We start from the raw sequence: 576,716 nt of genomic DNA, 5'->3' as shown, positions 1-576,716 counted from the left end.
CCCCATTTGTAATTGGGTAGCCGGACATTGTAAATATGAGCTCATGTATATAAGACATTTTATGAAATATGAAAAGGGACAATCCCATTTGTCTCAATTGAGTTTTTCCTTCTCTCTGTCCCTCTCTCTCTCTTGAGCTTATGGTGGCTTGCTTGATTTCTTGGGATTGTTGGTACATGTAAATAGGAATGGTGTTGCTCTCCCTTCTCTCCTTCACTTCCTTCTCATTTCTCTCCACCTTGTCTTCCCCCCTTCACTTTCCCCCTCCCCCTCCCCCTCCCCCTCCCCCTCCCCCTCCACCCCCATCACCCACACCCCCCTCACCAATTTCCCTATCCCTCAACTTAGGAATGCACATAGCATTCTGAGATATCCCCTCCGCCTCAACCTCCGCTAGACCCCCACATTTTCTCGATGCGAGCCTCACCACCTGACCTTCATCATCGCGATACCCCCTCCACTCCCGCTAGCTCTGCCACCCACCAACCCGCAACTCGAAGAAGGGGAGATCCCGACACCACCACTGTCTGAGAGTGAGGAAGTCAACCCTCCACCAAACCCCTTTGAATTGGTGTGATCCTTTGGATTGCATGGAGTTTGAGTAGGCCATCGCCATCTTGCTCGATCAAGCGCTCCAACATCACCCCATCACCTACATCACCGACCACCTTGACCTCAATATCCTTCGCCCGTACCTCGATACCAAGCACATCACACCTGGTGGCATGATCACCCACCCAGAACCCACGGGGGATACCACCGGACACCATGCCGCTGCTCGTCCCCCATAACGTTCGATCTCATGGGCAAGCAACTGGCCTAGTGATGGGCCTTCCTCAGCAAACCCTTCATCTGGGACATCTATTGTAACATGCCCCGCATGATGAGCTCGGATTATCTTCCCATTTTAAGATGGTGGGCCTAGCAGACATTCCACGACAAGCAACAAAAGAACCCAAAGAAGTTGCAATTCAACTTTCCATGGTTTGCACCCCCACACCACAACATCCATGTATTGAAGAATCCATGGTTAGGTGTTTCCACGACTTCATCCGCCGCTATGACTAGGTCCCCAACCCAACAGTGATTGCCATGATCCGATTCTTTAATGTCATCCATCACCTTGCTAGAGTCCTTCCCAACATTTGACCATTACTTTGAGGGACCCCAAGGCCTCGCCTTTGACATCAACAAAGGGCCTACATTCAAGTAGTTGTTTGGCTACTACAAACGAGTCATGTGGATGCTTGCTTGGTGGCTCCAAACCTTTGAAGACATGATGGAGACGACCTTCTGGATGAGCTACCACATCTTCCATCGTGCCCTTCCCGCTCCTAGCTCTCACGATGGGAATTCGTCGCACTTACTATATTTACTACTACAAATAACTTCTTTGACCAGTTTTGAGGATGGACTTGCAATCGAGAGGGGGGTATGTTAACCGCTTTGGTTAACATGACCTTTTGTGTCGTGCAGAGGCTATTCTGTGAGGAAGATTGATTTGGCTTAATCTTAAGATCTTATGTGTATACGGGATGTGGATGGGGATTTCTGTGTCTATTCTTTTAAGATGGTCATCCCCCAGATCTTTGAGATATTCAGCTACCCAGTTTCCCTAGTGGGGGGTAGTGGCTGTTGTGTAGAGTGGGCGCTGCTGCTTGTGTTGGCCTCTGTGGGGGTGATTGGCTTGGGAGCTCTCTAGAATATACCTGAGCTTCTTTAGCGCGCTGGATACTGACAGACATGGCTCAAGATAGGCAGTGGGAGACTTGTCTTCCATTTGTGCTTGGTAATCCTTGACCAATTCTTGGGCTACCAAGAGTCTTTCTTTCTCCTCTATGGGGTTAGAGAATTCGACGTGCTTTTTTGGGAAGCAGGATAACGTCAATTGGTTCCCGGGCTCAGGCGGCTGAGCGTAGCAAATCTTCCCCTCTTGACAAAGAGGTTGATGCATGTGTTGTCGTTCCATCTTCGGAACCACTTTTGATAACTATCCGGCTATCTCCTTGTTCATGGTTTTCTTTCTTGAGCATCTAGTTGCTTGTGCTTGTTTAGGTACGTTCTTTAAGGATAAGACCTTTGCTTATTCCCTAGTCTCATGAGGTTGATGCCTCTATTGTAGCATGAGCTATGACCCTCTATCTGTTTTTTTGGTTACGGCATTGAGAGGGACTGTGTGGATGAAGCTGTCTCTGACACTCAGCAGGTTAATGTTGGTGCTGGGATTAGCTTCACAAGCCTTCCTTGTTGTTCTAGGTCTCAGTGGACAATCTTTATACATATGGTCAAATCCACACCCAACACATAAGGGAGTTAATGCAGAAGCACCTACTACAGAGGTACTTGCCATCCCTTTCTTGATAGGACACTCAACCACTCGGTGAGGTCTTTAGCATTGCATGGGTGGTTGTTTTTCTATTATATTCATGTCTCAGCCCCGTGGCATTAGGGTAGCTAAGTACACTGGGTATATTTGGTCACCCTCCATCCCATAGTGGATGAGGGTGGACTAGTTGGCTTAAGGGGTTCATAGTTAGGACCTTCTAGAATTCACCCCTCATCCCCTTCATAAATTTATGTCAGGGTTAGTTGACGAGCTGGTGTGATTTGTGGCAATGGGAATTGAGGTAGGAGAACCGGGGGTGGTAAGGGGGCATTTCACGTACCCTAAGAATTCCTCTTTGGGCCACTTTGTGACCTAGTTGAGGTGCATTGTGGAGAGCACGTGCTAGAAAAGCCAGTGTGGTTGCCTTGGGTTTGCATGCAAGGTTTGAGGTAGAGCGTGGGCTTGAGCAGCCCTTTGCTGATAACAGTTTGTGACTTTGTGATTGCCCCATCTTTGTCAATATGTGAAATAGAGGGTGGAATGGGGTTGCAAATGTGGACACTCTGTGCTGGTATGGTTAGCTTGATAGATCGGGCACCATACAAAATCCCTCTTTGGATAGAGATGGGGTTGGCCAACCCGATCCCGACCTTGGCCGGTTCTCCAATGTTAGGTCATCTGTTGCACTAATGCAGTGGCCAACTGCTCAACTTGCTGTCCAGATGTGGGCTCCTTGCTCTTTCTGTCAGATTTTGTACTGGTGGTCTTGAATGAGGCTTCTAATGTACCCTCATGGAGTTCTTAGGAATGTGTTCCCTTGAAGTTATCCTCAAACTCCATAGCACTCGTATAGCATTGTTTGAAGGAGTTATGGACCAAGGCATACAATGATTTGTGTAAGGGTACGTCATCCAAACCTTCCAGAAATCTCCCTATTAGTCTCTCATGAGAGAACTTGTCTTTGGCACTACCAACGGGAGTGGAGATATCTGACTCTGTTGATATAGTCTTGGATGGTTTCACCATCCCTTTGTCTACGTTGTGCAGTCCGAGCGTGGCACAAGTGGAATGACCGTACACTCTCTAGAGTTAGAGCAAAAGAGAATGACACGGGCGTGGCAAAACTAACATGGACATGGAAAATGAGATGAATACTTTGGAGCGGGCACACCCTTCAGGAAGGAACGGGTGTGGCACAAATGAAACGGCCATGGCACTATCAAATTTTATAGATTTTTTTAGATAAATTAAGGCTGTAGGTTTGACTGGCACCTACTATATTCCCTAACAGTGCAGTTGTACCCACTTGGTTAAATGTAATTAAATGTAATTTATGTCCACTTAATGCAAATATTCTATTTTTAATGCTAACTGCCACATTCAAGGCTAGAAATTTCCCAAGATTTGGCCAGAGAGAATGGTATGGACGTGGCACATTTTCCACGGCCGTGGCCTGTGAAAGGAACGTTTGTTCACTTCATAGAGAAGCTTGCAGAATGGGATTTTTTCCATGTTTCCTCCTCAGATTCTTACAATTTTAGGTATCTTCCCAATGTTTTTTTAAGATTTTTGATTTGATATAGAGCTAGAGCTAGAGCTAGTCTCAAGTTATCTATTGACTCCTACAATGCTTAAATAAACCTAACTAATAAAGATTAATTTGCTAATTAAGCTATGGTGCAAACTTAATGAAAGAAGACCTTAAGGCTCCAATGATCCGATTGGCCTCCATAGCTCCATGGAATCACCATCAAACAAACAAAACCAAGCTTAACACAAGCAAACAGTGGATTTACACTCCAATCGGGCTAAATAAGGACTGGAGGACCCTAAGCTAAATGCATTCCCTGATAGCGGTGCCACTGATTTTAATCCTAACATACTACCTTTGCACAAAAGAGAGAGGGAGAGAAGAAGAGAAACAACATGCAAGGTTCGAGTTCCGAGATATGCACTTAGCCAACCCTAATGAGGGTTAACTCCTCGATGTGAAGGCGCTAGGGGCTCACTCCACCTCTACTTGTGTCACCCAAGTAGAGATTCAAGAGCTAGGTAGAGAGCAAGAAGGAGGGAGCTATGGAAAGAAACCTTCACTCCATGTCACATGCATGCAAGAGGGACCTTGGTAGAGAGCAAAGAGAGTGGAGAGGAGAGGAGAAGCTAGAGCATCACCATCCCTACAAGCATACACCACAACAATCAAGCATACAAGCAAGCAACAAGCAAGCATGCATCCACAAGCTCATAAGAGTGAGAGAGAAAGAGGAAAAATACAAATGAGACTAATAGGATTGTCCCTTTTCATATTTCATAAAATTTCTTATATATAAGAGCTCTTAGTTGACAATGGCCGGCTACCCATTTACAATTGGGGGCCCAAAACTAGCCTTCCTAGCTCTATGTACCACTCTTTCCTATGACCAGCATTACACAAGCTATAAGCTCGGTCATTCCATGTCTCTTTTATCATTAAGTGCTTTGCGTGATTACAAAAGATAAGTTACAATGAGCATAGCCACGCTTGAAAAGTAATGATAACCAGAGTGGTTAATAGACACATGCGGTGTGAGCCTGGATAAGTCTAGAGACATGAGTCTTGATGACGTAGGTATACCTGATATTGTATTAACTAATTATTATTACCTTGAGGAGATACCTAGTCATGTCCTTTGAGGATTTTCCTGTTATACAATTTGTACTAGGTATCAACTCCAAGGATTTTCGCACAAGTAGAATTGACTCCAAGAAAAATATACAAGATTGTCGGGTTATGGCAAGTTTTGAGAAAATTGATGGGAGAAGATTCATTATTATGGCTTGATTGAGAACATCATCAAGGTTAGATATAGAACATTTGATATCTTTGTATTGGATATCAAAAATGGTTGAGAGAATGTGGTGTGTCAAGGTCGTTAAGCAACTATGAGAAGGCATCCAAGTGGGATCATGGCAATAGATTGAACAAAGTTTTGGCAAATGGAGAAGGAAACCTTCGATCAAGTCAAAAAAATAGAAAAACAAGGCCAAAATGTCAACTCTTGGGTCAAAAACGTGAGTCAAAAACCTCGCATGAAAAGATGTGAATCTAGATAGGGATGTCAAGAGCCTTGCATGTCGGACATGATTCTAGACAGGTCACATGTGAGTCTAGAGAAGAAGTGAGTTTGGACATGTGAGGTGTGAGCTTGGATAAGCCTATAGACATGAGTTTGGACATAGGTATACTTGATATTGTATTGACTATTTATTATTACCTTGAGAACATACCTAGTCATGTTCTTTGAGGATTTTCTCATTATACAATATGTACCAGGTATCAACTCCAGGGGTTTTCGCACAAGTAGAATTGACTCCAAGAAAAATATACAAGATTGTGTGATTATGGCAAGTTTTGAGGAATTGGATAGGAGAAAGCTTGATTATTATGGCATGATTGAGGATATCATCAAGGTTAGATAAGCTATGCGAAGGCATCCAAGTGGGATCATAGCAATAGATTCAAGAAAATTTTGGCAACGGGAGAAGGAAACCTTAGATCAAGTCCAAAAAATAGAATAACGAGGCCAAAGTGTTAGCTCTTGGATTGGAAATGTGAGTCAACAATCTCGCATGAAAGGATGTGAGTCTAGACAAGTGAGTCCACAGATGTCATGAGCCTTGCATGTGAGACATGATTCTAGACACGTGAGACGTGAATCTAGACAAGAAGTGAGTTTGGACACGTGAGGTGTGAGCAATAGATTCAAGAAAGTTTATGCAATGGGAGAATGAAACCTTAGATCAAGTCCAAAAAATAGAAGAACGAGGCCAAAATGTTAGCTCTTGGATTGGAAACATGAGTTAACAGTCTCGCATGAAAAGACGTGAGTGTAGACAAGTGAGCCTACGGATGTCATGAGCCTTGCATGTGAGAAATGATTCTAGACACGTGAGATGTGAGTCTAGACAAGAAGTGAGTTTGGACACGTGAGGTGTGAGCCTGGATAAGCCTATAGACATGAGTCTAGATGTAGGTATACCTGATATTGTATTGACTAATTATTATTACCTTGAGGACATACCTAGTCATGTCCTTTGAGCATTTTCCCATTATACAATCTGTTCCAGGTATTAATTGTAACGGAAAACTCCAAGGATATTTGCATAAGTAGAACTGATTTCAAGAAAAATATGTTTTGAGCAAGTTTTCAGCCAAGTGGATGTGAGAAAGCTTGATTATTATGCTCTGATTGGGAATATCATCAAGGTTAGATATAGGACATTTGATATCTTTGTATTGGATGTCAAATGGTTTAGGATGTGGTGTATCAAGGTCCTTAAGAAGCTATGAGAAGGCATCCAAGTGGGATTATTGCAATAGATTCAACAAAGTTTTGGGCAATGGGAGAAGGAAACCTTCTATCAAGTCCAAAAAATAGCAAAACGAGGCTAAAATGGTAGCTCTCGGGTTGGAAACATGAGTCAACAGTCTCGCCTGAAAGGATGTCTAAACAAGTGAGCCTATAGATGTCATGAGCCTGAAAGGATGTCAACAGTCTCGCCTGAAAGGATGTCTAAACAAGTGAGCCTATAGATGTCATGAGCCTTGCATGTGGGACATGATTCTAGACATGTGAGATGTGAGTCTAGACAAGAAGTGAGTTTGGACACATGAGGTGTGAGCTTGGATAAGCCTATAGACATGAGTCTAGACGTAGATATAACTGATATTGTATTGACTAATCATTATTATCTTAGGACATATCTAGTCATATCCTTTGAGGATTTTCCCATTATACAATATGTACCAGGTGTAAACTCCTAGGAAAAGCGCCAAGGATTCTTACACAAGTAGAATTGACTCTAAGAAAAATATAAAGATTTTGGGGTTATGGCAAGTTTTGAGCAAGTGGATGGGAAAAAGCTTGATTATTTTGGCCTGATTAATAATATCATCAAGGTTAGATATAGGACATTTGATATCTTCATATTGGATGTCAAATGGTCGAGGATTTGGCAAACAGAAGAAGGAAACCTTCGGTCGTCAAGTCCAAAAAAGAGAAAAAACAAGGCTAAAATGTCAACCTCATGTCAGCTCTTGGGTTGGAAATGTGAGTCACCAAACTCGCATGAAAAGACTTGAGTCTAGACAAGTGAGCGGTTATATGTCATGAGCTGTGAGACCCCCGCCCCCTCTGCGGTGCCCCTTCTAAGGGCATTGGCGTTGAAAGCAACGTAGCCTCTCGCGTAGGGCAAGGATCCACACTCGGGGCCTCGCCCACACGGATGTCCGAACAAGAGACTAGTCCGGCGGTCGAACCCGAAAAAACTTCCCTCACCTGGAAGAGGCACGGGCGATTCCTCCAAGGAAAATCTTTGAACGGGAGAATTAATCTAACGGGTCAAAGTCTTAACTATTTAAACTGATCCGACCGAACCTGAAGTCACATGGTCAGATCAAAGAAGAGACTTGCACTTGGTCCATAGAATCACCACTTTTTTCCTCCTTTAAAAATGAGGCACAGCCGCCCACTGATTCCCTCCCACAGAACAAGGGTCTTCTCATCTGAGGACGTTTCATGCAAAAATTAAGGTAGGCATACCACGTACACACCTAACATGAAATTGCCAGTATAACAGAATCGACTCTCTTTAAAACAATCCTTCAATAAAAATCACAATATTACTGATCATCATCCTCCAAAATTCTGAATCCATTATATTACAAAATATGTCATCTGGACTCTACGGAGAGTTGAAGACCAGCTGGCAAACCAACGAGATCCAATATCAAAATTTGATTCACAAAAGTCATTCTTTTAGTCCATCATCCGAATCTTCCTCGACGCACGCATGGGTGTCATGCATCACCTGGTCAGAACCCTCTAGGATCCTACTTAGGTGTCCTAGCACTTCACTCAAGGATCGCTTTCTCGGTCCTCACCCATCGTATCAAAAGCGCACCATTTTAACCATGCCGAGCTAGTCAAGACCTCGGTAGGCTTTGCCACGAGTGACGTCCCTCCACGACTCCCCCCGCCACTAGCTGTTGCAACGAACCTCCTCTTAGTAAAATACATGCCAAATGCTTCCTCCCCAGCATTCTGGCATAAAACAATCCTTTAAATGAGAACAGAGGTTCTATGTAAGTAAAATTCCCAGTTTGAGATTGGTTCCCCAAAACCCTTTTTCCTTAATCCCCAATTTCATAATGAGAATCCTTGATCTCTTATCAGGGTACTCTACCCATCATTTGACTGACTGTCCAACTAAATTCTTGGTGATTTCGGTTAAGAGAAAACTAGGTTAATTCAACGATAGTCTATTCCTTGTATTAAGAACTGGAATTAGTCACATGAAGTTTTTGCTTGATTCAAATCGAGAGATGGACAAGTATGTTTACTTTCCGTCCCTCTCGTAGTCTAACTAAAATCATTCGATTTAGTTCTAACAAGGATTTTGTTCAGATAAACATGTACTGAACTTCTAATCGTAAGGAAATTCTAACTTTGTGAATTTCATTCCTTCTTTTCCATAGTAGATTAAGAAATGGTTTTATTGGAGAATATTGGATTTTAATGAAAATACTCTTCTTCCATTTAATCTATTTTGGGTAAATACCAATTTAGTGATTTAACCACATAAAATATCTAAAAATATTCTTTCTACTGCTTAATTTATCAACCCTAATTCTCTAGGTAGAATTTTGGTGAAATTTCTTCTTTTGTCACCCAAAATTAATTCAATTCTTTCTCTATACCATAAAAATTCTTCTTTTAAAAAAATATCAATATCCATTTTTTTTAATGAGCTTAAAATTCCTCTTTTCCTCATTTAATGATTGGATTCTAATTATCATGGGAATTCCTCTTTTATCCATAAAATAAATTTATCTAAAATTTCTCTTTAAATTAAATAAAAATATGTATTATTCCAGCTATACCAAGAATTCCACTTTTACCATTTAAATGATTGAATTCCAATTATGATGGGAATTTCTCTTTTATCATTTAAGTTCTCTCATGCATAGAAATAAATTTAACTAAAATTTCTCTTAAAATTAAATAAAAATATCCATTAATTTAAATATAACAAGAATTCCATTTTTACCATTTAAATGATTGAATTCCAAATATGATGGGAATTCCTCTTTCAACATTTAAATTTATTCATGCATAAAAAAACTTATTCTAAATATCTCTTTAATTTTAAATAAAAATATTTATTATTTTAATATACCAAAATTTCTCTTTCTTCATTGAATTACATGGATCTCCATTATCATGGGAATTCCTCTTTTTGCATAAAAATGAAATTACAAAAAAATTCTCTTTTTTTCTAATTAATCATTTATACATAAATATTAAAAATTAATTTTCCATGGATGTGATGAAAATTATTCTTTTAGTATAGGATGACTAATCCTAGAATATGGTAGGAAGTCCTCTTTTCACATTATGCATAAAAATGATTTATGTATTAATTTCGTAAAAAATTTACCATAGCTCCGTTGCTTTTACTGATAATTTTTAATATTTTCTAAAAGAATAAGACTTAGTAATACGATTATGATACAATAACTATCATTTGGACCTAAATCTAGTTTATGGAATTAATCATAATTTTACCATAATTTTATTAGTATAAAAGCATTAAAAAAATCTATTTTTAACCTCTAGCTTAACTAGCATAGAGTTTGATCTTTGAATTGAGAATTTATCAATGAGAAGCATCATTTGAATAAGAATTGATCATAGGAATGACCATTCTTTTGGGGAGAGAGAGATATACATAAAAAGCATCCTAATTAAATGTAAACTTTTTGTGATTAATCAGAAAAAGCATCATTTGAATAAGAATTGATCATAGGAATGACCATTCTTTTGGGGAGAGAGATATACATAAAAAGCATCCTAATTAAGCATAAATGTAAACTTTTTGTGATTGATCATTAGAATTCTTTAGAAAGCCATTGAAAAACCATTCATTTGAAACTTCTCAAGCTTGAGAGGGGTTGAGAAGTGAAAACATTGAGAATATTAGAGAAAAAACCATGAAATTTCATCTTACCTCTTGATTTGCTTGCTTCTTTATCTTGGAAGAAGCCCCCAACCCAGACTTCATTTCTAGAACCAATGTTAGCGTTTCAAATAATTTGAACTCTTCCAAGTGCTGATCTCCTCAAAACTGAACTTGAAAAAACTTCCCTCGCCCGGAAGGCATGGGCGATTCCTCCAAGGAAAATCTTCAAACGGGAGAATTAATCTAACGGGTCAAAGTCTTAACTATTCAAACTGATCCGACCGAACCTGAAGTCACATGGTCAGATCAAAGAAGAAACTTGCACTTGGTCCATAGAATCATCGCTTTTTTTCTCCTTTAATGAGATAGAGCCGCTGATTCCCTCCCACAGAACAAGGGTCTTCTCAGGACTTAATCTATCTAACGTAACTAATTGTAACTTAATGGTATCGCAAAGAATCCCCCAATCCAGCCTAACCCCAACCGGCCCATTCCTTTATAAGGATTTGGTTATGTTTTGCCCGGGTAGTCACGAGGAAAAGAGAATTGCCATTATAATAGAATCAGCTATCTTTAAAACAATCCTTCAATGAAAATCATAATATTACTGATCATCATCCTCCAAAATTCTGAATCCATTGTATTACAAAATATGTCATCTGGACTCTCCGTTGAGACCAATTGGCCAACCAACGAGATCCAATATCAAAATTTGATTCACAAAAATCATTCTTTTAGTCCATCTGAATCTTCCTCGATGCACGCATGGGTGTCCTAGCAACCGCGAGCCTATGCATCACTTGGTTAGAACCCTCTAGGATCCTACTTAGGTGTCCTAGCACTTCACTTAGGGACCGCTTCGTCGGTCCCTCACCCATCGTACCGGAAGCGTACCATTTTAACCATACCGAGGTTGGTCAAGACCTTGCCAGGCTTTGCCTGAGCGATGTCCCTCGACGACTTCCCGCTAGTTGTTGCAACGAACCTCCTCTTAGTAAAACACATGCCAACTGCTTCCTCTAGCATTCTAGCGTAAAACAGTTCTTAAAATCAAAATAGAGGTTCTATGCAAGCAAAATTCCCAGTTTGAGATTGGTTTCCCAAAACCCTTTTTCCTTAATCCCCAATTTCATAATTAGAATCCTTGATCTCTCATCAGGGTACTCTACCCATCATTTGATTGACTGTCCAACTAGATTCTTGGTGATTTCGGTCAAGGAAAAACTAGGTTAATTCAACGGTAGTCTATTCCTTGTATTAAGAACTGGAATTAGTCACGAAGTTTTTGCTAGATTCAGATCAAGAGATGGACAAGTAGGTTTACTGTTTGTCCCTCTCGTAGTCTAACTAAAATCATTCGGTTTAGTTCTAATAAGGATTTTGTTCAGATAAACATGTACTGAACTTCTAATCGTAAGGAAATTCCAACTTTGTGAATTTCATTCCTTCTTTTCCATAGTAGATTAAGAAATGGTTTTATTAGAGAATATTGGATTTTAATGAAAATACTCTTCTTTCATTTAATCTTTTTTTGGGTAAATACCAATTTAGTGATTTAACCACATAAAATATTTAAAGCGATTCTTTCTACCACTTAATTTATCAACCCTAATTCTCTAGGTGGAATCTTGGTGAAAATTCTTCTTTTGTCACACAAAATTAATTCAATTCTTTCTCTACTTAAATACCATAAAAATTCTTCTTTTAACTAAATACCAATATCCATTTTTTTGAATAAGCTTAAAATTCCTCTTTTCCTCATTTAATGATTGGGCTCTAATTATCATGGGAATTCCTCTTTTATCATAAAATGAATTTATCTAAAATTTCTCTTTAAATTAAATAAAAATATGCATTATTCCAACTATACCAAGAATTCCACTTTTACCATTTAAATGATTGCATTCCAATTATGATGGGAATTTTACTCTATGCTTATTTTAATGTAATACTAGCATGGAGTTTGATCACATGCTCTATTCTAAATTTTCAAAGATCAAACTCTATGCTTATTTTAATGTAATACTGGCATGGTCTAGTTCACAGATGAGAATACAAAAGAATGAGGGTCTATTTATAAATGAGGGAGGCCACTAACTGAGTCCAACTAAGTTCTAGAATTTTCCAGCTTCAGTTTGGTTGAATTTGGACAAGATTTGGACTAGTTTAGCTCTCATTTTAATCTAGTTTGATTTAGGAGAGAGGAGAGATAAAAATATCTTAGTATTTTTGAATTAAAAACTCATCCACATGTGTGAAATAGGCGCCTCCTTAAAGTCTCCCCCCTCCTTACCAAGGTGTCAAAAATGTATCATTATTCCAAAATATCTCATTTTTTTAGTAATATCTCATAGTTTTTAACTAATAAACCTTGTACTCAGTCAACTCTTCATCTTATGTGAGCATTTAGTCATTTTTGGGTATTTTCTTTTATTCATTGGATTTATCTCATCTCAACACTTGGATTAATCTTATTGGCCCATAGGAACCTTAATTGGACCATAATTCAAAAATTTTAGAAAATCTCGACCCTTAGGCTAAGGTTAAATGGTCAAGGATGTGGTGTGTCAAGGCCTTAAGCAACTATGAGAAGGCATCCAAGTGGGATCATAGCAAAAGATTCAATAGAGTTTTGGCAATAGGAGAGAAGGAAACCTTTGATCAAGTCTAAAAATAGAAAAACAAGGCCAAAATGTTAGCTCTTGGGTTGGAAACGTGAGTTCACAGTCTCGCATGAAAAGATGTGAGTCTAGACAAATGAGCCTATGGATGTCATGAGACTTTCATGTGACACATGATTGTAGACACATGAGATGTGAGTCTAGACAAGAAGCGAGTTTGGAGACGTGATAGGTGTGAGCCTGGATAAGCCTATAGACATGAGTCTAGATGTAGGTATACCTGATATTATATGATATAGATTGTGGGGTTATGGAAATGTTTGAGCAAGTGGATGGGAGAAAGCTTGATTATTATGGCTTGATTGTGAATATCATCAAGGTTAGGTATAGGACATTTGATATCTTTGTATTGGATGTCAAATTGTCGAGGATGTGGTGTGTCAAGGACTTAAGCAACTATGAGAAGGCATCCAAGTGGGTTCATGGCAATAGATTCAACAAACTTTTGGCAACGGGACAAGGAAACCTTTGATCAAATCTAAAAAATAGAAAAACTAGTTCAAAATGTCAGCTCTCGAGTTGGAAAAGTTAGTCAATAGTCTCGGATTGAAAAGACGTGAGTCTAGATAAGTGACCCTATAGATGTCATGAGCCTTGCATGTGAGACATGATTCTAGACACATGAGATGTGAGTCTAGACAAGAAGTGAGTTTGGACACGTGAGGTGTGACCTTGGATAAGCCTAAAGACATGAGTCTAGACGTAGGTATACCTGATATTGTATTGACTAATTATTATTACCTTGAGGACATACCTAGTCATGTCCTTTGAGGATTTTCCGGTTATATAATCTATACCAAGTATAACCTCCAAGGAGAAGCTCATGGATTTTTGCACAAGTAGAATTGACTCCAAGAAAAATATACAAGATTATGGGGTTATGGCAAGTTTTGAGCAAGTGGATGGGAGAAACCTTGATTATTATAGCCTGATTGAGAATATCATCAAGGTTAGATATAGGACATTTGTATTGGATGTCAAATGGTCAAGGATGTGGTGTGTCAAGGTCCTTAAGCAACTATGAGAAGGCATCCAAGTGGGATCATGGCAATAAATTCAACAAGGTTTTGGGAACGAGAGAAGGAACCTTCGACCAAGTCCAAAAATAAAAAAACGAGGCCAAAATCTCATCTCTCGAGTTAGAAACATAATTCAATAGTCTCGCATCATGAAAAGACGTGAGTCTAGACAAGTGTGAGGCTACAAAAGTCATGAGCCGTGCATGTGAAACATGGTTATAGACACGTGAGATGTGAGTCTAGACAAGAAGTGAGTTTGGACACATGTGGTGTGTGCCGCCTCGATAAGCCTATAGACATGAGTCTAGACATAGGTATACTTGATATTCTATTGACTAATTATTATTACATTCAGGATATACGTAGTCATGTCCTTTGAGGATTTTCCCGTTATACAATCTGTACCAGGTATCAACTCCAAGGAAAAACTCCAAGGATTTTTGCACAAGTAGAATTGACTCCAAGAAACATATACAAGACTGTGGGGTTATGGGCAAGTTGTTAACCACTCTAGTTAACATGACCTTTCACACGGCTACTATACCTCCTTTGTAATTCATCTTTTGTAACTGCGCTAAGAGCCAATTGTAAATGAGACATGGGATGACGGAGCTTATAGCTTGTGTAATGCAAGTCATAAGGAATTGATGTACATAGAGCTAGTTAAACTAGGAAGACTAGTTTTGGTCCCCTATTTGTAGTTGGGCAGCTGGAAATTGTAAATATGAGCTCATGTATATAAGACATTTTATGAAATATGAAAAGGAAAAATCCCATTTGTCTCAATTGAGTTTTGCCTTCTCTCCCTGTCTCTCTCTCTTGAGCTTATGGTGGCTTCTTGCATGCTTGTGATGCTTTCTTGTTGGTGATTGTTGGTGTATATGAATAGGAATGGTGTTGCTCTCCCTTCTCTCCTTCACTCCCTTCTCATTGCTCTCCACCTTTTCTTGTTTGCATACAATTGGCGTGAGGTAGAGGTTGATCTCTCCATAGCTCTTTCCCCCTTACTCTTACCTAGCTTGCTTGGATCTCTCTTTGGGTGACATAAAGAGAGTGTAGAGTGAGTGAGCCCCTAGCGGCCTCATATAGAGGAGTTAACCCTAATAGGGTTGGCCAAGTGCAAAGCACCGGATTTGACCCTTGCATGCACTCTCTTCTTCTTCTCTCTTGTGCTTATGAGGTAGCATGTTAATCCAATAACATCTTTGGCAGTGCCGTTGTCGAGGAGTGGCATATGGCTTAGGGTACTCTACTTGATTCATTAGCTAGAGCTTGGTTTTGCCCAGTTGGAATCGAAATCCACGGGTAGGTTGATTAACATTGTTTGTTTTGTGTTTTATCGGAGATCACCCGGAGTTTGGATTGTCTGAGTACTGAAGCAGTAAAGTCTTCATCGAGAGCGGGGAGAAGCAAGTAAGTGCCCCTATTTGCCCTCAAAATTCAAGAAATTTTTAATTTTTGTGTTTTTCTTCATGTTTGCATTTTTATTTAACCACTCAACTAATCTCAATCCATTAGCTTAAACCATGCATTATAGGTATCAATAAGTAGCTAGGGACTAGCTACTTATAACCACTCAACTAATCTCAATCCATTAGCTTAAACCATGCATTATAGGTATCAATAAGTAGCTAGGGACTAGCTCTAGCTCTAGCTCCTTGTAAAAACAAAAACATCAAAAAACCATGCTGTTGATTCGAGAGGTTCTTGAGCAAAATTTCTTTTTGCTAGGCTTCTTTGAGAAGTGAACATCCATGCCAAGTTGAGGGAACGCCCTTTCCTTTTGCTGCCTGGCAACCCAAATCTGGTAGATTTGCTGCCTAAATTTGGTAGGAGCATTAAAATTAGTTTAATTACATTTAATTGGGCCTCATGTGCATTGAAATGCATTTAAACTAGGAGAATTTTGTACTGTCAGAGTGGCTATCAGACCATAAGCTAGTCACATTTAAAAATTTCTTGCCTGATAGTGCCACAAACGTACATTCCAAGTCGCAAGTCCGTTCCAAGTATTGCCACGCCCTTTCATTCCTCATCCTAGAGTGAACGCCCATTCAAGTTCCTCTTTGCAACTTGCCATGTCCGTTCCACGCAGCCCCCCATAGACTCGCATGTCCATTCCTTCTCCTCTCTGAGAGCATACGCCCATGCCAATCTTGAAGCAAATGCCCATGACATCAGCTTGCCATGCCTGTTCCAATCGGCTTCATTTCGAACATCCGTTCCTTCTCACTTGAATGCCCGTTCTAGTTTGCAATCTCATTCTGAACGTCCATTCCCTTTCTAACCAGAAGCATACGCCTATTCCATCTTGATTTCTTCAAAGCGCACGCCATGCTAGTTGAGAAGAAAATGTCCGTTCCTTCTCTCAGTGAGGAGCGTATGCTTGTGAGCAAGTACGCTTGTTTTCTCACAAGCGTACGGCTGTTCCTTAAAAAAAACTCTCTCTTTTTTTCAGAGGGTTGGTTTTGCACAATCCTTCTATATTCCCATGCACCTATGCTTGGGTAGGTTGGAGAAATAACCCTCTCTTGAACGAAGTGAGCTCTTTAGATGCCCCTTCTCACAAATCAGATCAGACCCATTGGTAAATACTGCGTGGAGTCAAACGGTGTTTGTCTTTGATAGTACTAGCGAGAGTGAGGACCTCCCCACCAGTAGTACACAAGGACTCTAGGCAAGAGAGCCCAAACCATAGTGTATGGACGAACCATTTGTCCAGGAACCTGCTCCTATCTGTCCAACTCATTCTCAGCAAAACCTTGCATCAAGGGAAAAACACAATGTGTAGAACCACAACTGAGAGTGAGAGATATGGCTCACCCTCAAGAAAGTGGACCCACTCCTTCTCTAGACCCTAGAGTGGAAGTCGGCTAGAGCAAGAGCCATCAAACCCAGACCTAGCTACCAGACTAGAGAGCCATACATGTCTCGGGGTGGCAGAATCATTTAGAGCCCCAAAAACCTTGCCAAATCAAGAACTAGGTCCATCTTTCCAAAGACCTTAGACACCATACCAAAGAGAATGGGTCTACCTAGGCCCATCGCCACAATAGGGCCCGCCGCGCCAGTCTATTAACAGTACCCACCTCAAGGGGCACACCCAATGTACCAACAAACGATACCACGTGGGCCACAATCTGGTCCTCCTAGAGGGCAAAGACCCCTGCTGGTTTACTATTTGCCCGATTTTGCTCCTCCACAACCTATTCCCCAACTTGCATCACTTGCTCCCACCATGACAGGGTTGACACCTGAAATGTTAAGGATTTCCATGGAAATAGGGAGGGGGTAGCCACTGGCATTACTCCCCCTCTGCACCAGTTCAACCTAGGTGGGAACGAACCAAACCAGCAAACATCTCAAAGATGATCATCAAGTTCGATGGAACAGGTGACCCCATTACTCACCTGGAGATGTTTAATTAGATCTAGAAAGCATTTGGCCATATAGATGATTAGACTAAGATAAGTGCCTTTGGCCTTACCTTGGATAGTAAAGTTGGCCAATGGTTTAGATCTATGAAAGCGGAAGATAAATCTTCCTTCGAGGCTCTAAAAGAAGCTTTCAAAGTGGGGTATTCTCATCTCAAGGTACCTGATGGTGCCCTGTTGAACAGCTCAACAATGTCAAACAAAGTGAGGGCAAAACCATCAGGGATTACATAAATAGAGTCAGATATCTCCACTCACATTTTAGTACTGCAGATAAGTTTTCTGATGAGAGACTAATTGGGAGATTTCTGGAGGGACTTGAAGATATTCCCCTCCTACACAACTCCTTGTTTGCCTTGGAACACACCTCTTTTGGAGGAGTGCTCTAAAGTTTGAAGATAGGTTGTCAGGAACACGTTCCCGACAACCCCACGAAGGTGCATCAAAAGCCTCCATCAAGACCACCAGCACAAAGCCTAATGAAAAGGGTAAGGAGTCGACAAAGTGTGGAGAAATTGGCCCCCGCTGCCCTAATGCAACAAATGACCCAGCAATGGAGAGAATCAACCAAGGCCGGAATCGAGGGGGCCATCCACATCTTTATCCTAGAAGGGAACTTGTATGGTGCCCAACCTGTCAAGAAAACCATACTGGCACTAAATGTCCTCATCTAGGACCTCACTCAAGTCTCTATTGTACCTACTGTGTGAAGTGGGGCAACCACGAGATCTCTAATTGCTACCATCACAAGGCTGCTTTAGCTTGAGCTATGCCTTAGTAGGTACTGCCCGCGCCAACCCTAGGCAACCGCTGGCTTTGCAAGCTCCTACACATCACAACGCTCCTCAACCTGGTCCAGAAGTGGCCCAAAGAGGAATCCTTAGGGTACAGAAATGGCCTTACCACCCCCAATTCTCCCACCACAGCCCTTGTTACCCAGAGTCACACTAGTTTGTCAGATGACCCCAAGAGCCCATGAGTCCGCCTTCACAAATTCTCAGTCACTATGTCATGGAGGGTGATCAAATGTATCCTGTGTACTTAGCAGTGTACTTAGCAGCCCCGATATCATGGGCTAGGGATATGAATCAAACAACGAGAAGACCGCCCATACAATGTTGTGACTATGGTTTACCTCACCGAGTGGCTGAGTGTCCCAATAGGAATAGATCAGCGAGTGCCCCTACAGGTGCTCCTGCCATGACTCCATTGTGCATTGGATGTGGTATTGATCATATGTAAAAAGACTTCCCGCTAAGACCAAGAACAACTAGAAAATCTCATGAAGCTAATCCCAGCACCACCAGCCTTAACCTGCTGAGTGTTAGAAATGGTTTCATTCAAGCAGTCCCTCTCAACGCAGTAGACTACAGAACAGGCAAAGGGCTGCCTCCTATTGCCTACCTTGAACCATGCCCATCTATCTCAAACCAGAGACCTGCGCATGATGCTCAGGTTTATCCTTACGATCTTCCAGACCAACAACTCTCGCAGGAGTTAACGGAAGAAGAATCTACCCCCCCCCCAATAGAAAGATAGGGTGGCGGAATATCTTAGAGACTTGGGAGATGAACATCATAGGGGAACCAATGCAGAAATCCCTATTCCCATCCCATAAACCAATGCAGAAATCCATGTTCCCATCCCATAAACCTTAAAAAGCTTGAGAGATAAAGTAGACCCGACCTTCCTCAAAGGATAGCCTCCATACCAAGAGACATTGCATGTCTCTCTTCTTTCCTCTCTTCTTAGGTCCAAATTCCTATATCGGCACCTTGCTCCAAGGTAGACCAAGCATATGGAATGACCTAAAAGACTGGGATGGAGGGACGTCTTAGAGCAGGCATGCACAAAACCATGGAGCCTGACATCTCTGATGAATCTAAGGAAGAAGAATTCCACATACCTCTTAAGGTAAAAGGGACTCCTATTATTCGAGTGAACAAGCTTGGACAATACTTTCAAGGCGATGAACTTAATGTGGCCTTGCTGATAACTTTCGATGGCCACCAAGTTATTGTTATCTTGGATGGAGGAGCCGAAGTGAGCATTGTGACCAAACAATGTTGTGGGAAAAATGGGGAGCACCTGCCTTGGATAACACCCGATTGTTAGTTAAACTCGCTGATGGAGCCACCGCTAGACCCATTGGTCAACTAAGGGATCTTAAAATTAAGATTTTTGGAACCACCTACCGCCGCACATTTGTGGTGATGAATGAATTTTAAATGTCAACTAGTTTCATATGACTGCATCCTTGGCAGACCCTTTATGCAAGAATCCAAGATGATCCATGATTGGGATACTAACCACATCTACATTTGGAGAAAAGATCTTACCTTCAAGATCAATCTACCTATGTGGAAAGTACACCCCATGAGTGGTAGACCATTTGCAGAGGACTCAGTCATAACTACAAGAACTATTGAAGTTCCTCTATGCCACACATGCCATAAAACACTTGAAGATGAAAGGGAGAGTGAGGATTGCGTACCACTTTGAGAGCCGGAAGACTATGAGAACTGGATGCATATCCTCACTACTCTGGATAGCTTGCCTAGAAAAACTAGTACAAGATTTGCCACAGCAGATGGGCAAGAGCTTACATCATTATATATGCTTAGTTTAGCATATCTTCCCAATATAGCCACGCAAGAGCTTGAACAGGTTGTTCGAGCCAAGCCATCAAGGAGTATACGCTCCCATAAACTCATGGCCCAAAGGATTCCTTGGCCAGAGCAGTATATCTTCCTAGACAATTCTAAAACCCATTAGTTGAAATATATGGGTGTCATGGAAGCAAATGAGCATTTCAATGAAATGTGGCAAAAAGAGTTTGCAAATAGTTCTTTTTTGGTCCACACTACTGTCCCACAGCCAGTTGAACCAGTCCCTAAAAAGCTTTGCCGCTTTGCATGCAAGACATGCAACAAAAAGTTAGCACTCATCACGCAGAAAAAGAAGCCAAAAGGCTAATTGATGAGGAAATTACTAAAGATAAAGAAACACGATAGGTGGCCAAGCACTTTAAGACCTTTCAAATGGCTGACAACTTTGTTCAATAGCTCAAAGGTCTAATAGTGGACAACCTAGGATCACATATGACGGTCCAGCCAAGGTTAAGGAAGTGAACTTGGCAGGCCTGGGTGAAGACCCAAGGCCCGTATTCATTGCAGAAGACCTTTTAAAGGAAGAAGAAGCTGAGCTCATTGCTCTCTTGACCGAATTCCAGGACTGCTTCGCTTGGAAGTACACAGATATGAAGGGTGTACTATTAGAAATGTAAGCCTAAACTTGTCTCTCTAAGCCTAAGTCTAAAGCCTAAGGTATGTGTAAAGCATGGTATGTATCACCTATACATGAATTTTATGATCCATAGAAGGTAAAAAGTATCCCTAAAGAGGTGGATACGTGGAGAAATCATAGGAGGTAGGGCATTTGTCAAAAACATCATTGCTTATGTCATTTGTAACCTCCCCAACTCCTATATAAGCCATTGTACTCATATCACAAATAATGCAAGAAGATTGTTAGCGTCTCTCTCTCTCTCTCTCTCTCTCTCTCTCTCTCATCATGAATGGTAGCAATGTCTTTCCACCATAATCTAACAGTGGTATTAGAGCATCTAGGTTGTTAGGTTCTTCATTAGTGTATGATAATTTAGTTTATTAAGCCATCATTATTATCTTTAATAAATCCTATTAGTTTAATTAGGTATTGTAGATGATTTTCTACGCTGTGGAGTTGTCCCAAATCTACAAAAGGAGAAGGAGAAGGATCAAAAGCTGTGGCATCATCATCATCAACAAGGAAGCTCTTCATAGCTTCAATCTCTACTACGCAGAATAGCTTCAATCTCTACTACGCAGAATAGGCGGTGGTGGGTTCAATTTTTGGACAGTGCACTACAGGTTACTTTAGTAGAACCACTTTTGCTTCATTACTGCTCTGCAACACAGGTTATATGTAGTTTGACGGCTTCTAGTGATGTCAGCCTGAGATTAGCGGCACGGTTTATCTCAATAGCCTCTATTTGGGGCGGTGAGGTCCTAAGCTTGATCTTTGTGCGACACCTTGCAAGTTTATCTTTGGTAAAAGTCTTGTTAGCTTCACATTGTGAGCGGCCCTTTCTCCAAAATCTCTTGTCCCTTCCACCTTAATAAGAGGAAGTTCCCACAATCACAAACTAGTCGGCTAAGGGCATGTTCCCACCACTGATCTATCCACTTTGTTTCTCCAAGCTAAGCAACTGTTCCCACTATAGATTTGAGCTCATTAAACACTTGTTCCCACAACCTTTTTCTTTGCATCTAGTTTTAAGAGGCTGTTTCCACCAAGCACCCGAAAAAAAAATATCAAGAAAGTTGTTTGTCATTGGCAATGTCATGTGCAAGAACTACCACCTCTTCAAAAGTTGTGAAAGAAAAATCTATGTTGTGCCATAAATGTTGTGAGGGTATAGACACTGCCCTAGAACAAAAATGTCTAGAGGTAAGACCTACCCACTGTAGTGCATAAATGTTGTTTTCCATTGTCTACTCTATGTTGGCCCAAGCTTCGTATTGTGGGAACACTAGCTGTATGGAGGAGTTTGTCAAAAATCAGTCCTACCATTGTTGTGTACACCCACTTGTCTCTCCACACTCTTGTAGTTGTAGAGAAGATTACACATACCCAATGTTAAAAGGGGGGGCTCTTTCTCATTGTACTACCAAGGGAGGATTGTTGTTAGGCTAAGTCAAGCATATTGGGTAGTGTCGTTGGCAATAAAAAATTATTGTCCACAAGTTTGGCTTAAACTTGTCTCTCTAAGAAGCCTAAGTCTAAAGCCCAAGGTATGTGTAAAGCATGGTATGTATCACCCATACATGAGGTGTATAATCCATAGAAGGTTAAAAAGTATCCCTAAAGAGGTGGATACATGGAGAAATCATAGGAGGTAGATCATTTGTCAAAAACATCATTGCTTATGTCATTTTTGTAACCTCCCCAACTCCTATATAAGCCATTGTACTCATTTGACAAATAAGCAAGAAGATTGTTAGCGTGTCTCTCTCTCTCTCATCATGCTCTCTCATCATGAATGGTAGCAATGTCTTTCCACCATAATCTAGCATGTACCCCACGAGTAGTCCAGCACACCATTCCCATGGTTGATGGAGCTAGGCCAGTCAAATAACGAGCTTACCCAATGAACCCCAAATATTCCAAGATGGTCCGCAAATAGATTGAAAGACTTATCGTCGATGCCGGATTCATCTATGAAATTGAACATACGGAGTGGGTATCATCGATAGTGATAGTGCCCAAGAAAAACAGAAAAGTTAGGGTGTGCGTTCACCTCAAAAAGGTCAATGCTGCCACCATAAGGGATCACTATCCTTTACCATTCACTGAACATGTGCTGGAAAGAGTAGTGGGGAAAGGAAGCCTATAACTTCCTAGATGGATTCTCAGGATAAAACCAGGTGTTGATTAATACCAACAAGGACCAACACAAAACTTCTTCCGCTATTATTGAATGGGGTACATATGCATATAGAGTCATGCCCTTTGGGTTGACCAATGCCCCCAGAACCTTCCAATGCTTAATGTGTACATCTTATAAGGAATATCTCTGAAAATTCCTAGAAGTCTTCATGGATGACCTGTGTCAATTCTTCCCGGAAGGAGCACCTCGCATGTTTATGCAAGGTGCTAGAGCGATGCAGACTATACCGTATCTTGTTGAATCCTCTTAAATGCCAATTTCGGGTTTGACATGTAGTGATCCTGGGACACATTGTCTCCAAACAAGGAATATCGACTGACGACGGCAGCAAGGTGTGGCACATTCTCGAGCTGCCCCCACCTACCAACTTCAAGGGTGTCCAGCACTTCATGGGACACGTTGGCTATTATCCGGCGATTCATTTTTATGTACACTGATATTGCTAGACCCCTTTAAGAACTCCTTATAGTTTTTGAGTGGATAGAAGAATGCCAAAGGGCCTATGCCACACTCAAAAAAGCCTTGGCAAGCACTCCAATCCTTAGATCCCCCAACTGGGATCTCATCTTTCATGTCCATATTGACGCCTCAGCATTTGCCATAGGATGCGTGCTAGCCCAACAAGGCAAACACAAGATGGACTTCCCCATCAGTTTTGCCAGCCGCCAAGCTGAGAGAAATTACACCACAAATGAGAGAGAGAAGGATTAGCGATGGTTTACACGGTTAAGAAGTTCTGCCATTATCTTTTGTGGCAGCCAAGTTTGTCTTCTTTGTAGACCATCAAGCCCTCTTGTACCTGGTCAATAAGCCCTGTATGATAGGCAGAATCACCAGGTGGCTGCTTATCTTACTCGAGTTCAATTTCACCGTTTACTGTGAGGAAAGGCTCTCAACATGTTCTTGCAACCACATGTCAAGGATCCCCAATGGCAAACAGCCAGTGGGAGTAGACAATGATTTACCATACACCACCCTCTTCAAACTTTGCTTGATTCCTAAATGGGGCAAAGAAGTGTCTCACTTCTTAGCCAATGGCTTACTAGTTGTTCCTCTCCTCAACAAGGACCGTGCTCATCATTTAACAAAAAAGGTGGTCCCTTACTAGCTTATGCTCGCAGGTCAACTTTACAAGCAGGGCCAAGACAGATATCCGGTTAGAGAAGACAAGTATGTCTTCCTCCTTGAATAGGCTCACTCTGCCTATGCTGGCGGGAACTTTGCAGCAGACATCATTGCTCATAAGGTTCTCGCAACTAGGTTATGGTGGCCCACCTTAATGGCTGACGTTGCTGAGTATGTCAAACGATGTGATGAATGCCAGCGTGTAGCAATCCATCGTTTCAAGGATCACATGCCCATAAACCCCATTGTGTCCTTACACCATTTGAAAAATGGGGCATAAACTTCGTAGGACCCATCAATCCGACAGCCAAATATATAATTGCTGCACGGGGACTGGTGCACCAAGTGGGTAGAAGCTTGTGCAACCTGCAAAGCTGATGCTCGATCGACAGCTAAATTTCTCTATGAGTTTGTAATAATCACATGCTTTGGTTGTCCTCTTGAGTAGGTCACCAACAATGGAACACATTTCATCAATGAGGTAATCAAATTCCTCTCCTTGTCACCCACCCACAGGAAGTTCTCCCCTTAATATCCTCAAGCGAATGGACAAGCCAAAAACACAAACAAAACCTTGTGTGCCATTCTCACCAAATAGTGGAGGCCAGCTGCAACAACGATTAGGAACAGAGGTTGCCAGCTGCACTTTGGGCCTATAGAACTTTGTACAAAGCAGCAACCAATGCTACCCCTTTTGGTTTAACTTACGGTATTGAGCGATCATGCCCATGGAGTTCTTAGTCCCAAGTCTACGTGTCACAGTGCACGAAAAACTCATCAAAAATGCCTTAAGATGTCACCTATTTGAACTTGAAAGGCTTGATGAAACCCGCCTCTTTGCAGCCTACAACATGATTATAGAGAAGCTCAGGCGTAAACAATGTTTTGATCAGCTCAAGGACAAACATATGAATGAGGGTGACATGGTCCTCTTATTGAGCACTAGAATGCACAAGGAAAAGCTCAAGCTCAGGGGCTTAGGACCTTTCCTAGTCTCTCAGATCACACCATAAGGTGTTGTGCACATTGAAACACTTGAGATGGCTGTTTACTTCAATGGTAGCAAACTTAAACGCTACTATGGACCTCTCATCGAGGCCACCTTGAAAGCCATCCAGGATAAAAAACAACAAAAACAAGACCATGAGGATATCAAAAAAACTGCACAAGAAGAGGCCAAAGTGAGGCAAGCTAAGCTGAAGCAAAAGCATATCATGGTCAACATGGCCCAAGTAGTTGACTTAGAAGAAGAAGGCTGGGAGGTGAAGCCAGCTCGATTATGGTTAGGAATGACCACACCAGCAACTTTGTCCAAAATACAGCTCTTGTTGATACAAGGGCTGGTTACAATTTATTGTCTTATGATACATGGTATTCCCTTCGGGAACCCACATTGAAAGAAACACCTGCCGTTTCACCATGGTTGCCTCACAACATATTGATTGCATTGGCACAGTCACACTTTTGTTCTACATTGGAAATAATCCCTTGGAAGGAAAGTTTTATGTGATGCCTGCAGGAACTATGTGTGAAGAGATCCTCCTTGATAGGGGATGGATGGGCCATAACAGATGCAACATCGACTGGGATGCACGGATGACCACCCTACAATTTACTTCTGGTCATGTTACCGTTCTAATGACATATGAAGTATCAGTTCTCGTTACTTGCCCATGCCAAGAACTCCCATTTCCACCACCCACAAGTATCCCAACACCTCACCCTTATCACTCCGTTCCCCCAAAAAAGAGGCTGCTCAACATGCCATCCACATCAACACCTCTCGCACCCACACCACCACCATGCACAATGACATCACGCTCTCACATGGCCAAATCACAAGCAGCTGCCCTACCACATCACACTAACCAAATTAACACTGCTAACCATACTAACAAATTTCCACAGGGTTTGATATCTCACCACCCCATTGGGTGACCAAGCAACTTCTTGCAGGACAAGGCTACTATGAGGGAGCATCTCCATTGTGGATCCCTAAAAGGTCCCACCATCCCCCTTGTTAACCTCAAGCCTATAAGGTATAGGATCAACGCAAACCTCCGTGCTCTCCTAGGCATTCTGACCCTCGACCACCCATGCACTCAACCCTTTGATGGATCCCAAAATCTCCCCTCCACGCCCAACATTGAAGGCAATCATACCCTATGTATTCCCAAACCTCTCCAACCTAGTCTCCTACCTCGTGTCACACCACAGTCACCTACCCTTCAATGGGTACCCAAGGCAACATCTGTAGTCAAGATTACTCAAGACAAAGGGAAGCAAAAAGTCCTATGTGACATAGTCACCCCTAAGCTACTGCTGATGTACTTCCTTATAGATATACCTTCAACGTCTGCAATTCCTCCACCTATCATTCATTCAGAGGCTCGATAGGACTGCAAAACTCCCTTCAACTCTCTCTGCCCCAGCAGCTGCTCCCTTGCCACCCACATCGGAATCTCTTCAGGAAGTGCCACCCCCTACTTCGCCATTACCTTGTTGGCATAAACTCCTTTCTTTGGCGAGTTGGGCATGCAGTCAGTACAAAACCCGCAATGGGGTGCTGGCAGCATAGCCTCTGTGTACAAAACTTGTTACAGGGTGCACAAAAAAAAAACCTTGCGTGACCATTCTTTTCTTAGAATTCTAAGTGCCACGGCCGTTCCTTCCTTAACTCCACAAAGCCCGCAGTCGTTCCAAGTTTTGCACGGCTGTTCCCTTCTCAAAGTCTGACTTGCCATGGACGTTCCTAGTTTGGAACTGCCATTCCCTCTCCCGCACATTGCCATGGTCGTGCCGACTCCCTATTCAAAAGCCTGGCCATTCCAACCAGTCTGGCGAGCCCACGGCCGTTCACTAAGCTTGCCATGACCATTTGCTCAGCTTGCCACGACAATTCCATCCTCTTGCCACGCCTGTTTGCTTGCCATGCCCATACGCTTACAGTCGCATGCCTATTCCCTAAACTTGCCATGGTCGTGTCTTCTTCACAGGGTTATAAATATGGGTCCCCTCCTTCCATTTCCTGACTTTTCACTCTCAGCCTAGCCAAACTCTTGTCAAATTTTCTCCCAAGCCTACTCTCATAGCCAGCATATTCAGGATGTTTGAAGTTTCCGACTCATCCTTGGAGGTGCTCCACCATACTGCCCTGAGGAGGAAGAGGCCTACCAACAACGGTTGCTTCAAGGAGTATGCAAAGCACCCCACCTAGCTCTTTTTACAAAGCACCGCAATTTAATAAAGGCCACCATCCATTGCCTGCATCATGAGCAGCTTGGAGAAGCTGACCGTGCAGTCGCCATCCACTCCATTGGCTCCTTCGTCCAGCTCGGTTGACCACAAGGTGGATGCACTCATGGTGGAGACCGCCCATCGAGCTCCCCATTTTGGCATTCCCCCCTCAAACCCCTTATCAGCTCCTTGATCTACAATTATGAGCCATCCGCCTTAACCTTATCCAACACGATATCTATATAGAAGATTCCCTCTCCTACCAATAGTATACATATGATCTATCCAATCTCCCCATAGATAGCCTAACTCTCATCCCCCATTTTTTCTTCCAGGGGCCGCTCATCTTCCAACACCCTCATTATCTCTTTGAACTCCCCTTCCACCCTCTTCAAGCCACCCTCACAGCCTAGAGCTTACTAATTTGATATGGCTTCCCTACCACAGCCCAATCGGATCTCATTGATTTATCTTTACGAGATGGCATTTGCCCCTACCCCTATCTCCTTCTCCTCTCGAGCCAGGTGCTACAGTACCTCCACACAGCTAGCTTGCATGTCGTCTCCACGATGCCTACCTCTCCCTCCTCAATGATGGCACTCGGGCTTACTCATTTTCTACCACTGCTGCTTCATTAGATCGAAGTCAATGGAGGCCACTAGCATATGCCAGTTTGATGACACCCACATCACATTTCCATGGGAGTACAACAAAGCCGAGGGTGACACCGTAATCCATTTCTTCTATGCTCATGATCCTCAGGTTGCCATTGCAACTGGCCCTGGCCCAGACGAGAACAATGATGGCACTGATGGGCAGGGCAGCTTGCCTCCTCCACCCCAAGCTCTTCTTCACCACCACCCCCTCCTCCACCATCAGGCGCCTCATTTGCATCTCCTCACACACAACCCCCACCCCCACCACCCCCCTCAAGCAGCTCCAATTTTCCCCTTTTTTGTGCCCCACCTTCTTCTCCCCCACTTCACTTTCCCGCTCCACCCCCATCACCCACACTCTAATCACCTCGCCAATTTCACTATCCCTCAACTTAGGAATGCACCCAACATTCCGAGATATCCCCTCCACATCCACCTCCACTAGACCACCATCTTTTCTCGACGCGAGCCTCACCACTGGACCTTCATCATCGACACCCCCTCCACCGCCGTCCGCTGGCTTTGCCACCCACCAACCTACAACTCAAAGAAGGGGAGATCCCACCACCACCATCATCTGAGCGTGAGGAAGTTGACCCTCTCCCAAACCCTTTGAATTGGCACGATCCTCTGCACTGCACAGAGTTTGAGCATGCCATCGCCATCCTGCTTGATCGACAGCTTCAACATCACCCCATCACCCGTATCACCAACCGCCTTGACCTCAATATCCTTCGCCCATACCTCAATGCCAAGCACATCACCTGGTGGTGTGATCACCCAGCCAAAAACCGCGGTGGATACCACCAGACACCAGCTGCTCGTCCCCCATAATATTCGATCTCATGGGTGAGCAGCCGGCCTGGCGAGACGACCCTTCCATAGCAAACCCTTCACCTTAAACATCTACTATAACATGCCCCGCATGATGAGCCCAGTTTATCTTCCCATTCAAAGACAATGGTCCTCGTAGGCAGACGTTCCACAACGAACAAAAGAAGAACCCAAAGTTGTAGTTTAGCTTCCCATGGTTCGCGCCCCCGTCACCACAACATCCATGTACTGAAAAATCCATGGTCATGCGCTTCCACGACTTTGCCCGTCTCGCTACAACCAGGTCCTCGACCTACCGGTGATTGCCACGATTTGATTCTTCAACCTCATCATCACCTTGCTGGAGTCCTTCCCAACATAGGACCATTACTTTGAGGGAGCCTAAGGCCTCACCTTTGACATCAACAAAGGGCCCACACTCAAGCAGTTGTTTGTTGGCCACTACAAACAAGTCATATGGATGCCTACTTGGTGGCTCCAAACCTTTAAAGACATGTGGAGATGACCTTCTAGACAAGCTATCGTGTCTTCCATCCTGTCGCTCCCACTCCAACCTCGTGATGGGACTTCGGCCGCACTTACTCTATCTACTACAGATAACTTCTTCGACTAGTTTTGAGGACGGACCTGTAATCGGGAGGGGGATATGTTAACCACTCTGGTTAACATGACCTTTTACGCGGCTACTATACCTCATTTGTAATTCATCTTTTGTAACTGTGTTAAGCGCCAATTGTAAATGAGACATGGGATGCCCGAGCTTATAGCTTGTGTAATGCCAGTCATAAGGAATTGATGTACATAGAGCTAGTTAAACTAGGAAGACTAGTTTTGGGCCCCCATTTGTAATTGGGCAGCCGGACATTGTAAATATAAGCTCATGTATATAAGACATTTTATGAAATATGAAAAGGGACAATCCCATTTGTCTCAATTGAGTTTTGCCTTCTCTCCCTCTCTCTCCCTCTCTCTCTCTCTCTCTCTCTCTCTCTCTTGAGTTTATGGTGGCTTGCTTGCTTGCATGCCTATGATTGTTGGAGTATGTGAATAGGAATGGTGTTACTCTCCCTTCTCTTCTTCACTCCCTTCTCACTGCTATCCACCTTGTCTTGTTTGCATACAATTCGCATGAGGTAGAGGTTGATCTCTCCATAGCTCCTTCCCCCTTGCTCTTACCTAGCTTGCTTGGATCTCTCTTTGGGTGACATAAAGAGAGTGTAGAGTGAGCCCTTAGTGACCTCACATCGGGGAGTTAACCCTAATAGGGTTGGCCAAGTGCAAATCACTGGATTCGACCCTTGCATGCACTCTCTACTTCTCTCTTGTGCTTGTGAGGTAGCATGTTAATCCATTAACACAAGTTTTGAGCAAGTGGATGGGAGAAAGCTTGATTATTATGGGCTGATTGAGAATATAAGGTTAGATATATGACATTTGATATCTTCATATTGGATGTCAAATGGTCAAGGATGTGGTGTGTTAAGGTCTTTAAGTAACTATAAGAAGGCACCCAAGTGGGATCATAGCAATAGATTGAAGAAATTTTTAGCAACGGGAGAAGGAAACCTTCGATCAAGTCTAAAAAATAGAAAAACCAAGCCAAAATGTCAGCTCTCGGGTTGGAAATGTGAGTTAACAATCTCGCACAAAAAGCTGTGAGTCTAGAGAAGTGAGCCTAAAAATGTTATGAGCATTGCATGTGAGACATGATCCTAGACACGTGAGATGTGAGTCTAGACAAGAAGTGAGTTTTGACATATGAGGTGTAAGCTTGGATAAGCCTATAGAGATGAGTCTAGACGTAGGTATACGTGATATTTTATTTACTAATTATTATTACCTTGAGGACATACCTAGTCATGTCCTTTGAGGATTCTCCCGTTATATAATCTGTGTACCAGGTATCAACTCCAAGGATTTTCACACATCTGACAGAATTGACTCCGATAAAAATAAAAAAAATTGGGGTTATGGCAAGTGGATGGGAGGAATCTTGATTATTATGGCTTGATAGAGAATATTATCAAGATTAGATATAGGAAATTTGATATCTTCGTATTAGATATCAAATGGTCGAGGATGTGGTGTGTCAAGGACCTTAAGCAACTATGGGAAGGCATCCAAGTGGTATCATGGCAATAGATTCATTAAAGTTTCGGCAATGGGAAAAGGAAACCTTCAATCAAGTCCAAAAATAGAAAAACAAGGCCAAAATGTTTGCTCTCGAGCTGGAAACGTGAGTCAATAGTATCGCACAACAAGACGTGAGTCTAGACAAATGAGCCTACATATGTTATGAGCCTTGCATGTGGGACATGATTCTAGACACGTGAGATGTGTCTAGACAAGAAGTGCGTTTGGCCACATGAGGTGTGAGCCTGGATAAAATCCTATAGACATGAGTCTAGACGTAGGTATACCTGATATTGTATTGATTAATTATTAGGACCTTGAGGATATATCTTATATCTATTGATTAATTATTATTACCTTGAGGACATACCTAGTTATGTCCTTTGAGGATTCTCCAGTTATACAATATGTACCAGGTAGTATCAACTCCAAGGATTTTTGCACAAGTAGAATTACCTCCAAGAAAAATATACAAGATTGTGGGGTTATGGCAAGTCTTGAGCATGTGGATGAGAGAAAGCTTGATTATTATGGGCTGATTGAGAATATCATCAAGGTTAGATGTAGGACATTTGATATCTTTGCAATGGATGTCAAATGGTTGAGGATGTGATGTGTCAAGGTCCTTAAGCAACAACTATGAGAAGGCATCCAAGTGGGATCATGGCAATAGATTAAACAAAGTTTTGGCAACGGGAGAAGGAAACCTTCCATTAAGTCCAAAAAAAAGAAAAACCAATCCAAATTCCAGCTCTTTGGTTGAAAATGTGAGTCAAAAGTCACACGAAAAGACGCGAGTCTAGACAAGTGACAGATGTTATGAGCCTTGCATGTGAGACATGATCCTAGACATGTGAGATGTGAGTTTAGACAAGAAGTGAGTTTTGACACGTGAGGTGTGAGCCTGGATAAACCTATAGACATGAGTCTAGACGTAGATGTACGTGATATTGTATTGACTAATTATTATTACCTTGAGGATATACCTAGTCATGTCCTTTGAGGATTCTTCCATTATACAATCTGACTAGGTATAAACTCCAAGGAAAATCTCCAAGTATTTTTGCACGAGTAGAATTGATTCTAAGATAAATATATAAGATTATGGGGTTATGGCAAGTTTTGAGAAAGTGGATGGGAGAAATCTTGATTATTATGGCCTGATTGAAAATATCATCAAGGTTAGATATAGGACATTTGATATCTTCATATTGGATATCAAATGGTCGAGGATGTGGTGTGTTAAGGACCTTAACCAACTATGAGAAGGCATCCAACCGGGATCATGGCAATAGATTCAACAAAGTTTGGGCAATGTGAGAAGGAAACCTTTGATCAAGTCCAAAAATAGAAAAACGAGGCCAAAATGTTAACTCTCGAGTTGGAAATGTGAGTCAACAGCCTCGCACGACAAGACATGAGTCTAGACAAGTGAGCCTACAGATGTCATGAGCCTTGCATGTGAGACATGATTCTAGACACGTGACATGTGAGTCTATACAAGAAGTGAGTTTGGACACATGAGGGGTGAGCCTGGATAAAAGCCTATAGACATGAGTCTAAGCATAGGTATACGTGATATTATATTGACTAATTATTATTACCTTGAGGACATACCTGATATTGTATTGACTAATTATTATTACCTTGAGGATATACCTAGTCATGTCTTTTGTGGATTTTCCACTTATACAATCTGTACCCGGTATCAACTCTAAGGAAAAAATCCAAGGATTTTCGCAAAAGTAGAATTGACTCTAAGAAAAATATACAAGATTGTGGGGTTATGGAAGGTTTTGAGAAAGTGGATGGGAGAAAGCTTGATTATTATGGCCTGATTGAGAATATCATCAAGGTTAGATATAGGAAATTTGATATCGTTGCAATGGATGTCAAATGGTGGAGGATGTGGTTTGTGAAGGTCCTTAACCAACTATGAGAAGGCATCCAAGTGGGATGATGGCAATAGATTCAACAAAGTTTTGGCACAACGGAAGAAGGAAACGTTCCATAAAGTCCAAAAAATAGAAAAACTAGGCAAAAATGTCCGCTCTCGGGATGAAAACCTGAGTCAAGAGTCGTGCACGAAAAGACTTGAGTCTAGGCAAGTGAGCCTAAGTATATCATGACCCTTGCATGTGAGACATGATTCTAGACATGTGAGATGTGAGTCTAGCCAAGAAGTGAGTTTGGACACGTGAGGTTTGAGCCTGGATAAGCCTATAGACATAAGTCTAGGTGTAGGTATACTTGATATTGTACTAACTAATTATTATTACCTTGAGGCCATACCTAGACATGTCTTTTGAGGATTTTTCCGTTATACAGTCTGTACCACGCAGCAACTCCAACGAGATGTCAAATGGTCCAGGGTGTGGTGTGTCAAGGTCCTTAATCAACTATGAGAAGGCATCAAAGTGGTATCATGGCAATAGATTCAACAAGGTTTTGGCAATGGGAGAAGGAAACCTTCGATCAAGTCCAAAAATAGAAAAACAAGGCCAAAATATGAACTCTCGGGTTGGAAACGTGAGTCAACAATCTTTCACGATATTGTATTGACTAATTATTAATACCTTGAGGACATACCTAGTCATGTCCTTTAAGGATTTTCCCGTTATACAATCTGTACCAGTATCAACTCCAAGGAAAAATTCTTGTTCTTTGTCATTTATTGGGAGATTAAAGTATAATTATTACCAATAAGCACACACCAACCTTGTCATAGGTCAAGTTTCTAAAGTTACATGCTGCCCCAGATAGGGTTATTTCATAAAAAGAAAGTACTTGAGCCTAGTTCATACAAAAAAGGCATAGGCTATAGATGTGAGCATGAATATGTGAGACTAGATATAGAATCTAGAGGAGTGAGGCTGAATATATGAACCTACATACAGAGTCTAGAGGAGTGAGCCTTGTAAATGTGAGTCTAAAGATGTATTCACCTGGATACATGTCCTTACATATGTAAACCTATAGATATGAGTCTAGCAAAAAGACAGAGTCTGAAATCAGTTTTGGACCTCCTTCACGAGCACTAAAGACTTTTGATGCAAACCTGTTCTAGACTAATTGTTGAATAATGATATAATTGATTGTAGCGCATTAAAACATACCTCCTCAAATCCACTAAGCCTTTGATCCTGATAAATACAACACTTTAGAGCGTCAGCATAGTGCTCCTCCTTGTTACAAGAAGGTAGGCTACTTTGGATCCACCTCAAGTGAGGAGCCTTGGGGAAGAAATAAGCCAAAAAATGTAGACGTGAGTGGAGGAAGAATAAAACATCTAGAAACAAGGACCGTCAGCTTGCTCTGTTAAACAATGCCATAAACTTCATGAAAAAAGGACATTAAACCACCCTAACTTTGGGCAAAGCTTCAATGAAGGAGTGGGAGCACGACTAAGTATCTCAAGATTCGTTCCCTCTGGAAGCATTCAAACCAAGTTTGATGCCACAATGTTTAAACATTTAGTGTCGATTCGAAGCTAGGCTTTGTTTAAACAATCCAACAACTGTATTTATACAACAATCGAGACATGTCTACTGGTGTGCCTTAATATACACCCAACAACAAGTGCACATAGTGCAAGTACGAGTCCTACTCTTCATAGAAGCTCATTATAGAAGCACCTTCACCACCACAAGAACCAAGTTCCATTTCTTCTTCGTTTGAAATTAGAACGAGGACATGGGAAATAGTAAAGAGCTAATGTCTAGAACTACCTTAAACCAAAGGGATCCATAAGGGAATTCACATAACATGTCCTCAGCCACACCACAAAGCAAGCCTACAGCCTCAAATCTAGGCGAGCAAGATAAGTGCAATTGGAAACTACACAACGCCCAACAACCCCATAGGGCCAGATATCCTCTACCCTAAAATAAAGAGTTCCGCATAACCATCTCCTTACATTCCCTCGCGATGTGAATAAAAAAAAGACATGATTAAGAGATGGCATCTCAAATGGGAAAGGGGGTTACAAGCATAGCATCTATAGGCTAAGAATTGGAAGCCAATTCACATCTCAAGAATGATGACCGAATTTGATGTAACTAGAGATCACATTCAATATCTAGAGAAGTTTGATAAAATTTGTGAGGCTATGGAAATGATTCATGATCCCACCAAGATCTATTTATTAGAATTTTGCCTTGACCCATGGTTTAGGTCTTTAAATCCACTTAAAAAGGCCAGCTATGAGGTCTTGAGATGCACTTTCATTGTGGGATTCTTACCCAATGGAACCAGATGGATCCCCCTTGTGCAATTCTTTAATCTGAAAGCAGGAGGAGGGAGAAAAATGTAGGATTATATTGCTTTAGAACCAAGTATCTCCATGTGAGATGTAGTACCCTAAAAGACTAGATAATTTATCACTCATTGATTGATTTATGATTAGTCTCAAGAGCAAGAGGCTTTATGACTATTTTTATATGTCTATACACTATATATTCTCGATGAGTGTTGTTATTCTTGATGAGTGTTGTTGCCGGCTTTATGACCATTTTTATATGTCTATACACGATATATTCTCGATGAGTGTTGTTGCCGGCGGCGAGGCAATAGACCTAGTAGATAATCTACAAGATCATGTTGTAATTTAAGTTGTCTACCTGAAGGTCAAGAGATAGGGGGTGCATCATCCAAAGCCTCAATAGCTAAGGGTGCCTAATTAGCACCAGCTAGAGTCCTAGTTAAGGACATGAGCATGGATGAGTTAGCAAAAAATCTACTAAATCATTAAGGTTAGTAGTGGCAGGGCCAACCCTAAGGGAAACCTCAAGGCTAACCCAAGCCAACACCTCACGTAGGACATCCACACCTAATCCCTAAAGAGATATGGTTTGGTGCGTAATTTACCACCGTAATCATATAAGTATGGAATGTTCATTATCAGTCATCTTGTGCTCTGTTTTCAATGTTTCTTGGCAAGTTTGAGGTTTTTACATTTTCAACTTTTTTTAACGGCTCCGAGGTATAACACTATCCTCTTGCTTTAACTCAGAAGCATTGGCCACTCCTCTTAACTTGACAGGTTTTTGCATTTTGAGATTTGTGACAAGACTAGAAGAGAATGTGTTTAACCCATTATACAACATTGGAAGTTTTTAAGAAACAACAATGCAATTACACATGCCAAACATTTTTTTCTCCCTTTCATACGTACATGTAACTACATGCATAAGTGTGTCTTAAAGGCCTTGGTTGAACACCCACCCACACCATGCCACTTACTTTTAACCAACCCACACCATGCCACATGTTTGAGGTATGCGGTTACTAATTTCATGGATTGTCATCTTATTTCCTGGTTCTTCATGCTTTGAAAAACCTTCTCATAGTATACTACAGTCAACAAAACAAATTGAACCATACATATTTTTTTAAATTGAAGTAAAAAATTCCTATGGAGAAAAACAACTGGTTCGTAATGTTTGAGAGAGAGAGAGAGAGAGAGAGAGAGAGAGAGAGAGAGAGAGATGAGCTATGCATCCATCATGGTATATCCCTTTTCATAAGTGTGGCTCTGTGTATAAAAAGAAGGGATGATCTGGGAGTGTACAAAACTACAATTGACATTGCAATGTAGGCAAATCATCTACTTGGGTGAAGTGCGGACCAAGTTTTTTTAGGTGAGTGGGAATCTATCGACTAAGTTGGCCTCTTATTAGTGAAACTTAAGCCAAAATTTGACTTTTTCTCTTCTTTCATAAATACCCTTGTCCCAAAAGAGCCCAAAGATCAAACTAGTGTATGATTCTACCAAGGTTCTGTAGCTTCACTGAGTAAAACTTAAAGGTCTATGTATGAAAAAGTCCAAGATTCCGTAGCTTTTGAAGTAATCTGTTATATATTCGTACTTTTACAAGAATAAATTTTCCGACCTTAGCGAGAGTTGTTAATGGTAGGTAGTGCACGGTGGCGAGGTTTAGGGTGATTTTGCGAGACCGAATGCGAGACGCAAGCATTTGACAGGGGGATTCCCTTTCTCCTCGCCTACCATATAGGCAAGCCTCTCGGGGCTTCTTTCACAATCTGTCTCTCTCTTGCATACATTCTCGAGAGTAAGCATTAGATATCGATTGACCTCTGCAGCAGTATACTCTACTCCATGGGGTCGCAACAACCAATTACTGCAAGAAGCAGCTTCGTGATTAAGGTGGTCCTTCTTTTGATGCAGTTCATTATCCTACTTGATCCTACATCACGTCTGCATCGTGCCGCAGCAGCAGCAGCTTCTCCTCCTCCTCCTGACTGCTCTGCGAGCCTAGTCACCTTCATGCCCTGCCTGGACTACCTGGAAAACTACGCCACGGGGGTCTCACGGGACTGCTGCAATGGCATCCACCAAATCCTCAGCAGTAGCAGCAGCAACGCCTCTTGCCTGTGCGCTGCCACGCAGTCCGCCCAATCCCAGTCCAGCTTGAACCAGAAACGTCTTGCAGAACTTCCAGCTGCTTGCAGTGCAGCAGTGCAACTGACCAGCGTTTGCAGCAGCACAGCACCTACCCCCGCCACTGCGACAGGTTATATATTGTCTTTTCGTTTTGCATTGCTTCCATTCAATATCAATTCTATACGAAGGTAGTCATATTAATCATAGTGCTGATGACTAGACGGTGCAGCCCCCCTGCCCGCACCTCCAACGCCTCCGGCGGCGGGCAACTCACCAGGAGCTGGAGCACATGATGAGCTTCCACCTTCACCTAATTCTTCACAATCACACCTAACTATTGCTGCACCAGCAGCAGCAGGTGATGCATCCCCTCCCCCCCTCTTACGTCTCATCCCGTAGAAGACAATATTACTTGAACTCGTGTTGTTGTAAGTAGGCTGCTGCTGTAGTGATACGGATTGTCATGTCATGTCATTGATGATGCAGCAGCGGCAGCAGCTGGACCAGACATCATCGGTGGTCCCACCATTAGTGCGTCCCCTCCCTATTCAACCGGAGGGCCCCCCACCGCCGCGGCCATGAAGGTCTCCACATCATCGATGATTATCGTGCTGGCAACCGCGGTGGCGGTGGCCGCAGCCGCCACCATTTGGTGATGACAGTGCACACCTGATCAATCATCACCAACAGATATAGCATGTGATCACACATACCCCCCTCACGGGTTATACATTAAAATAGTGTTCCAATGTTTTTACTAAGGTCAATGCATATCATTGTGGTAGCTTGGACTTATGCTACTTCAGAGGTCGTTCATCTAAATATATCATCATGCAAGTATGAGAGAGAGAGAGAGAGAGAGAGAGAGAGACTCAACCGTGACACACATGGAGAGTCATACGTTAAATATAAAAGCAAGTATTAATATAATATGTTAATGTAATATAACCAATGTCATGAAGGATGTTTGTGTTAAAATTATTACATATAGCCAATGAAGATACAACCAAGTGGTAAAGTGCTGAAGTCCCATGCAAGAGGTGCTAGGTTCAAAACCTCCTAGCTGTTGACGGGCCGCACAAAAGCATACATGCACATGAGCACAAAAAGTTCTCCCAAAAAAATTATCACATACAATGAACTTCTCGGAAGAAAAAAATATAAATTTAACATTAGTTTTGTAATTGGGCCATAAATGGCTTTAGCTAGAAAAATGTCTCAAGCCATAGTTTTTAACACAATGGAGAGCAAAATAAACCAAGACGTTTATGAAATCTCACCTCAATATGCTTGGGTAGTATTCATCTACATCACATGGTAGGAATTCCAAAACAAATCATGCACCTTGCAACTTCGTGATTTTAATAAAAGTCTTCAATATGATTAATCTTGTTGCAATAGCATTAAATGTGGTGTTAGAAGTCTTTAATGTGATTATTACTGTTGCAATAGCCTTTCGTCATCCATTAGTGTAATTTTCAAGGCTCAATTTCACAAAAACTAGTTATAATTTTACCTAGCCTTGATTTTAAAGATTTAAAGCTTTGAAATTTTAGTTATGAAACCCATTAACACTATTACATTTTTTCAATAAAAACTCATAGAGCTTGAAAGTTATCCTTTTTCTCACTGGTTCGAAAAATAGTTTATTTCTTACACTAAGCTTTCTTTTGTAAAAAACGTATCTTTGAATGATGGAGGGAATATACCAACATCTATATATATACACACACACACACACACACACACACACACACACACACACACACACACACACACACACACACACAAAAGTCTTTTGTACCATATTTGTTGCATGCTTAAAATAATATTTGAGGTGTTTATAAAGTAAAAACTCAAAAAATTAGACCTTTTTTGCAAAAAGCGCATATATTATGCCCATGGAAAAATCATTTTTTTGGTATTGAATATTTGATCCACCTATTATCTTGTGTTGAGAATATTTTGCTAAAATGAACTTTTTAGGACCTTATAGCTAAATAGAAATGAAGTTTGCGCATATATTATGACCATGGAAAAATCGTTTTTTTTTGGGTATTGAATATTTTGATCCATCTATTATCTTGTGTTGAGAATATTTTGCTAAAATGAAATTTTTAGGACCTTATAACTAAATAGAAATGAAGTTTTTCTCTAAACTTTTGTTTACAAGACTAGTTTGATATAACTTGTAAATAAAATATAGTTTAAGTTACTTCAATAAGATATTACTCTTGTGTGGTAGTATGATATTGATACGTCATATATATTATTGTTATTGCATTCTACATGGTACCATATAGTATTATTAGTATAATATATAATAAAAGAGTAAAGGTGTGTGTACAACGTAGATCAAATTGTTAGTTTGTTTTTTCACTTTTTGCAAGAAAAACTTTAGTTATTTACTTGCTTTTTCAAGAATTATATATATATAATATATATATATGTGTGTGTGTCTTTTTTTATTTATCTATTTATTTTATCTTGACTTGATATATTACTAATATTGCGTTATACAAAATAGATAAATTTTCCTTGTCTTACTATATAAAAATAGAAGAGTAGATCTGTGAAAATGAATTCCATCAATACCGTAGATTTCAAAAGAAATACTTAAAAGCAATAATTATTTACTTGCTTTTTCAAAACAAAAAATCTTGAGCGAGCGGATTTGTAGAATATTGGATGGGTAGCTGAGAAGACGAAAGAGGCGCAGCTATCAATGGCAAGAAGGTTACTGAGTTGGAGGGAGAGGCAACGCAACATGGAAGGACAGAATCTTAGTGGGCTATAAGTGGACAAAGAAGGTTGGGTGTTTCATACAAGACAGATTAAGGAAAGACCAAAAAAATAAAAAAAAAGGTGCATGAAGTAGGTTTACTCGGAAAAAGTGTTTTTTTTTTCGACCCTTAAAATTAAAGGTAATGCTTAGACTTAACCGGGATTCAGACTTGAAAATCACTAAAAATTGGGATTTACACTTAAAAATCACTAGAAATCATAGAAATGCCAGGATTTACAACTAAAACGTACAAATTTCAACCCTTAAAATTAAAAGCATAGTCGTTTGTCACTAGTCTATTCTTCCTACGATGGCCAATGGTCACATGTATGTGATTGCTCTAGTGTCTCTTGTAAAGGATAATGATTTGCTAAACATCCTCCATCTTCATGACCATGTCTTCTAATTAAGGACTTCTTACAATGTGGCTCTCCGATAGTATCAACATTGGAGTACGAGAAACCAATTTTTACTCCAACATATGAGCTGCTTGTGTGTGTGATACTCCCTCAAGTGGCCCATGGATATGACCCATGCCTATGCCAGGGATGTTACATACTTCCCCCTTTTAAGAACTTACCTCCTAAGGAGTGAAGTCAATTGGACAAATCCCTCTAGATTCATCCATAACTCATTCAAGATCCCAAGTCAATAGTTAACCCTTTCAAATGTTATCTTTTACAAAACTGAGAAGTGTATGTAATAAGATCTTAATCATAACAATAGCAGTCCAAAGTTCGCTATGTAACCAACCTTTGTATTTCTTTACCCCAAATTTTGCAAAGTATACGATCAAACTTTGATCCATCTTGAACAAGTTTCTCATTACACCATCACTGACTCCTCCATGGGTCATTTAGGTTCTCCAACTTAATAATAGCTTACATGAACCATCATTTACTCCTCCATGAGTCATTCAGGTTCTCTAACCTAATAATAGCTTACATGAATATCCCTGTTTTTGGCAAAAACCTTTCAGTCTACACCAAGCTAACCTTAACATAAATTCATGAGGTCTCTATCAAGAAGTCCTAGAGTCCAATTACCCAAGGTAATGTCAAGACTTTAGAGTGTCAATCTCAAGTTTGTGTTTGTATGCTCTCAAGGTAATATCTATACACACAATTCTCTTCTTGGTGTTTTTTCACACAATATGAATGAGTAAACCAATGTCATCCTCTTATTCTATTACCATCAACCAGCACCCCAGGGGGTCAAGGTAAAGACCTTAGATCTTGCCATTGGTCCAAACCCTAACTAGTTATCGAAGAAACTAAGTGTAAGGACACCTAGCACCAACATCCAAGTCACATGTTAAGGCACTACCCTTAGTGGAACTTCTACCTTTTAGTGATCCTTGGCTTTTAGAACCCTATGGTTCCAACTCTTTCACATATGCCTATTCACCAATGTTACGTGGTGCTGATGAATTTCATTAGGGTAGGTACCATTCCCAAATCTATTTCAAAAATAAGGATCCATGTGTGACATTTTTGGACAAACCAAGACCTAACTAATGGGCTTAAACACTTTCTAAGGAGGGCACCTCTACGTGAAAAGTGAATCCACATCACATATCCACTTATAGCCGATTAAAGACAACCTCTTACCTAACTCTTGATCTTGGCAATCACCATTACCTTGATTGACTTATGGTTAACTAATGAGGATTATAAGATCACTCAACTATCCCAATAAAGTTTCTAAGGTTAGAAATGTTATGTCTAGTTTGAAGCTTTTACTCTCTTGAACTAGGGCATTTTCGAAAGGATTGTTATACAACCCCTATTAACCAATTATAAAATAGGTTCTTGTGCATTATAGGAATCTGTGCACCAACCCATCAGTTACACAAACCTACTTGAAAATATGGTAAATACCTCAAAGTGATGCTTTATAATCTCTCTAGTAAGATCATGTGCGCCCAAGGGAGAACTATAAAGGTTGGTATTATATTATGATCGTATCCACCATCAATTTCCCTTTCAACAATTTGAAGAGTCTAACCACAGTTGCTATTTCTAGGATGTGTGCTTAGACAACGTTTTAAGCTTTTACATAGATATTCAAGGAATTAAATCCTAGCTCAACAATTACATAGATAGCCAAGGAATTAAATCTTAGCTAAACAATCTCATCCAAATTTCAAGCTTGCTCAAGATTCTTGATGCCAATAAGGTGAATTTGCCAAGTGCGAAATAGTTCCACCAAACTATTAAAACTATTGAAACTTATTGGAAGACTCATTGATTGAACAAAACTCATTTATCAAAACTTTAATACTTTCGTTTTAAAAATTGGCTCTACTGTTAATAACAATCAATTAAGAAACTACTATCTAATTTTATCCTCCCATTTTTTATCAAATGCACGGTCTTCGAATGTTATCAAATCTAAAACCAATTAAAGGTGAAACCTTCTCACTTGGATTCTAATGGCGTACAAAAGCACTCAGAAAATCAGCCTATGTGGGGAGTTTGGCAACATAAACTACCATCAAGATGTCATCATCTCCTTGGAGTGCAAATATGTAGCCAATTAACAATGGGCCACATCTCAAGCAATAGTGAAACATTAGAAGCTTCTCATTCTTTTGAGTCACTTAAACCAAAATTAATGTTCAATCTCACCATTGAGATGGCCAATTTTATGTGGACTATAACAAACGTGAAGATTTACATCTTGTAAACACTCACATGTGGTAGTCAAACTCGATATTAAATTGCTTTAAGATGTGTGTAAACATGATGGTATCCCAATCATCGTTGCATATCACTACAACAAAAGCAAGAATAGCAGTGCTTATTTGCGGCGTTTTATGTTATGTCGCTATAAGCGATGCTATAAACGTCACTACGAGCACTGCTAGGCATTGTTTATATATCAGCACCACTATAAACAACACTATAAGTGCTGTTGGGCATTGTTTATAGTGGCGCTGAACTTTTCAAACTCGCGGCACCACCAATGCAACTCTTTTCTCCCCCAAAATATTCCCTCCACTCCTTTCTTCAAAGAACTGCACCTAGCTTCTCCATCAATCTACCTCTATCCCATGCATTTGTACTTCCTTCCTCTTCCTCTTTCTCTTTCTACTTATTCATCACTACATGGCTATGGTATGACCTATGAAGATATTCTTCTCTTATACTTAATCCTAATGATTAATAGAGTACATAATGAGATTAGGGTTAAAGTTTAGATTACTAACCTTCTTTTAGCTTCAGAATCTTCTTCTTCTTATCTTTGTGAGCATGCTTAATGTGTGTTAGATATCCGTAACGCCGCTTTACGGGCGTTACCACAGGAGGGGACGGCCTCTGGCTCACCACCCAGCCATAGAGGAAGAATGAGGATTGCCCCTCATCCCCCAGGCTATATTGTGTGTGGCCTGCCGTCCACACTAGCCTGGCCGCCCATGACTCCGCATGGGCGTCCTCTCCCACTGAACCCCGGACATGGCCATCCGGTCTGCCGTCGGTCACACAGGCGTTACAGCCTATGTGACATTACACCCCCCCCCTTTTGAAGAGTTTTTGTCCTCGAAAACGCATAAATCCTTATGCATAGAGCTTTATGCATGCTTTAAGCTCTATGTAGTAGAAAGCTTTATGCATAAGCTCTACGTAACTTGAACAGAATTGAATTTTATTATAGGAATCCATCGATATAGCCCATGGGTTAGCCAACCATCCAACCACTATATTGATGGGATCCATTATAAAATTTTGGTTATGTTTTGTCCTGGGTACTAGGGAAAAGAGTTCCCAAGCCCCCTAGCCGGCACTCATGCAAAAATTAAATAAACACACCACTTACATTATATGAAACTGCCTTTTTCTTATTCAACTATTTCCAAAACAAAATTGCAATAAAACCACAGTGTTTCCATCATAATCCTCAGTATTCCAGTTCCAGGGTCCAAATTTCAACTTTTCCACTTTCCAAACATAAAATCCAAATTCTAGTCATTCCTTCCTCGGCGTACCTATGGCATCATCGGCAACCAGAACGCCCACCACCTAGTCAGTCCCTCTAGGCTCACCTAGTACTTCACTCAGGGGCCTTTTCAATAGTTCCTAGCTTGTAGTACCCCAGGAATATAATCAAGATTTTTCCATAAAATCCATATGGACTCTCCGTTGAAGATCTGCTAGATCAACCAACAAGATCCATTTATAAAAAAGGTGTCATGGACTCATCCATTGACCAGCAAGGCCAACAAACCAGATCCATGCCCATGTTCAGAAAATAACTCCAACTCAATGTTCCATTTTCTTCTCCTCGAAGCACGCATGGATATCTTGGGTGACCCAAAGCCCGAGCACCGTATCATCAGCACCCTCTAGGCTCCTTTGTAGGTGACCTAGCGCTTCACTCACAGGCCGCTTCCTTGACTCTAATCCACCATACCGCAATCTCACCATTTAAGCCGAACCAAGGCTGGTCAAAACCTCGGCTGACCTTGCCACGCGAGACATCCTTCTTTGACTCTTTCGTTTGGCTGTTGCAACCTTTTCCACTTAGGTCCACGACCTCATTCCATAAGATAGTCAAAATGCTTCCCTAGCATTCTTGACGTAAAACAATCTTTAAAAAACAGGTTTCTCATGCAAATACAGTTTCCAAGCAAAAAATAGGTTTCACATGCAAATACAGTTTCCAAGCAAAATTCCTATCTTTCCATATCATTCCTCATCATTTCTCTTCGGATGCTCTCTTAACGATCTGCCAGGGTGAGTCATCCCATATTCCACATCATTCCTCATTATTTCTCTTTGGATGCTCTCTCAACGATCCGCCAGGTTGAGTCATCTCATATTCCACATCATTTCACATCATTCCTCATTAATTCACATCATCCCATGTCATTCCTCATTATTCACATCATCCCACATCAATCCACATCAATCCACATGACCCTTGCATTTTATGTTTCTCTTCTTCTCTCCCTCTCTCTTGTGTGCAAGGTAGTATGTTAGGACTAACATCATTGGCGCTGCCACTGGGGGGAATGCATTTAGCTTAGGGTCCTCCACTTATTTCATTTCCAGCCCGAGAGCTGACATTTTGGCCTGGTTTTTTTATTTTTCGGACTTGTCGAAGGTTTCCTTCTCCCGTTGCCAAAACTTTATTCGATCTATTGCCAGGATCCCACTTGGATGCCTTCTCATAGTTGCTTAAGGACCTTCACACACCACATCCTCAAAAATTTGACATCCAATATGAATTTATCAAATGTCCTATATCTAACCTTGATGATATTCTCAATCAGGACATAATAATCAAGATTTCTCCCATCCACTTGCTCAAAATTTGCCATAACTCCACAATCTTATATATTTTTCTTGGAGTCAATTCTTCCTATGCAAAAGTCCTTGGAGTTGATACCTAGTACTACAGATTGTATAATGGGAAAATCCTCAAAGGACATGACTAGGTATGCCCTCAAGGTAATGATAGTTAGTGAATACAATATCAGGTATACATACATCTAGACTCATGTCTATAGGCTTATCCAGGCTCACACCTCACATGTATGTTAACCACTCTGGTTAACATTACTTTTCAAGGGTGGCTACTCTCATTGTAACTTACCTTTTGTATCCGCACAAAGTGCTTAATGATGAAAGAGACATGGGATGACCAAGCTTACGGCTTCTGTATTGTCGGTCATAGGAAAGAGTTGTACATAGAGCTAGGAAGACTAGTTTTGGGCCCCCAATTGTAAATGGGCGGCCGGCCATTGTAAACTAAGAGCTCTTGTATATAAGACATTTTATGAAATATGAAAAGGGACAATCCCATTAGTCTCATTTGTGTTTTGCTTCTCTCTCTCTCGCTCATAAGCTTGTGGATGCATGCTTGCTAGTTTCTTGCTTACATACTTGATTGTTGTGTTGTATGCTTATAGGGATAATGATGCTTCTAGCTTCTCCTCTCCTCTCCCCTCTCTCTCCTTCTCCTCTCCTCTCCTCTCCCCTCTCTTTTCTCTCTTCTAAGGTCCCTCTTGGATGCATATGGCACGGAGTGAAGGTTGAGCTTTCCATAGCTCCCTCCTTCTTGCTCTCTACCTAGCTCTTAAATCTCTACTCAGGTGACACAAGTAGAGGTGGAGTGAGCCCCTAATGGCTTCACATCGAGGAGTTAACTCTTATTAGGGTTGGCTACGTGCACATCTCTGCGACCCTTGCATTTTATGTTTCTCTTCTTCTCCTCCTCTCTCTTGTGTGCAAGGTAGTATGTTAGGATTAACATCATTGGCGCTGCTACTGGGGGGAATGCATTTAGCTTAGGGTCCTCCACTTATTTCATTTCCAACCCGAGAGCTAACATTTTGGCCTGGTTTTTTTATTTTTCGGGCTTGTCGAAGGTTTCCTTCTCCCGTTGCCAAAACTTTGTTCGATCTATTGCCAGGATCCCACTTGGATGCCTTCTCATAGTTGCTTAAGGACCTTCACACACCACATCCTCAACCATTTGACATCCAATATGAATTTATCAAATGTCCTATATCTAATCTTGATGATATTCTCAATCAAGACATAATAATCAAGATTTCTCCCATCCACTTGCTCAAAACTTGCCATAACTCCACAATCTTATATATTTTTCTTGGAGTCAATTCTTCCTGTGCAAAAATCCTTGGAGTTGATACCTAGTACTACAGATTGTATAATGGGGAAATCCTCAAAGGACATGACTAGGTATGTCCTCAAGGTAATGATAGTTGGTGAATACAATATTAGGTATACATACATCTAGACTCATGTCTATAGGCTTATCCAGGCTCACACCTCACATGTATGTTAACCACTCTGGTTAACATTACTTTTCAAGGGTGGCTACTCTCATTGTAACTTATCTTTTATATAGCCGCACAAAGTGCTTAATGATAAAAGAGACACGGGATGACCGAGCTTACGGCTTCTGTATTGTTGGTCATAGGAAAGAGTTGTACATAGAGCTAGGAAGACTAGTTTTGGGCCCCCAATTGTAAATGGGCTGCCGGCCATTGTAAACTAAGAGCTCTTGTATATAAGACATTTTATGAAATATGAAAAGGGACAATCCCATTAGTCTCATTTGTGTTTTTCTTCTCACTCTCTCACTCGTATAAGCTTGTGGATGCATGCTTGCTGGTTTCTTACTTACATACTTGATTGTTGTGTTGTATGCTTATAGGGATAATGATGCTTCTAGCTTCTCCTCTCCTCTCCCCTCTCTTTGCTCTCTTCGAAGGTCCCTCTTGGATGCATGTGGCATGGAGTGAAGGTTGAGCTTTCCATAGCTCCCTCCTTCTTGCTCTCTACCTAGCTCTTAAATCTCTACTCAGGTGACACAAGTAGAGGTGGAGTGAGCCCCTAATGGCTTCACATCGAGGAGTTAACTCTTATTAGGGTTGGCTGCGTGCACATCTCCGCGACCCTTGCATTTTATGTTTCTCTTCTTCTCTCCCTCTCTCTTGTGTGCAAGGTAGTATGTTAGGATTAACATCGTTTTGATGCTGCCGGGGAATGCATTTAGCTTAGGGTCCTCCACTTATTTCATTTACTAGAGTCCTTATTTGGCCCGGTTGGAGTGCAAATCCACCGATTGTTTGCTTGTGTTTGAGCTTGTTTGATGGTGATTCCATGGAGCTATGGAGGTCAAATGGAGAATTGAGATCTTCACCAAGTGCAAGAGAAGCAAGTAAGTGTTTAATATTTACCCTTGACATTCATGCAAATCTTTGATTTTCTATTCTTCTTTCATTAAGTTCGTACCATAGCTTGATTAGCAAATTAATCTTAATTAATTAGGTTTCTTTAAGCATTGTAAGCATCAATAGATAGCTTAAGAGTAGCTCTAGCTCTCTAGCAAATCAAAAATTAAAAAAAACATTAGGAAGATACTTGAAATTGCAAGAATCTGAGGAGAAAACAAGGCAAAAATCCCATTCTGCAAGCATTTATGAGAAGTGAACGGACGTTCCTTTCACAAGCCGCGGCCGTGGCAAATGTTCGATGCCCGTACCATTCTAACTGGCCAAATCTTAAGAAATCTCCAGCCTTGAATGTGGCAGTTAGTATTAAAAATAGAATATTTACATTAAAATGACATAACTTACATTTAATTACATTTAACCAAGTGGGTACAACTGCACTATCAAGGAATATAGTAGGTGGAAATCAGACTTGCGGCCTTAAATTATCTGAAAAAATCTCTGAAATTTGATAGTGCCACGGCCGTTCCATTTGTGCCACAGTCTTTCCTTCTCGAAGGGTGCACCCATTCCAAAGTATTCATCTCATTTGCCACATCGGGCATTTGCCCTAGCAACAAAGAGCGTACGGCCATTCCACTTGTGCCACGCCCGGACCAGTTGTCATGTCTAAAACGCCCGAACTTGCCACACCCATACCATTCACCTACAACTCCCATACCTTCTCCATCCAAAAGTCCAGGATCATTCCTTCTTGAAGCCACGCCCATGTCCTTCAGGAAGCATATGCCCATGCCATCTGCTCCATGAGAAGCACACGCCCATTCCCTTCTGAAGCGTATCATCCCAAAGCATACGGCCGTATCATTCCAAAAAAAAAAGTAGATTGTTCATAAGGGGGTTTTGCACAGTAGCTCCACATTTCCATACACCAACATTTGGGTAATTTGGTGTGAAACAACCCTCTTTTTTAGACATAAACTCTCCCAAAGCTCCCTCGTTCATAAGGTCAAACCCATCAATACCACGTGGAGCCAAACGGTGGTCGTCTTTGACAACACCAGTGAAAGAGCAAAGACCATCCTAGCATGAGATGAGAAACTCCTGACCACGAGACAACCACCACCAGTCTGGAAAGCCATGCCTCTCTCAGGATTGGCTCCTAATTCATATAGTGTCAAAAGACCCATACAAAGCCTAAGGCCAAGTCCATCTTCCCAAAGACCAGAAACATCATACCAAAGAGAAAGAGCCTACCCGGCCCAGACTCATCAACCCAGTCCACCCGTATATCAACAATTCCCCCCCACCACAGGGAGCATACCTCGGGTACCACATGGGGGACCATAAGGGGCACAACCTAACCCACCCATAAGACAAGGTCCTCCAATGATTTATTATCCGCTTGGACTCGCTCCTTTTCCAATTATTCCCCAACCAAGACCCGCTCCATCCATGGCATGGCTAACACCATAAATGTTAAAGATTAGCCATGGAAATAGGAAGGGAGGTGGCTGGGCATCACGCCCCCAACTCCAATGCAACCTACCCTAGGACCAAGAATAGAGAGGAACAAACCCGCAAACATCTCAAAGCTGATCACTAAATTTGATGGGACTGGAGACCCCATCCCACATTTGGAGGAGATGTTCAACCAAATCTGTGAATACTTTGGCCACATGGAAGATCAAGTTAAGGTGAGTACCTTTAGCCTCACCCTAGATGGTAAAGTAGGCCAATGGTTTAGGTCCTTAAAAGCTGAGGACACCAAGGTACCAGATGGAGTCTCATGGAGCAACTGCACAACGTCATTCAAAACTATATCAAAAGAGTTACATATCTCAACTCATGCTGGAGATATCTAACTCTGCCAAAGACAAGTGTCGAGAAGAATTTCCCTGAACAAGCACGAGCAACTAGATGCTCAAGAAAGAAAACCACCAAGATCGATAAGTGAGACAGCTAGGTAGTTCAAAAGTGGTTCAAAAGATGGCACAACAACACATGCATCAAACTCTTTGTCAAAAGAGGAAGATTTGCTACACTCAGCCACACAAGCTTGGGAAGTGATTGATGCTAACCAGCTCCCATAAAAGCTTGCCAAATACCCTAACCCCATAGAGGAGAAAGAAAGACTCTTGGCAGTCCAAGAATTGGTCAGGGATTGTCAAGCACAAATAGAAGGTGAGCCTCCTACTGCCTACCTTGAGCCATGTCTGTTGGTCTCCAACATGAGACCCAGTGAAGAACCTTAAGTATATTCTACAGATCTCCCAGATCAGTCACCCCCCCACAAAGGCCAACACAAGCAGCAACGCCCACTATAATAGCTACGCCCCACCAGGAAACTGGGTAGCCAAATATCTCAAAGATCTGGGGGGGATGACCATCTTAAAAGAATGAACACAAAAATGCCCATCCACATCTCGTATACACATAAGAGCATAAGATTAGGCCAAAGCGATCTTCCTCACGGAATAGCCTCTGCTCTCCTAGAGACAGTTGTTGGTCTCTCTCTTCTCCTCTCTTCTTAGATCCAAATTCCTATTGGCACCTTGCTTCAAGGTAGCCCCAGCTTATGGATAGATCTAAAGGATTGGATGGAGGGATGCCTTGGGGAAAGCATGCAAGAATCCATAGAGCTAGATAGCTCTAATAATGAAGACAAACTTGTTGTACCCCCCACGAAATCATTGGCACCACCACAATTTGAGTAAATAAACTTGGAAAATACTTTGAAGGCGGCGAACTGAATGCGGCATTGCCGATAACCCTTGATGGCCTCTAAGTCACAACAGCAATTCTGGACAAGGGGGAGTACGAGTTAGCATTTTTACAAAGCAATGCTGGGAAAAATAGGGAGCACCTGCCGCTATGGATGACACCACATTGCTAGTCAAACTCACTGACAAAGCCACAACTAGACCCATTGGTCTACTAAAGGATTTGAAAATAAGATCCTTGGAACTACCTCTACTACCACACCTTTGTAGTGATAAACTTTGGATGTTAGCCTATTTCATATGACTACATCCTTGGCAACCATTCATGAGGGAATCCAAAATGATCCACGATTGGGATACCAACCACATCTACATTTGAAGGAAAGATCATACAGTAAAGATCAACCTAAGCACGTGGAAGGTACATCCAATGTGTGGGAGACCCTTTGCACAAGACTCAACAACAACTAGATCCATTGCAATCCATCTGTGTCAAAAACATGCCTCCAGACACTAGATGATGAAAAGGATAGTGAGTATTGTGCACCTCTTTCGGAGCCAGAAGACTCTGAGAATTAAATGTATATCCTTGCCACCGTAGATATACTTCCTGAATGCATGGGAACAAGTTTTGCTCTATGACAACGGGCAAGAGATCACTTCTTTATACATGCTTAGCACTACATACCTACCTAATCTAGACACTCAGGAACTTGAACAGGCCATTAAAGCAAAACCATCAAGGGAAATACGCTCCCATAGGACTCGCAAGCCCGATGGATTCCCTGGCCCAGAATGATATGTCTTCCCTGACGATTCAGACACCCTCTGGCTAAAGTATGTTGGGGAAGTTGAAGCACATGACCACTTCAACCAAATATGGCAAAAGGAGTTCGCCCATAGCCCCCTTCTGGTCCACACGACCACTCCAAAGCCAATGGAACCCGTTGATCCCAAACTGGAAGCCTGCAGCTTCCTTGATGGATTCTTTGGCTACAACCAGGTGTTGATTAACCCTAAGGATCAACACAAAATAGCCCTCGCCACCGCGAATGGTTCACTGACGCATACTGTGTCATACCCTTCAGTGAGGCTGACCAATGCCTCGGCACCTTCTAGGGTCTAATGTGCACGGCCTATCTTTGAAAATTCCTTGAGGTCTTTATGGATGACCTTTATGTCAACTTCTCATGTAAGGCACACCTTGACTATTTACGTAAGGTGTTAGAAAGATGCAGGCTGTATCGCATATCATTGAACCCACTCAAATGTCAATTTTGGATTAGGCATGGAGTAATCCTAGGACACATTGTCTTCAGACATTGAATCTCCATGGATGATAGCAAAGTGTAGCTCATCCTTGAGCTACCCCCACACACCAACTTTAAGGGAGTCCAGTGTTCATGGGACATGTTGGTTACTATCGGTGATTCATTTTTATGTATGCTAATATAGCTCGACCTCTTTATGGACTCTTGATCATTTTCGAGTGGACGAAAGAATGCCAACATGCTTGTACGACCCTCAAGAAAGCCTTGGCTAGTGCTCCTATTCTCAGGTCCCACAACTGAGACATTATCTTTCATGTCCACATTGATGCCTCCCTTTTTGCTGTTGGATGTGTGCTGGCCCAAACCGGGTGAACACGAGATGGATTTCCCCATCAGCTTTGCCAGCTACCAACTCAACATGGGTGAGAGAAATTATACCATGACCAAAAGAGAAGGGTTGGTCACCATGGTCTACACCATTAAGAAGTTTTGCCATTATCTTCTGGCAACCAAATTTGTCTTCTTTGTTGTGGACCATCAAGCTCTTCTATACATGGTAAACAAGCCCTATACAACAAGAAGGATCACCAGGTGGCTGCTTCTCTTACTTGAGTTTGAATTCACTGTTATAGTGAGGAAAGGCTCGGCAAATGGAGTTGCTGAGCGGAAAAACAGGCACATTGCTGAGATTGCATGAGCATTGATGGAAGAGAAGAATATGCCGCATTGCTATTGGGCTGAGGCTGTTTCTAACAGCAGTATACATCATGAACATGACTCCAACTGCAGCCATACATGATATAACTCCAGAGGAGAGGTTTACTGGCAGGAAACCAGATTTGTCTCATCTGAAAGTCTTTGGATGCATTGCATATGCGCATGTGCCAGATGAGCTGAGAACTAAGCTGGATCCAAAAGCTGAAAAATGTGTGTTTATTGGATATTCCCTTGAGCAAAAGGGATACAGGTGTTATAACCCTGCTACACGTGAGTTGAGGGTAAGCAGGGATGTTGTCTTTGATGAGATGAGCAGCTGGTATGCTGCTGAAAAAGAAGCTATTGGGACTGATGTGAGTGGAAGTGTGGTTGCACAGAATGCAGGTCAGCAATCACAGTCTTTGAGTGGACCAGGAGAGTCCTCATCTAGTGGGTCTATTGATAGACCATGGAGTGGCAGGCTGCGTCATAATACCAGTCCTGCAAATGTGATTAGTACATCACGTAAAGGAAAAGAAAAAGTGGTTGAGCCCCTTGGTATGCATGACATTTCTGCAGGGCATTCTCATGTTGATGGAGAGTCTAGTGGCTTAGATATGAGCCTTGATGAGGAGCTTGGGATCCTAGCTATGAGAACACCTGGTGTAAAGAAGGCTATGGAAGCCATGAATGAAAAGTTGCAAAGATCAGGGAGAGTGAAGAATCCTGTGCAGAGATTTACATATGATGGTTATGTGGCACATTACTATGCATATATGGCAAAGGTTGTGTAAGTTGCAGAGCCCACATGCATTGATGAGGCTGTTGGAAATGTATGTTGGGAGAAAGCTATGGATGAGGAGATGGATGCACTATATGGAAATGAAACTTGGGATTTAGTGCAATTGCCTGAAGGCAAGAAAGCCATTGGATGCAAGTGGGTGTACAAAGTTAAACATAACAGTGATGGAAGGATAAACACGTACAAGGCTAGATTGGTAGCCAAAGGATATGCACAGACATATGGGATTGATTGTGAGGAAACTTTCAGCCTAGTTGCCAAGATGGCAACGGTGAGAGTTGTGATAGCAGTGGCTGCATCAAAGCAATGGTCTTTACATCAGATGGATGTAAAGAATGCATTCTTGCATGGGGATTTGCAAGAAGAGGTGTATATGTTGCAGCCACCTGGTTATGAGGATGTGGGTCACCCCGAGCATGTTTGCAGGTTGAAGAAAGCCTTGTATGGCTTAAAGCAAGCACCAAGAGCATGGTCTGACAAGATTTCTGAATATCTTGTCACTATTGGCTTTCATGTAGCCAATGCAGATTTCTCGCTGTATGTGAGACATGGTGATAGAGGAGTTGTGCTTGTTGTCATCTATGTAGATGACTTGATCATTACGGGGGACCATGATGCAGAGATCTTTGATCTAAAGATCTTGCTTAGACAGAAGTTCGAGATGAAGGATCTGGGGGAGCTCAGATATTTCTTGGGCATTGAGGTGATTAGGTCACCACATGGTATTGGATTACTGCAGAGACAGTATGGCTTGGACATGTTGTCCAAGTATGGTATGACAGGCTGTAAGCCTATTTCTGTGCCATTGGATCAGAATATGGCAAGTTGAGTGCAGATTCAGGAGAGATCTTGGAGGATCCTACTATGTACAGGCGCATAGTAGGAAGTTTGATCTACATGACGATCACCAGACCAGATTTGAGCTATGTTGTTGGGTTGGTGAGTCAGTTTATGCAGGTTCCACGGAAACCGCATTTGGATGCAGTGAGACGCATACTGAGGTATGTGAAGTCTACTTTGCATTGTGGACTATTCTATGAGACTGGGACAGAGATATGTGTACATGGGTACACAGATGCTGATTGGGCTGGTAGTATCTCAGATAGAAGATCTACCAGTGGATTCATGTTTTCTTTGGGGAGTGCTGCTGTGACTTGGAGCAGCAAGAAGCAGCCTACGGTTGCTCTATCGAGTACAAAGGCCGAGTACAGAGGAGCTGCTATGGCAGCATGTGAGGTAGCTTGGTTGAGAAAGCTACTTGCAGATTTGGGTCTATCAGTGGATAGACAAGTTGTCATTTTTTATGACAACATTGGCAGTATACAGTTGGCCAGGAACCCAGTATTTCATGCTCGTACGAAGCATATAGAGGTCCACTACCACTTTGTCAGAGAGAAGGTCTTGGCAGGAGACCTTGACCTTGTTTATGTCAGCACACCGAGGATCAAGTAGCTGACATCTTTACCAAAGCATTGGGTACAGAGAAGCTCCGCAGATTCAGGGCTTCGCTTGGTGTACATGAGATGGAGTTGAGCTCGAGGGGGAGTGTTGAGATATCGAGCTCGTCCAGTGAGGCGGTGGACACTGATGACCCTGGGGGATAGGCCCCACACTTACACCACTGGCATGGTTGGTGAGATCTTGGGTGATATGCGGCCAATGGGATGACAGGCTGTGTGACAGCCATTCTAGAGACTAGCATAGTTATAGCGCCAGCTCATTTAGTTGGGTTCACACTATAGAGAACCCGTGTATGTATTTGGTTGAGTACCTTTCATATTGTGTGTACTCTTATTCTTGTATATGGTGTGTTGAGTGTTGAGTGAAGAAGAAGAAGATTTTCAGCCTCTCACCTTGTGTGTTCTCTATTAGGGTTTTGTGAGTGTGTGTGTGTGCTTGCAAGAGCTCAAGCTCTCTTCCCCCCTGCATCTTTTCATAACCTTGATGATATTCTCAATCAAGCCATAATAATGAATCTTCTCCCATCAATTTTCTCAAAACTTGCCATAACCCCACAATCTTGTATATTTTTCTTGGAGTCAATTCTACTTGTGCAAAAATCCTTGGAGTTGATACACCTAGTACAAATTGTATAAGAGGAAAATCCTCAAAGGACATGACTAGGTATATCCTCAAGGTAATAATAATTAGTCAATACAATATCAGGTATACCTACGTCAAGACTCATGTCTATAGACTTATCCAAGCTCACACCGCACGTGTCTATTAACCACTCTGGTTATCATTACTTTTCAAGCGTGGCTATGCTCATTGTTGTAACTTATCTTTTGTAATCATGCAAAGCACTTAATGATAAAAGAGACATAGGATGATTGAGCTTACAACTTGTGTAATGTTGGTCCTAGGAAAGAGTGGTACATAGAGCTAGGAAGGCTAGTTTTGGGCCCCCAATTGTAAATGGGCAGCCGGCCATTGTAAACTAAGAGCTCTTGTATATAAGACATATTATGAAATATGAAAAGGGACAATCCTATTAGTCTCATTTGTATTTTTCCTCTCTCTCTCTCACTCTTATGAGCTTGTGGATGCATGCTTGATTGTTGTGGTGTATGCTTGTAGGGATGGTGATGCTCTAGCTTCTCCTCTCCTCTCTACTCTCTTTGCTCTCTACCAAGGTCCCTCTTGCATGCATGTGGCATGGAGTGAAGGTTGAGCTTTCCATAGCTCCCTCCTTCTGGCTCTCTACCTAGCTCTTGAATCTCTACTTGGGTGACACAAGTAGAGGTGGAGTGAGCCCCTAGCACCTTCACATCGAGGAGTTAACCCTCATTAGGGTTGGCTAAGTGCTTATCTCGGAACTCGACCCTTGCATGTTGTTTATCTTCTTCTCTCCCTCTCTCTTTTGTGCAAGGTAGTATGTTAGGATTAACATCAGTGGCACCGCTATCAGGGAATGCATTTAGCTTAGGGTCCTCTAGTCCTTATTTAGCCCAATTGGAGTCCAAATCCACCATTTGCTTGTGTTAAGCTTGGTTTTGTTTGTTTGATGGTGATTCCATGGAGCTATGGAGGTTAATCGGAGCATTGGAGCCTTGAGGTCTTCACCGAGTGTAGGAGAAGCAAGTAAGTGTTCAATCTTTGCCCTTGACATTCATGCAAATCTCTGATTTTTTGTTCTTCTTTCATTAAGTTTGCACCATAGCTTAATTAACAAATTAATCTTAATTAGTTAGGTTTATTTAAGCATTGTAGGAATCAATAGATAACTTGAGACTAGCTCTAGCTCTAGCTCTAGCTCTATATCAAATCAAAAATCTAAAAAAACATTGGGAAGATACCTAAAATTGCAAGAATCTGAGGAGGAAACATGGAAAAAATCCCATTGTGCAAGCTTCTCTAATAAGAAGTGAACGAACGTTCCTTTCACAGTCCACGGCCGTGGAAAATGTGCCACGTCCATACCATTCTCTCTGGCCAAATCTTGGGAAATTTCTAGCCTTGAATGTGGCAGTTAGTATTAAAAATAGAATATTTGCATTAAGTGGACATAAATTACATTTAATTATATTAATTACATTTAACCAAGTGGGTGAAAAGATGCAAGGGGAAAGAGAGCTTGAGCTCTTGCAAGCACACACACACACACACTCACAAAACCCTAATAGAGAACACACAAGGTGAGAGGCTGAAAATCTTCTTCTTCTTCACTCAACACTCAACACACCATATACAAAAGATAAGAGTACACATAATATGAAAGGTACTCAACAAATACATACAAAGGGTTCTCTATAGTGTGAACCCAACTAAATGAGCTGGCGCTATAACTATGCCAGTCTCTAGAATGGCTGTCACACAGCCTGTCATCCCACTGGCTGCATATCACCCAAGATCTCACCAACCATGCCAGTGGTGTAAGTGTGGGGCCTATCCCCCAGGCGGGTCATCAGTGTCCACTGCCTCACTAGACGAGCTCGATATCTCAACACTCCCCCTCGAGCTCAACTCCATCTCATGTACACTAAGTGAAGATCTGAATCTACGGAGCTTCTCTGTACCCAATGCTTTGGTGAAGATGTCAGCTACCTGATCCTGTGTGCTGACATAAACAAGGTCAAGGTCTCCTGCCAAGACCTCTCTCACAAAATGGTAGTGGACCTATATATGCTTCGTGCGAGCATGAAAAACTGGGTTCCTGGCCAACTGTATACTGCTAATGTTGTCACAAAAAATGACAACTTGTCTATCCAACCACTGATAGACCCAAATCTGCAAGTAGCTTTCTCAACCAAGCTACCTCACATGCTGCCATAGCAGCTCCTCTGTACTCGGCCTCTGTACTAGATAGAGCAACCGTAGGCTGCTTCTTGCTGCTCCAAGTCACAGCAGCACTCCCCAAAGAAAACATGAAGCCACTAGTAGATCTTCTATCTGAGATACTACCAGCCCAATCAACATCTGTGTACCCATGTACACATATCTCTGTCCCAGTCTCATAGAATAGTCCACAATGCAAAGTAGACCTCACATACCTCAATATGCGTCTCAATGTATCCAAATGCGGTTTCCGTGGAACCTGCATAAACTGACTCACCAACCCAACAGCATAGCTCAAATCTGGTTTGGTGATCGTCATGTAGATCAAGCTTCCTACTATGCATCTATACGTAGTAGGATCGTCCAAGATCTCTCCTGAATCTGCACTCAACTTGCCATTCTGATCCAATGGCATGGAAATAGGCTTATAGCCTGTCATACCATACTTGGACACATGTCCAAGCCATACTGTCTCTGCAGTAATCCAATACCATGTGGTGACCTAATCACCTCAATGCCCAAGAAATATCTGAGCTCCCCCAGATCCTTCATCTTGAACTTCTATCTAAGCAAGAACTTTACATCAAAGATCTCTGCATCATGGTCCCCCGTAATGATCAAGTCATCTACATAGATGACAACAAGCACAACCCCTCTATCACCATGTCTCACATACAGCGAGAAATCTGCATTGGCTACATGAAAGCCAATAGTGACAAGATATTCAGAAATCTTGTTAGACCATGCTCTTAGTGCTTGTTTCAAGCCATACAAGGCTTTCTTCAACCTGTAAACATGCTCGGGGTGACTCACATCCTCATAACTAGGTGGCTGCAACATATACACCTCCCCATGCAAGAATGCATTCTTTACATCCATCTGATGTAAAGACCATTGCTTTGACGCAGCCATTGCTATCACACAACTCACTGTTGCCATCTTGGCAACTGGGCTGAAAGTTTCCTCATAATCAATGCCATATCCTTTGGCTACTGATCTAGCCTTGTACCTGTTTATGCTTCCATCACTGTTATGTTTTACTTTGTACACCCACTTGCATCCAATGGCTTTCTTGCCTTAAGGCAATTGCACTAAATCCCAAGTTTCATTTCCATATAGTGCATTCATCTCTTCATCCATGGCTTTCTCCCAACACACATTTCCAATAGCCTCATCAATGCATGTGGGCTCTACAACCTGCACAACCTTTGCCATATATGCATAGTGATGTGCCACATAACCATCATAGGTAAACCTCTGCACAGGGTTTTTCACTCTCCCAGATCTTCGCAGCTTTTCATTCATGGATTCCATAGCCTTCTTTACACCAGGTGTTCTCATAGTAGCTGGGATCCCAAGCTTCTCATCAAGGCTCATATCTGAGCCACTAGACTCTCCATTAACATGAGAATGCCCTGCAGAAATGTCAGGCATACCAAGGGGCTCAACCACTTTCTCTTTTCCTTTACGTGATGTACTATTCACATTTGCAGGACTGGTATTATGACGCAGCCTGCCACTCCATGGTCTATCAATAGACCCACTAGATGAGGACTCTCCTGGTCCACTCAAAGACTGTGGTTGCTGACCTGCATTCTGTGCAACCACACTTCCACTCACATCAGCCCCAACAGCTTCTTTTTCATCAGCAGCATACCAGCTGCTCATCTCATCAAAGACAACATCCCTGCTTACCCTCAACTCACGTGTAGCAGGGTTATAACACCTGTATCCCTTTTGCTCAAGGGAATATCCAATAAACACACATTTTTCAGCTTTTGGATCCAGCTTAGTTCTCAGCTCATCTGGCACATGCACATATGCAATGCATCCAAAAACTTTCAGATGAGACAAATCAGGTTTTCTGCCAGTAAACCTCTCCTCTGGAGTTACATCATGTATGGCTACAGTTGGAGTCCTATTCATGATGTATACTGCTGTAGAAACAGCCTCAGCCCAATAGCTATGCGGCATATTCTTCTCTTCCATCAATGCTCGTGCAATCTCAGCAATGTGCCTGTTTTTTTGCTCAGCAGCAACTCCATTTTGTGGCGGAGTGTATCTGCATGTAAACTTTCTCCGAATACCATTCTTCTTCAAAAATTCAGAGAACTCATTGGAGAAGTACTCTCCCCCTCCATCTGACCTTAGGCACATTACATATTTTCCTGTTTGCTTTTCAACCAAAACTCTGAAATTCTGAAAGTGAGTGAACACCTCACTCTTCTCCTTCATGAAATATACCCACACTTTCCTTGTGTGGTCATCAATGAATGTCACATAATACCTGCAGCCTCCCATCAATGAATGTCACATAATACCTGCAGCCTCCCATAGACATGGTCTTCGTAGGACCCCATACATCTGAATGCACAACATCTAGTGCATTTCTGCTCACATATCTGTTACGTGGAAATACATGCTTTGTTTGCTTTCCAAATTGGCATGCTTCCCATATTCTCTGCATACCTTCCACTTTAAATTTTGGTAGCCCTGTCACAATTCCTTTAGTCTGCATAGATTTCATTCTCTGCACATTCACATGTCCAATTCTTTTATGCCAAATGTCTGTGTCTGTAACAATTCCTGAACCATTTACAAACATCGCAGCACTCATTTCAGGCATGTCTACATTCAATGTAAACATTCTACCCACTTTGTTGCCTTTTGCAACCAACCTGCACTTGTCTTTAAAGTCTTCAACATAACAACCATCAGGGTTAAACCGAACCTGCAAGCCCTGCTCAATCATCTGGCCAACTGAAACCAGATTTTTTGTTATGTTCGGAACGTGAAGTACATCTACAAGGTACTTCACTTTGCCATCCTGCATAGACAATGGCACATCTCCAACATGGGCAATTGGATGAGCAGTGTCATCCCCTGTTTCCACAAAACCTGGTCGTTCAAGGTTTTTCATCTCCTTGAACCACTCCCCATGACTTGCCATGTGGTTCGAAGCACCTGAATCCACATACCATACATCATCTTTTTGTGTTGCTTCAACATTTTCAGACATGGCATTCACGACATGTTGCATAACAAACAACCTTTCATTATCCTCATTGTTTCTGCTTGAGGATGCATGGTTATTCTGCTGCACTTTCCCATTTTGCATGTCAGCCTGCTTCTTATAACATTCTGCCTGCACATGTCCAGGCTTACCACAAAAAAAGCATTCATGTGCATCATTATATTGCCTTTGCCGATTTCCACGTCCTCTTTGACTCCCCCTGCCTCTGAATTTGCCTCTTCCACCTGTGTGTTGTTGATGTTGTTGTTGTGTATTCTGGGACTGTTGTTGCTGCTGCTGCTGGCCATAATTCTGATTACCTATTTGGCCACCTCCTTGACCGCGTCCACGGCCTCCTCTACCTCATCCTCTACCTGAACTTGTGTAGAAGGCCTGTTACTTTGAACTATTTTTGTTTTGTGAAGACTGTTGGTCTTCACCCAAGCTCTTCTCTTCTATAATCAGCATAGACACCAAATCTGTAAAGTTGGGAATGTTTTTCCGAGTCTGAATAGATGTCTTGAACGCCTTGTACTGTGGCGCGAGACCACGTAGATAGACTTCCACCTTATCATCATCATCTACTGACACACCAATAGATGCAAGGGATTCCACAATACCCTTTATCTTCAATGCATAGTCATTCACAGACATGCTCTTTTTCTCCACAATATGAAGTTCATTCTTCAACTCTGTATCTTACGTGCCTTGGTATTTGTTTCATAGAGTTTTACCAAGGTGTCCCACGCCTCCTTGGGGGACTTGGCATCCTGAATGTGCCCAATCATGGTGTCCTGTATACTAATGGAGAGCCAATACATAACTTTCCTGGCTCCTTGGTGTCCTGAATGTGCCCAATCATGGTGTCCTGTATACTAATGGAGAGCCAATACATAACTTTCCTGGCTCCTTGGTTCCAGTCTTTAAACTCTTTCACATATGCATACATACACCCAATGGCAACTGTTGACCTCTTTGCAGCACCCACAGTGTCTGCACAGCCAATTTGTCTTCCTGCAGTTCTTAAAACAGAGTTCTGTAGAGAATCGATGACTTACCCGCAGTGCTCGAAATCACCTGCTTTCTGAAAAACGGAGGTCCAGACGCACCCAAAATGCGTTTTTGGCCCAGAAAAGGTCGTCCGATAGGACAATATAGTTGCCCTGTAGCTTTACTCCCGCGAAGAAAGCTCCTCAATTAGAGATCGTTTGCCGGTGCCTCCCATAGAGCTCCCGACAAGGGTGTAGTCACCAACACAAATAGGGAAGAGTAGTTGTAGCTCTTACCCTCGTACCCCTTTCTGTGGTTCTCTTGCTTGCAGCTCAGCCCTTAGCACGAACCAAGCTCTTATACCATGAAAAGATGCAAGGGGGAAGAGAGCTTGAGCTCTTGCAAGCACACACACACACTTACAAAACCTTAATAGAGAACACACGAGGTGAAAGGCTGAAAATCTTCTTCTTCTTCACTCAACACTCAACACACCATATACAAAAGATAAGAGTACACATAATATGAAAGGTACTCAACAAATACATACAAAGGGTTCTCTATAATGTGAACCCAACTAAATGAGCTGGCGCTATAACTATGCCAGTCTCTAGAATGGCTGTCACACAGCTTGTCATCCCACTGGCCGCATATCACCCAAGATCTCACACCAACCATGCCAGTGGTGTAAGTGTGGGGCCTATCCCCCACGTGGGTCATCAGTGTCACCGCCTCACTAGAGACGAGCTCGATATCTCAACAGTGGGTACAACTGCATTGTCAGGGAATATAGTAGGTGCCAGTCAAACCTACAGCCTTAAATTATCTAAAAAAATCTATAAAATTTGATAGTGCCATGGCTGTTTTATTTGTGCCACACCTGTTCCTTCCCAAAGGGTGTGCCCGCTCCAAAGTATTCATCTCATTTGCCATGTCCATGTCAGTTTTGCCACGCCCGTGTCATTCTCTTTTGCCCTAGCTCTAGAGAGTGTACGGTCATTCCACTTGTGCCACGCTCGGACTGCACAACGTAGACAAAGGGATGATGAAACCATCCAAGACTATATCAACAGAGTCAGATATCTCTACTCCCGCTCGTAGTGCCAAAGACAAGTTCTCTCATGAGAGACTGATAGGGAGATTTCTTGAAGGTTTTGGATGACGTACCCTTACACAAATCATTGTATGCCTTGGTCCATAACTCCTTCAAACAATGCTATACGAGTGCTATGGAGTTTGAGGATAACACATTCCTAAGAACTCCATGAGGGTACATTAGAAGCCTCATTCAAGACCACCAGTACAAAATCTGACAGAAAGAGCAAGGAGCCCACATCTGGATAGCAAGTTGAGCAGTTGGCCACTGCATTAGTGCAATAGATGACCTAAGGTTGGGATCAGGTTGGCCAACCCCATCTCTATCCAAAGAGGGATTTTGTATGGTGCCCGATCTATCAAGCTAACCATACCAGCACAGAGTGTCCACATTTGCAACCCCATCCCACCCTCTATTTCACATATTGCCAAAGATGGGGCAATAACGAAGTCACGAACTGCTATCAGCAAAGGGCCGCTCAAGCCCACGCTCTACCTCAGGCCTTGCATGCAAACCCAAGGCAACCACACTAGCTTTTCTAGCACGTGCTCTCCACAATGCACCTCAACTAGGCCACAAAGTGGCCCAAAGAGGAATTCTTAGGGTACGTGAAATGCCCCCTTACCACCCTCGGTTCTCCCACCTCAATTCCCATTGCCACAAATCACACCAGCTCATCAACAACTGACCCTGACAGAAATTTATGAAGGGGATGAGGGGTGAATTCCAGAAGGTCCTAACTATGAACCCCTTAAGCCAACTAGCCCACCCTCATCTACTATGGGATGGAGGGGGACCAAATATACCCAGTGTACTTAGCTACCCTAATGCCACGGGGCTGAGACATGAATATAATAGAAAAACAACCACCCATGCAATGCTAAAGACCTCACCGAGTGGTTGAGTGTCCTATCAAGAAAGGGATGGCGAGAGTACCTCTGTAGGTGCTCCTGCATTAACTCCCTTATTCGTTGGGTGTGGATTTGACCATATGTATAAAGATTGTCTGCTGAGACCTAGAACAACAAGGAAGGCTTGTAAGCTAATCCTAGCACCAACATTAACCTGCTGAGTGTCAGAGAAGACAGCTTCATCCACACAGTCCCTCTCAATGCCGTAACGAAAAAAATAGATAGAGGGTCGTAGCTCATGCTACAATAGAGGCATCAACCTCGTGAGACTAGGGATAAGCAAAGGTCTTATCCTTAAAGAACGTACCTAAACAAGCACGAGCAACTAGACGCTCAAGAAAGAAAACCATGAACAAGGAGATAGCCGGATAGTTATCAAAAGTGGTTCTGAAGATGGAACGACAACACATGTATCAACCTCTTTGTTAGGACGGGAAGATTTGCTATGCTCAACCGCCTGAGCCGGGAACCAATTGACGTTAACCTGCTTCCCAAAAAAGCACGCCGAATACTCTAACCCCATAGAGGAGAAAGAAAGATTCTTGGCAGCCCAAGAATTGGTCAAGGATTGCCAAGCACAAATGGAAGACAAGTCTCCCACTGCCTATCTTGAGCCATGTCTATCTCAGTATCCAACACGCTAAAGAAGCTCAGGTATATTCTAGAGAGCTCCCAAGCCAGTCACCCCTAGAGAGGCCAACACAAGTAGCAGCGCCCACTCTACAACAACTACCCCCCACTAGGGAAATTGGGTAGCTGAATATCTCAAAGATCTGGGGGATGACCATCTTAAAAGAACAGACACAGAAATCCCCATCCACATCCCGTATACACATAAGAGCCTAAGATTAAGCCAAATCAATCTTCCTCACACGGAATAGCCTCTGCACGCAAAAGGTCATGTTAACCAGAGTGGTTAATATACCCCCTCCCGATTGCAAGTCTGTCCTCAAAACTGGTCAAAGAAGTTATTTGTAGTAAATAGAGTAAGTGCAGACGAATTCCCATCGCGAGAGGTAGGAGCGGGAGGGGCACGATGGAAGATGTGGTAGCTCATCCAGAAGGTCATCTCCATCATGTCTTCAAAGGTTTGGAGCCACCAAGCAAGCATCCACATGACTTGTTCGTAGTAGCCAAACAACTACCTGAGTGTGGGCCCTTTGTTGATGTCAAAGGCGAGGCCTTGGGGTCCCTCAAAGTAATGGTCAAATGTTGGGAAGGACTCCAGCAAGGTGATGGATGACATTGAAGAATCGGATCGTGGCAATCATTGTTGGGTTGGGGACCTAGTCATAGTGGTGGATGAAGTCGTGGAAACACCTAACCATGGATTCTTCAATACATGGATGTTGTGGTGATGGGGGCGCAAACCATGGAAAGTTGAATTGCAACTTCTTCGGGTTCTTTTGTTGCTTGTCGTGGAACGTCTGCTAGGCCCACCATCTTCAAATGGGAAGATAATCCAAGCTCATCATGTGGGGCATGTTACAATAGATGTCCCATATGAAGGGTTTTCTGAGGAAGGCCCATCACCAGGCCGGTTGCTTGCCCATGAGATCGAACGTTATGGGGGACGAGCAGCGGCATGGTGTCCGGTGGTATCCCCCGTGGGTTCTGGGTGGGTGATCATGCCACCAGGTGTGATGTACTTGGTATCGAGGTACGGGCGAAGGATATTGAGGTCAAGGTGGTCGGTGATGTAGGTGATGGGGGTGATGTTGGAGCGCTCGATCGAGCAAGATGGCGATGGCCTACTCAAACTCCATGCAATCCAGAGGATTACACCAAATCAAAGGGGTTTGGTGGAGGGTTGACTTCCTCACTCTCAGACAGTGGTGGTGGCGGGATCTCCCCTTCTTCGAGTTGTGGGTTGGTGGGTGGTAGAGCTAGCGGGAGTGGAGGGGGGGGTGTCCCGATGATGAAGGTGGGGTGGTGAGGCTCGCATCGAGAAAATGTGGGGGTCTGGCAGAGGTTGAGGCGGAGGGGATATCTCGGAATGCTATGTGCATTCCTAAGTTGAGGGATAGGGAAATTGGCGAGGGGGGTGTGGGTGATGGGGGTGGAGGGGGAAAATGAAGGGGGGAAGAAGGTGGGGCACCAAAAAGGGGAAGAGTGGAGGTGCTTGAGGGGGGTGGTGGGGTTGAGGGTTGTGTGTGAGGAGTGCAGACGAGGCGCCTAACGGTGGAGGAGAGAGTGGTGGTGGTGAAGAAGAGCTTGGGGGTGGAGGAGGCAAGCCGACCTGCCCATCCATGCCATCATTATTGTCATCTGGGTCAGGGCCAGTTTCAGCGACAGCAGCCTGAGGATCATGAGCATAGGAGAAATGAACTATAGCGGCAGCCCTCGACTTCGTTGTACTCCCATGAAAAGGTGATGTGGGTGTCATCGAGCCGGCCTAATGAATCAAGTAGAGGACCCTAAGCCAAATGCCACTCCCCACCCACCACAGTGCCAAAGATGTTAATGGATTAATATGCTACCTCACAAGCAAAATAGAGAAGAAAAAGATTGTGCATGCAAGGGTCAAATTTGGGGATTTGCACTTGGCCAACCCTATATGGTTTAACTCCCTGATCTTAGGCAACTAAGGGCTCACTCTAAACTCTCTTTGTGTCACCCAAAGAGAGATCCAAGCAAGCTAGGTAAGAGCAAGGGGGAAGGATCTATGGAGAGATCAACCTCTACCTCATGGAAATCATATGCAAACAAGACAAGGTGGAGAGAAATGAGAAGGAAGTGAAGGAGAGAAGGGAGAGCAACACCATTCCTATTTACATGTACCAACAATCCCAAGAAAGCAAGCAAGCAACATAAGCTCAAGAGAGAGAGAGGGACAGAGAGAAGGAAAAACTCAATTGAGACAAATGGGATTTTCCCTTTTCATATTTCATAAAATGTCTTATATACATGAGCTCATATTTACAATGTCCGGCTACCCAATTACAAATGGGGGCCCAAAACTAGTCTTCCTAGTTTAACTAGCTCTATGTACATCAATTCCTTATACGATAGGCATTACACAAGCCGTAAGCTTGGTCGTCCCATGTCTCATTTACAATTGGCACTTAGCACAGTTACAAAAGATGAATTACAAAGGTATAGTAGCTGCGCGAAAGGTCATGTTAACCAGAGTGATTAACAAATCGCCATAGCCCCACAATCTTGTATATTTTTCTTGGAGTCAATTCTACTTGTGAAAAAATCCTTGGAGTTTTTCTTTGGAGTTAATACCTGGTACAGACTAATAAATTGGAAAATCCTCAAAGCACATGACTAGGTATATCCTCAAGGTAATAATAATTACTCAACACAATATCAAGTATACCTATGTCTAAACTCATGTCTATAGGCTTATCCAGGCTCACACCGCACGTGTCCAAACTCACTTCTTGTCTAGACTCACATCTCACGTGTCTAGAATCATGTCTCACATGCAAGGCTCATGACATCTCTAGCCTCGCTTGTCTAGACTCACATCTTTTTATGCGAGACTATTAACTCACATTTATAACCCGAGAGCTAACATTTTGGCCTCGTTTTTTAATTTTTGGACTTGATCGAAGGTTTCCTTCTCTCGTGTTGCCAAAACCTTGTTGAATCTATTGCCATGATCCCACTTCGATGCCTTCTCATAGTTGCTTAAGGACCTTGACACACCACATCCTCAACCATTTGACATCCAATACAAAGATATCAAATGTCCTATATCTAACCTTGATTCTCAACAATCAGGCCATAATAATCAAGCTTTCTCCAATCCACTTGATCAAAGCTTGCCATAACCCCACAATCTTGTATATTTTTCTTGGAGTCAATTCTACTTGTGCGCAAATCCATGGAGTTTCTCCTTGACGGTGGTTATAAGTTTGGTACAGATTGTATAACGGGAAAATCCTCAAAGGACATGACTAGGTATGTCCTCAACGTAATAATAATTAGTCAATACAATATCACGTATACCTACGTCTAGACTCATGTCTTTAGGCTTATCCAAGGTCACACCTCATGTGTTCAAACTCATTTCTTGTGTAGACTCACATCTCACATGTCTAGAATCATGTCTCACATGCAAGGTTCATGACATCTATAGGCTCACTTATGTAGACTCATGTATTTTCATGCAAGACTATTGAATAACTTTTCCAACTGGAGAGCTAAAATTTTGACCTGGTTTTTCTATTTTTTAGATTTGATCAAAGGTTCCCTTATCCCATTGCCAAAACGTTGTTGAATCTATTGCCATGATCCCACTTGGATGCCTTCTCATAGGTGCTTAAGGTCCTTGACACACCACATCCTCGACCATTTTACATCCAATACAAAGATATCAAATGTCCTATATTTAACCTTGATGATATTCTCAATCAGGCCATAATAATCAACCTTTCTCCCATCCACTTGCTCAAACCTTGCCATAGCCCCACAATCTTGTAATTTTTCTTGGAGTCAATTCTACTTGTGCAAAAAGCCTTGGAGTTAATACCTGGTAAAGATTGTATAACAGAAAAATCCTCAAAGGACATGACTAAGTATGTCCTCAAGGTAATAATTATTAGTCAATACAACATCAGGTATACCTACGTCTAGACTCATGTCTATAGGCTTATCCAGGGTCACACCTCATGTGTCCAAACTCGCTTCTTGTCTGGATTCACATATCACGTGTCTAGAATCATGTCTCACATGCAAGGCTCATGACATCTGTAGGCTCACTCATCTAGACTCACGTCTTTTCATGTGAGATTGTGTACTCACGTTTCCAATCCGAGAGATCACATTTTGGCCTCATTTTTCTATTTTTTGGACTTGATCAAAGGTTTCCTTCTCCCGTTTTTGCCAAAACTTTGTTGAATATATTGCCATGATCCATGTGGATGCATTCTCATAGTTGCTTAAGGACCGTGACACACCACATCCTCGACCAATTGACATCCAATACAAAGATATCAAATGTCCTATATCTAGCCTTGATGATATTCTCAGTCAGGCCATAATTATCAAGCTTTCTCCCATCCAATTGATCAAAACTTACCATAACCCCAGAATATTTTTCTTGTATTCAATTCTATTTGTGTAAAAACCTTGGAGTTGGTACCTGGTAGTACAGATTGTATAATGGGAAAATCCTCAAAGGACATGACTAGGTATGTCCTAAAGGTAATAATAATTAGTTAATACAATATCAAGTATACCTACGTCTAAACTCATGTCTATAGGCTTATCCAGGCTCACACCTCTCATGTCTCAAAACTCACTTCTTGTCTACACTCACATCTCATGTGTCTACAATCATGTCTCACATGCAAGTCTCATGACTCTGTAGGGTCATTTGTCTAGACTCACATCTTTTCATGATGCGAGATTGTTGACTCACATTTCCAACCCAAGAGCTGACAATTTGGCCTCATTTTTCTATTTTTTGGACTTGATCGAAGGTTTCCTTCTCCTGTTGCCAAAACTTTATTGAATCTTTTGCTATGATCCCAGTTGGATGCCTTCTCATAGTTGCTTAAGGCCTTGACAAACCACATCCTCAGCCATTATTACAAAGATGTCAAATGTCCTATATCAAACCTTGATGATATTCTCAATCAGGCTATAATAATCAAGCTTTCTCCCATTCACCTGCTCAAAACATGCCATAACCCAACAATCTTGAATATTTTTCTTTGAGTGAATTCTACTTGTATGAAAATCCTTAGAGTTTTTCCTTGGAGTTGGTACCTGCTACTGATTGTATAACAGGAAAATCCTCAAAGGACATGACTAGTAGGTATTTCCTCAAGGTTATAATAATTAGTCAATATAATATCAGGTATACCTATGTCTAGACTCATGTCTATAGACTTACTTAGGCTCACACCTCACGTGTCTAAACTCACTTCTTGCCTAGACTCACATCTCACCTGTCTAGAATCATGTCTCAAATGCAAGGCTCATGATATCTGCAGGCTCACTTGTCTAGACTCACGTCTTTTCATCGTGCAAGACTGTTGACTCACGTTTCCAATCCGAGAACTCACATTTTGGCCTCGTTCTTCTATTTTTTAGACTTGATCTAAGGTTTCCTTCTACCATTGTGCTAAAATTTTCTTAAATCTATTGCTATGATCCCACTTGGATGCCTTCTCATAGCTTCATAAGGACCTTGACACACCAAATCCTTAACCATTTGACATCCAATACAAAGATATCAAATGTCCTATATCTAACCTTGACGATATTCTCAATCAGGCCATAATAATCAAGCTTTCTCCTATCCACTTCCTCAAAACTTTCCATAACCCCACAATCTTGTATATTTTTCTTGGAGTCAATTCTACTTGTGCGAAAATGAGTTGATACCTAGTACAGATTGTATAACGGGAAAATCCTCAAAGGACATGACTAGGCAAGTCCTCAAGGAAATAATAATTAGTCAATACAATATTAGGTATACCTACGTCTAGACTCATGTCTATAGGCTTATCCAGGCTCACACCTCACCTGTCCAAACTCACTTCTTTTCTAGACTCACATCTCATGTGTCTAGAATCATGTCCGACATGCAAGGCTTGTGACATCTATAAGCTCACCTGTCTAGACTCACGTCTTTTCGTGTGAAACTATTGACTCACCTTTTCGACCCGAGAGTTGACTTTTTGGCCTAGTTTTTCTATTTTTTTGACTTGATCAAAAGGTTTCCATCTCCTGTTAACAAAACTTTGTTGAATCTATTGCCATGATCCCACTTGGATGCCTTCTCATGGTAGCTTAAGGACCTTGACACACCACATCCGTGACCATTTGACATCCAATACAAAGATATCAAATGTCCTATATCTAACCTTGATGATATTCTCAATCAAGCCAAATTCTCCCATCCACTTGCTCCATAACCCCACAATCTTGTATATTTCTCTTATAGTCAATTCTACGTGTAAAACATTCTTTGGAGGTGATACATGGTCAGATTGTATAATTGTAAAATCCTTAAAGGACATGACTAGGTATGTCCTCAAGGTAATAATAATTAATCAATATAATATCAAGTATACCTATGTCTAGACTCATGTCTATAGGCTTATTGAGACTCACACCTCACGTGTCCAAACTCACTTCTTGTCTAGACTCACATCTTACGTGTCTAGAATCATGTCTCACATGCAAGGCTCATGTATAGGCTCACTTGTCTAAACTCACGTCCTTTCATGGGAGACTATTGACTCACATTTCCAACCGGAGAGCTGACATATTGGCCTTGTTTTCCTATTTTTTGGACTTGATCGAATCTTTGTTCAATCTATTGCCATGATCCCACTTGCATGCCTTCTCATAGTTGCTTAAGGACCTTGAGACACCACATCCTTGACCATTTGACTATCAAATGTCCTAGATCTAACCTTGATGATATTCTCGATCAGGCCATAATAATCAAATGTCCTAGATCTAACCTTGATGATATTCTCAATTAGACCATAATAATCAAGATTTCTCCCATCCACTTGGTTAAAACCTGCCATAACCCCACAACCTTGTATATTTTTCTTGGAGTCAATTCTACTTGTGTAAAAATCCTTGGAGTTGATACCCGATACAGATTATATAACAGGAAAATCTTCAATGGACATGACAAGGTATGTCTTCAAGCTAATAATAATTAGTCAATACAATAATAGGTATACCTATGTCTAGACTCATGTCTATAGGCTAATCCAGGCTCACACCTCACGTGTCCAAACTCACTTCTTGTCTAGACTCTTATTTCACGTGTCTAGAATCACGTCTCACATGCAAGGCTTATGACATTTGGAGGCTTACTTGTCTAGACTCACGTCTCACATGCAAGGCTTATGACATTTGTAGGCTTACTTGTCTAGACTCACGTCTCACATGCAAGGCTTATGACATTTGTAGGCTTACTTGTCTAGACTCACGTCTTTCATGCGAGACTGTTGACTCATGTTTCAAGCTGAGAGCTCACATTTTTATCCTTGTTAGTCAATACAATATCAACTATACCTATGTCTAGACTCATGTCTATATATGCTTATTGAGGCTCACACCTCGCGTGTCCAAACTCACACCTCGCGTGTCCAAACTCACTTCTTGTCTACACTCACATCCACGTGTCTAGAATAATGTCTCACGTGCAAGGCTCATGACATCTATAGGCTCACTTGTCTAAACTCATGTCTTTTCGTGCGAGGCTGGTGACTCATATTTTCGACCCCCCGAGAGCTAACAAATCATCCTCATTTTTCTATTTTTTGGACTTCATGGAAGGTTTCCTTCTCCCATTGCCAAAACTTTGTTCAATTTATTGTCATGATCCCACTTGCATGCCTTCTCATAGCTGCTTAAGGACCTTGAGACACCACATCCTTGACCATTTGACATCCAATACCAAGATATCAAATGTCCTAGTTCTAATCTTGATGATACTCTCAATAAGGCCATAATAATCAAGATTTCTCCCATCCACTTGCTTAAAACTTGCCATAACCCCACGATCTTATATATTTTTCTTTGAGTCAATTCTACTTGTGTGAAAATCCTTGGAGTTGGTACCTAGTATAGATTGTATAACAGGAAAATTCTTAATGCACAAGACAAGGTATGTCCTCAAGGTAATAATAATTAGCCAATACAATAATAGGTATACCTACATCTAGACTCATGTCTATACACTTATCCAGGCTCACACGACTTGTCCAAACTCACTTCTTGTCTAGAATCACATCTCACATGTCTAGAATCATGTCTCACATCCAACGCTTATGACATCTGTAGCCTCACTTGTCTCAAATCACTTCTTTTCGTGTGAGACTAATGACTCACATTTCCAACACGAGCTCACATTTATCGTTTTTTCTATTTTTTGAACTTGATCGAAGGTTTCCTTCTCCTATTGCCAAAACTTTGTTCAATCTATTGCCATGATCCCACTTGGATGCCTTCTCATAGTAGCTTAAGGACCTTGACACACCACATCCTCGACCATTTGACATCCAATACGAAGATAACGAATGTCCTATATCTGACCTTGATGATTTTCTCAATCAAGCCATTATAATCAAGCTTGCTACCATCCACTTGCTCAAAACTTGCCATAACCCCACAATCTTGTATATTTTTATTGGAGTCAATTTTACTTATGCGAAAATCCTTGGAGGTAATCCCTAGTACAAATTGTATAACGAGAAAATCTTGAAAGGACATGACTAGGTATGTCCTCAAGGTAATAATAATTAGTCAATATAATATCAAGGACATGACTAGGTATGTCCTCAAGGTAATAATAATTAGTCAATATAATATCAAGTATACCTACATCTCATGTCTATAGGCTTATCCAGGCTCACATGTCACGTGTCCAAACTCACTTCTTGTCTAAAATCACATCTCACGTGTCTAGAATCATGTCTCACACGCAAGGCTCATGACATCTATACTCACTTGTCTAGACTCACGTCTTTTTGTGCGAGACTATTGACTCGCGTTTCCAACATGAGAGCTGACATTTTGGCCTCGTTTTTCTATTTTTTGGACTTGATCGAAGGTTTCCTTCTCCCTACCATGATCCCACATGGATGCATTCTCATAGTTGCTTAAGGATCTTGACACACCACATCCTCAACCATTTGACATCCAGTATGAATATATCAAATGTCCTATATCTAACCTTGATGATATTCTCAAATTATCATGCCATAAATATCAAGCTTTCTCCCATCCACTTGATCAAAACTTGCCTTAACCCCACAATCTTGTATAGTTTTTTTGGAGTTAGTTCTACTTGCGCGAAAATCCTTGCAGTTGATACTACCTGGTCTAGATTGTATAATGGAAAAATCATCAAACGACATGACTAGGTATGTCCTCAAGGTAATAATAATTAGTCAATAAAATATCAGGTATACCTACATCTAGACTCATGTCTATAGGCTTATCCAGGCTAACACCTCACTTGTCCAAACTCACTTCTTGTCTAGACTCACGTCTTGTCGTCCGAGACTCTTGACTCGCGTTTCCAACCTGAGAGCTGAAATTTTGGCCTCGTTTTTCTATTGTTTGGAGTTGATGAAAGGTTTCCTTCTCCCATTTCCAAAACGTTGTTGAATCTATTGACATAATCCCACTTGGATGCATTCTTGTAGTTGCTTAAGGACCTTGACACACCACATCCTTGACAATTTGACATCAAATATGAAGATATCAAATATCCTTTATCTAACCTTGATGATATTCTCAATCAGGCCATAATAATCAAACTTTCTCCCATCCACTTTCTCAAAACTAGCCATAACCCCACAATCTTGTATATTTTTCATGGAGTCAATCCTTGGAGTTCATACCTGATACAAATTGCATAATGGGAAAATCCTCAAAGGACATGACTAGGTATGTCCTCAAGGTAATAATAACTAGTCAATACAATATCAGGTATACCTACATCTAGACTCATGTCTATAGGCTTATCTAGGCTCACACCTCACGTGTCCAAACTCACTTCTTATCTAGACTCACATCTCATGTGTTTATAATCATGTCTCACATGCAAGGCTCATGACATGTGTAGGCTCCCTTATTTAGACTCACATCTTTTTGTGTGAGATTGTTGACTCACGTTTCCAATCCGAGAGCTAACATTTTGGCCTCGTTTTTTTATTTTTTGGAATTGATCAAAGGCTTCATTCACCTATTACCAAAACTTTATTGAATCTATTGCTATGATCCCACGTCGATGCCTTCTCATAGTTGCTTAAGGACCTTTACACACACCACACCCTTGACCATTTGACATCCAATACAAAGATCAAATTTCGTATATCTAACCTTGATGATATTCTCAATCAGGCCATAATAATCAAGATTTCTCTCATCCACTTCCATAAAACTTGCCATAGCCCCACAATCTTGTATATTTTTCTTGGAGTCAGTTCTACTTGAGAAAAAAACCTTGGAGTGTTTCCTTGGATTTGATACTACCTGGTACAGACTTTATAATGGGAAAATCCTCAAAGGACATGACTAGGTATGTCCTCAAGGTAATAATATTTAGTCAATACAATATCAGGTATACCTATGTCTAGACTCATGTTTATAAGCTTATCCGAGCTCACACCTCCCATGTCAAAACTCACTTCTTGGCTAGACTCACATATCACATGTCTAGAATCATGTCTCACATGCGAACCTCATGACATCTATAGGCTCACTTGTCTAGACTCCCTTCTTTTTGTGCAAGGTTGTTGCCTTACATTTCCAACACGTGAGTTGACATTTTGTCCTCCTATTTCTATTTTTTGGACTTGATTGAAGGTTTCCTTCTCCTGGTGCCAAAACTTTGTTGAATCTATTGCCATGATCCCACTTGCATGCCTTCTCATAGTTGCTTAAGGACCTTGACACACCACATCCTCGATCATTTGACATCCAATATGAAGATATCAAATGTCCTATATCTAACCTTGATGATATTCTCAATCAAGCCATAATAATCAAGCTTTCTCCCATCCACTTGCTTAAAACTTACCATAAGCCCACAATCTTGTATATTTTTCAAGGAGTCAATTCTACTTTATGCAAAAATCCTTCACGTTTATACCTGGTAGTACAGATTGCATAACCGGAAAATTCTCAAAGGACATGACTAGTATGTCCTCAAGGTGAGAATAATTAGTCAATACAATATCAGGTATACCTACGTCTAGAATCATGTCTTTAGGCTTATCCAAGCTCACACCTCACGTGTCAAACTCACTTCTTGAGACTAGACTCACATCTCACGTGTATAAAATCATGTCCCACATGCAAGGCTCGTGACATCTGGAGGCTCATTTCTCTAGACTCATGTCTTTTCATGCGAGACTATTGACTCACATTTCTAATCCGAGAGCTGACATTTTGTCCTCGTTTTTCTATTTCTTAGACTTGATCGAAGGCTTCCTTCTCCCATTACCAAAACATTGTTAAATCTATTGCCATGATCCCACTTGCATGCCTTCTCAAAGTTTCTTAAGGACCTTGGCACACCACATCCTTGAGACCATTTGACATCCAATACGAAAATATCAAATGTCCTATATCTAACCTTGATGATATTCTCAATCAGGCCATAATAATCCAGTTTTCTCCCATCCACTTGATCAATACTTACTTTAACCCCATAATCTTGTATATTTTTCTTGGAGTCAATTCTACTTGTGCCAAAATACTTGGAGTTTTTCCTTGGAGTTGATACCTCATGCAGATTGTATAATGAGAAAATCCTCAAAGTACATGACTAGGTATGTCCTCAAGGTAATAATAGTTAGCCAATACGATATCAAGTTTACCTATGTCTAGACTCATGTCTGAAGGCTAATCCAGCTGGGCTCACACCTCACTTGCCCAAACTTAATTCTTGACTAGACTCACAAACCACGTGTCTAGAATCATGTCTCACATGCAAGGCTCATGACATCTCTAGGCTCACTTGTCTAGATTCATGTCTTTTTGTGTGAGAGTTTTGACTCCTGTTTCCAACCCAAGAGCTGACATTTTGGCCTCGTTTTCTATTTTTAAGACTTGATCAAAGGTTTCCTTCTCCCATTGCCAAAACTTTGTTGAATCTATTGCCATGATGCCACTTGCATGCCTTCTCATAGTTGCTTAAGGATCTTGACACACCACATCCTCGACCACTTTACATCCAATACAAAGATATTAAATGTCCTATATCTAACCTTGATGATATTCTCAAAATCAGGCCATAATAAACAAGATTTCTCCCGACTTGCTCAAAACTTGCCATAACCCCACAATCTTGTATATTTCTCCTGGAGTCAATTCTACTTGTGCGAAAATCCTTAGAGGTTTTCCATGGAGTTGATGCCTAGTACAAATTGTATGGAAAATCCTCAAAGGACATGACTAGTAGGTATGTCCTCAAGGTATTAATAATTAATTAGTCTATACAATATCAAGTATACCTACCTCTAGACTCATGTTTGTAGGCTTATCCAGGCTCACGTGTCCAAACTCACTTCTTGTTTAGACTCACATCTCACGTGTCTATAATCATGTCTCACATGCAAGGCTCATGACATGTGAGGGTCACTTGTTTAGACACATCTTCTTGTGCGAGACTGTTGACTCACAAATTTTCAATCTCTCACCTTGTGTGTTCTCTTCTAGGGATCGTGTGAGAGTGTGTGTGCTTGCAAGAGCTCAAGCTCTCTTCTCCCCTATATCTTTTCATGGTATCAAAGCCTAGTTCATGCTAAGGGCTGAGCGAAAAGTAAGAGAAGCACAAGAAGCAATACGAGGGTAAGAGCTTCATCTACTCTTCCCCCTTTGTGTTGGCTACTACACCCTTACCTACCTCTAGACTCATGTTTGTAGGCTTATCCAGGCTCACACCTCACGTGTCCAAACTCACTTCTTGTTTAGACTCACATCTCACGTGTCTATAATCATGTCTCACATGCAAGGCTCATGACATGTGAGGGTCACTTGTTTAGACACATCTTCTTGTGCGAGACTATTGACTCACAAATTTTCAATCTCTCACCTTGTGTGTTCTCTTCTAGGGGTCGTGTGAGAGTGTGTGTGCTTGCAAGAGCTCAAGCTCTCTTCTCCCCTATATCTTTTCATGGTATCAAAGCCTAGTTCATGCTAAGGGCTGAGCGAAAAGTAAGAGAAGCACAAGAAGCAGTACGAGGGTAAGAGCTTCATCTACTCTTCCCCCTTTGTGTTGGCTACTACACCCTTGTCGGGAGCTCTTCGGGAGGCACCAGCAAATGAACTCCAATTGAGGAGCTTTCTTTACAGGAGCAAAGCTATAATGCCCGCAATCAACCCCCTTCCTATTTCCATGGCTAATCTTAACATTTCTGGTGTTAGCCTTGCCATGTTTGGAGCACGTGTTGGTTGGGGAATGATTGGAAAAGGAGTGAGGTCAGGCGGATAATAAACCATTGGAGGCCCTTGTCTTATGGGTGGGTTAAGTTGTGCCCCTTGTGGTCCCATGTGGTACCCACCTCCCTGGTGGGTACTGTTGATATACGGGTGGACTGGACTAATGAGACTGGGCCCTTTCTCTTTGATATGATGCTTTGGGAAGATGGACTTGGCCCTAAGTTTTGTATGGGTCTTTGGGCCATGTATGAATCAGCCACTCTTTGAGAGATGCATGGCTCTCCTGATTGGTGGTTGGGAGAGTTTACGTTGTTAAAAAGAGGGCTTTTTTGCACCAATTTACCCAAACATAGGTGAATGGAAATGTGAAACTATTGTGTAGAACCCTCTTGTGTTTGGGAATGGTACGGCCATATGCTTCAGAAGGGAACGGGCATAGGCTTCTCTGGGAGTAGATGGCATGGGCATACGCTTCCTAAAGGACATAGATGTGGCTTCAAGAAGGAATGAGCGTGTGCTTTTGGATGGAGAAGGTGCGGGGTGACAGGTGAATGGTACGGGTGTGGTAAGTTTGTCACGGGCATACACTTTAGACACGACAACTGATGGTGTGGCATAAGTGGAACTATCGTATGCTCTTTGGAGCTGGGGAAAAAGAGAATGACACAGGCATAGCAAAATTGACACATGAACGTGGCAAACGAGATGAATACTTTGGAATGGATGTACCCTTTGGGAAGGAACCACTGTGGCACAAATGGAACGTCCATGGCACTATCAGATTTCAGAGATTTTTTCACATAATTTAAGGCTATAGGGCTAATTGCCACCACCTATATTCCCTGACAGTGTAGTTGTACCCACTTGGTTAAGTTAAATGCAATTTATGCCCACTTAATGCAAATATTGTATTTTTAATGCTAAACTGTCACATTCAAGGCTGGATATTTCCCAAGATTTGGCCAGAGAGAATGGTATGGGCATGGCACATTTTTCACAGCCGTGGTGGCGTGTGAAAGGAACTTTCATTCACTTCTCAGAAAAGCCTATAGAATGGGATTTTTGCCTTGTTTCCTCCTCAGATTCTTGCAATTTCATGTATCTTCCCAATGTTTTTTTGGGATTTTTGATTTGATAGAGAGATAGACCTAGTCTCAAGCTATCTATTAATACCTACAATGCTTAAATAAACCTAACTAATTAAGATTAATTTGCTAATTAAGATATGGTGGAAACGTAATGAAATAAGAACAAAAAATCAGAGATTTGCATGAATGTCAAGGGTAAAGATTAAACACTTACTTGCTTCTCCCACACTCGATGAAGACATCAATGCTCCAATGCTCTAGTTGACCTCCATAGCTCCATGAAATCACCATCAAACAAAAAAAAACAAGCTCAAACACAAGCAAACAACTTGTGGATTCGCACTCCAACAACCGGACCAAATAAAGACTCTAGTAAATGAAATAAGTGGAGAACCCTAAGCTAAATGCATTCCCCGGTGCGGCGCCAATGATGTTAATCCTAACATACTACCTTGCACAGAAGAGAGAGGGAGAGAAGAAGAGAAACAGCATGCAAGGGTTGAGTTCGGAGATGTGCACTTAGCCAACCCTAATGAGGATTCACTCCTCGATGTGAAGTCGCTAGTAAGGGCTCACTCCACCTCTACTTGTGTAACCCAAGTAGAGATTCAAGAGCTAGGTAGAGAGCAAGAAGAAGGGAGCTATGGAAAGCTCAACCTTCATGAAAAGATGCAGGGGAGAATAGAGCTTGAGCTCTTGCAAAGCACACACACACACTCACACAACCCCTAGAAGAGAACACACAAGGTTAGAGACTCAAAATTCTTCTTCTTCTCAACAAAAAGGTCTACAAAGAAGATAAAGTGATTAACACACATAATAGAGTATATACAAGTGGTCCATAATGTGAACACACTAAGAGGAGTGGGTAGGGGTGGACTAGTCGGTGTAGTCTAGCTGTAGAATGTATGGTGAAGATATGTCCATGCTAGCTACCAAACCCACCAGTGATATAAATGTTGAACGGTCATGCAGGCACCTCGTGAGTGTTAGATCATGTTGAGCTTGACATCTCAATACTCCCCCTTAAGCTCAACTCTAGCTCATGAACTTCAAGCATGTCTCGAAATCTGCGGAGCTTCTCAGCTCCCAAGGCCTTCGTGAAGATGTCAATGACCTAATCCTGTGTGCTGACGCAGGCCAACAAGTGATGTTGCCTGCCAAGACTCTCTCCCTGATGAAGTGGTAATGTACCTCAATGTGTTTCATCCGCGCATGAAAAACTGGGTTCCTGGCCAACTGTATATTGCTAAGATTGTCACAATATATGACAACCTTTCTCTCCACATGCAATGCCAAATCAGCAAAAGTAGCTTGCGTAACCAAGCTACCTCACACTTTGCCACCCCCCCACAGCTCCTCTGTACTCTGCAAGAGTACAACTGTGGGCTGATTCTTGCTACTCCATGTCACAATAGCACTCCCTAATGAAAACATAAATCCACTGGTACATCTCCTATCTGAGATGCTACCTGCCCAATCTGTATCTGTGTACCCATATAGCTCCAACAATGGTACACCTGTTGCATAATAAAACAATGCATAATCAATAGTGTCCCTCAAATATCGAATTGTGTTATGATCCATGTTAATTAAATATCTTTTGACATTCAAGAAGATGCAAAATGGATGCCGAGAAATTTTTCCGAGCTTATCTTGAGATCCTTCGTTCTTTTCAAACCCAGCAAACCTGTAATTGAGGACAATTGCAAACTCAAGCAAGAGGGATACTATGAGAATATATTTTAAGTCCTCTTTAAGAATATTATTTTTCCCTCTTGAGTAATTTGGGGACGCTTAGGTTACTCTTGCGTCATGCCGGCTAGGTTAATATCGTGGGTGACACCACTATAAATATTAATACGTGCAGTATATGACTTATGCTTGGGGCCGTCTATGATTATTTCAGTTAGGTTTGTATTGGCAGGGTGATCCCTGGAAGTACTTACACCTGGTAGTCATGAGTTGGTTATGGTTTGTGCTTGTTTAATATTTATGGGATTAATTTAATTATTAATTGGGCTTATATTTTCAAGTGAAGAAGATTACGAGGATTGATAAATAATGTCGAGGAGAATGTTTCTTATGTGCATCATATTAATTTTTACAAGCGTAGCTTGTAACCTTAGCAAATGATTTTTTCATTTTGAACTTTAGGAAAGATACATTTATAATGTGGAATTTATTAAACCCTATGGCTTTACCCTAGTCCCAATATTATACACTCTATTTTTGTAAAAGAAGAGTGCTGTGCTCTGTAAAAGCACATTTTGTATATTTTGGGGGCTATGGCCTAATTTTGGTGGAAAGAAAGCTAATAAAGAAATACTCTTGTGTGGGGAAAGGCCACGCACAAGGGGGGGGAAGATTGCACCCAGCATGGTGTTGATGGTGATGTTTTTCTTTCTCTTGTCTTATGTTTTGTTATATCCTTTAATTTTCTATTTAATTCAAGTAGTTGTTTTAATATTTGATATATTTAATGAGTTTTTGATTATTCCCTTCAAGAAGATTAAAGGGTCCCGTTTCAGTGGTATCAGAGCTTTGGTGTAATTTAATTTTCTTGAAGGCGGTCAAAAGAGGTGAAAGAGACAAAAACAGAGGTGATTTTGGTAATTTTCTTGAATTTAAATTAAAGAAGAACACGTTTAGGGATTTTAGTTTATGTATGGATGAAATAAAGTTTGTTTTTAACCATTGGGTAATCAATCTCCATCAATCTACTGCCCAAAGGATAAAACTAGGTGGAAAAACCATTAGTGTGTTTCCCAAAACCATAAAACCACCTTTCTCTTCACTAATCCTCTTCTTAATCTGTCCATACGGATTGAAAGAGCAAGCAGAGGAGCATGGAGAGCCATCATCAGAATTGCTAAACCTTTCCTTTGCTCAGTTTCTATAATAGAGGGATGAGAATTGTTCAAGTTGTTTTTTTTTTAAAATTTACTTTTAATTTTTATTTACTTTTTCCTCCTCTGCGCTGTGCGCAAGCTTAGAGTAATATATATATATATATATATATATACAATTTCCAATTGATTTCTTTGCCTCTCTCTCCCTCCTTCGTACCCGGGCGGCAGCGCTTTTCTTCTCTAACTTCATCCGGTCGGCGGCACATAGGGCTGCGAATTCAGGTTGGAGGGGGGAATTTTCAGACTCCAATTTAGTTAATTGTGCTTAGTGATGCTTAAAAGCTTTGATTATTACAAAGCTTATATTAGCGAAAAGCTTTATAAGCTTACAATATTTATTTTTATTTTTATATTAGATGCCGTGATTTTTTTTCGTGGGCTATTTCTCTCCAGCGTTTGGCGTTGGGCATTGGCTAGGTTACAAGTTTTACAGTAAAGCTTTCATAAGCTTTTTAAGCTTAATAAATCTAATATTAAAAGCTTTATGAGATAAAGCTTAGTATAAAGCTTTGATATAAGCTTAGTTAAAAAAAAGGGGACCATATCTACAAATATATCACCTCTTCTCTAAATTTGGGTTAGTTGAGCTGATAGTTTCAGGCTGAGAAATGCTTGAAAAAGCTTTTATTATAAAGCTTTGTTAAGTTTTTTTTTTTCAAATAACCTTAAAGCTTTACAAATGAGATCAATAAAATGTTTTACAAAAGAAAATATATTTTTTTGACTATTCCCATCATATTTTATGGAAAAGGATCCCATGTACATATAGTTAGTTTGGATTTCTTCTACAGATTTTTCAAACTTACCTCAAGAGAAATTTTGAGAGCTGACAAATTCTTGTGAATAACGTTGTTTTCTAAATCTTCATGAAGTACGAATAATATAAACAGCTTGTTAGTGAAGATATCATTAAAATGTTGCTTTAACCTATGGCTAGTTTTCTAATTTTAAAGAGTACATGGATTACTTCTTGAAAAATTATGCATTTGTGTATTGAGCTAACTTGGCAGGACTCACATCTAGCTCGACATTCCATATGAGATAAGAAACCCTATCTTTTCTCTTGTTTTAATTTTTCTTATTCCTTTTAATTATCAAGAAATGGGTGAATATCCGCATCATCGTACTATTCAGGAACAGCTTGACACCAAAGAGGCTAACGCACTCAACACATTAACCAAGGTGGAGGTATGTGTATAAAAATTATTTATTGTATACAATTTCTTGTTTGCTTTTGTATCTGTTTTCTGAATATTCTTTCCTTCTAGACCTAGTTAGAAAACTTTAGCTCCTGAAAAGAATTTTAGATACCGTGACCTAACTAGAAAGATCGAGACAAGATTAGTAAAAGTTATCTTCAAGATCTAGTTGCTCAAATTCAAGTAAAAATGATTGCTAAACATTTCATAGAAGATTAAGACCAATTTGAAGATTCAAGAACCAAGCAAGTTTCTCCAGTCTTTGATTCAAGTTATCAATTGCTTCACCATCAAATTTAGTGATGATGAGAAAAGTAAAGAAATAGCTCTCAAGTGACTAGAAACTAAGCTTAAGTTGTATACCAATCACAATTACGAAGTTTATACCAATTCAAGTAAAGTTTTGTTTAAATTTTCAAGTGTTCTAGTTTAAGATTTATCCAAGTACAAGATTCTTTCTAGACCAAGAATTACTCTAAGTCAAAGATATATTCAACCACAAGATTTAAACCCCTTAAGAACAAGATTTATTCAAGAATTGCAATTATGATTAATTAAAGAATAATCTCTCAATTTTCGTTCATTCAAGTATTTTTAATCTAAGCCAAGATTCATTACTAGTATATCAAGTTCTTGCTATCAACTAGGGTGCAAGATGTCTATCTTTCAAGTTCTGATTTCAAGTTTAAGATTAAGCTTAAGATCAACATCCCCTTTAGATTTCATTGTTTACAAGTAAGATTCACAAATTCAAGAATTATAAACCTATTCAAAGATTATAATTTTTGATTTAGTTAGACAATTACAAGATTAAGATTAAGATCAAAAACAAATCTCGAGAATTTAGTTAGACAATTACAAGATTAAGATTAAGATAAAAAACAAATCCCGAGAATTTAGTTAGACAATTACAAGATTAAGATTAAGATAAAAAACAAATCCCGAGAATTTAGTTAGACAATTACAAGATTAAGATCAAGAACAAATTCCCACAAATTCATCAAGTTATCAACAGTAATGTAAGTGATTATTTTTCAATCTTAAGTTGATAAGAATTTCCATTTTGACCTAGTCCATTTTTGGAATACGACTTGTAGTCTAATTTTGAGGATAGAGAAAAGTTATGTTAGAATGAAAGTTTCAGAGGGAATTAGCCACTCCGTCTCAAACTTCTATTCTTAAGGTAGTGTCGTGTGGAATTAATCTATGGTATGGGACATTAGATTGGTTTCACATGGCTACATCAGTTGTATCTATGTTTCTATCTCTCACCAGCGAGTGTTTGTATGTGGAAGGTACCTCTGTGGTATGGGACACTTAGATCCTTTTCACATGCATTCACTTGTTTGGTTTTAATTTCAAAAATTGTTTGATATGATGATCTTGTCCTCCACTTGTGCCATGAAGCCATCCACTCATTGATTGCGCAACTGAGGACAGTTGATTCCCAATAGGGGGACTGTTATGATCCATGTTAATTAAATATCTTTTGACATTCAAAAACCATCCTCAAGAAGATGCAAAATGGATGTCGAGAAATTTTTCCGAGCTTATCCTGAGATCCTTCATTCTTTTCAAACCCAGCAAACCTGCAATTGAGGACAATTGCAAACTCAAGCAAGAGGGATGTTATGAGAATATATTTTAAGTCCTCTTTAAGAATATTATTTTTCCCTCTTGAGTAATTTGGGGACACTTAGGTTATTTCACCCTTGGGTGCTGGGTTTAGGTTTAGCAAGTTAGTGCATAAAGCTTATGTCTAAGCTTCATGCATAATATTATGCATAAATCTTATGCATGCTTTAAGCTTATTGCATAGAGATTAATGCATGCTTAAAGCTTATTCATAAAGCTTATGCATGCATAATATTATGCATAAAGCTTTTGCATGCTTTAAGCTTATTGCATAGAGATTAATGCATGCTTAAAGCTTATTCATAAATCTTATGCATACTTTAAGCTTATTCATAAAGCCTTATGCATAGAGTTCTATGCATACTTAAGCTCTATGCATAAAGCTTAGAGCTTAATGCATGCTTTAAACCTTATATATAGACCTTATTGTATGCTTTAAGCTTATGCATAAAGCTTTATGCAGGCCTAAGCTTATTCATAAAGCTTTATGCATGCTTAAGCTTATTTATAAAGCTTTTGCATAGAGCTTAATGCATTTAGCTTAAAACAGTATAGAGCTTACGCTTTATTTATACATAGAGCTTTATGCATGCTTGATGCATTAAGCCTAAAGCATGCATTTAGCGCTCTTATGTTATTTAAGATTTAAGCATCATTGCCTTATGTTATTTAAGCTTTATGTTTTTTACATTTATCGCTCTTATGTTATTTAGGTGAAAAAAGTATACGTCCTATCTATATATAATGACTTGAGAACCCAAAGCATCATTCCATCTCTTGAGGTAAACTCCAATGCTCATATTCTTTTCATTTATGTTTATTGCACCCTTGGGTGCTGGGTTTTAATTTTTATATGCATTAAGCTAATGCCCAAGCTTAGTGCATAAAGCTTATGCCTAAGCTTCATGTAAAAGCTTTATGCATGCTTAAGCTTATGGATAAAGCTTTATGCTAATACATGCCTAATCTTATGCATAAAGCTTTAAGCTCATGCATTGAAGCTTAATGCGTTTAAACTTTATGCATAGAGCTTAACATGCAAGCTTTAAGCTTATGCATTAAAGCTCAATGCATAAGTTTATGCATAAAGCTCTATGCATCCATAGAGTATACACATAATAGATATCTTTTTTAAGGCCTCCTTGTTCTATACACATAATAACTATGTTTTTATGATGTAGACATGTGAGGGGAGGATCTAGACTCGAGAAGTCTAATGGCCTGTCGTTCAGTGTTGCTTTACACTATGATGCTATACCCTCTATAAGTTACTTATTTGAAAAAGTTTTAAAAGCTCATATTCTTTAGCTTTTAGAATTTTATCTTATTTGTGTTTTTATATTACTTAATATTATGTGACATAGGAAGATGAAGAAAAGGCAATAGGCAAGGAGGACGAGGATGACGATAATGATGATGAGGATGAGTACAGACCGGCCTACTTTATCATTATGTGTTTTGCCTTTGTCTTTATGTATTCCTTGTTATGTAACTTGAGAATCGATGTAGCTTGCCTATCATGACATTTTTGCTTTAATATAAGATGATCTAAAAATATTAATAATATAATATAAATATAAAAAAACATAGTGAATAATAAATAATAAATACATATAGTAAAGAGTATTGATTGTAATTAGTAAATATAAAGTAATATAGTGACAATACATATTGTACGCTTTTAATGCACGAGTCGGAGCTGGGGACTTGCCGAACACCGTATGCGAGCCATGAATGGCTACAAGCATACAACCAGAACCTAGCAAGCTCAAACAGAAAGCAAAGGTGTGTTACTCACCGCTTAAACCGCCGCCATGAAGGATTCCCGCATCGCAGTGAAGAAGGAGCCACCGTCGCCGCTCTATCGCCTCGCCGCCGTACCGCCACACAGTGCTCGATCGCTCTCTCTCTCTCTCTCTCTCTCTCTCTCACACACACACACACACATACGCAGGAGAAGGGGAACGAGAAGATAAGGGAAGAGCACACTTTGTATTCAACACATTGAGAATGAGAGTTTTAGGGTTACATTTGACTCTTATAGGTGACTTAACCGTTCACACATAGGTGCCCATACATGGCCGGCCGATCCTAACCCTTATCCTGCTGATATTCAAGGTGCGCCTCTCATCAGCGATCACCCAATCCCTTTATCCTTTACATATGGTGCCGACAAGCCCGGCCCATGACTCAGAATACTTAAATTAATTACATAACGTAAATCATAGTACGTCTCAATGTCCGTCATAGGTTAACATGGCCCCTTTCCTGATGTAGATTCCATCCTCGAAATCTATGGTATGGTAAGCTCGATAGGGTTTGTTGTGGTAGACTGTCTGCAAAACAGGGAAGTAGAGTGAAAGTATGCTGGAATTCAACAGATATAAAGTGTAATAAATTCAAGCATGTTAGACCACAATGGATGTTGCCATGAGAACTTAGTTTAAGGCATCACATGAATGAGCTAGCGTAGCAAATTAACAGGAGTTTAAAAATATTGAAAGTAAATCAAGAGTTAGCAAGGTGTTGAAGGTTAATCAAGGTCTATAATTGGCCTAAGTCAAGGAAAATTACCAAGCTTAATAAATAAACAGATGACCACAGTGTGTTTGCTCTAAGAACAAGTTGATACCATGAGTCTAGGGACATAAGAAACATCAGAGTTACAGGAGCCTTTTGCCTTTACTTCTTTATGCACGTGACAATTTTTATAGGACAACTATGCATGGAGCCCGCGAGACCCAACGTGTTCTACCAACAATGTACAAACAAGTGGACATATTGCGTGAAGTGAATGACACACTTGTCTCGTTCGAATACCGGCCACTGTCACAACCATCATTCTCAAGATTGTGGAACACAGAGTTCAAGATAGTTAGTTTATCAAAAACCAGCACCTTCTCAAAATGCGACATTTGTACGGCAATCAAGGTCAAGTTGGAATCAACAAAAAATCAAGAGGAGCGTGCCAGATACATGGCACAAAGAAGGGCACACATGTTGAAACAAATGAGTAACTGTAGAAATCTATACTATGCTTGGAGGAGCTCTTTTGAAATGAACCCAAACAGGTATTTGTGTATTATACATGATAAGATGGACCAGAGCAAGACTGCCATACCACAAATTAAACCAGTTCCTAAATCTCTCAATGGGGTTGAGAGGCTTCCAGTATCCTTAATAGGAATGCTCACTCATGGACATGGACAAACAGCTTATGGTCACTTTGCCTTGGGGTTATGGCCATACCACAAATTAAACCAGTTCCTAAATCTCTCAATGGGGTTGAGAGGCTTCCAGTATCCTTAATAGGAATGCTCACTCATGGACATGGACAAACAGCTTATGGTCACTTTGCCTTGGGGTTATGGCCAAGTGATCCCAACTTCACAATTTCATCTCTCTCAAAATGTTTAAGAAACTTAGAAAGAGGAGAGCAACACATGTATGGTGACTTGAGCTCACAAAACTCAGATACTGAACCACGAACAGATCTTTTTGATTGTGTTTTGTCTACTATGGCCCTGTATCAGCATATGAAAGTACTGAAGGAGAGAAATGCATATTGCAAGCAGAGCATTGAGGATGCAGATGCAGAGACAGAAACAAATGTGGATATAGAGGGAAATTGTTCTTCACATATGCAGTCAGTCTTTCATACTAACACACATGTGCAAGATAGGGGCAATGGAAATGCCTCAAGTTTAATGCCATCAAATTCAAGGACATTTTTTAAGAGATTGCCAAGGACTTTGTTGTTGCAACTTGACAATTGTGGTTCTGAAAATAAGACCCTTTTTGTATTTGCCTATCTATCCCTATTGGTTGCACGAGGAGTGTTTGACATGGTGCAGCTTGGTTTTCTTATGGTTGGTCATACTCATGAAGATATTGATGCATTGTTCAGTCGCTTCTCTGAGAAGTTAAGGAAACAAACCATTTCAACATTTGATGAAGATCTTTAATGAGTGTGTTAGCATGCATCCATCACCCTTTCTCCTACAAAAGGTGGTAGACTTCAAAGGCTTTGTCAAGGGATGCTTACATGATGGAGCCGATAGCTTGATTGGACATTCAAAGCCATTGCAATTCAGGTTTTATATGAGTGATGGAATACCTTTGATGCAATACAAAGTACACCCCAAAAATGTTGATTGGTTACCAGAAAGCGGTATAGAGTTATGGAAGAGAAATGACCAGGGAGTGGAAAGAGCACTTGCAAGAGAAAGGAGACCAAAGGGATTATGCTAAGTGGATCAATCCGGTCCTTGCCTATTGGGAGAATCTTATGCTAAACATGCAAACCCCTAGTGCAAGGAAAGACATTGGATTTTATGACTTTTGGCCAAGGAGTGTATGCGAAAAAGTTGAGCCTCTTAACCTTCAAGTGGAGGATAATGTAGATGAAGGGTTTGATGTAAATGAGGACCATTATTGTGGCCCAATGCGCAACAAACCTGCTGAAGAGCTCAACCCGACTCTTGATGTGTCTAAAGGAGATTTTGCGCTTGTACAACCTTGTGATGCAAATTACCCAATATGGTTGGGAGTGACAACAAGTGATGTTGATCAAAACAACAACTCGATAAACTACCTCTACAAGTTCAGATACAATATTGGGCACCAATTTCAAAGAAGAAGAATGCAAGTGATGTGGAGGTTTATAAGGATTGTTGGAACAAGTATTGGTGGCGAGAGAACAGAAATGATCCTCAGCGTTGGGAAGATACTAGCTGCATCATTTGGGCATGGAAGCCCAAGGGTGGACGACAACCAGAGAAAATCAAGATTCCAAAGGCTATAATACTGAAGGCCAAACAGAATCAATTGAATCAACATGTCAGTGCAGTTGAGCAAGAATGATTTGTTAGCATATGGGCAACTAGCTTCATAATCTTTTAGCAATGTTGTATGAAGCTATCAAACTCATAGTTCGATCATTATTCAGATTGTAAGTGTAAGATTCCTCCCCCAACCCCCCTTTTGATGTCTAGTATCTGCCCCTGTAATCAATCCCTCTTCGTAAAAAAAGACCTTGTTTCTAACTGTTTTAACCTAGAGAGAGAAAATATTCTAGAGAGAGAATATTCAAATTTTTAATATTTTTGGATAGAAAATTATCTCATCTTATTAAAATAAGTTCCCCTGAAACAGAAATTCAAAAAGAACTTTCCAATGTGCAATTAGAATTTATTGGAAATGGGTATAAAGGACCTTAGCCTAAGGGTCTAGATTTTCAGAAATTTTTGGATTATGGTCCAATTAAGGTTCCTATGGGCCAATAGCATCAATCCATGTGTAGGGAGGAGATAAATCCAATTTGTAAAAGAAGATACCCAAAAATGAGTAAATGCTCACATAAGATGAAGAGTTGAAAATGTACAAGGTTTATTAGTAAAAAACTATGAGCAATATTAAAAATATGAGATATTTTGGATATCCAAAAATGAGTAAATGCTCACATAAGATGAAGAGTTGAAAATGTACAAGGTTTATTAGTAAAAAACTATGAGCAATATTAAAATGATTCCATTATGACACATATGTAAGGAAGGGGAGTTCTTTAAAGAAGGTGCATATTTCACATAAGATGAAGAGTTGAAAATGTACAAGGTTTATTAGTTAAAAAAAACTATGAGCAATATTAAAATGATTCCATTATGACACATATGTAAGGAAGGGGAGTTCTTTAAAGGAGGTGCATATTTCACATAAGATGAAGAGTTGAAAATGTACAAGGTTTATTAGTAAAAAAACTATGAACAATATTAAAATGATTCCATTATGACACATATGTAAGGAAGGGGAGTTCTTTAAAGGAGGTGCATATTTCACATGCTTGAATGAGTTTTAAACTCATAAAAATTGAGATATTTCATCTCTCCTCTCTCCTAATTCAAGTCTAGTTCCAAAAAGTTAGCTTAACTGACCTAAAAATGGTCAAAAATTGACCAAACTGATTTGGAAAATTCTAGAATCAGTTTGTTTGGTTAGGAGCTCAATTTTTCCTATAAATAGAAGCCTCCCCCTTGTTGAAAAAGATATAGTGTTTATGCATCGTTACTCTACTCCACCTAAGCCAGAAACTGTGAAGTCATTTAATAATTCACTAGTTTTTGGAGCTTCCCTCTTTCTTCAATCCCCATTAGTGGCTCCATCAACATACTTAACCAATTGATTGGTTGGGGGCCTCTACCGTGAACAAAGAATCAAGCAATTTGTAAGGTAATTAGTGAATATTGATCTTTTCTATAATTTCTCAATGTTTCTCTCTTCTCAACCCCTCTCAAGCTTGAGGAGCTTAATTGGTATGATTTTTTAAATGCTATTGAAGTTAATTGGTGAATAGTAGTGAAGAGTTACATAATTTAATAAATGCTATTGAAGTTAATTTCTATTTATGTTTAAATTCTAATGGTTTTTATGTAATTTCTCTCTCTCACTCAAGAAATGGTCATACTCATGACCCATTCTCAATCCAAATGAAGCTTTTCATAAAGCTTTTCCTTAATCCAAGATTAAGCTATACTTGAGGCCAAATTAATGGCTTTTTTCTATGCTTTTAGTTTATGCATATTGATGATTCAATCCATTATGGATTGATGATCCAATTAGAGACCATTCTAATTATTTCCTTAATGATAAGCTTTATCCCTTGGAAAAATTGAGATTTATCAGTCATAGCAGCGGAGCTATGGCAAAATTTTATAAAAATTACGCATAAAATAATTTCATTCAAAGCATAAAAAGAGGACTTCCTACCATATTCTAGGAATTATCATCCTACATTAATTGAAAGAATTTCATTATAATCATGGAGAAATTAAATTTTTATATTATGCATAAAGAATAAGTTTTTATATCAAAAGTGTTACTTTTATCATTTTTATTTACATGCATAGAAGTATGCATAATGGATAAATTTTTATATCAAAAGTGTTACTTTTATCATTTTTATTTTACATGCATAGAAGTATGCATAATGGATAAATTTTTATATCAAAAGTGTTACTTGTATCATTTTATTTTCATGCATAGAAGTATGCATAATGGATAAATTTTATATCAAAAGTGTTACTTTTATCATTTTTATTTTCATGCATAGAAGTATGCATAATGGATAAATTTTTATATCAAAAGTGTTCCTTTTATCATTTTTATTTTCATGCATAGAAGTATGCATAATGGATAAATTTTTATATCAAAAGTGTTACTTTTAGCATATTGAATTTCATGCATAGGGATATGAAAAAAAAATGATTATTTTATTGTAAAAATGTTTTTTTAAATGATTATTTTATTGTAAAAGTGTTACTTTTATCACATTTGAAATTCTTGCATAGAGGTATGCATAAAAGATGATTATTATATTGTAAAAATGTTACTTTTATCATAATTGGATTTCATGCATAGAGTTATGCTAAAAGATATTTTTATACTAAAAGTGTGATTTTCATCATAAATAGATTTTATGCATAAATTAGATGCATAAGAGAAATTCTTTTATTCTAAAAGTGTAATTCTTACTAAATTGAATTTATGCATAAGAAGATGCATAAAAGATTGATTTTTAATTCAAAAGTGTCATTCTCATCTAAATTGAATTTATGCATAAGAAGATGCATAAAAGATTGATTTTTAATTCAAAAGTGTCATTCTCATCTAAATTGAATTTATGCATAAGAAGATGCATAAAAGATTGATTTTTAATTCAAAAGTGTCATTCTCATCTAAATTGAATTTATGCATAAGAAGATGCATAAAAGATTGATTTTTAATTCAAAAGTGTCATTCTCATCTATAATGATATTATGCATAGGAAGATGCATAACAGATTGAATTTTTATTCAAAGTGTCATTCTCATTTAAAATGAATTTATGCATAGGAAGATGCATAAAAGATTGATTTTTATTTCGAAAGAGTTAGTATCCTTAAATGGAATTTATGCATAATTAGATGCGTAAAGAAATTTTATATCAAATATAAGAATTCCCTTATATTCTATAAATAGATATGGGAAGGGATAGGATGCGATAAGAGATGTATGTATGTGGATGTGTGGATGTGGAGATGGGAGTGTGGATGTATGAATGTGAAAATGGATGTATGCATGAAGATGAGTGTGGATGTATGAATGTGAAAATGGATGTATGCATGAAGATGTATATGCATAGATGTGAATGTGGATGTAGATGTGGCTGTATAGATGTGAATGTGGAATGTGGATGTGGATGTATGTATGTATGTGGATGTAGATGTATAGATGTGAATGGGAATGTGGAGGTGGATGTATGTGAATGTGGATATAGATGTGGATGTATGTATGTGGATGTAGATGTGGATGTATAGATGTGAATGGGAATGTAGATATAGATGTATGTATGTATGTGGATGTAGATGTGGATGTATAAATGTGAATGGGAATGTGGATGTGGATGTATGTGAATGTGGATGTAGATGTGGATGTATGTATGTATGTGGATGTGGATGTATGAATGAGGACGTGATAGTGGATGTATGGATGTGGATGTATGGATGTGGATGTGGATGTATGGATGTGTATGTATGAATGTGGATATGGGATGTGGATGTATAAATGAGGATGTGAAAATGGAGGTAAGCATGTAGATGTGGATGTATGGATGTGAATGTGGATGTGGATGTGGATGTGGATGTGGATATATGGATGTGAATATATGATATGTGATGTGAAGGAATCTGAAGTGAAGAGATGGAAAATGATGTGATTGGATGAGTACACATATAAATGGAATGTGGAATAAGTAATGTGGATTATATGAGGGATAATGTGGAAAAATGAGAGTTAATATAGAAAATTGTATTTGTAAACTGTTTGTAAACGCTGTTTGTAAATGGCTGTTTTATGTCAAGAATGCTGGGAAAGCATTTTGACCATCTTGTGATTAAGGTCGTGGAGACCTAACTGATAAAGTTGCAACTACTAACGGAGAGTCAATGGAGGACGTCTCACGTAGCAAGGTCGGCCGAGGTCTTGACCAGCCTCGGTTGGATTAAAATGGTGAGCTTCCGGTATGGTGGATGAGGGACCAAGGAAGCGGCCTATGAGTGAAGCGCTAGGTCACCTGCGAAGGATCCTAGAGGGTGCTGACCATACGATGCTCGGGCTCTGGGTCGCCTAGGATACCCACGCGTGCATCGAGGAAGATATTGGAACAAGGAGTAAGAGTTGTTTTGTGAAATCGGGCATGGATCTGGTTGATTGACTTTGCTGGTCTTCAAGGGATGAGTCCATGTCTCTTTATATGGATCTGTTGGTTGATCTTGCTGATCTTCAACGAGAGTCCATCTTGATTTTTATAAGTAATTATATTGCCGAGTATTATGGGCTAGGAACTATTGAAAAGGCCCCTGTGTGGACAGGTGGTGAGCGTTCTAGTTGCCAATGATGCCATAGATACTCTGGTGAAGGAATGATGCGAAATTATGAATCAACCAGATAAATTGGAAGATTGTGATCAGTGGTACTATGGTTTCATTAAAGGATTGTTTTAAAGTTAGCTGAAGCTAAGAAAAAGGCAATTTCATATTGGGTGTGTAAGTGGTGTGGCTAGTTTTATGTTTGCATGAACTTCCGGCTAGGGAGCCTTGGAACTCTTTTCCTTGGTACCTAGGACAAAACCTAACCAAATTCCAAATTGGATCCCATCACTACAGTGGGTTGGGCGGTTGGCTAACCCACGGGATCCGATGGGGTTAGGCTAGACTGATGGATCCATAAATCGAGATTTAAATTCTATTATTACGATAGATGAAGTAAATCCCGGATAGTAAATTGTTCTATGGATAGGAATCAAGGGCTGTGCCTCTTGATGGGGGAAAAAGCGTTGATCCCAATGATCCAAGTGCAAGTTTCTTCCTTGATCTGACCAAGTACTGTTAGAGGTGCAGTCGGATCGGTTTGATCAGTAATGATCTTGACTACGTTAGAGTAAAGAGTTATCCTGGTGGAATCGCCCATGCTTTCCGGGTAAGGGAAGTTTTTTCGGGTTCGGTTTTTGAAAAACTGACGGATTAGTCTCTTGTCCGGATATCCGTGGACGAGGCCCCGAGTGTGGGTCCCTACCCCGTGCATGAAGTGCTATTTCCGCTGCTAGTACCCCGAATCTGTTGCACGGTGGGAACAGGGATCTCACAGTTGGTATCAGAGCGAATTAAAGATCAACTGAGAAGCCAAATATGTCAAAAATTTATCAAGGAGCACAAAAAGGTTGTAATTGTGTGATATAATTCATACAATTTGATATTCAAACTGAAATTCATAATTTGGTAATTGGGTCTTCAGATGGAAGTACAGTAATTATATAGAATCCCTGACTTGCTTGAGGCCTAGACATGATGGTATTTGCCTTATAATTCCAAGGACCGTGACTACCCGTATATACCGAGAGTATACTGTAGCTCTTTACTGATAGTATATACGAGTAAATCTAAGACTTGAAATTATAAGCGTTATTGCTATCCAGAGGATGATTTCGAATGTGGTTGACATGATTTTTAATTCTGTTTGAGAATTGATGAATTGAATTGGATTCTGATTGAAAAATGATGATCCCTGAAATTTGGTTGAAATGTAATAAGCTGAGCGAAACCTCAATGAGGATAAATGGGACGAGTCCCTATGATGATATTCATAACTGGAATGATGATAATAATTTCAGTAAATCACTATGAAATTAGTGGATTGTGCTGTCAGATTGCTACTATTAATACTTGACCGTTAGATCAAGTTAAGGGATGACAAATTGAGAACTTACTTGACTGAAATTCCCGTGGAGGAATGTTCAGAAGGAAATTTTTCGGTCTAATGGACCATTATCATGTTAAAGATATGAATGATATGATCTGAATGAATTGTTGATGAGTTCTAAGAGATATTTATCCCAGTATTCTGTTTGGTTGACCAGAATATAAGGAACCCCAGAATAAAATTAGATCTTAAGAAAAAGAGTTATCCTCTACCTTGCGAGATGAGGACATCTCGCACTTTTTTAAGTGGGGTAGAATGTAAGATTCCTCCCCAACCTTCGAGGTATACAGGAGTAAGAATCTCCCTTTTTGATCTCTAAAATAAAAGAAAGATTCTGTTTAAAAAAGAAAGACCCTTTCCCTAGAATACTTCTCAGGAGTTCCACCTGTTTTAAGGATTCAGAACAATGAGTTCAGAAGTAAAAATCGGTGTTTTGGGTACCAAGGTTTTGATCTTCATTCGAGTACGGCCCAAAAGAAGTTCTTTATCTATTGGGGAGTTTAAGAAGTTATCCCCCAGATATTGTGAGCCTTATCTGAATTCAAAGAAAGTAAGTGACTTAGCTTACGAGCTTCTTTTATCTCCTCATCTCAAAGTTCTTAATGTATTTCATAGAAATATGTGCCAAATCCAAATCATGGAAAGACGGTAAAACTTCAGTGGCAAGATACCGTTGGCTTCTAAGTTACGCTAGCTCCTTCCTTTATAGAAGTCGTAACTTTTACTTGTCGCTCACAGTAATCTTACTTCCATCAATCTCCTTCTTTCTTAATCTCCTTCATGGCTTGGCAACAAGAATTAGTTTTATCCATGATGATTTCTCACCTTCAAGACGCAAGCGAGTCTGTGAAGAAGGATTTTATAGAACAGTACGAGCGCTCACTTTTTCCTCACTTGGGAACGTCTGTAGCTCAGACCAAATGGCGGACCTATCAAGACATAACTAGGGTAACACCCTGGGGTCAGCAGCACTTTCATAACAATGTCCGCTTGGCCATGGTTATCGAAGCCTTGGGTTTGGGTCCCCGATACTACTGCGTCATGAGATCAAGACATCTTGGGTTTTCTGAGCGGGTCTTCTTACTGGCGTGTTTTCTTCCTCATGAGAAGATATGCCTTTACCCCGTTTTTGGCTTACCTCTCAGAGGTCCTTTTGTTAGATCACCTCATACCACTGAGATAGGTGCAGCAATAACCAACAGAATTATTCCCATAGATGAGTTACCTTATACATGCGCAGCTTGTGTGCTGCTTTTGTGATCATATGACGGACGGGCTTATGGAAGTGTAAAGAGTTCTTCTATCTTTATTGTATAAGTTCCGAGAATGAATAAAGTTTAAATCTTGTTCTTATCTTGAATCTTGCTCTCTTTGAGACTTTTCTTGGTGGTTAATCCTGATTTAAATTTTTCTCTAAGTCTCATAATTCGTGCATCTTGCAAAATTATCCTAGTTTGCGAGATGAGGACATCTCGCGTTTTTTAAGTGGGGTAGAATGTAAGATTCCTCCCCCAACCCCCCTTTTGATGTCTAGTATCTGTCCCTGTAATCACTCCCTCTTCAGAAATATAAAGACCTTGTTTCTAACTGTTTTAACCTAGAGAGAGAAAATATTCTAGAGAGAGAATATTCAGATTTTTAATATTTTTGGATAGAAAATTATCTCATCTTATTAAAATAAGTTCCCCTGAAACAAAAATTCAAAAAGAACTTTCCAATGTGCAATTAGAATTTATTGGAAATGGGCATCAAGGACCTTAGCCTAAGGTCTAGATTTTCAGAAATTTTTGGATTATGGTCCAATTAAGGTTCCTATGGGCCAAAAGCATCAATCCATGTGTAGGGAGGAGATAAATCCAATTTGTAAAAGAAGATACCCAAAAATGAGTAAATGCTCACATAAGATGAAGAGTTGAAAATGTACAAGGTTTATTAGTAAAAAACTATGAGCAATATTAAAAATATGAGATATTTTGGGTATCCAAAAATGCGTAAATGCTCACATAAGATGAAGAGTTGAAAATGTACAAGGTTTATTAGTAAAAAAACTATGAGCAATATTAAAATGATTCCATTATGACACATATGTAAGGAAGGGGAGTTCTTTAAAGGAGGTGCATATTTCACATAAGATGAAGAGTTGAAAATGTACAAGGTTTATTAGTTAAAAAAAACTATGAGCAATATTAAAATGATTCCATTATGACACATATGTAAGGAAGGGGAGTTCTTTAAAGGAGGTGCATATTTCACATAAGATGAAGAGTTGAAAATGTACAAGGTTTATTAGTAAAAAAAACTATGAGCAATATTAAAATGATTCCATTATGACACATATGTAAGGAAGGGGAGTTCTTTAAAGGAGGTGCATATTTCACATGCTTGAATGAGTTTTAAACTCATAAAAATTGAGATATTTCATCTCTCCTCTCTCCTAATTCAAGTCTAGTTCCAAAAAGTTAGCTTAACTGACCTAAAAATGGTCAAAAATTGACCAAACTGATTTGGAAAATTCTAGAATCAGTTTGTTTGGTTAGGAGCTCAATTTTTCCTATAAATAGAAGCCTCCCCCTTGTTGAAAAATATATAGTGTTTATGCATCGTTACTCTACTCCACCTAAGCCAGAAATTGTGAAGTCATTTAATAATTCACTAGTTTTTGGAGCTTCCCTCTTTCTTCAATCCCCATTAGTGGCTCCATCAACATACTTAACCAATTGATTGGTTGGGGGCCTCTACCGTGAACAAAGAATCAAGCAATTTGTAAGGTAATTAGTGAATATTGATCTTTTCTATAATTTCTCAATGTTTCTCTCTTCTCAACCCCTCTCAAGCTTGAGATTTTTAAATGCTATTGAAGTTAATTGGTGAATAGTAGTGAAGAGTTACATAATTTAATAAAGTTAATTGGTGAATAGTAGTGAAGTTAATTGGTGAATAGTAGTGAAGAGTTACATAAATGCTATTGAAGTTAATTGGTGAATAGTAGTGAAGAGTTACATAATTTAATAAATGCTATTGAAGTTAATTTCTATTTATGTTTAAATTCTAATGGTTTTTATGTAATTTCTCTCTCTCACTCAAGAAATGGTCATACTCATGACCCATTCTCAATCCAAATGAAGCTTTTCATAAAGCTTTTCCTTAATCCAAGATTAAGCTATACTTGAGGCCAAATTAATGGCTTTTTTCTATGCTTTTAGTTTATGCATATTGATGATTCAATCCATTATGGATTGATGATCCAATTAGAGACCATTCTAATTATTTCCTTAATGATAAGCTTTATCCCTTGGAAAAATTGAGATTTATCAGTCATAGCAGCGGAGCTATGGCAAAATTTTATAAAAATTACGCATAAAATAATTTCATTCAAAGCATAAAAAGAGGACTTCCTACCATATTCTAGGAATTATCATCCTACATTAATTGAAAGAATTTCATTATAATCATGGAGAAATTAAATTTTTATATTATGCATAAAGAATAAGTTTTTATATCAAAAGTGTTACTTTTATCATTTTTATTTACATGCATAGAAGTATGCATAATGGATAAATTTTTATATCAAAAGTGTTACTTTTATCATTTTTATTTTACATGCATAGAAGTATGCATAATGGATAAATTTTTATATCAAAAGTGTTACTTGTATCATTTTATTTTCATGCATAGAAGTATGCATAATGGATAAATTTTATATCAAAAGTGTTACTTTTATCATTTTTATTTTCATGCATAGAAGTATGCATAATGGATAAATTTTTATATCAAAAGTGTTCCTTTTATCATTTTTATTTTCATGCATAGAAGTATGCATAATGGATAAATTTTTATATCAAAAGTGTTACTTTTAGCATATTGAATTTCATGCATAGGGATATGAAAAAAAATGATTATTTTATTGTAAAAATGTTTTTTTTAAATGATTATTTTATTGTAAAAGTGTTACTTTTATCACATTTGAAATTCTTGCATAGAGGTATGCATAAAAGATGATTATTATATTGTAAAAATGTTACTTTTATCATAATTGGATTTCATGCATAGAGTTATGCTAAAAGATATTTTTATACTAAAAGTGTGATTTTCATCATAAATAGATTTTATGCATAAATTAGATGCATAAGAGAAATTCTTTTATTCTAAAAGTGTAATTCTTACTAAATTGAATTTATGCATAAGAAGATGCATAAAAGATTGATTTTTAATTCAAAAGTGTCATTCTCATCTAAATTGAATTTATGCATAAGAAGATGCATAAAAGATTGATTTTTAATTCAAAAGTGTCATTCTCATCTATAATGATATTATGCATAGGAAGATGCATAAAAGATTGAATTTTAATTCAAAGTGTCATTCTCATTTAAAATGAATTTATGCATAGGAAGATGCATAAAAGATTGATTTTTATTTCGAAAGAGTTAGTATCCTTAAATGGAATTTATGCATAATTAGATGCGTAAAGAAATTTTATATCAAATATAAGAATTCCCTTATATTCTATAAATAGATATGGGAAGGGATAGGATGCGATAAGAGATGTATGTATGTGGATGTGGAGATGGGAGTGTGGATGTATGAATGTGAAAATGGATGTATGCATGAAGATGAGTGTGGATGTATGAATGTGAAAATGGATGTATGCCTGAAGATGTATATGCATAGATGTGAATGTGGATGTAGATGTGGCTGTATAGATGTGAATGTGGAATGTGGATGTGGATGTATGTATGTATGTGGATGTAGATGTATAGATGTGAATGGGAATGTGGAGGTGGATGTATGTGAATGTGGATATAGATGTGGATGTATGTATGTGGATGTAGATGTGGATGTATAGATGTGAATGGGAATGTAGATATAGATGTATGTATGTATGTGGATATAGATGTGGATGTATAGATGTGAATGGGAATGTGGATGTGGATGTATGTGAATGTGGATGTAGATGTGGATGTATGTATGTATGTGGATGTGGATGTATGAATGAGGACGTGATAGTGGATGTATGTATGTGGATGTATGGATGTGGATGTGGATGTATGGATGTGGATATGGATGTGTATGTATGAATGTGGATATGGGATGTGGATGTATAAATGAGGATGTGAAAATGGAGGTAAGCATGTAGATGTGGATGTATGGATGTGAATGTGGATGTGGATGTGGATGTGGATGTGGATGTGGATGTATGGATGTGAATATATGATATGTGATGTGAAGGAATCTGAAGTGAAGAGATGGAAAATGATGTGATTGGATGAGTACACATATAAATGGAATGTGGAATAAGTAATGTGGATTATATGAGGGATAATGTGGAAAAATGAGAGTTAATATAGAAAATTGTATTTGTAAACTGTTTGTAAACGCTGTTTGTAAATGGCTGTTTTATGTCAAGAATGCTGGGAAAGCATTTTGACCGTCTTGTGATTAAGGTCGTGGAGACCTAACTGATAAAGTTGCAACTACTGACGGAGAGTCAATGGAGGACGTCTCACGTAGCAAGGTCGGCCGAGGTCTTGACCAGCCTCGGTTCGATTAAAATGGTGAGCTTCCGGTATGGTGGATGAGGGACCAAGGAAGCGGCCTATGAGTGAAGCGCTAGGTCACCTGCGAAGGATCCTAGAGGGTGTTGACCATACGATGCTCGGGCTCTGGGTCGCCTAGGATACCCACGCGTGCATCGAGGAAGATATTGGAACAAGGAGTAAGAGTTGTTTTGTGAAACTGGGCATGGATCTGGTTGATTGACTTTGCTGGTCTTCAAGGGATGAGTCCATGTCTCTTTATATGGATCTGTTGGTTGATCTTGCTGATCTTCAACGAGAGTCCATCTTGATTTTTATAAGTAATTATATTGCCGAGTATTATGGGCTAGGAACTATTGAAAAGGCCCCTGTGTGGACAGGTGGTGAGCGTTCTAGTTGCCAATGATGCCATAGATACTCTGATGAAGGAATGATGCGAAATTATGAATCAACCAGATAAATTGGAAGATTGTGATCAGTGGTACTATGGTTTCATTAAAGGATTGTTTTAAAGTTAGCTGAAGCTAAGAAAAAGGCAATTTCATATTGGGTGTGTAAGTGGTGTGGCTAGTTTTATGTTTGCATGAACTTCTGGCTAGGGAGCCTTGGAACTCTTTTCCTTGGTACCCGGGACAAAACCTAACCAAATTCCAAATTGGATCCCATCACTACAGTGGTTGGGCGGTTGGCTAACCCACGGGATCCGATGGGGTTAGGTTGGACTGATGGATCCGTAAATCGAGATTTAAATTCTATTATTATGATAGATGTAGTAAATCCCGGATAGTAAATTGTTCTATGGATAGGAATCAAGGGCTGTGCCTCTTGATGGGGAAAAAAGCGTTGATCCCAATGATCCAAGTGCAAGTTTCTTCCTTGATCTGACCAAGTACTGTTAGAGGTGCAGTCGGATCGGTTTGATCAGTAATGATCTTGACTACGTTAGAGTAAAGAGTTATCCTGGTGGAATCGCCCATGCTTTTCGGGTAAGGGAAGTTTTTTCGGGTTCGGTTTTTGAAAAACTGACGGATTAGTCTCTTGTCCGGATATCCGTGGACGAGGCCCCGAGTGTGGGTCCCTGCCCCGTGCATGAAGTGCTATTTCCGCTGCTAGTACCCCGAATCTGTTGCACGGTGGGAACAGGGATCTCACAGTTGGTATCAGAGCGAATTAAAGATCAACTGAGAAGCCAAATATGTCAAAAATTTATCAAGGAGCACAAAAAGGTTGTAATTGTGTGATATAATTCATACAATTTGATATTCAAACTGAAATTCATAATTTGGTAATTGGGTCTTCAGATGGAAGTACAGTAATTATATAGAATCCCTGACTTGCTTGAGGCCTAGACATGATGGTATTTGCCTTATAATTCCAAGGACCGTGACTACCCGTATATACCGAGAGTATACTGTATCTCTTTACTGATAGTATATACGAGTAAATCTAAGACTTGAAATTATAAGCGTTATTGCTATCCAAAGGATGATTTCGAATGTGGTTGATATGATTTTTAATTCTGTTTGAGAATTGATGAATTGAATTGGATTCTGATTGAAAAATGATGATCCCTGAAATTTGGTTGAAATGTAATAAGCTGAGCGAAACCTCAATGAGGATGAATGGGACGAGTCCCTATGATGATATTCATAACTGGAATGATGATAATAATTTCAGTAAATCACTATGAAATTAGTGGATTGTGCTGTCAGATTGCTACTATTAATACTTGACCGTTAGATCAAGTTAAGGGATGACAAATTGAGAACTTACTTGACTGAAATTCCCGTGGAGGAATGTTCAGAAGGAAATTTTTCGGTCTAATGGACCATTATCATGTTAAAGATATGAATGATATGATCTGAATGAATTGTTGATGAGTTCTAAGAGATATTTATCCCAGTATTCTGTTTGGTTGACCAGAATATAAGGAACCCCAGAATAAAATTAGATCTTAAGAAAAAGAGTTATCCTCTACCTTGCGAGATGAGGACATCTCGCACTTTTTTAAGTGGGGTAGAATGTAAGATTCCTCCCCAACCTTCGAGGTATACAGGAGTAAGAATCTCCCTTTTTGATCTCTAAAATAAAAGAAAGATTCTGTTTAAAAAAGAAAGACCCTTTCCCTAGAATACTTCTCAGGAGTTCCACCTGTTTTAAGGATTCAGAACAATGAGTTCAGAAGTAAAAATCGGTGTTTTGGGTACCAAGGTTTTGATCTTCATTCGAGTACGGCCCAAAAGAAGTTCTTTATCTATTGGGAAGTTTAAGAAGTTATCCCCCAGATATTGTGAGCCTTATCTGAATTCAAAGAAAGTAAGTGACTTAGCTTACGAGCTTCTTTTATCTCCTCATCTCAAAGTTCTTAATGTATTTCATAGAAATATGTGCCAAATCCAAATCATGGAAAGACGGTAAAACTTCAGTGGCAAGATACCGTTGGCTTCTAAGTTACGCTAGCTCCTTCCTTTATAGAAGTCGTAACTTTTACTTGTCGCTCACAGTAATCTTACTTCCATCAATCTCCTTCTTTCTTAATCTCCTTCATGGCTTGGCAACAAGAATTAGTTTTATCCATGATGATTTCTCACCTTCAAGACGCAAGCGAGTCTGTGAAGAAGGATTTTATAGAACAGTACGAGCGCTCACTTTTCCCTCACTTGGGAACGTCTGTAGCTCAGACCAAATGGCGGACCTATCAAGACATAACTAGGGTAACACCCTAGGGTCAGCAGCACTTTCATAACAATGTCCGCTTGGCCATGGTTATCGAAGCCTTGGGTTTGGGTCCCCGATACTACTGCGTCATGAGATCAAGACATCTTGGGTTTTCTGAGCGGGTCTTCTTACTGGCGTGTTTTCTTCCTCATGAGAAGATATGCCTTTACCCCGTTTTTGGCTTACCTCTCAGAGGTCCTTTTGTTAGATCACCTCATACCACTGAGATAGGTGCAGCAATAACCAACAGAATTATTCCCATAGATGAGTTACCTTATACATGCGCAGCTTGTGTGCTGCTTTTGTGATCATATGACGGACGGGCTTATGGAAGTGTAAAGAGTTCTTCTATCTTTATTGTATAAGTTCCGAGAATGAATAAAGTTTAAATCTTGTTCTTATCTTGAATCTTGCTCTCTTTGAGACTTTTCTTGGTGGTTAATCCTGATTTAAATTTTTCTCTAAGTCTCATAATTCGTGCATCTTGCAAAATTATCCTAGTTTGCGAGATGAGGACATCTCGCGTTTTTTAAGTGGGGTAGAATGTAAGATTCCTCCCCCAACCCCCCTTTTGATGTCTAGTATCTGTCCCTGTAATCACTCCCTCTTCAGAAATATAAAGACCTTGTTTCTAACTGTTTTAACCTAGAGAGAGAAAATATTCTAGAGAGAGAATATTCAGATTTTTAATATTTTTGGATAGAAAATTATCTCATCTTATTAAAATAAGTTCCCCTGAAACAAAAATTCAAAAAGAACTTTCCAATGTGCAATTAGAATTTATTGGAAATGGGCATCAAGGACCTTAGCCTAAGGTCTAGATTTTCAGAAATTTTTGGATTATGGTCCAATTAAGGTTCCTATGGGCCAAAAGCATCAATCCATGTGTAGGGAGGAGATAAATCCAATTTGTAAAAGAAGATACCCAAAAATGAGTAAATGCTCACATAAGATGAAGAGTTGAAAATGTACAAGGTTTATTAGTAAAAAACTATGAGCAATATTAAAAATATGAGATATTTTGGGTATCCAAAAATGAGTAAATGCTCACATAAGATGAAGAGTTGAAAATGTACAAGGTTTATTAGTAAAAAACTATGAGCAATATTAAAATGATTCCATTATGACACATATGTAAGGAAGGGGAGTTCTTTAAAGGAGGTGCATATTTCACATAAGATGAAGAGTTGAAAATGTACAAGGTTTATTAGTTAAAAAAAACTATGAGCAATATTAAAATGATTCCATTATGACACATATATAAGGAAGGGGAGTTCTTTAAAGGAGGTGCATATTTCACATAAGATGAAGAGTTGAAAATGTACAAGGTTTATTAGTAAAAAAAACTATGAGCAATATTAAAATGATTCCATTATGACACATATGTAAGGAAGGGGAGTTCTTTAAAGGAGGTGCATATTTCACATGCTTGAATGAGTTTTAAACTCATAAAAATTGAGATATTTCATCTCTCCTCTCTCCTAATTCAAGTCTAGTTCCAAAAAGTTAGCTTAACTGACCTAAAAATGGTCAAAAATTGACCAAACTGATTTGGAAAATTCTAGAATCAGTTTGTTTGGTTAGGAGCTCAATTTTTCCTATAAATAGAAGCCTCCCCCTTGTTGAAAAATATATAGTGTTTATGCATCGTTACTCTACTCCACCTAAGCCAGAAATTGTGAAGTCATTTAATAATTCACTAGTTTTTGGAGCTTCCCTCTTTCTTCAATCCCCATTAGTGGCTCCATCAACATACTTAACCAATTGATTGGTTGGGGGCCTCTACTGTGAACAAAGAATCAAGCAATTTGTAAGGTAATTAGTGAATATTGATCTTTTCTATAATTTCTCAATGTTTCTCTCTTCTCAACCCCTCTCAAGCTTGAGATTTTTAAATGCTATTGAAGTTAATTGGTGAATAGTAGTGAAGAGTTACATAATTTAATAAAGTTAATTGGTGAATAGTAGTGAAGTTAATTGGTGAATAGTAGTGAAGAGTTACATAAATGCTATTGAAGTTAATTGGTGAATAGTAGTGAAGAGTTACATAATTTAATAAATGCTATTGAAGTTAATTTCTATTTATGTTTAAATTCTAATGGTTTTTATGTAATTTCTCTCTCTCACTCAAGAAATGGTCATACTCATGACCCATTCTCAATCCAAATGAAGCTTTTCATAAAGCTTTTCCTTAATCCAAGATTAAGCTATACTTGAGGCCAAATTAATGGCTTTTTTCTGTGCTTTTAGTTTATGCATATTGATGATTCAATCCATTATGGATTGATGATCCAATTAGAGACCATTCTAATTATTTCCTTAATGATAAGCTTTATCCCTTGGAAAAATTGAGATTTATCAGTCATAGCAGCGGAGCTATGGCAAAATTTTATAAAAATTATGCATAAAATAATTTCATTCAAAGCATAAAAAGAGGACTTCCTACCATATTCTAGGAATTATCATCCTACATTAATTGAAAGAATTTCATTATAATCATGGAGAAATTAAATTTTTATATTATGCATAAAGAATAAGTTTTTATATCAAAAGTGTTACTTTTATCATTTTTATTTACATGCATAGAAGTATGCATAATGGATAAATTTTTATATCAAAAGTGTTACTTTTATCATTTTTATTTTACATGCATAGAAGTATGCATAATGGATAAATTTTTATATCAAAAGTGTTACTTGTATCATTTTATTTTCATGCATAGAAGTATGCATAATGGATAAATTTTATATCAAAAGTGTTACTTTTATCATTTTTATTTTCATGCATAGAAGTATGCATAATGGATAAATTTTTATATCAAAAGTGTTCCTTTTATCATTTTTATTTTCATGCATAGAAGTATGCATAATGGATAAATTTTTATATCAAAAGTGTTACTTTTAGTATATTGAATTTCATGCATAGGGATATGAAAAAAAATGATTATTTTATTGTAAAAATGTTTTTTTTAATGATTATTTTATTTTAAAAGTGTTACTTTTATCACATTTGAAATTCTTAAATAGAGGTATGCATAAAAGATGATTATTATATTGTAAAAATGTTACTTTTATCATAATTGGATTTCATGCATAGAGTTATGCTAAAAGATATTTTTATACTAAAAGTGTGATTTTCATCATAAATAGATTTTATGCATAAATTAGATGCATAAGAGAAATTCTTTTATTCTAAAAGTGTAATTCTTACTAAATTGAATTTATGCATAAGAAGATGCATAAAAGATTGATTTTTAATTCAAAAGTGTCATTCTCATCTAAATTGAATTTATGCATAAGAAGATGCATAAAAGATTGATTTTTAATTCAAAAGTGTCATTCTCATCTAAATTGAATTTATGCATAAGAAGATGCATAAAAGATTGATTTTTAATTCAAAAGTGTCATTCTCATCTATAATGATATTATACATAGGAAGATGCATAAAAGGTTGAATTTTAATTCAAAGTGTCATTCTCATTTAAAATGAATTTATGCATAGGAAGATGCATAAAAGATTGATTTTTATTTCGAAAGAGTTAGTATCCTTAAATGGAATTTATGCATAATTAGATGCGTAAAGAAATTTTATATCAAATATAAGAATTCCCTTATATTCTATAAATAGATATGGGAAGGGATAGGATGCGATAAGAGATGTATGTATGTGGATGTGTGGATGTGGAGATGGGAGTGTGGATGTATGAATGTGAAAATGGATGTATGCATGAAGATGAGTGTGGATGTATGAATGTGAAAATGGATGTATGCATGAAGATGTATATGCATAGATGTGAATGTGGATGTAGATGTGGCTGTATAGATGTGAATGTGGAATGTGGATGTGGATGTATGTATGTATGTGGATGTAGATATATAGATGTGAATGGGAATGTGGAGGTGGATGTATGTGAATGTGGATATAGATGTGGATGTATGTATGTGGATGTAGATGTGGATGTATAGATGTGAATGGGAATGTAGATATAGATGTATGTATGTATGTGGATATAGATGTGGATGTATAGATGTGAATGGGAATGTGGATGTGGATGTATGTGAATGTGGATGTAGATGTGGATGTATGTATGTATGTGGATGTGGATGTATGAATGAGGACGTGATAGTGGATGTATGTATGTGGATGTATGGATGTGGATGTGGATGTATGGATGTGGATATGGATGTGTATGTATGAATGTGGATATGGGATGTGGATGTATAAATGAGGATGTGAAAATGGAGGTAAGCATGTAGATGTGGATGTATGGATGTGAATGTGGATGTGGATGTGGATGTATGGATGTGGATGTGGATGTATGGATGTGAATATATGATATGTGATGTGAAGGAATCTGAAGTGAAGAGATGGAAAATGATGTGATTGGATGAGTACACATATAAATGTAATGTGGAATAAGTAATGTGGATTATATGAGGGATAATGTGGAAAAATGAGAGTTAATATAGAAAATTGTATTTGTAAACTGTTTGTAAACGCTGTTTGTAAATGGCTGTTTTATGTCAAGAATGCTGGGAAAGCATTTTGACCGTCTTGTGATTAAGGTCGTGGAGACCTAACTGATAAAGTTGCAACTACTGACGGAGAGTCAATGGAGGATGTCTCACGTAGCAAGGTCGGCCGAGGTCTTGACCAGCCTCGGTTCGATTAAAATGGTGAGCTTCCGGTATGGTGGATGAGGGACCAAGGAAGCGGCCTATGAGTGAAACGCTAGGTCACGTGCGAAGGATCCTAGAGGGTGCTGACCATACGATGCTCGGGCTCTGGGTCGCCTAGGATACCCACGCGTGCGTCGAGAAAGATATAGGAACAAGGAGTAAGAGTTGTTTTGTGAAACCGGGCATGGATCTGGTTGATTGACTTTGCTGGTCTTCAAGGGATGAGTCCATGTCTCTTTATATGGATCTGTTGGTTGATCTTGCTGATCTTCAACGAGAGTCCATCTTGATTTTTATAAGTAATTATATTGCCGAGTATTATGGACTAGGAACTATTGAAAAGGCCCCTGTGTGGACAGGTGGTGAGCGTTCTAGTTGCCAATGATGCCATAGATACTCTGATGAAGGAATGATGCGAAATTATGAATCAACCAGATAAATTGGAAGATTGTGATCAGTGGTACTATGGTTTCATTAAAGGATTGTTTTAAAGTTAGCTGAAGCTAAGAAAAAGGCAATTTCATATTGGGTGTGTAAGTGGTGTGGCTAGTTTTATGTTTGCATGAACTTCCGGCTAGGGAGCCTTGGAACTCTTTTCCTTGGTACCCGGGACAAAACCTAACCAAATTCCAAATTGGATCCCATCACTACAGTGGTTGGGCGGTTGGCTAACCCACGGGATCCGATGGGGTTAGGCTGGACTGATGGATCCGTAAATCGAGATTTAAATTCTATTATTACGATAGATGAAGTAAATCCCGGATAGTAAATTGTTTTATGGATAGGAATCAAGGGCTGTGCCTCTTGATGGGGAAAAAAGCGTTGATCCCAATGATCCAAGTGCAAGTTTCTTCCTTGATCTGACCAAGTACTGTTAGAGGTGCAGTCGGATCGGTTTGATCAGTAATGATCTTGACTACGTTAGAGTAAAGAGTTATCCTGGTGGAATCGCCCATGCTTTCCGGGTAAGGGAAGTTTTTTCGGGTTCGGTTTTTGAAAAACTGACGGATTAGTCTCTTGTCCGGATATCCGTGGACGAGGCCCCGAGTGTGGGTCCCTGCCCCGTGCATGAAGTGCTATTTCCGCTGCTAGTACCTCGAATCTGTTGCACGGTGGGAACAGGGATCTCACAGTTGGTATCAGAGCGAATTAAAGATCAACTGAGAAGCCAAATATGTCAAAAATTTATCAAGGAGCACAAAAAGGTTGTAATTGTGTGATATAATTCATACAATTTGATATTCAAACTGAAATTCATAATTTGGTAATTGGGTCTTCAGATGGAAGTACAGTAATTATATAGAATCCCTGACTTGCTTGAGGCCTAGACATGATGGTATTTGCCTTATAATTCCAAGGACCGTGACTACCCGTATATACCGAGAGGATACTGTAGCTCTTTACTGATAGTATATACGAGTAAATCTAAGACTTGAAATTATAAGCGTTATTGCTATCCAGAGGATGATTTCGAATGTGGTTGATATGATTTTTAATTCTGTTTGAGAATTGATAAATTGAATTGGATTCTGATTGAAAAATGATGATCCCTGAAATTTGGTTGAAATGTAATAAGCTGAGCGAAACCTCAATGAGGATAAATGGGACGAGTCCCTGTGATGATATTCATAACTGGAATGATGATAATAATTTCAGTAAATCACTATGAAATTAGTGGATTGTGCTGTCAGATTGCTACTATTAATACTTGACCGTTAGATCAAGTTAAGGGATGACAAATTGAGAACTTACTTGACTGAAATTCCCGTGGAGGAATGTTCAGAAGGAAATTTTTCGGTCTAATGGACCATTATCATGTTAAAGATATGAATGATATGATCTGAATGAATTGTTGATGAGTTCTAAGAGATATTTATCCCAGTATTCTGTTGGGTTGACCAGAATATAAGGAACCCCAGAATAAAATTAGATCTTAAGAAAAAGAGTTATCCTCTACCTTGCGAGATGAGGACATCTCGCACTTTTTTAAGTGGGGTAGAATGTAAGATTCCTCCCCAACCTTCGAGGTATACAGGAGTAAGAATCTCCCTTTTTGATCTCTAAAATAAAAGAAAGATTCTGTTTAAAAAAGAAAGACCCTTTCCCTAGAATACTTCTCAGGAGTTCCACCTGTTTTAAGGATTCAGAACAATGAGTTCAGAAGTAAAAATCGGTGTTTTGGATACCAAGGTTTTGATCTTCATTCGAGTAGTACGGCCCAAAAGAAGTTCTTTATCTATTGGGGAGTTTAAGAAGTTATCCCCCAGATATTGTGAGCCTTATCTGAATTCAAAGAAAGTAAGTGACTTAGCTTACGAGCTTCTTTTATCTCCTCATCTCAAAGTTCTTAATGTATTTCATAGAAATATGTGCCAAATCCAAATCATGGAAAGACGGTAAAACTTCAGTGGCAAGATACCGTTGGCTTCTAAGTTACGCTAGCTCCTTCCTTTATAGAAGTCGTAACTTTTACTTGTCGCTCACAGTAATCTTACTTCCATCAATCTCCTTCTTTCTTAATCTCCTTCATGGCTTGGCAACAAGAATTAGTTTTATCCATGATGATTTCTCACCTTCAAGACGCAAGCGAGTCTGTGAAGAAGGATTTTATAGAACAGTACGAGCGCTCACTTTTCCCTCACTTGGGAACGTCTATAGCTCAGACCAAATGGCGGACCTATCAAGACATAACTAGGGTAACACCCTGGGGTCAGCAGCACTTTCATAACAATGTCCGCTTGGCCATGGTTATCGAAGCCTTGGGTTTGGGTCCCCGATACTACTGCGTCATGAGATCAAGACATCTTGGGTTTTCTGAGCGGGTCTTCTTACTGGCGTGTTTTCTTCCTCATGAGAAGATATGCCTTTACCCCGTTTTTGGCTTACCTCTCAGAGGTCCTTTTGTTAGATCACCTCATACCACTGAGATAGGTGCAGCAATAACCAACAGAATTATTCCCATAGATGAGTTACCTTATACATGCGCAGCTTGTGTGCTGCTTTTGTGATCATATGTGACGGACGGGCTTATGGAAGTGTAAAGAGTTCTTCTATCTTTATTGTATAAGTTCCGAGAATGAATAAAGTTTAAATCTTGTTCTTATCTTGAATCTTGCTCTCTTTGAGACTTTTCTTGGTGGTTAACCCCGATTTAAATTTTTCTCTAACATAATTTGTGCATCTTGCGAAATTATCCTAGTTTGCGAGATGAAAACATCTCGCGTTTTTTAAGTGGGGTAGAATGTAAGATTCCTCCCCCAACCCCCCTTTTGATGTCTAGTATCTGTCCCTGTAATCACTCCCTCTTCAGAAATATAAAGACCTTGTTTCTAACTGTTTTAACCTAGAGAGAGAAAATATTCTAGAGAGAGAATATTCAGATTTTTAATATTTTTGGATAGAAAATTATCTCATCTTATTAAAATAAGTTCCCCTGAAACAAAAATTCAAAAAGAACTTTCCAATGTGCAATTAGAATTTATTGGAAATGGGCATCAAGGACCTTAGCCTAAGGTCTAGATTTTCAGAAATTTTTGGATTATGGTCCAATTAAGGTTCCTATGGGCCAATAGCATCAATCCATGTGTAGGGAGGAGATAAATCCAATTTGTAAAAGAAGATACCCAAAAATGAGTAAATGCTCACATAAGATGAAGAGTTGAAAATGTACAAGGTTTATTAGTAAAAAACTATGAGCAATATTAAAAATATGAGATATTTTGGGTATCCAAAAATGAGTAAATGCTCACATAAGATGAAGAGTTGAAAATGTACAAGGTTTATTAGTAAAAAACTATGAGCAATATTAAAATGATTCCATTATGACACATATGTAAGGAAGGGGAGTTCTTTAAAGGAGGTGCATATTTCACATAAGATGAAGAGTTGAAAATGTACAAGGTTTATTAGTTAAAAAAACTATGAGCAATATTAAAATGATTCCATTATGACACATATGTAAGGAAGGGGAGTTCTTTAAAGGAGGTGCATATTTCACATAAGATGAAGAGTTGAAAATGTACAAGGTTTATTAGTAAAAAAAACTATGAGCAATATTAAAATGATTCCATTATGACACATATGTAAGGAAGGGGAGTTCTTTAAAGGAGGTGCATATTTCACATGCTTGAATGAGTTTTAAACTCATAAAAATTGAGATATTTCATCTCTCCTCTCTCCTAATTCAAGTCTAGTTCCAAAAAGTTAGCTTAACTGACCTAAAAATGGTCAAAAATTGACCAAACTGATTTGGAAAATTCTAGAATCAGTTTGTTTGGTTAGGAGCTCAATTTTTCCTATAAATAGAAGCCTCCCCCTTGTTGAAAAATATATAGTGTTTATGCATCGTTACTCTACTCCACCTAAGCCAGAAATTGTGAAGTCATTTAATAATTCACTAGTTTTTGGAGCTTCCCTCTTTCTTCAATCCCCATTAGTGGCTCCATCAACATACTTAACCAATTGATTGGTTGGGGGCCTCTACCGTGAACAAAGAATCAAGCAATTTGTAAGGTAATTAGTGAATATTGATCTTTTCTATAATTTCTCAATGTTTCTCTCTTCTCAACCCCTCTCAAGCTTGAGATTTTTAAATGCTATTGAAGTTAATTGGTGAATAGTAGTGAAGAGTTACATAATTTAATAAAGTTAATTGGTGAATAGTAGTGAAGTTAATTGGTGAATAGTAGTGAAGAGTTACATAAATGCTATTGAAGTTAATTGGTGAATAGTAGTGAAGAGTTACATAATTTAATAAATGCTATTGAAGTTAATTTCTATTTATGTTTAAATTCTAATGGTTTTTATGTAATTTCTCTCTCTCACTCAAGAAATGGTCATACTCATGACCCATTCTCAATCCAAATGAAGCTTTTCATAAAGCTTTTCCTTAATCCAAGATTAAGCTATACTTGAGGCCAAATTAATGGCTTTTTTCTATGCTTTTAGTTTATGCATATTGATGATTCAATCCATTATGGATTGATGATCCAATTAGAGACCATTCTAATTATTTCCTTAATGATAAGCTTTATCCCTTGGAAAAATTGAGATTTATCAGTCATAGCAGCGGAGCTATGGCAAAATTTTATAAAAATTACGCATAAAATAATTTCATTCAAAGCATAAAAAGAGGACTTCCTACCATATTCTAGGAATTATCATCCTACATTAATTGAAAGAATTTCATTATAATCATGGAGAAATTAAATTTTTATATTATGCATAAAGAATAAGTTTTTATATCAAAAGTGTTACTTTTATCATTTTTATTTACATGCATAGAAGTATGCATAATGGATAAATTTTTATATCAAAAGTGTTACTTTTATCATTTTTATTTTACATGCATAGAAGTATGCATAATGGATAAATTTTTATATCAAAAGTGTTACTTGTATCATTTTATTTTCATGCATAGAAGTATGCATAATGGATAAATTTTATATCAAAAGTGTTACTTTTATCATTTTTATTTTCATGCATAGAAGTATGCATAATGGATAAATTTTTATATCAAAAGTGTTCCTTTTATCATTTTTATTTTCATGCATAGAAGTATGCATAATGGATAAATTTTTATATCAAAAGTGTTACTTTTAGCATATTGAATTTCATGCATAGGGATATGAAAAAAAATGATTATTTTATTGTAAAAATGTTTTTTTTAAATGATTATTTTATTGTAAAAGTGTTACTTTTATCACATTTGAAATTCTTGCATAGAGGTATGCATAAAAGATGATTATTATATTGTAAAAATGTTACTTTTATCATAATTGGATTTCATGCATAGAGTTATGCTAAAAGATATTTTTATACTAGAAGTGTGATTTTCATCATAAATAGATTTTATGCATAAATTAGATGCATAAGAGAAATTCTTTTATTCTAAAAGTGTAATTCTTACTAAATTGAATTTATGCATAAGAAGATGCATAAAAGATTGATTTTTAATTCAAAAGTGTCATTCTTATCTAAATTGAATTTATGCATAAGAAGATGCATAAAAGATTGATTTTTAATTCAAAAGTGTCATTCTCATCTAAATTGAATTTATGCATAAGAAGATGCATAAAAGATTGATTTTTAATTCAAAAGTGTCATTCTCATCTATAATGATATTATGCATAGGAAGATGCATAAAAGATTGAATTTTAATTCAAAGTGTCATTCTCATTTAAAATGAATTTATGCATAGGAAGATGCATAAAAGATTGATTTTTATTTCGAAAGAGTTAGTATCCTTAAATGGAATTTATGCATAATTAGATGCGTAAAGAAATTTTATATCAAATATAAGAATTCCCTTATATTCTATAAATAGATATGGGAAGGGATAGGATGCGATAAGAGATGTATGTATGTGGATGTGTGGATGTGGAGATGGGAGTGTGGATGTATGAATGTGAAAATGGATGTATGCATGAAGATGAGTGTGGATGTATGAATGTGAAAATGGATGTATGCATGAAGATGTATATGCATAGATGTGAATGTGGATGTAGATGTGGCTGTATAGATGTGAATGTGGAATGTGGATGTGGATGTATGTATGTATGTGGATGTAGATATATAGATGTGAATGGGAATGTGGAGGTGGATGTATGTGAATGTGGATGTAGATGTGGATGTATAGATGTGAATGGGAATGTAGATATAGATGTATGTATGTATGTGGATATAGATGTGGATGTATAGATGTGAATGGGAATGTGGATGTGGATGTATGTGAATGTGGATGTAGATGTGGATGTATGTATGTATGTGGATGTGGATGTATGAATGAGGACGTGATAGTGGATGTATGTATGTGGATGTATGGATGTGGATGTGGATGTGGATGTATGGATGTGGATATGGATGTGTATGTATGAATGTGGATATGGGATGTGGATGTATAAATGAGGATGTGAAAATGGAGGTAAGCATGTAGATGTGGATGTATGGATGTGAATGTGGATGTGGATGTGGATGTGGATGTGGATGTGGATGTGGATGTATGGATGTGAATATATGATATGTGATGTGAAGGAATCTGAAGTGAAGAGATGGAAAATGATGTGATTGGATGAGTACACATATAAATGGAATGTGGAATAAGTAATGTGGATTATATGAGGGATAATGTGGAAAAATGAGAGTTAATATAGAAAATTGTATTTGTAAACTGTTTGTAAACGCTATTTGTAAATGGCTGTTTTATGTCAAGAATGCTGGGAAAGCATTTTGACCGTCTTGTGATTAAGGTCGTGGAGACCTAACTGATAAAGTTGCAATTACTGACGGAGAGTCAATGGAGGACGTCTCACGTAGCAAGGTCGGCCGAGGTCTTGACCAGCCTCGGTTCGATTAAAATGGTGAGCTTCCGGTATGGTGGATGAGGGACCAAGGAAGCGGCCTATGAGTGAAGTGCTAGGTCACCTGCGAAGGATCCTAGAGGGTGCTGACCATACGATGCTCGGGCTCTAGGTCGCCTAGGATACCCACGCGTGCGTCGAGGAAGATATTGGAACAAGGAGTAAGAGTTGTTTTGTGAAACCGGGCATGGATCTGGTTGATTGACTTTGCTGGTCTTCAAGGGATGAGTCCATGTCTCTTTATATGGATCTGTTGGTTGATCTTGCTGATCTTCAACGAGAGTCCATCTTGATTTTTATAAGTAATTATATTGCTGAGTATTATGGACTAGGAACTATTGAAAAGGCCCCTGTATGGACAGGTGGTGAGCGTTCTAGTTGCCAATGATGCCATAGATACTCTGATGAAGGAATGATGCGAAATTATGAATCAACCAGATAAATTGGAAGATTGTGATCAGTGGTACTATGGTTTCATTAAAGGATTGTTTTAAAGTTAGCTGAAGCTAAGAAAAAGGCAATTTCATATTGGGTGTGTAAGTGGTGTGGCTAGTTTTATGTTTGCATGAACTTCCGGCTAGGGGGCCTTGGAACTCTTTTCCTTGGTACCCGAGACAAAACCTAACCAAATTCCAAATTGGATCCCATCACTACAGTGGTTGGGCGGTTGGCTAACCCACGGGATCCGATGGGGTTAGGCTGGACTGATGGATCCGTAAATCGAGATTTAAATTCTATTATTACGATAGATGAAGTAAATCCCGGATAGTAAATTGTTCTATGGATAGGAATCAAGGGCTGTGCCTCTTGATGGGGAAAAAAGCGTTGATCCCAATGATCCAAGTGCAAGTTTCTTCCTTGATCTGACCAAGTACTGTTAGAGGTGCAGTCGGATCGGTTTGATCAGTAATGATCTTGACTACGTTAGAGTAAAGAGTTATCCTGGTGGAATCGCCCATGCTTTCCGGGTAAGGGAAGTTTTTTCGGGTTCGGTTTTTGAAAAACTGACGGATTAGTCTCTTGTTCGGATATCCGTGGACGAGGCCCCGAGTGTGGGTCCCTGCCCCGTGCATGAAGTGCTATTTCCGCTGCTAGTACCCCGAATCTGTTGCACGGTGGGAACAGGGATCTCACAGTTGGTATCAGAGCGAATTAAAGATCAACTGAGAAGCCAAATATGTCAAAAATTTATCAAGGAGCACAAAAAGGTTGTAATTGTGTGATATAATTCATACAATTTGATATTCAAACTGAAATTCATAATTTGGTAATTGGGTCTTCAGATGGAAGTACAGTAATTATATAGAATCCCTGACTTGCTTGAGGCCTAGACATGATGGTATTTACCTTATAATTCCAAGGACCGTGACTACCCGTATATACCGAGAGTATACTGTAGCTCTTTACTGATAGTATATACGAGTAAATCTAAGACTTGAAATTATAAGCGTTATTGCTATCCAGAGGATGATTTCGAATGTGGTTGATATGATTTTTAATTCTGTTTGAGAATTGATGAATTGAATTGGATTCTGATTGAAAAATGATGATCCCTGAAATTTGGTTGAAATGTAATAAGCTGAGCGAAACCTCAATGAGGATGAATGGGACGAGTCCCTGTGATGATATTCATAACTGGAATGATGATAATAATTTCACTAAATCACTATGAAATTAGTGGATTGTGCTGTCAGATTGCTACTATTAATACTTGACTGTTAGATCAAGTTAAGGGATGACAAATTGAGAACTTACTTGACTGAAATTCCCGTGGAGGAATGTTCAGAAGGAAATTTTTCGGTCTAATGGACCATTATCATGTTAAAGATATGAATGATATGATCTGAATGAATTGTTGATGAGTTCTAAGAGATATTTATCCCAGTATTCTGTTGGGTTGACCAGAATATAAGGAACCCCAGAATAAAATTAGATCTTAAGAAAAAGAGTTATCCTCTACCTTGCGAGATGAGGACATCTCTCACTTTTTTAAGTGGGGTAGAATGTAAGATTCCTCCCCAACCTTCGAGGTATACAGGAGTAAGAATCTCCCTTTTTGATCTCTAAAATAAAAGAAAGATTTTGTTTAAAAAAGAAAGACCCTTTCTCTAGAATACTTCTCAGGAGTTCCACCTGTTTTAAGGATTCAGAACAATGAGTTCAGAAGTAAAAATCGGTGTTTTGGATACCAAGGTTTTGATCTTCATTCGAGTACGGCCCAAAAGAAGTTCTTTATCTATTGGGGAGTTTAAGAAGTTATCCCCCAGATATTGTGAGCCTTATCTGAATTCAAAGAAAGTAAGTGACTTAGCTTACGAGCTTCTTTTATCTCCTCATCTCAAAGTTCTTAATGTATTTCATAGAAATATGTGCCAAATCCAAATCATGGAAAGACGGTAAAACTTCAGTGGCAAGATACCGTTGGCTTCTAAGTTACGCTAGCTCCTTCCTTTATATAAGTTGTAACTTTTACTTGTCGCTCACAGTAATCTTACTTCCATCAATCTCCTTCTTTCTTAATCTCCTTCATGGCTTGGCAACAAGAATTAGTTTTATCCATGATGATTTCTCACCTTCAAGACGCAAGCGAGTCTGTGAAGAAGGATTTTATAGAACAGTACGAGCGCTCACTTTTCCCTCACTTGGGAACGTCTGTAGCTCAGACCAAATGGCGGACCTATTAAGACATAACTAGGGTAACACCCTGGGGTCAACAGCACTTTCATAACAATGTCCGCTTGGCCATGGTTATCGAAGCCTTGGGTTTGGGTCCCCGATACTACTGCGTCATGAGATCAAGACATCTTGGGTTTTCTGAGCGGGTCTTCTTACTGGCGTGTTTTCTTCCTCATGAGAAGATATGCCTTTACCCTGTTTTTGGCTTACCTCTCAGAGGTCCTTTTGTTAGATCACCTCATACCACTGAGATAGGTGCAGCAATAACCAACAGAATTATTCCCATAGATGAGTTACCTTATACATGCGCAGCTTGTGTGCTGCTTTTGTGATCATATGATGAACGGGCTTATGGAAGTGTAAAGAGTTCTTCTATCTTTACTGTATAAGTTCCGAGAATGAATAAAGTTTAAATCTTGTTCTTATCTTGAATCTTGCTCTCTTTGAGACTTTTCTTGGTGGTTAATCCTGATTTAAATTTTTCTGTAAGTCTCATAATTCGTGCATCTTGCGAAATTATCCTAGTTTGCGAGATGAGGACATCTCGCGTTTTTTAAGTGGGGTAGAATGTAAGATTCCTCCCCCAACCCCCCTTTTGATGTCTAGTATCTGTCCCTGTAATCACTCCCTCTTCAGAAATATAAAGACCTTGTTTCTAACTGTTTTAACCTAGAGAGAGAAAATATTCTAGAGAGAGAATATTCAGATTTTTAATATTTTTGGATAGAAAATTATCTCATCTTATTAAAATAAGTTCCCCTGAAACAAAAATTCAAAAAGAACTTTCCAATGTGCAATTAGAATTTATTGGAAATGGGCATAAAGGACCTTAGCCTAAGGTCTAGATTTTCAGAAATTTTTGGATTATGGTTCAATTAAGGTTCCTATGGGCCAATAGCATCAATCCATGTGTAGGAAGGAGATAAATCCAATTTGTAAAAGAAGATACCCAAAAATGAGTAAATGCTCACATAAGATGAAGAGTTGAAAATGTACAAGGTTTATTAGTAAAAAACTATGAGCAATATTAAAAATATGAGATATTTTGGGTATCCAAAAATGAGTAAATGCTCACATAAGATGAAGAGTTGAAAATTTACAAGGTTTATTAGTAAAAAACTATGAGCAATATTAAAATGATTCCATTATGACACATATGTAAGGAAGGGGAGTTCTTTAAAGGAGGTGCATATTTCATATAAGATGAAGAGTTGAAAATGTACAAGGTTTATTAGTTAAAAAAAACTATGAGCAATATTAAAATGATTCCATTATGACACATATGTAAGGAAGGGGAGTTCTTTAAAGGAGGTGCATATTTCACATAAGATGAAGAGTTGAAAATGTACAAGGTTTATTAGTAAAAAAAACTTTGAGCAATATTAAAATGATTCCATTATGACACATATGTAAGGAAGGGGAGTTCTTTAAAGGAGGTGCATATTTCATATGCTTGAATGAGTTTTAAACTCATAAAAATTGAGATATTTCATCTCTCCTCTCTCCTAATTCAAGTCTAGTTCCACAAAGTTAGCTTAACTGACCTAAAAATGGTCAAAAATTGACCAAACTGATTTGGAAAATTCTAGAATCGGTTTGTTTGGTTAGGAGCTCAATTTTTCCTATAAATAGAAGCCTCCCCCTTGTTGAAAAATATATAGTGTTTATGCATCGTTACTCTACTCCACCTAAGCCAGAAACTGTGAATTCATTTAATAATTCACTAGTTTTTGGAGCTTCCCTCTTTCTTCAATCCCCATTAGTGGCTCCATCATTATACTTAACCAATTGATTGGTTGGGGGCCTCTACCGTGAACAAAGAGTCAAGCAATTTGTAAGGTAATTAGTGAATATTGATCTTTTCTATAATTTCTCAATGTTTCTCTCTTCTCAACCCCTCTCAAGCTTGAGATTTTTAAATGCTATTGAAGTTAATTGGTGAATAGTAGTGAAGAGTTACATAATTTAATAAATGCTATTGAAGTTAATTTCTATTTATGTTTAAATTCTAATGGTTTTTATGTAATTTCTCTCTCACACTCAAGAAATGGTCATACTCATGACCCATTCTCAATCCAAATGAAGCTTTTCATAAAGCTTTTCCTTAATCCAAGATTAAGCTATACTTGAGGCCAAATTAATGGCTTTTTTCTATGCTTTTAGTTTATGCATATTGATGATTCAATCCATTATGGATTGATGATCCAATTAGAGACCATTCTAATTATTTTCTTAATGATAAGCTTTACCCCTTAGAAAAATTGAGATTTATCAGTCATAGCAGCGGAGCTATGGAAAATTTTTTATAAAAATTACGCATAAAATAATTTCATTCAAAGCATAAAAAGAGGACTTCCTACCATATTCTAGGAATTATCATCCTACATTAATTGAAAGAATTTCATTATAATCATGGAGAAATTAAATTTTTATATTATGCATAAAGAATAAGTTTTTATATCAAAAGTGTTACTTTTATCATTTTTATTTACATGCATAGAAGTATGCATAATGGATAAATTTTTATATCAAAAGTGTTACTTTTATCATTTTTATTTACATGCATAGAAGTATGCATAATGGATAAATTTTTATATCAAAAGTGTTACTTGTATCATTTTTATTTTCATGCATAGAAGTATGCATAATGGATAAATTTTTATATCAAAAGTGTTACTTTAATCATTTTTATTTTCATGCATAGAAGTGTGCATAATGGATAAATTTTTATATCAAAAGTGTTACTTTTATCATTTTTATTTTCATGCATAGAAGTATGCATAATGGATAAATTTTTATATCAAAAGTGTTACTTTTAGCATATTGAATTTCATGCATAGGGATATGAAAAAAATGATTATTTTATTGTAAAAATGTTTTTTTAATGATTATTTTATTGTAAAAGTGTTACTTTTATCACATTTGAAATTCTTGCATAGAGGTATGCATAAAAGATGATTATTATATTGTAAAAATGTTACTTTTATCATAATTGGATTTCATGCATAGAGTTATGCATAAAAGATATTTTTATACTAAAAGTGTGATTTTCATCATAAATAGATTTTATGCATAAATTAGATGCATAAGAGAAATTCTTTTATTCTAAAAGTGTAATTCTTACTAAATTGAATTTATGCATAAGAACATGCATAAAAGATTGATTTTTAATTCAAAAGTGTCATTCTCATCTAAATTGAATTTATGCATAAGAAGATGCATAAAAGATTGTTTTTTAATTCAAAAGTGTCATTCTCATCTAAATTGAATTTATGCATAAGAAGATGCATAAAAGATTGATTTTAATTCAAAAGTGTCATTCTCATCTATAATGATATTATGCATAGGAAGATGCATAAAAGATTGAATTTTAATTCAAAGTGTCATTCTCATTTAAAATGAATTTATGCATAGGAAGATGCATAAAAGATTGATTTTTATTTCGAAAGAGTTAGTATCCTTAAATGGAATTTATGCATAATTAGATGCGTAAAGAAATTTTATATCAAATATAAGAATTCCCTTATATTCTATAAATAGATATGGGAAGGGATAGGATGCGATAAGAGATGTATGTATGTGGATGTGTGGATGTGGAGATGGGAGTGTGGATGTATGAATGTGAAAATGGATGTATGCATGAAGATGAGTGTGGATGTATGAATGTGAAAATGGATGTATGCATGAAGATGTATATGCATAGATGTGAATGTGGATGTAGATGTGGCTATATAGATGTGAATGTGGAATGTGGATGTGGATGTATGTATGTATGTGGATGTAGATGTATAGATGTGAATGGAAATGTGGAGGTGGATGTATGTGAATGTGGATATAGATGTGGATGTATGTATGTGGATGTAGATGTGGATGTATAGATGTGAATGGGAATGTAGATATAGATGTATGTATGTATGTGGATATAGATGTGGATGTATAGATGTGAATGGGAATGTGGATGTGGATGTATGTGAATGTGGATGTAGATGTGGATGTATGTATGTATGTGGATGTGGATGTATGAATGAGGACGTGATAGTGGATGTATGTATGTGGATGTATGGATGTGGATGTGGATGTATGGATGTGGATATGGATGTGTATGTATGATTGTGGATATGGGATGTGGATGTATAAATGAGGATGTGAAAATGGAGGTAAGCATGTAGATGTGGATGTATGGATGTGAATGTGGATGTGGATGTGGATGTGGATGTGGATGTGGATGTATGGATGTGAATATATGATATGTGATGTGAAGGAATCTGAAGTGAAGAGATGGAAAATGATGTGATTGGATGAGTACACATATAAATGGAATGTGGAATAAGTAATGTGGATTATATGAGGGATAATGTGGAAAAATGAGAGTTAATATAGAAAATTGTATTTGTAAACTGTTTGTAAACGCTGTTTGTAAATGGCTGTTTTATGTCAAGAATACTGGGAAAGCATTTTGACCGTCTTGTTATTAAGGTCGTGGAGACCTAACTGATAAAGTTGCAACTACTGACGGAGAGTCAATGGAGGACGTCTCACGTAGCAAGGTCGGCCGAGGTCTTGACCAGCCTCGGTTCGATTAAAATGGTGAGCTTCCGGTATGGTGGATGAGGGACCAAGGAAGCGGCCTATGAGTGAAGCGCTAGGTCACCTGCGAAGGATCCTAGAGGGTGCTGACCATACGATGCTCGGGCTCTGGGTCGCCTAGGATACCCACGCGTGCGTCGAGGAAGATATTGGAACAAGGAGTAAGAGTTGTTTTGTGAAACCGGGCATGGATCTGGTTGATTGACTTTGCTGGTCTTCAAGGGATGAGTCCATGTCTCTTTATATGGATCTGTTGGTTGATCTTGCTGATCTTCAACGAGAGTCCATCTTGATTTTTATAAGTAATTATATTGCCGAGTATTATGGGCTAGGAACTTTTGAAAAGGCCCCTGTGTGGACAGGTGGTGAGCGTTCTAGTTGCCAATGATGCCATAGATACTCTGATGAAGGAATGATGCGAAATTATGAATCAACCAGATAAATTGGAAGATTGTGATCAGTGGTACTATGGTTTCATTAAAGGATTGTTTTAAAGTTAGCTGAAGCTAAGAAAAAGGCAATTTCATATTGGGTGTGTAAGTGGTGTGGCTAGTTTTATGTTTGCATGGACTTCCGGCTAGGGAGCCTTGGAACTCTTTTCCTTGGTACCTGGGACAAAACCTAACCAAATTCCAAATTGGATCCCATCACTACAGTGGTTGGGCGGTTGGCTAACCCATGGGATCCAATGGGGTTAGGCTGGACTGATGGATCCGTAAATCGAGATTTAAATTCTATTATTACGATAGATGAAGTAAATCCTGGATAGTAAATTGTTCTATGGATAGGAATCAACGGCTGTGCCTCTTGATGGGGAAAAAAGCGTTGATCCCAATGATCCAAGTGCAAGTTTCTTCCTTGATCTGACCAAGTACTGTTAGAGGTGCAGTCGGATCGGTTTGATCAGTAATGATCTTGACTACGTTATAGTAAAGAGTTATCCTGGTGGAATAGCCCATGCTTTCCGGGTAAGGGAAGTTTTTTCGGGTTCGGTTTTTGAAAAACCGACGGATTAGTCTCTTGTCCGGATATCCGTGGTGGACGAGGCCCCGAGTGTGGGTCCCTGCCGCGTGCATGAAGTGCTTTTTCCGCTGCTAGTACCCCGAATCTGTTGCACGATGGGAACAGGGATCTCACAGTTGGTATCAGAGCGAATTAAAGATCAACTGAGAAGCCAAATATGTCAAAAATTTATCAAGGAGTACAAAAAGGTTGTAATTGTGTGATATAATTCATACAATTTGATATTCAAACTGAAATTCATAATTTGGTAATTGGGTCTTCAGATGGAAGTACAGTAATTATATAGAATCCCTGACTTGCTTGAGGCCTAGACATGATGGTATTTACCTTATAATTCCAAGGACCGTGACTACCCGTATATACCGAGAGTATACTGTAGCTCTTTACTGATAGTATATACGAGTAAATCTAAGACTTGAAATTATAAGCGTTATTGCTATCCAGAGGATGATTTCGAATGTGGTTGATATGATTTTTAATTCTGTTTGAGAATTGATGAATTGAATTGGATTCTGATTGAAAAATGATGATCCCTGAAATTTGGTTGAAATGTAATAAGCTGAGCGAAACCTCAATGAGGATGAATGGGACGAGTCCCTGTGATGATATTCATAACTGGAATGATGATAATAATTTCACTAAATCACTATAAAATTAGTGGATTGTGCTGTCAGATTGCTACTATTAATACTTGACCGTTAGATCAAGTTAAGGGATGACAAATTGAGAACTTACTTGACTGAAATTCCCGTGGAGGAATGTTCAGAAGGAAATTTTTCGGTCTAATGGACCATTATCATGTTAAAGATATGAATGATATGATCTGAATGAATTGTTGATGAGTTCTAAGAGATATTTATCCCAGTATTCTGTTGGGTTGACCAGAATATAAGGAACCCCAGAATAAAATTAGATCTTAAGAAAAAGAGTTATCCTCTACCTTGCGAGATGAGGACATCTCGCACTTTTTTAAGTGGGGTAGAATGTAAGATTCCTCCCCAACCTTCGAGGTATACAGGAGTAAGAATCTTCCTTTTTGATCTCTAAAATAAAAGAAAGATTCTGGTTAAAAAAGAAAGACCCTTTCCCTAGAATACTTCTCAGGAGTTCCACCTGTTTTAAGGATTCAGAACAATGAGTTCAGAAGTAAAAATCGGTGTTTTGAATACCAAGGTTTTGATCTTCATTCGAGTATGGCCCAAAAGAAGTTCTTTATCTATTGGGGAGTTTAAGAAGTTATCCCCCAGATATTGTGAGCCTTATCTGAATTCAAAGAAAGTAAGTGACTTAGCTTACGAGCTTCTTTTATCTCCTCATCTCAAAGTTCTTAATGTATTTCATAGAAATATGTGCCAAATCCAAATCATGGAAAGACGGTAAAACTTCAGTGGCAAGATACCGTTGGCTTCTAAGTTACGCTAGCTCCTTCCTTTATATAAGTCGTAACTTTTACTTGTCGCTCACAGTAATCTTACTTCCATCAATCTCCTTCTTTCTTAATCTCCTTCATGGCTTGGCAACAAGAATTAGTTTTATCCATGATGATTTCTCACCTTCAAGACGCAAGCGAGTCTGTGAAGAAGGATTTTATAGAACAGTACGAGCGCTCACTTTTCCCTCACTTGGGAACGTCTGTAGCTCAGACCAAATGGCGGACCTATCAAGACATAACTAGGGTAACACCCTGGGGTCAGCAGCACTTTCATAACAATGTCCGCTTGGCCATTGTTTTTTTTCTCCTCAATCAACGACGACCAATTCCTTAACTGTTTTAACCTAGAGAGAGAAAATATTCTAGAGAGAGAATATTCAGATTTTTAATATTTTTGGATAGAAAATTATCTCCTTGATATGGCCTTGTATATTATCATGTACATGCTGTTTTTTTCTTTTCCTTTACTTAAGGGCACTTTGCCTTTAAGTGGGAGGTTGTTGGGGTAAAGGCGTTATGCCCACCCTTATAGTGTGTACAAGCCCATAAGTTATAGTACATAGTACACTTAGTACTTTTAATGTACTAAGTGCACTATGTGTACTAGTGCAATATACATGTGTGATAGGGGAGTCACACACTCATGCCTGTGCACTATGTGTACTAGTGCAATATACATGTGTGATAGGGAAGTCACACACTCATGCCTCATGAGTTGACTTATCCCCACAACTCTCTCTCTCTCTCTCCCCCTTGCTTCTCTGTGTATGTCTCCCACATAACCTAACCCTAATTCCTTCTCCCACACAGCCGACGGTGCGACATTTATGATTTCAAGCACCCCGAGGTGATGCACACACTAGAGGTGGAGGACATGGGAGTTTACAGGGTGTCAAAGGACATGGGGTCGGATAACACCAGATATGGTCATCACCTACTTGAGTTGGGAGCCCGACACCATCTCGTTATTTATAACGGGATGAGACAGTGGCAGGATTCAGGAGCACTGACATGCTTTCCACGGTCAGGGGGAGGTAGCACAGTGGACTACATCATAGGGTCCATGGAGACCACACAGGCAATGACATCTTTCACCATCCCCCCCTGTCCTATCGGTGCGGATCACATTAAAATAATGTCCCCTGAGACAGAAATTCAAAAAGAACTTTCCAATGTGCAATTAGAATTTATTCGAAATGGGTATAAAGGACCTTAGCCTAAGGGTCTAGATTTTCAGAAATTTTTGGATTATGGTCCAATTAAGGTTCCTATGGGCCAATAGCATCAATCCATGTGTAGGGAGGAGATAAATCCAATTTGTAAAAGAAGATATCCAAAAATGAGTAAATGCTCACATAAGATGAAGAGTTGAAAATGTACAAGGTTTATTAGTAAAAAACTATGAGCAATATTAAAAATATGAGATATTTTGGGTATCCAAAAATGAGTAAATGCTCACATAAGATGAAGAGTTGAAAATGTACAAGGTTTATTAGTAAAAAACTATGAGCAATATTAAAATGATTCCATTATGACACATATGCAAGGAAGGGGAGTTCTTTAAAGGAGGTGCATATTTCACATAAGATGAAGAGATGAAAATGTACAAGGTTTATTAGTTTAAAAAAACTATGAGCAATATTAAAATGATTCCATTATGACACATATGTAAGGAAGGGGAGTTCTTTAAAGGAGGTGCATATTTCACATGCTTGAATGAGTTTTAACTCATAAAAATTGAGATATTTCATCTCTCCTCTCTCCTAATTCAAGTCTAGTTCCAAAAATTTAGCTTAACTGACCTAAAAATGGTCAAAAATTGACCAAACTGATTTGGAAAATTCTAGAATCAGTTTGTTTGATTAGGAGCTCAATTTTTCCTATAAATAGAAGCCTCCCCCTTGTTGAAAAATATATAGTGTTTATGCATCGTTACTCTACTCCACCTAATCCAGAAACTGTGAATTCATTTAATAATTCACTAGTTTTTGGAGCTTCCCTCTTTCTTCAATCCCCATTAGTGGCTCCATCAACATACTTAACCAATTGATTGGTTGGGGGCCTCTACCATGAACAAAGAATCAAGCAATTTGTAAGGTAATTAGTGAATATTGATCTTTTCTATAATTTCTCAATGTTTCTCTCTTCTCAACCCCTCTCAAGCTTGAGAAGCTTAATTGGTATGATTTTTTAAATGCTATTGAAGTTAATTGGTGAATAGTAGTGAAGAGTTACATAATTTAATAAATGCTATTGAAGTTAATTTCTATTTATGTTTAAATTCTAATGGTTTTATGTAATTTCTCTCTCTCACTCAAGAAATGGTCATACTCATGACCCATTCTCAATCCAAATAAGGCTTCTCATAAAGCTTTTTCTTAATCCAAGATTAAGCTATACTTGAGGCCAAATTAATGGCTTTTTTCTATGCTTTTAGTTTATGCATATTGATGATTCAATCCATTATGGATTGATGATCCAATTAGAGACCATTCTAATTATTTCCTTAATGATAAGCTTTATCCCTTGGAAAAATTGAGATTTATCAGTCATAGCAGCGGAGCTATGGCAAAATTTGTATAAAAAACTACGCATAAAATAATTTCATTCAAAGCATAAAAAGAGGACTTCCTACCATATTCTAGGAATTATCATCCTACATTAATTGAAAGAATTTCATTATAATCATGGAGAAATTAAATTTTTATATTATGCATAAAGAATAAGTTTTTATATCAAAAGTGTTACTTTTATCATTTTTATTTACATGCATAGAAGTATGCATAATGGATAAATTTTTATATCAAAAGTGTTACTTTTATCATTTTTATTTACATGCATAGAAGTTTGCATAATGGATAAATTTTTATATCAAAAGTGTTACTTGTATCATTTTTATTTTCATGCATAGAAGTATGCATAATGGATAAATTTTTATATCAAAAGTGTTACTTTTATCATTTTTATTTTCATGCATAGAAGTATGCATAATGGATAAATTTTTATATCAAAAGTGTTACTTTTATCATTTTTATTTTCATGCATAGAAGTATGCATAATGGATAAATTTTTATATCAAAAGTGTTACTTTTAGCATATTGAATTTCATGCATAGGGATATGAAAAAAAATGATTATTTTATTGTAAAAATGTTTTTTTTAAATGATTATTTTATTGTAAAAATGTTACTTTTATCACATTTGAAATTCTTGCATACATAGAGGTATGCATAAAAGATGATTATTATATTGTAAAAATGTTACTTTTATCATAATTGGATTTCATGCATAGAGTTATGCATAAAAGATATTTTTATACTAAAAGTGTGATTTTCATCATAAATAGATTTTATGCATAAATTAGATGCATAAGAGAATTCTCTTATTCTAAAAGTGTAATTCCTACTAAATTGAATTCATGCATAAGAAGATGCATAAAAGATTGATTTTTAATTCAAAAGTGTCATTCTCATCTAAATTGAATTTATGCATAAGAAGATGCATAAAAGATTGATTTTAATTCAAAAGTGTCATTCTCATCTATAATGATATTATGCATAGGAAGATGCATAAAAGATTGAATTTTAATTCAAAGTGTCATTCTCATTTAAAATGAATTTATGCATAGGAAGATGCATAAAAGATTGATTTTTATTTCGAAAGAGTTAGTATCCTTAAATGGAATTTATGCATAATTAGATGCGTAAAGAAATTTTATATCAAATATAAGAATTCCCTTATATTCTATAAATAGATATGTGAAGGGATAGGATGCGATAAGAGATGTATGTATGTGGATGTGTGGATGTGGAGATGGGAGTGTGGATGTATGAATGTGAAAATGGATGTATGCATGAAGATGAGTGTGGATGTATGAATGTGAAAATGGATGTATGCATGAAGATGTATATGCATAGATGTGAATGTGGATGTAGATGTGGCTGTATAGATGTGAATGTGGAATGTGGATGTGGATGTATGTATGTATGTGGATGTAGATGTGGATGTATAGATGTGAATGGGAATGTGGAGGTGGATGTATGTGAATGTGGATATAGATGTGGATGTATGTATGTGGATGTAGATGTGGATGTATAGATGTGAATGGGAATGTAGATATAGATGTATGTATGTATGTGGATGTAGATGTGGATTTATAGATGTGAATGGGAATGTGGATGTGGATGTATGTGAATGTGGATGTAGATGTGGATGTATGTATGTATGTGGATGTGGATGTATGTGAATGTGGATGTAGATGTGGATGTATGTATGTATGTGGATGTGGATGTATGAATGAGGACGTGATAGTGGATGTATGTATGTGGATGTATGGATGTGGATGTGGATGTATGGATGTGGATATGGATGTGTATGTATGAATGTGGATATGGGATGTGGATGTATAAATGAGGATGTGAAAATGGAGGTAAGCATGTAGATGTGGATGTATGGATGTGAATGTGGATGTGGATGTGGATGTGGATGTGGATGTGGATGTATGGATGTGAATATATGATATGTGATGTGAAGGAATCTGAAGTGAAGAGATGGAAAATGATGTGATTGGATGAGTACACATATAAATGGAATGTGGAATAAGTAATGTGGATTATATGAGGGATAATGTGGAAAAATGAGAGTTAATATAGAAAATTGTATTTGTAAACTGTTTTCTTCCTTACTTGACTGAAATTCCCATGGAGGAATGTTCAGAAGGAAATTTTTCGGTCTAATGGACCATTATCATTTTAAAGATATGAATGATATGATCTGAATGAATTGTTGATGAGTTCTAAGAGATATTTATCCCAGTATTCTGTTGGGTTGACCAGAATATAAGGAACCCCAGAATAAAATTAGATCTTAAGAAAAAGAGTTATCCTCTACCTTGCGAGATGAGGACATCTCTCACTTTTTTAAGTGGGGTAGAATGTAAGATTCCTCCCCAACCTTCGAGGTATACAGGAGTAAGAATCTCCCTTTTTGATCTCTAAAATAAAAGAAAGATTCTGTTTACAAAAGAAAGACCCTTTCCCTAGAATACTTCTCAGGAGTTCCACCTGTTTTAAGGATTCAGAACAATGAGTTCAGAAGTAAAAATCGGTGTTTTGGATACCAAGGTTTTGATCTTCATTCGAGTACGGCCCAAAAGAAGTTCTTTATCTATTGGGGAGTTTAAGAAGTTATCCCCCAGATATTGTGAGCCTTATCTAAATTCAAAGAAAGTGACTTAGCTTACGAGCTTCTTTTATCTCCTCATCTCAAAGTTCTTAATGTATTTCATAGAAATATGTGCCAAATCCAAATCATGGAAAGACGGTAAAACTTCAGTGGCAAGATACCGTTGGCTTCTAAGTTACGCTAGCTCCTTCCTTTATATAAGTCGTAACTTTTACTTGTCGCTCACAGTAATCTTACTTCCATCAATCTCCTTCTTTCTTAATCTCCTTCATGGCTTGGCAACAAGAATTAGTTTTATCCATGATGATTTCTCACCTTCAAGACGCAAGCGAGTCTGTGAAGAAGGATTTTATAGAACAGTACGAGCGCTCACTTTTCCCTCACTTGGGAACGTCTGTAGCTCAGACCAAATGGCGGACCTATCAAGACATAACTAGGGTAACACCCTGGGGTCAGCAGCACTTTCGTAACAATGTCCGCTTGGCCATGGTTATCGAAGCCTTGGGTTTGGGTCCCCGATACTACTGCATCATGAGATCAAGACATCTTGGGTTTTCTGAGCGGGTCTTCTTACAGGCGTGTTTTCTTCCTCATAAGAAGATATGCCTTTACCCCATTTTGGGATTACCTCTCAGAGGTCCTTTTGTTAGATCACCTCATACCACTGAGATAGGTGCAGCAATAACCAACAGAAATATTCCCATAGATGAGTTACCTTATACATGCGCAGCTTGTGAGTGCTGCTTTTGTGATCATATGATGGACGGGCTTATGGAAGTGTAAAGAGTTCTTCTATCTTTACTGTATAAGTTCCGAGAATGAATAAATTTTAAATCTTGTTCTTGTCTTGAATCTTGCTCTCTTTGAGACTTTTCTTGGTGGTTAATCCTGATTTAAATTTTTCTCTAAGTCTCATAATTCGTGCATCTTGCGAAATTATCCCAGTTTGCGAGATGAGGACATCTCGCGTTTTTTAAGTGGGGTAGAATGTAAGATTCCTCCCCCAACTCCCCTTTTGATGTCTAGTATCTGCCCCTGTAATCAATCCCTCTTTAGAAATATAAAGACCTTGTTTCTAACTGTTTTAACCTAGAGAGAGAATATTCAGATTTTTAATATTTTTGGATAGAAAATTATCTCATCTTATTAAAATAAGTTCCCCTGAAACAAAAATTTAAAAAGAACTTTCCAATGTGCAATTAGAATTTATTGGAAATGGGTATAAAGGACCTTAGCCTAAGGGTCTAGATTATCAGAAATTTTTGGATTATGGTCCAATTAAGGTTCCTATGGGCCAATAGCATCAATCCATGTGTAGGGAGGAGATAAATCCAATTTGTAAAAGAAGATACCCAAAAATGAGTAAATGCTCACATAAGATGAAGAGTTAAAAATGTACAAGGTTTATTAGTAAAAAACTATGAGCAATATTAAAAATATGAGATATTTTGGGTATCCAAAAATGAGTAAATGCTCACATAAGATGAAGAGTTGAAAATGTACAAGGTTTATTAGTAAAAAACTATGAGCAATATTAAAATGATTCCATTATGACACATATGTAAGGAAGGGGAGTTCTTTAAAGGAGGTGCATATTTCACATAAGATGAAGAGTTGAAAATGTACAAGGTTTATTAGTTAAAAAAAACTATGAGCAATATTAAAATGATTCCATTATGACACATATGTAAGGAAGGGGAGTTCTTTAAAGGAGGTGCATATTTCACATAAGATGAAGAGTTGAAAATGTACAAGGTTTATTAGTAAAAAAAACTATGAGCAATATTAAAATGATTCCATTATGACACATATGTAAGGAAGGGGAGTTCTTTAAAGGAGGTGCATATTTCACATGCTTGAATGAGTTTTAAACTCATAAAAATTGAGATATTTCATCTCTCCTCTCTCCTAATTCAAGTCTAGTTTCAAAAAGTTAGCTTAACTGACCTAAAAATGGTCAAAAATTGACCAAACTGATTTGGAAAATTCTAGAATCAGTTTGTTTGGTTAGGAGCTCAATTTTTCCTATAAATAGAAGCCTCCCCTTGTTGAAAAATATATAGTGTTTATGCATCGTTACTCTACTCCACCTAAGCCAGAAACTGTGAATTCATTTAATAATTCACTAGTTTTTGGAGCTTCCCTCTTTCTTCAATCCCCATTAGTGGCTCCATCAACATACTTAACCAATTGATTGGTTGGGGGCCTCTACCGTGAACAAAGAATCAAGCAATTTGTAAGGTAATTAGTGAATATTGATCTTTTCTATAATTTCTCAATGTTTCTCTCTTCTCAACCCCTCTCAAGCTTGAGATTTTTAAATGCTATTGAAGTTAATTGGTGAATAGTAGTGAAGAGTTACATAATTTAATAAATGCTATTGAAGTTAATTTCTATTTATGTTTAAATTCTAATGGTTTTTATGTAATTTCTCTCTCTCACTCAAGAAATGGTCATACTCATGACCCATTCTCAATCCAAATGAAGCTTCTCATAAAGCTTTTTCTTAATCCAAGATTACGCTATACTTGAGGCCAAATTAATGGCTTTTTTCTATGCTTTTAGTTTATGCATATTGATGATTCAATCCATTATGGATTGATGATCCAATTAGAGACCATTCTAATTATTTCCTTAATGATAAGCTTTATCCCTTGGAAAAATTGAGATTTATCAGTCATAGCAACAGAGCTATGGTAAAATTTTTATAAAAATTACGCATAAAATAATTTCATTCAAAGCATAAAAAGAGGACTTCCTACCATATTCTAGGAATTATCATCCTACATTAATTGAAATAATTTCATTATAATCATGGAGAAATTAAATTTTTATATTATGCATAAAGAATAAGTTTTTATATCAAAAGTGTTACTTTTATCATTTTTATTTACATGCATAGAAGTATGCATAATGGATAAATTTTTATATCAAAAGAGTTACTTTTATCATTTTTATTTACATGCATAGAAGTATGCATAATGGATAAATTTTTATATCAAAAGTGTTACTTGTATCATTTTTATTTTCATGCATAGAAGTATGCATAATGGATAAATTTTTATATCAAAAGTGTTACTTTTATCATTTTTATTTTCATGCATAGAAGTATGCATAATGGATAAATATTTATATCAAAAGTGTTACTTTTAGCATATTGAATTTCATGCATCGGGATATGAAAAAAAATGATTATTTTATTGTAAAAATATTTTTTTAAATGATTATTTTATTGTAAAAGTGTTACTTTTATCACATTTGAAATTCTTGCATAGAGGTATGCATAAAAGATTATTATATTGTAAAAATGTTACTTTTATCATAATTGGATTTCATGCATAGAGTTATGCATAAAAGATATTTTTATACTAAAAGTGTGATTTTCTTCATAAATAGTTTTTATGCATAAATTAGATGCATAAGAGAAATTCTTTTATTCTAAAAGTGTAATTCCTACTAAATTGAATTCATGCATAAGAAGATGCATAAAAGATTGATTTTTAATTCAAAAGTGTCATTCTCATCTAAATTGAATTTATGCATAAGAAGATGCATAAAAGATTGATTTTTAATTCAAAAGTGTCATTCTCATCTAAATTGAATTTATGCATAAGAAGATGCATAAAAGATTGATTTTAATTCAAAAGTGTCATTCTCATCTAAAATGAATTTATGCATAGGAAGATGCATAAAAGATTGAATTTTAATTCAAAGTGTCATTCTCATTTAAAATGAATTTATGCATAGGAAGATGCATAAAAGATTGATTTTTATTTCGAAAGAGTTAGTATCCTTAAATGGAATTTATGCATAATTAGATGCGTAAAGAAATTTTATATCAAATATAAGAATTCCCTTATATTCTATAAATAGATATGGGAAGGGATAGGATGCGATAAGAGATGTATGTATGTGGATGTGTGGATGTGGAGATGGGAGTGTGGATGTATGAATGTGAAAATGGATGTATGCATGAAGATGAGTGTGGATGTATGAATGTGAAAATGGATGTATGCATGAAGATGTATATGCATAGATGTGAATGTGGATGTAGATGTGGCTGTATAGATGTGAATGTGGAATGTGGATGTGGATGTATATATGTATGTGGATGTAGATGTGGATGTATAGATGTGAATGGGAATGTGGAGGTGGATGTATGTGAATGTGGATATAGATGTGGATGTATGTATGTGGATGTAGATGTGGATGTATAGATGTGAATGGGAATGTAGATATAGATGTATGTATGTATGTGGATGTAGATGTGGATGTATAGATGTGAATGGAAACGTGGATGTGGATGTATGTGAATGTGGATATAGATGTGGATGTATGTATGTATGTGGATGTGGATGTATGAATGAGGACGTGATAGTGGATGTATGTATGTGGATGTATGGATGTGGATGTGGATGTATGGATGTGGATATGGATGTGTATGTATGAATGTGGATATGGGATGTGGATGTATAAATGAGGATGTGAAAATGGAGGTAAGCATGTAGATGTGAATGTATGGATGTGAATGTGGATGTGGATGTGGATGTATGGATGTGAATATATGATATGTGATGTGAAGGAATCTGAAGTGAAGAGATGGAAAATGATGTGATTGGATGAGTACACATATAAATGGAATGTGGAATAAGTAATGTGGATTATATGAGGGATAATGTGGAAAAATGAGAGTTAATATAGAAAATTGTATTTGTAAACTGTTTGTAAACGCTGTTTGTAAATGGCTGTTTTATGTCAAGAATGCTGGGAAAGCATTTTGGGGTGGTTGCAAGATCAGGGTGCCCAGTTTTGTCCACTCGGGCACCCTGTAAACAGTAAAAAAATAGGCATTTGTTTACCTTTAGTGGCTAATCTCTCCTAGTAAATGAAGGAATTTCGTTTCAAGTTCTTTTGTTAGAACATCATATTCAAAGTTGGAAATATAGTTGCATAATTTGATTAAGCATTAGATAGTCAAAAGTCCTCATTTTCTTAGGTACAAAGTCAATGTATACACCCTGTCCCAAATTTGAACTGATTTCATAAAATGCTAATATCTTTTACATATAAACTCATATGAGATTCCCACTTTGTACCTTAGATCTTCACATAATATGGAGCTTAACTTGATTTATTGAGAAAATTTTAAGATATTTGTCTATTTTCTTTCAATATTTCAAGGTCTTTAAAGTGTTATAATATACGTCACTTTTTGTACCCACAATAGCTACCACTTAAAATCCTCAATCTTGTAGATCAAAAGAGTGGGTAGATACTGAGACATTAGTAGAATGTGGTGGTTAGTAAAAATTGCAAATCCAATGGTTGGATTTTTAATGATCTCTTTTTCAAAATTCTTCCAGACTATCAGAAGGCCTACAAATATTAATAATCTAATTAGTAAAATTACATTTTTGATGTGAATCATCTAAAACCTATAGGGACTAGTGTACTTGTAATGGTGAATCTATGGAAAAATAAATTGGATCACTCTAAGTATGGAAAGATCATTTGTTTATCATTTCATCATATTTTTGATTAATTTTGATTAATTAGACTAATTTATATTAATTTAAGTTATATTGGGTTTATTTAAGAGCAAGCGTATTTTCTATTACTTGCTTGATCTCATTTTAAGTACCTTGCCCCCGAGAATTTTCTCTCCAAGCATTGTCCCAGTCCAGCATAAACTGGATAAAACTGGACACCCTGATCTTGCAACAACCCTTTGACCGTCTTGTGATTAAGGTCGTGGAGACCTAACTGATAAAGTTGCAACTGCTGACGGAGAGTCAATGGAGGACGTCTCACGTAGCAAGGTCGGCCGAGGTCTTGACCAGTCTCGGTTCGATTAAAATGGTGAGCTTCCAGTACGGTGGATGAGGGACCAAGGAAGCAGCCTATGAGTGAAGCGCTAGGTCACCTGCGAAGGATCCTAGAGGGTGCTGACCATACGGTGCTCGGGATCTGGGTCTCCTAGGATACCCACGCGTGCATCGAGGAAGATATTGGAACAAGGAGTAAGAGTTGTTTTGTGAAACCGGGCATGGATCTGGTTGATTGACCTTGCTGGTCTTCAATGGATGAGTCCATGACTCTTTATATGGATCTGTTGGTTGATCTTGCTGATCTTCAACGAGAGTCCATCTTTTATAAGTAATTATATTGCCGAGTATTATGGGCTAGGAACTATTGAAAAGGCCCCTGTGTGGACAGGTGGTGAGCGTTCTAGTTGCCAATGATGCCATAGATACTCTGATGAAGGAATGATGCGAAATTATGAATCAACCAGATAAATTGGAAGATTGTGATCAGTGGTACTATGGTTTCATTAAAGGATTGTTTTAAAGTTAGCTGAAGCTAAGAAAAAGGCAATTTCATATTGGGTGTGTAAGTGGTGTGGCTAGTTTTATGTTTGCATGAACTTCCGGCTAGGGGGCCTTGGAACTCTTTTCCTTGGTACCCGGGACAAAACCTAACCAAATTCCAAATTGGATCCCATCACTACAGTGGTTGGGCGGTTGGCTAACCCATGGGATCGGATGGGGTTAGGCTGGACTGATGGATCCGTAAATCGAGATTTAAATTCTATTATTACGATAGATGAAGTAAATCCCGGATAGTAAATTGTTCTATGGATAGGAATCAACGGTTGTGCCTCTTGATGGGGAAAAAAGCGTTGATCCCAATGATCCAAGTGCAAGTTTCTTCCTTGATCTGACCAAGTACTGTTAGAGGTACAGTCGGATCGATTTGATCAGTAATGATCTTGACTATGTTAGAGTAAAGAGTTATCCTGGTGGAATCGCCCATGCTTTCTGGGTAAGGGAAGTTTTTTCGGGTTTGGTTTTTGAAAAACCGACGGATTAGTCTCTTGTCCGGATATCCGTGGACGAGGCCCCGAGTGTGGGTCCCTGCCCCGCGCATGAAGTGCTATTTCCGCTGCTAGTACCCCGAATCTGTTGCACGGTGGGAACAGGGATCTCATAGTAAGGCTTTCTTAAGCTTTTAGATTTATGGTTCACCCATTGTTCAAGAATTTTGATTCAATACAGATGGTGATCTTTTTAATTCTATCACCTAGACTTTCTTACAACTTAAAGTTACATTGAATATCCTTTCTTTGTTAAAGTTTCTATGTTTGATGGTCAACTGGAGGCTATGTGATATAAACAAGCTTAATTCCTGGTGTGCATGTGTGTGTGTGTGTGCAGGCAAATTTACATCCCACCACCAACATCACATACACTTGTTACAAATGTACAATAGTATATAAATCATATCGCATTATTCAAATGCTTGTTGAGAACATCCAATAATAAATCTTGCATATCGTACAGTAAACATTGTATTGGATCTAACAAAGAATGCTTGTTGAGAACATCCAATAATAAATCTTGGATATCGCACAGTAAACATTGTATTGGATCTAACAAAGAATTGTCCCAAAATTGTGCATATTTCCCAAAATTCCTAAATTTGAGTTTTGTCCTAATACTCCTAATATGGTTGCCTTTAATGAACCATAACCACACATAGCTACCTCTAATGCACTTGATATGGTGGTATCTTGAGTCATAGCAAGGATGGACCATTTGTGGCTTGACCTCTTACAAGCTCATGAAAGCCTGGGGTAGAAAGACGCACAAAAAATGGTAAGAAATTCTGGCCCTGCTAATTTTTCTTGCAAAATGTGGTAAGACTTCCAAGACAAAGGATATTGTCCTAGGAGAGCTTCTCCTTCCTTCGATTCTATAAATTTGATAGATGCTTGTTATTGAAGATAAAGTTGAAGGTGAAGGTGAAGGTGTTTTTGTGTCTACTCAAGAAAATAAACCTAGGAATGGTAAGGGTGTGGAAGAGGAAAAAGCCCCTTTGAAAGTGGAAAATGAGGAAAAAGGGTGAAATAAGGAAGTTAAAAGACGGAGACGGCATTTAGGACATGCTAACTTGGCCTCTCTAAAGGTCAAGGTCCTTATTACGAGCTTATTACTATCTATGGGAAACTTCTTGCATTGGCTTCTCCCTTGTATAGTGAGTTGAGGAGTGGCATCAATGTAAGAAGGAGATAGAGGGATGCATCACCTCCACTAGTCAAAGTGGAAGTAGACATCTATTGTCCCTAAGCTGACGTGGCCCATGTAATGGGTTGCATGTAAAGAATGTTCTTGCTGATGGTAGTTCCACAACAGTAAATGTCATTCTTGAAGGCTTAATGGAAAACATTCGGACTTAAGAACAATCATAAGAACAGAGGGATACACCATCTTAAGTAGTCAAAGTAGAAGTAGACATTTATTCTACTTAGGTTGATATGGTAGTCAAAGTAGAAGTAGACATTTATTCTACTTAGGTTGATATGGTATAAAATGGTTGGCATGTAAATAATGTCCTTGTTGATGGTAGTTCTTTAGTTCATGTAATTCTTGAAGGTTTAATGGAAACATTGGGACCTAAAAACAATCATAAGAACAGAGGGATACACCATCTTAAGTAGTCAAAGTAGAAGTAGACATTTATTCTACTTAGGTTGATATGGTATGTAATGGTTGGCATGTAAATAATGTTCTTGTTGATGGTAGTTCTTTAGTTCATGTAATTTTTGAAGGTTTAATGGAAACATTGGGACTTAAGAACAATCATCTCATAAGTCTAATCTTACCTTAGAGATGGCAAATAAAGAAAGTGTAAAACCTAAAGGCGTTATAACTAATGTGGTGGTTTCTATCATGGGAGTAAAACCTCCTTGGATTTCCGAATCATGAAGAGGACTCAAAATTACTATCCTATATACTTGGAAGGCCTTGGCTGAAGAGGGTCTATGCAAGGCAATGCTAGAGTGAAGAGTGCATGACCATTTGTAAGATTCCCCATAAAATGAAGATCTTTATTTCTCGTAATAGTGTTGATTTACAAAGTGAGAAAAGTGAGGAAGATGATGAGTATGTAAACTCTTAAGCATATATAAGTGAAAGTGACTTGACCACAAAAAAGGATAAAGACACTGAGGTAGACTTGCATGCACTTGAGGTAACTCCAAAGGTGGGGCCTCCAAATTATAGGCATTGTCTAATGAAAATATTAAGAATGATTTTGGCCTATTTAGTTAGAGAATGTGATCTCACTAACTATGAAAGGAAAAGGTTTCTTTCTCTTTTTCATTTTTATGCTCATTTCTTTGCAAAACATCATCAAGTCACAATGGTGGAGTAGTGAGTGGGTTTGGTGGATGGGGCATAACCAGTAAGGCAATGACCCTACCACATGACCCCTAACTTCTCATTAGTTGTAAAGGAAGAAACTAATAATCTTCTTTAGTGGTAAAGGAAGATATTGATAAGCTTCTTGAAGTTGGGTTTATTTTTCTTTCATAAGGGTTTAATTTAATTTCTCCTATTGTAATCTTTGTTTAGAAGAATGGAAAGCTAACGATATGTGTGGATTTCAAAAAGTTGATTTTTTTAGACCATTCTTTTTAGTAGTAATTGATGTTAGCGGACATGGTATTGGTGTTGTACTTACGTAAGATAATCATCCGATTGCTTTTGAAAGTCCAAAATTGAAACCATTTAAGCTTAAGCATAGTACTTTGATAGAGAATTGATTGATGTTATTCATGCATTTATATTTTGGAAACATTATCTTAAGTACTTTGATAGAGAATTGATTGATGTTATTCATGCATTTATCTTAAGGGACCTGAGAGTGTATCATTAAAACCGATTAAAACCGATCAAAGTATTAAACATTTACTTTTACAGCCTTTAATATCAAATAGACATATTAAGTACGCATCTTTTATTCAAAGTTTTTAGCCAATATTAAATATAAACCTAGACATGATAATTTTGTTACTGATGCTTTGAGTAGGAGACCTACCATTAATAAATAATATATTTGCTATTGAAGGTATTTCTTTTAATACTATTAATAATATATCTACTATTATAGACATTTCTTTTGATAACATGAAGGAAACATGTAAAAATAATTTTGATTTTTATGATACATATAACAAGATGAAAGATAATTATTGGCTATCTTATTTTGATTATTCTTATGATGATGGTTTTCTTTTCTTTCAAAAGAGATTATACATCACTAATCCATTTAGGCAAGCTATTGTTGAAGAATAGTCATCTACTTTGCAAATAGTTACCAAATATTTCTTTTGGCCTACGATGCATAAAGATGTTGCTGAGTTTTTTTTCTGAATATGTTGTGTGTCAAAAGATTAAGATTCATAAAGAAAAGAGATTTGGTTTGCTTATGCCTTTGCCTATTTCTAATGAACCATGGGAACAAATAAGTATGGACTTTATCACTAGTTTTCCTTTGACTTCTAAAGAATGATATGATTGGGACTTTGGTAGATAGATCTAGTAAAAATGCTTACTTTATTGCTTGCAAAAAGACATTGACTGCTTATCAAGCTGCACATGTTTTCATTAAACAAGTTTTTTCGCATCATGGTTCACCAAGGATTATTGTTTATGGTAGACATAGAAAGTTTTGTAGTGATTTTTGTACTACTTTTTATCCTAAATCTAATGGATGAAACCAAAGCAACAAATAGCACAATACTTGATTTGCTTAGATCATATGTCTCATCTCAGCCTAAGCAATGGGATAAGTGTTTACATATTTTGCAATTCGCATATAATAACTATTCACATATTGCTACTAAGAAAGTACCATTTGAAATAGTCTATGGTAAGGCTTTGGCTACTCCAATTACTAGAATTTCACATTCTATAGAGGATGCATTGTGAGATCCCTGTTCCCACCGAGCAACGGATTCAAGATAATAGCAGCGGAAGTAGCACTTCTCGCGCGGGACAGGGGTCTCACATTCGGGGCCTCACCCACGGATATCCGGATAAGAGACTAATCCGTCGGTTGTTCTAAAACCAAACTCGGAAAAACTTCCTTTACCGGAAAGCATGGGCGATTCCACCAAGAAAAACTTTTTACTCTAACGTAGTCAAGAACATTTCTGATCAAGCTGATCCAATTGCATCTTCAAGATACTTAATCAGATCAAGAAAGAAACTTGCACTTGGATCATTGAGATCAACGCTTTTTTCTCCATTCAAGAGGCACAGCCATTGATTCCTATCCATAGAACAATTACTGTCCGGGATTTACTTTATCTATCGTAATAACAAAAGTTGAGACTCGATTTACGGATCCATCAGTCCAGCCTAACCCCATCCGATCCCATGGGTTAGCCAACCGCCCAACCACTGTAGTGATGGGATCCAATTTGGAATTTGGTTAGGTTTTGTCCCGGGTACCAAGGAAAAGAGTTCCAAGGCCCCCTAGCCGGAAGTTCATGCAAATATAAAACTAGCCACACCACTTACACACCCAATATGAAATTGCCTTTTTCTTAGCATTAGCTAACTTTAAAACAATCCTTTAATGAAACCATAGTAAACTGATCACAATCTTCCAATTTATCCAGTTGATTCATAATTCCCATCATTCCTTCATCAGAGTATCTATGGCATCATTGGCAACTAGAATGCTCACCACCTGTCCACTTAGGGGCCTTTTCAATAGTTCCTAGCCCATAATACTCGACAATATAATCACTTAACAAGATGGACTCTTGTTGAAGATCATCAAGATCAACCAACAGATCCATATAAAGACCCATGGACTCATCCATTGAAGACCAGCAAGGTCAATCAACCAGGTCCATTCCCGGTTTCAGAAAACAACTCTTACTCCTTGTTCCAATATCTTCCTCGACACACGCGTGGGTATCCTAGGCGACCCAGAGCCCGAGCAGCGTATGGTCAGCACCCTCTAGGATCCTTCTCGCAGGTGACCTAGCGCTTCACTCATAGGCCGCTTCCTTGGTCCCTCATCCACCGTACCGGAAGCTCACCATTTTTAATCGAACCGAGGCAGGTCAAGACCTCGACCTTGCTACGCGAGACGTCCTCCATTGACTCTCCGTCAGCAGTTGCAACTTTAACAGTTAGGTCTCCACGACCTTAATCACAAGACGGTCAAAATGCTTCCCCAGCATTCTTGACATAAAACAGCCATTTACAAACAGCATTTACAATAGTTTACAAATACAGTTTCTATATTAACTCTATTTTTTTCACATTATCCCTCATTAATCCACATTACTTATTCCACATTCCATTTATATATGTACTCATCCAATCACATCATTTTCCATCTCTTCACTTCAGATTCCTTCACATCACATATCATATATTCACATCCATATCCACATCCATACATCCACATCCACATCCACATTCCACATTCACATCTATACATCCACATCTACATCCACATTCACATACATCCACATCCACATTCCCATTCACATCCATACATCCACATCTACATCCACATACATATATACATCCACATCCACATTCCACATTCACATCTATACATCCACATCTACATCCACATTCACATACATCCACATCCACATTCCCATTCACATCTATACATCCACATCTACATCCACATTCACATACATCCACATCCACATTCCCATTCACATCTATACATCCACATCTACATCCACATTCACATACATCCACATCCACATTCCCATTCACATCTATACATCCACATTCACATCTATGCATATACATCCTCATGCATACATCCACATTCACATTCCCATCTATACATCCACATCTACATCCACATTCACATCTATGCATATACATCTTCATGCATACATCTACATCCACATTCACATCTATGCATATACATCCTCATGCATACATCCACATTCACATTCCCATCTATACATCCACATCTACATCCACATTCACATCTATGCATATACATCTTCATGCATACATCTACATCCACATTCACATCTATGCATATACATCTTCATGCATACATCCATTTTCACATTCATACATCCACACTCCCATCTCCACATCCACATACATACATCCATTTCCACATTCATTTCCACATTCATTTCCACACATCCACATACATACATACATCCATTTCCACATTCCCATTCATATAACCCCATATGCCTTCACATCTAATCTTTTACATCACATCCATTCTCGCCCTATCACAACCCATATACATCTTATCCTATCACATACACTTCTTACCTCATCCCATACACATCTAAATCCATCTTATCACCTCCTAACTTATTTCATAAGCATCTTACCACCTCTTATCACATCTTATACACCTCTTATCACATCCTATCACATCTCATTTCTATTTATAGAATACAAGAGAATTCTTATATTTGATATAAGATTTCTTTACACATTTATTTATGCATAAATTCCATTTAAGGAGATTAATACTTTCGAAGTAAAAATCAATCTTTTATGCATCTTCCTATGCATAAATTCATTTTAAATGAAAATGACACTTTTGAATTAAAATTCAATCTTTTATGCATCTTCCTATGCATGAATTAAATTTAGATGAGAATGACACTTTTGAATCAATCTTTTATGCATCTTCCTATGCATAAATTCAATTTGGATGAGAATGACACTTTTGAATCAATCTTTTATGCATCTTCCTATGCATAAATTCAATTTAGTAGGAATTACACTTTTAGAATAAAAGAATTTCTCTTATGCATCTAAGTTATGCATAAAATCCCTTTATGATGAAAATCACACTTTTAGTATAAAAAGAATATCTTTTATGCATACTTCTATGCATGAAATCCAAATATGATAAAAGTAACACTTTTATAATAAAATAATCAACTCTTATGCATACTTCTATGCATGAAATTCAATTGTGATATAAGTAACACTTTTATAATAAAATAATCAACTTTTATGCATATCTCTATGCATGAAATCCAAATATGATAAAAGTAACACTTTTATAATAAAATAATCAACTTTTATGCATACCTCTATGCATGAAATCCAATATGATAAAAGTAACACTTTTATAATAAAATAATCAACTTTTATGCATACCTCTATGCATGAAATCCAATATGATAAAAGTAACACTTTTGATATAAAAAAATTATCCTTTATGCATACTTCTATGCATGAAAATTAAAAATGATAAAAGTAACACTTTTAATATAAAAAATTTATCTTTTATGCATACTTCTTTGCATGAAAATTAAAAATGATAAAAGTAACACTTTTAATATAAAAATATTATCCTTTATGCATACTTCTATGCATGAAAATTAAAATTTGATAAAAGTAACACTTTTAATATAAAAAATTTATCTTTTATGCATACTTCTATGCATAATATAAAAAAAATTATCTTTTATGCATACTTCTATGCATGAAAATCAATTATGCATAATATAAAAATCAATTTCTCTATGATTACAATGAATATCTTTCAATTAATCTAGGATGATAATTCCTAGAATATGGTAGGAAGTCCTCTTTTCATGCTTTGAATGAAATTATTTTATGCATAATTTTTATAAAAATTTTGCCATAGCTCCGCTGCTATGACTAATAAATCTCAAATTTTCTAAGGGATAAAGCTTATCATTAAGGAAATAAATAGAATGATCCCTAATTGGATCATTAATCCCTAATGTATTGAATCATCAATATTCATGAAATACATAAACTAAAAGCATAGAAAAAAGCCATTAATTTGGCCTCAAGCATAGCTTAATCTTGGATTAAGGAAAAGCTTTATGAAAAGCTTGATTTGGATTGAGAATGGGTCACGAGTATGACCATGTCTTGAGTGAGAGAGAGAAATTACATAAAAACCATTAGAATTTAAACATAAATGAAAATTAACTTCAATAGCATTTATTAAATTATGTAACTCTTCACTACTATTCACCAATTAACTTCAATAGCATTTAAAAAACCATACCAATTAAGCTTCTCAAGCTTGAGAGGGGTTGAGAAGAGAGAAACATTGAGAAATTATAGAAAAGATCAATATTCACTAATTACCTTACAAATTGCTTGATTCTTTATTCACGGTAGAGGCCCCCAACCAATCAATTGGTTAAGTATGTTGATGGAGCCACCAATGGGGATTGAAGAAAGAGGGAAGCTCCAAAAACTAGTGAATTATTAATGAATTCATAGTTCTTGGCTTAGGTGGAGTAGAGTAACGATGCATAAACACTATATATTTTTCAACAAGGGGGAGGCTTCTATTTATAGGAAAAATTGAGCTCCTAACCAAACAAACTGATTCTAGAATTTTCTAAATCAGTTTGGTCAATATTTGACCAATTTTAGGTTAGTTAAGCTAACTTTTTGGAACTAGACTTGAATGAGGAGAGAGGAGAGATGAAATATCTCAATTTTTATGAGTTTAAAACTCATTCAAGCATGTGAAATATGCACCTCCTTTAAATAACTCCCCTTCCTTACATATGTGTCATAATGGAATCATTATACCCAAAATATCTCATATTTTTAATATTCCTCATAGTTTTTTACTAATAAACCTTGTACATTTTCAACTCTTCATCTTATGTGAAATATGCACCTCATTTAAAGAACTCCCCTTCCTTACATATGTGTCATAATGGAATCATTTTAATATTGCTCATAGTTTTTTACTAATAAACCTTGTACATTTTCAACTCTTCATCTTATGTGAGCATTTCCTCATATTTTGGGTATCTTCTTTTACAAATTGGATTTATCTCCTCCCTACACATGGATTGATGCTATTGGCTCATAGGAACCTTAATTGGACCATAATCCAAAAATTTCTGAAAATCTAGACCCTTAGGCTGAGGTCCTTTATACCCATTTCCAATTAATTCCAATTGCACATTGGAAAGTTCTTTTTTGAATTTCTGTTTCAGGGGAACTTATTTTAATAAGATGAGATAATTTTCTATCTAAAAATATTAAAAATTTGAATATTCTCTCTCTAGAATATTTTCTCTCTCTAGGTTAAAACAGTTAGAAATAAGGTCTTTATATTTCTGAAGAGGGATTGATTACAGGGGAAGATACTAGACATCAGAAAGGGGCTGGGGGAGGAATCTTACATTCTACCCCACTTAAAAAACGCGAGATGTCCTCATCTCGCAGGTGGAGTATGATCTCTTTCATCTTCTTCTTCTTCAATAACTTTCAACGTTACGCCTTGGAAGTGGACGGCCGATTTTTTTCCCTGGTATTCTGCTGGAGTATGGATGACTTGAGAACTATCGGTTAAGCCCTTGGTTTTCAATTACAGTATAGATCTGCCCTTTTTTCCTCTTCTACTTCTTCTAAAATTGTGACTGCTCTGGCTGCTGCAGTCTGAGGTGGAATTCTTTCTCTTTGGTTGCCCCTGTTCTGGAAAGGAGTTCTGAGGTTACTCTGGATAGAGGCAGATGGTTGAGTTGGAGTTCTTCTGGGGCGAGATGGATCCTGATTAGACTGGTATGAAGGGATTGGTCTCTGAATTCGGGGTCCTAGACTTCCCTGTCCCCTTGACATGGCAGGAGTTGGGCAGTCTTTTAACTGATGACCAAAACCTTGGCATCCAAAACACGGGTTCTCACTTTTGAGTTCATCGTTCTGAATCCTTAAAATAGGTGGTCCTCCTCAGAAAGTATTCTGGGGGAAGGGTCTTCCTTCACTTTGGAATCTTCCTGCATCTTGATTCTGAATCGGCCCTTGCTGCCTCTTTGGGGGTGGAAAGTTTGAAGTACTTTCCTGGGTTTGGAATCTTTTAAAGTTAGAGGGTGCAGGCTTTGGCGGGACCTTTACTACAAAGGCTTTGGCAAAATCCTTTGCCATTTTTACTGCTTCAGCCATGGACACTGGTTTGGCATTTTTGACTAGTGTGTCCAAGGGTTCGTTCATTGCCCGAATGAACCTGTCCATGAGCTGTTCTTCATCTAGAGGTGGTGAGTATTTGAGTAGAAGAGCAAAGGCCTGGTGATATTCTTCAATGGTTTTGTTCTCCTACTTTAGCTATAAAAATTCGTTCATTTTGGTTTCCAAAAATCCAGGGGGACAAAATCTCTTTCTCAAATAGGTTTTTAGGTCGTTCCAGGATTGAGTATTTCTGTTCAGACGGTTGGTGTCACAGTGGTTCCTCCATGCTACCCTGGCTGTTTCCACTATTTTCAATCGGCCAAGAGCCATTTTGCTCAGCTCATTATAACCTGTGATGTCAAAATACTCTTCCATGGCTTCCACCCATTTCTCCACAGTCTCACCCAGGTTCTCCCCTTCTCCTTTGAAGGGTCCTGGCTGAGTCCTATGAAGAGCCTTGCGAACATCAGGGTCAAGTTCGTCATCTTCAGAGACAGGGTCTGGCTGCTGACGGCTACGGTTTCCTCGTCTCATGATTCCATCAAAAATTTATATATTAGAGAGAGAATAGTTATAAGATCAGAAAGGAGGTTCTTATTTTTGAATACCTCAAAAACCGGGAAGAAATCTTAACTGTGAGATCCCTGTTCCAACCGAGCAATGGATTCAGGATACTAGCAGCGGAAGTAGCACTTCTCGCGCGGGACAGGGGTCCCACATTCGGGGCCTCACCCACGGATATCCGGATAAGAGACTAATCCGTCGGTTGTTCTAAAACCAAACTCGGAAAAACTTCCTTTACCGGAAAGCATGGGCGATTCCACCAAGAAAAACTTTTTACTCTAACGTAGTCAAGAACATTTCTGATCAAGCTGATCCAATTGCATCTTCAAGATACTTAATCAGATCAAGAAAGAAACTTGCACTTGGATCATTGAGATCGACGCTTTTTTCCCCATTCAAGAGGCACAGCCGTTGATTCCTATCCATAGAACAATTACTATCCGGGATTTACTTTATCTATCGTAATAACAAAAGTTGAGACTCGATTTACGGATCCATCAGTCCAGCCTAACCCCATCCGATCCCATGGGTTAGCCAACCGCCCAACCACTGTAGTGATGGGATCCAATTTGGAATTTGGTTAGGTTTTGTCCCGCGTACCAAGGAAAAGAGTTCCAAGGCCCCCTAGCCGGAAGTTCATGCAAATATAAAACTAGCCACACCACTTACACACCCAATATGAAATTGCCTTTTTCTTAGCATTAGCTAACTTTAAAACAATCCTTTAATGAAACCATAGTACCACTGATCACAATCTTCCAATTTATCCGGTTGATTTATAATTCCCATCATTCCTTCATCAGAGTATCTATGGCATCATTGGCAACTAGAACGCTCACCACCTGTCCACTTAGGGGCCTTTTCAATAGTTCCTAGCCCATAATACTCGGCAATATAATTACTTATAAAAATCAAGATGGACTCTCGTTGAAGATCAGCAAGATCAACCAACAGATCCATATAAAGAGCCATGGACTCATCCATTGAAGACCAGCAAGGTCAATCAACCAGATCCATGCCCGGTTTCAGAAAACAACTCTTACTCCTTGTTCCAATATCTTCCTCGACGCACGCGTGGGTATCCTAGGCGACCCAGAGCCCGAGCATCGTATGGTCAGCACCCTCTAGGATCCTTCGCAGGTGACCTAGCGCTTCACTCATAGGCCGCTTCCTTGGTCCCTCATCCACCGTACCGGAAGCTCACCATTTTTAATCGAACCGAGGCTGGTCAAGACCTCGGCCGACCTTGCTACGCGAGACGTCCTCCATTGACTCTCCGTCAGCAGTTGCAACTTTAACAGTTAGGTCTCCACGACCTTAATCACAAGACGATCAAAATGCTTCCCCAGCATTCTTGACATAAAACAGCCATTTACAAACAGCATTTACAACAGTTTACAAATACAGTTTCTATATTAACTCTATTTTTTCCACATTATCCCTCATTAATCCACATTACTTATTCCACATTCCATTTATATATGTACTCATCCAATCACATCATTTTCCATCTCTTCACTTCAGATTCCTTCACATCACATATCATATATTCACATCCATATCCACATCCATACATCCACATCCACATCCACATTCAACATTCACATCTATACATCCACATCTACATCCACATTCACATACATCCACATCCACATTCCCATTCACATCCATACATCCACATCTACATCCACATACATACATACATCCACATCCACATTCCACATTCACATCTATACATCCACATCTATATCCACATTCACATACATCCACATCCACATTCCCATTCACATCTATACATCCACATCTACATCCACATTCACATACATCCACATCCACATTCCCATTCACATCTATACATCCACATCTACATCCACATTCATATCTATGCATATACATCCTTATGCATACATCCACATTCACATTCCCATCTATACATCCACATCTACATCCACATTCACATCTATGCATATACATCTTCATGCATACATCTACATCCACATTCACATCTATGCATATACATCCTCATGCATACATCCACATGCACATTCCCATCTATACATCCACATCTACATCCACATTCACATCTATGCATATGCATCTTCATGCATACATCTACATCCACATTCACATCTATGCATATACATCTTCATGTATGCATCCATTTTCACATTCATGCATCCACACTCCCATCTCCACATCCACATACATACATCCATTTCCACATTCATTTCCACACATCCACATACATACATACATCCATTTCCACATTCCCATTCATATAACCCCATATGCCTTCACATCTAATCTTTTACATCACATCCATTCTCGCCCTATCACAACCCATATACATCTTATCCTATCACATACACTTCTTACCTCATCCCATACACATCTTAATTCATCTTATCACCTCCTAACTTATTTCATAAGCATCTTATCACCTCTTATCACATCTTATACACCTCTTATCACATCCTATCACATCTCATTTCTATTTATAGAATACAAGAGAATTCTTATATTTGATATAAGATTTCTTTACACATTTATTTATGCATAAATTTCATTTAAGGAGATTAATACTTTCGAAGTAAAAATCAATCTTTTATGCATCTTCCTATGCATAAATTCATTTTAAATGAAAATGACACTTTTGAATTAAAATTCAATCTTTTATGCATCTTCCTATGCATGAATTAAATTTAGATGAGAATGACACTTTTGAATCAATCTTTTATGCATCTTCCTATGCATAAATTCAATTTGGATGAGAATGACACTTTTGAATCAATCTTTTATGCATCTTCCTATGCATAAATTCAATTTAGTAGGAATTACACTTTTAGAATAAAAGAATTTCTCTTATGCATCTAAGTTATGCATAAAATCCCTTTATGATGAAAATCACACTTTTAGTATAAAAAGAATATCTTTTATGCATACTTCTATGCATGAAATCCAAATATGATAAAAGTAACACTTTTATAATAAAATAATAAACTCTTATGCATACTTCTATGCATGAAATTCAATTGTGATATAAGTAACACTTTTATAATAAAATAATCAACTTTTATGCATATCTCTATGCATGAAATCCAAATATGATAAAAGTAACACTTTTATAATAAAATAATCAACTTTTATGCATACTTCTATGCATGAAATCCAATATGATAAAAGTAACACTTTTATAATAAAATAATCAACTTTTATGCATACCTCTATGCATGAAATCCAATATGATAAAAGTAACACTTTTGATATAAAAAAATTATCCTTTATGCATACTTCTATGCATGAAAATTAAAAATGATAAAAGTAACACTTTTAATATAAAAAATTTATCTTTTATGCATACTTCTTTGCATGAAAATTAAAAATGATAAAAGTAACACTTTTAATATAAAAATATTATCCTTTATGCATAAAGACCTTATTTCTAACTGTTTTAACCTAGAGAGAGAAAATATTCTAGAGAGAGAATATTCAAATTTTTAATATTTTTGGATAGAAAATTATCTCATCTTATTAAAATAAGTTCCCCTGAAACAAAAATTCAAAAAAGAACTTTCCAACGTGCAATTGGAATTAATTGGAAATGGGTATAAAGGACCTTAGCCTAAGGGTCTAGATTTTCAGAAATTTTTGGATTATGGTCCAATTAAGGTTCCTATGGGCCAATAGCATCAATCCATGTGTAGGGAGGAGATAAATCCAATTTGTAAAAGAAGATACCCAAAATATGAGGAAATGCTCACATAAGATGAAGAGTTGAAAATGTACAAGGTTTATTAGTAAACAACTATGAGCAATATTAAAATGATTCCATTATGACACATATGTAAGGAAGGGGAGTTCTTTAAAGGAGGTGCATATTTCACATAAGATGAAGAGTTGAAAATGTACAAGGTTTATTAGCAAAAAACTATGAGCAATATTAAAAATATGAGATATTTTGGATATAATGATTCCATTATGACACATATGTAAGGAAGGGGAGTTCTTTAAAGGAGGTGCATATTTCACATGCTTGAATGAGTTTTAAACTCATAAAAATTGAGATATTTCATCTCTCCTCTCTCCTCATTCAAGTCTAGTTCCAAAAAGTTAGCTTAGCTGACCTAAAAATGGTCAAATATGACCAAACTGATCTAGAAAATTCTAGAATCAGTTTTTTTGGTTAGGAGCTCAATTTTTCCTATAAATAGAAGCCTCCCCCTTGTTGAAAAATATATAGTGTTTATGCATCGTTACTCTACTCCACCTTAGCCAAGAACTATGAATTCATTAATAATTCACTAGTTTTTGGAGCTTCCCTCTTTCTTCAATCCCCATTGGTGGCTCCATCAACATACTTAACCAATTGATTGGTTGGGGGCCTCTACCGTGAATAAAGAATCAAGCAATTTGTAAGGTAATTAGTGAATATTGATCTTTTCTATAATTTCTCAATGTTTCTCTCTTCTCAACCCCTCTCAAGCTTGAGAAGCTTAATTGGTATGGTTTTTTAAATGCTATTGAAGTTAATTGGTGAATAGTAGTGAAGAGTTACATAATTTAATAAATGCTATTGAAGTTAATTTCCATTTATGTTTAAATTCTAATGGTTTTTATGTAATTTCTCTCTCTCACTCAAGACATGGTCATACTCGTGACCCATTCTCAATCCAAATCAAGCTTTTCATAAAGCTTTTTCTTAATCCAAGATTAAGCTATGCTTGAGGCCAAATTAATGGCTTTTTTCTATGCTTTTAGTTTATGTATTTCATGAATATTGATGATTCAATACATTAGGGATTAATGATCCAATTAGGGATCATTCTATTTATTTCCTTAATGATAAGCTTTATCCCTTAGAAAATTTGAGATTTATTAGTCATAGCAGCGGAGCTATGGCAAAATTTTTATAAAAATTATGCATAAAATAATTTCATTCAAAGCATGAAAAGAGGACTTCCTACCATATTCTAGGAATTATCATCCTAGATTAATTGAAAGATATTCATTGTAATCATAGAGAAATTGATTTTTATATTATGCATAATTGATTTTCATGCATAGAAGTATGCATAAAAGATAATTTTTTTTATATTAAAAGTGTTACTTTTATCAAATTTTAATTTTCATGCATAGATAGAGGGATTGAGTACAGGGGAAGATACTAGACATCAAAAAGGGGCTGGGGGAGGAATCTTACATTCTACTCCACTTAAAAAACGCGAGATGTCCTCATCTCGCAGGTGGAGTATGATCTCTTTCATCATCTTCTTCTTCAATCACTTTCAACGTTACGCCTTGGAAGTGGACGGCCGATTTTTTTCCCTGGTATTCTGCTGGAGTATGGATGACTTGAGAACTATCGGTTAAGCCCTTGGTTTTCAATTACAGTATAGATCTGCCCTTTTTTCGTCTTCTACTTCTTCTAAAATTGTGACTGCTCTGGCTGCTCTGTAGTCTGAGGTGGAATTCTTTCTCTTTGGTTGCCCCTGTTCTGGAAAGGAGTTCTGAGGTTACTCTGGATAGAGGCAGATGGTTGAGTTGGAGTTCTTCTGGGGTTACCCTGGCTTGGGCGAGACGGATCTTGATTAGACTGGTATGAAGGGATTGGTCTCTGAATTCGGGATCCTAGACTTCCCTGTCCCCTTGACATGGCAGGAGTTGGGCAGTCTTTTAACTGATGACCAAAACCTTGGCATCCAAAACACCGGTTCTCACTTCTGAGTTCATCGTACTGAATCCTTAAAATAGGTGGTCCTCTCTGAGAAAGTATTCTGGGGGAAGGGTCTTCCTTCACTTTGGAATCTTCCTGCATCTTGATTCTGAATCAGCCCTTGCTGCCTCTTTGGGGGTGGAAAGTTTGAAGTACTTTCCTGGGTTTGGAATCTTTTAAAGTTAGAGGGTGCAGGCTTTGGCGGGACCTTTACTACAAAGGCTTTGGCAAAATCCTTTGCCATTTTTACTGCTTCAGCCATGGACACTGGTTTGGCATTTTTGACCAGTGTGTCCAAGGGTTCGTTCATTGCCCGAATGAACCTGGCCATGAGCTGTTCTTCATCTAGAGGTGGTGAGTATTTGAGTAGAAGAGAAAAGGCCTGGTGATATTCTTCAATGGTTTTGTTCTCCTGCTTTAGCTCTAAAAATTCGTTCATTTTGGTTTCCAAAAATCCAAGGGGACAAAATCTCTTTCTCAAATAGGTTTTTAGGTCGTTCCAGGATTGAGTATTTCTGTTCAGACGGTTGGTGTCACAGTGGTTCCTCCATGCTACCCTGGCTGTTTCCACTATTTTCAACCGGCCAAGAGCCATTTTGCTCAGCTCATTATAACCTGTGATGACGTCAAAATACTCTTCCATGGCTTCCACCCATTTCTCCACAGTCTCACCCAGGTTCTCCCCTTCTCCTTTGAAGGGTCCTGGCTGAGTCCTATGAAGAGCTTTGCGAACATCAGGGTCAAGTTCGTCATCTTCAGAGACAGGGTCTGGCTGCTGACGGCTACAGTTTCCTCGTCTCATGATTCTGTCAAAATTTTATATATTAGAGAGAGAATAGTTATAAGATCAGAAAGGAGGTTCTTATTTTTGAATACCTCAAAAACCGGGAAGAAATCTTACATTCTACCCCACTTAAAAAGTGCGAGATGTCCTCATCTCGCAAAGTAGAGGACAACTCTTTTTCTTAAGATCCAATTTATTCTGGGGTTCCTTATATTCTGGTCAACCCAACAGAATATGGGGATAACTATCCCTTATATAGAACTCATCATTAAATAACAATTCATTCAATCATATCATTCATATCTTTAACACGATAATGGTCCATTAGACCGAAAATTTTCCTTCTGAACATTCCTCCACAGGAATTTTAGTTAAGCAAGTTCTCAATTTGTCATCCCTTAACTTAATCTACCATCTCAAGTGTTAATAGTAGCAATTTGATAGCACAATCCACCAATCTCATAGTGATTTGCTGAAATCATTATCATCATTCCAGTTATGAATATCATCACAGGGACTCGTCCCATTCATCCTCATTGTGGTTTCGCTCAGCTTATTACATTTCAACTAAATTTCAGAATTCATCATTTTCCAATCAGAATCCAAATCAATTTCATCAGTTCTCAAACAGAATTAAAAATCATATCAACCACATTCGAATTCATCATCTGGATAGCATTAACGCTTATAATTTCAAGTCTTAGATTTACTCGTATTTACTGCCGATAAAGGGCTGCAATTATACCCTCGGTATATACGGGTCGTCATAATACTTGGAACTATAAGGTAAATACCATCATGTCTAGGCCTCAAGCAAGTCAGGGTTCCATATAATTGCGGTACTTCCATTTGAAGACCCAATTACTAATTTATGAATTTTCAGATTGAATATCAATTTGTATGAATTATATCACACAATTACAACCTTTTTGATTCTCGATAAATTTTTGATATATTTGGCTTCTCGGTTGATCCTTATTAACCAAAAAGGCTCTGATACCAACTGTGAGATCCCTGTTCCCACCGAGCAACGGATTCAGGATACTAGCAGCGGAAGTAGCACTTCTCGCGCGGGACAGGGGTCCTACATTCGGGGCCTCACCCACGGATATCCGGATAAGAGACTAATCCGTCGGTTGTTCTAAAACCAAACTCAGAAAAACTTCCTTTACCGGAAAGCACGGGCGATTCCACCAAGAAAAACTTTTTACTCTAACGTAGTCAAGAACATTTCTGATCAAGCTGATCCAATTGCATCTTCAAGATACTTAATCAGATCAAGAAAGAAACTTGCACTTGGATCATTGAGATCAACGCTTTTTTCCCCATTCAAGAGGCACAGCTGTTGATTCCTATCCATAGAACAATTACTGTCCGCGATTTACTTTATCTATCGTAATAACAAAAGTTGAGACTCGATTTACGGATCCATCAGTCCAGTCTAACCCCATCCGATCCCATGGGTTAGCCAACCGCCACCAACCACTGTAGTGATGGGATCCAATTTGGAATTTGGTTAGGTTTTGTCCCGGGTACCAAGGAAAAGAGTTCCAAGGCCCCCTAGTAGCCGGAAGTTCATGCAAATATAAAACTAGCCACACCACTTACACACCCAATATGAAATTGCCTTTTTCTTAGCATTAGCTAACTTTAAAACAATCCTTTAATGAAACCATAGTACCACTGATCACAATCTTCCAATTTATCCGGTTGATTCATAATTCCCATCATTCTTTCATCAGAGTATCTATGGCATCATTGGCAACTAGAACGCTCACCACCTGTCCACTCAGGGGCCTTTTCAATAGTTCCTAGCCCATAATACTCGACAATATAATCACTTAACAAGATGGACTCTTGTTGAAGATCAGCAAGATCAACCAACAGATCCATATAAAGAGCCATGGACTCATCCATTGAAGACCAGCAAGGTCAATCAACCAGATCCATGCCCGGTTTCAGAAAACAACTCTTACTCCTTGTTCCAATATCTTCCTCGATGCACGCGTGGGTATCCTAGGCGACCCAGAGCCCGAGCACCGTATGGTCAGCACCCTCTAGGATCCTTCGCAGGTGACCTAGCGCTTCACTCATAGGCCGCTTCCTTGGTCCCTCATCCACCATACCGGAAGCTCACAATTTTTAATCGAACCGAGGCTGGTCAAGACCTCGGCCAACCTTGCTACGCGAGACGTCCTCCATTGACTCTCCGTCAGCAATTGCAACTTTAACAGTTAGGTCTCCACGACCTTAATCACAAGACGGTCAAAATGCTTCCCCAGCATTCTTGACATAAAACAGCCATTTACAAACAGCATTTACAACAGTTTACAAATACAGTTTCTATATTAACTCTATTTTTTCCACATTATCCCTCATTAATCCACATTACTTATTCCACATTCCATTTATATACGTACTCATCCAATCACATCATTTTCCATCTCTTCACTTCAGATTCCTTCACATCACATATCATATATTCACATCCATACATCCACATCCACATTCACATTCCACATTCACATCTATACATTCACATCTACATCCACATTCACATACATCCACATCCACATTCCCATTCACATCCATACATCCACATCTACATCCACATACATACATACATCCACATCCACATTCCACATTCACATCTATACATCCACATCTACATCCACATTCACATACATCCACATCCACATTTCCATTCACATCTATACATCCACATCTACATCCACATTCACATACATCCACATCCACATTCCCATTCACATCTATACATCCACATCTACATCCACATTCACATCTATGCATATACATCCTCATGCATACATCCACATTCACATTCCCATCTATACATCCACATTCACATCTATGCATATACATCTTCATGCATACATCTACATCCATATTCACATCTATGCATATACATCCTCATGCATACATCCACATTCACATTCCCATCTATACATCCACATCTACATCCACATTCACATCTATGCATATACATCTTCATGCATACATCTACATCCACATTCACATCTATGCATATACATCTTCATGCATACATCCATTTTCACATTCATACATCCACACTCCCATCTCCACATCCACATACATACATCCATTTCCACATTCATTTCCACACATCCACATACATACATACATCCATTTCCACATTCCCATTCATATAACCCCATATGCCTTCACATCTAATCTTTTACATCACATCCATTCTCGCCCTATCACAACCCATATACATCTTATCCTATCACATACACTTCTTACCTCATCCCATACACATCTTAATTCATCTTATCACCTCCTAACTTATTTCATAAGCATCTTATCACCTCTTATCACATCTTATACACCTCTTATCACATCCTATCACATCTCATTTCTATTTATAGAATACAAGAGAATTCTTATATTTGATATAAGATTTCTTTACACATTTATTTATGCATAAATTCCATTTAAGGAGATTAATACTTTCGAAGTAAAAATCAATCTTTTATGCATCTTCCTATGCATAAATTCATTTTAAATGAAAATGACACTTTTGAATTAAAATTCAATCTTTTATGCATCTTCCTATGCATGAATTCAATTTAGATGAGAATGACACTTTTGAATCAATCTTTTATGCATCTTCCTATGCATAAATTCAATTTGGATGAGAATGACACTTTTGAATCAATCTTTTATGCATCTTCCTATGCATAAATTCAATTTAGTAGGAATTACACTTTTAGAATAAAAGAATTTCTCTTATGCATCTAAGTTATGCATAAAATCCCTTTATGATGAAAATCTTACTTTTAGTATAAAAAGAATATCTTTTATGCATACTTCTATGCATGAAATCCAAATATGATAAAAGTAACACTTTTATAATAAAATAATCAACTCTTATGCATACTTCTATGCATGAAATTCAATTGTGATATAAGTAACACTTTTATAATAAAATAATCAACTTTTATGCATATCTCTATGCATGAAATCCAAATATGATAAAAGTAACACTTTTATAATAAAATAATCAACTTTTATGCATACCTCTATGCATGAAATCCAATATGATAAAAGTAACACTTTTATAATAAAATAATCAACTTTTATGCATACCTCTATGCATGAAATCGAATATGATAAAAGTAATACTTTTGATATAAAAAAATTATCCTTTATGCATACTTCTATGCATGAAAATTAAAAATGATAAAAGTAACACTTTTAATATAAAAAAATTATCTTTTATGCATACTTCTATGCATGAAAATTAAAAATGATAAAAGTAACACTTTTAATATAAAAAAATTATCTTTTATGCATACTTCTATGCATGAAAATTAAAAATGATAAAAGTAACACTTTTAATATAAAAATATTATCCTTTATGCATACTTCTATGCATGAAAATTAAAATTTGATAAAAGTAAAACTTTTAATATGAAAAAAATTATCTTTTATGCATACTTCTATGCATGAAAATCAATTATGCATAATATAAAAATCAATTTCTCTATGATTACAATGAATATCTTTCAATTAATCTAGGATGATAATTCCTAGAATATGGTAGGAAGTCCTCTTTTCATGCTTTGAATGAAATTATTTTATGCATAATTTTTATAAAAATTTTGCCATAGCTCCGCTGCTATGACTGATAAATCTCAAATTTTCTAAGGGGTAAAGCTTATCATTAAGGAAATAAATAGAATGATCCCTAATTGGATCATTAATCCCTAATGTATTGAATCATCAATATTCATAAAATACATAAACTAAAAGCATAGAAAAAAGCCATTAATTTGGCCTCAAGCATAGCTTAATCTTGGATTAAGGAAAAGCTTTATGAAAAGCTTGATTTGGATTGAGAATGGGTCATGAGTATGACCATGTCTTGAGTGAGAGAGAGAAATTACATAAAAACCATTAGAATTTAAACATAAATGGAAATTAACTTCAATAGCATTTATTAAATTATGTAACTCTTCACTACTATTCACCAATTAACTTCAATAGCATTTAAAAAACCATACCAATTAAGCTTCTCAAGCTTGAGAGGGGTTGAGAAGAGAGAAACATTGAGAAATTATAGAAAAGATCAATATTCACTAATTACCTTACAAATTGCTTGATTCTTTATTCACGGTAGAGGCCCCCAACCAATCAATTGGTTAAGTATGTTGATGGAGCCACCAATGGGGATTGAAGAAAGAGGGAAGCTCCAAAAACTAGTGAATTATTAATGAATTCATAGTTCTTGGCTTAGGTGGAGTAGAGTAACGATGCATAAACACTATATATTTTTCAACAAGGGGGAGGCTTCTATTTATAGGAAAAATTGAGCTCCTAACCAAAAAAACTGATTCTAGAATTTTCTAAATCATTTTGGTCAATATTTGACCATTTTTAAGTCAGTTAAGCTAACTTTTTGGAACTAGACTTGAATGAGGAGAGAGGAGAGATGAAATATCTCAATTTTTATGAGTTTAAAACTCATTCAAGCATGTGAAATATGCACCTCCTTTAAAGAACTCCCCTTCCTTACATATGTGTCATAATGGAATCATTATATCCAAAATATCTCATATTTTTAATATTGCTCATAGTTTTTTGCTAATAAACCTTGTACATTTTCAACTCTTCATCTTATGTGAAATATGCACCTCCTTTAAAGAACTCCCCTTCCTTACATATGTGTCATAATGGAATCATTTTAATATTGCTCATAGTTTTTTACTAATAAACCTTGTACATTTTCAACTCTTCATCTTATGTGAGCATTTACTCATATTTTGGGTATCTTCTTTTACAAATTGGATTTATCTCCTCCCTACACATGGATTGATGCTATTGGCCCATAGGAACCTTAATTGTACCATAATCCAAAAATTTCTGAAAATCTAGATCCTTAGGCTAAGGTCCTTTATACCCATTTCCAATTAATTCCAATTGCACATTGGAAAGTTCTTTTTTGAATTTTTGTTTCAGGGGAACTTATTTTAATAAGATGAGATAATTTTCTATCCAAAAATATTAAAAATTTGAATATTCTCTCTCTAGAATATTTTCTCTCTCTAGGTTAAAACAGTTAGAAATAAGGTCTTTATATTTCTGAAGAGGGATTGAGTACAGGGGAAGATACTAGACATCAAAAAGGGGCTGGGGGGAGGAATCTTACATGCATATTCTTTTATTAAATACTTTGACCAAATTCATGAGTTAGCAAAATTGAATATTCAAAAAGCTCAAGAGAGATACATGAAGTATGCAAATCACAAATGCAAAAATGTCATCTTCAGTGACTAGCTCTAATACTACTTAAGTAGATGAGGGGACCATGGGCTCCATAATGGTGACCATACCTAGCACATAATATTAAATAAACTTCCTTGGAATCCTTCATGTGAAATAAGATAATTGGAGCCATTAAATCATCACCAAGCCATTGAAGTGGCCACCAAGCTATCAAGTTCACATATAAGCTTCCCATGGGAATTGTCATATCTTCCTAGAGTGAACATTACTAGCATACCAAAGATTGGGTCCCACATGGATAACACCACACATAAATATTATATTATAATCAATAAGTCTCACTAAAGAAAAAATTTTGGTATTATAAGTCTATGGCATACCATCTATGGTATTGAGGGTCATCTCTCCCAAGAATGCCCCCTTAAAACATTATTACATGTCTCTGTGGTACCATCTACTGCACTCAAGGTCATCTCCCCTAAGATTGCCCATTAAAACATTATTGCTCTTTCTACAAAAAAGGGGGCCACAAGAGCTAGTAATTTCATTTGCAATAATGTCGACTCAAGGCTTGCACCAAGCCTATTTGATATGTAGTTATCCATGTTGTTAAACCATATATTGGCTAACACATTCTTACGACAGCTATGTCTGCAAGGAATGCTTCTATCTTAAGGGGATTTAGCTAATGTAACAATAACTGTAGCAACCACCCTTGATCTTCAACAACCCTCTTGCTAAGGAGTTTTTTGACACACCTTCTAGTACTGTTTCTCCATCGACTACTACAATGGAGCCCATGTATGAACCCACATTTTATGTTGTAGCTCCCTAACCCTATGTGGTCACCTTGCCATCCACACTCTCTTATGAAACTTCTCCCATACCTCCATCCTCTCCGCCGACATCCCAAGTATCCTTTTCACTGGTGTCTCCCATAAAGTACTTTTATCCTCTGTCGGGGCCACCTATCCCTCTCCCCCGTATGCACCTTTGCTGCTGGTGTATGTAGTGACTTAGCCATCACCCCAATCCACCATAGTCCCTATGGCCTATGTAGCCCCACTCCATCCCAACCTCCTCCTATGGTGGCTAGATCTCCTTGAGTTGTCAATCGACGTTGCATCACACGGCTAATTATTTTGTTTTTTTTGGGCAACAGTGGTCATTTTCAACAGTAATGAACTCTTCCAAAAGGCTCTTCCCCATGATTACATTGTCCAAAGGGTTAAGACCATTTTATAAGGGATTAATCGTCTCAAGCCTCTCTTACCAACTCCCACCCTGATGGTCACCATTATGGAGGCCATGGTCCCCTCATCTACTTAAGTAGTACTAGAGCTAGTCATTGTCACATGTTCTCAGGGCGTGCACTCCCAAACCATCTTCTTTAAATGAAACCATGAACGTACTTCCGAACCATCTTCCTTCCGAACCATCTTCCTTAAATGCACCCATGAACATTGGGGTGGTGGAACATGTGTAACTTGAGGCCCTCCACAAGCTCATGACTATCCCACCCATGGAGCCATCTCCTACTCCTACTCCTACTCCTCCACCAACCCCCATACCTCCCTACTCCAACACCCCAAAGTGGCACTTCCTTGACTACATCTGTATGGGCCACCTTCCTATCCATTCTTGTGATAAAAATACCCCTCTCCCAACCCTATGCATTGAACTCATAAGAAATGAAATCTCTTCAACTCATGTTTAGTGGTCATCCCTCTTCTCTAGCGATTCCAATTCAAAGGGACATTCCATCGAATAGTAGTAGTGGTGGACATGTATGACACTTGTAGTGGTGGGTGTGACACCACACCACTATCTTCCAATGAAGCCAAACTGTGCTTCACTTCCCCCATGATGGCTAATCATTTTAGAGTCTTCCAATCTTAATATTTGTCAAAGGCACCAAGATCCGCGGTGTCATTGTCCATGGTGGCTCTAACATCAACATAGTGCCTGAGGCCACGACCATCATGCTTTGAATCTCTCCCTCACAGATCCACCTCCCTTTATTATTTATATTTCTAACCAAAGAGACATGATGCCCCTTGGCCTTGTGCAACATTTTCTTGAATCTATGTAGGTCTCATAACTTTCATGGTTTTCATGGTATTAAATCTACCACTGACTAAAGCGGCCTATCATATTTTGATTGGTTGCTCGTGTGGCTAAGAGCTACCAAAGTAGTTAATGTTTGGGGCAAGGTAGACCTGATGATGCCCTTGCCAAATCATACGTTTCTACTCCATCTTAAAAGGCTTCCAAACAATGAGGGGTTACCACGCACTCCTTTCCCCCCTGTCCAATGTAGTCTATTGGCATTGGCTAGACGGTGTGTCCAAGATGAGTTTATTGCTCTTATGGTTGATTGAAATGCTCTTTAAAGTTTGGTTGCACCACCATCCAAACTTTAAAGAGGAATCTTAAAAGTCTAGCTGCACCACCATCCAAACTTTAAAGAGGAATCTTCAAAGTTTCACTACACCAGCAGCCTCAATGGAGGAACTTATTGAGATGGTAAGTTAAAGGGAGACAAATTTCCATGCCATCAAAGTTTTTTGGCTACACAACCCTCAACTGAGGAACCTATTGAGACGATTCGTTTAGGGGAGCCAAAGTTCTATGTCACCTTACACCTGACTTGCTTCACCCCTTGTGGCTCCCTAAATATAGTGACTATGTGTGATTTTCTCCACCCCTTGTGGCCCCTCCCTAATAGTCATCATCAGGAGTAATGTGTGACCCACGTACAAACACAAAAAAGACCCTCTACAACTGCCCTAGGAGCATATTGGTGATTTCCCTCTTGACTCTATTCCTATTAATGATCCCTTACCTCTCCATTAGGAAATTCACAAGTGGTGCTTCTCTCTCTGTCCACCTATGACAATGAAGTCCACAAACTAATATGAGATCTATTGAGGAGCCTCACACCATCCATGTACCTTTTTGGGTTTGGGATAACCCTATCACCTTGGACAACATGAATGGTATCTACTTTCTCAACCCAACATCATGAATCTACCTTCGCTTGGTCTTATCAAGATTTATTTGGCATCAATCCTTCCATTAGCACCTATTTCATTCCTCTCAAGAGGTCAACTGATTAGGAAAGGTGTTTACATACTACTCTAAGGTGGTATAAAGAAGAAGCTTGATAAGATGATGGAGGTAGGCATCATTGTTCCTATCAAACACTAAGAATGGCTTTTTCCCATTATCATCATTCCAAAGAAGAGGTAGGCATCATTGTTCCTATCAAACACTAAGAATGGCTTTTTCCCATTATCATCATTCCAAAGAAGAAAAGCAATAAGATCCGCATTTGTGGACTTTCAACCCCTTAGCCAAAGTACCATTAGGGACGGATTTCCTTTTTCATTTATTAAGCATGTATTGGAGGAGGTCATTGTCCATTGGCTACTTGGTTTTTAGTAGTCACTTTGTGCTGATGTCATGTGTGAGCACTCCCTCTCTAGCACATACTCCATCTATCTCAAACGAGTGGAGGCCAAGGGTGCGATTCTTTTCTTGTGATGTTCTATTTACCCCCAGTGAACATTGGCCAATCTATCTACCTTGGCCCCTTCTTTTTCTCTTGGTGATCTCTTCTCATTGGATCCTAGTTCTCCTTCTTCTTTGAGGCTCCCTCTCTCCTATGTAGATACCTCTCCTATGTAGGTACCTCTCCTATGTAGGTACCTCTATATAAATATTCACCAACTTAGTAAATGGAGTAATGGTGTGCAATGTGTAGATGGGTCGACAAGTCCTCCATTTCACCGAGTTCCTTGGCTAGCTATTCCTTTGGCACCAACTTCCTTGACTAATACCAAGTTTTCAACCGTCTCACTAACTTGCCCATTGAGTTCTTGGTTGCTTTACTTCCTTGACTGTCAAGTCCCAAGGCTACCATTGACTTCCTTAACCACCAAGTCCTAGGCTCTAGCCCAACATCAATGTCCTTGACCACCAAGTCCCTAGTCTTTGACTTCTCTAGGCATCTTCCTTGATCTTTAACCTCTTGATTGCTAACTTCTTCAGCTAATTTCCTCAACCCTGCTAATTCCCTCAGCCCCGTTTTCCCTTGTTGACTTATCTAGTTGTCAACGTCTCCAATCATCGACTCCCCCAAGTCTCTTGACCACCAACATGTCAGTGCATCATGGCCATCTTCTTGTCTAATAGGCTGTCTTCTTCTTCCAATAAATCTCTCATGGTTAGGAGGCCATCCTTGGGCTACACTCATGTATGGGACTTCTCCTCATTATATTTTCTTCTCAAGATGGTTGCCGTTCTAGGTAGATTCTATTAGGATTGTAATCCCCTCTCTTTATGAGAATCCCTTCCCTATCTTCCCCACTCAATGTAATCATTCTCCATCTCTCTCTTCTTAAGGTGACTCCGAAGATAAAAGGGAGTTACATGACGTTAATTAACATTACTCAAATCTAGGTCACCTATTACATGCTGCATTTATGATAATACAATGGTGCCTTTGGTTATACATCGGCATGCAAGTGTTTTGGATGATCTCCATAGCCTATGGTTGTGTATGTAAGTTTGTGTTTGTAGTGAGCATCTAGGGTGTGTAAGTGTATCAACCAACTTTGAGTAAGTTTATCGACCAACTTTGTGTGAGTGCTTAAGGTAGGAAGGTAGGAGTGAGCAAGGGGGGGTGGCACTTCCCAAATCTAGAGGATCAACAATGGTGTTATGCAATGGAAGTTGATGGAGCCTGCATGTAGCAGGGCACAAGAGAGCATTTTTTACATGCAAACCACCTCTTTTCCTTTGTGGGTGGAGGTCAAGGGTACAAAATCTTCACCATCTACAACATTTGGGTTTTTTGATTCATTGGTATTTTACACATGAGTATTAAATGTTAGAGAAGTTACTCCTTGAATCTTCCTCAAATATAATTATTTTGGCTACCAGGTAGATCATATCATGTTCATTGCATTTTCTTTCTTCTTCGATTGTAAGAGGACCAACATCTTTAAGTAATATGTGGGACCTTTATGTCTTTTCAAACTATTGTTGCTCTTCTCTTCTTTATTCCATTGCCTTTCTTGGGAAAATCTAGTTTGCTAAGAGCTAGTAATTTCATTTGCAATAATGTCGACTCAAGGCTTGCACCAAGCCTATTTGATATGTAGCTATCCATGTTGTTAAACCATATATTGGCTAACACATTCTTATGATAGCTATGTCTGCACACCTATACTGCAATAAACAAAGAGAGATCCACTGCAGAATGGCTTAGTTATGTAGGAGCCATTGATGCTCATCGGAAGTTAGCGGATAATTGGGGACAATACCTCCAAAGTGTCATGTGGTATATTCCGCAACCTCATGACGTCGCCCAATTAGAAATCGAAGAGAAACCGAAACTAAGTCGTACTGCGAGAAGGCGGCAAAACCAAGAGTTAGCTCAGCAACAAAAGGAGGCAGAATTAAAAGAAAAAAGCCTGGCACAACAAGAACCAGTAGACTTACACCCCGCACCCGAGCATTTCAAATCATTTACCATAGGGGAACGTAAAGTAGTCTACACAAAAGCCCAACGAACACCTACCAATGGGAGTAGTGGTGTCTATGATGGCCCGGCGGTAGTTAAGGAGATAAAACTAGCAGATCCAGGTGAGGAGTCTAACCCAGTTTTTATTGCTCAAAACCTCACCCAGTTTTTATTGCTCAAAACCTCACCCAGATAGAGGAAGCTACACTCAAGGAGCTTCTTAAGGAATTCAAAGACATATTTGCTTGGACATATCATGATATGAAGGGTGTTCCACCCTCGGTGGTGCAACACACGATTCCAATGATTAGCACTGCTAAACCAGTCCAGCAACGTCCCTACCCAATGAATCCTAAGTATGCAAAGATTGTACAAGAAATTGAAAAGCTTGTAAAATGTGGATTCATATACCCTATTGAGCACTCAGAATGGGTTTCTCTGATAGTCATCGTACCAAGAAGAATGGGAAACTCAGCGTGTGCATTGATCTCAAGAAGGTTAATGCAGCCACCAGAAGGGATCATTACCCCTTGCCATATTCTGAACATGTACTTGAAAGAGTGGCGGCAAGGAGGCATATAGCTTTTTAGATGGGTACTCGGGTTACAATCAGATCACAATTGCAGTAGAGGACCAAGCTAAAACAGCATTTATCACGGAGTTTGGAGTGTTTGCCTTTCGCGTCATGGCTTTTGGCTTGACCAATGCACCTGTAACATTTTAACGATTGATAAACATAGCCTTTAAGGAATATCTAAGGGACTTTTGTGAAGCTTTCTTAGATGATCTTTGTGTTCATTCCTCTTGGGACGAGCACTACTTGATGTGTTTACGAAAAATATTTGAAAGGTGTAGATTATATTGTAGATTATATCGCATCTCATTGAATCCTTTCAAATGCCAATTCTGGGTTAAACACGGAGTTATCTTAGGGCATATAGTGTCCAAAAATGGGATTTCCACTGACAAGAGTAAAATCAAGGTCATTCACACCCACCAACTATAAGGGAGTTCAACACTTTATGAGCCATGTTGGTTATTATCAAAGGTTTATTCTATTCTTCGCAGAGATAGCTCGACCATTGTATAAGCTTCTCATTGAGTTTATTTGGACCGAAGATTGTGACCGTGCATATGAGCTATTAAAGATGGCCTTGGCGAGTGCTCCAATCTTGTGAATGCCTAACTGGGATTTAATCTTCCATGTGTATATTGATGCATCAAACTTTGCTATTGGGTGTGTGTTAACTCAACCTGGAGAACACAAACTAGACTACCCCATTAGCTTTGCCAGTCGTCGCCAGTTGAATGATGCTGAGATGAACTACACCACTACGAAGCGAGAAGGGTTGGCAATGATATATGCAGTAAGGAAATTTCATTATTACCTTCTTGCCACCAAGTTTGTTTTCTATGTGGATCATCAAGCATTGTTGTATCTGGTAAACAAACCATACTCCACAGGAAGAATCACACGATGGTTATTGATTCTTCTTGAGTTTGATTTCACTGTTGTTGTGAGACCTGGCAAAAAACATGTCATGGTGGCTGATCATTTGTCTCACATACCTAATGGTGAGGCTCCTACGGGAGTTGATGATGACTTACCTGACACTTCCCTGTTCATGGTGGAGACAATGCCTGAATGGAGTGAGAAGATTGTTAACTTTTTGGTTAATGGCTTTCCACCCAAGGAGCTTCGTAAAGATCTAGCTCGAAAGCTGATCAAAGAATGTGAACCCTATTGCCTGATAGCCGGGACTCTTTATAAAAGAGGAAAGGATGACGTTCTTAGGCGTTGTGCCCAAGAGGATGAGTATTTATATGTTTTGCAAGAGGCACATATGGGCGTAGCTGGTGGTCACTTCTTAGGAGACTTAACTGCACGAAAGATCTTACAATCAGGGTATTGGTGGCCCACTATGTTCCAAGATGCATCACTTTTTGTGAAAGGTTGCGATGAATGCCAATGATACAAGAAACCCCAGTGAAAAGATCAGATGTCCCTACATCCAATCAAAGTAAACCAGCCATTTGAAAAGTGGGATTTAGACTTTGTAGGTCCAATTAGCCCAGCGGCCCGCAACACACAATCTCGCTATATTATTGTGGCCACTGACTATATGACCAAATGGGCTAAAGCGAAAGCGACACGTAAGGTAGATGCAAGGACAACAGCCAAGTTTCTCTTTGAAAATATAATCACACGCTTCGGTTGTCCTTTTGAACTTGTGAGCGACAATGGTACGCATTTTATAAATGACGTGATTAAGGAGCTCACCACAAATTTCATGATCTCCCATCATAAATCTACTCCTTACTATCCGCAAGCGAATAGCCAAGCCGAGAGTACCAACAAGACCTTAATCTCTATTTTGACAAAGACAGTTGAAGCTCATCGCACGGATTGGGATCTAAAGCTTACGACAGCTTTATGGGCCTATCATACTGCGTACAAAGTGGCTATTAATTGCACACCATTCAAAATAGTATATGGCCAAGAAGCAATCATGCCGTGGGAATTTGTCATTCCTAGTCTTCGTGTTTCTACTCAAGAGGGTTGGGATGGTAATCCCTTAGTAGAGCGTCTATATATCCTTGAGCGGAGGAAGACAATTGGCTATGTACAATGCCCTTGGAAAAAATGGTTTGATCGCCACTTGAAAGACAAGGACATCAAGGTTGGGGATAAAGTCCTGATGTATGGAGTGCGTAACGAAAAGAAGAAGCTCAAATATGCTGGTAAGGGACCGTATAGAGTATGTGAAATTACCCCGCAAGGTACCATCCGAGTGGAGACTCTCGATGGAGTTGAAACTATTGGATTCCTCAATGGGAGTAAATTCAAAAGATACTATGACCCCCTGAGCCAAGAGGAGTTACATGCAATCCATCAAAAGAAGGCAGCTAAAGAACAAGCTGAGCTTAAGAAGATACAAGCAAGAATTGAAGCCAAAGAATGTCAACAGCGTGCTAGGCGCCAACGAGAAGCCAACTTGGGGATTACGCAAGTATTTTTCAAGGAGGCAGAGGAGGATTCACTGGAATCTGACCCACCTCTAAGATACCCAATTGAGTTACAAAGTCCTTCTGGGGAGGTGCTGTATAATGCATTATTGGATACAAGAGCTCAACACAATTTGCTATCATATGGCGTGTGGTGTCAACTTGGAAAACCACCTTTATCCAAGAGTGCTATCCAAGTTAAAGATATTAACAAGAAGAAAACCCTATCTCATGAATTCTGAACACTCCGGTTGCCTATGACAAGGGGACCGTAATTCAAAGCTTTTTGGTTATGCCTGCTGGTACCATGGAGGGAACCGTAAACTTAGGGCGCAAATGGATGTTAGCCACCAAGTGCAATATTGATTGGGCAACCAGGCGAGTTACAATGCAAGAACCTGCTCTCGGTCTGCTGACCGCTCAAAATCCTGCACCTAAGTCATCAACTCAAATGCTAGATAATGAAAAATCACAAAGTCTAGTGGCAAAACCATCTTTGATTGTTTGCCACCCCTCTAACGCTTCAACGCCAAGAGTGGAAACATGCAGTGTGGTCTCTAAGGCTCCGCTTACTATGCCAAAGAGTATATACAAATGGGTCGCAAAAGCTTCGTTAATAGCTACTTCCCCTGCTCAATCTCGTTCAGACAAGAAGCCTCGTAGAAGGAAAGCAGCTACCCGCCCGAGAAAGGGCAATGTAACATCACGATGGATCCCTAAAAAATAGTAGCCCAAGGGTACTACGAGGGGAATGACCAGATTTGGGTCCCTAAACATAAGCTGAATCCCTCTACATCACCTATAAAACCTTGCAAACCAAATGTTGCCACCCCAATGACAATTCAAGACCGTGGTAAGGGAAAGGTAACAGAGTGCTTCGCACCACTTCTTCCAGAGTTAGTTTGGATTCCCAAACGATATCGATCAGCTCAGGAAGGGGGGAGCCACATGAAGCTTCTAGCTCCTCATGCCAGGCACACGACGTTGATATAGAAGTTTCTTCATGCTCTACACCTACTCTTGTCAACACCCAACAAGAGACCAATGAGTCTATGTCTCCCTTTGTAAAAGTATCGTCGGAAACTATTTTCTCCATTCGTCAATGGGAGCGTACACTACCATCTCTGCAATTTGATGTGGCCACAAGGGTCATAAAAAGCTATCTGCCCACATCACCACCTATGACCCACTAGACAAATTGGTTCCAAGAGGCTGCAACATCATTGCAAAAAATATGATCTACCCAAGGAAAGGGGGAGCATGTACTCACGCTTGACATTCTAATGCTTCCTCCCTAACCTTCTCCCCTGACCATGTAATTGCCAAATTCAAGGGGATGTATATATATAGCTTCATACATAAAAAAGAAAAGAAAAACAAAAACGAAAAATAGTAAAAAGAGCAAGAGCATATTAAGAGGAGAAATATCCGTATACAAACAGGAACTAGATTGACCTATCATAAACCTACTGATGCTATATCTGTGTTTGCAGATATGGCAAATGCAAGAGCATCACACACTTCATCCACCTTTGGTGAGAGGTATCATCTGTACCTTTCTCAGATATTTCACATGTGCTATCCTGTGATTAAAACCGAATTGGATCATATAGATGTACTAGCCAGAGAGGAAAATGTTGAGGAATTAGAATGGCTAATTCATCTATTGACTGACCCCTACTCCGAGAGGACATATCCCCGATAGCCCAAAACTTTCATTTTCCACAAGATGACTATCCTCGCATGGTTACATTCTTGATGAGTTTATGTGGATGGAAAAACAAAAAAGATATATCTGACGAGACGATGAATGGACGAATAAAACTCATGGCATACTGAGGCTGACTTTATTTATTTGGATGATGCGGATAGAGGCTTAGCCTTAGGGCTACCTATGTGGCATTTGATCGGCATTATTATCTATGAAGCCCTGTATGATTGATTTTGCCATCTCAACATTGGTCATGCCCTTCCGTATTATCCCACTGTTGCCATGACTGACATTACATGCACCATTCAAGAACTTCTTTCTGAGTCTATAGAACGTTGACTTACCGATGCCATGCATTACATACCATGCTTTACTACAAACCTTCTTCCCATCAAATGTGAACTCAAAGCACTCGTCATCTTGACCTTGTCTATAGGCCATGCCCATGCAATCTTGACCTTGTCTATAGTGTACAAATGTGTATCGTGTACTATAGCTCTGTCCCCAAAAGTGTACCCTAGCTTGCATGATTTTGGATCTATCTCCAATTTGACAACATCGATTCTCGCAACAATCAATGGTTGCGACGTTGTGAATGTTTGCAACATCACATTTTTTGCCAGCTCCATGGGTTTTATCGTAATTTTTCATTACCCTTACCCTATGGACATAGCTCCTTTTCTTATTTGTCTCTTCAATGATATCATAGTCAGTGATCATGGCATCATGGTGTTTGTCATCAGAACTATCGCCATCATTGCCCTCTACATCATCATCCTCTTTTTCATCACTTGAATTGTTTAGGCTGTCAATATTTTTTTGCATGAAGTGATCTTGAATACCCTCATCAATAGAAGAAGATTCTGTGTCCTTCACTAATGGTTCACCATTCTCAAATGTGAGTTGCCTGATCGGCCAACTAACCAAATTCAAACCTGAAACACAAGTTGAACTTGGATGCAAATATCCTTCTATAATGACACCCAAGCTACTCTCCCCTAGTTCTCTACAATTTATAGCCTCGTATGGGTGGACCAGTAATACTACTCCATTGCCAAGTTTTGTAGATCTGTTGTCATCCCAGAGGATGACACTTTTCTCTTTCCAGCTCTCCCTATCTATAAAGTGATCTTCTTGATCAACAAGAAGTTTCACAAAATTATCTTCTTTGGTATTAGTAATGTCTCTGTCCATAACAAGGTTGACCAATGGCCATTTGATGATGCTTCCAACTGCTTGAGACATTGTTCTTGCATCCATTGTGGCAAATGGAATGAGAAATGTGTCATCAAAGCTTTGTTGAACATGTATTGCTGCACATGTCTCACCAATGAATTGAAAACCACATGTTTGAGATGCATCAATGGAATGAATAACCCCACGTGCCTTCCTTACAGAACCATCAATGAGAAACACTGAAGCACCTTGTTTTAGACCCTCCAATCCCTGAGAAAATCAAAATCTCAATAAGAAAGACTGAAGCGATGTTTTTGTGGTAGTACACAAAACTATAAATGTAATTCAATCTCAACATGAGTTCAGGCTCCAACCAAAGTTTGAATCTCACCTATCAATGCTAATTTGCTAGGAGGCTAGGCTCCATCTAAAGCTTGAGCCTTTGCCTGCATATACTAGCTTGTTAGTAGGAGGCTCCATGAGGCTCACCATCATATGTTAGTTTGCTAGGAGGCTCCAGTTAAAGTTATCATCCTCAATTGCATCATATATTAGTTTGCATATGTTAGCTAGAATGGTAGGCTCCTCCAACAAAAGTTAAAGCCTCACCTGCGGATGCTAGTTCGCTTCTAGGAAGCTGCAAGTAAAGTTTGAACCTGACCCACAGATGCTAGTTTGCTTGGAGGCTCCAACCAAAGTTTGAGCCTCACCTTCATATGCTAGTTTGCTATTAAGAGGTCCCAATTGAAGTGATAATCCTCACCTCATGTATATGCTAGTTTCCCAAGAGGTAGGCTTCATCACGCTCTGCATCTGGCCACACCGTTTCATTGGGATATTGAGTCAAGATATGGTGTCAATTAGCCATCAATGTTTCATAGCTACAAAAGGCAAAGGTGAGTGGTTACAACAGCAGCAAAGGCAAAGAGAAAGCAATAGAGAGAAACGATATGCTAGTAAAGAGAATGTGACATGGAAATGAGCAAATGGACATTGGATTTGAGACTCTTCTCCTTCATGAGACTCAAACTCAAGTTTGAGCCATTGTGCATTATATAGATTTTAGTTAAACGCATAGTTCATAAGTATATTTGGGTGTATGGGGAAAGAGAGAAGAAAACAAGAAATCTCAAGCTCAAGGCTTGAGTTTGAGCCTTGTCTATTACATAAGTAAGTAGGAATAGAGAGGGAAGCTAGGATAATCCAATAGAACAAGTGGGGTGTGGGTGAAGATGGGTATATAACCAAAAGTGAAAGTAACTATAATCAAAAGACCTGGGACCTGGGCCTGGGCTTGGGCTTGGGCTTGGGATTAGGGAATGAGCCATTGTGCATTATATAGATTTTAGTTGAATTTTTTATCGCATAGTTTATAAGTATATTTGGGTGTATGAGAAAAATAGGAAAGAAAACAAGAAATCTCAAGCTCAAGGTCAAGCTCAAGGCTCAAACTTGAGTTTGAGCCTTGTCTATTACACAAGTAAGTAGGAATAGAGAGGGAAGCTAGGATAATCCAATAGAACAAGTGGGGTGTGGGTGAAGATGGGTATATAACCAAAAGTGAAAGTAACTATAATCAAAAGACCTGGGACCTGGGCTTGGGCTTGGGGAATGAGCCATTGTGCATTATATAGATTTTAGTTGAATTTTTAATCGCATAGTTTATAAGTATATTTGGGTGTATGGAAAAAATAGGGAAGAAAACAAGAAATCTCAAGCTCAAGGCTCGATTGAGCCTTGTCTATTACACAAGTAAGTAGGAATAGAGAGGGAAACTAGCCTAATCCCATAGAACAAGTGGGGTGTGGATGAAGATGAGTATATAACCAAAAGTGAAAGTAACTATTATCAAAAGACCTGGGACCTGGGGCCTGAGCCTGGGCTTGGGCTTGGGCTTGGGCTTGGGGAATGAAACCGAAACCCAGCTTTCTACCGGGTCATCCCGGCACTCCTCCGTCGACGTCCTCCTCTCCCGGGGAATGGAACCGAATCCTCCTCTCGCGGCGTCGGCGCAGCCCCCTCCTCTCTCGGGGAATGGAACCGAATCCTCCTCTCCCGGCGTCGTCGGCGCAGCCAACCCCCTCCCTCCTCTCCCGGCGCAGCAGAACCCCCCCCTTGCGCAGCCAGCTGAACCCCCCCTTCCTCCTCTCGGCGCAGCAGAACCCCCCTCTCCCGGCGCAACCGCAGCAAGACCCCCCTCTCCCGGTGCAACTGCAGCAGGACCCCCCCTTCCTCCTCTTCTCGGCGCAGCCAGCCCTCTCCCGGCAGGACCCCCCCTTCCTCCTCCGTCGGCGCGCACCAGCCAACCAGCCCCCTAACGGCCGCCCCCCCCCCAAATTTAAATTCAAAAATTCCCCCCAACGATCGCCCCCCCTAAATTCAAATTTCAAAAATCAAAATCAAATTCAAAAATTCCGCCCAAAAAATCGAAATCCCCCCCCCCCCAACGGAATTCCGCCCGCACCCCGAAATTCCCCGCCGACCCCTAAAATTTTTTTCGCCTTCTCTCTCGAAAAAAAAAATCGCCTTCGCATTCCCTCGCAAAAAGAAGAATCGACCGACCTCGCATTTTGCCCAGACAAAAACCTGCGCACCCGCCTTCGCCTTCCCTCGCAAAAAGAAGAAACGACGGACCTCGCATTTCGCCCAAACAAAAACCTGCGCACCCTGGAGAAAATCTCTCGCAACAATAATCTCCGCTCCCTGTGTCTCTGCAGCCCTGCGTTTCAAGCGCACCCTCTGTAGCCCTGCGTTTCAAGCGCACCATGGAGCAGATCTCTCCCAGCAATAATCTCCACAACCTGTGTCTCTGCAGCCCTGCGTTTCTAGCAGTTTCTTTTCCTCGGATACCTCAAGCATCCGTCAAGATCAAGACTGTGCAACATTGGAGACTTCAGCAAGTAAGTCCTTCTTTAATTGATTGTCTACACTAATATAAACGCTTACTTGATTGCACACTAAGTGTGCCATTTGTCAATCGTTGCTCGTCGTAGATTGTTTGCACCTCTTGCTGCTCTCTTTTGTATCTTCACATATGTCGAGAACCTGTAAAACTGATCCAAGATAGACTCCACAACTTGGATATAGACTCCACCTTAAGTTCGAGCCTCCCCTACATAGAACTTATGTGTTAATGCTCGACCTAGATTGAGTCTTTGTTCTCCATGCTAGTGGACCAGCCTTAAGGCTCGAACTTGAGTTTGAGCCTTTGCTCTCCATGCTAGTGTACCCCGCCAGCCTTAAGGCTCGAACTTGAGTTGGAGCCTTGGCTCTCGATGCTAGTGTACACCGGCCTTAAGGCTCGAACTTGAGTTGGAGCCTTTGTTCTCCAATCTAGTGTACACCGGCGGCCTTAAGGCTCGAACTTGAGTTGGAGCCTTGGCTCTCGATGCTAGTGTACACCGGCCTTAAGGCTCGAACTTGAGTTGGAGCCTTGGCTCTCGATGCTAGTGTACACCGGCCTTAAGGCTCGAACTTGAGTTGGAGCCTTGGCTCTCGATGCTGTACACAGGCCTTAAGGCTCGAACTTGAGTTGGAGCCTTTGTTCTCCAATCTAGTGTACACCGGTCTTAAGGCTCGAACTTGAGTTGGAGCCTTAGCTCTCCCCAGCCTTAAGGCTCGAACTTGAGTTGGAGCCTTGGCTCTCGATGCTAGTGTACACCGGCCTTAAGGCTCGAACTTAAGTTGGAGCCTTTGTTCTCCAATCTAGTGTACACCGGCCTTAAGGCTCGAACTTGAGTTGGAGCCTTGGCTCTCGATGCTAGTGTACACTGGCCTTAAGGCTCGAACTTGAGTTGGAGCCTTTGTTCTCCAATCTAGTGTACACCGGTCTTAAGGCTCGAACTTGAGTTGGAGCCTTGGCTCTCGCCAGCCTTAAGGCTCGAACTTGAGTTGGAGCCTTGGCTCTCGATGCTAGTGTACACCGGCCTTAAGATTCGAACTTGAGTTGGCTCTCGCCAGCCTTAAGGCTCAAACTTGAGTTGGAGCCTTGGCTCTCGATGCTAGTGTACACCGGCCTTAAGGCTCGAACTTGAGTTGGAGCCTTGGCTCTCGATGCTAGTGTACACCGGGCCTTAAGGCTCGAACTTGAGTTGGAGCCTTTGTTCTCCAATCTATAGTGTACACCGATCTTAAGGCTCGAACTTGAGTTGGAGCCTTAGCTCTCGCCAGCCTTAAGGCTCGAACTTGAGTTGGAGCCTTGGCTCTCGATGCTAGTGTACACCGGCCTTAAGGCTCGAACTTGAGTTGGAGCCTTTGTTCTCCAATCGGCCTTAAGGCTCGAACTTGAGTTGGAGCCTTGGCTCTCGATGCTAGTGTACACTGGCCTTAAGGCTCGAACACTAGCCTTAAGGCTCGAACTGCAGATTGAGCCTTTGTTCTCCATGCTAGTGTACTCTAGCTTTAAGGCTTGAACTTGAGTTTGAGCCTTTGCTCTCCATGCTAGTGCACCCTGGCCCCTTAAGGCTCGAACTTCAGATTGAGCCTTTGCTCTCCATGCTAGTGCATCATCCCGGTCCCTTAAGGCTCGAACTCCAGTTTGAGCCTTTGCTCTCCATGCTAGTGCATCCCGGTCCCTTAAGGCTCGAACTTCAGATTGAGCCTTTGATCTCCATGCTAGTGCACCACGGCTCCTTAAGGCTCGAACTCCAGTTTAAGCCTTTGCTCTCCATGCTAGTGCATCCCGGTCCCTTAAGGCTCGAACTTCAGATTGAGCCTTTGCTCTCCATGCTAGTGCACCTCGGCCCCTTAAGGAGCCTTTGCTCTCCATGCTAGTGCATCTCGGCCTTAAGGCTTGAACTTCAGATTGAGCCTTTGTTCTCCATGCTAGTGTACACCGGCCTTAAGGCTCGAACTTGAGTTGGAGCCTTTGTTCTCCATGCTAGTGTACATCGGCCTTAAGGCTCGAACTTGAGTTGGAGCCTTGGCTCTCGATGCTAGTGTACACCGGCCTAGGCTCGAACTTCAGATTGAGCCTTTGTTCTCCATGCCAGTGTACACCGATCTTAAGGCTCGAACTTGAGTTGGAGCCTTGGCTCTCGATGCTAGTGTACACTTTGGCCTTAAGACTTGAACTTCAGATTGAGCCTTTGCTCTCCATGCTAGTGTACTCTGGCCTCAAGGGTTGAACTTGAGTTTGAGCCTTTACTCTCCATGCTAGTGCATCCCGGTCCTTTAAGGCTCGAACTTCAGATTGAGCCTTTGCTCTCCATGCTAGTGCACCTCGGCCCCTTAAGGCTCAAACTTGAGTTGGAGCCTTTGTTCTCCATGCCAGTGTACACCGAGATCTTAAGGCTCGAACTTGAGTTGGAGCCTTGGCTCTCGATGCTAGTGTACACTTTGGCCTTAAGACTTGAACTTCAGATTGAGCCTTTGCTCTCCATGCTAGTGTACTCTGGCCTCTAGGGTTGAACTTGAGTTTGAGCCTTTACTCTCCATGCTAGTGCATCCAGGTCCTTTAAGGCTCAAACTTCAGATTGAGCCTTTGCTCTCCATGCTAGTGCACCCTGGCCCCTTAAGGCTCGAACTTGAGTTTGAGCCTTTGTTCTCCATGCTAGTGTACACCGGTCTTAAGGCTCCAACTTGAGTTGGAGCCTTGGCTCTCGATGCTAGTGTACACGGGCCGCCTTAAGGCTCGAACTTGAGTTGGAGCCTTGGCTCTCGATGCTAGTGTACACTGGCCTTAAGGCTCGAACTTCAGATTGAGCCTTTGTTCTCCATGCTAGTGTACTCTGGCTTTAAGGCTCGAACTTGAGTTTGAGCCTTTGCTCTCCATGCTAGTGCACCCCGGCCCCTTAAGGCTCAAACTTCAGATTGAGCCTTTGCTCTCCATGCTAGTGTATCCCGGTCCCTTAAGGCTCAAACTCTAGTTTGAGCCTTTGCTCTCCATGCTAGTGCATCCCGGTCCCTTAAGGCTTGAACTTCAGATTGAGCCTTTGATCTCCATGCTAGTGCACCCCGGCTCCTTAAGGCTCAAACTCCAGTTTGAGCCTTTGCTCTCCATGCTAGTGCATCTCGGTCCCTTAAGGCTCGAACTTCAGATTGAGCCTTTGCTCTCCATGCTAATGCACCCCGGCCCCTTAAGGCTTGAACTTAAGTTTGAGCCTTTGCTCTCCATGCTAGTGCACCTCGGCCTTAAGGCTCGAACTTGAGTTGGAGCCTTTGTTCTCCATGCTAGTGTACACCGGCCTTAAGGCTCGAACTAGAGTTGGAGACTTGGCTCTCGATGCTAGTGTACACTGGCCTTAAGGCTCGAACTTCAGATTGAGCCTTTGTTCTCCATGCTAGTGTACTCTGGTCTCTTAAGACTCCAACTTAAGTTCAAGCCTCCCATACATGGAACTTCGCCTTAAGGCTCAAACTTGAGTTTGAGCCTTGTCTCTCTATGCTAGCGTACCCCTAGCATATGAGTGCACAACTTGGATCTAGGCTCCAGCTTAAGTCGAGCTTCTGTATAGATTAAGTAAATGCAAGTGAGGCTCTTGCTATTCAAGAAAACTTTTTGTAGCATGCATTAAGTTTCTTAAGTTTGATAGGTTTTGATTTGATATGTAGCATTTAAATCCATTTTTTCGAAGGTTTTGAAACTTTTTTTTTTGCTTCATAGGAATGGAAGCTAACAGAGCTCCCGCTACCTCGCAACCACATGGTGCACCAATCTTTACTCTGGATGCTCTCAAAACAACAACTCAAGCTAAAAGTGTCACTCCTAGAATTAAGGTGGATAAAACCTTTGAATTGAGTAACAAAGAAGGAGTAAAATGGTTTGTGGATAGTGCAAACTTCAAAGGAGTGCTCCATTTGTTTTTTGTCTCAAGGTGATACATCATATGGAGATATGGGGATTGTGATAGGCGCTAAGGATGATGTGGATGCAAGAGCAAACCCATGCTTCACATGCACTGTATTGCCAGAAGGAGAAACTACAAAAGCAAATAAGTTTTGCTTATCATTGGAAACTTTTCACCCACAGCAGACACATGACTGGCAGTAAACTAGGAAAGGACAATTCTATTATAAAGTTAGGATTGAAGATCATTGACTTTTCCAATCAAGAAGACTCAGGGGTGGATAATGTGGAGGACCTGGTGAAAGCAGTGAGGCATGCAAAGAAGGCTTTGGATTCACGAAAAGAGTCCATACCTGAAAAGGAGACAACAACCACTCAAGTTAGGAAAATTGTGGAGAAAAAAGGCAGGGCCATAGTGAAGAGTGCACTTGAAGCATCTACAAATGCTGGTGCAACTTCTTCAAAACATAAAAGGGAGGGTGACAAAATAAAAGTCCTTGATGTAAGCACAATAGCAGCTGAAGACATGGCAGGCTCTCAGGTGCAAGAAGAGGAGCAAGCACTTGCAAAGAAGAGAAAGGCAAAGCACTCTACAAAGGTTCAAGAAATCTCTTTAAAGAGGCAAAGGACAAAACCAGCAAGTGGTTCAAAGGAGATAGATGCGTCCGATGACGAGCTAATGCAGGTTGAGACTCTAAACAAGGACAGCAAAGCAATTATCTCATTAGAAATAAAGAAGTGATATTGTCCCTTTGGTCTAAATGAGGTCTTTAGCATTGATGTGATGAAATGTTATCCTGATCCTTCAAACTATGTGTATAGAAGGTTAAATAAGGATTGGGTTCGTATTTTGACCCAAGACTTTATTGAGGACCCAAAGCAAGAGGACATACTTGCAATTTTGATGCCCTGTAATCGTGCTACAAAACAACCCCTTGATAAACTCGCAAAAGAAGATATTCACAAAGTTGAATATTGGATTATCTCTGGTTAACACTCCATTAGTGCTGCAAAAAGCTTGCAAGCTCTAAATATGGCTAAAGTGACCCCTCCACTGCATCAGCAATTCAGGTTCAGGAGATCTAAGATAATTGTAAATTGCCCGCCCAAGATTTCTCGTGACATTTCCAAGGATACGAACTTATCTGTTGCTAAGTCAATGCAAAAGGAGCCATTCCTCGATCAACTTCTACAAGCTCGAGCACAATGGCATGCAAACAGTCGTCCTAGTAAACCTTTGCCTGGTGTCAATCAACCCAAGATGGACGAGTCTTGGAAGGTACTCTTTTGATTCTTTGCTATATCTTGGTAAATCATAGACCTACATTACTTCTTCTTTACTTCTTCATAGATCTATAGTTTTAAGTATAGCAGTAGCATAAGAAAGATGCATGTAAGGCTTCTTCTCAAACTACATAAACTTAATAGTTTGGTTTAAAATTGAACTTCAAGCCTCACCTCTCTATGATGGTGTAGCACTTGCATATCTAATTATAGCTCGAACGAACTTAAGTTGGAGCCTCACTTGCAAGTGCTAGATTTGCATACGGAGGTGATGCTCAAACCTAAGATCGAGCATCACCATTATATACTAGTTTAGCACTGCAAGTGAGGCTCAAACTCAAGTTTGAGCATAAGCTCCAAATGATTGAAAACCCATAGATGCATAATTGCTCCTAATATTTTGTGATATCTATAGTGAGGGGGCTAACTTCTTACTTTGCAACTTTGCAGGCCTTTGTGGAGACCACGGAGCACACACTACATAAGAACTTTGTCAAAAATGATTTACACTTGCTTCTATGTGATGATGATGTATGGCAGAACTGGGTTAAGATCATGAGGCTTTATGCAAAAGGCTTGCTACCAAATACAAAGGGCGAAACTCAAACTAAAGGTCTTGATCAAAATCCCAGACTTCCAACTTTGAAGAGTGGGCAAATTCAGGAGGCACCAGGAACAGTCCAACTAGGCCCAACGTTGTTTAGGTGCATTTTAGGCCTTCAGAAGAGTGAAGTTTTGGACATTCAAACATCACTTCTTGACAAGAGAATATTGCTTAAAAAGAGAAAGCAAACCCATCAAAGAATGGATATGGAGGAGATGGCTTGGAAGCTAAAAACAGATCGAGTTCTCAAAGATGCAATAACCGCCTTCTATTTTGATCTGACAAGGGAAAAGATGACTTGGGAACAGGTGTGTGAGACATATAAGCTAGGGGAGTATGAGTATAATCAATTGAGGAGCTACAGCCAGTCCTTTGTTAGGGATGCTCTCAATCGTTCAAAAAAAATCCTTCACTTCCAAAAAGTGTAGTAACTTTATTGAATCACCTATATAGAGCATCTATGGGTATTGTATCTCAACAAGAGTCTATTCCTTGGAAAATTAGGGGGGTGGGTTTTGATATGACAAAGATTATAGCCTTCTATAGTGAAGAGCATGTACCATTTTAGCTGGAAATCATGGACCTACATGGTACAAAGGAGCAGCTCTCGTCAGAATTTTTCTCCAAGTTGGCACTTGCTTTGAACACACTAAACTCACAATATGAATATATTCTTGTGTGTTTTGTTGATTTCATCACCATTGGAATGCTTATCAAAGGGATTTCTAGCCAGTCAACAAAGGTGCACTATGAATTTGGTGTGATCCACACACAAAAAGATGATGCCTGGACATCTGGAACAGTTGAGATTGCAACTGTTATTCTTTTCATCAGAAAGGTTGACAAGTTTGAGGCCATTGATAAGGTTCTCACAAAAAATGTATTCATCTCAGGATCTAGTGGCCAAAATAGAGAATTCATCGACAAAGGCTTTATTGATGGTCTCATCACAGGGTTTTGTCCTGAACAGAGCTATGCTGTAGAGATATATTGTGGTGGAGTTGTGCTAGAGGAGAGCTTGCTAAAGAAGAGACGATGTATTGCTTTATGCAAAGATGATTTAGAAGCAATGGCATTAGAATCAAAGTGCTCTGCTCTTTATAGATGGTCACCCGTCCTTGCAAGAGTGGTGTGGTGCAAGTGGCGGCACAAAAAAGCAAACACTAGATGATGCAGAAAAAGAGAACCTTCAAAATCTTCACATTGATGACCCACCAAGTACAGAGGACGAAGAGGAAGGTGAGGATATTGACAACAAAAATGACACAGATGATGATAAAGAAGTTGGGGATGCTATAGACTTTGAAGATGCAGGGCAAAAGAATGAAGAGGACCAAGGGAATGATGCTCTATTCAATGAGGATGCCGAAGACAATTTTGAAGATATTGGAAGGCATGAAAATGATGATGAAGGTGGGAATGGTGATGATATATTGGATTCTGCAAAAACCATGGAAGCTACAAATGTTGGGGTTGCTATGGCCGTTGAGAAGATTGGGGATACAGATGTCAACAAGGCTTTCCATGCTCATAGCCCATCAAGCTCTCAACCAAAGAAAGGTAGAAAAGTGTATTGATAGTGCTTATTATGAATGTACAACGAATGGTGATCATTGAAAGGAGCTTATCAACAACTAATATTAGCATAGGTTTTGTTCAAAGTGTGGATTTGTTGAAATAATTATTTGTCTTCTGATTAATACATTGGCTTTTTTGGATTCGCTTTTAACATTTTTCTATTAAAGTGAATATTTCTATTCTATTTATCCTTTATTTCATGCCAACGTCTAGTACAAATGATGATGCACACTTACTATTAAGAAATTACTCCATATCCTAGTGTAGTAGTGAGGCTCAAAATTAAGTTTGAGCCTAATACAAATGATGACGCACACTTACTATTAAGAAATTACACTTACTCCATATCCTAGTGTAGCGGTGAGGCTCAAACTTAAGTTTCAACCGTACCTCCACTTATGTCCAACCTTGGGGATGTCTTCCAACACAAGGCACAATCTCAAGTTGAGCGATCTTTACGTTGCCCTTGTAAGTGAGGCTCAAACTCAAGTTTGACTCTTATGTTATGGTTCCTAATTCATTATGGTACATTAGTCGAAGTTTAGTAATCTAAGTTTGGATACAAAGTATATGTGTAGATATAAAAATGACTAGTATTGTATTAGCCTTGGTGTATTATTTAAATCCTAAAAGTAATAGCATTTTATTTTAATCTTACAGATATATACAAAGAAGGGAAAGACGAAGATAACATTGCTCAACTAGAACATCATCATGAAAGCCCTACTAGAGAGATCAACTCTCATGATTTAAATGCTAGAAATAATGAAGACAACATGGTGGAGGTAGATCACATCGATGATTCAGCTTTGCAAACATCTTCAAGGCCTTCAAGTGATAGGACTAAAGAGACTAAGGACATTCCTAATTTGCAAGTTAATGTTGAGGTTAGTGAGAATAAAGATAAAGTTAATGAAGAGCTTCAAGAGACTTCTGCAACCAAGGAGAGACAAGAAGAGATTGTTGAACAAATGGATGAGGCTACATATGCTACAAATAAAGGGAAAATAGTTGAAATCAAGGACTCTGTGGTGGCAAAGGGTGTTGAAGAAATTGATGAGGCTACATATGCTACGAATAAAGAGAGAATAGTTGTAATTCGAAAAGTGTATAGGCCAGATAAGCCTACTGTTGAGGCTATGTTTAAACCTTTACTCAAGGTTTGGAATCAGTTCCAAGATATTTGCAATAAGAAGAATACATTGCTTATTGATGATAGCCCTTTCAAGGGATGTGTTAATCCAAAAGACAACTATCTCTTCCCTGAAAGTTTTCAAGGGGAGGGCACGACTACGTACTGTGCAATGACCTTCTACCCTACCTTTTAAATCTAAATAATACAAATGACATTAGATCTATTATTTTGCTTAATCGGCTAGGTCAATCTCCTATCACACATGGCCATAATTTATTTATCGATTTTCAAGATGTACTGGAAGAATGGCTCCAATTCACCTCCCTATTTTTGCGAGAAGAAGTGGAAAACTTATCTTCTGCATCTTCACACTTACCATTATATGGTGATAAGCTAAAGTATGTCCAATCAAGAGGGAAAAAAAGAGAAGTAGAATCTATAAGCAAGGATCTAGCAATGTTGGCATATCCAAAGCTGGAGTACCATTACTATCCAAAGACCAGCTAAGCTTGTTAAAAGTGTGTTACAAAAGAAGGATTTTGAGTGATCAACATGCTATTGCTTATGCTACTCGCTTGGGATATGATCGTGGTCATCTCATAAGTGGAGTTGCAGCAAAAGCATACATATCAAGGCTACAAAAGGCTTACTTGAGCTTATGGGTAGGATAATGTCTGGTTTCATTAAACATTGAGTGACAGTATAATCAGATTCCAACCTAACCCAAACTAGTAGTTACTGCAGGTCGAAGGAAACCATTTCTGAGGTCTAAATGTGCAGTTTGAAGTATGGGATCTGCACAAATATCAAGACTCGTTGGGTGCAAAATGTTTGGAGCCATTTTGTACCTAAAAGCCCATAAGATAGACTTAGGCTTTGGCCAAAACAATGTGCTTAGATGGGTTTAATTTTTGGATTTTACGAGCCAAATCTTTACACTATTGTATCAAGAAATCAAATGCCTTCAAACTTACTATCATTTGATTATCTCTTTTGTCAATATTTACAATTCGATTGCAATAAAGATGTGTTTGTTTTTTATTGAATATATTGCCTTGTTAAGGTGTAAGGCCATAATAATTTAATTTGGATAGATTCAATTAACTCAATAGTGAAAATCTTTTATACATCATATTCAATAAATTTGATGAAATTTAGCATTGCCAATATACTCGCTCTTTTATTTTTTTGGTTGAACTAATGAGGTATTGGAGCATTTGTCTATGAAGGTTTAAGACCATCCAGATCATGGATGAATTTATGTTGTTGGCACATAATATATTTATTCAAAATTTTGAATGTACATTAACCAAACATTTTGTTTTCAACAGGATATGTTGAAGCATATAGCTTTGATTTCAAGTGTACAGAAAACTTACTATTGAGGTGGCACCAATCATTGGTGACTTATGTACCTAGAGGCAAAAGAGTTCCACCACCCCCAGATACAATAAGGAAACAAAGAAGAGTATTGATACTTGAACTCAATGGTGTTTTACTTAAGACCATTGAGATGTAACATGGTGATGTATGTCCAGACTGGGCCAAACATATGCATCTTGTGGAAGAGAATACAAGTGTTTGGCATTTAATTTGCAAAGATGCATTCACTTTCCTTGATTTTTGTACGCAATGGTTTGAGGTATGGATCTAGAGTACTAATAGACTACAAAGGACTTGATGCATTCTTGAGTTGTGCTTTCCTCGGCACCATCAAAAGTTTAAGGTCGTATAGCAGGGCATGCAGCATGTCAAAAGATGGATCTTCTTATTGGATATCGATTTGTATACCACAAAAACTTAGATGTAGCATGGAGAATTTTTCATGACCTGGATGGAAATAACACACTAATTTTTGGTGATACCCTCTACAATGTAATGTGGAATATGCTCGGAACCTACTTGATTTTTCCAAAGATGTGGAATCAAAATATAGAGGAGCTTCAAAGTTTTTTGGAGACAACAATCAGCGCATGGTTACTTGGTTGGATTTATGCAAAGAACAAACGGGAGTATACTTGCAACACTCTAGTAAATGAAGCAGCTTATGATAGAGAAACTTTGTATGTATTGGAGCAATACATGAGAAAACGCTATGTTTGAGATACAATTTGTACTCAATTATTATCTTGACGAAGGGTTTTTGTCTTCGGATAAATTGTAAACTTGAATGTAACAATCTCATTGAATGTAACAAGTGTTCTTTGGCATTATCATCCCATGTTTTTACTTCAATGTCCCTCAAATTTGAGCATATATATCATGATTTATAATCTTGATATAGTGTTTAAGATGGGTTTTTATCTGTGGATCAATCGTAAACTTAGCATATTGTTGCTGTCATTGAGATTTACTTTTTGTTTTGTTGTTTCTAACACCACACCCTTTAGAGATCTCTCATTTCTAAGGTTCCTTTTTATAATGATATTTAGAATTCTTTTGGCAAATTAAATAAACCCCATGTTTTTACTTCAATGTCTCAAAGTGGAGATAGTATTTAACATTATCTTCTTCATATGAAAGGTGTTGTATAATCTCAATTAAGTTTAGTGTCACATATGTATCTATACAACTACAAACAAATACGCCAAATAGTTGTGTCAAGATATAATCTATTGGCACAAAGAGTGCACCAACAAATAGATGTTAGCTCAAACTACACAAAAATACCGAGTTTCCAACCAATCCTATAAGAAATGGGACTCGAATAATTCCCAAAATTCCTAAATTTGTCTTGCAAGGTGTGATCTTTGGTGTGGAAAAAAGTAGAAATACTTAGCTAAGTCTTTGGTTGATCCACGTCCTCCTCTTCAAGGCTGCACTCTTGACATATAACTATCTTTAAGGATTTCTCTAAGTTTTTGGCAACTTCTTACTTCACCATTTGCCTTGTTTTTTACCTTACCTAGAGATAAAATTCTACAAAATCCACCCATCAATCCCAACCATGACTTATTTGGCTTCCTTGATTCTGGCTCTAGATGTTAATAGGGTTAAATGGAGTCTATCAAATTAGTAGCTCTTTTCACCATTCACAAAATCAAAACTTTGCGAGACTTCAATGAAAATCTGGTCATACTTTTACTCAAGAAGTAATTCATCCAATATAGTAGCGCAAAACTTTTCCCAATCCTTAAGCAATTCGTTATGCTTTCCCTATGCCCATTTGAGATCTCGCCTTTCCCCCAAAAAGAAAGGAAAATTTTAAATCCACTCAGACTTTCTATCACCATTACTAATATATGATCTCTTAAAATTATACTTCTAGAACTTCCTCTGTGTTACCATAAAACATAGGAATTTTACCCATTTTGGCTTAGAGGAGGGGTGGGAAGAGAAAGAGTCAAGGGAATAACAAGTAAAGGTAGCCAAAATCCATTAATACTCATACCCTATTGTCTTCTCTAAGACACAAGGACATAGTGCATCCCTCACTTGTAAGTCATCCTAACACATAGGACATATGATGTGTCAAATACAAAACTCACACCCACATGACAGTATTATTACCCCTTTTAAACAAATGGTCCCTAAACATGTTATACAAAGAAGATAATAAATGCATAGAGGGCAATAATACATTTCTCTTTCTTCACTCTCTCAAAAGAGGACTCGCATGATCACAAGAATATTTTAATGTAGACACCCCACATCCTCTTATACTCAAGAAGGGGAAGAATAAAGGGTCGAGTTGATTTTAGAATTTCTCTCCATCTCTTGGAACCAAAAAGAGAAACTATGCATTTTTTGAAAGAAAATCTTTTGGCTCACTAAAAGATTTATATGCAATGTAAAAGATGGTCGAAATGATTGGTTGGGTTGTATAGGACGTTTTGGATGAAACTTGAAGACATGAATGGGTTTTTACCTCTCTTTACATGTGATATATCTCTCTTAGGATTTGATACTCATTATCTCTTATGGTTGCAAGTTAAAGTCTTTAATTTGCTTTAACACTAATAAATATATCTCTGTATAAAAGAAATACTAAGCAATCCAATTGCAATCCTTTTCAAACTAGAGTGACCACCTCTACATAGTCTGAATCACACATATGAACCCAAACAAAAGATTCCAATAACTCATTAGAAATATCTTGAAGTGTTCTAAAACTTGGTTTTTGAAACTCTAAAAAATTACTTCATCGGCAAAAGTTATGGTCAAAACTATGAAGTTGTTTATTTAAAAACAAATGTTGTCTCTAAGAGTGATCAAGAGGGCTTCTTTAGAATATCTCTCACCATGCTCACACAAATCACAATTGTAGAAGCATTTAAGCTAGGACTACATAAACCCAAATGTCACCATCACCCATCACTTGTCCTTCTTGGTGGCTACTTTTGCCATGTGTTTCTTTGCTTTATTTCATCAAGGAATCCTTGACTTGGTAGATTAGATCTAACCCCACATTGAGCTGACACAAATACCACCAACATAGGACTTTGAGAAGGATTCTCCTCTATTATGTATCCTTCCACACTCCTCCACAAGCATTCACAAGCCTCTGTAGGACTTCTAGAAGGATTCTCCCCTATTATGCATCCTTCCACACTCCTCCACATGCATCTTATTCAAATAGAGTTACCAATCCACGTAGACATATGGCCCACACCTAGTTTATGAATCATCACTAATTAAATAAGCCCATGTATGAACCCGCATTTTATGTTGCAACTCCCCAACCCTATGCGGTCACCTTGCCATCCACACTCTCTTATGAAACTCCTCCCATAGCTCCATCCTCTCCGCCGACATCCCAACAAGTATCCTTTTCACTGGTGTCTCCTATAAAGTACTTTTATCCTCCATCGGCCACCTATCCCTCTCCCCCGTATGCACCTTTGCTGCTGGTGTATGTAGTGACTTAGCCATCACCCCAATCCACCATAGTCCCTATGGCCTATATGTAGCCCTACTCCATCCCAACCTCCTCCTATGGTTGTAGATCTCCTTGAGTTGTCAATCGACGTTGCATCACTCGGCTAATTATTTTGTTTTTTTTTGGGCAACAGTGGTCATTTTCAGGCCCATGATTACATTCTCCAAAGGGTTAAGACCATTTTACAAGGGATTAATCATCTGAAGCCTCTCTTACCAACTCCTACCCTGATGGTCTAACCATTATGGAGGCCATGGTCCCCCCATCTACTTAAGTAGTACTAGAGCTAGTCATTGTCACATGTTCTCAGGGTGTGCACTCCCAAACCATGTTCTTTAAATGAAACCATGAACGTACTTCTCCGAACCATCTTCCTTAAATGCACCCATGAACATTGGGGTGGTGGAACATGTGTAACTTGAGGCCCTCCACAAGCTCATGACTACCCCACCCATGGAGCCATCTCCTACTCCTACTCCTCCACCAACGCCCATACCTCCCTACTCCCACACCCCAAAGTGGCACTTCCTTGACTACATCTGTATGGGCCACCTTCCTATCCATTCTTGTGATAAAAATACCCCTCTCCCAACCCTATGCATTGAACTCATAAGAATTCCAATGAAGCCAAACTGTGCTTCACTTCCCCCATGATGGCTAATCATTTTAGAGTCTTCCAATCTTAATATTTGTCAAAGGCACCAAGATCCCCGGTGTCATTGTCGATGGTGGCTCTAACATCAACATATTGCCTGAGGCCACGACCATCATGCTTTGAATCTCTCCCTCATAGATCCACCTCCCTTTATTCTTTATATTTCTAACCAAATAGACATGATGTCCCTTGGCCTTGTGCAACATTTTCTTGAATCTATGTAGGTCTCACAATTTTCATGGTTTTCATGGTATTAAATCTACCACTGACTAAAGCGGCCTATCATATTTTGATTGGTTGCTCGTGGGGCTAAGAGCTACCAAAGAAGTTAATGTTTGGGGCAAGGTAGACCTGATGATGCCCTTGCCAAGTCATACGTTTCTACTCCGTCTTAAAAGGCTTCCAAACAATGAGGGGTTACCACGCACTCCTTTCCCCCCTATCCAATGTAGTCTATTGGCATTGGCTAGACGGTGTGTCCAAGATGAGTTTATTGCTCTGATGGTTGATTGAAATGCTCTTTAAAGTTTGGTTGCACCACCATCCAAACTTTAAAGAGGAATCTTAAAAGTCTAGCTGCACCACCATCCAAACTTTAAAGAGGAATCTTCAAAGTTTGGCTGCACCAGCAACCTCAATGGAGGAAGTTATTGAGATGGTAGGTTAAAGGGAGACAAATTTCCATGCTGTCAAGTTTTTTGGCTACACAACCCTCAACTGAGGAACCTATTAAGAAGAGGAAAGGTGTTTACATACTACTTTAAGGTGGTATAAAGAAGAAGCTTGATAAGATGATGGAGGTAGGCATCATTGTTCCTATCAAACACTAAGAATGGCGTTTTCCCATTATCATCATTCCAAAGAAGAAAAGCAATAAGATCCACATTTGGGTGGACTTTCAACCCCTTACCCAAAGTACCATTAGGGACGGATTTCCTTTTTCATTTATTAAGCATGTATTGGACGAGGTCATTGTCCATTGGCTACTTGGTTTTTAGTAGTCACTTTGTGATGATGTCATGTGTGAGCACTCCCTCTCTAGCACATACTCCATCTATCTCAAACGAGTGGAGGCCAAGGGTGTGATTCTTTTCTTGTGCTGTTCTATTTACCCCTGGTGAACATTGGCCAATCTTTCTACCTTGGCCCCTTCTTTTTCTCTTGGTGATCTCTTCTCATTGGATCCTAGTTCTCCTTCTTCTTTGAGGCTCCCTCTCTCCTATGTAGATACCTCTCCTATGTAGGTACCTCTATATAAATATTCACCAACTTAGTAAATGGAGTAATGGTGTGCAATGTGTAGATGGGTCGACAAGTCCTCCATTTCATCGAGTTCCTTGGCTAGCTATTCCTTTGGCACCAACTTCCTTGACTAATACCAAGTTTTCAACCGTCGCTGACTTGCCCATTGAGTTCTTGTTTGCTTAACTTCCTTGACTATCAAGTCCCAAGGCTACCATCGACTTCCTTAACCACCAAGTCCTAGGCTCCAGCCCAACATCAATGTCCTTGTCCACCAAGTCCCTAGTCTTTCACTTCTCTAGGCATCTTCCTCGATCTTTAACCTCTTGATTGCAAACTTTTTCAGCCAACTTCCTCAACCCTGCTGCTAATTCCCTCAGCCCCGTTTTCCCTTGTTGACTTATCTAGTTGTCAACATCTCTGATCATCGACTCCCCCAAGTCTCTTGACCACCAACATGTTAGTGCACCATGGCCATCTTCTTGTCTAGTAGGCTATCTTCTTCTTCCAGTAAATCTCTCATGTGGTTAGGAGGCCATCCTTGGGCTGCATTCATGTATGGGACTTCTCCTCATTATATTTTCTTCTCAAGATGGTTGCGGTTCTAGGTAGATTCTATTAGTATTGTAATCCCCTCTCTTAATGAGAATCCTTTCCCTATCTTCCCCACTCAATGTAATCATTCTCCATCTCTCTCTTCTTAAGGTGACTCCCGAAGATAAAAGGGAGTTACTTGACATTAATTAACATTACTCAAATCTAGGTCACCTATTACATGCTGCATTTATGATAATACAGTGGTGCCTTTGGTTTTACAATAGCATGCAAGTGTTTTGGATGATTTGAAGGACAGACAAGAGGATCTTGGTCAGTTGGCCAAACCATAGAGAAAAACCTTCTAACTATGTTTTGGGCACCCCCGAGTCACTTACTCCCAGGCGGCCTAGTTCGAAAAGGCTTGGAACTATAAAAGCCAATTTCTCTTTTTTGTAACAGATTCTCCTATTCGTGTAATAGAAGTGGAGTGTTCTCTCTCTCTCTCTCTCTCTCTCTCTCTCTCTCTCTCTCTTCCAACTCTAATCTAGCATGTCTGGTGTGCTTAGGGTTAGGATTTGGGAGTGATTAGCCGCTAATCACTTGTTCTCTCATGCTTCCCTCTTTCTTCTTTTCTCCCTCTTGCTTGAGTGATTAGGCTACCAATGCGATCGTCTCCCACGGAGATCCCACATGATCTTCGTGAGAGAGGTTGCACCACCCATTAGATTAGAGCAACCACCTCGGTGTGACAAAGATGTTAAGGAAACCTTAACCTAATGGGTTGTGGAAAGTTGCCTATCTGCCAAGGTCAAGCTAGGCTCAAGAGCTCCACTGTAGCCACTCGTCGCGGGCCATCCTCTCACATATGATATCACACTGAGGGGCGGTTACTCTAATCCAATGGGTGGTACAACCTCTCTCACGAAGATTGTGTGGGATCTCTGCAAGAGACAATTGTGTTGGTAGCTTAATCACTCAAGCAAGAGGGAGAGAAAAAGAAAGAGGGAAGCATGAGAGAACAAGTGTTTAGAACTAATCACTCCTAAACACTAACCCTAAGCCCACCACACATGCTAGATTAGAGTTGCAAGAGAGAGGGAGAGAGAGATCACTCCACTTCTATTGCACAAATGGGAGAATCTATCACAAACAAGAGAAATTGGCTTTTATAGTTCCAAACCTTTTCCCACTTGGTCTCTAGTACCAAGAGGTAAGACCTACCCAATCATAATGGCTAGTACATATAAAGTAGATAAGTTTGAAGGGTATAGCTTTAATACAAACCCTCAGCAAAAAGGACATGGTACTATCATCTTGCAAGAGATCACGGGTTTTCAAGGTTTTTGTCCTCCAATATGCATCTGTATGGTGATGGGGGTCTTTAGTTTCTAGCCTCTCTTGCATCTCCACTTCATGTAATGGTTTAGACACTAAAGAGGTAAGACCTACCCAATCATAATGGCTAGTACGTATAAAGTAGATAAGTTTGAAGGGTATAGTTTTCATACATGGTAGACAATAGCCTATATTGCAAAGCAAATCTCTTAATTGCCATCGGAGCATAGTAGCCCATGGTACAGGAGCTTGCACACACCATAGTAGTCTTGGAACAAGAACCCCTGCAACTCCCTCCTCTTTGATTCACTCACTTTTTCATCTCTCTTCCTCTCTCTAGGCCAACTTTTTGAAGTACCCCAGCTTCACCAGGATGTGGTTATTGTGGCAAATATGGAGGTGGTGGACTGGACAGAGGCGCAACACGTTAGGTAGTGGACTCATGTAACATACCCATCTTCACATAAAGAAATGTCCATGTAATAGATAAATTCATGAGTTTTTATGCTATAAAAATGAATGATTTTATTATTTGAGTCATTTCTATGTAGAATCTTCAAATTTTGAGCCCAAATTTAGAATTTGCGCGGTGCGATTTTACCCTAATATAGGATTTTATAGCATCCAAAACGGACACCGGATCAAGCTTATATGCAAATTTCAGTCATTTTAGTTAAAAAGCGATGACCTTTAAACCTTAATAAATGCATGACCGGGCGTCCGATTGACGAACAGTCTAAACCCCAACGACCAAGAGAACCTCCCGGATAAAAAAAAAAATCGCCCCCCGGGGCGATTCGACATGCAAATCGAGACGGGTGCCCCAAATTTAGATACCCCACCCCAAAATTTGGACCGTACACACTTACTAGGGTGCTCGTATGATGGCCGCCCAAGAACGCGGAGGAGAACTTGCTAGGACCGCCTGCATTATAAGTGAAGAACCGACCTTGGAAATGGCTGAAGAAGAGCGTGCCACCATCCATGCGGCAGTAGAACACCAAGGTCCGAATAAACAATTTGGTGTAATCCAAACCCCAGCCACTCATCACGGTACGCCATTTCAACTTTTGATTGATTATGGCAGTACCCATTCATTTCTTTCTCCTAGGTGCTTGCAAAAATTAAACTTGAGTCAAAAAACAGGAAGAATGACTGTAGAGTTAGCCAGTGGGAAAGAAGTAGTATCTCGCCACTCTATAGGGAACCTTGATTTTGAGCTGGGTAATGAGCAAACTCATGGCCACTTTAGAGTCTTGCCATTAGGAATTTATGATGGAATCCTTGGGATGGATTGGTTAATTGCAAACAAAGCTAGCATTCATTGTAACCAGGGGAGTATCACTTTTGAAAATGAGCACGGCCAAGTAATATCTGTTCAGGGGATAATAGGAAAACCTAAATCTAGGGTAGTCAAGGCAAAACATCTTCTCAAGGGAACACGTAAGGGTCAGCAAGTTTTCTTAGTCAAGCTTAACAAAGCCATTGAACCTAGTATGGAGACAGAACCCTCTTGGCTCCAAGAATTCTCTGACATATTCCCTGACGAGCTTACAGGGCCATTAGGAACTCAATGGAGTCTTCTTGGGCCCTTTTATTTGGCAGTTTAAGGGAGTCAAACCTTTTCTCTTAAGAAGAAACGTTTTCTAATTTGAAGCTTCAAAACGGCTACTTTATTCGAATTTGAATTTTGGGAGGAAAATGGAATTTAAAATCTAGCGGATAAAACCATATCATGTAACATATCTATGGAAAGCTCTTGATGCGTAGATCACGGATCTATAATCTCCGCTCAAATCGGAGCTTGTATGTAGAAGTTATGGAGGTCCGAAAATTGTAAAATTGCCCCCTCCCCTTTTTGGGGGAAAAAGTGCACCCTTTGACCACTCTTACACCTCTCTTACAAACCATTGGTTTTTGCTTACATGGTGGGCTCCTATTTGTCAAAAAGTTAAACGTTTCCATAATCTCATGGCAAATTAAAGGGCCCAAAAAGACTCCATTGAGTTCCTAATGCTACCGCCTCCTCGAGAAGTCAATCATGAAATCGAGGTGATCCCGGGAGCTCAACCTGTCTCAAAAATGCTCTATAAAATGTCCCTTCCTGAAGCCATCAAACTTAAAGAGCAACTTTCCCAACTCATTGAGCAAGGATTCGTACGCCCCAGTAGCTCTCCTTGGGGGGCACCTGTTCTTTTCCAAAAAAAGAAGGACGGAACTCTCCACCTCTGCATAGATTATCGAGGACTAAATCAAGTCACTGTCAAGAATAAGTACCCTATCCCTCGCATCGATGAACTTCTTGACAGGCTTCATGGGGCCAAAGTCTTCTCAAAAATGGATTTGAGGTCTAGTTACTATCAGATTAAAGTCAAGGAACCAGATATACCCAAGACAGCCTTCAATACCCGTTATGGCCATTATGAGTTTACTGTAATGTCATTCGGGTTAATCAATGCTCCTGCAACCTTCAACCGCCTAATGCAAGATATATTCTGTCCTTACTTGGATGAATATGTCCTTGTTTTCTTTGATGACATCTTAATCTATTCCAAATCAATGGAAGAGCATGAGGAGCATGTGCGTAGAGTTCTGCAATTGTTGCGCAAACACAAACTCTATGCCAAGAAGAGCAAATGTACCTTCTTTACATCAAATTGAGTATCTTGGATTCATCGTCTCCAAAGATGGCATTTCAGTAGACCCCGCCAAGGTCAAGGATATTCTGGAGTGGCCACCCCCTAAATCAGTTCGTGAAGTTCGTGGGTTTTTGGGAATCACGGGATGGTATAGGATTTTTATCAAAGATTATGCCTTGGTAGCTGCACCTTTGATGGATCTCCTTAAGAAGGATTTCAAAATAGTGTGGCTGTTGCCAATCCATCAAAATAGTTTTGATCAGCTCAAGGTCATTATTACTTCTGTCCCAGTCCTGAAACTTCCTGATTTTGCCAAGGAATTTGAAGTGGTTTACTGATGCTAGTAGTCTATAACTTGGTGGTGTGTTAGGCCAAGAAGGAAGACGACCAGTCGCTTACTTCGCGCAAGCTGAAGCAATATGAAGCAAATTATGCCACCCATGATTTGGAGCTCTTAGCAGTTGTTCATTGCCTCAAATTATGGAGACATTATCTCTTGGGGGACGAATTCCAGCTTGTGTAACTGACCACAAAAGTCTAAAGTGGATCTTCACCCAGCCTAACCTCAACATACGGCAAAGGAGATGGATTGAAATTCTACAAGAATATGACTTCGATATCAAATTTTGCCCTGGGAAAGATAATGTGGTAGCAGATGCACTTAGCCGCAAATCTTTCTTGAGTGCAATTTCAATGCCAACAAATAATCCCATACTGGTCAAGGTGGAAGAAGTCTCATCTCATGACCCAGATTATCAGAGGATGATGAAGTTAGTAGAAGAAGGAGGAAATTCAGAGAAAGAGGAGAATCTAATCAAGGGATACTCCACTCATGAAGGAAGCCTCTACTTCAATCACACGCTATGTATCCCTAAGGATCTTGCTTTAAAGAAACTAATCCTCCATGAAGCTCATGATAGCCCTGCTGCTGTAGGACACCCAGGCTATGCAAAAACATTAAATGCCGTAAGAAGGAGATTTCATTGGGCAGGTTTAAAAAATGATGTGCTTCGGTACTTGAAGCAATGTCTCTCATGCCAAAGGATCAAAGCTGAAAGGGTCAAGATGCCTGGAAAACTTCAACCCTTGGATATTTCCCAAATGAAGTGGGAGTGCATTAGTATGGATTTTGTCACAAGCCTCCCCACTGTTCAAGGAGGATATGACTCCATTCTGGTAGTAGTGGACTTACTTACCAAAGTAGCTCACCTTATACCAGTAAAGAAGACCTTCAAAGCTTTTGATGTTGCTCGAATATTCATCAAGGAAGTCCTCAAACTTCATGGTCTCCCAAGAAGGATAGTAAGTGATCGGGATTCTGACTTCACTTCAAAGTTCTGGCAGTCCTTATTTCAAGCCCTAGGAACTCAACTTTGCTTTAGCACAGCTTATCATCCAGAGACCGATGGCTAGACTGAGAGAGTCAATCAAGTAATTGAAGACATTCTCAGAGCATACTGTGGACGGGAACCAAGAAGGTGGATTCAATACCTTCCTTTGGTAGAATTTGCCTACAATGCATCATCAAAGCATAGGAATGTCACTGTTCAAAGCACTCTATGGGCAAGAATGCTTGTCTCCTCTAAATTTCTCTGATCCGACCATAAGAGTTGAGGCATCTAGGAAAATGCTCGAAGAGATGGAGGAACAAACCAAGGCAATCCAAAAGGATATTAAAGCTGCCCAAGATCGACAAAAGCATTATGCTGACACCAAGAGGTCTGAAAGGATCTTCACGGAAGGAGATACAGTTCTTCTACGAGTGCGACCCAAATAAAGTTCTCTATCACTTGGGAAATATAAGAAACTCATCCGCCCTAGGTATTGTAGTCCCTATACAGTTATCAAGTGTCTAGGTAAAAGTGCCTATAAACTCCAACTCCCATCCCATATCAAATTCCACAATGTTAAAACCCTATGTACCCAGTCTCGATCATATTCTTGATGATGAACAAGTTGTAATCCCTACTCAAGGAGTCCTTGAATTAGAGCCCAATAGCATCATAGATTCTAGGGAAAGGCAACTCCGAAATAGAACTCTTGTAGAACATCTAGTACAGTGGAAAGATTACCCTGAAGAAGATGCGACTTGGGAAGATGAAGCTACACTCTTAAGGGATTATCCCCAATTCATGACGAGATGAGGACATCTCGATTTCTTTAAGGGGGGAAGGCTGTAACATACCCATATTCCACTAATAAAGAAATGTCCATGTAATAGATAAATTTATGAGTTTTTATGGTATAAAAATCAATGATTTTATTATTTGAGTCATTTCTACTTAGAATATTCAAATTTTGAGCCGAAATTTGGAATCTGCGTGCGTGATTTTACCCTAATATAGGATTTTACAGCATCCAAAATGGACACCGGATCAAGCTTATACATAAATTTCAATCATTTTAGTTAAAAAGCGACGACCTTTAAACCTTAATAAATGCACGACCAGGCATCCGATTGATGAAGGGTTTGAACCCCAACGACCAGGAGAACCTCCCGGACAAAAAAAAATCCCCCCTCGAGGCGGTCCGACACACAAATCGAGGCGGGCATCCCAAATTTGTGTGTCGGACCGCCCCCGATCCGGCACACAAATCGAGGCGGGCGTCCCAAATTTGGATACCCTACCCCAAAATTTGGACCGTACACACTTACTAGGGTGCCCGTACGATGGCCACCCAAGAACCAAAGGACGGTCGCCCACTGTGTGGTCCACACGTACCCCTACGTGGACACCCATGCTGCCCCAAGCCAGATAAGGTACATGCGTACCACTAACCGACACCGTACCTTTCCCCTAGACCCATGTAGGCCACTGATCCATAGCTTTTGATGGTACACCGTCCTTTCATCCTTGCTTTGTGCAGCGCCCATACCCATACCCACAACTATATAAACCCTCGGGGTGCTCCACAAGTAACACGCATTTCTGCGCAGCGTATGCCCCGTTGTACCGCCGTCCGTCCCTGCGTAGTGTACTTGCTGCAGTACAGTCGTCCCTCTCACACCCCCTCATTTGCCTCTTGTCAGATAAGCTAATTTTCCTCCATCCCCCTCTTGCTAGGAGGCAGTGTCCTTAACACTTCTCCCCCCCATGTGAATAGACCCTCACTGTCCTCCTCCACGTTTTTGGTCTTAAGGACATCTCACAATTCCCCCCCATTTGCGTAGAATTTAATAAGGGATTTTTGCCTTTAGAAAGGGTTCATACGCTATAGTCTTTTGCTCATACGGTGAGCAAACGATCTCAAAATTGAGATCCGATTGAAGCGTTTTGACCACGACAACGAGCCCTACAAGTCGATGTCCAAGATGGCCCCATCTCGAAAACGTTAGAATATTGCCCTGAGAGGAGCACACAACAACAAAATTAGGGAAGGTGCTCCCGATGTGGCTCCAACCCTCCCTCTTCAAGCTCCTCAAGGAAATGGTGGCCAGGTTAGCTTGGTTATATGTTAAAGAAAAGTTATATATATATATATTACTAATAAATGTGTATCTTTTTCTTTTTGAAATAATGACAATGAAGTTACAAATTGTGTGATGCTGTATTCAATAAATTGCATTGAAATTGTTATCTTTAAAGAGTGCAAGTTTTCCTAGCTTCAACACTCTCTGTTCAGTGCTTGTGTAGCCAGGCGGCATCGTTAGCAAAGCCCAGGAATGGCCTAAGGTATCCCTCGTACCATTGGGAGAATAAGGTTCACCGATTGAGGCGAGAGGTTATGATGCTACCTAGTTCTGAGGGCCCAGGCTAGTGCGGTAAATTAGCCCACCCTAGTGCGCAAACATCCCTGTGAGGAGTGGGAGGATCGAGCAATGGAGCCTGAGAGGGTGACAGGCTGGCTTGAGTCCTCGCCACGATGAGGTGTATGGTTCCGTAGGGTTTTTCCCAAGCGTGTAGAGGCTGGAAGGCCGAATTCTAGATCATCGGTAGAATAAAGGAAAAGAATAAGAGAGCCAGTTTGGCTTGTAATTCATGTATCAACTTTTATATATATATCTTGTCTTTGGCATGATTGTATGTGTAAAAAGGCTGTTCTAAGTGAAAAGGGCCGTAATTAAGGAACATGTTTATTTATGTCAAACAGTGTGGTAGGATTAATTAGAAAACAAATTGACGCGTGAGTAGGGTGAAAAGTGGGAGGATGGAATGCCTCGATAGCACCATCCTATGGACGGGTGGACCCAATTAGTCGGGTAGCTTTCCAACAGATTAAGTGAAAGCCCTACGCTAGATAATTAGGTTCTTGGGTAACTCTATTCTAGAAGACTAGGTCAGTGGGTTGTGCCTTGCATGGATGAGGAAAAAAGTGTTGCCTCTAGAAATCAAGTCTAGTAGTTGCCCAATTTATGATAAATTACCCTATGGGTGATTTGACTTTTAGAAGATCACGCTTCCCCTGTGGGATAGGACTAGGTCTTACCTATGAATCGTATCCTTGAATCTCTACATGGTCAAAGTGTCGATAAATAGGAAATTTTCTCCAAGTTAAGACTTAGTGGACTATCTTAAATGTTTCTCCTATTTTAGAAGGGGGAACCTTACAACTCGATAGTAGGTGCAACGTGTTAAAATAGCCTTCTTCATGTACTCAAAACGCTATTTGGGGCTTTATTGCCTTCTTCAGGCTCAACATAATTAACAAGTGTGGGCAGCCAGTGCGTGTTTCTCTCATTTGTTAGCATAGTCGTACACAAGAAGTAGCGTTTGCAAGAACAAGCTTAATCAAGGCTCAGTGACCAAATGGAGTGACCGTAAGCTGAGATTTGGGATAAATCATTATGTTGATTAACAACATGCAGCAATTAGCAAGAAATCATACACAATGCCTAAGTGATTTAGCCTTTAACCAAAGGATGGAAATAGTCTTCCATAGGCCAAAGTATAGTAGCTCTAGGTTCCAATGTACATTCCAGGAGTCATATGATCCTCAAGAGTGAAGCATCGTCACTATGTACCTGTATGTAGCCTCTTCTTGCCCTGACAATGGCCTATATTACAAAGGACATCTCTTAATTACCATCGGAGCACAATAGTTCATGGTACAAGATCTTGCACACACCATAGCACTCTTGGAACCCCAAGGAGAACGAGACTTAGAACCCCTGCGACTCCCTCCTCTTTGATTCACTCGCTTTCCGTCTCTCTTCCTCTCTCTAGGCCACCTGTTTGAAGTACACCAGCTTCACCAAGACGTTGCTATGGTGGCAAATACGGAGGTGGTGGACTGGATAGTAGGCACAACACGTTAGGACGTTAGGTGGTAGACTAGCTAGTAGGTGCAACATATTTAAACAGCCTTCTTCATGTCCTCAAAATGCTATTTGGGGCTTTATTGCCTTCTTCAGGTTCAACATAATTAATAAGCGTGGGCGGCCAGTGCGTGTTTCTCTCATCGTTAGCAAAGTCGTACACAAGAAGCAGCGTTTACAAGAATAAGCTTAATCAAGGCTCAGTGAAATGGAGTGACATAAGCTGAGATTTGGGACAAATCATTATGTTGATCAACATGCAATTAGCAAGAAATCATACATAATACCTAAGTGATTTAGCCTTTCACCAAAGGATGGAAATAGTCTTTCATAAGCCAAGTTATGGTAGCTCTAGGCTCTAATGTACATTCCGAGAGTCATATGATTACGGAGAGTCAATGGAGGACGTCTCGCGTAGCAAGGTCGACCGAGGTCTTGACCAGCCTCGGTTCAATTTAAATGGTGAGCTTCCGGTACGGTGGATGAGGGACCAAGGAAGCGGCCTATGAGTGAAGAGCTAGGTCACCTGCGAAGGATCCTAGAGGGTGCTGACCATACGGTGCTCGGGCTCTGGGTCGCCGAAGATACCCACACGTGCGTCGTGGAAGATATTGGAACAAGGAGTAAGAGTTGTTTTGTAAAACCGGGCATGGATCTGGTTGATTGACCTTGCTGGTCTTCAATGGATGAGCCCATGGCCCTTTATATGGATCTGTTGGTTGATCTTGCTGATCTTCAAGGAGAGTCCATCTTGATTTTTATAAGTGATTATATTGCCGAGTATTATGGGCTAGGAACTATTGAAAAGGCCCTTGAGTGGACATGTGGTGAGCGTTCTAGTTGCCAATGATGCCATAGATACTCTGATGAAGGAATGATGGAAAATGAAGAATCAACCGGATAATTGGAAGATTGTGATCAATGGTACTATGGTTTCATTAAAGGATTGTTTTAAAGTTAGCTGATGCTAAGAAAAAGGCAATTTCATATTGGGTGTGTAAGTGGTGTGGCTAGTTTTATGTTTGCATGAACTTCCGGCTAGGGGGCCTTGGAACTCTTTTCCTTGGTATCCGGGACAAAACCTAACCAAATTCCGAATTGGATCCCATCACTACAGTGGTTGGGCGGTTGGCTAACCCATGGGATCGGATGGGGACTGATGGATCCGTAAATCGAGACTCAATTTCTGTTACTACGATAGATAAAATAAATCCCGGATAGTAATTGTTCTATGGATAGGAATCAACGACTGTGCCTCTTGATGGGGAAAAAAGCATTGATCCCAATGATCCAAGTGCAAGTTTCTTCCTTGATCTGACCGCCGCCGAGTATCTTTATAGGTGCAGTCGGATCAGTTTGATCACTAATGGTCTTGACTACGTTAGAGTAAAAAGTTATCCTGGAGGAATTGCCCGTGCTTTCCGGATAAGGGAAGGTTTTCGGGTTCGGTTTTGGAAAAAATCGACGGATTAGTCTTTTGTCCGGATATCCGTGGACGAGGCCCCGAGTGTGGGACCCTGCCTCGCGCATGAAGTGCTACTTCCGCTGCTAGTACCCCGAATCCGTTGCACGGTGGGAACAGGGATCTCACAGTTGGTATCAGAGCCATTTGGCTAATAAAGATCAACTGAGAAGACAAATATGTCAAAAATTTATCAAGAAACACAAAAAGGTTGTAATTGTGTGATATAAGTCATACAATTTGATATTCAAACTGAAATTCGTAATTTGGTAATTGGGTCTTCAGATGGAAGTACCGCAGTTATATAGAATCCCTGACTTGCTTGAGGCCTAGACATGATGGTATTTATCTTATAATTCCAAGGGCCGTGACTACCCGTATATACCGAGAGTATAACTGCAGCTCTTTACTGACAATATAGACGAGTAAATCTAAGACTTGAAGTTATAAGCGTTAATGCTATCTAGATGATGATTTTGAATGTGGTTGATATGATTTTTAATTTTGTTTGAGAATTGATGAATTGATTTGGATTCTGATTGAAAAATGATGATTTCTGAAATTTAGTTGAAATATAATAACCTGAGCAAAACCACAATGAGGATGAATGGGATGAGTCCCTGTGATGATAAATGATGATAATGATTTCAGCAAATCACTATGAGATTAGTGGATTGTGCTGTCAAATTGCTACTGTTAATACTTGGCACGGATGATCAAATTAAGGGATGTCAAATTGAGAACTTACTTAACTGAAATTCTCGTGGAAGAATGTTCAGAAGGAAATTTTTCGGTCTAATGGACCATTATCGTGTTAAAGATATGAATGATATGATCTGAATGAATTGTTATTTAATGATGAGTTCTATATAAGGGATATTTATCCCCGTATTCTGTTGGGTTGACCTGAATATAAGGAACCCCAGAATAAATTGGATCTTAAGAAAATGAATTGTCCTCTACTTGCGAGATGAGGACATCTCGCACTTTTTAATTGGGGTAGAATGTAAGATTCCTCTCCCCAACCCTCGAGGTATACAAGAGTAAGAATCTCCCTTTTCTGATCTTATAATTATTCCCTCTCTAAAATAAAAGAAAAATTCTGTTTAAAAAAAAGGAAGACCCTTTCCTTAGAATACTTCTCAGGAGTCAGGAGTCAGGATTCAGAACAATGAGTTCAGAAGTAAAAATCGGTGTTTTGGATACCAAGGTTTTGGTCTTCATTCGAGTACGGCCCAAAGGAAGTTCTTTATCTCTTGGGAGTATAAGAAGTTATCCCCCAGATATTGTAAGCCTTATCTGAATTCAAAGAAAGTAAGTGACTTAGCTTACGAGCTTCTTTTACCTCCTCATCTCAAAGTTCATAATGTATTTCATGTAAGCCTTCTATAGAAATATGTGCCAAACCCAAATCATGGAAAGACGGTAAAACTTCAGTGGCAAGATACCGGTTACGCTAGCTCCTTCCTTTATATAAGTCGTAACTTTTACTTGTTGCTCGCAGTAATCTTACTTCCATCGATCTGCTTTCTTCTTAATCTCTCTTATGGCTTGGCAGCAAGACGTAGTTTTATCCATGATGATTTCTCACCTTCAAGATGCAAGCGAGTCTGTGAAGAAAGATTTTATAGAACAGTATGAGTGCTCACTTTTTCCTCACTTGGGAACGTCTGTAGCTCAGACCAAATGGCAGACCTATCAAGACATAACTAGGGTAACACCTTGGGATCAGCAGCACTTTCGTAACAATGTCCGCTTGGCCATGGTTATTGAAGCCTTGGGTTTGGGTCCCCGATACTACTGCGTCATGAGATCAAGACATCTTGGGTTTTCTGAGCGGGTCTTCTTACTGGCATGTTTTCTTCCTCATCAGAAGATATGCCTTTACCCCATTTTTGGCTTGCCTCTCAGAGGTCCTTTTGTTAGATCACCTCATACCACTGAGATAGGTGCGGCAATAACCAACAGAATTATTCCCATAGATGAGTTACCTTATACGTGCGCAGCTTGTGAGTGCTGCTTTTGTGATCATATGATGGACGGGCTTATGGAAGTGTAAAGAGTTCTTCTATCTTTACTGTATATGTTCCAAGAATGAATAAAGTTTAAATCTTGTTCTTATCTTGAATCTTGCTCTCCTTGAGACTTTTCTTGGTGGTTAATCTTAATTAAAAATTTTCTCTCAGTCTCATATTTGTGCATCTTGCGAAATTACCCCAGTTTGCGAGATGAGGGCATCTCGCGTTTTTCAAGTGGGAGAGAATGTAAGATTCCTCCCCAGTCTCTCAAAATGTCCAGCATCTTCCCCTATAATCAATCCCTCTTCAGAAATATAAAAGACCTTGTTTCTAACTGTTTTAACCTAGAGAGAGAAAATATTCTAGAGAGAGAATATTCAAATTTTTAATATTTTTGGATAGAAAATTAGCTCATCTTATTAAAATAAGTTTTCCTGAAACAGAAATTCAAAAAGAACTTTCTAATGTGCAATTGGAATTTATTGGAAATGGGTATAAAGGATCTTAGCCTAAGGGTCTAGATTTTCAGAAATTTTTGGATTATGGTCCAATTAAGGTTCCTATGGGCCAATAGCATCAATCCATGTGTAGGGAGGAGATAAATCTAATTTGTAAAAGAAGATACCCAAAAATGAGTAAATGCTCACATAAGATGAAGAGTTGACTATGTACAAGGTTTATTACTATGAGTAATATCAAAAATAGGAGATATTTTGGGTATAATGATTCCATTTTGACACATATATAAGGAAGGGGAGTCCATTAAAGGAGGTGCATATTTCACATGCTTGAATGAGTTTTAAACTAAAAAATAATGTGATATTTTTATCTCTCCTCTCTCTTGAACCAAACCAAATCAAAATGGAACCAAACCGAATCAAAAAGTAACCAAACTAGGTCCAAATCTAGTCCAAATTCAACCAAACTGAATTTGGAAAATTCTAGAATTCAGTTAGCTTTGGTTAGAGCTTCCCTCTCCTATAAATAGAACATGAGTCCTTTGAAAAAAATAGAAGAATTTTACTATACTAGACTTATGCTGAAATAATGCTAATTTCTACTATTCTCTAAAACTCTCTCCAAATTGAAGAAATTGGAGCTTCCCTCTTTCTTCAATCCCCATTGGTGGCTCCATCAACATACTTAACCAATTGATTGGTTGGGGACCTCTACCGTGAATAAAGAATCAAGCAATTTGTAAGGTAAATGGTGAATTTTGATCTTTTCTATAATTTCTCAATGTTTCTCTCTTCTCAACCCCTCTCAAGCTTGAGAAGCTTAATTGGAATGGTTTCTGAATGCTATTGAAGTTAATTGATGAATGGTAGTGAAGAGTTACATAATTTGATGAATGCTATTGAAGTTAATTGATTAATGATAGTTAAGAATTACATAAATTTTCATTTATGCTTAATTCAAATGGTTTTTATGTAATTTCTCTCGCTCTCACTCAAGAAATGGTCATACTCATGACCCATTCTCAATCCAAATGAAGCTTTTCATAAAGCTTTTCCTTAATCCAAGATTAATCTATGCTTGAGGCCAAATTAATGGCTTTTTTCTATGCTTTTAGTTTATGTATTTCATGAATATTGATGATTCAATCCATTATGGACGAATGATCCAATTAGGGATCATTCTAATTATTTCCTTAATGATAAGCTTTATCCCTTAGAAAAATTGAGATTTATCAGTCATAGTAGCGGAGCTATGGCAAAATTTTTATAAAAGTTATGCATAAAATAATTTCATTCAAAGCATGAAAAGAGGACTTCCTACCATATTCTAGGAATTATCATCTTAGATTAATTGAAAGATATTCATTGTAATCATAGAGAAATTGATTTTTATATTATGCATAATTGATTTTCATGCATAGAGGTATGCATAAAAGATTATTATTTTAACATAAAAGTGTTACTTTTATCATAATTGGATTTCATGCATAGAGGTATGCATAAAAGATTATTATTTTAATGTAAAAGTGTTACTTTTATCATGTTTGAATTTCATGCATAGAGATATGCATAAAAGATGATTATTTTATTATAAAAGTGTTACTTTTATCATATTTGAATTTCATGCATAGAGGTATGTATAAAAGATGATTATTTTATTATAAAAGTGTTACTTTTATCATATTTGAATTTCATGCATAGAGGTATGTATAAAAGATGATTATTTTATTATAAAAGTATGACTTTTATCATAATTGAATTTCATGCATAGAGGTATGCATAAAAGTTGATTATTTTATTATAAAAGTGTGACTTTTATCATAATTGAATTTCATGCATAGAGGTATGCATAAAAGATTATTATTTTAATGTAAAAGTGTTACTTTTATCATAATTAAATTTCATGCACAAAGGTATGCATAAAAGATTATTATTTTAATGTAAAAGTGTTACTTTTATCATATTTGAATTTCATGCATAGAGGTATGCATAAAAGATGATTATTTTAATATAAAAGTGTTACTTTTATCATATTTGAATTTCATGCATGGAGGTATGCATAAAAGATGATTATTTTATTATAAAAGTGTGACTTTTATCAGATTTGAATTTCATGCATAGAGGTATGCATAAAAGTTGATTATTTTATTATAAAAGTGTGACTTTTATCATAATTGAATTTCATGCATAGAGGTATGGATAAAAGTTGATTATTTTATTATAAAAGTGTTACTTTTATCATATTGGATTTCATGCATAGAGGTATGCATAAAAGATATGAACTTTTTATACTAAAAGTGTGATTTTTCATCATAAATGGATTTTATGCATAACTTAGATGCATAAGAGAAATTCTTTTATTCTATAAGTGTATATCCTACCAAATTGAATTTATGCATAAGAAGATGCATGAAAGATTGATTTTTAATTCAAAAGTGTCATTCTCATCTAAATTGAATTTATGCATAGGAAAATGCATAAAAGATTGAAATTTAATTCAAAAGTGTCATTTTAATTTAAAATGAATTTATGCATAGGAAGATGCATAAAAGATTGATTTTTACTTCGAAAGTATTAACCTCCTTAAATAGAATTTATGCATAAATAAATGTGTAAAGAAATCTTAGATCAAATATTAGAATTCTCTTGTATTCTATAAATAGATATGAGATGTGATAGGATATGATAAGAGGTGTATAAGATGTGATAAGAGGTGATAAGATGCTTATGAAATAAGTTAGGAGGTGATAAGATGAATTAAGATGTGATAAGATGTGTATGGGATGAGGTAAGAAGTGTATGTGATAGGATAAGATGTATATGGGTTGTGATAGGGCGAGAATGGATGTGATGTAAAAGATTAGATGTGAAGGCATATGGGGTTATATGAATGGGAATGTGGAAATGGATGTATGTATGTGGATGTGTGGATGTGGAGATGGGAGTGTGGATGTAGGAATGTGAAAATGGGTGTATGCATGAAGATGTATATGCATAGATGTGAATGTGGATGTAGATGTGGATGTATAGATGTGAATGTGGAATGTGAATGTGGATGTATGTATGTATGTATGTGGATGTAGATATGGATGTATATATGTGAATGGGAATGTGGATGTGGATGTATGTGAATGTGGATGTAGATGTGAATGTGGAATGTGGATGTGGATGTATGTAAGTATGTGAGATCCCGATCTCCACCGCGCAACGGATTCGGGGTACTAGCAGCAGAAGTAGCACATCATGCGTGGGTAAAGGGCTCACCCACGGATATCCGGACAAGAGACTAATCCGTCGGTTTGTCCAAAACCGAAACCGGAAAAACTTCCTTTACCCGGAAAGCATGGGCGATTCCACCAGGATAACTCTTTACTCTAATGTAGTCAAGATCATTACGGATCAACTGATCTGACTGCACCTTTAACGGTACTTGGTCAAATCAAAGAAGAAACTTGCACTTGGATCATTGGGATCAACGCTTTTTTCCCCATAAAGAGGCACAGCCGTTGATTCCTATCCATAGAACAATTTCTATCCGGAATTTGCTTCATCTACCGTAATAATAGAAATTAAATCTCGATTTACGGATCCATCAGTCCAGCCTAACCCCATGTGATCCCATGGGTTAGCCAACCGCCCAACCAATGTAGTAATGGGATCCAATTTGGAATTTGGTTAGGTTTTGTCTCGGGTACCAAGGAAAAGAGTTCTAAGGCCCCCTAGCCGGAAGTTCATGCAAACATAAAACTAGCCACACCACTTACACACCCAATATGAAATTGCCTTTTTCTTAGCATCAGCTAACTTCAAAACAATCCTTTAATGAAACCATAGTACCACTGATCACAATCTTCCAATTTATCCAGTTGATTCATAATTTCCCATCATTCCTTCATCAGAGTATCTATGGCATCATTGGCAACTAGAACGCTCACCACCTGTCCACACAGGGGCCTTTTCAATAGTTCCTAGCCCATAATACTCGGCAATATAATCACTTATAAAAATCAAGATGGACTCTCGTTGAAGATCAGCAAGATCAACCAACAAATCCATATAAAGAGCCCTGGACTCATCCATTGAAGACCAGCAAGGTCAATCAACCAGATCCATGCCCGGTTTCACAAAACAACTCTTACTCCTTGTTCCACTATCTTCCTCGATGCACGCGTGGGTATCCTGGGCGACCCAGAGCCCGAGCACCGTATGGTCAGCACCCTCTAGGATCCTTCGCAGGTGACCTAGCGCTTCACTCATAGGCCGCTTCCTTGGTCCCTCATCCACCGTACCGGAAGCTCACCATTTTAATCGAACCGAGGCTGGTCAAGACCTCGGCCGACCTCGCTACGCGAGACCTCCTCCATTGACTCTCCGTCAGCAGTTGCAACTTTATCAGTTAGGTCTCCACGACCTTAATCACCAGACAGTCAAAATGCTTTCCCAGCATTCTTGACATAAAACAACCATTTACAAACAGCATTTACAAACAGTTTACAAATACAATTTCTATATTAACTCCACATTATCCCTCATATAATCCACATCACTTATTCCACATTCCATTTATATGTGTACTCATCCAATCACATCATTTTCCATCTCTTCACTTCAGATTCCTTCACATCACATATCATACATTCACATCCATATCCACATCCATAAATCCACATCCACATCCACATCCACATCCACATCCACATTCACATCCATACATCCACATCTACATGCTTACCTCCATTTTCACATCCTCATTTATACATCCACATTCCATATCCACATTCATACATACACATCCATATCCACATCCATACATCCACATCCACATCCATACATCCACATCCACATCCATACATCCACATGCATACATCCACTATCACGTCCTCATTCATACATCCACATCCACATACATACATACATCCACATCTACATCCACATTCACATACATCCACATCCACATTCCCATTCACATACATCCACATTCCCATTCACATACATCCACATCTACATCCACATCCACATTCCCATTCACATCTATACATCCACATCTACATCCACATACATACATAAATCTATATCCATATTCCCATTCACATCTATACATCCACATCTACATCCACATACATACATCCACATCTATATCCACATTCACATACATCCACCTCCACATTCCCATTCACATCTATACATCCACATCTACATCCACATACATACATACATCCACATCCACATTCCACATTCACATCTATACAGCCACATCTACATTCACATTCACATCTTTGCATATACATCTTCATGCATACATCTATTTTCACATTCATACATCCACACTCATCTTCATGCATACATCCATTTTCACATTCATACATCCACACTCCTATCTCCACATCCACACATCCACATACATACATCTCTTATCGCATCCTATCCCTTCCCATATCTATTTATAGAATATAAGGAAATTCTTATATTTGATATAAAATTTCTTTACGCATCTAATTATGCATAAATTCCATTTAAGGATACTAACACTTTCGAAATAAAAATCAATCTTTTATGCATCTTCCTATGCATAAATTCATTTTAAATGAGAACGACACTTTGAATTAAAATTCAATCTTTTATGCATCTTCCTATGCATGAATTCATTTTAGATGAGAATGACACTTTTGAATTAAAATCAATCTTTTATGCATCTTCTTATGCATAAATTCAATTTAGATGATTTGAATTAAAATCAATCTTTTATGCATCTTCTTATGCATAAATTCAATTTAGTAGGAATTACACTTTTAGAATAAAAGAATTTCTCTTATGCATCTTATTTATGCATAAAATCTATTTATGATGAAGATCACACTTTTAGTATAAAAATATCTTTTATGCATAACTCTATGCATGAAATCCAATTATGATAAAAGTAATATTTTTACAATATAATAATCATCTTTTATGCATACTCTATGCAAGAATTTCAAATGTGATAAAAGTAACACTTTTACAATAAAATAATCATTTAAAAAACATTTTTATAATAAAATAATCATTTTTTTTCATACCCCTATGCATGAAATTCAATATGCTAAAAGTAACACTTTTGATATAAAAATTTATCCATTATGCATACTTCTATGCATGAAAATAAAAATGATAAAAGTAACACTTTTGATATAAAAATTTATCCATTATGCATACTTCTATGCATGTAAATAAAAATGATAAAAGTAACACTTTTGATATAAAAATTTATCCATTATGCATACTTCTATGCATGAAAATAAAAATGGTAAAAGTAACACTTTTGATATAAAAATTTAACCATTATGCATACTTCTATGCATGAAATAAAAATGGTAAAAATAACACTTTTGATATAAAAACTTATCCTTTATGCATGATATTAAAATTAAATTTCTCTATGATTATAATGAAATTCTTTCAATTAATCTAGGATGATAATTCCTAGAATATGGTAGGAAGTCCTCTTTTTATGCTTTGAATGAAATTATTTTATGCATAATTTTTAAAAAAAATTTGCCATAGCTTCGCTGCTATGACTAATAAATCTCAATTTTTCTAAGGGATAAAGCTTATCATTAAGGAAATAATTAAAATGATCTCTAATTGGATCATTAATCCATAATGGATTGAATCATCAATAAACATAAACTAAAAGCATAGAAAAAAGCCATTAATTTGGCCTCAAGCATAGCTTAATCTTGGGTTAAGGAAAAGCTTTATGAAAAGCTTGATTTGGATTGAGAATGGGTCATGAGTATGACCATTTCTTGAGTGAGAGAGAGAAATTACATAAAAACCATTAGAATTTAAACATAAATGGAAATTAACTTCAATAGCATTTATTAAATTATGTAACTCTTTACTACTATTCACCAATTAACTTCAATAGCATTTAAAAAACCATACCAATTAAGCTTCTCAAGGTTGAGAGGGGTTGAGAAGAGAGGAACATTAAGAAATTATAGAAAAGATCAATATTCACTAATTACCTTACAAATTGCTTGATTCTTTGTTCACGGTAGAGGCCCCCAACCAATCAATTGGTTAAGTATGTTGATGGAGCCACTAATGGGGATTGAAGAAAGAGGGAAGCTCCAAAAATTAGTGAATTATTAAATGAATTCACAGTTCTTGGCTTAGGTGGAGTAGAGTAACGATGCATAAACACTATATCTTTTTCAACAAGGGGGAGGCTTCTATTTATAGGAAAAATTGAGCTCCTAACCAAACAAACTGATTCTAGAATTTTCTAAATCAGTTTGGTCAATATTTGACCATTTTTAGGTCAGTTAAGTTAACTTTTTGGAACTAGACTTGAATGAGGAGAGAGGAGAGATGAAATATCTCAATTTTTATGAGTTTAAAACTCATTCAAGCATGTGAAATATGCACCTCCTTTAAAGAACTCCCCTTCCTTACATATGTGTCATAATGGAATCATTATACCCAAAATATCTCATATTTTTAATATTGCTCATAGTTTTTTACTAATAAACCTTGTACATTTTCAACTCTTCATCTTATGTGAAATATGCACCTCCTTTAAAGAACTCCCCTTCCTGACATATGTGTCATAATGGAATCATTTTAATATTGCTCATAGTTTTTTACTAATAAACCTTGTACATTTTCAACTCTTCATCTTATGTGAAATATGCACCTCCTTTAAAGAACTCCCCTTCCTTACATATGTGTCATAATGGAATCATTTTAATATTGCTCATAGTTTTTTTACTAATAAACCTTGTACATTTTCAACTCTTCATCTTATGTAAGCATTTACTCATTTTTGGATACCCAAAATATCTCATATTTTTAATATTGCTCATAGTTTTTTACTAATAAACCTTGTACATTTTCAACTCTTCATCTTATGTGAGCATTTACTCATTTTTGGGTATCTTCTTTTACAAATTGGATTTATCTCCTCCCTACACATGGATTGATGCTATTGGCCCATAGGAACCTTAATTGGACCATAATCCAAAAATTTCAGAAAATCTAGACCCTTATGCTAAGGTCCTTTATACCCATTTCCAATTAATTCCAATTGCACATTGGAAAGTTCTTTTTGAATTTCTGTTTCAGGGAAACTTATTTTAATAAGATGAGATAATTTTCTATTCAAAAAATATTAAAAATTTTAATATTCTCTCTCTAGAATTTTCTCTCTCTAGGTTAAAACAGTTAGAAACTAGTCTTTTATATTTCTGAAGAGGGATTGATTACAGGGGAAGATGCTGGACATTTTGAGAGGCTGGGGAGGAATCGTACATTCTCTCCCACTTGAAAAACGCGAGATGCCCTCATCTCGCAAACTGGGGGTAATTTCGCAAACTGGGGGTAATTTCGCAAGATGCACAAGTATGAGACTGAGAGAAATTTTTTTAATTAAGATGCCAATTAAAAAAGTCTCAAAGAGAGTAAGGGTCAAGACAAGAACAAGATTTAAACTTTATTCATTCTTGGAACATATACAGTAAAGATAGAAGAACTCTTTACACTTCCATAAGTCCGTCCATCATATGATCACAAAAGCAGCACTCACAAGCTGCGCATGTATAAGGTAACTCATCTATGGGAATAATTCTGTTGGTTATTGCCGCACCTATCTCACTGGTATGAGGTGATCTAACAAAAGGACCTCTGAGAGGCAAGCCAAAAACGGGGTAAAGGCATATCTTCTGATGAGGAAGAAAACACGCCAGTAAGAAGACCCGCTCAGAAAACCCAAGATGTCTTGATCTCATGACGCAGTAGTATCGGGGACCCAAACCCAAGGCTTCAATAACCATGGCCAAGCGAACATTGTTGCGAAAGTGCTGCTGACCCCAAGGTGTTACCCTAGTTATGTCTTGATAGGTCCGCCATTTGGTCTGAGCTACAGACGTTCCCAATTGAGGAAAAAGTGAGCGCTCATACTGTTCTATAAAATCCTTCTTCACACACTCGCTTGCGTCTTGAAGGTGAGAAATCATCATGGATAAAACTAATTCCTGTTGCCAAGCCATGAAGGAGTTTAAGAAGAAGGGAGATCGATGGAAGTAAGATTACTGTGAGCGATAAGTAAAGTTACGACTTATATAAAGGAAGGAGTTAGCGTAACCTAGAAGCCAACAGTATCTTGCCACACTGAAGTTTTACCGTCTTTCCATGATTTGGGTTTGGAACATATTTCTATAGAAGGCGTTAATAACTTTGAGATGAGGAGATAAAAGAAGTTCGTAGGTTAAGTCACTTACTTCCTTTGGTCCACAATATCTGGGGGATAACTACTTATACTCGCCTAGAGATAAAGAAATTCTTTTGGTCCGTATTCAATTGAAGACTATAACTGCTTCTTTGATTTCTCTGACTGTCCTCTTCTTATCCGTATAATTGCTTGCATCTGATGCTCTAAGTCGCCAAGCATTTGACTGGTCATCTCGACCCTAATCAATGGGTCAGACCTAGTTAATGGAGTTAAGCAATCTTGTTCGAGACGGATCCTGATTAGATTGGTATGAAGGAATTGGTCTCTGAATTTGGGTTCTAGACTTCCCTGTGCCCTTTTTATGGTAGGAGTCGGGAAGTCTTTCAAAACCTTGGCATCCAAAACACTGGTTCTCACTTCTAAACTCATCGTTCTGAATCTTTAAAACAGGTGAGCTCCTGAGAAGATAGTCTGGGTAAAGTGTCTTCCCTTTTTAAATAGAATCTTTCTTTTATTTAGAGAGGGAATAATTATAAGATCAGAAAAGGAGATTCTTACTCCTGTATACCTCGAAGGCTGGGGAGGAATCTTACATTCTACCCCACTTAAAAAAGTGTGAGATGTCCTCATCTCGCCAAGTAGAGGACTCTTTTTCTTAAGATCCAATTTATTCTAGGGTTCCTTATATTCTGGTCAACCCAACAGAATACGGGGATAAATATCCCTTATATAGAACTCATCATTAAATAACAATTCATTTCAGATCATATCATTCATATCTTTAACACGATAATGGTCCATCAGATCGAAAATTTTTCTTTTTGAACATTCCTCCATGGGAATTTCAGTCAAGCAAGTTTTCAATTTGTCATCCCTTAACTTGATATACCGAGTCAAGTGTTAACAGTAGCACTTTGATAGCACAATCCACTAATCTCGTAGTGATTTGTTGAAATCATTATCATCATTCCAGTTATGAATATCATCACAGGGACTCGTCCCATTCATCCTCATTGAGGTTTCGCTCAGCTTATTACATTTCAACCAATTTTCAGGGATTATCATTTTTCAATCAGAATCCAAATCAATTCATCAATTCTCAAACAGAATTAAAAATCATATCAACCACATTCGAAATCATCCTCTGGATAGCATTAACGCTTATAATTTCAAGTCTTAGATTTACTCGTATATACTGTCAGTAAAGAGCTGCAGTTATACTCTTGGTATATACGGTAGTCACGGCCCTTGGAATTATAAGGTAAATACCATCATGTCTAGGCCTCAAGCAAGTCAGGGATTTTATATAATTGCGGTACTTCCACCTGAAGACCCAATTACCAAATTACGAATTTCAGTTTGAATATCAATTTGTATGAATTATATCACACAATTACAACCTTTTTGTGCTTCTTGATAAATTTTTGACATATTTGGTTTCTTAGTTGATCTTCATTAACCAAATTTGCTCTGATACCAACTGTGAGATCCCGATCTCCACCGCGCAACGGATTCGGGGTACTAGCAGCGGAAGTAGCACATCATGCGTGGGTAGGGGTCTCACACTCGGGGCCTCGCCCATGGATATCCGGACAAGAGACTAATCCGTCGGTTTGTCCAAAACCAAAACTGGAAAAACTTCCTTTACCCGGAAAGCATGGGCGATTCCACCAGGATAACTCTTTACTCTAACGTAGTCAAGATCATTACGGATCAACTGATCTGACTGCACCTTTAACGGTACTTGGTCAAATCAAGCAAGAAACTTGCACTTGGATCATTGGGATCAACGCTTTTTTCCCCATCAAGAGGCACAGCCGTTGATTCCTATCCATAGAACAATTTCTATCCGGAATTTACTTCATCTACCGTAATAATAGAAATTAAATCTCGATTTACGGATCCATCAGTCCAGCCTAACCCCATCTGATCCCATGGGTTAGCCAACCGCCCAACCACTGTAGTGATGGGATCCAATTTGGAATTTGGTTAGGTTTTGTCCCGGGTACCAAGGAAAAGAGTTCCAAGGCCCCCTAGCCGGAAGTTCATGCAAACATAAAACTAGCCACACCACTTACACACCCAATATGAAAATTGCCTTTTTCTTAGCATCAGCTAACTTTAAAACAATCCTTTAATGAAACCATAGTACCACTGATCACAATCTTCCAATTTATCCAGTTGATTCATAATTTCCCATCATTCCTTCATCAGAGTATCTATGGCATCATTGGCAACTAGAACGCTCACCACTTGTCCACACAGGGGCCTTTTCAATAGTTCCTAGCCCATAATACTCGGCAATATAATCACTTATAAAAATCAAGATGGACTCTCGTTGAAGATCAGCAAGCCAACAGATCCATATAAAGAGCCCTGGACTCATCCATTGAAGACCAGCAAGGTCAATCAACCAGATCCATGCCCGGTTTCACAAAACAACTCTTACTCCTTGTTCCAATATCTTCCTTGACGCACGCGTGGATATCCTGGGCGACCCAGAGCCCGAGCACCGTATGGTCAGCACCCTCTAGGATCTTTCGCAGGTGACCTAGCGCTTCACTCATAGGCCGCTTCCTTGGTCCCTCATCCACCGTACCGGAAGCTCACCATTTTAATCGAACCGAGGCTGGTCAAGACCTCGGCCGACCTTGCTACGCGAGACGTCCTCCATTGACTCTCCGTCTCAGGAGTTGCAACTTTATCAGTTAGGTCTCCACGACCTTAATCACAAGACGGTCAAAATGCTTTCCCAGCATTCTTGACATAAAACAACCTTTTACAAACAACATTTACAAACAGTTTACAAATACAATTTCTATATTAACTCCACATTATCCCTCATATAATCCACATCACTTATTCCACGTTCCATTTATATGTGTACTCATCCAATCACATCATTTTCCATCTCTTCACTTCAGATTCCTTCACATCACATATCATACATTCACATCCATATCCACATCCATACATCCACATCCACATCCACATCCACATCCACATCCACATTCACATCCATACATCCACATCTACATGCTTACCTCCATTTTCACATCCTCATTTATACATCCACATCCCATATCCACATTCATACATACACATCCATATCCACATCCATACATACACATCCATATCCACATCCATACATCCACATCCACATCCATACATCCACATGCATACATCCACTATCACGTCCTCATTCATACATCCACATCCACATACATACATACATCCACATCTACATCCACATTCACATACATCCACATCCACATTCCCATTCACATACATCCACATCCACATTCTCATTCACATACATCCACATCTACATCCACATTCACATACATCCACATCCACATTCCCATTCACATCTATACATCCATATCTACATCCACATACATACATACATCTATATCCATATTCCCATTCACATCTATACATCCACATCTACATCCACATACATACATCCACATCTATATCCACATTCACATACATCCACCTCCACATTCCCATTCACATCTATACATCCACATCTACATCCACATACATACATACATCCACATCCACATTCCACATTCACATCTATATAGCCACATCTACATCCACATTCACATCTTTGCATATACATCTTCATGCATACATCTATTTTCACATTCATACATCCACACTCATCTTCATGCATACATCCATTTTCACATTCATACATCCACACTCCTATCTCCACATCCACACATCCACATACATACATCTCTTATCGTAACCTATCCCTTCCCATATCTATTTATAGAATATAAGGAAATTCTTATATTTGATATAAAATTTCTTTACGCATCTAATTATGCATAAATTCCATTTAAGGATACTAACACTTTCGAAGTAAAAATCAATCTTTTATGCATCTTCCTATGCATAAATTCATTTTAAATGAGAATGACACTTTGAATTAAAATTCAATCTTTTATGCATCTTCCTATGCATAAATTCATTTTAGATGAGAATGGCACTTTTGAATTAAAATCAATCTTTTATGCATCTTCTTATGCATAAAATCAATTAAGATGAGAATGACACTTTTGAATTAAAATCAATCTTTTATACATCTTCTTATGCATAAATTCAATTTAGTAGGAATTACACTTTTAGAATAAAAGAATTTCTCTTATGCATCTTATTTATGCATAAAATCTATTTATGATGAAAATCACACTTTTAGTATAAAAATATCTTTTATGCATAACTCTATGCATGAAATCCAATTATGATAAAAGTAATATTTTTACAATATAATAATCATCTTTTATGCATACTTTATGCAAGAATTTCAAATGTGATAAAAGTAACACTTTTACAATAAAATAATCATTTAAAAAACATTTTTACAATAAAATAATCATTTTTTTTCATACCCCTATGCATGAAATTCAATATGCTAAAAGTAACACTTTTGATATAAAAATTTATCCATTATGCATACTTCTATGCATGAAAATAAAAATGATAAAAGTAACACTTTTGATATAAAAATTTATCCATTATGTATACTTCTATGCATGTAAATAAAAATGATAAAAGTAACACTTTTGATATAAAAATTTATCCATTATGCATACTTCTATGCATGAAAATAAAAATGGTAAAAGTAACACTTTTAATATAAAAATTTAACCATTATGTATACTTCTATGCATGAAATAAAAATGGTAAAAATAACACTTTTGATATAAAAACTTATCCTTTATGCATGATATTAAAATTCAATTTCTCCATGATTATAATGAAATTCTTTCAATTAATCTAGGATGATAATTCCTAGAATATGGTAGGAAGTCCTCTTTTTATGCTTTGAATGAAATTATTTTATGCATAATTTTTATAAAAAGTTTGCCATAGCTCCGCTGCTATGACTGATAAATCTCAATTTTTCTAAGGGATAAAGCTTATCATTAAGGAAATAATTAAAATGATCTCTAATTGGATCATTAATCCATAATGGATTGAATCATCAATATACATAAACTAAACGCATAGAAAAAAGCCATTAATTTGGCCTCAAGCATAGCTTAATCTTGGGTTAAGAAAAAGCTTTATGAAAAGCTTGATTTGGATTGAGAATGGGTCATGAGTATGACCATTTCTTGAGTGAGAGAGAGAAATTACATAAAAAACCATTAGAATTCAAGCATAAATGAAAATTAGCTTCAATAGCATTTATTAAATTATGTAACTCTTCACTACTATTCACCAATTAACTTCAATAGCATTTAAAAAACCATACCAATTAAGCTTCTCAAGCTTGAGAGGGGTTGAGAAGAGAGGAACATTAAGAAATTATAGAAAAGATCAATATTCACTAATTACCTTACAAATTGCTTGATTCTTTGTTCACGGTAGAGGCCCCCAACCAATCAATTGGTTAAGTATGTTGATGGAGCCACTAATGGGGATTGAAGAAAGAGGGAAGCTCCAAAAACTAGTGAATTATTAAATGAATTCACAGCTCTTGGCTTAGGTGGAGTAGAGTAACGATGCATAAACACTATATCTTTTTCAACAAGGGGGAGGCTTCTATTTATAGGAAAAATTGAGCTCCTAACCAAACAAACTGATTCTAGAATTTTCTAAATCAGTTTGGTCAATATTTGACCATTTTTAGGTCAGTTAAGTTAACTTTTTGGAACTAGACTTGAATGAGGAGAGAGGAGAGATGAAATATCTCAATTTTTATGAGTTTAAAACTCATTCAAGCATGTGAAATATGCACCTCCTTTAAAGAACTCCCCTTCCTTACATATGTGTCATAATGGAATCATTATACCCAAAATATCTCATATTTTTAATATTGCTTATAGTTTTTTACTAATAAACCTTGTACATTTTCAACTCTTCATCTTATGTGAAATATGCACCTCCTTTAAAGAACTCCCCTTCCTTACATATGTGTCATAATGGAATCATTTTAATATTGCTCATAGTTTTTTACTAATAAACCTTGTACATTTTCAACTCTTTATCTTATGTGAAATATGCACCTCCTTTAAAGAACTCCCCTTCCTTACATATGTGTCATAATGGAATCATTTTAATATTGCTCATAGTTTTTTTACTAATAAACCTTGTACATTTTCAACTCTTCATCTTATGTAAGCATTTACTCATTTTTGGATACCCAAAATATCTCATATTTTTAATATTGCTCATAGTTTTTTACTAATAAACCTTGTACATTTTCAACTCTTCATCTTATGTGAGCATTTACTCATTTTTGGGTATCTTCTTTTACAAATTGGATTTATCTCCTCCCTACACATGGATTGATGCTATTGGCCCATAGGAACCTTAATTGGACCATAATCCAAACATTTCAGAAAATCTAGACCCTTATGCTAAGGTCCTTTATACCCATTTCCAATTAATTCCAATTGCACATTGGAAAGTTCTTTTTGAATTTTTGTTTCAAGGGAATTTATTTTAATAAGATGAGATAATTTTCTATCCAAAAATATTAAAAATTTGAATATTCTCTCTCTAGAATTTTTTCTCTCTCTAGGTTAGAAACAAGTCTTTTATATTTCTGAAGAGGGATTGATTATAGGGGAAGATGCTGGACATTTTGAGAGGCTGGGGAGGAATCTTACAATGTATGTGAATGGTTAGATGTGAATGGGAATGTGGATGTGGATGTATGTATGTATGTGGATGTGGATGTATGAATGAAGACGTGATAGTGAATGTATGCATGTGGATGTGGATGTATGGATGTGGATATGGATGAATGTATGTATGAATGTGGATATGGATGTGTATGTATGAATGTGGATATGGGATGTGGATGTATAAATGAGGATGTGAAAATGGAGGTAAGCATGTAGATGTGGATGTATGGATGTGGATGTGGATATGGATGTGTATGTATGAATGTGGATATGGGATGTGGATGTATAAATGAGGATGTAAAAATGGATGTATGCATGTAGATGTGGATGTATGGATGTGAATGTGAATGTGTATGTGATTTAATGTGTCGTCGATATGAGGAAATGGATGAGAATGAGCACATTGAATGGAATGTGGAATAAGTAATGTGGACTAAGGAGGGATAATGTGGACTAATGTGGAAAAACAAGAGTTCGATTTAGAAACTATATTTTGTGACTGTTTGTAAATGACTGTTTTATGTCAAGAATGCTGGGGAAGCATTTTGACCGTCTTGTGGATTAAGGTCATGAAGACCTAACTGTTAAAGTTGCAACTGCTAACGGAGAGTCAATGGAGGACGTCTCGCGTAGCAAGGTCGACCGAGGTCTTGACCAGCCTCGGTTTGATTTAAATGGTGAGCTTCCGGTACGGTGGATGAGGGACCAAGGAAGCGGCCTATGAGTGAAGCGCAAGGTCACCTGCGAAGGATCCTAGAGGGTGCTGACCATACGGTGCTCGGGCTCCGGGTCGCCGAAGATACCCACACGTGCGTCGTGGAAGATATTGGAACAAGGAGTAAGAGTTGTTTTGTGAAACCGGGCATGGATTTGGTTGATTGACCTTGCTGGTCTTCAATGGATGAGTCCATGGTTAGAAATATCTTGAAGTGTTCTAAAACTTGGTTTTTGAAACTCTAAAAAATTACTTCATTGCAAAAGTTATGGTCAAAGCTATGAAGTTGTTTATTTAAAAACAACTCCTTATGAGGGTTTTCATGTCATTTATGGAGCTAGTCAATTCTCCAATCATACCTTAATTATTATTTCTCTATAAAAGGGTGGTATTGAGAGTCATTCAATATCAATTCCAATTTAATGCTTCAATTTGAGAAGATTCACCTTTCATGGTGCCCAATTAAATGGCCTAAAATTGCATTTTTGAGCCATTTTGCTCTCCTTCCTAACAACTAAGGTCTCAACAATGGAACCAAATGATGCAAGAAGAAGAGAGGGAAAATTCTCAATTAATTGGATCCTAGAAGAGTATTATGCGAGAGACATTAAGCAAAATAGAAGAAATAATTAACATAATATATAGTAGTCACATCAATGGAGATATATAAGATTCCTAAGACATGATCACACAATACTAGTATGGCATTTCTTAATCAATCAAATCAAGCATACCCGTATATACTAAGAGGATGGAGTAGACCATAAGGGTGTCTCTACTATATAAGGTCGCAATAAGCTACATAAGATATGCAAGATCATCTAGGCAAACTATGATCAATTATGTGTGAAATGTTGTCTCTAAGAGTGATCAAGAGGGCTTCTTTAGAATATTTCTCACCATGCTCACACAACTTACAATTGTAGAAACATTTAAGCTAGGACTACATAAACCCAAATGTCACCATCACCCATCACTTGTCCTGTGAGATCCCGGTCTCCACCGCGCAACGGATTCGGGGTACTAGTAGCGGAAGTAGCACTTCATGCGCGGGGCAGGGATCCACACTCGAGGCCTCGTCCACGGATATCCGGACAAGAGACTAATCCATCGATTTTTCCAAAACCGAACCCGGAAAAACTTCCCTTACCCGGAAAGCACGGGCGATTCCACCAAGATAAATTTTTACTCTAACGTAGTCAAGATCATTACTGATCACGCTAATCCGACTGCACCTATAAAGATACTCGGTCGGATCAAGGAAGAAACTTGCACTTGGATCATTGGAATCAACGCTTTTTTCCCCATCAAGAGGCAAAGCCGTTGATTCCTATCCATAGAACAATTACTATCCGGGATTTACTTTATCTATCGTAATAACAGAAATTGAGTCTCTATTTACGGATCCATCAGTCCAGCCTAACCCCATCCGATCCCATGGGTTAGCCAACCACCCAACCACTGTAGTGATGGGATCCAATTTGGAATTTGGTTAGATTTTGTCCCGGGTACCAAGGAAAAGAGTTCCAAGGCCCCCCTAGCCGGAAGTTCATGCAAACATAAAACTAGCCACACCACTTACACACCCAATATGAAATTGCCTTTTTCTTAGCATCAGCTAACTTTAAAACAATCCTTTAATTAAACCCTAGTACCACTGATCACAATCTTCCAATTTATCCGGTTGATTCATAATTTCCCATCATTCCTTCATCAGAGTATCTATGGCATCATTGGCAACTAGAACGCTCACCACCTGTCCACACAGGGGCCTTTTCAATAGTTCCTAGCCCATAATACTCGGCAATATAATCACTTATAAAAATTCAAGATGGACTCTCGTTGAAGATCAGCAAGATCAACCAACAGATCCATATAAAGAGCCATGGACTCATCCATTGAAGACCAGCAAGGTCAATCAACTAGATCCATGCCCGGTTTCACAAAACAACTCTTATTCCTTGTTCCAATATCTTCCTCGACGCACGCGTGGGTATCCTGGGCGACCCAGAGCCCGAGCATCGTATGGTCAGCACCCTCTAGGATCCTTCGCAGGTGACCTAGCGCTTCACTCATAGGCTGCTTCCTTGGTCCCTCATCCACCGTACCGGAAGCTCACCATTTTAATCGAACCGAGGCCGGTCAAGACCTCGGCCGACCTTGCTACGCGAGACGTCCTCCATTGACTCTCCTTCAGCAGTTGCAACTTTATCAGTTAGGTCTCCATGACCTTAATCACAAGGCGGTCAAAAATGCTTTCCCAGCATTCTTGACATAAAACAGCCATTTACAAACAGCATTTACAAACAGTTTACAAATACAATTTCTATATTAACTCTCATTTTTCCACATTATCCCTCATTAATCCACATTACTTATTTCACATTCCATTTATATATGTACTCATCCAATCACATCATTTTCCATCTCTTCACTTCAGATTCCTTCACATCACATATCATATATTCACATCCATATCCACATCCATACATCCACATCCACATCCACATTCACATCCATACATCCACATCTACATGCTTACCTCCATTTTCACATCCTCATTTATACATCCACATCCCGTATCCACATTCATACATACACATCCATATCCACATCCATACATCCATACCCACATGCATACATCCACTATCACGTCCTCATTCATACATCCACATCCACATACATACATACATCCACATCCACATTCCCATTCACATCTATACATCCACATCTACATCCACATACATACATACATCCACATCCACATTCCACATTCACATCTATACATTCACATCTACATCCATATTCACATACATCCACATCCACATTCCCATTCACATCTATACATCCACATCCACATCCACATCCACATTCCCATTCACATCTATACTTCCACATCTACATCCACATACATACATACATCCACATCCACATTCCACATTCACATCTATACATCCACATCTACATCCACATCCACATTCCCATTCACATCTATACATCCACATCTACTTCCTCATTCACATCTATGCATATACATCCTCATGCATACATCTACATCCACATTCACATCTATGCATATACATCTTCATGCATACATCCACTTTCACATTCATACATCCACATCTACATTCATCTATTTCTATATTTCCATTCATATGGCCTCATACGCCTCCACATCTATTCTTTTACATCACATCCATTCTCGCCCTATCACAACCCATATACATCTTATCTCATCTCATACACTTCTTATCTCATCCCATACACATCTTAACTCATCTTATCACATCCTAACTCATCCCATAGGTCTCTTATCACATCTAACTCATCTTATCACATCCTAACTCATCCCATAGGTCTCTTATCACATCTTAACTCATCTTATCACATCATAACTCTTCTCATATACGTCTTATCACATCCTATCCCTTCCCATATCTATTTATAGAATATAAGGGAATTCTTATATTTGATATAAAATTTCTTTACGCATCTAATTATGCATAAATTCCATTTAAGGATACTAACACTTTCGAAATAAAAATCAATCTTTTATGCATCTTCCTATACATAAATTCATTTTAAATGAGAATGACACTTTGAATTAAAATTCAATCTTTTATTCATCTTCCTATGCATAAATTCATTTTAGATGAGAATGACACTTTTGAATTAAAATCAATCTTTTATGCATCTTCTTATGCATAAATTCAATTTAGATGAGAAAGACACTTTTGAATTAAAATCAATCTTTTATGCATCTTCTTATGCATAAATTCAATTTAGTAGGAATTACACTTTTAGAATAAAAGAATTTCTCTTATGCATCTAATTTATGCATAAAATCTATTTATGATGAAAATCACACTTTTAGTATAAAAATATCTTTTATCCATAACCCTATGCATCAAAACCAATTATGACAAAAGTAACATTTTTACAATATAATAATCATCTTTTATGCATACCTCTATGCAAGAATTTCAAATGTGATAAAAGTAACACTTATGCATACTTCTATGCATGAAAATGAAAAATGATAAAAGTAACACTTTTAATATAAAAAAATTAAAAGTTGTGCATACTTCTATGCATGAAAATTAAAAATGATAAAAGTAATACTTTTAATATTAATAAAAATATCCTTTATGCATACTTCTATGCATGAAAATTAAAAATGATAAAAGTAACACTTTTGATATTAAAAAAATTATCCTTTATGCATACTTCTATGCATGAAAATGAAAATTGATAAAAGTAACACTTTTATGTTAAAATAATAATCTTTTATGCATACCTCTATGCATGAAAATCAATTATGCATAATATCAATTTCTCTATGATTACAATGAATATCTTTCAGTTAATCTAGGATGATAATTCCTAGAATATGGTAGGAAGTCCTCTTTTTATGCTTTGAATGAAATTATTTTATGCATAATTTTTATAAAAATTTTACCATAGCTCTGCTGCTATGACTGATAAATCTCAATTTTTCTAAGGGATAAAGCTTATCATTAAGAAAATAATTAAAATGATCTCTAGTTGGATCATTAATCCATAATGGATTGAATCATCAATATACATAAACTAAAAGCATAGAAAAAAGCCATTAATTTGGCCTCAAGCATAGCTTAATCTTGGGTTAAGGAAAAGCTTTATGAAAAGCTTGATTTGGATTGAGAATGGGTCATGAGTATGACCATTTCGTGAGTGAGAGAAAGAAATTACATAAAAACTATTAGAATTTAAACATAAATGGAAATTAACTTCAATAGCATTTATTAAATTATGTAACTCTTCACTAACATTCATCAATTCACTTCAATAGCATTCAAAAAAACCATACCAATTAAGCTTCTCAAGCTTGAGAGGGGTTGAGAAGAGAGAAACATTGAGAAATTATAGAAAAGATCAATATTCACTAATTACCTTACAAATTGCTTGATTCCTTGTTCACGGTAGAGGCCCCCAACCAATCAATTGGTTAAGTATGTTGATGGAGCCACTAATGGGGATTGAAGAAAGAGGGAAGCTCCAAAAACTAGTGAATTATTAAATGAATTCACAGTTCTTGGCTTAGGTGGAGTAGAGTAACGATGCATAAACACTATATCTTTTTCAACAAGGGGGAGGCTTCTATTTATAGGAGAAATTGAGCTCCTAACCAAACAAACTGATTCTAGAATTTTCTAAATCGGTTTGGTCAATATTTGACCATTTTTAGGTCAATTAAGCTAACTTTTTGGAACTAGACTTGAATGAGGAGAGAGGAGAGATGAATTATCTCAATTTTTATGAGTTTAAAACTCATTCAAGCATGTGAAATATGCACCTCCTTTAAAGAACTCCCCTTCCTTACATATGTGTCATAATGGAATCATTTTAATATTGCTCATACTAATAAACCTTGTACATTTTCAACTCTTCATCTTATGTGAGCATTTACTTATTTTTGGATACCCAAAATATCTCATATTTTTAATATTGTTCATAGTTTTTTACTAATAAACCTTGTACATTTTCAACTCTTCATCTTATGTGAGCATTTACTCATTTTTGGGTATCTTCTTTTACAAATTGGATTTATCTCCTCCCTACACATGGATTGATGCTATTGGCCCATAGGAACCTTAATTGGACCATAATCCAAAAATTTCTGAAAATCTAGACCCTTAGGCTAAGGTCCTTTATACCCATTTCCAATTAATTTCAATTGCACATTTGAAGGTTCTTTTTGAATTTCTGTTTTAGGGAAACTTATTTTAATAAGATGAGATAATTTTCTATCCAAAAATATTAAAAATTTGAATATTCTCTCTCTAGAATTTTTTCTCTCTCTAGGTTAAAACAGTTAGAAACAAGTCTTTTATATTTCTGAAGAGGGATTGATTACAAGGGAAGATGCTGGACATTTTGAGAGACTGGGGAAGAATCTTACATTCTCTCCCACTTGAAAAATGCGAGATGCCCTCATCTCGCAAACTGGGGGTAATTTCGCAAGATGCACAAGTATGACCCTGAGAATTTTTTTTTAAAAAGATTAATCACCAATTAAAAAAGTCTCAAAGAGAGTAAGGGTCAAGACAAGAACAAGATTTAAACTTTATTCATTCTTGGAACATATACAGTAAAGATAGAAGAACTCTTTACACTTCCATAAGCCCGTCCATCATATGATCACAAAAGCAGCACTCACAAGCTGCGCACGTATAAGGTAACTCATCTATGGGAATGATTCTGTTGGTTATTGCCGCGCCTATCTCAGTGGTATGAGGTGTTCTAACAAAAGGACCTCTGAGAGGCAAACCAAAAACGGGGTAAAGACATATCTTCTGATGAGGAAGAAAACACGCCAGTAAGAAGACCCGCTCAGAAAACCCAAGATGTCTTGATCTCATGATGCAGTAGTATCGGGGACCCAAACCCAAAGCTTCAATAACCATGGCCAAGCGGACATTGTTAAGAAAGTGCTGCTGACCCCTAGGTGTTACCCTAGTTATGTTTTGATAGGTTCGCCATTTGGTCTGAGCTACAGAAGTTCCCAAGTGAGGGAAAAGTGAGCGCTCATACTGTTCTATAAAATCTTTCTTCACAGACTCGCTTGCGTCTTGAAGGTGAGAAATCATCATGGATAAAACTAATTCCTGTTGCCAAGCCATGAAGGAGATTAAGAAGAAGGGAGATCGATGGAAGTAAGATTACTGTGAGCGACAAGTAAAAGTTACGACTTATATAAAGGAAGGAGCTAGCGTAACCTAGAAACCAACGGTAACTTGCCACTGAAGTTTTAGCATCTTTCCATGATTTGGGTTTGGCACATTTTTCTATAGAAGGTAAAAAGAAGGTTTAAAAAAATCAACTTTTTGAAATCCACACATATCGTTAGCTTTCCATTCTTCTAAACAAAGATTACAATATGAGAAATTAAATTAAACCCTTGTGAAAGAAAAATAAACCCAACTTCAAGAAGCTTATCAATTTCTTCCTTTACCACTAAAGAAGATTATTAGTTTCTTACTTTACAATTAATGAGAAGTTAGGGGTCATGTGGTAGGGTCATTGCCTTACTGGTTTTTCCCCATCCACCACTCAGTGCTCCACCATTGTGACTTGATGATGTTTATAACCAGTTGTGCAAAGAAATGAGCATAAAAATGAAAAAGAGAAAGAAACCTTTTCCTTTCATAGTTAGTGAGATCACATTCTCTAACTAAATAGGCCAAAATCATTCTTAATATTTTCATTAGACAATGCCTTTAATTTGGAGGCCCCACCTTTGGAGTTACCTCAAGTACATGCAAGTCTACCTCAGTGTCTTTATCCTTTTTTGTGTTCAAGTCACTTTCACTTATATATGCTTAAAGAGTTTACATACTCATCATCTTCCTCACTTTTCTCACTTTGTAAATCAACACTATTACGAGAAATAAAGATCTTCATTTTATGGGGAATCTTACAAATGGTCATGCACTCTTCACTCTAGCATTGCCTTGCATAGACCCTCTTCAGCCAAGGTCTTCCAAGTATATAGGATAGGAATTTTGAGTCCTCTTCATGATTCAGAAATCCAAGGAGGTTTTACTCCCATGATAGAAACCACCACATTAGTTATAACGCCTTTAGGTTTTACACTTTCTTTATTTGCCATCTCTAAGGTAGGATTAGACTTATGAGATGATTGTTCTTAAGTCCCAATGTTTCCATTAAACCTTCAAAAATTATATGAACTAAAGAACTACCATCAACAAGAACATTATTTACATGCCAACCATTACATACCATATCAACCTAAGTAGAATAATGTCTACTTCTACTTTAACTACTTAAGATGGTGTATCCCTCTGTTCTTATGATTGTTTTTAGGTCCCAATGTTTTCATTAAACCTTTAAAAATTACATGAACTAAAGAACTACCATCAACAAGAACATTATTTACATGCTAACCATTACATACCATATCAACCTAAGTAGAATAAATGTCTACTTCTACTTTGACTACTTAAGATGGTGTATCCCTCTGTTCTTATGATTGTTCTTAAGTTCCAATGTTTTCCATTAAGCCTTCAAAAATGACATTTACTGCTGTAGAACTACCATCAACAAGAATATTCTTTACATGCAACCCATTACATACCACGTCAGCTTTAGGGACAATAGATGTCTACTTCCACTTTGCCTAGTGGAGGTGATGCATCCCTCTGTCTCCTTACATTGATGCCACTCCTCAACTCACTATACAAGGGAGAATCCAATGCAAGAAGTTTCCCATAGATAGTACTAAGCTCGTAATAATAAGGACCTTGACCTTTAGAGAGGCCAACTCAGCATATCCTAAATGCCTTCTCCGTCTTTTAACTTGCTTATATTCACCCTTTTTCCTCATTTTCCACTTTCAAAGGGGCTTTTTCCTCTTCCACACCCTTACCATTCTTAGGTTTCTTCTCTTGAGTAGACACAAAAACACCTTCACCTTCACCTTTACCTTTATCTTCAATAACAAGCATCTGTCAAATTTATAGAATCAAAGGAAGGAGAAGCTCTCCTAGGACAATATCCTTTTTCTTGGAAGTCTTACCACATTTTGCAAGAAAAATTAGTAGGGCCAAAATTTCTTACCATTTTTCATGCGTCTTTTTACCCCAGGCTTTCATGAGCTTGTAAGAGGTCAAGCCACAAATGGTCCATCCTTGGTATGACTCAAGATACCACCATATCAAGTGCATTAGAGGTAGCTATGTGTGGTTACGGTTCATTAAAGGCAACCATATTAGGAGTATTAGGACAAGGTGTCATCTTTGGTGTGGAAAAAAGTAGAAATACTTAGCTAAGTCTTTGGTTGATCCACGTCCTCCTCTTCAAGGCTGCACTCTTGGCATATAACTATCTTTAAGGATTTCTCTAAGTTTTTGGCAACTTCTTACTTCACCATTTGCCTTGTTTTTTTACCTTAACCTAGAGATAAAATTCTACAAAATCCACCCCCATCAATCCCAACCATAACTTATTTGGCTTCCTTGATTCTGGCTCTAGATGATGTTAATAGTGTTAAATGGAGTCTATCAAATTAGTAGCTCTTTTCACCATTCACACAATCAAAACTTTGCAAGACTTCAATGAAAATCTGGTCATACTTTTACTCAAGAAGTAATTCATCCAATATAGTAGTGCAAAACTTTTCCCAATCCTTAAGCAATTTGTTATGCTTTCCCTATGCCCATTTGAGATCTCGCCTTTCCCCCAAAAAGAAAGGAAAATTTTAAATCCACTCAAACTTTCTATCACCATTACTAATATATGATCTCTTAAAATTATACTTCTAGAACTTCCTCTGTGTTACCATAAAACATAGGAATTTTACCCATTTTGGCTTAGAGGAGGGGTGGGAAGAGAAAGAGTCAAGGGAATAACAAGTAAAGGTAGCGAAAATCCACTAATAACATAAAACATAGGAATTTTACCCATTTTGGCTTAGAGGAGGGGTGGGAAGAGAAAGAGTCAAGGGAATAACAAGTAAAGGTAGCGAAGAGAAAGAGTCAAGAAAGAGTCAAGGGAATAACAAGTAAAGGTAGCGAAAATCCACTAATACTCATACCCTATTGTCTTCTCTAAGATACAAGGACATAGTGCATCCCTCACTTGTAAGTCATCCTAACACATAGGACATATGATGTGTCAAATCCAAAACTCACACCCACATGACAGTATTATTACCCCTTTTAAACAAATGGTCCCTAAACATGTTATACAAATAAGATAATAAATGCATAGAGGGCAATAATACATTTTTCTTTCTTCACTCTCTCAAAAGAGGACTCGCATCATCATTAGAATATTGAAATGTGGACACCCCACATCCTCTTATACTCAAGAAGGGGAAGAATAAAGGGTCGAGTTGATTTTTGAATTTCTCTCCATCTCTTGGAACCAAAAAGAAAAACTATGCATTTTTTGAAAGAAAATCTTTTGGCTCACTAAAAGATTTATATGCAACGTAAAAGATGGTTGAAATGATTGGTTGGGTTGTATAGGACGTTTTGGATGAAACTTGAAGACATGAATGGGTTTTTACCTCTCTTTACATGTGATATATCTCTCTTAGGATTTGATACTCATTATCTCTTATGGTTGCAAGTTAAAGTCTTTAATTTGCTTTAACACTAATAAATATATCTCTGTATAAAAGAAATACTAAGCAAACCAATTGCAATCCTTTTCAAACTAGAGTGACCACCTCTACATAGTCTGAATCACACATATGAACCCAAACAAAAGATTCCAATAGCTCATTAGAAATATCTTGAAGTGTTCTAAAATGTCATGAACCATAGAGCTTGATTTCCACATGTACATAGGGGCCCATGGGCCAAAGGAGAAAGTGACTATAAATAGGGCTTGTTGGGGTACATTGGTAGGATCTTTTGACACTTTTACTAATTTTGGTCATCTTGTACCTTTGGGCTCCATCATTGGAGATTTGGCCTTCCATGGTCAAGTTCATGGCTAACATGAAAGCCATCCTCTTGGTGAGAGGTTAAACACACTTAGGTTATTTGTGCATCTTCTCTTGTTACATGCACTTATAGATTCTCTCTCTCTTGTACATTCATGTGATGAGCCATTTGATAACTAATCTCATGATTAATGGATACTAGATTCTTGCTTTGATGTGTTTGATTCAATATTTTACTCTAGATCCATTTCATTTAGTATCAAAGCCTTGATTTTGATCCATTATCAAGGTTTTGGGCATGAGATTAGTCATTTTCTTGATAATTTTCTGAATTTTCTCTTGATTTCTTGGAGTTTTGACTTAATCTTGCTTAATTTCTACTTAATCTTTGGAGATTAGTGGAGGAGAGGCATCATTTCATGTGATTTCATGTGATTTCATGGAGATTTAGCTCAATTGGACCTAATTTGGGCACCCTAGACCAATTATTTGGGGTGAGGTACAAAAATTGAGGAAAATTTGAATTAATCACTTGTTAATCTCTTTGTTAATCATGTTTATCTTTTTGTGCTTCTTTTCCAAGCTTTCCATAGCGATTACTTCTCATCTTTCCCCCGTTTCGCTCCCATTTGCTAGGGCTTTTGTTGATCTTGAGGAGAGGAACACATAGAGTACCAATTTACATGCATTTTTCTGAAAATTTCTGAAAATTTGTTTCCCTTTTCTTTCCCTTTGCTCCAAACCCTAATCTCTCTCACATAGCTCACCATTGTCCATCTCCACTCACTCTAAATGGCTGCAAATGTATTCTATTGCTAATGAGGGCTAATCTTGGAGTTGCTATTGCTTCTTTTTGACCATGAGGGTAGGCGTGGATGTGCCGTTTTCCCACGCAGCCTCACGGCCAAAAATCACATGTATATGGTCACAGACATCAAGCCTAAGCCAAGGTTTATGAAGTGTGGTTGTTAGCTATGATGTTTGGCATCTTTTTGGTAGATTTTGGGGAGTTCTTCATTGCTATTTGAGAGGGAGAAGAGGAGGTTTGAGCAGCCCTCAAAATTTGAAAAAATCTTCAAGATTTGGATCCATTGGAAGCTCTATCAAGCAATAATCCAACCATTGAAGCTTTCGGAATACCATTGGTGAGTTGCTATGGCCATTTTCTCAAGCATTGGTGATTAATCCTTGTGCTATGGACAAATTGGGGTTATTCTTGAAAGAAAACCCTAATTTACAGAATTTTAACATTCCTACATAACTCATGATCCATAGGAAAGTGATTACATGCTCTTATTGCTCACATCTTTCTTTAATCACACCCATTTAAAGCTAAAGAGAAATACATGAAGTATGCAAATCACAAATGCAAACATGTCATCTTCAATGACTAGCTCTAGTACTACTTATGAGGGATAGGCGACAGAGGATAAAAGTACTTTATGGGAGACACCAGTGAAAAGGATACTTGGGATGTCGGAGAGGAGGGAGCTATGGGTGGAGTTTCATAAGAGAGTGTGGATGGCAAGGTGACTGCATAGGGTTGGGGAGCTATAACATAAAATGCGGGTACATACATGGGCTCCATTGGAGTAGTCGATGGAGAAACAATAGTGGAAGGTGTGTCAATAAACTCTTTAGAAGGAGGGTTGTTGAAGATTATAGTTATTATTACATTAGCTAAATCCCCTTAAGATAGAAGCATTCCTTATCGTTGTGGCCCCCTTTTTTGTAGAAACAGCAAGAATGTTTTAATGGGCAATCTTAGGGGAGATGACCTTGAGTAAGGTAGATGGTACAACAAAGAGTTGTAATAATGTTTTAAGCGGCATTCTTGGGAGAGATGACCTTCAGTACCATAGATTGTATGCCATAGACTTAAAATACCAAAATTTTTCCTTTTGTGAGATTTATTGATTATAATATAATATTTATGTGTGGTGTTATCTATGTGGGACCCAATCTTTGGTATGCTAGTAATGTTCACTAGGAAGATATGACAATGCCCATGGGAAGCTTATATGTGAACTTGATAGCTTGGTGGTCACTTCAATGGTGTGGTGATGATTTACTGGCTCCAATTATCTTATTTCACATGAAGGATTCCAAGGAATTTTATTTAATATTATGTGCTAGGTATGAGAATGAATGGATTGTTATATCATAAATACCACATGAATAGAAGATACCTACATTGGTATGGAAACTAGTGCTAATTCTTCATTTAATTAGTGATGATTCATAAACTAGGTGTGGGCTATATGTCTACATGGATTGGTAACTCTATTTTGGATAAGATGGCGAATGCATGGCAAGCTTATGGAGGCTTGTGGATGCATGTGGAGGAGTGTGGAAGAATGTATAATAGAGGAGAATCCTTCTAGAAGTCCTATAGAGCTCGTGAATGCTTGTGGAGGAGTGTGGAAGGATACATAATAGAGGAGAATCCTTCTCAAAGTCCTATGTTGGTGGTATTTGTGTCGACTCAATAAGGGGTTAGATCTAATCTACCAAGTCAAGGATTCCTTGATGAAATAAAGCAAAGAAACACATGTCAAAAGTAGCCACCAAGAAGGACATGTAAGATTCCTCCCCAGTCTCTCAAAATGTCCAGCATCTTCCCCTGTAATCAATCCCTCTTCAGAAATATAAAAGACTTGTTTCTAACTGTTTTAACCTAGAGAGAGAAAATATTCTAGAGAGAGAATATTCAAATTTTTAATATTTTTGGATAGAAAATTATCTCATCTTATTAAAATAAGTTCCCCTGAAACAGAAATTCAAAAAAAACTTTCCAATGTGCAATTGGAATTAATTGGAAATGGGTATAAAGGACCTTAGCCTAAGGGTCTAGATTTTGGATTATAGTCCAATTAAGGTTCCTATGGGCCAATAGCATCAATCCATGTGTAGGGAGGAGATAAATCCAATTTGTAAAAGAAGATACCCAAAAATGAGTAAATACTCACATAAGATGAAGAGTTGAAAATGTACAAGGTTTATTAGTAAAAAACTATGAACAATATTAAAAATATGAGATATTTTGGGTATCCAAAAATGAGTAAATGCTCACATAAGATGAAGAGTTGAAAATGTACAAGGTTTATTAGTAAAAAACTATGAGCAAGGAGTTCTTTAAAGGAGGTGCATATTTCACATAAGATGAAGAGTTGAAAATGTACAAGGTTTATTAGTAAAAAACTATGAGCAATATTAAAATGATTCCATTATGACACATATGTAAGGAAGGGGAGTTCTTTAAAGGAGGTGCATATTTCACATAAGATGAAGAGTTGAAAATGTACAAGGTTTATTAGTAAAAAACTATGAGCAATATTAAAATGATTCCATTATGACACATATGTAAGGAAGGGGAGTTCTTTAAAGGAGGTGCATATTTCACATGCTTGAATGAGTTTTAAACTCGTAAAAATTGAGATAATTCATCTCTCCTCTCTCCTCATTCAAGTCTAGTTCCAAAAAGTTAGCTTAACTGACCTAAAAATGGTCAAATATTGACCAAACTAATTTAGAAAATTCTAGAATCAGTTTGTTTGGTTAGGAGCTCAATTTTTCCTATAAATAGAAGCCTCCCCCTTGTTGAAAAAGATATAGTGTTTATGCATCGTTACTCTACTCCACCTAAGCCAAGAACTGTGAATTCATTTAATAATTCACTAGTTTTTGAAGCTTCCCTCTTTCTTCAATCGCCATTAGTGGCTCCATCAACATACTTAACCAATTGATTGGTTGGGGGCCTCTACCGTGAACAAAGAATCAAGCAATTTGTAAGGTAATTAGTGAATATTGATCTTTTCTATAATTTCTCAATGTTTCTCTCTTCTCAACCCCTCTCAAGCTTGAGAAGCTTAATTGGTATGGTTTTTTTCAATGCTATTGAAGTGAATTGATGAATGTTAGTGAAGAGTTACATAATTTAATAAATGCTATTGAAGTTAATTTCCATTTATGTTTAAATTCTAATAGTTTTTATGTAATTTCTTTCTCTCACTCAAGAAATGGTCATACTCATGACCCATTCTCAATCCAAATCAAGCTTTTCATAAAGCTTTTCCTTAACCCAAGATTAAGCGCTATGCTTGAGGCCAAATTAATGGCTTTTTTCTATGCTTTTAGTTTATGTATATTGATGATTCAATCCATTATGGATTAATGATCCAATTAGAGATCATTTTAATTATTTCCTTAATGATAAGCTTTATCCCTTAGAAAAATTGAGATTTATCAGTCATAGCAGCGGAGCTATAGCAAAATTTTTATAAAAATTATGCATAAAATAATTTCATTCAAAGCATAAAAAGAGGACTTCCTACCATATTCTAGGAATTATCATCCTAGATTAACTGAAAGATATTCATTGTAATCATAGAGAAATTGATATTATGCATAATTGATTTTCATGCATAGAGGTATGCATAAAAGATTATTATTTTAACATAAAAGTGTTACTTTTATCAATTTTCATTTTCATGCATAGAAGTATGCATAAAGGATATTTTTTTTTATATCAAAAGTGTTACTTTTATCATTTTTAATTTTCATGCATAGAAGTATGCATAAAGGATAATTTTTTTTTATATTAAAAGTATTACTTTTATCATTTTTAATTTTCATGCATAGAAGTATGCACAAAGGATAATTCTTTTATATTAAAAGTGTTACTTTTATCATTTTTCATTTTCATGCATAGAAGTATGCATAAAGGATAATTTTTTTATATCAAAAGTGTTACTTTTATCATTTTTAATTTTCATGCATAGAAGTATGCATAAAGGATAATCTTTTTATATCAAAAGTGTTACTTTTATCATTTTTAATTTTCATGCATAGAAGTATGCGTAAAGGATATTCTTTTTTAGTAAAAGTGTTACTTTTATCACATTTGATATTCTTGCATAGAGGTATGCATAAAAGATGATTATTATATTGTAAAAATGTTACTTTTGTCATAATTGGTTTTGATGCATAGGGTTATGGATAAAAGATATTTTTATACTAAAAGTGTGATTTTCATCATAAATAGATTTTATGCATAAATTAGATGCATAAGAGAAATTCTTTTATTCTAAAAGTGTAATTCCTACTAAATTGAGTTTATGCATAAGAAGATGCATAAAAGATTGATTTTAATTCAAAAGTGTCATTCTCATCTAAAATGAATTTATGCATAGGAAGATGCATAAAAGATTGAATTTTAATTCAAAGTGTCATTCTCATTTAAAATGAATTTATGTATAGGAAGATGCATAAAAGATTGATTTTTATTTTGAAAGTGTTAGTATCCTTAAATGGAATTTATGCATAATTAGATGCGTAAAGAAATTTTATATCAAATATAAGAATTTTCTTATATTCTATAAATAGATATGGGAAGGGATAGGATGTGATAAGACGTATATGAGAAGAGTTATGATGTGATAAGATGAGTTAAGATGTGATAAGAGACCTATGGGATGAGTTAGGATGTGATAAGATGAGTTAGATGTGATAAGAGACCTATGGGATGAGTTAGGATGTGATAAGATGAGTTAAGATGTGTATGGGATGAGATAAGAAGTGTATGAGATGAGATAAGATGTATATGGGTTGTGATAGGGCGAGAATGGATGTGATGTAAAAGAATAGATGTGAAGGCGTATGAGGCCATATGAATGGAAATGTAGAAATAGATGAATGTAGATGTGGATGTATGAATGTGAAAGTGGATGTATGCATGAAGATGTATATGCATAGATGTGAATGTGGATGTAGATGTATGCATGAGGATGTATATGCATAGATGTGAATGAGGAAGTAGATGTGGATGTATAGATGTGAATGGGAATGTGGATGTGGATGTATGTGAATGTGGATGTAGATGTGGATGTATAGATGTGAATGTGGAATGTGGATGTGGATGTATGTATGTATGTGGATGTAGATGTGGAAGTATAGATGTGAATGGGAATGTGGATGTGGATGTGGATGTGGATGTATAGATGTGAATGGAAATGTGGATGTGAATGTGGATGTATAGATGTGAATGGGAATGTGGATGTGGATGTATGTGAATATGGATGTAGATGTGAATGTATAGATGTGAATGTGGAATGTGGATGTGGATGTATGTATGTATGTGGATGTATAGATGTTAATGGGAATGTGGATGTGGATGTATGTATGTATGTGGATGTGGATGTATGAATGAGGACATGATAGTGGATGTATGCATGTGGGTGTGGATGTATGGATGTGGATATGGATGTGTATGTATGAATGTGGATACGGGATGTGGATGTATAAATGAGGATGTTAAAATGGAGGTAAGCATGTAGATGTGGATGTATGGATGTGAATGTGGATGTGGATGTGGATGTATGGATGTGGATATGGATGTGAATATATGATATGTGATGTGAAGGAATCTGAAGTTAAGAGATGGAAAATGATGTGATTGGATGAGTACATATATAAATGGAATGTGGAATAAGTAATGTGGATTAATGAGGGATAATGTGGAAAAATGAGAGTTAATATAGAAATTGTATTTGTAAACTGTTTGTAAATACTGTTTGTAAATGGCTGTTTTATGTCGAGAATGCTGGGAAAGCATTTTTGACCGCCTTGTGATTAAGGTCATGGAGACCTAACTGATAAAGTTGCAACTGCTGACGGAGAGTCAATGGAGGACGTCTCGCGTAGCAAGGTCGGCCGAGGTCTTAACCAGCCTAGAGGTCCCTTTGTTAGATCACCTCATACCACTGAGGTAGGTGCTGCAATATCCAGCCAAATTATTCCCATAGATGAGTTACCTTATACGTGTGCAGCTTGTGAGTGCTGCTTTTGTGACCATATGATGGACGGGCTTATGGAAGTGTAAAAAGTTCTTCTATCTTTACTGTATATGTTCCAAGAGTGAATAAAGTTTGAAATATTTGCTCTTGTCTTGAGTCTTGCTCTCTTTGAGACTTTTCTTGGTGGTTAATCTTAATTAAATTTTCTCTTAGTCTCATATTCGTGCATCTTGCGAAATTACCCCCAGTTTGCGAGATGAGGACATCTCGCGTTTTTCAAGTGGGGGAGAATGTAAGATTCCTCCCCAGCCTCTCAAAATGTCCAGCATCTTCCCCCTGTAATCAATTCCCTCTTCAGAAATATAAGAGATCTCGTCTCTGTCTCTTTTGACATAGAGAGAGAAAATATTCTAGAGAGAGAATATTTAGATTATGAATATTTTTGGATAGAAAAATAACTCATCTTATTAAAATAAGTTCCCCTGAAACAGAAATTCAAAAAGAATTTTCCAATGTGCAATTCGAATTAATTGGAAATGGGTATGAAGGACCTTAGCCTAAGGGTCTAGATTTTTAGAAATTTTTGGATTATGGTCCAATTAAGGTTCCTATGGACCAATAAGATCAATCCATGTGTGGGGAGGAGATAAATCCAATTTTGTAAAAGATGATACCCAAAAATGAGTAAATGCTCACATAAGATGAAAAGTTGACTATGTACAAGGTTTATTAGTAAGAAACTATGAGTAATATAAAAAATATGAGATATTTTGGGTATCCAAAAATGAGTAAATGCTCACATAAGATGAAGAGTTGAAAATGTACAAGGTTTATTAGTAAAAAACTATGAGCAATATTAAAAATATGAGATATTTTGGGTATCCAAAAATGAGTAAATGCTCACATAAGATGAAGAGTTGAAAATGTACAAGGTTTATTAGTAAAAAACTATGAGCAATATTAAAAATATGAGATATTTTGGATATAATGATTCCATTTTGACACATATGTAAGGAAGGGGAGTCCATTAAAGGAGGTGCATATTTCACATGCTTGAATGAGTTTTAAACTCATAAAAATTGAGATATTTCATCTCTCCTCTCTCCTAATCCAAGTCTAGTTGCAAAAAGTTAGCTCAACTGACCTAAAAATGGTCAAAAATTGACCAAACTGAGTTGGAAAATTCTAGAATCAGTTTGTTTGGTTAGGAGCTCACTTTTTCCTATAAATAGAGGCCTTCCCCTTTGTTGAAACTCAACAATGTCTAATGCATTGTTACTCTACTCCACCCAAGACAAGAACTATGAATTTAATTAATAATTCATTAGTTCTTGACATTTCCCTCTTCCAAAGATTGGTGGTCACTCTTGTTCAAACAAGAGTTGAACCCTCAAACCATCAAGCCAAAGGAAAGCTATCAAGGTCTTTAGTAAGTTGGTGATTCTCTTTTTATGATTTAAATGGTTTTTATGCTTTATGTCTTCTCTAAGAATGTTATGCCTCATTACAAAAAGGCATTCCTCTCTCTTCTCTAACAAAACCAACCATTCTCTATCCTAGGTGAATGGTTTATTTATTAATGAAAATATTAAGAATGATTTTGGCCTATTTAGTTACAGAATGTGATCTCACTAACTATGAAAGGAAAAGGTTTCTTTCTCTTTTTCATTGTTATGCTCATTTTTTTTGCAACTGGTTATAAACATCATCAAGTCACAATGGTGGAGCACCGAGTGGATTTGGTGGATGGGGCATAACAATGAAGGCAATGTTCCTACCACATGAACCCTAACTTCTCATTAGTGGTAAAGTAAGAAAATAATAATCTTCTTTAGTGGTAAAGGAAGAAATTGATAAGCTTCTTGAAGTTGGGTTTATTTTTCTTTCATAAGGGTTTAATTTAATTTCTCCTATTGTAATCTTTGTTTAGAAGAATGGAAAGCTAACGATATGTGTGGATTTCAAAAAGTTGATTTTTCTAGACCATTCTTTGTAGTAGTAATATAACTGATGCTAGCGGACATAGTATTGGTGTTGTACTTACGTAAGATAATCATCCGATTGCTTTTGAACATCCAAAATTGAAACCATTTAAGCTTAAGCATAGTACTTTGATAAAGAATTGATTGATGTTATTCATGCATTGAAAATTTTGAAACATTATCTTAAGGGATCTGAGAGTGTATCATTAAAATTGATCAAAGTATTAAACATTTACTTTTACAACCTTTAATATATTAAGTGCACATCTTTTATTCAAAGTTTTTAGCCAATATTACATATAAACCTGGACATGAAAATTTTGTTACTGATGCTTTGAGTAGGAGACCTACCATTACTAATATATCTGCTATTGAAGGAATTTCTTTTAATACCATTAATAATATATCTGCTATTATAGAGATTTCTTTTGATAACATGAAAAAACATATAAAAATCATTTTGATTTTTATGATGCATATAACAAGATGAAAGATAATTATTGGCTATCTTATTTTTATTATTCTTATGATGATGGTTTTCTTTTATTTCAAAAGAGATTATACATACTTTTGGCCTACTATATGCATAAAGATGTTGCTAAGTTTGTTTCTGAATATGTTGTTTGTCAAAAGATTAAGATTCATAAAGGAAAGAGATTTGGTTTGCTTATGCCTTTGCCTGTTTCTAATGAACCATGGGAACAAATAAGTATGGATTTTATCATTGGTTTTCCTTTGACTTCTAAAGAATGATATGATTGGGACTCTAGTAGATAGATCCAGTAAACATGCTTACTTTATTGCTTGCAAAAAGACATTGACTGCTTATCAAGCTGCACATGTTTTCATTAAACAAGCTTTTGTGTATCATGGTTCACCAAATATTATTGTTTATGGTAGACAGAGAAAGTTTTGTAGTGATTTTTGTACTACTTTATTTGATAATCTTAGAACAAAACTTGATTTTTCTACTACTTTTTATCCTAAATCTTATGGACAAAACCAAATCAACAAATAGCACAATACTTGATTTGCTTAGATCATATGTCTCATCTCAGCCTAAGCAATGGGATAAGTGTTTACATATTTTGCAGTTCGCATATAATAACTATCCTCATATCGGTACTAAGAAAACACCATTTGAAATAGTGTATGGTAAGGCTTTGCCTACTCCATTTACTAGACTTTCACATTCTATAGAGGCTACATATTCTTTTGTTAAAGACTTTGACCAAATTCATGAGTTAGCAAAATTGAATATTCAAAAAGCTCAAGAGAAATACACATTGAAGTTTGCAAATCACGAATGCAAACATGTCATCTTCAATGAAGGTGATTATATACTTCTTCATTTTGAGAAAAAGAGACTTAAATCTATAGAGACCAATCAATTCTCTGGTATAGTTAGTCCTAGATTTTATGGACCTTTCAAGATAATTGTAAAAATAAATAATAATGCATATAAGTTGGAGTTACCTTCTAATTGGAATATTTATAACTCTTTTCATATTAGTCTTTCGAGACCTTTTAGAGGACCTCTACCTTCTCATCTCATTGGAAGCCTTTTAAGATGGAGTAGCAACGTATGATTTGGCAAGGGCATCATCAGGTCTACCTTGCCCCAAACATTAACTACTTTGGTAGCTCTTAGATGAGCAACCAATCAAAATATGATAGGCCCCTTTAGTCAGTGGTAGATTTAATACCATGAAAACCATGAAAATTGTGAGACCTACATAGATTCAAGAAAATGTTGCACAAGGCCAAGGGGCATCATGTCTCTTTGGTTAGAAATATAAAGAATAAAGGGAGGTGGATTTGTGAGGGAGAGATTCAAAGCATGATGGTCGTGGCCTCAAGCAATATGTTGATGTTAGAGCCACCATCGACAATGACACCCGGGATCTTGGTGCCTTTGACAAATATTAAGATTGGAAGACTCTAAAATGATTAGCCATTGAGCACAGTAGTCTGGCTTCATTAGAAGATAGTGGTGTGGTGTCACACTGTTAAAACCCTAAGATCTCTCTAGATAATTGTTATGCATAAACATGCATAAATCAGGCATAAACTCAACCACCCAACCACCCCCGAGCCCAAGGGATGCACACATGAATAATAATGAAATACATCATACCTCTACCTTGATGTCCCATACCATCAAGGGGTATAACACAAATGCAATAGCATGTAGCTAAAGTGTGAAATGGTAGATGAGTAGATATGGACCTCTACACAAGAGACCATAGCATAAGCCTCAAGCTTCCTAGCCTCCAAGCCCCCTTGAGTGTGCCCCATGCCCCTATTATATAGGAGGGCCCTCAAGTGACTCTTGACTTTCCATTTCCCATGTGTGACCCTTGGATGCCTGACCCTAACCTTAACCCTTAAGGTTAGTCCTAACCCATGCTCCACTAGAGCTTGTTCCCATGCTCCCATGCTCACAAGCCTAATGTGGGTTAGCCTCCTAGTATATGCACACATAATGTGTATATAACATAGCACACATAATGTACATATAACATACTTCCCCTCTCTCAAAACATTGCACTCTGAAAAGAAGGAGAACTGCGCTGAATAATCTCAACCGACTCCCAACTTGAATCCTCAATTTTCCTATCTTTCCACCTAATTTTCACCTCAGGGATTAGTAAACTACAAAGTTTCCTTTCCCTGAGTTCAAGTATCTTATCAGGTTCATGTGGAACATAGGATAAATAATTGACTTCAACAAGTTCTTGAGGAGTAACTGTGTTATCCTCACCTCCCAGTCTCCCTTTCAATCTATCGATATGAAAGATTGGATGAATTCTAACAATTGGAGGTAGTTTTAGTTCTTACGCAACCGTGCCAATCCGATGTATAACTCAAAAATGGACCACAATATCTAGGAGATAAATTCGAGCATTTTTCCAATGACAAAGTTAGAAAATCTTTAGGAACATTAAAATAAACCAACGCTCCTGGTTCAAAAGACCAAGATGAGCGTCCCCTATCAGTATAAAACCGTGCCCTATCATGAGCACTCCTGATAGAATCCCGAGCTTCGGTCAGCATTTCCTGCATATCTCGCAAGAAATCCCTCGATGCATCAAGCTCGATGTCCTTAAGACCGACATCAATAGGTGCCCTGAGTTAATACCCATACATAAGTATGCACGGACTAAAACCAATAGTCGTATATTTAAAACTGTTATAGGCAAATTCCATCATTGGAATATTTTCCAATATGATGATTTTCTAGAGACATATGCACGAAGCATATACTCTACAATCTGATTCATACACTCTGTTTGCCCATCAGACTACTGTGGATGATCAGAGCAATTCACATTCAAAGTAACTTCCTCGTTGTAAACCATTCGGAATAAAGTAGAAAAACATGGCATTATAACAGCAGAAACCAGGGATTCATCGGCGCCCCAACATACCCACATCTGCATATGGAATAAACGACATCTCGAAATACACATATCAACATAGGGAGTCATCAACGTCTCGATGAGTTACATATGTCCATCCGTAAACAATCAGGTTGACTATATAAATCACAAAAGTACGGAACTAGAGAAAGAAATGCCAACAAAGGAAGAATCCAAATTTCCTTATCCGAACACAACAAGATAAACTTGTTTGAACTCTAAAGAAAGAGATTTCAATAAGCGAAAATGCCGATAAGATTACCCTCATCAAAACATGCAGGCTATAGATAAAAGAAGTTTATCTAGAGAATGCCCACACTATAACTTCTAGTGAATTTAGAAAATAAGATTGTCTTTGAATGTTGAGGAGATCAACATGCTAAGTGATGTAAGCAAAGCGACAATCTTGAGCCCAAATTATCCCATAAGATAATATATGTGAGGGATCACTAGCGTCCCATACCACCATGATACCACCCATACATACCTTAACAATTTGAAACTCCCTAGTATGCCGTCTAGGAAAATATGAATAAAATCCTGTATAAAAGGAATAAGATGGCCTTATCCAGACTTTCACATACTAAACCTATCTATATATACTTGAGACTACATCAAGGAATAACTCCTTCTGAGTACATCATTTAGAAAAGAAATTGAATTATTGGCATCTTTCTAATGATAACTACCCAAAATACAATAAAGTTAGGGTAGAAAAATAACTCGCCTAGATTCATAAGCAACTAGGTATCTGAGTTGGAATATGTACAAGAGTACAAGGAACATAGTCCAAAATTACGTGCAAAAAATGAAGGCAAATGCTACCTTCAAAGCACATGAAATTATCCAAAAGATCAAAAGATACTTATAAAACCATGGATAAAAGCATAGAAGCTCTTCCAATCCATAAAGACCATAGTTGATTATAAAAAATCAATGCATACCATCTAATGGACATAAATCATGCCAAAAGAAGCATTAAAATTGGTGGCCAACTCATCAATCCGAAGTATATGAATGTTGTGTTGTTCAAATAAAACTCCAAAGTAAGAAATTTACATAAATTTTTATTTATGCTTAATCCTAATGGTTTTATGTAATTTCTCTCTCTCACTCAAGAAATGGTCATACTCATGACCCATTCTCAATCCAAATGAAGCTTTTTATAAAGCTTTTCCTTAATCCAAGATTAATCTAAACTTGAGGCCAAATTAATGGCTTTTTTCTATGCTTTTAGTTTATGTATTTCATGAATATTGATGATTCAATCCATTATTGGGTTAATGATCCAATTAGAGATCATTATAATCATTTTCTTAATGATAAGCTTTATCCTTCAAAATAAATTGAGATTTATCAGTCATAGTAGCGGAGCTATGGTAAAAATTTTATAAAAATTATACATAAAATAATTTCATTCAAAGCATGAAAAGAGAACTTCCTACCATATTCTAGGAATTATCATCCTAGATTAATTGAAAGAATTTTATTGTAATCATGGAGAAATTGATTTTTATGTTATGCATGGATGATGATTATTTTATTGTAAAAGTGTTACTTTTATCATATTTGGATTTCATGCATAGAGGGATGCATAAAAGTTGATTATTTTAATATAAAAGTGTTTCTTTTATCATATTTGTATTTCATGCATAGAGGTATGCATAAAAGTTGATTATTTTAATATAAAAGTGTTTCTTTTATCATAATTGGATTTCATGCATAGAGGTATGCATAAAAATTGATTATTTTATTATAAAAGTGTTACTTTTATCATATTTGGATTTCATGCATAGAGGTATGCATAAAAGTTGATTATTTTATTACAAAAGTGTTACTTTTATCATATTTGGATTTCATGCATAGAGGTATGCATAAAAATTGATTATTTTATTATAAAAGTGTTACTTTTATCATATTTGGATTTCATGTATAGAGGTATGCATAAAAATTAATTATTTTATTATAAAAGTGTGACTTTTATCATATTTGGATTTCATGCATAAAGGTATGCATAAAAGTTGATTATTTTATTATAAAAGTGTGACTTTTATCATATTTGGATTTCATGCATAAAGGTATGCATAAAAGTTGATTATTTTATTATAAAAGTGTGACTTTTATCTTGGATTTCATGCATAGAGGTATATATAAAAGTTGATTATTTTATTATAAAAGTGTGACTTTTATCATATTTGGATTTCATGCATAGAGGTATGCATAAAAGTTGATTATTTTATTATAAAAGTGTGACTTTGATCATATTTGGATTTCATGCATAGAGGTATGCATAAAAATTGATTATTTTATTATAAAAGTGTTACTTTTATCATATTTGGATTTCATGCATAGAGGTATGCATAAAAGTTGATTATTTTATTATAAAAGTGTGACTTTGATCATATTTGAATTTCATGCATAGAGGTATGCATAAGAATTGATTATTTTATTATAAAAGTGTTACTTTTATCATATTTGGATTTAGAGGTAAGCATAAAAGTTGATTATTTTATTATGAAAGTGTTACTTTTATCATATTTGGATTTCATGCATAGAGGTATGCATAAAAAATTGATTGTTTTATTATAAAAGTGTGACTTTTATCATATTTGGATTTCATGCATAGAGGTATGCATAAAAGTTGATTATTTTATTATAAAAATGTGACTTTTATTATATTTAAATTTCATGCACAAAGGTATGTATAAAAGTTGATTATTTTATTATAAAAGTGTGACTTTTATTATATTTGAATTTCATGCATAAAGGTATGCATAGAAGTTGATTATTTTATTATAAAAGTGTAGCTTTTATTATATTTGGATTTCATGCATAGAGGTATGCATAAAAGATATTCTTTTTATGCTAAAAGTGTGATTTTCATCAGGAATGGATTTTATGCATAACTTAGATGCAGAAGAGAAATTCTTTTATTCTAAAAGTGTAATTCCTACCAAATTGAATTTATGCATAAGAAGATGCATAAAAGATTGATTTTTATTTCGAAAGTGTTAGTCTCCTTAAATCGAATTTATGCATAAATAAATGTGCAGAGAAATCTTATATCAAATATAAGAATTCTCTTAAAAAAGATATGAAATGTGATAAGATGTGATAGGAGGTATATGAAATGTGATAAGATGTGATAAGATGCATATGGGATGTGATAGAATGTGATAAGAGGTGTATGAGATGTGAAAAGATGTGATAAGATGTGTATGAGATGTGATAGAATGTGTTAAGATGAGTTAGGATGTGTTAAGATGTATATGGGATGTGTTACGAGAATGGATGTAATATGGTTGTATGAATGTGATGTGGATTTATACATGTAGTTGTATATGTATGAATGTGAATGTGGATGTGGATGTAGATACGGATGTGTATGTATGTATGTGGATGTGTATGTATGAATGAGGAAGTAAAAAATGGATATATGTATGTATGTGGATGTGGATGTATGAATGAGGATGTGAAAATGGATGTATGTATGTAGATGTGGATGTATGGATGTGAATGTGAATGAAGAGGTGGATGTGGATGTATGGATGTAGATACGGATGTGGATGTATGTATGTGAATGTGGATGTATGAATGAGGATGTGAAAATGGATGTATGCATGTGAATGTGGATGTATGAATGTGAATGTGGATGTGTGGATGTGGAAATGGAAGTATGGATGTATGAATGTGGATGTGGATGTATGCATGTAGATGCGTATGTATGAATGTGAAATTGGATGTATGATGTGGACATACGAACATGGATATGTATGTAGAATAATGAATATGAAGGTGTATGTGAGATAATGTGTAGTCTATATGAGTGAATGGATGAGAACGAGTACACATTGAATGGAATGTGGAATAAGTAATGTGGTCCGAGAGTGGATAATATAGAAAGACGAGAGTTCGTTATAGAAACTGTATTTTGTGACTGTTTGTAAATGATTGTTTTATGTTAAGAATGCTGGGGAAGCATTTTGACCGTCTTGAGGATTAAGGTCATGAAGACCGAGCTGATAAAGTTGCAACTGCTGACGGAGAGTCAATGGATACGGCTCGCGTAGCAAGGTCGATCGAGGTCTTGACCAGCCTCGGTTCGATTTAAATGGTGAGCTTCTGGTACGGTGGTGGATGAGGGACCAAGGAAGCGGCCTATGAGTGAAGCGCTAGGTCACCTGCGAAGGATCCTAGAGGGTGTTGACCATACGGTGCTCGGGCTTTGGGTCGCCGAAGATACCCACACGTGCGTCGTGGAAGATATTGGAACAAGGAGTAAGAGTTGTTTTCTGAAACCGGGCATGGATCTGGTTGATTGACCTTGCTGGTCCTCAACGGATGAGTCCATGGCTCTTTTATATGGATCTGTGGGTTGATCTTGCTGATCTTCCACGGAGATTCCATTCTATTATATGAATATATTGCCGGTTACTATGAGCTAGGAACTATGGAAAAGGCCCCTGTGAGTGAACAGGTGGTGAGCATTCTGGTTGCCAATGATGCCATAAGTACACCGATGAATGAATGACGGGAAATAAGGATTTAACCAGACACTTTGAGGATTGTCATCAGTGACATAATGGTTTCATTAAAGGATTGTTTGAAAGTTAATTGATGCTGAGAAAAAGGCGATTTCATATTGGGTGTGTAAGTGGTGTGACTAGTTTTATGTTTGTACATGAACTTCCGGCTAGGGGGCCTAGGAACTCTTTTCCCTGGTACCCAGGACAAAACCTAACCAAATTCCTAATTGGATCCCATCACTATAGTGGTTGGGAGGTTTGTTAACCCATGGGACTAGACGGGGTTAGGCTGGACTGATGGATCCGTAAATCGAGATTTAATTTCTATTACTAAGATAGATTTAATTTCTATTACTATAGTGGTTGGGAGGTTTGTTAACCCATGGGACTGGACGGGGTTAGGCTGGACTGATGGATCCGTAAATCGAGATTTAATTTATATTACTAAGATAGATGAAGTAAATCTCGGATAGTAATTGTTCTATGGATAGGAATCAACGGCTGTGCCTCTTGATGGGGAAAAAAGCGTTGATCCCAATGATCCAAGTGCAAGTTTCTTCCTTGATCTGACCAAGTACCGTTAGAGGTGCAGTCGGATCAGTTTGATCAGTAATGATCTTGACTACGTTAGAGTAAAGAGTTATCCTGGTGGAATCGCCCGAGCTTTTCGGATAAGGGAAGGTTTTTCCGGGTTCGGTTTTGGAAAAACCGACGGATTAGTCTCTTGTCCGGATATCCATGGGCGAGGCCCCGAGTGTGAGACCCTGACCCGCGCAAGATGTGTTACTTCTACTGCTAGCACCCCGAATCCGTTGCGCAGTGGGAACAGGGATCTTACAGTTGGTATCAGAGCACAAAAAGGTTATAATTGTGTGATTTAATTCATACAAATTGATATTCAAACTAATTTGGTAAATTAGTAATTGGGTCTTCAAATGGAAGTACCGCAATTATATGGAACCCTGACTTGCTTGAGGCTTAGACATGATAGTATTTACCTTATAATTCCAAGTATCATGACTAACCGTATATACTGAGGATATAACTGCAGCTCTTTACCGACAGTATATACGAGTAAATCGAAGACTTGAAATTATAAGCATTATTCCTCCCCAGCCTCTCAAAATGTCCAGCATATTCTCCTGTAATCAATTCCCTCTTCACAAATATAAGAGATCTTGTCTTTGCCTGTTTTGGCATAGAGAGAGAAAATATTCTAGAGAGAGAATATTCAGATTTTGAATATTTTTGGATAGAAAAATATCTCATCTTATTAAAATGAATTCCCCTGAAACAGAAATTCAGAAAGAATTTTCCAATGTGCAATTGGAATTAATTGGAAATGGGTATAAAGGACCTTAGCCTAAGGGTCTAGATTTTCGAAAATTTTAGATTATGGTCCAATTAAGGTTCCTTTGGGCCAATAGCATCAATCCATGTGTATGGAGGAGATAAATCCAATCTGTAAAAGAAGATACCCAAAAATGAGTAAATGCTCACATAAGATGAAGAGTTGACTATGTACAAGGTTTATTAATAAGAAACTATGAGTAATATCAAAAATATGAGATATTTTGGGTATCCAAAAATGAGTAAATGCTCACATAAGATGAAGAGTTGAAAATGTACAAGGTTTATTAGTAAAAAACTATGAGCAATATTAAAAATATGAGATATTTTGGGTATAATAATTCCATTTTGACTCATATGTAAGGAAGGGGAGTCCATTAAAGGAGGTGCATATTTCACATGCTTGAATGAGTTTTAAACTCAAAATTAATGTGATATTTTTATCTCTCCTCTCTCTTGAATCAAACCAAATCAAAATGGAACCAAACCGAATCAAAAAAGAACCAAACTAGATCCAAATCTAGTCCCAATTCAACCAAACAGAATTTGGAAAATTCTAGAATTCAGTTAGCTTTGGTTAGAGCTTCCCTCTTCTATAAATAGAACATGAGTTCTTTGAAAAAAAATAGAAGAATTTTACTATACTAGAGCTATGCTGAAATAATGCTAAATTCTACTATTCTCTAAAATTCTCTCCAAATTGAAGAAATTGGAGCTTCCCTCTTTCTTCAATCCCCATTGGGTGGTGGCTCCATTAACATACTTAACCAATTGATTGGTTGGGAGCCTCTACCGTGAACAAAGAATCAAGCAATTTGTAAGGGTAAATGGTGAATTTTGATCTTTTCTATAATTTCTCAATGCTTCTCCCTTCTCAACCCCTCTCAAGCTTGAGAAGCTTAATTGGAATGGTTTTTGAATGCTATTGAAGTTAATTGATGAATGGTAGTGAAGAGTTACATAATTTGATGAATGCTATTGAAGTTAATTGATTAATGATAGTTAAGAATTACATAAATTTTCATTTATGCTTAATTCTAATGGTTTTATGTAATTTCTCTCTCTCACTCAAGAAATGGTCATACTCATGACCCATTCTCAATCCAAATGAAGCTTTTCATAAAGCTTTTTCTTAATCCAAGATAAATCTAAACTTGAGGCCAAATTAATGGCTTTTTTCTATGCTTTTAGTTTATGTATTTCATGAATATTGATGATTCAATCCATTATTGGGTTAATGATCCAATTAGAGATCATTCTAATCATTTCCTTAATGATAAGCTTTTTTCTTCAAAATAAATTGAGATTTATCAGTCATAGTAGCGGAGCTATGGTAAAATTTTTAAAAAAAATACACATAAAATAATTTTATTCAAAGCATGAAAAGAGAACTTCCTACCATATTCTAGGAATTATCATCCTAGATTAATTGAAAGAATTTTATTGTAATCATGGAGAAATTGATTTTTATGTTATGCATGGATGATGATTATTTTATTGTAAAAGTGTTACTTTTATCATATTTGGATTTCATGCATAGAGGTATGCATAAAAGTTGATTATTTTAATATAAAAGTGTTTCTTTTATCATATTTGTATTTCATGCATAGAGGTATGCAAAAAAGTTGATTATTTTAATATAAAAGTGTTTCTTTTATCATAATTGGATTTCATGCATAGAGGTATGCATAAAAGTTGATTATTTTATTATAAAAGTGTTACTTTTATCATATTTGGATTTCATGCATAGAGGTATGCATAAAAGTTGATTATTTTATTATAAAAGTGTTACTTTTATCATATTTGGATTTCATGCATAGAGGTATGCATAAAAGTTGATTATTTTATTATAAAAGTGTTACTTTTATCATATTTGGATTTCATGCATAGAGGTATGCATAAAAATTGATTATTTTATTATAAAAGTGTTACTTTTATCATATTTGGATTTCATGCATAGAGATAAAAATTGATTATTTTATTATAAAAGTGTGACTTTTATCATATTTGGATTTCATGCATAGAGGTATGCATAAAAATTGATTATTTTATTATAAAAGTGTGACTTTGATCATATTTGGATTTCATGCATAGAGGTATGCATAAAAGTTGATTATTTTATTATAAAAGTGTGACTTTTATCATATTTGGATTTCATGCATAGAGGTATGCATAAAAGTTGATTATTTTATTATAAAAGTGTGACTTTTATCATATTTGGATTTCATGCATAGAGGTATGCATAAAAGTTGATTATTTTATTATAAAAGTGTGACTTTGATCATATTTGGATTTCATGCATAGAGATATGCATAAAAATTGATTATTTTATTATAAAAGTGTTACTTTTATCATATTTGGATTTCATGCATAGAGGTATGCATAAAAGTTCATTATTTTATTATAAAAGTGTTACTTTTATCATATTTGGATTTCATTCATAGAGGTATGAATAAAAATTGATTATTTATTATAAAAGTGTGACTTTTATCATATTTGGATTTCATGCATAGAGGTATGCATAAAAGCTGATTATTTTATTATAAAAGTGTGACTTTATTATATTTAAATTTCATGCACAAAGGTATGCATAAAAGTTGATTATTTTATTATAAAAGTGTGACTTTTATTATATTTAATTTTCATGCATAAAGGTATGCATAAAAGTTGATTATTTTATTATAAAAGTGTAACTTTTATTATATTTGGATTTCATGCATAGAGGTATGCATAAAAGATATTCTTTTTATACTAAAAGTGTGATTTTTATCATAAATGGATTTTATGCATAACTTAGATGCATAAGAGAAATTCTTTTATTCTAAAAGTGTAATTCCTACCAAATTGAATTTATGCATAAGAAGATGCATAAAAGATTGATTTTTATTTCGAAAGTGTTAGTCTCCTTAAATGGAATTTATGCATAAATAAATGTGTAGAGAAATCTTATATCAAATATAAGAATTCTCTTAAAAAAGATATGAAATGTGATAAGATGTGATAAGAGGTGTATGAGATGTGATAAGATGCATATGGGAAGTGATAGGATGTGATAAGAGGTGTATGAGATGTGAAAAGATGTGATAAGATGTGTATGAGATGTGATAGAATGTGTTAAGATGAGTTAGGATGTGTTAAGATGTATATGGGATGTGCTAGGACGAGAATGGATGTAATATGGTTGTATGAATGTGATGTGGATGTATACATGTAGATGTATATGTATGAATGTGAATGTGGATGTGGATGTGGATGTGGATGTATGGATGTAGATACGGATGTGTATGTATGTATGTGGATGTGTATGTATGAATGAGGAAGTAAAAAATAAATATATGTATGTATGTGGATGTGGATGTATGTATGTAGATGTGGATGTATGGATGTGAATGTGAATGAAGAGGTGGATGTGGATGTATGGATGTAGATACGGATGTGGATGTAAGTATGTGAATGTGGATGTATGAATGAGGATGTGAAAATGGATGTATGCATGTGAATGTGGATGTATGAATGTGAATGTGGATGTGTGGATGTGGAAATGGAAGTATAGATGTATGAATGTGGATGTGGATGTATGCATGTAGATGCGTATGTATGAATGTGAAATTGGATGTATGATGTGGACATACGAACATGGATATGTATGTAGAATAATGAATATGAAGGTGTATGTGAGATAATGTATAGTCTATATGAGTGAATGGATGAGAACGAGTACACATTGAATGGAATGTGGAATAAGTAATGTGGTCCGAGAGTGGATAATATGGAAAGACGAGAGTTCGTTATAGAAACTGTATTTTGTGACTGTTTGTAAATGACTATTTTATGTCAAGAATGCTGGGGAAGCATCTTGACCGTCTTGAGGATTAAGGTCATGAAGACCGAACTGATAAAGTTGCAACTGCTGACGGAGAGTCAATGGAGGACGTCTCGCATAGCAAGGTCGATCGAGGTCTTGACCAGCCTCGGTTCGATTTAAATGGTGAGCTTCTGGTACGGTGGTGGATGAGGGACCAAGGAAGCGGCCTATGAGTGAAGCGCTAGGTCACCTGCGAAGGATCCTAGAGGGTGCTGACCATATGATGCTCGGGCTCTGGGTCGCCGAAGATACCCACACGTGCATCGTGGAAGATATTGGAACAAGGAGTAAGAGTTGTTTTTTGAAACCGGGCATGGATCTGGTTGATTGACCTTGCTGGTCCTCAACGGATGAGTCCATGGCTCTTTTATATGGATTTGTGGGTTGATCTTGCTGATCTTCCACGGAGATTCCATTCTATTATATGAATATATTGCCGGTTACTATGAGCTAGGAACTATGGAAAAGGCCCCTGAGTGAATAGGTGGTGAGCATTCTGGTTGCCAATGATGCCATAAGTACACCGATGAATGAATGACGGGAAATAAGGATTTAACCAGACACTTTGAGGATTGTCATCAGTGACATAATGGTTTCATTAAAGGATTGTTTGAAAGTTAATTGATGCTAAGAAAAAGGCAATTTCATATTGGGTGTGTAAGTGGTGTGACTAGTTTTATGTTTGTATGAAATTCCGACTAGGGGACCTAGAACTCTTTTCCCTGGTACCCGGGATAAAACCTAACCAAATTCCTAATTGGATCCCATCACTATAGTGGTTGGGAGGTTGGCTAACCCATGGGACTGGACGGGGTTAGGCTGGACTGATGGATCCGTAAATCGAGATTTAATTTCTATTACTAAGATGAAGTAAATCTCGGATAGTAATTGTTCTATGGATAGGAATCAACGGCTGTGCCTCTTGATGGGGAAAAAAGCATTGATCCCAATGATCCAAGTGCAAGTTTCTTCCTTGATCTGACCAAGTACCGTTAGAGGTGCAGTCGGATCAGTTTGATCAGTAATGATCTTGACTATGTTAGAGTAAAGAGTTATCTTGGTGGAATCGCTCGAGCTTTCCGGATAAGGGAAGTTTTTTCGGGTTCGATTTTGGAAAAATCGACGGATTAGTCTCTTGTCTGGATATCCATGGGCGAGGCCCCGAGTGTGAGACCCTGACCTGCGCAAGATGTGTTACTTCCGCTGCTAGCACCCCGAATCCGTTGCGCGATGGGAACAGGGATCTTACACATAAAGATGTTACTAAGTTTGTTTCTGAATATGTTGTTTGTCTCAAAAGATTAAGATTCATAAAGGAAAGAGATTTGGTTTGCTTATGACTTTGCCTATTTCTAATGAACCATGGGAACAAATAAGTATGGATTTTATCATTGGTTTTCCTTTGACTTCTAAAGAATGATATGATTGGGACTCTAGTAGATAGATCTAGTAAACATGCTTACTTTATTGCTTGCAAAAAGACATTGACTGCTTATCAAGCTACACATGTTTTCATTAAACAAGTTTTTGTGTATCATGGTTTACCAAATATTATTGTTTATGGTAGACATAGAAAGTTTTGTAGTGATTTTTGTACTACTTTGTTAATCTTAGAACAAAACTTGATTTTTCTACTACTTTTTATCCTAAATCTAATGGACAAAACGAAAGCAACAAATAGCACAATACTTGATTTGCTTAGATCATATGTCTCATCTCAGCCTAAGCAATGGGATAAGTGTTTACATATTTTGCAGTTCGCATATAATAACTATCCTCATATCGCTACTAAGAAAGAACCATTTGAAATAGTGTGTATGGCTTAGCTTTGCCTACTCCAATTACTAGACTTTCACATTCTATAGAGGCTACCTATTCTTTTGTTAAAGACTTTGACCAAATTCATGAGTTAGCAAAATTGAATATTCAAAAAGCTCAAGAGAAATACATGAAGTATGCAAATCATGAATGCAAACATGTCATCTTCAATGAAGGTGATTATATACTTCTTCATTTTGAGAAAAGGAGACTTAAATCTATAGAGACCAGTCAATCCTCTGAAAAAGCTAGCTCCTAGATTGTATGGACGACCTTTCAAGATAATTGCAAAAATAAATAATAATGCATATAAGTTGGAGTTACCTTCTAATTGGAATATTTATAACTCTTTTCATATTAGTCTTTGGAGACCTTTTAGAGGACCTCTACCTTCTCATCCTACATTAGAACAACCTCCTAAATTGGTAGAAGAAGAAGAACATATTATGCTTGAGTCTATATTGATACGTCTTTTATTTATATTATTTACTAAGATTAATATGCTATCGTCTTTCCTACAGATCATGTGGACACTCTAGTTGATTGTGGTGATATCCTAAAGGATAGTGTGCATTTTATTAGTGATGTATACCTATGAGCATAGACCTGAGTTCCCAGTGTTAGATGCATCAGTGTATTCTTCTAACATTTCTATTTGTGGAGATATCACTGATACGACCACTACTTCTAGTATTCATAGCATTCTTGGCAGTGCTCGTGGTTGGGGATAGAGTTCATGTATTTGAGAAATCAGGGATAGTGCACGAGAGTAATGATGATTACATTGATGTGAGACATCGTAGCAAGATTATGGATAGATCTTATATATTTGGAAATAGATTATCATGGGATGTAAGACACATAGGGGCATCATTGATGATGGAGATAGACCATGTTTATGAGGATGACCTTGGAGGCCTTGGGGATGCCATAGATGATGATTTAGGAGATGATACCATTTATCTTTCATGTGAGGATACCTCTTCATTTTTCAGTGAGATAACTATGGTGATGTTGACGATTATATTGATATCCTAGATCATCATTCACACATAAAGGGTGTTGCACATGAGGAGAGATAGTGCATGGTTTGGCTCATGCCCATATACCTATTGATGTAGTGGATTATGTATTTGACCTTTTGAGTGATGCTACATGGGATGAAGACTTTGGTTCACTCTTACCCTCGCATGATGCTGACCTTGAGATATGTTCTTTTGGCTTCTACCGGTGTCAACACAATCCTATTTTCTTTGGATCTAGGACATTTATTTTTGGATGTAGTATATGTCATTTGGGATGAATGGTATCTAATTATGTGGCACATTCTATGGATTTACATGCATCACATCCAGATTTTCACCTGAGCAATTATTTGGGCCATGGATTTGATGATATTTCTAGTGTTTATTTCACTTTGGATGAGGAGCTTGGATACTTCCTTCTCAATCTAGGTGGTCATACATTTGTTCCATGGTTAGATGGTATACACTTTGGCTATCCATTTAACCCAGGCAGAGATATAATGAGTTACATTATTAAACAAATGTGACTATCCATTTGATCCAGGAGGATTGGCCAGCCATGACACTGACATTGGCTTTGGTTTGAGAGCCATTACTTTGGAGCCTACATGATTTGGATTTACATTCCATCTATATGGTCTCACTCGTATGAATTACCTCATCTTCAGGGAAACACTAGTATCTTTTCCATTTGATCTTGGAGGATACCTGACTAGCCTCATCATCGACGAGAGTTCCTTATCCTTTCCATTTGACCCTAGGGGTTGACCATATGACTAATTTTTTCATATTTGGGTCTTCCATGACATCGACACTGTGGCATGGGTTTGACTTCTTTTGGTTGTTGTATACAGCCTTTGTGTTTGATTTTTGCATGACCACCCTTTGATTTCGACATTAGGAACTCAATGGAGTCTTTTTGGGCCCTTTAATTTGCCATGAGGTTATGGAAACATTTAACTTTTTGACAAATAGGAGCCCGCCATGTAAGCAAAAACCAATGGTTTGTAAGAGAGGTGTAAGAGTGGTCAAAGGGTGCACTTTTTCCCCCAAAAAGGGGAGGGGGCAATTTTACAATTTTCAGACCTCCATAACTTCTACATACAAGCTCCGATTTGAGCGGAGATTACAGATCCGTGATCTATGCATCAAGAGCTTTCCATAGATATGTTACATGATATGGTTTTATCCGCTAGATTTTAAATTCCATTTTCCTCCCAAAATTCAAATTCGAATAAAGTAGCCGTTTTGAGGCTTCAAATTAGAAAACGTTTCTTCTTAAGAGAAAAGGTTTGACTCCCTTAAACTGCCAAATAAAAGGGCCCAAGAAGACTCCATTGAGTTCCTAATGAGGACAAAATCATTATAGGAGGGGATGGTTTGTATATAGCCTTTATGTGTATTTTTGCATGACCACCCTTTGATTTCGAGGATGCAATCATTATAGGAGGGGATGGTATGTAATGAAGCAACAACTTTAGATGAGGTCGAAGACCATGTTCATGGGCTCAAGTATAAAAGAGGGTTCATGGATATCCCACTATTGGAACCTTCTGATACTTTTAATCATATGACTCTTGGAATGTACATTAGAGCCTAGAGCTACCATAATTTGGTTTATGAAAGACTATTTCCATCCTTTGGTGAAAGGCTAAATGACTTAGGCATTATGTATGATTTCTAATTGCATGTTGATCAACATAATGATTTATCCCAAATCTCAGCTTACGGTCACTCCATTTCATTGAGCGCTTGTTCTTGTGAACGCTACTTCTTGTGTACGAGACTATGCTAAACGATGAGAGAAACACGCACTGGCTACCCATGCTTATTAATTATGTTGAACCTGAAGAAGGCAATAAAGCCCCAAATAGTGTAAGATCCATGTTCCCACCGAGCAACAGATTCGGGATACTAGCAGCGGAAGTAGCACTTCTCGCGCGGGACAGGGTCCCACATTCGGGGCCTCGCCCACGGATATCCGGATAAGAGACTAATCCGTCGGTTGTTCCAAAACCGAACCCGGAAAAACTTCCTTTACCGGAAAGCACGGGCGATTCCACCAAGATAACTTTTTACTCTAACGTAGTCAAGATCATTTCTGATCGAGCTGATCCAATTACATCTATAAGATACATGGTCCGATTAAGGAAGAAACTTGCACTTGGATCATTGGGATCAATGCTTTTTTCCCCATTCAAGAGGCACAGCCGTTGATTCCTATCCATAGAACAATTACTGTCCGGGATTTATTTTATCTATCGTAAAAACAAAAGTTTGAGTCTCGATTTACGGATCCATCAGTCCAGCCTAACCCCATCCAATCCCATGGGTTAGCCAACCGCCCAACCACTGTAGTGATGGGATCCAATTAAGAATTTGGTTAGGTTTTGTCCCGGGTACCAAGGAAAAGAGTTCCAAGGCCCCTTAGCCGGATGTTCATGCAAAATAAAACTAGTCACACCACTCACACACCCAATATGAAATTGCCTTTTTCACAGATTCAACGAGTTTAAAACAATTCTTTAATAAAACCATAGTATCACTGATCACAATCTTCCAATTTATCCAATTGATTCTTAATTTCCCATCATTCCTTCATCAGAGTATCTATGGCATCATTGGCAACTAGAACGCTCAGAGGCCGTTTCGATAGTTCCTAGCCCTTAATACTCGGCAATATAATCACTTATCAAGATGGACTCTCGTTGAAGATCAGCAAGATCAACCAACAGATCCATATAAAGAGCCATGGACTCATCCATTGAAGACCAGCAAGGTCAATCAACCAGATCCATGCCCGATTTCAGAAAACAACTCCAACTCTGTTCCAATATCTTCCTCGACGCACGCGTGGGTATCCTAGGCGACCCAAAGCCCGAGCACCGTATGGTCAGCACCCTCTAGGATCCTTCGCAGGTGACCTAGCGCTTCACTCATAGGCCGCTTCCTTGGCCCCTCATCCACCGTACCGGAAGCTCACCATTTTAATCGCACCGAGGCTGGTCAAGACCTCGGCCGACCTTGCTACGCGAGACGTCCTTCATTGACTCCCCGTCAGCAGTTGCAACTTTACCATCACGACCTTAATCACAAGATGGTCAAAATGCTCCCCCAGCATTCTTGACATAAAACAATCATTTACAAACAGCATTTACAAATAGTTTACAATACAATTTCTATTTTAACTTTCATTTTTCCACATTATCCCTCATCAATCTACATTACTTATTCCATATTCCATTTATATGTATACTCATCCCATCACATCATTTCCATCTCATCACTTCAGATTCCCTCACATCACATATCGTATATTCACATCCATACATCCACATCTATATGCGTACATTCACATCTACATGCATACATCTACATCTCTATGCATACATCCACATCCACATTCACATTCACCTCCATACATCTATATCTATATGCATACATCCACCTCCACATTCACATCCACATCTATACATCTACATCTACATGCATACATCCACCTCTACATCCACATCTACATCTATACACCTACATCTACATGCATACATCCACATCTCCATTCACATCTACATCTATGCATCTACATCTACATGCATCCATCCACCTCCACACCCACATCTACATCTATACATCTACATCTACATGCATACATCCATATCTCCATTCCCATCTACATGCATACATCCATATCTCCATTCCCATCTACATCTATACATCTACATCTACATGCATCCATCCACATCTACATCTATACATCTACATCTACATTCATACATCCATATCTCCATTCACATCTACATCTATACATCTACATCTACATGCATACATCCATATCTCCATTCACATCTACATCTATACATCTACATCTACATGCATACAGCCATATCTCCATTCCCATCTACATCTATACATGTACATCTACATGCATCCATCCACCTCCACATCCACATCTACATCTATACATCTACATCTACATGCATACATCCATATCTCCATTCCCATCTACATCTATACATCTACATCTACATGCATCCATCCACCTCCACATCCACATCTACATCTACACATCTACATCTACATGTATGCATCCATATCTCCATTTACATCCTCATCTACACATGTATTTCTACATGCATACATCCACATCTCCATGCATACATCCACCTCCACATTCACACTCACATCCATACCTCTACATCTACATGCAAACATCCATATCTCCATGCATAATAATATTCTTTTAATTAATCTAGGATGATAGTTCCTAGAATATGGTAGGAAGTCCTCTTTTTATGCTTTGAATGAAATTATTTTAGGCGTAATTTCTATCAAAATTTTGCCATAGCTCCGCTACTATGAGTGATAAGTCTCAATTTTTTCTAAGGGATAAGGTTTATCATTAAGGAAATAATTAGAATGGTCTCTAATTGGATCATCAATCCATAATGGATTGAATCATCGATAAACATAAACTACAAGTATAGAAAAAAGTCATTAATTTGGCCTCAAGCATAGCTTAATCTTGGATTAAGGAGAAGTCTTATGAAAAGCTTCATTTGGATTGAAAAGGGTCATGAGTATGACCATTTCTTAAGTGAGAGAGAGAAAAACCATTAGAATTAAATATAAATAGAATCTTATGTAATTCTTTACTATCATTAATTAATTAACTTCAATAGCATTTCAAAAACCATATCAATTAAGCTTCTCAAGCTTGAGAGGGGTTGAGAAGAGAGAATCATTGAGAAATTATAGAAAAAATCAAAATTCACTATACTTATCTTATAATTTGCTTGATTCTTTAATCACGGTAGAGGCCCCCAACCAATCAATTGGTTTAGTATGTTGATGGAGCCACCAATGGGGATTTAAGAAAGAGAGAAGTGTCAAAAACTAGTGAATTATTAAAGAATTCATAGTTCTTGGCTTAGGTGGAGTAGAGTAACAATGCATAAGACACTATATTTTTTAGAAGGGAAGGCTTCTATTTATAGGAAAAATTGACCTCCTAACCAAACAAACTGATTCTAGAATTTTCCAAGTCAGTTTGGTTGAATTTGGACTAGATTTGGACCTAGTTTGGTTACTTTTTGATTCGATTTGGTTCCATTTTGATTTGGTTTGGTTCAAGAGATATAAGAGATAAAAATATCACATTATTTTTTAGTATAAAACTCATTCAAGCATGTGAAATATGCACCTCCTTTAAAGAACTCCCCTTTCTTACATATGTGTCAAAATTCTATTGCTCATAGTTTTTTTACTAATAAACCTTGTACATTTTCAACTCTTCATCTTATGTGAAATGTGCACCTTCTTTAAAGAACTCTCCTTCCTTACATATGTGTCAAAATTTTATTGCTCATAGTTTTTTACTAATAAACCTTGTATATTTTCAACTCTTCATCTTATGTGAAATATGCACCTTCTTTAAAGAACTCTCCTTCCTTACATATGTGTCAAAATTTTATTGCTCATAGTTTTTTACTAATAAACCTTGTACATTTTCAACTCTTCATCTTATGTGAAATATGCACCTTCTTTAAAGAACTCTCCTTCCTTACATATGTGTCAAAATTTTATTGTTCATAGTTTTTTACTAATAAACCTTGTGTACATTTTCAACTCTTCATCTTATGTGAGCATTTACTCATTTTTGGGTATCTTCTTTTACAATTTGGATTTATCTCCTCCCTACACATGGATTGATGCTATTGGCCCATAGGAACCTTAATTGGACCATAATCCAAAAATTTCTGAAAATCTAGATCCTTAGACTAAGGTTCTTTATACCTATTTCCAATTAATTCCAATTGCACATTGGAAAATTCTTTTTGAAATTTTGTTTCAGGGGAACTTATTTTAATAAGATGAGTTATTTTTCTATCCAAAAATATTCATAATCTGAATATTCTCTCTCTAGAATAATTTTCTCTCTCTAGGCTAAAACAGTTAGAAACAAGGTCTTTATATTTCTGAAGAGGGATTGATTACAGGGGAAGATACTAGACATCAAAAAGGGTTGGGGGAGGAATCTTACATTCTACCCCACTTAAAAAATGCGAGATGTCCTCATCTCGCAAACTGGGATAATTTTGCAAGATGCACGAATATGATACTTAGAGAAAAAATTTTAATCAAGATTAACCACACCAAGAAAAATCTTAAAGAAATCAAGATAAGAACAAGATTTAAACTTTATTCATTCTCGGAACTTATACAGTAAAGATAGAAGAACTCTTTACACTTCCATAAGCTCGTCCATCATATGGTCACAAAAGCAGCACTCACAAGCTGCACAAGTATAGGGTAACTCATCTATGGGAATGATTTTGCTGGTTATTGTCGCACCTATCTCAGTGGTATAAGGTGATCTAACAAAAGGACCTCTGAGAGGCAAGCCAAAAACGGGATAAAGGCATATCTTCTCATGAGGAAGAAAACATGCCAGTAAGAATACCCGCTCAGAAAACCCAAGATGCCTTGATCTCATGACGCAGTAGTATCGGGAACCCAAACCCAAAGCTTCAATAACCATGGCCAACCGGACATTGTTACGAAAGTGTTGCTGACCCCAGGGTGTTACCCTAGTTATGTCTTGATAGGTCCGCCATTTGGTCTGCGCTACAGAAGTTCCTAGGTGAGGAAAAAGTGAGCGCTCATACTGTTCTATAAAGTCTTTCTTCACAGACTCTCTTGCATCTTGAAGGTGAGAAATCATCAGGGATAAAACTAATTCCTGTTGCAAAGCCATGAAGGAGATTAAGAAAGAAAGGAGATTGATGGGAGTAAGATTACTGTGTGAGCGACAAGTAAAAGTTACAACTTATATAAAGGAAGGAGCTAGCGTAACCTAGAAGCCAACGGTAACTTGCCACTGAAGTTTTACCGTCTTTCCATGATTTGTGTTTGACACATTTTTCTATAGAAGGTATTAAGAATTTTGAGATGAGGAGATAAAAGAAGCTTGTAGGCTAAGTCACCTACTTTCATTGAATTCAGATATAAGGGTCACAATATCTGGGAGATAACTTCTTATACTCCCCAAGAGATAAAGAACTTCTTTTGGGCCGTACTCGAATGAAAACCAAAACCTTGGTATCCAAAACACCGATTCTCACTTCTGAACTCATTGTTCTAAATCCTTAAAACAGGTGGGACTCTTGAGAAGTATTCTAGGGAAAGGGTCTTCCTTTTTTTTTTAAACAGAAACTTTCTTTTATTTTAGAGAGGGAATAATTATAAGATCAGAAAGGGAGATTCTTACTTCTATATACCTCGAAGGCTGGGGAGGAATCTTACATCCTACCCCACTTAAAAAGTGCGAGATGTCCTCATCTCGCAAGGTAGAGGACAACTCTTTTTCTTAAGGTCCAATTTTATTCTGGGGTTCCTTATATTCTGGTCAACCCAACAGAACACTGGGATAAATATCCCTTATATAGAACTCATCATTAAATAACAATTCATTCAGATCATATCATTCATATCTTTAACATGATAATGATCCATTAGACCGAAAAGTTTCCTTCGGAACATTCCTCCATGGAAATTTCAGTCAAGCAAGTTCTTAATTTGACATCCCTTAACTTGATCTACCGGTCAAGTATTAACAGCAGCAATCTGACAGCACAACCCACTAATCTCATAGTGATTTGCTGAATTCATTATAATCATTCTAGTTATGAATATCATCACAGGGACTCGTCCCATTCCCCCTCATTGTGGTTTCATTATATTTCAACTAATTTTAAAAATCATCATTTTTCAATCAGAATTTTCAATCAGAATCCAAATCAATTCATCCATTCTCAAACAGAATTAAAAATCATATCAATCACATTCGAAATCATCATCTAGATAGCATTAACGCTTATAATTTCAAGTCTTAGATTTACTCGTATATACTGTCAGTAAAGAGCTGCAGTATACTCTCGGTACATACGGGTAATCACAGCCCTTGGAATTATAAGGTAAATACTATCATGTCTAGGCCTCAAGCAAGTCAGGGATTCTATATAATTGCGGTACTTCCATCTGAAGAACCAATTACCAAATTATGAATTTCAGTTTGAATATCAAACTATATGAATTATATCACACAATTATAACCTTTTTGTCTTTCTTGATAAATTTTTGACATATTTGTCTTCTCAGTTGATCTTTATTAACCAAATGCTCTGATACCAACTATAAGATCCCTGTTCCCACCGAGCAACAGATTCGGGATACTAGCAGCGGAAGTAGCACTTCTTGCACGGGACAAGGTCCCACATTCGACGGGGCCTCGCCCACGGATATCCGGATAAGAGACTAATTCGTCGGTTGTTCCAAAACCGAACCCGGAAAAACTTCCTTTACCGGAAAGCACGGGCGATTCCACCAGGATAACTTTTTACTCTAACGTAGTCAAGATCATTTTTGATCGAGCTGATCCAATTACATCTATAAGATACATGGTCCAATTAAGGAAGAAACTTGCACTTGGATCATTGGGATCACCGCTTTTTTCCCCATTCAAGAGGCACAGCCGTTGATTCCTATCTATAGAACAATTACTATCCGGGATTTATTTTATCTATCGTAAAAACAAAAGTTTGAGTCTCGATTTACGGATCCATCAGTCCAGCCTAACCCCATCCAATCCCATGGGTTAGCCAACCGCCTAACCACTGTAGTGATGGGATCCAATTAAGAATTTGGTTAGGTTTTGTCCCGGGTACCAAGGAAAAGAGTTCCAAGGCCCCCTAGCCGGATGTTCATGCAAAATAAAACTAGTCACACCACTCACACACCCAATATGAAATTGCCTTTTTCACAGATTCAACCAGTTTAAAACAATTCTTTAATAAAACCATAGTATCACTGATCACAATCTTCCAATTTATCCAATTGATTCTTAATTTCCCATCATTCCTTCATCAGAGTATCTATGGCATCATTGGCAACTAGAACGCTCAGGGGCTGTTTCGATAGTTCCTAGCCCTTAATACTCGGCAATATAATCACTTATCAAGATGGACTCTCGTTGAAGATCAGCAAGATCAACCAACAGATCCATATAAAGAGCCATGGACTCATCCATTGAAGACTAGCAAGGTCAATCAACCAGATCCATGCCCGATTTCAGAAAACAACTCCAACTCTGTTCCAATATCTTCCTCGACGCACGCGTGGGTATCCTAGGCGACCCAGAGCCCGAGCACCGTATGGTCAGCACCCTCTAGGATCCTTCACAGGTGACCTAGCGCTTCACTCATAGGCCGCTTCCTTGGCCCCTCATCCACCGTACCGGAAGCTCACCATTTTAATCGCACCGAGGCTGGTCAAGACCTCGGCCAACCTTGCTACGCGAGACGTCCTTCATAGACTCCCCGTCAGCAGTTGCAACTTTACCATCACGACCTTAATCACAAGACGGTCAAAATGCTCCCCCCAGCATTCTTGACATAAAACAATCATTTACAAACAGCATTTACAAACAGTTTACAATACAATTTCTATTTTAACTTTCATTTTTCCACATTATCCCTCATCAATCTAGATTACTTATTCCATATTCCATTTATATGTATACTCATCCCATCACATCATTTCCATCTCATCACTTCAGATTCCCTCACATCACATATCGTATATTCACATCCATACATCCACATCTATATGCGTACATTCACATCTACATGCATACATCTACATCTCTATGCATACATCCACATCCACATTCACATTCACCTCCACACATCTACATCTATATGCATATATCCACCTCCACATTCACATCCACATCTATACATCTACATCTACATGCATACATCCACCTCTACATCCACATCTACATCTATACACCTACATCTACATGCATACATCCACATCTCCATTCACATCTACATCTATACATCTACATCTACATGCATCCATCCACCTCCACACCCACATCTACATCTACATGCATACATCCATATCTCCATTCCCATCTACATCTATACATCTACATCTACATGCATCCATCCACCTCCACATCCACATCTACATCTATACATCTACATCTACATGCATACATCCATATCTCCATTCACATCTACATCTATACATCTACATCTACATGCATGCATCCATATCTCCATTCCCATCTACATCTATACATCTACATCTACATGCATCCATCCACCTCCACATCCACATCTACATCTATACATCTACATCTACATTCATACATCCATATCTCATTCCCATCTACATCTATACATCTACATCTACATGCATCCATCCACCTCCACATCCACATCTACATCTATACATCTACATCTACATGTATACATCCATATCTCCATTTACATCCTCATCTACACATCTATTTCTACATGTATACATCCACATCTCCATGCATACATCCACCTCCACATTCACACTCACATCCATACCTCTACATCTACATGCAAACATCCATATCTCCATGCATAATAATATTCTTTTAATTAATCTAGGATGATAGTTCCTAGAATATGGTAGGAAGTCCTCTTTTTATGCTTTGAATGAAATTATTTTATGCGTAATTTCTATAAAAATTTTGCCATAGCTCCGCTACTATGACTGATAAGTCTCAATTTTTTCTAAGGGATAAGGTTTATCATTAAGAAAATAATTAGAATGGTCTCTAATTGGATCATCAATCCATAATGGATTGAATCATCGATAAACATAAACTAAAAGTATAGAAAAAAGCCATTAATTTGGCCTCAAGCATAGCTTAATCTTGGATTAAGGAGAAGCCTTATGAAAAGCTTCATTTGGATTGAAAAGGGTCATGAGTATGACCATTTCCTAAGTGAGAGAGAGAAAAACCATTAGAATTAAATATAAATAAAATCTTATGTAATTCTTTACTATCATTAATTAATTAACTTCAATAGCATTTCAAAAACCATATCAATTAAGCTTCTCAAGCTTGAGAGGGGTTGAGAAGAGAGAATCATTGAGAAATTATAGAAAAAATCAAAATTCACTATACTTATCTTATAATTTGCTTGATTCTTTGATCACGGTAGAGGCCCCCAACCAATCAATTGGTTTAGTATGTTGATGGAGCCACCAATGGGGATTTAAGAAAGAGAGAAGTGTCAAAAACTAGTGCATTATTAAAGAATTCATAGTTCTTGGCTTAGGTGGAGTAGAGTAACAATGCATAAGACACTATATTTTTTTTTCAACAAGGGAAGGCTTCTATTTATAGGAAAAATTGACCTCCTAACCAAACAAACTGATTCTAGAATTTTCCAAGTCAGTTTGGTTGAATTTGGACTAGATTTGGACCTAGTTTGGTTACTTTTTGATTTGATTTGGTTCCATTTTGATTTGGTTTGGTTCAAGAGATATAAGAGATAAAAATATCACATTATTTTTGAGTTTAAAACTAAATCAAGCATGTGAAATATGCACCTCCTTTAAAGAACTCCCCTTCCTTACATATGTGTCAAAATTCTATTGCTCATAGTTTTTTTACTAATAAACCTTGTACATTTTCAACTCTTCATCTTATGTGAAATATGCACCTTCTTTAAAGAACTCTCCTTCCTTACATATGTGTCAAAATTTTATTGCTCATAGTTTTTTACTAATAAACCTTGTATATTTTCAACTCTTCATCTTATGTGAAATATGCACCTTCTTTAAAGAACTCCCCTTCCTTACATATGTGTCAAAATTTTATTGCTCATAGTTTTTTACTAATAAACCTTGTACATTTTCAACTCTTCATCTTATGTGAAATATGCACCTTCTTTAAAGAACTCTCCTTCCTTACATATGTGTCAAAATTTTATTGTTCATAGTTTTTTACTAATAAACCTTGTACATTTTCAACTCTTCATCTTATGTGAGCATTTACTCATTTTTGGGTATCTTCTTTTATAATTTGGATTTATCTCCTCCCTACACATGGATTGATGCTATTGGCCCATAGGAACCTTAATTGGACCATAATCCAAAATTTTTTGAAAATCTAGACCCTTAGACTAAGGTTCTTTATACCCATTTCCAATTAATTCCAATTGCACATTGGAAAATTCTTTTTGAAATTTTGTTTCAGGGGAACTTATTTTAATAAGATGAGTTATTTTTCTATCCAAAAATATTCATAATCTGAATATTCTCTCTCTAGAATAATTTTCTCTCTCTAGGCTAAAACAGTTAGAAACAAGGTCTTTATATTTCTGAAGAGGGATTGATTACAGGGGAAGATACTAGACATCAAAAAGGGTTGGGGGAGGAATCTTACAAATAGCATTTTGAGGATATGAAGAAGGTTGTTTAAACATGTTGCACCTACTAGCTAGTCTACCACCTAATGTCCTAACGTGCTGTGCCTACTGTCCAGTCCATCACCTCTGTATTTGCCACCATAGCAATGTCTTGGTGAAGCTAGGGTACTTCAAAAAGTTGGCCTAGAGAGAGGAAGATAGACAAAAAGCGAGTGAATCAAAGAGAGGAGGGAGTCGTAGGGGTTCTAAGTCTTGTTCTCCTTGGGGTTTGCAGAGTGGTATGGTGTGTGCAAGCTCTTGTACCATGAACTATTGTGCTCTGATGGTAATTAAGAGATGTTCTTTGTAATATAGGCCATTGTCATGGCGGCAAGAAGAGGCTACATATAGGTAACATGATGACGATGCTTCACTCTTGAGGATCATATGACTCTTGGAATGTACATTGGAACCTAGAGCTACTATACTTTGGCCTATGGAAGACTATTTCCATCCTTTGGTTAAAGGCTAAATCACTTAGGCATTGTGTATGATTTCTTGTTGCTAATTGCATGTTGTTAATCAACATAATGATTTATTCCAAATCTCAGCTTATGGTCACTCCATTTCGTTGAGCCTTGATTAAGCTTGTTCTTGCAAACACTACTTCTTGTGTATGACTATGCTAATGAATGAGAGAAACACACACTGGCTGCCCACACTTGTTAATTATGTTGAGTCTAAAGAAGGCAATAATGCCCCAAATAGCATTTTGAGTACATGAAGAAGGCTATTTTAAATCGTTGCACCTACTATCCAGTCCACCACCTAACGTGTTACACCTCTGTCTAGTCCACCACCTCTGTATTTGCCACCATAGCCACATCTTGGTGAAGCTGGGGTACTTCAAAAAGTTGGCCTAGAGAGAGGAAGAGAGATGGAAAAGTGAGTGAATCAAAGAGGAGGGAGTTGCAGGGGTTCTCGTTCCAAGACTGCTATGGTGTGTGCAAGCTCCTCTACCATGAGCTACTATGCTCCGATGGCAATTGAGAGATATGCTATGCAATATAGGCCATTGTCAAGGCAAGAAGAGGTTGCATTTGATAGGTAGGGTGTGCCAACATGATTATGATGCTTCACTCTTAAGTTAGTGACCATCCTTCAATAATGATCTCACATTCATTTGTGCATTTTCTTCCTTTGCACTTAAACCGCCCAATAATGGACTTTCTATCACTTGAGAGGTTGGATCTATACACTTGCATTTGGTAGGGCTGCTACTAGTGCGCTTAACTGAACTGGTTGTGCAAGGGATGATTGTGTCTGTTGTGTGAATGAGAATCAAAGGGTTAGCAGCTTGTATTGAAATTAGGGTGGATGGAGAGACACCATGATCATACTCATGATAATTGCAAAAGACAAACTAGATAAGATGAAGATTAATGCTAATCACATCATTAACTAAATGGACAGCATAATGACACAAGAGATGGGATAATGGAGGTTGTGTTATCTTGCATTAGATGACAGCCTCTTATATAGGTTGGAGTACAATGGATTAGGTTGTGATTAACACCTAAGCAAAATCTTAATTATATCTAGAAGAAAGCACCCAAAAACGGAGATCTCCTCCCACTTGCTCTAGGCACCTAGAATATGCTCCAGATATTCTAATGTATGTCATAAACCATAGTCTACCAAAAAGTTCTAAGGTTAAGTGACCATATGCCCTAATTTCCAATGTCACATGGATGATTTGCTGTATTGTTTCCAACACCCTCTCTCAACAAAATATCCATGGCTACTAAGATGACAATGCTAGATCTAGTTACTGTTTACAACTCTAGTTATGATGACCAACCAAGTGCCCGTAGGTCTTACTCATGGTGGTTTACAATGCTAGAAGTTGATGACATATGCTAGGATACTATGTTTACATTTCGCTTAGGATAGAGGGGTGACCATAGGTGGGCTGTTACCATACTCCTCTTGAGGTAAACTTTTCAGGATGATAGCTATGATTACATCTTCTTCAATAGTCTTCTTGATCCCAACCGGCTCTGTAAGAATACTTTTCATGCAATTCAGATGGGTCAAGAGCGACTCCCCTGAACTAAATTTTAGCTTGATATTTTTGATTAAGAGATTGATTTTAGAGTTCTGTGCTCCAAAAAGAGAATCTAGGTATTCCAAGCCTCATTGGATGAGTCCTTTCCATCTATGTGATGGATATAGGTATCATTTAGTCCCAAGGCTATGATGGCCAAAGCCTTCTCATCCTTGCCAATCCATAGCGTTTTCTTGTCCTTGGATGTAAGATTCCTCCCCAGCCTCTCAAAATGTCGAGCATCTTCCCCTGTAATCAATCCCTCTTCAGAAATATAAAAGACTTGTTTCTAACTGTTTTAACCTAGAGAGAGAAAATATTCTAGAGAGAGAATATTCAGATTTTTAATATTTTTGGATAGAAAATTATCTCATCTTATTAAAATAAGTTCCCCTGAAACAGAAATTCAAAAAGAACTTTTCAATGTGCAATTGGAATTAATTGGAAATGGGTATAAAGGACCTTAGCCTAAGGGTCTAGATTTTCAGAAATTTTGGATTATGGTCCAATTAAGATTCCTATGGACCAATAGCATCAATCCATGTGTAGGGAGGAGATAAATCCAATTTGTCAAAGAAGATACCCAAAAATGAGTAAATGCTCACATAAGATGAAGAGTTGAAAATGTACACGGTTTATTAGTAAAAAACTATGAGCAATATTAAAAATATGAGATATTTTGGGTATAATGATTAAATTTTGACACATATGTAAGGAAGGGGAGTTCTTTAAAGGAGGTGCATATTTCACATAAGATGAAGAGTTGAAAATGTACAAGGTTTATTAGTAAAAAACTATGAGCAATATTAAAAATATGAGATATTTTGGGTATAATGATTCCATTTTGACACATATGTAAGGAAGGGGAGTTCTTTAAAGGAGGTGCATATTTCACATGCTTGAATGAGTTTTAAACTCATAAAAATTGAGATATTTCATCTCTCCTCTCTCCTCATTCAAGTCTAGTTCCAAAAAGTTAGCTTAACTGACCTAAAAATGGTCAAATATTGACCAAACTGATTTAGAAAATTCTAGAATCAGTTTGTTTGGTTAGGAGCTCAATTTTTCCTATAAATAGAAGCCTCCCCCTTGTTGAAAAATATATAGTGTTTATGCATCGTTACTCTACTCCACCTAAGCCAAGAACTATGAATTCATTAATAATTCACTAGTTTTTGGAGCTTCCCTCTTTCTTCAATCCCCATTGGTGGCTCCATCAACATACTTAACCAATTAATTGGTTGGGGGCCTCTATCGTGAACAAAGAATCAAGAAATTTGTAAGGTAATTAGTGAATTTTGATCATTTTCTATAATTTCTCAATGTTTCTCTCTTCTCAACCCCTCTCAAGCTTGAGAAGCTTAATTGGAATGGTTTTTGAATGCTATTGAAGTTAATTGATGAATGGTAGTGAAGAGTTACATAATTTGATGAATGCTATTGAAGTTAATTGATTAATGATAGTTAAGAATTACATAAATTTCTATTTATGCTTAATTCTAATGGTTTTTATGTAATTTCTCTCTCTCACTCAAGAAACGGTCATACTCATGACCCATTCTCAATCCAAATGAAGCTTTTCATAAAGCTTTTCCTTAATTCAAGATTAATCTATCCTTGAGACCAAATTAATGGCTTTTTTCTATGCTTTTAGTTTATGTATTTCATGAATATTGATGATTCAATCCATTATGCATTGAATGTGGATGTAGATGTGGATGTATAAATGTGAATGGAAATGTGGATGTGGATGTATGTGAATGTGGATGTAGGTGTGAATGTATAGATGTGAATGTGGAATGTGGATGTGGATGTATGTATGTATGTGGATGTAGATGTGGATGTATAGATGTGAATGGGAATGTGCATGTGGATGTATATGAATGTGGATGTAGATGTGAATGTATAGATGTGAATGTGAAATGTGGATGTGGATGTATGTATGTATGTGGATGTAGATGTAGATGTGGATAAATAGATGTGAATGAAAATGTGGATATGGATGTATGTACGTATGTGGATGTGGATGTATGAATGAGAACGTGATAGTGGATGTATGCATGTGGATGTGGATGTATGGATGTGGATATGGATGTGTATGTATGAATGTGGATATGGGATGTGGATGTATAAATGAGGATGTGAAAATGGAGGTAAGCATGTAAATGTGGATGTATGGATGTGAATGTGGATGTGGTTGTGGATGTATGGATGTGGATATGGATGTGTATGTATGAATGTGGATATGGGATGAGGATGTAAAAATGGATGTATACATGTAGATGTGGATGTATGGATGTGAATGTGAATGTGTATATGAATTAATGTGTCGTCGATATGAGGAAATGGATGAGAATGAGTACACATTGAATGGAATGTGGAATAAGTAATGTGGACTAAGGAGGGATAATGTGGAAAGATGAGAGTTTGATTTAGAAACTGTATTTTGTGACTGTTTGTAAATGACTGTTTTATGTCAAGAATGCTGGGGAAGCATTTTGACCGTCTTGTGGATTAAGGTCATGAAGACCTAACTGTTAAAGTTACAACTGCTGAGACGGAGAGTCAATGGAGGACGTCTCGCGTAGCAAGGTCTCGACCGAGGTCTTGACCAGCCTCGGTTCGATTTAAATGGTGAGCTTCCGGTACGGTGGATGAGGGACCAAGGAAGCGGCCTATGAGTGAAGCGCTAGGTCACCTGCGAAGGATCCTAGAGGGTGCTGACCATACGGTGCTCGGGCTCTGGGTCGCCGAAGATACCCACACGTGCGTCGTGGAAGATATTGGAATAAAGAATAAGAATTGTTTTCTGAAACCGGGCATGGATCTGGTTGATTGACCTTCCTGGTTCTCAACGGATGAGTCCATGGGACTGGATGGGGTTAGGCTGGATTGATGGATCCGTAAATCGAGATTTAATTTCTATTATTACGATAGATGAAGTAAATCCCAGATAGTAATTGTTCTATGGATAGGAATCAACGGCTGTGTCTCTTGATGGGAAAAAAAGCGTTGATCCCAATGATCCAAGTGCAAGTTTCTTCCTTGATTTGACCAAGTACCGTTAGAGGTGCAGTCAGATCAGTTTGATCAGTAATGATCTTGACTACGTTAGAGTAAAGAGTTATCCTGGTGGAATCACCCGTGCTTTCTGGGTAAAGGAAGTTTTTCCGGTTTCGGTTTTGGACAAACCGACGGATTAGTCTCTTGTCCGGATATCCGTGGGCGAGGCCCCGAGTTGTGAGACCCCTACCTGCGCACGATGTGCTACTTCCGCTGCTAGTACCCCGAATCTGTTGCGTGGTGGAGACTGGGATCTTACAGTTGGTATCAGAGCCAGGTTGAAAGCTAATAAAGATAATTAAATTCTTATCTGAAATTGGTAATAAGAATTCAGAAACAGCATTTTCATAATGTATTTTCATTCCGTAAGCTTCTTTAATGAAGAAATTTTAATCAAAGAAATTATTTTTATAGATGGAAGTTCCCCATTTATCTAGTATTCCCGACCTCACCCAGTCTCAAGATATGATTGCATTTGCCTTCGAGCATCTCATCTCTTCCGCTTCAACACGAACAAGCCGAGCAAGACTCGCACGCCATTTCGAGGAATTATATTTTCCTAACCTAGTGGAGAGACAACAGCATAAGTGGTTTGCAGGACTATGTATCCACACCTCTTGCAACCGGCGTGCAATGCTGATGCAGAACCTCTCATTGGCCATGATTTTGATAAAGCTGAAAATGACGCGTGGTGTCATTCTATATCTTTCAACGCCTCAAAATTTCAGACTTGCTTGCCGAGTTTATAGACTCTTCAGTCGATTTATCCCTAAGGAGAAAATAATAGCTCCCTTCGCAATTAGAGAAATTATGTAACAGGGCATGACTATGGCCCAGTACCGTCGTCTTATGCGTCTCTCGAGGAGATTTTGAATTTTGGAGCCAAGCCACTCTATGTATTTATTGCAACTTGTATATAAATATACAAATGTTTTTCTTGTTATGTAAGTGATTGTTTACGGACGATCAGATAAAGAAAAATCTGTTTATCAGACTTATGTCATAGATCTCCAATAAGATCAACTGAGGAGCCAATTATGTCAAAAATTTATCAAGATGCACAAAAAGGTTGTAATTGTGTGATATAATTCATACAATTTGTTATTCAAACTGAAATTCGTAAATTAGTAATTAGGACTTCAATTGGAAGTACCGCAATTGTATAGAACCCTCACTTGCTTGAGACCTAGACATGATGGTATTTACCTTATAGTTTCGAGTACCATGATTATCCGTATATACCGAGGGTATAACTGCAGCTCTTTACTGGCAGTATATACGAGTAAATCTAAGACTTGAAATTATAAGCATTAATGCTATCCAGTTGATGAATTCGAATGTGGTTGATATGATTTTTAATTCTATTTGGGAACTGATGAATTGATTGGGATTCTGATTGAAAAATGATGATTTCTGAAATTTAGTTGAAATATAATAACCTGATCAAAACCACAATGAGGATGAATGGGACGAGTCCCTGTGATGATAAATGATGATAATGATTTCAGCAAATCACTATGAGATTAGTGGATTGTGCTGTCAAATTGCTACTGTTAATACTTGACAAGGATGATCAAATTAAGGGATGTCAAATTGAGAACTTACTTAACTGAAATTCCCGTGGAGGAATGTTCAGAAGAAAATTTTTTGGTCTAATGGACCATTATCGTGTTAAAGATATGAATGATATGATCTGAATGAATTGTTATTTAATGATGAGTTCTATATAAGGGATATTTATCCCCGTATTCTATTGGGTTGACCTGAATATAAGGAACCCCAGAATAAATTGGATCTTAAGAAAAAGAGTTGTCCTCTACTTTGCGAGATAAGGACATCTCGTACTTTTTAAATGGGGTAGAATGTAAGATTTCTCCCCCAGCCTTCGACGTATACAGGAGTAAGAATCTTATAATTATTCCCTCTCTAAATAAAAGAAAGATTCTGTTTAAAAAGGGAAGACACTTTACCAGAATACCTTCTCAGGAGCCCACCTGTTTTAAAGATTCAGATTGATGAATTCAGAAGTGAGAACCGATGTTTTGGATGCCAAGGTTTTGACCATCAGTTAAAAGACTGCCCGACTCCTACCATGAAAAGGGCACAGGGAAGTCTAGAACCCAAATTCAGAGACCAATTCCTTCATACCAATCTAATCAGGGTCCGTTCTCGGACAAGTTTGCTTAACTCCATTAACTAGGTCCGACCCATTGATTAGGGTCGAGATGACCAGTCAAATGCTTGGCGACTTAGAGCAACAGATGCAGGCAATTCATAAAGATATAAACGCTGCCCAGGATCGACAGAGACAATATACGGATAAGAAGAGGACAATCAGAGAATTCAAAGAAGCAGTTATAGTCTTCATTTGAATACGGACCAAAAGAATTTCTTTATCTCTAGGGGAGTATAAGTAGTTATCCCCCAGATATTGTGGACCAAAGAAAGTAGGTGACTTAGCCTACGAACTTCTTTTATCTCTTCATCTCAAAGTTCTTAATGCCTTCTATAGAAAAATGTACCAAACCCAAATCATGGAAAGACGGTAAAACTTCAGTGGCAAGATACCATTGGCTTCTAAGTTACGCTAGCTCCTTCCTTTATATAAGTCGTAACTTTTACTTGTCGCTCACAGTAATCTTACTTCCATCGATCTCCCTTCTTCTTAATCTCCTTCATGGCTTGGCAATAGGAATTAGTTTTATCCATGATGATTTCTCACCTTCAAGACGCAAGTGAGTCTGTGAAGAAAGATTTTATAGAACAGTATGAGCGCTCACTTTTTCCTCACTTGGGAACGTCTGTAGCTCAGACCAAATGGCGGACCTATCAAGACATAACTAGGGTAACACCCTGGGGTCAGCAGCACTTTCGTAACAATGTCCGCTTGGCCATGGTTATTGAAGCCTTGGGTTTGGGTCCCCGATACTACTGCGTCATGAGATCAAGACATCTTGGGTTTTCTGAGCGGGTCTTCTTACTGGCGTGTTTTCTTCCTCATCAGAAGATATGCCTTTACCCCATTTTTGGCTTGCCTCTCAGAGGTCCTTTTGTTAGATCACCTCATACCACTGAGATAGGTGCGGCAATAACCAACAGAATTATTCCCATAGATGAGTTACCTTATACGTGCGCAACTTGTGAGTGCTGCTTTTGTGATCATATGATGGACGGGCTTATGGAAGTGTAAAGAGTTCTTCTATCTTTACTGTATATGTTCCAAGAATGAATAAAGTTTAAATCTTGTTCTTGTCTTGACCCTTACTCTCTTTGAGACTTTTTTAATTGGTGATTAATCTTAATTAAAAATTTTCTCTCAGTCTCATACTTGTGCATCTTGCGAAATTACCCCCAGTTTGCGAGATGAGGGCATCTCGCGTTTTTCAAGTGGGAGAGAATGTAAGATTCCTCCCCAATCTCTCAAAATGTCCAGCATCTTCCCCTGTAATCAATCCCTCTTCAGAAATATAAAAGACTTGTTTCTAACTATTTTAACCTAGAGAGAGAAAATATTCTAGAGAGAGAATATTTAGATTTTTAATATTTTTGGATAGAAAATTATCTCATCTTATTAAAATAAGTTCCTCTGAAACAGAAATTCAAAAAGAACTTTCCAATGTGCAATTAGAATTAATTGAAAATGGGTATAAAGGACCTTAGCCTAAGGGTCTAGATTTTCAAAAAATTTGGATTATGGTCCAATTAAGATTCCTATGGGCCAATAGCATCAATCCATGTGTAGGGAGGAGATAAATCCAATTTGTAAAAGAAGATACCCAAAAATGAGTAAATGCTCACATAAGATGAAGAGTTGAAAATGTACACGGATTATTAGTAAAAAACTATGAGCAATATTAAAAATATGAGATATTTTGGGTATAATGATTCCATTTTGACACATATGTAAGGAAGGAGAGTTCTTTAAAGGAGGTGCATTTTTGACATAAGATGAAGAGTTGAAAATGTACAAGGTTTATTAGTAAAAAACTATGAGCAATATTAAAAATATGAGATATTTTGGGTATAATGATTCCATTTTGACACATATGTAAGGAAGGGGAGTTCTTTTTACATAATTGATTTTCATGCATAAAGGTATGCATAAAAGATTATTATTTCAACATAAAAGTGTTACTTTTATCATAATTAGATTTCATGCATAGAGGTATGCATAAAAGATTATTATTTTAATGTAAAAGTGTTACTTTTATCATATTTGAATTTCATGCATAGAGGTATGCATAAAAGATGATTATTTTATTACAAAAGTGTCACTTTTAGCATAATTGAATTTCATGCATAGAGGTATGCATAAAAGATGATTATTTTATTGTAAAAGTGTTACTTTTATCACATAATTGGATTTCATGCATAGAGGTATGCATAAAAGTTGATTATTTTATTATAAAAGTGTTACTTTTATCATATTTGGATTTCATGCATAGAGGTATGCATAAAAGTTGATTATTTTATTATAAAAGTGTTACTTTTATCATATTTGGATTTCATGCATAGAGGTATGCATAAAAGTTGATTATTTTATTATAAAAGTGTTACTTTTATCATATTTGGATTTCATGCATAGAGGTATGTATAAAAGTTGATTATTTTATTATAAAAGTGTTACTTTTATCATATTTGAATTTCATGCATAGAGGTATGCATAAAAGTTGATTATTTTATTGTAAAAGTGTTACTTTTATCATATTGGATTTCATGCATAGAGGTATGCATAAAAGATATTCTTTTTATACTAAAAGTGTGATTTTCATCATAAATGGATTTTATGCATAACTTAGATGCATAAGAGAAATTCTTTTATTCTAAAAGTGTAATTCCTACCAAATTGAATTTATGCATAAGAAGATGCATAAAAGATTGATTTTAAATTTAAAAGTGTCACTCTCATCTAAATTGAATTTATGCATAGGAAAATTCATAAAAGATTGAAATTTAATTCAAAAGTGTCATTTTCATTTAAAATGAATTTATGCATAGGAAGATGCATAAAAGATTGATTTTTACTTCGAAAGTATTAATCTCCTTAAATAGAATTTATGCATAAATAAATGTGTAAAGAAATCTTATATCAAATATAAGAATTCTCTTGTATTCTATAAATAGATATGAGATGTAATAGGATGTGATAAGAGGTGTATAAGATGTGATAAGAGGTGATAAGATGCATATGAAATAAGTTAGGAGGTGATAAGATGAATTAAGATGTGATAAGATGTGTATGGGATGAGGTAAGAAGTGTAAGTGATAGGATAAGATGTATATGGGTTGTGATAAGGCGAGAATGGATGTGATGTAAAAGATTAGATGTGAAGGCATATGGGGCTATATGAATGGGAATGTGGAAATGGATGTATGTATGTGGATGTGTGGATGTGGAGATGGGAGTGTGGATGTATGAATGTGAAAATGGATGTATGCATGAAGATGTATATGCATAGATGTGAATGTGGATGTAGATGTGGATGTATAAATGTGAATGGAAATGTGGATGTGGATGTATGTGAATGTGGATGTAGGTGTGAATGTATAGATGTGAATGTGGAATGTGGATGTGGATGTATGTATGTATGTGGATGTATAGATGTGAATGGAAATGTGGATGTGGATGTATGTGAACGTGGATGTAGATGTGAATGTATAGATGTGAATGTGGAATGTGGATGTGGATGTATGTATGTATGTGGATGTAGATGTGGATGTATAGATGTGAATAGAAATGTGGATATGGATGTATATATGTATGTGGATGTGGATGTATGAATGAGAACGTGATAGTGGATGTATGCATGTGGATGTTGATGTATGGATGTGGATATGGATGTGTATGTATGAATGTGGATATGGGATGTGGATGTATAAATGAGGATGTGAAAATGGAGGTAAGCATGTAAATGTGGATGTATGGATGTGAATGTGGATGTGGATGTGGATATGGATGTGTATGTATGAATGTGGATATGGGATGTGGATGTATAAATGAGGATGTGAAAATGGATGTATGCATGTAGATGTGGATGTATGGATGTGAATGTGAATGTGTATATGAATTAATGTGTCGTCCATATGAGGAAATGGATGAGAATGAGTACACATTGAATGGAATGTGGAATAAGTAATGTGGACTAAGGAGGGATAATGTGGAAAGACGAGAGTTCGATTTAGAAACTGTATTTTGTGACTGTTTGTAAATGACTGTTTTATGTCAAGAATGCTGGGGAAGCATTTTGACCGTCTTGTGGATTAAGGTCATGAAGACCTAACTGTTAAAGTTGCAACTGCTGAGACGGAGAGTCAATGGAGGACGTCTCGCGTAGCAAGGTCGACCGAGGTCTTGACCAGCCTCAGTTCGATTTAAATGGTGAGCTTCTGGTACGGTGGATGAGGGACCAAGGAAGCGGCCTATGAGTGAAGCGCTAGGTCACCTGCGAAGGATCCTAGAGGGTGCTGACCATACGGTGCTCGGGCTCTAGGTCGCCGAAGATACCCACACGTGCGTCGTGGAAGATATTGGAATAAAGAATAAGAATTGTTTTCTGAAACCGGGCATGGATCTGGTTGATTGACCTTCCTGGTTCTCAACGGATGAGTCCATGGCTCTTTTATATGGATCTGTGGGATGATCTTGCTGATCTTCCACGGAGATTCCATTCTATTATATGAAGATATTGCCGGTTACTATGAGCTAGGAACTATGGAAAAGGCCCCTGAGTGAACAGGTGGTGAGCGTTCTAGTTGCCAATGATGCCATAAGTATACCGATGAATGAATGACTGGAAATAAGGATTCAACCAGAGACTATGAGGATTGTCATCAGTGACATAATGGTTTCATTAAAGGATTGTTTTAAAGTTAGCTGATGCTAAGAAAAAGGCAATTTCATATTGGGTGTGTAAGTGGTGTGACTAGTTTTATGTTTGCATGAACTTCCGGCTAGGGGGCCTTGGAACTCTTTTCCTTGGTACCCGGGACAAAACCTAACCAAATTCTTAATTGGATCCCATCACTACAGTGGTTGGGCGGTTGGCTAACCCATGGGACTGGATGGGGTTAGGCTGGACTGATGGATCCGTAAATCGAGATTTAATTTCTATTATTACGATAGATGAAGTAAATCCCGGATAGTAATTGTTCTATGGATAGGAATCAACGGCTGTGCCTCTTGATGGGGAAAAAAGCGTTGATCCCAATGATCCAAGTGCAAGTTTCTTCCTTGGTCCGTTAGAGGTGCAGTCAGATCAGTTTGATCAGTAATGATCTTGACTACGTTAGAGTAAAGAGTTATCCTGGTGGAATCGCCCGTGCTTTCCGGGTAAAGGAAGTTTTTCCAGTTTCGGTTTTGGACAAACCGACGGATTAGTCTCTTGTCCGGATATCCGTGGGCGAGGCCCCGAGTGTGAGACCCCTTCCCGCACAGGATGTGCTACTTCCGCTGCTAGTACCCCGAATCTGTTGCGCGGTGGAGACCGGGCGGGATCTTACATTGGAGTTTGGCATTTTTTCTTTCCCATTTGTTACCCCATAGCCCTTTTCTCAAGAGAGTAAATTTAATCTTTGTCTACCCACGTATGAAAGCTATACCCTTCAAACTTATCTACTTTATATGTACTAGCCATTATGATTGGGTAGGTCTTACCTCTTGGCACTAGAGACCAAAAGACAATGTCTAGACCCTTACATAAAGTGAAGATGCAAGAGGCTAGAAACTAAAACCCCCATCACCATAGAGATGCATATTGGAAGACAAAAACCTTGAAAACCCGTGATCTCTTGCAAGATGATAGTACCATGTCCTTTTTGCTGAGGGTTTGTATGAAAGCTATACCCTTAAAACTTATCTACTTTATATGTACTAGCCATTATGATTGGGTAGGTCTTACCTCTTGGCACTAGAGACCAAGTGGGAAAAGGTTTGGAATATAAAAGCCAATTTCTCTTGTTTGTGAAGGATCCTCCCATTTGTGCAATAGAAGTGGAGTGATCTCTCTCTCCCTCTCTCTTGCAACTCTAATCTAGCATGTGTGGTGGGCTTAGGTTTTTGTGTTTGGGAGTGATTAGTTCTAATCACTTGTTCTCTCATGCTTCCCTCTTTCTTTTTTTCTCCCTCTTGCTTGAGTTATTAATCTAGCATGTGTGGTGGGCTTAGGTTTTTGTGTTTGGGAGTGATTAGTTCTAATCACTTGTTCTCTCATGCTTCCCTCTTTCTTTTTCTCTCCCTCTTGCTTGAGTTATTAAGCTACCAACACGATTGCCTCTCGCAGAGATCCCACACAATCTTCGTGAGAGAGGTTGTACCACCCGTTGGATTAGAGTAACCACCCCTCGGTGTGATAATGTGTGTCAGAGGATGGCCGCGACGAGTGGCTACGGTGGAGCTCTTGAGACTAGCTCGAGCTTGGCAGATAGGCAACTTTCCACAACCCATTAGGTTAAGATTTCCTTAATATCTTTGTCACACTGAGGTGGTTGCTCTAATCCAACGGGTGGTGCAACCTCTCTGCTGCTGTGAAGATCGTGTGGGATCTCTATGGGAGACGATCGCATTGGTAGCCTAATCACTCAAGCAAGAGGGAGAAAAGAAGAAAGAGGGAAGCATGAGAGAACAAGTGATTAGCACTAATCACTCCCAAATCCCAACCCTAAGCACACCACACATGCTAGATTAGAGTTGCAAGAAGAGAGAGAGAGAGAGAGAGAGAGAGAGAGAGAGAGAGAGAGAGAGCACTCCACTTCTATTACACGAATAGGAGAATCTATTACAAAAAAGAGAAATTGGCTTTTATAGTTCCAAGCCTTTTCCAACTAGGCCGCCGCATGGGAGTAAGTGACCTAGGGTGCCCAAAACATAGTTATAAGGCTTTTCTCTATGGTTTGGCCAACTGACCAAGATCCTCTTGTCTGTCCTTCAAAGCTCAATACTTGGGAGAATCTTTAGGGCATTTCCCTCATCAAATGATATGATTTGCAATATAGTACCAGTGTCCATTACATAAGTGTGCAGACATAGTTGTCGTAAGAATGTGTTAGCCAATATATGGTTTAACAACATGGATAACTCAAATAGGCTTGGTGCAAGCCTCGAGTCGACATTATTGCAAATGAAATTACTAGCTCTTAGCAAACTAGATTTTCCCAAGAAAGGCAATGGAATAAAGAAGAGAAGAGCAACAATAGTTTGAAAAGACATAAAGGTCCCACATATTACTTAAAGATGTTGGTCCTCTTACAAATCGAAGAAGAAAGAAAATACAATGAACATGATATGATCTACCTAGGAGCCAAAATAATTATATTTGAGGAAGATGCAAGGAGTAACTTCTCTAACATTTAATACTCGTGTAAAATACCAATGAATCAAAAAACCCGGATGTTGTAGATGGTGAAGATTTTGTACCTCCACCCACAAAGGAAAAGAGGTGGTTTGCATGTAAAAAATGCTCTCTTGTGCCCTACTACATGATGCAGGCTCCATCAACTTCCATTGCATAACACCATTGTTGATCCTCTAGATTTGGGAAGTGCCACCCCCTTGCTCACTCCTACCTTCCTACCTTCCTACCTTAAGCACTCACACAAAGCTGGTCGATAAACTTACTCAAAGTTGGTTGATACACTTACACACCCTAGATGCTCACTACAAACACAAACTTCCACACACAACCATAGGCTATGGAGATCATCCAAAACACTTGCATGCCATTGTATAACCAAAGGCACCACTGTATTATCACAAATGCAGCATGTACTAGGTGACCTAGATTTCAGTAATGTCAAGTAATGTTAATTAATGTCAAGTAACTCCCTTTTATCTTCCGAGTAACCTTAAGAAGAGAGAGATGGAGAATGATTACATTGAGTGGGGAAGATAGGGAAGGGATTCTCATAAAGAGAGGGGATTACAATCCTAATAGAATCTACCTAGAACAGCAACCATCTTGAGAAGAAAATATAATGAGGAGAAGTCCCATACGTGAATGCAGCCCAAGGATGGCCTCCTAACCATGAGAGATTTATTGGAAGAAGAAGACAGCCTACTAGACAAGAAGATGGCCATGGTGCACTGACATGTTGGTGGTCAAGAGACTTGGGGGAGTCGATGATCGGAGACGTTGACAACTAGATAAGTCAACAAGGGAAAACGGGGCTGAGGGAATTAGCAGGGTTGAGGAAGTTGGCTGAAGAAGTTAGCAATCAAGAGGTTAAAGATCGAGGAAGATGCCTAGAGAAGTCAATGACTAGGGACTTGGTGGTCAAGGACATTGATGTTGGGCTGGAGCCTAGGACTTGGTGGTTAAGGAAGTCGATGGTAGCCTTGGGACTCAACAGTCAAGGAAGTTAAGCAACCAAGAACTCAATGGGAAAGTCAGCGACGGTTGAAAATTTGGTATTAGTCAAGGAAGTTGGTTCCAAAGGAATAGCTAGCCAAGGAACTCGGTGAAATGGAGGACTTGTCGACCCATCTTTACATTTCACACCATTACTCCATTTACTAACTTTGTGAATATTTATAGAGGTACCTACATAGGAGAGGTATCTACATAGGAGAGAAGGAGCCTTAAAGAAGGAGGGGTTGAAAGTCCACCCAAATGCGGATCTTATTGCTTTTCTTCTTTGGAATGATGATAATGGGAAAAAGCCATTATTAGTGTTTGATAGGAACAATGATGCCTACATCATCTTATCAAGCTTCTTCTTTATACCACCTTAGAGTAGTATGTAAACACCTTTCCTAATCAGTTGGTTGACCTCTTGAGAGGAATGCAATAGGTGCTAATGGAAGGATTGATGCCAAATAAATCTTGATAAGACCAAGCAAAGGCAGATTCATGATGTTGGGTTGAGAAAAAAGATACCATTTCCAAGGTGATAGGGTTATCCCAAACCCAAAAAGGTACATGGATGGTGTGAGGCTCCTCAATAGATCTCATATTAGTTTTTGGACTTCATTGTCATAAAGACCGTATTAGGTAAAGTGGGAAAAATCCCATTCCCACATTGAAAAATTTAATGCATTTAATCTAGAATCTACCTTTTTCAACCTATAAAAAATTTAAAAATGGTTTTCTTTATCAAGTAATGCTAGATCGAACCTAGCTTGATCTTAGAAATAGAAAGGTTTCAAGATTTTTTAGATCCACCACTTGTATATTTTACAATTGAAGAGGATTTTCAGATCCACCACTTGGCCATTCTACAGTCCATAAGAACCCAAGATCAGATTCTACCATTTGGTCAATCTAGACCCCCAATTAAAAACAATGGTACAAGAGATTGTATATTGAGAGTCCCCTTAGAGTAGGATGCACTCTTCAATTTAAGACTTCATTGTAATGAACAAGACTAAATGAACAAGAATTTTAAAAATTGACATGGTGAAGGTATCCTTATATACACAACCACTACAAATTAACATTATTAAGGATAGAAAGAGTCTCCTTGGAGTAGGATGCACTTTGTCAAAATAACGATTATAATATTTCATTTTGATGAAGCTTATTCTACTAAAGAAATAATAAAACTTTTGCATTAACAACCAAAAGATAAAAGGAGTCCCCTTAAAGTAGGATGCACTTTTGTGGATGCATAAGAGGAGTCTACTTAGACTAGGATGCACTCCATCTATGAATTTATTTATTGTGTTAAAAATTGTTCAATGCATTGCAAAGATACACAATTGAACAGTCTGCTCCCAAAGTTGGCAAAATTACAAAGACCCTCTATATTTTGTTATAATAGAGACCATTTACAAAGACCATTTACATTCAATTATAAAAGGGAGTAACAAAATGTGCTAGTATCATGGGAGTGTAATTTTGATTTTAAGGGGTTCTAGCTCCACCACATGGTAGAGCTAGAATTTTGAGCTAGCTCTACCATGTGGAGCTATAACACATTGAGGAGGATTTAAAGATTTTTAGATCCACCACTTGGCCATTCTACAGTCCATAAAAACCACATTGATACAAGAGATTGTATATTGAGAGTCCCCTTAGAGTAGGATGCACTCTCCAATTTTAAATAAAGCTTCATTTTAATGAACAAGACAAAATGAACAAGATTTTATAAATTGAGGTGGTGAAGGTATACTTATATATACAATCGCTACATATTAACATTATTAAAGATAGAAAGAGTCTCCTGGAGTAGGATGCACTTTGTCAAAATTACGGTTAAAAGATTTCATTTTGATAAAGCTTATTCTACTAAAGAGTCCCCTTAAAGTATGATGCACTTTGTCAATAGGTATACTTATATATACAATCGCTACATATTAACATTATTAAATATAGAAAGAGTCTCCTGGAGTAGGATGCACTTTGTCAAAATTACAGTTAAAAGATTTCATTTTGATGAAGCTTATTCTACTAAAGAGTCCCCTTAAAGTATGATGCACTTTGTCAATAGATAAAAGGAGTCTCCTTAGAGTAGGATGCACTCCATCTACGACTCCATTATAATAAAACATTGTAAATGAAAATGAATTTATTTTTTTGTGTTAAAATATGTTTAATGCCTTGCAAAAGGCACACAATTGAACAGCACGCTCTCGAAGATGGCCAGATTACAAAGACCCTTTATATTTTATTATAATAGAGACCATTTACAAAGACCATTTACATTCAATTACAAAAGGGAGTAACAAAATGTGCTAGTGTCATGGGGGTGTATTGGTTGAATGAGATATTGAGCTTCTTTTTAAGCATGTTCATTTTGTGTACTCACAAGATCACACACTTAGATTATTCTCAATTATTATCTTGATTATCATCTTGGTTATTGAACACATTGTAGTAGCTATCATCAAGTTTCAATGTATTCTTGTTGTTGTACAAAACATGGAGACCCCAAAAGAAATGAACTTTTTTGAAAAAAACTCGTGTAGTTATTTGTCTGAAATGGACAATGTAGCGAGATATTTGCCTTGTTGCTCATATTGAGGTGTCTAGCATGGCTAGCAGTCCAACGTCAATCACTTTATCTCTTCATTTTAGATCTAGCACTTGTCTATTATAGAGCTGAAAAGGATTTCTTGATCCATGACTTATCCATTCTAGATCCTGTTCCACCACTTGGACATTATAGAGCTAGACTTCAGTGGATGCAAGCTCCACCAAACCGTAGATCTAGACTCAAAATTCTAGTCGTATTGTATGACTTCCAAAGGTTTAGGTCTACCACACATGGATACTAGCTCCACCATGTGGTAAGGCCAAAATTCCATGAAGAGACCATGGCTGCTACCTCCACCACATGGTGGAGCTAGAGCTCAATAAGATACCACATGGTGGAGCTCACTAGCTCCATGAAATTATACAGCTAGACTTCAATGGATGGTAGCTCCACCACATGGTAGATATAGACATAGAATGCTAGCTCTACCACGTGGAGCAAGAATGCATTGAAAGAACCAAGATCTACCATTTGTTCAATCTAGACCCCCAAGTAAAAACATTGATACAAGAGATTGTATATTGAGAGTCCCCTTAGAGTAGGATGCACTCTCCAATTTTAAGACTGCATTGTAATGAACAAAGACTAAATAATTTGAAACAAGAATTTATAATTTGACATGGTGAAAGTTTCCTTATATACACAACTACTACAAATTAACATTACTAAAGATAGAAAGAGTCTCCTTGCAGTAGGATGACCTTTGTCAAAATGATAGTTAAAAGTCTTCACCTACTCTTACTAAAAAAATAATAATTTACAAAGTTTGACCAAAAGATAAAAGGATAAAAGGAGTCCCCTTAGAGAAGGATGCACTCCATTTATGACTCAATTATAAGACATTGTAAATGAACATGTATTTATTGCTTGTGCTAGAATTTGTTCAATGCTTTGCAAAGGCAAACATTTGAACATTATGCTCCATAAGAGGCCTGATTACAATATCATATTTCAATATATGGCTTTTTATTACATTAAAAAAAGGCCAAATTACTTGCATCCTCTACATTTGATTATATAAGGGATAAACAAAATGAGCTTCATGGTGGTGTATTACTTTCATGATGCCTCCTCTTGTTGCTTTGCTTGATTTTCACTCTCTGCTTGCCTCTCTGCCTCAGCCTCCTCTCGTTGCTTTCTTTGAATTTCAAGTTGTTCCTGCCTCTCTGCCTCAGCATCAGCCTCCTGCTGTTGCTTCCACAGCTCTGCCTTTTTCCTATTCTCTACTTCCAATTTCTCTTCTTCAAGCCATTTCTTCATCACATCATCTGAGAATTGGTTAGGTTTTTCTTCAAAGGCATTATCCCATGTATACTCTTGCCGATCTTCATTCTGTAGCCATAACAACAACCAATTTCTTAAATCTTCTGTCAAAAAACTATACCTTTCCTTGGAAGGTTGATAGTATAATTCTGGGACTATTAACCAGGTTCCTCGCTCATTCTTAAACACCTTATAGTAGCTATCATCAATTATCAATGTATTTTTCTTGTTGTACAAAGGATGGATACCCCAAAAGGTCTCAAGCTTTTTAAAGAAAACTTGTCTATTCTGCACAACCCATGTGGATTTTGAACAATGCTCTTGTGAGAGAACACCTGCAAACTTGGGCTTTTCTTGTGGAAATACTGTGTCAATTATTCCAGAGAGCTTAGTTCTCCTACATGCGCTCCAAATAAAAACATAAAAGAATTGAATACACCAATCTAAGAACTCATGTGCATCCTTGTGACATAGGACATAACGATATTGGTTAATTGGGTATTTTACCAACTCGTTGCTATAAGGAGGATCCTTCTCATCATATTGGGTTTTGACAACATGGCACAACAAACCATTAAGGTTTAGAATAATAGCCCTCCTATCATCCTCTTTGCGTAGGGGTACGCATATTGGGTCTGACGAATACCATGTCAGTATGATAACCCCCTCAGAGGGATGCATAAAGCGCAACCTTGCATCAATTTCCCGTAGACGATCAAGATGGCGCTGAACCAACTGTCTTCGTACACTCTGGATTTTCTTGGACATGTGACGTACTAATGCTCTGTGACGAAGAAGTCGCCTCTGCCAATTAGAATCAATCACATGACCTGGAAAAAAATGAGCATGCTTAATGATAAAGGTGGGCATGTGGGGGAAGGCATGTTACAACTACTCTTATGCAAAGATAGATTTTAAACAATTACAAAACAAATGTGACTATGCATGCTAACATTAAACTATATACTGTTCTAAAATGTTGACTTTAGTTGCATTACAAAATGACCCAAGATGCAAAGACTCTTTTCATTTGATTCTAAAAAGACGCGACAAAATGTGCTAGCAGGTATCAAAATGTGGTGAAATTAGAATGCATTGATCTAGATCAACCACGTGGTAGAGCTAGAATGCACTGTTCTAGCTCAGCCATGTGGTAGAGCTAGAATATTTTTAAATCTAGTTCTACCATGTGATAGAGCTATACCAAAGTATTCTAGCTCGATTCCATGGCAAAATTAGAAATAATATTTGAAGTCCAGCTCTAGCAAGTGGTAGAGCTGTATTAAAATATTTTAGCTAGACCCCATGGTAGAACTAGAATGGTTTGAAGTCCAACTCAACCATGTGGAAGAGCTAGAATGCATTGATCTAGCTCTACCATATAGTAGAGCTAGAACGCTTTCAAGTCTAGCTCTACCATGTCGTGGAGCTAGAACGCTTTCAAGTCTAGCTCTACCATGAGGTGGAGCTAGAAGGCATTGATCTAGCTCTACCATAGGAATTAAAATCATAAGACAAAGATCAAGCTTCCATACATTTTCAAATTAGGAGGCCCCTTATAGTAGAGTGCACTCCAACATTTATAAAATTATTTGAAGAGTAATACATTTGCCACTACTTTAAAAACAGGACAAAATTTCTTGTCAATTCATGATTACAAAAAGATAAAATTTCTCCAAAAAAAATACAATCCTTGTGACAAATGGCTTCTTTAAGTGAATACTCCTTGGAACAATATCCTTGAAATAAATCTGCAACAAGAAACCATCATAAATTAAGTTTCTTCATTGTGAATACACAACTGTTGTATAAATTCATGTATTTAGTTATAATTATCATTTATGTTGGGTAGTACCTTAGTTATTTCTATCCCGTTGGAGAAGATTGTACTCATTTACACCTTGTTTATGAAAGCCCTTGCATTGGCTGCCTTCAACTGCGTTGTGGTAGAACCCAATTTTCTAGCTAGAGAAATCACTTGTGGTCCCCTCATGCTAGCAATACTGACTCGTTCTTTTGCCATAATTTCTATTATTTCTTCTCTTTTGTTTTCATATTGCCTCGCTAATACCTCTTGATTATCGACATACTTTTGTATAATCTCTGATAATGGTAGCCTATCAGTGTAGATTGTCTTAAGTGACCAATTTAAATTGCGCTTTCTCCAAAAATCTACCACACCTCTGTATTCATTTTCATTGGATACTGGAGGTTGTCCGTAGCGATTAGAGCCAATGATCTCACGCACATCTTCACTCTCATCAAGCTGCAATAAGTAAGGGAGCAGCTCATCAATGAGAATATTATCGACCATCTTTTCTTCATCAAACTTTGCAGGATATATACAATTATTATCAGGAGAAGCACATCCCTTATATATCAATAAGAACCGTTCTATGAGCATCACAGTCAAAACATGAAGCGATTTTTGACAATGGCTTGAACATTGCCTGAACTGTTGGATTATCAGGTCTAGCTATTTTACCACTTTTATCCTTCTCGCAAGCCTCTTGATCCCAAACTACAAAAAAAGGCAATATCTCTCCTGCTCTGTCTTGTAATATTCTCAATATTTGAAGAACATTACTCTCTGTCGCGCTGTTGACCAGATCCCAACATTAATATTTTTTAATAAAATCTTCAAGAATTGGATACATCCTGGCCTTAGTACAATATATCGTTTTGAATCCATTTGAATAGTTTCATGTATTGAAGATGGTTGTTGTTGACAGCGTTTCAGTAGTAGACCATTCAGGTCCAACACAATTGTCAACACTGATTTCTTGGAGATAGCAGTGTCGGTACTTCTTGGTACTTCTTCTTCGGGCTGGAAACTCTCACCCATTGCTTCATTTGTTGGAGATTTAGGTACCCCAATTTCATTGTCAGCATTTGTCTTTAAACCTTCTAGATGGACATCACTGAATGTGTGGGAGAAGCTCTCATCCACAGTTTGATTGTGGCATTCCGTAGCTACTTCACTTGATGCTTCTATCTCAATTTCGGGATCTAAAAGAAAAAAAAGTAACATTGACTCAACAATCTTTCAAACTAAAAGAATTTACAATCATAACCCTCACTCTTAACACATGTTTATTGGTGTAATCTAAAAGGAAATCATGTTTGGATACCAATTATCAATTCTACTTGCTCACTCTAGAATTGGAGGGTTTAAAATGGATTTCCAAATACACCCATTATTCTAGCTCTACCATTTGGTAGAGCCAGTTTGCAAAGGAGGCCTTGAGATCCACCCTTGAGCTCTAAGAGTAGGTGGAGGTGAGAAACACAAAACCACTCAACTATATGGTAAAGCTAAAATTTTAGATGTTTTAGATTTTCCAAATGGTAGAGCTAGAATTTATAAGTCTTGCTTTACCACGTGGTTGAGTTGGGGATCAAGATAGCTTCTTTATGGGTGGAGCCAGTAGTCTTCCATAGGTTCTAGGTCTAGACTTCAATGGGTTCTTGCTCATCGCACGTGACAAGAACCAAGGAGCTAGAATTGCATTTGAACTAGCTCTACCATGTGGTGGAGCTAGAAATGCATTGGCCTAGCTCTACCATATGGTAGAGCTAGACTTAAATGGATGCTCTGCAAAAATTATCTTTGGGAGGGTGCATTGACCTAGCTCCACCACTTTGACGAGGTAGCTAGGCTTGAATGGATTCTTGGTCCACCACTTTGAAGAGGTAGCTAGCTCCACCAAATTGTAGACCTATTGAAATCTAGATCTACCATAGGGTAGGATTGAAGAGGTAGCTAGCTCCACCAAACTGTAGACCTATTGAAATCTAGATCTACCATAGGGTAGGATTGAAGTAAATGAGAGGATCTCTAGCTCTATCATCTTAGATTTATAAGTAAGATTTTCAGATTCACCAATTGGCCATTGTGCGACCACTAAGTAGGCTTTCCAAATTCACCAATTGGTTATGTAAAAAGTGAATTTGTCAATGAACATGTTAGGATCCATAACTTGGTGATTCTAGATTCCAAAGCCCAATTTGGAGAGAGCCACAAAAATAATAAAGGCATTGTATAAAATCAAAAGAACTAAATACTACTAAAAAATGAACCAAGGATATAACAAGTCAAAACATCACCAAATAAAAGTATTGAAGATACAAGGAAAGCCCATTAAGAAGTTACATACTGTCTTCAAAATCCAAAAAATCTCGAGCTGAACGAACTTCACCATGGCTCGATCTTTCCGTGGTATTCCTTGGATTGTTAGTAATAGGCAGAACTGGTTGCTCATTTCTTGACTTTGCAAAGTCAAGAAGCCTTGTTACCATCTTTCTTTGATCTTCAATACTCTCCACTAGGCAAATCACTTCCTTATTTAGTGCTAGCCCTAGCTCGATGATGTAGCCATTACTGAAAAGATCAACAAGCTTGCAGCCTTCTCTGTAATACTTCCGAATACATTGCTTGATCAAAAGATTCTTTTTGATTCTTAGAAACTCAATGTCTGGGATAGTTTTAACATCTTCATTATCTATATCAAGAAGTCCAGTATCCAATATTGTTGCTTGTGTACCTGGATCAGGAACATCTGCTAGTCCTTGTTGAAAGGCATCTCCCTTGCTGAAAAACACTAAGGATGTGAAGAACTCTATTGCACCAATGCATCGGTTGTCATGTCGAAAATGCAATGCCTCATTATACTGTTCCTTTGCTATGCCACTCAAATTTTTTAAAGCATTTTGCAAGTGAATAAAATCTGCAATATTTAGAAAGGTAAGCAACACATATTGGGATGGCAAAGATCTACCAGCTGCCGTAATGATCATAATGCCATTCAAAAGATTGCAAAATGATTCCACATCGCAATGCATATTTCTTCCCAAATCTTCAGTGTTATCCAGAACACATAACCCAATGGAAATTGGATTGTTGAGGTGGCGCTTCAAGTAGTAACTCCCGTCGAATGGAAGACTCACAGCATAAATACACCAAGGAAGATCCAAGGACAAGGTTGAACTTTCTTTGCTAAGGCTGATATTCCACTCCACATATTGCCTTGCTTCTACTGGAAAATCAATCTTCTTTGATCCAACCTGTAGCTTTGACTTTATATACACATCACATAACTTCAAAAGAACTGAGTATACAACCTCATTGATACTATAGGTGATAGTCAATTCTGACCAATCTTGACATTGTTTGTCCTTGTTCAGAGTGTTGAACTCTACAAGCAATGCATCTTGAGTAATGTTATCTTGCTTGAGCTGCTTGATACGCTCTGGCATGTCAATTACATCTACATCCTTAGTACCCTTTGAAAGAACAATTTTTTCCAGACCTGATTTCTGATTGTATTTGTTTGACTTCTTGTTCGTCTAGCCCAGCAAGACATCTGAAAACTGTGGCAGTTGGTTTCTTGTTTTGCTTCTCCATGATTTCAAGCCAGCCTTTGAAAACTTCATCAGAGTAAATGACCATGTGAGACTGCTTTGAAATGAAGGATGCTCCCACCGTAATTCTAGCCATTCGTAAAAATTTCTGCAAAGAAATAAAAGAAAAAAAGATCAAAATCAAGTATTTTTTTCAAAACATATAATTATAAGAGAGCAAGGGATATGGACATACATCCCAGTCTACACGACATGATGAGCCCTCTGTTACTCCAGATGGTGGCCTTGACGGAGAATTATTGAAGATCCACTGACTCCTCAAGTGCTGCAAGACATCATAGTATGATTGTTTGACATATAATGATTGGGCCTCTTCATTAGCTATAGCAGATATGGCCGTCGCAACTTGTGGCTCTGGATCTACAACAAACCGAGCCTTCCTTTTTTCATACACTTGTATCAGGTCTTGAGCACGACCATCTTTTTCCATTTCTTTATACCGTAAGAATTTTGCAGCATAGATAGAATGTTGGCCATTAATAATCCAATAGGAATACTCAGTGAGTTTTTCCTCTGTTACCTCACTTAGTTTCATTGGAATTCCTTTCTTCTTGCCAGCATTCTTTACAGGCATCAAGTATGCACACGCTCCTGGCCTGTTTGCACTTGCACCAAAAAATAACACGCATTCATCCACACGGTGAGGTTCTATTTGACGGGAGTTATAGTGATCAGGAGCTAGCCAGCATTGATCTACAGGGATCTCATACTCTTTGTACTTGAATGGAAAATACTTAGAGTATTTTTCCATACCCCCTGTATCACTCTTTAGTGCCTTTTGCACCTCATTTTCCAAAACTTTGGGATCCACAAATCTTATTTTTGTTGAATTTTCCAAGCCTGTTTTCTCTACTGTAGATTTAAGAACTGCTTCATCCACATCCATAATACCTGTACTACTTTTTGCCTTTTTTTGAACTGGATTTTTTGAGGGCATTTTCTCTTTTTTTTGTTTGCCTTTCACACAATAAGCAATGGAAGCTTGCAACTCTTCAAGAGTTATTTCTTGACTTGCACAATCTAACTTCCACCCTCGAGAGAACATAGTATCTTGTTTATCTCTTACTATTCGTTCATTAATGAATGCCTTGGGATCTAGTTGATACTCATGCATCCCAGGTACCCCAATATTTATGCATTCAATATCGGGATGAGAATCAACTACAGAAATATAAGATAGAGTCATTGGTCCTAGATCCTCAAAAGTATCCACGTCCACATCACTAGCAACAAATAGATGAATTTTGTTAAATTGTGAACCCTGAAGACCCCAAATATCTAAGTACCACTGTCGTTGTTGATCAGCAGAGGCAAAGTTAACACTGTCCGAAACTTCCACCACTTTTCTTTTCTGAGACATCTTTCACCTGCAACAACAAAAACCACAATTGTTAATTATAGTTATTGTATTCTTACACTTAAAAAAAATTAAAATATCATATTCAAAAATCACAATATATATCCATGAAAACACTGTGGAGGAGATGAAGAGTATTTCCATCTTGGAGCTCTCAATACATTTGTTAGTCTTGCTCTACCACATGGTAGAGCTAGATAAATGCATTCTAGAGAGCTTTGAGGTCTAGCTCTACCATGTGGTAGAGCAAGAATGCATCGATCTAGCTGTGTTCCATACACATCAACAAAACTAATTACTCCAAGAAGAGGCCTACTTCACATGACAAGAGGCAAGGAGCTAGAATTGCATTTGATCTAGCTCTACCACATGGTAGAGCTATATTATACCTAGACCACATCGTAGAGCTAGAATTCTTTGAGGTCAAGCTCCACCATGTGGTGGAGCTAGAATGCATTCTTCTAGCTCTACCATGTGGTAGAGCTAGACTTCAATGAATGTAACCGACTGAGGTTGAATGTAACTGTGGTAGAGCTGTATTCTACCTAAACCACATTGTAGAGATAGAATGCTTTGAGATCTAGCTCTACCATGTGGTGGAGCCAGAATTGCATTTGAGGTCTAGCTCTACCATGTGGTAGAGCAAAAATGCATCGATCTAACTCTGTTCCATACACATCAACAAAACCAAGTACTCCAAGAAGAAACCTGCTTCACATGACAATAACCAAGGAGCTAAAATTGCATTTGATCCAGCTCTACCACACGTGGTAGAGCTGTATTCTACCTAAACCACATTGTAGAGATAGAATGCTTTGAGGTCTAGCTTTGGTGGAGCTAGTGTTGCATTTGAGGTCTAGCTCTACCATGTGGTAGAGCTAGAATCATAGAGGTAGAAAGCTATGAGGTCTAGCTCTACCATGTGGTAGAGCAAGAATGCATCGATCTAGCTATGTTCCATACACATCGACAAAACCAATTACTCCAAGAAGAGACCTACTTCACATGCCAAGAACCAATTTCTCCAAGAAGAGACCTACTTCACATGCCAAGAACCAAGGAGCAAGAATTGCATTTGATCTAGCTCTACCACATGGTAGAGTTGTATCCTAGCTAGACCACATCGTAGAGCTAGAATGCTTTGAGGTCAAGCTCCACCATGCGGTGGAGCTAGAATGCATTCTTCTAGCTCTACCATGTGGTAGAGCTAGACTTCAATGAATGCAACCGGCTGAGGTTGAATGTAATTGTAGTAGAGCTCTATTCTACCTAAACCACATGACAAGAACCAAGGAGCTAGAATTGCATTTGAGGTCTAGCTCTACCATGTGGTAGAGCTGTATTCTACCTAGACCACATCGTAGAGCTAGAATGATTTGAGGTCTAGCTCTACCATGTGGTGGAGCTAGAATTGCATTTGAGGTCTAGCTCTAGCATGTGGTAGAGCTGTATTCTACCTAGAACACATCGTAGAGCTAGAATGCTTTGAGGTCCAGCTCTACCATGTGGTGGAGCTAGAATTGCATTTGAGGTCTAGCTCTACCATGTGGTAGAGCTGTATTGACCAGAATGCATCGATCGAGCTGTGTTCCATACATATCAACAAAACCATTTACTCCAAGAAGAGACCTACTTCACATGACGAGAACCAAGGAGCTCTAATTGCATTTGATCTAGCTCTACCACATGGTAGAGCTGGACCTCAAAGCATTCTAGCTCTACGATGCTGTGTTCCAGAAACATCAACAAAACCAATTACTCCAAGAAGAGACTACTTCACATGACAAGAACCGAGGAGCTAGAATTGCATTTGATCTAGCTCTACCACGTGGTAGGGCTGTATTCTACCTAGACCACATCATAGAGCTAGAATGCTTTGAGGCCCAGCTCTACCATGTGGTGGAGCTAGAATTGCATTTGAGGTCTAGCTCTACCATGTGGTAGAGCTGTATTCTATCTCGTAGACCTAGAATGATTTGCGGTCTAGATCTACCATGTGGTGGAGCTAGAATGCATTCTTCTAGCTCTACCATGTGGTAGAGCTAGACTTCAATGAATGTAACTGGCTAAGGTTGAATGTAACTCTGGTAGAGCTGTATTCTACCTACACCACATTATAGAGCTAGAATGCTTTGAGGTCCAGCTCTACCATGTGGTGGAGCTAGAATTGCATTTGAGATCTAGCTCTACCATGTGGTAGAGCAAGAATGCATCGATCTAGCTGTGTTTCATACACATTAACAAAACTAATTACTCCAAGAAGAGACCTACTTCACATGACAAGAACCAAGGAGCTAGAATTGCATTTGATCTAGCTCTACCACGTGGTAGAGCTGTATTCTACCTAGACCACATCGTACAGCTAGAATGCTTTGAGGTCCAGCTCTACCATGTGGTGGAGCTAGAATTGCATTTGAGGTCTAGCTCTACCATGTGGTAGAGCCGTATTCTATCTCGTAGAGCTAGAATGCTTTGTGGTCCAGCTCTACCATGTGGTGGAGCTAGAATGCATTCTTCTAGCTCTACCATGTGGTAGAGCTAGACTTCAATGAATGTAGCCGGCTGAGGTTGAATGTAACTGTGGTAGAGCTGTATTCTACCTACACCACATCGTAGAGCTAGAATGCATTTAAGGTCCAGCTCTACCATGTGATAAAGCTAGAATTGCATTTGAGGTCTAGCTCCACCATGTGGTAGAGCAAGAATGCATCGATCTAGCTATGTTCCATACACATCAACAAAACCAATTACTCCAAGAAGAGACCTACCTCACATGACAAGAACCAAGGAGCTAGAATTGCATTTGATCTAGCTTTACCACGTGGTAGAGCTGTATTCTACCTAGACCACATCGTAGAGCTAGAATGCTTTGAGGTCCAGCTCTACCATGTGGTGGAGCTAGAATTGCATTTGAGGTCTAGCTCTACCATGTGGTAGAGCTGTATTCTATCTCATAGAGCTAGAATGCTTTGTGGTCCAGTTCTACCATGTGGTGGAGCTAGAATGCATTCTTCTAGCTCTACCATGTGGTAGAGCTAGACTTCAATGAATGTAACCGGCTGAGGTGAATGTAACTGTGGTAGATCTGTATTCTACCTACACCACATCGTAGAGCTAGAATGCATTTGAGGTCCAGTTCTACCATGTGGTGGAGCTGGAATTGCATTTGAGGTCTAGCTCTACCATGTGGTAGAGCAAGAATGCATCGATCTAGCTGTGTTCCATACACATCAACAAAACCAATTACTCTAAGAAGAGACCTACTTCACATGACAAGAACCAAGGAGCTAGAATTGCATTTGTTGATCTAGCTCTACCACGTGGTAGAGCTGTATTCTACCTAGACCACATCGTAGAGCTAGAATGCTTTGAGGTCCAGCTCTACCATGTGGTGGAGCTAGAATTGCATTTGAGGTCTAGCTCTACCATGTGGTAGAGCTGTATTCTATCTCGTAGACCTAGAATGATTTGCGGTCCAGCTCTACTATGTGGTGGAGCTAGAATGCATTCTTCTAGCTCTACCATGTGGTAGAGCTAGACTTCAATGAATGTAACTGGCTAAGGTTGAATGTAACTCTGGTAGAGCTGTATTCTACCTACACCACATTATAGAGCTAGAATGCTTTGAGGTCCAGCTCTACCATGTGGTGGAGCTAGAATTGCATTTGAGATCTAGCTCTACCATGTGGTAGAGCAAGAATGCATCGATCTAGCTGTGTTTCATACACATCAACAAAACTAATTACTCCAAGAAGAGACCTACTTCACATGACAAGAACCAAGGAGCTAGAATTGCATTTGATCTAGCTCTACCACGTGGTAGAGCTGTATTCTACCTAGACCACATCGTAGAGCTAGAATGCTTTGAGGTCTAGCTCTACCATGTGGTGGAGCTAGAATTACATTTGAGGTCTAGCTCTACCATGTGGTAGAGTTGTATTCTATCTAGACCACATCGTAGAGCTAGAATGCTTTGAGGTCCAGCTTTACCATGTGGTGGAGCTAGAATGCATTCTTCAAGCTCTACCATGTGGTAGAGCTAGACTTTAATGAATGCAACCGGCTGAGGTAGAGCTGTATTCTAGCTCTACCATGTAGTAGAGCTAGACTTTAATGAATGTAACTATGGTAGAGCTGTATTCTACCTAAACCACATTGTAGAGATAGAATGCTTTGAGGTCTAGCTCTACCATGTGGTGGAGCTAGAATTGCTTTTGAGGTTTAGCTCTACCATGTGGTAGAGCAAGAATGCATCGATCTAATTGTGTTCCATACACATCAACAAAACCAATTACTCCAAGAAGAGACCTACTTCACATGACAAGACCCAAGGAGCTAGAATTGCATTTGATCTATCTCTACCACGTGGTAGAGCTGTATTCTACCTAGACCACATCGTGGAGCTAGAATGCTTTGAGGTCCAGCTCTACCATGTGGTGGAGCTAGAATTGCATTTGAGGTCTAGCTCTACCATGTGGTAGAGTTGTATTCTATCTAGACCACATCGTAGAGCTGGAATGCTTTGAGGTCCAGCTCTACCATGTGGTGGAGCTAGAATGCATTCTCCTAGCTCTACCATGTGGTAGAGCTAGACTTCAATGAATGTAACCGGCTGAGGTTGAATGTAACTGTGGTAGAGCTGTATTCTACCTAAGTCACATTGTAGAGCTAGAATGCTTTGAGGTCCAGCTCTACCATGTGGTGAAGCTAGAATTGCATTTGAGGTCTAGCTCTACCATGTGGTAGAGCTGTATTCTATCTAGACCACATCGTAGAGCTAGAATGCTTTGAGGTCCAGCTCTACCATGTGGTGGAGCTAGAATGCATTCTTCAAGCTCTACCATGTGGTAGAGCTAGACTTCAATGAATATAACCGGCTGAGGTTGAATGTAACTGTGGTAGAGCTGTATTCTACCTAAACCACATTGTACAGATAGAATGCTTTGAGGTCTATCTCTACCATGTGGTAGAGCTAGAATTGCATTTAAGGTCTAGCTCTACCATGTGGTAGAGCAAGAATGCATCGATCTAACTGTGTTCCATACACATCAACAAAACCAATTACTCCAAGAAGAGACCTACTTCACATGACAAGAACCAAGGAGCTAGAATTGCATTTGATCTAGCTCTACCACGTGGTAGAGCTATATTCTACCTAGACCACATCGTGGAGCTAGAATGCTTTGAGGTCTAGCTCTACCATGTGGTGGAGCTAGAATTGCATTTGAAGTCTAGCTCTACCATGTGGTAGAGCTGTATTCTACCTAGACCGCATCGTAGAGCTAGAATGCTTTGAGGTCCAGCTCTACCATGTGGTGGAGCTAGAATTGCATTTGAGGTCTAGCTCTACCATGTGGTAGAGCTGTATTCTACCTCGTAGAGCTAGAATGCTTTGAGGTCCAGCTCTACCATGTGGTGGAGCTAGAATGCATTCTTCTAGCTCTACCATGTGGTGGAGCTAGAATGCATTCTTCTAGCTCTACCATGTGGTAGAGCTAGACTTCAATAAATGTAACCGGCTGAGGTTGAATGTAACTGTGGTAGAGCTGTATTCTACCTACACCACATCGTAGAGCTAGAATGCATTTGAGGTCCAGCTCTACCATGTGGTGGAGCTAGAATTACATTTGAGGTCTAGCTCTACCATGTGGTAGAGCAAGAATGCATCGATCTAGCTGTGTTTCATACACATCAACAAAACCAATTACTCCAAGAAGAGACCTACTTCACATGACAAGAACCAAGGAGCTAGAATTGCATTTGATCTAGCTCTACCACGTGGTAGAGCTGCATTCTACCTAGACCGCATCGTAGAGCTAGAATGCTTTGAGGTCCAGCTCTACCATGTGGTGGAGCTAGAATTGCATTTGAGGTCTAGCACTACCATGTGGTAGAGCTGTATTCTATCTCGTAGAGCTAGAATGCTTTGTGGTCCAGCTCTACCATGTGGTGGATCTAGAATGCATTCTTCTAGCTCTACCATGTGGTAGAGCTAGACTTCAATAAATGTAACCGGCTGAGGTTGAATGTAACTGTGGTAGAGCTGTATTCTACCTACACCACAGCGTAGAGCTAGAATGCATTTGAGGTCCAGCTCTACCATGTGGTGGAGCTAGAATTGCATTTGAGGTCTAGCTCTACCATGTGGTAGAGCAAGAATGCATCGATCTAGCTGTGTTTCATACACATCAACAAAACCAATTACTCCAAGAAGAGACCTACTTCACATGACAAGAACCAAGGAACTAGAATTGCATTTGATCTAGCTCTACCACGTGCTGCATTCTACCTAGACCGCATCGTAGAGCTAGAATGCTTTGAGGTCCAGCTCTACCATGTGGTAGAGCTGTATTCTATCTCGTAGAGCTAGAATGCTTTGTGGCCCAGCTCTACCATGTGGTGGAGCTAGAATGCATTCTTCTAGCTCTACCATGTGGTAGAGCTAGACTTCAATGAATGTAACCGGCTGAGGTTGAATATAACTCTGGTAGAGCTGTATTCTACCTACACCACATCGTAGAGCTAGAATGCATTTGAGGTCCAGCTCTACCATGTGGTGGAGCTAGAATTGCATTTGAGGTCTAGCTCTACCATGTGGTAGAGCAAGAATGCATCGATCTAGCTGTGTTCTATACACATCGATCTAGCTGTGTTCTATACACATCAACAAAACCAATTGCTCCAAGAAGAGACCTACTTCACATGACAAGAACCAAGGAGCTAGAATTGTATTTAATCTAACTCTACCATGTGGTAGAGCTGTATTCTACCTAGACCACATCGTAGAGCTAGAATGCTTTGAGGTCTAGCTCTACCATGTGGTAGAGCTGTATTCTATCTAGACCACATCGTAGAGCTAGAATGCTTTGAGGTCCAGCTCTACCATGTGGTGGAGCTAGAATGCATTCTTCAAGCTCTACCATGTGGTAGACCTAGACTTCAATGAATGCAACCGGCTGAGGTTGAATGTAACTGTGGTAGAGCTGTATTCTACCTAAACCACATTGTAGAGATAGAATGCTTTGAGGTCTAGCTCTACCATGTGGTGGAGCTAGAATTGCATTTGAGGTTTAGCTCTACCATGTGGTAGAGCAAGAATGCATCGATCTAATTATGTTCCATACACATCAACAAAACCAATTACTCCAAGAAGAGACCTACTTCACATGACAAGAACCAAGGAGCTAGAATCGCATTTGATCTAGCTCTACCACGTGGTAGAGCTGTATTCTACCTAGACCACATCGTGGAGCTAGAATGCTTTGAGGCCTAGCTCTACCATGTGGTGGAGCTAGAATTGCATTTGAGGTCTAACTCTACCATGTGGTAGAGATGTATTCTCTCAAGACCACATCGTAGAGCTAGAATTCTTTGAGGTCTAGCTCTACGATGTGGTTGAGCTAGAATGCATTCTCCTAGCTCTGCCATGTGGTAGAGCTAGATTTCAATGAATGTAACCAGCTGAGGTTGAATGTAACTGTGGTAGAGCTGTATTCTACCTAAACCACATCGTAGAGCTAGAATGCTTTGAGGTCCAGCTCTACCATGTGTTGGAGCTAGAATTGCATTTGAGGTCTAGCTCTACCATGTGGTAGAGCTGTATTCTATCTAGACCACATCGTAGAGCTAGAATGCTTTGAGGTCCAGCTCTACCATGTGGTGGGGCTAGAATGCATTCTTCAAGCTCTACCATGTGGTAGAGCTAGACTTCAATGAATGCAACTGGCTGAGGTTGAATGTAACTGTGGTAGAGCTGTATTCTACCTAAACCACATTGTAGAGATAGAATGCTTTGAGGTCTAGCTCTACCATGTGGTGGAGCTAGAATTGCATTTGAGGTCTAGCTCTACCATGCGGTAGAGCAAGAATGCATCGATCTAACTGTGTTCCATACACATCAACAAAACCAATTACTCCAAGAAGAGACCTACTTCACATGACAAGAACCAAGGAGCTAGAATTGCATCTGATCTAGCTCTACCACGTGGTAGAGCTGTATTCTACCTAGACCACATCGTGGAGCTAGAATGCTTTGAGATCTAGCTCTACCATGTGGTGGAGCTAGAATTGCATTTGAGGTCTAGCTCTACCATGTGGTAGAGTTGTATTCTATCTAGACCACATCGTAGAGCTAGAATGCTTTGAGGTCTAGCTCTACCATGTGGTGGAGCTAGAATGCATTCTTCTAGCTCTACCATGTGGTAGAGCTAGACTTCAATGAATGTAACCGGCTGAGGTTGAATGTAACTGTGGTAGAGCTGTATTCTACCTAAACCACATTGTAGAGATAGAATGCTTTGAGGTCTAGCTCTACCATGTGGTGGAGCTAGAATTGCATTTGAGGTCTAGCTCTACCCATGTGGTAGAGCAAGAATGCATCGATCTAGCTGTGTTCCATACACATCAACAAAACCAATTACTCCAAGAAGAGACCTACTTCCCATGACAAGAACCAAGGAGCTAGAATTACTTTTAATCTACCTTTACCACGTGGTAGAGCTGTATACCTAGACCACATCATAAAGCTAGAATGGTTTGAGGTCCAGCTCTACCATGTGGTGGAGCTAGAATTGCATTTGAGGTCTAGCTCTACCATGTGGTAGAGCTTTATTCTATCTAGACCACATCGTAGAGCTAGAATGCTTTGAGGTCCAGCTCTACCATGTGGTGGAGCTAGAATTGCATTTGAGTGCTAGCTCTACCATGTGGTAGAGCTATATTCTATCTAGACCACATCATAGAGCTAGAATGCTTTGAGGTCCAGCTCCACCACATGGTAGAGCTGGACCTCAAATGCATTCTAGCTCCACCACATAGTAGAGCTGGACCTCAAATGCATTCTAGCTCTACGATGTGGTGGAGCTAGAATTGCATTTGAGCTCTAGCTCTACCATGTGGTAGAGCTGTATTCTATCTAGACCACATCGTAGAGCTAGAATGCTTTGAGGTCCAGCTACACCACATGGTAGAGGTAGACCTCAAATGCAATTCTAGCTCCACCACATGGTAGAGCTAGACCTTAAAGCATTCTATCTCAATTACTCCATCTTGGAGCTCTCAATACATTTATTAGTGTTGCTCTACCACATGGTAGAGCTAGATAAATGCATTCTAGCTGGACTTCAAAGTATTCTAGTGCTGGTTTTTTAAAAGATATTATCTCTACCAGGTGGCAGAGCAAGATTAATAAATGTATTGACCAGAATGCTTTGAAATTTATCTATACCATTTGGTGGAGCTAGAATGCATTCTTCTAGCTCTACCATGTGGTAGAGCTAGACTTCAATGAATGTAACCGGCTGAGGTTGAATGTAACTTTGGCAGAGGTGTACTCTACCTAAACCACATTGTAGAGATAGAATGCTTTGAGGTCTAGCTCTACCATGTGGTGGAGCTAGAATTGCATTTGAGGTCTAGCTCTACCATGTGGTGGAGCTAGTGTCGTAGAGGTAGAAAGCTTTGAGGTCTAGCTCTACCATGGGGTAGAGCAAAAATGCATCGATCTAGCTGTGTTCCATACACATCAACAAAACCAATTACTCCAAGAAGAGACCTACTTCACATGACAATAACCAAGGAGCTAGAATTGCATTTGATCCAGTTCTACCACGTGGTAGAGCTGTATTCTACCTAGACCACATCGTAGAGCTAGAATGCTTTGAGGTCCAGCTCTACCATGTGGTGGAGCTAGAATTGCATTTGAGGTCTAGCTCTACCATGTGGTAGAGCTATATTCTACCTAGACCACATCGTAGAGCTAGAATGCTTTGAGGTCCAGCTCTACCATGTGGTGGAGCTAGAATTGCATTTGAGGTCTAGCTCTACCATGTGGTAGAGCTGTATTCTATCTCGTAGAGCTAGAATGCTTTGTGGTCCAGCTCTACCATGTGGTGGAGCTAGAATGCATTCTTCTAGCTCTACCATATGGTAGAGCTAGACTTCAATGAATGTAACCGGCTGAGGTTGAATGTAACTGTGGTAGAGCTGTATTCTACCTACACCACATCGTAGAGCTAGAATACATTTGAGGTCCAGCTCTACCATGTGGTGGAGCTAGAATTGCATTTGAGGTCTAGCTCTACCATGTGGTAGAGCAAGAATGCATCGATCTAGCTGTGTTTCATACACATCAACAAAACCAATTACTCCAAGAAGAGACCTACTTCACATGACAAGAACCAAGGAGCTAGAATTGCATTTGATCTAGCTTTACCACGTGGTAGAGCTGCATTCTACCTAGACCGCATCGTAGAGCTAGAATGCTTTGAGGTCCAGCTCTACCATGTGGTGGAGCTAGAATTGCATTTGAGGTCTAGCTCTACCATGTGGTAGAGCTGTATTCTATCTCGTAGAGCTAGAATGCTTTGTGGTCCAGCTCTACCATGTGGTGGAGCTAGAATGCATTCTTCTAGCTCTACCATGTGGTAGAGCTAGACTTTAATGAATGTAACTGTGGTAGAGCTGTATTCTACCTACACCACATCGTAGAGCTAGAATGCATTTGAGGTCCAGCTCTACCATGTGGTGGAGCTAGAATTGTATTTGAGGTCTAGCTCTACCATGTGGTAGAGCAAGAATGCATCGATCTAGCTGTGTTCTATACACATCAACAAAACCAATTACTCCAAGAAGAGACCTACTTCACATAACAAGAACCAAGGAGCTAGAATTGTATTTAATCTAGCTCTACCATGTGGTAGAGCTGTATTCTACCTAGACCACATCGTAGAGCTAGAATGCTTTGAGGTCTAGCTCTACCATGTGGTGGAGCTAGAATTGCATTTGAGGTCTAGCTATACCATGTGGTAGAGCTATATTCTATCTAGACCACATCGTAGAGCTAGAATGCTTTGAGGTCCATCTCTACCATGTGGTGGAGCTAGAATGCATTCTTCAAGCAATACCATGTGGTAGAGCTAGACTTCAATGAATGCAACTATGGTAGAGCTGTATTCTACCTAAACCACATTGTAGAGATAGAATGCTTTGAGGTCTAGCTCTACCACAGTTATAAGAGCTCCCATGGATAGATCTCATGTATAGAGTGAAAGAGCTCTTATGCATAGAGCTAAGTCTTGCATTAAGAGCTGCTCTCATACATAGAGATCGCATGCATAGAGTTAGATCTTGCATTATCTATTATAGTTCTCATGCATAGAGCTAGGTCTTGCATTAGGAGCCCTCATACATAGAGCTCACATGCATAGAGTTACATCTTACATTATTATGAGAGCTCTCTTGCATAGATCTCATGCATAGAGTGAAAGAGTAGGAAAGTACAATTTCAAGCAAGGAGAGAGGGGAGAAGCTATGCTATGAAGAAGGTGGAGAGGGGTCTTTTGTGCATGCTCTAGGACAAGGGAGCTTCCATAGACGGCTTAGCAATGTTCTTGGCTACCATTGGGACACAAGCAGTGCTTATTTGAAGACACCCATACAAAGATGGATGGTTTGTCATTTCAAGTCATCTTGCACTAGTTTAAGTCACTACAACTCCAGCTCTACCATGTGGTAGAGCTAGAATGCATTTCTCCAGCTCTAGCATGTGGTAGAGCATTCAAATTATCCCGCCCAATTTTGAATTCAAATTATCCCGCTCTTTAAGAATTTAAAATGGTCTTGCTTTTTTTCAAATTTTCCTTGACATCTATGTCGCTTATGTAATATAAACCTACTTTCCCATCTTGGCATTGACAACTAGCACTTGGACATCACCGCATCCATTATCAAATTCAACGATACCACAAGGTACACATATTTTTGTCTCATATTAAATCATTATCTATGATTAGATTTAAAGTTTTGAACATGTCAATTAAAATTCAGATCATATATATTGATATAGAGTAGAAAATAAAAGTATGCAAGAATTCAAAAAATCAAGAATGGTTAAAGAGAAAAAACCTGAATCTACTCTGCCAAGTGCATGGAGCTGCAGTGCATGCCTTGGTTGTCAAGCGTCATGGTCTCTTCCTTTTGAATGATTTTGTCATGTCATTGATGTTTGGGGGAAAGAGAAGAGATAGTAGAACAGAGTGTAAAGAGAAGTTGGCGATGATGAAGCTTTTTTGGCTATGGCATCCTGCTGAGCATCATAGTGCTGAAGCTTTTCTGGCAATGGCGTCTTACTGAGCATCACAGTGAAAATTTCCCTCAGCTGTATGAGGCCCAAAAGAAAGCAAAACACAAAACTCCAATCCACTAAGGCTGCATGTATGTATGAGACCCAAAAGAAAGCAAAACACAAAACTCAAGGCTGCAACTTCCCTCACCTGTATGAGGCCCAAAAGAAAGCAGCGCACAAAACTTCCTAGGCACAAAACGCTGCTGTGAAGCTGCGTTTGATGAAAGCAGCGCTCAGAAAGCAGCGCAGGCACAAAACGCTGCTGTGAAGCTGTGTTTGATGAAAGCAACGCTCAGAAAGCAACGCTAAAAAAGCAGCGCAGGCACAAAACGCTGCTGTGAAGCTGCAATTGATGAAAGCAGCGCTCAGCTATATGAGGCTATGGCGTTTGCCTAGAGATTGATGAAAGCAGCGCTCAGTTGTATGAGGCTATGGCGTTTGCTCCTCTAGGCAATGAACCAGCCAACAAACCCCTCTAGGCAACGAACCAGCAGGCGTCTGCTCCTCTAGGCAACGACAGTAGCTAACAAACCAAGCGTCCGCCATCTAGCGCTGCTGCAAGCGCAGGAGGATGCAGGCCACAAATTCGAATTCGTTTGTCAGAGACGCGCCGGCCGGGATAAGATTAAATTAGAAGATTAAATCTTTTAATTTGTTTTTTTTTGGAAATTACAGGTCATGTAAATTAAATGATATTATTTTCAATTAACCTTGTATACTATACAATTATACTCGCCTAATGCCTCTAATCGCCTCTAATAATCATAGCTCACAATCGAATGCATCAATGGAAACTCCAGCTCCATAATTATTTTTTTAAAACCGTTTAAAAAATTCCTATGGAAGAAAAAATGCATCATCCTTCATGAATCCTCCCTTATGACCTCCCCCTTCTCTCGCACCTCAACAAGATTTGCAGCCATTGCCTCCATCAAGAGGGGTTGCAACCTGGCTGTTGGCAGCATGCAAATTTTGGTCGGTCTGATCGTTCCCGTTCATTTGTGATGCATCTGAGCCATTGGATGTTTTGCATGCATGGGCAATTTGAGATTGTAATAAAGTAGGAACTTTATTCAATAGGGTTAATAATGGGACAAGTCCATGTATAAAAGAGGGGACTTGGACCATGGTTGTAACTTTTGATGATCATTTTTAGAAATGGAAACTTATGTTTCTTGGAGCTCATGGCTTCTCTCTTGGCTTGTGGAAGGCTATTTCCATTCTCTTGGTGAGAGACTAAACACACTTAGGCATCATGTTTACATGCTGATTACTCATATTTTTCATGCATTACATCCCTTCATTCCAATTGGTATCAGAGCTCTTGATTTTGATCATGGGCATGCATGGGTTGTTGGGAAAATTTGCTTGAAAATTTGAGTTTCTTTCATTTTTTTTCTCATTTTCTTGTAATCCTTGAGTGATTCTTGACAAATCTTCTCTAATCTTGCTTAATCTCATGGAGATGGTGAGCATTTCATGGAAATTGCTTGAATTTTGAGTGATTTTGGCCAATTTTGCCATTTTTGGACCAAATTTTGGGCATCTGGACCAAAAATTTGGGGCAGTCGCGGGCCAAAACTTAGGGCAAGTGACTGATTGCAATTAACTTTTCTGCTAATCACGTTTATTAATCATCTTCTTCTTCCTCAAGCTTTCCATAGCCATGGGATACTCTTCCTTTACCCGTTTTGATGCCAAACCTTAGGGTTTTTGTAGAGCTCACTGAGATCTTTCATTTGAGCCTCTTCTTGCAAATTTTTTTCTCAAGATTTGGGAGCTTGTGAACATTTCTCCATGGCTGAAAGTTGAGCTTAGTCTACCTTCCATGAACCATATCTTTCATTGCTAAGCTTGTACACACTTCATAGGCATCATTGATAGCCTAATCATCTCATGAAGGGAGGCAAAGAAGCGAAAACGGCGGGCTGCAGCAGCAGGCTGCCGCCTCAAAATTGCGCTGAAGATATGTGGAGGGAGAGCTAGGTGAAGCCTAGCTCTACTACCTTATGAGATGGAAGCCTTTCAATAGGGTTCTTAGCCATTGTTTGGAGCACATTTTCAAGCTTTGTTCAAGCACATGGGAGGTGTTCTTTGGCTGCAAATTTCAGAGCAAAGAGAGGCTACGTTTTTCTTCAACAAGAGGCTTCTTCAACATTTTCTACCGTTGAAGCTTTCCGGATGACATTGGTGAGTGGTTTGATCAATTTCTTGCAAGTTTGAAGCATTTGGTGGAGCTTGGGAATGGATTAGGGTTGGACACATTCAAACTCCCCTAATTTTCAGAAATTAACCATTTAAGCTTGACCATTCACATGCCAATATTGCTTCTCCATGCATTATTGATGGCAATGGTGAAAGGAATTGATTCCACATGAGCTTGGCCAATTCATAGATCACATTTTGGGGGATTTTCTTCATTATGTCTCAATTGGCATGCCATTGATGGAATAGCAAGCTTATGCAATGTTTTTTGGAGTCCCTCATGATCATCTTGATGCCATATGGACACTATGGATGCTATACATAGCCATGCCAATGCTATGTTTTACACATGGGCATAAGAGAGCATTTGGAAGCATGCATTTGTCAATATGATGTGAAAGGGATTGTTGGAATGCAATTGCAAATGCCTTGATTGTGGTTAACAAATGCTTATGCAAATGCCATGGTGAGGGCATTGTGAATTGTTGGTTTGTGTTGGAGCTTTTGGATGATGGATTGAGGCATGAGTCCATGCTTTATTGGTGAGTTCTAAATTGTAAAAGGGCATGAGTCATGCCCAATACTTGTAAGCCAACAAACTTGTTCTATCTAGCAATGTGTGAGGGTACCTTGGCATTGGTTGGAGAGGCCAAGGGGAGAATGGCTTGAACTCTTTGTGCCGTGATTGCCTTGGAAAAGCGGTACAAAGGGGGATTAGGTACACCGGTGTGAAGAAATGGCCTCAACCTTCACCTTGGAGGAAAACTCGGTGAAGGGGTGAGAAGAGCTTGGCCGGGAGATCGGCAAGCTTCAACGCGCATCCTCAACAATCCTCACCATCGACTTTGTGGATGCATTTGGGCAATGGGGCCCCTTTTTCCGTCATATTGTGTGGATATTGCAAATGCTTTGATGGACAAAGAGTGCATATGATCTTTCATGACACTGTGGGATACAAAGAGTATTGCATTGTGATTTGAGAAGTTGCATTTTCATTTGAGATTTGGTTCCAATTACAAAGGAGACTCTGGCGGAATTTTTCCAACAAGGGAGCCAAACAAGCTTATTGATTGGAGATTTACCCCATGGATACACTTGAAGAGTTATTCACAACTACCAAGGGGAGAAACACCAATCATTTGTAGCCGGATTGAGCTTTGGGACCGAATTTTGGGAGTTTCTGGGATTTTACAAAACCCTAATTCAGTCCTAGGGTTTTTGGGATTAGGTCCAAGTGATTACATGACTCTATTCTACTCCTTGAGAGTTTTCAAATGAGCCATAGAACCCCTTAATCGGATATCACAATCTCGGTCAAAGTAGTCATGTTGACTTTCTGGTCAAAGTCAAACAGAATATACTTCCACTTTGACTGAATCAAAATGCTTTTAGGGGTAGGTTCTATCTTCCGTTAGCTTTCTATAGAGCCGTCAAAATCCTAATTCCGACATATATTTTGCATTTTAGAGCCAAATTACTACTTTTAGCTGTCCCGCACAAACCCTAAAACAGAGAGTACTTGCCCACACCTAATTCTTACTGTGTTCATTTGGGAGGATAGTAGACACCATTACCTACCCATAGAACCCTCTTTTGTCCAATTCTGACATCATTTGGGCATTCTACCAACATCTTGCATTTCTTCACTATGCCGAAGGGAAGACCACGCAAGGGTGGGGATGTTGTGCAAGAAATGATCATTGGTGATGAGGACATGGAGGGTAATATGGATGCAAGGGATGCATTCATCAATGAAGACAATGGGGGCAATGTACATAATCAAATTTCTCAAGGGACACAAGCGGCGGTTAACCATGACACCCTCATGCAAATGCTTGTACAACGGTTGGAGACCTTAGACTCCAAGCTTGATTCTCATTTTGAAACATTATCCTCACGGATTGGTGTGATGGAGGACAAGTTTGGGAAGTCGCAAGCACAAGAAAAGCATGGGAATTATGGTGACTATGAGCAAAGAAAAGGCAAGGGCATCTTGAATGAGGATTCCATGAAGGCCGTACAAGAGGATCCATTGGGAGCATCCACTTGGGGATTCATGGCGGATGCACGGAGACCTCTTGTCAAGGACATGTTTCCTCCTTCTTTTCATTCGGGTTTGTCTCACCTCAATGCATCAAAGGGTCCTACCTTTTCTAGGGCAATGCATTCAAGGGAAGATGATGAGGTGTTTGTGAATGATGAGGAGATTGCACTCGATTGGAATCAAATGTCCTTTGCCCAAAGACAAAGGGATGACTTTCCGTGACCAAGTGGTATGGTTTACTTGAGCAAATTGGGTAATATGAGGAGAAGTATACATGCTGTAATTTCTGGACAGCTTTGGGAAGGTCTACTATTGGGCCTATTTTTCTACTCCAACAAGCTTCATGGCGTATCCTAATGAAAGATTATGATGTGGGCTACATATGGCTGAGTGTACATATCATTTTCAGCCCAATATATGGAGTCTAAATGAAGGATTTTCAAGGGTCTTCATCGACTAGAAGGGCTGTCATAACAGTCCCACTCATACACTTTGGGCTTGAAGCTTTGTGGACTTGTATACATCCGGATTTTCATTGTATATGTGCTTTGGATGTACTTGAGAACTCTTAACCACTTCCCATTGATTACATTAGAGTCTCATACTTTGAGATTGTACATGTTATTGATTTTGAGGACAAAATCTTTGGGAAGGGATGGTTTGTAATAAAGTAGGAACTTTATTCAATAGGGTTAATAATGGGACAAGTCCATGTATAAAAGAGGGGACTTGGACCATGGTTGTAACTTTTGATGATCATTTTTAGAAATGGAAACTTATGTTTCTTGGAGCTCATGGCTTCTCTCTTGGCTTGTGGAAGGCTATTTCCATTCTCTTGGTGAGAGACTAAACACACTTAGGCATCATGTTTACATGCTGATTACTCATATTTTTCATGCATTACATCCCTTCATTCCAGAGATGCCGACGAAAGAGCACGTGTTGCAGAGGCATAAGCAAGTCGATAGCCATGGGATGACAGTGCCTTAATGCATCCCAAGAATGGAGACACCAACCACTGCAAGGGACTCAATCTCCTCAAAGGAGAATATGCCTCTGCCTTGTTCTGTTTTGTAAGATTCCTCCCCCAACCCCTTTTTGATGTCTAGTATATTCCCCTGTAATCAATTCCTTTTCTGAAATATAAGAGATCTTGTTTGTGACTGTTTTAACCTAGAGAGAGAAAATATTCTAGAGAGAGAATATTCAGATTTTGAATATTTCTGGATAGAAAAATATCTCTTATAATTCAGATGAGTTCCCCTGAAACAAAAATTTAAAAAGAATTTTCCAATGTGCAATTGGAATTAATTGGAAAGAGGTATAAAGAACCTTAGCCTAAGGGTCTAGATTTTCATAAATCTTTAGACTATGGTCCAATTAAGGTTCCTATGGGCCAATAGCATCAATCCATGTGTAGGGAGGAGATAAATCCAATTTGTAAAAGAAGATACCCAAAAATGAGTAAATACTCACATAAGATGAAGAGTTGAAAATGTACAAGATTTATTAGTAAAAAAACTATGAGCAATATTAAAAATATGAGATATTTTGGGTATCCAAAAATGAGTAAATGCTCACATAAGATGAAGAGTTGAAAATGTACAAGGTTTATTAGTAAATAAACACATATGTAAGGAAGGGGAGTTCTTTAAAGGAGGTGCATATTTCACATAAGATGAAGAGTTGAAAATGTACAAGGTTTATTAATAAACACATATGTAAGGAAGGGGAGTTCTTTAAAGGAGGTGCATATTTCACATAAGATGAAGAGTTGAAAATGTACAAGGTTTATTAGTAAAAAAAAACTATGACACATATGTAAGGAAGAAGAGTTCTTTAAAGGAGGTGCATATTTCACATAAGATGAAGAGTTGAAAATGTACAAGGTTTATTAGTAAAAAACTATGAGCAATAAAAATTTTGACACATATGTAAGGAAGGGGAATTCTTTAAAGGAGGTGCATATTTCACATGCTTGAATGAGTTTTAAACTCAAAAATAAGGTGATATTTTTATCTCTCATCTCTCTTGAACCAAACCAAATCAAAATGGAACCAAACCGAATCAAAAAGTAACCAAACTAGGTCCAAATCTAGTCCAAATTCAACCAAACTGACTTGAAAAATTCTAGAATCAGTTTGTTTGGTTAGGAGCTCAAATTTTCCTATAAATAGAAGCCTCCCCTTGTTGAAAAATATATAGTGTCTTATGCTTTGTCACTCTACTCCACCTAAGCCAAAATATATAGAGTCTTATGCTTGTTACTCTACTCCACCTAAGCCAAATTAGATAGAATCTTATGCTTTGTTACTCTACTCCACCTAAGCCAAATTAGATAGAGTCTTATGCTTTGTTACTCTACTCCACCTAAGCCAAATTAGATAGAGTCTTATGCTTGTTACTCTACTCCACCTAAGCCAAAATATAGAGTGTCTTATGCATTGTTACTCTACTCTACCTAAGCCAAGAGTTGTGAATTCTTTAATAATTCACTAGTTTTTGATACTTCTCTCTTTCTTCAATCCCCATTGGTGGCTCCATCAACATACTAAACCAATTGATTGGTTGGGGGCCTCTACCGTGAATAAAGAATCAAGCAAATTATAAGGTAAGTATATTGAATTTTGATCTTTCTATAATTTCTCAATGATTCTCTCTTCTCAACCCCTCTCAAGCTTGAGAAGTTTAATTGGTATGATTTTTAAATGCTATTGAAGTTAATTGGTGAATAGTAGTGAAGAGTTACATAATTTAATAAATGCTATAGAAGTTAATTTCCATTTATGTTTAAATTCTAATGGTTTTTATGTAATTTCTCTCTCTCACTCAAGAAATGGTCATACTCATGAACCATTCTCAATCCAAATGAAGCTTTTCATAAAGCCTTTCCTTAATCCAAGATTAAGCTATGCTTGAGGCCAAATTAATGGCTTTTTGCTATGCTTTTAGTTTATGCACATTGATGATTCAATCCATTATGGATTGATGACCCAATTAGAGACCATTCTAATTGTTTTCTTAATGATCCAATTAGAGACCATTATGGATTGATGATCCAATTAGAGACCATTCTAATTATTTCTTTAATAATGAGCTTTATCCCTTAGAAAAAAATTGAGATTTATCAGTCATAGTAGCGGAACTATGGCAAAATTTTTATAGAAATTACGCATAAAATAAATTCATTCAAAGTATAAAAAGAGGAATTCCTACCATATTCTAGGAACTATCATCCTAGATTAATTAAAAGAATTTTATTATGCATGGAGATGTGGATGTTGCATGTAGATGTAGATGTATGGATGTGAGTGTGAATGTGGAGGTGGATGTATGCATGGGACGTGGATGTATGCATGTAGAAATAGATGTGTAGATGAGGATGTAAATGGAGATGTGGATGGATGCATGTAGATGTAGAGGTATAGATGTAGATGTGAATGGAGATGTGGATGTATACATGTAGATGTAGATGTATAGATGTAGATGTGGATGTGGAGGTGGATGGATGCATGTAGATGTAGATGTATAGATGTAGATGGGAATGGAGATATGGATGTATGCATGTAGATGTAGTTGTGAATGGAGATGTATATGTATACATGTAGATGTAGATGTATAGATGTAGATGTGGATGTGGATGGGGGATGTATGCATGTAGATGTAGGTGTATAGACATAGATGTGGATGTAGAGGTGGATGTATGCATGTAGATGTAGATGTATAGATGTGGATGTGAATGTGGAGTGGATGTATGCATGTAGATGTAGATGTATAGAGGTGAATGTGAATGTGGATGTGGATGTATGCATAGGGATGTAGATGTATGCATGTAGATGTGAATGTACGCATATAGTTGTGGATGTATGGATGTGAATATACGATTGTGATGTGAGGGAATCTGAAGTGATGAGATGGAAATGATGTGCTGGGATGAGTATACATATAAATGGAATATGGAATAAGTAATGTAGATTGAGGAGGGATAATGTGGAAAAATGAAAGTTAAAATAGAAATTGTATTGTAAACTGTTTGTAAATGCTGTTTGTAAATGCTGTCTGTAAATGATTGTTTTATGTCAAGAATGCTGGGGGGAGCATTTTGACCGTCTTGTGATTAAGGTCGTGATGAGGAAGTTGCAACTGCTGACGGGGAGTCAATGAAGGACGTCTCGCGTAGCAAGGTCGGCCGAGGTCTTGACCAGCCTCGGTGCGATTAAAATGGTGAGCTTCCGGTACGGTGGATGAGGGGCCAAGGAAGCGGCCTATGCGTGAAGTGCTAGGTTACCTGCGAAGGATCCTAGAGGGTGCTGACCATACGGTGCTCGGGCTCTGGGTCGCCTAGGATACCCACGCGTGCGTCGAGGAAGATATTGGAACAGAGTTGGAGTTGTTTTCTGAAATCGAGCATGGATCTGGTTGATTGACCTTGCTGGTCTTCAATGGATGAGTCCATGGCTCCTTATATGGATCTGTTGGTTGATCTTGCTGATCTTCAACGAGAGTCCATCATGTTAAGTGATTATATTGCCAAGTATTATGGGCTAGGAACTATCGAAACGGCTCCTGAGCGTTCTAGTTGCCAATGATGCCATAGATACTCTGATGAAGGAATGATGGGAAATTAAGAATCAATTGGATAAATTGGAAGATGGTGATCAATGATACTATGGTTTTATTAAAGGATTGTTTTAAACTGGTTGAATCTGGTAGAAAAAGGCAATTTCATATTGGGTGTGTGAGTGGTGTGACTAGTTTTATTTTGCATGAACATCCGGCTAGGGGGCCTTGGAACTCTTTTCCTTGGTACCCGGGACAAAACCTAACCAAATTTTTAAGTGGATCCCATCACTACAGTGGTTGGGCGGTTGGCTAACCCATGGGATTGGATGGGGTTAGGCTGGACTGATGGATCCGTAAATCGAGACTCAAACTTTTGTTTTTACGATAGAAAAAGAAAATAAAAAAAATAAATCCCGGACAGAAACTGTTCTATGGATAGGAATCAACGGCTGTGCCTCTTGAATGGGGAAAAAAGCGTTGATCCCAATGATCCAAGTGCAAGTTTCTTCCTTGAACTGACTAAGTATCTTATAGATGTAATCGGATCATCTCGATCAGAAATGATCTTGACTACGTTAGAGTAAAAAGTTATCCTGGTGGAATCGCCCGTGCTTTCCGGTAGAGGAAGTTTTTCCGGGTTCGGTTTTGGAACAACCGACGGATTAGTCTCTTATCCGGATATCCGTGGGCGAGGCCCCGAGTGTGGGACCCCTGTCCCGCGCGAGAAGCGCTACTTCCGCTGCCAGTATCCTGAATCCGTTGCTCGGTGGGAACAGGGATCTTACAGTTGGTATCAGAGCATTTGGTTAATAAAGATCAACTAAGAAGACAAATATGTCAAAATTTTATCAAGAAACACAAAAGGGTTATAATTGTGTGAGATAATTCATACAATTTGATATTCAAACTGAAATTCGTAATTTTGGTAATTGGGTCTTCAGATGGAAGTACCGCAATTATATAGAATCCCTGACTTGCTTGAGGCCTAGACATGATAGTATTTACCTTATAATTCCAAGGGCCGTGACTACCCGTATATACCGAGAGTATACTGCAGCTCTTTACTGACAGTATATACGAGTAAATATAAGACTTGAAATTATAAGCGTTAATGCTATCTAGATGATGATTTCGAATGTGATTGATATGATTTTTAATTCTGTTTGAGAATTGATGAATTGGTTTGGATTCTGATTGAAAATGCTGATTGAAAAATGTTGATTTTTAAAAATTAGCTGAAATATAATGAAACCACAATGAGGGGGAATGGGACGAGTCCCTGTGATGATATTCATAACTAGAATGATGATAATGAATTCAGCCAATCACTATGAGGTTAGTGGGATGTGCTGTTAGATTGCTACTGTTACTACTTGACCGGTAGATCAAGTTAAGGGATGTCAAATTGAGGACTAGCTTAACTGAAATTCTCGTGAAGGAATGTTCAGAAGGAAATTTTTCGATCTAATGGACCATTATCATGTTAAAGATATGAATGATAAGATCTGAATGAATTGTTATTTAATTATGAGTTCTATATAAGGGATATTTATCCCAGTATTCTGTTGGGTTGACCAGAATATAAGGAACCCAGAATAAAATTGGATCTTAAGAAAAAGAGTTGTCCTCTACCTTGCGAGATGAGGACATCTCGCACTTTTTAAGTGGGGTAGGATGTAAGATTCCTCCCTAGCCTTCGAGGTATACAGGAGTAAGAATCTCCCTTTCTGATCTTATAATTATTCCCTCTCTAAAATAAAAGAAAGTTTCTGTTTAAAAAAGGAAGACCCTTTCCCTAGAATACTTCTCAGGAGTCCCACCTGTTTTAAGGCTTTAGAACAATGAGTCCAGAAGTGAGAATCGGTGTTTTGGATACCAAGGTTTTGGTTTTCATTCGAGTACGGCCCAAAAGAAGTTCTTTATCTCTTGGGGAGTATAAGAAGTTATCCCCCAGATATTGTGACCCTTATATCTGAATTCAATGAAAGTAGGTGACTTAGCCTACAAGTTTCTTTTATTCCCTCATCTCAAAATTCTTAATGCCTTCTATAGAAAAATGTGTCAAACTCAAATCATGGAAAGACGGTAAAACTTCAGTGGCAAGTTACCGTTGGCTTCTAGGTTACGCTAGCTCCTTCCTTTATATAAGTCGTAATTTTTACTTGCCGCTCACAGTAATCTTACTCCCATCAATCTCCTTTCTTTCTTAATCTCCTTCATGGCTTGGCAACAGGAATTAGTTTTATCCCTGATGATTTCTCACCTTCAAGACGCAAGAGAGTCTGTGAAGAAAGACTTTATAGAACAGTATGAGCGCTCACTTTTTCCTCACCTAGGAACTTCTGTAGCGCAGACCAAATGGCGGACCTGTCAAAACATAACTAGGGTAACACCCTGGGGTCAGCAGCACTTTCGTAACAATGTCCGCTTGGCCATGGTTATTGAAGCTTTGGGTTTGGGTCCCCGATACTACTGCGTCATGAGATCAAGGCATCTTGGGTTTTCTGAGCGGGTCTTCTTACTGGCGTGTTTTCTTCCTCATGAGAAGATATGCCTTTATCCCGTTTTTGGCTTGCCTCTCAGAGGTCCTTTTGTTAGATCACCTCATACCACTGAGATAGGTGCGGCAATAACCAGCAGAATCATTCCCATAGATGAGTTACCCTATACTTGTGCAGCTTGTGAGGACTGCTTTTGTGACCATATGATGGACGGGCTTATGGAAGTGTAAAGAGTTTCTCTATCTTTACTGTATAAGTTCCGAGAATGAATAAAGTTTAAATCTTGTTCTTATTTTGAATCTTGCTCTCTTTAAGACTTTTCTTGGTGGTTAATCGTGATTAAAATTTTTCTCTAAGTCTCATATTCGTGCATCTTGCGAAATTATTCCAAGTTGCGAGATGAGGACATCTCGCGTTTTTTAAGTGGGGTAGAATGTAAGATTCCTCCCCCAACCCCTTTTTGATGTCTAGTATATTCCCCTGTAATCAATTCCTTTTCTGAAATATAAGAGATCTTGTTTGTGACTGTTTTAACCTAGAGAGAGAAAATATTCTAGAGAGAGAATATTCAAATTTTGAATATTTCTGGATAGAAAAATATCTCTTATAATTCAGATGAGTTTCCCTGAAACAAAATTTTAAAAAGAATTTTCCAATGTGCAATTGGAATTAATTGGAAAGAGGTATAAAGAACCTTAGCCTAAGGGTCTAGATTTTCATAAATCTTTAGACTATGGTCCAATTAAGGTTCCTATGGGCCAATAGCATCAATCCATGTGTAGGGAGGAGATAAATCCAATTTGTAAAAGAAGATACCCAAAAATGAGTAAATACTCACATAAGATGAAGAGTTGAAAATGTACAAGATTTATTAGTAAAAAAACTATGAGCAATATTAAAAATATGAGATATTTTGGGTATCCAAAAATGAGTAAATGCTCACATAAGATGAAGAGTTGAAAATGTACAAGGTTTATTAGTAAATAAACACATATGTAAGGAAGGGGAGTTCTTTAAAGGAGGTGCATATTTCACATAAGATGAAGAGTTGAAAATGTACAAGGTTTATTAGTAAATAAACACATATGTAAGGAAGGGGAGTTCTTTAAAGGAGGTGCATATTTCACATAAGATGAAGAGTTGAAAATGTACAAGGTTTATTAGTAAAAAAAAACTATGACACATATGTAAGGAAGAAGAGTTCTTTAAAGGAGGTGCATATTTCACATAAGATGAAGAGTTGAAAATGTACAAGGTTTATTATTAAAAAACTATGAGCAATAAAAATTTTGACACATATGTAAGGAAGGGGAATTCTTTAAAGGAGGTGCATATTTCACATGCTTGAATGAGTTTTAAACTCAAAAATAAGGTGATATTTTTATCTCTCATCTCTCTTGAACCAAACCAAATCAAAATGGAACCAAACCGAATCAAAAAGTAACCAAACTAGATCCAAATCTAGTCCAAATTCAACCAAACTGACTTGGAAAATTCTAGAATCAGTTTGTTTGGTTAGGAGCTCAAATTTTCCTATAAATAGAAGCCTCCCCTTGTTGAAAAATATATAGTGTCTTATGCTTTGTCACTCTACTCCACCTAAGCCAAAATATATAGAGTCTTATGCTTGTTACTCTACTCCACCTAAGCCAAATTAGATAGAATCTTATGCTTTGTTACTCTACTCCACCTAAGCCAAATTAGATAGAGTCTTATGCTTTGTTACTCTACTCCACCTATTATGCTTTGTTACTCTACTCCACCTAAGCCAAATTAGATAGAGTCTTATGCTTGTTACTCTACTCCACCTAAGCCAAAATATAGAGTGTCTTATGCATTGTTACTCTACTCTACCTAAGCCAAGAGTTGTGAATTCTTTAATAATTCACTAGTTTTTGATACTTCTCTCTTTCTTCAATCCCCATTGGTGGCTCCATCAACATACTAAACCAATTGATTGGTTGGGGGCCTCTACCGTGAATAAAGAATCAAGCAAATTATAAGGTAAGTATATTGAATTTTGATCTTTCTATAATTTCTCAATGATTCTCTCTTCTCAACCCCTCTCAAGCTTGAGAAGTTTAATTGGTATGATTTTTAAATGCTATTGAAGTTAATTGGTGAATAGTAGTGAAGAGTTACATAATTTAATAAATGCTATAGAAGTTAATTTTCATTTATGTTTAAATTCTAATGGTTTTTATGTAATTTCTCTCTCTCACTCAAGAAATGGTCATACTCATGAACCATTCTCAATCCAAATGAAGCTTTTCATAAAGCCTTTCCTTAATCCAAGATTAAGCTATGCTTGAGGCCAAATTAATGGCTTTTTGCTATGCTTTTAGTTTATGCACATTGATGATTCAATCCACATTGATGCACATTGATGATTCAATCCACATAGCTTAATCCAAGATTAAGCTATGCTTGAGGCCAAATTAATGGATTTTTGCTATGCTTTTAGTTTATGCACATTGATGATTCAATCCATTATGGATTGATGACCCAATTAGAGACCATTCTAATTGTTTTCTTAATGATCCAATTAGAGACCATTATGGATTGATGATCCAATTAGAGACCATTCTAATTATTTCTTTAATAATGAGCTTTATCCCTTAGAAAAAAATTAAGATTTATCAGTCATAGTAGCGGAGCTATGGCAAAATTTTTATAGAAATTACGCATAAAATAAATTCATTCAAAGTATAAAAAGAGGAATTCCTACCATATTCTAGGAACTATCATCCTAGATTAATTAAAAGAATTTTATTATGCATGGAGATGTGGATGTTGCATGTAGATGTAGATGTATGGATGTGAGTGTGAATGTGGAGGTGGATGTATGCATGGGACGTGGATGTATGCATGTAGAAATAGATGTGTAGATGAGGATGTAAATGGAGATGTGGATGGATGCATGTAGATGTAGAGGTATAGATGTAGATGTGAATGGAGATGTGGATGTATACATGTAGATGTAGATGTATAGATGTAGATGTGGATGTGGAGGTGGATGGATGCATGTAGATGTAGATGTATAGATGTAGATGGGAATGGAGATATGGATGTATGCATGTAGATGTAGTTGTGAATGGAGATGTATATGTATACATGTAGATGTAGATGTATAGATGTAGATGTGGATGTGGATGGGGGATGTATGCATGTAGATGTAGGTGTATAGACGTAGATGTGGATGTAGAGGTGGATGTATGCATGTAGATGTAGATGTATAGATGTGGATGTGAATGTGGAGTGGATGTATGCATGTAGATGTAGATGTATAGAGGTGAATGTGAATGTGGATGTGGATGTATGCATAGGGATGTAGATGTATGCATGTAGATGTGAATGTACGCATATAGTTGTGGATGTATGGATGTGAATATACGATTGTGATGTGAGGGAATCTGAAGTGATGAGATGGAAATGATGTGCTGGGATGAGTATACATATAAATGGAATATGGAATAAGTAATGTAGATTGAGGAGGGATAATGTGGAAAAATGAAAGTTAAAATAGAAATTGTATTGTAAACTGTTTGTAAATGCTGTTTGTAAATGCTGTCTGTAAATGATTGTTTTATGTCAAGAATGCTGGGGGGAGCATTTTGACCGTCTTGTGATTAAGGTCATGATGAGGAAGTTGCAACTGCTGACGGGGAGTCAATGAAGGACGTCTCGCGTAGCAAGGTCGGCCGAGGTCTTGACCAGCCTCGGTGCGATTAAAATGGTGAGCTTCCGGTACGGTGGATGAGGGGCCAAGGAAGCGGCCTATGCGTGAAGCGCTAGGTTACCTGCGAAGGATCCTAGAGGGTGCTGACCATACGGTGCTCGGGCTCTGGGTCGCCTAGGATACCCACGCGTGCGTCGAGGAAGATATTGGAACAGAGTTGGAGTTGTTTTCTGAAATCGAGCATGGATCTGGTTGATTGACCTTGCTGGTCTTCAATGGATGAGTCCATGGCTCCTTATATGGATCTGTTGGTTGATCTTGCTGATCTTCAACGAGAGTCCATCATGTTAAGTGATTATATTGCCAAGTATTATGGGCTAGGAACTATCGAAACGGCTCCTGAGCGTTCTAGTTGCCAATGATGCCATAGATACTCTGATGAAGGAATGATGGGAAATTAAGAATCAATTGGATAAATTGGAAGATGGTGATCAATGATACTATGGTTTTATTAAAGGATTGTTTTAAACTGGTTGAATCTGGTAGAAAAAGGCAATTTCATATTGGGTGTGTGAGTGGTGTGACTAGTTTTATTTTGCATGAACATCCGGCTAGGGGGCCTTGGAACTCTTTTCCTTGGTACCCGGGACAAAACCTAACCAAATTTTTAAGTGGATCCCATCACTACAGTGGTTGGGCGGTTGGCTAACCCATGGGATTGGATGGGGTTAGGCTGGACTGATGGATCCGTAAATCGAGACTCAAACTTTTGTTTTTACGATAGAAAAAGAAAATAAAAAAAATAAATCCCGGACAGAAACTGTTCTATGGATAGGAATCAACGGCTGTGCCTCTTGAATGGGGAAAAAAGCGTTGATCCCAATGATCCAAGTGCAAGTTTCTTCCTTGAACTGACTAAGTATCTTATAGATGTAATCGGATCATCTCGATCAGAAATGATCTTGACTACGTTAGAGTAAAAAGTTATCCTGGTGGAATCGCCCGTGCTTTCCGGTAGAGGAAGTTTTTCCGGGTTCGGTTTTGGAACAACCGACGGATTAGTCTCTTATCCGGAGTGTGGGACCCCTGTCTCGCGCGAGAAGCGCTACTTCCGCTGCCAGTATCCTGAATCCGTTGCTCGGTGGGAACAGGGATCTTACATGTTTGCAGTGGAGATGTTTCAAGCTCCTCTGCCTTGTTCTGTTTGTTGCAATGGAGATGTTTCAAGCTCCTCTGTTGTAGGTTTCCCATGGAGTGGGTCCGCACGAGAATGAAAAGCAGTGCAAGATGGTGGAAACGGTTAGAATGCTACGCTAGAGAAAAGGAGTATGTCCTGATAACGTCAATTATTTATGAGCCACCTTAGTTAGACCCACCCACTTCCTCTCATTAATTAATTGAATTCCTTTTCCCACTCATTGTAGGCCCCTATTAGTTTATAAATAAACCTAATAGTTAAAGTTTATAAATAAACCTTTATAAATAGGTAATATAAAGTTATAATCGATAGGCTTAAAGATTTGATTATAAAAATATAGCTTTTATAGTTATATATATAGGCTTAAAGTTTATAATTAATAGGCTTATAGATTTGTTTATATAAATAGGCTTAAAGATATATATAAATTATTAGGCTTATAGGTTTAATAGGTTAACTATAGTAACTTAAAGATATATTATAAATTATAGGCTTATAGGTTTAATAGAACTATAGTAACTATAGGTTTGATTATATAAATAGACTTAAAGATATATATAAATAGGCTTATAGGTTTAATAGGTTCACTATAGTAACTTAAAGTCTATTTATAGTTTATAATTATACTTTATATATCTTATTTATAAACTTTCTATAGCTATATAAATCAAACCTATTTATATATAAACCTATATAATTTAAAGTTTATAAATAACCTATTGTGACTTAGATTATATACATTAACCTATATATTAACCTACAACTATAACTATATAACTTATAGTAACTTAAATTATATATTTATAACTATATAGCTTATAGTTACTTATAGTTAATAAAAGCTTATTTTAATGCTACTATATTATAGCTTATTTAATAAATATAACTGTAAGCTTATACGTTTGATTATAGCTTTTATCATAGGTTAAAGTATATATTATATAAATTCAAGGAGATTTTGGTACAAAGATAGGGCAAGGAAATGTATCCATACTAGTGGAGGAATGTTTGAAAGATGTGGTCCTACCTTTTCCTACAATGGATACTTCATCTCTCCAAGACTCATTATGGAGTGCCGTTCGATGGCCAAAGATTATTTTGCAATCTACTATCATGACTGGCAACTTAATTTGATCAAACGAAAGCTATAGCGGTGATGAAGAAGGGGATCATTCTGATCCTCCAATTACAGATGCAATTCCTATAACAAGCCCAGAATTTGAAACATTGATTCCTACCATAGATTGTTAGGTATCAAGGACTAGGGAAGATCAATTCACACACAAACCATGATTTAATTTACATAAACACTTCTATTGCATTGAATGAGAGACTACAAGTTTATATAGATTTTTAGGACTAATAGAATCTGACCTTTTTTCTAGATCCTTGGTTCTCATCATGTGAAGTAGGTCTCTTCTTGGAGTAATTGGTTTTATTGATCTGCATTAGCTCCACCACATGGTAGAGCTAGACCTCAAATAATTCTAGCTCTACGATGTGGTCTAGGTAGAATACAGCTCTACCACGTGGTAGAGCAAGATCAAATGCAATTCTAGCTCCTTGGTTCTTGTCATGTGAAGTAGGTCTCTTCTTGGAGTAATTGGTTTTGTTGATGTGTATGGAACACAGCTAGATCGATGCATTCTTGCTCTACCACATGGTAGAGCTAGACCTCAAATGCAATTCTAGCTCCACCACATGGTAGAGCTGGACCTCAAAGCATTCTAGCTCTATGATGTGATCTAGGTAGAATACAGCTCTACCACGTGGTAGAGCTAGATCAAATGCAATTATAGCTCCTTGGTTCTTGTCATGTGAAGTAGGCCTCTTCTTGGAGTAATTGGTTTTGTTGATGTGTATGGAACACAGCTAGATCGATGCATTCTTGCTCTACCACATGGTAGAGCTAGACCTCAAATGGAATTCTAGCTCCACCACATGGTAGAGCTGGACCTCAAAGCATTCTAGCTCTACGATGTGGTCTAGGTAGAATACAGCTCTACCACATGGTAGAGCTAGATCAAATGCAATTATAGCTCCTAATCTTGGTTCTTGTCATGTGAAGTAGGTCTCTTCTTGGAGTAATTGGTTTTGTTGATGTGCATGGAACATAGCTAGATCGATGCATTCTAGTCAATACAGCTCTACCACATGGTAGAGCTAGATCTCAAATGCAGTTCTAGCTCCACCACATGGTAGAGCTTGACCTCAAAGCATTCTAGCTCTACGATGTGGTCTAGGTAGAATACAGCTCTACCACATGGTAGAGCTAGATCAAATGCAATTCTAGCTCCACCACATGGTAGAGCTAGACCTCAAAGCATTCTAGCTCTACGATGTGGTCTAGGTAGAATACAGCTCTACCACGTGGTAGAGCTAGATCAAATGTGATTCTAGCTCCTTGGTTCTTGTCATGTGAAGTAGGTCTCTTCTTGGAGTAATTGGTTTTGTTGATGTGTATGGAACATAGCTAGATCGATGCATTCTTGCTCTACCACATGGTAGAGCTAGACCTCAAATGCAATTCTAGCTCCACCACATGGTAGAGCTAGACCTCAAAGCATTCTAGCTCTACGATGTGGTCTAGGTAGAATACAGCTCTACCACATGGTAGAGTTGGATCAAATGCAATTCTAGCTCCTTGGTTATTGTCATGTGAAGTAGGTCTCTTCTTAGAGTAATTGGTTTTGTTGATGTGTATGGAACACAGCTAAATCGATGCATTTTTGCTCTACCACATGGTAGAGCTAGACCTCAAAGCTTTCTACCTCTACGACTCTAGCTCCACCACATGGTAGAGCTAGACCTGAAATGCAATTCTAGCTCCACCACATGGTAGAGCTAGACCTCAAAGCATTCTATCTCTACAATGTGGTTTAGGTAGAGACCTAGAATGCCTAGAGGTCTAGCTCTACCATGCGGTGGAGCTAGAATATATTGAACTAGCTCTACTATCTGGTAACTATATCATGTGGTGGAGCTAGAATGCATCAATGTGACTATATCATGTAACGGAGCTAGAATTCATTGATCTAGCTCTACCATGTGGTAGAGCTATATCAAAATAATCTATCTAGACACCATTGGTATCGCTAGAATGCTTTAAAGTCTAACTCCACCACATAGTAGAGATAGTCTTCAATGGGTTCTATCTCTACCATATGATAGAGCTAGTTCTAGCTCGGCCACATGGTAGAGCTATACTTCATGGTAGAGTCTGATGTAGGTTCCAATCTTAAAAAAAATGCTTGCTAGATTTGATTACTAGTTTAACAAGTCCAACATGATTATGTGCAGGATGGATTTCCAATCTGGAGGGAGCGTCTACATGATGTTGAACAATGATTCTGTTGGTATTGGCTGCATGTGTAGAATTGATCCAAATTCCACTTGTAGTGGATCAAAGATTGGTCAAGGAAATGTGTCATTACTTGTGGAGGAATGCTTGAAGGATGTGGAACTACCATTCCCTACAATGGATACCATTTATCTAAAAAATGCATTATGGAGTAATGTTCGTTGGCCAAAAATGCTTTTAAGGCCTTTCACAAGGGAGCTGGAATTTGGAGAGTGGAGTGAAAGATGCAGTGATGCAGATCAAGAAGAGCCTATGGAACCTCCAATTGTAGATACAATACCGATAACATCTCCAGAACTTGACATGCAAATCCGACAATCTTGGAAGAATGAGATGGTTCTTCTAAAGGATGAGAGCATGATGCAGACTATCAATCAAGGGACTATCTTATATGTGTTTCCATTTGAATGTGTCAACTTTCAACAACTTGGTGATGATTGTGTGGGTGTGGCTATTGAAAGTGCAAATGAATTTCAAACTATGCCGCAAGTGGATAGTATCACCCTAGTCAAATGGCCTATTAAACAGCTGACAATGCTGGTGGATGGGAGCCCATTGCAACGCTATGTTCCGCTTAATGGCATGCATGCTAGAACATGCTGATGTATGTAATGAGGATAATGATGGAGATGTAACTAATGAGGTTCATGTTGCCCAAACCTCTGCAAAAAGACGCTACACTTTCATAAACAGGATTCCAAAACAGAGACCACAACCAGCTTCTGCCTTTTATATGTCACGTGAATCAGTTCATTTGTGATGGCTACATTTATGATGGGCAAGAAGCACTTATAGGTCACTCCAAACCACTGCTATTAAGGTTCTTCATGGAAGGAGACACACCGATAATGCAATTTAAGGCACATGTAGCTATTCATAATTGGAGTGGAAGTATCCGTCTTTGGAAGACAGACAATGAAGGTAAACCAAGGTTACCAAAAGGAGATCCACCTCTACTACCAATGGCCGAGCATATAAAGATGCATGCAGAAGTAATATCAGGATTGAAGGGTTACATAAAATTTTGGCAGAATCTAAGTAATGGTTCATTTGTGCCAAGATATTATAGGCCCGTCATAGATTATTGGAGTAATGTAATCGAAGAGCTTGGAAAACCAATACAATCAGAGGCAAGAAAGTACACAGATTTTTGGCCAAAATCTGAAGGGTCCCATCAATTAGATGATATGAATGTTGAACAATTGCAGGCACAAAGATTCTTAGGTATGGAAGAACATAATGATCATTATTGTGGGCCTGCACGGGATAAACCACAAGGGAGGCATTTAACCCTATGCTACATGTTCAGCAAGGACACTTTGTCATGCTGCACCCAGATGACAGAAACATCTATCCAATTTGGCTTGCTATGGCTGAATCGAATATTGTTGATGAGCCTACATCACCAAATTACAAGAAACTCTTGATTCAATATTGGGGACCTTGTGCAAGGAAGAAATGTTTGACAGATAAGCTTATGCTGATTGTTGGAAGGGATATTGGCAAATTAATGAGGCAGAACAAGTATGGGAAAATGCTGATGCAATTCTTTGGTTGTGGAAACCAAGGAATCCACCACCATACAAAAGAATCAAGATACCAGAAAAGGAAGCCCGTAAAGCAAAAGCATGCTTAGGCTTGGCTTGTGAGGATGAAGCTCATATTGATGGTTCCTTCAATGAGGAGTAGCATTTGTAGATTCAATATTGACAATGTGGATTTTTAGGTTAATATAACTCTAATATTCAAAAGAGATGTAGTTTGGTGTCTTCTTTATTTTTTATTTTCACTTATTGAATGAAATTTTTCTTTGTGCCTCCTACATCTTTTTGATATTATAATAATGTTTCTATCTTATTTGTTCAATCGTTTCATAAATTTTGTGCAATGTACAACTCAATTGGTGCAGGTCCTTGCAAAGAAACAAATACCACTTTCTTATTAAATGGTGTTTATCAACACCACCTTCCTACATGATTATCAAACTCCTTTCAAATATGTTTATACACAAATACTAATACCACTTTTTTGGTTTGAACAGTGATTATCAACACTAGTACCTTCCTCTGTTCTATATTAAGAAATTCCACAATAACTTTTCCCACATTAAGTGGGAAATTCCCATAATACATGAAACCTCTCAATTTCAAAATTCCCATAATGCGAGATTTTTCCCATAATACCTAATACGGTCTTCATAGGTGGACAAAGAGAGAAGCACTACTTGTGAATTTCCTAATGGAGAGGTAAGGGATCATTAATAGGAATAGAGTCAAGAGGGAAATCACCAATATGCTCCTAGGGCAGCTTGTAGAGGGTCCTCTTTGCATTTATACGTGGGTCACACATTACTCCTGATGACTATTAGGGAGGGGCCACAAGAGGTGGAGAAAATCACACATAGTCACTATATTTAGGGAGCCACAAGGGGTGGAGCAAGTCAGAAGTAATGCGACATGGAACTTTGGCTCCCCTAAACTAATCATCTCAATAGGTTCCTCAGTTGAGGGTTGTGTAGCCAAACTTTGACGGCATGGAAATTTGTCTCCCTTTAACTTACCATCTCAATAAGTTCCTCCATTTGAGGCTGGTGCAGCCAAACTTTGAAGATTCCTCTTTAAAGTTTGGATGGTGGTGCAGCCAGACTTTTAAGATTCCTCTTTAAAGTTTGGATGGTGGTGCAACCAAACTTTTAAGAGCATTTCAATCAACCATAAGAGCAATAAACTGATCTTGGACACACCATCTAGCCAATGCCAATAGACTACATTAGATAGGGGGGGAAGGAGTGCATGGTAACGCCTCATTGGAAGCCTTTTAAGATGGAGTAGCAACGTATGATTTGGCAAGGGCATCATCAGGTCTACCTTGCCCCAAACATTAACTACTTTGGTAGCTCGTAGCAGCAACCAATCAAAATATGATAGGCCCCTTTAGTCAGTTGTAGATTTAATACCACCATGAAAACCATGAAAACCTTGAAAATTGTGAGACGTACATAGATTCAAGAAAATGTTGCACAAGGCCAAGGGGCATCATGTCACTTTGGTTAGAAATATAAAGAATAAAGGGAGGTGGATTTGTGAGGGAGAGATTCAAAGCATGATGGTCGTGGCCTCAGGCAATATGTTGATGTTAGAGCCACCATCGACAATGACACCAGGGATCTTGGTGCCTTTGACAAATATTAAGATTGGAAGACTCTAAAATGATTAGCCATCGTGGGGGAAGTGAAGCACAGTAGTCTGGCTTCATTGGAAGATAGTGGTGTGGTGTCACACCCACCACTACAAGTGTCATACGTGTCCACCACTACTACTATTGGATGGAATGTCCCTTTGAATTGGAATCACTAGAGAAGAGGGATGACCACTAAACATGAGTTGAAGAGATTTCATTTCTTATGAGTTCAATGCATAGGGTTGGGAGAGGGGTATTTTTATCACAAGAATGGATAGGAAGGTGGCCCATACAGATGTAGTCAAGGAACTGCCACTTTGGGGTGTTGGAGTAGGGAGGTATGGGGGTTGGCAGTAGGAGATGGCTCCATGGGTGGGGTAGTCATGAGCTTGTGGAGGGCCTCAAGTTACACATGTTCCACCACCCCAATGTTCATGGGTGCATTTAAGGAAGATGGTTTGGAAGTACGTTCATGGTTTCATTTAAAGAAGATGGTTTGGGAGTGCACACCCTGAGAACATGTGACAATGACTAGCTCTAGTACTACTTAAGTAGATGAGGGGACCATGGCCTCCATAATGGTGACCATCAGGGTAGGAGTGGGTAAGAGAGGCTTTAGACGATTAATCCCTTGTAAAATGGTCTTAACCCTTTGGACAATGTAAGCATGGGGAAGAGCCTTTTGGAAGAGTTCATTATTGCTGAAAATGACCACTATTGCCCAAAAAAAAACAAAATAATTAGTCGTGTGATGCAACCTCGATTGACAACTCAAGGAGATCTAGCCACCATAGGAGGAGGTTGGGATGGAGTGGGGCTACATAGGCCGTAGGGACTATGGTGGATTGGGGTGACGGCTAAGTCACTACATACACTAGCAGAGCAAAGGTGCATACGGGGGAGAGGGATAGGTGGCCGACAGAGGATAAAAGTACTTTATGGGAGACACCAATGATGAAAAGGATACTTGGGATGTCGGAGAGGATGGAGCTATGGAAGGAGTTTCATAATAATGTGGATGGCAAGGTGACCGCATAGGGTTGGGGAGCTGCAACATAAAATGCAGGTTCATACATGGGCTCCATTGGAGTAGTCGATGGAGAAACAGTAGTGGAAAGTGTGTCAATAAACTCCTTAGCAAGAGGGTTGTTGAAGATCAAGGGTGGCTGCTACAATTATTGCTACATTAGCTAAGTCCCCTTAAGATAGAAGCATTCCTTATCTTTGTGGCCCCCTTTTTTGTAGAAAGAGCAATAATGTCTTAATGAGCAATCTTAGGGGAGATGACCTTGAGTGTGGTAGATGGTATAACAGAGACTTGTAATAATGTTTTAAGGGGGCATTCTTGGGAGAGATGGCCCTCAATACCATAGATGGTATGCCATAGACTTATAATACCAAATTTTTCCTTTCATGAGACTTATTGATTATAATATAATATTTATGTGTGGTGTTATCCATGTGGGACCTGATCTTTGGTATGCTAGTAATGTTCACTAGGAAGATATGACAATTTCCATATGGGAAGCTTATATGGAAACTTGATAGCTTGGTGGCAACTTCAATGGCTTGGTGATGATTTAATGGCTCCAATTATCTTATTTCACATGAAGGATTCCAAGGAAGTTTATTTAGTATTATGTGCTAGGTATGAGAATGAATGGATTGTTATATCATAAATACCATATGAATAGATGATAACTACATTGGTATGGGAACTAGTGCTAATTCTTTATTTAATTAGTGATGAGATTCATAAACTAGGTGTGGGAAATATGTCTACATGGATTGGTAACTCTATTTGAATAAGATGGCAAACGCATGGCAAGCTTATGGAGGCTTGTGGATGCATGTGGAGGAGTGTGGAAGGATGCATAATAGAGGAGAATCCTTCTAGAAGTCCTACAGAGGCTTGTGAATGCTTGTGGAGGAGTGTGGAAGGATACATAATAGAGGAGAAGGGATAGTGCACGAGAGTAATGATGATCACATTGATGTGAGACATCGTAGTAGCAGGATTATGGATAGATCTTGTATAGCTGGAGATAGATTATCATGGGATGTAGGACGCATAGGGGCATCATTGATGGAGAAGATAGACCATGTTTATGAGGATGACCTTGGAGGCCTTGGGGATGCCATAGATGATGATTTAGGAGATGATACCATTTATCTTTCATGTGAGGATACCTCTTCATTTTTCAGTGATAACTATGGTGATGTTGACGATTATATTGATATCCTAGATCATCATTCACACATAAAGGGTGTTGCACATGAGGAAAGATAGTGCATGGTTTGGCTCATGCCCATATACCTATTGATGTATTGGATCATGTATTTGACCTTTTGAGTGATGCTACATGGGATGAAGACTTTGGTTCACTCTTACCCTCGCATGATGCTGACCTTGAGATATGCTCTTTTGGCTTCTACCGGTGTCGACACAATCCTATTTTCTTTGGATCTAGGACATTTACTTTTGGATGTAGTATATGTCATTTGGGATGAATGGTATCTAATTATGTGGCGTATTCTATGGATTTACATGCATCACATCCAGATTTTCACTTGAGCAGTTATTTGGGCAATGGATTTGATGATATTTCTAGTGTTTATTTCACTTTGGATGAGGAGCTTGGATACTTCCTTCTCGATCTAGGTGGTCATACATTTTTTCCATGGTTAGATGGACTACACTTTGGCTATCCATTTGACCCAAGCAGAGATATAATGAGTTACATTATTGACAAACGTGACTATCCATTTAATCTAGGAGGATTGGCCAGCCACCATGACACTGACATTGGCTTTGGTTTAAGAGCCATTACTTTGGAGCCTACATGGTTTGGATTTACATTCCATCTATATGGTCACACTACTCGTATAAATTACCTCATCTTCAAGGCAACACTAGTATCTTTTCCATTTTATCTTGGAGGATACGTGACTAGCCTCATCATCGATGAGAGTTCCTTATCCTTTCCATTTGACCCTTGGGGTCATATGACTATTGTATTCATATTTGGGTCTTCTGCGACATCGACACTGTGGCATGGGTGTGACTTTTTTTGGTTGTTGTATATAGCCTTTGTGCTTGATTTTTGCATGACCACCCTTTGATTTCGAGGACAAATATGATTGGAGAATTGACTAGCCCCATAAATGACGTGAAAACCTTCTTAAAGAGTTGTTTTTAAATAAACAACTTCATAGTTTTGACCATAACTCTTGCAAATGAAGTAATTTTTTAGAGTTTCAAAAACCAAGTTTTAGAACAGTTCAAGATATTTCTAATGAGCTATTGGAATCTTTTGTTTGAGTTCATATGTGTGATTCGGACTATGTAGAGGTGGTCACTCGAGTTTGAAAAGGATTGCAATTGGATTGCTTAGTATTTCTTTTATACAGAGATATATTTATTAGTGTTAAAGCGAATTAAAGACTTTAACTTGCAACCATAAGAGATAATGAGTATCAAATACTAAGGGAGATATATCACATGTAGAGAGAGGTAAAAACCCATACATGTCTTCAAGTTTCATCCAATACGTCCTATACAACCCAACCAACCAATCATTTCAACCATCTTTTACTTTGTATATAAACCTTTTAGTGGGCTAAAAGATTTTCTTTCAAAAAATGCATAGTTTTTCTTTTTGGCTCCAAGAGATGGAGAGAAATTCTAAAATCAACTCGACCCTTTATTCTTCCCCTTCTTGAGTATAAGAGGATGTGGGGTGTCCACATTTCAATATTCGTGTGATGATGCAAGTCCTCTTTTGAGAGAGTGAAGAAAGAGAAATGTATTATTGCCCTCCATGCATTTATTATCTTATCTGTATAACATGTTTAGGGACCATTTGTTTAAAAGGGGTAATAATACTTTCATGTGGGTGTGAGTTTAGGATTTGACACATCATATGTCCTATGTGTTAGGATGACTTACAAGTGAGGGATGCATTATGTCCTTGTATATTAGAAAGAAGACAATAGGGCATGAGTATTAGTGGGTTTTGGCTACCTTTACTTGTTATTCCCTTGACTCTTTCTCTTCCCACCCCTCCTCTAAGCCAAAATGGGTAAAATTCCTATGTTTTATGGTAACCTAGAGGAAGTTCTAGAAGGATAATTTTAAGAGATCATATATTAGCAATGGTGATAGAAAGTCTGAGTGGATTTAAAGTTTTCCTCTCTCTTTGGGGGGCAGGCTCTCAAATGGGCATAGGGAAAGCATAATGAATTGCTTAAGGATTGGGAAAAGGTTTTCACTACTATATTGGATGAATTACTTCTTGACTAAAAGTATGACCAAATTTTGATTCTATGAAGGGCTATGGTGGTGAAAAGAGCTACTGATTTGATAGACTCCATTTAACACTATTAACATCTAGAACCAGAATCAAGGAAGCCAAATAACTTATGGTTGGGATTGATGGGTAGATTTTGTAGAATTTTATCTCTAGGTTAAGGGAAAAAACAAGGCAAATGGTGAAGTAAGAAGTTGCAAAAAACTTAGAGAAAGCCTTAAAGATAGTTATATGTGCCGAGAGTACAGCCTTGAAGAGGAGGACCTGGATCAACCAAAGACTTAGCTAAGTATTTCCACTTTTTTCCACACCAAAGATCACACCTTGTCCTAATACTCCTAATACGATTGCCTTTAATGAACCGTAACCACACATAGCTATCTCTAATGCACTTAATATGGTGGTATCTTGAGTGATAGCAAGGATGGACAAGTTGTGGCTTGACCTCTTACAAGCTCATGAAAGCTTGAGGTAAAAGGACGGACAAAAAATGGTAAGAAATTCTGGCCCTGCTAATTTTTCTTGCATAATGTGCTATGACTTCCAAGACAAAGGATATTGTCCTAGGAGAGCTTCTCCTTCCTTTGATTCTATAAATTTGATAGATGCTTGTTATTGAAGATAAAGGTGAAGGTGTTGTTGTGTGTACTCAAGAGAAGAAACCTAGGAATGATAAGGGTGTGGAAGAGGAAAAGCACCTTTGAATGTGGAAAATGAGGAAAAAGGGTGAAATAAGCAAGGTTAAAAGATGGAGAAGGCACCTAGGATGTGCTGACTTGGTCTCTCTAAAGGTCAAGGTCCTTATTTTATGAGCTTATTACTACCTATGGGAAACTTCTTGCATTGGCTTCTTCCTTGTATAGTGAGTTGAGGAGTGGCATTAATGCAAGAAGAAAAAGAGGGATGCACCACCTCAACTAGTCAAAGTGGAAGTAGACATCTATTCTCCCTAAGGTGGCGTGGTATGTAATGGGTTGCATCTAAAGAATTTTCTTGTTGATGGTAGTTCTACAGTAGTAAATGTCATTTTTGAAGGTTTAATGGAAAACATTGGGACTTAAGAACAATCATAAAAACAGAGAGATACACCATCTTAAGTAGTCAAAGTAGAAGTAGACATTCATTCTACTTATGTTGATATGGTATGTAATGGTTGGCATGTAAATAATGTTCTTGTTAATGGTAGTTCCTTAGTTCATGTAATTTTTAAATGTTTAATGGAAACATTGGGACTTAAGAACAATCATCTCATAAGTCTAATACTACCTTAGAGATGGCAAATAAAGAAAGTGTAAAACCTGAAGGCATTATAACTAATGTGGTGGTTTTTGTCATGGGAGTATAACCTCCTTGGATTTCCAAATCATGAAGAGGACTCAAAATTCCTATCCTATACTTGGAAGGCCTTGGCTGAAGAGGGTCTATGCAAGGTAATGCTAGAGTGAAGAGTGCATGACCATTTGTAACATTCCCCATAAAATGAAGATTTTTATTTCTCGTAATAGTGTTGATTTACAAAGCGAGAAAAGTGAGCAAGAAGAGTATGTACACTCTTTAAGCATATATTAGTGAAAGTGACTTAAACACAAAAATGGATAAAGACACTAAGGTAGACTTGCATGCACTTGATGTAACTTCAAAGGTGGGGCCTCCAAATTATAGGCATTGTCTAATGAAAATATTAAGAATGATTTTGGCCTATTTAGTTACAGAATGTGATCTCACTAACTATGAAAGGAAAAGGTTTCTTTCTCTTTTTCGTTGTTATGCTCATTTTTTTGCAAAACATCATCAAGTCACAATGGTGGAGCAGCAAGTGGATTTGGTGGATGGGGAATAACCAGTAAGGCAATGTTCCTACCACATGAACCCTAACTTCTCATTAGTGGTAAAGTAAGAAAATAATAATCTTCTTTAGTGGTAAAGGAAGAAATTGATAAGCTTCTTGAAGTTGGGTTTATTTTTCTTTCATAAGGGTTTAATTTAATTTCTCCTATTATAATCTTTGTTTAGAAGAATGGAAAGCTAACGATATGTGTGGATTTCAAAAACTTGATTTTTTTAGACCATTCTTTGTAGTAGTGACTGATGCTAGCGAACATGGTGTTGGTGTTGTACTTATGTAAGATAATCATCCGATTGCTTTTGAACATCCAAAATTGAAACCACTTAAGCTTAAGCATAGTACTTTGATAAAGAATTGATTGATGTTATTCATTCATTGAAATTCTAGAAACATTATTTTAAGGGATGTGAGAGTGTATCATGAAAATTGATCAAAGTATTAAACATTTACTTTTACAGCCTTTAATATTAAATAGACATATTAAGTGCACATCTTTTATTTGAAGTTTTTAGCCAATATTACATATAAACCTGGACATGAAAATTTTGTTACTGATGCTTTCAGTAGGAGACCTACCATTACTAATATATATGCTATTGAAGGAATTTTTTTTAATACCATTAATAATATATCTGCTATTGTAGGCATTTCTTTTGATAACATGAAGAAACATCTAAAATTTATTTTGATTTTTATGATGCATATAACAAGATGAAAGATAATTATTGGCTATCTTATTTTGATTATTCTTATGATGATGGTTTTCTTTTATTTCTGTAAGATCCCTGTTCCCACCGAGCAACGGATTCGGGGTACTGGCAGCGGAAGTAGCGCTTCTCGCACGGGACAGGGGTCCCACACTCGGGGCCTCGCCCACGGATATCCGGATAAGAGACTAGTCCGTCGGTTGTTCCAAAACCGAACCCAGAAAAACTTCCTTTACCGGAAAGCACGGGCGATTCCACCAGGATAACTTTTTACTCTAACGTAGTCAAGATCATTTCTGATCGAGATGATCCAATTACATCTATAAGGTACTTAGTCAGTTCAAGGAAGAAACTTGCACTTGGATCATTGGGATCAACGCTTTTTTCCCCATTCAAGAGGCACAGCCGTTGATTCCTATCCATAGAACAGTTACTATCCGGGATTTATTTTTTTCTATCGTAAAAACAAAAGTTTGAGTCTCGATTTACGGATCCATCAGTCCAGCCTAACCCCATCCAATCCCATGGATTAGCCAACCGCCCAACCACTGTAGTGATGGGATCCAATTAAAAATTTGGTTAGGTTTTGTCCCGGGTACCAAGGAAAAGAGTTCCAAGGCCCCCTAGCCGGATGTTCATGCAAAATAAAACTAGTCACACCACTCACACACCCAATATGAAATTGCCTTTTTCTACCAGATTCAACCAGTTTAAAACAATCCTTTAATAAAACCATAGTATCATTGATCACCATCTTCCAATTTATCCAATTGATTCTTAATTTCCCATCATTCCTTCCTCAGAGTATCTATGGCATCATTGGCAACTAGAACGCTCAGGAGCCGTTTCGATAGTTCCTAGCCCATAATACTTGGCAATATAATCACTTAACATGATGGACTCTCGTTGAAGATCAGCAAGATCAACCAACAGATCCATATAAGGAGCCATGGACTCATCCATTGAAGACCAGCAAGGTCAATCAACCAGATCCATGCTCGATTTCAGAAAATAACTCCAACTCTGTTCCAATATCTTCCTCGACGCACGCGTGGGTATCCTAGGCGACCCAGAGCCCGAGCACCGTATGGTCAGCACCCTCTAGGATCCTTCGCAGGTAACCTAGCGCTTCACGCATAGGCCGCTTCCTTGGCCCCTCATCCACCGTACCGGAAGCTCACCATTTTAATCGCACCGAGGCTGGTCAAGACCTCGGCCGACCTTGCTACGCGAGACGTCCTTCATTGACTCCCCATCAGCAGTTGCAACTTTCTCATCACGACCTTAATCACAAGACGGTCAAAATGCTCCCCCCAGCATTCTTGACATAAAACAATCATTTATAGACAGCATTTACAAACAGCATTTACAAACAGTTTACAATACAATTTCTATTTTAACTTTCATTTTTCCACATTATCCCTCCTCAATCTACATTACTTATTCCATATTCCATTTATATGTATACTCATCCCATCACATCATTTCCATCTCATCACTTCAGATTCCCTCACATCACAATCGTATATTCACATCCATACATCCACAACTATATGCGTACATTCACATCTACATGCATACATCCACATCCACATTCACATTCACCTCCATACATCTACATCTACATGCATACATCCACTCCACATTCACATCCACATCTATACATCTACATCTACATGCATACATCCACCTCTACATCCACATCTACGTCTATACACCTACATCTACATGCATACATCCCCATCCACATCCACATCTACATCTACATGTATACATATACATCTCCATTCACAACTACATCTACATGCATACATCCATATCTCCATTCCCATCTACATCTATACATCTACATCTACATGCATCCATCCACCTCCACATCCACATCTACATCTATACATCTACATCTACATGTATACATCCACATCTCCATTCACGTCTACATCTATACCTCTACATCTACATGCATCCATCCACATCTCCATTTACATCCTCATCTACACATCTATTTCTACATGCATACATCCACGTCCCATGCATACATCCACCTCCACATTCACACTCACATCCATACATCTACATCTACATGCAACATCCACATCTCCATGCATAATAAAATTCTTTTAATTAATCTAGGATGATAGTTCCTAGAATATGGTAGGAATTCCTCTTTTTATACTTTGAATGAATTTATTTTATGCGTAATTTCTATAAAAATTTTGCCATAGCTCCGCTACTATGACTGATAAATCTCAATTTTTTTTCTAAGGGATAACGCTCATTATTAAAGAAATAATTAGAATGGTCTCTAATTGGATCATCAATCCATAATGGTCTCTAATTGGATCATTAAGAAAACAATTAGAATGGTCTCTAATTGGGTCATCAATCCATAATGGATTGAATCATCAATGTGCATAAACTAAAAGCATAGCAAAAAGCCATTAATTTGGCCTCAAGCATAGCTTAATCTTGGATTAAGGAAAGGCTTTATGAAAAGCTTCATTTGGATTGAGAATGGTTCATGAGTATGACCATTTCTTGAGTGAGAGAGAGAAATTACATAAAAACCATTAGAATTTAAACATAAATGAAAATTAACTTCTATAGCATTTATTAAATTATGTAACTCTTCACTACTATTCACCAATTAACTTCAATAGTATTTAAAAAACCATACCAATTAAACTTCTCAAGCTTGAGAGGGGTTGAGAAGAGAGAATCATTGAGAAATTATAGAAAGATCAAAATTCAATATACTTACCTTATAATTTGCTTGATTCTTTATTCACGGTAGAGGCCCCCAACCAATCAATTGGTTTAGTATGTTGATGGAGCCACCAATGGGGATTGAAGAAAGAGAGAAGTATCAAAACTAGTGAATTATTAAAGAATTCACAACTCTTGGCTTAGGTAGAGTAGAGTAACAATGCATAAGACACTCTATATTTTGGCTTAGGTGGAGTAGAGTAACAAGCATAAGACTCTATCTAATTTGGCTTAGGTGGAGTAGAGTAACAAGGCATAAGACTCTATCTAATTTGGCTTAGGTGGAGTAGAGTAACAAAGCATAAGACTCTATCTAATTTGGCTTAGGTGGAGTAGAGTGACAAGGCATAAGACACTATATTTTTTTCAACAAGGGGAGGCTTCTATTTATAGGAAAATTTGAGCTCCTAACCAAACAAACTGATTCTAGAATTTTCCAAGTCAGTTTGGTTGAATTTGGACTAGATTTGGACCTAGTTTGGTTACTTTTTGATTCGGTTTGGTTCCATTTTGATTTGGTTTGGTTCAAGAGAGATGAGAGATAAAAATATCACATTATTTTTGAGTTTAAAACTCATTCAAGCATGTGAAATATGCACCTCCTTTAAAGAATTCCCCTTCCTTACATATGTGTCAAAATTTTATTGCTCATAGTTTTTTTACTAATAAACCTTGTACATTTTCAACTCTTCATCTTATGTGAAATGTGCACCTCCTTTAAAGAACTCCTCTTCCTTACATATGTGTCATAGTTTTTTTTTTACTAATAAACCTTGTACATTTTCAACTCTTCATCTTATGTGAAATATGCACCTCCTTTAAAGAACTCCCCTTCCTTACATATGTGTTTATTTACTAATAAACCTTGTACATTTTCAACTCTTCATCTTATGTGAAATATGCACCTTCTTTAAAGAACTCCCCTTCCTTACATATGTGTTTATTTACTAATAAACCTTGTACATTTTCAACTCTTCATCTTATGTGAGCATTTACTCATTTTTGGATACCCAAAATATCTCATATTTTTAATATTGCTCATAGTTTTTTTTACTAATAAATCTTGTACATTTTCAACTCTTCATCTTATGTGAGCATTTACTCATTTTTGGGCATCTTCTTTTACAAATTGGATTTATCTCCTCCCTACACATGGATTGATGCTATTGGCCCATAGGAACCTTAATTGGACCATAATCTAAAATTTTCTGAAAATCTAGACCCTTAGACTAAGGTCCTTTATACTTATTTCCAATTAATTCCAATTGCACATTGGAAAATTCTTTTTGAATTTCTATTTCAGGGGAACTTATTTTAATAAGATGAGTTAATTTTCTATCCAAAAATATTCATAATCTGAATATTCTCTCTCTAGTATATTTTTCTCTCTCTAGGCTAAAACAGTTAGAACAAGGCCTTTATATTTCTGAAGAGGGATTGATTACAGGGGAAGATACTAGACATCAAAAAGGGGTTGGGGGAGGAATCTTACATTCTACCCCACTTAAAAAATGCGAGATGTCCTCATCTCGCAAACTGGGATAATTTTACAAGATGCACGAATATGAGATTTAGAGAAAAATTTTAATCAAGATTAACCACCAAGAAAAGTCTTAAAGAAAGCAAGATAAGAACAAGATTTAAACTTTATTCATTCTCGGAACTTATACAGTAAAGATAGAAGAACTCTTTACACTTCCATAAGCCCGTCCATCATATGGTCACAAAAGCAGCACTCACAAGCTGCACAAGTATAGGGTAACTCATCTATGGGAATGATTCTGCTGGTTATTGCCGCACCTATCTCAGTGGTATGAGGTGATCTAATAAAAGGACCTCTGAGAGGCAAGCCAAAAACGGGATAAAGGCATATCTTCTCATGAGGAAGAAAACACGCCAGTAAGAAGACCCGCTCAGAAAACCCAAGATGCCTTGATCTCATGACGCAGTAGTATCGGGGACCCAAACCCAAAGCTTCAATAACCATGGCCAAGCGGACATTGTTACGAAAGTGCTGCTGACCCCAGGGTGTTACCCTAGTTATGTTTTGATAGGTCCGCCATTTGGTCTGCGCTACAGAAGTTCCTAGGTGAGGAAAAAGTGAGCGCTCATACTGTTCTATAAAGTCTTTCTTCACAGACTCTCTTGCGTCTTGAAGGTGAGAAATCATCAGGGATAAAACTAATTCCTGTTGCCAAGCTATGAAGGAGATTAAGAAAGAAAGGAGATTGATGGGAGTAAGATTACTGTGAGCGGCAAGTAAAAATTACGACTTATATAAAGGAAGGAGCTAGCGTAACCTAGAAGCCAACGGTAACTTGCCACTGAAGTTTTACCGTCTTTCCATGATTTGAGTTTGACACATTTTTCTATAGAAGGCATTAAGAATTTTGAGATGAGGGAATAAAAGAAACTTGTAAGCTAAGTCACCTACTTTCATTGAATTCAGATATAAGGGTCACAATATCTGGGGGATAACTTCTTATACTCCCCAAGAGATAAAGAACTTCTTTTGGGCCGTACTCGAATGAAAACCAAAACCTTGGTATCCAAAACACGGATTCTCACTTCTGGACTCATTGTTCTAAAGCCTTAAAACAGGTGGGACTCCTGAGAAGTATTCTAGGGAAAGGGTCTTCCTTTTTTAAACAGAAACTTTCTTTTATTTTAGAGAGGGAATAATTATAAGATCAGAAAGGAAGATTCTTACCTCTGTATGCTTCGAAGGTTGGAGAGGAATCTTACAATTTCAAAAGAGATTATACATACTTTTGGCCTACTATGCATAAAGATGTTGCTAAGTTTGTTTTTGAATATGTTGTTTGTCAAAAGATTAAGATTCATAAAGGAAAGAGATTTGGTTTGCTTATGCCTTTTCTTGTTTCTAATGAACCATGGGAACAAATAAGTATGGATTTTATCACTAGTTTTCCTTTGACTTCTAAAGAATGATATGATTGGGACTCTAGTAGTAAACATGCTTACTTTATTGCTTGCAAAAAGACATTGACTGCTTATCAAGCTGCACATGTTTTCATTAAACAAGTTTTTGTGTATCATGGTTCACCAAATATTATTGTGGTAGACATAGAAAGTTTTGTAGTGATTTTTGTACTACTTTGTTTGATAATCTTAGAACAAATCTTGATTTTTCTACTACTTTTTATCCTAAATCTAATGGATGAAACCAAAGCAACAAATAACACAAAACTTGATTTGCTTAGATCATATGTCTCATCTCAGCCTAAGCAATGGGATAAGTGTTTACATATTTTACAGTTCGCATATAATAACTATCCTCATATCGCTACTAAGAAAGCACCATTTGAAATAGTGTATGGTAAGGCTTTGCCTACTCCAATTACTAGACTTTCACATTCTATAGACTTTGACCAAATTCATGAGTTAGCAAAATTGAATATTCAAAAAGCTCAAGAGAAATACATGAAGTATGCAAATCACAAATGCAAACATGTCATCTTCAATGAAGGTGATTATATTTGTAAGATTCCTCCCCAGCCTCTCAAAATGTCCAGCATATTCCCCTGTAATCAATTCCCTCTTCAGAAATATAAGAGATCTCGTCTCTACCTGTTTTGACATAGAGAGAGAAAATATTCTAGAGAGAGAATATTCAGATTATGAATATTTTTGGATAGAAAAATAACTCATCTTAAGATTAAAATAAGTTCCCCTGAAACAGAAATTCAAAAAGAACTTTCCATTGTGCAATTGAAATTTATTGGAAATGGGTATAAAGGACCTTAGCCTAAGGGTCTAGATTTTCAAAAAAATTTGGATTATGGTCCAATTAAGGTTCCTATGGGCCAATAGCATCAATCCATGTGTAGGGAGGAGATAAATCCAATTTGTAAAAGAAGATACCCAAAAATGAGTAAATGCTCACATAAGATGAAGAGTTGACTATGTACAAGGTTTATTAGTAAGAAACTATGAGTAATATCAAAAATATGAGATATTTTTGATATCCAAAAATGAGTAAATGCTCACATAAGATGAAGAGTTGAAAATGTACAAGGTTTATTAGTAAAAAAACTATGAGCAATATTAAAAATATGAGATATTTTGGGTATAATAATTCTATTTTGACACATATGTAAGGAAGGGGAGTCCATTAAAGGAGGTGCATATTTTACATTCTTGAATGAGTTTTAAACTAAAAAATAATGTGATATTTTTATCTCTCCTCTCTCTTGAATCAAATCAAATCAAAATGGAAGCAAACCGAATCAAAAAGGAACCAAACTAGATCCAAATCTAGTCCAAACTCAACCAAATTGAATTTGGAAAATTCTTGAATTCAATTAGCTTTGGTTAGAGCTTCCCTCTCCTATAAATAGAACATGAGTCCTTTGAAAAAAATAGAACAATTTTACTATACTAGAGTTATGCTAAAATAATGCTAATTTCTACTATTCTCTAAAATTCTCTCCAAATTGAAGAAATTGGAGCTTCCCTCTTTCTTCAATCCCCATTGGTGGCTCCATCAACATACTTAACCAATTGATTGGTTGGGGGCCTCTACCGTGAACAAAGAATCAAGCAATTTGTAAGGTAAATGGTGAATTTTGTTCTTTTCTATAATTTCTCAATGCTTCTCAACCCCTCTCAACCCCTCTCAAGCTTGAGAAGCTTAATTGGAATGGTTTTTGAATGCTATTGAAGCTAATTGATGAATGGTACTGAAGAGTTACATAATTTGATGAATGCTATTGAAGTTAATTGATTAATGATAGTTAAGAATTACATAAATTTTCATTTATGCTTAATTCAAATGATTTCTATGTAATTTCCCTCTCTCACTCAAGAAATGGTCATACTCATGACCCATTCTCAATCCAAATGAAGCTTTTCATAAAGCTTTTCCTTAATCCAAGATTAATATATACTTGAGGCCAAATTAATGGCTTTTTTCTATGCTTTTAGTCTATGTATTTCATGAATATTGATGATTCAATCCATTATGGATTATTGATCCAATTAGGGATCATTCTAATTATTTCTTAATGATAAGCTTTATCCCTTAGAAAAATTGAGATTTATCAGTCATAGCAGCGGAGCTATGGCAAAATTTTTATAAAAATTACGCATAAAATAATTTCATTCAAAGCATGAAAAGAGGACTTCCTACCATATTCTAGGAATCATCCTAGATTAATTGAAGATATTCGTTGTAATCATAGAGAAATTAATTTTTATATTATGCATAATTGATTTTCATGCATAGAGGTATGCATAAAAGATTATTATTTTAACATAAAAGTGTTACTTTTATCATAATTATATTTCATGCATAGAGGTATGCATAAAAGATTATTATTTTAATGTAAAAGTGTTACTTTTATCATAATTGAATTTCATGTATAGAGGTATGCATAAAAGATGATTATTTTATTATAAAAGTGTTACTTTTATCATAATTGAATTTCATACATAGAGGTATGCATGAAAGATGATTATTTTATTACAAAAGTGTTACTTTTAGCATAATTGAATTTCATGCATAGAGGTATGCATAAAAGATGATTATTTTATTATAAAAGTGTTACTTTTTGAATTTCATGCATAGATGTATACATAAAAGATGATTATTTTATTGTAAAAGTGTTATTTTTATCATATTTGGATTTCATGCATAGAGGTATGCATAAAAGTTGATTATTTTATTATAAAAGTGTTACTTTTATCACAATTGAATTTCATGCATAGAAGTATGCATAAGAGTTGATTATTTTATTATGAAAGTGTTACTTTTATCATATTTGGATTTCATGCATAGAAGTATGCATAAAAGATATTCTTTTTATACTAAAAGTGTGATTTTCATCATAAATGGATTTTATGCATAACTTAGATGCATAAGAGAAATTCTTTTATTCTAAAAGTGTAATTCCTACCAAATTGAATTTATGCATAGGAAGATGCATAAAAGATTGATTCAAAAGTGTCATTCTCATCTAAATTGAATTTATGCATAGGAAGATGCATAAAAGATTGAATTTTAATTCAAAAGTGTCATTTTCATTTAAAATGAATTTATGCATAGAAAGATGCATAAAAGATTGATTTTTACTTTGAAAGTATTAATCTCCTTAAATGGAATTTGTGCATAAATAAATGTGTAAAGAAATCTTATATCAAATATAAGAATTTTCTTGTATTCTATAAATAGATATGAGATGTGATAGGATGTGATAAGAGGTGATAAGATGCTTATGAAATAAGTTAGCAAGTGCTAAGATGAATTAAGATGTGATAAGATGTGTATGAGATGAGGTAAGAAGTGTATGTGATAGGATAAGATGTATATGGGTTGTGATAGGGCAAGAATGGATGTGATGTAAAAGATTAGATGTGAAGGCATATGGGGTTATATGAATGGGAATGTGAAAATGGATGTAAGCATGTGGATGTGTGAATGTGGAGATGGGAGTGTGGATGTATGAATGTGAAAATGGATGTAAGCATGAAGATGTATATGCGTAGATGTGAATGTGGATGTAGATGTGGATGTATGTATGTGTGTGGATGTATAGATGTGAATGGGAATGCGGATGTGGATGTATGTATATATGTGGATGTAGATGTGAATGTATAGATGTGAATGGGAATGTGAATGTGGATGTAGATGTGGATGTATGTATGTGTGTGGATGTATAGATGTGAATGGGAATGCGGATGTGGATGTATGTATATATGTGGATGTAGATGTGAATGCGGATGTAGATGTGAATGTATAGATGTGAATGGGAATGTGAATGTGGATGTAGATGTGGATTTATGTATGTGTGTGGATGTATAGATGTGAATGGGAATGCGGATGTGGATGTATGTATGTATGTGGATGTAGATGTGAATGTATAGATGTGAAGGGAAATGTGGATGTGGATGTATGTATGTATGTGGATGTGGATGTATGTATGTATGTGGATGTGGATATATGAATGAGGACGTGATAATGGATGTATGCATGTAGATGTGGATATATAGATAGATGTGAATGTGAATGTGGATGTGGATGTGGATGTGGATGTATGGATGTAGATACGGATGTGGATGTATGTATGTATGTGGATGTAGATGTGTGTAAGATCCCTGTTCCCACTGAGCAACAGATTCGGGATACTAGCAGCGGAAGTAGCACTTCTCGCGCGGGACAGGGGTCCCACATTCGATCGGGGCCTCACCCACGGATATCCGGATAAGAGACTAATCCGTCGATTGTTCCAAAACCGAACCCGAAAAAACTTCCTTTACCGGAAAGCACGGGCGATTCCACCAGGATAACTTTTTACTCTAACGTAGTCAAGATCATTTCTGATCGAGTTGATCCAATTACATCTATAAGATACTTGGTCAGATCAAGGAAGAAACTTGCACTTGGATCATTGGGATCAACGCTTTTTTCCCCATTCAAGAGGCACAGCCGTTGATTCCTATCCATAGAACAGTTACTGTCCGGGATTTATTTTATCTATCGTAAAAACGAACAGTTACCATGGCCAAGCGAACATTGTTACGAAAGTGCTGCTGACCCCAGGGTGTTACTCTAGTTATGTTTTGATAGGTCCGCCATTTGTTGGTGTGAGCTACAGAAGTTCCTAGGTGAGGAAAAAGTGAGCGCTCATACTGTTCTATAAAGTCTTTCTTCACAGAATCTCTTGCGTCTTGAAGGTGAGAAATCATCAGGGATAAAACTAATTCCTGTTGCCAAGCCATGAAGGAGATTAAGAAAGAAAGGAGATTGATGGGAGTAAGATTACTGTGAATGCTCTCCCAGCATTCTTGACATAAAACAGTCATTTACAAACAGCATTTACAAACAGTTTACAATACAATTTCTATTTTAACTTTCATTTTTCTACATTATCCCTCATCAATCTACATTACTTATTCCATATTCCATTTATATGTATACTCATCCCATCACATCATTTTCCATCTCATCACTTCAGATTCCTTCACATCACATATCATTTATTCACATCCATACATCCACATCTACATCCATACATCTATTTTCACATCCACATCTACATGCACATTCATGCATCCACATCCATACATCCGCATCTACATGCACATTCATATCCATACATCCACATCTATATGCGTACATTCACATCTACATGCATACATCCACATCTCTATGCATACATCCACATCCACATTCACATTCACATTCACCTCCATACATCTACATCTACATGCATACATCCACCTCCACATTCACATCCACATCTATACATCTACATCTACATGCATACATCCACCTCCACATCTACATCCACATCTACATCCACATCTACATCTACATGCATACATCCACCTCCACATCCACATCTACATCTACATGCATACATCCACATCTCCATTCACATCTACATCTATACATCTACATCTACATGCATCCATCCACCTCCACATCCACATCTACATCTATACATCTACATCTACATGCATACATCCACATCTCCATTCACATCTACATCTATACATCTACATCTACATGCATCCATCCACATCTCCATTTACATCCTCATCTATACATCTACTTCTACATGCATACATCCACATCTCCATGCATACATCCACCTCCACATTCACATCCACATCTATACATCTACATCTACATGCATACATCCACCTCCACATCTACATCCACATCTACATCTACATGCATACATCCACCTCCACATCCATATCTACATCTACATGCATACATCCACATCTCCATTCACATCTACATCTATACATCTACATCTACATGCATCCATCCACCTCCACATCCACATCTACATCTATACATCTACATCTACATGCATACATCCACATCTCCATTCACATCTACATCTACATGCATCCATCCACATCTCCATTTACATCCTCATTTATACATCTACTTCTACATGTATACATCCACATCTCCATGCATACATCCACCTCCACATTCACACTCACATCCCTACATCTACATCTACATGCAAACATTCACATCTCCATGCATAATAAAATTCTTTTAATTAATCTAGGATGATAGTTCCTAGAATATGGTAGGAAGTCCTCTTTTTATGCTTTGAATGAAATTATTTTATGCGTAATTTCTATAAAAATTTTGCTATAGCTCCGCTACTATGACTGATAAATCTCAAATTTTTTAAAGGGATAAGGCTTATCATTAAGGAAATAATTAGAATGGTCTCTAATTGGATCATCAATCCATTATGGATTGAATCATCGATATACATAAACTAAAAGCATAGAAAAAAGTTATTAATTTGGCCTCAAGCATAGCTTAATCTTGGATTAAGGAAAAGCCTTATGAAAAGCTTCATTTGGATTGAAAAGGGTCATGAGTATGACCATTTCTTAAGTGAGAGAGAGAAAGACCATTAGAATTAAATATAAATAGAATTTTATGTAATTCTTTACTATCATTAATTAATTAACTTCAATAGCATTTCAAAAACCATATCAATTAAGCTTCTCAAGCTTGAGAGGGGTTGAGAAGAGAGAATCATCGAGAAATTATAGAAAAGATCAAAATTCACTATATTTATCTTATAATCTGCTTGATTCTTTGATCACGGTAGAGGCCCCCAACCAATCAATTGGTTTAGTATGTTGATGGAGTCACCAATGGGGATTGAAGAAAGAGAGAAGTATCAAAAACTAGTGAATTATTAAAGAATTCACAGTTCTTGGCTTAGGTAGAGTAGAGTAACAATGTATAAGACACTATATCTTTTTCAACAAGGAAAGGCTTCTATTTATAGGAAAAATTGAGCTCCTAACCAAACAAACTGATTCTAGAATTTTTCAAGTTAGTTTGGTTGAATTTGGACTAGATTTGGACCTAGTTTAATTACTTTTTTATTCGATTTAGTTCCATTTTGATTTGGTTTGGTTCAAGAGATATTAGAGATAAAAATATCACATTATTTTTGAGTTTAAAACTCATTCAAGCATGTGAAATATGCACCTCCTTTAAAGAACTCCCCTTCCTTACATATGTGTCAAAATTCTATTGCTCATAGTTTTTTTACTAATAAACCTTGTACATTTTCAACTCTTCATCTTATGTGAAATATGCACCTTCTTTAAAGAACTCCCCTTCCTTACATATGTGTGAAAATTTTATTGCTCATAGTCTTTTTTACTAATAAACCTTGTACATTTTCAACTCTTCATCTTATGTGAAATATGCACCTTCTTTAAAGAACTCCCCTTCCTTACATATGTGTCAAAATTTTATTGCTCATAGTTTTTTTACTAATAAACCTTGTACATTTTCAACTCTTCATCTTATGTGAAATATGCACCTTCTTTAAAGAGCTCCCCTTCCTTACATATGTGTCAAAATTTTATTGCTCATAGTTTTTTACTAATAAACCTTGTACATTTTCAACTCTTCATCTTATGTGAGCATTTACTCATTTTTGGGTATCTTATTTTACAAATTGGATTTATCTCCTCCCTACACATGGATTGATGCTATTGGCCCATAGGAACCTAAATTGGACCATAATCCAAAAATTTCTGAAAATCTAGACCCTTAGACTAAGGTTCTTTATACCTATTTTTAATTAATTCCAATTGCACATTGAAAAATTCTTTCTGAATTTTCGTTTCAGGGGGATTCATTTTAATAAGGTGAGATATTTTTCTATCCAAAAATATTCAAAATCTGAATATTCTCTCTCTAGAATATTTTCTCTCTCTAGGTTAAAACAGCCACAAACAAGATCTCTTATATTTCAGAAAAGGAATTGATTACAGCAGAATATGCTAGACATCAAAAAGGGGTTGGGGGAGGAATCTTATATTCTACCCCACTTAAAAAATGCGAGATGTCCTCATCTCGCAAACTGGGATAGTTTCGCAAGATGCACGAATATGAGACTTAGAGAAAAATTTTAATCAAGATTAACCACCAAGAAAAGTCTTAAAGAAAGCAAGATAAAAACAAAATTTAAACTTTATTCATTCTCGGAACTTGTAAAGATAGAAGAACTCTTTACACTTCCTTAAGCCCGTCCAAAAGCAGCACTCACAAGCTGCACAAGTATAGGGTAACTCATCTATGGGAATGATTCTGCTGGTTATTGCCGCTCCTATCTCAGTGGTATGAGGTGATCTAACAAAAGGACCTCTGAGAGGCAAGCCAAAAACGGGGTAAAGGCATATCTTCTCATGAGGAAGAAAACACGCCAGTAAGAAGACCCGCTCAGAAAACCCAAGATGCCTTGATCTCATGACGCAGTAGTATCGGGGACCCAAACCCAAAGCTTCAATAACCATGGCCAAGCGGACATTGTTACGAAAGTGCTGCTGACCCCAGGTGTTACTCTAGTTATGTTTTGATAGGTCCGCCATTTGGTCTGAGCTACAGAAGTTCCTAGGTTAGGAAAAAGTGAGCGCTCATACTGTTCTATAAAGTCTTTCTTCACAGACTCTCTTGCGTCTTGAAGGTGAGAAATCATCAGGGATAAAACTAATTCCTGTTGCCAAGCCATGAAGGAGATTAAGAAAGAAAGAAGATTGATGGGAGTAAGATTACTGTGAGCGACAAGTAAAAGTTACGACTTATATAAAGGAAGGAGCTAGCGTAACCTAGAAGCCAACGGTAACTTGCCACTGAAGTTTTACCGTCTTTCCATGATTTGGGTTTGGCACATTTTTCTATAGAAGGTATTAAGAATTTTGAGATGAGGAGATAAAAGAAGCTTGTAGGCTAAGTCACCTACTTTCATTGAATTCAGATATAAGGGTCACAATATCTGGGGGATAACTTCTTATACTCCCCAAGAGATAAAGAACTTCTTTTGGGCCGTACTCGGATGAAAACCAAAACCTTGGTATCCAAAACACCGATTTTCACTTCTGAACTCATTGTTCTGAATCCTTAAAACAGGCGTGACTCTTGAGAAGTATTCTAGGGAAAGGGTCTTCCTTTTTTAAACAGAATCTTTCTTTTACTTTAGAGAGGGAATAAATATACGATCAGAAAGGAAGATTCTTACTCCAGTATACCTCGAAGGTTGGGGAGAAATCTTATATTCTACCCCACTTAAAAATTGCGAGATGTCCTCATCTCGCAAGGTAGAGGTCAGCTCTTTTTCTTAAGATCCAATTTTATTCTGGGGTTCCTTATATTCTGGTCAACCCAACAGAACACTGGGATAAATATCCCTTATATAGAACTCATCATTAAATAACAATTCATTCAGATCATATCATTCATATCTTTAACATGATAATGGTCCATTAGACCGAAAAGTTTCCTTCGGAACATTCCTCCACGGAAATTTCAGTCAAGCAAGTTCTCAATTTGACATCCCTTAACTTGATCTACCGGTCAAGTATTAACAGTAGCAATCTGACAGCACAACCCACTAATCTCATAGTGATTTGCTTAAAATTATTATCATCATTCTAGTTATGAATATCATCACAGGGACTCGTCCCATTCCCCCTCATTGATCTCATTATATTTCAACTAATTTTTAAAAATCATCATTTTTCAATCAGAATCCAAATCAATTCATCAATTCTCAAACAGAATTAAAAATCATATCAATCACATTCGAAATCATCATCTGGATAGCATTAACGCTTATAATTTCAAGTCTTAGATTTACTCGTATATACTATCAGTAAAGAGCTGCAGTATACTCTCGGTATATACGGGTAGTCACGGCCCTTGGAATTATAAGGTAAATACTATCATGTCTAGGCCTCAAGCAAGTCAGGGATTCTATATAATTGCGGTACTTCCATCTGAAGACCCAATTACCAAATTACGAATTTCAGTTTGAATATCAACTTGTATGAATTATCTCACACAATTATAACCTTTTTGTGTTTCTTGATAAATTTTTGATATATTTGTCTTCTCAGTTGATCTTTATTAACCAAATGCTCTGATACCAACTGTAAGATCCCTGTTCCCACTGAGCAACAGATTCGGGATACTAGCAGTGGAAGTAGCACTTCTCGCGCGGGACAGGGGTCCCACATTCGGGGCCTCACCCATGGATATCCGGATAAGAGGCTAATCCGTCGATTGTTCCCAAACCGAACCCGAAAAAACTTCCTTTACCGGAAAGCACGGGCAATTCCACCAGGATAACTTTTTACTTTAACGTAGTCAAGATCATTTCTGATCGAGTTGATCCAATTACATCTATAAGATACTTGGTCAGATCAAGGAAGAAACTTGCACTTGGATCATTGGGATCAACGCTTTTTTCCCCATTCAAGGGCACAGCCGTTGATTCCTATCCATAGAACAGTTACTGTCCGGGATTTATTTTATCTATCGTAAAAACAAAAGTTTGGGTCTCGATTTTCGGATCTATCAGTCTAGCCTAACCCCATCCAGTCCCATGGGTTAGCAAACCGCCCAACCACTGTAGTGATGGGATCCAATTAAGAATTTGGTTAGGTTTTGTCCCGGGTACCAAGGAAAAGAGTTCCAAGGCCCCCTAGCCGGATGTTCATGCAAAAATAAAACTAGTCACACCACTCACACATCCAATATGAAATTGCCTTTTCACAGATTCAACCAGTTTAAAACAATCCTTTAATAAAACCATAGTATCACTGATCACCATCTTCCAATTTATCCAGTTGATTCTTAATTTTTCCATCATTCCTTCATCAGAGTATCTATGGCATCATTGGCAACTAGGATGCTCACCACCTGTCCACTCAGGGGCCGTTTCCTAATCCCTAGCCCATAATACTCGGCAATATAATCTCTTATCAAGATGGACTCTCGTTGAAGATCAGCAAGATCAACCAACAGATCCATATAAAGAGCCATGGACTCATCCATTGAAGACCAGCAAGGTCAATCAACCAGATCCATGCCCGATTTCAGAAAACAACTCCTACTCTTGTTCCAATATCTTCCTCGACGCACGTGTGGGTATCCTAGGCGACCTAGAGCCCGAGCACCGTATGGTCAGCACCCTCTAGGATCCTTCGCAGGTGACCTAGCGCTTCACTCATAGGCCGCTTCCTTGGCCCCTCATCCACCGTACCGGCGGAAGCTCACCATTTTAATCGCACCGAGGCTGGTCAAGACCTCGGCCGACCTTGCTACGCGAGACATCCTTCATTGACTCTCCGTCTCAGCAGTTGCAACTTTATAAGTTAGGTCTACACGACCTTAATCACAAGACGGTCAAAATGCTCCCCCAGCATTCTTGACATAAAACAGTCATTTACAAACAGCATTTACAAACAGTTTACAATACAATTTCTATTTTAACTTTCATTTTTCTACATTATCCCTCATCAATCTACATTACTTATTCCATATTCCATTTATATGTATACTCATCCCATCACATCATTTTCCATCTCATCACTTCAGATTCCTTCACATCACATATCATTTATTCACATCCATACATCCACATCTACATCCATTTTCACATCCACATCTACATGCACATTCATGCATCCACATCCATACATCCGCATCTACATGCACATTCACATCCATACATCCACATCTATATGCGTACATTCACATCTACATGCATACATCCACATCTCTATGCATACATCCACATCCACATTCACATTCACCTCCATACATCTACATCTACATGCATACATCCACCTCCACATTCACATCCACATCTATACATCTACATCTACATGCATACATCCACCTCCACATCTACATCCACATCTACATCTACATGCATACATCCACCTCCACATCCACATTTACATCTATACATCTACATTGTAAGATTCCTCCCCCAACCCCCCTTTTGATGTCTAGTATCTTCCCCTGTAATCAATCCCTCTTCAGAAATATAAAGACCTTGTTTCTAACTGCTGTTTTAACCTAGAGAGAGAAAATATTTTAGAGAGAGAATATTCAAATTTTTAATATTTTTGGATAGAAAATTATCTCATCTTATTAAAATAAGTTCCCCTGAAACAGAAATTCAAAAAGAACTTTCCAATGTGCAATTAGAATTTATTGGAAATGGATATAAAGGACCTTAGCCTAAGGGTCTAGATTTTCAGAAATTTTTGGATTATAGTCCAATTAAGGTTCCTATGGGCCAATAGCATCAATCCATGTGTAGGGAGGAGATAAATCCAATTTGTAAAAGAAGATACCCAAAAATGAGTAAATGCTCACATAAGATGAAGAGTTGAAAATGTACAAGGTTTATTAGTAAAAAACTATGAGCAATATTAAAAATATGAGATATTTTGGGTATCCAAAAATGAGTAAATGCTCACATAAGATGAAGAGTTGAAAATGTACAAGGTTTATTAGTAAAAAACTATGAGCAATATTAAAATGATTCCATTATGACACATATGTAAGGAAGGGGAGTTCTTTAAAGGAGGTGCATATTTCACATAAGATGAAGAGTTGAAAATGTACAAGGTTTATTAGTTAAAAAAAACTATGAGCAATATTAAAATGATTCCATTATGACACATATGTAAGGAAGGGGAGTTCTTTAAAGGAGGTGCATATTTCACATAAGATGAAGAGTTGAAAATGTACAAGGTTTATTAGTAAAAAAAAACTATGAGCAATATTAAAATGATTCCATTATGACACATATGTAAGGAAGGTGAGTTCTTTAAAGGAGGTGCATATTTCACATAAGATGAAGAGTTGAAAATGTACAAGGTTTATTAGTAAAAAAACTATGAGCAATATTAAAATGATTCCATTATGACACATATGTAAGGAAGGGGAGTTCTTTAAAGGAGGTGCATATTTCACATGCTTGAATGAGTTTTAAACTCATAAAAATTGAGATATTTCATCTCTCCTCTCTCCTAATTCAAGTCTTATTCCAAAAAGTTAGCTTAACTGACCTAAAAATGGTCAAAAATTGACCAAACTGATTTGGAAAATTCTAGAATCAGTTTGTTTGGTTAGGAGCTCAATTTTTCCTATAAATAGAAGCCTCCCCCTTGTTGAAAAATATATAGTGTTTATGCATCGTTACTCTACTCCACCTAAGCCAGAAACTGTGAATTCATTTAATAATTCACTAGTTTTTGGAGCTTCCCTCTTTCTTCAATCCCCATTAGTGGCTCCATCAACATACTTAACCAATTGATTGGTTGGGGGCCTCTACCGTGAACAAAGAATCAAGCAATTTGTAAGGTAATTAGTGAATATTGATCTTTTCTATAATTTCTCAATGTTTCTCTCTTCTCAACCCCTCTCAAGCTTGAGAAGCTTAATTGGTATGATTTTTTTAATGCTATTGAAGTTAATTGGTGAATATTAGTGAAGAGTTACATAATTTAATAAATGCTATTGAAGTTAATTTCCATTTATGTTTAAATTCTAATGGTTTTTATGTAATTTCTCTCTCTCACTCAAGAAATGGTCATACTCATGACCCATTCTCAATCCAAATGAAGCTTTTCATAAAGCTTTTCCTTAATCCAAGATTACGCTATACTTGAGGCCAAATTAATGGCTTTTTTCTATGCTTTTAGTTTATGCATATTGATGATTCAATCCATTATGGATTGATGATCCAATTAGAGACCATTCTAATTATTTCCTTAATGATAAGCTTTATCCCTTAGAAAAATTGAGATTTATCAGTCATAGCAGCGGAGCTATGGCAAATTTTTTATAAAAATTACGCATAAAATAATTTCATTCAAAGCATAAAAAGAGGACTTCCTACCATATTCTAGGAATTATCATCCTACATTAATTGAAAGAATTTCATTATAATCATGGAGAAATTAAATTTTTATATTATGCATAAAGAATAAGTTTTTATATCAAAAGTGTTACTTTTATCATTTTTATTTACATGCATAGAAGTATGCATAATGGATAAATTTTTATATCAAAAGTGTTACTTTTATCATTTTTATTTACATGCATATAAGTATGCATAATGGATAAATTTTTATATCAAAAGTGTTACTTTTATTATTTTTATTTACATGCATAGAAGTATGCATAATGGATAAATTTTTATATCAAAAGTGTTACTTTTATCATTTTTATTTTCATGCATAGAAGTATGCATAATGGATAAATTTCTATATCAAAAGTGTTACTTTTATCATTTTTATTTTCATGCATAGAAGTATGCATAATGGATAAATTTTTATATCAAAAGTGTTACTTTTAGCATATTGAATTTCATGCATAGGGATATGAAAAAAAGATGATTATCTTATTGTAAATTTTTTTAAAATGATTATTTTATTGTAAAAGTGTTACTTTTATCACATTTGAAATTCTTGCATAGAGGTATGCATAAAAGATGATTATTATATTGTAGAAATGTTACTTTTATCATAATTGGATTTCATGCATAGAGTTATGCATAAAAGATATTTTTATACTAAAAGTGTGATTTTCATCATAAATAGATTTTATGCATAAATTAGATGCATAAGAGAAATTCTTTAATTCTAAAAGTGTAATTCCTACTAAATTGAATTTATGCATAAGAAGATGCATAAAAGATTGATTTTTAATTCAAAAGTGTCATTCTCATCTAAATTGAATTTATGCATAAGAAGATGCATAAAAGATTGATTTTTAATTCAAAAGTGTCATTCTCATCTAAATTGAATTTATGCATAAAAGATTGATTTTTAATTCAAAAGTGTCATTCTCATCTAAATTGAATTTATGCATAAGAAGATGCATAAAAGATTGATTTTAATTCAAAAGTGTCATTCTCATCTAAAATGAATTTATGCATAGGAAGTTGCATAAAAGATTGAATTTTAATTCAAAGTGTCATTCTCATTTAAAATGAATTTATGCATAGGAAGATGCATAAAAGATTGATTTTTATTTCGAAAGAGTTAGTATCCTTAAATGGAATTTATGCATAATTAGATGCGTAAAGAAATTTTAAATCAAATATAAGAATTCCCTTATATTTTATAAATAGATATGGGAAGGGATAGGATACGATAAGAGATGTATGTATGTGGATGTGTGGATGTGGAGATGGGAGTCTGGATGTATGAATGTAAAAATGGATGTATGCATGAAGATGAGTGTGGATGTATGAATGTGAAAATGGATGTATGCATGAAGATGTATATGCATAGATGTGAATGTGGATGTAGATGTGGCTGTATAGATATGAATGTGGAATGTGGATGTGGATGTATGTATGTATGTGGATGTAGATGTGGATGTATAGATGTGAATGGGAATGTGGAGGTGGATGTATGTGAATGTGGATATAGATGTGGATGTATGTATGTGGATGTAGATGTGGATGTATAGATGTGAATGGGAATGTGGATATAGATGTATGTATGTATGTGGATGTAGATGTGGATGTATAGATGTGAATGGGAATGTGGATGTGGATGTAGATGTGGATGTATGTATGTATGTGGATGTGGATGTATGAATGAGGACGTGATAGTGGATGTATGTATGTGGATGTATGGATGTGGATGTGGATGTATGGATGTGGATATGGATGTGTATGTATGAATGTGGATATGGGATGTGGATGTATAAATGAGGATGTGAAAATGGAGGTAAGCATGTAGATGTGGATGTATGGATGTGAATGTGGATGTGGATGTGGATGTGGATGTATGGATGTGAATATATGATATGTGATGTGAAGGAATCTGAAGTGAAGAGATGGAAAATGATGTGATTGGATGAGTACACATATAAATGGAATGTGGAATAAGTAATGTGGATTATACGAGGGATAATGTGGAAAAATGAGAGTTAATATAGAAAATTGTATTTGTAAACTATTTGTAAATGGCTGTTTTATGTCAAGAATGCTGGGAAAGCATTTTGACCGTCTTGTGATTAAGGTCGTGGAGACCTAACTGATAAAGTTGCAACTGCTGACAGAGAGTCAATGGAGGACGTCTCACGTAGCAAGGTCAGCCGAGGTCTTGACCAGCCTCGGTTCGATTAAAATGGTCAGCTTCCGCTCTACGGTGGATGAGGGACCAAGGAAGCGGCCTATGAGTGAAGCGCTAGGTCACCTGCGAAGGATCCTAGAGGGTGCTGACCATACGGTGCTCGGGCTCTGGGTCGCCTAGGATACCCACGCGTGCGTCGAGGAAGATATTGGAACAAGCAGTAAGAGTTGTTTTGTGAAACCGGGCATGGTTCTGGTTGATTGACCTTGCTGGTCTTCAATGGATGAGTCCATGGCTCTTTATATGGATCTGTTGGTTGATCTTTCTGATCTTCAATGGAATTTATGCATAATTATATGCGTAAAGAAATTTTATATCAAATATAAGAATTCCCTTACATTCTATAAATAGATATGGGAAGGGATAGGATGCGATAAGAGATGTATGTATGTGGATGTGTGGATGTGGAGATGGGAGTGTGGATGTATGAATGTGAAAATGGATGTATGCATGACGATGAGTGTGGATGTATGAATGTGAAAATGGATGTATGCATGAAGATGTATATGCATAGATGTGAATGTGGATATAGATGTGGCTGTATAGATATGAATGTGGAATGTGGATGTGGATGTATGCATGTATGTGGATGTAGATGTGGATGTATAGATGTGAATGGGAATGTGGAGGTGGATGTATGTGAATGTGGATATAGATGTGGATGTATGTATGTGGATGTAGATGTGGATGTATAGATGTGAATGGGAATGTGGATATAGATGTATGTATGTATGTGGATGTAGATGTGGATGTATAGATGTGAATGGGAATGTGGATGTGGATGTATGTGAATGTGGATGTAGATGTGGATGTATGTATGTATATGGATGTGGATGTATGAATTCGGACGTGATAGTGGATGTATGTATGTGGATGTATGGATGTGGATGTGGATGTATGGATGTGGATATGGATGTGTATATATGAATGTGGATATGGGATGTGGATGTATAAATGAGGATGTGAAAATGGAGGTAAGCATGTAGATGTGGATGTATGGATGTGAATGTGGATGTGGATGTGGATGTGGATGTATGGATGTGAATATATGATATGTGATGTGAAGGAATCTGAAGTGAAGAGATGGAAAATGATGTGATTGGATGAGTACACATATAAATGGAATGTGGAATAAGTAATGTGGATTATATGAGGGATAATGTGGAAAAATGAGAGTTAATATAGAAAATTATATTTGTAAACTGTTTGTAAATGCTGTTTGTAAATGGTTGTTTTATGTCAAGAATGTTGGGAAAGCATTTTGACCGTCTTGTGATTAAGGTCGTGGAGACCTAACTGATAAAGTTCCAACTGCTGACAGAGAGTCAATGGAGGACGTCTCACGTAGCAAGGTCTCGGCCGAGGTCTTGACCAGCCTCGGTTCGATTAAAATGGTGAGCTTCCGGTACGGTGGATAAGGGACCAAGGAAGCAGCCTATGAGTGAAGCGCTAGGTCACCTGCGAAGGATCCTAGAGGGTGCTGACCATACGGTGCTCGGGCTCTGGGTCGCCTAGGATACCCACGCGTGCGTCGAGGAAGATATTGGAACAAGGAGTAAGAGTTGTTTTGTGAAACCGGGCATGGATCTGGTTGATTGACCTTGCTGGTCTTCAATGGATGGGTCCATGGCTCTTTATATGGATCTATTGGTTGATCTTGCTGATCTTTCAACGTGTTTAGGGTCCTCAAACACAACACAACTAACTACTACTGACACAGCAAAGACAACCCCATTAAGCAACACTAACTTCAATTCCCACATCAGACTAAACACAACAGAGCATAGAGAACACAGATTGAACAAAGATTTGCTAAAGAAAATAGAGAATAACAGAACAGAACTGAAGTACCATGATTGATTGATCAAGATGATTCATACATTGCTTTCTCCTTCTTCTCTTACTACTTGTAAAAGACGACTACAAAGCCCCTATAAATAGGCGACTTCAGACAGTTTTAGACAGTTGTAACTAGAATGTCACAAGACACTAACAGATAATATCCGACTAACCAAATCATAACAAACTCCGACTGATCAATAATCCGACTGAGTAGAACTCCGACTGAGCAAAGATACATATATCCGACTAAGCAACTATTAGGTAATTTTTAGGTATTCTATCTGTAGTTCAACACATGGCACAGCCCGGTGGTTGATTTCAAAGAAATCGGACTTGAATTCACAATCCCTTGATCAGAAAAGACCGGCCATATGACAAAATGTGATGCTGCTTCTTCAAATATCAGGTACTACATCACTGTGCGGCTCAGCCTGCATCCCTTCAACAACTGGAACTTCCTCAGTCATCTCTGCGGATTTATCTTCCACTGAAGTCTCCACTGGCTGCTCACTCTGACTTGCTGTGTGTACACTTAAATTGATAATAGGTACTTCCACCTGAACTTCTAGGTCCTGAAACATTTCCTCCACAGTCCTATCACTTTGAATCTTCACACTCTGCATCTCTTTCAGTTCCTGTACCTGCTGAATCCAATACTCACGTTCTTTCTTTAACTGTCCAACCTCTTCTACCAAACTTGCCTCATGCTGAGTTACAAACCCTGTTTTCATAACATCATAGGGATAATTTATCAGTGTTGACATCCTCTCCTTGATCATTCCCCAAGAATCCTGCATAGTGCTATGCATTTGCTGCTTCAGAATCTGTACATCCCCTTGTGCCATCAGCACTCCATTTACATCCAACTCTTCATTCATCAACATCTGTTTTTCCAGCACTTGTAAAGGCTGAAGTCTCAATTGCATTATTTCATTATCAACCTTCATTTCTGCATTATCTTTAGCCAATTTATCCAACTCGGATGTAACCCTTTCATCCATTTTTGCTGTCCATTCCTTGAAGATTCCTAAAGACATCTTAACCTTAGCTATCTCCAACGCATGTTGTTCCAATAACTGAGCCTTTTCAGCAATATGCGTCAGCTTTGTCTGCTTCAATTCCTCCTCAAGCTGCTTCATCTGTGCACTTTTATCCTGGTAATCCTCTGAAGTTACTATCTCATTCAGAAGATGCTGCTGCTCAATCTTCTCCTGCTGACTCTCGATGAAATACTGAAGTGCCTTCAGATACTGCTGAGCAGTATTCACATCCTTCACCACAAACCCTGGTTGATTCACCACCTGTGCTCCAAAGTCAAGTTTTGCAACTAACTTGGTTCCCCCCAGTTCAAGTTTCCTCTTCTTGGACAGTGTAAAACTCTTCCCCAACATCTTGGGTGTTTGTGAACCTGATGCATCAATCAAAGGCTGCACTTCTACATCCTCAACATACGGTTTTTTCTGTGCTCCATAGATCACCTTGAAGGCCTCTGTCGGACTGTACCCAACTTGAAGCATGCTCTGATACAACTCCTTCTTGTCAGGCTCCAACTCATCACATTCCGACCTCTGCTCTACAACCTTCTCAGACTGCTGTTCTTTCTCTACTTTGCTGTATTTTTCTTTATCGGGCAACATAATCTCCCCCACTTCCACTTTCTGTGCATACTGAAACATAGCAGCTAAATAAGCACTCAACCTACTATTGGACTGTGTCTTTCTTTTGTCCGACCCAAAGATTTCTCCATGAATCTTGTCAAATAACCAATGTGCCCAACTAACCTCCTCTTCTTTTTCTGCCCAAGACAATGGTGCATAATTTTCCTTCGCCATGTAATCAAATTTTATAATAGAGCACAGTCTTTCAAGATACCATTTGAGCTGTTCCCTCCTAGCATAGTTAACATTCCTTAACATATAATACTGTCTACCCCCTTCTCTAGGACCAAACTCCTTCTTCAAGGCTTCATCAAGACATTTAGGGATCACAGCATCCGAAACATAGGGTAATTGAAATACTTCTGCAACCATTTCCACAGTAATACTCACCTTGGAAGAAATTGCGCCTTTTGTTTTTCGGAGTATCTCCACCTGGCTTTTGGCATAGAAGTTATTCCTCCAATCATCCCACGGCAAGCCTGCAAACTCCCGCAAACCGACCTGCTTCAACCATGTTGCATTCCCGGGTGCTGTCTTGTCCAGCTCTACTTTGAAATCGGTGTAGGGATCCATCAGCGACTGTGTTAGTTTGCCAGTAGACAACGGTGTAGGAACCTCGTCGTCTTCCTCAGCCGCACGCTCCTCTTCCTCAGAGCTGCTAACCTCAACTCTCATCGGTGCTCCCTTCCTACGAAGCCTCTTCTTCAGAGCATCCCGCTGCTCGTCCTCCGCTGGTGGTTGCATGCCTGCAGAACTCTTAGCCTTCGGCATGGTGAAAGGTGAGGGCAAGGAAAATGCAGAGAAAATGCGCGAGTGGTCTTGCATGGACGCTGAAGAGAAAGGAACTCGCACACGCTGGTATGCGCGAAAAGTGCGATCAAACTCTGGCTGCCTCGAAATGATACTCTCCTTAAGTGTCCACTCACCCCTCAAATCAAGGCACCATGCAAATTTGTGAAAATTTTCAAAAACTCCGACTATCTGAGATCCGACCCAGCAAAATCCGACTGAGTCCGAATCCGATGCAGACCCATATCCCTGTATTGTCGGACTTTCTTCTGGATCCATTTTCACCTGGTCCACCTGTATCAATGCTGAACGTGCCCAATCCAAATGTGGTGGTGTTCCTTGAAACTTTTTCAACCTGAATCCATTAATTGGTTTCTCAACCCTAGTTCCAAAAACATCAGCCACAATAAAGGTTCCTTGTCCCAGATCTTCAACAATTTGATAAGGCCCTTTGTATCTCAGTGTGAGCTTACCAGGATGAGGTCCCAACCTAGAATTGTACACCATCACCCAATCACCAACCTGAAACACCTTAAATTTGACATTCATACTCACCCAAGCCTGTCTTCTTCTTTGAATCACCTCAGTAATGTAAGAACTAACTAATCTGTCCTCTTCCAACTGCATCAAATACCTGCTCCTGTACTTTACTGACAAACTTGGAGACATTTTCTCAGCAGTTACTCTTAAACTTGGTACCACAAATTCCATAGGCACAACTGCTTCTAATCCATACACCAACCTGAATGGTGTCATCCCTGTTGTAACTTTAAAAGCTATTCTATAAGACCACAAAGCAGAGTCCAGCTTCAAATCCCAATCTTTCTGGTTATCCTGCACAATCTTCTTGAGGATCCTTACCAATGTCTTGTTGGTACTCTCAGCTTGTCCATTGGCCTGGGGATGATAAGCTGTAGACTTTTTGGGCATAATCATATGAGTTCTTGTTAGTTCAGAAATTACATCATTCAGAAAGTGAGTTCCCCTATCACTGACCAATTCTACAGGACACCCAAACCTGGTCATGATGTTGTGATACAAGAACTTGGCAACACTGGCAGCCTTGTTATCCTTCAGAGCTACAGCCTCAGCCCATTTTGTACAATAATCAGTAGCAACAAGGATATACCTGTTACCTCTTGGAGTTGTTGGCTTGACAGGTCCCACAAAATCAATTCCCCACTTCTGAAATGGTTCCAAAGGCAAAATAGGATGATCTGATATCCTATCTGAATTATCGGGCTGTCCAAGCTTTTGACAAATCACACAGCTCTTGGCATAGTCATGGGCATCTTTCAAAACTGTAGGCCACCACAAACCAGCCTGCAATATTTTCTTTCCTGTAATATCCCCTGAGAAATGTCCTCCTGCTGTTCCAGAATGTGCTTCCTGAATTACTGCCGTCTGCTCATACTCAGGTACACATCTTCTTATCACCTGGTCAATTCCCTTTTTGTACAATGCTCCAGCAATGACTAAGAATGGTCTACTTTTCAAAGCAAACTTCCTTCTCTGATCTGGAGTAAATTTTACGGGCATAAATCCCTCAGTTAAAAATGTCAAAAACTGATCATACCAGGAATCCGACTCAGCAGCCTGAACTTCAAACAATGGGGCATCTGGTAAATCATCATCCACCCCACTTGGTGCTTCTCCAGTTTCCAACCTGCTAAAGTAATCAGCAATAGCATGCTCTTTTCCTGGAGTATGGACAATCACAAAGTCAAATTCCTGTAACAAAAGCATCCACCTGGCTAATCTGCCTGTCAACAATGGCTTCTTAATCAGATACAGCAGGGCTTGGTGATCCACATGAAATACTACCCTGTTCCCCAACAAATAATGCCTGAACTTATTCAAGGAATATACCATCCCCAAAGCTTCTCTTTCAGTCACAGCATAATTCCTTTCTGCAGATGATAATATCCGACTGGCATAAAATACTGGCCTGTACCATCCTTTCACCCTCTCCTGCATCAGAATTGCCCCTAATGCTACATCTGAGGCATCAACAAAAATATGGAAAGGTAGAGTCCAATCTGGTGGCTGTAAAACTGGTGCAACAGCTACCATCTTCTTCAACAATTGAAATGCCTTCTCTTGAGGCTCAGCCCACACAAAAGGTACATCCTTCTTAGTTAAATGTGTCAATGGTGCACAAATATTGGCTAAATATCGGAGGTACCTGGCATGCCATTTGATCTGACCCACAAACCTCATTACTTCCTTCACATTAGTAGGAGACTTTGCTGTTTGAATAGCCTCAACCTTCTTCACATCAATTGCCATACCTTCCTGTGAGATCACATGACCCAACAAAATCCCACTCTTTACAGCAATCACACTCTTGAAAGGGTTCAAGACCAGTCTGAACTGCCTACACCTCTCCAAACACAACTTCAGATGCAGCAGATGTAAGTCCTTCTTACCAAAAACAGAGAAATCATCAACAAATACTCTCATGAAGTCTTGTAAGTGTGGCTCAAAAACCTTATGTGCCACATAATTGAAGGATGGTGGTCCATTTTTCAAACCAAAACTCATGACAGTAAAATCATATGCACCAAACTCAGTAATGAAAGCAGTCTTATGCTGATCCTCCTCAGCAACACTAATCTGATTGTAACCTGAAAAACCATCCAGAAAGCTATACATTTCATGACCTGCTACAGCATCTAACACTGCATCACAAAATGGCATTGGAAAAGGATCTGTTATGGTTGCTGCATTGAGTTTCCTGTAATCAACACATACTCTCAGCTTCCCATTTTTCTTAGGCACCACAATTATTGGAGATAACCATGTCACCTGGCTCACAGGTTTAATGAACCCTACTGCCAACAACTTATCTATTTCTTCCTTCACCTGCAATGCAAAATTCGGATTCATCCTATACCTTTGCTGCACCACTGGAACTGCATCTGTTCTTAAATTAATTCGATGCTGATGTAATGCAGGATCTATACCCTTCACTTGAGAATACTCCCAAGCAAAGACATCTATGTAGTCCTGTAACAACTGCAAAAGATCCTCCAAAAATTGTCCTTCCACCTACACACTTACTTTCACCATCCTTGGTTCTGCATCTGTACCCAAATTCAGTTCCTTAAGATCATCTTCTTTAACCCGACTGGACGTGCCATACTTCTTGTCATAAATCCTTACAGCCATCTCTCCTGCCTCCTTTTGCTCTTGTTCCATCTGTTCCTTGGTAGCAATCTCTGTTTTCTGTTCCAGCAACTGTCTGAACACTGTCCCTTCAATCTCTTGACCTGGCAAGAACTCAGACTCTTCCTGATTCTGATCTTCCACAAGCTGCAATATTCTTTCTACATCAACATCAAATAGTGGCACCACTGTTGGATTAGCCATTAAAAACTGTTCCTCCTCATCATCTTCTATTTCTTCAGCAAGATTAATGGTCTGTGCAAACAATGGCTTTTCTTTAAGAGACATATTTCTCTTACCCTGCATGGTTACAGTAATCTTCTTTTTCCCCTTGGTCAGAACCACCACATTCAATCCCCAATCCTGTTTAACTTTAGCCATTCTAAACCAAGGCCTACCTAGTAACATTTCATAAGGTGATAGTGATTCTGACATTCTGATTACCACAAAATTTACCAAGAATCCCATACCTGCAACTTCAATTTCCTGCTGCTTCAAAATTCCCAATGGTTGCACCCTGGTTTGATCTGCCATTTTCACCTGAAATGGTGCTGGGGCTAAACTTGCTGCACCCATTTCTTTGTATACAATTTCAGGGAGAATGTTAACCCCTGATCCTCCATCCAAAAGAACTTCATCAAACACCCTGCCCTGGTACTCAACCTTAATGACAGGAACCATAAAGTCAACATCTGTTGGATCAATGCTATTAACTGCTGGAACCAAAGTCGGATTATCGCCTGACTGCTGATCCTGAAGTCTTTTAAGCAATCTTTCCTTAAATGCTGGAACCAAAGCTAACAACTGATCTAATGACAATTGCAAGGGAGAATTTATGAGTACCTCAAACCAATCTGTGTCCCTTTCATCCTTCATCTTTACATTGCTTTCTGACTGATGCAGAACTAACTCTTCTTCATCCTCCAACTCCGATTCTTCTTGCTTGTCCTGATGTTTCAAAATTCTTCTTTGGACCTGGTCCCTGATGCCTTTTTGTTCCTTCCAATCAATTGGTCCCTTTTGTTTAGACCTGGTAACAGCCAATACCTCAATATCCTCAATATGCTCTTTACTTTGCTGCTCCTGTATGTTTGGACCTTGCTCTACCTGTACCTGTTCATCCTCTAATTGAATCATGATTACATTTGCTTGAGCTGCTGGTTGATTCTGTTGTTGCTGCTGCCCCTGCTGGTTATTTTGATTGTTCCTAAGCACTGGGACACCTCTTTCTTCTCTATGTTTCACCCATAAGGCACAATTTGGCCCTATCCAATGATCTGGTGCTGAACAATAAACACAAGGCATGACTCTTGCCTGTCTTCCTTCATTGTTTTCCTGTTCCCTCCATGGTGGTCTATCAGATCTTGCTCTCTGAAATACTCCTCGGCCCCTAGTTGGAGCGGCCTGGTTTGCTGCAACCTCACCTCTGCCTCTACCTGCATAAGGTGTAGGCTGACCCCTGTTCTTGGGATTATACCAACAGAAAGCTGTCGTATGCCCATCCTTGTCACAAATTTCACAGAACTTCTTTTCTTTTGGTGCTGCAACAGAATAACCTATCTTTCTCAATTTACTTACCAAATCCTCCTCTTTGGATTGCTTTGCTTTGGTCTTGTGCTTTTTCTTTGTCTTCACCTCTTCTTCCTCACTGTCAGATCCTACTTCTGAATCCTCCTGCTCAGAATCTGATGCTGACTCTGGCTGGTCATCGGAATCCGAATCACTCTTTCTGGTGTGTTTGCCCTTGCAGCTTCCAAGTCTTTTCTCTACTCGAGCTGCTGCAATTACCAAATCATTAATTCCACCTGCAATATCAATGCTAGCCACTGCATTTTTCAGCCCACTTCTCAAGCCTTTCAGAAAATAACCGGCCAGCATCTCATTGGTGGGTCTCTCATTTCCCTGTAACCTTTCAACCAGAATTCTGAATTTCTGAGCATAGTCCTCTACAAGCATCTTCTTTTGCCTGATGTCTCGGAGTTTTCTTAAAATGTCTGTTGGAGTCTTTTCCTTCCTGAATCTCTGTAAAAAGGCTGTTCTAAGATCATCATATGTTGGGAAGTGTGGTATCCCATATTGGCTAAACCAACTCATGGCCTTCCCTTCTAGAGTTGCTGTAAATTGCTGCAATTTAACTGCATCATTGTACAACACAGTATACCCATTTGCTTCCCATTTTGTCTCAAACTGAGCTACATGACAATCAGCATCCTCCTTAGATCCTCCACTGAATTTAGCTGCTTTCACCCTAGGGTTGGGTAGTTGTTGAGCCATCGGTGGCTGAGGTGGTTTCCTAGGTCTTTGCCTGGTAGCCCCCCTTAATGGGTTGAACTGAAGACTCCTTCTAACTCCTGCAGACCTTCCTGTCAGGATTAGGGCGCCTAGAAGTCCCCCCACGAGCCTCCTTTCTGGTGCAACTGAACTTTCCCCCCCTTGGCCTACAACAATTTCTTCAGGGATTTGGTGTTCCTGATCATCTTCACCCTCGTCAGCATAATGAAACGGGTCAGGGTTACCAATTCGGGCCTGAGCCCTGGTATAGTAAACCCTTCCTACTCTTTTGTCCCCCTCTGACATTCATTTCCCTTCTCGTAACAGAACGGGACCAGCAGGATCGCCAATGTGTTTAGGGTCCTCAAACACAACACAACTAACTACTACTGACACAGCAAAGACAACCCCATTAAGCAACACTAACTTCAATTCCCACATCAGACTAAACACAACAGAGCATAGAGAACACAGATTGAACAAAGATTTGCTAAAGAAAATAGAGAATAACAGAACAGAACTGAAGTACCATGATTGATTGATCAAGATGATTCATACATTGCTTTCTCCTTCTTCTCTTACTACTTGTAAAAGACGACTACAAAGCCCCTATAAATAGGCGACTTCAGACAGTTTTAGACAGTTGTAACTAGAATGTCACAAGACACTAACAGATAATATCCGACTAACCAAATCATAACAAACTCTGACTGATCAATAATCCGACTGAGTAGAACTCCGACTGAGCAAAGATACATATATCCGACTAAGCAACTATTAGGTAATTTTTAGGTATTCTATCTGTAGTTCAACACAACGAGAGTCCATCTTGATTTTTATAAGTGATTATATTGCCGAGTATTATGGGCTAGGAACTATTGAAAAGGCCCCTGTGTGGATAGGTGGTGAGCGTTCTAGTTGCCAATGATGCCATAGATACTCTGATGAAGGAATGATGGGAAATTATGAATCAGCCATATAAATTGGAAGATTGTGATCAGTGGTACTATGGTTTCATTAAAGGATTGTTTTAAAGTTAGCTGAAGCTAAGAAAAAGGCAATTTCATATTGGGTGTGTAAGTGGTGTGGCTAGTTTTATGTTTGCATGAACTTCCGGCTAGGGGGCCTTGGAACTCTTTTCCGGGTAAGTGGTGTGGCTAGTTTTATGTTTGCATGAACTTCCGGCTAGGGGGCCTTGGAACTCTTTTCCTTGGTACCCGGGACAAAACCTAACCAAATTCCAAATTGGATCCCATCACTACAGTGGTTGGGCGGTTGGCTAACCCATGGGATCGGATGGGGTTAGGCTGGACTGATGGATCCGTAAATCGAGATTTAAATTCTATTATTACGATAGATGAAGTAAATCTCGGATAGTAAATTGTTCTATGGATAGGAATCAATGGCTGTGCCTCTTGATGGGGAAAAAAGCGTTGATCCCAATGATCCAAGTGCAAGTTTCTTCCTTGATCTGACCAAGTACCGTTAGAGGTGCAGTCGGATCGGTTTGATCAGTAATGCTCTTGACTACGTTAGAGTAAAGAGTTATCCTGGTGAAATCGCCCATGCTTTCCAAGTAAGGGAAGTTTTTTCGGGTTCGGTTTTTGAAAAACCGATGGATTAGTCTCTTGTCCGGATATCCGTGGACGAGGCCCTGAGTGTGGGTCTCTGCCCGGCGCATGAAGTGCTACTTCCGCTGCTAGTACCCCGAATCTGTTGCACGGTGGGAACAGGGATCTCACAGTTGGTATCAGAGCCAGGTTGGTTAATAAAGATCAACTGAGAAGCCAAATATGTCAAAAATTTATCAAGGAGGACAAAAAGGTTGTAATTGTGTGATATAATTCATACAATTTGATATTCAAACTGAAATTCGTAATTTGGTAATTGGGTCTTCAGATGGAAGTACCGTAATTATATAGAATCCCTGACTTGCTTGAGGCCTAGACATGATGGTATTTACCTTATAATTCCAAGGACCGTGACTACCCGTATATACGGAGAGTATACTACAGCTCTTTACTGATAGTATATACGAGTAAATCTAAGACTTGAAATTATAAGCGTTATTGCTATCCAGAGGATGATTTCGAATGTGGTTGATACGATTTTTAATTCTATTTGAGAATTGATGAATTGATTTGGATTCTGATTGAAAAATGATGATCCCTGAAATTTGGTTGAAATGTAATAAGCTGAGCGAAACCTCAATGAGGATGAATGGGACGAGTCCCTGTGATGATATTCATAACTGGAATGATGATAATAATTTCAGCAAATCACTATGAAATTAGTGGATTGGGCTGTCAGATTGCTACTATTAATACTTGACCGTTAGATCAAGTTAAGGGATGACAAATTGAGAACTTACTTGACTGAAATTCCCGTGGAGGAATGTTCAGAAGGAAATTTTTCGGTCTAATGGACCATTATCATGTTAAAGATATGAATGATATGATCTGAATGAATTGTTGATGAGTTCTAAGAGATATTTATCCCAGTATTGTGTTGGGTTGACCAGAATATAAGGAACCCCAGAATAAAATTAGATCTTAAGAAAAAGAGTTATCCTCTACCTTGCGAGATGAGGACATCTCGCACTTTTTTAAGTGGGGTGGTAGAATGTAAGATTCCTCCCTAACCTTCGAGGTATACAGGAGTAAGAATCTCCCTTTTTGATCTCTAAAATAAAAGAAAGATTCTGTTTAAAAAAGAAAGACCCTTTCCCTAGAATACTTCTCAGGAGTTCCACCTGTTTTAAGGATTCAGAACAATGAGTTCAGAAGTAAAAATCGGTGTTTTGGATACCAAGGTTTTGGTCTTCATTCGAGTACGGCCCAAAAGAAGTTCTTTATCTATTGGGGAGTTTAAGAAGTTATCCCCCAGATATTGTGAGCCTTATCTGAATTCAAAGAAAGTAAGTGACTTAGCTTACGAGCTTCTTTTATCTCCTCATCTCAAAGTTCTTAATGTATTTCATAGAAATATGTGCCAAACCCAAATCATGGAAAGACGGTAAAACTTCAGTGGCAAGATACCGTTGGCTTCTAAGTTACGCTAGCTCCTTCCATTATATAAGTCGTAACTTTTACTTGTTGCTCACAGTAATCTTACTCCCATCAATCTCCTTCTTTCTTAAACTCCTTCATGGCTTGGCAACAAGAAGTAGTTTTATCCATGATGATTTCTCACCTTCAAGACGCAAGCGAGTCTGTGAAGAAGGATTTTATAGAACAGTATGAGCGCTCACTTTTCCCTCACTTGGGAACGTCTGTAGCTCAGACCAAATGGCAGACCTATCAAGACATAACTAGGGTAACACCCTGGGGTCAGCAGCACTTTCGTAACAATGTCCGCTTGGCCATGGTTATCGAAGCCTTGGGTTTGGGTCCCCGATACTACTGTGTCATGAGATCAAGACATCTTGGGTTTTTTGAGCGGGTCTTCTTACTGGCGTGTTTTCTTCCTCATGAGAAGATATGCCTTTACCCCGTTTTTGGCTTACCTCTCAGAGGTCCTTTTGTTAGATCACCTCATACCACTGAGATAGGTGCAGCAATAACCAACAGAATTATTCCCATAGATGAGTTACCTTATACATGCGCAGCTTGTGAGTGCTGCTTTTGTGATCATATGATGGACGGGCTTATGGAAGTGTAAAGAGTTCTTCTATCTTTACTGTATAAGTTCCGAGAATGAATAAAGTTTAAATCTTGTTCTTATCTTGAATCTTGCTCTCTTTGAGACTTTTCTTGGTGGTTAATCCTGATTTAAATTTTTCTCTAAGTCTCATAATTCGTGCATCTTGCGAAATTATCCCAGTTTGCGAGATGAGGACATCTCACGTTTTTTAAGTGGGGTAGAATGTAAGATTCCTCCCCCAACCCCCCTTTTGCTGTTTAGTATCTTCCCCTGTAATCAATCCCTCTTCAGAAATATAAAGACCTTGTTTCTAACTGTTTTAACCTAGAGAGAGAAAATATTCTAGAGAGAGAATATTCAGATTTTTAATATTTTTGGATAGAAAATTATCTCATCTTATTAAAATAAGTTTCCCTGAAACAGAAATTCAAAAAGAACTTTTCAATGTGCAATTAGAATCTATTGGAAATGGGTATAAAGGACCTTAGCCTAAGGGTCTAGATTTTCAGAATTTTTTGGATTATGGTCCAATTAAGGTTTCTATGGGCCAATAGCATCAATCCATGTGTAGGGAGGAGATAAATCCAATTTGTAAAAGAAGATACCCAAAAATGAGTAAATGCTCACATAAGATGAAGAGTTGAAAATGTACAAGGTTTATTAGTAAAAAACTATGAGCAATATTAAAAATATGAGATATTTTGGGTATCCAAAAATGAGTAAATGCTCACATAAGATGAAGAGTTGAAAATGTACAAGGTTTATTAGTAAAAAACTATGAGCAATATTAAAATGATTCCATTATGACACATATGTAAGGAAGGGGAGTTCTTTAAAGGAGGTGCATATTTCACATAAGATGAAGAGTTGAAAATGTACAAGGTTTATTAGTAAAAAAAAACTATGAGCAATATTAAAATGATTCCATTATGACACATATGTAAGGGTTCTTTAAAGGAGATGCATATTTCACATAAGATGAAGAGTTGAAAATGTACAAGGTTTATTAGTAAAAAAAAACTATGAGCAATATTAAAATGATTCCATTATGGCACATATGTAAGGAAGGTGAGTTCTTTAAAGGAGGTGCATATTTCACATAAGATGAAGAGTTGAAAATGTACAAGGTTATGAGCAATATTAAAATGATTCCATTATGACACATATGTAAGGAAGGGGAGTTCTTTAAAGGAGGTGCATATTTCACATGCTTGAATGAGTTTTAAACTCATAAAAATTGAGATATTTCATCTCTCCTCTCTCCTAATTCAAGTCTAGTTCCAAAAAGTTAGCTTAACTGGCCTAAAAATGGTCAAAAATTGACCAAACTGATTTGGAAAATTCTAGAATCAGTTTGTTTGGTTAGGAGCTCAATTTTTTCTATAAATAGAAGCCTCCCCTTGTTGAAAAATATATAGTGTTTATGCATCGTTACTCTACTCCACCTAAGCCAGAAACTGTGAATTCATTTAATAATTCACTAGTTTTTGGAGCTTCCCTCTTTCTTCAATCCCCATTAGTGGCTCCATCAACATACTTAACCAATTGATTGGTTGGGGGCCTCTACCGTGAACAAAGAATCAAGCAATTTGTAAGGTAATTAGTGAATATTGATCTTTTCTATAATTTCTCAATGTTTCTCTCTTCTCAACCCCTCTCAAGCTTGAGAAGCTTAATTGGTATGATTTTTTTAGAATGCTATTGAAGTGAATTGATGAATGTTAGTGAAGAGTTACATAATTTAATAAATGCTATTGAAGTTAATTTCCATTTATGTTTAAATTCTAATAGTTTTTATGTAATTTCTCTCTCTCACTCAAGAAATGGTCATACTCATGACCCATTCTCAATCCAAATCAAGCTTTTCATAAAGCTTTTTCTTAACCCAAGATTAAGCTATGTTTGAGGCCAAATTAATGGCTTTTTTCTATGCTTTTAGTTTATGCATATTGATGATTCAATCCATTATGGATTGATGATCCAATTAGAGACCATTCTAATTATTTCCTTAATGATAAGCTTTATCCCTTAAAAAAATTGAGATTTATCAGTATTAGCAGCGGAGCTATGGTAAAATTTTTATAAAAATTACGCATAAAATAATTTCATTCAAAGCATAAAAAGAGGACTTCCTACCATATTCTAGGAATTATCATCCTACATTAATTGAAAGAATTTCATTATAATCATGGAGAAATTAAATTTTTATATTATGCATAAAGAATAAGTTTTTATATCAAAAGTGTTACTTTTATCATTTTTATTTACATGCATAGAAGTATGCATAATGGATAAATTTTTATATCAAAAGTGTTACTTTTATCATTTTTATTTACATGCATAGAAGTATGCATAATGGATAAATTTTTATATCAAAAGTGTTACTTTTATCATTTTTATTTACATGCATAGAAGTATACATAATGGATAAATTTTTATATCAAAAGTGTTACTTTTATCATTTTTATTTTCATGCATAGAAGTATGCATAATGGATAAATTTTTATATCAAAAGTGTTACTTTTATCATTTTTATTTTCATGCATAGAAGTATGCATAATGGATAAATTTTTATATCAAAAGTGTTACTTTTAGCATATTGAATTTCATGCATAGGGATATGAAAAAAAAATGATTATCTTATTGTAAAAATATTTTTTTAAATGATTATTTTATTGTAAAAGTGTCACTTTTATCACATTTGAAATTCTTGCATAGAGGTATGCATAAAAGATGATTATTATATTGTAAAAATGTTACTTTTATCATAATTGGATTTCATGCATAGAGTTATGCATAAAAGATATTTTTATACTAAAAGTGTGATTTTCATCATAAATAGATTTTATGCATAAATTAGATGCATAAGAGAAATTCTTTAATTCTAAAAGTGTAATTCCTACTAAATTGAATTTATGCATAAGAAGATGCATAAAAGATTGATTTTTAATTCAAAAGTGTCATTCTTATCTAAATTGAATTTATGCATAAGAAGATGCATAAAAGATTGATTTTTAATTCAAAAGTGTCATTCTCATCTAAATTGAATTTATGCATAAAAGATTGATTTTTAATTCAAAAGTGTCATTCTCATCTAAATTGAATTTATGCATAAGAAGATGCATAAAAGATTGATTTTAATTCAAAAGTGTCATTCTCATCTAAAATGAATTTATGCATAGGAAGATGCATAAAAGATTGAATTTTAATTCAAAGTGTCATTCTCATTTAAAATGAATTTATGCATAGGAAGATGCATAAAAGATTGATTTTTATTTCGAAAGAGTTAGTATCCTTAAATGGAATTTATGCATAATTATATGCGTAAAGAAATTTTATATCAAATATAAGAATTCCCTTACATTCTATAAATAGATATGGGAAGGGATAGGATGCGATAAGAGATGTATGTATGTGGATGTGTGGATGTGGAGATAGGAGTGTGGATGTATGAATGTGAAAATGGATGTATGCATGACGATGAGTGTGGATGTATGAATGTGAAAATGGATGTATGCATGAAGATGTATATGCATAGATGTGAATGTGGATATAGATGTGGCTGTATAGATATGAATGTGGAATGTGGATGTGGATGTATGCATGTATGTGGATGTAGATGTGGATGTATAGATGTGAATGGGAATGTGGAGGTGGATGTATGTGAATGTGGATATAGATGTGGATGTATGTATGTGGATGTAGATGTGGATGTATAGATATGAATGGGAATGTGGATATAGATGTATGTATGTATGTGGATGTAGATGTGGATGTATAGATGTGAATGGGAATGTGGATGTGGATGTATGTGAATGTGGATGTAGATGTGGATGTCTGTATGTATATGGATGTGGATGTATGAATTCGGACGTGATAGTGGATGTATGGATGTGGATGTGGATGTATGGATGTGGATATGGATGTGTATGTATGAATGTGGATATGGGATGTGGATGTATAAATGAGGATGTGAAAATGGAGGTAAGCATGTAGATGTGGATGTATGGATGTGAATGTGGATGTGGATGTGGATGTATGGATGTGAATATATGATATGTGATGTGAAGGAATCTGAAGTGAAGAGATGGAAAATGATGTGATTGGATGAGTACACATATAAATGGAATGTGGAATAAGTAATGTGGATTATATGAGGGATAATGTGGAAAAATGAGAGTTAATATAGAAAATTGTATTTGTAAACTGTTTGTAAATGCTGTTTGTAAATGGTTGTTTTATGTCAAGAATGTTGGGAAAGCATTTTGACCGTCTTGTGATTAAGGTCGTGGAGACCTAACTGATAAAGTTGCAACTGCTGACAGAGAGTCAATGGAGGATGTCTCACGTAGCAAGGTCTCGGCCGAGGTCTTGACCAGCCTCGATTCGATTAAAATGGTGAGCTTCCGGTACGGTCGATAAGGGACCAAGGAAGCGGCCTATGAGTGAAGTGCTAGGTCACCTGCGAAGGATCCTAGAGGGTGCTGACCATACGGTGCTCGGGCTCTGGGTCGCCTAGGATACCCACGCGTGCGTCGAGGAAGATATTGGAACAAGGAGTAAGAGTTGTTTTGTGAAACCGGGCATGGATCTGGTTGATTGACCTTGCTGGTCTTCAATGGATGAGTCCATGGCTCTTTATATGGATCTATTGGTTGATCTTGCTGATCTTCAACGAGAGTCCATCTTGATTTTTATAAGTGATTATATTGCCGAGTATTATGGGCTAGGAACTATTGAAAAGGCCCCTGTGTGGACAGGTGGTGAGCGTTCTAGTTGCCAATGATGCCATAGATACTCTGATGAAGGAATGATGGGAAATTATGAATCAGCCAGATAAATTGGAAGATTGTGATCAGTGGTACTATGGTTTCATTAAAGGATTGTTTTAAAGTTAGCTGAAGCTAAGAAAAAGGCAATTTCATATTGGGTGTGTAAGTGGTGTGGCTAGTTTTATGTTTGCATGAACTTCCGGCTAGGGGGCCTTGGAACTCTTTTCCTTGGTACCCGGGACAAAACCTAACCAAATTCCAAATTGGATCCCATCACTACAGTGGTTGGGCGGTTGGCTAACCCATGGGATCGGATGGGGTTAGGCTGGACTGATGGATCCGTAAATCGAGATTTAAATTCTATTATTACGATAGATGAAGTAAATCCCGGATAGTAAATTGTTCTATGGATAGGAATCAACGGCTGTGCCTCTTGATGGGGAAAAAAGTGTTGATCCCAATGATCCAAGTGCAAGTTTCTTCCTTGATCTGACCAAGTACCGTTAGAGGTGTAGTCGGATCGGTTTGATCAGTAATGCTCTTGACTACGTTAGAGTAAAGAGTTATCTTGGTGGAATCGCCCATGCTTTCCGGGTAAGGGAAGTTTTTTCGGGTATTTTTGAAAAACCGACGGATTAGTCTCTTGTCCGGATATCCGTGGACGAGGCCCCGAGTGTGGGTCTTTGCCCCGCGCATGAAGTGCTACTTCCGCTGCTAGTACCCCGAATCTGTTGCACGGTGGGAACAGGGATCTCACATACATCTACATGCATACATCCACATCTCCATTCACATCTACATCTATACATCTACATCTACATGCATCCATCCACCTCCACATCCACATCTACATCTATACATCTACATCTACATCTACATGCATACATCCACATCTCCATTCACATCTACATCTATACATCTACATCTACATGCATCCATCCACATCTCCATTTACATCCTCATCTATACATCTACTTCTACATGCATACATCCACATCTCCATGCATACATCCACCTCCACATTCACATCCACATCTATACATCTACATCTACATGCATACATCCACCTCCACATCTACATCCACATCTACATCTACATGCATACATCCACCTCCACATTCACATCTACATCTATACATCTACATCTACATTCATACATCCACATCTCCATTCACATCTACATCTATACATCTACATCTACATGCATCCATCCACCTCCACATCCACATCTACATCTATACAGAAATTATAGAAAAGATCAAAATTCACTATACTTATCTTATAATTTGCTTGATTCTTTGATCACGATAGAGGCCCCCAACCAATCAATTGGTTTAGTATGTTGATGGAGTCACCAATGGGGATTGAAGAAAGAGAGAAGTATCAAAAACTAGTGAATTATTAAAGAATTCACAGTTCTTGGCTTAGGTAGAGTAGAGTAACAATGTATAAGACACTATATCTTTTTCAACAAGGGAAGGCTTCTATTTATAGGAAAAATTGAGCTCCTAACCAAACAAACTGATTCTAGAATTTTCCAAGTTAGTTTGGTTGAATTTGGACTAGATTTGGACCTAGTTTGGTTACTTTTTGATTCGATTTAGTTCCATTTTGATTTGGTTTGGTTCAAGAGATATTAGAGATAAAAATATCACATTATTTTTGAGTTTAAAACTCATTCAAGCATGTGAAATATGCACCTCCTTTAAAGAACTCCCCTTCCTTACATATGTGTCAAAATTCTATTGCTCATAGTTTTTTTACTAATAAACCTTGTACATTTTCAACTCTTCATCTTATGTGAAATATGCACCTTCTTTAAAGAACTCCCCTTTCTTACATATGTGTCAAAATTTTATTGCTCATAGTTTTTTTTACTAATAAACCTTGTACATTTTCAACTCTTCATCTTATGTGAAATATGCACCTTCTTTAAAGAACTCCCCTTCCTTACATATGTGTCAAAATTTTATTGCTCATAGTTTTTTTACTAATAAACCTTGTACATTTTCAACTCTTCATCTTATGTGAAATATGCACCTTCTTTAAAGAACTCCCCTTCCTTACATATGTGTCAAAATTTTATTGCTCATAGTTTTTTACTAATAAACCTTGTACATTTTCAACTCTTCATCTTATGTGAGCATTTACTCATTTTTGGGTATCTTCTTTTACAAATTGGATTTATCTCCTCCCTACACATGGATTGATGCTATTGGCCCATAGGAACCTAAATTGGACCATAATCCAAAAATTTCTGAAAATCTAGACCCTTAGACTAAGGTTCTTTATACCTATTTTTAATTAATTCCAATTGCACATTGGAAAATTCTTTCTGAATTTCCGTTTCAGGGGGATTCATTTTAATAAGGTGAGATATTTTTCTATCCAAAAATATTCAAAATCTGAATATTCTCTCTCTAGAATATTTTCTCTCTCTAGGTTAAAACAGCCACAAACAAGATCTCTTATATTTCAGAAAAGGAATTGATTACAGCAGAATATGCTAGACATCAAAAAGGGGTTGGGGGAGGAATCTTATATTCTACCCCACTTAAAAAATGCGAGATGTCCTCATCTCGCAAACTGGGATAGTTTCGCAAGATGCACGAATATGAGACTTAGAGAAAAATTTTAATCAAGATTAACCACCAAGAAAAGTCTTAAAGAAAGCAAGATAAAAACAAGATTTAAACTTTATTCATTCTCGAAACTTGTAAAGATAGAAGAACTCTTTACACTTCCCTAAGCCCGTCCATCATATGGTCACAAAAGCAGCACTCACAAGCTGCACAAGTATAGGGTAACTCATCTATGGGAATGATTCTGCTGGTTATTGCCGCTCCTATCTCAGTGGTATGAGGTGATCTAACAAAAGGACCTCTGAGAGGCAAGCCAAAAACGGAATAAAGGCATATCTTCTCATGAGGAAGAAAACACGCCAGTAAGAAGACCCGCTCAGAAAACCTAAGATGCCTTGATCTCATGACCCAGTAGTATCGGGGACCCAAACCCAAAGCTTCAATAACCATGGCCAAGCGGACATTGTTACGAAAGTGCTGCTGACCCCAGGGTGTTACTCTAGTTATGTTTTTATAGGTCCGCCATTTGGTCTGAGCTACAGAAGTTCCTAGGTGAGGAAAAAGTGAGCGCTCATACTGTTCTATAAAGTCTTTCTTCACAGACTCTCTTGCATCTTGAAGGTGAGAAATCATCAGGGATAAAACTAATTCCTGTTGCCAAGCCATGAAGGAGATTAAGAAAGAAAGAAGATTGATGGGAGTAAGATTACTGTGAGCGACAAGTAAAAGTTACGACTTATATAAAGGAAGGAGCTAGCGTAACCTAGAAGCCAACGGTAACTTCCGCTGCTAGTACCCCGAATCTGTTGCGCGGTGGGAACAGGGATCTTACAATATTCTTCTTTGTTTTGAGAAAAGGAGACTTAAATCTATAGAGACCAGTCAATCCTTTGGTAAAGTTAGCTCCTAGATTTTATGGACCTTTCAAGATAATTGCAAAAATAAATAATAATGCATATAAGTTGGAGTTACCTTCTAATTGGAATATTTATAACTCTTTTCATATTAGCCTTTCGAGACCATTTAGAGGACCTCTACCTTCTCGTCCTACATTAGAACAACCTCCTAAATTGGTAGATGAAGAAGAACATATTGTGCTTGAGTCTATATTGATGTGTCTTTTATTGAGTGAATCAAAGAGGAGGGATTTGCAGGGGTTCTCGTTCCTAGACTGCTATGGTGTGTGCAAGCTTCTGTAAGCTTTTCAGGACGATAGCTATGATTACATCTTCTTCAATAGTCTTCTTGATCCCAGCCAGATTTGTGAGAATACTTTTCATGTAGTTCAGATGGGTCGGGAGCGACTCCCCTGAACTGAATTTTAGCTTGAAAATTTTGATAAAGAGACTGATTTTAGAGTTCTTTGATTGTGCTCCAAAAAGAGAATCTAGGGTATTCCGAGCCTCATTGGATGAGTCCTTTCCATCTATGTGATGGATATAGGTATCATTTAGTCCCAAGGTTATGATGGCCAAAGCCTTGTGAGATCCCGGTCTCCACCGCGCAACGGATTCGGGGTACTAGCAGCGGAAGTAGCACATCATGCGTGGGTAGGGGTCTCACACTCGAGGCCTCGCCCCACGGATATCTGGACAAGAGACTAATCCATCGGTTTGTCCAAAACCGAAACCAAAAAAACTTCCTTTACCCGGAAAGCATGGGCGATTCCACCAGGATAACTCTTTACTCTAACGTAGTCAAGATCATTACGGATTAACTGATCTGACTGCACCTTTAACGGTACTTGGTCAAATCAAGGAAGAAACTTGCACTTGGATCATTGGGATCAACGCTTTTTTTCCCATCAAGAGGCACAGCCGTTGATTCCTATCCATAGAACAATTTTTATCTGGGATTTACTTCATCTATCATAATAATAGAAATTAAATCTCAATTTACGGATCCATCAGTCCAGCCTAACCCCATCCGATCCCATGGGTTAGCCAACCGCCCACCAACCACTGTAGTGATGGGATCCAATTTGGAATTTGGTTAGGTTTTGTCCCGGTTACCAAGGAAAAGAGTTCCAAGGCCCCCTAGCCGGAAGTTCATGCAAACATAAACCTAGTCACACCACTTACACACCCAATATGAAATTGCCTTTTTCTTAGCATCAGCTAAGTTTAAAACAATCCTTTAATGAAACCATAGTACCACTGATCACAATCTTCCAATTTATCCGGTTGATTCATAATATCCCATCATTCCTTCATCAGAGTATCTATGGCATCATTGGCAACTAGAACGCTCACCACCTGTCCACACAGGGGCCTTTTCAATAGTTCCTAGCCCATAATACTCGGCAATATAATCACTTATCAAGATGGACTCTCGTTGAAGATCAGCAAGATCAACCAACAGATCCATATAAAGAGCCATGGACTCATCCATTGAAGACCAGCAAGGTCAATCAACCAGATCCATGCCCGGTTTCAGAAAACAACTCTTACTCCTTGTTCCAATATCTTCCACGACGCATGTGTGGGTATCTTCGGCGACCCAGAGCCCGAGCACCGTATGGTCAGCACCCTCTAGGATCCTTCGCAGGTGACCTAGCGCTTCACTCATAGGCCGCTTCCTTGGTCCCTCATCCATCATACCGGAAGCTCACCATTTAAATCGACCGAGGCTGGTCAAGACCTCGGTCGACCTTGCTACGCGAGGATAACTTTTTACTCTAACGTAGTCAAGATTATTACGGATCAACTGATCTGACTGCACCTTTAACGGTACTTGGTCAAATCAAGGAAGAAACTTGCACTTGGATCATTGGGATCAACGCTTTTTTCCCCATCAAGAGGCACAGCCGTTGATTCCTATCCATAGAACAATTTTTATCCGGGATTTACTTCATCTATCGTAATAATAGAAATTAAATCTCGATTTACGGATCCATCAGTCCAGCCTAACCCCATCCGATCCCATGGGTTAGCCAACCACTGTAGTGATGGGATCCAATTTGGAATTTGGTTAGGTTTTGTCCCGGTTACCAAGGAGAAGAGTTCCAAGGCCCCCTAGCCAAAAATTCATGCAAACATAAAACTAGTCACACCACTTACACACCCAATATGAAATTGCCTTTTTCTTAGCATCAGCTAACTTTAAAACAATCCTTTAATGAAACCATAGTACCACTGATCACAATCTTCCAATTTATCCAGTTGATTCATAATATCCCATCATTTCTTCATCAGAGTATCTATGGCATCATTGGCAACTAGAACGCTCACCACCTGTCCACAGAGGGGCCTTTTCAATAGTTCCTAGCCCATAATACTCGGCAATATAATCACTTATCAAGATGGACTCTCGTTGAAGATCAGCAAGATCAACCAACAGATCCATATAAAGAGCCATGGACTCATCCATTGAAGACCAGCAAGGTCAATCAACCAGATCCATGCCCGGTTTCAGAAAACAACTCTTACTCCTTGTTCCAATATCTTCCACGACGCACGTGTGGGTATCTTCGGCGACCCAGAGCCCGAGCATCGTATAGTCAGCACCCTCTAGGATCCTTCGCAGGTGACCTAGCGCTTCACTCATAGGCCGCTTCCTTGGTCCCTTATCCACCGTACACCGGAAGCTCACCATTTAAATCGAACCGAGGCTGGTCAAGACCTCGGTCGACCTTGCTACGCGAGACGTCCTCCATTGACTCTCTGTCAGCAGTTGCAACTTTAACAGTTAGGTCTTCATGACCTTAATCCACAAGATGGTCAAAATGCTTCCCCAGCATTCTTGACATAAAACAGTCATTTACAAGCAGTCACAAAATACAGTTTCTAAATCGAACTCTCGTCTTTCCACATTATCCCTCCTTAGTCCACACTACTTATTCCACATTCCATTCAATGTGTACTCATTCTCATCCATTTCCTCATATCGATGACACATTAATTCACATACACATTCACATTCACATCCATACATCCACATTTACATGCATACATCCATTTTCACATCCTCATTTATACATCCACATCCCATATCCACATTCATACATACACATCCATACATCCACATCTACATCCACATACATACATACATCCACATCCACATTCCCATTCACATCTATACATCCACATCTACATCCACATTCACATACATCCAAATCCACTTTCCCATTCACATCTATACATCCACATCTACATCCACATACATACATACATCCACATCCACATTCTCATTCACATCTATACATCCACATCTACATCCACATTCACATCCACATTCCCATTCACATCTATACATCCACATCTACATCCACATACATACATACATCCACATCCACATTCCCATTGACATCTATACATCCACATCTACATCCACATACATACATACATCCACATCCACATTCCCATTCACATCTATACATCCACATTCACATCCACATTCCCATTCACATCTATACATCCACATCTACATCCACATTCACATCTATGCATATACATCTTCATGCATACATCCATTCTCACATTCATACATCCATACTCCCATCTCCACATCCACACATCCACATACATACATCCATTTCCACATTTCCATTCATATAACCCCATATGCCTTCACATCTAATCTTTTACATCACATCCATTCTCGCCCTATCACAACCCATCACATACACTTCTTACCTCATCTCATACATCTTATCCTATCACATACACTTCTTACCTCATCTCATACACATCTTATCACATCTTATCACATCTTAATTCATCTTATCATCTCTTATCACCTCTTATACACCTCTTATCACATCCTATCACATCTCATATCTATTTATAGAATACAAGAGAATTCTTATATTTGATATAAGATTTCTTTACACATTTACTTATGCATAAATTGCATTTAAGGAGATTAATACTTCCGAAGTAAAATCAATCTTTTATGCATCTTCCTATGCATAAATTCATTTTAAATGAAAATGACACTTTTGAATTAAAATTCAATCTTTTATGCATCTTCCTATGCATAAATTCAATTTAGATGAAAATGACACTTTTGAATTAAAATTCAATCTTTTATGCATCTTCCTATGCATAAATTCAATTTAGTAGGAATTACACTTTTAGAATAAAAGAATTTCTCTTATGCATCTAAGTTATGCATAAAATCCATTTATGATGAAAATCACACTTTTAGTATAAAAAGAATATCTTTTATGCATACCTCCATGCATGAAATCCAATTATGATAAAAGTAACACTTTATAATAAAATAATCAACTTTTATGCATACCTCTATGCATAAAATTCAATTGTGACAAAAGTAATACTTTTACATTAAAATAATCATCTTTTATGCATGCATGAAATTCACATATGATAAAAGTAACACTTTTACATTAAAATAATCATCTTTTATGCATACCTCTATGCATGAAATCCAATTATGATAAAAGTCACACTTTTATAATAAAATAATCAACCTTTATGCATACCTCTATGCTTGAAATTCAATATAATAAAAGACACACTTTTATAATAAAATAATCAACTTTTATGCATACTTTTATGCATGAAATTCAAATATGATAAAAGTAACACTTTTGATATAAAAATTTATCCATTATGTATACTTCTAAGCATGAAATAAAAATGATAAAAGTAACACTTTTGATATAAAAATTTATCCATTATGCATACTTCTATGCATGAAAATAAAAATGGTAGAAGTAACACTTTTGATATAAAAACTTATCCTTTATGCATACTTCTATGCATGAAAATAAAAATTGATAAAAATAACACTTTTGATATAAAAATTTATCCATTATGCATACTTCTATGCATGAAAATAAAAATGGTAAAAATAACACTTTTGATATAAAAATTTATCCATTATGCATGATATTAAAATTCAATTTCTCTATGATTATAATGAAATTCTTTCAATTAATCTAGGATGATAATTCCTAGAATATGGTAGTAAGTCCTCTTTTTATGCTTTGAATGAAATTATTTTATGCATAATTTTTATAAAAATTTTGCCATAGCTCCACTGCTATGACTGATAAATCTCAAATTTTCTAAGGGATAAAGCTTATCATTAAGGAAATAATTAAAATGATCTCTAATTGGATCATTAATCCATAATGGATTCAATCATCAATATACATAAACTAAAAGCATAGAAAAAAGCCATTAATTTGGCCTCAAGCATAGCTTAATCTTGGGTTAAGGAAAAGCTTTATGAAAAGCTTGATTTGGATTGAGAATGGGTCAAGAGTATGACCATTTCTCGAGTGAGAGAGAGAAATTACATAAAAACCATTAGAATTTAAACATAAATAGAAATTAACTTCAATAGCATTTATTGAATTATGTAACTCTTCACTACTATTCACCAATTAACTTCAATAGCATTTAAAAAACCATACCAATTAAGCTTCTCAAGCTTGAGAGAGGTTGAGAAGAGAGAAACATTGAGAAATTATAGAAAAGATCAATATTCACTAATTACCTTACAAATTGCTTGATTCTTTGTTCACGGTAGAGGCCCCCAACCAATCAATTGGTTAAGTATGTTGATGGAGCCACCAATGGGGATTGAAGAAAGAGGGAAGCTCCAAAAACTAGTGAATTATTAATGAATTCATAATTCTTGGCTTAGGTGGAGTAGAGTAACGATGCATAAACACTATCTATTTTTCAACAAGGGGGAGGCTTCTATTTATAGGAAAAATTGAGCTCCTAACCAAACAAACTGATTCTAGAATTTTCTAAATCAGTTTGGTCAATATTTGATCATTTTTAGGTAAGTTAAGCTAACTTTTTGGAACTAGACTTGAATGAGGAGAGAGGAGAGATGAAATATCTCAAATTTTTATGAGTTTAAAACTCATTCAAGCATGTGAAATATGCATCTCCTTTAAAGAACTCCCCTTCCTTACACATGTGTCATAATGGAATCATTTTAATATTGCTCATAGTTTTTTACTAATAAACCTTGTACATTTTCAACTCTTCATCTTATGTGAAATATGCACCTCCTTTAAAGAACTCCCCTTCCTTACATATGTGTCATAATGGAATCATTTTAATATTGCTCATAGTTTTTTACTAATAAACCTTGTACATTTTCAACTCTTCATCTTATGTGAGCATTTACTCATTTTTGGATACCCAAAATATCTCATATTTTTAATATTGCTCATAGTTTTTTACTAATAACCCTTGTACATTTCCAACTCTTCATCTTATGTGAGCATTTACTCATTTTTGGGTATCTTCTTTTACAAATTGGATTTATCTCCTCCCTACACATGGATTGATGCTATTGGCCCATAGGAACCTTAATTGGACCATAATCCAAAAATTTCTGAAAATCTAGACCCTTAGGCTAAGGTCCTTTATACCCATTTCCAATTAATTCCAATTGCACATTAGAAAGTTCTTTTTGAATTTCTGTTTCAGGGGAACTTATTTTAATAAGATGAGATAATTTTCTATCCAAAAATATTAAAAATTTGAATATTCTCTCTCTAGAATATTTTCTCTCTCTAGGTTAAAACAGTTTAGAAACAAGTCTTTTATATTTCTGAAGAGGGATTGATTACACGGGAAGATGCTGGACATTTTGAGAGGCTGGGGAGGAATCTTACAAGCCTTCTCATCCTTGCCAATCCATAGAGTTTTCTCGTCTCCCTGGTGTTTGGCATTTTTTCTTTCCCATTTGTTATACCCCACAGCCCTTTTCTCAAGAGAGTAAATGTAATCTTTGTCTACCATGTGTGAAAGCTATACCCTTCAAACTTATCTATTTTTATATGTACTAGCCATTATGATTGGGTAGGTCTTACCTCTTGGCACTAGAGACCAAAACACAGTGTCTAAACCCAAGTTACATGAAGTGGAGATGCAAGAGGCTAGAAACTAAAGACCCCCATCACCATAGAGATGCATATTGGAGGACAAAAACTTGAAAACCTGTGATCTCTTGCAAGATGATAGTACCATGTCCTTTTTGCTGAGGGTTTGTATGAAAGCTATACCCTTCAAACTTATCTACTTTATATGTACTAGCCATTATGATTGGGTAGGTCTTACCTCTTGGCACTAGAGACCAAGTGGAAAAAGGTTTGGAACTATAAAATCCAATTTCTCTTGTTTGTGACGGATTCTCCCATTTGTGCAATAGAAGAGTGATCTCTCTCTCCCTCTCTCTTGTAACTCTAATCTAGCTTGTGTGGTGGGCTTAGGGTTAGTGTTTGGGAGTGATTAGTTCTAATCACTTGTTCTCTCATGCTTCCCTCTTTCTTTTTCTCTCCCTCTTGCTTGAGTGATTAAGCTACCAACACGATTGTCTCTCGCAGAGATACCACACAATCTTCGTGAGAGAGGTTGTACCACCCGTTGGATTAGAGTAACCACCCCTCAGTATGATAACGTGTGTGAGAGGATGGCCGCAACGAGTGGCTACGGTGGAGCTCTTGAGCCTAGCTCGAGCTTGGCAGATAGGCAACTTTTCACAACCCATTAAGTTAAGGTTTCCTTAACATTTTTGTCACACCGAGGTGGTTGCTCTAATCCAATGGGTGGTGCAACTTCCATCGCGAAGATCGTGTGGGATCTCCGTGGGAGACGATCGCATTGGTAGCCTAATCACTCAAGCAAGAGGGAGAAAAGAAGAAAGAGGGAAGCATAAGAGAACAAGTGATTAGTACTAATCACTCCCAAATCCTAACCCTAAGCACACCACACATGCTAGATTAGAGTTGCAAGAGAGAGAGGGACTTGGTGGTTAAGGAAGTCGATGGTAGCCTTGGGACTCGACAGTCAAGGAAGTTAAGCAACCAAGAACTCAATGGGCAAGTTAGCGACGATTGAAAACTTGGTATTAGTCAAGGAAGTTGGTGCCAAAGGAATAGCTAGCCAAAGAACTCGGTGAAATGGAGGACTTGTCGACCCATCTACACATTGCACACCATTACTCCATTTACTAACTTGGTGAATATTTATATAGAGGTACCTACATAGGAGAGGTATCTACATAGGAGAGAAGGAGCCTCAAAGAAGAAGGAGAACTAGGATCCAATGAGAAGGGATCACCAAGAGAAAAACAAGGGGCCAAGGTAGAAAGATTGGCCAATGTTCACCAAGGGTAACTAGAACATCACAAGAAAAGAATCACACCCTTGGCCTCCACTCGTTTGAGATAGATGGAGTATGTGCTCGAGAGGGAGCGCTCACACATGACATCAGCACAAAGTGAATACTAAAAACCAAGTAGCCAATGGACAATGACCTCCTCCGATACATGCTTAATAAATGAAAAAGGAAATCCGTCCCTAATGGTACTTTGGTTAAGGGGTTGAAAGTCCACCCAAATGCAGATCTTATTGCTTTTCTTCTTTGGAATGATGATAATGGGAAAAAGCCATTCTTAGTGTTTGATAGAACAATGATGCCTACCTCCATCATCTTATCAAGCTTCTTCTTTATAACACCTTAGAGTAGTATGTAAACACCTTTCCTAAATAGTTGGTTGACCTCTTGAGAGGAATGCAATAGGTGATAATGGAAGGATTGATGCCAAATAAATCTTGATAAGACCAAGCAAAGGCAGATTCATGACGTTGGGTTGAGAAAGTAGATACCATGTCCAAGGTATAGGGTTATCCCAAACCCAAAAAGGTACATGGATGGTGTGAGGCTCCTCAATAGATCTCATATTAGTTTCTGGACTTCTGGATTTCCTAATGGAGAAGTAAGGGATCATTAATAGGAATAGAGTCAAGAGGAAAATCACCAATATGCTTCTAGGGCAGCTTGTAGAGGGTCCTCTTTGTGTTTGAACGTGGGTCACACATTACTCCTGATGAGACTATTAGGGAGGGGCCACAAGGGGTGGAGAAAATCACACATAGTCACTATATTTAGGAGGCCACAAGGGGTGGAGAAAATCACACATAGTCACTATATTTAGGAGGCCACAAGGGGTGGAGAAAATCACACATAGTCACTATATTTAGGGAGCAAGGGGTGGAGCAAGTCAGAAGCAATGCGACATGGAACTTTGGCTCCCCTAAACTAATCATCTCAATAGGTTCCTCAGTTGAGGGTTGTGTAGCCAAAATTTGACGGCATGGAAATTTGTCTCCCTTTAACAAACCATCTCAATAAGTTCCTCCATTGAGGCTAGTGCAGCCAAACTTTGAAGATTCCTCTTTAAAGTTTGGATGGTGGTGCAGCCAGACTTTTAAGATTCCTCTTTAAAGTTTGGATGGTGGTGCAACCAAACTTTCAAGAGCATTTCAATCAACCATAAGAGCAATAAACTCATCTTGGACACACCATCTAGCCAATGCCAATAGACTACATTGGATAGGGGGGTAAGGAGTGCGTGGTAACCCCTCATTGGAAGCCTTTTAAGATGGAGTAGCAATGTATGATTTGGCAAGGGCATAATCAGGTCTACCTTGCCCCAAACATTAACTACTTTGGTAGCTCTTAGCCATGAGCAACCAATCAAAATATTATAGGCCCCTTTAGTCCGTGGTAGATTTAATACCATGAAAACCATGAAAATTGTGAGACCTACATAGATTCAAGAAAATGTTGCACAAGGCCAAGGGGCATCATGTCACTTTGGTTAGAAATATAAAGAATAAAGGGAGGTGGATCCGTGAGGGAGAGATTCAAAACATGATGGTCGTGGGGCCTCAGGCAATATGTTGATGTTAGAGCCACCATCGACAATGACACCACGGATCTTGGTGCCTTTGACAAATATTAAGATTGGAAGACTATAAAAGGATCAGCCATCGTGGGGGAAGTGCAGCACAGTCTGGCTTCATTGGAAGATAGTGGTGTGGTGTCACACCCACTACTATTGGATGGAATGTCCCTTTGAATTGGAATCGCTGAAGAAGAGGGATGACCACTAAACATGAGTTGAAGAGATTTCATTTCTTATGAGTTCAATGCATAGGGTTGGGAGAGGGGTATTTTTATCACAAGAATGGATAGGAAGGTGGCCCATACAGATGTAGTCAAGGAAGTGCCACTTTGGGGTGTTAGAGTAGGGAGGTATGGGGGTTGGTGGAGGAGTAGGAGTAGGAGATGGCTCTATGGGTGGGGTAGTCATGAGCTTGTGGAGGGCCTCAAGTTACACATGTTCCACCACCCCAATGTTCATGGGTGCATTTAAGGAAGATGGTTCAGAAGTACGTTCATGGTTTGATTTAAAGAAGATGGTTTGGGAGTGCACATCCTGAGAACATGGTTTGGGAGTGCACATCCTGAGAACATGTGACAATGACTAGCTCTAGTACTACTTAACTAGATGAGGGGACCATGGCCTCCATAATGGTGACCATCAAGGTAGGAGTGGGTAAGAGAGGCTTCAGACGATTAATCCCTGGAAAATGGTCTTAACCCTTTGGGCAATGTAAGCATGGGGAGGAGCCTTTTGGAAGAGTTCATTACTGCTGAAAATGACCACTATTGCCAAAAAAAAACAAATAATTAGCCACGTGATGCAACCTCAATTGACAACTCAAGGAGATCTAGCCATAGAGTGGGGCTACATAGGCCATAGGGAGTTTGGTGGATTGGGGTGACGGCTAAGTCACTACATACACCAGCAAACAAAGGTGCATACGGGAGAGAGGGATAGGTGGGCGACGGAGGATAAAAGTACTTTATGGGAGACACCAGTGAAAAGGATACTTGGGATGTCAGAGAGGATGGAGCTATGGGAGGCGTTTCATAAGAGAGTGGATGGCAAGGTGATCGCATAGGGTTGGGGAGCTGCAACATAAAATGCGGGTTCATACATGGGCTCCATTGGAGTAGTCGATTTCTAGACATCTCAACCCTAATCAATGGGTCGGACCTAGTTAATGGAGTTAAGAAATCTTGTCCATACAGAGCTTTAAAAGGGCTCATCCCAATACTCGACTAGGTGTAGATAGCTTAGCCACTTCTTGGGTTCCCTACCACAGCATGACCGAAGTATATCTTCGATTACTTGGTTTACCCTGACTCTACTGGAGTATGGATGACTGAGAATTGTCGGTTAGGCCCTTGGTTTTCAATTGTAGCATAGATCTGTCTTTTTTCCTCTTCTACTACATCTGAAATTGCGACTGTTCTGGCTACTGCAGTCTAAGGCGGAATTCTTTCTCTTTGGTTGCCCCAGTTCTGGAAAGGAGTTCTAAGGTTATTCTGGATGACAGAGACAGATGGATGAGCTGGAGTTCTTCTGGGGTTACCTTGGCTTGGGCGAGATGGACCCTGATTAGACTGGTATGAAGGGATTGGTCTCTAAATTTGGGGTTCTTGACTTCCCTATGCCCTTGACATGGCAGGAGTCGGGCAATCTTTTAACTGATGACCAAGACTGTGAGATCCCTGTTCCCACCGTGCAACAGATTCGGGGTACTAGCAGAAGAAGCACTTCATGCGCGAGGTAGGGACCCACACTCGGGGCCTCGTCCACGGATATCCGGACAAGAGACTAATCCGTCGGTTTTTCAAAAACCGAACCCGAAAAAACTTCCCTTACCCGGAAAGCATGGGCGATTCCACCAGGATAACTCTTTACTCTAACGTAGTCAAGATCATTACTGATCAAACCGATCCAACTGCACCTCTGACGGTACTTGGTCAGATCAAGGAAGAAACTTGCACTTGGATCATTGGGATCAACGCTTTTTTCCCCATCAAGAGGCACAGCTGTTGATTCCTATCCATAGAACAATTTACTATCTGGGATTTACTTCATCTATCGTAATAATAGAATTAAAATCTCGATTTACGGATCCATCAGTCCAGCCTAACCCCATCCGATCCCATGGGTTAGCCAACTGCCCAACCACTGTAGTGATGGGATCCAATTTGGAATTTGGTTAGGTTTTGTCCTGGGTACCAAGGAAAAGAGTTCCAAGGCCCCCTAGCCGGAAGTTCATGCAAACATAAAACTAGCCACACCACTTACACACCCAATATGAAATTGCCTTTTTCTTAGCTTCAGCTAACTTTAAAACAATCCTTTAATGAAACCATAGTACCACTGATCACAATCTTCCAATTTATCTGGTTGATTCATAATTTCCCATCATTCCTTCATCAGAGTATCTATGGCATCATTGGCAACTAGAACGCTCACCACCTGTCCACACAGGGGCCTTTTCAATAGTTCCTAGCCCATAATACTCGGCAATATAATCACTTATAAAAATCAAGATGGACTCTCGTTGAAGATCAGCAAGATCAACCAACAGATCCATATAAAGAGCCATGGACTCATCCATTGAAGACCAGCAAGGTCAATCAACCAGATCCATGCCCGGTTTCACAAAACAACTCTTACTCCTTGTTCCAATATCTTCCTCGACGCACGCGTGGGTATCCTAGGCGACCCAGAGCCCGAGCACCGTATGGTCAGCACCCTCTAGGATCCTTCGCAGGTGACCTAGCACTTCACTCATAGGCCGCTTCCTTGGTCCCTCATCCACCGTACACGGAAGCTCACCATTTTAATCGAACCGAGGCTGGTCAAGACCTCGGTCGACCTTGCTACGTGAGACGTCCTCCATTGACTCTCCGTCAGCAGTTGCAACTTTATCAGTTAGGTCTCCACGACCTTAATCACAAGACGGTCAAAATGCTTTCCCAGTATTCTTGACATAAAACAGCCATTTACAAACAGTTTACAAATACAATTTTCTATATTAACTCTCATTTTTCCACATTATCCCTCATATAATCCACATTACTTATTCCACATTCCATTTATATGTGTACTCATCCAATCACATCATTTTCCATCTCTTCACTTCAGATTCCTTCACATCACATATCATATATTCACACCCATACATCCACATCCACATCCACATCCACATCCACATCCACATTCACATCCATACATCCACATCTACATGCTTACCTCCATTTTCACATCCTCATTTATACATCCACATCCCATATCCACATTCATACATACACATCCATATCCACATCCATACATCCACATCCACATACATACATCCACTATCACGTCCTCATTCATACATCCACATCCACATACATACATACATCCACATCTACCTCCACATTCACATACATCCACATCCACATTCCCATTCACATCTATACATTCACATCTACATCCACATACATACATACATCTATATCCACATTCCCATTCACATCTATACATCCACATCTACATCCACATACATACATCCACATCTATATCCACATTCACATATATCCACCTCCACATTCCCATTCACATCTATACATCCACATCTACATCCACATACATACATACATCCACATCCACATTCCACATTCACATCTATACAGCCACATCTACATCCACATTCACATCTATGCATATACATCTTCATGCATACATCCATTTTCACATTCATACATCCACACTCATCTTCATGCATACATCCATTTTCACATTCATACATCCACACTCCCATCTCCACATCCACACATCCACATACATACATCTCTTATCGCATCCTATCTCTTCCCATATCTATTTATAGAATATAATGGAATTCTTATATTTGATATAAAATTTCTTTACGCATCTACTTATGCATAAATTTCATTTAAGATGAAAATCACACTTTTAGTATAAAAAGAATATCTTTTATGCATACCTCCATGCATGAAATCCAATTATGATAAAAGTAACACTTTTATAATAAAATAATCAACTTTTATGCATACCTCTATGCATGAAATTCAATTGTGACAAAAGTAACACTTTTACATTAAAATAATCATCTTTTATGCATACCTCTATGCATGAAATCCAATATGATAAAAGTAACACTTTTGATATAAAATAATTATCCTTTATGCATACTTCTATGCATGAAAATTAAAAATGATAAAAGTAACACTTTTGATATAAAAAATTATCTTTTATGCATACTTCTATGCATGAAAATTAAAAATGATAAAAATAACACTTTTAATATAAAAACAAATTATCCTTTATGCATACTTCTATGCATGAAAATTAAAAATGATAAAAGTAACACTTTTAATATAAAAAAATTATCCTTTATGCATACTTCTATGCATGAAAATTAAAACTTGATAAAAGTAACACTTTTATGTTAAAATAATAATCTTTTATGCATAGCTCTATGCATGAAAATCAATTATGCATAATATAAAAATCAATTTCTCTATGATTACAATGAATATCTTTCAATTAATCTAGGATGATAACTCCTAGAATATGGTAGGAAGTCCTCTTTTTATGCTTTGAATGAAATTATTTTATGTATAATTTTTATGCTTTGAATGAAATTATTTTATGTATAATTTTGCCATAGCTCCGCTGCTATGACTGATAAATCTCAATTTTTTCTAAGGGATAAAGCTTATCATTAAGGAAATAATTAAAATGATCTCTAATTTGATCATCAATCCATAATGGATTGAATCATGAATATGCATAAACTAAAAGTATAGAAAAAAGCCATTAATTTGGCCTCAAACATAGCTTAATCTTGGGTTAAGAAAAAGCTTTATGAAAAGCTTGATTTGGATTGAGAATGGGTCATGAGAATGACCATTTCTTGAGTGAGAGAGAGAAATTACATAAAAACTATTAGAATTTAAACATAAATGGAAATTAACTTCAATAGCATTTATTAAATTATGTAACTCTTCACTAACATTCATCAATTCACTTCAATAGCATTCTAAAAAAATCATACCAATTAAGCTTCTCAAGCTTGAGAGGGGTTGAGAAGAGAGAAACATTGAGAATTATAGAAAAGATCAATATTCACTAATTACCTTACAAATTGCTTGATTCTTTGTTCACGGTAGAGGCCCCCAACCAATCAATTGGTTAAGTATGTTGATGGAGCCACTAATGGGGATTGAAGAAAGAGGGAAGCTCCAAAAACTAGTGAATTTTATTACATGAATTCACAGTTCTTGGCTTAGGTGGAGTAGAGTAACGATGCATAAACACTATATATTTTTCAACAAGGGGGAGGCTTCTATTTATAGGAAAAATTGAGCTCCTAACCAAACAAACTGATTCTAGAATTTTCTAAATCAGTTTGGTCAATATTTGACCATTTTTAGGTCAGTTAAGCTAACTTTTTGGAATTAGACTTGAATGAGGAGAGAGGAGAGATGAAATATCTCAATTTTTATGAGTTTAAAACTCATTCAAGCATGTGAAATATGCACCTCCTTTAAAGAACTCCCCTTCCTTACATATGTGTCATAATGGAATCATTTTAATATTGCTCATAGTTTTTTACTAATAAACCTTGTACATTTTCAACTCTTCATCTTATGTGAAATATGCACCTCCTTTAAAGAACTCCCCTTCCTTACATATGTGTCATAATGGAATCATTTTAATATTGCTCATAGTTTTTTACTAATAAACCTTGTACATTTTCAACTCTTCATCTTATGTGAAATATGCACCTCCTTTAAAGAACTCCCCTTCCTTACATATGTGTCATAATGGAATCATTTTAATATTGCTCATAGTTTTTTACTAATAAACCTTGTACATTTTCAACTCTTCATCTTATGTGAGCATTTACTCATTTTTTGGATACCCAAAATATCTCATATTTTTAATATTGCTCATAGTTTTTTACTAATAAACCTTGTACATTTTCAACTCTTCATCTTATGTGAGCATTTACTCATTTTTGGGTATCTTCTTTTACAAATTGGATTTATCTCCTCCCTACACATGGATTGATGCTATTGGCCCATAGGAACCTTAATTGAACCATAATCCAAAAATTTCTGAAAATCTAGACCCTTAGGCTAAGATCCTTTATACACATTTCCAATCAATTCCAATTGCACATTGGAAAATTCTTTTTGAATTTCTGTTTCAGGGGAATTCATCTTAATTATAAGAGATATTTTTCTATCCAAAAATATTCAAAATCTGAATATTCTCTGTCTAGAATATTTTCTCTCTCTAGGTTAAAATAGTTAGAAACAAGGTCTTTATATTTCTGAAGAGGGATTGATTACAGGGGAAGATACTAGACATCAAAAAGGGGGTGGGGGAGGAATCTTACAAAGACCTTGGCATCCAAAACACCGGTTCTCACTTCTGAACTCATCGTTCTGAATCCTTAAAACAGGTGGGACTCTTCAGAAAGTATTCTGGGGAAAGGGTCTTCCTTTTCAAACAGAGTCTTTCTTTTATTTTAGAGAGGGAATAATTATAAGATCAGAAAGGGAGGTTCTTACTCCTGTATACCTCGAAGGCTGGGGGAGGAATCTTACATTCTACCCCACTTAAAAAAAATGCGAGATGTCCTCATCTCGCAAAGTAGAGGACAACTCTTTTTCTTAAGATCCAATTTATTTTGGGGTTTCTTATATTCTGGTCAACCCAACAGAATACTAAAATAAATATCCCTTATATAGAACTCATCATTAAATAACAATTCATTCACATCATATCATTCATATTTTTAACACGATAATGATCCATTAGATCGAAAAAATTTCTTTTTGAACATTCCTCCACGAAAATTTCAGTCAAGTAAGTTCTCAATTTGTCATCCCTTAACTTGATCTACCGTGTCAAGTGTTAACAGTAGCAATTTGACAGCACAATCCACTAATCTCATAGTGATTTGCTGAAATCATTATCATCATTCTAGTTATGTATCATCACAGGGACTCGTCCCATTCATCCTCATTATGGTTTCGCTCAGCTTATTACATTTCAACCAATTTTCAGGGATCATCATTTTTCAATCAGAATCCAAATCAATTCATCAGTTCTTAAAAAGAATTAAAACTCATATCAACCACATTCGAATTCATCAACTGGATAGCATTAATGCTTATAATTTCAAGTCTTAGATTTACTCGTATATACAGCCAGTAAAGAGCTGCAGTTATACCCTCGGTATATATGGGTAGTCACGGTCCTTGGAATTATAAGGTAAATACTATCATGTCTAGGCCTCAAGCAAGTCAGGGATTCCATACAATTGCGGTACTTCCACCTGAAGACCGAATTACCAAATTACGAATTTCAGTTTGAATATCAAATTGTATGAATTTTTTATCACACAATTACAACCTTTTTGTGCTTCTTGATAAATTTTTGACATATTTGGCTTCTCAGTTGATCCTCATTAGTCGAATAGCTCTGATACCAACTGTAAGATCCCTGTCCCTACCACCACACAATGGATTCGGGGTGCTAGCAGCGGAAGTAGCACTTCTTGCGCGGGGCAGGGTCCCACACTCGGGGCCTCGCCCACCACACGGATATCCGAACAAGAGATTAATCCATCGGTTTTTCCAAAATCGAACCCGGAAAAACTTCCTTTACCCGGAAAGCACGGGCGATTCCACCAGGATAACTTCTTACTCTAACGTAGTCAAGATCATTACTGATCCAGCTGATCCGACTGCACCTATAAAGATACTCGATCAGATCAAGGAAGAAACTTGCACTTGGATCATTGGGATCAACGCTTTTTTTCCCATCAAGATGCACAGCCGTTGATTCCTATCCATAGAACAATTACTATCCGGGATTTACTTTATCTATCGTAATAAGAGCAATTGAGTCTCGATTTACGGATCCATCAGTCCAGCCTAACCCCATCCAGTCCCATGGGTTAGCCAACCACCCAACCACTGTAGTGATGGGATCCAATTAGAAATTTGGTTAAGTTTTATCCCGGGTACCACGGAAAAGAGTTCCCAGGCCCCCTAGCTGGAAGTTCATGCAAACATTAAACTAGTCACACCACTTACGCACCCGATATGAAATTATCTTTTTCTCAGCATCAGCTAACTTTAAAACAATCCTTTAATGACCATTATGTCATTGATCACTATCCTCAAAATCTCTGGTTGAATCCATATTTCTAATCATTCATTCATCGGTGTACTTATGGCATCATTGGCAACCAGAACGCTCACCACTTATTCACTCAGGGGCCTTTTCGATAGTTCCTAGGTCATAGTAACCGGTAATATATTCACATAACAAAATGGAATCTCAGTTGAAGATCAGCAAGATCAACCAACAGATCCATATAAAAGAGCCATGGACTCATCCGTTGAGGACCAGCAAGGTCAATCAACCAGATCCATGCCCGGTTTTAGAAAACAACTCTTACTCCTAATTCCAATATCTTCCACGATGCACGTGTGGGTATCTTTGGTGACCGAGAACCGTATGGTCAGCACCCTCTAGGATCCTTCGTAGGTCACTTAGCGCTTCACTCATAGGCCGCTTCCTTGATCCCTCATCCACCATACCGGAAGCTCACCATTTAAATCGAACCGAGGCTGGTCAAGACCTCGGCCGACCTTGCTACGCGAGACGTCCTCCATTGACTCTCCGTCTCAGCAGTTGCAACTTTATCAGGTAGGTCTCCACGACCTTAATCATCACAAGATGGTCAAAATGCTTTCCCAGCATTCTTGACATAAAACAATCATTTACAAACAGGTCACAAATACAGTTTCTATATTGAACTCTCGTCTTTCCACATTATTCCACATTAACCCATATTATTTAATCCAATTCCAATTCATATGTGTATCCATTCTTGACCAGATACATCATTTTCTATCCCATCACCCACATAGGATTCATTCACTTCACATAACATCCATTCCTATCTTTCTTAATTTACATTACGTCTCCTCACATCCATTTCTCATTATATCTCATTCGTTCAGATCTTATATTATTCATTCACATTTTGATTCACATGACATCTCATCTCATCCATTCGCTCATATCGACTTCATATCCATTCACATTCATATTTGCATTCATTATTCCACACACACATCCACATTCGTACATCCACATTCACATCTACATTTATACATCCATTTTCACATCCACATCCACATCTACATTCATACATCCACATTCACATTCACATCCATACATCCATATCCACATTCCACATCCTCATTCACATTCACATACATCCACATCCACATTCCATATCTACATCCATATCCCCATTCACACATCCACATTCACATTCACATACATCCACATTCACATTCCATTCTCATCCATATATCCATATCCACATTCCACATCCTCATTCACATTCACATACATCCACATCCACATTCCATATCTACATCCATATCCACATTCACACATCGGCATTCACATTCACATACATCCACATCCACATTCACATTCTCATCCATACATATCCACATTCCACATCTACATCATTTCTTTCACATACATATAACTACGTTTATTCCTCATTCATTTTCATCTAATTGATTCGTTTCACATCCTCATATCTATTTATAGAATATAAGAGAATTCTTATTTTCGATATAAGATTTCTTTACGCATTTATTTATGCATAAATTCCATTTTAAGGAGACTAACACTTTCGAAATAAAAATCAATCTTTTATGTATCTTCCTATGCATAAATTCATTTTAATTGAGAATGACACTTTTGAATAGAAAATCAAATCTTTAGTGCATCTTCCTATGCATAAAATCAAAATTGACAAAAATAACTCTTTTGAACTAAAAATAGATTTCTGTATGCATCTTTCCATGCATAAATCCAATTTAGTAAGAATTACACTTTTAGAATAAAAGAATTTTTCTTATGCTTCCTATTTATGCATAAAATCATTTATGATGAAAATCACTCTTTTAATATAAAAAAATATCTTTTATGCATATGATTATGCATACAATCATTTATGATGAGAATCACTCTTTTAATATAAAAGAATTTCTTTTATGCATCTAATTTATGCATAAAATCATTTATGAGATGAAAGCAACACTTTTATAAAAAAATAATCTTTTATGCATACCTCTATGCATGAAAATCAATTATGATAAAAATAACACTTTTTCAATAATAATCTTTTATGCATACCTCTATGCATGAAAGTCAATTATGATAAAAGTAACACTTTTCAATAAAAACATAATCTTTTATGCCTAAAAATCTATTTTGATGAAAGTAACACTTTCATAAATAAGAAAAATTATTCCTTTATGCATAAAAATCTATTTTGATGAAAGTAACACTTTCATAATAAAAGAAAATTATTCCTTTATACATAAAAATCTATTTTGATGAAAGTAACACTTTCATAATAAAAGAAAATTATTCCTTTATGCATAAAAATCTATTTTGATGAAAGTAACACTTTCATAATAAAAGAAAATTATTCCTTTATGTATAAGAATAATAATAATCAATATGCATCTTCTATGCATGAAAATAACACTTTTAGAGTATAGAATTAAGAATTACTCTTTTAGCATAATAAAATATAATTCTTATTTCTAAAAAATTTATCATAACCTCCTTTGTATGGCTGACTATTTTTCAATTTTTTCTACTTAATTTTATCTTAAAAATTAACTCTAATTGATTTAGAGCAATCTATACTAATCAAAATTCACTTATAAAAAAAGAAAACATTATAAAAAGTTTAATTCCAATAATTTTCACTTAACTAGGATAAAGAAGGTTTGATTCTAAGAAGAGAGAGGGGAAAAACCTTTCGATCAAGGCATAATATCCATTTATCACTTCAATCATAAACATTAGAAAAACATAAAATCAATAAGAAAAATACAAGAATCTCTACTTACATAATTTCTTGGAGCTTTCCTTTGGCTTAATGGTTTGAGGGTTCAACTCTTGTTTGTAACAAGAGTGGCCACCAATCTTTGGAAGAGGGAAATGTCAAAAACTAGTGAATTATTAATAAATTCACAGTTCTTGGCTTGGGAGGAGTAGAGTAACAGTGCATAAAACACTATTAAGTTTCAACAAAGGGGAGGGCTTCTATTTATAGGAAAAATTGAGCTCCTAACCAAACAAACTGATTCTAGAATTTTTCAACTCAGTTTGGTCAATTTTTGACCATTTTTTAGGTCAGTTGAGCTAACTTTTTGGAACTAGACTTGAATTAGGAGAAAGGAGAGATGAAATATCTCAATTTTTGAAGATTTAAAAGTCAATTGCACATGTGAAGTAGGCGCCTCATTCATGAGGGAAAAATCCCCATGCAGAGGTGTCAAAAATGCATCATTGCTTCTAAATATCTCCCCTTTTTAACTATTAACCTTGTCCTTAGTCAACTCTTTATCTTCTGTGAGCATTTACTCATTTTTGGGTAATTTCTTTTACAAATTGGATTTATCTCCTCCCCACACATGGATTGATCTTATTGGCCCAAAGGAACCTTAATTTGAAATTTCAAAAAAATCTTCACCCCCCTAGGATAATGCCTCTTGAACCGATTATACTTAATTTCTAATGCACTTTCTGAAAATCTTTTTGAACTTCGGTTTCAGGGGAGCTTATTTTAATAATATGAGAAATTTTTTTATCTAAAAATATTCAAAATCTGAATATTCTCTCTCTAGAATATTTTCTCTCTCTATGTCAAAACAGGCAGAGACAAGATCTTTTATATTTCTGAAGAGGGGATTGATTACAGGGGGAAGATGCTGGACATCTTGAGAGGCCGGGGAGGAATCTTACAAAGGGAATAACAAGTAAAGGTAGCCAAAACCCACTAATACTCATACCCTATTGTCTTCTCTAAGATACAAGGACATAATGCATCCCTCACTTGTAAGTCATCCTGACACATAGGACATATGATAGGACATATAATGTGACAAATCAAAAACTCACACCCACATGATAGTATTATTACCCCTTTTAAATAAATGGTCCCTAAACACGTTATACAAATAAGATAATAAATGCATAGAGGGCAATAATACATTTTTGTTTCTTCACTCTCTCAAAAGAGGACTCGCATCATCATCACAGGAATATTGAAATGTGGACACCCCACATCCTCTTATACTCAAGAAGGGGAAGAATAAAGGGTCGAGTTGATTTTTGAATTTCTTTCCATCTCTTGGAACCAAAAAGAAAAACTATGCATTTTTTGAAAGAAAATCTTTTAGCTCACTAAAAGATTTATATACAACATAAAAGATGGTTGAAATGATTGGTTGGGTTGTATAGGATGTTTTGGATGAAACTTGAAGACATGAATGGGTTTTTACTACCTCTCTTTACATGTGATATATCTCTCTTAGGATTTGATGCTCATTATCTCTTATGGTTGCAAGTTAAAGTCTTTAATTTGATTTAACACTAATAAATATATCTATGTATAAAAGAAATACTAAGCAATCCAATTGCAATCCTTTTCAAACTCGAGTGACCACCCCGCTGCATAGTCCCAATCACACATATGAACCCAAACAAAAGATCCCAATAGCTCATTAGAAATATCTTGAAGTGTTCTAAACCTTGGTTTTTGAAACTCTAAAAAATTACTTCATTGGCAAAAGTTATGGTCAAAACTATGAAGTTGTTTATTTAAAAACAAAAGTTGTCTCTAAGAGTGATCAAGAGGGCTTCTTTAGAATATTTCTCACCATGCTCACACAAATTACAATTGTAGAAGCATTTAAGCTAGGACTACATAAACCCAAATGTCACCATCACCCATCACTTGTCCTTCTTGGTGGCTACTTTTACCATGTGTTTCTTTGCTTTATTTAATCAAGGAATCCTTGACTTGGTAGATTAGATCTAACCCCACATTGAGCCGACACAAATACCACCAACATAGGACTTTGAGAAGGATTCTCCTCTAGTATGTATCCTCCCACACTCCTCCACAAGCATTCACAAGCCTCTGTAGGACTTTTAGAAGGATTCTCCTCTATTATGCATCCTTCCACACTCCTCCACATGCATCCACAAGCCTCCATAAGATTGCCATGCATTCGCCATCTTATTCAAATAGAGTTACCAATCCATGTAGACATATGCCCCACACCTAGTTTATGAATCATCACTAATTAAATAAAGAATTAGCACTAGTTCCCATACCAATGTAGTTATCATCTACTCATATGGTATTTATGATATATCCATTCATTCTCATACCTAGCACATAATATTAAATAAACTTCCTTGCAATCCTTCATGTGAAATAAGATAATTGGAGCCATTACATCATCACCAAGCCATTGAAGTGGCCACCAAGCTATCAAGTTCACATATAAGCTTCCCATGGAAATTGTCATATATTCCTAGTGAACATTACTAGCATACTAAAGATCGGGTCCCACATGGATAACACACCACATAAATATTATATTATAATTAATAAGTCTCACAAAAGGAAAAATTTTGGTATTATAAGTCTATGGCATACCATCTATGGTATTGAGGGTCATCTCTCCCAAGAATGCCCCCTTGAAACATTATTACAATTCTCTATGTTGTACCATCTACCATACTCAAGGTCATCTCACCTAAGATTGCCCATTAAAACATTGTTGCTCTTTTTACAAAAAAGGGGGCCACAAAGATAAGGAATGCTTCTATCTTAAGGGGATTTAGGTAATGTAACAATAATTGTAACAACCATCCTTGATCTTCAACAACCCTCTTGCTAAGGAGTTTATTGACACACCTTCCACTACTGTTAATAGATATCGTTGTTGCTTTTCAGGATGGTCACAGATGTTGTGGGTCCAAAAGAGCAAGGTTCTGATATATTTGGCAAAGTTCTGACAAAAGACATCGTGGAGTCAGCAATACATCATCCTAAGTTTGCAAGACTTCGATCAGACATAGCAAAGCAATCCTTGCAGGAGGTGAGTGAAGCATTCACTCCTGCAGATGCACAAGGTATATGTGACATGGCTGGCATAAGCACAAAGTCTTATAGGATGTTTAATAAAGTTAAAGAAGGTTTCAATTCTAAGCTTGGAAAAAAAACGGTAATTCCCATTCCAAAACCATTTCACGTGAACAAAGCTCAAAATATTCTCAACTTGGGAATGGTCGAACTTGTTGGAGAGCCTTGTCACGTGTCTAGTACATTGACAGTGACTAAAAAGAGCGGGGAACAGAAAATCATAGATCTTACAGAGTTCAACAATTTCATTATGGATGTTCGGAAATTACAAATGGCTATGGTGAAATTTTATGACATCAGTGTATATGAGTGCAATGGAAGGCTAAAATTTGTTCTAAAACTTGATGAGAGTGAGGTGATCAAAGGACAGAAGCTAGAAAGGGTTAACATGACTTTAATGAATAGAGCTTTGGATGCAAGTATCAGTAATGCTGATGAGAGGCACTTTAGTGTACAATCTGAAAATGAGATTTGGTGGCTGGCTGCATTTGAGGTGACGTGCTATCCATTTTTAAAAAAAGTATATTATGTTTCTATCCTCTTGTTATGATGTTGTAGACAATTTAACTGGCCCCTTGTTAACAGGTTCCAATAGAGACCCATGAAATTCTAAAGTGGTACTTTAACCAGACTGAGCTTCCTTCCACTATCCAGCAGCAAGAAAAGCTTTATGTAGAAGGATATGGTGAATATGAGGTTGAATGGCACCTGGCTGCTGCAGATCTTAAAACCTTGAAATGCATGTTTGGTATTTCCCAAGGAGCAATGGCCAAGTATCCTTGCCTGTATTGTATGACCGAACGAGGTGTCTCCAAAGGAGGAAAAGAGAGAGAATGGAAATGCCTAAATGCAAGCAGTAATAGGCGTGAAGCCCCAAATCGTGATGCTCCAGGAGTGGATCCTAATTGGGATCCAATTCTTCCTATCCCTTTGATCAGAGTTCATATTTGTGTTTTGCATGCGCTGGTTAGAATAATTGAGAAACTAGTCTACATGTACATCAAATTTTCATGGAATATGAAACCAGCATTAGAGAGTGAAAGAACTATTAAAAAAATAGAGCAAGTGCTTTCAGATGGAGGTTTACATTGTGGTCAAGTGAAGATTGAGAAGGACTTGAGAAGATCAGGGACGACCGGAAATGTTCCTAGCAAACCATGTTTTGGAGGTGCAAAAGCCAGAAAGTTCTTATCTAATCATACCCAGAGAGGTCATCTGGGTACAGATTTTGAGGTGTGGAGTGGAGAGACGGTAGACTCTCTCACTTGTAGCTAGTGGTATGATCCGTGTGTAGCTCAATCCAATGGGATTTGCATCCCTTTCGGAGCTAGGGATTCAACCCGTACCGGTGCACAAAAGCTTATCCACGAATGGAGAAAATGCTATGAACACCACTACCTTGACATAGACTTTACACACACAAGCTCAATCTTGCCATTGCTCATTCACTCATCATCCCACTCATTCATGCATCCATTACAAGAAGAAAGCTAAGCTAATGCATACACAAGCTTAAAGCATACTTCATTCTCAAGCACTTACTTCCCTAGCATGCACACAAACCTTGAAGCTTAATGGAACTTGAAATAAACATACAGTCTCATTCACTACTCAAGCAATGCCTTGCCCATGGATAAGATACAAGCTATGGAGAAGCTTAAGCTTGAATCCACTACCACACAAAGCCTAATAGAGAATCCACAAGCATCAACAAAGAAGCATGCACACTAGAGAATAGAAATGAGAAGAGAGATAAACATCATCTCATTGCATTGAATTAGAAGAGCATTGCTCATACAATAGTGTAGATGGGGAGAGAGAAGAGCTTGCACCTCTATGAACAAGAGGGAGAGCTAGTCTCAAGAGAGCTCAAGCATGAGTGTAGCCCAATGTGTCCATAAGCTCTCAAATGAGCCACTTTTTATACTAAAACTCCTAAAACTCCCAAAACTTCCCATGTGGGATTATTCTCAAGCCCACTCCCACACTCACCTACAACTTGGAACTTTTTACAAGAGCCCTAAATAAGAATGTCAAGTCTCTTGTTTTTCCTGCTTGCATCTTTGTGTTGCATCCTTGCATTGATCACCACTCGTCACGCAACACTCCCCCCTTCCTATTTTGCGCACGTCCTCGAGCGCGTAGATGCCAAGGAAGAGTAACATCTCCAGTGTGTACCTGCAAGCAAAACGATAGGTGGTTTGTGTGTTCTTTAAAAAAAAAAAAAACAAAAGTACTGATAGACAATAACGAAACAAACAATTTTACTGAATAAGACATGGGAATAAACGTCCAATTAGATAGAGGAAGGAAACAATGAAGCAGTGTAGAGATTGAATAGGTTTGTTCAAGCCTTAATAGTTACTACCTGTAGCTAACTAAAGTAAAGAATGTTTTATGCCAAATGTATTGTTCTTTTCCTAGAAGGCAAAAGACAACAATTAATCGAGGGACTATCAAGTAGTATACCTAACCTATGCTAAGTCAAAGATGTCGGTTCAACACTAATAAATCTAACATAATTATGTATTGGTAGACTCTTGATATTGCTTAGTGTTAAGGTTTAATATTTTAAGCACAACGGTGACCATCCTGGATTAGACAAGCATTTCTCTTGGTGCCTTTCTGTCTTTTTTCTTTCTTTCTTTTTGTCTTTCTTTTTGGACAGGGCTTTCTTCAAGAGTATGTTTGCGCACCCGCGGTATGGCTATTCCTTGCTACATAAGGCATTGGTCTGGGAAATGTATAGACCTCCCTCGCCTACCATGAATAACAAGGCAATAGGCCACAAACATATACACTTTTCTTTTATTTTTGTCATGCCAATTTTTGTTATGGAAGGTTTATTAGATTGTCCCTAAGCAATGTCCTAGTAAGGGCAAGATATCCACTGACGGTCCTATGATTAATTTAGTCTCTTTGTCCTAGGTCTGGAACTCTACCTTTAGCACAAAACACTAATTACTTTGTATTGCTGAACAGGTAAAAACAATTACGGTCAAACTTACACTATCAAGTCTAAAGCTACTAAAATGCTATCCCTACTCTAGACCAAAGGAGATGCATATTGCCATGCTTAGTAAAGTGAAATTTGTAAACAATCAAGCAACAAGAAAAATACAGAAAACACTAGAGATTGGCATGAGTTCACCTGTTTCTGTTAAAGCGCTGGTTGGTGAAGAATTGTTTGCACTTGATTGTATGACTATCAATTGAAGTGGAAGATGTAGTTTGGTGCTTGTATCTGCTTTATTCCGACAAAACAAACTAAACAGAAAGAAAATTAAAAAGACAAAAAATAAAAAACATTGGTGCTAAACACCGGATTTGGCCGAGGGGAAAAACCCAATGGGAAAAAGTGCCCTGGCTTCTAGTTCTTATTAAGAGAGTACATGTGGTGGATGGACATCAATAGCTTCAGGATGTAAAGATAACCCAGAACGTAATCCTACCCATGGAGAAGATGGCAAGGGAAGAAGTGCATCTTCACTTACATATGGTATGGGCATAGTAGGAAGGCTAAAGAGGCACCTATGGTTTTGAAACCGTTCTAAAGACTCACTCACATTGAGCCAAAACTGACATGTAGATTCATGGGGAAGAAGAACCTGCAAAATGGGAGGGGTTAGCAAACGAAGGGTGTCCTCGCACCATGTTTGAGCTCTTTCCTCTTCCGGGAGTCTTTGTTGGTTGGGTCCACGTTGCGGCATCATAATTGCCCAGAGATTATGTCGTTGAGGTCTGACCCCCATGATCTACTGCATCATACCAGTGCCATAGCGACGGAAGTATGTGCGACACTACCAACATATATGGGAAGCATTCCCCAATACCATACGAGCACAGTCACGGCACTGTGGAAACGGATGATGTTGCTGGTAGTATAACTCCACAAATTGTCTTCCACAGCAATCCTCACCCACTGGGGCATAAAAATATCGGGAGTGCGTCTGAAAAGGTGCAATGCTGTAGCCCCCTTGATGGTCAGGGTGAGTGCTATCTAGGTCCAAAGATGGGCTGCATGTGTTCAGCCAAGTCTCCATTTGGTTATTCTACACAACACATAAGGGAGTGTTCAGATTTTAATTCAAGTTGAACAAAGAATGCTAGTATGTACAGGCATGACGAAAATAGAGCTAATAGATTTGATAGATGAATTGCCAAAAAGTAGCTATTGTAGCATGATAGCTCTTTCAAAAATGAGTTCGCTTTTGGATGTAACATTAAGCAAATTATTTTAGGGGTGTTGACGTATGGCACAGGTTCCTTTTTGTTGGACTCTTTTTGGTACCCCTTTCAGAGTACGTGCAAGAGATTGAAGTTTAGTCGGAGGTGAGATTTTAGCGATAGGCATATGAAATGCATTGGGACAAATTGGAGGAGGTGTGAATGGAGATTTTTGAACACTTCTGAGCTTTGGCAACCATATGGCAGCTGTGTTCTTGCCATCCCATTGGGCTTTCCAAATTTTCTTGGGTCTCGAGAGTGCCCAACTCTAACACCTATGCCTGTAGACTTATGGCTGGTGATGTAATTTGATTAGGGAAAGAGTAGAATACCGACGACATTCCAAATAGTTGGAGTTGTAGGAAGAACGCTCTTTCCTTGATAGTCAGGGAGTCTACTTGTGTAGGACCCTGATTGAAAGTTGTCGGCTTTGTAAGACAAACTTTGACATTGCTTGTGTTTTGAGGAATAGACTCTGAGCTTGATTCGGTTGCAATGTCCTCCTTCTGATGTGTTGCCTTTGAGATAGAAGTGAGTAAAGATACCCACTTGCCTTTTTCTTCCCATGTTAGCTTGGAGTATCCCTTCCTATTCGAGACCTTCTGATGATGTCCGATTGACGCGTCAGCTTGTGTTTCCACCTGGACTCTTTCAGGCTTGGTGAGGTGTGGTTTCCAGTATTGATTTGGTTTCTGTAAGTGAGGTGGTATTGACTGCTTTTGTTCTTGACTAGATTCAGGAACATAATTATGTTTTGCTGCAGTAGTCTCTGCATTCTTCTTTGGTAGCCACAAGGTAGTAGCACCCTCGTAGTAGCCTTGTGCTTGCAGAACTTGCTTTGGGATCCACCGTTGTTGAGTGGTCTTGTTGGAGGTGGAACTGTTGGTTTTGGTGAACCTCCTCTTAAGCTTTGTATTCCTTGGATGTTCCTTGGCAGCATTGGGTCTTGCCTTGCGAGCTGCTTTAGGTAACCAGATTTGAATTCTAAGTGCTTCCCCACTTCCGTAGCCTTGTGCATATAAGAGAGATGTTGGCACATGCCATCCTTGAGTATTGTCATTGTCATTATTCACCCAAATCATTGGATCTTTTGAGGATGTCTCTATCACAGTAGGGATGGTTTCCACCTTTTGAAAAGATGGGAGTGCCGAAGCACTTGATCCTGTAAGGTGAGTAGAATTTACCAACAAGGTGTATTGTCATGAGTTCCAGTCTATACTACATCTGGTGGTTCTAATCCATGATCTGCCTAGAACAACATCCACCACTGCTTGGCTCTTGTTAGCAACATAAAAAGTCACGTGCATAGATTGATCCTGAATGGACATATTAATACAGCACTTGAGCAAAGGTTGGCCTAATGATGTCCACGCTTCATAAGACAAAACATTGCAGTCAGCTCCCGAATCTATAAGTGCAGACGCTGCAAAGATTGCTCTTTGAGTAGGGATCCTTACTTCAATATGAAAAGGATCTACAAAGTCTTCATCATCATTCAAGTGGATGGCCATGATAGCTGCCTTGCGGTGCTCTCGTACTAGTGCTACTCTAGCCTTAGCTTCTTCTTTTGCTTGACTTTGTAACAAAGTGGATGGCCATGATAGCTGCCTTGCGGTGCTCTCGTACTAGTGCTACTCTAGCCTTAGCTTCTTCTTTTGCTTGACTTTGTAACAAAGCTTGAGCTTTTTACGTGTCTGACTAGCATGTATGCGTATCAACATATCATCTGTTAGAGGTTCTTCATAGCGCTTCAAGCGGCTACCATTGATGAAGTTAGTCATTGGCTCTCCATCTAAGGTTTCCAACCTTACTGCACCACTCGCACTAAGCTCATTGATTACAAATGGACCAAGTCCTCGCATTTTCAGCTTGCGTTTTTGTTTCTTCAATGTGTAAAGCAACACTAGATCACCTCTCCTAAAGCGACCTTTCTTCACATGCGTATCATGCCAACGCTTTTGGCGTCGTTTTTCAGCACACATGCCAATGACTGCCAATAGCCTGTCTTCATCTAGCCTCTCCAATTCATCGATCCGTGTAGAGAATTCATGACCCATCCATTCAAGTTGTTTTGCAACTCGAAGTGTAGGTACAATAAATTCTATCGGAAGAATAGCGTCCAATCCAAAAACTAGATTGAAAGGTGTCGTGCCTATGGATGTTTTGTAAGCAATTCGGTAAGCCCATAGAACTGAGTGAAGTTTCTGTTCCCAATCTGTTCTATGTCCCTCAACAATCTTTGTAAGAGCAATGCAAAGAGTCTTGTTTGTGCTCTCAGCTTGACCATTTGCTTGCGGGTGATAAAGTGCTGACATCTTATGGATGACCATAAAGTCTTCCAAAAGAAAGGTAATGACTTCATTGATAAAATGCACACCTTGGTCACTCACAATCTCAATAGGTAAACCGTAGCGTGTAAACACATGTTCGTATAAAAACTCTGCAGTGGTCCTAGCATCGTTTTTTACTGTGGCTTTTGCTTCTACTACCCACTTCGTAAGATAATCTGTGGCTACAATGATATACTCAGCATGTGTATGGCGTGCTGGTGGTTTAATCGGTCCCACAAAATCAATTCCCCATTTGGCAAAAGCTCTAACCCCCATAATTGGTCTCAATGGCATGTCCTCATACTTGGTAGGAGATTTGGCTTTTTGACATTGATCACATCGTTTGACATACTTTGTTGCATCATGAAAAAGTGTAGGCCACCATAGTCCTAACCATAGTATAAGTTTGGCAATTGTTTCTCCACAGAAATGTCCACCCCCAACTCCTGAATGTGCATGAGTCAATACGCTAAGGTAGTCACTCTCACAAACACAAGTCCGTAGGTTTCCATCTTTGCCCCTTTTGTACAGCTGGCCTTCAATAATCTGAAAACTCGCTGCTTCTACCTCTATGGCTCTCTTTCTATGCCTAGGCATCTTATCGTCCGTATGTCCCTGCGTCAAATACTTCACAATGTATGAACTCCAATTGGGTGTTGTTGAAATATAAAATAGAGTCACATGAGGAATGGGTTTCCTTTGTTGACAAATTTTACAATTCCGTACGTACTCTTCTGTATCAGCATGAATTGTTGGCCACCAATATCCTTCCCACAAAACTCTTTTAACCGTATCCTTTCCAGAGACATGCCTGCCTCCTAAGCTCACATGGACATATGAGATAATCTCATCATATTGATCAGGGTCAGGGCATAGACGAAGTATTCCATCTTTTCCCAATTTATACAATCGTCCAGAAAGAAGCTTATAAGGAGCACAATGCTCTAAGGTCATTATCTTTTCAGTGGTGGTGAGACTAATGGGGTTAACAAATCCTGTCGTCAAAACTTGAATGATGGGTTCTGCCCATCTTGGTGCTGTCTCAACCAAGAATAGAGTAACATCAGGAATATCATCATCTACAACAATGGGTGCTTCTCCTGAAGTTATCCTGGAAAGATGATCAGCCCGCTGATGCATTTTTCCCTTCTTTACCGCTACTTCAAATTCAAATTCAAGTAGAATAACAAACCAGCGTACAATCCTTCCGGTTGCACATGGCTTGTTCACAAGGTAAAGCAAAGCTTGATGATCTACGAAGAATGTAAATTTGTTGGGCCAAAAGGTAATGCCAAAACTTCTTCACAGCATAGATCATTGCTAAGCCTTCTCTTTCCGCGGTGGTGTAATTCTTTTTAGCACTATTCAACTGGCGGCTAGCATATGCGATTGGAAAGTCCATTTTGTTCTCGTGTGGTTGAGCTAAAATACAGCCAATTGCAAAAGCCGAAGCATCTATATGTACATGGAATAAATTATCCCAATCCGACGACCTGAGAATAGGTGCCGTCACTAATGCTTTCTTCAGCTTTTCAAAGGCTTCTTCACAATCCTCTGTCCATTCAAATACAACAAGGAGTGCGTACAATGGCCGTGCTATTTCAGCATACATGTAGATAAATCTATGATAGTAGCCACAATGACCCTTGAAAACTTGTACCCCTTTTGCATTGTAAGGTCTAGGTAGCTCAACAATAACATCTATCTTTTCCGCATCCGTGGATATACCATTCCTAGACACAATGTGGCCTCGAATCTTCCCTTGCCTAACCATAAACTTGCATTTATCAGGGTTAAGGCATATGCGATACACTCTGCATTTCTCAAAGATTTTTTTGAGATGCTCTGTGTTCTTCTCTGTTTATGGAATGCACACACAAGTCATCCATGAATATTTCAAGGAATAATCGCAGGTATTCTTTGAATGCATGGCTCATCAGCCTCTGAACGGTTTCTGGAGCATTAGTCAAACCAAAAGGCATGACTCTATATGCAAACACTCCCCATTCTGTAGCAAATGTGGTTTTGTGTTGATCCTTGGGATCAATAGATACCTGGTTATAGCCCGAAAATCCATCAAGAAAACTGTATGCCTTCTTACCAGCTACCCTCTCCAATACATGATCAATGAGTGGAAGCGGATAGTGGTCCCGGACAGTAGCAGCATTTACTTTCTTTAGATTGACACATACTCGTAGTTTTCCATTCTTCTTAGGTACTACCACAATCGGTGAAACCCATTCCGCATGTTCAATCTCATAAATAAATTCAGCTATACGTGTAAGGACGCTGCTTGGACGGCTTGGCATCCTCTCGCATGGGAATTGTATGTTGGCAGATCTTTGGATCAACCCCCTTAAGGTCTTTGTAACTCCAAGCAAATATGTCTCGATACTCTCTCAGAGTAGAGATTAGCAATTCTTCCTCCGCTTGGGTTAAGTCTGTGGTGGCAACCCACACGTTACGTTGGTTCTGCCAGGTCTATTTTCTTGGCGTCCTCAGGGCCATCATAGGAAACTCCTGGTTCCTCAGGTTTCTGTCGAATAGGTTGTTTGCAAGACTATTTTCCGATCTTGTATGGTGAATTTCTTGAAGTTTGAGGGGATATTTATGGTATCCTCTTCTTCCTTTGAGTCATCACTCATGGAAGACCATGCTGCTTTTAGCATTCTCTTCCGTTCTTGCACTAGAGCTTTACGCTCCACTCTCGTCATGGTGCTTTGTTCAGTCTTGAATGCACTGAAGCCTTAGATTTTAGCTTCGGTTTCCGTTTCCTCTTCTTCTTTGGGTTGTCACTCTCCTGCTCGTTTAGCTTTTGCACTAACTGAAAGCCGTATCTCCATTTCATCTCGTCTTTGATGCAATCATCAGCTCCCAAGTAGTACAAGTACTCGTTCTTCCCTACAAAGGTTGGAGGTGGAATAAAGTCTTCTTTATCCACATCTTCTCTTTCTTTTTGTTGTTGTCCCTTTTCTTTGACTTTCTGTTTGCGAAACTTCCGGTGACTTGCAAAACTTACGTTTCGGTTTGTCACTAGGAATACTCAGCAAGACCTCTCTGCCCTTTAACAACAATCTTATCTTATCTAACTCTGATTCAGGGACTGTGTCATTGTCATCAGAATCCTACCCATCAGAGGATTCTAAGCATCTATCCTCATCTCCTTTGTCAGCTGAGCTGTACTCAAGAGGGGATACTTCCTCTACAGATACCATATCTCCTAGCAATAATGATTGGTTTGCTTCATACCTAGGGGCTTCTTGAGGTTCCTCTGCATAGATCGGTCTTAGCATTCTTACGGGAATAATGTCATACCCATCCGGATCACAGAACTGTGTTTGCCTTGGCAATGCACAAGTGTCTATGGTAGCTAAAACATGGTTCCATTCTAAGGGATCTATCAAGTTCTTAGGAAAAGGTATAGGGATATACGCCTCATCCGTTACACTTCTGTCTATGGGTAACATTTCCAGGTTGCAAGTGTCGAGCGACAAGATGCTCCACAGATCCATAGATCAGCTCTTCCTTCAGACATAGTTGCTCCCGATGCTTCTGAAGAAGCGAAATCAAACTCATCCACAGGAGAGTGTGTCACATCTCGATAAGCATGGTTTTTCAGATTCACCCTCGTGGTTACATTCTCATGTCTGAGGTACAAGTAATTGTAACCCCAGTCTTGAATCATTTTGAATTGGCGCATGAATGGCCTTCCTAGGATTACTTCGTAATTTGTGTTCTTGCCAAAGTCTACGATAGCAAAGGTATGTCCATACTCAATGCCACATGACTTGACCATAACGTTCTCAAGCAATCCTATGGGACTCTCTAGACTTCCGTCTGCCAATTGTAAACTCATCCTTGTACTTCTAATTGCAGGTTTTCCCCACATTTCCCATACAGTTTTTGTTGCTATACTCACCCCTGCTTCGCTATCTAGAATAGCTATAGATTCAATCTTGTTGATCTCCATAGGAAGCGTAGTATTTCCTTCATCGTCTTCACAATGCTTGCCAACTTTGTTCACAGGAACAGAAATTGTTTGCTTAAGCATTAGCTCAGAAGCCTTTGTCCTCAACAACTCCTTAACTCGAATGCTCTGGTTCCACAAGCCTTGCTCAGTTAATTGTGTAGCCACTTCTCCCTACAATCTTGGCCTAAGCTTTAAGAACTCTGCGAGTGGGATGGTACACGTAACTGGTGCCGAAATTAAAGCTTGCAAACTCCCTATGTCTCATTCCTAATGAGGTTGTCGTGTCATTGATGGTACTCGCATGATTTGGCTATGTGCTTTGTACAGTCCTAAATATGAGGGCAGTGTCTTGCATGTGAGCTTGTTGCTCCGAGCTGAGACAACAGTCTGAGCATCATTTGGTAGAGATAAAGCATCAAATTCTTGAACCCTTTGATTTGAGAATTCTACTATAGAAAACGGTGGTGACTTGTCAGAAGATGCTAGATCCTCAACTTGTTTTTGCACCGCTTCCCACATCTCCCTTGCTACTGCTTCCTCTATTTCAAGAATTTCATCTCCAAAATCCACGGTAGTCAATGGTTTTGACTCGTCTGCATTGGTATTAGGTAAATCATCTCCTTCAAGAATTTTTGGGAAATGTAGAGATACGACTTCACTTCCCTTTTCCATGCTTGGCATGGCTTCTGGTATCGTCTCTAAGTTAGGCTTCAGAGAAGCAGGTCCTCTTGCCTACATAGTGGTGGGCCGTCTATTAGAGTCTGAGTATCCCTAATCAACTGCTTATGGATAGCCAAGTTGATTGTCTCTTCACGAGGGTTGGGATATTCTTGCAGCTTCTTAGGCAACTCGGTCAGAGCTGTGATCCTACTATTATATGCTTGAAGCACTGCATCTAAAGTCTCGTACACCTTGTCCACAAGGACTGATCCTCCTGAGCTTTCCTCAGACTCGGATGCTTTTCCCTTTTGCTCATTTTGAGTGTTCTCTCCGATTTGTTTCGTTTTCAACATTCCTTCTAGCTCTTTTGGGATAGAGTTTCCTCCATCAGAGCTCTTCTGCTCCTTCGACTTCTTACTCCCCTTGCTGCGTGGTTTACATTGAGTTGATTTCTTTCTCTCTTTTCCATCTTTGGATAGAACCTTAATCTCTGAGGGTTTCTCAACAACCTCTTTGACATTCTTTTGCGCTTGGGCTCTAGTCACTACTCTTAGTGACACTAGTTCGTTCTCCTCCTCAGATGTCGTGGGTGATGGAATCACTTCAACATAGTTGAGGGGTGCTTTAGTTTTTTGTGCTGCCAGATCCGCAGGCTTCAACAAGCAATCCTTTGGTAGATGGTCAATGCTACACCCTTGGCAAAACCTCTCTATAGGTGGAAACGTTGATGTTGTGCCTATGTTAGCTAAGAGGGGTCGTTTCTTGTTTGGACATTCTCTCGCCCAATGTGGTCCACCACATTCATAGCATGGTCCTGTTTGTTGCATGGGGTATAGTCTCTTTGTAGGATATGGTCCTGGATAACCTTGAGTCTTGGTTGGCTGAGATCCTATAAGCATCAAAGAGCTTGGGTCTCCATTAAAGTCATGAACTAGGCTTGGTCCAGTTGGGTTCTCAAAGTAGGTTTCGACAAGAGGATGCTCCACTTCAATGTAGTATGTTTGAGAGCTAACCATCTCCATTCCTAATTCAAGATTCTCATATTCCACATATCTAAAGGAAGCTGTGCCAGGTGGAGGAGGTTGAGCTCCTAGCACCGGCCGTGCTTGCTCTTGAGCAACTAATGTTCTCTCATGGTTCACAACTTGCTGTCTAGGTGCAGAGTTGGCTGCTTGTTCCCTTTGTATCCTTGCAATGTGATTGCAGTCCGAAGTCACATGTGTGTAGTTCCATTTACAAAGCTGGCACCACTTCTTTGTTGGTTGATTGCCAACCAATGGTGAAAAGGTTGGGCACTGCTCGGTTTTATGGCTACCTCCACATCCTCCACAGATGTAGGGGCCTGTAGGTACAGTATGCATGTATGATGGTTGGGGTCGGTAGGAAGGTCTGTAGTATTGCCCCATCTTTTTCAATACTATCTCGGCAATCTGATCTGGATTAATATAATTCTTCAAGTAAAGAAATGGGTGTACCAGGTCTGGGCACATTTGGGTCCGATGGAAGCTCCTTTTTCTACTTTGCTTGTGCGCTAGGTTGAAGTACACCCAAAGCATCCACTTGTTCAGGATTTTTGGTGACCTCGTAGCGTACTCCATTTCTACCCATGTACATATCGTTTTGGTAGTTCACCCATGGTGTTGGTTCAAATGCAGAATGAATGTCTCACATTTAACAACAAACCGACTCATTAGATCTTTGTAGATCTCACCGCCATGCGTGTTTGTATACAAGAAATGGAGTCTCATGTTGTTAATCAACTCTCCATCTGGGATTTCAAATGGATTAGCAGAATCTGCCATACAAATGGGTGTGGATGGTCTATTCATGCCAAATGACTCGTTTATGTCCATTGAAATATCACTCTCGGTTCTTGAGAGGCTCTCTGTTTGAGACTCCGAAGATGTCTCGAGAATGCTCTCCAAGTTGCCAACAACTGATTGAGTGCCGCTCCCTTGAGTGGTTACCCTAGATGGTGCACTAGTGTAACGTCCCCCTAGTATTGTTCCCGAGTGTAGGTTCATATGCTATTTTTAGCACGTTGCAGTGTCCAGTTTTGTTTTTTTTTTAATTTTTTGATTTTTTTTAACAAATATATATATATATATATATTTTATAAACTCTACCTAACCACTAAATGCAACTAACATGTATATGTGTGTAACTATCTAGTTTTTTTTAATTTATATATATATATATATATATATACTTTTTTACTAATTACATAAAAATACGAATTATGCTAAAAATACCAATTATGCAGATTACACTAGTTATGCAAAAAAATTACAAAAATTTAAAAAAAATTGTAAAATATGCAAAAAAAATGTGGACTCAAGATAAAACACATAATTTATAAATTATTTTTTTTCTTTTCTCTTTTTAAAAAAAAATATTTTTATTGTTTTTTTGTTTTTTTCTTTTTATTTTTATTATTTTTTTTCAAAAAAATGCAAAGAACATGGAAATTAACAAAAAATTAAAAATTAAAAATTAAAAATTTAAAAAAATACTAACCTTCAGCCTTATCGCCTCCGGGATTTCTGCAGTCGCCTCCTCTTGGCCTTTCGCTTCCACGTCATTTGCTGCGGCACCCCTCGCCGAGTCAGCTCACCCACCGCCTTCAATGGCCAGCTCACCTCCGCCTTCAACGGCCAGCTCACCTCCACCTTCTTGGCTTCGCCATCGCCGCCCTCACTGCTGCTCTGCGGGTGAAACAGAGATGGGCAACCGCCTTAGCTTCTCCTCCTGGCCAGCCCTCGCCTCCCCGCCTGACGCCTTCTCTTTTATTTGGCGCCTCTCACCTCCTTCACGTCCTTCGCCGGCTTTATTTTCGCCTCGCCTCCTTCTGGCCCCGCTGTCGACCTTTGCCTCGCTTACAGTCAACTTGCTCTTTCTTCTGCTCTACAGCCAGCCTTTGCTTCCACGCGGCCCTTCAGCTGGGCTTTGCTTCCACGCGGCCCTTTAGCGGCCACCTTACCTCTTGACCCCATCGGCCACTGCAGCCTTCGCTTTGCTGCCGGCCTTCATCTTCGCTGCGCCTATCTTCCTTCGCCGCCAGCAGCTGAGGCTCGGCCACCTTCCTCCTGACCCAGTCGTCGGCTTCTTCTTTGGCGGCCTATCCGGTGTGGCGTGGGCGTACTTCCTCCTTTACGTCCTGGACCTCCCCTACTTTGTCAAGTGATTGTACTCAAAGAGTGATTATCCATCGCACAATGTAATTATCGTTGGAATTAACCATATTGCCTTTTGGCTTTGTTGATCAAAAAAAAATTCAATAAAATAAAATAAGTGAGGGTGGGTAAACCCCCCTACGGCCTTATCCGGCACATCTCCTCCTTATTCACTAATCTACTTTTTCTCTTCTAATCACTAGCTCCGAGATTCCACACTCGTGCTAACCCTAAACCTAAAAACAAAAAGAATTACTGGTAGTAATGCAAGCTTCTCAATCGGTTTTGAGTCTTTTCCCCGGCAGCGGCGCCAATGGAGAGACGGTAGACTCTCTCACTTGTAGCATGAGTAGTATGATCCGTGTGTAGCTCAATCCAATGGGATTTGCATCCCTTTCGGAGCTAGGGATTCAACCCGTACCGGTGCACAAAAGCTTATCCACGAATGGAGAAAATGCTATGAGCACCACTACCTTGACATAGACTTTACACACACAAGCTCAATCTTGCCATTGCTCATTCACTCATCATCCCACTCATTCATGCATCCATTACAAGAAGAAAGCTACGCTAATGCATACACAAGCTTAAAGCTTACTTCATTCTCAAGCACTTACTTCCCTAGCATGCACACAAACCTTGAAGCTTAATGGAACTTGAAATAAACATATAGTCTCATTCACTACTCAAGCAATGCCTTGCCCATGGATAAGCTACAAGCTATGGAGAAGCTTAAGCTTGAATCCACTACCACACAAAGCCTAATAGAGAATCCACAAGCATCAACAAAGAAGCATGCACACAAGAGAATAGAAATGAGAAGAGAGATAAACATCATCTCATTGCATTGAATTAGAAGAGCATTGCTCATACAATAGTGTAGATGGGGAGAGAGAAGAGCTTGCACCTCTATGAACAAGAGGGAGAGCTAGTCTCAAGAGAGCTCAAGCATGAGTGTAGCCCAATGTGTCCATAAGCTCTCAAATGAGCCACTTTTTATACTAAAACTCCTAAAACTCCCAAAACTTCCCATGTGGGATTATTCTCAAGCCCACTCCCACACTCACCTACAACTTGGAACTTTTTACAAGAGCCCTAAATAAGAATGTCAAGTCTCTTGTTTTCCTGCTTGCATCTTTGTGTTGCATCCTTGCATTGATCACCACTCGTCACGCAACATGGAGGAAGCTTCATGTAGCTGTACCTGATCGAGGCTCTTCAGGACAAGCAAGGGTGGCAAAGGCCAAAGCGTGGTTGGCACTTGATCGCCTAGCACCTTTGTTGCAAAAAGCAAGGTTTGAAGATAGGGATGTTGAGAAATTTGAGGCAGTTGTGGGAGAGAGTTCTACACTAGCTATGAAAAGGCATGGGGTGCGACAAACTTGACACAATACATGGTTATTACTTGAACACCTACAGCTTTGAGATTTTATTGTTGTTCAAAATATATTGTACGATACTAAATGTCTTGTTGTTGTTGAGCATTTGTAGCACATTTTGCATGCACATGGAACCTTTTTTGCGAAAGAGTTTGGAAGCCTTGGGATTTGGTCTACCCAAGGCATGGAAAGATCTCATTGGCAAGCACGTTGTGCCTATCAACAAAGGGCCACTCAACATGGAGGAGGAGTGAAGAAAAGTAATCCCATGAAGCAACTATGTCAGTGGTGGTATAGGCGGATTCAAGTGAGGGCTCGTGTGAAGATCAAACAGTCTGAATCAGCTGTGTCAAGTGTAATAAGAAAGATGCAGGGCTGAACGGAGACGATAAATATATGTCTCCTCACAGGGAAGGCAGAATCATGCTGAATGGCTAAGACAACGACAAAGACAGGGCAGAGTGTGGAAGAAAATTGATCATTGAAATACATATTATAAAACAATGATGTAACTGTAAAAGATTTTTAAAGAACAAGAGCTTTCATCTATGTCCCATATAAATGTCTTCAATATATATACATTTCATAGTTTTTAATGGTAAGCAAGAAGAGTATTGAGAAATGACTCAACAGATAAGGATCTGTGATTCCACATGCCAAGCCGTAAGCAGCATATGCCGCTCCAGAAGTATTGCCTTGTTTGCATTCAGCCTTAAGTGATAGCCACCTAAATACCTGGATAGAGTCTTTATCGCCATCAGAGGAAAACTTGCATTGTCCTTGGAGAAGCTAGCGTGAAATATCACAATTTGAGGGAATTTTAAGCGATGTATATATGTTCCTAGTGTCAAATCGTGGCCCAATCCTGCCATACGCTTGCCTGAAGCACGTTTGAGGAATGTGTCTTCATATATTTCCAACTGAAAAAATAAAGGAGCATTAGCCAGAAACAACATCACCAAACATTTCAGGACAAAGTTGACCGCAACAAAAGTACGAAAACACAACAAAAAAAACTAACCTCTTGGTTCTCATCTGCTTCAAGTAAGGCGTCTTGCCATAAATTAGTGCTCGAACTAGGAACGATTTTCGCTGTCTTACTTGGCACATCCCTAAACCCTCCCATGTTGGTAATATTCAGTCTTTCCCTTGCTTCTTGTAGCTCTTCCTCTGTGGCATCTTTTCCTTCATATTTAAGGGCATCAGCATAGATCATCTTTAGTGTTGCTGCAACAAATAGGAACTCAGTGTCTTTCACATGGCTATCCACTAAAGTACTTATCTATCCCATCATCATCTACAAAATTGTCATCAACCTCCCAGCTTTTGGGCTATGAAAGCTATGCAATGGTCCTCCCTTAAGTTAAATACATGTTGTATGTCTGTCAGCAATATATACTCTGAATCTCCTACTTGGTAGGAGGGGAGTAATGGTGTTGGAATGGGGGAGAAGTCATCTGATTCAATCACAAGCTGACCTACATCAGTGTTTTGTTCTCTCACTGCCTCAATATCAACCGCCAAACTGAGCTTCCTCTCTTCTTCAACATTGAACTCCTCAATCACATGAGGAGTGTCCTCCTCTTCAGCAACATCCTCAATGGTGAGACTAGCCTGACGAGAAACCGTGTCTTCCATTTCATTTGTTGCATGCAGCTCTGTACATTCTTCATCTGTTAATTGCACGTTCCGGTGACACCTTGAGATTAAAATGAATGTGATTTTTCCCATCAATCATCACTGGATCTTCATTTGTGAGCTCATCAAACTCTTGCTTTGCCTCTTCAAAGTATCTGGGATGGCTAGAAAATGTATCCTCCTGAGAAAAATTGCAATTGAATTGAACATCAACGAAATTGAAGGGTGCAAATCATGACGTCGACATTTGTAGAGGAAGTCATACAATAGAGTTGCAGGTGTTTCTTTAATCTCTTCGTCCACATCAAACTCGACTTGAACTTGCGCCATGGCTGAATTCAAGGGTGTAGATAAGACATGGAAAATATTAGTTCAAGCAATGAATCAAGAGACAGTCGGTCTTAAACACCAAATCTTTGTGTGGTGAATGGATTCAACATAACGTGAGAGGAGATGCCAGAGGAATCCAGGTATTCCTCCTCGTGTTGTAGTGAATCTATTTTCCCTAACGCAAATAAAATTGCAGCTTCGTTAAGGACCTCTTCTCGCGTTATGGTGAATCGATTCACCATAATGCGAGGAGGAATATTGTGCTTCCTATGGGACCTTCGCTCGCGTTATGGTGAATTGATTCACCGCAACATGATGACTTTTTCATCCTTTGGTGCTGCCTCTCACGTTATGGTGAATTACAAATAAAGATACTTCTCAAGTACCCATACTGAGAGAGGAGGTGTCAAACGAATTAACATAGTCTTCCTCGCAGTCAATTCACCATAATGTGAGGAGTCATAGGTTTTCAATTCACCTTAACGCGATGAAAAGACAAAGCAAGGAGTTCTGCAAGAATGAAACCAAAAGAACAAAATAACAAAAGAAGAAGGAAGCACAAAAGAGATAAAAATACCAAGAAAATGAATTGTATACAAACGTCGCAGGAGATGGAGATGAAGGAGGTTGTCGTTATCTTTGATGGAGATGAAGGAGGTTGGAGGTTTGTCTTTGTCGTTAGGATGATTGATGAAGGAGGGTTGGAGGAGATAGTCGTTGATGGAGATGTTGGCCGTTGGTGGGGAGATAAATGAGAATACGAACTCCAAGAGAGGCAATAAATGAGATGGGTATCCTAGAGAAGCAATTAAAAACCGTTTTTAATGCTATGCAACACGTCAGCGCCGCGTTTTCACCCGCCATTCCATGAATGCCACGTGGTAGCCCGCCATGTACCTAACACGTGTACATGCTATAAAGACTAATCAAAGCAAGAGAGGCAATTAAAAACCCTTTTTAATGCTATGCGACATGTCAGTGCCGCCTAGTCGCCCTGGCAGCCCGCCAGCACGTGTGTTCGCTCTAAAGACTAATCAAAGCCATTAATCACGCCACCTTTTCGTCCTCTTATCGATTTTGCCTTGTCCGTCCTCCTGCTTGCCTCTAGGTGACTTCCGACTACCCCCACAGTACTGAACCAATATTCCACCTCCTACACGACAGTTTCCATCCATTCCTACTCATGAAATGTGAGTTTTTGAATATTACTTGATTGTTTTGTAAGTTTCTTGTATATTGCTTGATTGTTTTGTTTTTTCTTTGACTGTTTGCCCTCTGCCATTGTTTTTTCTTCGACTGTTTGCCTTCTGCCATGGTGATTCGATTCACCTTAAAGCACACGACGGGCCATTAGAATCTCAATACGGCTCCATGTGCTATGGTGAATCGAATCACCAAAATGCAAGATGGAATGGTAAGAGATTCGCGATAATCCTCCTCCCGTTGTAGTAAATCAATTCACTATAATGCGAGGAGGATTGTTTTGCTTTGACTGGCCCTTAGTCTTGCATTATGGTGAATCAATTCACTATAACGCAAGATCAAAGGGCAAAGGATTCACGATAATCCACCTCTTATTGGTGTCAATTTATTCACCTCCTAAACGACAGTCTCCATCCATTCCCACGCATAAAATGTGATGGACGTGTATTACTTGATTGTTTTGTGAGTTTCTTTTATATTCCTTGATTGTTTTGTTTTTCCTTTGACTGTTTGCCCTCTGCCATTGTTTTCTCTTTGACTGTTTGCCCTTTGCCATGGTGATTCGATTCACCTTAAAGTAGACAACGAGCCATTAGAATCTCAATACGGCTCTATGTGTTATGGTGAATCGAATCACCAAAATGCAAGATGGAATGGTAAGAGATTCATAATAATCCTCCTCCCATTGTAGTAAATCGATTCACTATAACGCGAGGAGGATTGTTTTGCTTTGACTGGCTCTAAGTCTCGCGTTATGGTGAATCAATTCACTATAACGCAAGATCAAAGCTCAAAGGATGCAGGATAATCCACCTCTTATTGGTGTCAATTAATTCACCATAATGCAATAGGATTATTGTGCTTCGGTGGGCCTTCATCTCGCGTTATGGTGTGAATGGATTCACCATAACGCGAGGAAAGGCATATTGCTTTTTTGGCCACTCTCTCTCGCTTTATGGTGAATTGTTAATAGTGTACTACTGAATAGCTAAGTTTTCTGCTCTTGCTTGCGTTTTCAGATGGCTCGTGTAAGGCATACAACTAGACCCATTGACAATGCAGGTCCCTCATCTAGTGGGAAGAAGATGGGCACTCTGAATGCCTCAAGATCGAGGAAATCAAGCAGTCCTTCCCGATTATCCAAAATGCAGCCTAGTCTAAGGCGTTTCGCAGAGCATTCGTTCAGTGCTGCGAGAAATCATAAAATTTATGAAGCACCCGACTGCTGCTATTCCAAGATTACCTTTCCAGAGGCTTGCCAGGAGAATTTGTGAGCAAAATGGAATTTTGTTTAGGTGGAAGGCATCGGCCCTGTTTTGTTTGCAGGAGGCCTCAGAAGATTGGATGATTGAATTTTTTTTGGATAGTTACGTTCTTGCTACCCATGCACACAGGGTCACAGTGATGAACAAAGATTTTTTCAGCCTAGTAGCCCTTCGTTTTAGATATGATAAGTTACTTAGACCAGTTACATTTACTGATGCACGAATGGTGCAAATTTTGGATGTCCGTCCTGTTCAAAAAGTGAGAATTGAAGAGGTGACCGAGGGAGGTCCAGATCATGAACATCAGACTCGGGCAAATTTTCTGACAAGCGCTCAAAGGGAACATCAAGTGGCAATGCTTGCATTGCAAACAAAAAGAGAAAATGTTCGCGCACTCCACGCTATGAATCGGGAGGCGCTTCAATTTTTGTTGCCGGAGTTCTATGTACCCTTTAATATTAGAGGGCAAAGATGTTATTTCCCCATTCATGCTGAGGAGATAAACATTTTGTTTGATACTAAAACTGAAGTCAACGATAAAGTGCTCAGATGTGTTTTAAGGTATACTCTTTTCTCTGTCCTCCCACAATTTTTCATTCTTGGCTCTTAAAGTTTATGTCTATCTCTTGATATGTTTCCTTGTGAAGTTTTGTTATTTCGCAATTGCCCGAGGATGTACAGCATCGAGTGTTCCAGATTGATTCGCTGGTCTCAACACTGTTGCTAGTAGAGTCAGTTCCGTACCTCGATGTGCTGAACTGGTTTCGGGAGGTCCAGCTGGACGATGCTCGAGTATTTTTTTTGGCGTATCATGAAAAGTGAGTTTGTCTCTCTATCTCTCTTGCATGATATTTATACGAATCACCATACACAAGTTATATAGTGCTTCCTTTGGCTTGAAACTAATAGAAATCTATTTGGATGTGATGTAGTTCCCATTGGAATCTTGTACTAGTCGATGTGCAAGACAATGTTATTTACCTTGCAAATTCGATATCTTGTACTAGTCGATGTGCAAGACAATGTTATTTACCTTGCAAATTCGACATCTGGTGTCCATGGCAATGTTTTGCTGTAAGTTAAAATCATTATGATACCTATTATTATTTGAGTTAGAAGTCCGGATTGATCAGGATAATGATTGGTCTTTGTTTGCAGTGGTGTCAGGAAACTAATGGCAGCTTATGAGAGCCTGAGCATGGACATCGACACCCTGGATCGATCGACCATTCGTAGGGTTAGTGTACCCAAACAAGAAGATGGTTACAGCTGTGGGTGGAGGGTTGCACTTAATGCATTGTTGCTGCTACGGAGCATTTTTCAGCTCCCTTCAGAGGATGTAAGCATTTTTCAGCTCCCATACGCATGCGTACTCTTGTTTATCTTCTTGTATATTATCATGTTGATCTTATTTATGCCTTGATGAATTGTGATGGCAGGTTCCATCCATGTCTCGCTACGTGGACCTAGACGTCCAAACGTTTAGGGAGGAAACGATGCGAAATTGATCGAGGTCGCAGAAGTTATGCCTGCTCTGCAGACGGCCCAGTGGACTTCATCCCGCCCAATCCACGAGGGGGGATAGGCCCCCTGAGCCTCTTACATGGGCTCCGTACTTGGGAGAAGAGCCATGGCTCCATCCTAAAGCCGAGTCCTATGGGTTTCAGTAATAAATAGTTTTTTCCTTCTTCCAAAATATGTAGCTACACATGTACATTTATATTTTTTTGCACATATTTAGTGTTATTGGAGAGAGAACATCAATTGTAAATGCAATTTTAATTTGAAAATCAGAGGATCAAATTTGCTACTGTGTTCCTTCAGTGCTTGTTTTCTTACTTTAAGCCGTTTTTGTGTACATAAAAATTCAATTGGGAAATTTTTGCCTTCAATACATTGTTTTAAATAATAAAGCATTACAAAAGCAATGTTCTAAATAGATAAGTTTATTGCATATGGAAAATACATTGTCACCATATACGTGGTCACATCATATATCTTCTAGTGCCTCCAATTCATGTGGGGCTGCAACATCTTTACAAATGATCTAATGCTCTCTTCTTTTACTTAGCTTCCGACCATCGATCTTGAAGCAAACTTGATCTGGTGGAGGATTATGAATAGCTACTTCTAATTCCTTCCTAACATATTCGAGAGTCCAATTCTCTTCCACTTCCAATGTCAATGATGGGTGACCCTGTCGAATCATAACTTTATCTATCACAAGCAAGAGTGGCTGCCATCTCTTGTATCTTAGTCCATGCTTTCCCAGTTGTTGTTGATCCATCGCCACCTTCTATAAGTAAATGACATGCACAGATGTTGCCGACAATATAGTATCTGATTCCAAAATATCATTAGGATAATTTTTCGAGTATAATCAAATAAGCGTTGTAACTGTTTTACAAAAATACATTTGAATGTTATAACACTCACCGAAATGCAATGTCGGAGGTGTTCAATCGACATTCGATCAAATCATCTCCCTTTGATGATTTCACTCTCCAACCTTTGTCAAGCCAGGCTTCATCTATATCTTTGCACACAAAAGTTGTTCTAGTTTTTCTCAATTGTTTACAATCAGAAAATAAATCAACAAAGCATGCAATTGGAACAAACAAACTTAAGTGGACATTTCTTGCACCAATGCTAGGCTTCATAGCACATTTAATATCATTAAACATTTTGGTCCTGTATGACTCTATCACTTCTGTATCAAGCAATGGCCACTCAGGACTATCAAGTGCAGGCAACGGAATATGTTCCAACTTTCCATATCGACTCGATTGAGTGGGCAAGGTATAAAATGAGTCATAGAAATATGTTCTACTTGTTGTTGCGAGATCACTTGGTGCACGACCTTCATATTGAAGTTCCCCCACCTCACCATGTACGACATTCAAGAATCCCGTCAAGCATTGTGCAGGCTCCAACTCCTGAAGATTGGATGGGTACAAATCTGTGCACGGCAGAAAAATGTATATCAATCACCTTATTTGCAACATTGAAATACAAAACACAAGCACTTACAATGTGGTCTGTGTCTTGGAAGTCCTTCCAATGGTCCCACGTTGATCTTTTTTTGCATGAATACATGCTGGATCAACACTTCTTTGACAGATTTCCCTCCTAGTGCCATCTTAAAGTCAAGGATCCTTCCTTTCCAATGTTTGGCCAAGTCTTCAGATGCCTTTCCCTTCACTCGGTAGTGGCCACGTTTTCTTGGCTGCATAGTGACCCAAGAGTACTTCCTGTATACTTGGGGAATCCATTCTTCATTCTCGTCTTTTATGTTATACAACACAATAGATGAGATACTGCTCCTTACTTGTTTCAGTCCACTTTCGGGTGCCATGAGAGATTAACAGACATATGAGAAAGAAGAAGTAGCAGAAAGTGGATGACTGAGCTAACCACTTTTGTGGATCAAGGAGGGAAGAAGAAATGAGGGACGGTGTGTTCTTTTGGGCGCCAAAGATGTTTCGAGATTCAAAAGTGGAACCAAGTTGAGGGAATAACCTGGAGAATGTGTATTTATCTATTCCAAGCATTCAAGCTTCATTAGTTCTAGGGGTGGTGGAAAGAATTTTTTTTATGCTCCACGTCTAACACAGAAATGTGGAAAACATTCTTTTATTGTGTTAGGTGCTGACAAAAAAATGGTTTAAAATATTTTAAGACAAGGTGATGGTTTTTTTAATATTTCATAAAGATAAGAGTTTCTCCACACTTTAGGTGGGTTTGTACTACAGAGGTCCCACCACCAGTGAATATCGTTTGTAGATTTCATGTCACTCAATCTATGTGTCTATTATTATATTATTATTGAAACAGCCCTCTTTTGAGTCCAAAATTTTCCTAATGGAACCCCAGAATAAATTGGATCTTAAGAAAAAGAGTTGTCCTCTACTTTGCGAGATGAGGACATCTCGCATTTTTTTTAAGTGGGGTAGAATGTAAGATTCCTCCCCCAGCCTTCAAGGTATACAGGAGTAAGAACCTCCCTTTCTGATCTTATAATTATTCCCTCTCTAAAATAAAAGAAAGATTCTGTTTAAAAAGGAAGACCCTTTCCCCAGAATACTTTCTCAGGAGCCCCACCTATTTTAAGGATTCAGAACGATGAGTTCAGAAGTGAGAACCGGTGTTTTGGATGCCAAGGTCTTGGTCATCAGTTAAAAGACTGCCCAACTCCTGCCATGTCAAGGGCACAGGGAAGTCAAGAATCCCAAATTCAGAGACCAATCCCTTCATACCAGTCTAATCAGGGTCCATCTCGCCCAAGCCAGGGTAACCCCAGAAGAACTCCAGCTCATCCATCTGCCTTTGTCCAGAATAACCTCAGAACTCCTTTCCAGAACTGGGGCAACCAAAGAGAAAGAATTCCACCTTAGACTGCAGTAGCCAGAACAGTCGCAATTTCAGATGTAGTAGAAGAGGAAAAAAGATAGATCTATGCTACAATTGAAAACCAAGGGCCTAACCGGCCGACAATTCTCAGTCATCCATACTCCAGCAGAGTATCAGGGTAAACCAAGTGATCGAAGATATACTTCGGTCATGCTGTGTAGCAGGGAACCCAAGAAGTGGCTAAGCTATCTACACCTAGTCGAGTTTGCCTACAATGCTTCTTATCACAGAAGTATTGGGATGAGCCCTTTTAAAGCTCTGTATGGACAAGATTGCTTAACTCCATTAGCTAGGTCCAACCCATTGATTAGGGTCGAGATGTCCAGACAAATGCGTGACGACATGGAGCAGCAGATGCATGCAATTCATAAAGATATAAAAGCTACCCAAGATCGACAGAAACAGTATGCAGATAAGAAGAGGACAGTCAGAGAATTCAAAGAAGCAGATATGGTCTTCATTCGAGTACGGTCCAAAAGAAGTTCTTTATCTCTTGGGAAGTATAAGAAGTTATCCCCCAGATATTGTGGGCCATATCTGATTTCAAAGAAAGTAGGTGACTTAGCCTACGAGCTTCTTCTACCTCCTCATCTCAAAGTTCATAATGTAATTCATGTAAGCATTCTAAAGAATTATGTGCCAAGCCCAAATCATGGTGGAAAGATGGTAAAACTTTAGTGGTAAGATACACCGTCGCGGCTTCTAGGTTACGCTAGTTCCTTCTTTTATATAAGTCGTAACTCTTACTTGTCGCTCGCAGTAATCTTACTTCCATCGATCTCCTTTCTTTCTTAATCTCTTTTATGGCTTGGCAGCAGGACTTGGTTTTATCCATGATGATTTCTCACCTTCAAGACGCAAGCGAGTCTGTGAAGAAGGATTTTATAGAACTGTATGAGCGCTTACTTTTTCCTCACTTGGGAACTTCTGTAGCTCAGACCAAATGGCGGACCTATCGAGACATAACTAGGGTAACACCGTGGGGTCAGCATCACTTTCGTAACAATGTTCGCTTGGCTATGGTTATTGAAGCTTTGGGTTTGGGTCCCCGATACTATTGCATGATGAGATCAAGGCATGGTGGGTTTTCTGAGCGGGTCTTCTTACTTGCGTGTTTTCTTTCTCACCAGAAGATATGCCTTTATCCCATTTTTGGCTTGCCTCTTAGAGGTCCTTTTATTAGGTCACCTCATACCAATGAGGTAGGTGCTGCAATAACCGGCCGAATTATTCCCATAGATGAGTTACCTTATACGTGTGTTACTTGTGAGTGTTGCTTTTGTGACCATATGATGGACGGGCTTATTGAATTGTAAAAAGTTCTTCTATCTTGCTGTATATATTCTAGGAGTGTATAAAGTTGAAATCTTTGTTCTTGTCTTGAGTCTTGCTTTCTTTGAGACTTTTCTTGGTGGTTACTCTTAATTAAATTTTCTCTTAGTCTTATATTCTTGCATCTTGCGGAATTACCCCAATTTGTGAGATGAGGACATCTCACGTTTTTCAAGTGGGAGAGAATGTAAGATTCCTCCCCAGCCTCTCAAGATGTCCAGCATCTTCCCCCTGTAATCAATCCCCTCTTCAGAAATATAAAAGATCTTGTCTCTGCCTGTTTTAACATAGAGAGAGAAAATATTCTAGAGAGAGAATATTCATATTTTGAATATTTTTAGATAGAAAAATATCTCATATTATTAAAATAAGTTTTCCTAAATCCGAAGCTCAAAAAGATTTTCAGAAAGTGCATTAGAAATTAAGTATAATCGGTTCAAGAGGCATTATCCTAGGGGTGAAGATTTTTTCGAAATTTCAAATTAAGGTTCCTTTGGGCCAATAAGATCAATCCATCTGTGGGGAGGAGATAAATCCAATTTGTAAAAGAAATTACCCAAAAATTAGTAAATGCTCACATAAGATGAAGAGTTGACTAAGGACAAGGTTAATAGTTAAAAAGGGGAGATATTTAGAAGCAATGATGCATTTTTGACACCTCTGCATGGGGATTTCCCCCTCATGAATGAGGCGCCTACTTCACATGTGTAATTGACTTTTAAATATTCAAAAATTGAGATATTTTATTTCTCCTTTCTCCTAATTCAAGTCTGGTTCCAAAAAGTTAGCTCAACTGACCTAAAAATGGTCAAAAATTGACCAAACTGAGTTGGAAAATTCTAGAATCAGTTTGTTTGGTTAGGAGCTCAATTTTTCCTATAAATAGAAGCCCTTCCCTTTGTTGAAACTTAATAGTGTTTTATGCTTTGTTACTCTACTCCTCCCAAGCCAAGAACTGTGAATTTATTATTATTAATAATTCACTAGTTTTTGACATTTCCCTCTTCCAAAGATTGGTGGCCACTCTTGTTACAAACAAGAGTTGAACCCTCAAACCATCAAGCCAAAGGAAAGCTCCAAGAAATTATGTAAGTAGAGATTCTTGTATTTTTCTTTATTGATTTTATGTTTTTCTAATGTTTATGATTGTTTGAAGTGATAAATGGATATTATGCCTTGATCGAAAGGTTTTTCTCCTCTCTCTTCTTAGAATCAAACCTTCTTTATCCTAGTTAAGTGAAAATTGTTGGAATTAAACTTTTTATAATGTTTTCTTTTTTTATAAGTGAATTTCGATTAGTATAGATTACTCTAAATCAATTAGAGTTAATTTTTAAGACAAAATTAAGTAGAAAAATTTAAAAAATAGTCAGCCATACAAAGGAGGTTATGGCGAAATTTTTGGAAATAAGAATTATCTTTTATTATGCTAAAAGAGTAATTCCTATCAATTCTATGCTCTAAAAGTGTCATTTTCATGCATAGAAGATGCATATTGAGTATTATTATTCTTATGCATAAAGGAATAATTTTCTTTTATTATGAAAGTGTTACTTTCATCAAAATAGATTTTTATGCATAAAGGAATAATTTTCTTTTATTATGAAAGTGTTACTTTCATCAAAATAGATTTTTATGCATAAAGGAATAATTTTTCTTATTTATGAAAGTGTTACTTTCATCAAAATGGATTTTTAGGCATAAAAGATTATGTTTTTATTATAAAAGTGTTACTTTTATCATAATTGACTTTCATGCATAGAGGTATGCATAAAAGATTATTATTGAAAAAGTGTTATTTTTATCATAATTGATTTTCATGCATAGAGGTATGCATAAAAGATTATTTTTTTATAAAAGTGTTACTTTCATCAATGATTTTATGCATAAATTAGATGCATAAAAGAAATTCTTTTATATTAAAAGAGTGATTCTCATCATAAATGATTGTATGCATAATTATATGCATAAAAGATGTTTTTTTTATATTAAAAGAATGATTTTCATCATAAATGATTTTATGCATAAATAGGATGCATAAGAAAAATTCTTTTATTCTAAAAGTGTAATTCCTACTAAATTGGATTTATGCATGGAAAGATGCATAAAGAAATCTATTTTTAGTTCAAAAGAGTTATTTCTGTCAATTTTGATTTTATGCATAGGAAGATGCATTAAAGATTTGATTTTCTATTCAAAAGTGTCATTCTCAATTAAAATGAATTTATGCATAGGAAGATGCATAAAAGATTGATTTTTATTTCAAAAGTGTTAGTCTCCTTAAAATGGAATTTATGCATAAATAAATGCATAAAGAAATCTTATATCGAAAATAAGAATTCTCTTATATTCTATAAATAGATATGAGGATGTGAAACGAATCAATTAGATGAAAATGAATGAGGAATAGACGTAGTTATATGTATGTGAAAGAAATGATGTAGATGTGGAATGTGGATATGTATGGATGAGAATGTGAATGTGGATGTGGATGTATGTGAATGTGAATGTGGATATGGATGTAGATATGGAATGTGGATGTATGTGAATGTGAATGAGGATGTGGAATGTGGATATGGATGTATGGATGAGAATGGAATGTGAATGTGGATGTATGTGAATGTGAATGTGGATGTGTGAATGGGGATATGGATATAGATATGGAATGTGGATGTGGATGTATGTGAATGTGAATGTGGATGTATGTGAATGTGAATGAGGATGTATGTGAATGTGAATGTGGATGTATGTGAATATGAATGTGGATGTGTGAATGGGGATATGGATGTAGATATGGAATGTGGATGTGGATGTATGTGAATGTGAATGAGGATATGGATGTAGATATGGAATGTGGATGTGGATGTATGTGAATGTGAATGAGGATGTGGAATATGGATATGGATGTATGGATGTGAATGTGAATGTGGATGTATGAATGTAGATGTGGATGTGTGTGTGGAATAATGAATGCAAATATGAATGTGAATGGATATGAAGTCGATATGAGCGAATGGATGAGATGAGATGTCATGTGAATCAAAATGTGAATGAATAATATAAGATCTAAACGAATGAGATATAATGAGAAATGGATGTGAGGAGACGTAATGTAAATTAAGAAAGATAGGAATGGATGTTATGTGAAGTGAATGAATTCTATGTGATGGGATAGAAAATGATGTATCTGGTCAAGAATGGATACACATATGAATTGGAATTGGATTAAATAATATGGATTAATGTGGAATAATGTGGAAAGACGAGAGTTCAATATAGAAACTGTATTTGTGACCTGTTTGTAAATGACGGTTTTATGTCAAGAATGTTGGGGAAGCATTTTTGACCATCTTGTGATTAAGGTCATGGAGACCTACCTGATAAAGTTGCAACTGTTGACGGAGAGTCAATGGAGGACGTCTCGTGTAGCAAGGTCGGCCGCAGTCTCGGTTCGTTTTAAATGGTGAGCTTCCGGTACGGGGGATGAGGGATTAAGGAAGCGGCCTATGAGTGAAGCGCTATAGGTGACCTGCAAAGGATCCTAGAGGGTGCTGACCATACGGTGCTTGGGCTTTGGGTTGCCAAAGATACCCACACGTGCGTCGTGAAAGATATTAAAATAAGGAGTAAGAGTTGTTTTCTGAAACCGGGCATGGATCTGGTTGATTGACCTTGCTGGTCCTCAACGGATGAGTCCATGGCTCTTTTATATGGATCTGTTGGTTGATCTTGTTGATCTTCCACTGAGATTCCATTTTGTTATGTGAATATATTGCCGGTTACTATGAGCTAGGAACTATCGAAAAGGCCCCTGATAATGGTCATTAAAGGATTGTTTTAAAGTTAGCTGATGCTGAGAAAAAGGTAATTTCACATCGGGGGATGCGTAAGTGGTGTGACTAGTTTAATGTTTGCATGAACTTCCAGCTAGGGGGCCTGGGAACTCTTTTCCCTGGTACGCAGAACAAAACCTAACCAAATTCCTAATTGGATCCTATCACTACAGTGGTTGGGTGGTTGGCTAACCCATGGGACTGGTGGATGGTAGGCTGGACTGATGGATCCGTAAATCGAGACTCAATTGCTGTTATTACGATAGATAAAGTAAATCCTGGATAGTAATTGTTCTATGGATAGGGATCAACGGCTGTGCCTCTTGATGGGGAAAAAAGCGTTGATCCCAATGATCCAAGTGCAAGTTTCTTCCTTGATTTGACCGAGTATCTTTATAGGTGCAGTCGGATCAGCTGGATCAGTAATGGTCTTGACTACGTTATGAAAAGATGCAGGGGGGAAGAGAGCTTGAGCTCTTGCAAGCACACACACACACTCACAAAACCCTAATGAGAACACACAAGGTGAGAGGCTGAAAATCTTCTTCTTCTTCACTCAACACTCAACACACTATATACAAGATAAGAGTACTCATAATATGAAAGGTACTCAACCAATACATACACGGGTTCTCTATAGTGTGAACCCAACTAAATGAGCTGGCGCTATAACTATGCCAGTCTCTAGAATGGCTATCACACAGCCTGTCATCCCACTGGCTGCATATCACCCAAGATCTCACCAACCATGCCAGTGGTGTAAGTGTGGGGCCTATCCCCCAGGCGGGGCCACCGCCTCACTAGACGAGCTCGATATCTCAACACTCCCCCTCGAGCTCAACTCCATCTCATGTACACCAAGCGAAGCTCTGAATCTGCGGAGCTTCTCTGTACCCAATGCTTTGGTGAAGATGTCAGCTACCTGATCCTCTGTGCTGACATAAACAAGGTCAAGGTCTCCTGCCGAGACCTTCTCTCTGACGAAATGGTAGTGGACCTCTATATGCTTTGTGCGAGCATGAAAGACTGGGTTCCTGGCCAACTGTATACTGCTAATGTTGTCACAAAAAATGACAACTTGTCTATCCACTGATAGACCCAAATTTGCAAGTAGCTTTCTCAACCAAGCTACCTCACATGCTGCCATAGCAGCTCCTCTGTACTACTCGGCCTCTGTACTCGATAGAGCAACCGTAGGCTACTTCTTGCTGCTCCAAGTCACAGCAGCACTCTCGAAAGAAAACATGAAGCCACTGGTAGATCTTCTGTCTGAGATAGTACCAGCCCAATCAGCATCTGTGTACCCATGTACACATATCTCTATCGCAGTCTCATAGAATAGTCCACAATGCAAAGTAGACCTCACATACCTCAGTATGCGTTTCACTGCATCCAAATGCGGTTTTCGTGGAACCTGCATAAACTGACTCACCAACCCAACAACATAGCTCAAAACTGGCCTGGTGATTGTCATGTATATCAAGCTTCCTACTATGTGCCTATACATAGTAGGATCCTCCAAGATCTCTCCTGAATCTACACTCAACTTGCCATTCTGATCCAATGGTACAGAAATAGGCTTACAGCCTGTCATACCATACTTGGACAACATGTCCAAGCCATACTGTCTCTGCAGTAATCCAATACCATGTGGTGACCTAATCACCTCAATGCCCAAGAAATATCTAAGCTCCCCCAGATCCTTCATCTCGAACTTCTGTCTAAGCAAGATCTTTACATCAAAGATCTCTGCATCATGGTCCCCCATAATGATCAAGTCATCTACATAGATGACAACAAGCACAACTCCTCTATCACCATGTCTCACATACAGCAAGAAATCTGCATTGGCTACATGAAAGCCAATAGTGACAAGATATTCAGAAATCTTGTCAGACCATGCTCTTGGTGCTTGCTTTAAGGCATACAAGGCTTTCTTCAACCTGCAAACATGCTCGGGGTGACCCACATCCTCATAACCAGGTGGCTGCAACATATACACCTCTTCTTGCAAATCCCCATGCAAGAATGCATTCTTTATATCCATTTGATGTAAAGACCATTGCTTTGATGCAGCCACTACTATCACAACTCTCACTGTTGCCATCTTGGCAACTGGGCTGAAAGTTTCCTCATAATCAATGCCATATGTCTGCGCATATCCTTTGGCTACCAATCTAGCCTTGTACCTGTTTATGCTTCCATCACTGTTATGTTTTACTTTGTACACCCACTTGCATCCAATGGCTTTCTTGCCTTCAGGCAATTGCACTAAATCCCAAGTCTCATTTCCATATAGTACATCCATCTCCTCATCCATAGCTTTCTCCCAACACACATTTCCAGCAGCCTCATCAATGCATGTGGGTTCAACATCCTGCACAACCTTTGCCATATATGCATAGTGATGTGCCACATAACCATCATAGGTAAATCTCTGCACAGGATTTTCACTCTCCCAGATCTTCGCAGCTTTTCATTCAAGGCTTCCATATCCTTCTTTACACCAGGTGTTCTCATAGTTGGGATCCCAAGCTCCTCATCAAGGCTCATATCTGAGCCACTAGACTCTCCATCAACATGAGAATGCCCTGCAGAAATGTCAGGCATACCAAGGGGCTCAACCACTTTCTCTTTTCCTTTACATGATGTAGTAATCACACTTGCAAGGCTGGTATTATGACGTAGCCTGCCACTCCATGGTCTATCAACAGACCCACTAGATGAGGACTCTCCTGGTCCACTCAAAGACTGTGATTGCTGACCTGCATTCTGTGCAACCACACTTCCACTCACATCAGCCCCAACAGCTTCTTTTCCAGCAGCATACCAGCTGCTCATCTCATCAAAAACAACATCCCTGCTTACCCTCACTCACGTGTAGTAGGGTTATAACACCTGTATCCCTTTTGCTCAAGGGAATATCCAATAAACACACATTTTTCATCTTTCGGATCCAGCTTAGTTCTCAGCTCATCTGGCACATGCACATATGCAATGCATCCACAAAGACTTTCAGATGAGACAAATCTGGTTTTCTGCCAATAAATCTCTCCTCTCTGGAGTTATATCATGTATGGCTGTAGTTGGAGCCCTATTCATGATGTATACTGCTGTAGAAACAGCCTCAGCCCAATAGCTATGCGGCATATTTTTCTCTTCCATCAATGCTCGTGCAATCTCAGCAATGTGCCTGTTTTTCCGCTCAGCAACTCCATTTTGCTGCGGAGTGTATCTGCATGTAAACTGTCTCCAAATACCATTCTTCTTCAAAAATTCAGAGAACTCATTTGAGAAGTATTCTCCCCCTCCATCTGACCTTAGGCACTTGACATATTTCCCTGTTTGCTTTTCAACCAAAACTCTGAAATTCTGAAAGTGAGTGAACACCTCACTCTTCTCTTTCATGAAATATACCCACACTTTCCTTGTGTGGTCACATCAATGAAAGTCACATAATACCTGCAGCCTCCCATAGATATGGTCTTCGTAGGACCCCATACATCTGAATGCACAACATCTAGTGCATTTCTGCTCACATATCTGTTACGTGGAAACACATGCTTTGTTTGCTTTCCAAATTGGCATGCTTCATATATTTTCTGTATACCTTCCACTTTAAATTTTGGCAGCCCTGTCACAATTCCTTTTGTCTGCATAGACTTCAATCTCTGCACATTTACATGTCCAATCCATTTATGCCAAATGTCTGTCTCCAACAATTCCTGAACCGTTTGCAAACATCGCAGCACTCATTTCAGGCATGTCTACATTCAATGTAAACATTCTGCCCACTCTGTTGCCTTTTGCAACCAACCTGCACTTGTCTTTAAAGTCTTCAACATAACAACCATCAGGGTTAAACCGAGCCCGCAAACCCTGCTCAATCATTTGGCCAACTGAAACCAGATTTTTTGTTATGTTCGGTACATGAAGTACATCTGCAAGGTACTTCACTTTGCCATCCTGCATAGACAATGGCACATCTCCAACATGGGCAATTGGATGAGCAGTGTCATCCCCTGTTTCTACAAAACCTGGTCTTTCCGGGTTTTTCATCTCCTTGAACCACTCCCCATGACTTGTCATGTGGTTCGAAGCACCTGAATCCACATACCATAAATTATCTTTTTGTGCTGCATCAACATTTTCAGACATGGCATTCACGACATGCTGCATAACAAACAACCTTTCATTATCCTCATTATTTCTGCTTGAGGATGCATAGTTGTTTTGCTGCACTTTCCCATTTTGCATGTCAGCTTGCTTCTTATAACATTCTGCCTGCACATGTCGAGGCTTACCACAATAATAGCATTCACGTGCATCATTATATTGCCTTTGCCAATTTCCACGGCCTCTTTGACTCCCCCTGCCTCTGAATTTGCCTCTTCCACCTGCGTGTTGTTGTTGTTGTTGTTGATTCTGGGACTATTGTTGTTGCTGCTGCTGCTAGCCATAATTCTGATTACCTGTTCGGCCACCTCCTTCACTGCATCCACGGCCTCCTCTACCTCGTCCTCTTCTTGAACTCGTGTAGAAGGCCTGTTGCTCTGAACTGTTTTTGCTTTGTGAAGACTGTTGGTCTTCACCCAAGCTCTTCTCTTCAGCATAGACACCAAATCTGTAAAGTTGGGAATGTTTTCCCGAGTCTGAATAGACGTCTTGAACGCCTTGTATTGTGGCCCGAGACCACGTAGACAGACTTCCACCTTGTCATCATCATTTACTGACACACCAATAGATGCAAGGGATTCCACAATACCCTTTATCTTCAGTGCATAGTCATTCACAGACATGCTCTTTTTCTCCATAGTATGAAGTTCATTCTTCAACTGTATCTTGCATGCCTTGGTATTTGTTTCATAAAGCTTTACCAAGGTGTCCCACGCCTCCTTGGGAGACTTGGCATCCTGAATGTACCCAATCATGGTGTCCTGTATACTAATGGATAGCCAATACATAACCTTCCTGGCTCCTTGGTTCCAATCTTTAAACTCTTTCACATCTGCAGCAGCAGTCGGATTTATATCCGGTATCTCCGGTGCCTCTTCATGCTCACCTTCTATGTAGTCCCAATAGCCTTTTCCCATCAGGAAATTTGTCAACGTGAATCTCCAAGCATGGAAGTTATTCTTATATCAAGCTTCTCAGCCACAATCTGAGTTATCCCATCATTTATCTTGCCAAACACATAATTTTACCAGAAACTGTACTCTGGTTTTTCTGCACAAACTGCTGTATTTTCTGCAGCGGTACTATAGTACTCTCAAATGTCACAACCAGTGACTTCAATGTGCATACATACACCCAATGGAAACTGTTAACCTCTTTGCAGTACCCACAGTGTCTGCACAGTCAATCTGTGTTCCTGCAGTTCTTAAAACAGAGGTCTGCAGAGAATCAGTGACTTACCCGCAGTGCTCGAAATCACCTGCTTTCTGAAAAACAGAGGTCCAGACGTGCCCAAAACGCGTTTTCGGCCCAAAAAATTTTGTCCGATAGGACTATATAGCTGCCCTGTAGCTTTACTCCTACGAAGAAAGCTCCTCAATCAGAGATCGTTGTTGCCGGTGCCTCCCGTAGAGCTCCCGACAAGGGTGTAGTCACCAACACAAATAGGGAAGAGTAGTTGCAGCTCTTACCCTCATACCGCTTCTTGTGGTTCTCCTGCTTGTAGCTTAGCCCTTAGCACGAACCAGGCTCTGATACCATGAAAAGATACAGGGGGGAAGAGAGCTTGAGCTCTTGCAAGCACACACACACACTCACAAAACCCTAAAGAGAACACACAAGGTGAGAGGCTGAAAATCTTCTTCTTCTTCACTCAACACTCAACACACCATAATATGAAAGGTACTCATAATATGAAAGGTACTCAACCAATACATACACGGGTTCTCTATAGTGTGAACCCAACTAAATGAGCTGGCGCTATAACTATGCCAGTCTCTAGAATGGTTGTCACACAGCCTGTCATCCCACTGGCCGCATATCACCCAAGATCTCACCAACCATGCCAGTGGTGTAAGTGTGGGGCCTATCCCCCAGGCTCAGTGTCCACCGCCTCACTAGATGAGCTCGATATCTCAACACGTTAGAGTAAGAAGTTATCCTGGTGGAATCGCCCGTGCTTTCCGGATAAAGGAAGTTTTTTCGGGTTCGGTTTTGGAAAAACCGACGGATTAGTCTCATGTCCGGATATCCATGGGCGAGGCCCCGAGTGTGGGACCCTACCCCGCGCAAGAAGTGCTACTTCCGCTGCTAGCACCCCGAATCCATTGCATGGTAGGGACAAGGATCTTACACCCTTGACTCTTTCTCTTCCCACCCCTCCTCTAAGCCAAAATGGGTAAAATTCCTATGTTTTATGGTAACCAATAGGAATTTCTAGAAGTATAATTTTAAGAGATCATATATTAGCAATGGTGATAGAAAGTCTGAGTGGATTTGAAATTTTCCTTTCTTTTTGGAGGAAAGGCAAGATCTCAAATGGGCATAGGGAAAGCATAACGAATTACTTAAGGATTGGGAAAAGTTTTGCACTACTATACTGGATGAATTACTTCTTGAGTAAAAGTATAACCAGATTTTCATTGAAGTCAGAAGTTGCCAAAAGATAGTTTTGCACTACTATATTGGATGAATTACTTCTTGAGTAAAAGTATGACCAGATTTTCATTGAAGTAAGAAGTTGCCAAAACCTTAGAGAAATCCTTAAAGATAGTTATGTGCCAAGAGTGCAGCCTTGAAGAGGAGGACGTGGATCAACCAAAGACTTAGCTAAGTATTTCCACTTTTTTCCACACCAAAGATCACACCTTGTCCTGATACTCCTAATATGGTTTCCTTTAATGAACCATAACCACCCATAGCTATCTCTAATGCACTTGATATGGTGGTATCTTGAGTCATAGCAAGGATGGACCATTTGTGGCTTGACCTCTTATAAGCTCATGAAAGCCTGGGGTAAAAAGGCAGCCTGGGGTAAAAAGGCACACGAAAAATGGTAAGAAATTTTGGCCCTGCTAATTTTTCTTGCAAAATGTGGTATGACTTCCAAGACAAAGGATATTATCCTAGGAGAGCTTCTCCTTCCTTTGATTTTATAAATTTGATAGATGCTTGTTATTGAAGATAAAGGTGAAGGTGAAGGTGAAGGTGTTGTTGTGTCTACTCAAGAGAAGAAACCTAGGAATGGTAAGGGTGTGGAAGAGGAAAAAGCTTCTTTGAAAGTGGAAAATGAGGAAAAAGGGTGAAATAAGCAAGTTAAAAGACGGAGAAGGTATTTAGGATATGCTGCCTTGGCCTCTCTAAAGGTCAAGGTCCTTATTATTACGAGCTTTGTAAGATCTCTTTTCCCACCGTGCAACAGATTCGGGGTACTAGCAGCGGAAGTAGCACTTCATGCGCGGGGCAGGGACCCACACTCGGGGCCTCATCCACGGATATCCGGACAAGAGACTAATCCGTCGGTTTTTCAAAAACCGAACCCAAAAAAACTTCCCTTACCCGGAAAGCATGGGCGATTCCACCAGGATAACTCTTTACTCTAACGTAGTCAAGATCATTACTGATCAAACCGATCCGACTGCACCTCTAGCGGTACTTGGTCAGATCAAGGAAGAAACTTGCACTTGGATCATTGGGATCAACGCTTTTTTCCCCATCAAGAGGCATAGCCGTTGATTCCTATCCATAGAACAATTTACTATCTGGGATTTACTTCATCTATCGTAATAATAGAATTTAATTCTCGATTTACGGATCCATCAGTCCAGCCTAACCCCATCCGATCCCATGGGTTAGCCAACCGCCCAACCACTGTAGTGATGGGATCCAATTTGGAATTTGGTTAGGTTTTGTCCCGGGTACCAAGGAAAAGAGTTCCAAGGCCCCCTAGCCGGAAGTTCATGCAAACATAAAACTAGTCATACCACTTACACACCCAATATGAAATTGCCTTTTTCTTAGCATCAACTAGCTTTAAAACAATCCTTTAATAAAACCATTATGTCACTGATGACAATCCTCAAAGTCTCTGGTTGAATCCTTATTTCCAGTCATTCTTTCATCGGTATACTTATGGCATCATTGGCAACCAAAACGCTCACCACCTGTTCTCTCAGGGGCCTTTTCCATGGTTCCTAGCTCATAGTAACCGGCAATATATTCATATAATAGAATGGAGTCTCCGTGGAAGATCAGCAAGATCAACCCACAGATCCATATAAAAGAGCCATGGACTCATCTGTTGAGGACCAGCAAGGTCAATCAACCAGATCCATGCCCGGTTTCAGAAAACAACTCTTACTCCTTATTCCAATATCTTCCACGACGCACGTGTGGGTATCTTCAGCGACCCAGAGCCCGAGCACCGTATGGTCAGCACCCTCTAGGATCCTTCGCAGGTGACCTAGCGCTTCACTCATAGGCCGCTTCCTTGGTCCCTCATCCACCGTACCGGAAGCTCACCATTTAAATCGAGCCGAGGCTGGTCAAGACCTCGATCGACCTTGCTACGCGAGACGTCCTCCATTGACTCTCCGTCAGCAGTTGCAACTTTATCAGTTCAGTGTTCATGACCTTAATCCTCAAGACGGTCAAAATGCTTCTCCAGCATTCTTGACATAAAACAGTCATTTACAAACAGTCACAAATAGAGTTTCTATAACGAACTCTTATCTTTCCATATTATCCACTCTCGGACCACATTACTTATTCCACATTCCATTCAGTGTGTACTCGTTCTCATCCATTCACTCATATAGACTACATTATCTCACATACATCTTCATATTCATTATTCTACATACATATCCATGTTCGTACGTCCACATCATACATCCAATTTCACATTCATACATACGCATCTACATGCATACATCCACATCTACATTCATACATCCATACCTCCATTTCCACATGCATACATCCACATCTACATTCATACATCCATACCTCCATTTCCACATCCACACATCCACATTCATATTCATACATCCACATTCACATGCATACATCCATTTTCACATCCTCATTCATACATCCACATTCACATACATACATCCACATCCGTATCTACATCCATACATTCACATCCACCTCTTCATTCACAATCACATCCATACATCCACATCTACATACATACATCTACATCTGTATCTACATCCATACATTCACATCCACCTCTTCATTCACAATCACATCCATACATCCACATCTACATACATACATCCACATCTGTATCTACATCCATACATTCACATCCACCTCTTCATTCACAATCACATCCATACATCCACATCTACATACATACATCCATACATCCACATCTATATACATACGTCCATTTTTACATCCTCATTCATACATACACATCCACATACATACATACACATCCGTATCTACATCCACATCCACATCAACATTCACATTCATACATATACATCTACATGTATACATCCACATCACATTCATACAACCATATTACATCCATTCTCGTCCTAACACATCCCATATACATCTTAACACATCCTAACTCATCTTAACACATTCTATCACATCTCATACACATCTTATCACATCTTTTTACATCTCATACACCTCTTATCACTTTCCATACGCATCTTATCAATTCTTATCACATCTCATACACATCTTATCACATCTTTTTACATCTCATACACCTCTTATCACATCCTATCACTTTCCATACGCATCTTATCAATTCTTATCACATCTCATACACCTCTTATCACATCCTATCACTTTCCATACGCATCTTATCAATTCTTATCACATCTCATACACCTCTTATCACATCCTATCACTTTCCATACGCATCTTATCAATTCTTATCACATCTCATACACCTCTTATCACATCTTATCACATTTCATATCTTTTTTTTTTAAAAAAAAAGAGAATTCTTATATTTGATATAAGATTTCTCTACACATTTATTTATACATAAATTCCATTTAAGGAGACTAACACTTTCGAAATTAAAATCAACCTTTTATGCATCTTCTTATGCATATTTTTAATTTGGTAGAGAATTACACTTTTAGAATAAAAGAATTTCTCTTATGCATCTAAGTTAAGCATAAAATCCATTTATGAGGAAAATCACACTTTTAGTATAAAAAGAATATCTTTTATGCATACCTATATGCATGAAATCCAATATGATAAAAGTAACACTTTTGATATAAAAATTTTCTTTTATGCATACTTTTATGCATGAAAATTAAAAATGATAAAAGTAACACTTTTGATATAAAAATTTTTTCTTTTATGCATACTTTTATGCATGAAAATTAAAAATGATAAAAGTAACACTTTTGATATAAAAAATTTTCTTTTATGCATACTTCTATGCATGAAAATTAAAAATGATAAAAGTAACACTTTTGATATAAAATTTTTTCCTTTATGCATACTTCTATGCATGAAAATTAAAAATGATAAAAGTAACACTTTTGATATAAAAATTTTTCCTTTATGCATACTTCTATGCATGAAAATTAAAAATGATAAAAGTAACACTTTTGATATAAAAAATTTTCCTTTATGCATACTTCTATGCATGAAAATTAAAAATGCTAAAAATAACACTTTTGATATAAAAATTTATCCACTATGCATACTTCTATGCATGAAATAAAAATGGTAAAAATAACACTTTTGATATAAAATTTTTTCCTTTATGCATACTTCTATGCATGAAAATTAAAAATGATAAAAGTAACACTTTTGATATAAAAATTTATCCACTATGCATACTTCTATGCATGAAATAAAAATGGTAAAAATAACACTTTTGATATAAAAACTTATCCTTTATGCATGATATTAAAATTCAATTTCTCCATGATTGTAATGAAATTCTTTCAATTAATCTAGGATGATAATTCCTAGAATATGGTAGGAAGTCCTCTTTTTATGCTTTGAATGAAATTATTTTATGCATAATTTTTATAAAAATTTTGCCATAGCTCCGCTGCTATGAGTGATAAATCTCAATTTTTTAAAGGGATAATGCTTATCATTAAGGAAATAATTAAAATGATCTCTAATTGGATTATTAATCCATAATGGATTGAATCATCAATGTACATAAACTAAAACCATAGAAAAAAGCCATTAATTTGACCTCAAGCATAGCTTAATCTTGGGTTAAGGAAAAGCTTTATGAAAAGCTTGATTTGGATTGAGAACGGGTCATGAGTATGACCATTTCTTGAGTGAGAGAGAGAATTTACATAAAAATCATTAGAATTTAAACATAAATGAAAATTAACTTCAATAGCATTTATTAAATTATGTAACTCTTCACTACTATTCAAACTTCAATAGCATTTAAAAAACCATACCAATTAAACTTCTCAAGCTTGAGAGGGGTTGAGAAGAGAGAAACATTGAGAAATTATAGAAAGATCAATATTCACTAATTACCTTACAAATTGCTTGATTCTTTGTTCACAGTAGAGGCCCCCAACCAATCAATTGGTTAAGTATGTTGATGGAGCCACTAATGAGGATTGAAGAAAGAGGGAAGCTCCAAAAACTAGTGAATTATTAAATGAATTCACAGTTCTTGGCTTAGGTGGAGTAGAGTAACGATGCATAAACACTATCTATTTTTCAACAAGGGAGAGGCTTCTATTTATAGGAAAAATTGAGCTCCTAACCAAACAAACTGATTCTAGAATTTTCTAAATCAGTTTGGTCAATATTTGACCATTTTTAGGTCAGTTAAGCTAACTTTTTGGAACTAGACTTGAATGAGGAGAGAGGAGAGATGAAATATCTCAATTTTTATGAGTTTAAAACTCATTCAAGCATGTGAAATATGCACCTCCTTTAAAGAACTCCCCTTCCTTACATATGTGTCATAATGGAATCATTTTAATATTGCTCATAGTTTTTTTACTAATAAACCTTGTACATTTTCAACTCTTCATCTTATGTGAAATATGCACCTCCTTTAAAGAATTCCCCTTCCTTACATATGTGTCATAATGGAATCATTTTAATATTGCTCATAGTTTTTTACTAATAAACCTTGTACATTTTCAACTCTTCATCTTATGTGAAATATGCACCTCCTTTAAAGAATTCCCCTTCCTTACATATGTGTCATAATGGCATCATTTTAATATTGCTCATAGTTTTTTACTAATAAACCTTGTACATTTTCAACTCTTCATCTTATGTGAGCATTTACTCATTTTTGGATACCCAAAATATCTCATATTTTTAATATTGCTCATAGTTTTTTACTAATAAACCTTGTACATTTTCAACTCTTCACCTTATGTGAGCATTTACTCATTTTTGGGTATCTTCTTTTTACAAATTTGGATTTATCTCTTCCCTACACATGGATTGATGCTATTGGCCCATAGGAACCTTAATTGGACCATAGTCTAAAGATTTCTAAAAATCTAGACCCTTAGACTAAGGTTCTTTATACCTATTTCCAATTAATTCCAATTGCACATTGGAAAATTCTTTTTGAATTTCTGTTTCAGGGGAACTCATCTGAATTATAAGAGATATTTTTCTATCCAAAAATATTCAAAATCTGAATATTGTCTCTCTAGAATAATTTCCTCTCTCTAGGCTAAAATAGTTAGCAACAGGGTCTTTATATTTCTGAAGAGGGTTGATTACAGGGGAAGATACTAGACATCAAAAAGGGGTTGGGGGAGGAATCTTACATTCTACCCCACTTAAAAAACGCGAGATGTCCTCATCTCGCAACTTGTGATAATTTCGCAAGATTCACGAATATGAGACTTAGAGAAAAATTTTAATCAAGATTAACCACCAAAATAAGTCTTAAAGAGAGCAAGATTCAAAATACGAACAAGATTTAAACTTTATTCATTCTCGGAACTTATACAGTAAAGATAGAGCAACTCTTTACACTTCCATAAGCCCGTCCATCATATGGTCACAAAAGCAGTCCTCACAAGCTGCACAAGTATAAGGTAACTCATCTATGGGAATGATTCTGTGGGTTATTGCTGCGCCTATCTCAGTGGTATGAGGTGTTCTAACAAAAGGACCTCTGAGAGGCAAGCCAAAAACGGGGTAAAGGCATATCTTCTCATGAGGAAGAAAACACGCCAGTAAGAAGACCCGCTCAGAAAACCCAAGATGTCTTGATCTCATGACGCAGTAGTATCGAGGACCCAAACCCAAGGCTTCGATAACCATGGCCAAGCGGACATTGTTACGAAAGTGCTGCTGACCCCAGGGTGTTACCCTAGTTATGTCTTGATAGGTCCGCCATTTGGTCTGCGCTACAGAAGTTCCTAGGTGAGGAAAAAGTGAGCGCTCATACTGTTCTATAAAATCCTTCTTCACAGACTCACTTGCGTCTTGAAGGTGAGGAATCATTATGGATAAAACTAATTCTTGTTGCCAAGCCATGAAGGAGATTAAGAAAGAAAGGAGATCGATGGGAGTAAGATTACTGTGAACGACAAGTAAAAGTTACGACTTATATAAAGGAAGGAGCTAGCGTAACTTAGAAGCCAATGGTAACTTGCCACTGAAGTTTTACCGTCTTTCCATGATTTGGGTTTGGCATATTTTTCTATAGAAGGCATTTAGAACTTTGAGATGAGGAGATAAAAGAAGTTCGTAAGCTAAATCACCTACTTTCTTTGGTCCACAATATCTGGGAGATAACTTCTTATACTTCCCAAGAGATAAAGAACTTCTTTTGGGCCGTACTCGAATGAAGACCAAAACCTTGATATCTAAAACATCGATTCTCACTTTTGAACTCATTGTTCTGAATCTTAAAACAGGTGGGACTCTTGAGAAGTATTCAGGGAAAAGGTTCTTCCTTTTTTTTTTAAACAGAATCTTTCTTTTATTTTAGAGAGAGAATAATTATAAGATCAGAAAGGGAGATTCTTACTCCTGTATACCTCGAAGGCTGGGGGAGAATCTTACATTCTATCCCACTTGAAAAGTGCGGGATGTCCTCATCTCGCAAGGTAGAGGACAACTCTTTTTCTTAAGATCCAATTTATTCTGGGGTTCCTTATATTCTGGTCAACCCAACAGAATACGGGGATAATTATCCCTTATATAGAACTCATCATTAAATAACAATTCATTCAGATCATATCATTCATATCTTTAACACGATAATGGTCCATTAGACTGAAAATTTTCCTTCTGAACATTCCTCCACAGGAATTTTAGTTAAGCAAGTTCTCAATTTGTCATCCCTTAACTTAATCTACCGTCAAGTGTTAACAGTAGCAATCTGACAGCACAATCCACTAATCTCATAGTGATTTGCTGAAATCATTATTATCATTCCAGTTATGAATATTATCACTGGGACTCGTCCCATTCATCCTCATTGTGGTTTCGCTCAGCTTATTACATTTTAACTAAATTTCAGAAATCATCATTTTTCAATCAGAATCCAAATCAATTTTATCAGTTCCCAAACAGAATTAAAAATCATATCAACCACATTCGAATTCATCATCTGGATAGCATTAACGCTTATAATTTCAAGTCTTAGATTTACTCGTATATACTGTCAGTAAAGAGCTGCAGTTACACTCTCGGTATATACGGATAGTCACGGCCCTTGGAATTATAAGGTAAATACCATCATGTCTAGGCCTCAAGCATGTCAAGGATTCTATATAATTGCGGTACTTCCATCTAAAGACCCAATTACCAAATTATGAATTTTAGTTTGAATATCAAATTGTATGAATTATATTACACAATTACAACCTTTTTTGTGTTTCTTGATAAATTTTTGACATATTTGGTTTCTCAGTTGATCTTTATTAGCCAAATGCTCTGATACCAACTGTAAGATCCCTTTTCCCACCGTGCAACAGATTCGGGGTACTAGCAGCGGAAGTAGCACTTCATGCGCGGGGCAGGGACCCACACTCGGGGCCTCATCCACGGATATCCGGACAAGAGACTAATCCGTCGGTTTTTCAAAAACCAAACCCAAAAAAACTTCCCTTACCCGGAAAGCATGGGCGATTCCACCAGGATAACTCTTTACTCTAACGTAGTCAAGATCATTACTGATCAAACCGATCCGACTGCACCTCTAGCGGTACTTGGTCAGATCAAGGAAGAAACTTGCACTTGGATCATTGGGATCAACGCTTTTTTTCCCATCAAGAGGCACAGCCGTTGATTCCTATCCATAGAACAATTTACTATCCGGGATTTACTTCATCTATCGTAATAATAGAATTTAATTCTCGATTTACGGATCCATCAGTCCAGCCTAACCCCATCCGATCCCATGGGTTAGCCAACCGCCCAACCACTGTAGTGATGGGATCCAATTTGGAATTTGGTTAGGTTTTGTCCCGGGTACCAAGGAAAAGAGTTCCAAGGCCCCCTAGCCGGAAGTTCATGCAAACATAAAACTAGTCATACCACTTACACACCCAATATGAAATTGCCTTTTTCTTAGCATCAACTAGCTTTAAAACAATCCTTTAATAAAACCATTATGTCACTGATGACAATCCTCAAAGTCTCTGGTTGAATCCTTATTTCCAGTCATTCTTTCATCGGTATACTTATGGCATCATTGGCAACCAAAACGCTCACCACCTGTTCTCTCAGGGACCTTTTCCATGGTTCCTAGCTCATAGTAACCGGCAATATATTCATATAATAGAATGGAGTCTCCGTGGAAGATCAGCAAGATCAACCCACAGATCCATATAAAAGAGCCATGGACTCATCTGTTGAGGACCAGCAAGGTCAATCAACCAGATCCATGCCCGGTTTCAGAAAACAACTCTTACTCCTTATTCCAATATCTTCCACGACGCACGTGTGGGTATCTTCGGCGACCCAGAGCCCGAGCACCGTATGGTCAGCACCCTCTAGGATCCTTCGCAGGTGACCTAGCGCTTCACTCATAGGCCGCTTCCTTGGTCCCTCATCCACCGTACCGGAAGCTCACCATTTAAATCGAGCCGAGGCTGGTCAAGACCTCGATCGACCTTGCTACGCGAGACGTCCTCCATTGACTCTCCGTCAGCAGTTGCAACTTTATCAGTTCAGTGTTCATGACCTTAATCCTCAAGACGGTCAAAATGCTTCTCCAGCATTCTTGACATAAAACAGTCATTTACAAACAGTCACAAATACAGTTTCTATAACGAACTCTTATCTTTCCATATTATCCACTCTCGGACCACATTACTTATTCCACATTCCATTCAGTGTGTACTCGTTCTCATCCATTCACTCATATAGACTACATTATCTCACATACATCTTCATATTCATTATTCTACATACATATCCATGTTCGTACGTCCACATCATACATCCAATTTCACATTCATACATACGCATCTACATGCATACATCCACATCTACATTCATACATCCATACCTCCATTTCCACATCCACACATCCACATTCATATTCATACATCCACATTCACATGCATACATCCATTTTCACATCCTCATTCATACATCCACATTCACATACATACATCCACATCCGTATCTACATCCATACATTCACATCCACCTCTTCATTCACAATCACATCCATACATCCACATCTACATACATACATCCACATCTGTATCTACATCCATACATTCACATCCACCTCTTCATTCACAATCACATCCATACATCCACATCTACATACATACATCCACATCTGTATCTACATCCATACATTCACATCCACCTCTTCATTCACAATCACATCCATACATCCACATCTACATACATACATCCATACATCCACATCTATATACATACGTCCACATCTACATACATACATACATCCACAATCACATCCATACATCCACATCTATATACATACGTCTATTTTTACATCCTCATTCATACATACACATCCACATACATACATACACATCCGTATCTACATCCATACATCCACATCCACATCAACATTCACATTCATACATATACATCTACATGTATACATCCACATCACATTCATACAACCATATTACATCCATTCTCGTCCTAACACATCCCATATACATCTTAACACATCCTAACTCATCTTAACACATTCTATCACATCTTATCACATCTTTTTACATCTCATACACCTCTTATCACTTTCCATACGCATCTTATCAAATCTTATCACATCTCATACACATCTTTTTACATCTCATACACCTCTTATCACATCCTATCACTTTCCATACGCATCTTATCAATTCTTATCACATCTCATACACCTCTTATCACATCCTATCACTTTCCAAACGCATCTATCAATTCTTATCACATCTCATACACCTCTTATCACATCCTATCACTTTCCATACGCATCTTATCAATTCTTATCACATCTCATACACCTCTTATCACATCTTATTACATTTCATATCTTTTTTTTTTAAAAAAAAGAGAATTCTTATATTTGATATAAGATTTCTCTACACATTTATTTATACATAAATTCCATTTAAGGAGACTAACACTTTCAATATTAAAATCAATCTTTTATGCATCTTCTTATGCATAATTTTAATTTGGTAGAGAATTACACTTTTAGAATAAAAGAATTTCTCTTATGCATCTAAGTTAAGCATAAAATCCATTTATGAGAAAAATCACACTTTTAGTATAAAAAGAATATCTTTTATGCATACCTATATGCATGAAATCCAATATGATAAAAGTAACACTTTTGATATAAAAATTTTCTTTTATGCATACTTTTATGCATGAAAATTAAAAATGATAAAAGTAACACTTTTGATATAAAAAATTTTTCTTTTATGCATACTTCTATGCATGAAAATTAAAAATGATAAAAGTAACACTTTTGATATAAAAAATTTTCTTTTATGCATACTTCTATGCATGAAAATTAAAAATGATAAAAGTAACACTTTTGATATAAAATTTTTTCCTTTATGCATACTTCTATGCATGAAAATTAAAAATGATAAAAGTAACACTTTTGATATAAAAATTTTTCCTTTATGCATACTTCTATGCATGAAAATTAAAAATGATAAAAGTAACACTTTTGATATAAAAAATTTTCCTTTATGCATACTTCTATGCATGAAAATTAAAAATGATAAAAATAACACTTTTGATATAAAAATTTATCCACTATGCATACTTCTATGCATGAAATAAAAATGGTAAAAATAACACTTTTGATATAAAAAATTTTCCTTTATGCATACTTCTATGCATGAAAATTAAAAATGATAAAAGTAACACTTTTGATATAAAAATTTATCCACTATGCATACTTCTATGCATGAAATAAAAATGGTAAAAATAACACTTTTGATATAAAAACTTATCCTTTATGCATGATATTAAAATTCAATTTCTCCATGATTGTAATGAAATTCTTTCAATTAATCTAGGATGATAATTCCTAGAATATGGTAGGAAGTCCTCTTTTTATGCTTTGAATGAAATTATTTTATGCATAATTTTTATAAAAATTTTGCCATAGCTCCGCTGCTATGAGTGATAAATCTCAATTTTTCTAAGGGATAATGCTTATCATTAAGAAAATAATTAAAATGATCTCTAATTGGATTATTAATCCATAATGGATTGAATCATCAATGTACATAAACTAAAACCATAGAAAAAAGCCATTAATTTGACCTCAAGCATAGCTTAATCTTGGGTTAAGGAAAAGCTTTATGAAAAGCTTGATTTGGATTGAGAACGGGTCATGAGTATGACCATTTCTTGAGTGAGAGAGAGAATTTACATAAAAATCATTAGAATTTAAACATAAATGAAAATTAACTTCAATAGCATTTATTAAATTATGTAACTCTTCACTACTATTCAAACTTCAATAGCATTTAAAAAACCATACCAATTAAACTTCTCAAGCTTGAGAGGGGTTGAGAAGAGAGAAACATTGAGAAATTATAGAAAGATCAATATTCACTAATTACCTTACAAATTGCTTGATTCTTTGTTCACGGTAGAGGCCCCCAACCAATCAATTGGTTAAGTATGTTGATGGAGCCACTAATGAGGATTGAAGAAAGAGGGAAGCTCCAAAAACTAGTGAATTATTAAATGAATTCACAGTTCTTGGCTTAGGTGGAGTAGAGTAACGATGCATAAACACTATCTATTTTTCAACAAGGGAGAGGCTTCTATTTATAGGAAAAATTGAGCTCCTAACCAAACAAACTGATTCTAGAATTTTCTAAATCAGTTTGGTCAATATTTGACCATTTTTAGGTCAGTTAAGCTAACTTTTTGGAACTAGACTTGAATGAGGAGAGAGGAGAGATGAAATATCTCAATTTTTATGAGTTTAAAACTCATTCAAGCATGTGAAATATGCACCTCCTTTAAAGAACTCCCCTTCCTTACATATGTGTCATAATGGAATCATTTTAATATTGCTCATAGTTTTTTTACTAATAAACCTTGTACATTTTCAACTCTTCATCTTATGTGAAATATGCACCTCCTTTAAAGAATTCCCCTTCCTTACATATGTGTCATAATGGAATCATTTTAATATTGCTCATAGTTTTTTACTAATAAACCTTGTACATTTTCAACTCTTCATCTTATGTGAAATATGCACCTCCTTTAAAGAATTCCCCTTCCTTACATATGTGTCATAATGGCATCATTTTAATATTGCTCATAGTTTTTTACTAATAAACCTTGTACATTTTCAACTCTTCATCTTATGTGAGCATTTACTCATTTTTGGATACCCAAAATATCTCATATTTTTAATATTGCTCATAGTTTTTTACTAATAAACCTTGTACATTTTCAACTCTTCACCTTATGTGAGCATTTACTCATTTTTGGGTATCTTCTTTTTACAAATTTGGATTTATCTCTTCCCTACACATGGATTGATGCTATTGGCCCATAGGAACCTTAATTGGACCATAGTCTAAAGATTTCTGAAAATCTAGACCCTTAGACTAAGGTTCTTTATACCTATTTCCAATTAATTCCAATTGCACATTGGAAAATTCTTTTTGAATTTCTGTTTCAGGGGAACTCATCTGAATTATAAGAGATATTTTTCTATCCAAAAATATTCAAAATCTGAATATTGTCTCTCTAGAATAATTTCCTCTCTCTAGGCTAAAAAAGTTAGCAACAGGGTCTTTATATTTCTGAAGAGGGTTGATTACAGGGGAAGATACTAGACATCAAAAAGGGGTTGGGGGAGGAATCTTACATTCTACCCCACTTAAAAAACGCGAGACGTCCTCATCTCGCAACTTGTGATAATTTCGCAAGATTCACGAATATGAGACTTAGAGAAAAATTTTAATCAAGATTAGCAATCCAATGCAAAGTACCCAAGGTACAAAGAGGTGGTTCAATATTGCAAAATACCCAAGCACCACTGATGTAGATGGCTCGTCAATGAACACACATCAGTGAGCGCTCATACTGTTCTATAAAATCCTTCTTCACAGACTCACTTGCGTCTTGAAGGTGAGGAATCATTATGGATAAAACTAATTCTTGTTGCCAAGCCATGAAGGAGATTAAGAAAGAAAGGAGATCGATGGGAGTAAGATTACTGTGAACGACAAGTAAAAGTTACGACTTATATAAAGGAAGGAGCTAGCATAACTTAGAAGCCAATGGTAACTTGCCACTGAAGTTTTACCGTCTTTCCATGATTTGGGTTTGGCATATTTTTCTATAGAAGGCATTTAGAACTTTGAGATGAGGAGATAAAAGAAGTTCGTAAGCTAAATCACCTACTTTCTTTGGTCCACAATATCTGGGAGATAACTTCTTATACTTCCCAAGAGATAAAGAACTTCTTTTGGGCCGTACTCGAATGAAGACCAAAACCTTGATATCTAAAACATCGATTCTCACTTCTGAACTCATTGTTCTGAATCTTAAAACAGGTGGGACTCTTGAGAAGTATTCAGGGAAAAGGTTCTTCCTTTTTTTTTAAAACAGAATCTTTCTTTTACTTTAGAGAGAGAATAATTATAAGATCAGAAAGGGAGATTCTTACTCCTGTATACCTCGAAGGCTGGGGGAGAATCTTACATTCTATCCCACTTGAAAAGTGCGGGATGTCCTCATCTTGCAAGGTAGAGGACAACTCTTTTTCTTAAGATCCAATTTATTCTGGGGTTCCTTATATTCTGGTCAACCCAACAGAATACGGGGATAATTATCCCTTATATAGAACTCATCATTAAATAACAATTCATTCAGATCATATCATTCATATCTTTAACACGATAATGGTCCATTAGACTGAAAATTTTCCTTCTGAACATTCCTCCACAGGAATTTTAGTTAAGCAAGTTCTCAATTTGTCATCCCTTAACTTAATCTACCGTCAAGTGTTAACAGTAGCAATCTGACAGCACAATCCACTAATCTCATAGTGATTTGCTGAAATCATTATTATCATTCCAGTTATGAATATTATCACTGGGACTCGTCCCATTCATCCTCATTGTGGTTTCGCTCAGCTTATTACATTTTAACTAAATTTCAGAAATCATCATTTTTCAATCAGAATCCAAATCAATTTTATCAGTTCCCAAACAGAATTAAAAATCATATCAACCACATTCGAATTCATCATCTGGATAGCATTAACGCTTATAATTTCAAGTCTTATATTTACTCGTATATACTGTCAGTAAAGAGCTGCAGTTATACTCTCGGTATATACGGATAGTCACGGCCCTTGGAATTATAAGGTAAATACCATCATGTCTAGGCCTCAAGCATGTCAAGGATTCTATATAATTGTGGTACTTCCATCTAAAGACCCAATTACCAAATTATGAATTTTAGTTTGAATATCAAATTGTATGAATTATATCACACAATTACAACCTTTTTTGTGTTTCTTGATAAATTTTTGACATATTTGGTTTCTCAGTTGATCTTTATTAGCCAAATGCTCCGATACCAACTGTAAGATCCCTTTTCCCACCGTGCAACAGATTCGGGGTACTAGCAGCGGAAGTAGCACTTCATGCGCGGGGCAGGGACCCACACTCGGGGCCTCATCCACGGATATCCGGACAAGAGACTAATCCGTCGGTTTTTCAAAAACCGAACCCAAAAAAACTTCCCTTACCCGGAAAGCATGGGCGATTCCACCAGGATAACTCTTTACTCTAACGTAGTCAAGATCATTACTGATCAAACCGATCCGACTGCACCTCTAGCGGTACTTGGTCAGATCAAGGAAGAAACTTGCACTTGGATCATTGGGATCAACGCTTTTTTCCCCATCAAGAGGCACAGCCGTTGATTCCTATCCATAGAACAATTTACTATCCGGGATTTACTTCATCTATCGTAATAATAGAATTTAATTCTCGATTTACGGATCCATCAGTCCAGCCTAACCCCATCCGATCCCATGGGTTAGCCAACCGCCCAACCACTGTAGTGATGGGATCCAATTTGGAATTTGGTTAGGTTTTGTCCCGGGTACCAAGGAAAAGAGTTCCAAGGCCCCCTCTCCTTATTCCAATATCTTCCACGACGCACGTGTGGGTATCTTCGGCGACCCAGAACCCGAGCACCGTATGGTCAGCACCCTCTAGGATCCTTCGCAGGTGACCTAGCGCTTCACTCATAGGCCGCTTCCTTGGTCCCTCATCCACCGTACCGGAAGCTCACCATTTAAATCGAGCCGAGGCTGGTCAAGACCTCGATCGACCTTGCTACGCGAGACGTCCTCCATTGACTCTCCGTCAGCAGTTGCAACTTTATCAGTTCAGTGTTCATGACCTTAATCCTCAAGACGGTCAAAATGCTTCTCCAGCATTCTTGACATAAAACAGTCATTTACAAACAGTCACAAATACAGTTTCTATAACGAACTCTTATCTTTCCATATTATCCACTCTCGGACCACATTACTTATTCCACATTCCATTCAGTGTGTACTCGTTCTCATCCATTCACTCATATAGACTACATTATCTCACATACATCTTCATATTCATTATTCTACATACATATCCATGTTCGTACGTCCACATCATACATCCAATTTCACATTCATACATACGCATCTACATGCATACATCCACATCTACATTCATACATCCATACCTCCATTTCCACATCCACACATCCACATTCATATTCATACATCCACATTCACATGCATACATCCATTTTCACATCCTCATTCATACATCCACATTCACATACATACATCCACATCCGTATCTACATCCATACATTCACATCCACCTCTTCATTCACAATCACATCCATACATCCACATCTACATACATACATCCACATCTGTATCTACATCCATACATTCACATCCACCTCTTCATTCACAATCACATCCATACATCCACATCTACATACATACATCCACATCTGTATCTACATCCATACATTCACATCCACCTCTTCATTCACAATCACATCCATACATCCACATCTACATACATACATCCATACATCCACATCTATATACATACGTCCATTTTTACATCCTCATTCATACATACACATCCACATACATACATACACATCCGTATCTACATCCATACATCCACATCCACATCAACATTCACATTCATACATATACATCTACATGTATACATCCACATCACATTCATACAACCATATTACATCCATTCTCGTCCTAACACATCCCATATACATCTTAACACATCCTAACTCATCTTAACACATTCTATCACATCTCATACACATCTTATCACATCTTTTTACATCTCATACACCTCTTATCACTTTCCATACGCATCTTATCAAATCTTATCACATCTCATACACATCTTATCACATCTTTTTACATCTCATACACCTCTTATCACATCCTATCACTTTCCATACGCATCTTATCAATTCTTATCACATCTCATACACCTCTTATCACATCCTATCACTTTCCAAACGCATCTTATCAATTCTTATCACATCTCATACACCTCTTATCACATCCTATCACTTTCCATACGCATCTTATCAATTCTTATCACATCTCATACACCTCTTATCACATCTTATCACATTTCATATCTTTTTTTTAAAAAAAAAAGAGAATTCTTATATTTGATATAAGATTTCTCTACACATTTATTTATACATAAATTCCATTTAAGGAGACTAACACTTTCGAAATTAAAATCAATCTTTTATGCATCTTCTTATGCATAATTTTAATTTGGTAGAGAATTACACTTTTAGAATAAAAGAATTTCTCTTATGCATCTAAGTTAAGCATAAAATCCATTTATGAGGAAAATCACACTTTTAGTATAAAAAGAATATCTTTTATGCATACCTATATGCATGAAATCCAATATGATAAAAGTAACACTTTTGATATAAAAATTTTCTTTTATGCATACTTTTATGCATGAAAATTAAAAATGATAAAAGTAACACTTTTGATATAAAAATTTTTTCTTTTATGCATACTTCTATGCATGAAAATTAAAAATGATAAAAGTAACACTTTTGATATAAAAAATTTTCTTTTATGCATACTTCTATGCATGAAAATTAAAAATGATAAAAGTAACACTTTTGATATAAAATTTTTTCCTTTATGCATACTTCTATGCATGAAAATTAAAAATGATAAAAGTAACACTTTTGATATAAAAAATTTTCCTTTATGCATACTTCTATGCATGAAAATTAAAAATGATAAAAGTAACACTTTTGATATAAAAAATTTTCCTTTATGCATACTTCTATGCATGAAAATTAAAAATGATAAAAATAACACTTTTGATATAAAAATTTATCCACTATGCATACTTCTATGCATGAAATAAAAATGGTAAAAATAACACTTTTGATATAAAAAATTTTCCTTTATGCATACTTCTATGCATGAAAATTAAAAATGATAAAAGTAACACTTTTGATATAAAAAATTATCCACTGTGCATACTTCTATGCATGAAATAAAAATGGTAAAAATAACACTTTTGATATAAAAACTTATCCTTTATGCATGATATTAAAATTCAATTTCTCCATGATTGTAATGAAATTCTTTCAATTAATCTAGGATGATAATTCCTAGAATATGGTAGGAAGTCCTCTTTTTATGCTTTGAATGAAATTATTTTATGCATAATTTTTATAAAAATTTTGCCATAGCTCCGCTGCTATGAGTGATAAATCTCAATTTTTCTAAGGGATAATGCTTATCATTAAGGAAATAATTAAAATGATCTCTAATTGGATTATTAATCCATAATGGATTGAATCATCAATGTACATAAACTAAAACCATAGAAAAAAGCCATTAATTTGACCTCAAGCATAGCTTAATCTTGGATTAAGGAAAAGCTTTATGAAAAGCTTGATTTGGATTGAGAACGGGTCATGAGTATGACCATTTCTTGAGTGAGAGAGAGAATTTACATAAAAATCATTAGAATTTAAACATAAATAAAAATTAACTTCAATAGCATTTATTAAATTATGTAACTCTTCACTACTATTCAAACTTCAATAGCATTTAAAAAACCATACCAATTAAACTTCTCAAGCTTGAGAGGGGTTGAGAAGAGAGAAACATTGAGAAATTATAGAAAGATCAATATTCACTAATTACCTTACAAATTGCTTGATTCTTTGTTCACGGTAGAGGCCCCCAACCAATCAATTGGTTAAGTATGTTGATGGAGCCACTAATGAGGATTGAAGAAAGAGGGAAGCTCCAAAAACTAGTGAATTATTAAATGAATTCACAGTTCTTGGCTTAGGTGGAGTAGAGTAACGATGCATAAACACTATCTATTTTTCAACAAGGGAGAGGCTTCTATTTATAGGAAAAATTAAGCTCCTAACCAAACAAACTGATTCTAGAATTTTCTAAATCAGTTTGGTCAATATTTGACCATTTTTAGGTCAGTTAAGCTAACTTTTTGGAACTAGACTTGAATGAGGAGAGAGGAGAGATGAAATATCTCAATTTTTATGAGTTTAAAACTCATTCAAGCATGTGAAATATGCACCTCCTTTAAAGAACTCCCCTTCCTTACATATGTGTCATAATGGAATCATTTTAATATTGCTCATAGTTTTTTTACTAATAAACCTTGTACATTTTCAACTCTTCATCTTATGTGAAATATGCACCTCCTTTAAAGAATTCCCCTTCCTTACATATGTGTCATAATGGAATCATTTTAATATTGCTCATAGTTTTTTACTAATAAACCTTGTACATTTTCAACTCTTCATCTTATGTGAAATATGCACCTCCTTTAACACTAGTTCTGTAATTGGACACTAAAGTGTCCTGAGGACACTAAAGTGTCCTGAAAGTTAGCATTTTTCTTGAATTTTTGTGGGCAATCTATTAAGAGTTTTGAAATGCTTAACATCCACAGATGTTCCTCAAGACCCAAAAAAAATTTGAGATTTTTTAAATTGTACTTTTCTTAGCTTTTGCAAGGCAATATTTTAATTTTCTTAGACGCATGCTGATAAAACGCATGATTTTTGCTGTTTTCAAAATAGTAGTAATTTGTACATAACTTTTAGAAGGGACATAGTTTGATCATGAAACTTGGCTTGATGGAAAGCCCATGATGTAAACTAAATCTTGGAATCATCAAACGATAATTATTGGATAAATTTTTGACTCGCTAATATTGAAATGATGTTTTTTATACAGGTGGAGCATGAATTTTTCTCCTTCCATATGCAAGCTAATAATGTAAAACTTGAGGTGCACCCATGTTATATAGGGTAAATACTACTTTGTTTTGAATTTTCCAAAACTTTAGAGCTACTTTTTGGGCCTCTTCTCATACATGGCCTTTTGCGCAACCTGTTTTTAATACGTAAAATGTCTAATTATGAGCCTAATTTTGATTTTCATCAAAGGGGAAAGCTGTGTAAGTGCATTATTTGTTGTAACTATAGGTGTAGACTACTTGTGCAAGCATAGTTATGATTAGTTTTTGAAAAAAGATGATCAAATTTTATATTTTTATTTTTTATAGTTTTTTTAGAACTAGGCGATAAGAACCTACTTAAGTGGAGGCTAAGTTAGTGTCATACACATCAAATTATGGCTTATTTATCTCATTTCAAGCATGAAAACCAATAATCAACATTCTCATTGATAGGGCTATAATTTTTTTTAGTGGCGTGATTGAGTTTTGATAATACTCGTTACTTTTGCTGATTTTATACAACTTTTTTGGAAAAAATTCTAGGAAAGGAAAATGATTTTTTTGGTGAACTTCTACCTCCTTGGACTGATGTATGCTATCAAAATATCTTGGGAAAAATGCTATTGATATCATTGGATTTTTTTTTTGAGAGAATGATGCTTGCATATTTGGAAAAATCCTGAAAAATCCTGAAAAATGTTCATTTTCAAGACATATGCTACTTTGTTGCTTATGTACTTCCAAATAAAAAGGCATTTTATATGTTTAGCATTTTTTACATAAGCATAGGGTTATGTTCTACATGCCCAATGAAGCATTTTGGTTTTTAAAGCCTACATTAGGAGTTTGATTTTTTTTCGCAACCCCCAAAAAAGGACACTCAAGTGTCCTGTTTTGGTACCAAACTAGTGTTAAAGAATTCCCCTTCCTTACATATGTGTCATAATGGCATCATTTTAATATTGCTCATAGTTTTTTACTAATAAACCTTGTACATTTTCAACTCTTCATCTTATGTGAGCATTTACTCATTTTTGGATACCCAAAATATCTCATATTTTTAATATTGCTCATAGTTTTTTACTAATAAACCTTGTACATTTTCAACTCTTCACCTTATGTGAGCATTTACTCATTTTTGGGTATCTTCTTTTTGCAAATTTGGATTTATCTCTTCCCTACACATGGATTGATGCTATTGGCCCATAGGAACCTTAATTGGACCATAGTCTAAAGATTTCTGAAAATCTAGACCCTTAGACTAAGGTTCTTTATACCTATTTTCAATTAATTCCAATTGCACATTGGAAAATTCTTTTTGAATTTCTGTTTCAGGGGAACTCATCTGAATTATAAGAGATATTTTTCTATCCAAAAATATTCAAAATCTGAATATTATCTCTCTAGAATAATTTCCTCTCTCTAGGCTAAAATAGTTAGCAACAGGGTCTTTATATTTCTGAAGAGGGTTGATTACAGGGGAAGATACTAGACATCAAAAAGGGGTTGGGGGAGGAATCTTACATTCTACCCCACTTAAAAAACGCGAGACGTCCTCATCTCGCAACTTGTGATAATTTTGCAAGATTCACGAATATGAGACTTAGAGAAAAATTTTAATCAAGATTAGCAATCCAATGCAAAGTACCCAAGGTACAAAGAGGTGGTTCAATATTGCAAAATACCCAAGCACCACTGATGTAGATGGCTCGTCAATGAACACACATCAGTGAGCGCTCATACTGTTCTATAAAATCCTTCTTCACAGACTCACTTGCGTCTTGAAGGTGAGGAATCATTATGGATAAAACTAATTCTTGTTGCCAAGCCATGAAGGAGATTAAGAAAGAAAGGAGATCGATGGGAGTAAGATTACTGTGAACGACAAGTAAAAGTTACGACTTATATAAAGGAAGGAGCTAGCGTAACTTAGAAGCCAATGGTAACTTGCCACTGAAGTTTTACCGTCTTTCCATGATTTGGGTTTGGCATATTTTTCTATAGAAGGCATTTAGAACTTTGAGATGAGGAGATAAAAGAAGTTCGTAAGCTAAATCACCTACTTTCTTTGGTCCACAATATCTGGGAGATAACTTCTTATACTTCCCAAGAGATAAAGAACTTTTTTTGGGCCGTACTCGAATGAAGACCAAAACCTTGATATCTAAAACATCGATTCTCACTTCTGAACTCATTGTTCTGAATCTTAAAACAGGTGGGACTCTTGAGAAGTATTCAGGGAAAAGGTTCTTCCTTTTTTTTTAAACAGAATCTTTCTTTTACTTTAGAGAGAGAATAATTATAAGATCAGAAAGGGAGATTCTTACTCCTGTATACCTCGAAGGCTGGGGGAGAATCTTACATTCTATCCCACTTGAAAAGTGCGGGATGTCCTCATCTCGCAAGGTAGAGGACAACTCTTTTTCTTAAGATCCAATTTATTCTGGGGTTCCTTATATTCTGGTCAACCCAACAGAATACGGGGATAATTATCCCTTATATAGAACTCATCATTAAATAACAATTCATTCAGATCATATCATTCATATCTTTAACACGATAATGGTCCATTAGACTGAAAATTTTCCTTCTGAACATTCCTCCACAGGAATTTTAGTTAAGCAAGTTCTCAATTTGTCATCCCTTAACTTAATCTACCGTCAAGTGTTAACAGTAGCAATCTGACAGCACAATCCACTAATCTCATAGTGATTTGCTGAAATCATTATTATCATTCCAGTTATGAATATTATCACTGGGACTCGTCCCATTCATCCTCATTGTGGTTTCGCTCAGCTTATTACATTTTAACTAAATTTCAGAAATCATCATTTTTCAATCAGAATCCAAATCAATTTTATCAGTTCCCAAACAGAATTAAAAATCATATCAACAACATTCGAATTCATCATCTGGATAGCATTAACGCTTATAATTTCAAGTCTTAGATTTACTCGTATATACTGTCAGTAAAGAGCTGCAGTTATACTCTCGGTATATACGGATAGTCACGGCCCTTGGAATTATAAAGTAAATACCATCATGTCTAGGCCTCAAGCATGTCAAGGATTCTATATAATTGCGGTACTTCCATCTAAAGACCCAATTACCAAATTATGAATTTTAGTTTGAATATCAAATTGTATGAATTATATCACACAATTACAACCTTTTTTGTGTTTCTTGATAAATTTTTGACATATTTGGTTTCTCAGTTGATCTTTATTAGCCAAATGCTCTGATACCAACTGTAAGATCCCTTTTCCCACCGTGCAACAGATTCGGGGTACTAGCAGCGGAAGTAGCACTTCATGCGCGGGGCAGGGACCCACACTCGGGGCCTCATCCACGGATATCCGGACAAGAGACTAATCCGTCGGTTTTTCAAAAACCGAACCCAAAAAAACTTCCCTTACCCGGAAAGCATGGGCGATTCCACCAGGATAACTCTTTACTCTAATGTAGTCAAGATCATTACTGATCAAACCGATCCGACTGCACCTCTAGCGGTACTTGGTCAGATCAAGGAAGAAACTTGCACTTGGATCATTGGGATCAACGCTTTTTTCCCCATCAAGAGGCACAGCCGTTGATTCCTATCCATAGAACAATTTACTATCCAGGATTTACTTCATCTATCATAATAATAGAATTTAATTCTCGATTTACGGATCCATCAGTCCAGCCTAACCCCATCCGATCCCATGGGTTAGCCAACCGCCCAACCACTGTAGTGATGGGATCCAATTTGGAATTTGGTTAGGTTTTGTCCCGGGTACCAAGGAAAAGAGTTCCAAGGCCCCCTAGCCGGAAGTTCATGCAAACATAAAACTAGTCATACCACTTACACACCCAATATGAAATTGCCTTTTTCTTAGCATCAACTAGCTTTAAAACAATCCTTTAATAAAACCATTATGTCACTGATGACAATCCTCAAAGTCTCTGGTTGAATCCTTATTTCCAGTCATTCTTTCATCGGTATACTTATGGCATCATTGGCAACCAAAACGCTCACCACCTGTTCTCTCAGGGGCCTTTTCCATGGTTCCTAGCTCATAGTAACCGGCAATATATTCATATAATAGAATGGAGTCTCCATGGAAGATCAGCAAGATCAACCCACAGATCCATATAAAAGAGCCATGGACTCATCTGTTGAGGACCAGCAAGGTCAATCAACCAGATCCATGCCCGGTTTCAGAAAACAACTCTTACTCCTTATTCCAATATCTTCCACGACGCACGTGTGGGTATCTTCGGCGACCCAGAACCCGAGCACCGTATGGTCAGCACCCTCTAGGATCCTTCGCAGGTGACCTAGCGCTTCACTCATAGGCCGCTTCCTTGGTCCCTCATCCACCGTACCGGAAGCTCACCATTTAAATCGAGCCGAGGCTGGTCAAGACCTCGATCGACCTTGCTACGCGAGACGTCCTCCATTGACTCTCCGTCAGCAGTTGCAACTTTATCAGTTCAGTGTTCATGACCTTAATCCTCAAGACGGTCAAAATGCTTCTCCAGCATTCTTGACATAAAACAGTCATTTACAAACAGTCACAAATACAGTTTCTATAACGAACTCTTATCTTTCCATATTATCCACTCTCGGACCACATTACTTATTCCATATTCCATTCAGTGTGTACTCGTTCTCATCCATTCACTCATATAGACTACATTATCTCACATATATCTTCATATTCATTATTCTACATACATATCCATGTTCGTACGTCCACATCATACATCCAATTTCACATTCATACATACGCATCTACATGCATACATCCACATCTACATTCATACATCCATACCTCCATTTCCACATCCACACATCCACATTCATATTCATACATCCACATTCACATGCATACATCCATTTTCACATCCTCATTCATACATCCACATTCACATACATACATCCACATCCGTATCTACATCCATACATTCACATCCACCTCTTCATTCACAATCACATCCATACATCCACATCTACATACATACATCCACATCTGTATCTACATCCATACATTCACATCCACCTCTTCATTCACAATCACATCCATACATCCACATCTACATACATACATCCACATCTGTATCTACATCCATACATTCACATCCACCTCTTCATTCACAATCACATCCATACATCCACATCTACATACATACATCCATACATCCACATCTATATACATACGTCCATTTTTACATCCTCATTCATACATACACATCCACATACATACATACACATCCGTATCTACATCCATACATCCACATCCACATCAACATTCACATTCATACATATACATCTACATGTATACATCCACATCACATTCATACAACCATATTACATCCATTCTCGTCCTAACACATCCCATATACATCTTAACACATCCTAACTCATCTTAACACATTCTATCACATCTCATACACATCTTATCACATCTTTTTACATCTCATACACCTCTTATCACTTTCCATACGCATCTTATCAAATCTTATCACATCTCATACACATCTTATCACATCTTTTTACATCTCATACACCTCTTATCACATCCTATCACTTTCCATACGCATCTTATCAATTCTTATCACATCTCATACACCTCTTATCACATCCTATCACTTTCCAAACGCATCTTATCAATTCTTATCACATCTCATACACCTCTTATCACATCCTATCACTTTCCATACGCATCTTATCAATTCTTATCACATCTCATACACCTCTTATCACATCTTATCACATTTCATATCTTTAAAAAAAAAAAAAGAGAATTCTTATATTTGATATAAGATTTCTCTACACATTTATTTATACATAAATTCCATTTAAGGAGACTAACACTTTCGAAATTAAAATCAATCTTTTATGCATCTTCTTATGCATAATTTTAATTTGGTAGAGAATTACACTTTTAGAATAAAAGAATTTCTCTTATGCATCTAAGTTAAGCATAAAATCCATTTATGAGGAAAATCACACTTTTAGTATAAAAAGAATATCTTTTATGCATACCTATATGCATGAAATCCAATATGATAAAAGTAACACTTTTGATATAAAAATTTTCTTTTATGCATACTTTTATGCATGAAAATTAAAAATGATAAAAGTAACACTTTTGATATAAAAAATTTTTCTTTTATGCATACTTCTATGCATGAAAATTAAAAATGATAAAAGTAACACTTTTGATATAAAAAATTTTCTTTTATGCATACTTCTATGCATGAAAATTAAAAATGATAAAAGTAACACTTTTGATATAAAATTTTTTCCTTTATGCATACTTCTATGCATGAAAATTAAAAATGATAAAAGTAACACTTTTGATATAAAAATTTTTCCTTTATGCATACTTCTATGCATGAAAATTAAAAATGATAAAAGTAACACTTTTGATATAAAAAATTTTCCTTTATGCATACTTCTATGCATGAAAATTAAAAATGATAAAAATAACACTTTTGATATAAAAATTTATCCACTATGCATACTTCTATGCATGAAATAAAAATGGTAAAAATAACACTTTTGATATAAAAATTTTTCCTTTATGCATACTTCTATGCATGAAAATTAAAAATGATAAAAGTAACACTTTTGATATAAAAATTTATCCACTATGCATACTTCTATGCATGAAATAAAAATGGTAAAAATAACACTTTTGATATAAAAACTTATCCTTTATGCATGATATTAAAATTCAATTTCTCCATGATTGTAATGAAATTATTTCAATTAATCTAGGATGATAATTCCTAGAATATGGTAGGAAGTCCTCTTTTTATGCTTTGAATGAAATTATTTTATGCATAATTTTTATAAAAATTTTACCATAGCTCCGCTGCTATGACTGATAAATCTCAATTTTTCTAAGGGATAATGCTTATCATTAAGGAAATAATTAAAATGATCTCTAATTGGATTATTAATCCATAATGGATTGAATCATCAATGTACATAAACTAAAACCATAGAAAAAAGCCATTAATTTGACCTCAAGCATAGCTTAATCTTGGGTTAAGGAAAAGCTTTATGAAAAGCTTGATTTGGATTGAGAACGGGTCATAAGTATGACCATTTCTTGAGTGAGAGAGAGAATTTACATAAAAATCATTAGAATTTAAACATAAATGAAAATTAACTTCAATAGCATTTATTAAATTATGTAACTCTTCACTACTATTCAAACTTCAATAGCATTTAAAAAACCATACCAATTAAACTTCTCAAGCTTGAGAGGGGTTGAGAAGAGAGAAACATTGAGAAATTATAGAAAGATCAATATTCACTAATTACCTTACAAATTGCTTGATTCTTTGTTCACGGTAGAGGCCCCCAACCAATCAATTGGTTAAGTATGTTGATGGAGCCACTAATGAGAATTGAAGAAAGAGGGAAGCTCCAAAAACTAGTGAATTATTAAATGAATTCAAAGTTCTTGGCTTAGGTGGAGTAGAGTAACGATGCATAAACACTATCTATTTTTCAACAAGGGAGAGGCTTCTATTTATAGGAAAAATTGAGCTCCTAACCAAACAAACTGATTCTAGAATTTTCTAAATCAGTTTGGTCAATATTTGACCATTTTTAGGTCAGTTAAGCTAACTTTTTGGAACTAGACTTGAATGAGGAGAGAGGAGAGATGAAATATCTCAATTTTTATGAGTTTAAAACTCATTCAAGCATGTGAAATATGCACCTCCTTTAAAGAACTCCCCTTCCTTACATATTTGTCATAATGGAATCATTTTAATATTGCTCATAGTTTTTTTACTAATAAACCTTGTACATTTTCAACTCTTCATCTTATGTGAAATATGCACCTCCTTTAAAGAATTCCCCTTCCTTACATATGTGTCATAATGGAATCATTTTAATATTGCTCATAGTCTTTTACTAATAAACCTTGTACATTTTCAACTCTTCATCTTATGTGAAATATGCACCTCCTTTAAAGAATTCCCCTTCCTTACATATGTGTCATAATGGCATCATTTTAATATTGCTCATAGTTTTTTACTAATAAACCTTGTACATTTTCAACTCTTTATCTTATGTGAGCATTTACTCATTTTTGGATACCCAAAATATCTCATATTTTTAATATTGCTCATAGTTTTTTACTAATAAACCTTGTACATTTTCAACTCTTCACCTTATGTGAGCATTTACTCATTTTTGGGTATCTTCTTTTTACAAATTTGGATTTATCTCTTCCCTACACATGGATTGATGCTATTGGCCCATAGGAACCTTAATTGGACCATAGTCTAAAGATTTCTGAAAATCTAGACCCTTAGACTAAGGTTCTTTATACCTATTTCCAATTAATTCCAATTGCACATTGGAAAATTCTTTTTGAATTTCTGTTTCAGGGGAACTCATCTGAATTATAAGAGATATTTTTCTATCCAAAAATATTCAAAATCTGAATATTCTCTCTCTAGAATAATTTTCCTCTCTCTAGGCTAAAATAGTTAGCAACAGGGTCTTTATATTTCTGAAGAGGGTTGATTACAGGGGAAGATACTAGACATCAAAAAGGGGTTGGGGGAGGAATCTTACAAGCTTATTACTATCTATGGGAAACTTCTTGCATTGGCTTCTTCCTTGTATAGTGAGTTGAGGAGTGGCATCAATGCAAGAAGGAGACAGAGGGATGCATCACCTCAACTAGTCAAAGTGGAAGTGTCTGACATCTATTGTCCCTAAGCTGACGTGGTATGTAATGGGTTGCATGTAAAGAATGTTCTTGCTGATGGTAGTTCAGCAGTAAATGTCATTTTTGAAGGTTTAATGGAAAACTTTGGGACTTAAGAACAATCATAAGAACAGAGGGATACACCATCTTAAGTAGTCAAAGTAGAAGTAGACATTTATTCTACTTAGGTTGATAGGGTATGTAATGGTTCGCATGTAAATAATGTTCTTGTTGATGGTAGTTCTTTAGTTCATGTAATTTTTGAAGGTTTAATGGAAATAATGAGACTTAAAAACAATCATAAGAATAGAGGGATACACCATCATAAGTAGTCAAAGTAGAAGTAGACATTTATTCTACTTAGTTTGATATGGTATGTAATGGTTGGCATGTAAATAATGTTCTTGTTGATGGTAATTCTTTAGTTCATGTAATTTTTGAAGGTTTAATGGAAACATTGGGACTTAAGAACAATCATCTCATAAGTCTAATGCTACCTTAGAGATGGCAAAAAAAGAAAGTGTAAAACTTGAAGGCGTTATAACTAATGTGGTGGTTTCTATCATGGCAGTAAAACCTCCTTGGATTTCCATATCATGAAGAGGACTCAAAATTCCTATCCTATATACTTGGAAGGCCTTGGCTGAAGAGGGTCTATGCAAAGCAATGCTAGAGTGAATAGTGCATGACCATTTGTAAGATTCCCCATAAAATGAAGATCTTTATTTCTCGTAATAGTGTTGATTTGCAAAGTGAGAAAAGTGAGGAAGATGATGAGTATGTAAACTGTTTAAGCATATATAAGTGAAAGTGACTTGAACACAAAAATGGATAAAGACACTAAGGTAGACTTGCATGCACTTGAGGTAACTCCAAAGGTGGGGCCTCCAAATTATAGGCATTGTCTAATGAAAATATTAAGAATGATTTTGGCCTATTTAGTTAGAGAATGTGATCTCACTAACTATGAAAGGAAAAGGTTTCTTTCTCTTTTTCCTATTTTATGCTCATTTCTTTGCAACTGGTTATAAACATCATCAAGTCACAATGGTGAGTGGGTTTGGTGGATGGGGCATAACCAGTAAGGCAATATGACCCTACCACATGACCCCTAACTTCTAAAGTAAGAAACTAATAATCTTCTTTAGTGGTAAAGGAAGAAATTGATAAGCTTCTTGAAGTTGGGTTTATTTTTCTTTCATAAGGGTTTAATTTAATTTCTCCTATTGTAATCTTTGTTTAGAAGAATGGAAAGCTAATGATATGTGTGGATTTCAAAAACTTGATTTTTTTAGACCATTCTTTGTAGTAGTAACTGATGTTAGTAGACATGGTATTGGTGTTGTACTTACGTAATATAATCATCCGATTGCTTTTGAAAGTCCAAACACTACTACATGTTAGCCTAATACCGGTGCTTATACCGACGTCATTCAACGGGGTCTAAAAAAGCCCCGTCTCATTGGTATAAACACCGGTATACGCATCGAAACCACGACGTCGATATAAGCGTCGGGTAACAATACCGATGCCTATACCGGGGTCTATACCGACACCTCACCGGCGCTAATACCGACGGCTATTCCGGCGTCTATACCGAGGTGTATACCGGGCGCTATACCGACTTTCACCGGCATCTATACCGACGCCAGTACCGGCAGATATACCAATGAATATACCGGTGTACATACCGGGGAATATACCGACGCTATACCAGAATTTTTTTTTGGGCAGAATAGTGTTGCCTGGCTGTTGCCTGGCTGCCTGCAATGAACAGGATCAACAACAGCAAACAGACAGCACCATTCTGTCTAAAATAGAGCACAAAAATAACTGTGCTCGTTTTTTTATTTTCTAGATCGATAAACAAGAAATTAAATTAAACATTAATACTGAAGAATGTTTTGACCATATACCATTAGTTTGAAGGTAATCTTACATCATGGTAATGCCTCCCAATTGACGGTCTCTCCTTCTTCTTCAAGCATCTCAAATAAGGCCACAAGGCCATGTTTGTGAGCGTACTTCTCCTCTCGCCTACTTGGTGGGCGATTCATGGCCAACTCCTACACAAACGATTAACAATTATAACTTTTAGAAATCAACATTTAGCCCACATACATACATTTACATAAATAAAATTGCTACAAATACTTATGAATTCATGGCGCATGGTTTCGTAACCACCACTCCCAAGATGAGAAGCCCCTACTGTTTGGAGTCTTGCCCTTGCCGCCTCTCTTTGTTGTTGAAACCTCTCTGGTGTCTCTGTGAGCTCCTGAGCAATGGCTGCCCACTCCCTGTCATCTAGCCAAACAGGTTTCTCTTTCCCCTCTCTAAATGCATCCCTCGCCTCTGACCTACGATGCCCCATCAAAATGCATCCCTCGCCTCTGACCTACGATGCTCCATCAAAATGCGAGCTGTATACTGTATCCACTCATTAGAGACGACATTCATAGGGTCAGATGGCTGAAACTCTTGCTTTATCTTTGTATTTATATAATTTTTCTTCCCCTTATCTTGCTGATCCCATTTAGTCATGACAGAGTCGTGAAACTGTATAGTGTACAATTGTCGAATGCATGTCTTCATTGCCTTCCCTGCACTATTCATTATTGGTGCCCCATCCCTAATTGTGTATATCTTGCTGTTGTCATGGTCATGTGCACCCCAGGGAGTGGAAGGTGACCCTATGGGTGTGCTATCAACAGATGAGAGAGCGAAGGACGACGCTCACGTGGTGGTGGTGTCACAGCATCTGTGGCACTACCACCACAACAACCTCCTCTCCTTCATGGCTTGGCAACAAGAATTAGTTTTATCCATGATGATTTCTCACCTTCAAGACACAAGCGAGTCTGTGAAGAAGGATTTTATAGAACAGTATGAGCGCTCACTTTTTCCTCACCTAGGAACTTCTGTAGCTCAGACCAAATGGCGAACCTATCAAGACATAACTAGGGTAACACCCTGGGGTCAGCAGCACTTTCGTAACAATGTCCGCTTGGCCATGGTTATTAAAGCTTTGGGTTTACGTCCCCGATACTCTGCGTCATGAGATCAAGACATCTTGGGTTTTCTGAGCGGGTCTTCTTACTGGCGTGTTTTCTTCCTCATGAGAAGATATGCCTTTACCCCGTTTTTGGTTTACCTCTCAGAGGTCCTTTTGTTAGATCACCTCATACCACTGAGATAGGTGCGACAATAACCAACAGAATTATTCCCATAGATGAGTTACCTTATACATGCGCAGCTTGTGAGTGCTGATTTTGTGATCATATGATGGACGGACTTATGGAAGTGTAAAGAGTTCTTCTATCTTTACTGTATATGTTCCAAGAATGAATAAAGTTTAAATCTTGTTCTTGTCTTGAATCTTACTCTCTTTGAGACTTTTCTTGGTGGTTAATCTTTATTCGTGCATCTTGCGAAATTATCCCAAGTTCTTGCGAGATGAGGACATCTCGCGTTTTTTAAGTGGGGTAGAATGTAAGATTCCTCTCCCAACCCCCTTTTGATGTCTAGTATCTTCCCCTGTAATCAATCCCTCTTCAGAAATATAAAGACCTTGTTTCTAACTGTTTTAACCTAGAGAGAGAAAATATTCTAGAGAGAGAATATTCAAATTTTTAATATTTTTGGATAGAAAATTATCTCATCTTATTAAAATAAGTTCCCCTGAAACAGAAATTCAAAAAGAACTTTCCAATGTGCAATTAGAATTTATTGGAAATAGGTATAAAGGACCTTAGCCTAAGGGTCTAGATTTTCAGAAATTTTTGGATTATGGTCCAATTAAGGTTCCTATGGGCCAATAGCATCAATCCATGTGTAGGGAGGAGATAAATCCAAATTGTAAAAGAAGATACCCAAAAATGAGTAAATACTCACATAAGATGAAGAGTTAAAAATATACAAGGTTTATTAGTAAAAAACTATGAACACCATATTAGATAATTTGGGAAAAATCCCATTCCCATTTGAAAAATGGGAGCATGGTGAACTTGTCCAAAAGTTTGTCAAAACCCCCTCATGTGACATATCATCGGAAAGATCTTGAAGAGTAGAATCTAAATCTATGATCTCCGACAAATTTGGAGTTAGTATGTTTAAGATATGTCCAAAACTATATGGAGTAATTGATTCCCAAAATGTGAGATTTTTTCCAAATTACCTAATATTGACTTTATGAGCAATATTAAAAATATGAGATATTTTGGGTATCCAAAAATGAGTAAATGCTCACATAAGATGAAGAGTTAAAAATGTACAAGGTTTATTAGTAAAAAACTATGAGCAATATTAAAAATATGAGATATTTTGGGTATAATGATTCCATTTTGACACATATGTAAGGAAGGGGAGTTCTTTAAAGGATGTGCATATTTCACATAAGATGAAGAGTTGAAAATGTACAAGGTTTATAAGCAATATTAAAAATATGAGATATTTTAGGTATAATGATTCCATTTTGACACATATGTAAGGAAGGGGAGTTCTTTAAAGGAGGTGCATATTTCACATGCTTGAATGAGTTTTAAACTCATAAAAATTGAGATATTTCATCTCTCCTCTCTCCTAATTCAAGTCTAGTTCCAAAAAGTTAGCTTAACTGATTCCATTTTGACACATATGTAAGGAAGGGGAGTTCTTTAAAGGAGGTGCATATTTCACATGCTTGAATGAGTTTTAAACTCATAAAAATTGAGATATTTCATCTCTCCTCTCTCCTAATTCAAGTCTAGTTCCAAAAAGTTAGCTTAACTGACCTAAAAATGGTCAAATATTGACCAAACTGATTTAGAAAATTCTAGAATCAATTTGTTTGGTTAGAAGCTCAATTTTTCCTATAAATAGAAGCCTCCCCCTTGTTGAAAAATATATAGTGTTTATGCATCGTTACTCTACTCCACCTAAGCCAAGAACTGTGAATTCATTAATAATTCACTAGTTTTTGGAGCTTCCCTCTTTCTTCAATCCCCATTAGTGGCTCCATCAACATACTTAACCAATTGATTGGTTGGGGGCCTCTACCGTGAACAAAGAATCAAGCAAATTATAAGGTAAATGGTGAATTTTGATCTTTTCTATAATTTCTCAATGCTTCTCTCTTCTCAACCCCTCTCAAGCTTGAGAAGCTTAATTGGAATGGTTTTTGAATGCTATTGAAGTTAATTGATGAATGGTAGTGAAGAGTTATATAATTTGATGAATGCTATTGAAGTTAATTGATTAATGATAGTTAAGAATTACATAAATTTCCATTTATGCTTAATTCAAATGGTTTTTATGTAAATTCTCTCTCTCACTCAAGAAATGGTCATACTCATGACCCATTCTCAATCCAAATGAAGCTTTTCATAAAGCTTTTTCTTAATCCAAGATTAATCTATGCTTGAGGCCAAATTAATGGCTTTTTTCTATGCTTTTAGTTTATGTATATTGATGATTCAATCCATTATGGATTAATGATCCAATTAGGGATCATTCTAATTATTTCCTTAATGATAAGCTTTATCCCTTAGAAAATTTGAGATTTATCAGTCACAGCAGCGGAGCTATGGCAAAATTTTTATAAAAAATACGCATAAAATAATTTCATTCAAAGCATAAAAAGAGGACTTCCTACCATATTCTAGGAATTATCATCCTAGATTAATTGAAAGATATTCATTGTAATCCTAGAGAAATTGATTTTTATATTATGCATAATCGATTTTCATGCATAGAGGTATGCATAAAAGATTATTATTTTAACATAAAAATGATACTTTTATCATAATTAGATTTCATGCATAGAGGTATGCATAAAAGATTATTATTTTAATATAAAAGTGTTACTTTTATCATAATTGAATTTCATGCATAGAGGTATGCATAAAAGTTGATTATCTTATTGTAAAAGTGTTACTTTTATCATATTGGATTTCATGCATAGAGGTATGCATAAAAGATATTCTTTTTATACTAAAAGTGTGATTTTTCATCATAAATGGATTTTATGCATAACTTAGATGCATAAGAGAAATTCTTTTATTCTAAAAGTGTAATTCCTACCAAATTGAATTTATGCATAAGAAGATGCATAAAGATTGATTTTTAATTCAAAAGTGTCATTCTCATCTAAATTGAATTTATGCATAACAAAATGCATAAAAGATTGAAATTTAATTCAAAAGTGTCATTTTCATTTAAAATGAATTTATGCATAGGAAGATGCATAAAAGATTGATTTTTACTTCGAAAGTATTAATCTCCTTAAATAGAATTTATGCATAAATAAATGTGTAAAGAAATCTTATATCAAATATAAGAATTCTCTTGTATTCTATAAATAGATATGAGATGTGATATGTAAGATTTCTCCCCCAACCCCCCTTTTGATGTCTAGTATCTTCCCCTGTAATCAATCCCTCTTCAGAAATATAAAGACCTTGTTTTTAACTGTTTTAACCTAGAGAGAGAAAATATTCTAGAGAGAGAATATTTAGATTCTTAATATTTTTGGATAGAAAATTATCTCATCTTATTAAAATAAGTTCCCCTGAAACAGAAATTCAAAAAGAACTTTCCAATGTGCAATTGGAATTAATTGGAAATGGGTATAAAGGACCTTAGCCTAAGGGTCTAGATTTTCAGAAATTTTTGGATTATGGTCCAATTAAGGTTCCTATGGGCCAATAGCATCAATCCATGTGTAGGGAGGAGATAAATCCAATTTGTAAAAGAAGATACCCAAAAATGAGTAAATGCTCACATAAGATGAAGAGTTGAAAATGTACAAGGTTTATTAGTAAAAAATTATGAGCAATATTAAAAGTATGACATATGTAAGGAAGGGGAGTTCTTTAAAGGAGGTGCATATTTCACATAAGATGAAGAGTTGAAAATGTACAAGGTTTATTAGTAAAAAATTATGAGCAATATTAAAAGTATGACATATGTAAGGAAGGGGAGTTCTTTAAAGGAGGTGCATATTTCACATAAGATGAAGAGTTGAAAATGTACAAGGTTTATTAGTAAAAAACTATGAGCAATATTAAAAATATGACATATGTAAGGAAGGGGAGTTCTTTAAAGGAGGTGCATATTTCACATGCTTGAATGAGTTTTAAACTCATAAAAATTGAGATATTTCATCTCTCCTCTCTCCTCATTCAAGTCTAGTTCCAAAAAATTAGCTTAACTGACCTAAAAATGGTCAAAAATTGACCAAACTGATTTGGAAAATTCTAGAATCAGTTTGTTTGGTTAGGAGCTCAATTTTTCCTATAAATAGAAGCCTCCCCCTTGTTGAAAAATATATAGTGTTTATGCATCGTTACTCTACTCCACCTAAGCCAAGAACTGTGAATTCATTTAATAATTCACTAGTTTTTGGAGCTTCCCTCTTTCTTCAATCCCCATTAGTGGCTCCATCAACATACTTAACCAATTGATTGGTTGGGGGCCTCTACCGTGAACAAAGAATCAAGCAATTTGTAAGGTAATTAGTGAATATTGCTCTTTTCTATAATTTCTCAATGTTTCTCTCTTCTCAACCCCTCTCAAGCTTGAGAAGCTTAATTGGTATGGTTTTTTAAATGCTATTGAAGTTAATTGGTGAATAGTAGTGAAGAGTTACATAATTTAATAAATGCTATTGAAGTTAATTTCCATTTATGTTTAAATTCTAATGGTTTTTATGTAATTTCTCTCTCTCACTCAAGAAATGGTCATACTCATGACCCATTCTCAATCCAAATGAAGCTTCTCATAAAGCTTTTCCTTAATCCAAGATTAAGCTATGCTTGAGGCCAAATTAATGGTTTTTTTTCTATGCTTTTAGTTTATGCATATTGATGATTCAATCCATTATGGATTGATGATCCAATTAGAGTCCATTCTAATTATTTTCTTAATGATAAGCTTTATCCCTTAGAAAAATTGAGATTTATCAGTCATAGCAGCGGAGCTATGGCAAAATTTTTATAAAAATTACGCATAAAATAATTTCATTCAAAGCATAAAAAGAGGACTACCTACCATATTCTAGGAATTATCATCCTAGACTAATTGAAAGAATTCATTATAATCATGGAGAAATTGAATTTTTATATTATGCATAAAGAATAAGTTCTTATATCAAAAGTGTTACTTTTATCATTTTTATTTACATGCATAGAAGTATGCATAATGGATAAATTTTTATATCAAACGTGTTACTTTTATCATTTTTATTTACATGCTTAGAAGTATGCATAATGGATAAATTTTTATATCAAACGTGTTACTTTTATCATTTTTATTTTCATGCATAGAAGTATGCATAATGGATAAATTTTTATATCAAAAGTGTTACTTTTAGCATAATTGAATTTCATGCATAGAGGTATGCATAAGAGATGAATATTTTATTATAAACGTGTTACTTTTAGCATAATTGAATTTCATGCATAGAGGTATGCATAAGAGATTATTATTTTATTATAAAAGTGTTACTTTTAGCATAATTGAATTTCATGCATAGAAGTATGCATAAAAGATATGGGAAGTGATAAGATATGATAAGATGCATATAAGATGAGTTAAGATGTGATAAGATGTGTATGGGATGAGATAAGAAGTGTATGAGATGAGATAAGATGTATATGGGTTGTGATAGGGTGAGAATGGATGTGATATAAAAGATTAGATATGAAGGCATATGGGGTTATATGAATGGGAATGTGGAAATGGATGTATGTATGTGGATGTGTGGATATGGAGATGGGAGTGTGGATGTATGCATGTGAAAATGGATGTATGCATGAAGATGTATATGCATAGATGTGAATGTCGATGTAGACGTGGTTGTATAGAAGTGAATGTGGAATGTGGATATGGATGTATGTATGTATGTGGATGTAGATGTGGATGTATAGATGTGAATGGGAATATAGATGTGGATATAGATGTGAATGTGAATGTAGATGTGGATGTATGTGAATGTGGATGTAGATGTGGTTGTATAGATGTGAATGTGGAACGTGGATGTGGATGTATGTATGTATGTGGATGTAGATGTGTATGTATAGATGTGAATGGGAATGTGGATGTGGATATATGTGAATGTGGATGTAGATGTGTATGTGGAATGTGGATGTGGATGTATGTATGTATGTGGATGTAGACGTGGTTTTATAGAAGTGAATGTGGAATGTGGATATGGATGTATGTATGTATGTGGATGTAGATGTGGATGTATAGATGTGAATGGGAATATAGATGTGGATATAGATGTGAATGTGAATGTAGATGTGGATGTATGTGAATGTGGATGTAGATGTGGTTGTATAGATGTGAATGTGGAACGTGGATGTGGATGTATGTATGTATGTGGATGTAGATGTGTATGTATAGATGTGAATGGGAATGTGGATGTGGATGTATGTGAATGTGGATATAGATGTGGATGTATGTGAATGTGGATATAGATGTGGATGTATGTATGTGGATGTAGATGTGGATGTAGATGTGGATGTATAGATGTGAATGGGAATGTGGATAAAGATGTATGTATGTATGTGGATGTAGATGTGGATGTATAGATGTGAATGGCAATGTGGATGTGGATGTATGTGAATGTGGATGTAGATGTGGATGTATGTATGTATGTGGATGTGGATGTATGAATGAAGACGTGATAGTGGATGTATGCATGTGGATGTATGGATGTGGATGTAGATGTATGGATGTGGATATGGATGTGTATGTATGAATGTGGATATGGGATGTGGATGAATAAATGAGGATGTGAAAATGGAGGTAAGCATGTAGATGTGGATGTATGGATGTGAATGTGGATGTGGATGTGGATGTGGATGTATGGATGTGAATATATGATATGTGATGTGAAGGAATCTGAAGTGAAGAGATGGAAAATGATGTGATTGGATGAGTACACATATAAATGGAATGTGGAATAAGTAATGTGGATTATATGAGGGATAATGTGGAAAAATGAGAGTTAATATAGAAATTGTATTTGTAAACTGTTTGTAAATACTGTTTGTAAATGGCTGTTTTATGTCAAGAATGCTGGGAAAGCATTTTGACCGTCTTGTGATTAAGGTCGTGGAGACCTAACTGATAAAGTTGCAACTGCTGACGGAGAGTCAATGGAGGACGTCTCGCGTAGCAAGGTCGACCGAGGTCTTGACCAGCCTCGGTTCGATTAAAATGGTGAGCTTCCGGTACGGTGGATGAGGGACCAAGGAAGCGGCCTATGAGTGAAGCGCTAGGTCACCTGCGAAGGATCCTAGAGGGTGCTGACCATACGGTGCTCGGGCTCTGGGTCGCCCAGGATACCCACGCGTGCGTCGAGGAAGATATTGGAACAAGGAGTAAGAGTTGTTTTTGTGAAACCGGGCATGGATCTGGTTGACTGACCTTGCTGGTCTTCAATGGATGAGTCCATGGCTCTTTATATGGATCTGTTGGTTGATCTTGCTGATCTTCAACGAGAGTCCATCTTGATTTTTATAAGTGATTACATTGCCGAGTATTATGGGCTAGGAACTATTGAAAAGGCCCCTGTGTGGACAGGTGGTGAGCGTTCTAGTTGCCAATGATGCCATAGATACTCTGATGAAGGAATGATGGGAAATTATGAATCAACCGGATAAATTGGAAGATTGTGATCAGTGGTACTATGGTTTCATTAAAGGATTGTTTTAAAGTTAGCTGATGCTAAGAAAAAGGCAATTTCATATTGGGTGTGTAAGTGGTGTGGCTAGTTTTATGTTTGCATGAACTTCCGGCTAGGGGGCCTTGGAACTCTTTTCCTTGGTACCCGGGACAAAACCTAACCAAATTCCAAATTGGATCCCATCACTACAGTGGTTGGGCAGTTGGCTAACCCATGGGATCGGATGGGGTTAGGCTGGACTGATGGATCCGTAAATCGAGATTTAAATTCTATTATTACGATAGATGAAGTAAATCCCGGATAGTAAATTGTTCTATGGATAGGAATCAACGGCTGTGCCTCTTGATGGGGAAAAAAGCGTTGATCCCAATGATCCAAGTGCAAGTTTCTTCCTTGATCTGACCAAGTACCGTTAGAGGTGCAGTCGGATCGGTTTGATCAGTAATGATCTTGACTATGTTAGAGTAAAGAGTTATCCTGGTGGAATCGCCCATGCCTTCCGGGTAAGGGAAGTTTTTTTCGGGTTCGGTTTTTGAAAAACCGACGGATTAGTCTCTTGTCCGGATATCTGTGGACGAGGCCCTGAGTGTGGGTTCCTGCCCCCCGCATGAAGTGCTACTTCCGCTGCCAGTATCTTGAATCCGTTGCGCGGTGGGAACAGGGATCTCACATGATAAGAGGTGTATAAGATATGCTAAGAGGTGGTAAGATGCTTATGAAATAAGTTAGGAGGTGATGAGATGAATTAAGATGTGATAAGATGTGTATGGGATGAGGTAAGAAGTGTATGTGATAGGATAAGATGTATATGGGTTGTGATAGGGTGAGAATGGATGTGATGTAAAAGATTAGATGTGAAGGCATATGGGGTTATATGAATGGGAATGTGGAAATGGATGTATGTATGTGGATGTGTGGATGTGGAGATGGGAGTGTGGATGTATGAATGTGAAAATGGATGTATGCATGAAGATGTATATGCATAGATGTGAATGTGGATGTAGATGTGGCTGTATAGATGTGAATGTGGAATGTGGATGTGGATGTATGTATGTATGTGGATGTAGATATGGATGTATAGATGTGAATGGGAATGTGGATGTGGATGTATGTGAATGTGGATGTAGATGTGGATGTATATTTCGGTTTTTGAAAAACCGACGGATTAGTCTCTTGTCCGGATATCTGTGGACGAGGCCCCGAGTGTGGGTTGCTGCCCCGCGCATGAAGTGCTACTTCCGCTGCCAGTATCTTGAATCCGTTGCGCGGTGGGAACAGGGATCTCACAGTTGGTATCAGAGCATTTGGCTAATAAAGATCAACTGAGAAACCAAATATGTCAAAAATTTATCAGGAAGCACAAAAAAAGGTTGTAATTGTGTGATATAATTCATACAATTTGATATTTAAACTGAAATTCGTAATTTGGTAATTGGGTCTTCAGATGGAAGTACCGCAATTATATAGAATCCCTGACTTGCTTGAGGCCTAGACATGATGGTATTTACCTTATAATTCCAAGGGCCGTGACTATCCGTATATACCGAGAGTATAACTGCAGCTCTTTACTGACAGTATATACGAGTAAATCTAAGACTTGAAATTATAAGCATTAATGCTATCCAGTTGATGAATTCAAATGTGGTTGATATGATTTTTAATTCTGTTTGGGAACTGATGAATTGATTGGGATTCTGATTGAAAAATGATGATTTTTGAAATTTAGTTGAAATATAATAACCTGAGCAAAACCACAATGAGGATGAATGGGACGAGTCCCTGTAATGATAAATGATGATAATGATTTCAGCAAATCACTATGAGATTAGTGGATTATGCTGTCAAAGTACTACTGTTAACACTTGACTCGGTATATCAAGTTAAGAGATGACAAATTGAAAACTTGCTTGATTGAAATTCCCGTGGAGGAATGTTCAGAAAGAAAAATTTTCGATCTGATGGACCATTATCGTGTTAAAGATATGAATGATATGATCTGAAATGAATTGTTATTTAATGATGAGTTATATATAAGGGATATTTATCCCCGTATTCTGTTGGGTTGACCAGAATATAAGGAACCCTAGAATAAATTGGATCTTAAGAAAAAGAGTTGTCCTCTACTTGGCGAGATGAGGACATCTCGCACTTTTTTAAGTGGGGTAGAATGTAAGATTCCTCCCCAGCCTTCGAGGTATACAGGAGTAAGAATCTCCCTTTTTGATCTTATAATTATTCCCTCTCAAAAATAAAAGAAAGATTCTGTTTAAAAAAAGGAAGACCCTTTCCCTAGAATACTTCTCAGGAGTCACGCTGTTTTAAGGATTCAGAACAATGAGTTCAGAAGTGAAAATCGGTGTTTTGGATACCAAGGTTTTGGTTTTCATTCGAGTACGGCCCAAAAGAAGTTCTTTATCTCTTGGGGAGTATAAGAACTTATCCCCCAGATGTTGTGAGCCTTATATCTGAATTCAATGAAAGTAGATGACTTAGCCTACAAGCTTCTTTTACCTCCTCATCTCAAAGTTCTTAATGTATTTCATAGAAATATGTGCCAAATCCAAATCATGGAAAGACGGTAAAGCTTCAGTGGCAAGATACCATTGGCTTCTAAGTTACGCTAGCTCCTTCCTTTATATAAGTCGTAACTTTTACGTGTCGCTCACAGTAATCTTACTTCCATCGATCTCCTTTCTTTCTTAATCTCCTTCATGGCTTGGCAACAAGAACTAGTTTTATCCATAATGATTCCTCACCTTCAAGACGCAAGTGAGTCTGTGAAGAAGGAATTTATAGAACAGTATGAGCGCTCACTTTTTCCTCACTTGGGAACTTCTGTAGCGCAGACCAAATGGCGGACCTATCAAGACATAACTAGGGTAACACCCTGGGGTCAGTAACATTTTCGTAATAATGTCCGCTTGGCCATGGTTATTGAAGCTTTGGGTTTGGGTCCCCGATACTACTGCATCATGAGATCACGGCATCTTGGGTTTTCTGAGCGGGTCTTCTTACTGGCGTGTTTTCTTCCTCATGAGAAGATATATATGCCTTTACCCCGTTTTTGGCTTGCCTCTCAGAGGTCCTTTTATTAGATCACCTCATACCACTGAGATAGGTGCAGCAATAACCAATAGAATTATTCCCATAGATGAGTTACCTTATACATGCGCAGCTTGTGAGTGCTGCTTTTGTGATCATATGATGGACGGGCTTATGGAAGTGTAAAGAGTTCTTCTATCTTTACTGTATAAGTTCCGAGAATGAATAAAGTTTAAATCTTGTTCTTATCTTGAATCTTGCTCTCTTTGAGACTTTTTCTTGGTGGTTAATCCTGATTTAAATTTTTCTCTAAGTCTCATAATTCGTGCATCTTGCGAAATTATCCCAGTTTGCGAGATGAGGACATCTCGCGTTTTTTAAGTGGGGTAGAATGTAAGATTCCTCCCCCAACCCCCCTTTTGATGTCTAGTATCTTCCCCTGTAATCAATCCCTCTTCAGAAATATAAAGACCTTGTTTCTAACTGTTTTAACCTAGAGAGAGAAAATATTTTAGAGAGAGAATATTCAGATTCTTAATATTTTTGGATAGAAAATTATCTCATCTTATTAAAATAAGTTCCCCTGAAACAGAAATTCAAAAAGAACTTTCCAATGTGCAATTGGAATTAATTGGAAATGGGTATAAAGGACCTTAGCCTAAGGGTCTAGATTTTCAGAAATTTTTGGATTATGGTCCAATTAAGGTTCCTATGGGCCAATAGCATCAATCCATGTGTAGGGAGGAGATAAATCCAATTTGTAAAAGAAGATACCCAAAAATGAGTAAATGCTCACATAAGATGAAGAGTTGAAAATGTACAAGGTTTATTAGTAAACAATTATGAGCAATATTAAAAGTATGACATACGTAAGGAAGGGGAGTTCTTTAAAGGAGGTGCATATTTCACATAAGATGAAGAGTTGAAAATGTACAAGGTTTATTAGTAAAAAATTATGAGCAATATTAAAAGTATGACATATGTAAGGAAGGGGAGTTCTTTAAAGGAGGTGCATATTTCACATAAGATGAAGAGTTGAAAATGTACAAGGTTTATTAGTAAAAAATTATGAGCAATATTAAAAGTATGACATATGTAAGGAAGGGGAGTTCTTTAAAGGAGGTGCATATTTCACATAGGATGAAGAGTTGAAAATGTACAAGGTTTATTAGTAAAAAACTATGAGCAATATTAAAAATATGACATATGTAAGGAAGGGGAGTTCTTTAAAGCAGGTGCATATTTCACATGCTTGAATGAGTTTTAAACTCATAAAAATTGAGATATTTCATCTCTCCTCTCTCCTCATTCAAGTCTAGTTCCAAAAAATTAGCTTAACTGACCTAAAAATGGTCAAAAATTGACCAAACTGATTTGGAAAATTCTAGAATCAGTTTGTTTGGTTAGGAGCTCAATTTTTCCTATAAATAGAAGCCTCCCCCTTGTTGAAAAATATATAGTATTTATGCATCGTTACTCTACTCCACCTAAGCCAAGAACTGTGAGTTCATTTAATAATTCACTAGTTTTTGGAGCTTCCCTCTTTCTTCAATCCCCATTAGTGGCTCCATCAACATACTTAACCAATTGATTGGTTGGGGGCCTCTACCGTTAACAAAGAATCAAGCAATTTGTAAGGTAATTAGTGAATATTGCTCTTTTCTATAATTTCTCAATGTTTCTCTCTTCTCAACCCCTCTTAAGCTTGAGAAGCTTAATTGGTATGGTTTTTTAAATGCTATTGAAGTTAATTGGTGAATAGTAGTGAAGAGTTACATAATTTAATAAATGCTATTGAAGTTAATTTCCATTTATGTTTAAATTCTAATGGTTTTTATGTAATTTCTCTCTCTCACTCAAGAAATGGTCATACTCATGACCCATTCTCAATCCAAATGAAGCTTTTCATAAAGCTTTTCCTTAATCCAAGATTAAGCTATGCTTGAGGCCAAATTAATGGTTTTTTTTCTATGCTTTTAGTTTATGCATATTGATGATTCAATCCATTATGGATTGATGATCCAATTAGAGTCCATTCTAATTATTTTCTTAATGATAAGCTTTATCCCTTAGAAAAATTGAGATTTATCAGTCATAGCAGCGGAGCTATGGCAAAATTTTTATAAAAATTACGCATAAAATAATTTCATTCAAAGCATAAAAAGAGGACTACCTACCATATTCTAGGAATTATCATCCTAGACTAATTGAAAGAATTCATTATAATCATGGAGAAATTGAATTTTTATATTATGCATAAAGAATAAGTTTTTATATCAAAAGTGTTACTTTTATCATTTTTATTTACATGCATAGAAGTATGCATAATGGATAAATTTTTATATCAAAAGTGTTACTTTTATCATTTTTATTTACATGCTTAGAAGTATGCATAATGGATAAATTTTTATATCAAAAGTGTTACTTTTATCATTTTTATTTTCATGCATAGAAGTATGCATAATGGATAAATTTTTATATCAAAAGTGTTACTTTTAGCATAATTGAATTTCATGCATAGAGGTATGCATAAGAGATGAATATTTTTTTATAAACGTGTTACTTTTAGCATAATTGAATTTCATGCATAGAGGTATGCATAAGAGATGATTATTTTATTATAAAAGTGTTACTTTTAGCATAATTGAATTTCATGCATAGAAGTATGCATAAACGATATGGGAAGTGATAAGATATGATAAGATGCATATAAGATGAGTTAAGATGTGATAAGATGTGTATGGGATGAGATAAGAAGTGTATGAGATGAGATAAGATGTATATGGGTTGTGATAGGGTGAGAATGGATGTGATATAAAAGATTAGATATGAAGGCATATGGGGTTATATGAATGGGAATGTGAAAATGGATGTATGTATGTGGATGTGTGGATATGGAGATGGGAGTGTGGATGTATGCATGTGAAAATGGATGTATGCATGAAGATGTATATGCATAGATGTGAATGTGGATGTAGACGTGGTTGTATAGAAGTGAATGTGGAATGTGGATATGGATGTATGTATGTATGTGGATGTAGATGTGGATGTATAGATGTGAATGGGAATATAGATGTGAATATAGATGTGAATATAGATGTGAATGTAGATGTGGATGTATGTGAATGTGGATGTAGATGTAGTTGTATAGATGTGAATGTGGAACGTGGATGTGGATGTATGTATGTATGTGGATGTAGATGTGTATGTATAGATGTGAATGGGAATGTGGATGTGGATATATGTGAATGTGGATGTAGATGTGGATGTATAGATGTGTATGTGGAATGTGGATGTGGATGTATGTATGTATGTGGATGTAGACGTGGTTGTATAGAAGTGAATGTGGAATGTGGATATGGATGTATGTATGTATGTGGATGTAGATGTGGATGTATAGATGTGAATGGGAATATAGATGTGGATATAGATGTGAATGTGAATGTAGATGTGGATGTATGTGAATGTGGATGTAGATGTGGTTGTATAGATGTGAATGTGGAACGTGGATGTGGATGTATGTATGTATGTGGATGTAGATGTGTATGTATAGATGTGAATGGGAATGTGGATGTGGATGTATGTGAGTGTGGATATAGATGTGGATGTATGTGAATGTGGATATAGATGTGGATGTATGTATGTGGATGTAGATGTGGATGTATAGATGTGAATGGGAATGTGGATATAGATGTATGTATGTATGTGGATGTAGATGTGGATGTATAGATGTGAATGGGAATGTGGATGTGGATGTATGTGAATGTGGATGTAGATGTGGATGTATGTATGTATGTGGATGTGGATGTATGAATGAGGACGTGATAGTGGATGTATGCATGTGGATGTATGGATGTGGATGTGGATGTATGGATGTGGATATGGATGTGTATGTATGAATGTGGATATGGGATGTGGATGAATAAATGAGGATGTGAAAATGGAGGTAAGCATGTAGATGTGGATGTATGGATGTGAATGTGGATGTGGATGTGGATGTGGATGTATGGATGTGAATATATGATATGTGATGTGAAGGAATCTGAAGTGAAGAGATGGAAAATGATGTGATTGGATGAGTACACATATAAATGGAATGTGGAATAAGTAATGTGGATTATATGAGGGATAATGTGGAAAAATGAGAGTTAATATAGAAATTGTATTTGTAAACTGTTTGTAAATACTGTTTGTAAATGGCTGTTTTTGTCAAGAATGCTGGGAAAGCATTTTGACCGTCTTGTGATTAAGGTCGTGGAGACCTAACTGATAAAGTTGCAACTGCTGACGGAGAGTCAATGGAGGACGTCTCGCGTAGCAAGGTCGGCCGAGGTCTTGACCAGCCTCGGTTCGATTAAAATGGTAAGCTTCCGGTACGGTGGATGAGGGACCAAGGAAGCGGCCTATGAGTGAAGCGCTAGGTCACCTGCGAAGGATCCTAGAGAGTGCTGACCATACGGTGCTCGGGCTCTGGGTCGCCCAGGATACCCACGCGTGCGTCGAGGAAGATATTGGAAAAAGGAGTAAGAGTTGTTTTTGTGAAACCGGGCATGGATCTGGTTGACTGACCTTGCCGGTCTTCAATGGATGAGTCCATGGCTCTTTATATGGATCTGTTGGTTGATCTTGCTGATCTTCAACGAGAGTCCATCTTGATTTTTATAAGTGATTACATTGCCGAGTATTATGGGCTAGGAACTATTGAAAAGGCCCCTGTGTGGACAGGTGGTGAGCGTTCTAGTTGCCAATGATGCCATAGATACTCTGATGAAGGAATGATGGGAAATTATGAATCAACCGGATAAATTGGAAGATTGTGATCAGTGGTACTATGGTTTCATTAAAGGATTGTTTTAAAGTTAGCTGATGCTAAGAAAAAGGCAATTTCATATTGGGTGTGTAAGTGGTGTGGCTAGTTTTATGTTTGCATAAACTTCCGGCCAGGGGGCCTTGGAACTCTTTTCCTTGGTACCCGGGACAAAACCTAACCAAATTCCAAATTGGATCCCATCACTACAGTGGTTGGGCGGTTGGCTAACCCATGGGATCGGATGGGGTTAGGCTGGACTGATGGATCCATAAATCGAGATTTAAATTCTATTATTACTTTTATCATTTTTATTTACATGCATAGAAGTATGCATAATGGATAAATTTTTATATCAAAAGTGTTACTTTTATCATTTTTATTTACATGCTTAGAAGTATGCATAATGGATAAATTTTTATATCAAAAGTGTTACTTTTATCATTTTTATTTTCATGCATAGAAGTATGCATAATGGATAAATTTTTATATCAAAAGTGTTACTTTTAGCATAATTGAATTTCATGCATAGAGGTATGCATAAGAGATGAATATTTTATTATAAACGTGTTACTTTTAGCATAATTGAATTTCATGCATAGAGGTATGCATAAGAGATGATTATTTTATTATAAAAGTGTTACTTTTAGCATAATTGAATTTCATGCATAGAAGTATGCATAAACGATATGGGAAGTGATAAGATATGATAAGATGCATATAAGATGAGTTAAGATGTGATAAGATGTGTATGGGATGAGATAAGAAGTGTATGAGATGAGATAAGATGTATATGGGTTGTGATAGGGTGAGAATGGATGTGATATAAAAGATTAGATATGAAGGCATATGGGGTTATATGAATGGGAATGTGGAAATGGATGTATGTATGTGGATGTGTGGATATGGAGATGGGAGTGTGGATGTATGCATGTGAAAATGGATGTATGCATGAAGATGTATATGCATAGATGTGAATGTGGATGTAGACGTGGTTGTATAGAAGTGAATGTGGAATGTGGATATGGATGTATGTATGTATGTGGATGTAGATGTGGATGTATAGATGTGAATGGGAATATAGATGTGGATATAGATGTGAATGTGAATGTAGATGTGGATGTATGTGAATGTGGATGTAGATGTGGTTGTATAGATGTGAATGTGGAACGTGGATGTGGATGTATGTATGTATGTATAGATGTGAATGGGAATGTGGATGTGGATATATGTGAATGTGGATGTAGATGTGGATGTATAGATGTGTATGTGGAATGTGGATGTGGATGTATGTATGTATGTGGATGTAGACGTGGTTGTATAGAAGTGAATGTGGAATGTGGATATGGATGTATGTATGTATGTGGATGTAGATGTGGATGTATAGATGTGAATGGGAATATAGATGTAGATATAGATGTGAATGTGAATGTAGATGTGGATGTATGTGAATGTGGATGTAGATGTGGTTGTATAGATGTGAATGTGGAACGTGGATGTGGATGTATGTATGTATGTGGATGTAGATGTGTATGTATAGATGTGAATGGGAATGTGGATGTGGATGTATGTGAGTGTGGATATAGATGTGGATGTATGTGAATGTGGATATAGATGTGGATGTATGTATGTGGATGTAGATGTGGATGTATAGATGTGAATGGGAATGTGGATATAGATGTATGTATGTATGTGGATGTAGATGTGGATGTATAGATGTGAATGGGAATGTGGATGTGGATGTATGTGAATGTGGATGTAGATGTGGATGTATGTATGTATGTGGATGTGGATGTATGAATGAGGACGTGATAGTGGATGTATGCATGTGGATGTATGGATGTGGATGTGGATGTATGGATGTGGATATGGATGTGTATGTATGAATGTGGATATGGGATGTGGATGAATAAATGAGGATGTGAAAATGGAGGTAAGCATGTAGATGTGGATGTATGGATGTGAATGTGGATGTGGATGTGGATGTGGATGTATGGATGTGAATATATGATATGTGATGTGAAGGAATCTGAAGTGAAGAGATGGAAAATGATGTGATTGGATGAGTACACATATAAATGGAATGTGGAATAAGTAATGTGGATTATATGAGGGATAATGTGAAAAAATGAGAGTTAATATAGAAACTGTATTTGTAAAATGTTTGTAAATACTGTTTGTAAATGGCTGTTTTATGTCAAGAATGCTGGGAAAGCATTTTGACCGTCTTGTGATTAAGGTCGTGGAGACCTAACTGATAAAGTTGCAACTGCTGACGGAGAGTCAATGGAGGACGTCTTGCGTAGCAAGGTCGGCCGAGGTCTTGACCAGCCTCGGTTCGATTAAAATGGTGAGCTTCCGGTACGGTGGATGAGGGACCAAGGAAGCGGCCTATGAGTGAAGCGCTAGGTCACCTGCGAAGGATCCTAGAGGGTGCTGACCATACGGTGCTCGGGCTCTGGGTCGCCCAGGATACCCACGCGTGCGTCGAGGAAGATATTGGAACAAGGAGTAAGAGTTGTTTTTGTGAAACCGGGCATGGATCTGGTTGACTGACCTTGCTGGTCTTCAATGGATGAGTCCATGGCTCTTTATATGGATCTGTTGGTTGATCTTGCTGATCTTCAATGAGAGTCCATCTTGATTTTTATAAGTGATTACATTGCCGAGTATTATGGGCTAGGAACTATTGAAAAGGCCCCTGTGTGGACAGGTGGTGAGCGTTCTAGTTGCCAATGATGCCATAGATACTCTGATGAAGGAATGATGGGAAATTATGAATCAACCGGATAAATTGGAAGATTGTGATCAGTGGTACTATGGTTTCATTAAAGGATTGTTTTAAAGTTAGCTGATGCTAAGAAAAAGGCAATTTCATATTGGGTGTGTAAGTGGTGTGGCTAGTTTTATGTTTGCATGAACTTCCGGCTAGGGGGCCTTGGAACTCTTTTCCTTGGTACCCGGGACAAAACCTAACCAAATTCCAAATTGGATCCCATCACTACACTGGTTGGGCGGTTGGCTAACCCATGGGATCGGATGGGGTTAGGCTGGACTGATGGATCCGTAAATCGAGATTTAAATTCTATTATTACGATAGATGAAGTAAATCCCGGATAGTAAATTGTTCTATGGATAGGAATCAACGGCTGTGCCTCTTGATGGGGAAAAAAGCGTTGATCCCAATGATCCAAGTGCAAGTTTCTTCCTTGATCTGACCAAGTACCGTTAGAGGTGCAGTCGGATCGGTTTGATCAGTAATGATCTTGACTACGTTAGAGTAAAGAGTTATCCTGGTGGAATCGCCCATGCCTTCCGGGTAAGGGAAGTTTTTTTCGGGTTCGGTTTTTGAAAAACCGACGGATTAGTCTCTTGTCCGGATATCTGTGGACGAGGCCCCGAGTGTGGGTTCCTGCCCCCCGCATGAAGTGCTACTTCCGCTGCCAGTATCTTGAATCCGTTGCGCGGTGGGAACAGGGATCTCATATGATAAGAGGTGTATAAGATATGCTAAGAGGTGGTAAGATGCTTATGAAATAAGTTAGGAGGTGATAAGATGAATTAAGATGTGATAAGATGTGTATGGGATGAGGTAAGAAGTGTATGTGATAGGATAAGATGTATATGGGTTGTGATAGGGTGAGAATGGATGTGATGTAAAAGATTAGATGTGAAGGCATATGGGGTTATATGAATGGGAATGTGGAAATGGATGTATGTATGTGGATGTGTGGATGTGGAGATGGGAGTGTGGATGTATGAATGTGAAAATGGATGTATGCATGAAGATGTATATGCATAGATGTGAATGTGGATGTAGATGTGGCTGTATAGATGTGAATGTGGAATGTGGATGTGGATGTATGTATGTATGTGGATGTAGATATGGATGTATAGATGTGAATGGGAATGTGGATGTGGATGTATGTGAATGTGGATGTAGATGTGGATGTATAGATGTGAATGTGGAATGTGGATGTGGATGTATGTATGTATGTGGATGTAGATGTGGATGTATAGATGTGAATGGGAATGTGGATGTATAGATGTGAATGGGAATGTGGATGTGGATATATGTATGCATGTAGATGTGGATGTATGAATGAGGACGTGATAGTGGATGTATGCATGTGGATATGGATGTATGGATGTGGATATGGATGTGTATGTATGAATGTGGATATGGGATGTGGATGTATAAATGAGGATGTGAAAATGGAGGTAAGCATGTAGATGTGGATGTATGGATGTGAATGTGGATGTGGATGTGGATGTGGATGTGGATGTATGGATGTGGATATGAAAATGGAGGTAAGCATGTAGATGTGGATGTATGGATGTGAATGTGGATGTGGATGTGGATGTGGATGTATGGATGTGGATATGGATGTGAATATATGATGTGATGTGAAAGAATTTGAAGTGAAGAGATGGAAAATGATGTGATTGGATGAGTACACATATAAATGGAATGTGGAACAAGTAATGTGGATTAATGAGGGATAATGTGGAAAAATGAGAGTTAATATAGAAATTGTATTTGTAAACTGTTTGTAAATGCTGTTTGTAAATGGCTGTTTTATGTCAAGAATGCTGGGGAAGCATTTTGACCGTCTTGTGATTAAGGTTGTGGAGACCTAACTGATAAAGTTGCAACTGCTGACGGAGAGTCAATGGAGGACGTCTCACATAGCAAGGTCGGTCGACAGCCTCGGTTCGATTAAAATGGTGAGCTTCCGGTACGGTGGATGAGGGACCAAGGAAGCCGCCTATGAGTGAAGCGCTAGGTCACCTGCGAAGGATCCTAGAGAGTGCTGACCATACGGTGCTCGGGCTCTGGGTCGCCCAGGATACCCACGCGTGCGTTGAGGAAGATATTGGAACAAGGAGTGAGAGTTGTTTTCTGAAACCGGGCATGGATCTGGTTGATTGACCTTGCTGGTCTTCAATGGATGAGTCCATGGCTCTTTATATGGATCTGTTGGTTGATCTTGCTGATCTTCAACGAGAGTCCATCTTGATAAGTGATTATATTGCCGAGTATTATGGGCTAGGAACTATTGAAAAGGCCCCTGTGTGGACAGGTGGTGAGCGTTCTAGTTGCCAATGATGCCATAGATACTCTGATGAAGGAATGATGGGAAATTATGAATCAACCGGATAAATTGGAAGATTGTGATCAGTGGTACTATGGTTTCATTAAAGGATTGTTTTAAAGTTAGCTGATGCTAAGAAAAAGGCAATTTCATATTGGGTGTGTAAGTGGTGTGGCTAGTTTTATATTTGCATGAACTTCCGGCTAGGGGGCCTTGGAACTTTTTTCCTTGGTACCCGCGACAAAACCTAACCAAATTCCAAATTGGATCCCATCACTACAGTGGTTGGGTGGTTGGCTACTAACCCATGGGATCGGATGGGGTTAGGCTGGACTGATGGATCCGTAAATCGAGACTCAACTTTTGTTATTACAATAGATAAAGTAAATCCCAGTCAGTAATTGTTCTATGGATAGGAATCAACGGCTGTGCCTCTTGAATGGGGAAAAAAGCGTTGATCCCAATGATCCAAGTGCAAGTTTCTTCCTTGATCTGATCAAGTATCTTATAGGTGCAATTGGATCAGCTTGATCAAAAATGATCTTGACTATGTTAGAGTAAAAAGTTATCCTGGTGGAATCGCCCGTGCTTTCCGGGTAAGGGAAGTTTTTTCGAGTCCAGTTTTTGAAAAACCGACGGATTAGTCTCTTGTTCGGATATCCGTGGATGAGGCCCCGAATTTTGGGACCCCTGTCCCGCACGAGAAGTGCTACTTCCGCTGCTAGTACCCCGAATCTGTTGCTCGGTGGGAACACGGATCTCACAACTTTAAACTAACAGTAGGTTACATTACCATCTAGATTGAACTGGATAAGATTTGTCTCATGGTGGTGAGTGAAAAGAGTCTTCCCAATAGCCAATTCAACTTGCATAGGTTTCCCTGATTTCTGTTCTAAGACTAGCTTACGCAAGCATTCAGGGGAAATGAATGAATGAGAACTGCCTGAATCAATCAAAAGCTTAAAAGGATTACCCTAATACTCTGCAGGAGTATGGATGATGGCTGGTTGGGCCCTTGATTTTCAATTGTAGCATAAATCTGCCCTTTTTCCTCTTCTACTACATCTAAAATTGTGATTGCTCTGGCTGCTGCAGTCTGAGGTGGAACTCTTTCTCTTTGGTTGCCCCAGTTCTGGGAAGGAGTTCTGAGATTACTCTAGACAGAGGCAGATGGCTGAGCTGGAGTTCTTTTGGGGTTTCCTTAGCTTGGGCAAGACGGACCCTGATTAGATTGGTATGAAGGGGTTGGTCTCTGAATTCGGGGTCCTTGACTTCCTTGCCCCCTTGACATGGCAGGAGTCGGGGAGTCTTTTAACTGGTGACCAAAACCCTGGCATCCAAAACATCGGTTTTCAGTTCTAAGCGCATCCCTCTGATTTCTTGACAGAGGTGGGGCTCCTGAGAAAGTATTCTAAGGAAGGGTCTTCCTTCACTTCGGAATCTTTATGCATCCTGATTCTGATTTGAGCCTTGCTGCCTCTTTGGGGGTGGAAAGTTTGAAGTACTTCCCTAGGCTTGGAATCTTTTAAAGTTAGAGGGTGCAGGCTTTGGGGGGACCTTTACTACAAATGCTTTGGCAAAATCTTTTGCCATTCTTACTGCTTCAGCCATGGACATTGGCTTGGCATTTTTGACCAGTGTGTCCAAGGGTTCGTTCATTCCCCGAATAAACCTGGCCATGAGTTGCTCTTCATCTAGAGGTGGTGAATATTTGAGTAGAAGAGAAAAGGCCTGGTGATATTCCTCGATGGTTTTGCTCTCCTGCTTTAGCTCTAAGAATTCATTCATTTTGGTTTCCAAAAATTGAGGAGGACAAAATCTCTTTCTTAGATAGGTTTTTAGATCATTCTAGGACACTGTCCAGACGGTTGGTGTCACAGTGGTTCCTCCATGCTACCCTGGCTGTTCTGGGAAGGAGTTCTGAGATTACTCTGGACAGAGGCAGATGGCTGAGCTGGAGTTCTTCCGGGGTTTCCTTGGCTTGGGCGAGACGGACCCTGATTAGACTGGTATGAAGGGGTTGGTCTCTGAATTCGGGGTCCTTGACTTCCCTGTCCCCTTGACATGGCAGGAGTCGGGTAGTCTTTTAATTGGTGACCAAAACCCTGGCATCCAAAACATCGGTTTTCAGTTCTAAGCTCATCCCTCTGATTTCTTGAAAGAGGTGGGGCTCCTGAGAAAGTATTCTGGGAGAAGGGTCTTCCTTCACTTCGAAATCTTCCTGCATCCTGATTCTGATTCGGGCCTTGCTGCCTCTTTGGTGGGGGTGGAAAGTTTGAAGTACTTCCCTAGGCTTGGAATCTTTTAAAGTTAGAGGGTGCAGGCTTTGGCGGGACCTTTACTACAAATGCTTTAGCAAAATCTTTTGCCATTCTTACTGCTTCAGCCATGGACATTGGCTTGGCATTTTTGACCAGTGTGTCCAAGGGTTCGTTCATTCCTCGAATGAACCTGGCCATGAGTTACTCTTCATCTAGAGGTGGTGAATATTTGAGTAGAAGAGAAAAGGCCTGGTGATATTCCTCAATGGTTTTGCTCTCCTGCTTTAGCTCTAAGAATTCATTAATTTTGGTTTCCAAAAATCTAGGAGGACAAAATCTCTTTCTTAGATAGGTTTTTAGATCATTCCAGGACACTATCCAGACGGTTGGTGTCATAGTGGTTCCTCCATGCTACCCTGGCTGTTTCCACTATTTTCAGCCGAGCAAGAGCCATTTTGCTCCGCTCATTGTAGCCTGTGATGTCAAAATACTCTTCCATGGCTTCCACCCATTTCTCCACAGCCTCGCCCAGGTTCTCCCCTTCTCCTTTGAAGGGTCCTAGCTGAGTCCTATGAAGAGCCTTGCGAACATCAGGGTCAAGCTCGTCATCTTTAGAGATAGGGTCTCGCTGATGGCCACGGTTTCCTCGTCTCATGAATCTGCCAAAAATTTATATATTATTAAATTTTTATTTTGATATTATCCACGAGATCCTAAGACTTAAGAGGTTCAGAAAACAATTTCTTAAACAAAACAATGATCTTATTAGAGATCTATGACATGTCATAACAGATTTTTCTTTATCAGATCGTCCGTAAACAATCATTTATACAATAGGGAATTTTTCTCTAGAAAACATTCCTTTATTTAAATAAAAGTTGCAATATGTACATAGAGCAGCTCGGCTCCAGAATCACTGCCTTAGTCGTAATCGCATAAAGAACCGAAACTGTGAAGAAGTCATACTATGGTACACACGATTCATTACACAAAGAGGTGCTGTAATTCTATTCCTAGGGATAAAGCGGCTAAGAAGTCTAAAAAATCGGCATGAAGTTCTAAAGTTCCTGGGTGAATGATCACAGAGTAGAACATGCTGAACAAGCCCTAGTCTTATCAGAATCATGGCCAAGGAAATATTTTGCCTGAGCCTCTAACGTTGACTGGTACTGATGTTAATACACCGTCCTCCATAGAATCACATATACCGACGTCGCTCAAGAGGATCAAGAAAGTAAAGACTCTCAAAATGGCGAGCGAGTCTCACTCTGCTCATTCGGGTCGCTGAGAGCAGAGTTGATGAGGTGATCAAACGCAAAAGCTATCATATCCTGACTCTGAGAGAGTCCAGGAATTCCAGATAGGTTTGGGGTGGCCATCTATAAATTTTCAATTCAATTTATAAGTTTTCAATTTTTGAAGTTTATTCACATAGTATTAATAACAAGTGAAAAACATTTCTTTCCCAGATTTCTATTAAAAAAAATTTAGGCAATTTCTGCTCTGATACCAACTGTGAGATCCCTCTGCTCCCTCCGCGCGCCGGATTCTCGGTAGCTGATAGTGGAAGCAGCCCCCTCATGCACGGGGTAGGGTTTCTCACTCGGGGCCTCGCCCACAAATATTCGGGCACGAGACTAGGCTGGTGGTCACTCCGAAAACCGAAACCCGGAAAATTTTCCATGCCAGGAAAGCGGGGACGATTCCACCTTTTTGAATTTTTCTTAACGAGTTTTCTAACAAGATCAAAATCTAAACTATCCTCCACTTGAATAAACCAGATAGAAGGAAACTATCACTGATATAATTTGATCATCTGAGCAATTCAATGCTTTTTTCCTAATCAAGATTAGGCATAGCCGTTGATCCACTCAATCGAGAAATTTATTAGGGCATTAACTATCTACTCGAAGCCTAGCGTAATCCTAAGATTTTTCAGTTTGATTATTAAAACTCCATGATTCCAGCCTAACCCCATCCGGCCCATGGGTTAGCCACCACCCTACCACTGGAATCGGTGGGACCAAACAAGTACTCACCCGCCCATAATTGAAATGCCTTTCTTAACTTTAGCTTTAGAAAACAGATAGGCACTTTAATAAAAACAATCCATTGACAAACAATTTACTGGTTACACATGTCATACTTAAAAATTTCCATTGAGTCTTTGTTTCTCACAAAACAGTATCACTCTGGACTCTCCGTTTTGAGACCAGCGAGTCAACAACGAGATCCAGTGAAAGATTACAATAACATTGGTCTGTCATACAATATCTTCCTCGACATACGTATGGGTGTCCTCGGCACCACGAGCCCATGCATCGCCTGGTCAGAACTGTGAGATCCCTGTTCCCACCGAGCAACGGATTCAGGATACTGGCAGCGGAAGTAGCACATCATGCGCGGGTAGGGGTCTCACACTCGGGGCCTCGCCCACGGATATCCGGACAAGAGACTAATCCGTCGGTTTGTCCAAAACCAAAACCGGAAAAACTTCCTTTACCCGAAAAGCATGGGCGATTCCACCAGGATAACTCTTTACTCTAACGTAGTCAAGATCATTACGGATCAACTGATCTAACTGCACCTTTAACGGTACTTGGTCAAATCAAGGAAGAAACTTGAACTTGGATCATTGGGATCAACGCTTTTTTCCCCATCAAGAGGCACAGCCGTTGATTCCTATCCATAGAACAATTTCTATCTGGGATTTACTTCATCTATCGTAATAATAGAAATTAAATCTCGATTTACGGATCCATCAGTCCAGCCTAACCCCATCCGATCCCATGGGTTAGCCAACCGCCCAACCACTGTAGCGATGGGATCCAATTTGGAATTTGGTTAGGTTTTGTCCCGGGTACCAAGGAAAAGAGTTCCAAGGCCCCCCAGCCGGAAGTTCATGCAAACATAAAACTAGCCACACCACTTACACACCCAATATGAAATTGCCTTTTTCTTAGCATCAGCTAACTTTAAAACAATCCTTTAATGAAACCATAGTACCACTGATCACAATCTTCCAATTTATCCGGTTGATTCATAATTTCCCATCATTCCTTCATCAGAGTATCTATGGCATCATTGGCAACTAGAACGCTCACCACCTGTCCACACAGGGGCCTTTTCAATAGTTCCTAGCCCATAATACTCGGCAATATAATCACTTATGAAAATTCAAGATGGACTCTCGTTGAAGATCAGCAAGATCAACCAACAGATCCATAAAAAGAGCCATGGACTCATCCATTGAAGACCAGCAAGGTCAATCAACCAGATCCATGCCCGGTTTCACAAAACAACTCTTACTCCTTGTTCCAATATCTTCCTCGACGCACGCGTGGGTATCCTGGGCGACCCAGAGCCCGAGCACTGTATGGTCAGCACCCTCTAGGATCCTTCACAGGTGACCTAGCGCTTCACTCATAGGCCGCTTCCTTGGTCCCTCATCCACCGTACCGGAAGCTCACCATTTAAATCGAACCGAGGCTGGTCAATACCTCGGTCGACCTTGCTACGCGAGACGTCCTCCATTGACTCTCCGTCAGCAATTGCAACTTTAACAGTTAGGTCTTCATGACCTTAATCCACAAGATGGTCAAAATGCTTCCCCAGCATTCTTGACATAAAACAGTCATTTACAAACAGTCACAAAATACAGTTTCTAAATCGAACTCTCGTCTTTCCACATTATCCCTCCTTAGTCCACATTACTTATTCCACATTCCATTCAATGTGTACTCATTCTCATCCATTTCCTCATATCGACGACACATTAATTCACATACACATACACATTCACATTCACATCCATACATCCACCTTTACATGCATACATCCATTTTCACATCCTCATTTATACATCCACATCCCATATCCACATTCATACATACACATCCCTTATCTACATTCATACATACACATCCATATCCACATCCATACATCCACATCCACATCCACATTCATATTCACATCCATATATCCACATCTACATGCATACATCCATTATCACGTCCTCATTCATACATCCACATCCACATACATACATACATCCACATCCACATACATACATACATCCACATCCACATTCCCATTCACATCTATACATCCACATCTACATCCACATTCACATCCACATTCCCATTCACATCTATACATCCACATCTACATCCACATTCACATCTATGCATATACGTCTTCATGCATACATCCATTTTCACATTCATACATCCATACTCCCATCTCCACATCCACACATCCACATACATACATCCATTTCCACATTCCCATTCATGTAACCCCATATGCCTTCACATCTAATCTTTTACATCACTTCCATTCTCGCCCTATCACAACCCATATACATCTTATCCTATCACATACACTTCTTACCTCATCCCATACACATCTTATCACATCTTAATTCATCTTATCACCTCTTATACACCTCTTATCACATCCTATCACATCTCATATCTATTTATAGAATACAAGAGAATTCTTATATTTGATATAAGATTTCTTTACACATTTACTTATGCATAAATTCCATTTAAGGAGATTAATACTTCCGAAGAAAAATCAATCTTTTATGCATCTTCCTATGCATAAATTCATTTTAAATGAAAATGACACTTTTGAATTAAAATTCAATCTTTTATGCATCTTCCTATGCATAAATTTAATTTAGATGAGAATGACACTTTTGAATTAAAAATTCAATCTTTTATGCATCTTCCTATGCATAAATTTAGTTTAGATGAGAATGACACTTTTGAATTAAAAATCAATTTTTTTTTATGCATCTTCTTATGCATAAAGTCAATTTGGTAGGAATTACACTTTTAGAATAAAAGAATTTCTCTTATGCATCTAAGTTATGCATAAAATCCATTTATGATGAAAATCACACTTTTAGTATAAAAATAATCATTTTTTATGCATACCTCTATGCATGAAATCCAATATGATAAAAGTAACACTTTTGATATAAAAAAAAATTATCCTTTATGCATACTTCTATGCATGAAAATTAAAAATGATAAAAGTAACACTTTTGATATTAAAAAATTTCCTTTATGCATACTTCTATGCATGAAAATTAAAAATGATAAAAGTAACACTTTTAATGTAAAAAAATTATCTTTTATGCATAATTCTATGCATGAAAATTAAAAATGATAAAAGTAACACTTTGGATATAAAAAATTTTCCTTTATGCATACTTCTATGCATGAAAATTAAAAATGATAAAAGTAACACTTTTTATATAAAAAAATTATCTTTTATGCATACTTCTATGCATGAAAATTAAAAATGATAAAAGTAACACTTTTGATATAAAAATTTTTCCTTTATGCATACTTCTATGCATGAAAATTAAAAATGATAAAAGTAACACTTTTTATATAAAAAAAATTATCTTTTATGCATACTTCTTGCATGAAAATTAAAAATGATAAAAGTAAAACTTTTGATATAAAAAATTTTTCCTTTATGCATACTTCTATGCATGAAAATTAAAAATGATAAAAGTAACACTTTTAATATAAAAAAGTTATCTTTTATGCATACTTCTATGCATGAAAATTAAAAATGATAAAAGTAACACTTTTAATATAAAAAAATTATCTTTTATGCATACTTCTATGCATGAAAATCAATTATGCATAATATAAAAATCAATTTCTCTATGATTACAATGAATATCTTTCAATTAATCTAGGATGATAATTCCTAGAATATGGTAGGAAGTCCTCTTTTTATGCTTTGAATGAAATTATTTTATGCATAATTTTTATAAAAATTTTGCCATAGCTCCGCTGCTATGACTGATAAATCTCAATTTCTCTAAGGGATAAAGCTTATCATTAAGGAAATAATTTAAATGATCTCTAATTGGATCATTCATCCATAATGGATTGAATCATCAATATACATAAACTAAAAGCATAGAAAAAAGCCATTAATTTGGCCTCAAGCATAGCTTAATCTTGGGTTAAGGAAAAGCTTTAAGAAAAGCTTGATTTGGATCGAGAATGGGTCATGAGTATGACCATTTCTTGAGTGAGAGAGAGAAATTACATAAAAACCATTAGAATTTAAACATGAATGGAAATTAACTTCAATAGCATTTATTAAATTATGTAACTCATCACTACTATTCACCAATTAACTTCAATAGCATTTAAAAAAAACATACCAATTAAGCTTCTCAAGCTTGAGAGGGGTTGAGAAGAGAGAAACATTGAGAAATTATAGAAAAGATCAATATTCACTAATTACCTTACAATTTGCTTGATTCTTTGTTCACGGTAGAGGCCCCCAACCAATCAATTGGTTAAGTATGTTGATGGAGCCACCAATGGGAATTGAAGAAAGAGGGAAGCTCAAAAAACTAGTGAATTATTAATGAATTCATAGTTCTTGGCTTAGGTGGAGTAGAGTAACGATGCATAAACACTATATATTTTTCAACAAGGAGGAGGCTTCTATTTATAGGAAAAATTGAGCTCCTAACCAAACAAACTGATTCTAGAATTTTCTAAATCAGTTTGGTCAATTTTTGACCATTTTTAGGTCAGTTAACCTAACTTTTTGGAACTAGACTTGAATGAGGAGAGAGGAGAGATGAAATATCTCAATTTTTATGAGTTTAAAACTCATTCAAGCATGTGAAATATGCACCTCCTTTAAAGAACTCCCCTTCCTTACATATGTGTCATAATGGAATCATTTTAATATTGCTCATAGTTTTTTTTTTTTACTAATAAACCTTGTACATTTTCAACTCTTCATCTTATGTGAAATATGCACCTCCTTTAAAGAATTCCCCTTCCTTACATATGTGTCATAATGGAATCATTTTAATATTGCTCATAGTTTTTTACTAATAAACCTTGTACATTTTCAACTCTTCATCTTTTGTGAAATATGCACCTCCTTTAAAGAATTCCCCTTCCTTACATATGTGTCATAATGGAATCATTTTAATATTGCTCATAGTTTTTTACTAATAAACCTTGTACATTTTCAACTCTTCATCTTATGTGAAATATGCACCTCCTTTAAAGAATTCCCCTTCCTTACATATGTGTCATAATGGAATCATTTTAATATTGCTCATAGTTTTTTACTAATAAACCTTGTACATTTTCAACTCTTCATCTTATGTGAGCATTTACTCATTTTTGGATACCCAAAATATCTCATATTTTTAATATTGCTCATAGTTTTTTACTAATAAACCTTGTACATTTTCAACTCTTCACCTTATGTGAGCATTTACTCATTTTTGGGTATCTTCTTTTTACAAATTGGATTTATCTCCTCCCTACACATGGATTGATGCTATTGGCCCATAGGAACCTTAATTGGACCATAATCCAAAAATTTCTGAAAATCTAGACCCTTAGGCTAAGGTCCTTTATACCCATTTCCAATTAATTCCAATTACACATTGGAAAGTTCTTTTTGAATTTCTGTTTCAGGGGAACTTATTTTAATAAGATGAGTTATTTTTCTATCCAAAAATATTCATAATCTAAATATTCTCTCTCTAGAATATTTTCTCTCTCTAGGTTAAAACAGTTAGAAACAAGGTCTTTATATTTCTGAAGAGGGATTGATTACAGGGGAAGATACTAGATATCAAAAGGGGGTTGGGGGAGGAATCTTACATTCTACCCCACTTAAAAAGTGCGAGATGTCCTCATCTCGCAGTTGGAGTATGATTTCTTTCATCATCTTCTTCTTCTTCAATCACATTCAACTTTACGCCTTGGAAGTGAACGGTAGATTTTTCCCTGGTATTCTGCTGGAGTATGGATGAGTTGAGAACTGTCGGTTAAGCCCTTGGTTTTTCAATTGCAGTAAAGATCTGCCCTTCTTTCCTCTTCTACTTCTTCTGAAATTGTGACTGCTCTAGCTGCTGCAATCTGAGGTGGAATTCTTTCTCTTTGGTTGCCCCTGTTCTGGAAAGGAGTTCTGAGGTTACTCTGGGTAGAGGCAGACGGTTGATTTGGAGTTCTTCTGGGGTTACCCTGGCTTGGGTGAGACGGACCCTGATTAGACTGGTATGAAGGAATTGGTCTCTGAATTCGGGGTCCTAGACTTCCCTGTCCCCTTGACATGGCAGGAGTTGGGCAGTCTTTTAACTGATGACCAAAACCTTGGCATCCAAAACACCGGTTCTCACTTCTAGGCTCATTGTTCTGCATCCTTAAAATAGATGGTCCTCCTGAGAAAGTATTTTGGGGGAAGGATCTTCCTTCACTTTGGAGTCTTCCTGCATCTTGATTCTGAATCGGTCCTTGCTGCCTCTTTGGAGGTGGAAAGTTTGAAGTACCTTCCTGGGCTTGGAATCTTTTAAAGTTAGAGGGTGCAGGTTTTGGCGGGACCTTTACTACAAAGGCTTTGGCAAAATCCTTTGCCATTTTTACTGCTTCAACCATGGACACTGGTTTGGCATTTTTGACCAGTGTGTCCAAAGGTTCGTTCATTGCCCGAATGAACCTGGCCATGAGCTGTTCTTCATCTAGAGGTGGTGAGTATTTGAGTAGAAGAGCAAAGGCCTGGTGATATTCTTCAATGGTTTTGTTCTCCTGCTTTAGTTCTAAAAATTCGTTCATTTTGGTTTCCAAAAATCCAGGGGGACAAAATCTCTTTCTCAAATAGGTTTTAGGTCATTCCAAGATTGGGTATTTCTATTTAGACGGTTGGTGTCACAATGGTTCCTCCATGCTACCCTGGCTGTTTCCACTATTTTCAACCGGCCAAGAGCTATTTTGCTCAGCTCATTATAACCTGTGACGTCAAAATACTCTTCCATGGCTTCCACCCATTTCTCCACAGTCTCACCCAGGTTCTCCCCTTCTCCTTTGAAGGGTCCTGGTTGAGTCCTATGAAGAGCCTTGCGAACATCAGGATCAAGTTCGTTATCTTCAGTGGACAGGGTCTGGCTGCTGACGGCTACGATTTCCTCGTCTCATGATTCTGTCAAAAATTTATATATTAGAAAGAGAATAGTTATAAAATTAGAGAGGAGATTCTTATTTTTGAATACCTCAAAAACTGGGGAGAATTCTTACATTCTACCCCACTTAAAAAAAAAGCGCGAGATGTCCTCATCTCGTAGGAAGAGAACAACTCTTTTTCTTACGACCCAAATTATTCTGGGGTTCCTTACATTCTGGTCAACCCAACAGAATACCTTCTGAACATTCCTCCACGGGAAATTTTAGTTAAGCAAGTTCTCAATTTGTCATCCCTTAACTTGATCTACCGGTCAAGTGTTAACAGTAGCAATCTGACAGCACAACCCACTAATCTCATAGTGATTTGCTGAAATCATTATCATCATTCCAGTTATGAATATCATCACTGGGACTCGTCCCATTCATCCTCATTGTGGTTTCGCTCAGCTTATTACATTTCAACTTAATTTCGAAAATCATCATTTTTCAATCAGAATCCAAATAAATTCATCGATTCTCAAACAGAATTTAAAATCATATCAACCACATTCGAATTCATCATCTAGATAGCATTAACGCTTATAATTTCAAGTCTTAGATTTACTCGTATATACTGTCAGTAAAGAGCTGCAGTATACTCTCGGTATATACGGGTAGTCAAGGCCCTTGGAATTACAAGGTAAATACCATCATGTCTAGGCCTCAAGCAAGTCAGGATTCTATATAATTGCGGTACTTCCATTTGAAGACCCAATTACTAATTTATGAATTTTCAGATTGAATATCAATTTGTATGAATTATATCACACAATTACAACCTTTTTGATTCTTGATAAATTTTTGATATATTTGGCTTCTCGGTTGATCCTTATAAACCAAAAAGCTCTGATACCAACTGTGAGATCCCTGTTCCCACCGAGCAACGGATTCAGGATACTGGCAGCGGAAGTAGCACATCATGCGCGGGTAGGGGTCTCACACTCGTCGGGGCCTCACCCACGGATATCCGGACAAGAGACTAATCCGTCGGTTTGTCCAAAACCGAAACCGGAAAAACTTCCTTTACCCGAAAAGCATGGGCGATTCCACCAGGATAACTCTTTACTCTAACGTAGTCAAGATCATTACGGATCAACTGTTCTAACTGCACCTTTAACGGTACTTGGTCAAATCAAGGAAGAAACTTGCACTTGGATCATTGGGATCAACGCTTTTTTCCCCATCAAGAGGCACAGCCGTTGATTCCTATCCATAGAACAATTTCTATCTGGGATTTACTTCATCTATCGTAATAATAGAAATTAAATCTCGATTTACAGATCCATCAGTCCAGCCTAACCCCATCCGATCCCATGGGTTAGCCAACCGCCCAACCACTGTAGTGATGGGATCCAATTTGGAATTTGGTTAGGTTTTGTCCCGAGTACCAAGGAAAAGAGTTCCAAGGCCCCCTAGCCGGAAGTTCATGCAAACATAAAACTAGCCACACCACTTACACACCTAATATGAAATTGCCTTTTTCTTAGCATCAGCTAACTTTAAAACAATCCTTTAATGAAACCATAGTACCACTGATCACAATCTTCCAATTTATCCGGTTGATTCATAATTTCCCATCATTCCTTCATCAGAGTATCTATGGCATCATTGGCAACTAGAACGCTCACCACCTGTCCACACAGGGGCCTTTTCAATAGTTCCTAGCCCATAATACTCGGCAATATAATCACTTATGAAAATTCAAGATGGACTCTCGTTGAAGATCAGCAAGATCAACCAACAGATCCATAAAAAGAGCCATGGACTCATCCATTGAAGACCAGCAAGGTCAATCAACCAGATCCATGCCCGGTTTCACAAAACAACTCTTACTCCTTGTTCCAATATCTTCCTCGACGCACGCGTGGGTATCCTGGGTGACCCAGAGCCCGAGCACCGTATGGTCAGCACCCTCTAGGATCCTTCGCACGTGACCTAGCGCTTCACTCATAGGCCGCTTCCTTGGTCCCTCATCCACCGTACCGGAAGCTCACCATTTAAATCGAACTGAGGCTGGTCAAGACCTCGGTCGACCTTGCTACGCGAGACGTCCTCCATTGACTCTCCGTCAACAATTGCAACTTTAACAGTTAGGTCTTCATGACCTTAATCCACAAGATGGTCAAAATGCTTCCCCAGCATTCTTGACATAAAACAGTCATTTACAAACAGTCACAAAATACAGTTTCTAAATCGAACTCTCGTCTTTCCACATTATCCCTCCTTAGTCCACATTACTTATTCCACATTCCATTCAATGTGTACTCATTCTCATCCATTTCCTCATATCGACGACACATTAATTCACATACACATTCACATTCACATCCATACATCCACCTTTACATGCATACATCCATTTTCACATCCTCATTTATACATCCACATCCCATATCCACATTCATACATACACATCCATATCCACATCCATACATCCACATCCACATCCACATTCACATTCACATCCACATTCACATCCTCATTTATACATCCACATCCACATCCACATTCACATCCATACATCCACATCTACATGCATATCTCCATTTTCACATCCTCATTTATACATCCACATCCCTTATCTACATTCATACATACACATCCATATCCACATCCATACATCCACATCCACATCCACATTCATATTCACATCCATATATCCACATCTACATGCATACATCCATTATCACGTCCTCATTCATACATCCACATCCACATACATACATACATCCACATCCACATACATACATACATCCACATCCACATTCCCATTCACATCTATACATCCACATTCACATCCACATTCCCATTCACATCTATACATCCACATCTACATCCACATTCACATCTATGCATATACGTCTTCATGCATACATCCATTTTCACATTCATACATCCATACTCCCATCTCCACATCCACACATCCACATACATACATCCATTTCCACATTCCCATTCATGTAACCCCATATGCCTTCACATCTAATCTTTTACATCACTTCCATTCTCGCCCTATCACAACCCATATACATCTTATCCTATCACATACACTTCTTACCTCATCCCATACACATCTTATCACATCTTAATTCATCTTATCACCTCTTATACACCTCTTATCACATCCTATCACATCTCATATCTATTTATAGAATACAAGAGAATTCTTATATTTGATATAAGATTTCTTTACACATTTACTTATGTATAAATTCCATTTAAGGAGATTAATACTTCCGAAGAAAAATCAGTCTTTTATGCATCTTCCTATGCATAAATTCATTTTAAATGAAAATGACACTTTTGAATTAAAATTCAACCTTTTATGCATCTTCCTATGCATAAATTTAATTTAGATGAGAATGACACTTTTGAATTAAAAATTCAATCTTTTATGCATCTTCCTATGCATAAATTTAGTTTAGATGAGAATGACACTTTTGAATTAAAAATCAATTTTTTTTATGCATCTTCTTATGCATAAAGTCAATTTGGTAGGAATTACACTTTTAGAATAAAAGAATTTCTCTTATGCATCTAAGTTATGCATAAAATCCATTTATGATGAAAATCACACTTTTAGTATAAAAATAATCATTTTTTATGCATACCTCTATGCATGAAATCCAATATGATAAAAGTAACACTTTTGATATAAAAAAAATTATCCTTTATGCATACTTCTATGCATGAAAATTAAAAATGATAAAAGTAACACTTTTGATATAAAAAAATTTCCTTTATGCATACTACTATGCATGAAAATTAAAAATGATAAAAGTAACACTTTTAATATAAAAAAATTATCTTTTATGCATACTTCTATGCATGAAAATTAAAAATGATAAAAGTAACACTTTTGATATAAAAAATTTTCCTTTATGCATACTTCTATGCATGAAAATTAAAAATGATAAAAGTAACACTTTTTATATAAAAAAATTATCTTTTATGCATACTTCTATGCATGAAAATTAAAAATGATAAAAGTAACACTTTTGATATAAAATTTTTTCCTTTATGCATACTTCTATGCATGAAAATTAAAAATGATAAAAGTAACACTTTTTATATTAAAAAAATTATCTTTTATGCATACTTCTATGCATGAAAATTAAAAATGATAAAAGTAACACTTTTGATATAAAAAAATTTCCTTTATGCATACTTCTATGCATGAAAATTAAAAATGATAAAAGTAACACTTTTAATATAAAAAAATTATCTTTTATGCATACTTCTATGCATGAAAATCAATTATGCATAATATAAAAATCAATTTCTCTATGATTACAATGAATATCTTTCAATTAATCTAGGATGATAATTCCTAGAATATTGTAGGAAGTCCTCTTTTTATGCTTTGAATGAAATTATTTTATGCATAATTTTTATAAAAATTTTGCCATAGCTCCGCTGCTATGACTGATAAATCTTAATTTCTCTAAGGGATAAAGCTTATCATTAAGGAAATAATTTAAATGATCTCTAATTGGATCATTCATCCATAATGGATTGAATCATCAATATACATAAACTAAAAGCATAGAAAAAAGCCATTAATTTGGCCTCAAGCATAGCTTAATCTTGGGTTAAGGAAAAGCTTTATGAAAAGCTTGATTTGGATTGAGAATGGGTCATGAGTATGACCATTTCTTGAGTGAGAGAGAGAAATTACATAAAAACCATTAGAATTTAAACATGAATGGAAATTAACTTCAATACCATTTATTAAATTATGTAACTCATCACTACTATTCACCAATTAACTTCAATAGCATTTAAAAAAAACATACCAATTAAGCTTCTCAAGCTTGAGAGGGGTTGAGAAGAGAGAAACATTGAGAAATTATAGAAAAGATCAATATTCACTAATTACCTTACAATTTGCTTGATTCTTTGTTCACGGTAGAGGCCCCCAACCAATCAATTGGTTAAGTATGTTGATGGAGCCACCAATGGGGATTGAAGAAAGAGGGAAGCTCCAAAAACTAGTGAATTATTAATGAATTCATAGTTCTTGGCTTAGGTGGAGTAGAGTAACGATGCATAAACACTATATATTTTTCAACAAGGAGGAGGCTTCTATTTATAGGAAAAATTGAGCTCCTAACCAAACAAACTGATTCTAGAATTTTCTAAATCAGTTTGGTCAATTTTTGACCATTTTTAGGTCAGTTAAGCTAACTTTTTGGAACTAGACTTGAATGAGGAGAGAGGAGAGATGAAATATCTCAATTTTTATGAGTTTAAAACTCATTCAAGCATGTGAAATATGCACCTCCTTTAAAGAACTCCCCTTCCTTACATATGTGTCATAATGGAATCATTTTAATATTGCTCATAGTTTTTTTTTTTACTAATAAACCTTGTACATTTTCAACTCTTCATCTTATGTGAAATATGCACCTCCTTCAAAGAATTCCCCTTCCTTACATATGTGTCATAATGGAATCATTTTAATATTGCTCATAGTTTTTTACTAATAAACCTTGTACATTTTCAACTCTTCATCTTATGTGAAATATGCACCTCCTTTAAAGAATTCCCCTTCCTTACATATGTGTCATAATGGAATCATTTTAATATTGCTCATAGTTTTTTACTAATAAACCTTGTACATTTTCAACTCTTCATCCTATGTGAAATATGCACCTCCTTTAAAGAATTCCCCTTCCTTACATATGTGTCATAATGGAATCATTTTAATATTGCTCATAGTTTTTTACTAATAAACCTTGTACATTTTCAACTCTTCATCTTATGTGAGCATTTACTCATTTTTGGATACCCAAAATATCTCATATTTTTAATATTGCTCATAGTTTTTTACTAATAAACCTTGTACATTTTCAACTCTTCACCTTATGTGAGCATTTACTCATTTTTGGGTATCTTCTTTTTACAAATTGGATTTATCTCCTCCCTACACATGGATTGATGCTATTGGCCCATAGGAACCTTAATTGGACCATAATCCAAAAATTTCTGAAAATCTAGACCCTTAGGCTAAGGTCCTTTATACCCATTTCCAATTAATTCCAATTGCACATTGGAAAGTTCTTTTTGAATTTCTGTTTCAGGGGAACTTATTTTAATAAGATGAGTTATTTTTCTATCCAAAAATATTCATAATCTGAATATTCTCTCTCTAGAATATTTTCTCTCTCTAGGTTAAAACAGTTAGAAACAAGGTCTTTATATTTCTAAAGAGGGATTGATTACAGGGGAAGATACTAGATATCAAAAGGGGGTTGGGGGAGGAATCTTACAAGAACCCTCCAGGATCCTCCTTAGGTGTCCTCACACTTCACTCAGGGACCGCTTCGTCGGCCCTCGTCCATCGTACCGGAAGCGCACCATTTTAACTATACTGAGGCTGGTCAAGACCTCGGCAAGCTTTGCCCGCGTGAGCTGTCCCTCGAACACTCCCCGCCCCAGCTGTTGCAACCGAACTTCCCTTAGATAAACATATATGCCAAATGCTCCCTCCAGCATTCTGGCTTAAGACAATCTTTTAAGAAAACAGGGTTTCTATGCAAGTTTATAGTTTTGATTTTGTTTGAAACCCATGAATAATCTTAAATCCGTATCTCAATACTTCTAGATCCAAGTGTGAATTCCAAACAGAATTCCTCGAATTCTGTTAACTTGATCCTCAGATCAAAATCAAAAGTCTTAACTTAGTTTCAGATTCGGTGGGAGATTTGAGTACATTTTTCCTGAACTGGGCACATCGTCATTGGTTGAATTTGATGAAGGAATTAGGTCTTGGCTGAATCTGAGTTTGGGTCTGGAAAGGTTCTTCTTAAACTATCTCTCTCGAAGGTACTATTTCAATTTCTCTTTTTCTAAATTTCGTTCGACGAATATTTGCTTTTACAGGTTTCTAAAACATGAATTTCTTATGAGGAATAAGATAGTCATTTATCTCGATCTCTGACTTCGATAGTTTTATTGAATTTTTTTCATTACAGTAGCATTTCTTCTCACAGATTATCTACTTATTCATTTTTTTAATTTTTGTGAAAATTAAATAGAGGATTAAGAAGAACCCTTATTTAATTATAAAGATTCTATATGCATCTAATTATGTATAAAATCTGATTCTGATGAAAGTCACACTTTTATCATCATAAAAAAATCATTTATGGTAAAAATCACTCTTTTAATAAAAAAAATATCTTTTATGCACCCATTTATGCATAAAAAACCATTTATGATGAATGTCACACTTTTAATATAAAAAAATATCTTTTATGTACCGATTTATGCATAAAAATCATTTATGATAAAAATCACACTTTTAATATAAAAAAATATCTTTTATGCATATGTTTATGCATAAAAATCATTTATGATGAAAATCACACTTTTAATATTAAAAAAATATCTTTTATGCACCCATTTATGCATAAAAATCATTTATGATGAAAATCACACTTTTAATATAAAAAAATATCTTCTATGCATCCATTTATGCATAAAAATCATTTATGATAAAAATCACACTTTTATAATAAAAAAATAATCTTTTATGCATACTTTATGCATGAAAATCAAATATGATAAAAGTAACACTTTTATAATAAAAATTTATCTTTTATGCATACTTCTATGCATGAAAATCAAATATGATAAAAGTAACACTTTTATAATAAAAAAAATCTTTTATGCATACTTTTATGCATAAAAATCAAATATGATAAAAGTAGCACTTTTATAATAAAAAATTATCTTTTATGCATACTTCTATGCATGAAAATCAAATATGATAAAAATAACACTTTTATAATAAAAAAATAATCTTTTATGCATAAAAATCAAATATGATAAAAGTAACACTTTTATAGTTAAAAAAATAATCTTTTATGCATACTTTTATCCATAAAAATCAAATATGATAAAAGTAACACTTTTATAATTAAAAAATTAATCTTTTATGCATACTTCTATGCATGAAAATCAAATATAATGAAAGTAATACTTTTATAATAATACTAATTTTCTTTTATACAAATAATCAAAATGCATCTTCTATGCATGAAAATGATACTTTAGAATATAGAAACCATAAGGATTACTCTTCTAGAATAATACAAGATAAAATTTATTTCACTAATTTTCAAAAATTTTGCCATAATCTCCTTTGTATGGCTAACTAATTTTTCAATTTTTAAGTCTCTAAAATTAATTAAAAGTGCACCAAGAGTATTGAAATTATTCTAAAGTAAACATTTTTCTACTTATTTAAGACAAACATTATAAAAAACTTGACTTTAATCATTAATCATTCACCTAGGATAGAGAATGGTTGGATTTACTAGAGAAGAGAGGGGAATGCCTTTTGCAATGAGGCATAACATCACTTGCAATTTTAGAGAAGACAAAAAGCATAAAAAACCATAAAAACCATAAAATAAATAGAAAAGAGAAGAATCACCAACTTACTAATGAATTTTGAGAGCTTTCCTTTGGATTGATGGTTTGAGGGTTCAACTCTTGTTTGAGACAAGAGTGGCCACCAATATTTTGGAAGAAGGAAGGTCAAACTAATGAATTATGAATACAATTCACTGTTTTTGGCACTTGGGAGAGACAGGGTAACAGTGCAAAACCCTATTAAGTTTCAACAAAGGGGAGGGCTTCTATTTATAGGAAAAAGTGAGCTTCTAACCAAGCCAACTGATTCTAGAATTTTCTAGATCAGTTTGGTCAATTTTTGACCGTTTTTATGTCAATTTTGCTCACTTTTTGGATCTAGTTGAAACAGGAGAGAGGAGAGATAAAAATATCCCATTATTTGGGAGTTTAAAACTCATTCAAGCATGTGAAATAGGCTCCTCCTTCATGAGGGAAATTCCCCCATGCAGAGGTGTCAAAAATGCATCATTACTTCTAAATATCTCCCTTTTTTAACTATTAACCTTGTCCTTAGTCAACTCTTCATCTTATGTGAGTATTTACTCATTTTTGGGAATTTTTTTTTATTTCTTCATTTATCTCCTCCCTACATTTGGATGAATCTTATTGGTCCATAGGAACCTTAATTTAAAATTTCGAAAAAATCTTCACCCCCAGGATAATGCCTCTTGAACAGATAATACTTAATTTCTAATGCACCTTCTGAAAATCTTTTTGAACTTTTGTTTCAGGGGAACTTATTTTAATAAGATGAGATATTTTTCTATCCAAAAATATTTAAAATCTAAATATTCTCTTTCTAGAACATTTTCTCTCTCTAGGTCAAAACTGGTAGAAACAAGATCTTTTATATTTCTGAAGAGGGATTTGATTACAGGAGAAGATGCTGGACATTAGGGAGGAATCTTACAACATCCAGATTTTCACCTGAGCAGTTATTTGGGCCATGGATTTGATGATATTTCTATTGTTTATTTCACTTTGGACAAGGAGCTTGGATACTTCCTTCTCGATCTAGGTGGTCATACATTTGTTCCATGGTTAGATGGTCTACACTTTGGCTATCCATTTGACCCAGGCAGAGATATAATGAGTTACATTATTAACAAACGTGACTATCCATTTGATCTAGGAGGATTGGCCAGCCCACGATACTGACATTGGCTTGAGAGCCATTACTTTGGAGCCTACAAGGTTTGGATTTACATTCCATCTATATGGTCACACTCGTATGAATTACCTTATCTTCAGGGCAACACTAGTATCTTTTCCATTTGATCTTGGAGGATACCTGACTAGCCTCATCATCGACGAGAGTTCCTTATCCTTTCCATTTGACCCTGGGGGTCATATGACTATTGTATTCATATTTGGGTCTTTCGCAACATCGACACTGTGGCATGGGTGTGACTTTTTTTGGTTGTTGTATATAGCCTTTGTGTTTGATTTTTGCATGACCACCCTTTGATTTCGAGGACAAAATCATTATAGGAGGGGATGGTTTGTATATAGCCTTTATGTGTATTTTTGCATGACCACCCTTTGATTTCGAGGATACAATTATTATAGGAGGGGATGGAATGTAATGAAGCAACAACTTTAGATCAGGTCAAAGACCATGTTCATGGGCTCAAGTATAAAAGGGGGCTCATGGATATCCCACTATTGGAACCTTTTGATACTTTTAATCATATGACTTTTGGAATAATGTACATTAGAGCCTAGAGCTACCATAACTTGGCTTATGAAAGACTATTTCCATCCTTTGGTGAAAGGCTAAATCACTTAGGCATTATGTATGATTTCTTGCTAATTGCATGTTGATTAACATAATGATTTGTCCCAAATCTCAGCTTACGGTCACTCCATTTCACTGAGCCTTGATTAAGCTTGTTCTTGTAAATGCTACTTCTTGTGTACGACTATGCTAACGATGAGAGAAACACGCACTGGCTTCCCATGCTTATTAATTATGTTGAACCTGAACAAGGCAATAAAGTCCCAAATAGCATTTTGAGGACATGAAGGAAGAAGGCTGTTTAAACATGTTGCACCTACTAGCTAGTCTACCACCTAACGTCCTAATGTGCTGTGCCTACTGTCCAGTCCACCACCTCCATATTTGCCACCATAGCAATGTCGGTGAAGCTGGGGTACTTCAAAAAGTTGGCCTAGAGAGAGGAAGAGAGACGAAAAGCGAGTGAATCAAAGAGGAGGGAGTTGCAGGGGTTCTAAGTCTCGTTCTCCTTGGGGTTCCAAGAGTGGTATGGTGTGTGCAATCTCCTGTACCATGAACTATTGTGCTCCGATGGTAATTAAGAGATGTTCTTTGTAATATAGGCCATTGTCAGGGCGGCAAGAAGAGGCTACATACAGGTAACATGATGACGATGCTTCACTCTTGAGGATCATATGACTCTTGGAATGTACATTGGAACCTAGAGCTACTATACTTTGGCCTATGGAAGACTATTTCCAACCTTTGGTTAAAGGCCAAATCACTTAAGCATTGTGTATGATTTCTTTTGCTAATTGCATGTTGTTAATCAACATAATGATCTATCCCAAATCTCAGCTTACGGTCACTCCATTTCGCTGAGCCTTGATTAAGCTTGTTCTTGCAAACGCTACTTCTTGTGTACGACTATGCTAACAAATGAGAGAAACACACACTATTTGCCCACACTTGTTAATTATGTTGATCCTGAAGAAGGCAATAAAGCCCCAAATAGCATTTTGAATACATGAAGAAGGCTATTTTAACACGTTGCACCTACTATCCAGTCCACCACCTAACGTGTTGCGCCTCTGCCTAGTCCACCACCGCTGTATTTGCCACCATAGCCACATCCTGGTGAAGCTGGGGTACTTCAAAAAGTTGGCCTAGAGAGAGGAAGAGAGATGGAAAAGTGAGTGAGGGAGTTGCAGGGGTTCTCGTTCCAAGACTGCTATGGTGAGTGCAAGCTCCTGTACCTTGAGCTACTATGCTCCGATGGAAATTAAGAGATATGCTTTGCAATATAGGCCATTGTCAAGGCAAGAAGAGGTTGCATCTGATAGGTAGGGTGTGCCAACATGATGATGATGCTTCACTCTTGAGTCAGTGAGACCAGCCTTCAATATTATTCTCACATTCATTTGTGCATTTTCTTCCTTTGCACTTAAACCGCCCAATAATGGACTTTCTATCACTTGAGGTTGGATGTATACACTTGCATTTGGTAGGGCCACTACTAGTGCACTTAACTGAACTTGTTGTGCAAGGGATGATTGTGTCTGTTGTGTGAATGAGGATCAAAGGGTTTGCAGCTTGTATTGAAATTAGGGTAGATGGAGAGACACCATGATCATACTCATGATAATTGCATAAGACAAACTAGATAAGATGAAGATTAATGCTAATAACATCATTAACTAAATGGGCAGCAACATAATGACACAAGAGATGGGATAATGGAGGTTGTGTTATCTTGCATTAGATGAAAGCCTCTTATATAGGCTAGAGTACAATGGATTAGGTTGTGATCAACCGCTAAGCAAAACCCTAATTATATCTAGAAGAATGCACCCAAAAACCTAGATTGGACTGCAAAGGAGATCTCCTCCCACTTGCTCTAGGCACCTAGAATATGCTCCATATATTCTAATGTATGTCATAAACCATAGTCTACCAAAAAGTTCTAAGGTTAAGTGACCATATGCCCTAATTCCCAATGTCACATGGATGATTTGCTGTATTGTTTCCAACACCCTCCTCCCTCAACAAAATATCCATGGCTACTAAGATGACAATGCTAGATCTAGTTACAACTCTAGTTATAATGACCGACCAAGTGCCCGTAGGTCTTACTCATGGTGATTTACAATGCTAGAAGTTGATGAGATAGATGCTAGGATACTAGTTATGTTTACATTTCACTTAGGATAGAGGAGTGACCACAGGTGGGCAGATCCTAAACGATTTAAAAAGCCCAATCATCTTCGATAAAGTTAGCCTCCATTGAGGCTCCTTCCTTTTTGTTGTCGTTTATGTCTTTGCTTGAGCTATCAGTTGTTCCTGCAAGTAGAGCTTTCTGAGATTTGTTTCTATAGAAACAATCTTTTTCTTCGTACCTTGGTTTTCAAAAAAGTTGCATGACTTCTGGGGGAACTCTTTCTTTGGATTTGATCTGAATCCTCTCCTGTTCTTCTTGTAGCTGCCTTTGTTGAAGAAAGCACTATCTGTATTACCTTGGTAATTAAGAGATGTTCTTTGTAATATAGGCCATTGTCAGGGCAAGAAGAGGCTACATACAGGTAACATGATGACAATGCTTCACTCTTGAGGATCATATGACTCTTGGAATGTACATTGGAACCTAGAACTACTATACTTTGGCCTATAGAAGACTATTTCCATCCTTTGGTTAAAGGCTAAATCACTTAGGCATTGTGTATGATTTCTTGCTAGTTGCATGTTGTTAATCAACATAATGATTTGTCCCAAATCTCAGCTTACAGTCACTCCATTTCGCTGAGCCTTGATTAAGCTTGTTCTTGCAAATGCTACTTCTTGTGTACGACTATGCACGAATGAGAGAAACACGCACTGTCTGCCCACACTTGTTAATTATGTTGAAGGCAATAGAGCCCAAATAGCATTTTGAGTACATGAACTAGGCTATTTTAACACGTTGCACCTACTATCCAGTCCACCACCTAAGGTGTTGCGCCTCTGTCGAGTCCACCACCTCCGCATTTGCCACCATAGCCACATCCTGGGGTGAAGCTGGGGTACTTCAAAAAGTTGGCCTAGAGAGAGGAAGAGATATGGAAAAGTGAGTGAATCAAAGAGGAGGGAGTTGCAGGGGTTCTCGTTCCAAGACTGCTATGGTGAGTGCAAGCTCCTGTACCATGAGCTACTATGCTCCGATGGCAATTAAAAGATATGCTTTGCAATATAGGCCATTGTCAAGGTAAGAAGAGGTTGCATCTGATAGGTAGGGTGTGCCAACATGATGATGATGCTTCACTCTTGAGTCAGTGACACCAGCCTTCAATATTATTCTCACATTCATTTCTGCATTTTCTTCCTTTGCACTTAAACTACCCAATAATGGACTTTCTATCACTTGAGGTTGGATGTATACACTTGCATTTGGTAGGGGCGCTACTAGTGCGCTTAACTGAACTTGTTGTGCAAGGGATGATTGTGTCTGTTGTGTGAATGAGGATCAAAGGGTTAGCGGCTTGTATTGAAATTGGGGTAGATGGAGAGACACCATGATCATACTCATGATAATTGCATAAGATAAACTAGATAAGATAAAGATTAATGCTAATCACATCATTAAATAAATGGACAGCATAATGATACAAGAAATGGGATAATGGAGGTTGTGTTATCTTGAATTAGATGAGAGCCTCTTATATAGGCTGGAGTACAATGGATTAGGTTGTGATTAATCCCTAAGTAAAACCCTAATTATATCTAGAAGAAAGCTCCCAAAAACCTAGATTGGACTGCAAAGGAGATCTCCTCCCACTTCTCTAGGCACCTAGAATATGCTCCATATATTCTAATGTATGTCATAAACCATAGTCTACCAAAAAGTTCTAAGGTTAAGTGACCATATGCCCTAATTCCCAATGTCATATGGATGATTTGCTGTATTGTTTCGAACACCCTCCCTCAACAAAATATCCATGGCTACTAAGATGACAATGCTAGATCTAGTTACTGTTTAGAACTCTAGTTATGATGACCAAAGTGCCCGTAGGTCTTACTCATGGTGGTTTACAATGCTAGAAGTTGATGATGATGACAGATGCTAGGATACTAGTTATGTTTACATCTTGCTTAGGATAGAGGGGTGACCACAGGTGGGAAAATCCTAAATGGTTTAAAAAGCCCAATCTTCTTCTAGGAGAAATGTTTACACATCCATAAGTTTGGTGAGGGCAAGTTAGTGAGAGTGTTAACTATGTTACCATACTCCTCTTGAGGTAAACTTTTCAGGACGACAGCTATGATTACATCTTCTTCAATAGTCTTCTTGATCCCAGCCAGGTTTGTGAGAATACTTTTCATGTAGTTCGGATGGGTCGGGAGCGACTCCCCTGAATTGAATTTTAGCTTGAAAATTTTGATTAGGAGGCTAATTTTAGAGTTCTTTTACTGTGCTCCAAAAAGAGAATCTAGGGTATTCCAAGCCTCATTGGATGAGTCCTTTCCATCTATGTGATATAGGTATCATTTAGTCCCAAGGCTATGATGGCCAAAGCCTTCTCATCCTTGCCAATCCATAGAGTTTTCTCGTCTCCCTGGTGTTTGGCATTTTTTCTTTCCCATTTGTTATACCCCACAGCCCTTTTCTCAAGAGAGTAAATTTAATCTTTGTCTACCATGTATGAAAGCTATACCCTTCAAACTTATCTACTTTATATGTACTAGCCATTATGATTGGGTAGGTCTTACCTCTTGGCACTAGAGACTAAAAGACAGTGTGTCTAAATCCTTACATAAAGTGGAGATGCAAGAGGCGAGAAACTTAAGACCCCCATCACCATAGAGATGCACAAAAAACTTGAAAACCTGTGATCTCTTGCAAGATGATAGTACCATGTCCTTTTTGCTCTGAGGGTTTGTATGAAAGCTATACCCTTCAAACTTATCTACTTTATATGTACTAGCCATTATGATTAGGTAGGTCTTACCTCTTGGCACTAGAGACCAAGTGGGAAAAGGTTTGGAACTATAAAGGCCAATTTCTCTTGTTTGTGATGGATTCTCCCATTTGTGCAATAGAAGAGTGATCTCTCTCTCCCTCTCTCTTGCAACTCTAATCTAGCATGTGTGGTGGGCTTAGGGTTAGTGTTTGGGAGTGATTAGTTCTAATCACTTGTTCTCTCATGCTTCCCTCTTTCTTTTTCTCTCCCTCTTGCTTGAGTGATTAGGATACCAACACGATTGTCTCTCGCAGAGATCCCACACAATCTTCACGAGAGAGGTTGTACCACCCATTGGATTAGAGTAACGGCCCCTCAGTGTGTGATAACGTGTGTGAGAGGATGGCCGCAACGAGTGGCTATGGTGGAGCTCTTGAGCCTAGCTCAAGCTTGGCAGATAGGCAACTTTCCACAACCCATTAGGTTAAGGTTTCCTTAACATCTTTGTCACACTGAGGTGGTTTCTCTAATCCAATGGGTGGTGCAACCTCCATCACGAAGATCGTGTGGGATCTACGTGGGAGACGATCGCATTGGTAGCCTAATCACTCAAGCAAGAGGGAGAAAAGAAGAAAGAGGGAAGCATGAGAGAACAAGTGATTAGCACTAATCACTCCCAAATACTAACCCTAAGCACACCACACATGCTAGATTAGAGTTGCAAGAGAGAGAGAGAGAGAGAGAGAGAGAGAGAGAGAGAGAGAGAGAGAGAGAGAGAGAGAGAGAGAGAGAGGACTTGGTGGTTAAGGAAGTCGATGGTAGCCTTGGGACTCGACACTCAAGGAAGTTAAGCAACCAAGAACTCAATGGGCAAGTCAACGACGGTTGAAAACTTGGTATTAGTCAAGGAAGTTGGTGCCAAAGGAATAGCTAGCCAAGGAACTCGATGAAATGGAGGACTTGTCAACCCATCTACACATTGCACACCATTACTCCATTTGCTAACTTGGTGAATATTTATATAGAGGTACCTACATAGGAGAGGTATCTACATAGGAGAGAAGGAGCCTCAAAGAAGAAGGATAACTAGGATCCAATGAGAAGGGATCACCAAGAGAAAAAGAAGGGGCCAAGGTAGAAAGATTGGCCAATGTTCACCAAGGGTAAATAGAACATCACAAGAAAAGAATCACACCCTTGGCCTCCACTCGTTTGAGATAGATAGAGTATGTGCTGGAGAGGGAGCGCTCACACATGACATCAGCACAAAGTGAATACTAAAAACCAAGTAGCCAATGGACAATGACCTCCTGCAATACATGCTTAAATGAAAAAGGAAATCCGTGCCTAATGGTACTTTGGTTAAGGGGTTGAAAGTCCACCCAAATGTAGATCTTATTGCTTTTCTTCTTTGGAATGATGATAATGGGAAAAAGCCATTCTTAGTGTTTGATAAGAACAATGATGCCTACCTCCATCATCTTATCACGCTTCTTCTTTATACCACCTTAGAGTAGTATGTAAACACCTTTCCTAAATAGTTGGTTGACCTCTTGAGAGGAATGAAATAGGTGCTAATGGAAGGATTGATGCCAAATAAATCTTGATAAGACCAAGCAAAGGTAGATTCATGATGTTGGGTTGAGAAAGTAGATACCATGTCCAAGGTATAGGGTTATCCCAAACCCAAAAAGGTACATGGATGGTGTGAGGCTCCTCAATAGATCTCATATTAGTTTCTGGACTTTTGGATTTCCTAATGGAGAGGTAAGGGATCATTAATAGGAATAGAGTCAAGAGGGAAATTACCAATATGCTCCTAGGGCAGCTTGTAGAGGGTCCTCTTTGTGTTTGTACGTGGATCACACATTACTCCTGATGACTATTAGGGAGGGGCCACAAGTGGTGGAGAAAATCACACATAGTCACTATATTTAGGGGGCCACAAGGGGTGGAGAAAATCACACATAGTCACTATATTTAGGGAGCCACTGAGGGGTGGAGCAAGTCAGGTGTAATGCGACATGGAACTTTGGCTCCCCTAAAATAATCATCTCAATAGGTTCCTCAGTTGAGGGTTGTGTAGCTAAAATTTGACGACATGGAAATTTGTCTCCCTTTAACAAACCATCTCAATAAGTTCCTCCATTGAGGCTGGTGTGCAGCCAAACTTTGAAGATTCTTCTTTAAAGTTTGGATGGTGGTGCAGGCAGACTTTTAAGATTCGTCTTTAAAGTTTGGATGGTGGTGCAACCAAACTTTCAAGAGCATTTCAATCAACCATAAGAGAAATAAACTCATCTTGGACACACCATCTAGCCAATGCCAATAGACTACATTGGATAGGGGGGGAAGGAGTGTGTGGTAACCCCTCATTGGAAGCCTTTTAAGATGGAGTAGCAATGTATGATTTTGCAAGGGCATCATCCTTGCCCCAAACATTAACTACTTTGGTAGCTCTTAGCCATGAGCAACTAATCAAAATATTATAGGCCCCTTTAGTCAGTGGTAGATTTAATACCATGAAAACCATGAAAATTGTGAGACCTACATAGATTCAAGAAAATGTTGCACAAGGCCAAGGGGCATCATGTCTCTTTGGTTAGAAATATAAAGAATAAAGGGAGGTGGATCCGTGAGGGAGAGATTCAAAGCATGATGGTCGTGGCCTCAGGCAATATGTTGATGTTAGAGCCACCATCAAAATGACACCGGGGATCTTGGTGCCTTTGACAAATATTAAGATTGGAAGACTCTAAAATGATTAGCCATCGTGGGGGAAGTGAAGCACAGTCTGGCTTCATTTGTGGTGTCACAACCACTACTATTGGATGGAATGTCCCTTTGAATTGAAATCGCTAGAGAAGAGGGATGACCACTAAACATGAGTTGAAGAGATTTCATTTCTTATGAGTTCAATGCATAGGGTTGGGAGAGGGGTATTTTTATCACAAGAATGGATAGGAAGGTGGCCCATACACAGATGTAGTCAAGGAAGTGCCACTTTGGGGTGTTAAAGTAGGGAGATATGGGGGTTGGTGGAGGAGTAGGAGTAGGAGATGGCTCTATGGGTGGGGTAGTCATGAGCTTGTGGAGGGCCTCAAGTTACACATGTTCCACCACCCCAATGTTCATGGGTGCATTTAAGGAAGATGGTTCAGAAGTGTAAGATTCCTCCCCAGCCTCTCAAAATGTCCAGCATCTTCTCCTGTAATCAATCCCTCTTCATAAATATAAAAGACTTGGTTCTAACTGTTTTAACCTAGAGAGAGAAAATATTCTAGAGAGAGAATATTTAGATTTTTAATATTTTTGGATAGAAAATTATCTCATCTTATTAAAATAAGTTTCCTTGAAACAGAAATTCAAAAAGAACTTTCCAATGTGCACTTGGAATTAATTGGAAATGGGTATAAAGGACCTTAGCAGCCTAAGGGTCTAGATTTTCAGAAATTTTTGGATTTTGGTCCAATTAAGGTTCCTATGGGCCAATAGCATCAATCCATGTGTAGGGAGGAGATAAATCCAATTTGTAAAAGAAGATATCCAAAAATGAGTAAATGCTCACATAAGATGAAGAGTTGAAAATGTACAAGGTTTATTAGTAAAAAACTATGAGCAATATTAAAAATATGAGATATTTTGGGTATAATGACACATATGTAAGGAAAGGGAGTTCTTTAAAGGAGGTGCATATTTCACATAAGATGAAGAGTTGAAAATGTACAAGGTTTATTAGTAAAAAACTATGAGCAATATTAAAAATATGAGATATTTTGGGTATAATGACACATATGTAAGGAAAGGGAGTTCTTTAAAGGAGGTGCATATTTCACATAAGATGAAGAGTTGAAAATGTACAAGGTTTATTAGTAAAAAACTATAAGCAATATTAAAAATATGAGATATTTTGGGTATAATGATTCCATTTTGACACATATGTAAGGAAGGGGAGTTCTTTAAAGGAGGTGCATATTTCACATGCTTGAATGAGTTTTAAACTCATAAAAATTGAGATATTTTTTCTCTCCTCTCTCCTAATTCAAGTCTAGTTCCAAAAAGTTAGCTTAACTAACCTAAAAATGGTTAAAAATTGACCAAACTAATTTGGAAAATTCTAGAATCAGTTTGTTTGGTTAGGAGCTCAATTTTTCCTATAAATAGAAGCCTCCCCCTTGTTGAAAAATATATAGTGTTTATGCATCGTTACTCTACTCCACCTAAGCCAAGAACTGTGAATTCATTAATAATTCACTAGTTTTTGGAGCTTCCCTCTTTCTTCAATCCCCATTGGTGGCTCCATCAACATACTTAACCAATTGATTGGTTGGGGGCCTCTACCGTGAACAAAGAAACAAGCAATTTGTAAGGTAAATGGTGAATTTTGATCTTTTCTATAATTTCTCAATGTTTCTCTCTTCTCAACCCCTCTCAAGCTTGAGAAGCTTAATTGGAATGGTTTTTGAATGCTATTGAAGTGAATTGATGAATGTTAGTGAAGAGTTACATAATTTGATGAATGCTATTGAAGTTAAGTGATTAATGATAGTTAAGAATTACATAAATTTTCATTTATGCTTAATTCTAATGGTTTTTATGTAATTTCTCTCTCTCACTCAAGAAATGGTCATACTCATGACCCATTCTCAATCCAAATGAAGCTTTTCATAAAGCTTTTCCTTAATCCAAGATTAAGCTATGCTTGAGGCCAAATTAATGGCTTTTTTCTATGCTTTTAGTTCATGTATATTGATGATTCAATCCATTATGGATTAATGATCCAATTAGAGACCATTCTAATTATTTCTTTAATGATAAGCTTTATCCCTTAAAAAAATTTGAGATTTTTCAGTCAAAGCAGCGGAGCTATGGTAAAATTTTTATAAAAATTATGCATAAAATGATTTCATTCAAAGCGTAAAAAGAGGACTTCCTACCATATTCTAGGAATTATCATCCTAGATTAATTGAAAGAAATTCATTATAATCATGGAGAAATTAAATTTTTATATTATGCATAAAGGATAAGTTTTTATATCAAAAGTGTTACTTTTACCATTTTTATTTTCATGCATAGAAGTATGCATAATGGATAAATTTTTATATCAAAAGTGTTACTTTTACCATTTTTATTTTCATGCATAGAAGTATGCATAATGGATAAATTTTTATATCAAAAGTGTTACTTTTATTATTTTTATTTTCATGCATAGAAGTATGCATAATGGATAAATTTTTATATCAAAAGTGTTACTTTTACCATTTTTATTTTCATGCATAGAAGTATGCATAATGGATCAACTTTTATATCAAAAGTGTTATTTTTATCAATTTTTATTTTCATGCAGAGAAGTATGCATAAAGGATAAATTTTTATATCAAAAGTGTTATTTTTATCATTTTTATTTTCATGCATAGAAGTATACATAAAGGATTAATTTCTACATCAAAAGTGTTATTTTTATCAATATTTTTTCGTGCATAGAAGTATGCATAAAGGATAAATTTTTATATCAAAAGTATTACTTTTATCATTTTTATTTCATGCATACAAGTATGCATAATGGATAAGTTTTTATATCAAAAGTGTTACTTTTATCATATTTAAAATTCATGCATAAAGGTATGCATAAAAGTTGATTATTTTATTATAAAAGTGTGTCTTTTATTATATTGAATTTCAGGCATAGAGGTATGCATAAAAGTTGATTATTTTATTATAAAAGTGTGACTTTTATCATAATTGAATTTCATGCATAGAGGTATGCATAAAAGTTGATTATTTTATTGTAAGAGTGTTACTTTTATCATATTGGATTTCATGCATAGAGGTATACATAAAAGATATTCTTTTTATACTAAAAGTGTGATTCTCATCATAAATGGATTTTATGCATAACTTAGATGCATAAGAGAAATTCTTTTATTCTAAAAGTGTAATTCCTACCAAATTGAATTTATGCATAAGAAGATGCATAAAAGATTGATTTTAATTTTGAAAGTGTTAGTCTCCTTAAATGGAATTTATGCATAAATAAATGTGTAGAGAAATCTTATATCAAATATAAGAATTCTCTTAAAAAAGATATGAAATGTGATAAGATGTGATAAGAGGTGTATGAGATGTGATAAGATTTGATAAGATGCGTATGGAAAGTGATAGGATGTGATACGAGGTGTATGAGATGTGAAAAGATGTGATAAGATGTGTATGAGATGTGATAGAATGTGTTAAGATGAGTTAGGATGTGTTAAGATGTATATGGGATGTGTTAGGACGAGAATGGATGTAATATGGTTGTATGAATGTGATGTGGATGTATACATGTAGATGTATATGTATGAATGTGAATGTGGATGTGGATGTGGATGTATGGATGTAGATACGGATGTGGATGTATGTATGTGAATGTGGATGTATGAATGAGGATGTGAAAATGGATGTATGCATGTGAATGTGGATGTATGAATATGAATGTGGATGTGTGGATGTGGAAATGGAGGTATGGATGTATGAATGTGGATGTGAATGTATGCATGTAGATGCCTATGTATGAATGTGAAATTAGATGTATGATGTGGACGTACGAACATGGATATGTAATGTGGTCTATATGAGTGAATGGATGAGAACGAGTACATATTGAATGGAATGTGGAAAAAGAGGACGTGGAAATGTGGACGTATGAATATGAATGTGGATGTGTGGATGTGGAAATGGAGGTATGGATGTATGAATGTAGATGCCTATGTATGAATGTGAAATTGGATGTATGATGTGGACGTACGAACATGGATATATAATGTGTAGTCTATATGAGTGAATGAATGAGAACGAGTACATATTGAATGGAATGTGGAAAAAGAGGACGTGGAAATGTGGATGTATGAATATGAATGTGGATGTGTGGATGTGGAAATGGAGGTATGGATGTATGAATGTGGATGTGGATGTATGCATGTAGATGCCTATGTATGAATGTGAAATTGGATGTATGATGTGGACGTACGAACATGGATATGTAATGTGTAGTCTATATGAGTGAATGGATGAGAACGAGTACATATGGAATGAGGACGTCTCGCGTAGCAAGGTCGATGTAAATGGTGAGCTTCCGGTACGGTGGATGAGGGACCAAGGAAGCGGCCTATGAGTGAAGCGCTAGGTCACCTGCGAAGGATCCTAGAGGGTGCTGACCATATGGTGCTCGGGCTCTGGGTCGTCGAAGATACCCACACGTGCGTCGTGGAAGATATTGGAACAAGGAGTAAGAGTTGTTTTCTGAAACTGGGCATGGATCTGGTTGATTGACCTTGTTGGTCCTCAACGGATGAGTCCATGGCTCTTTTATATGGATCTATGGGTTGATCTAGCTGATTTTCCACGGAGATTCCATTCTATTATATGAATATATTGCCGATTACTATGAGCTAGGAACTATGGAAAAGCCCCTGAGCAAACAGGTGGTGAGCGTTCTGGTTGCCAATGATGCCATAAGTATACCAATGAATGAATGACTGGAAATAAGGATTCAACCAGAGACTTTGAGGATTGTCATCAGTGACATAATGGTTTTATTAAAGGATTGTTTTAAAGCTAGTTGATGCTAAGAAAAAGGCAATTTCATATTGGGTGTGTAAGTGGTGTGACTAGTTTTATGTTTGCATGAACTTCCGGCTAGGGGGCCTTGGAACTCTTTTCCTTGGTACCCGGGACAAAACCTAACCAAATTCTTAATTGGATCCCATCACTACAGTGGTTGGGCGGTTGGCTACTAACCCATGGGACTGGATGGGGTTAGGCTGGACTGATGGATCCATAAATTGAGATTTAATTTCTATTATTACGATAGATGAAGTAAATCCCGGATAGAAATTGTTCTATGGATAGGAATCAACGGCTGTGCCTCTTGATGGGGAAAAAAGCGTTGATCCCAATGATCCAGATTCCAAGTGCAAGTTTCTTCCTTGATTTGACCAAGTACCGTTAAAGGTGCAGTCAGATCAGTTGATCAGTAATGATCTTGACTACGTTAGAGTAAAGAGTTATCCTGGTGGAATCGCCCGTGCTTTCCGGGTACAGGAAGTTTTTTCGGTTTCGGTTTTGGACAAACCGACGGATTAGTCTCTTGTCCAGATATCCGTGGGGCGAGGCCCCGAGTGTGAGACCCCTACCCACGCACGATGTGCTACTTTCGTTGCTAGTACCCGAATCCGTTGCGTGGTGGAGGCAGGATCTCACAATTGGTATCAGAGCAAAATTGAAAACTAATAAAGATAATTAAATTCTTATCTGAAATTAGTAATAAGAATTCAGAAACAGCATTTTCATAATGTATTTTCATTCCATAAGCTTCTTTAATGAAGAAATTTTAATCAAAGAAATTGTTTTTATAGATGAAAGTTTCCCATTTATCTCGTATTCCCGACCTCACCCAGTCTCAAGATATGATTGCATTTGCCTTCGAGCATCTCATCTCTTCCGCTTCAACTCGAACAAGCCGAGCAAGACTCGCACGCCATTTCGAGGAATTATATTTTCCTAACCTAGTGGAGAGACAACAGCATAAGTGGTTTGTAGGGCTATATATCCACGCCTCTTGCAACCGGCATGCAATGCTGAGACAGAACCTCTTATTGGCCATGATTTTGATAAAGCTGAAAATGACGCATGGTGTCATTCTATATCTTTCAACATCTCAAAATTTCAGACTTGCTTGCCGAGTTTATAGACTCCTTAGTCGATTTATCCCTAAAGGAGAAAATAATAGCTCCCTTCGCAATTAGAGAAATTATGTAACAGGGCATGACTATGGCCCAGTACCGTTGTCTTATGCGTCTCTCAAGGAGATTTTGAATTTTGGAGCCGAGCCACTCTATGTACTTATTGCAACTTGTATATAAATATACAAATGTTTTTTTTAAGTGATTGTTTACGGACGATCGGATAAAGAAAAATCTGTTTATCAAATTTATGTCATAGATCTCCAATAAGATCAACCTGAGGAGCCAATTATGTCAAAAGTTATCAAGACGCACAAAAAGGTTGTAATTGTGTGATATAATTTATACAAATTGTTAATTCAAATTGAAATTTGTAAATTAGTAATTGGGTCTTCAATTGGAAGTATCGCAATTGTATGGAACCCTGACTTGCTTGAGGCCTAGACATAATGGTATTTACCTTATAGTTCTAAGTATTATGACGACCCGTATATACCGAGGGTATAACTGCAGCTCTTTACCGGTAGTATATATGAGTAAATCTAAGACTTGAAATTATAAGCGTTAATGTTATCCAGATGATGATTTCAAATGTGGTTGATATGATTTTAATTTTGTTTGAGAACTGATGAATTGATTTGGATTCTGATTGAAAAATGATGATTTTTGAAATTTAGTTAAAATATAATAACCTGAGCAAAACCACAATGAGGATGAATGGGATGAGTCCCTTAATGATAAATGATGATAATGATTTCAGTAAATCACTATGAGATTAGTGGATTGTGCTGTCAAATTGCTACTGTTAATACTTGAGACGGTAGATCAAGTTAAGGGATGACAAATTGAGAACTTGCTTAATTTAAATTCCCGTGGAGGAATGTTCAGAAGGAAATTTTTCGTTCTAATGGACCATTATCGTGTTAAAGATATGAATGATATGATCTGAATGAAATGTTATTTAATGATGAGTTCTATATAAGGGATATTTATCCCCATATTCTGTTGGGTTGACCGGAATATAAGGAACCCCAGAATAAATTGGATCTTAAGCAAAAGAGTTGTCCTCTACTTTGCGAGATGAGGACATCTTGCACCTTTTAAGTGGGGTAGAATGTAAGATTTCTCCCCCAGCCTTAGAGGTATACAGGAGTAAGAATCTCCCTTTCTGATCTTATAATTATTCTCTCTCTAAAATAAAAGAAAGATTCTGTTTAAAAAGGGAAGACGCTTTCCCCAGAATACCTTCTCAAGAGCCCACTTGTTTTAAGGATTCAGAACGATGAGTTCAGAAGTGAGAACCGGTATTTTGGATGCCAAGGTTTTAGTCATCAGTTAAAAGACTGCCCGACTCCTACCATGGAAAGGGCACAAGGAAGTCTAGAACCCAAATTCAGAGACCAATTCCTTCATACCAATCTAATCAGGGTCCGTCTCGGACAAGATTGCTTAACTCCATTAACTAGGTCCGATGTCCGACCCATTGATTAGGGTCGAGATGACCAGTCAAATGCTTGGCGACTTAGAGCATCAGATGCAAGCAATTCATAAAGATATAAACGTTGCCTAGGATTGACAGAGACAATATACGGATAAGAAGAGGACAGTCAAAGAAATCAAAGAAGTAGTTATAGTCTTCAATTGAATACGGACCAAAAGAATTTCTTTATCTCTAGGGGAGTATAAGGAGTTATCCCCCAGATATTGTGGACCAAAGGAAGTAAGTGACTTAACCTACGAACTTCTTTTATCTCCTCATCTCAAAGTTCTTAACGCCTTCTATAGAAATATGTGCCAAACCCAAATCATGGAAAGACGGTAAAACTTCAGTGGCAAGATACCGTTGGCTTCTAGGTTATGCTAACTCCTTCCTTTATATAAGTCGTAACTTTTACTTATCGCTCACAGTAATCTTACTTCCATCGATCTCCTTCTTCTTAATCTCCTTCATGGCTTGGCAACAGGAATTAGTTTTATCCATGATGATTTCTCACCTTCAAGACGCAAGCGAGCATGTGAAGAAGGATTTTATAGAACAGCATGAGCGCTCACTTTTTCCTCAATTGGGAACGTCTGTAGCTCAGACCAAATGGCGGACCTATCAAGACATAACTAGGGTAACACCTTGGGGTCAGCAGCACTTTCGCAACAATGTCCGCTTGGCCATGGTTATTGAAGCCTTGGGTTTGGGTCCCCGATACTACTGCATCATGAGTGTAAGATTCCTCCCCCACCCCCTTTTTGATGTCTAGTATCTTCCCCTGTAATCAATCCCTCTTCAGAAATATAAAGACCTTGTTTCTAACTATTTTAACCTAGAGAGAGAAAATATTCTAGAGAGAGAATATTTAAATTTTTAATATTTTTGGATAGAAAATTATCTCATCTTATTAAAATAAGTTCCCCTGAAACAGAAATTCAAAAAGAACTTTCCAATGTGCAATTGGAATTAATTAGAAATGGGTATAAAGGACCTTAGCCTAAGGGTCTGGATTTTCAGAAATTTTTGGATTATGGTCCAATTAAGGTTCCTATGGGCCAATAGCATCAATCCATGTGTAGGGAGGAGATAAATCCAATTTGTAAAAGAAGATATCCAAAAATGAGTAAATGCTCACATAAGATGAAGAGTTGAAAATGTACAAGGTTTATTAGTAAAAAACTATGAGCAATATAAAAATGATTCCATTATGACACATATGTAAGGAAGGGGAGTTCTTTAAAGGAGGTGCATATTTCACATAAGATGAAGAGTTGAAAATGTACAAGGTTTATTAGTAAAAAAACTATGAGCAATATTAAAACGATTCCATTATGATACATATGTAAGGAAGGGGAGTTCTTTAAAGGAGGTGCATATTTCACATGCTTGAATGAGTTTTAAACTCATAAAAATTGAGATATTTCATCTCTCCTCTCTCCTCATTCAAGTCTAGTTCCAAAAAGTTAGCTTAACTGACCTAAAAATGGTCAAATATTGACCAAACTGATTTAGAAAATTCTAGAATCAGTTTGTTTGGTTAGGAGCTCAATTTTTCCTATAAATAGAAGCCTCCCCCTTGTTGAAAAATATATAGTGTTTATGCATCGTTACTCTACTCCACCTAAGCCAAGAACTATGAATTCATTTAATAATTCACTAGTTTTTGGAGCTTCCCTCTTTCTTCAATCCCCATTAGTGGCTCCATCAACATACTTAACCAATTGATTGGTTGGGGGCCTCTACCGTGAACAAAGAATCAAGCAATTTGTAAGGTAATTAGTGAATATTGCTCTTTTCTATAATTTCTCAATGTTTCTCTCTTCTCAACCCCTCTCAAGCTTGAGAAGCTTAATTGGTATGGTTTTTTAAATGCTATTGAAGTTAATTGGTGAATAGTAGTGAAGAGTTACATAATTTAATAAATGCTATTGAAGTTAATTTCCATTTATGTTTAAATTCTAATGGTTTTTATGTAATTTCTCTCTCTCACTCAAGAAATGGTCATACTCATGACCCATTCTCAATCCAAAAGAAGCTTTTCATAAAGCTTTTCCTTAATCCAAGATTAAGCTATGCTTGAGGCCAAATTAATGGTTTTTTTTTCTATGCTTTTAGTTTATGCATATTGATGATTCAATCCATTATGGATTAATGATCCAATTAGAGATCATTTTAATTATTTCCTTAATGATAAGCTTTATCCCTTAGAAAAATTGAGATTTATCAGTCATAGCAGCGGAGCTATGGCAAAATTTTTATAAAAATTATGCATAAAATAATTTCATTCAAAGCATAAAAAGAGGACTTCCTACCATATTCTAGGAATTATCATCCTAGACTAATTGAAAGAATTTCATTATAATCATGGAGAAATTAAATTTTTATATTATGCATAAAGAATAAGTTTTTATATCAAAAGTGTTACTTTTATCATTTTTATTTACTTGCATAGAAGTATGCATAATGGATAAATTTTTATATCAAAAGTGTTACTTTTATCATTTTTATTTACATGCGTAGAAGTATGCATAATGGATAAATTTTTATATCAAAAGTGTGACTTTCATCATTTTTATTTACATGCATAGAAGTATGCATAATGGATAAATTTTTATATCAAAAGTGTTACTTTTATCATTTTTATTTACATGCATAGAAGTATGCATAATGGATAAATTTTTATATCAAAAGTGTTACTTTTATCATTTTTATTTACATGCATAGAAGTATGCATAATGGATAAATTTTTATATCAAAAGTGTTACTTTTATCATTTTTATTTTCATGCATAGAAGTATGCATAATGGATAAATTTTTATATCAAAAGTGTTACTTTTATCATTTTTATTTTCATGCATAGAAGTATGCATAATGGATAAATTTTTATATCAAAAGTGTTACTTTTAGCATAATTGAATTTCATGCATAGAGGTATGCATAAGAGATGAATATTTTATTATAAAAGTGTTACTTTTACAATAATTGAAATTCATGCATAGAGGTATGCATAAGAGATGAATATTTTATTATAAAAGTGTTACTTTTACAATAATTAAAATTCATGCATAGAGGTATGCATAAGAGATGAATATTTTATTATAAAAGTGTTACTTTTAGCATAATTGAATTTCATGCATAGAGGTATGCATAAGAGATGATTATTTTATTATAAAAGTGTTACTTTTAGCATATAGAAGTATGCATAAAAGATATGGGAAGTGATAAGATATGATAAGATGCATATAAGATGAGTTAAGATGTGATAAGATGTGTATGGGATGAGATAAGAAGTGTATGAGATGAGATAAGATGTATATGGGTTGTGATAGGGTGAGAATGGATGTGATATAAAAGATTAGATGTGAAGGCATATGGGGTTATATGAATAGGAATGTGAAAATGGATGTATGTATGTGGATGTGTGGATGTGGAGATGGGAGTGTGGATGTATGCATGTGAAAATGGATGTATGCATGAAGATGTATATGCATAGATGTGAATGTGGATGTAGACGTGGTTGTATAGAAGTGAATGTGGAATGTGGATATGGATGTATGTATGTATGTGGATGTAGATGTGGATGTATAGATGTGAATGTGGAATGTGGATGTAGATGTATGTATGTATGTGGATGTAGATGTGTATGTATAGATTTGAATGGGAATGTGGATATGGATGTATGTATGTATGTGGATGTGGATGTATGAATGAGGACGTGATAGTGGATGTATGCATGTGGGTGTGGATGTATGGATGTGGATATGGATGTGTATGTATGAATGTGGATACGAGATGTGGATGTATAAATGAGGATGTGGAAATGGAGGTAAGCATGTAGATGTGGATGTATGGATGTGAATGTGGATGTGGATGTGGATGTATGGATGTATGGATATGGATGTGAATATATGATATGTGATGTGAAGGAATCTGAAGTGAAGAGATGGAAAATGATGTGATTGGATGAGTACATATATAAATGGAATGTGGAATAAGTAATGTGGATTAATGAGGGATAATGTGAAAAAATGAGAGTTAATATAGAAACTGTATTTGTAAACTGTTGTAAAGGCTGTTTGTAAATGGTTGTTTTATGTCAAGAATGCTGGGAAAGCATTTTGACCGTCTTGTGATTAAGGTCGTGGAGACCCAACTGTTAAAGTTGCAACTGCTTGCAACTGCTGAGACGGAGAGTCAATGGAGGACGTCTCACGTAGCAAGGTCGGCCGAGGTCTTGACCAGCCTCGGTTCGATTAAAATGGTGAGCTTCCGGTACGGTGGATGAGGGACCAAGGAAGCGGCCTATGAGTGAAGCGCTAGGTCACCTGCAAAGGATCCTAGAGGGTGCTGACCATACGGTGCTCGGGCTCTGGGTCGCCTAGGATACCCACGCGTGCGTCGAGGAAGATATTGGAACAAGGAGTAAGAGTTGTTTTGTGAAAACGGGCATGGATCTGGTTGATTGACCTTGCTGGTCTTCAATGGATGAGTCCATGGCTCTTTATATGGATCTGTTGGTTGATTTTGCTGATCTTCAACGAGAGTCCATCTTGATTTTTATAAGTGATTATATTGCCGAGTATTATGGGCTAGGAACTATTGAAAAGGCCCCTGTGTGGACAGGTGGTGAGCGTTCTAGTTGCCAATGATGTCATAGATACTCTGATGAAGGAATGATGGAAAATTATGAATCAACTGGATAAATTGGAAGATTGTGATCAGTGGTACTATGGTTTCATTAAAGGATTGTTTTAAAGTTAGTTGATGCTAAGAAAAAGGCAATTTTCATATTGGGTGTGTAAGTGGTGTGGCTAGTTTTATGTTTGCATGAACTTCCGGCTAGGGGGCCTTGGAACTCTTTTCCTTGGTACCCGGGACAAAACCTAACCAAATTCCAAATTGGATCCCATCACTACAGTGGTTGGGCGGTTGGCTAACCCATGGGATCGGATGGGGTTAGGCTGGACTGATGGATCCGTAAATCGAGATTTAAATTCTATTATTACGATAGATGAAGTAAATCCCAGATAGTAAATTGTTCTATGGATAGGAATCAACGGCTGTGCCTCTTGATGGGGAAAAAAGCGTTGATCCCAATGATCCAAGTGCACGTTTCTTCCTTGATCTGACCAAGTACCGTTAGAGGTGCAGTCGGATCGGTTTGATCAGTAATGATCTTGACTACGTTAGAGTAAAGAGTTATCCTGGTGGAATCGCCCATGCTTTCCGGGTAAGGGAAGTTTTTTTCGGGTTCGGTTTTTGAAAAACCGACGGATTAGTCTCTTGTCCGGATATCCATGGACGAGGCCCCGAGTGTGGGTCCCTGTCCCGCGCATGAAGTGCTACTTCCGCTGCTAGTACCCCGAATCTGTTGCACGGTGGGAACAGGGATCTCACAGTTGGTATCAGAGCCTTTTTGGTTAATAAGGATCAACCGAGAAGCCAAATATATCAAAAATTTATCAAGAATAAAAAAAGGTTGTAATTGTGTGATATAATTCATACAAATTGATAGTCAATCTGAAAATTCATAAATTAGTAATTGGGTCTTCAAATGGAAGTACCGCAATTATATGGAACCTTGACTTGCTTGAGGCCTAGACCTAGACATGATGGTATTTACCTTATAGTTCCAAGTATTATGACTATCCGTATATACCGAGAGTATAACTGCAGCTCTTTACTGACAGTATATACGAGTAAATCTAAGACTTGAAATTATAAGCGTTAATGCGATCAGATGATGAATTTGAATGTGGTTGATATGATTTTTAATTCTGTTTGGGAACTGATGAATTGATTGGGATTCTGATTGAAAAATGATGATTTTTGAAATTTAGTTGAAATATAATAACCTGAGCAAAACCGCAATGAGGATGAATGGGACGAGTCCCTATAATGATAAATGATGATAATGATTTCAGCAAATCACTATGAGATTAGTGGATTGTGCTGTCAAAGTGCTATTGTTAATACTTGACCGTTAGATCAAGTTAAGGGATGACAAATTGAGAACTTGAATGAAATTCCCGTGGAGGAATGTTCAGAAGGAAATTTTTCAGTCTAATGGACCATTATCATGTTAAAGATATGAAGGATATGATCTGAATAAATTGTTGATGAGTTCTAAGGGATACTTATCCCAGTATTCTGTTGGGTTGACCAGAATATAAGGAACCCCAGAATAAAATTGGATCTTAAGAAAAAGAGTTACCCTCTACCTTGCAAGATGAGGACATCTCGCACTTTTTTAAGTGGGGTAGAATGTAAGATTCCTCCCCAACCTTCGAGGTATACAGGAGTAAGAATCTCCCTTTTTGATCTTATAATTATTCCCTCTCAAAAATAAAAGAAAGATTATGTTTAAAAAAGGAAGACCCTTTCCCTAGAATACTTCTCAGGAGTTCCACCTGTTTTAAGGATTCAGAACAATGAGTTCAGAAGTAAAAATCGATGTTTTAGATACCAAGGTTTTGGTCTTCATTCGAGTACGGCCCAAAAGAAGTTCTTTATCTCTTGGGAAGTATAAGAAGTTATCGCCCAGATATTGTGGACCAAAGAAGGTAGGTAACTTAGCCTACGAACCTCTTTTTATCTCCTCATCTCAAGGTTCTTAATGCTTTCTATAGAAAAATGTGCCAAACCCAAATCATAGAATGACGGTAAAACTTCAGTGGCAAGATACCGTTGGCTTCTAAGTTACGCTAGCTCCTTCCTTTATATAAGTCGTAACTTTTACTTATCGCTCATAGTAATCTTACTTCCATCGATCTCCTTTCTTTCTTAATCTCCTTCATGGCTTGGCAACAAGAACTAGTTTTATCCATAATGATTCCTCACCTTCAAGACGCAAGTGAGTCTGTGAAGAAGGATTTTATAGAACAGTATGAGCGCTCACTTTTCCCTCACTTGGGAACTTCTGTAGCGCAAACCAAATGGCGGACCTATCAAGACATAACTAGGGTAACACCCTGGGGTCAGCAACATTTTCGTAATAATGTCCGCTTGGCCATGGTTATTGAAGCTTTGGGTTTGGGTCCCCGATACTACTGCGTCATGAGATCAAGCCATCTTGGGTTTTCTGAGCGGGTCTTCTTACTGGCGTGTTTTCTTCCTCATGAGAAGATATGCCTTTACCCCGTTTTTGGCTTGCCTCTCAGAGGACCTTTTGTTAGATCACCTCATACCACTGAGATAGGTGCGGCAATAACCAATAGAATTATTCCCATAGATGAGTTACCTTATACGTGCGCAGCTTGTGAGTGCTGCTTTTGTGATCATATGATGGACGGGCTTATGGAAGTGTAAAGAGTTCTTCTATCTTTACTGTATAAGTTTCGAGAATGAATAAAGTTTATATCTTGTTCTTATCTTGCTCTCTTTGAGACTTTTCTTGGTAGTTAATCTTGATTAAAATTTTTCTCTAAGTCTCATATTTGTGCATCTTGCGAAATTATCCCAGTTTGCGAGATGAGGACATCTCGCATTTTTTAAGTGGGGTAGAATGTAAGATTCCTCCCCCACCCCCTTTTTGATGCCTAGTATCTTCCCCTGTAATCAATCCCTCTTCAGAAATATAAAGACCTTGTTTCTAACTATTTTAACCTAGAGAGAGAAAATATTCTAGAGAGAGAATATTTAAATTTTTAATATTTTTGGATAGAAAATTATCTCATCTTATTAAAATAAGTTCCCCTGAAATAGTAATTCAAAAAGAACTTTCCAATGTGCAATTGGAATTTATTAGAAATGGGTATAAAGGACCTTAGCCTAAGGGTCTGGATTTTCAGAAATTTTTGGATTATGGTCTAATTAAGGTTCCTATGGGCCAATAGCATCAATCCATGTGTAGGGAGGAGATAAATCCAATTTGTAAAAGAAGATATCCAAAAATGAGTAAATGCTCACATAAGATGAAGAGTTGAAAATGTACAAGGTTTATTAGTAAAAAACTATGAGCAATATTAAAAATATGAGATATTTTGGGTATAATGACACATATGTAAGGAAGGGGAGTTCTTTAAAGAAGGTGCATATTTCACATAAGATGAAGAGTTGAAAATGTACAAGGTTTATTAGTAAAAAAACTATGAGCAATATTAAAACGATTCCATTATGACACATATGTAAGGAAGGGGAGTTCTTTAAAGGAGGTGCATATTTCACATGCTTGAATGAGTTTTAAACTCATAAAAATTGAGATATTTCATCTCTCCTCTCTCCTCATTCAAGTCTAGTTCCAAAAAGTTAGCTTAACTGACCTAAAAATGGTCAAATATTGACCAAACTGATTTAGAAAATTCTAGAATCAGTTTGTTTGGTTAGGAGCTCAATTTTTCCTATAAATAGAAGCCTCCCCCTTGTTGAAAAATATATAGTGTTTATGCATCGTTACTCTACTCCACCTAAGCCAAGAACTGTGAATTCATTTAATAATTCACTAGTTTTTGGAGCTTCCCTCTTTCTTCAATCCCCATTAGTGGCTCCATCAACATACTTAACCAATTGATTGGTTGGGGGCCTCTACCGTGAACAAAGAATCAAGCAATTTGTAAGGTAATTAGTGAATATTGCTCTTTTCTATAATTTCTCAATGTTTCTCTCTTCTCAACCCCTCTCAAGCTTGAGAAGCTTAATTGGTATGGTTTTTTAAATGCTATTGAAGTTAATTGGTGAATAGTAGTGAAGAGTTACATAATTTAATAAATGCTATTGAAGTTAATTTCCATTTATGTTTAAATTCTAATGGTTTTTATGTAATTTCTCTCTCTCACTCAAGAAATGGTCATACTCATGACCCATTCTCAATCCAAAAGAAGCTTTTCATAAAGCTTTTCCTTAATCCAAGATTAAGCTATGCTTGAGGCCAAATTAATGGTTTTTTTTTCTATGCTTTTAGTTTATGCATATTGATGATTCAATCCATTATGGATTAATGATCCAATTAGAGATCATTTTAATTATTTCCTTAATGATAAGCTTTATCCCTTAGAAAAATTGAGATTTATCAGTCATAGCAGCGGAGCTATGGCAAAATTTTTATAAAAATTATGCATAAAATAATTTCATTCAAAGCATAAAAAGAGGACTTCCTACCATATTCTAGGAATTATCATCCTAGACTAATTGAAAGAATTTCATTATAATCATGGAGAAATTAAATTTTTATATTATGCATAAAGAATAAGTTTTTATATCAAAAGTGTTACTTTTATCATTTTTATTTACTTGCATAGAAGTATGCATAATGGATAAATTTTTATATCAAAAGTGTTACTTTTATCATTTTTATTTACATGCGTAGAAGTATGCATAATGGATAAATTTTTATATCAAAAGTGTGACTTTCATCATTTTTATTTACATGCATAGAAGTATGCATAATGGATAAATTTTTATATCAAAAGTGTTACTTTTATCATTTTTATTTACATGCATAGAAGTATGCATAATGGATAAATTTTTATATCAAAAGTGTTACTTTTATCATTTTTATTTACATGCATAGAAGTATGCATAATGGATAAATTTTTATATCAAAAGTGTTACTTTTATCATTTTTATTTTCATGCATAGAAGTATGCATAATGGATAAATTTTTATATCAAAAGTGTTACTTTTATCATTTTTATTTTCATGCATAGAAGTATGCATAATGGATAAATTTTTATATCAAAAGTGTTACTTTTAGCATAATTGAATTTCATGCATAGAGGTATGCATAAGAGATGAATATTTTATTATAAAAGTGTTACTTTTACAATAATTGAAATTCATGCATAGAGGTATGCATAAGAGATGAATATTTTATTATAAAAGTGTTACTTTTACAATAATTAAAATTCATGCATAGAGGTATGCATAAGAGATGAATATTTTATTATAAAAGTGTTACTTTTAGCATAATTGAATTTCATGCATAGAGGTATGCATAAGAGATGATTATTTTATTATAAAAGTGTTACTTTTAGCATATAGAAGTATGCATAAAAGATATGGGAAGTGATAAGATATGATAAGATGCATATAAGATGAGTTAAGATGTGATAAGATGTGTATGGGATGAGATAAGAAGTGTATGAGATGAGATAAGATGTATATGGGTTGTGATAGGGTGAGAATGGATGTGATATAAAAGATTAGATATGAAGGCATATGGGGTTATATGAATGGGAATGTGAAAATGGATGTATGTATGTGGATGTGTGGATGTGGAGATGGGAGTGTGGATGTATGCATGTGAAAATGGATGTATGCATGAAGATGTATATGCATAGATGTGAATGTGGATGTAGACGTGGTTGTATAGAAGTGAATGTGGAATGTGGATATGGATGTATGTATGTATGTGGATGTAGATGTGGATGTATAGATGTGAATGTGGAATGTGGATGTAGATGTATGTATGTATGTGGATGTAGATGTGTATGTATAGATGTGAATGGGAATGTGGATATGGATGTATGTATGTATGTGGATGTGGATGTATGAATGAGGACGTGATAGTGGATGTATGCATGTGGGTGTGGATGTATGGATGTGGATATGGATGTGTATGTATGAATGTGGATACGAGATGTGGATGTATAAATGAGGATGTGGAAATGGAGGTAAGCATGTAGATGTGGATGTATGGATGTGAATGTGGATGTGGATGTGGATGTGGATGTATGGATGTATGGATATGGATGTGAATATATGATATGTGATGTGAAGGAATCTGAAGTGAAGAGATGGAAAATGATGTGATTGGATGAGTACATATATAAATGGAATGTGGAATAAGTAATGTGGATTAATGAGGGATAATGTGAAAAAATGAGAGTTAATATAGAAACTGTATTTGTAAACTGTTGTAAATGCTGTTTGTAAATGGTTGTTTTATGTCAAGAATGCTGGGAAAGCATTTTGACCGTCTTGTGATTAAGGTCGTGGAGACCTAACTGTTAAAGTTGCAACTGCTGACGGAGAGTCAATGGAGGACGTCTCGCATAGCAAGGTCGGCCGAGGTCTTGACCAGCCTCGGTTCGATTAAAATGGTGAGCTTCCGGTACGGTGGATGAGGGACCAAGGAAGCGGCCTATGAGTGAAGTGCTAGGTCACCTGCGAAGGATCCTAGAGGGTGCTTGCCATACGGTGCTCGGGCTCTGGGTCGCCTAGGATACCCACGCGTGCGTCGAGGAAGATATTGGAACAAGGAGTAAGAGTTGTTTTGTGAAAATGGGCATGGATCTGGTTGATTGACCTTGCTGGTCTTCAATGGATGAGTCCATGGCTCTTTATATGGATCTGTTGGTTGATTTTGCTGATCTTCAACGAGAGTCCATCTTGATTTTTATAAGTGATTATATTGCCGAGTATTATGGGCTAGGAACTATTGAAAAGGCCCCTGTGTGGACAGGTGGTGAGCGTTCTAGTTGCCAATGATGCCATAGATACTCTGATGAAGGAATGATGGAAAATTATGAATCAACTGGATAAATTGGAAGATTGTGATCAGTGGTACTATGGTTTCATTAAAGGATTGTTTTAAAGTTAGTTGATGCTAAGAAAAAGGCAATTTTCATATTGGGTGTGTAAGTGGTGTGGCTAGTTTTATGTTTGCATGAACTTCTGGCTAGGGGGCCTTGGAACTCTTTTCCTTGGTACCCGGGACAAAACCTAACCAAATTCTAAATTGGATCCCATCACTATAGTGGTTGGGCGGTTGGCTAACCCATGGGATCGGATGGGGTTAGGCTGGACTGATGGATCCGTAAATCGAGATTTAAATTCTATTATTACGATAGATGAAGTAAATCCCGGATAGTAAATTGTTCTATGGATAGGAATCAACGGCTGTGTCTCTTGATGGGGAAAAAAGCGTTGATCCCAATGATCCAAGTGCAAGTTTCTTCCTTGATCTGACCAAGTACCGTTAGAGGTGCAGTCGGATCGGTTTGATCAGTAATGATCTTGACTACGTTAGAGTAAAGAGTTATCCTGGTGGAATCGCCCATGCTTTCCGGGTAAGGGAAGTTTTTTTCGGGTTTGGTTTTTGAAAAACCGACGGATTAGTCTCTTTGTCCGGATATCCGTGGACGAGGCCCCGAGTGTGGGTCCCTGTCCCGCGCATGAAGTGCTACTTCCACTGCTAGTACCCCGAATCTGTTGCACGGTGGGAACAGGGATCTCACAATGAGATCAAGACATCTTGGGTTTTCTGAGCGGGTCTTCTTACTGGCGTGTTTTCTTCCTCATCAGAAGATATGCTTTTACCCCGTTTTTGGCTTGCCTCTCAGAGGTCCTTTTGTTAGATCACCTCATACCACTCAGATAGGTGCGGCAATAACCAACAGAATTATTCCCATAGATGAGTTACCTTATACGTGCGCAGCTTGTGAGTGCTGTTTTTGTGATCATATGATGGACGGGCTTATGGAAGTGTAAAGAGTTCTTCTATCTTTACTGTATATGTTCCAAGAATGAATAAAGTTTAAATCTTGTTCTTGTCTTGACCCTTACTCTCTTGAGACTTCTTTAATTGGTGGTTAATCTTAATTAAAAAAAAATTCTCTCAGTCTCATACTTGTGCATCTTGCGAAATTACCCCCAGTTTGCGAGATGAGGGCATCTCGCGTTTTTCAAGTGGGAGAGAATGTAAGATTCCTCCCCAGCCTCTCAAAATGTCCAGCATCTTCTCTTGTAATCAATCCCTCTTCAGAAATATAAAAGACTTGTTTCTAACTGTTTTAACTTAGAGAGAGAAAATATTCTAGAGAGAGAATATTTAGATTTTTAATATTTTTGGATAGAAAATTATCTCATCTTATTAAAATAAGTTCCCCTGAAACAGAAATTCAAAAAGAACTTTCCAATGTGCAATTGGAATTAATTGGAAATGGGTATAGAGAACCTTAGCCTAAGGGTCTAGATTTTCAGAATTTTTTGGATTATGGTCCAATTAAGGTTCCTATGGGCCAATAGCATCAATCCATGTGTAGGGAGGAGATAAATCCAATTTGTAAAAGAAGATACCCAAAAATGAGTAAATGCTCACATAAGATGAAGAGTTGAAAATGTACAAGGTTTATTAGTAAAAAACTATGAGCAATATTAAAAATATGAGATATTTTGGGTATAATGACACATATGTAAGGAAGGGGAGTTCTTTAAAGGAGGTGCATATTTCACATAAGATGAAGAGTTGAAAATGTACAAGGTTTATTAGTAAAAAACTATGAGCAATATTAAAAATATGAGATATTTTGGGTATAATGACACATATGTAAGGAAGGGGAGTTCTTTAAAGGAGGTGCATATTTCACATAAGATGAAGAGTTGAAAATGTACAAGGTTTATTAGTAAAAAACTATGAGCAATATTAAAAATATGAGATATTTTGGGTATAATGATTCCATTTTGACACATATGTAAGGAAGGGGAGTTCTTTAAAGGAGGTGCATATTTCACATGCTTGAATGAGTTTTAAACTCATAAAAATTGAGATATTTCATCTCTCCTCTCTCCTAATTCAAGTCTAGTTCCAAAAAGTTAGCTTAACTGACCCTAAAATGGTCAAAAATTGACCAAACTAATTTGGAGAATTCTAGAATCAGTTTGTTTGGTTAGGAGCTCAATTTTTCCTATAAATAGAAGCCTCCCCCTTGTTGAAAAATATATAGTGTTTATGCATCGTTACTCTACTCCACCTAAGCCAAGAACTGTGAATTCATTAATAATTCACTAGTTTTTGGAGCTTCCCTCTTTCTTCAATCCCCATTGGTGGCTCCATCAACATACTTAACCAATTGATTGGTTGGGGGCCTCTACCGTGAACAAAGAAACAAGCAATTTGTAAGGTAAATGGTGAATTTTGATCTTTTCTATAATTTCTCAATGTTTCTCTCTTCTCAACCCCTCTCAAGCTTGAGAAGCTTAATTGGAATGGTTTTTGAATGCTATTGAAGTGAATTGATGAATGTTAGTGAAGAGTTACATAATTTGATAAATGCTATTGAAGTTAAGTGATTAATGATAGTTAAGAATTACATAAATTTCCATTTATGCTTAATTCTAATGGTTTTTATGTAATTTCTCTCTCTCACTCAAGAAATGGTCATACTCATGACCCATTCTCAATCCAAATGAAGCTTTTCATAAAGCTTTTTCTTAATCCAAGATTAAGCTATGCTTGAGGCCAAATTAATGGCTTTTTTCTATGCTTTTAGTTTATGTATATTGATGATTCAATCCATTATGGATTAATGATCCAATTAGAAACCATTCTAATTATTTCTTTAATGATAAGCTTTATCCCTTAAAAAAATTTGAGATTTTTCAGTCAAAGCAGCGGAGCTATGGCAAAATTTTTATAAAAATTATGCATAAAATAATTTCATTCAAAGCATAAAAAGAGGACTTCCTACCATATTCTAGGAATTATCATCCTAGATTAATTGAAAGAAATTCTTTATAATCATGGAGAAATTAAATTTTTATATTATGCATAAAGGATAAGTTTTTATATCAAAAGTGTTACTTTTATCATTTTTATTTTCATGCATAGAAGTATGCATAATGGATAAATTTTTATATCAAAAGTGTTACTTTTACCATTTTTATTTTCATGCATAGAAGTATGCATAATGGATAAATTTTTATATCAAAAGTGTTACTTTTATTATTTTTATTTTCATGCATAGAAGTATGCTTAATGGATAAATTTTTATATCAAAAGTGTTACTTTTACCATTTTTATTTTCATGCATAGAAGTATGCATAATGGATCAATTTTTATATCAAAAGTGTTATTTTTTATCAATTTTTATTTTCATGCATAGAAGTATGCATAAAGGATAAATTTTTATATCAAAAGTGTTATTTTTATCATTTTTATTTTCATGCATAGAAGTATGCATAAAGGATAAATTTTTATATCAAAAGTGTTATTTTTATCATTTTTATTTTCATGCATAGAAGTATGCATAAAGGATAAATTCTTATATCAAAAGTGTTACTTTTATCATTTTTATTTCATGCATACAAGTATGCATAATGGATAAGTTTTTATATCAAAAGTGTTACTTTTATCATATTTAAAATTCATGCATAAAGGTATGCATAAAAGTTGATTATTTTATTATAAAAGTGTGTCTTTTATTATATTGAATTTCATGTATAGAGGTATGCATAAAAGTTGATTATTTTATTATAAAAGTGTGACTTTTATCATAATTGAATTTCATGCATAGAGGTATGCATAAAAGTTGATTATTTTATTGTAAGAGTGTTACTTTTATCATATTGGATTTCATGCATAGAGGTATGCATAAAAGATATTCTTTTTATACTAAAAGTGTGATTTTCATCATAAATGGATTTTATGCATAACTTAGATGCATAAGAGAAATTCTTTTATTCTAAAAGTGTAATTCCTACCAAATTGAATTTATGCATAAGAAGATGCATAAAAGATTGATTTTAATTTTGAAAGTGTTAGTCTCCTTAAATGGAATTTATGCATAAATAAATGTGTAGAGAAATCTTATATCAAATATAAGAATTCTCTTAAAAAAGATATGAAATGTGATAAGATGTGATAAGAGGTGTATGAGATGTGATAAGATTTGATAAGATGCGTATGGAAAGTGATAGGATGTGATAAGAGGTGTATGAGATGTGAAAAGATGTGATAAGATGTGTATGAGATGTGATAGAATGTGTTAAGATGAGTTAGGATGTGTTAAGATGTATATGGGATGTGTTAGGATGAGAATGGATGTAATATGGTTGTATGAATGTGATGTGGATGTATACATGTAGATGTATATGTATGAATGTGAATGTGGATGTGGATGTGGATGTATGGATGTAGATACGGATGTGGATGTATGTATGTGAATGTGGATGTATGAATGAGGATGTGAAAATGGATGTATGCATGTGAATGTGGATGTATGAATATGAATGTGGATGTGTGGATGTGGAAATGGAGGTATGGATGTATGAATGTGGATGTGGATGTATGCATCTAGATGCGTATGTATGAATGTGAAATTGGATGTATGATGTGGACGTACGAACATGGATATGTATGTAGAATAATGAATATGAAGGTGTATGTGAGATAATGTGTAGTCTATATGAGTGAATGGATGAGAACGAGTACATATTGAATGGAATGTGGAATAAGTAATGTGGTCCGAGAGTGGATAGTTGAGAAGCATTTTGACCGTCTTGAGGATTAAGGTCATGAAGACCGAACTGATAAAGTTGCAACTGCTGACGGAGAGTCAATGGAGGACGTCTCGCGTAGCAAGGTCGATCGAGGTCTTGACCAACCTCGGTTCGATTTAAATGGTGAGCTTCCGGTACGGTGGATGAGGGACCAAGGAAGCTGCCTATGAGTGAAGCGCTAGGTCACCTGCAAAGGATCCTAGAGGGTGCTGACCATACGGTGCTCGGGCTCTGAGTCGCCGAAGATACCCACACGTGCATCGTGGAAGATATTGGAACAAGGAGTAAGAGTTGTTTTCTGAAACCGGGCATGGATCTGGTTGATTGACCTTGCTGGTCCTCAACGAATGAGTCCATGGCTCTTTTATATGGATCTGTGGGTTGATCTAGCTGATTTTCCACGGAGATTCCATTCTATTATATGAATATATTACCGGTTACTATGAGCTAGGAACTATGGAAAAGGCCCCTGAGCGAACAGGTGGTGAGCGTTCTGGTTGCCAATGATGCCATAAGTATACCAATGAATGAATGACTAGAAATAAGGATTCAACCAGAGACTTTGAGGATTGCCATCAGTGACATAATGGTTTTATTAAAGGATTGTTTTAAAGCTAGTTGATGCTAAGAAAAAGGCAATTTCATATTGGGTGTGTAAGTGGTGTGACTAGTTTTATGTTTGCATGAACTTCCGGCTAGGGGGCCTTGGAACTCTTTTCCTTGGTACCCGGGACAAAACCTAACCAAATTCTTAATTGGATCCCATCACTACAGTGGTTGGGTGGTTGGCTAACCCATGGGACTGGTGGATGGGGTTAGGCTGGACTGATGGATCCGTAAATCGAGATTTAATTTCTATTATTACGATAGATGAAGTAAATCCCGGATAGAATTTGTTCTATGGATAGGAATCAACGGCTGTGCCTCTTGATGGGGAAAAAAGCGTTGATCCCAATGATCCAAGTGCAAGTTTCTTCCTTGATTTGACCAAGTACCATTAAAGGTGCAGTCAAATCAGTTGATCAGTAATGATCTTGACTACGTTAGAGTAAAGAGTTATCCTGGTGGAATCGCCCGTGCTTTTCGGGTAAAGGAAGTTTTTTCGGTTTCGGTTTTGGACAAACCGACGGATTAGTCTCTTGTCCGGATATCCGTGGGCGAGGCCCCGAGTGTGAGACCCCTACCCGCGCACGATGTGCTACTTCCACTGCTAGTACCCGAATCCGTTGCACGGTGGAGGCGGGATCTCACAGGAAGTACGTTCATGGTTTGATTCAAAGAAGATGGTTTGGGAGTGCACTTTCTGAGAACATGTGACAATGACTAGCTCTAGTACTACTTAACTAGATGAGGGGACCATGGCCTCCATAATGGTGACCATCAGGGTAGGAGTGGGTAAGAGAGGCTTCAGACGATTAATCCCTTGTAAAATGGTCTTAACCCTTTGGACAATGTAAGCATGGGGAAAAGCCTTTTGGAAGAGTTCATTACTGCTGAAAATGACCACTATTGCTTTAAAAAAAACAAATAATTAGCAACGTGATGCAACCTCGATTGAGACAACTCAAGGAGATCTAGCCATAGAGTGGGGCTACATAGGCCATAGGGAGTTTGGTGGATTGGGGTGACGGCTAAGTCACTACTACATACACCAGCAACAACAAAGGTGCATACGGGGGAGAGGGATAGGTGGGCGACGGAAGATAAAAGTACTTTATGGGAGACACCAGTGAAAAGGATACTTGGGATGTCGGAGAGGATGGAGCTATGGGAGGCGTTTCATAAGAGAGTGTGGATGGCAAGGTGATTGCATAGGGTTGGGGAGCTGCAACATAAAGTGCGGGTTCATACATGGGCTCCATTGGAGTAGTCGATGGAGAAACAGTAGTGGAAGGTGTGTCAATAAACTCCTTAGCAGGAGGGTTGTTGAAGATCAAGGATGGTTGCTACAGGTTTTGTTACATTAGCTAAATCCCCTTAAGATAGAAGCATTCCTTATATTTGTGGCCCCCTTTTTTGTAGAAAGAGGAACAATGTTTTAATGGGCAATCTTAGGTGAGATGACCTTGAGTATGGTAGATGGTACAACACAGAGAATTGTAATAATGTGTCAAGAGGGCATTCTTGGGAGAGATGACCCTCAGTACCATAGGTGGTATGCCATAGACTTATAATACCAAAATTTTTCCTTTTGTGAGACTTATTAATTATAATATAATATTTATGTGGTGTGTTATCCATGTGGGACCCGATCTTTAGTATGCTAGTAATGTTTACTAGGAAGATATGACAATTCCCATGGGAAGCTTATATGTGAACTTGATAGCTTGGTGGCCACTTCAATGGCTTGGTGATGATGTAATGGCTCCAATTATCTTATTTCACATGAAGGATTCCAAGGAAGTTTATTTAATATTATGTGCTAGGTATGAGAATGAATGGATTGTTATATCATAAATACCATATGAATAGATGATAACTACATTGGTATGGGAACTAGTGCTAATTCTTTATTTAATTAGTGATGATTCATAAACTAGGTGTGGGCCATATGTCTACATGGATTGGTAACTCTATTTGAATAAGATGGCGAACACATGGCAAGCTTATGGAGGCTTGTGGATGCATGTGGAGGAGTGTGGAAGGATGCATAATAGAGGAGAATCCTTCTAGAAGTCCTACAGAGGCTTGTGAATGCTTGTGGAGGAGTGTGGGAGGATACATACTAGAGGAGAATCCTTCTCAAAGTCCTATGTTGGTGGTATTTGTGTCGGCTCAATGTGGGGTTAGATCTAATCTACCAAGTCAAGGATTCCTTGATTAAATAAAGCAAAGAAACACATGGCAAAAGTAGCCACCAACAAGAAGGACAAGTGATGGGTGATGGTGACATTTGGGTTTATGTAGTCCTAGCTTAAATGCTTCTACAATTGTAATTTGTGTGAGCATGGTGAGAAATATTCTAAAGAAGCCCTCTTGATCACTCTTAGAGACAACATTTCACACATAATTGATCATAGTTTGCCTAGATGATCTTGCATAGCTTGTGTAGCGTATTGCGACCTTATATAGTATAGACACCCTTATGGTCTACTCCATCCTCTTAGTATATACGTGTATGCTTGATTTGATTGATTTAGAAATGCCATTCTAGTCTCACATCAAGCCTTTATTGTGTGATCATGTCTTAGGAATCTTATATATTATCTCCATTGATGTGACTACTATATATTGTGTTAGTAAATTCTTCTATTTTGCTTAATGTCTCTTGCATAATACTCTTCTAGGATGCAATTAATTGAGAATTTTCCCTCTCTTCTTCTTGCACTTCAATAAATTTAAACCCCAAAAGTCATAACCAAGGAACCTTAGCTTATAGTTAAGTGATTTTGTGCATCATTTGGTTCCATGGTTGAGACCTTAGTCGTTAGGAGAGGAGAGCAAAATGGCTCCAAATGCAATTTTAGGCCATTTAATTGGGCACCGTGAAAGGTGAATCTTCTCAAATTGAAGCATTAAATTGGAATTGATATTAAATAACTCTCAATACCACCCTTTTATTAAAAAAAATTTAAGGTATGATTGGAGAATTGACTAGCCCCATAAATGACGTGAAAACCTTCTTAAGGAGTTGTTTTTAAATAAACAACTTCATAGTTTTGACCATAACTCTTGCAATGAAGTAGTTTTTTAGAGTTTCAAAAACCAAGTTTTAGAACAGTTCAAGATATTTCTAATGAGCTATTGGAATCTTTTGTTTGAGTTCATATGTGTGATTTTGGACTATGTAGAGGTGGTCACTCGAGTTTGAAAAGGATTGCAATTGGATTGCTTAGTATTTCTTTTATACAGAGATATATTTATTAGTGTTAAAGAAAATTAAAGACTTTAACTTGCAACCATAAGAGATAATGAGTATCAAATACTAAGGAAGATATATCACATGTAGAGAGAGGTAAAAACCCATTCATGTCTTCAAGTTTCATCCAATACGTCCTATACAACCCAACCAACCAATCATTTCAACCATCTTTTACTTTGTATATAAATCTTTTAGTGAGCTCAAAGATTTTCTTTCAAAAAATGCATAGTTTTTCTTTTTGGTTCCAAGAGATGGAGAGAAATTCTAAAATCAACTCGACCCTTTATTCTTCCCCTTCTTGAGTATAAGAGGATGTGGGGTGTCCACATTTCAATATTCGTGTGATGATGCAAGTTCTTCCCCTTCTTGAGTATAAGAGGATGTGGGGTGTCCACATTTCAATATTCGTGTGATGATGCAAGTCCTCTTTTGAGGGCACTCAAGTTAAGAAAAGAATGGTGCCACGTGTGAGATAGATTTTAGGCACACCTTTTGAAAAATTTGCATGGGGTGCGTTTTTTGAGAAGGAGCACCATGATAAACCTGCGAAGGGTCGACATGCCCGACTAGTCCAAATCAAAGTGTGTGGAAGCTTGGTATTTTTGAGCGTTTTCTGTGTCCTGTTCAAGATGTTCTCTGAGAGTTTGAGGAAGAAAGTCTTCATGCAGCCCCAGGAGCAGGGAAGTGATCTTATGCCGCAGACGCGTTTGATGAAGGTCGCTTTGGAGGAATTGAAGATGCCGCGGGTCGCTGTGCAGGTGATTGAAGATGATGATGAAGCCGACAATGTATCAGAAGCCCAGAGTCGCGACACGGAGTCAGATGAAGGTATTGATTTACATGCAGATGAGACGAAGGTTTGACTGAAGCGGATTGGATTGTTTGAATTTGCACAGTTGCCTTGGTCTGCATGGCAGCAGAATCCTTATGCAGAACAGCAAATGCAGCATTTGAGGGAAAACAAGGGCTACATCACTGATGGTAAAGAGGTAACGCCGCAATTAGTGGCTAAGGTGTTTAAGTTGCCTAATCAACAGGGTGCAAAGCTGAAGAAGATTACGGAGTCTATCATGAAAGGGGAGTTTGGGCCGCCACAGGGGGGTTATTATATGGTGAGGAATGCAAAAAAAGTGAGAAGCAAGCATCTGTTTTGGTACTTGGATAAAATCTGTTTGCTGGCAAAGATAGCATACATGTCCAAAGAGGCGTTTGCACCGTTATGGAATGCAGAGCACGGGGTTCACATTGACTGGGCCTCATTTCTTTTTGAGAGACTGCAGATTGCGGAGTTCAAAGATAAGAGGAGATCACCGTCCCTGACAAAGCTTGTCCCATATTTGGGGGGTATTTTGAGAGACTGCAGATTGCGGAGTTCAAAGATAAGAGGAGATCACTGTCCCTAACAAAGCTTGTCCCATATTTGGGGGGTATTTTCAGTCATGTGTTGCAGGTACCTATGGGACTGATGATATCGCTGTCAAAGGAGGCTAAGAAGCGGAAGCTGGAGTACGGATCTCCATCGGCGGGTTCAAAGCAAAAGCCAACAAATCCCATAACTTGGGTGACTCCGGAGTGTAGTGGTGCGGTAGCCCAAGGGGGAGCAAGTAAGTCTACACTGTTTTGTTCTTTGCCAAGTGTGCCTCATGTAGGGTCAAAGGCCAAGACTTTCACTTTCATCCCAAAAAAGTTTGGGGAAAATTCGAGAGAACAAAAGCCATTTCAGTCTGTGTCCAAACCTCTGATGTCACAGAGTTGGGCTAATGTCAATCTGCCTGGGGTATTTACTGCAAATGAGGCTATTAATAGCCTAGCGGAGTTAGGCAGATTTATTAATAATCAAGAGGCAATGCTTGTGTCTTTGGAGGGTCAGAAAGTGAATTCAGAGCAGTTGGGAGTATTAGAAAGGCAGATCCAGTTTCTTAAGGATCAGTTGGATGTAGCAGGAAAAGAAAAGGCTCAGCTTGAGCAAGAATTGTCAAAATTAAATGAGCAGATGCAAGGGACGATGGAGGAAGTGTTGCAAGCAGCTATGGAATTTGGTAGTTGGGCAGATGGCTTAAAAATGGCCATTGATGTGTAGTTCTAGTCCTTTGAAGACCGGATTGTGGAGCTTATGTCGGATAATAATTTTTTGATAAACAGATTGACTCCGTTGATCAGTATGGAGAAAGCAATCTTGGAGGGGCAATCTGTTGCAGGTGTGCTGGTGACTGAGGCGGATTTGGAAGAGTTGAAGAAAGAGGTGTAGCAATATACTCAAAAATTATGGAGTCATGCCAGCCACATGTTTGAAGAACATTTGGGGGAGCCCATTGATAAATTCAGAACGTGGTTCGAAGCTGCCAGTGATAAGCGTGTTCGAAATGAAAATGAGGAGCTGAAGCGGACAGTGGCAGATTTGCAGCAGCAATTGGAAGTGGAGCGAAAGGTCAATGTGGTGCAGTTGGAGTTTGAGGGGGAAGGATCAAAAGTTAAAGCAAAGGCAGACAAGCAGGATGAGCTTCAGGTGAATACTGTTGTTCTTCTAGAGGCAGAGCCAGAAGCTGAGAAGATTATGAAGTTAGAAGTTGAAGTGACAGTTCAAGATGAAAGTACTGAGAAGGATAAAGCGCAAAATAATCCGGATCAAGGAATTGTGGATCCGAAGTCAGCCTTTGGCTCAAGCCACCGACACAGCTCGTTAAGGCTAAAAATTAGATGCTCTTTTTGACTATTTTTTGTCTTTAAGTTTGTCATAATGGGATGTAACAAAAAGTGTCTTTTGGAACTGGATGGAAGTTAGAAGTAACAAAAAGTGTCTTTTGGAACTGGATGGAAGTTAGAAGTCGTGGGAGTTTTTATCTGTGGAGTAGTTCTTGGTGGTTAGAGGGGAAGATGAAAAAAGAAGATGTTTTAATGGCGGATTCTCTGTGTAGTTTTGGGCGGATTTCTGAATGCAAGATGTAATGTGTCAATCTCTTTGCCAATCTACTTTTGTCAATTCAGTTGTCAATCCATTTGTCACCAGTGCTGTCATTTAGTTTGTCAAATAGTCTGTCAGGAAGTCTTAAATTCTTTTAAGTCTGTGGCAGATGTGATAAGCAATAAACAAAGGTGTGATCTTTGGTGTGGAAAAAAGTGGAAATACTTACCTAAGTCTTTGGTTGATCGAGGTCCTCCTCTTCAAGGTTGTACTCTTGGCATATAACTATCTTTACTCTTGGCATATAACTATCTTTAAGGCTTTCTCTAAGTTTTTGGCAACTTCTTACTTCACCATTTGCCTTGTTTTTTCCCTTAACCTAGAGATAAAATTCTACAAAATCTACCCATCAATCCCAACCATAAGTTATTTGGCTTCCTTGATTCTGGCTCTAGATGTTAATAGTGTTAAATGGAGTCTATCAAATCAGTAGCTTTTTTCACCACCATAGCCCTTCACAGAATCAAAATTTGGTCATACTTTTACTCAAGAAGTAATTCATCCAATATAGTAGTGAAAAACTTTTCCTAATCCTTAAGCAATTCGTTATGCTTTCCCTATGCCCATTTGAGAGCCTTCCCCTCAAAAAGGGAGGAAAATTTTAAATCCACTCAGACTTTCTATCACCATTGCTAATATATGATCTCTTAAAATTATCCTTCTAGAACTTCCTCTGGGTTACCATAAAACATAGGAATTTTACCCATTTTGGCTTAGAGGAGGGGTGGGAAGAGAAAGAGTCAAGCGAATAACAAGTAAAGGTAGCCAAAACCCACTAATACTCATACCCTATTGTCTTCTCTAATATACAAGGACATAATGCATCCCTCACTTGTAAGTCATCCTAACTAACACATAGGACATATGATGTGTCAAATCCTAAACTCACACCCACATGAAAGTATTATTACCCCTTTTAAACAAATGGTCCCTAAACATGTTATACAGATAAGATAATAAATGCATAGAGGGCAATATTACATTTCTCTTTCTTCCACTTGCATAATACACTGGTCTAAACCATCCTGGAACCTTCTCCTCCATCAAAATAGCTCCGACTGCCATATCCGATGCATCCACATAAATATGGAAAGGTAACTCCCAATTTGGTGGTTGAGGGATAGGTGAAACTACCAACATTTTCTTGATAATCTGAAAGGCTTTTTCCTGTGCTTCACCCCACACAAAACTCACATCTTTTTTGGTCAAATGACTCAACGGTGCACACACATCAGCCAAATATCTCAAATAACGGCTATGCCATTTAGTTTGACCAAGAAACCGCATAACTGCCTTCAAATTATTCGGTGCTATTGCCCTCTGAATTGCACTAATCTTGTGTCAGCATCAATTGACATCCCCTCCTTGGATATGATGTGACCCAGTAGCTTTCCTTTTTGAACTGCAATAGCACATTTGTGCGGGTTTAAAGCCATTCTAAACATCCTGCACCTCTCCAAACATTTCCTTAAATGCTCCAAATGTTTAATCTTCTCCCCAAAAACTGAAAAATCATCCATGAAAATCCGCATAAATTCTGTCAAATATGGTTCAAAAGTTTTAAAAGCTGCCTTTGAAAATGAAGGTGGTCCATTCTTCAAACCAAAGCTCATTACTGTATAAGCAAATGCTCCCCATTCAGTGATAAAAGTTGTCTTCTCAATGTCCTCTTCTGCCATTGGAATCTGATTATAGCCAGAAAATCCATCAAGAAAGCTATACATCTCATGCCCTGCAACATCATCCAAAACTGAATCAATGAATGGCAATGGAAATGGATCCGCAATGGTTGCTGCATTCAACTTTTTGTAATCCACATAAACTCGGATTTTCCCTGACTTCTTTGGCACCACCACAATTAGGGACAACCACTCTGCTTTATCCACTGGGATGATAAATCCAACATTGAGAAGTTTATCCAACTCTTCCTTCACCTGTTTGGCGTAATTCAGATTCATTCGGTACCTTTGCTGGATCACAGGCACCGCATCCTCCTTTAAATTTATCTGATGCCTATACACCTGGGGATCCATACCCTTCAAATCAGAATAATCCTAAGCAAACACATCCATGAATTCCTGCAACAACACTTTTAAATTGGCCTTGAAATCATCATCCAGTTTGACACTCACTTTGACAACCTTCGGATTCTCCACAGATCCCAAATTTAAATCCTGCAAATCATCCTCCTTCACTCTGGAAACCTTCTCCATCAATTTATCATACAAGAACTCTGCTCTAATTATTGCCTCCTTAGGCGCGATCTCAGCAGCATCATCAACTTCTTCCACCTTGTCACCATCATCAGTTTTTTCTTCCTTTATCTGCGGAATCTTCTTGGAAGTACTGTCAGCCATTTGACAAAACACATCCTCCTGAATCGGATAATCAACATATCTATCAAGAATCCGTTCCACATCCACTTCAAAAACAGGAACCACTGTTGGATTGGCTACCAAAAAATTATCTTCCTCATCATCCTCAACTTCTTCCGCCAAACTAATTGGTTGTGCCATCATTGGCTTCACTGCCCTTGATAGGTCCTGCTTAGATCCCATCGGTATTGTTATCACTTTTTTACCCTTCTTTAATGTGACCACATTCTTCTCCCAATCCTGCTTGACCTTTGCTGTTCTAAACCACGGCCTTCCTAATAGCATTGAATATGCATTTGCATCATCTTTCATCCGCAAAACAACAAAATTTACTGGAAACTGCAAACCTTGTATGATAAGAGATTGTTTCCTCAGCATCCCAATAGGTTGAACCCGACTCTGATCCGCCATGCGTACCTGAAATGGTGCTGGCTCAAGCTGAACATTCTTCATCTTCAAAAACTCCAATTCTGACAAAATATTGACTCCAGATCTGCCATCCAAAAAAACTGTTGAAAATCTCCGCCGATCATCAAAATCCAGTTGAACTGTGGGAACAGTGAAATCCACATCTTCAGGACTAATCTGATGACTGCCCACACTTTGATTCAACACAGCCCGGATTCCAGACACTTTCAACTTCCCCATAGTCGAATAAACTCGATCCCTAAACATTGGAACCAATGAAAGGACTATTCAACAACTCTTGAAACAATGCTTCAGACTTATCCTCCTTATGCTCCTCCTTATCCAAGGATTTCTTCTTTCTCTGCTGCATTTCCTCTTTCTGTTGAACATCCAAAATTCCTTCAGTTACTTCTTCACGAACATCCTTCTGTTCCTCCCAATCCAATGGAGACTTTAGCTTTGCCTTAGAATGTGTAACTGCCATAACTTCTGAATCCCGTACAACACACTCCGAACAGTCACATGTTATCCCACATTCTGCCATTACTCCACCTGCTCTTGCTTCCAAACAAACATCCACATTCACCATATTACTCTAAGGAGGTTTATTCACTGCACAGGGGGCGCAGGTAACTGAGGTAATTGTTGAGGAGGTCTTGGTTGATTCCACCCCTGCGGAGTCCAGTTCTGCTGATTCCAGCCTTGCTGATTCCAATTCGGGGGCGGTTGCCAATTTTGCTGTTGTGACCATCCCTGTTGTTGATTCCAATTCCTTCCCCATGATGGCCGAAGATTTTGCCATCCACCAAATCTTGATCTTCCTCCTTGATTAAAATTCCCTCTAAATGGTGGTCTCCCTGGTGGTCTCCAATTCGGATAGGGTTGCTGTGGCCTCTGCCATCCTTGATTTCCAAATGATCTTTGCTCATCCAGAGTTTCCGAAAAAATGCCATGAGGCTGTGTCATATTTTGCTGCATCTTTTGTTGTATTCTTTTAGGAATTACCCCCCTAAAGCTAGGATTATACCAGCAATCCATGGTTTTGTGACCATCTTTGACACAAATGTCATAGTGCTCGATCTTCTTTTCTGACTCCTTTTGAAATCCCATCTCTTTCAATTTCTTTTCCACATCCTTCTTAACTGACACCTCTTTAGTCTTTTCCTTTGACTTCTTACTTAACTTCCCCTTTTGTTTCTTCTTCTTATGCTCCTCATCCTCTGACTCTGAATCACTACTAGAATCATCATCACTACTTGAACTTGAATCCGTATCAGAATCCATATCCGAATCCGACTCCGAATCCTCATCTGTACTGTCATCACTTGACTTCTTCCTCTTTTTCTCCTTCTTCTTCTTCTTCCTCTTTGAATGCCTTTTGCCAGAGCTCAAACCTGATAAACCAAACCTTTTCTCCGCTCGAGTTGCAGTATTTATGAGTTCATTCATTCCTCCCGCAACATCAACACCAGCTACTACATTTCGCAACTCCTTTCTGAGGCCTTTAACATAATATGCTGCCAACATCTCATCAGTGGGCCTTTCTTGAGGAGTGAGCCTTCTCACATACCGATTGAACCTCTGTGTGTAATCTTCCACAAACATCCTCTTTTGCTTTACTGCTTTAAGTCTTGTCAACACATCATTGGCGGTCTTTTCCACCCGAAACCGATTCAAAAATGCAATCCTCAATGCGTCATAATCTGCAAAATGTCCTGGCACAAAATTGCTAAACCATTGTACAGCTTTCCCCTCAAATGTTGCCTCAAACTGGCGCATCTTGGCTTGCGCATCATATACTCCGGCAAATCCTCTAGCCTGCCACATCGAGTCTCAAATTGAGCTACGTGACAATCAGGGTCTTCTTTTGACTTTCCTGAAAAGCTTTCGAATTTGACGCGCAAATCTGCTCGAGTCGCTGCTGCCATGTTAAAAGGTCTATTTGGGAGTACCTGCCTGTTGGTTCTCCTATTCGGTAATGGATTGAATTGCAACCATCTTCGAGGCAATAATGCCTGTTGTATTACTGCTATTGCTAAAACATGTGGAAATCCTCCTGCTAATCCTGGAGTTGCTGCCCTTGAATTAACCATCGCATTCTCTGAATCCTCATCAGAACTATTTGTTGACATTCCACTGTCATCTCCTTCATGCGACCATCGTTGATGTTGGTCATCTCCCCGATACTGCAAACCCAAACTCCTTGCTCTTGACCTTGTAAAATAGAAATGAGATGATTCCCCTGAATCCTCCAGAGCAAACTCAAACCCCCGCCACTATAAATGCATGAATGAAAAAAAATCTAACCATTGCCTACATAAATCTCTTCATCTTGCAGCACTCACCATTAACAGAAGAATGTAAGCCCGCGCATGAAATTCATCATAAACACCGTGATCGCCAAGTGTTTATTGCTTATCATATCTTCCACAGACTTAAAAGAACTTAAGACTTCCTGATAGACTATTTGACAAACTAAATGACAACACTGGTGACAAATGGATTGACAACTGAATTGACAAGTAGATTGGCAAAGAGATTGACACATTACATCTTGCATTCAGAAATCCGCCCAAAACTACACAGAGAATCCGCCATTAAAACATCTTCTTTTTTCATCTTCCCCTCTAACCACCAAGAAATACTCCATAGATAAAAACTCCCATGACTTCTAACTTCCGTCCTGTTCCAAAAGACACTTTTCATTACATCCCATTATGACAAACTTAAAGACAAAAAAATAGTCAAAAAGAGCATCTAATTTTTAGCCTTAAACAACCTTGTCCTAATACTCCTGAACCGTAACCACACATAGCTATCTCTAATGCACTTGATATGGTGGTATCTTGAGTGATAGCAAGGATGGACCAGTTTGGCTTGACCTCTTACAAGCTCATGAAAGCCTGAGGTAAAAAGATGGACGAAAAATGGTAAGAAATTCTGGCCCTGCTAATTTTTCTTGCATAATGTGCTATGACTTCCAAGACAAAGGATATTGTCCTAGGAGAGCTTCTCCTTCCTTTGATTCTATAAATTTGATAGATGCTTGTTATTGGTGAAGATAAAGGTGAAGGTGTTGTTGTGTGTACTCAAGAGAAGAAACCTAGGAATGATAAGGGTGTGGAAGAGGAAAAGCACCTTTGAAAGTGGAAAATGAGGAAAAAGGGTGAAATAAGCAAGGTTAAAAGATGGAGAAGGCACTTAGGATGTGTTAACTTGGCCTCTCTAAAGGTTATGATGTGTTAACTTGGCCTCTCTAAAGGTCAAGGTCCTTATTATGAGCTTATTACTACCTATGGGAAACTTCTTGCGTTGGCTTCTTCCTTGTATAGTGAGTTGAGGAGTGGCATCAATAAAAGAAGGAGAGGGATGCACCACCTCAACTAGTCAAAGTGGAAGTAGACATCTATTCTCCCTAATAGTAATGTGGTGGTGTGGTATGTAATGGGTTGCATGTAAAGAATGTTCTTATTGATGGTAGTTCTACAATAGTAAATGTCATTTTTGAAGATTTAATGGAAAACATTGGGACTTAAGAACAATCATAAGAACAGAGGGATACACCATCTTAAGTAGTCAAAGTAGAAGTAGACATTCATTTTGCTTATGTTGATATGGTATGTAATGGTTGGCATGTAAATAATGTTCTTGCTGATGGTAGTTCCTTAGTTCATGTAATTTTTAAAGGTTTAATGGAAACATTGGGACTTAAGAACAATCATCTCATAAGTCTAATGCTACCTTAGAGATGGCAAATAAAGAGAGTGTAACCTGAAGGCGTTATAACTACTGTGATGGTTTCTGTCATAAGAGTATAACCTCCTTGGATTTCCAAATCATGAAGAACATGCCAAGAGAAAGCTGAACTATTGTGGGGGTGTTGTCATAGGCCGTGTAGTTCCCAAGACCAAGGATGACATGCAAATGGCACACGATGACACCTTTGGGGATGCTCAAGAAGAGAAAGAGGCAACCAAGATGGTCTGGGATACACCTTTCTACAAATGGCCAAGGATCTCGCAAAGAAATTAGGGCTTCTATGGGGTTGTGTTTTGCTGGCGATTGTACTGTGGTGTAACATTTTGATGTAATGTAACATTCTCATCTCCTCTGTAATGGGACATGTAGAGAGTGTATTGTAATGGACATGTGCAAAGATATATAATGCAAAGATCGTTTTGTGTTAATAGCTGTACTGGCTGTGTTATGACTTGTTCAAAATTATTGATAAACTACTAATAGCCATTAATAGTTGTGTATAGGTGGGGTAATCAGTACTTTTGATTGACATGTCATATTTGTTCACCAATTGATTGACACTTTTGAATGCTAGACTAAAGCCAAAATGTAAAATATATTTAATAACCAAAGATGAGCTTACATCTCCCATGGCATGCTATTGTATACAAATTCAAAGACCTCGGGCGAGATCATATACAATCCCCTAGAAGATAAATAGCTATTTGATATTATTATATGAGACATAGAGCTATTAGTAAGCTATTACAGTACTATTACACTACTATTACACAACTATTAGATATATTGAGTTGTTAGATATCTCGGGGGGGGGGGGGGGGTACTCATAAATATGTAAGCATAACATGTGGGTTCAACCGAAGGGGTTTTTAAAATCCCCTTTTTACACATTTTTAACATACATAAGGGTACCATTTAAAGGGCGTATTTATAGATTGAATAGAAAAAGGGTGTATTTTATTCATGAAAAATTTACAGAAGATAAAGGGTTTTTAAATTAGGCCTTGAATGCACGTTGTCGTGACGTGTGCGGTCTAGCCGGGAACACACTGGGTGTCTGGCTGTGAGAGTTACGTTGATTTGCATTCACTTGATTTGATTATTCAGAGAAAATAAATCCCGCTAAACCTCCTCCCTCCTCTCTCAGAGACGCATGTACAAAGGGGAAAAGGTATCTCTCTTGGCTAAACACCAAACCATCATGATCATCAAGTCTTCAATTAAAGCAAGAACATGGCCCAAACACCGTCAGCACCCATTACACATAGCTTCAAGAGCAATAAGACACCAAAATCTCAACAACAACACGATCATATAGTGATAATACCTCAGACATACCAGCAGATCCCACACTCACACAATCCCATGCATACGCAGTTGCTACAGGGTCAACACCACCTCTATCCTTGTGAGTCTCTCTCTTCAGTGACCAGCCACGTGTACATCAGCACCATAGGCTACGCCTCTGCGCCAGCCTTCCTTCTACTCAGCGACCTTCTCTGCAGCACCTCAGTGATCACGACCTTCAAGCACCCTTAGTTTTTCTCTAGGCGACCTCCTTCTCTGGCTCACCGTCTCTGCAGCAAGCGGTTCCTTCTCTACACCTGTGGCTCTTGATCACCAGAGCCGCGTCTCTGCAAAAACGACCCCCCCCCACTACACACGGCGTCCTTTCCCTTCTCTTCCAGCTGCCCTTCAGCGTCCGTTTCCACGAGCGCTACCTGTGTATTTCTGCCGCCTGCACACAGCTTATCCTGTTACGCCTCAGACAAGGGGCTCCAACCACTTGCATGTACTTCTCACAGTTGCCAGCCAAACGTTGGTCTTCACCAAGGCGGCTTTTCTCAGCAGCCGTGGCCTTCTAGCACCATAGACCAGCAAAACTTCTCTGTCCCCGCCAACCCGTTCTCTCCAGCATCTGTGTGCGACTGCGCCTCAGAACCCCCACCAGCCTCTGCTGCAGCTCACCACGATCACCCAGGAGCCTTCTCCTCATGCCTGCAGGGCAGTAGCTGCGCACACCCAAGAGAACCCCCCAGCGTGTCGGCTCCCTACTTCCCTTGGCTTTTTCCTGCTTCACCTACGCCAGAGAGCCCCCATCCTCAACACACGGCCATCACCTTGAACCTGCACTTCTCTGTGCCTCGTCAGTAGAACCCCAGCCCTCTACAGATTCACGATCACCCAGTTCTGGTCCTCTTCCCTAGAATCACTAGCCCCCAGCAGTTCGAACCTGTTCTTTGGAGTCTCTTTCTCTTACCGTCACAGTCCCTTTTGATTCCACAGTGATAGCAAAAGATCATCAGCCTCTGCCCTCTGGTTACCTGCAGCGTCTCTCCCCCCCACTCCTTTCAGAATCACGAGGCCCTCCTTTCTTCCGTTTTCAGCTGCCGACCTCACTACATCATTCGCCAACCCTCTAGAAGGTGCGCTGGCGGCCACCTAAAGCTCCATGTGGCCTTCAATTTATGGCCACATCAATATTGTATTTATTTTTCTTCTTAGAAGGCCTACAAAATGGACACACTCATTTTCTTTTTTCACACTAATACTCAAGCTGCATTGGCCACCTTAATATTTTATGGCTCAAACCTCCATATACTTTCAAACACAGCTTCAATGCCCATACATTTGGGCGTGTACACATACTCAGAGCCAAACGAGGAGCTGAAATCATCCTCAGTGGACCTCCTACCGGACAGGCCTGCAACAAGCTCAACACAAATCATTCCACCCTGTACATCTGGCAACGCATTCCAAAGCAAAACTCTCCACACGCCATACATCCCATATGTACACAGGCACTTAATCCCATGCATCTGGATTTGTATTTAATGGCCTCACATGCATGGTTTCACACCATAGACGTGCCGTGGCACGACATCCACCCCCTCTAAACCTGCACATCCTCTGGTATGTGCCACACAGGTCCTGGAATTCAGTGTCCATGCATTATTTGCACACCAACATTGGTATATGTACAAGCATCAGCAATCACATCTGAATGGTTCTGCTTTCCCACCTGGATCAAATACCAATCGCTTTTGGCATATGTGCCATATCCTTTGCTCATATGAAGCCCTATCCTCACTTAGATTCTCTGCATATGCATGATTATCCTCATCATTCAAAGTGGGATGCTCTTCAAAACGATTTGCTTCAAAATTTTCCTCAGGCCATGTTTGAAGCCTTTGCACCACATATTGTATGGCCACACCAAGTAACAACTGCATTAACAGCATGGAACACACACTTGGTAACATCCCATCCAAATCTATCGTGCCTGGATCCAGCTCACCCAGTGACAAACATTCATTCTTCTCATCCAAAGACGGAAAAGCATCAACACATACAAAGTCTAACAAGGCATCATCGAGAATAGCCTCCAGATCTGAATCAATCTCATCACAATCATTTGGCTCACATAACACCTGCTTATCCTCACTTGCAACCAACAGTTGACTAGCATCAAGCATAGAAGAGCCCAAAGCTGATGGGGATCTATTATATACCATGAAATCATCCCAATGCATCATCTAAGATAGCATCCAATCCAGGATCAATCGCATTGAAGCCATTATCATCTTGCAATCCCACATGTTGATTATCATGAACATTCATACCCCCATAGCTATATCCATTTGGTTGCTCATATGCAGCCTCTTGAGGCTCTGTGACCACACTTTGCATATCCTGCATGTTATCTCCTAGTATTTCTTGATATATGTCTGCAGATAGGCTTAGATTTATGGGTCCCTCACCCAAGTACCCTTGAATCTGTATGTCATTGAACCCTGCATGATCCAAAAAGACAGATTCAATTTCCCTCTCCAAATCATCATCATAAACAGGCTTCCAAGCTCGAGATTGTTGCTCACAAATGTGGTTGCAAGGTAACCCTGACACTGATGACATAGCATCACCCTGTTTATTGTTGGAACACCCTGTTAGCATTCCAGAATAACCCAAATCCAAAGAACCTTGGCAACCAGCTTCAGAAACAACATCACTGTTGGAATCACCCATATCACTCACCCCCTCTAAATCAATCACACATACTTGTGGCCCGTCTGCATATTCATGTACATCATCCTGCTTATAAGCATCATAACCAGATAAGAATGCAGTAATGATAGCATCTTCTTCTTGTCTTAGATCTTCAAACTCTGCAATCATGCTTTCAGCAAGAAGCATTGGTTCCTGCTGTTCTTCACACATATGATACGACACCTGAGGAATACCCTTCAAATGAGAACTTTCGTCATGAGAATCCTCAAGTTTACACAGCTTACATGCTTCACAGTCCTCTTCCTCGTGTACTGGGTCTTGAGCACCTGTCCTGAAGCTCTCTGAATCAAGTGTCTCCTCAAGCATAGGCATACACACATCATTTGGCATGATCATAGGACCCTGTATGTCTGCACCCTCAAACAAGGAAGACAGATTATACTTGCAGAGTTCACCCATTGCATCTTTATGAAGCTGTAACAAAGCATCCCTTTTGGCACTGTGAAGGCCTTGTTGCTCACTAATGGCTTTTTGCAATCCCAATTTAGCATAAACAGCCTCCACAATCTCTGTATCAGCCTTGAATAGCAATTGATTGTCCTCCATAAGACATGCATCAACAACTGCTTCTAAATTGGCTCGGATTGTTGCTGGAACACTATCACAGCTCACATTATACCTGGAACTCGCATAAATAAGTGCATCTGCAAAATCACTCCATCGTTTGGAGTGATACTCTGCTAGTTCTAGCACTTCATCTTTTAAATCAGGACTTACAAGGTATGCAAAAGATGCAATCATCATGTTTTCTGGAACCCTTTGATTCTTCATCTCTGTCTCGTAACACCTTAGATAGCTTTCTGGATCGTAACCATCAAATATATTGACCCTGTCATATACCAATTGCACCGCAATTTCCACTGCTTCCTGAATTTGCTTTTCTTCTTCAATCTTCCTGAACCGCTCTTCAAGCTCTTTCATCTCTGCATATAAATGCTCCATTTTGCTAGCCATCTCTACGTACTCTCACCCCAGCGGTTTCACGTCGGGTTCACCAAAGCTGTCGTGACGTGTGCGGTCTAGCCGGGAACACACTGGGTGTCTGGCTGTGAGAGTTACGTTGATTTGCATTCACTTGATTTGATTATTCAGAGAAAATAAATCCCGCTAAACCTCCTCCCTCCTCTCTCAGAGACGCATGTACAAAGGGGAAAAGGTATCTCTCTTGGCTAAACACCAAACCATCATGATCATCAAGTCTTCAATTAAAGCAAGAACATGGCCCAAACACCGTCAGCACCCATTACACATAGCTTCAAGAGAAATAAGACACCAAAATCTCAACAACAACACGATCATATAATGATAATACCTCAGACATACCAGCAGATCCCACACTCACACAATCCCATGCATACGCAGTTGCTACAGGGTCAACACCACCTCTATCCTTGTGAGTCTCTCTCTTCAGTGACCAGCCACGTGTACATCAGCACCATAGGCTACGCCTCTGCGCCAGCCTTCCTTCTACTCAGCGACCTTCTCTGCAGCACCTCAGTGATCACGACCTTCAAGCACCCTTAGTTTTTCTCTAGGCGACCTCCTTCTCTGGCTCACCGTCTCTGCAGCAAGCGGTTCCTTCTCTACACCTGTGGCTCCTGATCACCAGAGCCGCGTCTCTGCAAAAACGACCCCCCCCACTACACACGGCGTCCTTTCCCTTCTCTTCCAGCTGCCCTTCAGCGTCCGTTTCCACGAGCGCTACCTGTGTATTTCTGCCGCCTGCACACAGCTTATCCTGTTACGCCTCAGACAAGGGTCTCCAACCACTTGCATGTACTTCTCACAGTTGCCAGCCAAACGTTGGTCTTCACCAAGGCGGCTTTTCTCAGCAGCCGTGGCCTTCTAGCACCATAGACCAGCAAAACTTCTCTGTCCCCGCCAGCCCGTTCTCTCCAGCATCTGTGTGCGACTGCGCCTCAGAACCCCCACCAGCCTCTGCTGCAGCTCACCACGATCACCCAGGAGCCTTCTCCTCACGCCTGCAGAGCAGCTGCGCACGCCCAAGAGAACCCCCCAGCGTGTCGGCTCCCTACTTCCCTTGGCTTTTTCCTGCTTCACCTACGCCAGAGAGCCCCCATCCTCAACACACGGCCATCACCTTGAACCTGCACTTCTCTGTGCCTCGTCAGTAGAACCCCAGCCCTCTACAGATTCACAATCACCCAGTTCTGGTCCTCTTCCCCAGAATCACTAGCCCCCAGCAGTTCGAACCTATTCTTTGGAGTCTCTTTCTCTTACTGTCACAGTCCCTTTTGATTCCACAGTGATAGCAAAAGATCATCAGCCTCCGCCCTCTGGTTACCTGCAGCGTCTCTCCCCCCCACTCCTTTCAGAATCACGAGGCCCTCCTTTCTTCCGTTTTCAGCTGCCGACCTCACTACATCATTCGCCAACCCTCTAGAAGGTGCGCTGGCGGCCACCTAAAGCTCCATGTGGCCTTCAATTTATGGCCACATCAATATTGTATTTATTTTTCTTCTTAGAAGGCCTACAAAATGGCCACACTCATTTTCTTTTTTCACACTAATACTCAAGCTGCATTGGCCACCTTAATATTTTATGGCTCAAACCTCCATATACTTTCAAACACAGCTTCAATGCCCATACATTTGGGCGTGTACACATACTCAGAGCCAAACGAGGAGCTGAAATCATCCTCAGTGGACCTCCTACCGGACAGGCCTGCAACAAGCTCAACACAAATCATTCCACCCTGTACATCTGGCAACGCATTCCAAAGCAAAACTCTCCACACGCCATACATCCCATATGTACACAGGCACTTAATCCCATGCATCTGGATTTGTATTTAATGGCCTCACATGCATGGTTTCACACCATAGACGTGCCGTGGCACGACAACGTGATATACAAAGTTTACACATAGTGAACCCCCCGAGTTAGCTATTAGAGGCACACCTATTAATTAGTTACACAACATCTAATAAATAGCTACTAGCTATATACAGGTATTGGATAGCTATCAGGTATAAATTAAGTACACAACTATAATTGAACTAAGGTTGCTATTAGATTCATATCTACTAAATAGCTACGAGTAGTTAAACTAGCTAGTTATTTATTAAATATCTAAAACATATATAGCTATTAGACAAGTATTACGTATATGTTAGGTGAGCATGTATTAATCAAGTCTTAGTTATCTACACACTTTAACTGCTAAGTAGCTACTGTCTATCTATTAACTAGCATAGGTAGTTACCTATTAGATAGGCTTCATATATATACAACTATGAGAAATCTATTAGATAGGCTTCATATATATACAACTATGAGAAATCTATTCGGTAAATATTAGATGCATAGTTATTAAACAACTATTGGGCATACCTGTGATACATCTAGTAGATGAATTGGGCGCTCGATGTAGTTCTCTTTCGACATATGTCCTTTTTGTTGGGGGAGACATGAGTCTTAGTTGTCTGAAAAGTGACCACCAGCTTCTTTACCTCATTAGGTATGTGGCTTCTTGGTTGTTTCCTATGACATGTGGAGAAAAACAACATGGAGATTTTGCCACATAAAAGTTTCTTCTATCAATGGATAGTAGCTTAGAGACATCAGTGAGTTTGAGGCCAGTTGACTCCTCTGATTCTTTTGAGTTTAAGAGCATCATCATGGCAGATCTTTTGAGGAATAATTTATCCCCAGATCGTGGCTTTTTCAAACTTTGTAGCATGTTGCGAATATTTGCTATGAGCACTGTTTGAACATTATTATGGTGCCTTGGAGTTATGTCTTTCAAATATTTTAATGAGACGGATGAAGGATTAGCTGATTGAAGATGTGGTGACTCAAAATTCCTATCCTATACTTGGAAGGCCTTAGCTGAAGAGGGTCTACGCAAGGCAATGCTAGAGTGAAGAGTGCATGACCATTTGTAAGATTCCCCATAAAATGAAGATCTTTATTTCTCGTAATAGTGTTGATTTACAAAGCGAGAAAAGTGAGCAAGAAGAGTATGTACACTCTTTAAGCATATATTAGTGAAAGTGATCTGAACACAAAAATGGATAAAGACACTAAGGTAGACTTGCATGCACTTGATCATGTAACTCCAAAGGTGGGGCCTCCAAATTATAGGCATTGTCTAATGAAAATATTAAGAATGATTTTGGCCTATTTAGTTAGAGAATGTGATCTCACTAACTATGAAAGGAAAAGGTTTCTTTCTCTTTTTCATTGTTATGCTCATTTTTTTGCAACTGGTTATAAACATCATCAAGTCACAATGGAGTGGATTTGGTGGATGGGGCATAACCAGTAAGGCAATGTTCCTACCACATGAAGCCTAACTTCTTATTAGTGGTAAAGTAAGAAAATAATAATCTTCTTTAGTGGTGGTAAAGGAAGAAATTGATAAGCTTCTTGAAGTTGGGTTTATTTTTCTTTCATAAGGGTTTAATTTAATTTCTCCTATTGTAATATTTGTTTAGAAGAATGGAAAGCTAATGATATGTGTGGATTTCAAAAAGTTGATTTTTCTAGACCATTCTTTGTAGTAGTAATTGATGCTAGCAGACATAGTATTGGTGTTGTACTTACGTAAGATAATCATCCGATTGCTTTTGAACATCCAAAATTGAAACCATTTAAGCTTAAGCATAGTACTTTGATCAAGAATTGATTGATGTTATTCATGCATTGAATTTTTTGAAACATTATCTTAAGGGATCTGAGAGTGTATCATTAAAATTGATCAAAGTATTAAACATTTACTTTTACAGCCTTTAATATTAAAGACATATTAAGTGCGCATCTTTTATTCAAAGTTTTTAGCCAATATTACATATAAACCTAGACATGAAAATTTTGTTACTGATGCTTTGGGTAGGAGACCTATCATTACTAATATATCTGCTATTGAAGGAATTTCTTTTAATACCATTAATAATATATCTGCTATTATAGACATTTCTTTTGACAACATGAAGAAACATATAAAATTTATTTTGATTTTTATGATGCATATAACAAGATGAAAGATAATTATTGGCTATCTTATTTTTATTATTCTTATGATGATGGTTTTCTTTTCTTTCAAAAGAGATTATACATACTTTTGGCCTACTATGCATAAAGATGTTGCTAAGTTTGTTTCTGAATATGTTTTGTCAAAAGATTAAGATTCATAAAGGAAAGAGATTTGGTTTGCTTATGCCTTTGCCTGTTTCTAATGAACCATGGGAACAAATAAGTATGGACTTTATCATTGGTTTTCCTTTGACTTCTAAAGAATGATATGATTGGGACTCTAGTAGATAGATCTAGTAAACATGCTTACTTTATTGCCTGCAAAAAGACATTGACTGCTTATCAAGCTGCACATGTTTTCATTAAACAAGCTTTTGTGTATCATGGTTCACCAAATATTATTGTTTATGGTAGACATAGAAAGTTTTGTAGTGATTTTTGTACTACTTTGTTTGATAATCTTAGAAAACACCATATTAGTGAATTTGGGAATTTCCCAATTCCCATTTTTGAATACTTAAAAAAGGGGACATGGATAACATGTTTGTAAGTTTCTCAAAACCCTATCATATGACCTATCGTTGGAAAGCGCTTGAAAAATGGAATCTAAAGAGCTATAAAGCGCTCATTTTGGATTAGTGGTGTTCAAGTTATGGTTAATCCAAACTTTTGACCACGTGTCCCAAACTTGTGGGAAATTCCCATATTTCCCAATATGGTGTTAGAATAAAACTTGATTTTTCTATTACTTTTTATCCTAATCTAATGGACAAAATCAAATCAACAAATAGCACAATACTTGATTTGCTTAGATCATATGTCTCATCTCAGCCTAAGCAATGGGATAAGTGTTTAAATATTTTGCAGTTCGCATATAATAACTATCCTCATATCGGTACTAAGAAGGCACCATTTGAAATAGTGTATGGTAAGGCTTTGCCTACTCCAATTACTAGACTTTCACATTCTATAGAGGCTACATATTCTTTTGTTAAAGACTTTGACCAAATTCATGAGTTAGCAAAATTGAATATTCAAAAAGCTCAAGAGAAATACATGAAGTATGCAAATCACAAATGCAAACATGTCATCTTCAATGAAGGTGATTATATACTTCTTCATTTTGAGAAAAGGAGACTTAAATCTATTGAGACCAATCAATCCTCTGGTGAAGTTAGCTCCTAGATTTTATGGACCTTTCAAGATAATTGCAAAAATAAATAATAATGCATATAAGTAGGAGTTACCTTCTAAGTGGAATATTTATAACTCTTTTCATATTAGTCTTTCGAGACCTTTTAGAGGACCTCTACCTTCTCATCCTACATTAGAACAACCTCCTAAATTGGTAGATGAAGAAGAACATATTATGCTTGAGTCTATATTGATACGTCTTTTATTTATATTATTTACCAACATTAATATGCTATCGTCTTTCCTACAGGTCATGTGGACACTCTAGTTAATTGTGGTGACATTCTAAAGGATAGTGGCAACAACTTTAGATCAGGTCAAAGACCATGTTCATGGGCTCAAGTATAAAATGGGGCTCATGGATATCCCACTATTGGAACCTTTTGATACTTTTAATCATATGACTCTTGGAATAATGTACATTAGAGCCTAGAGCTACCATAACTTGGCTTATGAAAGACTATTTCCATCCTTTGGTGAAAGGCTAAATCACTTAGGCATTATGTATGATTTCTTGCTAATTGCATGTTGATCAACATAATGATTTGTCCCAAATCTCAGCTTACGGTCACTCCATTTCACTGAGCCTTGATTAAGCTTGTTTGTAAACGCTACTTCTTGTGTAGGACTATGCTAACGATGAGAGAAACACGCACTAGCTTCCCACGCTTATTAATTTTGTTGAACCTGAAGAAGGCAATAAAGTCCCAAATAGCATTTTGAGGACATGAAGAAGGCTATTTAAACATGTTGCACCTACTAGTATAGCTAGTCTACCACCTAATGTCCTAATGTGCTGTGCCTACTGTCAAGTCCACCACCTCTGTACTTGCCACCATAGCAACGTCGGTGAAGCTGGGGTACTTCAAAAAGTTGGCCTAGAGAGAGGAAGAGAGACGAAAAGCGAGTGAATCAAAGAGGAGGGAGTTGCAGGGGTTCTAAGTCTCGTTCTCCTTGGTGTTCCAAGAGTGGTATGGTGTGTGCAATGTCCTGTACCATGAACTATTGTGCTCCGATGGTAGATGTTCTTTGTAATTATAGGCCATTGTCAAGGCGGCAAGAAGAATCTACATACAGGTAACATGATGACGATGCTTCACTCTTGAGGATCATATGACTCTTGGAATGTACATTGGAACCTAGAGCTACTATACTTTGGCCTATGGAAGACTATTTCCAACCTTTGGTTAAAAGGCCAAATCACTTAAGCATTGTGTATGATTTCTTTTGCTATTTGCATGTTGTTAATCAACATAATGATCTATCCCAAATCTCAGCTTACGGTCACTCCATTTCACTGAGCCTTGATTAAGCTTGTTCTTGCAAACGCTACTTCTTGTGTATGACTACGCTAACAAATGAGAGAAACACGCACTGGTTGCCCACACTTGTTAATTATGTTGAGCCTGAAGAAGGCAATAAAGCCCCAAATAGCATTTTGAGTACATGAAGAAGGCTATTTTAACACGTTGCACCTACTATCCAGTCCACCACCTAACATGTTGCGCCTCTGTCTAGTCCACCACCTCCATATTCGCCACCATAGCCACATCTTGGTGAAGCTGGGGTACTTCAAAAAGTTGGCCTAGAGAGAGGAAGAGAGATGGAAAAGTGAGTGAGGGAGTTGCAGGGGTTCTCGTTCCAAGACTACTATGGTGAGTGCAAGCTCCTATACCATGAGGTACTATGCTCCGATGGAAATTAAGAGATATGCTTTGCAATATAGGCCATTGTCAAGGCAAGAAGAGGTTGCATCTGATAGGTAGGGTGTGCCAACATGATGATGATGCTTCACTCTTGAGTCAGTGAGACCAGCCTTCAATAATAATCTCACATTCATTTGTGCATTTTCTTCCTTTGCACTTAAACTGCCCCAATAATGGACTTTCTATCACTTGAGGTTGGATGTATACACTTGCATTTGGTAGGGCCGCTACTAGTGCACTTAACTGAACTTTTTGTGCAAGGGATGATTGTGTCTGTTGTGTGAATGAGGATCAAAGGGTTTGTAGCTTGTATTGAAATTAGGGTAGATGGAGAGACACCATGATCATACTCATGATAATTGCATAAGACAAACTAGATAAGATGAAGATTAATGCTAATAACATCATTAACTAAATGGGCAGCATAATGACACAAGAGATGGGATAATGGAGGTTGTGTTATCTTGCATTAGATGAGAGCCTCTTATATAGGCTGGAGTACAATGGATTAGGTTGTGATTAACCCCTAAGCAAAACCCTAATTATATATAGAAGAATGCACCCAAAAACCTAGATTGGACTACAAAGGAGATCTCCTCCCACTTGCTCTAGGCACCTAGAATATGCTCCATATATTCTAATGTATGTCATAAACCATAGTCTACCAAAAAGTTCTAAGGTTAAGTGACCATATGCCCTAATTCCCAATGTCACATGGATGATTTGTTGTATTGTTTCCAACACCCTCCTCCCTCAACAAAATATCCATGGCTACTAAGATGAAAATTCTAGATCTAGTTACTGTTTACAACTCTAGTTATGATGACCAACCAAGTGCCCATAGGTCTTACTCATGGTGGTTTACAATGCTAGAAGTTGATGAGACAGATGCTAGGATACTAGTTATGTTTACATTTCACTTAGGATAGAGGGGTGACGACAGGTGGGCAGATCCTGAACGATTTAAAAAGCCCAATCATCTTCGATGAAGTTAGCCTCCATTGAGGCTCCTTCCTTTTTGTTGTCGTTTATGTCTTCGCTTGAGCTATCAGTTGTTTTCCTGCAAGTAGAGCTTTCTGAGATTTGTTTCTATAGAAACAATCTTTTTCTTCGTTTCTTGGTTTTCAAAAAAGTTGCATGATTTCTGGGGAACTCTTTCTTTGGATTTGATCCGAATCCTCTTCTTTTCTTCTTGTAGCTACCTTTGTTGAAGAAAGCATCTATCTATATTACCTTGGTAATTAAGAGATGTTCTTTGTAATATAGGCCATTGTCAGGGCAAGAAGAGGCTACATAGAGGTAACATGATGACGATGCTTCACTCTTGAGGATCGTATGACTCTTGGAATGTATATTGGAACCTAGAGCTACTACACTTTGGCCTATAGAAGACTATTTCCATCCTTTGGTTAAAGGCTAAATCACTTAGGCATTGTGTATGATTTCTTGCTAGTTGCATGTTGTTAATCAACATAATGATTTATCCCAAATCTCAGCTTCTTATAGTCACTCCATTTCGCTGAGCCTTGATTAAGCTTGTTCTTGCAAATGCTACTTCTTGTGTACGACTATGCACGAATGAGAGAAACACGCATTGGCTGCCCACACTTGTTAATTATGTTGAAGGCAATAGAGCCCCAAATAGCATTTTGAGTACATGAAGTAGGCTATTTTAACACGTTGCACCTACTATCCAGTCCACCACCTAACGTGTTGTGCCTCTGTCCAGTCCACCACCTCCGTATTTGCCACCATGGTGAAGCTGGGGTACTTCAAAAAGTTGGCCTAGAGAGAGGAAGAGATATGGAAAAGTGAGTGAATCAAAGAGGAGGGAGTTGCAGGGGTTCTCGTTCCAAGACTGCTATGGTGAGTGCAAGCTCCTATACCATGAGCTACTATGCTCCGATGGCAATTAAGAGATATACTTTGCAATATAGGCCATTGTCAAGGTAAGAAGAGGTTGCATCTGATAGGTAGGGTGTGCCAACATGATGATGATGCTTCACTCTTGAGTCAGTGAGACCAGCCTTCAATATTGATCTCACATTCATTTGTGCATTTTATTCCTTTGCACTTAAACTACCCCCACCAATAATGGACTTTCTATCACTTGAGGTTGGATGTATACACTTGCATTTGGTAGGGTCGCTACTAGTGCGCTTAACTGAACTTGTTGTGCAAGGGATGATTGTGTCTGTTGTGTGAATGAGGATCAAAGGGTTAGCAGCTTGTATTGAAATTGGGTAGATGGAGAGACACCATGATCATACTCATGATAATTGCATAAGATAAACTAGATAAGATAATGATTAATGCTAATCACATCATTAAATAAATGGACAGCATAATGATACAAGAAATGGGATAATGGAGGTTGTGTTTTCTTGCATTAGATGAGAGCCTCTTATATAGGCTGGAGTACAATGGATTAGGTTTTGATTAACCCCTAAGTAAAACCCTAATTATATCTAGAAGAAAGCACCCAAAAACCTAGATTGGACTGCAAAGGAGATCTCCTCCCACTTCTCTAGGCACCTAGAATATGCTCCATATATTCTAATCTATGTCATAAACCACAGTCTACCAAAAAGTTCTAAGATTAAGTGACCATATGCCCTAATTTCCAATGTCACATGGATGATTTGCTGTATTGTTTCGAACACCCTCCCTCAACAAAATATCCATGGCTACTAAGATGACAATGCTAGATCTAGTTACTGTTTAGAACTCTAGTTATGATGACCAAAGTGCCCGTAGGTCTTACTCATGGTGGTTTACAATGCTAGAAGTTGATGATGATGACAGATGCTAGGATACTAGTTATGTTTACATTTTGCTTAGGATAGAGGGGTGACCACAGGTGGGAAAATCCTAAATGGTTTAAAAAGCCCAATCTTCTTCTAGGAGAAATGTTTGCACATCCATAAGTTTGGTGAGGGCAAGTTAGTGAGAGTGGAAACTATGTTACCATACTCCTCTTGAGGTAAACTTTTCAAGACGACAGCTATGATTACATCTTCTTCAATAGTCTTCTTGATCCCAGCCAGATTTGTGAGAATACTTTTCATGTAGTTCAGATGGGTCGGGAGCGACTCCCCTGAACTGAATTTTAGCTTGAAAATTTTGATTAAGAGGCTGATTTTAGAGTTCTTTTACTGTGCTCCAAAAAGAGAATCTAGGGTATTCCATTCCATCTATGTGATATAGGTATCATTTAGTCCCAAGGCTATGATGGCCAAAGCCTTCTCATCCTTGCCAATCCATAGAGTTTTCTCGTCTCCCTGGTGTTTGGCATTTTTTCTTTCCCATTTGTTATACCCCACAGCCCTTTTCTCAAGAGAGTAAATTTAATCTTTGTCTACCATGTATGAAAGCTATACCCTTCAAAATTATCTACTTTATATGTACTAGCCATTATGATTGGGTAGGTCTTACCTCTTGGCACTAGAGACTAAAAGACAGTGTGTCTAAACCCTTACATAAAGTGGAGATGCAAGAGGCTAGAAACTAAAGACCCCCATCACCATAGAGATGCATATTGGAGGACAAAAAACTTGAAAACCTGTGATCTCTGGCAAGATGATAGTACCATGTCCTTTTTGCTGAGGGTTTGTATGAAAGCTATACCCTTCAAACTTATCTACTTTATATGTACTAGCCATTATGATTGGGTAGGTCTTACCTCTTGGCACTAGAGACCAAGTGGGAAAATGCCAAAGGAATAGCTAGCCAAGGAACTCGGTGAAATGGAGGACTTGTCGACCCATCTACACATTGCACACCATTACTCCATTTACTAACTTGGTGAATATTTATATAGAGGTACCTATATAGGAGAGGTATCTACATAGGAGAGAAGGAGCCTCAAAGAAGAAGGAGAACTAGGATCCAATGAGAAGGGATCACCAAGAGAAAAAGAAGGGGCCAAGGTAGAAAGATTGGCCAATGTTCACCAACAAGGGTAAATAGAACATCACAAGAAAAGAATCACACCCTTGGCCTCCACTCGTTTGAGATAGATGGAGTATGTGCTGGAGAGGGAGCACTCACACATGACATCAGCACAAAGTGAATACTAAAAACCAAGTAGCCAATGGACAATGACCTCCTCCAATACATGCTTAATAAATGAAAAAGGAAATCCGTCCCTAATGGTACTTTGGTTAAGGGGTTGAAAGTCCACCCAAATGCAGATCTTATTACTTTTCTTTTTTGGAATGATGATAATGGGAAAAAGCCATTCTTAGTGTTTGATAGGAACAATGATGCCTACCTCCATCATCTTATCACGCTTCTTCTATAAACCACCTTAGAGTAGTATGTAAACACCTTTCCTAAATAGTTCGTTTACCTCTTGAGAGGAATGCAATAGGTGCTAATGGAAGGATTGATGCCAAATAAATCTTGATAAGACCAAGCAAAGGCAGATTCATGATGTTGGGTTGAGAAAGTAGATACCATGTCCAAGGTATAGGGTTATCCCAAACCCAAAAAGGTACATGGATGGTGTGAGGCTCCTCAATAGATCTCATATTAGTTTCTGGACTTTTGGATTTCCTAATGGAGAGGTAAGGGATCATTAATAGGAATAGAGTCAAGAGGGAAATCACCAATATGCTCCTAGGGCAGCTTGTAGAGGGTCCTCTTTGTGTTTGTACATGGGTCACACTGTAAGATTCCTCCCCAACCTTCGAGGTATACAGGAGTAAGAATCTCCTTTTTTTATCTTATAATTATTCCCTCTCTAAAATAAAAGAAAGATTCTATTTAAAAAAGGAACACCCTTTCCCTAGAATACTTCTCAGGAGTTCCACCTGTTTTAAGGATTCAGAACAATGAGTTCAGAAGTAAAAATCGGTGTTTTGGATACCAAGGTTTTGGTCTTCATTCGAGTACGTCCCAAAAGAAGTTCTTTATCTATTGGGGAGTTTAAGAAGTTATCCCCCATATATTGTGAGCCTTATTTGAATTCAAAGAAAGTAAGTGACTTAGCTTACGAGCTTCTTTTATCTCCTCATCTCAAAGTTCTTAATGTATTTCATAGAAATATGTGCCAAATCCAAATCATGAAAAGACGGTAAAACTTCAGTGGCAAGATACCGTTGGCTTCTAAGTTACGCTAGCTCCTTCCTTTATATAAGTCGTAACTTTTACTTGTCGCTCACAGTAATCTTACTCCCATCAATCTCCTTCTTTCTTAATCTCCTTCATGGCTTGGTAACAAGAATTAGTTTTATCCATGATGATTTCTCACCTTCAAGACGCAAGCGAGTCTGTAAAGAAGGATTTTATAGAACAGTATGAGCGCTCACTTTTCCCTCACTTGGGAACTTCTGTAGCTTTGACCAAATGGCGGACCTATCAAAACATAACTAGGGTAACACCCTGGGGTCAGCAGCACTTTCGTAACAATGTCCGCTTGGCCATGGTTATTGAAGCTTTGGGTTTGGGTCCCCGATACTACTGCGTCATGAGATCAAGGCATCTTGGGTTTTCTGAGCGGGTCTTCTTACTGGCGTGTTTTCTTCCTCATGAGAAGATATGCCTTTATCCCGTTTTTGGCTTGCCTCTTAGAGGTCCTTTTGTTAGATCACCTCATACCACTGAGATAGGTGCGGCAATAACCAACAGAATCATTCCCATAGATGAGTTACCCTATACTTGTGCAGCTTGTGAGTGCTGCTTTTGTGACCATATGATGGACGGGCTTATGGAAGTGTAAAGAGTTCTTCTATCTTTACTGTATAAGTTCTGAGAATGAGTAAAGTTTAAATCTTGTTCTTATCTTGCTCTCTTTGAGACTTTTCTTGGTGGTTAATCTTGATTAAAATTTTTTCTCTAAGTCTCATATTCGTGCATCTTGCGAAATTACCCTAGTTTGCGAGATGAGGACATCTCGCGTTTTTTAAGTGGGGTAGAATGTAAGATTCCTCCCCCACCCCCTTTTTGATGTCTAGTATCTTTCCCTGTAATCAATCCCTCTTCAGAAATATAAAGACCTTGTTTCTAACTATTTTAACCTAGAGAGAGAAAATATTCTAGAGAGAGAATATTCAGATTTTGAATATTTTTGGATAGAAAAATATCTCTTATAATTAAGATGAATTCCCCTAAAACAGAAATTCAAAAAGAATTTTCCAATGTGCAATTGGAATTAATTGGAAATGTGTATAAAGGACCTTAGCCTAAGGGTCTAGATTTTTAGAAATTTTTGGATTATGGTCCAATTAAGGTTCCTATGGGCCAATAGCATCAATCCATGTGTAGGGAGGAGATAAATCCAATTTGGAAAAGAAGATACCCAAAAATGAGTAAATGCTCACATAAGATGAAGAGTTGAAAATGTACAAGGTTTATTAGTAAAAAACTATGAGCAACATTAAAAATATGAGATATTTTGGATATCCAAAAAATGAGTAAATGCTCACATAAGATGAAGAGTTGAAAATGTACAAGGTTTATTAGTAAAAAACTATGAGAAATATTAAAATAATTCCATTATGACACATATGTAAGGAAGGGGAGTTCTTTAAAGGAGGTGCATATTTCACATAAGATGAAGAGTTGAAAATGTACAAGGTTTATTAGTAAAAAACTATGAGTAATATTAAAATGATTCCATTATGACACATATATAAGGAAGGGGAGTTCTTTAAAGGAGGTGCATATTTCATATAAGATGAAGAGTTGAAAATGTACAAGGTTTATTAGTAAAAAACTATGAGCAATATTAAAATGATTCCATTATGACACATATGTAAGGAAGGGGAGTTCTTTAAAGGAGGTGCATATTTCACATGCTTGAATGAGTTTTAAACTCATAAAAATTGAGATATTTCATCTCTCCTCTCTCCTCATTCAAGTCTAATTCCAAAAAGTTAGCTTAACTGACCTAAAAATGGTCAAATATTGGCCAAACTGATTTAGAAAATTCTAGAATCAGTTTGTTTGGTTAGGAGCTCAATTTTTCCTATAAATA

The sequence above is a fragment of the Cibotium barometz genome, chromosome 12 (assembly GCF_041138505.1).
Source record: "Cibotium barometz isolate CiBa-2024 chromosome 12, ASM4113850v1, whole genome shotgun sequence".
NCBI classification, from domain to species: domain Eukaryota; kingdom Viridiplantae; phylum Streptophyta; class Polypodiopsida; order Cyatheales; family Cibotiaceae; genus Cibotium; species Cibotium barometz.
Note: the sequence above shows the minus strand (reverse complement) of the source record.